We start from the raw sequence: 576,716 nt of genomic DNA on the forward strand, positions 1-576,716 counted from the left end.
TGTCTTTCCAAATGTACCAGTCGTGCATCCAATCGATCCAAGAAAAAGCATTGATTTCTCAGAGCTCTTTTAATTTCTTCCAGAGAATCAAATACATTATATCTCTCCTTCTCTTTTTCCTTTAAAACCATCCTAGAAAAGTCTTCATCCACCAGTGCAAAGCTATGGAATATAGATAATGTTTCCTTCGTCCCCTAATGTGGTCAGGGTCAGGAACCCATTTAGAGACCTCTTCCAAAATCAATGAATTATAAAAGGCTTAATAGTTTACATCAGCCACATAATCAAGGTTATGGAACTCATGACGAGTCTTGGGTGGAAAAACTAAATAGAAAGTCCCAGTAACTTCCAATTCTTGTTGTTTATAAAAATTCCTACTATGGGCCCCATCCACCTCCACCCCTACAGTTGTGCATATGTTTCCTCGGCATATTACATAGAGATTACATTCTCCCAAGCTTCTTACAAAGATAAGCAAAGGCAGGGGAATGTAAGATATAATGGGCTAATTTAAATTCATTTATGGATAAATGTAAACAATCCCCATAATGAAAATGAAGACCCAAATAATACATAAGTTTAGGAATGACACTCTCGCTACAGGTATGAGAAGATTACAACATACAAATTGTAAGCCACCAACGAGGGATATGAAACCACACACAAGAAAAAGGATTCAAACAATCAAGGTTAATTAACCCACTATCACATAGAGTAACTGGGAAAAAAGGAGATATTAGAAAATCCCTTAATAGGGCATCCAAGAAAATACCATAGTTTTCGCAATAACGAGTTATTGGGGCCTCCAGACCAGGACAATAAAAACCAAAAATATGAGGTTGAACCACTTAATGCCACACCAACTGACAAAACAAGATAATAACAACATAAATACCATTATTTGGGCAGTGATGAGTGCACTAAGACTAGCCAAAAAAAGAGCTAACGAATATTGCGACCATCCATATCCATAAGAACCCCTCTCCTTCCAATAGCCTACATATGTAACTCCACAAATTTACTGAATTTCACTCCACCACTGCAACTCCCCTAAATTTCGTTGCCACCCTGCCAATCTTGCACTTAAACAACTTTACCAATTTGTAACTGGTCCTTTCATCTGGATCCAAAAGTAAGTCCACTGGTCCATCTTCGTTGAAAAGACTGTGTCCCTGAACCCACTAAAAGTGTCAGGCTCTGCATGCGCTGAACCAGGTATCCTCCCACAACCCCTATAGAAGGTCATCTTCCTTTTGAACATCCCATTGAACACTACCAGCTTTATTCAACTAGAAACTATCCGGATCTCCGAGAGCTATTAGCTTTAGCTGCCCGTGAAAGAGAACCACAATTAGTCCATCATTATGAAGTTATTGACCTTCCGGTTGAATCCCATCCCATCCGGCGCTTCTAAGGTAAGGGAAACATTGCTGACTAACTACATGGATTCTTGGGGCTCCATGTCCACTAACTACCTTCATGGGCTTCTAGGGGCGCTCTTTCCTTCTTCTCTCGCTGGCGGCAGCTTAGCGTTTTCTTCTTGTTTTAGCGTTTTCTTCTTGTTCTCGCTTAGCTAGCTTCTCTGATGGCTTCTCCTCACGTGGCTTCGATGGATTTTTTTGCGGAAAAGCCTGCGAAGAAGCTAGACAAATCAAGTCTGGTAGAACCAATGGTTATAGGCACTAACATAAAGCAAGTGGGCACCCATTTCCTTCCTAGTGGTGATACCCCACAACCACAGTTTGGCTCACTTGCACTCCCACTAACTAATACTCAAACAAATTGCTTCACTTCTAGTTCAGTTACAACAATAATAGAAAAATCCTCACACATTGCTTCCTATAATTGGGGCTCAAGCTTTCCCCCTTGCTAAGGTGTTGATGGTCCTTCTTTGAATGAATTTACAACTTCACAGTCATTAACTATCAAACCATATTTAATTTTGCATCAAATGATCACATTATTGTCCATGCATGGGGCGAGCCATGCCACCCCTTTCATTAATGCCCATCTCCTAGATAGGGTGGTGGGATCACCCCCCAATCCTCCTCTTTGCCCCATTATCCACCCCCATCAAGGAAAACACACGCCCACACATATTAGAAAAACATGTAACAAGATTTTAACCATGGAGACTCAACCCCACTTTATCATGAAGATTCGTAATTTGTAAATGGGTGTTGTTACAATACCATGGTTTGCCAATATCACATGCCTAAAAATCCATAACTCATTTCATATGACACTTATTCATATGACATTTTTTAAATTAATTAATAACTAATTTGTAAATAAATATCAGCATTTGATTTCTTTATACTACTAAGAATATTCTAAAATATTCTATAGAGGCTAAATTTCTACCAGCAACTTAATAATTATTGGTAATTAAATTAAAAATTGGAAAACCCTATTGCAAAATAGACATGCATATCTACATAATAAATGTAATCATAGTAAAGTATTTACAAAACAATCTGTAGTTAACTATTAACAAATAAAATGTGTACTTTGTATATATGAATTTGCATTGGTAAAATATGTTAGAGTGATATATAAAAGTAAAATAATTATTGTAAATGTATTATATTGACTAATATTAAACCACATATTATTGTTGATAAATCTTTCCAATAATGAGATCATAGTAATGTATTTACAAAGCAAAATCTAGTTAATGATTGACCAATAAAATGTGTACCTTTTACAAATGAATTTGCATTGGTATAATATGTTACACTGATTATATCGAAGTAAAGTAATCATTGTAAAAATATTAGCATTCATGTTAATTAATCTATAAAGTGCTAAGAAGGAACGAATCTCTCGAGGTGCATGCCTTTTTTCTTAGTGCAAAATTTGAGGAAAGATTTGCATCTCGAGATATTTAATCCCTTTGGACGCTAGATAGATTCAGAGTTAAGATGAATCTAGGATTGTTTAATTTCTATAAATAATGTAAAGCTAAAATGATATAATTTTCATATTTAAATATATGATATGTAAACAATTATTATAGTAGCTTTTTAAAGACTACCTACCCAAACAGAAGACTAAATTTACAAATTTTTATTTTACACTTACCTAGAGTCTTTTCTCATTTCAATAAGTTATATTCCACATGAATATTATGGGTCAATACCATAACTTCTCATAAACCCATAACTCTTTAGTCAAATTTACATAAACTACCCAACAAAAATTAATAAAAAATCATATAAATTCAAAAATAAATTAACAAAAATCATATAAATTTATTTATAATTTTAATTATCTAATAAATAATACAATATTGCATTATATTACATAACCTATACATAAGATAATAAAACATTACAACTGATTGATCAAAGAAATGGAGAGCGCGGGCGTTTTTTCACTTGCCCTAGGGTTTCAGTTCCCAAATGTTGCCGCTGCTCGCTGGATCGAGCCGACCTGGAGGTGCGGCCATGGATCTGAACGCAGGGAGGTATATGCGGGGTGAAGAAATGGGTCTCTGTTCTTTTGCAGCCATGAGAAAGATGGGATGGTACCTGAGGCTCGGGACCGACTTCCCGCGGAGGTTTTCACTTGGGCCCCCTGTAGACATGCCGGGCGTAAGTACTGTGTGAGACGCTGCCCATTAGACTGTGTGCCATGGCAGAAAGGGTGGGCGATGTGGAGAAAGAGGGTTGGGTTCCTCGGCGCATTGGCCCCTCAGCTTGAGACTGTTTTGGCCGCCATTGCTATATGGCCATCCAACTGCGCGGTGGCAAGATGGATCGATCTGGCCTTTACCTCTTTGGGCCGCCGGCTCTTTTTACTCCACGTCTTTGCCTGCAGATTCCTACCCCTGGCAACTACCGCACTCTTCCACATGCAGCAGCAGTATTGCCAGGATCTGGAGCTGGCTCTGCAGCCCCGCAATCTCACTGTTTCAACCTCGATTCCTCATTCAGGCAGCCGAGATCCTATTCATCTCCAGCAAGCGAATTTTCAGATTCAAATAATTCTTCTGACAGGCAAAACCCTGCTCCTTGGGGTCCAGCCGTCTTTCACAGTGCGCCATCTCTCAAAGATACTCGAACAGAGGTTGGGGATCCCTTCCTCCCTTCTGCGGCTCCTCTTTGTAGGTAAGCAGCTTGATAACAATCTGCCTCTTTCCTTTTATAATATTGAAAGAAATGCCACAGTGATCCTATCACTTCGACTAAGGGGAGGTGCAGTTGGGCAATCCTCTGCCTCCAAAGGTTTTTCCTACAAAGAGGCAGTACATGCACAACCTGCCAAGAAGTCTGCCCAATCTGTCGAGGCTCCCAAACCTTTCTTGGTGGACAAAATGGAGGAAACCCCTGCCATTGAAATCCCTCATCCATCTCTAGATGATCAATACCATACATTTGCAGAAACAACCCTCATTTGCAAATTTAATGGCCTATGGCCTCGCACTGTTGATCTATACCAGTGGATCCATTCCAATTGGACCAACAACTGCAAAGTCTTCTTTTGCTCGAAAGACTTCTTTATTGTAGCCTTTGCCTTCAACGAAGATTACCAGAAAGCCTTAACGGGAGGCCCCTGGTTCTGGGGATCAGCTGGACTTTTCCTCACCCCCTGGTTCCCAGACTTTGACCCCTCCACTACAGTCATCTCCAACCTTCCTATCTGGGTCAAGCTTCCAAATCTCCCTACGCATCTATGGCATTTTGTTGTCTTTCAAGGAATCGGGGACACCCTAGGCCGCTTGCTGGCAACAGATACCTCAAGTGGGGAGAAAGGAATATATACCTTTGGCAGAATTTGTGCAGAAATAGACATTAGTAAAGGGCTGCCAGATCAGATCATCCTCAAAGTTGGGGACTTCCATTGGACGCAAACTTTGGACTATGAGAACACAGCCTTCAGGTGTCGCCATTGCCATCAGACGGGGCATCTCCAGAAGACATGTGCAACGTTCTTCGACAAAAGGAAGAATGTCACTCGCAAATCCAAATCCAAAAGTTGGAAACCTTGTGATAAACCCCCTATGGATGACATAGAGTCCTCTAGTTCTGATGAGGAGGACATTGAAGTGGAAGAGGAGAATTTGGAGCAACCGAAGGACTCGCCCTCAGCCCATGCCAAGGATCCTTCTACGCCTCTGTTCTCGCAAAAACGTTCTCATGAGTCTTCGCCTTCTGATTCAGACAAGGAGTCTCCTCCTTTAGCACAGAACAGTCTGCAAGTAGTTCCGGTCCAGCCAGATCAAAATGGTTGGGTCAAAGTTAGTAAAAAGAAAGGTAAAAAATGTAGATTGGAAGATTTTGCCAATGCTGGGTAGACTCCCTAGACCAGCTCATTCTTTATGTCCTCTCTGTCATCTTTTGCTTATGCCGTGGTTGCTCTTTGGGACCGAGGTTGATAACATATCATTTCCGGCTCCCTTGCTCTTTAGCTTCGCTTCTCTGAAAGCTCTGATTGTACCATATGTCTTTTCTTAATAGAATTAGTCTTATTAAAAAAAAAAACAAAAAAAACAAAAAACAACAACAACGAAACAAAAAAACAAAACAAAAAACAAAAACAAAAACAAAAAACAAAAAAACGAAAATAAAAACAAAAACGAAAACAAAAAACAAAACAAAAGAACAAAAAAAAGAAAAGCATTACAACTTTTTTCACACTTAAAAAACTCAATTATAAACATTTTTAAATTAAAATATAACTTGAAAATAAAACTATTATAAATCATTTTAAATTAAAATATACCAAGTTGCATAATTTGAAATCATATTGTAAATGTATTACATCTGAGACCATATTAAATATACAAGATTAAAAAACTCAATTATAAACATTTTTAAATTAAAATATAACTCGAAAATAAAACTATTATAAATCATTTTAAATTAAAATATACCAAGTTGCATAATTTGAAATCATATTGTGAATGTATTACATCTGAGACCATATTAAATATACAAGATTTAAACTAATCAATTTTACATTCATTCACTAAAATTTGTTTCTATCTAATGATAAGTAGAGTAAAATATTTCCACATTCTTACATAATTCATTCGGAAACAAGATACTATTAAATTATCTAAAATAATTGATTTTAATATAAAATATTTTAAATTTGATATTTTAGATTAGCTACTTATATTGTATACCATACTAAAAAAATTGTGGTATATCAAAATAGTTTGGAAAATCTATTTCAATAATAAGTCAAACAAGTTGATAATTAAAATGTCTACGAATTAAATATTTATATTTAATACATAGAAATTTAATTTTTTTGATGTTTTATTGATTTTAATATAAAATATTTTAAATTTGATATTTTAGATTAGCTACTTATATTGTATACCATACTAAAAAAATATGTGGTATATCAAAATAGTTTGAAAATTTTATTTCAGTAATAAGTCAAACAAGTTGATAATTAAAATGTGTACGAATAAAATATTTATATTTAATACATATACACGGAGGAGAAATTTAATCTTAACACTAACATAAATAAGTGGTTAATTGGAAAATTTGCTAATCAACTATTTATAATTTAAGAAAACAAAAAATAATTTTAATAATATTAAATATATATAAAATTTATCTAAATTTTGATAAAGAGTCAAACCGTTTGAAACATAAGTTGTTAATTGGAAAATTAGCCATTCAAATATTTATAATTTAAAAAATTAATTAATAATATTAAATATTATCAAAATCAAACCAATTGAAAAAAATTCAAAGAGGGCGGACCGATGTTTACACTATTTATGGTGAAAAAATATATTTTAGCATGAAATAGTCAAAAGTACAAGGTGTATTGATTTGGTAGTTAAGATATCTTCGTTGTATAGCGTTCACATGGCATATGTAATATGATATCGCTAAAGTTTAAAGTTGCTTTGAATCCCTGCATTAAAACATATTAGGAAAGTGCAATATCCATCGATGTCAAAATGCAGATGTAGCAACCAAACTATAGTGCGTTGTATTTTTTACATGTAAAATACATAATTGGGTTGTAAATAATATTTTATTAATAAAATGGTAATACAAGTGTGACTGTTTCGTTTATATATCTAGTTAGGTGACTTTTTATGATTGGGCATGTTTTTTACACATGTTTTTTTATTTAACTCATGACTATTAAGATATTTATTATTTATATTTATTTTTATTTATTTTATTTTATATGAATTATATTCATAACATTATCTTTTTTCAAAGAATTTTATCTTTTTTATTTAACTCATGACTATTAAAATAATTATTATTTATTATTTATATTTATTTTTACTTATTTTATTTTATATGAATTATATTCATAACATTGTCTTTTTTCAAAGAGTTTTGTTTCAAAATTTAATCGTTGAAAATTTTTCCATGTATTCATGTTATTTCAGCATGTATTTTTGTTAGTAATACTATTGTGAAATCGAATTTCTCTGTTTTTCGTTCAAAAAAATTCGTCCCTTTATATATACTCTCCATTTTATATATATTTTTATAATTTTTCTTCTTAATTTATATATATATATATATATATATATATATATATATAAATTAAGCATCAACAGTGATCGACAACACCTCAAGCATCAGTAGTGATGATGAGGATTCGACCGCACAATAAATCTTCATTTAACAGCAAAGCAAATCTCCTAGACCAAACTTCTTCTTTGACTATCTTCAAAAGGACGAACACAATAGATCGCGAAGGTAAGACACCAATGTCCCAAGAACTAAAAGAGATAAAAGAAGTTGGAATACTGTAGAGAAAAAAAAAGAAAGCTACAGCACCAATCTTGCCAAGAAAAACTAGGAGCCTGAGAATTAAAAACTAAAAAAATTATAGATCTAATAGACCAATTTGATTTACGTTAACCACCACCACCACCATCATCACACATATATATATATATATATATATATATATATATAATTTTGATTTTATAAACTTTACTTATAAGGTCATGGTTGAATCGAAATGATGTGACGGTAGGCCCGACTCGAATAATTGAGATATAGACATTGTCATCGTTGACCTGAAAGACATCTCGAAAGGATGTGTCGGCGGTTATCAGAAATGAAGCGGAAAAAATTGGCCAAAAACACCTTTAACTGAGAATTGCATGAACTCAAGTCAGATATTCATTTGTCATTCTCTTCTTTCAGATGTCAGTGATAATCACGATTCTGAGGCGGTGTGATGAGAATAGAATTATGGTTAATGAGAGGAGTGGTGCAACGACAGTCTGATTATGGACTGTGATGCGGACTAGAGTTAGGATTAATGGCCAGAGAAAAGGGAGTATAATCAAAAGCAATACCATCGTATTCCTTACCCGTGCGATGAAGGTAGTTGTATTGTGAGGACCAGGTGGATGATACAGATAACTACTGTTATTCTCTGCGTAATCCTTTCGTCCAACTCTCATATTCTTAGTCTTCTTCCTCTTCGATTTCGATTTGGGTTTCTTCGGCTTGAGACACTGGAGAGAACGAGAATTGATAGAAAAGGTGCCTCTGTTGTTTGGTTGTTGATGAGAATGGTATTGGCGCGTGTTATTATCCATGGTGTCTCAAAGGTGCAGGACATTTGAACGGTGAAGTATCTTCTTCTTTCTTCTTGTTAGGATGTGGAGTCATTCGATGGACGAGCTGTCTGCCCGGAGGATCCGATGCAAGCGGAGTGCACATTTTTGAAATCAAACGAAGGAATTCGAAGGGATTGAGAGATGATGCACAGACAGAAATTCGAAATGAAACATTCGCCAGTGGTGTTAATTTCAAGATCGAATCAATATGATTTCATATGCACTATCTTCGTCGTTTATTTGTATAGGTGAACTGGAATTCAAGTTCCTCTGTCTATTTGCACAATTTGAAGGTATTGTCCTCTTTTGGGTGAGCTCATGAAAGCAAGTAATTTGGGCAGCCTCAAATGATTCTATAAATGATCTTTTTATTTGTTGTAATAGTACTCGAATTTCACTTAATAGTTCAATTGGAGATTTATGATATTCTCTTAATTTTATGATTGTGCAACGGATAACATCCAAACGTTCGAATGGCTCTGACACCACTGTAATGAACAAAGTTTGTATACTCAAAGGAATGCTCTGATACTACTGTAGCAATAAAAATATAGCTTGTTGTACTTTTAAATTGTAAAATACATAATTGTATTGTAAATAATATTTTATTAATAAGATGATAATACAAGTGTGATTGAATGTTATAATGAGGACCCACTTATATACCTAGGTAGGTGCCCCTTCATGGTTGGGCATGTCTTTCTAGACAGGCCTTTCATTTAACTAGTGACTATTAAAATAATCATTAATTTGATTATTTATTATTTATTTTATTTTATATGAATTATATTCATAACAATTATATGAATATAATTGTAATTGTAATTGTCTACTCACAATTATAATTAAATAGTTTTTTGTTTTGCCATTTATTTACAATGTTGTCTAACTATTAAATGTTTTGGAGTCATTTGAGTGTATTTCATGTAGTTGGGAGGTTCAATGATAACCTCTCCATTGAGGTTAAAGTCTCATTGATATTATGCTTTATTAAAAGTTGTCTTAATTATGTAACTCTTCCTTGTTTCTTGGATATAGCAAGAAGGGAAAATCACTTCTTGGATATAGCAAGAAGGGAAAATCACTTTTTCAAAGAAATTATATGTTTTGGATCTTTTGGTCAGATTTGGGCAAATAAAATTCCGTTAAACCTTGATTTTTTTTGTTTAAACTGAGTTTTAGACTTCAACACCCTAAAAAAGCACTTGAGCACTTGAATTGTGAAAATTTTGCAATTCAAATTTGTGATTCCAACAAATCCTTGTGAGATTCACTTAGAAAACATAGAGAGAAGACATAGTTACAACTTGACCTCTTAAACGCACAAACATAAGAAATGATGTTCCTAAAACTGAGGCTTCTAGCTTATATCAAGAACCACCGGCCCTTCTTCACAAACACATTAAAAATAACCTATAACAAAGGCTTCTAGATTATAACAAATTGTAGTCATAATTAAATCAACATAATGTTCACGGGGCTTTCAGAACTACTAACTTAATTATGTTACTATGTTCATCAAATGGTTCTTTGAACAAATATAATATACAAACTAATATAAATAACCTGGACAACTCCAAGATTAAATAAAGAAAACCTCTCAACACATTATTAAATATCAAACCCACATCACACAATAACTCTGAATATTGGGGTTTTCTATCATATTTGTGGCCTTTAGATCTCAATCTCTAAATTGGTGCATGAATCAACCAACTTATGATGACAAAACCGATGGCCATTGTTCCATCTAAAGCTACTACAGTCTGAACTTTGCTCAGGATGCTTTCCCTTGACACAACCAGTATGGTAAAAAGGAATAATAGTGAAACTGCATGTTGTCTCTATCTCTCCTCATCCATATGGATGTGTTCCTAAAAAACTTAGCATGTGAACAACCCATTCGTGCATGTCGTTGCAGGATTTGCATTGAGTACCAATTCACGACTTTGAAAGTTGTCTTGCATAAAAAATGCTCTGCTCCAAATTGAATTTGTACTTGTCAAAGTAGGCAAGGTTCTCCTAGTCTTTGTGACATTGTGCAAAGAGGAATATGGAATAATCATCACACTTCACAAAAACACAGAGTCTGATTTGCAATTAGGACTTCCACAGGAATAGAAGTAATCCAAGAAACTAAAGCAACCAAGAATCTGGCTTGGTGACTGAAGTTTGGGATCGATGTTAGGCCCCTACACCAGTAGTATAGGGGCCTAACATGCCCCTATACTACTAGTGTAGGGGCCTAACAATTGATTATAATGAAATCTGCTCCACTCAACACATATAACACTGATGTTTGCTATCCCTATGCCAGAAAGCCCCCACGCACATAAACAATGTTGCCCAAACTGATGACCTTGATATCATATGGTTGTCAGATCAAATAAAATATCTCAGAGTGTCTAAACTGGCATGGATAGAAACTCAGCTTAGAGATCTACAATCTATGTTTTAACGATAGTAAAAACAATGCTTCTCAACACACTAAAATCCACAAGAAATACCTTGTTGGGAGAAGATGCCTTCACACAGCCGCAAAAACCATTACAGGATCCACAATGCTTCACAATTTTGTTTGGAAGACTGCAATTCTTTGTTGCACACAAATTAATCCACATTCACAATTTAGAATATCCAACACGGTTGTTCACAAATCAGAGTTATGTAATGGAAAAACAAAACACATAGTAACAAACATAAAATAATAGCCACTCCACACAGCTCCACAATCCAAAAAAAACTCAGATTCACAACAAAAAGCTCACACACTAAACTAATTTATTTACAAAGTGATAAAGCTCAAACTCTCTCATTTTCCTAGTCCTTCAGGTAAAGAATTAAGATAAAATAGGCTCTAATACCAACTTAGAAAAGATAGAGAGCATAGATAGTTACAAACAAATCACACGCCTTATTTTATTGATCCCGATATATATATATATATATATATATATATATATATATATATATATATATATATAACTCTTCTAGATCCTAGAATAGTGAAGTTAGATTTCTAAAAATGGCTAATACAACTCTCACATAGGAAAATGACTACTATATCTATATATATATATATATATATATATATATATATATATATAACTCTTTTAGATCCTATAATAGTGAAGTTAGATTTCTAAAAATGGCTAATACAACTCTCACATAGGAAAATGACTACTTCTAGAATAACTTCCTGGGACTTTATCATGTAATAAAATTTGAATTGCATACAAAATATATTTTTTTAAATGTTTAAATTTGATTTTAATGTAACTCTTTTTTATTTTCCTTTTTGAGGAAACATCCAAAATGGTCCACCTAAAGGATCACATCCCGTTGGATAATTAGCAGAGCCTAACTCCAAGTGAATCGAGGAGAATTGACCTCGTGACCTCCTATTAGTGAGGTGCTTTAGCGATGGGAGCTCAACCAATTGATCTAAACCCCGAGGCTCGATTTTAATGTAATTTAATCACCATTATCATTATTATTATATAGTATTTTATTTAGATATTTAATTACTATGTTATAATAGAATAAAATAAAAAAAATTAATAATTATATATATATATATATATATTAGGATGCTTTCTAAATTATTAACCAATAAAATATGCAAATATCCATCTTAACTCTAGATCTACCAAGCTCTAAGAGGATCAAATCCCTATTCATCTTGCTAGGTGATGAAAACGAGATTATGGGGTGAACCAAAATCCCATTTCATTAATAAATTCGTCTTGTGGCCACCACGCTTCCTCTGCGCACTCTTGCTCTGATGCATATGAATACTCAACACAGCGAACAGGGGCTTCGTGCCTTCCCAATATATCCTCCTTTCTGTCCCATGAGAACGCTCGTCTCCTTCGTTGGCAGCGATTACTGCTGGGTTTTCCATGGTCTTTCCAAATAATCGTACTCAGTCAAATATTTTTTTCTCGTAAAACATTTTTTTCATTATTTACAAACTCAGTTTACAGTGTTAAGGCATTTCAGCCTTAATCCGGATTTCTTTGGCAATCACATTTTGCCCTCTCTCTTACGCACTCACACGTTTTTCCCCTCTTCTTTCTGATTTACTCAAGAATCCTACAGTTCTTATTACACATACATTCAGTTTTAACTGATTTTTTTAACTAAAATTAGTTCATTAACCAAATCTTGGCTTGGCTGTCCATGTGGTTGTCCACATGTCTCCTTCTCTAAATTTTTTTCATTGAGGTGTCCGGATGCTCCTGCATCAGACTCCCGAGGTACAAAAATTATGACCTCCTGGTCATATGCTCTCGAGGTACAAAATTATGACCTCCTGGTCATATGCGTTTCTTTCACAATTCGCAATTCTATCCACTGTTTCACTTCGTCAGTGGAACTGCCTTCTGTGAGCTGCAACCAAACCTCTGCAATAGCAAGTCCTCCCTGCTACCAGATGCCCTACCAAGCTTCTCTGCTGAGCTTAGTCCTCTCGGCATCTCCGCGGTTCTCTCCTCTCGAACCCATTGAGCACTCCTGCTCCAGGTTTGCTGCAATCTTCTCACCTTCACAAGCTTACAAATCTTCAACAAAATGTACCTCATCATTCTTCGTACCTCTTTTCTTCACATCCATAAACCCCTTTCCGCAGGAAATCTTTCCCGCTCTGATACCACTTGATGAAAACGAGATTATGGGGTGAACCAAAATCCCATTTCATTAATAAATTCGTCTTGTGGCCACCACGCTTCCTCTGCGCACTCTTGCTCTGATGCATATGAATACTCAACACAGCGAACAGGGGCTTCGTGCCTTCCCAATATATCCTCCTTTCTGTCCCATGAGAACGCTCGTCTCCTTCGTTGGCAGCGATTACTGCTGGGTTTTCCATGGTCTTTCCAAATAATCGTACTCAGTCAAATATTTTTTTCTCGTAAAACATTTTTTTCATTATTTACAAACTCAGTTTACAGTGTTAAGGCATTTCAGCCTTAATCCGGATTTCTTTGGCAATCACATTTTGCCCTCTCTCTTACGCACTCACACGTTTTTCCCCTCTTCTTTCTGATTTACTCAAGAATCCTACAGTTCTTATTACACATACATTCAGTTTTAACTGATTTTTTTAACTAAAATTAGTTCATTAACCGAATCTTGGCTTGGCTGTCCATGTGGTTGTCCACATGTCTCCTTCTCTAAATTTTTTTCATTGAGGTGTCCGGATGCTCCTGCATCACTAGGCACTTGGTAGATCGAGAATTAAGATGGATCTAAGTCAATTTTAACAATGTTAAATGTATAATCAAATAAATATTTTGATGTGAATTGATACATATAAACATTTATCAACCATTTAATTTATATAATTGTAGTTTAACATAAAAATTAAATAACTTATTTACCAATAAAATAAATATAACTATATTAGAAAAAGTAATTTGTTTAAGAATTATATATATAATTTATATTACACTAAATCTCATAAACCTTTAAATATGCTACATTAGAAAAGAATATCATGTGCAAAACTATAGATCAAGAAAATAATGAGAAAACAATAAGTTATCAAAATTTGGAATTGGAAAACTATAAAATAAACTTATTTTTATTTTTATTTTTATATTAATATATTAAATTAATAGAGAGAGAGAGAGCTCTTTTGTATTTTAAAGTTGAACATGTATATGATGGTAAACTATTCAAATTATAATGTGTAAATTACATCTTCATGATATTTAGTGGGATTGTTTTAAATGTAAATAAATATGTATATTTAAAAAATATAAATATCATAAAATTAGATATTAAATTATATATTTTATTTATGAATTAAGTAGTTTTTTGGTAGAAATCACATAAGAGAAATTTTTGGCATACGCGTTTCGAACCAGCAAGTGTGGTTCTAGGACCAAATGAAGAGGCAGACCATGGCAAAGGGTTAAATATAGAGCAATGTAGAGACCAAATTTTCAAGTAACAACTATATTAAACGGTTAGTTTTTGAAAAATAATATTTAATTAAAAAAAAGGTCAAACTCCAAACAAGGAATTCAAAAATCATAAAAAGGAGTCAACACCCTAATTGAAACAAAATCATTTAATAAATAAAAATAATTAATGCAAATAAAATAAACTATTGATGAACCACACTAACCCATCGGCCAAAAATTTTTCTTATGTGATTTATACGAAAGACTTTGCTTAATTCATTATGCATCACAAAAACCTGAATATAAAAAATACATTTTTTATGTTATTTATTTATTTTTGTAGGTTAACATTTTTAAAATTTGATATTTTAAATTTTGTATTTTTAATAAATAAATTGATTTGATATATTTAAATTTGTTTTATAATTATAAAATAAATTGATAATAAAAAAATATAATCATTTTTACTATCCAATATCATTTATTTTTATTGTAAAATATAGAAAATATATGTTTTATGTTATTTATTTATTTATTTTTGTAGGTTAACCTTTTTTTTAATTTGATATTTGATATTTTGTATTTTTATTGATTTAATATATTTGAATTTGTTTTATAATTATAAAATAAATTGATAATTAAAAAAATATAATCATTTTTATTATCAAATATCATTTATTTTTGTTGTAAAAAGAACATTTTAATTCTACAAATAGAGTATAAACTATATCCAACAAAATTAGTCAGGAATAAAACCATATATTATCACCTACTCAAATTATCAACTAATTTAAAGGCCACTTTGAGGCAACTTTCAAGATGTCAAGTTTCAACATATATTTAAAGAATATAACAGGACAACTCACAACTTATCTAAAAAGGGCCTTGTTGATGAAATTATGTGTTATAGTTTCCAACATTAAATTATCAATCCAGGGTCGTAAGACTTAGAGGCACAAGCACAGGTAACGCAGTATCAGAGCATCTAACCTAACTTAGTATCAAATTCCTATTTCAGAATTAAGTACAGAATGAAAAGGCTTTTAAACTAACGCTAGCTCAAGCAATCGAATTATAAAACTCAAAGCAATCAAAACAAATGACATGTAAAGAAATGGAACTCTACTATCAAAAGTAACCAATCTTGCAATGGAATGAAACTTAATCTAATACAGAAAAGTAACCACACATGCACTAAAGTAACCTTAATCTAATGCTAGAAAACACGCTTAATCTAATGCAAGAAAGTAATCTTAATCTAATGCGGGAAAGTAATCACACTTGCAGTTGAAATAAACTCTATTCTAATGCAAAAAATAACCACAATTCAAATAAAATTGTAACTAATCTAATTCTTGGGATCACACAAATCAATAAGCATTGAAATTTATCTCTTAATCATATCTAGTTCACACCCTCAATTCTCCAAAGCTTCACAATGACAATTTCAAATTAATATTTCTGTGCTGCCTAAATTAACACACTCAAATTAAAAGACTCGATGATCAAAGCTTATTCTAATTTAAAACTACTACAATAACCATTCTAAAATGAAATCAACTACTCTGTTCTATCACAACAACCCTCAAAGTTACCCAAATCGAATCAAACTAAAAATAATGAAATTACTTGAATAATCCAACCACTATATACACTGAACTATGATATCAATCCTAACCTTGTGAATTATGATGTAAACAAAAGAAAAACCATAAAAAGATTCTAATCATTTTATCCCAGAGAAACTTATCAAAAATAATATGCAACTAGCTACACTGCGCACGGGCTGCTCTCTGTGCTATTCTCCTCACATGTCTGCTACAAAATCACTTGTTTTGTTGTCTACAGGCTGCCGCTCATCCTCAAAGAAAATTTTGGAACATTTCTCAAATGATGTTTATATGCTATACTTCTTCAATATTGCTGACAGATGCCTCAGGTGCTGCTGTTCTTTATTTTTCGATCATATTCCTGAACGCTGTTTTATGTCTGCCTGACGCTGTTTGGTGCATCTCCGAATGATGTTTATATGCTGTACATTTTGATTGTTGCTGACACATGTCTCAGATACTGCTGTTTTTTCCATATAATCTTTCGAACATTTCCCTGATGCTGTTATTGTATGACTGATGCTGTTTGATGCATCTCCGAATGCGTCCTTCCGGCGCCTTATATCCTCATTCTCCGAGATATTTCGATCTCAATGTATCTCAATGTAACATGATTCATATATTCCACAATATATTAATATGATGATTTTTTCCTACTGAAAAAAAAAAAAAATCTTCAATAAAAGACCCTAAATTTGAATATAACAAATCACTCAGAAAACTCAATCTTCTAAAACTGTGAAAATCGTAATCCAAACACAGAATTAGAGAGAAACAAAATCAGTCTTATATTAAACTCATGCATCTACTGTAGAATCGAAACCATACCAAACTCTATTCTAGAAAGCAATGTTCAGCTAAAACATTTTATGCTATGGAAAGCAGGAAAGTTTCAATCAAAATAAATCTAATTACTAAACCTAAACCCTGGGTCATGAACACTTGGTTTTACAAGCATCTCAAAAAGAACTACACATAACCACACTTCATTCGATTTTCCACACTCACAACATTAATATATTTAATTTAAAAATCAATTCATGTTGTTATCATAATCAAACTTCAGGACTAAATTTCAGAACCAATCAAACTTAATTGCAACCAGTTTCGTTGTTCTTGAGCATTCCTCACAAAGATGTAATGTTATAGATTTTGGAAAAACAAGCAGAGCATAAACTCAATTTATTTTGAGATCTCAAATAACATATTCGATCCCCTCATACTCTCGAATTAAGAATGCTTCACAAATGTTTTTTTGTGTTATGTAATTACATAAAGGAAATCAGTGACACACTAAAGATTATTACCCACCGAAATGTTTGTTGATCTAAACCAATTGAGAAGCGAGATCTATATCTTTCAATTCGAATCTATAAAGCAGAGGACAAATTTAAGTACAGAATAAAAATGAAAATTCAAAAATCTGAATAATAGCTCTCAAACAAATATGCACGATCAAACTTAATCCAAAGATCTATACTGGTTGTAGAACTTGCTTCCCCTTGCCACTCCTGGAGCAAGGTGAACTAACTCAGAGAGATGAAATCTAAAATGTAATCATAAATAAATCAGTGCGACGAGTGTTGGAACTTGTATTAAATCAAAATGATGGCATACAAAGTCTGGAATAACATAAGTTCTTAAACAACAATTCTAGAGCATTACAACAATTACAATAGTATCATTACCCCTTACTCCCTCCTTGAGCTCTGATATATACATAAAAGCCATTTAAATTGAATTCCCAAAAGAATTTGCAATTTTGGAAGAGATCCCAAAAATCTGGGTTTGCTGTGATTTTACAAAAATTAGTGACGAAGAGTTAGCTTGATCTCCTCAACCATAATGTATTTTGGTAAATTGTTCGTATGGAACCTAATTGGCTATATTGTTGACAAATCCCATGCCTTGAAATCCTCTGATTCAACTCCATCTCCTTAGAAAGTGTGTCCAAAGTTGGTTGTTTGGATATTTTACAAATCTGAGTTTTACCTGATCTTTATACAAATATGCCTCAAAGACCTCTTCGTATTTCCCAAACCATTAGAAATTTTAAAAAATTGTTTCAGGTAATAAATTGGTTGTACTGGGGTCAAAACCTATGTGCCATATTTTCTTTATTCGTCTTCACCTGCATGAAAATCGAGGCAGAAGTTGGAAGTTTGAAACTTATCGCAGATTGGGGCAAATTTGTGAATTTCCTTCTAGAGATGCACGAGTGATCTAGGTGCAATCCAGATTATGAAAATGTATTAAAACATTATTTTTGATAATAACCTCTCTCGGTTTCTCCGAAAACATGCCGAAAGTGTCAAAGCCCGAAATTGGTCATTTTTGTACTCCACTGGCTTGTAAAAAAACTCGGCGATGGAAACTTGTGAAAAGATTAACTTAGTGAAACCGTCATTAATAAATCATGCCATAATTATCTTTAATCATAAAAAAGCTAATAAAACTAATGATAATCAACCATGAGGCATAGGTTGTGATTTGGCCATAAATGTAGCTAATAAAACTAATGATAATCAACCATGATGGAAACTTGTGAAAAGATTAACTTAGTGAAACCGTCATTAATAAATCATGCCATAATTATCTTTAATCATAAAAAAGCTAATAAAACTAATGATAATCAACCATGAGGCATAGGTTGTGATTTGGCCATAAATGTAGCTAATAAAACTAATGATAATCAACCATGAGACATAGATTGTGATTTGGCGATAAATAATGGAATTATTTGGCGATAAATGTAGCTAATAAAACTAATGATAATCAACCATGAGACATAGGTTGTGATTTGGCGATAAATAATGGAATTACAACGTGAAATGAGTATACTAATGTCAAAATTTAGATTATAAATGGTGATTTTGTATAATGAAAAAATAAAGCTATTCGAGGCCTAACAAACCCTTTTGATGGACCGGGGTACATATTACTAGAGAAATTTTAGGACTGCCAAATCCAATCAACCTACCCAATCTAAGTGGAAAATTTAAATTAATCCTTTCATCTCAGATAATGGACAACGCAAAGAAGATTCCTCAAAATAACATTTAAATACATCAGAACATTTGTTTTGACAAAATTCCATATTTCAATTCCTTTTCGAAATGTAATTAAATTACAGTGAACACAAACTATATAAAAACATATTTGTTGTAGGTCTATAACCTGAAAAAGCTAATGTAACTCTCTGCCAAAGCTGATCTTGCTAAGAGAAACATAGAACAGGCAGAAATTCAAAGCACAGAGAAGAATCAACTACAATTTGTATTTTTTTATAATTCATTAAAATTCATTAGAATAATAAAAAAGTATTCATATCGATACATTTTTGAACTTTTAATGCAATGGCTTTTTTGCAAAGTAGTAATAATTGAATTTAGGTTTCTGTGATATATTTTTATTTTTATTTTTAATTATTAAATTAATTTAATTTAGTTAAATTTATTGTTTTTAAAAAATAATTAATAAAATATTTTTTATAAATCGATTATTTGGATTATTATTAATTTTTTTTATTTGGATTATTATTAATTTTTTTTATATTTTTATTTATTAAATTGTTTGATTTGAATTTTTTTGGAGGGTTGTTATATAAAATTTGGGAGTAGATTAAAAGAATGGTTTAATAAGTTTTTTTACTCAACTTAATTATCATGTTATTTTTTTTAGTATTGTTTTAAGATAAGGATTTAAATTTTCTAATAAAAATATTTTAAGATGGGAGTTTTGATTGTAAAATTAAAAGAATTAATTTTGTTAATTAATATTTATTTAAAAATAAAGATAAATTATTAAGAAATTTAAGTGTTTTAAAATATTTATTTTTTAATATTTATAAAAGATGGCTGGTTTTTAATATATAAATAGATTTGTTGTTCTTAAAAAAAATTGTTTCCCATTTGATATTTGTAATTTTAACAATTGTTTTAAATTTTTAATTAAATTTTAGGTAAAAATAACTTCAAAAATAATATAAATAAGTTCAAATCATAATATGTTTAAATATAATCACAAATTCAATTGCTATAAGTTTCTTTTATAACACACCATTCTCCCCAAATATATAAAATCATAGATGATTTTAACTAAATATTTGATTCAAGGTATATACATGATTTATGAAATGGAGAAAGGATATCAAGTTGTTTTAATTCGTCCAATAAAGCAGGATACTAAAAGAATGTTATTAATGAACTTAGCAATTTAATTTTTAGTTATTTTTCATGATGGTATTGGTTAATATCAATTGAGATTATATTTGGTCTATTAGAATGGCTTTATAAGGGTAAGGAGTTGCTTACTTGAGCATATGGAAGTTCTAACACGAAGGTCGGATTGGATGGGAAATTAGTAGATTGGGAGGCACCAGAGAGGGGTCTAAGAAAGAAACAAAGAAGGAACAACCCAATTTTAGTGTCATGAACCATTCATAGTCCCTATTCAAAATGGAAGCAAAGGTTGACATCAAGTCTTATCAAAGTGAGATTGATGTTATGAAGTCAAATCATTGGTTGCAGTAATTAGAAGTTTATTTTAGTGGTCCATCATATAGAGAAACAATAGAAGATTTCATTTGTTGAATTGAAATTAGAAGGCCACGCCCTAACCTAGTGGGAAATCCACATAGATACTTTGAGATTGGATGAAGATCCTCTATTGACTAAGAGGGAGGATTTCAAAACCCATATAAAGTCACTATTTTACCCTATTAGGTATGGAAAGGACTAGCGGATCTGGTGACATTACTTTAGGAAAAAGCAAGGGTAAAGTGTATAGGAGTACACCACAAAATTTGGAAAGATGGCCATAATCTTGGGCATCTTCCAAATAACCCAGGCATACTCCTCATGTATCTTGGTGATCTACACAATCATCTAAAGAAGAAATTGATGGTGTTCAAGTCTAGATCGATGGAAAAATCTTATGTACAGGCACAATACCTAGAGAACAAAGGCTAGAAGAAAGGGAAATCAAGTGGGTCAAGGAAGAAAGAGCACCAAGAAGCTCCCAAGGAGGGGAAGAAGAAGTGGAAAGGGGGGAAGGAAAAAAACACAGCATCAACAACACGCCAATGTAAAAAACCCAATAACGAATACAACCATTATAATATTGGCAATCATATAGAGGGAAAGCGTTGGAAGTTGCATCCAGGGATCAACCAAAAGAACAAAAAGAAAGATACAGAGAATAAAAATCCCTTGACCACATATTTGAGAAACTAGTTGGAAAGCAACTCATATGTGGATGAGAAGATTGTCTCCACATCAATGTGAAAGAGGGTGAACTTGAGTAGCCCTCAATGACATGAAGAGAACAAAATGAATAAACTCTTCCATATAAATACACAGGTCAAGAAGACAAATATTTATGGTCTACTTGACTTAGGATAATAGGTGAATCCCATTACAACATAGTTGGTCAACAAATTGGGATAAGAAGTTCATGATCATCCAAGCCCATATCCATTGGTATGGGTAAACAAGAATGTGGAAATAAAGGTAACCAAATAGTTTACAATCATATTTGCTATTAGTGTTGATTTTATTCATGAAGTAGAACTAAATGTAGTTCCCCTTGATGTATGTGGACTAGTGTTTGGATGTCCTTATATGTACATGCAAGATGAAATATTCAGGAAAATATTCAACCACTATCACCTCATTAAGGATGGATAATCCTCCACCATTAACATGCACAAGAGAAATTCCGAAATTTTTTTGATAAGTGCCAACCAAGCAAAGAAATTGATCAATTCTAGCAAGAAGTATGTTTTGTTGTTTTTAAGAGAAAATCAATTTAAAGAAGAGTCATTGAGAGTGAAGTCATACTTGGAGGGGTGTCCTAAGGAACAAAAAAATAGCACTAAAACAGTTTATACAGTCAGATAGGGGTGTTTTCTAAGAGCCTAAAGGGATAACACCAAAGAGGGAAGTGGAGCATGAGATCCATCTATTTCCAAACTTAGGTTTCCAAATATTGGGTTGTATAGGCAATTTGTTATAGAAGAGAGAAGAAGAAGAAGTTGTACAAGCTGCTAGAATAGCGAGTCATTCTATCAAATACCTCACCATGTGGGTCACCCATCATCATTTTACCAAAGAAGGATGGGACTTGGCATATTTGTATTGATTATATAACAGTAAATAAAAGTATGGTTAAGAACATGTACCCCCTGCCTACGATAGATGATCTACCGAATTAGTTGTAGCAAGCCAAATAGTTCACCAAATTGGACTTAGAGTCAAGATATCACTAGGTTTGGGTCAAAGAAAAAGATACTTGGAAGGTCATCTTCAAAACCATAAAAGGCTTATATGAGTGGTTAGTGATGTCATTTTTTTTATGCAATGTGTTAAACAATGTAAACTTTGAAACGAGAACTAATACGGCTACCCATTTTGTAGAGGTAGCGAAAAAGTGACATGATTTTGAAAAGGGGTGATGCAGAACATATATGTTTTTTTGAAGCATAGTTTTTGGCACTTTAATTTTTTTTTATGTACATTGCGTTTTAGAATGGTAGTGATTTTCATGCTGATTTTAAAAAGTGGTAATTCTGCATCAGGCCCTTTTTTTAAAAGACCTATTTTTTTACTTTGATTTTTCTAATATATGAAATGTAAATAATTATTTTGTAAATTTAATAATTTTTGAAGTGGTCATTTTCTTCATATTTTCTTGTTTTTATTTTAATTTTAATTTTTGCGTAGTGAGGTTTTTATTGTTTTGCAGTTTTAGATTAGAAGGTCGATATTTTGAATTTTCGATATTCTACATATTTATACATCCTTAATTAATTTTTCAATCCACATGAAATAATTGTTTCTGAAAAACAATATTTTTTAACAATGGACATAAAAATAATCATTTTTAACATAAATATAACTAAAAAACTACATGTTTTGATAATTTTTTGCTAAAATTGACATATCAAAATTTCAATTTCTATACGAAAATTTTAAGTAAAAATGGTTAAACAATAGTTTTTTTATGAATTTCATGTCAAAATAATAATAATAATCACTTTTTTTTTAAATAATGATTAACTTAAAAATTAATTCGAAAATCACATATTACAAATATTGAATGAATAACAATATCATTTCTCGTAATTAGAATCGAATAACCACCGCCCAACTGCCCATGAGGGTGGCTATCCGATTCACCCCCACGGGCAGCCGAGCGGTAGCCATCTGATTCTGAGAATTAGATAGTCACCGACAATCGGATAGCCACCCCCACGGGCAGCCGAGCAGTAGCCATCTGATTCTGAGAATTAGATAGCCACCGACTGGCCACCCCCACAGGTGGTTGGGCGGTGGCTATCCGATTCTCGGAATCGGATAGCCACCCCCATGGGCAACCGGGCAATGACTATTCGATTCCGAGAATTAGATAGCTACCCCCACGGGCATCCAGGTGATGGCTATTCGATTTCGAGAATTCAATAGCCACCCCCACAGGTGGTCATGTGATGGCTATTTGATTCCAAGAATCAGATAGCCACCCCCACCGATGGTCAGGCGGTGGCTATCCAATTCTCGAAATCGGATAACCACCCCCTGACCGCCCTTGAGATGGATATTAGTCGCCCCCATGGGCAGCCTAGCGATGACTATCTGATTTTGAGAATCAGATAACCACCACTTGGCCACCCTCACTGGTGGCTGAGTGGTGGCTATCCAATTCTGAGAATCAGATAGCCACTGCCCAACTACCCGTGAGGGTGGCCAGGAAGTGGCTATTCAATTCTTGGAATCGAATAGCCACCACCCGGCCGCTCGTGAGGGCGGTGGCCGATAAAATTGTTTTTTTTAAATAAAAATAAATTTTGTTAAATATGTATATATATATATAGAGAGAGAGATATGTTTTTTTTTTTAATATATATATATATATATTTTAAATATTTTAAATGTTATTTTAAAAAATATCAAAAATATATTTAGCTTTTTTTAATTTTAATGTTTTTTTGAAAATTATGTTTAATTTGAAAATATGTATTTTTTTTAAACTTTAATTTTTTTTTCGGGTTTTTATTTTATTTTTAATTTCAGCATATTTTTGTTTTTAAGGGTTTTTTGAAAACGTTTTTAATCTTAATTCTTGTAGTTTTATAATTTTTTTCATTTTTTTTTGTTATTTTTCTATTTTTTTTAATCTAGTTTGTTTTTAATTTTATTTTATTTTTAGTTTTTCTTAATGCTTCTTTAAAATTTCCTATTTTTACTTAATTTTATAGTTTATTTTATTTTATTTTATTCCAGATTTTTTATGGTTTACCACATTAAAAAAAATGTTATTTTTTTGAAAATATGTTTTTCTTATTACTTATTTCTTTAAATTTTTTTAATGTTTTAATTCTTATATTTTATAGGTTTTTTTTTTTTTTTTTACATTTTTATGATTGATTTTTTTTTAATTTTATGTTTTCTTTTTAATATATATTTTTATTTACGTTTTGATATTTTCTTTTAACATTTTTTGGTGTTTTTTTCATTGTTTTTATTTTTAATTTTATGTTTTCATTATTTTTTTGAAATTTCAATGTTTTTCAGAGTGATAACAAAATCTTTTACACCATTATTTCAAAATGTTGAAAATTTACCAAAAAAAAAAAAAATGTTATTTTAGCATCAACACTTTTTGTTTTGAGAGTGTTTTTGCACAATTTTTGCAAATAAAAATTCGGTTTTACTGGCATTTTTTTAAAATGTTGAAATGAACCCTAAAAAAAAAAATCCATCATTCCATTATTATCATTTTTCATTTTCAAGCTAGTTTTTGCACAATTTTTGCACAAAAAATTCATTCTCACTGCCATTTTTAAAACATGTTCAAAATTGACCCTAAAAAAAAAACCATCGTCCTAGTATACACACTTTTGTTTTTAGCACTGTTTTTCATGTTTTTTCGGGGTTTTTTGGGCAAAGTTCTCATTTTGAGCTTATAGTTCCCGTTTCAAATTTTACATTGTTGTTAGCTACGTTTATGAGGTTAATGCATGATATATTGAAGCATTTTATTGATTCATGTGTTATTGCCTATTTGGATGATATATTGGTATATAGTTCTACTTGGGAAGATCACATATCATATTTAATCTAGGTGCTAAACACATTAAAGAAGCACCAACTACGGGAAAATATCAAGAACTGTGATTTTGTAGAGTAGTCTTTGGTGTATCTAGAGTATGTGATAGGTGGAGGAGATTTGAAGACAGATACTTCCAGGATGGAGGCCATCATGAAGTGAGATAGATCCTTCCAAGATGGAGGCCATCATGAAGTGGTTGGTGCTTACTAATGTTTCTAAGATCAAGAAATTTGTTAGGGAAATATAATACCTAAGGAAATTCATAGCCTCAATTTTATCAATAGCAACACCACTCCATACCATAACAACAAGTGGCAAGAGTTTCTAGTGGTGAAAGGGTTAGCAGAGGGTCTTTGGGGACTTAAAGAATAAGTTCAATAAAGCACCCATTTTTGCATTACCAAACTTGCATCAACCCTTCGAAGTGGAGAACTTTGTGAGTGGGTATGCTCTGGGAGTAGTCTTGCTCTAGGGAGGAATGCATGTATGCTACCATTCTGAAGTATTTCATTGTGTGGTTCTCAACTACCATACCTACAAAAATGAGCTTCATGCCCGAGTGCAACTTTTGAATAAGTGGAAACACTATCTAATGGGAAAGGAGACAGTAATCCACATATATCACTAGGCACTACAATCATACTATGCATTACAAGTGGATGGGGTTTCTATAGAAATTTCATTTATCGATCAAATATAAGAAGGAAGACACAAACAAGTTGGTCAACATGCTTTCAAGGTCACCTAAATCAAATATTATAACTTTATGAACTATGATGAACCTGGATCCATTCACCCATGATGCATACAGACAGGGATATTTAGAGGGTGAGGACTTCAAGGAGCTATTTCAATAGTTGCAGACCCAGAGTCATGTGCATGATGATGATAACGCAGTTGACTACCATCTCCAGGATGGGTTACTCTACAGGTTGGATAAGCTATATGTCCCTAAATGTGATCAACTACAACATATTAGAGAGGCTCACACCTCTAAGGTTGTAGGGAAATTTTGGTGTAGGAAAGATAATGACCAACGTGTAGAGGTATGTGTATTGGACCAAGATGCAAGAACAAGTTGTTAGGTTCATATGAGGATACATGTTTTGTTGTACCAACAAGCCTAATGATATGAACTAGGGTCTATATCATCCCTTGCTTGTACCCCCTAGTCCTTGGGAAAGAATTTCCGTGGAATTTGTGGGAGGTTTACCAACAACCAAGAAGGGACATGATTGCATTTTTTTGGTCATTGATAGATTCATTAAGATATGTGTTCTAATACCCTATAAAAATACCATTAGTGGGAAATAAGCAACAAACGTGTCTTTGGATAGGTTTGGGTGCACTTTGGGATACCAAGGAACATTATTTTAGAAAGGGAAACAATATTTCTCAGTATATTTTGAACTACATTGTGGAAGAAGATAGATACAAATTTGAAGAGGTCTACAACATTCCATCCAAAGACAGATGGGAAAATAGAATTAACAAGACTTTGGTGCAACTTTTGAGGAGTTACAATGCGAAGAATCCAAAGACTTGGGACTATATATATATATATATATATATATATATATATATATATATATATAACTCTTATAAAAGAGTAGTCCACACTTCTACTCACAATTCCCCATTTTAAACTTGTTTTGGATATCTATCACCTTCACCTTTTGATATTTCATATGGGTGGCAAGGAGGAGTGAGGGAGGTTCTTGCAGAGGATTCCTTAAGGGACGAAAAACTTGTTGAGAAGATCAGGAAAATCCATACACAACTATAGGAAACATTGCATAAGTCACAAGAAAAATATAAGGTCGGGAATGATCAACACAGAATATAGAAGTCCTTCAAGGTGGGAGATAGAGTATGGTTATAGTTGAACAAGGAGGTGTTACAAGCTCTTGTAAGAAAATCAAGGCTCTATGATATGGTCCCTTTGAAATATTAGAGAAGTTGGGAGATGATACTATAAACTTAGTCTACCCACATACATGCACATTTACAGAGTGTTGAATGTAGAGAATCGGAAACTCTATGAGCCTTCTATGCTAGATCAGGAAGACGAATGGGTCCTACCTTTTGGAGAGGATTTGGCATCAGATGCTTAAGAAAAGTTGAAAGAGGATACAATTTTTCAAAAGAGGTCTAGAACTACATGATAGGGGTAGCATGACCTTTAGCAGATTGGGTTGAAAGGAAAGCTTCTAAGAAAAGTTAAATGGTACACCCAAGAGGTGCAAGAAAATCGTCTCCTCATTTTAGTAGAAGTGTTTAGGGAACAAAATCCTCCCAAAATGGAGATGTATGATATGGATTGGATCATTGTATTATTTTTCATCCATATTCATGCTCTTAGAGTGGAAAAAGTGGAGGAATCATATCACGGGACCATTTTTACCACTGGGATCCAGTTTGGAAAATGGGGGTCTTAAACCTTTCAGAATAATTTTGAGACATTAAATTGTGTTTTTTCGAGAGTATAAGATTTCCTATTAAGCGTGAAAATTTTAAAAATATTATACACACAAGTACATTTCCAATGGCACAATAATTCCTCAATTAGAGTCTGTATGAAAAAGTTATGCCACTCGGAAGTTGAGGTTCTTGTTTTGACCACCATAATTCAAACATATGCCATGTTAGACCTAATTATTCATGGAAAAGGGGCTATCCACGTGACCATAATGAAGAAGGCTCTAAAAGAGTCCATATTGTAACTATAATTAAGAGTTGAAGGAGTCAAACTTAACCACTAGTTGGTTAGCAAGTTGCGTTATAATTGGGCCACTAGAAGCAAACAAGGTTTCATTCTATTGGAGTGCATCTTGTTCCATAAATGAGCAGAGTAGCCAAGAGTGGATAAGGGGAGAGTAAATAAAAATCGTTTGTGCATTGTAGCAGTCCCCAAGCCTTAGGTCTCACCTTTTTGTACTTGCATCCATTTTCCATTCAAGAATGAGAGTAGAGCGGGCTTTTCCACTTGGTTTTTCTCGAAAGGATTTCCTAGGATATATCCTCTGTCAATTGTGGTTTATGAGCTTTATTTCATTTTTCTCTATTTTATGCATATTTTATTTATTGCATGCATCGTAATAACACAATAACTAACGAAACCAAAAATCTAAGGAGAAATTAGCCCTCGTGGTATAGATTTTGGATTTAAGTAGAACTTCATCAGATTTGTTGTGAAAACTTGTTTCGTGAAATATCCATGGCAATTTACGAATCAACTTCCTTGGATTATTGATCATGTCATCTTGTGCTCCTCTATACCCAAAGAAAACAAGTGGGAGAATGTTGGATACATGGTATATTCTTTGCATAACTAGTACAATGTTTGATTCATGTACAATGAGCGTAATAGAGGCATTGCAAGGGGTGGAATGCCGCAAAATGATATTTTAGGCAACTTTTTGCATCCATTTTCTTTGATTTTTTAACATTATTCTCTCCTTTGGCAATCTTATGGCACATAGTGTGTCAACCCATATTTTTCTAATTTTGATGAAGGAATTAAGGTTGTAATCTAATCCAAGTCAATGGGTTATGGGGTTTGGATGTCCCTAGATCCTACATATTGTATTGTAAACAATGTAGTTGATTGATGATAAACATTAGATGATATACATTAGAGGTGTAGCTCTAAATAGTTTGTTAGTTTTCCTAGTTTGGATTTCCAAGTTAAATATCTTTGTAGTATGTCATTGTCCTTGTTTTACATTTCTATTTATTAAGAATTTGTGTGTGCATTTCATTATTGTAAAAGGTTCAAAACATACACATGCATTCACAAATAACTCAAATGTCAATAACTCAAATGACTTCCATTTATTCACTTGATATGTATGTTATTGGAATTTTAGACATAGTTCTACTAATTTGAAGAGAGGTATAATGCTACTTTAGTGCTAATTTGAAGAGGGGTATATAGTTACTTAGTGAATTGATAGCCCTCATTGTAATTTTCATATGAGCAACATTTGTGAATTGATAAAGAACAGGGTTATTGGCTTACCCATGATATTGGAACATCATTTTATTGCTCATGTTTTAAAACTCTATTTCTCTTTTTTTGGTTTTAATCAACAATTTATCATCATTTATCTTTGATAATGTACAAGCTATGCCATTTTACCTTTTTAGTACCTTTAAAAAATAAAATTAACCTTTTTAGAATTTTTCATTTTGTAAAAAGCATATGGGTATGCCTACAGATGTCTTCTCTATGTACTTCTAAAAATACATAAGCTAATTTTATTTTCTTTATTTTTTTAAAAACATGTAACAATGGTTGGTTAGTAAGATTTGTTTGGAAAAAATGCACTCGTAAATGTTTTCATTGCAGGTAATCTAAATTTGGCACTTCATTCAATTTAGTCATTGGATGCTTTTTTCATTGTAATTGATACATGAATGCTTCTTGTTATTAGTCCTTTTGGAAGTGTTACTTATTAGTTTCATTTAGGCTCTTCATTAGGATTAGGGACTAGTTGTGTGTTGCTTGACACCTCCTTGAAAGTCATATAATACATATATGACACATTGTGGATCTAATTTCCTTCTTCCCTTTTTAAAGTGAAAAGTACTTTAACAAATAGAGTCAAGAGGAAAGGGAAATGGTAGTGTAAAATCAAGAAGTTAAACATGGTGTAGCAATGCAAAGAGACGATGCAATATGAATGTAATAATGATAAGTTGGGAAAAAACATGGAAATAATAGGGCTATGATATATGTTTGTGGTAGAACTTTATGTTGAAGAATGTAACTAGGTTCAGTCTTCATAATTGTCATTTGACTCATGTAATGATGTAAATATTATTTGGAGAAAGAAAATCATGTAAAGAATAAAAGAAAATTATTTTTGAGCATGGGTTTCATCCTCAATTTATTGGTCCTTAGGTGGGTTTACATAAGTCAAAGAGTCATTTTTATATTGTAAAATACCCTTTTGGGAACTTGTATCAAAGAAAGAAAAATTATTTTGTATATGGAAATATGAAGAAGGCTCATAAGAACCAAGTCGACCAACCTACATGAAGTCGGCTTTATGAGGGCTATTCGAGCCCTATAAAAGGCTATATAAAAAAAGGAATTTGACTCATTGACACACACATCAATACAATATTTTCTTGGGTTCAACATGTAATGCAAAAGGAATGTGAGAGTTCTAGAATACAAGAGATAAGGCTAGCGAAGGAGAAGGAAGCCCTAGAGGGAATGTGAAGGTTTGAAATCTTGTTATATGTTGCTCACACTTGCGAGTATCCTAAGAATTCTAGGGTTACCTTAGGTCTGAAATTGCAGTATATGCTACAAGTTGTCTTGAAAAGGATGAAAGGATAGAAGATCCCTAATTCACTTAGAGATCTTGTCTTGGAAGATTGGTCGGTTGCCTTGGTTCTTAGTGGTAGCCTTGGTCTAGGTTTAAGCCTTGGAAGTCTCCTTTGAAGTTGATTCTATAAGAAGAGAACTTATTTATGGGGTTTTTCCTTGGAGGGGTTTTGCCCTGCCTTGGAGCCTATATCTTGTGTTCATTATGTAGGGTTATCATCTTCATGTTTTGACATTTATTTGATTATCAAAACTAAGCATAATAAAAAAGAAGAAAAATATAAATAAAAAATCACTGTCTTGAATGGAAAAGTGAATTAAATGTTGCCATAATCTAATTTTCCGACATGGAATCAGAGCTAAGGATAAGAGTACAGGTAGCTAGAAGACCAATGGAAGAAGTTTTACATTGCTCCAAAAGCCAAAAGAAAATGGAATGTCTGCATAATCCCAAAGGTCGAAGTGATTCGAAGTGAAGTTGTTCCAACAAAGGAAATTTTCTAAGCATACTAGTGATAGTACAAACCTCTCAAATCAAATTGAAGTTTTGTGCATAAGAATGAAATTTTTGTAATCTCCTTGAAGTCCAAATAAGGCTACAAGAAGGCTTGATCTAAAGTGCAACAAATCATTAAAATTCCTCTAAGGAAGCTACAACTCCTAGAGACCTAGAAAAGGAGAGAAGAGTAGTCTTTTTGGGACAAGTTTCTCATAAATGTCTAGGCTGAATTGGAACAGAAGAAACCAACGTGGAAGAGAGATTGTTCTAAGGCATAATTCATGATGAGTTTCTCTATTGGTAGGGCTGAAAATTCTTGTAAGGGTTACAGTTGAATGGCTCTCTATTTAGGAGGGCCTAGAGGGCCTAAAAGGAGTCCCCTTTAGGCTACATTCACACACTATATCAAACACAATTATTGGCTACCTAAAGAGAGGATAATTGTAGGACTTGTTAGCCCTAGTTTGAGCAAATAAGCCTACAAATTGGAGGAGCATAAAGAACTGGTTGGAGTATCTTTTGAGGGTCAAGTTAAACTATGAAATAAGTAAAGAATTGAAGGACAAATATAGATGGGTTTTGGGATTGTCCTTTAATGGTGCAACAAAGTATGGAATGGGAGGCTAAGGAAGGAAGGACACGACTATAGGAGGCCTATTCAAAGCCTATAATAAGGGCTGACATGGATTGTAATAAGCCCTGACTAGAGGGTCGACATTGCACTATGATAGTGTGAGCTTGGTTCCATAAACAAGGGCATGTCATTCAATAGTTTGCCTAAACCAAGGAATTGTGCTAGGCATCCAGTTTGAGGATCTATAACAACATCTACAACATGCCCTTACCAGAATTCAAGAGGAGCAGGAGGTTAGTCACCTTGAGAAGAGCATCATGTCTTGACATCTTTGAAAGCCTCTCTTGAAGCAGTTCTAAAGGAAAAACAACTTCAACTATGAGATGGAATCCTTGGGAAGCAGTCTCCTTCAAATAAACCAAAGACAAATCCTTTACAAGAAAGGATGAGGTAAGGCTGCAAGAAGGTATGTGTGATCTCAAGGTAGTAAATACTCATTTACATTGTTCTTACTTAAGGGTCTATATAAAGTTTTCATTTGGGTTTTGTTGTATCTAAGGTTTGTAGAGCTCATATTGTTGAGTTATTTTGGTGTCTAGGGATTGTAATCCCTAGAATAAACTTGAATTGAAAACCCTATTAAGAAACCATAACCCTAATCTGGTTTGTTCCCTCGTAGAAGCCCTAATTTTGTTATCTAGGGTTTGTAAGAAGAATCTAGGACATGATAAAGCTGGTTGAGAGTGGAGTTGGATTATATATAGGGTTCCACTTCCAAACCCCGGGGCTAATATTTCCAAAGGGAAGTATCAAGGAATTTAGGGTTTGTGTTTGAGAACCTTAGGAAAATACCCTCTAAGAAAAACCATGGAAACCCTAGATTGAAAAAATTGACTTCATGCTCTTGTATTTGTATATTTTTCTTGGTTGCACTTGTCAATAAATATTGCAGGTACATGGTGAATGAAGAAAAATAAAAAAGATTGCTAAGCAATGCAAACCTTGGACTTGTTAATGATGAGCATGATGGAAGAAGGGAACGACAATGATCGTAAAGGAACTAATAAAAGGAGTAAGCATGGATTTTGATTTAATATGGCATCATGGATAGAATTATATGATAGCATGATGTTTTAAAAGTCTACTTCGTTGAATTGTTTGAAATCATCTATTTTTTTAAGAATACAAGGATCGGGGACCATTTTCCATAAATGTTCATCCATACATTATCTAACATTATGTTAGAGGAAGTCATCTTGCTAAGATGGATCATCATGATCCTATAAGAGTCATCATCTTAGAAGGATCTTGGAAGAAGCATTATGACAAGGCTAGTATATATTCCATAAGTATGGAAACAATACTCTAAAGAAGATGAAGAAATGCATCTAGTCAAGTTGCAAGCTCATTGTAGAATACAAATAGCTAGATGATTGTGTGAAAGATTAAGAATGCATGTTTGAAGTAACTTTTGGGTAGGATTCATATTATCCTAGAAGAAAATTTAGTCATAAATTATGCATATTGAATCTTTCATTTGGTTATATGATGCCTATGAAGAAGATTTTGACTTACGCTAGAATGATTAGAATGTTAAGACTTTCTCACTAGAATATGTATACATTGGTGATCAACATCTAGCGTAATTTCCAGAAGAAAATGGTAACTTGGTAATCAAGTTCGATCCCTGGGCACTCTGATGCATGAAGGAAGATTCACAAGGAGATGAAATTTGAAGATGTTGATGATGAGAGAATTGTTTTGATGAGATAAGTTTATTCTTAAAAATTATTATTGGTTATCTGATTAACATATTGCTTTGCTACCTGGGATAATGTTGCAAGATGAAAGTTGAGGAAAGATCAATATTTGGTACATCGCAACTATGAAGTCAAGATGCACTCATTGAAAGGTAACAATGCTAGAAGATAAGTTGAAGTTCAAAGGAGATCACTTTCTTGAGGAAGCTATGATCAACTGGAAACTTGGAAAAGCTCAATATAATGTCTTCATTGAAATTGACAAGTTGAAAGTGATGTGCAAGATGAATGACCTAGATCCTGTCATAATATTGAAGAAGATGGCTCCATAATACCTCGAAAGGAAGTAGTATCGATACGATGATATGCAGAGAAAAGAGGGAGCTAGGAAACTATACTTTTATTGGACAAGATAGAAAGGTTGTGGATATGACTTCCCAATTAGAAAGGAAGTCAGGAATCTCCTCCAGATTTGAGAGAGAGTGAAGGAGTCTCATTGAATATGAGTAAGCACTTATCCTCAAGTTAAAACGAGAATAGGGATATCCTCTCTAGTTAAGAGGGAGTGATGTTGGACATCGCTTGTACATTCTATGCTTCATGTGTAAAGCATTTGACCAGGACTAATAACTATAAGTCTAAGTGAAGGCCTTGGAGAGAGAATGGTAGAGGATTTGACAAGCATCTATGGTTTCCTTGAGGATAGAACATCCAAGAGAGGAAAGAGAATGACACTCTTTGAGGACATGATAGGTATCCAAGATGAGAGTGGGCGAATAGGATCGATATTCTTTGCGGATTCAGGGCCATGAATCCAAGATAAAAAAGGAGATACTTTGTGGACATTCGGATGGGGTATGTTCCTTGTGGAGGTGGTGTTGTATCACATGTAAAGCCTCCCAACATAATGCTCTTGAATGAATTATAACTTGCCTAATTAGGCCTCAAAGACAATGTTGGTTGATCATAAGGTTGATGCTTATGGTTGGCTTATTAATCTGACTCTCCTTAGGAGAACTTTTCAAAGGGAGTATTATCATTGTACTAGTTGGAAAATTATGAATACCTCCCTAGTTAAGAGGGAGTGTTGAAGAATGTGACTAGTTTTGGTCTTTATAATTGTCATTTGACTCAAATAATGATGTAAATATTATTTGGAGAAGGAAAATGATGTAAAGAATAAAAGAAAAATATTTTTGAGCATGGGCTTCATGCTCAATTTATTGGTCATTAGGTCTCCTAGGGTTTACATAAGTCAAAGGTTCATTGTTATATTGTAAAAGACCCTTCCAACACTCTTATCAAAGAAAGGAAAAATATTTTGTATGTGGAAATGTCTAGAAGGCTCCTAAGAACCAAGACGACCAACCTACATGAAGTCAACCTTATGAGGGCTAGTTGACCCCTAGGAAAGGTTATATAAAGAAATACATTCGACCCATTGACACACACATCAATTAACTATCTTCTTGGGTTTGATCTGTAATGGAGAAGGAATGTGAGTCCTAGAAGACAAGAGAGACGACTAGCGAAGGAGAAGGAAGCCCTAGAGGGAATTGAAGCTCTGAATCTTGTTACATGTTTCTCACACATGCGAGTACCTAAAGAATTCTAGGATTACCTCAGGTCTGAAATTGTAGTATGTGCTACAAGTTGTGTTGAAAGACGAAAGGCTAGAAGAGTTTGAATTCACTTAGAGATATTTTCTTGGAAGATTGGTTGATTGGCTTGGTTCTTGGTGGTAACATTGGTGTAGGGCTAGGTTTAGGAATTATCCTTTGAATTTCTGGGATTTCCCCTTGGAGGGGTTTTTCCCTGACTTGAAGCCTATATCTTGTGTTCATTGTGTATGGTTGTGATCTTCCTATTTTGGCATTTATTTGATGATCATAACATAAGCATGATAAAGAAGAAGAATATAAATCACAAATAATTGTTATGAATGGAAAAGTGAATTATATTTTGTCATAATCTATTTTTCCAACACACTGAACATAGTAGGATAAAATTGGAAAATATATATATATATATATATATATATATATATATTATAAAAGAATTTTGTCTACATTACTCTTCAAATACTTTTTTCCAAGGAAAATCTTGCAATATCCCCCTCCCCTCCCTAGAGTGTTTGTATATAGGGTAGCTCAAACATTGTTGAGCACACTATTTAGTAACTCTAAGGAACTCAACCATATTTGAACCTACAATATTTGGCCTCTCGATCGACAACATGCATTGGGTAGATGTTGTAACTAATTAAGCTATCCATTGGGGCTATTTCCCTTGGGATACACATGTAGATTGTATTAAACAAATAATTATTATTGTTCATAGCTAGTTTTTACTACTTAATTAGTTTATGGAGCAATCAAAATTTCAATCATTAAACTGGAAAACATATTACTAGTAGATAAAATACTAACTTATTATGAGACTTGATTGATTACAATCAAAAGTGAGCATAGTTTCACAAATAGAAAGTGAATGTTGTAAAAGTGTTTTAGATAAATGGTAAAAAAAATCCATCTTATGATGAGTGCTACTGCTAATATATCATTAGTACCTTTTGATCGCCATTGATGATATAAACTACCAACACACCATCTTTGTCCATTTTGCATCATGAACACATGCAGTATCTATACATTCAATCATTTCCCAAACTTCTCATGAGATGAATGCATGTGTTGAGATTGACTTAAATCCTTTTCCATTAAGAAGACTACATTGTGTCTCATCGTCAAAACTTATTATGACTCATCCTCAAGACTCATTGGGACACCTGACTCATCTTCAACAAGATTTTCTTTCATCAATTTCATCATATCTTAATTGCCTTATCAACCATCAAGTCATTTGTATCACAAATAGCATTAAAATTTGTATTAGATCATATGTGTTGTAAGTTGCATTAGAATTTTGTATGAGATCAATTGTGTAAGAAATTACATCAACCTATTGTATGTGGTCATTTTCTACATATGTTGCATCAACCATGTCCTCAATTTGTTGTTTCCATTAAATTCAATTTAACTCTATTGCTTTAATCAATTAATCCTTCATATCAATTTTATTTTGAATATTAATAACCCAATTATGCAATTCATGTTTGTAGTCTTTTAATTCCTGTACTTATTGATTGGTGTTTTTAAATCCATTTTTCCCTTATCCACCTATGATTTTTCACTTGTCATGTTTGCTTGTACTTGCTACTTTTCTATTGTGCTCCCTTGATTGTTCTCAACCTTAGGGTGTAGGGTACTACAAAGAATGAATCTCAAAATGTGATTACAATGATTTTGAAAATGACCTCCTTATTCAATTTTAGGCATGTCATCTACTTGACAATTTATACAAAGGGTTTTGTAGCTCTATCCTTGGTAGAATGCAATGCTTATATTCAATGATCAATTTAGTGTTCAAAATGTTGGAAATACTGAGAGGGGGGTGAATCAGTATTTCTTTTTCTCACTATTGTTTTACTAGTTAGAACATATATGTTCAGAACACAAAATGAACAGCAGGAATAAATGCTTTTATTAATATAACTGTGCAGTAAAATAAATACAATAAATAGATTGTCACAATTGGTTGCCAAGCTCCAACTTGGACTTTGGTGAGGCTCCAACCTCCTGATCACCAACTCTATTTTGCCAAGACACCAATCTTGGACTTAGGAGCACCAACTCCCAAGGACTTCAATCTTGTTCAATTCTGAGGCTCCAACCTCTTTGGTATACACTGGTGTGTTGCTGCACTCTTTTCAGCTTCCACTGCTTCTGCTGCCCCCTTTTCTTCTGCTGCTTTCACTATCTCATGCTCAGGTTATACCGTTCACGAGCAACAACTACAGTTCTCTGTTTTTGCTACTTTTATATGCTCCATGCCCCTGTCCATTCGTTTCCTCTTACATGCTGGCTCTTTGGCTTCCTCCTCACTTGATCGCTTGACACTTCGGCTTCCATTCCTTTGCTTCTTCTGTCTATACAAGTGTTCCAAAATCTGAGTAGAAAAACCCAAACTCCCCTTTCTTAAATAAAACTCGGCCCTTGACCTGTGGTTAATACCTTACAGGCTTTATCGGAGGCGTTTAATCACCCATCGGAAGCCACCACCCGAGCGTTTTAATCAACCATCGGAAGCCACCAACCGAGCCTTTAATCAACCATCACCGAGCGCTTTAATCAACCATCACCGAGCGCTTTAATCGACCATCGGAAGCCACCTTTTATTCGGCGCTTTCTATCAATAATCAACCATCGGAAGCCACCACCCGAGCCATTAATCAACCATCACACAGGCTTTATCAACCATCGCACAGGTTTTAATATATACCTTAACCCCGCGGCCATGTATCATATAATACACGAAAAACATTATAAACCCCCGCTCTAATTCAAATGCCGGACTTCAATTATTATGCACCCGCCTTTACAATTATCGGCGGGTCCGGATTTCGGCGGTCGTAATAACTCTTAAGCCCAGGCCTCCGACGAGGTGCGAACTCGATATGGCTTTAAACTCCCTTTAATATTGTTTCGGGTCCGATGAACATCGGCGTTCGCTGTAAACAATAGACCCATTCCTCCGATGTAACACGGACCCAATGCCTCCTTACATTTCTTCCTAAACTGAATTCGGATCCGTCATATCGGCGGATTCCTTATCGGCGAGTCTTGATGGGTTGCGGACCCGATCTCCTTTAGGCTGCTCCAAATATAATTTCGGCTTTGGATGATTTCGGCGATCGCTACCTCCGCTGCTCCGATGCGATACAAGAGTTCTGCGGACCCGATATGATTTTACACTTCACTTGATAATAGTTTCGGCTCCGGATTTCGCTGATGCAATAAGGATTCTTTGCTCCGCGGACCCGATATGCTTTCTATTTTGCTTGATAAGAGTTTCGGCTCCAGATTTCGGAGCTTGCACCTTGAACAGTTCCAACATTCTGGATGCGATATATTATAGACTGTTTTTAATAAGTCCATCGGGTCCATGCCTCTATCGCAATCAGCAGAATATAGCGCCATCCCTTATGACTTGTGATCACTGCGGATGCGATATGATATTTAGCCAGTTTATAATGGAGCCGCGGGTCCGTGTTATTATATCACCTCTCTCTCTCTCTCTCTCTCTCTCTCTATATATATATATATATATATATATATATATAGAGAGAGAGAGAGAGAGAGAGAGATATATATATATATATACACTCCTCAGTACTCCCGATAGTTCTTCCTTTGGCATTTGCCCGCCGATAGTGTTAAGGCATATATATATGGGTTTTCTCCTCCGATGGCCCTATTTGCTTGCAATATATATATGGCTCCTCTTGGCTCCTCTTGCTCCATCTGCTACTCTCGGTCCATTTTCTCCATTTGCTCCATATATATTGCTCCTCTTGCTCCATCTGCTCCTCTCGGTCCACTCTCTTTTTGTTAGGATATTCCGACACATAGGATATAGTTAAGTTCAACTTGGTCTAGTATAGAGTTAGGTAAAGTGTGTTTCTTTACCGTTGTACATTTCGTAACTTACAATCCGACGGTCACGATATGTAGTGATCCGACGGTTCACTCTCACCTCGGTATTACCGACACTTGATCCGTGGCTTGACACCCGATTGGTCCATGAGTTCTATTTAAAGCGCATGGAGGGTCATTGTTCGGGTAATCCGTGCATGAGAGAAGCTTATGTAAATTTTCATTCTTTGATTAATAAATTGCCTGTAGTACCCACGTTGGGACAGGCCGTGGACTGTTTCCCTCCTTGCACTCTGAGGGTTTTAACCACGTCAAAAATACTGGTGTATTGATTTGAGATCTGGTTGTGAGCGGTGTCCTTTTGGTATTCTTTCTGTGGAACTTACCCTGTAAATTCCTACATGGTATCAGAGCTATTTGAGGGCCGCGTCCGTTGGTGATCCAAATCTGAAGCCGGTAGAACTGCATGCGGCTGTCGTTTCCTAGATCTGTTGTTTCTGACTGCTTTCGGGCCGAGAGGACTGCTCTGTTGCGTTCGGAGCATCTGTTCCAGTGAGGAACCCCTTTCGTTTCACGCGAAAAGGTTTCCGGTAGCCCTAGCTGCGTCATTTTTCAGATCGGGAGGTATACAGTGTTTTTTTTTTTTGCAGTTTACTGTTATTTTCTCTCTGCTTATTTCGGTCTCAGTTTATTTAGCCTTTTTTTTCCGGATCTATACCTTTCATTTCTGCGTATGCTCTTTGCCCTGCGACTCTGTGCGATCTGGGCAAATCAGAAACAGAAAGGAAGGATTTTTCTCATGCGTATGCTCTTTTCCCTGCACCTTAGTGTGATCTCGGAAAATCAGAAACATTGAGAAAAATATTTAGTTTTTCGGCTAAAGCTAACTTTGAGATTTTTTTTAAATTTCTAGTTTTTTGGCTAAAGCTAACTTCGAGCCGCAAGGTTCGTTTTTCTTTGCATATTCGTTGTTGGGTTTTGTGTTTTGTGTTTTGTAGGGAAAAAGTGCTTTCTCAAGGCAAGCACGCAAACCGAGGCCCCCCCCCCTCTCTCTCTCTCTCTCTCTCTCTCTCTCAAATTTTTTGTATAGATCAATTGGTTCAAAGCTATTTTAAGAGAGTAGAGGTCTTGGGTTCAAGTCTCCATTTTGTGGGGGCGGATTTTTTCATTCCCGCACATTCGCGCACTTTGCCGGCAACTTCAACAATTATTTTTCAAAAAGCCATAACTTCTTCATCCGGAAACCTTTTTCAGAGCCGTTTTTTTTTAAACCGCCTATTTTTTCGAGATCTATCCATTGGAACACCTACTTTCAGCATCTTCAGCTTCAGTTTTTTTTTTTTAAATGGAAAGCGCATGCCAAGACATTCTTGACAGCACTAACTACTTCCAATGGGTAGCCTACATCGAAGATTTACTTAGAAGTAAAGGTCTCTTCAGAATAGCCACAGACCAAGAGAAGAAACCAAAAGATGAAGACAAGGCGGCAAAATGGGAAAATAGACAAGATCAAGCACGTGGTTTGATAGGGATGTCTATTTCTCCTGATCTTAGATTCCACATTGCAGAACTTGAGACTCCTCATGAAGCATTAGAAAAACTTGCTAAAGTTTTTGGGATTAAAAATGAAACTAGAGCCCATCAACTTGAAAATGAGCTGCTTACTTTGGATCCTAATAATTTTTCTTGCATTGAAGATTTCTTGTCCAAATTCAAGAACCTTAGATATCTCCTGGAAGGTGTTAAAGTTAAGAAAGACGATGGTAACCTTATTTATTCCATCCTTACTAAGTTGGGACCAGCCTACTCTGTATTTGTTTCCACTTTCCATTCTACAAGAGAAGCTTTCATTTGTCAAGGACAAGACTACAAGCCCCCTTCCTTTGACTCCTTTTGTGATTCCTTAATAAGAGAACAAGAAAAACTCTTACACCTTGGTCTTCTTAATCTTGGAAACTCTTCCACGAAAGCGTTAGCCGCCTAGCAGCAACCAAATTCAAAGAATCCTAAGAAGTCATATCCTCAAAAGAATGGTCCTAAACCATTTCAGCCTCAAAATGAAAGATCATTTCAGCAAAATGATAAGACCAATAAAAACAAATGGAAGAAGACTGATAGACATTGTAACTTTTGTAATCGAGATGGCCACTTAGAATCTAAATGCTTTAAGAAGATGGAAGCCTTGGAAGCCGCAATGAAGAAACATAACATCCATGTGGAGCCTACTTCAACTTCAACTTCCGGAATGGCACTTTCTGCATCTCATTATCAATCATCTCAGTCTGGTTATGCATTAAATGTATCTTCTTCTTCTTCTCATTCTCATGAGTGGCTCATTGACTCTGGAGCCTCTTGTCACATGGCCAAAAACCAAGCCATGTTTTCTTCTTTAAATGATTGTAACACCAAAAATATATATATTGGTGATGATAGATCTCTTAATGTTGTAGGGACTGGAACTGTTCATCTAGACAATGGTCAGTTTAATGATGTATTATGTGTTCCAACCTTATCCTGCAACCTTCTATCTGTCTATCAGATAACTCATTCAGGTGAAGGTAAAATTGTTGAATTTTCACCTCATGATGTTGTAATCAAGGATCGAAAAGATCCTAAACAAATTCTAGCTACCGGTCTTGCTGATGATTCCAAAAGGTTGTATAAGTTTCACAACTTTGGGTCATCCAATCTTCCCTCAGTATTTGTTGCTCATAATGATGAAGTGAGCAAACTTTGGCATGAGCGATTTGGTCACTTAAACTATCGCTCCCTTCAGCATCTATGTAAAGAAAATATGGTGACAGGTCTTCCTATGGTATCTTGCAGAGATGGTGTTTGTTCCGGATGTGTACTCGGAAAACATCATCGGGACAGTTTTGACAAACGTGCCTCTTGGCACGCCTCAGCCCCTTTACAGCTTGTGCACAGTGATTTATGTGGTCCTCTTCCTGTTGCTTCATTCTCTGGCTGCAAGTACTTCTTAACTTTCATTGATGATTTCTCCAGACGCACTTGGGTATACTTCTTAAAACTCAAGAGCGAAGTATTTACCACTTTTTTGGCCTTCAAAGCATTTGTTGAAAAACAATCTGGACATCAAATTCTTAAGCTAAGAACTGATAATGGTGGAGAATATGTTAAAAACACATTCATCAACTTTTGCACCGAAAATGGAATTCAAATGCAACATACTGTTCCATACACTCCACAACAAAATGGTGTAGCTGAAAGGAAAAATCGCACCTTAAAGGAAATGGCTAATTGTATGCTGCAATCTAAAGGACTCAGTCTTAGTTTTTGGGCCGAAGCAATTAATTGTGCAAATTATATAATCAATCGCACTCCTACTAAGGTTCTAGAGAATATCACTCCAGAAGAAGCTTGGAGTTCCATTAAACCAGATGTAAGTCACTTTCGTGTGTTTGGAAGTGAAGCATGGGCCCATATTCCAGATGAAAAGCATAAAGCTTTAGAACCTAAGAGTGAGAAATGTACTTTTGTTGGATATTCTGAAGATGTAAAAGGTTATAGACTTATTCCATTTAAGTCCAAAAATGTTATCATTAGAAGAGATGTAAAATTTGATGAAAATAAATCGGCCTGCGAGCCTAGTCCGGCGGATGTGCCACCTCTTCCTCTCTCTTCTACTTTTGAAAACATTTCTTCTTCAGATGATGAAAGCGAGGATGATAATCCTCCCCCACCTTCTCAGGATCCTCAACTTCCAAGATGGGTCCGTGCTACTCGGGATGCAGCAGGTGATCTTGCCGGTGATCCTACAGATCAGCGACGTACACGTTCTCAGTTTGAAAGAGCCTCTTCTTTACTGGCTCAAGCTCCAGTAAATCATGATCCTGACACTTTTGCAGAAGCTTCAGGCCATCCACATTGGGAAGCAGCTATGAATGAAGAATATCATTCATTAATGACAAATGATACATGGGATCTTGTTCCTCTACCAAAGGGACGCAAACTTGTTAGATGTAAATGGGTTTACAGAACCAAGTATGGACCAGATGGGAAAGTTGATAAACATAAAGCTCGTCTCGTTGCTAAGGGCTTTTCACAGGTCGAAGGCATTGACTACACTGAAACCTTCTCCCCTGTTGCCAAAATGAACTCTATCCGCCTTGTTCTTTCCCTTGCTGCCTCTTTAAAATGGGAAGTCCATCAAATGGATGTTAAATCTGCCTTCTTGCATGGGGACTTGCAGGAAGAAATCTATATGGAACAACCCATTGGCTTCATACAAACAGACTCCAGCCTTGTTTGTCGACTTAAGAAATCCCTTTATGGCCTCAAGCAAGCTCCTCGGGCTTGGTATGCCAAAATGGATAGCTTTCTTTTAGAATCTGGCTTTTCTAGGTGTCATTCTGACAATACTGTCTACACCAAGAAAGTGGGCAACTCTCTTATCATCCTTGTTCTTTATGTTGATGATCTTATTCTTACTGGTAGTGATCCCAACCTTATAAACCATGTGAAGTCCAACCTTAAAAAGAAATTTGAAATGACAGACTTAGGACACTTACACTATTTTCTCGGTCTTCAAGTCTTGCAATCCCAAGAGGGTATTTTCCTTTCCCAGTCCAAGTATGCTTGTGATATTCTTCGTCATTTTCACATGGAAGACTGTAAGCCAGCCCCTTCTCCCTTTCAGTCTGGAGTCAAACTTTCAGTCTCTTGTACTTCTCCTGAAGTTGATGCTACCTTATATCGTCAACTTGTCGGAAAACTCTTGTATTTAACCCATACTCGTCCTGATCTTTCCTTTGCTGTTGGCCTTGTTGCTCGTTTTATGCAAAATCCCCGTGAAAGTCATTGGAAAGCAGCTAAAAGAATACTTCGTTATGTTCGAGGTACAATACAGTTTGGGATTCATTACAGTGCCAAAGCAGCTCCTCTGTTAGTTGGTTTCACTGATTCTGATTGGGCTGGTGACCCTGATGATCGGAAGTCTACTGCCGGTTATGTCTTCACTCTTGGTTCAGGACCTATTACATGGGCTTGTAAGAAACAGGCTGCCATTTCTCTTTCGTCAGCAGAAGCAGAGTATCGTGGTGCCGTGGAAGCTAGTAAGGAAGCCTTGTGGCTTCGTCAGATCCTATCAGAGTTTGGCTTTGAGCAGCAGCATCCAACCACACTTTGGTGTGATAATCAAAGTGCCATTCAGCTATGCAAAGATCCAGTCCAGCATCAGCGCAGCAAACACATTGAACTACACATGCACTTCATCAGAAAGCTCATTCATGACCATGTTCTTGAAGTGCAATATTGTCCAACAGATGATCAGGTTGCAGACATCTTCACAAAGGCTCTCACAGAGGCGAAGTTCACTAAACTTCGATATATGCTTGGAGTTCAGGAAGTTGTCACTAAGGGGGGATAGGCTCTAGTGCCTCCTTCCTTCTCCTATTGTGTCATATTTGTAAATCCTTCAATCCTATCCCAAGCTGTTCTTAAGGGGGGATGTTAGGATATTCCGACACATAGGATATAGTTAAGTTCAACTTGGTCTAGTATAGAGTTAGGTTAGAGTTAGGTAAAGTGTGTTTCTTTACCGTTGTACATTTTGTAACTTACAATCCGACGGTCACGATATGTAGTGATCCGACGGTTCACTCTCACCTCGGTATTACCGACACTTGATCCGTGGCTTGACACCCGATTGGTCCATGAGTTCTATTTAAAGCGCATGGAGGGTCATTGTTCGGGTAATCCGTGCATGAGAGAAGCTTATGTAAATTTTCATTCTTTGATTAATAAATTGCCTGTAGTACCCACGTTGGGACGGCCATGGACTGTTTCCCTCCTTGCACTCTGAGGGTTTTAACCACGTCAAAAATACTGGTGTATTGATTTGAGATCTGGTTGTGAGCGGTGTCCTTTTGGTATTCTTTCTGTGGAACTTACCCTGTAAATTCCTACAGTTTTCTCTTGTAGCTCCTCCGATGGCTCCTCTTGCTCTCACACTCCTTCGATATGGCCCCTCTTGCTTTGGCACCCCTCCGATATATGTGGCTCCTCTGGCTTGGTCCGCTCCTCTTGGCTCCTTTTTCTCCTCTTGGCTCCAATATGCTCTGTCTCCTCCTCTTGAATATTGCCATATTGACATCAATGACAATCTGTGTCCAACAATCTCCCCCTTTGTTATTGATGGCAATATTCTTCTGCTTTCTCCCCCTTTGACATCAATGGCAAAGGAATGCATACGAACTCCCCCTGTCGAACTGCTCCCCCTGTCCTACTGCATCTTTATGAATGAACTTGAGTGATGATAAAGAAATAACCCCCATCTTTTGTCGCAGATGTTCGAATGCTTCCCGAGGAAGAGGTTTTGTGAAAATATCAGCTATCTGCTCCTTAGTACTGATATATTCCAAAGCGATGTTTTGTTCAGCTACTTGCTCACAAGGAAATGATACTTGATTGGTATGTGTTTGGTTCTTGAGTGCATCACTGGATTTTTGCTGAGACTGATAGCACTAGTGTTGTCACAATAGACGATAATCGGTTGATTTGTACATATGTCGAGATCTTTTAGCGCTTCCTTCATCCAAAGTATCTGAGAGCAACAGTCTGTTGCAGCAATATAGTCGGCTTCGGTTGTGCATAATGATATGGATGACTGTTTTTTGCTGAGCCAGGATACCAAACAGTCTCCTAGGAAGAATGCATTCCCACTAGTACTTTTCCGTTCATCTATGTTTCCAGCCCAATCAGCATCGGTGTATGCAGTTACAGTCAATGTTGAACTCTTTGGGTACCGGAGACCAAAATCAGAAGTTCCCTTCAAATATCTGAGAATTCTTTTTATAGCTAATAAATGAGATTTTTTGGGAGCCGATTGAAATCTTCCCACCATTCCTACTGCTTGCATTATGTTTGGTCCTGTGGCTATTAAGTATAGAAGGGCTCCAATCATTGACCTGTAATGAGTTGCATCTACTAGAGGGGAGTCATCATCTTTGTTCAGTTTGCAGTTTGTGGTCATGGGAGTGCTCATGGGTGCACAGTCCTCCATTCCATATTTTTTGAGCATGTCTTTTAGATATTTGGCTTGAGATATACACAATCCTGCTCTGGTTTGAGATACTTGAAGTCCAAGGAAGTGGGACAGTTCACCTATCATTGACATCTCAAATTCTTTTGCCATGCTTTGAGAAAATTCATGGCTCATTTCATCATTATTACTAGCAAAAATCAGATCATCGACATAAACAAGAGCAACTAGTAACTTACCTTGATCTGTCTTTATGTATAGATTGCTTCCAGCCACTCCCTTTTTGAAGCCTTGTTGTTGGAGATAGTTATCCGGTCTTGCATACCAAGCTCTAGGAGCTTGTTTCAACCCATACAAAGCCTTTTTCAACTTACAGACTAGGTCCTTTCCTGCTGTCAGATCAAAACCTTCTAGCTGCTCCATGTAGACTTCCTCCTTGAGTTCGCCATTTAGAAATGCTGATTTCACGTCCATTTGATAGATTTTGAATCCTTTCGAGCAAGCAAATGCTAAGAACATTCTGATAGCTTCCATACGGGCCACTGGTGCAAATGTCTCTTCAAAGTCAACTCCTTCAATTTGTGAATAGCCTTTGCAGACAAGTCTTGCCTTGTTTCTGATAACCTGTCCTTCCTCATTCATTTTATTTTTAAACACCCATTTGGTTCCTATTATGTTTTTGTCCTTTGGACAAGGTACCAGCTCCCATGTCTTGTTCTTCTCAATTTGGGACATTTCTTCTTCCATTGCTTTTACCCAATGAGGATCCTTACTTGCTTCTATGAATGTTTCTGGTTCTATCATAGATAGGAGGGCAATGGCTTTTCTCTTGGGTGAGGTTGTTATCCTTCTTCTGGTCTGCACACCTTCATCTTTATCGCCAATGATCTGTTCTTCTGGATGATATCTTTCTACATACTTCATCTTTGAAGGGGTATGAGGTGGTTCTCTTTCATCTTCTTCTTCTTCATCATCTATCTCTTCTTCTTTAGATTCTTCTTCTTCAATGAGAAAGTCATCTTCTTGTTCTTCAATTTCCTTTTCTCGAAGATCTTCATCAACCTTTACATCGATGCTTTCCACTATTTTCTTCAGTCGAAAATTGTAGCACTTGTAAGCCTTGCTCTGTGGAGAATATCCAAGAAATATCCCCTCGTCAACCTGAGAATCAAATTTTCCAGGTGAACCATCATTTATTTTTATGAAGCACTTGCTTCCAAATATTTTGAAATACTTCACTGAAGCAGGTCTCCCTTTCCATAGCTCATAAGGAGTTTTGTCACAATTTGGTCTCAATTGAGTCCGATTCAATGTATAGACAGCTGTCCCTACTGCTTCCCTCCAGAATTTAGGTTGTAGGTTTACTGCTAACAGCATGGTTCTTGCCATTTCTTGGACAGTTCGGTTTCTTCTTTCAACTACCCCATTTTGCTGAGGTGTTCTGGCAACCGAGTATTCCCTTCTAATTCCATGAATATTGCAGAACTCTCTGAACTCGTTTGATGTGAATTCTCCTCCTCGGTCTATTCTGAGACACTTAATTTTTGAATCTTTTTCATTTTCTACAAGGGCTTTTAGATTCTTAAAACACTCAAAAGTTTCAGATTTATACTTTATGAAATATATCCACATCATTCTAGTATAATCATCAACAAATAATACAAAGTACCTTTCTCCTTGGAGTGCTTGATTTCTAGTTGGCCCACACACATCAGCATGTATGATCTCCAAGGGCTTTGATGTATAGTGTTCCTTTGTCTTGTGGCTGGTTCTGGTCTGTTTTCCATGTTGACATGGACCACACACTGCTTGATTTGGTTTGGACAACCTTGGGATGTCTTGTACAGCTTTGATCTTGCTGATATTGACCAGATTTTTGAAGCTGGTATGTCCAAGTCTCTTGTGCCACAACCAACTCTCATCTGCCTGACTCAAGTAGCATTTGTTTTCCTGAATCTTGTTCAGAACGTAAATGTTGTCTGGTGTTCTCACTCCTTTTGCCACAAGTTTCCTTGAGGCAGAGTTCCTTATTTCACAGTCTTTGGTGCTGAAAACAACCTTATGTCCTTGATCACAAATTTGGCTGACACTCAGAAGGTTGTGTTTGAGTCCGTCAACCAACAGAGCATCTTGAGCTTTTCCTTTTCCATTGATCAGAGTAACTGTTCCTCTTCCTGCAATTTTGCCAGTTCCGCTTCCAAAGGACACAATCCCTTCCTTTTTGCTCAGTGAGATAAATTTCCTTCTGTCTCCTGTCATGTGTCTGGAGCACCCACTATCCACAAACCATTGGTTTCCATTATTTTGCGCAAATAGAGCCAGGCCGCATTTGTCCATTGTAGAGATCTTGCTGCTCGTCTTTCTTCCTTTGAGTGGGCAGTTTTGTTCATAGTGTCCATTATTGTAGCAAAAAGAGCAAGTCAGATCAAATTTAGTCAAGGGATCGAATGAATTGAAGGTTTTGATTTGTCCCTGTCTTTTGGGAGCATATGAGTTGATTACTTGGTCCTTTTGCGTTGTCTTCTCACTTCTGCGAGCCATACAGTGTCTAGCTTGGTGACCGAAGTTTTTACAGTGAAAACAGTGTCCAAGAAATATGGTTTTGAAGTAACCACGGTTTAATTCACTTTCCTTTCTGAGAATTACTCCTCCCTCGTCCTTTGGATTTTTTATCGGCCCTTGGTGGGGTACAGATTTGTATTTGCTGTAGTGTCCATGATTCGACTCCACATTCTTCTTTGGAGTAACTCTTTCTTTATTCTTGGAATCTGGGATGCACTTTTGATAAGATACTTTTTCATCTTTTGCATTGCAGGAAAGTGCATCGGCATAGCTTTTCGCACTATTCTTAGTGCTTGAGGATTCTCCCTTGAAACCTATTCCAGACTTATCATGTTGAGGTTTTTGATTTTTCAGAATAGTATCTAGTATTTGAGAGCTTTTACAACCCTTTTTAATTTGCTCCAACTCCTTTCTCAGAGATACTACTTCGGACTCACGTTCTTCACAAGTCTCTTCTTTTTCCTTAAGCTTTGTTTCCAAGAGATCTTCTCTCCTTATTTCCTCGTTTTCCACTTTGAGAGAGATAATTTTGTTCCGCAGTTTCTCGTTCTCTTCAATGGCACTTATTAACAGTTCATCCACATTTCCTTCTGGCCCCGAGTCATCATCATCTATGAGTGCCATGAATAATGCTTCTTGGCTTTCATCATGATCGCTTTCCTAATCTGATTTCTTTTTGATGACCATAAACTCATCCTCATCAGACTTAGCTTGCTTGGAGAGAAGGTTTTTCTTATTGAACCCTTTCTTTTTGTATGTCATTCTTTTAGAATTTCTTTCATCATCACTGTCTTGTTTATGAGGACATTTTGCTGCATAATGACCTATTTTACCACATTTAAAATAGATAAGAGGATACTTGCCTTTAAGCTTAGATCCTCTCTTCAGCTTTCGTACATATCGAGCCAATTCGAATTCCACATCTGACTCATCACTACAGTCATTCCTTTCTTTCCCTTTCTTTGACTTTGAGGCCTTGAATGCTGCATCTTTGGAGCTAGGTCCATCTTTCCTCATTTCATAGGCAGTGAGAATTCCATGGAGTTCATCCATTTTGAGGGTGTCAAGATCCTTTGATTCTTCTATAGCACTTATTTTGGAGTCAAATCTGTTTGGAAGGGACCTTAATACCTTTTGTACAATAGTACTTTCTTCAACCTTTTCGTCCAATCCTTTCAGGTAATTTACCACTTCAGCTACTCGGAGGAGGTATGCTGCAATATCTTCTTCCTCTTCCATCTTCAAACTTTCAAATTGTCTTCTGTGAGTTTGAAGCTTTGCCTTTTTGACTTTTGAGTCTCCATCGTACAAGCTAACTAGCTTCTCCCACATTTCTCTGGCAGAGTTACAGTGCATGATTTTTGTAAACTCGAAATCAGTGATTCCACTGGTGATAGAGTTCATGGCTTTTGCATTTGCAATGTAGGCTTTCCTCTCGTCTTGGTCTGTTGGAAGAGTGGAAGTCGCTCGGTATTCAGTTTGACAAAAATGCCACACTTCAGGTCCAAGGGACATTAAAAAGTCATTCTTTTCTTCCAAAACCCAAAGTTAGTGCCATCAAACAGAGGAGGTTTTCTTGATGCTTCATGATTTCTCATCATGGTTGTTGATCCTTCTTCAAGCTGTTAGGCTAGAATGAAGAAGCCGGCTCTGATACCAATTGTTGGAAATACTGAGAGGGGTGAATCAGTATTTCTTTTTCTCACTATTGTTTTACTAGTTAAAACATATATGTTCAAAACACAAAATGAACAGTAGGAATAAATGCTTTTATTAATATAACTGTGCAGTAAAATAAATACAATAAATAGATTGTCACAATTGGTTGCCAAGCTCCAACTTGGACTTTGGTGAGGCTCCAACCTCCTGAGCACCAACTCTATTTTGCCAAGACACCAATATTGGACTTAGGAGCACCAACTCCCAAGGACTTCAATCCTGTTCAATTCTGAGGCTCCAACCTCTTTGGTATACACTGGTGTGCTGCTGCGCTCTTTTTAGCTTCCACTGCTTCTGCTGCCCCCTTTTCTTCTGCTGCTTTCACTATCTCATGCTCAGGTTATACCGTTCACGAACAACAACTACAGTTCTCTGTTTTTGCTGCTTTTATATGCTTCATGCCCCTATCCATTCGTTTCCTCTTACATGCTGGCTCTTTGGCTTCCTCCTCACTTGATCGCTTGACACTTCGACTTCCATTCCTTTGCTTCTTCTGTCTATACAAGTGTTCCAAAATCTGAGTATAAAAACCCAAACTCCCCTTTCTTAAATAAAACTCGGCCCTTGACCTGTGGTTAATACCTTACAGGCTTTATCGGAGGCATTTAATCACCCATCGGAAGCCACCACCCGAGTGTTTTAATCAACAATCGGAAGCCACCAACCGAGCCTTTAATCAACCATCACCGAGCGCTTTAATCAACCATCACCGAGCGCTTTAATCGACCATCGGAAGCCACCTTTTATTCGGCGCTTTCTATCAATAATCAACCATCGGAAGCCACCACCCGAGCCATTAATCAACCATCACACAGGCTTTATCAACCATCGCACAGGTTTTAATATATACCTTAACCTCGCGGCCATGTATCATATAATACACGGAAAACATTATAAACCCCCGCTCTAATTCAAATGCCGGACTTCAATTATTATGCACCCGCCTTTACAATTATCGGCGAGTCCGGATTTCGGCGGTCGCAATAACTCTTAAGCCCAAACCTCCGACGAGGTGTGGACCCGATATGGCTTTAGACTCCCTTTAATATTGTTTCGGGTCCGATGAACATCGGCGTTCGCTGTAAACAATAGACCCATTCCTCCGATGTAACACGGACCCGATGCCTCCTTACATTTCTTCCTAAACTGAATTCGGATCAGTCATATCGGCGGATTCCTTATCGGCGAGTCTTGATGGGTTGCGGACCCGATCTCCTTTAGGCTGCTCCAAATATAATTTCGGCTCCGAATGATTTCGACGATCGCTACCTCCGCTGCTCCGATGCGATACAAGAGTTCTGTGGACCCGATATGATTTTACACTTCACTTGATAATAGTTTCGGTTCCGGATTTTGCTGATGCGATAAGGATTCTCTGCTCCACGGACCCGATATGCTTTCTATTTTGCTTGATAAGAGTTTCGGCTCCGGATTTCGGAGCTTGTACCTTGAACAGTTCCGACATTCTGGATGCGATATATTATAGACTGTTTTTAATAAGTCCATCGGGTCCATGCCTCTATCGCAATCAGCAAATTATAGCGCCATCCCTTATGACTTGCGATCACTGCGGATGCGATATGATATTTAGCCAATTTATAATGGAGTTGTGGGTCCGTGTTATTATATCGCCTCTCTCTCTCTCTCTCTCTCTCTCTCTATATATATATATATATATATATATACTCCTCAGTACTCCCGATAGTTCTTCCTTTGGCATTTGCCTGTCGAAAGTGTTAAGGCATATATATATATATGGGTTTTCTCCTCCGATGGCCCTATTTGCTTGTAATATATATATGGCTCCTCTTGGCTCCTGTTCCTCCATCTGCTCCTCTCAGTCCATTTTCTCCATTTGCTCCATATATATTGCTCCTCTTGGCTCCTCTTGCTCCATCAGCTCCTCTCGGTCCACTCTGTTTGCTCCTGTAGCTCCTCCGATGGCTTCTCTTGCTCTGACACTCCTTCGATATGGCTCCTCTTGCTCTAGCACTCCTCCGATATATGTGGCTCCTCTGGCTTGGTCCGCTCCTCTTGGCTCCTTTTGCTCCTCTTGGCTCCGATATGCTCTGTCTCCTCCTCTTGAATATTGCCATATTGACATCAATGACAATCTGTGTCCAACACAAAAGACCAATGCCATTTATATATTGATAATGCTCCAAGCAACATTTTGTCATCTTGTTACATTAAATCACATGTTTTGAATGATCAATTTGATTTTATTGACCTTTTTACTCCATATGTATCATGATAAATTGAAACTAAGTGTCAAAACTAGACACAAAATCTAGTATCACACATCCAAAATCATACACAATGATGAATTTTCTTAGATCCCATTATCCTAATTTCAAGACAAGTCCGGAACAAGGGCCAACACCAAAAATGAGTAATGTATTCCTTACAAAAAATATTGGATCATTCATCATTCTTTTCACTCTTTTCAAAACTACCTCTTTTGCATCTCCTATCAAGGAGTTGCAATAGATGTTCAAGTTCCTTTACAAAACCTCGAATATCTTTGATCATAATATCATTCCAAACCAACAAAAAAGTGACACTAAGGGAAAGAAGCTTTCACTAATACACTCCCAAGGTCTCCCATTACTCTTCCCTTGAAATTTGCTATTTGTCTCTCTAAAACAAAAAGCCACCTACTTTTAACAACTCAATACACAACTAAAATAATCCATTATCCAAACTTCTTATCTCTTAGACGTTTGCAACTTTAATTTTTAAAAATAAAAAGAGAGTATTTCCTTCTTCATACATACATTATAGAAAATTGATCAAACTACCTCCTTTTCCTCTTCAAGTTGGCACCTAGATGTTGGATATCTTTTTAGTCTTCTTTGTGAGATAGATCTCATATAATCTTCAAGGCAGTTAGATGTTAGGGAACAACACTAAGGGTAGTCAAATCAACAACACATAAGTCAATGATTCAAGCCACACTTGGCAGTGAAAACCTAGGCTTCTAGAATAAATGAATGAGAAATGAAATGTGATGGAAAGATGAGGCAATACTCGAAGACATGCTTTGTTGTTGATGGTTCTACATAGGGGGTTGATGTATTGGGAAAATCCAACCAAGACTATAAGAGCATTGTTTATTAACATGCTTCAAAAGCAATTATAATGATACATAAAAATCATATTCCCACAACAATTGGCATAATCATTTTTTTATTAAATTGGTTCTCTTTTTGTCTCACTATAGCACATAGGAAGTCAACTATAACTAATAAAATCTCGCATTAGAACAATAATAGGATATAATAATAAAAAATCATAATAAGATTCAAATCTAAAGGAACATAAACACCAATGCTTCTATTCTCACATGTTTACCTCCTTTAGTGGATCACAACCATCATGGAATTGCTTGAATTCCTTTATATTTACTTTAATTTTCTCATATCTATGCAATGTGACTTCCCTCTGATACTATATCAAACATCCCATGGAAGAAATTCCATGGTGCTATCATAATATTATGGTCACTTCATCATCAATCTCATGCATTAATAGCATGGGCAATTAATCTCTCACATTCCATGGAAAACTACCATGGTGCTATCATGCCTATAATACGATAAGATCTCTAAAACTATTACTAAATATAATACAAACAAGACACAAAATCTTAGTGGAAAAGAATTTAAACCATTTTCAACACGTATACATCTCATGAGATCAATTTCTAATACTTGGATTTCACCATTTCAAGATCTAGATCTCATTGACAACTTATCAATGGTTGATGAAAACCCCTCATCAATGAATAATGATAAAAAAAATTCATAAGAATGTAGTCTTGAACTGTGTGATTGTCTAGGGGCTCATAGTCTAACATCTTGTTGGCTAGCAAATAATTAACCAATACTCCACATCATTGTGTGATGAATAGGATTGTTTTGAAAGTTTAGCTAGTATTTATTACATTGAACCCCTACAATATGTGAACCTGCACATGCATCATGAAAAATGCTATGGACCTTGACAAAGAATGTAGGAGTTTAAATTATTTGGTTGCAAAAGCAAAAAAACATGACAGAAGCATCAAACATGCCCTAAAAAACACAAAAATGTGAAGACAAGTGTACCATGTAAATGCACATAGTCTATTGTAACATCCAATGCACATATTAACAAGAACCCTAGGAGGAAAGCTTGGAATGATCACTAAATTTTATAGCATGCAAATGCCAATGTGAATCACAAAAGGCATAAAAATTGCTAAATTTAATAGCTAGAAAATAGAGATTTGATGAAAGAAAGAACAAATAATGATCCTTGCACCTATGTTAACACTAATGTGCATAATAGCAACTTCATTATTTCTCTAATCATTAAAAATACATAAGAAAATAAATTCTCTAACAAGAAAGGCATGAATTTAAAATTCATAGTTGCATTCAACAACAAAAATGCCCATTAATGAGAAATTTGGCCATCAAATTCCAATAGTGTAGTTAATAATACTTGTGTTTCTTTCTCATTGGTGGCTAGCAGTGCATTGCTTCACTTTCACATGAGAAGCAAGAGTAAAAGCACTGCAACTTAGTGACATTTCTCCCGAAACAACAATAACATACCTAGTAATGGAGACAATTTTATCATGCATATGATGCAATTTTACTTATTTATTTGTGGTGTCATATATGGGAAATCAAATTTCTGCAATATTTCAGCAACATGTAATCTATATAACACATCACTTGAATTTTTTCTTGTGAAGAGTGTTTCAATCAAACAATTTTGCACTAAATAAATATAGTGCACATAGATTATTGCAATTAGATAAATAAATTTAAATAGATAAACAATTAAAAACGACAACAAAATAATTAGAGGAAGATAAGTCCAAATGGAGTCTAACTGATATCAAAACATCAAAAAGAATGACAGTTTCTAAAATATTATGCCACTACTTGATATAAAGCATCACTAACCCATAAGGCACAAGAGTTGTGTCTAGAGTGGGGACATAAAGTTGTGGCACTACACGCTTCAAGGATGTGAGAATCACACCAATGGGCACAAAGAATTATGACTAACACTAGCACACAAGGGTTATAAGAAACATCAACACAAAAACAACTAGTTAGTGTTGCTATCATCAATTCAAGTTAGTGTTGCTGATAAGATTTACTAGAGGGAAAGAAGGTATGTTTGAAATGTTTCTGTGCGCACATGAATTTTGGGAAACCCCAAAAGTGCATGGATTATAATGACAATGATTATTTAACATTTACTGACATTAGGCTTGATGACACAAACTAGCAATATCAGCACTAGACAATGAATATAATCCTTTATTATTAGTCAAACAGTTTTGTTTTGCTTTGTTTTTTTCACTTATATCTCACACACTTAATTGCAATCCAGTCTATGTTGGATGGGTTTATCCACGGTAAAACCCATCATAGTCAATTTCAAGCGATTTAGTTTAGAATCCATCTTCCTATTCAAAGTAACCAATAATTTACATGCTTTACTAAGACTTGTTTAAAGTAACATTCAAAGACCAAATTGACCCTAATGTTATTGACAATGTTGATGTCATGTATTAAAATAACTATGCAACATATTAGTAACATAACATTGCAATAAAGTTATTAATAGTAATTACAACCTTAAACTTTGTTAAGTGGTTAAACCACATAGGCATCTTAGTTTACTATATATGATGTAATATATAATGAGATACATGAGTAGTACATGCATTTGGTGTTTCTGGAGTAGTGTAGATTGGAATAACTGTGATATATTTTTGCAACATTATCAATAATATGGCATTTATTATTCCCCTGCAAATTGCCTATTTATTTTCTTACGGTGTTATAAAATTCCACAATATCACTTCGTTATTAAATTAAAAAAAAAAAAAGCATCTAACCATATCTCAATGTATATATGATAACACAGAGAGTGGATATAATATTAAGAATAATTGTTGGGTATTATCTCAACAATAAAGCTCTCACAAATTTTCACATAAGCTTAACAAATTAGATCACATAACTTAACATCATTATTTCCATTGATTTATTGTTGAATTACTTTATGAAAAGAATAACAAGAAATTTGATATAATTCGTTCCCATTCATGACCATGCTTACTTCATTAATACACTTTCACTGAATTATTTGATCATATCCTAAATATTGGATAAACCATCATGGCTATTGGACAACATAACTTCAACATAATAGATTCCCTAACAAAATCCATAAGGGATTACCTTCAATGGCCTACTTTCATTTACTAATTAAGTTTTAAAAAATTACACTAACCAGAATATATTTAAAATTTTCAATATCTTCAGCACTGATGGTTGTAGCATCCCCATATTTGACCAACTATCAACAGGTTTACTTTTATTTTTAAGACAAAATGGTGGTCCTCAAATTTATCAACTCCTACAACAACCTCTTGGCCTCTCCTGATTTGAATTGTAGATTCCAATCACTCATGATACCTTGAATTCCTTCAATATATAGCTAAAATCCTTCAAAATAGACCTACGGCTGACTCCCAAGATTTTTTTGAAAAATATGTCGTAGAATCTCTTTGGAAAAGGTGTTTTTATGTTGCATTTTCTCACACCCATGATTGCAAAACTCCAATATAGAAAATTGGTTATTGAACTTTGACTTCATTACAAGTTGCATCTCATGGGCGTATAACCAATAGCTCTGGAAATGTGAATCTTTTGAAAATTCACATGCAATGGTTTCTATTATCAAAACAATTGAACTCAATTATATATATGCCAAAATTATTAATCACCCTGCAATTTACCATACTCCACAGGAACTTTACATGTTTATGATACGTAACATGATCTTATAAATCACAATTAAAGTTCTAAATAAAAGAAGGGAAATATTTGAAAAATTAATTTCTTTGACCTTGGTGAGCAAAAATAATAATATTGATTTTTAAAGTGAAACTTACACAGTAAATTTCTTATGTCAAACTTGAACCAAACACGAAGAGAAAGATTGCTATCTTATGCCATTGTCACCGGGATAATATAACATTAGGTTTGAGCTTAAAATGAATTCAGACTCTAACCTCCTGAGTTTTCTTGATCTTGACTTTAAGGAGCAGTCCTCCCAAAGACTAGCAGAAAGCTCATAGACATATGAAAAAATGGAATATGATTGGAAAGAAACAAAACGATGAGAGAAACAATGAAGAAATAGACCACAATTAAAAAGAAAAAGAAAAGTGATTACAATGAGTTTTTGATAACTAAAATGTTATCTTTGAAATATTAGCCACAAACAAGCCAAAGCAGAGAAATGAATTCTACACTGTTAATATGGCAGTAAGTGCATGAAGCCGTGGATGAATGTTACTAGGAGAATATGTAACTGCTAATGAGAGGATATAAGAAGCATTAAATGCCAATAGTTTCACAGTAGTTCCTTGAGAATCCTCGGCCTTTACCTTAATATAATTGTCTCTTTGGATATAATTATTCAATGTGAAGCTCAGATTTGAACAGAACAAAAATCACAGAAAAATAGGAATAATTAATCAAACTTGCTCCTTAATCGGATAATTATCATGAATAGTGAATGAGCCATAGCAACAATGATACAATCAACCATAATGCTGTCCTCGATGATTACTCCTACATTTCATGAAATAAAAATACATTATTTTTACAGTACTTTCCACTACAATAGTTTTTTGATAGACCGATTCACAAAAAGGGATACAAGTCAAATACATGGAAGGAAAAATTTTAGACGTGTTCACAATCTGTATTGTCTGTACTATGCCGTTTACGTTCTTCAATGTCCTTTCCCACTTTCCGAGATTGGTAAATAAAGTACGATAAGGCTTAGCTAAAAGCTTAAAAGTACAGTGTAGCTTTGAATTATAGACCTCACATAGAGAAGACAACCAATGCAAGAGAGAAGCTTGAAAGCTACAACATCGACGAAACAAATATATTCTTTTAGAAATTCACCATACATAAATGACGGGGGTTAAATTTGCAGATTTAAAGGCAGGATAAGGCATATAACTATAATACCCTACATGCAGTAGGTGCATCTAATGTCAATTGTACACATCCAGAAAATAGCTACTGTGCCTGTATAATGGAGACAGCCTGAATATTTCTTGGCAGATTTCATGAACTCCATTCAGAGTAAAGCATACGACATATCAGCATGCTATATTCTGAGGGAGAAAAAGTGAAATGGAAGGTAGCAAAACAATATGGCCACAATTCTGATTCCTCCCAACACTCACTTCATACAAATTTACACTTTTAACACAAATGAATAAAACAAGGCATCTGGATTTGAATTTTTTCTGCAATGTGGCGTATTTCTGCTTGCAAGCAATCATTGAACAATGAATCAAAAGTTATACGCTCACCAACCTTCTTCAAATTGACATTTGGCATTGTCCTTTTCTGTGAAACCTCAGCAATATTTGACATCTTATTTGACTGGAAACTCTCCACCTTTGCTAATAGAATGTGCACTCTGAGATAAACCACTACAAAAATGAGAAGTCTTAGGCATGCTCTAAGACTTTCCTCTTGATAGCCATGGTAATAGCATAAACATCATACAAGAGCACCCAGCTCCTATGATGATATTCAAAGGACAAAATTATGGTATGAATTGAGCCCAGCATTCTTTCAGATCAACTTTGCTACAGAAAACGTCAAGGAACCAATGAAATAATCAAATAAAATGCTTCATAATGATGCCCCAAAGGCTGTGAAAAATAACAACCTGAAAATATCACCGCATAATAGATTCCTTCACAAAGCATCGTCCCCCAGAACTGCATTAAACATCTCATATCGTTAAAAGAGATAGATAATGCACATCAGCAATGATGTTTCTCATATTTGTACACAAAAAATTATAACAGATACTCACGCATATTCTAAATGTATATTCAGAAAGCGCGGGTTCTCCCTGCTCTGTGACAACGTAATAGAACCTTCAATTACTTGATCTTGCTTCACCTCTAAAGGATCGTAGATATAGAGCAAAGTCTGCAAAGACAAATAGAATTGCATGAACATCAAAGCTTACTTCTAGAAATAAGTTCTACAAAGAAATTTATTCCAGGAAAATCCAGATTGCATAAGTGGGGGGACCTCACTCAAATTAAAAATAACTTTGATCTAGGCTCTAGTTGCTAAACATCTAAATCAGATATAAACTTTCTATTTCTAAAGATCCTCTACTGTTAACTATAGAAAACCTAAAGGCAAACAATACCATTTTCAAGGATATACATCATCACCAACGCATACTAGCCCTCTCATCTAGTCTGGTCAAATGGCACAAAATACTCCGCTCATTCTTCAGCAAATTTCACCCATAAAAACTCTCTACTACTGGACATTATTTCTATTTGTCACAATTTTACTAAATATTTTTTTTAAAGAGTAAATAACTAACTATGTTACCAAATCCACCTATGGAGGATCTGGGATCTGTGTTTCCACAAATCTGAATATGAGCTGCATGTTTCCACAGATATGGATCTGGGATCCCTGTTTCAACTTTCTCCGGGACTGGGTAACGATCCATCCCAAATCTGGTCAAGACCCATTCCCAGTTTGAAGAAGGTTTGAGATGCTTTGGAAATGCAAGAGGATCCGGACCAAATCTGGTCAGGATCCATTCCCACTTTGAAGAAGGTTTGAAATGCTTTGGAACTGCAAGAGAATCCAGACCAAATCTGGTCAAGATCCATTCCCAGTTTGAAGAAGGTTTGAAATGCTTTGGAAATGCAAGAGGATCCGGACTTCCGGATCCATTTCTAGCCTGCCAGTAATGCCAAACCATCAGATCCTAAAATCTACTTAAAAAAGACCAAAAAACATAAAGTAAAAAGGGAAGGTGTGGTGCCCTAAAACACAAACTTTGCTTGTAAAACAGGCCCTGCTACATTACAAAAAAGAGAAATCTGAGTTTTTCATAGCAATTTACAACTTTAGAGTTTTGTGTTTGAGAGAGATTTGCAGAAAAATATATTTGTAGACTTGAATTTTCTGTCTTTGGTTCTTCACGGTTTCTTTTTGACGAAATGTGAGCGTCATTTTTACATACCCAGAAGAGTCTTGTGGATCCACATCTAGATCCAAATCAGTTTTCATGCAACTTAGGTAGAAACCTATGTCAATTTTTCTTAATTGTAAAATAGAGGTTGTAACTGGACCTTCAACAAACTAAACAGTAATAAACAACATTTCTATGACATGATTATAGCAATGCTGAAAAGGGTTTTGTTGAAAAGAAGATAATGGATGGTCGTTTCACTAAAGACCCCACTCATAAATGCACCCGAGAGGCATGGTATAAGCTAAACTTCAATGTGGCTGCTGAAGGCAACCCAGTTGGATCTGGAAGGGATGGTTAATAAGGAACTCCAATGGCTGCATTATTCTCACCTTCTTAATTGTACTGGGAACGACAATGAATAATGGGGCCGAGATTATAGCTTTCATGAAAATAGACATTGTTAATTGAGGAAGACTATTTGTTCATATTAAATATTGTTAACAGTAACTAGGGAAGAGGGGATTAGAAGTTGCAGAAGCTTCTGCAGGAAACAGGTTTCTATTGAGAAAATTCAGGTAGCCGTGGAACAAGCGATTATGTGCAGCTGCTGGAACAGCTGTGCAAGTTTTGAAATCAATGTGTCATGGTCGTAGGAGAGGAGGGAGTGGAATGAAAAACTAAAACTCACAAATGTAAAATAATATCAAACACAACAATGACAATGTCACAATCACATCGCCAATTTGACAATCGTGATTTAATTTTCAATTTTCAAATAGGATGATTCAAACTTCAATGCTCTTGTCAGTCTTAAATTTATAAATGACTACAAAACATGCTCAAATGGAATTTACTAGTGAGATATAATTGACTCATTACCGGTAACTAATCAGTCATGCCAACAATTGTATCTTTTACACCTTCTGCAACCTCTAGATCCTCAATCAAGATGCTCTCAAACTTGTCGCTCTTAAGCTGTGACACATCTGCTGGATTTGTAAATGTATGCAGCTCCATAAGGCCATCTAGTTGGATCTTATTGTCCACACATACACTGTTGCAACCAATGTTGCGGGGGAACCCCCCCCCCCCAACCTGCTCCCAATCCGCGCTCTGGGCGGGAGTGGGTCGGGAGTGCGCTCCTGATAAAAAAAATTGCACTCCCTGCCAAAACAGGGAGCGTCGCTCTGGGAGTGAAAAGCATGCAAAAAAAATTTCGGATGCCAAAAAAAAATTAGTTTTAATTTTATTTTTTTTGTTTTATAAGGGCTTCGGAGGCATTTTTAGTTCATTGTGACTTGAAAGAGTTGGAGGAGAGCCAAGGAGATTGTGCAAAGGAGCGAGGAGCGAGCGCTGAGAAGCAAGGAGCCAGCCTGCAAGGAGGTTAGTAACTTAGTTTATAACTTATTTCTAGATTCTAGAATGATGAATGATGAATCTAAATAAATAAAATTAATAAATAGTAAATAGTAAAACTAAATACATTTTTAATTTTCTCATTCCCATTCCCATTCCCATTCCCATTAAATTTTTCAGATTCAAAACTACAAATTTCAAACATCATGGACCTGGTTATATTTCTTGGGATTTTCTTCTTCTTGGTCCCTTTTATGGTTATTATGGTGCTGGAGAGTAGGAAAAGGAGGGGTCAAAATGAAGAGGGGGATGAAGAAGGGGGACAAAGTGGATTTGATGAAAACCCCGGTGAGGAGGAGCTGGAGGAGGGTGAACATGACTCTCAAAAAACTAAACAAGACCAAACCCCATTGTGGAAATATGTTAACAGGCCTAAAGCAGGGAAAGGGGGTGGAACCACTAAATTTCATTGCCCCCATTGCAACAATAATTACACAAGTTCATACACCCGTGCCAGAAAACACCTCTGCGGGAAAAGGCCATGGGATGGAGATAAACAAATAGGAATCAAAACTTGTGCGGCTGTGTCAGCAGTAGATAGAGCCAAATACATAAGGGAAGAGGAGGAAGCCCAATACAAATCTAAAAAATCAAGGGGTTTCTTTGAACCAAGCTCACAATCACAATCACAAAGAACTCCTTCAGCATCCTCCCAAGGCAGTGGATATGGAGGCATAAGGTCACCATCTTTCAGGCGTAGAACCATATCAGATTTCCTTGATGAGGGGTGTAGGAATGATGTGGATTCAAAAGTTTACAGGTTTCTCTATGCATGTGGGATACCATTCAATGTTCTTCGCTCACCTTATTGGCACGAAATGGTTTCTACCATAAATGATGCCCCTAAAGGATACAAGAGCCCTGGGTATGACAAGGCAAGAACCGTTGGACTTGATCATGAAAAAGCAAAAATATCACATTCTTTGAATAGAATGACAAGTTCTTGGACTGACCATGGGGTGTCCATTGTATCTGATGGATGGACAAATGTAAAAGGCAAGCCATTGATAAGTGTTCTTGTTGTGTCTGTTAGTGGTGCCATCTTTCTAAATGCATATGATTACTCAGAGAAGTTCAAGACCGGCATCAACATTGTAGAAGCATTACTTGAAACAATTGACTGTATTGGGCCATACAATGTCATCCAAGTCATCACTGATAATGCTCCTAATTGTAAGGCAACGGGAGCAATTATTGAAGATAAATACCCCAACATATTTTGGTCTGGGTGTTTGGTTCACATATTGAACCTTTTGATGCATGATGTTGTTAAGAACAAAAATGAACAATACAAATGGATTGGTGATTTGTATAAGAAAGGCAAACAAATGATAAAATTTATTACAAATCATAGCAATACCCATGGCCTTTTCCGCAATCACTCAAGATTGGAGTTGTTGAAGATTGCGAGGACTAAATTTGGTAGCTATTACCTCACCTTCAGGGGCCTTTTGAAGGTAAGAGAGTCATTGGCTAGCATGGTATCAAGTCCACACTGCAGGTATTAAAGGAAAAGGCTACAAATGCAACTGACAGGCGAGGTTTTGAACTGGTGGAGGAGGCCACTCTTGATGGTATGTTTTGGTCAAGTGTGAGGCAAGTATTGGATTTCACCAAGCCCATTTATCACATGATTCGGTTTGCAGATACAGATAAACCAATGATTGGCGAGGTGTATGAGAAGATGGATACCATGTTGGGGGCCGGGGCAAATAAAAGATATTGTTCATAACAATGATCCGGACTTGTACAAACTGATTCACAATTGTGTGTGTGTATGATGAATTAAACTTAATCTTCCACTACATTGCTTGGCGTATATCCTTACGCCAAAATACTACTCTACATCTTGGTTGGGCCAACCTGCACCATGGTGTGGGGTTAGGACCAAACCCCATTTAGATGAAGAGGTAACTAGAGTATATTTGGATGCATTAGAAAAGTTGATACCTGATAGGGAGGAATGTGCAGCTGTGCGCCTTAAAATAGGCAGATACTTCAGTGGCACTGGTTTGTTTGGTACCTTCCATGCAATGGAAGACAGAGACAGATTTGACTCTCTCACATGGTGGGAATCATATGGTGGCCAGGGACATTTGCCAAAATTGGCAAAAAAGTTCTATGACAGGTTGTAAATACTTCTTCTGCAGAGAGGTGTTGGAGCACCTACAACTTCACACATAATGTGAAAAGAAACAGACTCAATGAAGACCGGGCAGAAAGCTTGGTTTATGTGCACTACAACTTGAAGTTGTTGAGTCATTACTGTGATCGGGCTTATGAGGATCCCACATATAAAATTTGGGACAACCACCCAGGGGATGACAATTTGGAGGATGGCACTATACATCTTGAAGAACTGGAAGAGGAACTTATAAGGGATGAAGATGAAGCAGCTGCAGTAGCCATGCCACCTCCACCATCTAGTAGCAGTGCTCGAGTTCCGAGTCTTGTTCCTTTGCTGTCGCCACCTCCATCTACACCCTCACGTGGAGGACATGGGCCTTCTAGTTCTGGTCGTCGGTCTGTGTGGGAGACTCCTAGAAGACCACCATGACCTGCTCATATAGGAGACTCTCGTGGCAAGGGCCACATCTAGATTTACAATTTACTTGTCTTTTCTAGTTTCTATTAGTTTTCATAATTATTGAGTCTTGAGTCCTTGACTCTTGAATCTTTCATATCTTAATGATATTTTTTGTAAACAATATATGATTGTGACAATGAAAGTTTGAAGTTTGAAGTTGGCAATTATAACTCATTGGTAATGATTGTGAATTATGGATATGATGCTTCGTGAAAGACTAAAGATGTTTCATTTCATTTCATTATTCATAATTCATTTTATAACATTTCATTTCATGTTAACAGTTAGAACTTAGAAATATCTAAGGTATTATTTCTTGTAATGGTTAAACTTAGCTTACAAGTACAACTTTGGTGATCAATGATTATAAATGTTATATATTGAGTTTTCAATTTTGAAAGCTTGAAGTTGAAACTTTAAGATTGAATTTGATGAATCATGATTCACAAGACTCAATATGTTGCAGTTGTAATATGTATGTTACTAACTTGTGGACATGGTTGATGAAGATTATAACTTCTAGATGATTGATGTGATATGGTTCAATGATCAATCTATGTTATTTTATGTTTTTTATATCTAATTCATCATTCCACATGTTTTTGTTGACATATATGTATCAAAATATAAAATATATAAAAAATATATATATTTTTAAATAATCACTCCAAGATTCGCTCCTAAACCGAGAGCTTCTGAAAATGTCGCTCCCGCACCTGTTTTCGCTCCCGCTCCCCACTTTCGCTCCCCCTCCCAAGTAACACTGGTTGCAAATTTGAAATTAAACATTTATAAACAAGAGATATCGAAATAAAAACTTTACTACTGAAGGAGTCATCAAGATTCGAATCCAATAGCATCACTTTTCTTTTATTTGCCATGTAGTGAGTTACTCCTATAACTACCTTCTAATGAACATAAAGGATTAATAAAAATTTACTACTACGACACGTAACATAATAGCTCTTTTATTGAAAAGTATGTTACCTCCTAGGTTCTCACTTGGAGTAAAAATCCCAACGCAACTTGCGAGAAACCAAGGGAAACCTCAACAAGCTACCCACTATCACCTCATTAGCCTTGCCCTTCTCTCTTTAAGACTACATGAACTCTATCCTTGGGGGGAATCCCTAATTTTAACTAAGCTCAAGACATTGTAGATAGAGTGGAAGAAATGGAGCTTAGAAAGCAGAAATGAAAGTGAATATCAGTGCCTTCCTTGGTTTGATGAATGCAACTCTAGAGGCCAATTTTATGGAAGATTCAGGAGTTGGTTAAAGCTGTTAAAACATATGATCCAAAACAGTCCTAAGTTTGGTGAGAAATTACTACAAATTAAAGGTAGAAAAGGGTCTTCCTATGGGCACCACTTCCAAACTGATTCAAGGGTGGCCTGAACTAAAAGATCTAAACTATGCATTCACTCTAAAGATAGCTATGGCATGACTTTTACACTTTCGAACAAAGAAGCAAAGTTGCCAATGTATACTTGACCTCTTCCAATGTAGCAATGCTGCTCTTCAATGGCCCATGAATCGACTTTGAAAAATCCAAAACCTAAAATAAAGTCACCAATATACACCAAGAACATCTGCCATACATTCAACAAAATTGTACATCCATTCCACAATAGCCTGAAAATAGATAGAAGCAATTTTATTCCAAATCTTCAGAACATTTCAAGGAAAATTCAAGGGGCTAAATTTCACATATGTTCGAATTTTCCATGTTCTTTCCAAAATGAAAAATCAAGAATTTCCATTTTTTTTAAAAATGATTTGCCCATAATTGATAGATTAAAATTGCTTTACCTTAAAAATCACCAAAATTTATAGAAAGTATAAAAAATCAATAAAAATTTGAATACTTTTACAAAAATATCACCAAACATTTTACATGTTGCATATTAGGGACTAGTAAGATCCACAAAGATTTCTACACTTTAAGATAAATTTCTATCCTTAAAATTTTCCCTAAAGCACTTTCAACTCGCACTAAATAAATGGAGAGCGCAACCCCTTAGATAGGTTTCAACTCTATCTCCTTTTACAATAAACAAGTATTTGTTTTCCTAGATCCATTAGCCTATCCAAGGAATAATAATAAAATAACCATCTCAATAACTTCCTTACTAAAAGTAGTGTTACCCACCAAAATGGGTCACCCTATCGAAGAGAGCTTTTCTCCTATTCTTCATAGCCAACCAATGAGCCACATAGCTAGCAACCCCTAATGGCCACCACTAGCTGATGATATGCCACTTATCTTCGCCACTTGCATCGGCCATATGCCTCTGATCCCTTTGGCATTAGCACATGGACAAAGGTGGGCTTCCATTCAAAAAATACTTTAATCATTTTGCAATCGGGTGCTTATGCTTGTTTGTCTTTGGGCATTTGATATGGATTATGGGGTGATCTGGAAGAGGGATGGGCTTTGACTATGATCTTGCTCTCTTACCTTAAATGGGGGGTTAATCTCCAATCCTAGTCTAGTGAAACCTCCCCTAATGGCCCAATTGGTATAGGAGGGGCACTACTTGGGAAGCCATAATTAAGATAGTGTAGTTCAATCTATCCCTATGTCATACTTGACACTTTCCATCATACATTACAAGAACTTGCCTCACCTACATCCTTCAGGTTCAACTAACCATTGGTTCTTTGGGATTTGGCACCCATACATTCACATACCTGGGTAGGGCTCGAAAACTTGGCCCTAGGAGGTTGATGCAGCTAAAAGAAACAAAAAAGCATATCATGCCCATAGCAAAACAGAAGAAAGAAGATCAAAATGCAAAAGATGGCAGGGCATACCCATTAGCATGTGGGCAAAAGCCTAGCATGAGCTCTACTTCACTCATTACGGTCATCACCCAGTTCTCGTGTACACGTTGCTCGATTACATCATCAAAAAAGAACCCTTGCATGTCCTAACTGTAGAGAAATCAATGCTAGTAGAATTAGGGTTAGAATTCTCTTCCTTGATAATTACTTATGAACTATGTTCGCTTCCTTTATTTCTTTATTATATTATCTTTCATCAAGCAATTACCAAATTATGTGTGTATGAAAATCACAAGAACAAGAGACACAAGATGTAGGTACTCTACCAGGGAAAAACCCCTATCTATGGGAAAGCCTAGTCAAGCTTCTTCCTTCAGTAGTTAAGATGAGATAATCCAAGACTCTTCAACCTAGACACAGACCTCCTCCAACCACCGAGTAAGACCTTCCTTCAAGTAACTTCGACCTAGATCTTCGACCTTGCAGCAACAACACTTCAACCTAGCAAATCTAGAATTTCAACCTTCCCAACAGTAGAACTTCGAACCAGCACATTTAGAATTTCGACCTTCCCAAGCACAGAACTTCGACCCAGTAAATAGCCTAGTAACTTCGCATAAAAGAGAGAGAGCCCAGAAACTTCGACTTGCACTTCTTCCTTCTCCTTGAACTTTGCACTTTTTCTGCACTTCCTTGATGTGTATCGAACTTGTTGAGTTGATGTCCAAATAGATCGAATTGCTCTTGTATATATAGCCTCTTCTGTGGATCGAATTGTCTTCTTGTAGGCTGACTTCGTCATGCAAGCGCTGACTTGGTGTGTAGATGACAAATTTCATTTTTGACTAAATAATAATTCTTTGTACATGATTGAAAAGCCTAAGAAAGGTCTCATTAAATGTATAATGACTCTAATGACTCAATGTAAAATCTAGAAGTCCTCAATGGGGACTTTGACCTATAAAATGATGACCCAAGCATGAAACCCATGCTTTAATAAGTCATTGTAATAATAATAAAAAAATATTTTTCATTCTTTGACTCAAATATAAATATGAAGACCGAACCTAGTTACATTCTTCAACACTAACCACGATGAGCAATGAAAGGACTCGTCCTTAATGAGCAATTCAATTGTTATATCATTCAAAGCAAGCTCTAATCCTCCAGCTATGAGCAAATATACAAAGAAGAATTAAGAAAAAGTAAAATGTGCACAAGAGGGGTGGAGAAACAAAAGGCCGAGTTGGTAACTCATGCATCCACGAATGCTCCCTCCTCACATCTATACATTAAGGATGTCGAAACCACCATCAGTCAATCCCATTGTCATGCAGGAGCATTAACGTAAATTGTACCATTTTGGTTAAGGCCCCAAGAGGGACATATAAATTTCAGATGGAAATCTTGTTTTGTTATTTTATCTAGAGGAATTTGTAATAGGGCCAAGTGTCCTCATTCTAGAGGAATCTAGACTATCAAGTTGTTAGCATATTTCAAGGAGTTGGCCAAGTAGGCCTTTGTAAATATCGACATGTTTAGCTTAGGTGTTGGGTAGCTTTGGGAAATTGTATATGTGTAGGTGTACAATTAGATAGTGAGAAGCATTGGTAGATGAGAGGCTCAAAGGAGGAGTCGTACCGAAGAGTTAGGAGGGAGAGAGAGCGAGAGCTCGTGAGAATAGTTCAGAAGGGAGCCCAATTGTAGATGCTTTGTAAATATTTCCTTTAAAACGAATAGAATTTATATTTTCTCAGTTTTTTTGATCCACCGTCAAAAGTTGTGTTAAGCCCCGTCAAAAGGGCATATGTCTTTAGTTTTGAGTCAAATGATGTAAAAGGAGAGATCAACTCTAAAAGAGGTCCAGGCGCAAGAGAAGAGCTCGAGCAACAAGCATTATATTCCCTCTGCAAATGTTCCTTTCAAGTTTATAGGATGAACATAATTGTTCTGCGATATATGAATTCTCCCAACATATGAAATTTTCTTGCTAGTGATGTAATATGTCTTCGTTGTCAAGAGCGTAGGTTTCCAGCGAGTGTAGTGGAGATAAAGAAAATTAGTTTTGTGTCGAATGTGAACAAAAGGGTTTGGAAGGGTGTTGTTAGAAGAGTAACACCTTTTTATTCGAGGTTGGAATTTGTGCAGGTTTGCGAGTAACCTGGTCATTAATCATTGAAGGCTATCAGAGCAACGAGTCCACTGTAATCTACTGTATAAAATTTTTGAGTAATAGAAATGAATCTTATCCTCTTAATTTAATTCCTCTTTTGAATGTGATTGGAGTTTTGTCTCTAGCGATGCAAGTGATCTTATGCCATGGAATCAATTCATTGTGCTTGGTTTAGTTCCAACATCTCACAAGTGACTAGAAAGCCACGGAGGAAGGTTTTTTTTAATGCGTGTTTGAGACCCGCAGATCAGAGAAGATTGAAGAAAAAAGGGAAGTTACATTGAATTCAACAAAAGGTGGAAATCCAGGAAGTTACAAGAATAGTGGGAGTGAATCCCTTATTCAACCCGTCAAGTTAAGATGCTTGAGTCCACAGACCAAAGCAAAACAAAGAAAATTCGCATCAAATTGGATAAAGGCAGAGGTTGGCCTTCGGCTAAAAAAATTTAGTGCAAAATTGAAAGGGGGCTAACCCCTCGACCAATCTCAACCCTGATCTATGTCAGCCAGTCAATGTGTTATAGTTAGATAGTCGGGCTCGACCACCTGTTGGCATAGCCGGGTGATTGTGTAATTTTGGAGTGTGGAGTGAGCCAAACTTGACTTGTCCAATGGACCCTACAAGGCTTTAATTTAATCCAGGCTATATTATACGTTGGGTTATTTTCACGATTATGTTTGGCTTATGGTTTATGAAAAGGGCTTTACCATCAAAGAGAAATTATGTGCGCCAGCCAGAGCAAGACTAAAAGTAGTACTAGAAGAATTTGAGCGGGATTGAAGTTTGTGAGGGGTATAGGAGGAAGCACGAGAGAGATAAAAAATAAAAGAAAGGGACGACATGAAGAGGGGTTTTGGTTTCATTTGTGGAACAAGGACTTCCATCGTCATCATTTTGCGAGTAAGAGGGTAGAATAGAGTAACCAAAAAAGTTAAGAGGGAAGTCGCCCACAGGAGAAAAGATATAAAGCCGCTTTTGCTACGTCACTTTGACCATGGCACTTGGCCATGAAGTCTTGTCCCCTCTGTGACCATCATTATTATTCACTAATACCTATTAACTGAAGTGTGGATTGAGGAAATATTACTTCCCCTTAGGGGCTGGAAACATTTAATAGGGAGAGGAAACACCATTGTGAGTTCAAAGCCTTGATTTTTGAAGGGGATCTTTATATGAAGTATTAAATAGCCCATGACACTCAAGCTTGGTTCACTTAGATGCAATAATGATTATTTTCCCTAATGACTAGTTGCTTTATATGAAGTATTAAATAGCCCATGACACTCGAGCTTGGTTCACTTAGATGCAATAATGATTATTTTCCCTAATGACTGGTTGCTTTTAATAAAATATCAGTTGTCATTATCAAGTGTTCAAAAACCCATGTCTTAAGCACCTTACCACAAGTACGTAGCAGTGTTTTTAAACCCGGCTGGCTCGGAACCGACTCGACCAAGTTGGTCCGAGTCAGTGAAAAAAATTTGACCCGACCATTGAACCAGTTCGGCCGGCTCGGTATTAACCCGTCCGGCTCAGCCGAGTCCATATCAACCCAGCCGGGTTACATACAGCGGCCAGTGAACCCAAAAAAACGGCTTTTAAAAAAAAATATATATATATTTGGGGACTCCCTGGGCTTCCCTGTCTGACTCATGGGTTTCCCTGTCTGACTCTGATCCCTAGTATTGATATGCTATTCATGGTAATGTTAAATTCTTAAAGTAAAATTAATCTTCATTTTCATCCTTTTACTTAAATTTTTAACATTACCATGAAATGACTCAGGATGTTTGAGAGTGGTTTCGGCCTCATTGGATTTCATATGGAGAAAGTAAAATTGTAGATTTCATTCAAAATCCAGCAGACTTATCAGTTTTTCAGGATTTCAGGATTGGGGGATTGCAATGCTTCCATTGAATTTTGTCATGTATTAGGGTATGGAACTCGTATTTAATCAAGAGCACCAATGTGACATTGGTTGTCGAACTCCTCCGGGATTCACTCCCAAACCGGGAGCTTCTGAAAATGTCGCTCCCGCTCCCAAGTAACACTGAGCCAGATGATGTTGGAAACTCTAGCAGTAGCCAGTAGTACTGGTCACAGACTTTTGTTGTAGAGGCCATTTCTAGCCTCCTTGGTTATGTGTTTTTGTTTTGATCTCTATATCATCATCATGTATGTATTGGACAGTGCACTGGGTGCCATTTTGATATAATGGATATATTCATGAGCCTACTTTGATCATATGTTGTCTTCTATCTATATTCTAATGTTTTGTGTTTGGAAACATGAATGAAAATCTTTAAAATTATGTGTTTTATAAAAAATAAATATTTAATGTATTTTTTACAACGACCGAGTCATTGAAATCGAGTAGGCCGATTCAATACGGAGTTGGAGTCAGAGTTGAAGTTTTAAAACATTGGTACATAGGGCATTAGAGAGGTGTATTGGCACTATTAAGTGAAGCGTTGAGACTCTTGGACCTCCTATCAATAGCAAAACATCACACATGCACCAGGGAACCCCCTGAACCTAAGACATTCTGCCACCTCGCACTCGATTTGATGATTCTTTAGGATGACACACCTGGACCCAGCATGCCCCCAAGTCGGCCTTATTGCCAATTGAGCAATGGCAATTGAATTAGGGATTATATGAGGATGGTATTGTTGAGATTGGTAGCTTGGGAGGTACTCCAAACCCTAGGCTATAGGGTTTTGGAAGAATGTGACTAGTCTCGGTCTTCATAATTGTAATTGAATCCAAATGAAATATATTTGTCGAAAGAAAGAAAAAGAAATTGACTTATTAAGGCATGGGTTTCATGCTTGGGTCAATTGTTTTAGGTCAAAGCCTCCATTGAAGGCTTCTAGGGTTTATGTCAGTGTCCTTGTCCATGTCATATTGTAAAAGACCCTTCTTGGGATTTATTTGTCAAAGAAAAAATTTATTTTATTGTAAAATAGGTCAATTAGGCCTCCTCCACAAAGTCGGCCTCAAACTGGACAAGTCGAACTAAACTGAGGGGCAGAATCACTATATAAAGGAAGGAACTCGACCTCATTTGTCACTCACACTCGACAAGTTCAACCTGCAACTTCTGGGGCCAAAAAAAGTGAGAATTTCTAAGGAAGTAGAGGAAAGGTCTAGCGAAGGAGGACCTTATCAACGAAGAGAAGTCGAGTTTTTCTCTCTCTTATCTCACATGTGCGAAATTATGGATTGTTGTTGGGGCTGAAATTTTGCAGTTTCTAGGAAGGCCGAAATTATGAAGTTGTTGGTGGAGTTGGGGCACTTGGAGAACACACAGAGGGGGGATCAGAAGTTCTATTTTTTGAAGCAAAGCCGCAGCCAGAGAGATTTTTGATAATGATCTTTTGTAGTGAGGGGCAGGGATAGTATTTGAAGGGAAATCTTTCCTGATCGGAGAATACTCAGTAGAGAGAGAGAGAGAGAGAGAGAGAGAGAGAGAGAGAGAGAGAGAGAGATCTAGCAAAGGCAGCACAAAGCCAAAGAGGTTGACGCAGAGCCATGCACGGCCACGCAGAGGCAGCGCAGAAGCCAAGAGGGAATTCGAAAATTTGCTGAAGGAATCGATTGTAGAAGTCAAAAGCTGGGGTGTGAGACTAGGAGGTGCAAATCGAAGTTCCTAGGCAGCAAATCAATCAATTGAAGGGGTGACGTTGTCCCCAGAGGGTGTGACGTTGGGCTGACGCAATGATTACATAGAGGTAGCTAGGGGCAATTCATTCAGTGGTTGGATCAGCGAAGATTTCCAGTGATAATGTGAGGTAACCTCACTTATCTCTTTGTTAGTGATATTCTCTGTAATTGGATTGTTTGGAAGGCATCTAGAGATTGTATTCATAAATTACTATTGCATAATAATAAAACCCTCAGAACTATTGCATCGGTTTTCCCGCATTGGGTTTTTCTTGGGACAATTGTCCAAAAATAACTATGTAGATGTGTTGTGTATTTCTTTCATGTTTAGTTTCTTGTTTCTGTATTCTACTTAAATGGTGAAGGCTGCAATGTATTCAATTCAATGTTTATTGTAGGAAACATAAATAATTTGGTTCAGTGATTAACAAATAGGAAAAACATAATCATTTGCGGAAATAGAAATTTGGGCATCCAAATTTTCACATTCTTTGGCTGGGTTTTCCCCTATATAGGCGCTTTAGCCCTAGCTAAGTGCCTACATCTGGTGTCCATGATCTTCATGTTTTTGCTTTGATAATTGTTTGTGAAAAAAAGATAAAGGAAGAACATAAAGAATTTAATGAGAACATAATAATATCACAAGTAATTATCATGATAAGAAAGTCTTTTTGCCTTTCCGATTTTCTAATAGAATATGTTAATTTGGCATCTCAGTGTCAAATTCCAACCATGGAACTAGATTTCTCTTTTTGAGAGGACCAATTTTGACTATTGAAGCACTCAATCTTGACAAGGGAAAGTGTACATATGAAGAAAAGCCCACATATTCACATTTGGATAGGTCAGCCCTAACAGGAAATTGGTCACCTTTGGAAGCCTATAAATACAAGTGACCTCAAGGTCATTTGGACATCACTAGGCATCTTCTTCTTCTCTTCTTCATTGATTGGTTCGCACAAGTCTGAGGTTGGGTTGGAGAAAGTGGTTCGTACAAGTCCGAAATTACAGGGTCCAAAGCTCACACATGTTTTAAGGTTTTGGGTCACAACTGCAGGCTGCACACAGGCAACTTTCGGTTACAACTGCAGGCTAGCAGGTTCAACAGTGTGGTTGGAAGGTCTCAACTGCATGCATCATTCTTCCTACATGTAGTTGGGCTCTAGGGCTGAAATTTGACATTTTACTGCAGTTAACCACAGACAAGAATAGTTGTCTCTGATCTATATTTGATACAAGGAACATATTTCTGAATGTTTTTGGGTTAATTTTGTTGGACGATTTTGTATTGGGCTCATTGTACTCTCTGCCAAGCATTTTATGACAATCTAATAGAAGAAGAATTTTCAAAGGGTTTCCCCCTCGTGAGGTCGAATGATCAATAATGCATGTCGTTAGGCCCTAAAGGAGGCCTAATGAAGTCCATAGGTGCCATAATGTCAAATAGGACTCCCAAAAGCAGTGTACAAGCGGGTGACCCCTTGTTCTCCAAGTAGTAAAATTGTGGTGCTCCCAAGTGGGTGTGGGGGCACAGATGTGTCCTCATGGGTCTCCAAACAAATCAAAGATGCCTATAGACCATCTGCAAGGGCTCAGATGATACTATAAATAATCCCACATCATCATACAAGTCTTGGGTCATCTGTCAAGTGCATAATGTAATTGTGGGGTCGGCTGGGCATGCTGAACTTGGTGCATCTTCTTCGTCCAATAGGTGAACCATAAGCAATCTCTGAATGACTCTGGGGATCCATGGAATGGTATCTGCTATTGTGGAGGTCGATGGCTCTCTACACACACCTTACATGTGCCAATGTAGCCCTCTGGAGGGTTAGGACCCCGTATAGGGAGACCAAACCCAAAATGGAGACCATCTGCAAAGATCCAATGCGTCCCCATACCTTCTAGCATATCAAGTCATTAAAGATATGGTTGGGCATATTGATGAGATTCTCGGGTGGTTTTTGGAGGCGGTTTTTAGAAAACCATGGCAATTCCCTTCTAAATATGCCCCCCTAAGCTTATAAAAGAATGCCTCAACTCCTATTTTCCTCACACATTTGATTTCTAGTGTTTGTGTGCATATGAGAGCTTGGACAGTTTTGCATAAACATTGAGTTTTGGAGCAACAACAACAAGTTTGGAGGTTCTTTGTCATCTTGGAGCTAGTTTGGAGCTATCTAGTAGAGTTGGGTGTGTTGATCCCAATGCAAATCTGGTAGTCGAACGAAGAGCTGAAGGAAGTGAACCAACAAGACCAAGCATGGCACATGGTGACTCGTGAGGGGAGCAACAGTCATGTAGCTCAACGAACTCGTGCAAGAAGAGGATCTTCATCCAAACAAAAAGGATTTTGATGATGATGTGGCTCTTGCAATAAGAATGAAGGGAAAGCACAACGACTTGAGTAAGATCAAGTGTTTCAACTATGGAGTGTTAGGTCATTTTTTGACAAAGTATCTGAAGAAGAAGGGGGGAAGTAGGTTGCATGTGTCACCACTTCTACCGAGATTGATGACCTCCCCAGGAGATTGGAGAGTGAGGATTTTGCTTGATTTCTCATTTCTCTCAAGGTACCATCAACGAGGCTTCATGGTACGTGGACAGTGGTGCGTCGAAGCACATGACAAGTTCGTAGGATGTATTTGAGACTCTAGCCGAGTGGGACTCGAAGTTTCACATGGTGTTGGGCGACAAGTGTCAGAAAGAGATTAGGGATCAGGTGTTGTGCTATTCAAGATGGAGTCAAGTCAGTTGATGTGAGTTCAGGATGTAAAGTTTGTATCGAGACTCAGATATAACATGATTTTTGTCTCAATGATCGAGAAGAAGGGGTTTGATGTGTTGTTCTAGGGTGGAAAGGCGAGACTTGGGCCCAGAGGATTTAGCTCTGCAAGTGTTGTGATTGGAGTTAGATAGCATGGTCTATATAGGCTAACAGGCAAACCAATAGATCATGAGAAGAAGAAGGAAGAGAAGGTCCAGGTTCCAGAGGTTTGGAGGGAGCCGAGTTCTAGTGACACTTTACAAGTTCAAAGGGATAATGTGCAGCCCAAGAACACTGCATGGTCAATTAGGAGCAAGGGTGCTTCTACAACTAGCAAGAAGGAATCGTGGAATGGCTTGAAAGCATTTCAGGAAAAGAAGAAGCAGAAGGCTTCCAATGGCAGTGACACTTCCGCGAAGGCCACAGTTCATGTTACAAGGTTTGCTGAAGTTATGAATGGCAACAGTTGGGCTAGTGTTGCCAGTAGTGATAGTGATGATGAGTTACTTCCTAGTCTTGGAAGTATCTTCCTCGTTAAGAGGGAGTGATGCGATTTGTAGCTTGGAAGTTACTCCAAGCCCTACAGTTTGGGGTTTTGAAGAAATGAACGCCACAAAAGTGGTTTGTGGGCTTAAAACCCAACGTGTGGGCTTTGCACCCAAGCTTGTGGTTGTGAAACCACAAGTAGATTTTGACACTTGGCATTTGGAGGATGTAGGGGACCCTTAAAGGAGCAAGGGGACACTAAAAACACCAAGAGATGTCAAGTAGTTTGGGAGCTAATAATTTATTGTGTTGGTTGGGTTTGCACAAAGAAAGTCAAGTTGGTTGGGTTAGATTATGCCCTAAAGGACAAGTCGTTGGAGCCCATAAGAAGCATATAAATATAAGATGATGTTCTCGCTAGTAGGCACAGCCAAAGGGAACACAAGAAGCAATTCGAATAATAGGAAATTAGTGTTTTGGCCGCAGTAACACAGGAGCTTTGCAAAGACGAGGGATATTTCTGTGTTGGGGTTATCTTTTCATGACTATCTAGGCCAAGTACGACGCAGATCATACCAAGCAAGGGAGCAGTTGTTTTTTGCTCACTTTATGGTGATTCTTCTTTTTGAACTAGCCGAGAAGCACCATGACCTATGGATACTAGGCTGAGCACCTGTGATGACTCTTGGGAGGGTCGAATAGGGCTAAACATGTGCTTGAAAGTGTCTTCCAAGGCCGCAGATGGCAGAGCCTAATAAACTCAAGGAGGCCGCAGATTTTTGAGGGAGGTTTGACCATAGAAGGAGGGATGATGTGTGCTACAGGTATTCCCTAACCAGTGAGCAGACTTCAAAGGTATGCATAATAACATCCAAGGTATGTTATTCTTATTTTGTTGCTAGGTATTGGGTCCAAGTTTGGATCAGTTTGGATGGTTTAAGGTTGGTTGTCTCAAAGTTGTTGGTGGGCAGGAAGGAGGAGCTCAAAGGAGCCCTAAGTGCAGTGTCTTGAAGGGCAATGAAGACTGCTAGGAGAGGCAGATTTGTCTAATCTCAGGACTGTTCCTTGAAGGACAAAGGAAGGAGGTCAAGGGAACAAATTACATCAACCCAAATTCATTGTTGGATAAGGACATCTTGCAGTGATAGGTTTGCAACACTCTGGCCCGAAGTTTGTCTTCATTGAAGCAAATCAGGAAGGCATTAAAGGGAAGAAGTCCCGAAGGAGTTGAGAAACAACAATTGGCAGTTCAAAGTTCTTCGCAAACAGAGTTGTGAACAACTCAACAAGAGTCTCTATGTGTTGATGGATTAATGATCAACTAGAGAGAAGTTGGAGAAGATGTGTTCAATGACCTAAAGGAGCAGGTACATTGATAGAGGCAACGGCTGCAGATTGGGAGGACAAGGACCAACAGTTCTGTTTAGGGTACAATAGAGCAGTTGTGATAGTGCATAAAATCAATGAGATGATCAATGTTCTTCTTGTATTCTTGTACCAGTGGATGTATGAGAGCCATTATCCATGGTACGGCAACCCTAGACACTTGTATTATCAGTTTGTTATTATAACGAAGTTGTGTTCTATAAAATGATGTCCATATGTGTGCATGTGTTGATTTACTACATTTTTATATTCTGATGTGCAAAGTAGTTTGTTGTAATACTTGGATTGCTAGCATCAGAGATTCTAAGATTCTAACCTAGACTCAAGTATCGTGGAAAAATAACACTACACCAAGCAAAAACATCAACTTGAGAAGACAATAAACATACCTCTAGGATGTCACTTTTGTCCTCAAATCCCTAATAAGCCTGTGTGTGCACAAAATCAGAAATTTTTGGTCCTGGTTAGGGTTTCCTATCGCTGTTGCGTCAACCCTAATTCTAGCCCTAAAACTTCTCAAAAATTGTGCTGTTCCTCCTCTTACAAGCCTTTTCTCTTGCACTATTCTTCAAGCTATCTGGGTACCCTTTTCATAAGACATATGACCATTGTTCACACAGAAACAGGTGCACAAAAACAAGGTCTCAACCCTACCTGAAACAACATAGGGATTGCGGCTTTGTTCAGAGAGAAATAACACCACGAAAACGTGCACAAAATCTGCCTAGAACTCATCCTTTTCACTCAGCTAGCATTCTGCCTAACTCAGCCTAGCCCAAACACTGAAAACTTGGATCCACAGAAGGATACTCATAGACTTAGGAAGCTTTGCATGACACAGAGAAAAGGTACCACAAAAGCTCGCATCATTACAGAAGATCACAAAAGTGCAGTGCCAAGAGACTTGCATATCATAGAAAATGTAGTGCTTCAAGAGGTTCAAATGCCATAGAGAAAGATGCTACACATGTCTGAAATCGTCTAAGGAAGAAATCTATGTTGAATGCCAAAGTGGGGGATATTTTGAAGAATGTAACTAGTGTTAATCTTCATAATTGTATTTGAGTCTTCATGTAATATATTTGCGAAAAAAAAGAAAAAGAAATTGACTTATTAAAGCATGAGTTTCATGCTTGGGTCGATTGTTTTTAGTTCAATGCCTCCATTGAAGGCTTCTAGGGTTTATGTCAAGTGTCCTTGTACATGTCTGTTAAAATTGGCAATTACGGCCAAACTCCATGTGGATCACCTTATTTATAGCTTCTGATAATTTTCCTAGATTCCTCTCATCCAGAGGTGTAGGATTGATCTAAAGATCATCCGATTCCGATATATATTTATGGAGATATGAATTTATTTTGATTATGTACAAATTGTCAAGGTCGGCCAGCTAAATTATGTAGGCTCAGAAGCCCAACGGTGACGTCTATTCACACTCAAAGTTTGCATATAAATACAAGGAGACTCCTCCTCATTTGGACAATTCATTCACTCATCTTCTCTCTCTCTCTCCTACGCATAAAATGAGCCTCTGTCTCTCTCACACGTGTGACTGAAAGGAAGACATCCTAGGGCAAGGAAGATGCAGAAAGAAGGACGCTAGGACAACAGGTCATCTCTTTGACCAGCATTGACCAAGCATTGACCATCCAGAAGTGCAGATTGGGTGTGGTTGCCTCTCTTAAGCAGGCCACAATTTTTGGCACGAAAATTGAGGTGATCTGACCTTTGGTTTGACCGGTGTTCACTGCCCTAGTTTAGGGCTACAAGTTGACTTCAGAAATCTGCAAATTGACTGAACTTTTGGGGTTGTTCAAGGGTTGTTTCTTCAAGTTGTTTGAGGACAAGTTGACCGGAAATTGACCAAGTATTTCAGAGGTCAATTTCAACTAGTTTGACCAAGTTTGACTTTGTTGATCTAGGTTTTGTTGCTGCTGATATAAAATTACAGAATTCACATTTTGTACTATTTCTCTCTACTGAACTATTGAAGATAAAAGAAGATTTGATCAAAGGGTTTCCATGCATTGGGGCTTGTCCCTGGCTAGCCGCCACATCTTGTGTCTCTTGTCTTGGCTTGTTTTCTGTTGATCATTTAATGTTCTATCTGCACTTTACTTAATGCATAAGTGATTGCTAATCTGTGGATAATAAGAAGAAAAATAAGTAAACTGCTCTAAGCATAAAACATATCAAAATTTAACATGGTATCGGAGCTGAGGTGAAGACAAAGCCCTAGCAAGAGCAAGAGCAAGAGCAATCACCAAAGAGAAGGTTGGCAAGGCTAAAATAAATCATGGGGTCTTCAACACACTTCCCTCCTGAAGACAAACTCAGTGAGAAGTCTGACTATCACGGATGGAAGATGTCTCTCGATCTAGCGTTAGAAGAACAGGAAGTGTTGGACCATGTGAGAGGCGGAATTGTTGAGTCTCCATCAAATGCATCCGCTACTGCTAGGAACAAATGGACCAAGGGAGAAGTCAAAGCAAGGAAGATCATCCGGGACTCTATCGACAAGTGCTTGGTGGCCTATGTTTCCAAGCTGAACACCTCCAAGGAAATCTACAATAGACTGGTGAGTTTATTTAAAGTTAATGATGCAAATCAAGTCTTGTTTCTTATAAATAAGCTGAAGGAAATTAAGAAGGGCAAAGATGAGAGTATGCAAGCAGATTTCTTAAGGATCACCGAGATCAAGAACGATCTCCTATTTATTGGGGAAGTAATTCCTGACAAGGAAATGACACTCACAACTCTTGGAGCACTACCATCTGAATGGTATATATTCAGGACTACTCTTTTCAACAATAACGTAATTCCTGGATTTGAGGAATTAATGGCCAAATGCATTCAAGAAGAAACGAGGATGGAAGAGCAAGAAATGCCCATACTTAAAGGTCATCCCTCTGCCTTTTCTTCTCATACTAAAAGAAGAAACAATTTCGGCGCTAAATTCAAAGGAAAGGTTGGACGAAAGGGTGGAAGAAAAGGACGATGTTACAATTGCAATAAAACTGGTCACTATGCAAGGGAGTGCCATGATAAAAGGGACTCACACCGGGACAATGATCAAAATCCCTCTCAAGGCAATCAAACGAATGGCAGGTCAAATGGCAGAGGTAAAAAAAGTGTCGGAAATCAAGGAAGAGGACAACCATTCAAGAAAGCAAGAAATTCCAGGTATGAATCTAACACTGTTAACAATAAGCAAGATGAATATTATCTACCAGCAACTCTATCTACTATTGCTCCCCCGAACTCGCTGGGAAATTGGCTTATTGATAGTGGTCCCTCAAGGCACTTCATTGGTTACAAAGAAGCTCTCTATAATCTGATAGAGAAGGAAACCAACCTAGAAATTGTTCTTGGAGATGATTCAAAATATCCCATGAAAGGCATAGGAAATGTCACTCTTCAATTGAATCAGGGTAATACCATCCACTTACAAGATGTATTATATATACCTGATCTCAAAAAGAACATGGTGTCCATTCCGGCAATGGAAGACAAAGGCTACAAGGTGGCCTTCAGTGATAGCAAGGTATGTGTATGGAAAAAGAACTTTAAAGATGCTTTTACTCTTGGGTTTCGAGTTGATTCATTATATCAGGTCAGAGGAAGTTTGTTGGGTGTCATGTCTTGTGACACATCTCTTTCGTCTGAACTATGGCATCAGAGGTTTGCTCACCTTCATTATAAAGCTCTACCCGATGTAAGGAAAATGGTGACCGGAATGCCCGAGTTCAGATTAGAGCAAGAAGGTGTATGTCCAGGATGTGCCGAAGGAAAGCTCAAAAGGGGACCGTTCCCCTCAAGCCAAAGCAAGACCTCCGATATATTGCAGTTGGTTCACTCAGACATATCTGGTATGATGCCTGTGAACTCCTTGGGAGGATATTTATATTACCTCACCTTTACAGATGATTATTCTCGCAAGACTTGGATATGCTTCTTGAAAAAGAAGGATGAAGTGTTCTCTTGGTTTCAGCACTTCAAATCCTTGATCGAGAATCAAACCGAAAAGAAGATCAAGACCTTAAGGACTGATAATGGAACTGAATATGAATCCAACGAGTTTCATGACTTTTGCAAAGAGGTTGGCATTAAGAGGGAGACTACTACACCATACACTCCTGAGCAGAATGGTGTGGCAGAAAGGAAGAATCGTACAATTGTGGAAGTTGTCTGTCTTATGCTCCATGATCAAAGACTTCCAAAGTTTCTATTGGCCGAAGCTGCAAATATCACCGTATATGTACAAAACCGATGCCCTCATCAAGCATTGGGTTCCAAGACTCCTGAACAAATGTTCACTGATAAGAAACCTGATGTATCTCATTTTAGAATTTTTGGAAGCCCTGTATATTTTCATGTGCTGAAAGAGAAAAGGAATAAATTGGGTGCATCTGGAAAAAAAAGAATCTTCGTGGGCCATAGCGAAAATACTAAGGGTTATAGAATCTATGTCGCTGGTCAAAGGGAAGTCGAGATTAATCATGATGTCACCTTTGACAAAGATATGGCTCTTAGACAAATAGACAATCTTCCTACTTTAAAGGGATCTAAAGAAGCTAACATCGGGGAACCAAAGGAAAAGGAAGATGAGACGATGCCCGATGTGGAAAAAACTATGGATCCTATTGATCCTCCTCTGCAAGAGCCTTCCCCTTCTAGGAAGGGGCCTTCATGGCTTAGGGGGACAATTGATGATGCTGAAGGACACATTGCACCTAGAGGAACCTCCCGTGAAAGTAAGAAGCTGAACAGGTATCAGGGATACTTGACCATCATAAGCACAATCATCCAAAATGAGCCTTCATCATTCACAGATGTTGTCAAGCATCAGGTATGGAAGGATGCTATGACCGAGGAATATGAGTCCATTATGAAAAACGATGTTTGGGATGTGTTCCCTAGACCCCAGGACAAAGCAGTTGTCACTTCAAAATGGCTTTACAAGATAAAGCATGTAGTTGATGGAAGTGCAGAAAAGTATAAGGCTCGCTTTGTCGCTCGTGGCTTCTCCCAAAAGGAAGGTATAGACTATGATGAGATATTTGCACCTGTTGCTCGATGTACCACCATCCGCTCGATCATAGCCCTTACTGCTTCGCAAAGATGGAACCTACATCAGATGGATGTCAAGACTGCGTTCTTACATGGTTCGATCAAAGAGGAGGTCTATGTGGAGCAACCTGAAGGATTTGATATTTATGATCGAGAATCTCATGTGTGCAGGTTGAAGAAGGCCCTCTATGGGCTAAAGCAAGCACCTCGAGCATGGTATGAGAGGATCGATAGCTACTTGATGAAGTTGGGATTCACTGGGAGTGAAGCTGACCCTAACCTTTACTTTAAGGTTATAGATGACAAGCCCCTCATATTGGTGTTATATGTTGACGACCTCTTTCTAACAGGTGCAGACCCTCTCATTCACGAATGTAAGAGGGAGCTGGCTTCTGAATTCGAGATGAAAGACCTAAGACTTCTGCACTATTTCCTAGGACTGGAAGTTTAGTAGAAACTAGGGGAGATTTTCCTATCTCAAGGAAAATATGTGGTGAAGATATTGGAGAGATTTGGCATGGTGGACTGCAAGCCCGTAAATACCCCAATGGAGCTTGACTTCAAGAAGTTAAGCGGTAGTGCTAACGGACCTGTTTTACGAAATTCTACGAGTATCGTCAACTCGTCGGAGCATTAATGTTCTTGGTGAACTCCCATCCTGATATATGCTTTGCAGTCAACACATTGAGTCAACATATGGTTGAGCCTCACCACTCACATTGGATTGGTGCTAAGAATCTGTTGAGATATCTTCATGGAACAATCACTCATGGGTTGAGATACACAGCCGGAAATGTGAGACTACTTGGGTATATTGACGCTGATTGGGCAGGCAGTGTGGTGGGCCGAAAGAGCACTTTCGGGCGCTGTTTCTCTTTGGGATCTACCTCGATATCCTGAATAAACAGGAAATAGAAGTTGGTGGCTTTAAGCACCGCCGAGACAGAGTACATAGCTGCTAGCATGGCCTCCTGTGAGGCAGTCTGGTTGCGAAAGCTCTTCAATTAGCTGTTTGGTTTTACATTGGATACCACAGTGATCATGTGTGACAACTAGAGTGGGCTTCATTTATCAGAGAATCTCGTATTTCACGATCGCTCCAAGCATATCGATATCAGATACCACTATATTCGAGATATGGTGCAGCAAGGAGCAATAAGGCTCCAACATATCAGTACAGATAAACAGGTCGCTGACATTTTGACAAAGCCCCTAGGAAAGGTCAAATTCCTGACTTTCCAAGAACGACTTGGTGTCGTTCAGAGACCCTCTTATGAGGGTCGAGTATGATGTATTGAGCTCTGGGAGCTCTAGGTGGGCACGGGGTACTTCTTGGAGCGACATGTGATCACAGGGCGACTCACCATCCCCTGGTGGTGCACTATGTACAGGGTAAAGGTTCAACCTTCCCTGTGACACCCCGTGGCGACTGTGGAATAGGATGATTAGTTCTCCTGTGGGCCAGGATGATTAGTTCTCCTATGGGCTAGGATGATTCATTCTCCATGGCGACTGTGGAGCAGGATGATTAGTTCTCCTGTAGGCCAGGATGATTAGTTCTCCGTGGCACCCACTGGACCAGATGATTAGTTCTCCTGTCGAGGCATCCTACCTATGCAATTTGGGACTCATGGGAAGTACCTCTCATCTAATCAATGAGCAGGGAAATGAGGATAGGGACCATAGTAGTACTATCGATGGACGCATCACTGTATCTACCGTACTCCCTATGCTAGGATGACCTCCATTGATCTGGGATCAATGAGAGTGTTTCACACTCTGAGACTGACTTTGGGTCAGTGGAGGATGGTATGATACATCCTCGATCATTTTTTCTTCTTCATAGTTCGAGTAGAGTAGAACAGAGCAGAGCAGAGTGGGGTCAAGCTGTACAGGACAATGCATTTGATGGATGGATAACAACGACAGTCCGACAGATTGCAGATGAAGTTCTCCCTAGTTGAGAGGGAGTGTTAAAATTGGCAACTAGGGCCCAATTCCATGTGGATCACCTTATTTATTGCTTCTAATAATTTTCCTAGATACCCCTCATCGAGAGGTGTAGGATTGATCTAAAGATCATCCGATTCCGATATTATATATTTATGGGGATATGCATTTATTTTGATTATGGACAAATTGTCAAGGTCAGCGAGCAAACTTATGTAGGCTCAGAAGCTCAACAGTCACGTCTATTCACACTCAACGTTTGCATATAAATACAAGGGGACTCCTCATTTGGACAATTTATTCACTCATCTTCTCTCTCTCTCTCCTACGCATAAAAGGAGCCTCTCTCTCTCTCCCATGTGTGGCTGAAAGGAAGACGTCTTAGGGCAAGGAAGACGTAGAAAGAAGGACGCTAGGACAGCAAGTCATCTCTTTGACTATCGTTGACCAAACGTTGACCATCCAAAAGTGCAGATTGGGTGTGGTTGGCTCTCCCAAGCAGGACACAATCTTTGGCATGAAAATTGAGGTGATCTGACCTCTGGTTTGACTAGTGTTGACTACACTGAACTTTTGGGGTTGTTCAAAGGCTGTTTCTTCAAGTTGTTCGAGGACAAGTTGACCAAAAATTGACCTAGTATTTTAGAGGTCAATTTCAACTAGTTTGACCAAGTTTGACTTTGATGATCTAGGTTTTGTTGCCGCTGATATAAAATTACAGAATTCAGATTTTCTACTATTTCTCTCTGCGGAACTATTGAAGATAAAAGAAGATTTGATCAAAGGGTTTCCTCGCATTGGGGTTTGTCCTTGCCTAGCCACCACATCTTGTGTCTCTTGTCTTGGCTTGTTTTCTATTGATCATTTAATGCTCTATCTGCACTTTACTTAATGTATATGTGATTGCTAATCTGTGGATAATAAGAAGAAAAATAAGTAAGCTACTCTAAGCATAGAACATACCATAATTTAACATTGTCATAATGTAAAAGACCTTTCTTGGGCTTCATTTGTCATGAAATAAATTTATTTTAATGTAAAATAAGTCAATTAGGCCTCCTCCACCAAGTTAGCCTCAAACTGGACAAGTCGGCCTAACTGAGGGGTGATATCTCCTATATAAACGCAGCAACTCGACTTCATTTGGAACACACACGCATCAACTTTGATCTGTAGTTGTTGGGGATAGTAAAACGTGCGAAATTCAAGAAAATAGGTGGAAAGGGTTAGTGAAGAAGAAGGATGTTGTTATCAAGCACAAGAAGTCGAAATATTCTCTCTCTCTCTCTCTCTCACACACACACACACACATATGTGAAGCTGCTGAGCTGCTAGAAGGGACGAAGTTACAGTAATATAGTTGGCCCTAAATTTTAGATCTGCTAGGGGCCGAAATTCTAGGTTGTTGTTGGGTTGAAGCTGCTAGACAAGAAGAGACCACTGAAGTTTGTTGGATCGTATTCGAAGGCTGACTTGGTGGAGAAGGAAGGTCTTTGGGTCTAGGGTCTTGGCCTATCTCAACTTGAGTTTGCTAGTGGAAGAGTTTGACTGGGTTTTCTCCTATAGAGGGTTTTATCCCTAGCAGAGTACCTACATTTGGTGTCTTAGATCTTCGTTTTTTGCTTTTCATAATTGCTTGATGAACAAAGATAAAAAAAGAACATAAGAAAGTTAATAAGAATGCAAAGTTATCACAAGTAATTAACAACATGAGAAAATATTTATGCCTTTTTTATTTTCTAACATGATATCAGAGCTAAGGTGAAGAAGAAAGCAAAAGGCAAATTGAAGATCTATTGAAAAGAGAGATATAAGAAAAGGGTTTCCAAGTAGTTCACAAGGAGTAGAAGATAGAATCATGACAAACTCAATGAAGGGAGAAAACAATCTAGTAGAAACCTCCAACTATAGGGCATGGAAAAAGAGGATAGATCTTATCCTCTCTAAGCACAAAGTTTTGGACCTTGTAAAGGATAGATCTGATACGAATCTAATAGTAGATGGAGTAGAGGATAACCTAATTCGATACATATCAAACATAGACTCAGCTTAAGAAATGTATGAGGCTCTCTCCAAATTATTCACCATCAAAAACATTCGTCAAATAACAAGCCCCAACAATGAACTAAGGACAATAAAGATGACAAGAGACGATATTGTATCATCCTACTTTGTAAGGATATCTAGAATAAGAGATGAACTCCAAGCAATAGATGAAGTTGTACCAGAAAAAGAGCTTGTTGTTAGGGTCCTATAATAATAGGATTCATAATTTTGAATTGGCTATGGTTAGTTTTGTTATATTGTACATACTTTTGCTTTCTGCAAAATGTTTTCCATGCTAAAAAATATAAAAATGTAAAGAGGGTATGTCCTAAAAGAATAATCTAAGGACAAAAAGAAAGAGAAAAAGATTAAAAAAAAAGGTGAAAAATATGAACCCCAAAAAGAAATAAAACAGATCATGAAAGTGTGCAAATTCAAATGCCACTACTTTTTACTTTACTATGCGAAATAAGGATGTGTGTAGCTTGTCAGAAATGCCACAATCCATGATTGTCAAATAGCTTAATCTTGACTCATTCATGTTTTAAATTTCATGTTGATAGATAGAGATTAAAGATCTAGCCAAATTGTTTAACCTTGGCAGATCAGTAGTTACGTAGAGGAATAAAAATGAGCTGATCAGCTTAATCTGAGCCATTGGAAGTTATAAGGTTAGAATTAGATAGTTTGCTTGTCAAAAGAAAAGGAAATAAAGGGTCACCAAGCTCAAATGCACCCAATGAAATTAAAAAATGTTAGGGTAAATAAAGGGTAGGTAGAAGAAAGGTTGCAAATGCACAAGGTTGCTGAGTCAAAAGCACATTTATCATGCTTAATCCTATATTTCATGTGCAAGAGGATTTATGAGAAAGAAAGGATATCCACCAAGCTTCTTTAACTAATTTTCCCCTCATTTCACTATACCCCCACATGCTTGTTTACTAATTTTCTATTGTCCCTTTATCACCTATAAATACCCTTTTTTCCCCTCATTTGACCTTTACCCCTCGGTTTCACACATTCCCCTAGAAATTACCCTTCAAAAATTCATCCCCCCTTCCCAAAAGCCCTTTTTCCTAGTGCGAAACCCATTCCCCATTACAAATATTATCTTCCCCCCTTATTAATTTCCCTATTTCCCTTCAAAAACCCATAAAAACCCCCTTATTAATTTCCCTATTTCCCTTCAAAAACCCATAGAAACCCCCTTATCCTAAGTTTTCATGCCCCCGCATTATGTAATTAACTCCCCAATACATTTTCCCCAACAAACCTTTTTTAACCCACCAACCCTTGGTGCAGTTTAAAAAACCCCGCCACATAACCCCTGGTCCCACTTTATTAACCCATTGCTTATATCAAAAAACCCGACAATTATACACTAATTAATTACATTTATGTCTAATTAAACCCCGAGACCCGCAAATCCCTTTCCCGATTCTATCTGTGCAACTTAACCGCGCGATAGACGTTCGATCTCCTGCCCCCAGATTCGACAGTATACATCCATATCGCGAGGGTTCATTATCCGACCGAGAAGAACCCGAGAGCAAGCGAGATTCGCGGTTTTGTCTGGGCTTTGTTCTCTTACATGGCGGCACCAGGTGAGATCACGTGCTCGCGAAAAATACCGCTTGCCCTCCAAAAGTGGTGAGATGGCCCAGAAAACCACCTCCCCGCCCAGACCAAAAACTGCCCACTGTTCGTTTATATTTTCCGTGCCAAAATGCGACCATTACACGTTAAAAGGCCAAAAAAGCTCCAAATTGCTCTTTTCGCTCATTTTTCACTGCAACTGCTGCTTAGCCACTTGCGACACCCTAAAACCTCTACGACCAATTTGACCACCGTCTGTCGCCTGAAGAAGCTCCAGATACCTAATTGAAGCAACCAGTTGACAGTTAAAGCCACAGTACCTTCTGCATTCACCATTGAACCTAGTTTCCGCATCAAACCATCGATTTCCAAGTATTCTTGGGAAAAACCAGAACGGCCCTTCAATTTGAAAACACACAATTTAAATTGAAAGCTTAATTAATTGAATTAATTAAATAAACTTGCCTAAATTGAAGAGAAATTTATTTGTAAACCCAAACCCTTCTTTTACAGACTATAACTACCCTCCCACTCTACCAGTGCTTATAAACCTCACTCCTGAAACCACTACAAGCCTAATTCATATCTCCAAACCCAATTATGGCTTCCCAAACCTCTCTGGACGTGAGACCTCTACAAACCCATCACCTAGACATCGACCACCTTGCATCAGCAGACAGAGACTTCCAAATAAAGGATACTGCTTCCCCTGCTTACCTTCTAAAGCTCCACTGTTGGAGTAAGGACAAATTCTTGAACCAGAACAATGACATTCACCTTTGGGAGTCTAATTTGCCCAAATATTTGTTTCCAGAAGTACACCCATTCCTAGACATCATCCACTTCTGTCATGCTTGCTACATTCCCAGCCAAAGAGCCATTGTCACCCCTGACCAACAAGTTTTGTTTACCATCACTGCAGAATCCATTAACCAGATTTTGCAGATCCAGCCCATCCCTAATGAGACCCCAATGTCAATTGGAGAATTGCTGGACCTTTATACCAAGTTAGACCTGCCCAGAATAGCCCAAATTTTCCAAGCTTTCATCATAGAGGAATGTCATACTCCCACAAATAGTCCCCATTATGTTGCCACCATTTTTCTGAGAGAGGCAGACAGATTATTACCATGCTCTCTTGCATTTTAGGATATACCACAGACGAGCATGTGGATGAGTTTGTCCCACCCTTCCTTTCCATCTTTAGCCCAGGCAAGCCTCCTGCTGTAATTTACAACTATGCTCAGTTCATAGCAGATAGGATGCATGAGCAATTCACCAGATTACTTACTAAAAGAGTCTTCAAGTACTCATATGTATTATTTCACATGTTTTTATACTACCAGTCAGATAAATTCCCTGTCAGCATCCAAAAGTTGGATACCAAAGGAAATCCAAGGTCAGTTATTTATTGGACACCCTTGATCCAGAAATACTCCACTATATTCACTTACAAAGACTTGATTGATTTATTTGTCCATCCAGTCATGAATATGCTAATCAGTAGCCCTCAGCCCATAATCGGCCAAGAGATCAAAAGGGTGTTACAGTTGGCCAAGAATAGTCAGGTGGGAGACCGGTATCCGTACTAGAACCACACAGAAATAAAAATTTATGGATGCCATGCCCCTTACAAACTGCCCAAATACCTCCCCATGAAGACATTTGCACTAGAATACTTTAGGCAAATTATCAATTCCGATGAAGTCAACTTCCTAGCAGCTAGGAAGAAACCCCAATTCAAAATGAAAAATCAATTGGGCCCCTTCATTTGTAATACCAAAGAAGCTGGACCAGAGGCAGACAAGATTTTACAGCAAATGAAGTTCAAAAACAGTTTTATGTGGCAGTATGACCCTCATGGAGTCATAAATAAGTTGAGGCTCAAGGTCAAATTGGGACCTTTTATCCATCATCCTATACCAAACATTGAGAGATTTGCCAACCAATCAAAATGGTTAAAAAACACTCTAATTGACATGGATAGTACTATAGTTGATGTAGAGAATACAATGAATAATGTGGAAAAACAGATTGATGAAAGTTCCTTCCTGCAAGTTCCAGAACTAGGAGAACCAATGAATATTCCTCCTGTTTTACAGACTCCAGCAAATGAAGACAGAAACCCAAAGAGAAATAGGGAAGAAGGTTACAGTCCAGCTATGGAAACCACAGATGAACATTTCGAGATTAGTTACAGGAAGAGGTCCAAGCTTAATCCTGTAACTGAACAGTAAGAAACAATTGAATCAGTGGAAATCATTGATACTGATACAATGGTGCAAAGAAGCAAAGGCATAGCAGCTTCAAGAGAAACACAGCGGTCTTCAACACCTAACACTCAATTGATTGAGATACAGCTCAGTGTTTAGATTTCTTCATTCACCAGGCCAGCGGATAAAAAAAGGATATCAAGGACAAATACAAGGAAATCAAGTTGAGGAATGAAAAGTTGAAGGCTGAAACCTATGCTCAATACTTCAAGCACACACCAGCAAATCAAAGCAGGTTCATGTCAGCTTTTGACATCAAAACAAGGAAAATGCAGGTGTCCTTCATGCAGCCTACTGTCCAGTAGCCAAAAACATTAGCTGACTACAGGAAAACAGAATTTGAGGTTTTGGCCAGGGATGTTCATCCCATTGACCAGATTGAATTCCACAAGTAGGCAAATGAGATGATCTACTCCACCTTGACAGGAAAAGCCATGGCTGCACATTAGTTGCAAAGTTCATTAAACAATATTACAGCACAATACAAATTGGAAAAGGCCTTCTCACAGGGCAAGGACAACAGGATCAAGTCACTGGAAGAGTTGGTAATTGAACTGGGACATGATCCCAATGACATCAAGGTTGTTGAGAAATGAATAAAGAAGAAGAATGAGGACATTGCTGCTCTCAAAAAACAACTAAAACTTCCTCATTCAGAGCACCCACAGACAAAAGAGGTCCTTGAGAGCCAAACTCATCAGGAGGAAATGATGGACCTCGTTTTACAATTGAATGATCAACTGAAAGAAATGGAAAAGGAGTTAGATATCTTGATACAGTTAAAACAAGCTAGTCTTAAGACTGCCCCTGCTACTGTTATCCCAACAGTTACTATTGCAATACCATCCACCTTGGCAGCATCATTAGCTCCTACAGCTCCAATGGCTACAACCCTCCCAACTTCCACAGCGTCTACATCAGCAACAGGGTCAACAGCAGCAGCTCAGCCAGGTGATGAGGCAAGTAAGTTGGTCAAAGCAATGGAAGACATGTCCATTCAGACCACAGAAATGAACAAACTTAAGGAAAAAATAACCAATCTAGAGAATGACTATAAGCTTGCCCAGATTATGCATAAGGAAGAAGTACAGAAGGCAACCAGAATGAATGAAAGAATAAAAAGCTTGGAGAAGGAATTGACTTTAAAGGAACCACTTGGCCAAGCTAAGGAACAATTATGGGCCAATATCATTGACTCTGTCAATGATATTTGGCCATCCATTCAAGTAATTTTTGAACAAATTGACTTAGTGAAAGAGGCTACAGAATCCATACAGAGGGTTAAGGCTGAACAGGGGGACATGCCAGAGGAAGCCACTAGGATCATTCACTTCCTGAACTCCAAAAACAAATATAAATTACAGGAGCTAGAGATACCTGACAGGACAGGTACAACACTAGAACTAAAAAGGGTCCTCACCAAGACGAATTTGATGATGAACCTAGAAGATAAGTGCCAAAGCATGCAACTGGCTATAGACAGATTCATGGTTAAGTTTGAAGTTTTGAGGCAAAAGGGTGGTCTACCCAATCCCTTGATAAATGATAAATTGATACCACAAGAGGACTACAACAGAAGAATTAGAGAAGTGGTAAGGGATCAGGTAAATACTTCATCTATGAAGGGAATTCCTACTGGCAAGGTCCTATATCAGATCTTTGAGAACTTGTTTTACCTCTAGCATGAGGTAAAACACCTTCTTGTAAATAAGACCACTTTTGCCAAGTACACGTAGGCAGATGAAATATACAGAAACATGGTGAATATCCAATTACCAGATGTACAAACATGGGAGAAATTGAATGACTTACTGTAAAAATGTACAGTAAGGGTGCAAACAGCTCAGTAAAAGGAAAATCATAGATCAGCCAGATGAAAGAGTATCAAGTGAAAGTGTATCAATTGAAAGGTCAGAGTGAAAAGAACATCCAACGTGAAGACCAACAACAAAGCAGAGAATAAAAGGCAAAATATCAAAGCATAAAGACAGCACAACCTAATAAACATGGACATCATACAACAGTTGAACATCTGTCTCTATCTTCTTGCATGAAGATATTTCTTTCTCCTAGATTAATTCCCAAGACAGTTTGGTATATTTTATAAACTATTTTTGTATAAATACTTCGTAATTTGAATTATTGGGGGTGGATTGCTATACATTTGTAGAGTTGTATTCATTATAAACCTGAGGGTTATCGTACCAGCTTTTTCAAGTCAACAAACTGGACTAAGTAACAAAGAGATTGCATTACAGGATTCATGTATTGAGCTATTACAGTGAAGCATTTTCTTTGTCAAATTTGTTATTTTCTTATGTATTTCACAAACTTAAATGTTATCTAAAGTTGAATAAATTAACTAGAAATTTATCTCAGAATTTGTTTAAGTACACTATGTTTTGAATAGTTGATCATTTATATGTTTTCTTCTAATATCTGGATCTGAGAGTACTCAATTTCTCTCCCATCCCGGTTGACCTCTTTCACTTTCTTCATAATCCGGCCTAAGGAACCCTTAATTGCTCCCTCGATCCAATTGAAAACCACTTCACCATCCAGTCTTGAGATATGAAGTAAATCAGCTATCTTGCCCTGTAGACACTATTTTTAGAACTTGATCCAGTGTTGTTTACTTGACATTTGACCCCATAGCCCAATGGTAAAAAACATCCCTCTATTCATCTAAGTCAGTGATCCCACCACCAAATCCAAATCAAAACCCAAGTACAATAATAACTAGCCTAAAATCAATTAACTAAACAAACTTAAATCATAAAGAGAGAGCCCTCTCTGAGCATTGGGAAGGCTAGATCCTAATCTCCAAAGTAGGTTTGTGGTTATCTCGATCATTTCTTTCTCTAACAACTGTAAAGAAATTTTCGAGTGATAACACTTGTAATTGTTGCTCTTCTAGGACTACCAAAATCTAGGAGTGCTTTTGCATCAGGAATTAGCAGATGGAAAGATACTCCAACATTCGAACAAATGTGGAATGCATGCAATCAAGAAGAAGCTCACATATCATTAGTAAACAACAAGGAGGACGAAGAAGAAGAAAACACCTCTAAAGACTATTTTGCTCATCACAAGAACAAGGGAACCTTCAAAAAGTTCAAGGACCAAAGAAGAAAGTTGACCTATCTAAGGTTGAGTGCTCCAACTGTCATAAGAGGTCACTACAAAAGTCATTGTCCTGAAGATCCAAGGAATAAGAAGAGAGAAAGAGAACATGTGAATGTTGTTGATGAAGCTCCACCTAAGAGAAACAACACTGAATAATCCAAAATCAGTGATCTATTTGAAAAAAAAAACCCTTATGAAATACTATCCATCGCATTTCCTTCTATCTTAAGTTCTACATTATTTTCCTTCATGTTTTGATTTCTAAAGTTTGTAGGTCTAACATATCTTGTTAGAACATTCTTGAATTATTTTGATTAGTTGTAGGTATTCCTCAAAAGGATTGGATTAAGAGGGAGCCTTCACCACTTTACCAAAAGATAAGTATTTTTTTCTTTGTTTCATCTTTTCATGTTTGCTTTCCTCCTCACATCAAGATTTGTTGGTATTGTATCTTAATAACATTTTCTTTATATTTTTCTTGGTAGCAAAGTTTGCAGAATACATGAAGGTTATGGAGGAGACTTAAAGCATGGAAGAAGTTATGTTGCAAAGGAAGCCCTTCAAGAATTGATGTCCTACAAGGTTTGTTAAAGAGCAATTCAAGGTATGTCTTAAACTACAAGTTTTGTTCCAAGGTTCTCTTCATAGAAAAGGTATGGTCATTCTCTTTTGAAATTTCCTTTACACCACTGACATCATTATGTCTAAGGTTTTGAATCTCAAAAATTCTTGTTAGAGTAATTAATCATTAGATTGAATCTACCCCTGTTATACTATCATTTGATCATTCTTGTGAAATCCTAACCTTTATGGTTCACTATAAAACCCCAGACTTTTGGTGCTTAGGGTGTGTTACCAATAATGTTGAAACCCTAGTCCTCTAATGTTAAAATTGGAAACTAGGGCCAAACTCCATGTGGGTCATCTTATTTATGGCAGTTGATATTTTCCCTGAATCCCTCTCATCGAGAGGTGTAGGATTGATCTAAAAATCATCCGATTTTGATAAGTATTCATGAAGATATGAATTTATTTGTGTTATTGGACAAATCATCAAGGTCGGCCAGCAACCAAATAACCCCCACACGTGCTCAACATTTTAGTATAAAAGGAGATGACTTGAGAGTCATTTCACATACACTTCACTCTTGATTTCTCTCCACTCGCTTTAGGTTTTAGTAGAAGAGAAATCTAGGAGGATGAATCCATAGACGCAGTCAAAAGGAGAAGGCTCTACGCTGCCCTAATGGAGATCAAATCACAACTATGGCAGGGACCTATACGCTGACCTAAAGGAGCCCTTAACTTTAACGCAATCATGGAAGTAGTTTTAACAAAGCTATGGAGGAGGCCTTAACAATGTGGAGATATGATATGGTGAAGAAGGCTACACATTGCCTCATATGCAGGTCTATTCTGCCCTAGCCACAAGTCCATAATGCCCAAGCCACAAGCCACTTCAAGTGACTGAATTGTTGGAAGGAGGGCCAAGGATCTAGGGCCAAAAGGGCAGGCTACTAGGCCGAGTAAAGGAGAAGCTAAATGTTGGAAATTAAGTGACTGTTTGGGCACGTTGAGGAGACCGAAAGCTACAGCAAGCTAGGCCGTAGGCCATAGCAAGTTGTTGGAGTTATTCTAGGGTTGCATTGAGGTGGACAGACCCTCAAGAGGACAACGTGACATGGAGGAGCCTCTCCTAGGTTGGTCGCAGCACTAGAGGGCTAGTATTGCTGACTAACAGTGGGACAGCAGTGCTAGTAGTGTGACAACATGATGCAGCAATGTCACAAGGCACAACAATGCCACTTGGGGTAGAAAAGTGGAAAACATAGTGCAACAATGTCACAAGGCACAACAATGTCACTTGGGACAGCAGAGTGGACAACAATACCACATAGGAGCAGCAAAAGCACATTGGGACAGCAATGGCAAGCATGGTGCTGCAAGCACATTGGGACAACAGCATGGTAAGTGGTACAGCAAGGACATGGTGCTTGGTGGAGCATGGTAAATAGGACAGCAAGGACATGGTGCTTGTTGGAGCATGGTACTTGGGATAGCAAGCAATCATGGTGCAACAATGAGATGTGACAACATTGTGATAAGGTGCAGCATGATGTGGAATGTTGTTGCATAATGATGGGCATCATAACAAAGCGAAGTGTAGCATGTTGTGTGCAGCACTTGCAAAGAGCAGTACAATGATATTAAATCCTACAACGAGATGCAGCACGATGGGCACAATGAGGTATAGGATGAGGCAACACTGGTGAGTGCAGCAAGATGATAAGGTACAGCAATATGATGTGTGCAGCATGGTAATGAGGTCCAGCATAGTGATGATGGGTGTAGCATGATGCAACATAGTGAGGTGCAACATGATGATGAGGTGCAGCACTATGATGGGTGATGGAGTCACCTTGGAAAATCAGCTGAAGCAGCATGTCTTCGATTGAGTTCAGCTACCTCATGTATTATCTTCTTAGAGATGATCTATGCTCTTATTTAGATAAGTCAAAGTGTTGACTTCTGTTGTATATGTACTATATCTCTCTCTCTCTCTCTGTTGAACTACTGAACAACATATAAGAAGAATTGATCAAGAGTTTCCCCACATTGGGGTTTGTCCCTACCTAGCACCACATCTTGTGTCCTCTTGTCTTGGCTTGTCTTCTGCGATTTATGTTTATGTTCTATCTGCAATTTACTATTATGTCGATGTGATTGCTAATCTGGAAAAGATATTGAGCTAATTGTGAAAATTGAAATAAATCCCTAAGCATAAAACATACCTAAAATTAACATGGTATCAGAGTTGAGGTGAAGACAAAGCATAAGCAAGAGTGAAAAAGAAATCACCGAAGACAGTTGGAAAAGGACAAAAGGCTCAATGGATTCCTCATCCCTCTTCTAATTCACCAAGGGTGAAGTCGAAGCAAAGAATATTATCAAAATGGTGTAGCGGAAGCTTCTGATGGCCTACCTAAAAATCACTTCAATGGGAAGTCCGGATCTAAGGGTGGAAGGAAAGACAAATGCCTTGTTTGCAATAAGATCAGCCATTATGCAAAGGTGTGTCTAAATGGTAGGGACACATCACTTAATGATGATAACAATCATTCCAGGGACATCTTCAATGATTAGAGGAATCACAGGTAATGCAGGTCATTAAGGAAATAGACGACTGTTATGTAAAAAATTAGTTAACTTTAGGTTTATTATTTAATTTTAATTTTAATTAGACGAAAGGGCATGATCATAAGATCATGCCCTTTCCCAAAGGGTGTCCATGGCGGTATATAAGCCAGGAACCCTTTTCGTGACTTTGATATTGAATGAAACAAATCAAAAGGGGAACCTAAGCTTTGACATTTAAATTTTTATGTGGCCTACGGCCCATAAAAAATTAAATTTAATTAAGTCCTTTTGATTTTTTTTGTCACATTAAATTAATTGCCTAAGGAATAATTAAATTGTTAATCTAAAATTCCTTGGTGTCCTTTCATGGTAGTGATTTCTCTATTGTAAGTGCGATTAATGTTTTAAAATTGTTGACTATTGGCGAATGATAAATTATTCTAGATCTGGGTTATTGATCAAAATCAATTTAAATCTAGAATCATTGCTTAGCGACCTACACACAACAAAAAAAAGTATGATTTCTCCATGCTTTTTTTTGCTTTGTGTGTTTTAATGTATTAGGGTTAGGTTCTTTTTATTTACATTTCGACTTTTTCTTTTATTTATTTAGGGTTTAATTAGTTTCATTTTGATTTTGTTTTAATTTGGTTAGTTTTTGGTTTTACTTTTTATTATTATTTGTTATGCTATGTTAGTGTTTAGTTGGTTTCATTTTGATTTTGTTTCAATTTGAATTTTTTTTTTATTTGTGTTAGTTTTAGCTGGAATTAGATTTTATTTATTTTTTTTGTTTTAATTTTTTATTTTCAATTAAAAATATTTTTAAAACATTAAAATCTAAAAAAAAATATAATTAAATTATTTTTTTTATTTTTTGCGGTTCGGTTTCATATTTATTTATTTTTTTATTTCAATTAAAACATATTTAGAAGACATTAAAAATCTAATTTATTTTTTTTCGTGACTTTGACATTGAATGAAACAAATCAAAAGGGGAAACTAAGCTCTGACATTTAAATTTTTATGTGGCCTACGGCCCATAAAAAATTAAATTTAATTAAGTCCTTTTGATTTTTTTTGTCACATTAAATTAATTGCCTAAGGAATAATTAAATTGTTAATCTAAAATTCCTTGGTGTCTTTTCATGGTAGTGATTTCTCTAATGTTTTAAAATTGTTGACTATTGGAAAATGATAAATTATTCTAGATCTGGGTTATTAATCAAAATCAATTTAAATCTAGAATCATTGCTTAGCATTTAAAATTCATAATTCTTCACAGGATCTAATTGCTAGAAACTCTTGCACGATAAAATTTTGGGCATTGACATTTAAATGTTCATGATCGTCGCTTTACCATATTTATAAATTGCGCTAGATAACTTGTTTCTATTTAGTCTATGGTTAATTGAATATAAAGGCACTCATCTAGAATCTTCTTTATCTTGCGGTTGTGTCTTATTTGTATTAACTTTTTTAATCTATCCATCTTAGTTGCCCAAGACTTGTTTTAAATTCATCAAGTCATCCTTTTTTAAGTCTCTTAAATTCTGTGTTTCAAAGGCAATTCTCATTCATTCACCGTAGGGACTACCTCCCTTGACTTGTCTAGGAGAGAGTCTAAACAGAGTGAGTAAGGATTAGAGTGACAACCCTTACTCTGAGCATTGTCGCGGTGCCTAGACACTTTGTGCGACAACAAACACCATCGCTCAAACTAAGCCCTGCTCATTCGAAGAAGCTGTGAAGCCCCAAGTTTGGAAGGATGTTATGAACGAAGAGTATGAGTCGATTATGAAGAATTATGTATGGGATGTGGTTCCTAGACCTAAGGACAAATATGTCACCTCGAAATGGCTCTACAGGATCAAGCATGGAGTTAATGGAAGTGTTAAAAAGTTCAAGGGTAGGATTGTTGCTCGAGGCTTCTCTCAAAAGGAAGGTGTGGACTACGATGAGATATTTGCACTAGTTGTCCGATATACCACCATCCATTCGATCATTGCCCTTGCTGCCTCTGAAGGATGGAATTTACATCAAATGGATGTCAAGTCCGCCTTCTTGCATGGCTCACTTAAGGAGGAAGTCTATGTGGAGCAACCTATGGGATTCGAAGTTCAAGATCGAGAGACACATGTATGCAAGTTGAAGAAAGCCCTCTATAGGTTGAAGCAAGCTCCCCGGGCTTGATATGACAGGATCGACAACTATTTGATGAAGTTGGGTTTTACAAGAAGTGAAGTTGATCTAAACCTTTACTTCAAGGTTGAAAATGATAAGCCTCTCATCTTGGTACTTTATATGTACAATCTTTGTCTAACAGGTGCAGACCCTCTCATTTATCAATGCAAGAGGGAGTTGGCTTCCGAATTCGAGATGAAGGACCTAGGATTCATGCACTACTTCCTAGGTTGGAGGTCTGGCAAAAGCCAGGTGAGATTTTCCTTTCTCAAGGAAAATACATTGTGAAGCTACTTGAAAGATTTGGGATGGTGGATTGTAAGTCTATGACTACTCCGATGGATCTCAACTTCAAGAAGCTATGCAAAAGTGCTCCTGTGCCAAATTTGGGACATCCTTTTGAGTATCGTCAACTCATGGGGCCCTGATGTTCTTAGTGAACTCTTATCCGGACACATTGTTATAGATCCATTTGGGCACATCACTCCCATCATCCAGATCAATGTTTTAGGGTTCATCAATGTTTCTGATTTTCTGAGATCACACTAAGGCATGGCGGAAAAGAGCATACACATGAAAAAAATCCTTCCTTTTTGTTTCTGATTTGCCCAGATCGCACAAAGTCGCGAGGCAAAGAGCATAAGTAGAAATGAAAGGTATAGATCCAATAATAAAAAAAACAGAAAGCTAAATAAACTGAAATAAACAAAGAGAAAATAACTAAAAACTGCAAATAAACAATGTATACCTCCAGATCTTAAAAATGACATAGCTAGAGCTACCGGAAACCTTTTCGCGTCAAACGAAAGGGGTTCCTCACTGGAACAAATGCCCTTAACACAATAGAGCAATCCTCTCGGCCCGAAAGTAGTCAGAAACAATAGATCTAGGAAACAACAGTCGAATGCAACTCTATCAGCTTCAAATTTGGATCACCAATGGATGCGACGCTCAAACAGCTCTGATACCATGTAGGAATTTACAAGGTAAGTTCCTCAGACAGAACACCAAAGGACACCGCTCACAAACAGATCACAGATCAATACACCAATATTCTTGACGTGGTTAAAACCCTCAAAGAGGGAAACAGTGCACGGCTTGAGCCAACGTGGCCACTTCAAGCAATTTATTAATAAAAGAATGAAAATTTACATAAGCTTCTCTCATGAATGGTTACACTATAAATGACCCTCTGTGCTCTTTAAATAGAGATCATGGACCAATCGAGTGTTAAGCCACGGATCAAGTGTCGGTAATACCAAGGAGAGAATGAACCATCGAATCACTACATATCGTGACCATCGGATTGTAAGTTACAAAAGTACATAGTAAAGAAACACACTTTACCTAACTCTACACTAGACCAAGTTATACTTAACTATTTCCTATGTGTCGGAATATCCTAACACCCTGGCTTAGGGATAGTGTTCTAAAGCGCACTGTCTCCCATTCAGGGCTGCGCTGATCCTCCTAGGGTCAGTTTCCTACCTTTGGAATGAGTTGTTTCCAACTTTTCTCTACTTGTTTGCTTGTTGATTGATCAATGAATGTCATGTCTCAGAGAACAAGTTTTTATCTCCTTTGCTAGCCCTACTTTGACTTGATTGATTAATGTTTCTTAAATGTTTTCTTTGTCATTATCGATCCATAGTCAAAGTTAGAATATAGTTGATTAATATTTGCTCGAAAGAAAGTGTCGTAAAAGTCTTCTTTTCCTTCAAAATAGAACTGTCGTAAAGTCTTCGTTCTTGTTAAAGATTGATTGATTGTATGTGCATTAGTTTCCTTTTTGTTCACATTCACATTAAGGAAATCGAAAAGAAATACATGCATGTTGCATTGAAAAAGTTTGTGTGTGCCCATAGGAATAGTTTAGGGAAATTGCATTAGATTGTGTTAGGATTTTCATTGTTAAATTGAATGGAAATAATGCTTATCATAATAGTTGCATTCTTAGGAATTTAAGAATACATCACGTGGTGAACTTGAAAGGAAAATTCCTAAGCGAGATCAACTTAAAATTAACATCAATTTACCTAAAGGAGCATTGTTATTAATGAAAAACATTTAATGGTTCTAGGCTAGAGAAGTGTTCCGGCTCGTAAAACAAAGCAGTTGTCGCTAACTTGTTTATAATACATCCCGAGTGTGGTATCTCATTCCACATACGTGAGTATATCATAGCTCATCCACGTACCTTCGAGTATATAGGGCAGTGTTATGGTACGCAAAGTATATGGGAATGATCTCACTGTGCAGTTTTGCATTAAACAACGCTTATACGATTGGGCCTCCACGTACTTTCGGGTATATATGGGAGGACAACACTAGATTGCTATCCATCCTTAGGTAATCGAGTCAGTCGCCTTGTACACTGTGATACACCAAACATAGCATTCGAGGAGATTTCCTGCCCGTACTTCTTAGTTTGCCAGGAAGTATTATGCAATTCACAGTGGCTTGGTAAACCTTTTGCCTAGCTTACCACTTTTTGTTTATTTATTTTTTGATAATAAAATTAATCAACAATCGTGGAGGAACATCAACCATTACCCCGTCGTTTGCGGAGAACAGTGAGTAAACCGCCTTTGCCGCCCGAAGCTACACCTATTCGATCAAAGCGGTCTCGCTTAACTTAGTCAAGTACATCAAGAACTCCTGGTTCTTCATCTGAATTACCATAATCATCCATTTCGATAAGTATTGAGACTCTAATTACTCCAACTATTTCTGGTACATCCGCTTCTGAAGAAGAAGTTTCACAATTACCTGAGGGCATTATCATTGATCCTAGTGAAACAGTAACCAAAGTTGTTCAGCAAGAAGTTGATCCTCAACTTGAAGTTATTCAACAAGAAATTACTTCTAAACTTGAATCAGTTCAACCAGAAGTTAATCCAGAACCTATCATAGTTCAAACCAAAATTTCTTTTGAACCTAAAGTTGTTCAAGAACCTCTCTCTGGAACTGTTGTTCTTTTACCAGAATATCTAGACTTCGAATTTGAACATTCAGAAGTTGTTATTTTTCTGAAAGACGATCAACCAGTTAACCCTCACACATTAGTAACTACTGAAACTTCCGCTTTAACAACACCAGAAGTTTATTACGGACTAGACGGTGAATTTCTTCCACCTAGTTTAATTGTTGTCGAGGAAGAATTGGAAGAAGATACCACACCGGGAACCCCATTCCATTTTGGAACCAGGCTTTATCTTTACCCTCATACTCCTCATTTTACTACTCCTTTTGATCCTGCTTCATTTCAAGTACCCGTCGATTCTTTAGGACAACTTTTGGGTCAATTAAATATGGCTGAACAACCGTCAACATCTCATACTGTATCATCTGATGCAGCTGCGGCAGAATCTTCTGTCGCAACCTCTTCGATGTTTTCTACTACACCTGAGTTGCACCTATATGGTGAATCGTCTGTCTCGGTTGGTTACCAATATTTATCTAGAACCCACTCAAGGGTTGCTTCTACACCATGGTCATCACCCATGTCCTCAACCGGAATTCTACCTGGTTCTTCTTTAACGGGAACTCAACAGTTTGATCCTGCATATCAATATCAAACTGGGCAATCTAGTCAACAACGACCTATGTATCCATTACATACTGGATTGCCGCCATATGGAGAGCAATATGCTTATTCACCTTATCCTCCATATCCTGGAGGACCATCATATGGTAGTATCCCGCAGTATTCAAATCAACCTGGAATTCAAGTCTATTAATGGCAACCAACAATGCCAATTCAACCAAGGCTTGTGTATCCAACACAACCAATGCAAATTGTGTCAACTATTCCTACTACACCTGTTGTTACCACTGTACCGCATTCACAAGTTCAAACAGTTGTATCTCAACCTGTACAAACTGGTCCTTCTACCTCGCAACCACAAGTTTCGGGTCAAGAAGTTCAAGTTTCTCAAGTTGTTATACAACAACTGCTTGTGTCTAGGGTCCAACAACCTCAAGTTAGTATACCTTTATCCGGAGTGACTCAGGCTTACACTGGTATAGTTTATTCACAACTTGGCCAACCTTTCATTGCTGGGCAACAACAACCATTAAATCAACAACAGTTGTACCAACAACAACAACAGTTGATTCAACAACCGTGGTAGCCCCAATTTCAACAGCCTCAATTCCAGCAATTCCAACCCCAATTTGGACCTGCCCAACAGGCTCAACCTGGGTTTGGACAATATCAAGCTTACCAAGGTCCTGGTCAACAAGGCTTTGCTGGTTATGGACAACCGCAAATTCAACCTGGTTATCAACAACCACCTTATGTCGGATTTGTTCAACAACCACCTTATCAAGGTTACCAAATGTAGATGCCCTATGTTGGTATGCAAAGACCTATTGCTCAGGCAATTCCATCATATCATGGGTATGCTCCGCCTGACTTGAATCAACAATCCCATTTGTAACAACTCTAGAATTATGAGATTTAAACTGGCTCACTAATGATCCAATCTTATATGCACCTTGGTGGCCGGTAATTCCGCATAAGTTACCTTCTGACATTTCGAAATTCAATGGAAATCCCAGAGAAGACCCATCAAATCATGTCATGACCTTTCATTTGTGGTGTTCATCAAACTCCTTAAATGATGACTCAGTTAGACTCCGTCTTTTCCAAAGAACGCTTACTGGTCCAACTGCGAAGTGGTACATTGAGTTACCACGAGCTTCTTTCGACAACTTTACGACTTTAGCCACCACATTTCTGACCCACTTCCAGTTACCTATCAGATACGAGACTGGAACGGAACTCCTAACCAACTTTAAACAGACTACTGCTACTCATATATCAGATCATATTCATGAGTGGCGGCGCTGTCGTCAAATGGTTAAGACCTATGTTCTTGATCAACCTTTGGCTGAGTGGTTCATAAAATCCTCGTTGCCATTAATCACTGAGGATGTGGTGAAAGGTGGAGTTGTCACAGAAGAGCAAGTAATTGCTCGTGCCCATTATTTGGATTTGATTTATACACAATCTGGCACGCTCTACGACAAAATTCCGAATGCAACCCGACCAGCATTCACTATTCCTCCTCCTCCACAACCAAGTAAGGACTCTCATGCCGGCGACGATGTGATCGGTTCTTCGAGCATGCAAATGGTAGGTAGACCATTTGGTCAAACTCTTGCCATTACCAATCAAACTTCCAATGCATCAGAAAACACTCTTGCTTCCAAAGTCAATGTCATGTCATCTGACAAAGGCAAAAATCAAAAGCAACCAGGAGGCAAGAAGAAGGGGAAAAACAAGAAGAAACAAGATAAACCCCCTCAAGAGAAATCATCTCATTCCTTTACTTCGGCAAGGAAACCTCATTATCCATGTTTAATCTTGTATGACGTGCATTTTAAAAGAGATTGTCCACACCACTTAGAAGTCTCTAAGCTTCTAAAGACTTCTAACACATCTGCAGTGTTGATTGATCTGTTTCCAAACCCGGAGACACATTTGGTTGCGACAGACCATGCTTCCACATCCCAAGTACTTATGTTATCTGTTGCAAAGCCTAAAAATGAAGTTTTGGTGTCAACAAGAAATAAAGATTATGGAAATCCACCGTCATCGTCGAATAATCAGGCCACTGATCAACCTAATCCTTCGACTTCGACTTCATCTAAAAATATTCCACCACCTATTGTGCCAAAATTGACAATAAAACCACCAAAGGGAGTTGTTCATAAATCGACATTTAACCCTCGAGCTCAAGCAGCTCAAAATTATAACATAGTATAAGATCTTGCTCAATCCCCTTCTGCTATGTCGATGCTTGAGGTGTTACAAAATTGTCCCTCCCAGAAACAGGCTTTACTGTCATCAATTGGTGGAATAGATCCTACAGATTCCAATCGTATGGGTTTTAACCATGTGGGATATACACCACAGTTACCGGCACAGTTAGTTTTCCTAATTCAAGTAAAGGCTCTCAATAAGAATGTTCATCGAACTATTATTGATGAGGGGGCATCTGCTTGCATTATGTCAATGAGTTGCTGGAAAACACTTGGTTCACTGTCGTTGTCATGATCACCAACCACATTAAAAGCTTTCGACGGACAAACATATACAGCTTGTGGGATTTTGAGTAACCTGCAAATTGAACTAGGGGGCAAAACAGTTACTGTTGAAGTTGAGGTAGTTGACAGACCCCTCGATTACAACATTTTATTGGGAAGGCCATGGGTATATGCTATGGTTGTTGTGGTTTCCACGTACTTTTGTACTATTGCATTCCCTCATAAGGGTGGAATCACAGTCATCGATTAGCTTGCCTTCTTTGCATCTAGCTCTCAGGCTACGGAAAGCATTCCGTCGGTACACGGACCCTCGTTGTCACTTGAAAGTGTTGGTGTAGGTCTCTTTAAATATCCTTCCCTAATGGGTACTTTTATGCTACCATCACCATCTGATTTGGCGGAAGTGGCAAGAGTAGAGACTTGCAACATGATTTCCTCCACCTCATCTGATTTAAGGAGGATTACCAACAATTCTGAAGATGATAGTTATATTGAAGTTATGCCACTAAGCCCCATTGAGCTTGCATAGCAATCAATTTTTCTGGCTTGTGCGGCAAACCCAAATCCACTTTCACCAATTGTATGGGTAGACCGTTCATTAGAATATGGTACTTCTTCAGATCCTTTTTTGCGTATACATTCTACGGATGAAGGAATCATCCAATCAATGATGATAGGAGAAGAACCTTGGGAAGATTATCATCATTGTCCCCATCTTCCAGATGACATCGAAGATTATTCAAATGAACTTAACCACCCTTCAGTTGTTGATTTCCTTTTGAATTTTGTTTTTATAGACAATAGATTCCGAGCCAAACCTGTCAAATATTGAAGAAACGATTTCTATTAATATTTCGACCAAGCTTACTGTTGTAGAAAACATTCATGTTGGCAAATCATGTTCTCCATTAGAACTTGATAGTTACCGTACTCTCTTTCGTGAATTTCAAGATATATTTGCATGGTCATACGAGGAGATGTCAGACATTGACTCTAGTATTGTTGAACATGAAATCAAAATGTATCTTGATGTCAAACCAGTACAACAGCGGCTTCGACTTGTTCATCCAAAGAAATTCGTTGCCATTAAACTAGAAGTTGAAAAGCTTTTGCGTGCTGGCTTCATATGTACCTCTTACTGACTGGGCTTCCCACATTGTTGTTGTCATGAAGAAACAAGGGACAATTTGAGCATGCGTCGATTATAGGGATGTAAATCAGGCATGTCCAAAAGACAATTACCCTACTCTTTTTATTGATCAGATTATTGATGAATGTGTTAGATGCGAAATATTCTCATTTATGGATGGTTTTTCCGGCTACAATCAAATCAATATCCGCCCACAGGACCAATCTAAAACAGCTTTTATTTGTCCATGGGGCACATTCGCGTATAGAAAACCCCCATTTGCTTTGAAGAATGCAAGGGCTACTTTTCAGAGGGCAATGAACTATGCCTTCCCTGACATCAAGAACATTGTTCAACCTTACTTTGACGATTTACCTGCTCATTCACGAAAGCGGACTGATCATCTGCAACATTTGAGAGCAATATTTTCACAGTGCCGACACTACAAGATACAACTCAATCTGCACAAATGTGTGTTTTGTGTTGGTTCTGGTCGTTTGTTTGGATTTGTAGTGTCTAAAGATGGAATTCGACTCGATCCATTAAAGGTTCAGGCAATTCTTGATTTGCCTCCACCTTCAAATCTTTTACAGTTATAGAGACTCCAAGGGAAGACTAGCTTTGAGGAGGTTCATTCCCAATTACGCTGAAATGGCTAAAGGTTTTACACGTCTTTTGAAAAAGGGGATACCCTTCCATTGGGATCAGATTGCGTAAGCTTCCTTTGATGCTCTTAAAGATACCTTGATTAGAGTGTCATTAATGTATTCTCTGAATTATCAAAACAACTATTACATGTATCTCGACGCTGCAGATACAACCATTGGCATGGTTTTAGTGCAAGAGGAAAATGGGATTGAACATCTTATTTATTATTTCAGCCACCATCTCAATGATACAAAAAGTAAGTACTCTTACATCGAGAAACTAGCTTTGGCAGTGGTTCAAGCTATTTAGAGATTTCGCCATTACATCCTGCTCTGGAAGACCATTGTCATTTCAGATTGCAACCCTATGACATACATTTTGTCACGTCAATTGCTAAGGGAAAATACTAAAAATGGATAGTCATTTTGCAGGAGATTGATCTGCAATTCATCAAGTTCAAATCAAAGAAATCTCTCGTTTTTGCCAAAGCTACTTTGCAACCTTCCCTCGACCTCCATTGATTCAACATCTGAACCATCAATTTTGGATGCGTCTCTATTTCTAATATCGTTATCTGACCCATGGTATGGAAATACACTGATCTATCTCCAGACCCAACTTTCCGGCCTGATACCTCTCGCTCGCAACAGCGACGTATCAAATACCAAGCCAAAGATTATCTAATCGTTGACGACACTCTTTACCGTTGTGGTATTGATACAATTTTACAGAGGTGCCTTACACATGAGGAAGCCGAGAAAGCATTGAATGATTGCCATTCAGGTGCTTGTGGTGGACACTTATCAGGATAGGCTATCCCACAGAGAATTCTCCGTGTTGGTTACTTCTGGCCAACTATATTCAAAGTTTGTATTATTGCCGTCAAACGCTGTCACGCATGCCAGATTTATGACCGAAAATCTAGATTATCACCTAAACCATTGCATCCAGTCGTTGTTGTTGGACCTCAGTCGAGGGGGCATGGGTACATTAGTCCTCGTTGACTATTTTACCAAATGGGCCGAGGCAATGCCAACATTAAACAACAGTGGTTGCCAGTTTGGTGTACCACAAGCCGTAGTTATAGATCATGGGTCGCATTTTCGCAATCACATGATGGCTAAGTTGACTGTTAAGTTAGGACTGTCACATGATAGTTCTACCCCTTATTACCCGCAAGCGAATGGACAAGTTGAGGCCATAAACAAAGTCCTGAAGCGGATGTTGCAAAGAATGATAGGGGTTCATAAACGAAACTAGCATTTAATCCTGTACTCTTCCTTGTGGGCATATCAAACCTCGGTGAGAAATGCAATTGGATTCACACCCTTTCAGTTGGTGTATAGTTTAGAAGCAGTCTTACTGATACAATGTGAAATTTCATCTCTCAAACTCGCGATTGACCTGTTACCCGACACTTCTAAAGAAGAAGCGTGTTTCTTGGAATTAATCCATCTAGATGAAACCCGTCGTGATGCCGCATTGGCTAATGAAGCGCATAAGAAATGAATCAAGGCGCAATATGATAGAAATGTCAAGCCTTGTATCTTCTCAAAAGGAGACCTGGTCTTGCTTTATGATCAGGAAGCTGATAAACTTGGAGCAAGGAAATTTGAACCAATGTGGATGGGTCCTTATATTGTCAAGCTTGTTTTGGCAAAAGGTGCCTATGAGTTAGTAGATTATGATGGGATTCCACTCTTGCAGCTCCGAAACTGGTTGTACCTCAAACGTTACTATGCTTGATTAAGTGTAGTAAAACTCACTGTATATATGCTTTCATTGCATGTGTCTGTATCAGTGTGTGTCTTTTAGAGTTTTTTATCTGGTTAGTAATCCGCTTTGCATTTGTTGCAGATGTCGAAGTCTCCAGAACCATTTGTTGGTTACGCCAATGGTGCTAGTCGTAGTACGCAGAACCTATCTTCTGCAAAATGGGCCATTGTCACTCTAAGTGGCCAATTAGTGAGTTTTCAAGGGATTTGTATTAGTAGATCGACGAATAACATCGCTGAGTATAGCGCGTTGATTGAACTTCTCTCTGATGCCATTTCACTTGGCATTCGTCGAATCATCGTTACGCTAGACTCACAACTCGTCATACTACAACTTACAAGTGTGTATACTGTCGGAAACCCAACAATTCTTTGCATGCTCCTTAGAGTTCCTATTTTGGAAAGGTATTTTGAATACATTCAATATCAACATATTTCCAGAAACTTTAACACATTAACTGATTCTCTAGCGAATTATGTGTTAAATAGACATTTGTGACACATGTAAAAGTAATATTTTCAATTCACATCATCAGTTGAATAGGATTGCACATAACCATAGAAAACTCTGAAAGTAAAATAGAAAGGTGTTTTAAAAGTTTTTACAAACTTTGTGTCCAAGACACGTTTGGTCATCTAACCCAAAAAACTCAAAATGCATGCACAACATCCTAAGTAGATCTAGTGGTGCTCATGATAATTGGTCACAGCCTGTGCTATCATGCGTGGTGTTGCAGCCTCATAGGTAACTCCTCGATCCGGACATCCGAAATACCAAGGGTTAATCCCTCTATGTGATCTTGCAACTCTGCCAAGGTCTCGGCCAAATCCAAGTCCTAGAGAACTTCTCTCCCAATGTTTCTCTGCACTGGCCCACCTGCTCCCTGTTGGTATCCCACAGGTCGAACAATACCCACATCTGCATGCATGAGAATGATTTTAGTTTAGTCTTGGAAACATTAAAAACACAAAAAACATGTAGAAACTTGAAAAATCAAAAACACTTTGGTCAAACAATTTACCTATAGCACCCCATTGTGCTCCAAATGGTAGAATCACATCTGGATCTCCACGGAAATCCATCACTGAGCATGGATGCTCCTTGATGACGAGATGTTGTCGATCGAGCCAACTGAAGAATGCAGTGGAAAAAATTATTGTTGACTGACCCGCATGTTGAGCCATCAATTCGACCCACCTTTGCATACGTGGATCTCTAGGACCAGCTACACCCAGCGATACATGTTGTGGTTGCATCAATGGGATTCTCTCTAAGGTAAAAGCAATTAAGATCGAACCATAGCAAAAATTCTTCGTCTTACCACTTTTTACCTTGGTCAGTTGTTCTTTCAGTGAAGAAAGCACGACCTCGCACCAGTTGAATACCTTTGGCTCTAGACACTCAAGTGCATATTGCATATATGATCTGTTCGCCAAATGTAGTGTCACACTGCCAGCCAATTTTGCAATTGTGAAGAGGATCATTCTCAAAGGCAAATCACCTACATCCCTGATGTTTATTTTCCCATCCTTGCTAGGCTGTGTAACAGGCCGACAAAACTGTCGAATGTAATCTCTCACAGATTCACCTCCACGGGCAAATCCAAAAAGTGAGATGGGGGCACCTCGCCTCAACAATCCAGTAAGAAAGTAAATGTCATCAATAGTAATAGGGACTATCTTGTCCCTTATGTGAAATGCCTGATCTGTCGGATCCCATGCATGAACAAGGAACTGCAATAGTTCTATTTGTTGCCTCATTCTGAACAACTTGAAGTATTTGAGTAACCCACAGTTTTTTAGGGCCTCAACTGTACCTGGATTGTTTAGGGAAACCATGTCTTGTTCTTCATGCTCTCTTTCTTGCCATGTAATCGACATTCTGATCTGATGAAAGCCTAAAATCCAATCATAAGCTAAGTTAGGATCCTTTCCATGCAAAAAACAGGTCAAATTTTGGAGCAAACAACTAAAACAAATTGGGGAAACTCGCCCAGCGCAGCCCAGGCACAGAGACAGTGCGCTACAGAGCAGGCAGCCTTCTATCTGGGTGCTCTTTAGCATAGTTTTCGATGTGAAAGCCTGCGTTGATCCCAGGGCGAGAAAATGAAACCCCAGAGGCCCCAAAAAACCCTAAAACTTGCATGAAATGACAAAAGAATGACCTGAAAAGAAAGAGGAGGGGTAGATCTCCTACCTGGTCCGGATGGCACGAGAAATGGTCCACAAAATCTCTCACAATCAGCTGATGAAGTTCAAGGTAAAAAACTAGCCCAGAGCACAAAACTGAATGGTAAGTTCCAAATGGTAAAAATGTCATGGTAAAAACTTGTTTTATATTTATTTCATGTTCATTAATTGAGTAAACATTAGTATTTTCCTATTTTTGCCTATGAAATAGGTATTTTTAATTGATTTGTTGTTGTTTCGAGCAGGTTTTAGACTTACAGAATTTGACATGCTCAATTGTAAATTGTACCTTTGACCACAGAGCATACTTTTATCTCTTTTTCGAGCTCTGTTAAAAACGAAAAAGGAACCCCCTTGGAGTCCTCTTTAAGCTCTTTTCAGACTCTCTAATCATGAATTGATTGTCGAGCACTTGTCCTTTTCAACGCGTTAACGAATTGGAAATGACATCTACTCAGTATAAGTTTAACCCTTTTTCGGGCTGAGATAGATTATTTACGAAAAAAGAATACGTTGACCGAACATGGTCAATAGGTTCTCTCTCATATTGTTTTACGCTTTTTCGGGCTTGAGAGACAAATCAACGAAAAAGAACTTGTGGAGTTTTCTTTTTGTTCCTTTTCAAACTCTCTAAACATGAAAAGGATCGAGTTATCTTTGTCGTTAAACTCGTTAAAACATCAAATAGCTACAAACTTGTTCATTTAGACAACACTGAGTTTCACCTTCGCTAGATTCATTAAAACATCAAATAGCGATGGATTCACCCGAAGGGTGGAATTATACAACAAGCATATGTTATCCTCCTCAAGCTTGATAAAAATAAAGAGGTACTGGTCAACAATAACAGGGGAAAATGGGAAAAAGGAAAAAAAACTTTATGGTAGCAGGTCGCACTTGAACATGACACTATCACTCCATCACCATGAATATTTGGGTTGGGTTATCAGCTTGATGGTTATCATATCGTTGGTCTATCATACCATCCATCACTTTGTTTTGGGTCAATGCTACCAATTCATTTTAGAGTCGCCAACATGTTCAAGAGAAGTCATCCAGTCAAAATTCATCATTTTCAATACCATAAAACTTCATTTTCATGACCACCATTCCTGAACCTTGCATCATCAATCAAATTCCGTCTCCAAAATCACTACACTCGTTTCGAGTCGTTGATGTGGGTTACATCAAGGCCCTCCTGCGATGAGTCGCTTCTTGTCGACATCAGCTCATTATCCAAGAAGTTGACTTAGAAACACCCTTCCAGTACATTGAGGCTTGCTTACATCAATGGCAGTTTTCTCACTTTCGGTGATAGGATTACATCAATGGCCTTCGACCGAAAGACTTTGTGTGGTGTTCGACATCAAATCATCCATTCACACCATGCAGAATGTACTGCAGTACCTTGAGATCATTATCATTATCGGTGATTTCTCTCACGTCTGTTAACAGCGTACATCATTCGCTGGTAATCTGATCCAAATGGAAAATGGCATCAACCCATGGTATTCATCCACCCATATTATTCATTGACCCATGGTATTGTAAATGGCATCTGCCCGTGGTATTGTAAAATCCACCCATGGTATTCATTCACCCATGGAATTGACCCATCGTATTGTAACTGAAAAAAACTATAAGTAACAAGTCACATTTTGTAAAAGGACAGATTGTCTGCCACAATGTAGCCTTTACAGTTCAGAGGCATGTAGCCACCACATCTCTTCTCAGAGATAAGCTACCATCGCCCTAGCTGATTTATTTCCATTACTATTTTAAATAAAAGTTTCTTTGTGGTTTTGTTTATTGGGCATTCTCCTTATTTTTCTTATGGCAATTCAAGTTTTCAGATCATGGGGGTCTCTACCCCAAGATCCATTTCAATATTTTAGATCTTGGGGGTCTCTCCTCCCAAGATCCAGATCAGTGGTATCAGAGCAGGTTATGATTCCATGGGAATGAGGGTTTGATGCATATTTCAATTTCAAATTTTGCAGCAATATTCAACAAACTTCAGGCATGTGCTACAACCTCCACAGAGCACTTTCTTGGGTCAAGCAGGAAGAATTTTTCTTTTTTCATTTTTTTGCAGGAATTTTTTTGGGCGGCGACTTTGCAGATCAGATCTAAAAAATTTGGTACAAAATTTACAAAAACAAATACCAGATTTGGATTCCTCTCGAAAAATCACCCAATTTAAAAAAAAATGGGTCCAATCAAAGTTCGGATGTGGGAGATATCACTGATTTAAAATCAGCTATTTTATCAGAATTTTTGTGACGGCAGAACTGTTGCAGCGCGAATCTGAGATCTTAGAGTGTCCAGATAGGGATTTCCAACTCCTGGGAAGATGCAAAATGATCCTTCTGCTTATAAAAACAGGTTATAATAAATATTATGAGTTATATTGGCCGAGTTATGTCCATTTTAACTTTGGAGCAACATTCGGAGTGGGTTTCCATTGGAAACGTGCCCTCCCACCCCACTTTAGTAGGCACCTGCTTCACATTCATCAGTTTCAACACAGCAGCATTCGGTTTGGGTTATTTGGAGACATGCCCTCCCACCCCAGGCTATGTAGGCACCTACTACTTCATCAGCAACCAACATCATGGTTATGGTTCAACCGCATAAAATCCTTGTCATCGAAGTCCATTTGCTAGGCCGCACACTGTCAGAATCACAGTTGGTCACAAGCATTACAGGGTATCTCTATCCTCGGATCTTTGATTATCAGGGTTTTGGGTTAACCACATAAAACCCTTATCTTCAGTGGCTCTTCATATTCAACAAAGGCTTCGCAGGAGGGAACTTTACGCAATGGGGACCATTGCTTCTTAAGGAGGGGGGAATGATCCAAATGGAAAATGGCATCAACCCATGGTATTCATCCACCCATATTATTCATTGACCCATGGAATTTACCCATGGTATTGTAAATGGCATCTGCCCGTGGTATTGTAAAATCCACCCATGGTATTCATTCACCCATAGAATTGACCCATGGTATTGTAACTGAAAAAAACTATAAGTAACAAGTCACATTTTGTAAAAGGACAGATTGTCTGCCACAATGTAGCCTTTACAGTTCAGAGACATGTAGCCACCACCTCTTCTCAGAGATAAGCTACCATCGCCTTAGCTGGTTTATTTCCATTACTATTTTAAATAAAAGTTTCTTTGTGGTTTTGTTTATTGGGCATTCTCCTTATTTTTCTTCTGGCAATTCAAGTTTTCAGATCTTGGGGGTCTCTCCTCCCAAGATCCATTTCAATCTTTTAGATCTTGGGGGTCTCTCCTCCCAAGATCCATTTCAATTTTTTAGATCTTGGGGGTCTCTCCTCCCAAGATCTAGAAAATTGAAATGGATCTTGGGAGGAGAGACCCCCAAGATCTAAAAGATTGAAATGGATCTTGGGAGGAGAGACCCACAAGATCTAAAAACTTGAAATGGATCTTGGGAGGAGAGACCCCCAAGATCTAAAAGATTGAAATGGATCTTGGGAGGAGAGACCCCCAAGATCTGAAAACTTGAAATGGATCTTGGGAGGAGAGACCCCCAAGATATGAAAACTTGAATTGCCATAAGAAAAATAAGGAGAATGACCAATAAACAAAACCACAAAGAAACTTTTATTTAAAATAGTAATGGAAATAAACCAGCTAGGGCGATGGTAGCTTATCTCTGAGAAGAGATGCGGTGGCTACATGCCTCTGAACTGTAAAGGCTACATTGTGGCAGACAATCTGTCCTTTTACAAAATGTGACTTGTTACTTATAGTTTTTTCAGTTACAATACCATGGGTCAATTCCATGGGTGAATGAATACCATGGGTGGATTTTACAATACCACAGGCAGATGCCATTTACAATACCGTGGGTAAATTCCATGGGTCAATGAATAATATGGGTGGATGAATACCATGGGTTGATGCCATTTTCATGTTCGACTTCAGATCATATATTCACATGGTTGGACTCATACTTGAGCGAACGATTGGACAAGATAGAAGACCCCGGATCTAGTTTCATCCATCCGGGCTACAATTTGATAAGTACTAAATCATATGTACAATGGCTTTACATTGATTGTCATTCCGATCATGCGTCTATATCTATAGATGACTGTCTATGTACATGTAATCAAAGTTTCTATGCTAAGCATAGGTATGCCTTCCCTTAGCAATTCATATAAAACTCAAATATCATGATATATGTATTGTAATTGATGCAAGTCACCTTCCATCTCGAAACCTCCTCATCACATCGTAAAGCATTTCATTTGACATTTGCATTTTTTGACTTCATGCTTTAGGGGGCAGCTATTACAGATCCATTTGGGCACATCACTCCCATCATCTAGATCAGTGTTTTAGGGTTCATCAAACCCTAATTTCAGTTGCTACATGCCCTAAACAAGTCACCCTTTTGAATGCCTCCTTCCTAGACAGTTTCATGAGCTGAAGACATCCTGAAATGACCTCTAGAAGGACCAGCGCATGTAGGCCCATGTAAGGGTGTGCTATAGAGCAGTTAAGTCCATGCTAGGGTGCCCTGCAAAGCACTTAGACCTTCATTCACCTACGTTGGGCGAGATTGAGCGAAATTCACATGGGGTTTGGGGAATATTCTTATCTTTTGGAGTCACCTAGAAGGTTCCCTCACTTATCAACTCCTATGAGCTCGAAAATGGATGAGGAATGAGTTAAGATGCATCCTGTCCTCTCATCCACGGAACTAATTCTAAGTATGGAAGGCCATTCAATACCACCATTTATGACATAACCTCCTTCATCTCTCTATAAATTGACCACTCATCTAACGGATCAGGGGCTGGACTATGTTGAATTGTAAGGAGATAATGCTGCTATGAGAATTTGCTTTGAAGCAGGTATCATAATGCTACAAGTTTGTCATGCTTTTGATGTGATGTGGATGGGATCCAAACTAGAAGAATGACTTTGAATCAGACACGATGGTTGTAATTCCTTCTTCTATTCAATAAAGTATTTGAACCTTTTTCCCGTATGATTGTATTGTTATATGATGTTTATATGTGTGAAATGTATCTGATTCCATTCACTTGTATTCAATAGATCTTTTGCTTTGATCAATTCTTTGTCTTCTGTTTGTGTTTACAGGTACTTCTCAAGCTTGTTAAGTACGAGAAGGAGCGACAGGATCGCTACTAAGGAGACAAGAGGAAAGCAGAACTACAAGTAGGTCTTCTCATCTTCTTTGTCTTATCCATTGCGTATAGGAAAAGGCTAAAGTGCTTTAAACTGTTGTTCTAGATATGGCTACTTATCTAGGGAATTAGTATTTATCCGTAGATACCAAATTCTCCAAAGCACATATGCTTTGCAGTGAATACATTGCGTCACTTTATGGTCGAGCCTCATCACATACATTGGATTGTTGCCAAGAATCTTTTAAGATATCTTCGGGGCATAATCAACTATCGACTGAGATACACTACCGGGAATTTGAGGCTCCATGGTTGTTGTGATGTTGACTCAGTTGGCAGTGTGGTGGATCTTAAGAGCACATCGGGATATTGCTTCTCACTAGGTTCTGCTTTGATATCTTGGATGAGCAGGAAGAAAAAATTCGTTGCTTTGAGCATCGTCGAGGTCGAATACATTGCTGCAATTATGGCCTCTCGTGAAGTTGTTTGGTTAAGGAAGCTCTTTAGTGAGATGTTTGGGCATGTGTTGGATACCACCGTGATCTACTGCGACAACCAAAGTGGGATTCGTCTTTTTGAGAATCTCGTGTTCCATGACCACTCCAATCATATTCATATCAAGTACCACTTTATCGGGGATATGGTACAACAGGGAGCAATAAGGCTCCATCAAATTGAGATTGATGAAAAGGTCGTAGATATTCTTACAAAGCCCCTGGGGAAGGTCAAATTTTTAACCTTTCGTGAGAGACCTGGAGTCGTGGAAAGACCCTCTCTTGAGAGTCTCGTTTGAGTTGGATATTGAGCTCTGGGAGCTCTGGGGGATTGGGGTACTTCTTGGAGCGATGAGCGACCATAGGGCGAGCGGTTCACCTTCCCTTACTGGTGCATTGTGTACGGGGTGAGTGGTTCACCTTCCCCTGTGATACCCCATGATGGTTGATATAGGGATAGTATGAGTGGTTCACCTTCTCCTCTGGCATATGAGCAGGATGAGTGGTTCACCTTCTCCTGCCGATACATCCCACCTATGCAGTCCAGGACTCATGGGAAGTACCTCTCATCTAGCCAATGATTTGGGAAATGAGGATAGGGAACATAGCACTACTAATGGACGCATCATGTATTGTTGTACTCCCTATGCTAGGATGTTTGATATTGATTCGAGATCAATTGAGACTGACTTCAGGTCAGTGGAGAGTGTCAAGGTCTTGTGACTCACTCTCAATCATTTCTTCTTCATTATTTCTTCATGGTTCAACAATGCAGAGCAGGCATTACAGAGATGGTACAAATTGACAGTTGATTTGGCAAGGGGATTTCTCCCTTGTTGAGAGGGAGTGTTAAAATTGGCAACTAGAGCGAAACTCCACCTTGGACAGCTCATATGATGGAGATGATATTTTTATTGGATTCCTCCTTCTGAGAGGTGCAAGATTGATCTAAATATCATCTTGTTTGGATGAGCGGAAGTGAGATTTTGAATTGAAATCTGTTGACACCTAATCCGAAACGGATGAGGTGAAGCCGGACAGTCATCTAGAAGATGAACTGATCCGTTTCTTTTGTATATAAATAATAGTTATCTAATGTGAAATATCAAGTTGTCTTGCGTTCATCAATAGCTGGAGTTACCCTGGCCTGACATGGTATCAGAGCTCAGGTTTCTTAAATTAGTTGTAACTCCTCTCTTAAGAGCAGCTCTGCCTCTGAATCCGCTGCCCCTCTGACGTGATTCCCTTTGCCTGAATCCACTGCCTCTGACATACCTGTTCTGACTTGACCTCTGCGCCTCTGTGCGGTGAGCGTGGAATACGCTGCTGTATGTGAGCGTTTTGTTTTGATATTGTCTTCTGCTGCAGCCGAGACTGTGGTGGGGTGAGAGAGGCTTCTTCGTTGGATTCGATCGATTGCTCTCTTTTGTCCAGCAATTCTTCCATTTCTTTGGTTTTGAGCTCCAGATTTTTTTTCCTTCTCTGCGAGTTCTTCGAATTTCTTCTGGAGCGATTGCTCCAGTGAGGCGTAGTGGTCTGTGAGTTCCTTCCATTGGAGAGTGCATTTCTCTAGAACGCCTCTCTGGGTATCCAGAACTGTAAACGCCTCCTCCAGCCGTTGCTTGTCCTCCTCCATTGAACCCATCTATGCAGTGCTAAACCCTGAACCCTAAGTTGGCCTGACGCTATCGAAGAATTGATGCACAGCAGAAAAGATGTGATTCTACTATCTCGCCCGCTTAGAAGAGCAGAAGAACGCCGCCCTAGCGGCCATTGAAAGTGGAAAGAGTGAAAATAGTCTCAAGTTCCTCTGCGAGAAAATGGACGCCGAGGGTCTCTGGAGATTCATAGTGGAAAGCAAACGAAGTCCGTGGTGCCTGACGTTCTGAACGGTGGTAGAGACTGCGTTTGAAGACTGTACAGAACTGCGGCATCGTTTTTGGATTGAAACAGCGGCATCGTTTTACCTAATGTTTACACCAGATTGGTTGTTGATATTGTTAATTTCTTGTTTTACTGCAATAACTTTCCAGCAAAGGAAAAAGCGACATTGAAGAGCGCCCTCATACTTGTTTCCAGACATCTGTGGCAACGAAGAGCACCCTCTCTTTTAAACTGTGATATATTGATACGCCCTTGATTTTTTGTTCAGATAGTGATATATATTGAAGATACAGCGCTTTCCTCTTTTTCTCTGTTGAATACTGAGTTTGAAAACTGAGTTGTTATATTGACACCGGTTTGAGTAGTGCATAGCCACCGGTTTGTCTATGTCATTCAGGTCATCGCATGCAAAGTTGCTGTTGCATGTGGATATGAATGTTTATTTCCTGAGGTTTAATTTTCACATTTCGCAGTTTTCAAAAGCAGTCAGAGTGATATATATATCAGAATCATTATATCAGTCAGAGTATCAAAGCTTATGTAGTATTGCAGTGATTTTCAAAGCATATGTAGTATTGCAGTGATTTGAGCGCCCTTGTTTTGATTGAACAGTGATATATATATGTGAGCAGTGATATATATATGCTGATGGAATGTTAGAAGAAAATGCATAAGGCTATCACATAAGGATTTTTTCTCTCAGTAGAATTTTTTTTTTTATCAACAGAAGTTTTTGGCAGAGATATATTTTTTTACAGAATGCATTCAATCATTTCAATGGTCGGAATAGTTCTCACTGGCAAGGAGAACTATTCTGAATGGTCTCGGATGGTAAAACACACCCTCATCTACAATGAGCTGTGGAAAGGTGTGTGTGTTGGAGAAGAAGACAGAGACCCTGTGCAGCCCACATCAGACAAAGAACTCGCCATTTGGGAAAACAAGAACAGTAAAGCTTTTGCATTGATCGCAGCATCTGTCAATGAGGAAGTAAGTCGTCATATTTCTTGCTATTCCACTGCCTTTGAAGCTATACAAAAGCTGAAAGAACTCTATGATACACATTCTGCACTTGAAGTTGTTCAGCTCATGATTAAACTCTTCAATCTTGAACTGAAAAATAATGATCCTCTTGCTCTTGCATCTGAAATAAAGTCTATAATGCATGATATAAAATCCACTAAGGTTGAGCTGGATATCTCTCTTATTGCCTTTCTCAAAGCACTTTATCCTACCTACTCCAATTATCTTGAGTCTTTACAAGCAAATGGAAACCTTAAAGATATAACCTTTGACTCTCTTGTGAAAAAGTTTGCTGAAAGAGAGAAAGCCTTTGGGAAGAAAACAGTCCCTGAATCTTCTGAAGAGACTATTTGCCTTGCTCACAAAGAAAAGCATCCTGCTCAAGATTCTGCAAGAGGAAGAGGTGGACGAAGAGGAAGAGGAAGATACTTCAGAGGCAGGGGGGGCAGACATTCTCAAGCAGAAAAGGCAGATCTGCATTGCATTCGCTGCAAACGAAATGGATCACATGATGCTTCTACATGCAAGCTACCATGGGACAAGGTTGAGCAGAGAAGAAATCAGCAGAAAGGTAAAACTGATGACTCAGACAAAGGTAAAGCACCCGAATCTGCACACTATATTGAGGCACAATGTAATATTGGAGTAAATGAAGATTTGTTTAATGCTTCACTTGCTTCTTCGAAAAATGACTGGTTGCTTGATTCAGGAGCAACCTGTCATATGACCCATAGGAGAGATTTCTTTGAAGATTTCACTAACAATGTTGATCGAGCAGTATACTTTGCAGATCAGTCAAAAATCAAGCCATCAGGGCTTGGCACAATCAGGCTTAAACTGCCTGGTCTTCCAGACTTTCTTCTGGATCATGTTCTATATCTCCCACAGCTGAAGAGAAACTTGCTGTCCCTGGTTCACATCCGCCAGCAAGGACACTCCATTCACATGTTTGATGGCAAGCTTGAGGTAAGAAAGGCATCTGACCACTCACTTGTCATGAGGGGTATAGAAGAAGAAAGACTCCTTAAACTGCAAGGAACCTCTGCTCATGCACAGCATTTCTCATATATTTCTCATCATGAAGAATGTACACTTCCATCAAGTTTATTATGGCATGCTAGATTTGGGCATTTAAACTATGATAGTCTCCGCTTGTTGAAGAAAAATGGTGTTGCTGGTTTGCCTACAATTCCTAGAAAACATAAACAATGTGATGCTTGCATTCTAGGAAAGCATAGCAAACAGTCTTTTCATGATTCACATTCAAGAGCACATAGGAAGCTTGAACTTATTCATTCAGATTTATGTGGTCCAATGCCTGTTCCTTCTGCAAATGGAAATAAATATATCATGACATTTATTGATGATTACACTAGAATGTGTTGGGTTTACTTATTGAAGAACAAATCTGATGCTTTTCAAACATTTAAGAATTTTCATAAGTGGATTGAAAATGATGCACAATCTCATATTGGGTCTATTCGCACTGATAATGGAAAAGAATATACATCAAATGAATTCGAACACTATCTTCGCCAACATGGGATTAAACATCAAACAACTGTGCCTTATAATCCTCAACAGAATGGTGTAGCTGAAAGAATGAACAGAACAATTTTGAATATGGTACGATCTATGCTTTTCTTCAAGAATGTAAAGACAATGTTTTGGGCTGATGCTGTTCTATGTGCTGCATATATAAAGAATAGATGTCCATCTAGTGCTATAAGAAACAAGACTCCTTATGAATTGTGGTATGGACATGTTCCTTCGGTAAAACATCTCAGGATATTTGGTTCCACCTGTTATGCTTTAATACCAAAGGTACATAGAAACAAACTTGGTGCAAGAAGTCGTAAGTGTATCTTCCTGGGGTATTCAAACACATCTAAAGCATACCGCCTTTATGATGAAGTAAATAAAAAGTTTGTTTTATCTAGAGATGTCATTTTTCTTGAATCATCCAAATCTGACAATGTTGTTGAGCGGCAACTTGATCGCTTGGATAGATTCACAAAACAGAAATCATTTCAAGAGTTTGATAATCAGATTCCACATCTTGAAGGGGGGATTCCTATACTAGATCAACATGTGGAATCTTCTTCTGAAGAACAATCTCCCCTGCATGACACTCCAACAACGGATGATGCTTTAAGTGATGTAATTGATAGAATTGGGAGACTCAATCTTGATTCAGACCCAACTCAATCAACAGAACAGCCTGGACCATCTCAGAAAGGTCCCCCAAAGTGGCTGACAAAGACACTTGAAAGTGTTCATCCTGATGAAATTGGAAAAACAGGAACCCGAAATTCAAACCGACAAGATGGAGGTGATGTAGATAACTCTAATTCACCTGTTGATATGGATGTTACTTATGATTGTGAATTGAACTTGTCTACAGATTTTGAACCAACTTCCTTCAAAGAAGCTGCTTCTCATGATGAATGGAAAGAAGCAATGCGGAAGGAGTATGATGCCCTCATAAAGAATGGCACTTGGAAGCTGGTTGATCCTCCATTTGGAACCAAACCAATTGGCTGCAAGTGGGTCTACAAGAACAAGTACAAAGCTGATGGCTCACTTGACAAGCACAAAGCTAGGCTTGTGGCAAAAGGTTTTGCACAGAAAGAAGGGGTCGATTACGAGGAAACTTTTGCTCCCACAGCAAAATGGGCCACCATCCGGACACTCTTTGCACTAGCTGCTCAGAACGGTTGGAAAGTCCATCAAATGGATGTAAAAACTGCATTCTTGAATGGAGATCTAAAAGAGAATGTTTTTATGTCCCAGCCTGAAGGATTTGCTGTGAAAGGACATGAACACAAAGTATGCAAACTTGTGAAGTCCTTGTATGGCCTCAAACAAGCACCACGAGCCTGGTATGAAAAACTAACTGAGCATCTTCTGAAACTCAACTTCAAACATTTTGATCTTGATGATGCAACTTTATTTGTCAAGAAAGTTGGCAAAACAGTTGTATATCTTGTGGTATATGTAGATGATCTTTTAATGACAGGGAACAATGAAAGCTATATTGCATCCATAAAGAAAGAATTAGGAAAAATTTTTGAAATGACTGATTTGGGCTATGTTCATTACTATCTTGGCATTGAAGTAACCCAACATCCAAAGTCCATATTTCTTTCTCAAAAGAAATACATTGGAGATTTGTTATACAGATTTGGCATGACAGAGTGCAATCCCCTTTCTACTCCAATGGAACAAAACTTGAAGCTCACATCTACTGAAGGAAAGGAATTTGAGGATGCAACAAGGTATAGACAGCTTGTAGGAAGTCTCATCTACCTCACTACTACCAGACCAGACATTTCATTTGCTGTTGGAATCCTCTCCAGGTTTATGCAAAAGCCTTGTGAGGGACATTGGTCTGCTGCAAAAAGAGTTCTAAGGTACTTGAAGGGAACTCAAGACCTTGGAATCAAGTATACACAGGTGGACGACTTCAACTTGATTGGATACTCTGATTCAGACTTCGATGGAGACAAAGAAACTGGGGTATCTACTTCAGGATATGCTATGAGTCTTGGATCAGGAGCTGTCTCTTGGAGATCACGCAAACAATCAGTACCAGCGGATTCCACAACAGAAGCAGAATACGTGGCAGCAGCTGAAGCAACGAAAGAAATTGTGTGGCTCAGGAAAATTCTTGAAGATTTGCAAGTAAAACAAATACAATCTACTCCACTCATGATTGATAACACATCTGCAATAAAGTTGGCCAAAAATCCAAAGTTCCATGATCGTACTAAGCACATCAATACTAAATATCATCTGATCCGACATCATGTTGAGGCCAAAACAATCCATCTCCGTCATTGTTCCACAAACGAGCAAATTGCAGACATCTTCACCAAAGCGCTTGGAAGAGAAAAGCTTGAAAGATTCAGAACGATGCTTGGACTCACCAACATCCCTTCAGATTAAGGGGGGGAATGTTGACACCTAATCCGAAACGGATGAGGTGAAGCCGGACAGTCATCTAGAAGATGAACTGATCCGTTTCTTTTGTATATAAATAATAGTTATCTAATGTGAAATATCAAGTTGTCTTGCGTTCATCAATAGCTGGAGTTACCCTGGCCTGACAAAATCTCACACGTGCAAATTGTCAAGGTCGGCCAAAAGTCTAATGTAGGTTCATGATGCCTCAATAGATGTGTCTCCACGCCGCATCGAATTGTATAAAGCATGATGTGTCACTTATAAATAAGGTTGACTTGATGGATGGAAGGTTTCCTTGGTCTAGGAAATAAGAGTCTTGGTCATCTCAACTTGATTTGAATCTACTGAAGGGAGAGTTATTCACTGGGTTTTCCCCTACCTAAGGGATTTCCCTTGGCTGAGTACCTACATCCTATGTCCCTTGTGATTTTTATTGTTTGGCATTTATCTTGATGAAAAAAAAAATATCAATAAGAACTAACAACCACATAAGAATATTCACAAATAAATGTCAAGATCTAAGAGAAATATAATGCCCTAGATTTCTCAACACTTTACGCTCAAAAGAGTCAAAAGATTTTATTATGAGTCGAAAAAATTTGTAATTGAGTCAAGTCCGATTTGGACTTTTAAAGAAAAAAGAAAAAAAAAAATTCGAGTTAAAAGTCAAAATGTCATCACAAAGACCAAGTCAGCCCCTCCTTGACTTGTCAGCCTATGCGACACTTTTTCGACCCTCCTGGACAGCTATAAATACAAGTCAAATCAACCACTTGGAGAGCCAATAATCACTCAACATATCACATCAATTTATGGGCCAAAGAAAGAAGAAAAATCAGCTGAAGCGAAAGGAGAGAGAGAATTCACATTTTCTGCCTAGTTTCTGCTCACACCTGCAAAATTTCTATGGAATTTCAGAGGTACTACAGGGTCGAAATTCCGGCCCTACTGCAGGACTGAAAATTTCAGTGATTTGACCAGAATTCAAAGGTTTGACCGGCATTGAATTTTGTTGACTTTTACGTGAATGTAGAAGACTTGGAGGAGGGCTGACATGGAATCTTTGTGACAGTTTTAGGTCTTAGTCATGGTCTTGGAAGTTTCATTTTGATCTGATTCTATAAGAGAAGGATTTGAGGGTTTTCACTCTTGTGGGGTTTTGCCCCGACTTGGAGCCTAATTTTTCGTGTTCTCTATCTCTCTGTGATCTTTATGGTTTGAAGTTTTGTATAATTGTTTGATGAAGAGAACATAAATTTAAAATGAAGATAGCTAACATTCACAAGTAATTATCAAATAAGAGGAATCAATCCTTAATCTATCTAGCCCTTGGTTTCTCAACAGGTTTTCCCCCTTGAGGGTTTCCAGGGTAAAATTGTGCCAATTCTGTAATTGTTATTCCTATTGCTTCCGTTTTGCATTTTATTTGTGAAGAGCCCAATAGTGGTTAGTTTACAAATCATAATTTATTGGTTGCTGCAATTTATTTCTGTATAAAACTTTGTTGGGAACTAATTCTTGTGCTGGGATTAGGGGAATCTACAAATAGCAGGGATTGGACTGAGGTGACAATGCATCCTTTCCCGTGTGTGCCCATGCAGTAGGTTTGCAAGGATCTTAGCGACCTTGCTAATTGGAAAGATAACAGGATTAAAGGAAGAAAACCCTCAAGAATGTGGTGAAGGCAAGATGGTACTTCCACGGTGAAGCAGAAGCAAAATATCAATTTGTAATGCTAAGTAGCTGTGGGAAAAGTGCAATAAATAGGCAAACCACAGTCTGCACCAATGGTAGAGAGGCTGAGCTCCTCAACCAACCTTGTCTCTCATCTGGTAGGAAAGTCAATGGTTGGATAGATAGTGAAGTGACTTGTTCTACTTCAGCTGTTTAGTCACATATCATGCAGTTCACTTCCAGTTGTTGATTACTGGCATTACCTATGTTGCCAGGAAACGTGAGTTCGGGGACGGGGACGTCATTTTTTGAAACAGGGTGTATTGGTTCGTCGGGGGTATATATATATATATATATATGAATTTGTATATTTTTCAACTTTAAACAAGAAAACTAAAATATTTATGATTTAACCGTATTGATTTCAGAGGTTAAAGGCTAATCAAATATCCTCTTTCAAGAGATAATAGAGCCCAATTTATGTATCCTTATTCACTGTCCAGATTTCAAGATTTTTGCCAAATCCTGTAGCAGCTTGCCTACTCAAGAAATCAAGTTAATTGCAAAAGCTCTGACAATCAGCAAGTTTAAGTTCTTATGAGATGGAGCATGTTCCAGGTGTGTCCTTCGCAATGGCATTGTAAAATTTGGGAAATTTGCTCTTAAACAATATCAGACTTTGCCTTATTAAACTACGATTTTTCAGAGAACAAGCTATGTTTATTGCTGATCCATCTCTGCTGTAGAAGACTGATTTTAATGGCTGAAGATCTATTATTTAAAGGCTGATATTCCATTTATATACTGCTGTAATGCTACCAGGTTCCACCGTTTTGACCTTCACTACATCTATTGGTGTCTAATTAATTGCATGGCTGTTTATGCTCAGAAATTTTCATCATTTTAAGCTGTAACAGCAGTGAAAGTCTAATTCTGAGTTTATAAATAAGTTGTCTAGTTATTTGAAGCATTTTCCCATTGCTGCAATGACCCTTGTCCATGTCACTTGAGAGAAAATATAAAACCAACATGTACAGCAGTTGTCCTTCAACTATTTGATAAAATACCTCAATTAAGACTCATTGAAACTCAATTAAAAACTCGGAAGTTTTAAGAGAAAATTGGGTATATTTGAGTTGGGAATATTACATCTACATCGATACTTTCCAATCCTTTCCGATGTATCAAAAGAACCCGGTTTATGATTTCGAAGTCTTGGGTTCTTTCAAGAAGAACCGGGTTCTTCAGGGTTCTTCTCAAAGGTACCCGTTCCAGCACCCGAAACGTGGGGACGGGTTCGAGAACCCTACCCTTGGGTTCGGGAACCCGTGCAACATAGGGCATTACTCAGAAGCAGGCTGAAAACACTTTTTACAGCTTGCTTGGTCCACATAAGTTGTATATGTTACAGGACATGCAACTATTTTTAATAAAACCATAATCAGAGTGTTAGAATAAAAACTATAGTGGTTATATTTAATGTTTAGGAAAATTTGTTTTGTGTCATTTATTATACAGTTACATTGTGGCATAATTATTCCTTGAGTAATGGCTCAAGTCATGAAGTCATTAATTAGGTGTTCAGTGTTAGGGAGTTATCTAACATACTCAATGTACAATGCACATATCCTGCTTCATGAGTATGACAATTTCTCCCTTATTTAAATAACATGTATCTGCCATTGTCTTCATAAAACTCTGACAAAATAGATTCTTGCAAAACCTATAGATCATGCTTAACGGAGACCATTATCATATCATAAGATAATCCTTGTTCCAAAAAAATTCCTGTATTGGTGTCTGAGAGTAGATTCCATAACTATATTGAATACGAAGTGGTAAAATGTTCATCAAGCCTAACCTGTCATCCTTGCCCATAGATGCTACTAAAGCCAAAAGTACTTCAAACCATCTATGCTCCAACTTTTCATAGATGGTTGAAAATAAATTCCTGGCACTCCATTCTAACTTAATACACATTTCAGCGTTCCAGTCGTGCCCTCAAACAATTTTCATTCTCAACATTACAAGTTTGTGTTTAAAACACCCGTGTTTTACACCCTCCCTCTGCATGGCTGAGCTGATAAAAATATCAACATGAAAAAATGTGGTTGGAATGCTAAAAAATATAAATCACTTCTAAGAAGATGCAAAAGAACAATATCCATAGCATCCGTACTGTCCACCAAGTCCAAAATCCTAAATCCATAGGGGCAATTATTGCAAGTCATGGAAAAATAAAAGTCTGCATAATCCGTTCACAAAGCATTGATAGTCCTTTAATGACTACATAGTTAAAAATAGTTAGAACCTTTACTAACTTGGCAGCAATCTTGTCTGGCAAAAGGCATGAAAAAATATAATACAAGTTAAGCAAGAAAGAAAGACAAACAAAATCATGGTTACATAAGATAGGGTCTTGTACCTGCGCCCAATGGGTGGGGGCTTCTTCAGGAGCAGTTGATAGTACAAGTGTATTAGGTGATTTTGCACGCTTTTTTCTTTGATGTACACCATTTACACGAACATCTCCAGATAAAGAGCTGTCTATTGATGATTCTGACTGGGTATCACTAGATGTCGTTGCATTCCCTCCAAATGAAACATCAAACCATAATGCAAAACCATGCAGGGATGCTGCCAACACCAAAACCACATGACTTCAATATGCTTAAAAAACTTTGATGTTCAAGAATAGTCAAATGGCCCCTTCATACATCTCTTGAGTGTGCCCCAACCCTAAAGAAAAAGTTTGGAAACCCAAGCTTGAGCATCACATAGAACATAAAGTAGGAACACTGCTTTAAACTAAATTGACAACCACTAAAATACACTTTCGAGTTCCCTTTGTAAATAAGAATAACCAGAAAATGTACCTTTTATCATTTTACTCGCCGTTACTATCAATTTCAGCTAGTTCAGGGCTGGCATTTTATGTGTTATGTTACTGTTATTGTTACAGCTTTATTTAACTAGAGGAAAGGACAAAACAAACGTGATCACAATTTATCAGCTAAAAACTAGGGAATAAAGACTAGAAAAAAGGAAAAAAAGACAGACAATAAAGATCTAGAAGTGGTATGATATCAGGGGCAGTTCCAAACATAAGCAGGCCACCCGAATACAGATAGGCGGATCAAATATGCAGCTAACATAAAACTGGCAGGTAGACACCATATAGGTGGCCTACCTAATATAGTAATTTCCATGATACAGCCAAGTTGATTTTGCTAAATTGAGATTGTTATGCAAGAATTGAAGCTTTATTTCATTATAATAAATTGAGTTATTACACTTTTATGCTTTGGTTAATTCGGAGTTTTTTTGTCCCTGATACCCCTCTATCAGTGAGGGTACATAGATTTTTTCAAGCAGATCATTCACCACCATTGTAAGCCCAAGGTCACAAGTGAAAACCTTGTTAAAACCCATGTCAGGCGATGTATTAGGCATCCCAGCCTGGTGTCTTGACTTTAAAGTTTGTATCATTATGATTGGTCAACCCATGCCTCGTCACTTGAGAGCTTCACCTTGGTGATCTCATCTATGCAGGGGTGATCACTATGGGAGCCTCGTCTATGCAGGGGTGATCACTGGTGTATGGGCCAGTCCAGCCTGCATCAAGGTTCACCTATGTCATTCCACATGGTTTTGTGTCTATAGAGTCCGTAGGTGACCTTGGCCTTAGTGCATTATTGCTCACTACATCTCTCACAACATAGCAGTCTCATTTGCCAACTTTCACACTCCCAAGGCAATTCATGTTTCATAATGCAAAATGGTCCAGGTGGTCAAAAAGTCAACCTGGGCTCAAATTGTAAAGCATGACTAGAGGATTCCATTACATGTGGAATTTTTGTAATCAAAGCATCTGGTGGCTAGTTACATTTTGGTCAAACTTGGTCAACAATACGGGAAATGTTTCCAGGGGATTTTTAGGCAAAGTATTTGGTAGAATCATGCATGCATTAGGTCAAAATTGATCATCATGATGATATGAAGAAAACCTAGGTGTCAGAATTTTAAGATCAACAGCAGTGGTGGAGATCAGGGACAGGGGAAGTATGACATGGTAGTGAAAGTGATGATGTGGCAATGTCCTAGCATATGAGGAAACAGAGACAGACCTAATACAGATTAGAACATGTTCAGCAAAACCCAGGATTTAGTTTTTCTAGAAGGGCTTAAGCATTGGAGATATACCTAGTGGGTCGCACTCGAATTGCTAAGGGAATATTCAATGCCAAGACAAAGTCAAAAAATAGTCATTGGAGAAAAGTCTACTAGCCATTGTAACCAAATTGGACCGAGAAGTTGTTAGTTTTTTATGGATGTGGTAGCATCAGACATGTGTTTTAGTCTCCAAGGTGGCAAAGAGGCTAAGGAACACAAGGATTCCAAACCCCAAAAAAGATTTCAATAGAAAACACTTAGAAACCTCTCAATTAAATTAATTGATCAATAATTAAAAAATTCCTAAGTCTAACTTAGGAAAATTAATTAATTAATCAGTATTAATTGAGGAAATCAATCTTTCTCTAGACACTTCCAGAAAATTGATTTGATGGAGCTTATGATAATTTAGCCATCGATCATGATTAGATCTTGCTCATTGATGCTCCAGGGAGAGATTATAAGAGCAAGTCAATGAGGTTGGAGATAGACACAATTTACAAGTGGTGAGCAAGGGATCAAATTCCCCAATTCACAATTTTCAATCAGGGTGCAATTTGAACCAAGGAAAGAGCATCAGAGAGAGGAAGTAGTGATTTGGGAAGAGCAGGATTTTGGAGAGATGCCGAGCGATTTTCTAGTGTCGGAGAGACAAGAGAAGGGAGGTTGAATTATCTGTAGAGAAGGACGCTAGAGCTAGGGGGAATAGCCAAAAACCCCAATGCGAGTTGCCAGAAGAGGTTTGATTCAGTTGTAGGAGGCCGGATTAATGTCCGTAAGGCTTGTTCTAAGCAGTAGTGCGCATTTCTAGAGGGAGTGTGAATTCCAAACAGGGGTGCGAGTTGCCTAGTGAGAGGCCAGATCAGTTGCAAAGGAGACAAGGTTGTCTCCAATATATCATACCAGTGTATTGTCGAAGGTTTGCTAGTTGGGCAACCAGTTGTAATAATTTTCTCAAATTTTTGCTTAATAAAATAAACCCTCATCTATTGCACCAGTTTTCCCTATGGGGTTTTTGTAAGGACTATTGTCCAAAAATAACAGTGCCATTTTATTGTGTATGCATTTATTTCCCAACTCCTATTTTATTTCTGCAATGTATTTTAATTGGTGAAGCACTGCAGTGTTGTTTATTCGCTATTTGTCGTTAATAAATTAATAGTGACAAATAAACTACACAAGTTAGGAGAATAATAACCAGTTGTTGCAGTTCAAGTAATTTTCACGTGGTATGCATTGTTGATCAGATTAGAGGCTCAGAGGCAAAAGGAAGAGAGATCGTGCAGTTTCAAAGGGAGATCTGAAGCACTATTCCTAGATTTGGGCAGGCCAACCAAACAATGCGACTAACAGAGTGGTAGAAATCGATTTCCAGTTCAGCATGAAGGAGAAGCGTGATTTCCCTCAGATCTGTAGAAGCTTGATTAGTGAATCGTAGAACAGATCTAGTGCAGTAAATTTACAACAAGGGTATTGTGGTTGCAGAACAAAGGAGGAAGGAAGAAAAAAGCATACCAAGAGGGAATTTCCAAATTTATTCTTTGAGGATTTCCAGTATTCCGGTTGCAAGAAAGGAGACTGTGATTTCTAGTAGCAGAAGGCCACAGCATACTTGCTAGTCCAGACAATGTGAATTTCAAGGTCAACAGTGCATGTGCCAGATCCGAAGAAGGGCATATGAAAGGTAGAGCGAGTTGCCCATAGCAAGAAAAGCATGCAGTGTGAGTTACGAGAAGGACATCGAAGGCAGGTACAGAAGCAGATCTGCGCATTCCAGGGGAGTGTGTGTAGTAGAGATAAGGTTGGGTAAGTTGCAGTAAGGGAAATATTTCTAGCATATAATTCTCCAGTTTATTTGAGTTTCCTAGAGATGGCCACAACAAGACTCAAAGATCAGGACAGACTTGACAGAGCATCAAACTTTGGTGTCTAAAACGCCAACAAGCAATTCCCATTGGATGAGCACAGTCTAAACAAGTTCATGACAGTTGTGGTTGTTGAACCGACAGATCCTATCATGTATAATGAGTACAAGAAGGATATGGCCAAAGCCAAGAATATAATCCTAGACGGAGTTCGGGATCACATTATCCCGCATATTGCAAACAAGAATACAGCAAAGGACATGTGGGATGTCATTGTGAAATTTGTTGAAGAATCTAGGCCAATTAGGTCTAGTGTTATTCATCTTGACTTGATAACAATTTGTGAAGCACTTTTACAATTATCTTAGCTTGATTTTCTTCTTATTATTAGTGTGTGTGTTTCATCAAACTACTACCAAAAACATAAAGACAAGAACACAAATGTTAGCTCTGTTCCAGGGCCAAAACCTCTCTTCTCTTGAGAGGAAAACCCTTTGGTAAGTTTTCACTTATTGAAGCTTCTTTCTTTATCAATGCCAAACCCTACACCTTTGACTAGAAGATCCTCCAAGCACAAGTCAAGTCCTTCTTTTCTCTGCACTACGTTTCCCCGACACTTTGTTCACCTCCTTCCACACATCGTTCCCTAGCACTTTGTCCTTCTTTCGGCACTTCGTTCTTCCTTAGTGTGACAACACTACAACCCTAATTCTTGCACGTGAGAGACGTACCCTAGAGAATTAGGGTTCTTTTTCTTCGATAGAGAGAGAGTCTTCTTCGCTTGCCTTGAGAGGCCTTGTAGGCCTAATTTCTAACCCAAACAATGATGAACATGTGATTGTGACCTTATTGCTGATATAACCGTAGATTGTCTTATCTTTTCTCACACATGTGACTGTATTAACCCTAGAAAACAGTCCTTAGATCTTTGATGGTGACTTCTCCTTCTCTGTTGTCCTTGGAGACTTTTCTTTCGTCCTTTAGCTACCCTTTTCTTCCCTCCTTACTTCGCAAATTTCAGAGATATGAATTCGTTGTCTTTAGAGGAGTGGACAACCTCTATATATAGAGGATTGTCCCTCTTTTAGGTAGACTTGTAGGCCGACTACTTTGAGGCCGACTTGTCTTCCTTTGTTGCGATAGGTGCTTTTAATGGTGCCATTGCTTCTTTTGACGGTGTCTTTGCTAGGGGATGACATGACTTTGCTTGGAGGTTACTTCTTTGACTCTTATACATAATGTATCATACCCTTACAGTCTTTAACATAATTCTTTTGACCTTTTGATTTACCTATAGCACGTTAACATGTGCTAGACCTACTTCAATGAGCAAGAAACTCATTGACATATATTATAAAAATAAGATTTCTTTTCTTGAATAAATACAAATATCAAAAGTACATTTATGAAGACCGAACCTAGTTACATTTCCTTCAACACTCCCTCTTAACTAGGGAGGTATTCATACAACATTACAAGGTGTTTGGCTATGTTTCAATCTTGAAGAATTCACATAAGAGAAATCGGATTTCCAATCCATCTGTTATAGCATCATAATAACCAACATTGTTTCCGAGCACAATGTTGGCAAGACCAATGATTTATAGACACCTTAGTCATTGTCTCTCAAGGTACATACCCACTCGGGTGTTCACTGAGTATGACCTTCTAGGACTATTCTTATCTTGGGTTCCCAGCCCTCAAAGAATATCGATCCTCTTGCCTACTCTTGTCTTGGATGCCTTACACATCCTCAAAGAGTATCGGATGCCAGATTACGCAATCCTCCCATTCTTTCTTCCCAAGCGAAGACAAGAATGTTGTGTCTATCTTGTGTCTACATTTCCATTCATGGCCTTCATCTAGACTTGCAGCCGTTAGCCCTGGTCTAGTGCATGACCCATGAAATGGAAACACACAAATGTCACTCCTTTGTAATCGGGGGTGATCCAAAACTCCCTCTTGATCAAGGACTTGTCAGAGCTCCCTCTTAATTAAGGACTCTTTCATTCATCAGCAACTTCTTCGTCGTGGGTCCTTTAGCTGCTTGATCTCCTTCCTTTCTTTGATGTCATGAAGTCTTTGTTCGAACTTCTTCTAGGTAGTGCACCATCCATCGATCACTTTCCTTCCTTGTTCGTCATGACATTGCTTCCTTCATGGAAAGTGGCTTTCTTGTCATACATCAGGCTTTCTTGTCATCTGGCTACTCCTTTGTCATTTTTCCATGCTTTGGAATACACTTCTCATGGATGCTTCGTTGTACTTGCTTGTTTACATGCTTCGACCTAGTAGCCCATCATGACTTCATCCTGATATTGCTTCAACATTGCTTTTTCTTTTGTTGGATGGCTTCTTCATCACGACATCTTTGTAGAGTAGAATTAGTTATTTGCATCTTTCATATCTCCAAGGCCTTCATAGGTGTCAAGGGTCCTTCCTTCCTTTGTCAGATTTGTCCTGCCTTCTTTCGGGAGATATCTTCAAAGTATTTTTGTCAGATAGTGATTCTCGGTGATCATGGTGTTCTTCACATGCTTGATCTCTTTCTTCATTTGCTTCTCTTTGGATAAATTGGTCAACCACCTTATGCTCCTTGAGAGCACTTCTTCATTGCTTGCTTCCTGGACTAGTCAACATTTCTTCTTGCTTCTTAGTCAGCAATCTTATACTCCTTATGTGAGCATATCCTTTTGTTGACCTTTATTGCATTGTAGTACATGCTTTGAGCATGTCATTGGTGAAAGAGATTCTTTCCTACTTGATCATGTTATAAAACTATTCCCATGACTCAATAATATACAAATGATAACATGACTAAAATTTGATGCATACATACCTCATCTTTATTCTCCTTTGATCATCTTAGCTTCATTTGGTTGTCCTTGGTGTAGCCCTTCTTGCTTCATCTTAGCTTGCCTGCATATCATCCTTTTCTTGAATCCTATGAATAGGATTCCCAACGAGACATCTGCTATGGTTCATGAACCTTCTTTTGAAGATTCCATCATAGGATCTTAAAGACCCTTGCCTTGCAAATGTTTCTTTTCTTTTGATGATGGAGGTCTTCTAAGATTCTTAATCATGATCAATCTTCTTTCATCGTGCATGAGGTCCTATACTAGGTATGCTCCTTCTACATGAATATCTTGAGCTATATCTACCATGCTCCTATATTCTAGAAGATATTTCTAGCCATGCATTTTATTTTCTTTATAAACGCTATTTCTTCATGAGTATCTAGAACTCTATGAACTTCAAGCTTCTAAATTCTAGAAGATGTTTCTAGTCATGCAATTTCATTTTATTCCTACATGCTCCTATCCTACTCAAAACCTTGAAAGAAGACTTTATGTAAAGAGTTTGACTTAGTCATAGTAGAGATCCGGAGGATCTTCCTTCTTTTGCTTCTTTTCTTCTTCTTTCACCTCTTGAGTCATGCAATTTCATTTTATTCCTACATGCTCCTATCCTACTCAAAACCTTGAAAGAAGACTTTAAGTAAAGAGTTTGACTTAGTCATAGTAGAGATCCTGAGGATCTTCCTTCTTTTGCATTTTTTCTTCTTCTTTCACCTTCTTGCTTCATCTTAGCTTGCCTGCATATCATCCTTTTCTTGAATCCTATGAATAGGATTCCCAATGAGACATCTGCTTTGGTTCATGAACCTTCTTTCGAAGATTCCATCATAGGATCTTAAAGACACTTGCCTTGCAAATGTTTTTTTTCTTTTGATGATGGAAGTCTTCCAAGATTCTTAATCATGATCAATCTTCTTTCATCATGCATGAGGTCCTATACTAGGTATGTTCCTTCTACATGAATATCTTGAGCTATATCTACCATGCTCCTATATTCTAGAAGATATTTCTAGCCATGCATTTTATTTTCATTATAAATGTTATTTCTTCATGAGTATCTAGAACTCTATGAACTTCAAGCTTCTAAATTCTAGAAGATGTTTCTATTCATGCAATTTCATTTTATTCCTACATACTCCTATCCTACTCAAAACCTTGAAAGAAGACTTTAGGTAAAGAGTTTGACTTAGTCATAGTAGAGATTCGGAGGATCTTCCTTCTTTTGCTTCTTTTCTTCTTCTTTCACCTCGAGTCATATGAGCTTCCTCCCTTTTTCTTTTGTTGTTGTTGTCCTTCTTAAGCTTAGGACAATTCCTTTTGTAGTGTTATATTCTTGACATCCATAGCATTGGATTTTGGACATGTCTTTGTTGTTTGTTCTTCGTGGACCAAATTTGCCAAAATTTTCCCTTTCTCTTGGCCATGGTAGCAAATGCTTGCTCCTTTGATCCCACATCTTCCTTTGCTTTAAGTCTGGTTTCCTCTGTCTTGCATAGAGACCACATTTCACTGAGTGTGGCTGCTTCCTTCTTGGCATATTTGCTTGATGCGAAGTTGCTCCAATCCTCAGCTAGAGCATTGAGTACTATAGTTGTCATTTCTCTGTCAAACATGACTTCCCCAAGCTCTTGAAGTTGACCCCTCATCTCAGAGATCTTCATAAAGTAGGGAGTTATGTTGACACCTAATCCAAAACGGATGAGGTGAAGCTAGACAGTCATCTAGAAGATGAACTGATCCGTTTTGTATATGTATAAATAATGTGTTAGCTAATGAATAAAATCAATCAGTGTTTTCTCTCGTTCAATGTGGAGTTACCCTGGCCTGACATGGTATCAGAGCACAGGTCCCAAATTGGTTGTAACTCCTGGTCTGTTCTGTCCTGAACGCCTCTGGCCTGACACTGCCCTCTCATGAGACTGCGCCCTCTGTCCTGACATGGAGACTGCGCCCTCTGTCCGTGGAACTGTACGTTGATGTGTTTCTGCTAAAACCTACCTCATTCCATTCAAACAAAATGGTATACGTTGATGCGTTTTCGCTGTTAGGTAAAACCTATCTCACTGTTAGGTAAATGGTATCGCTGGTGTCTGCGTTTGTTATGACTGTGTTGAAATTACGCTGCGTCATTGCTCTTTTGAAGTCTGCGCTGCTTTTTTCATGGAACTGTGGTATCATTTTTTAATGGTGCGGAAGGTTATCGTTTTTTAATGGTGCGGAAGGTGTATTGAATGTTGCATACAGTTCTGAACGGTGGTATTGAAGATTGAAACTGCGTTTTTTATATAGACTGCATTGTATTATATGCACATTTTTAAATGACTGTGGACTGCGTTTTTTGAAGACAAGACATCTCATGACCTCTCATGGTATTCGATACCTTTGTGCTAGCTATTATATGCGCATTTTTATAGACTGCATTGTATTTTTAAATGACTGTGGACTGCGTTTTTTGAAGACTTGAGATGGTGACTGTGTTTTTATTGAAGACTGTAAACTGTGGTATCGAAGACTGTAAACTGTGGTAAGAACAGTGGTATCGTTTTTTGTTATAAAGAACTGCGTTCATTCCAGCAATCCAGCGTTCATTCCAGCAATCCAGTGGTATCGTTTTTTATTATAAAGAACTGCGTTCATTCCAGCAATCCAGCGTTCATTCCAGCAATCCTGCGTTCATTCCAGCAATCCAGCGTTCATTGCCAGACACTTGTGGCAACGAAGAGGTGGTGTGGTACCTGAAATATATCATTTCTTAATTTTTGTAATCTGTGCATCATTTTTGAGATTGCGGGATTTGAAAACTGATATAGTCAAGTCATATGAGCGCCCTCTTTTTTCAAAACAGTGATATATGTTGAGCAGTGATATATATTTGAGCGCCCTCTTTTTCAAAACAGTGATATATGTTGAGCAGTGGTATATGTTGAACAGTGATATATGTTGAGCAGTGATATATATTTGAGCGCCCTCCTTTTTTTTTCTTAAAACATAATATTATGGAAGTAATGGTGATATAAGAAATGCTGATGCTGATGAAATGTTAGAAGAAAAATAAAATGCATAAGGCTATCATATAAGGATTTTTTTTCTCTCTCAACAGAAGTGTTTTTGGCAGAGATATTTTTTTTTCACAGAATGCATTCAATCATTTCAATGGTTGGAATAGTTCTCACTGGCAAGGAGAACTATTCTGAATGGTCTCGGATGGTAAAACACACCCTCATCTACAATGAGCTGTGGAAAGGTGTGTGTGTCGGAGAAGAAGACAGAGACCCTGTGCAGCCCACATCAGACAAAGAACTCGCCATTTGGGAAAACAAGAACAGCAAAGCCTTTGCATTGATCGCAGCATCCGTAAGTGAGGAAGTAAGTCGTCATATTTCATCCTATTCCACTGCCTTTGAAGCTTTACAAAAGCTGAAAGAACTCTATGATACACATTCTGCACTTGAAGTTGTTCAGCTCATGATTAAACTCTTCACTCTTGAACTGAAAAATAATGATCCTCTTACTCTTGCATCTGAAATAAAGTCTATAGTGCATGATATTAAATCCACTAAGGTTGAGCTGGATATCTCTCTTATTGCCTTTCTCAAAGCACTCTATCCTACCTACTCTAACTATCTTGAGTCTTTACAAGCAAATGGAAATCTTAAAGATATAACCTTTGACACCCTTGTGAAAAAGTTTGCTGAAAGAGAGAAAGCCTTTGGAAAGAAAACAGTCCCTGAATCTTCTGAAGAGACTGTTTGCCTTGCTCATAAAGAAAAGCATCCTGCTCAAGATTCTACAAGAGGAAGAGGTGGACGAAGAGGAAGAGGAAGATACTTCAGAGGCAGGGGGGGTAGACATCCTCAAGCAGAAAAGGCAGATCTGCATTGCATTCGCTGCAAACGAAATGGATCACATGATGCTTCTACATGCAAGCTACCATGGGACAAGGTTGAGCAGAGAAGAAATCAGCAGAAAGGTAAAACTGATCACACAGACAAAGGTAAAGCACCTGAATCCGCTCACTATATTGAGGCACAATGTAACATTGGAGTAAATGAAGATTTGTTTAATGCTTCACTTGCTTCTTCGAAAAATGACTGGTTGCTTGATTCAGGAGCAACCTGTCATATGACTTATAGGAGAGATTTCTTTGAAGATTTCACTGACAATGTTGATGGAGCAGTATACTTTGCAGATCAGTCAAAAATCAAGCCATCAGGGCTTGGCACAATCAGGCTTAAACTGCCTGGTCTTCCAGACTTTCTTCTGGATCATGTTCTATATCTCCCACAGCTGAAGAGAAACTTGCTGTCCCTGGTCCACATCCGCCAGCAAGGTCACTCCATTCACATGTTTGATGGCAAGCTTGAGGTAAGAAAGGCATCTGACCACTCACTTGTCATGAGGGGTATAGAAGAAGAAAGACTCCTTAAACTGCAAGGAACCTCTGCTCATGCACAGCATTTCTCATATATTTCTCATCATGAAGAAGGTGCACTTCCATCAAGTTTATTATGGCATGCTAGATTTGGACATTTAAACTATGATAGTCTCCGCTTGTTGAAGAAAAATGGTGTTGCTGGTTTGCCTACAATTCCTAGAAAACATAAACAATGTGATGCTTGCATTCTAGGAAAGCATAGCAAACAGTCTTTTCATGATTCACATTCAAGAGCACATAGGAAGCTTGAACTTATTCATTCAGATTTATGTGGTCCAATGCCTGTTCCTTCTGCAAATGGAAATAAATATATAATGACATTTATTGATGATTACACCAGAATGTGTTGGGTTTATTTTTTGAAGAACAAATCTGATGCTTTTCAAACATTCAAGAATTTTCATAAATGGATTGAAAATGATGCACAATCTCATATTGGGTCTATTCGCACTGATAATGGAAAAGAATATACATCAAATGAATTTGAACACTATCTTCGCCAACATGGGATTAAACATCAAACAACTGTGCCTTATAATCCGCAACAGAATGGTGTAGCTGAAAGAATGAACAGAACAATTTTGAATATGGTACGATCCATGCTTTTCTTCAAAAATGTAAAGACAATGTTTTGGGCTGATGCTGTTCTATGTGCTGCATATATAAAGAATAGATGTCCATCTAGTGCTATAAGAAACAAGACTCCTTATGAATTGTGGTATGGACATGTTCCTTCGGTAAAACATCTCAGGATTTTTGGTTCCACCTGTTATGCTTTAATACCAAAGGTACATAGAAACAAACTTGGTGCTAGAAGTCGTAAGTGTATCTTCCTGGGGTATTCAAACACATCTAAAGCATACCGCCTTTATGATGAAGTAAATAAAAAGTTTGTTTTATCTAGAGATGTCATTTTTCTTGAAGCATCCAAATCAGACAGTGTTGTTGAGCGGCAACTTGATCGCTTGGATAGATTCACAAAACCGAAATCATTCCAAGAGTTTGATAATCAGATTCCACATCTTGAAGGGGGGATTCCTATACTAGATCAACATGTGGAATCTCCTTCTGAAGAACAATCTCCCCTACATGACACTCCAACAACGGATGATGCTTTAAGTGATGTAATTGATAGAATTGGGAGACTTAATCTTGATTCAGTCCCAACTCAATCAACAGAACAGCCTGGACCATCTCAGAAAGGTCCCCCAAAGTGGCTGACAAAGACACTTGAAAGTGTTCATCCTGATGAAATTGGAAAAACAGGAACCAGAAATTCAAACCGACAAGATGGAGGTGATGTAGATAACTCTAATTCACCTGTTGATATGGATGTTACTTATGATTGTGAATTGAACTTGTCTACAGATTTTGAACCAACTTCCTTCAAAGAAGCTGCTTCTCATGATGAATGGAAAGAAGCGATGCAGAAAGAGTATGATGCCCTCATAAAGAATGGCACTTGGAAGCTGGTTGATCCTCCATTTGGAACCAAACCAATTGGCTGCAAGTGGGTCTACAAGAACAAGTACAAAGCTGATGGCTCACTTGACAAGCACAAATCTAGGCTTGTGGCAAAAGGTTTTGCACAAAAGGAAGGGGTCGATTATGAGGAAAATTTTGCTCCCACAGCAAAATGGGCCACCATCCGGACACTCTTTGCACTAGCTGCTCAGAACGGTTGGAAAGTCCATCAAATGGATGTAAAAACTGCATTATTGAATGGAGATCTAAAAGAGAATGTTTTTATGTCCCAGCCTGAAGGATTTGCTGTGAAAGGACATGAACACAAAGTATGCAAACTTGTGAAGTCCTTGTATGGCCTCAAACAAGCACCACGAGCCTGGTATGAAAAACTAACTGAGCATCTTCTGAAACTCAACTTCAAACATTTTGATCTTGATGATGCAACTTTATTTGTCAAGAAAGTTGGCAAAACAGTTGTATATCTTGTGGTATATGTAGATGATCTTTTAATGACAGGGAACAATGAAAGTTATATTGCATCCATAAAGAAAGAATTAGGAAAAATTTTTGAAATGACTGATTTGGGCTATGTTCATTACTATCTTGGCATTGAAGTAACCCAACATCCAAAGTCCATATTTCTTTCTCAAAAGAAATACATTGGAGATTTGTTAAACAGATTTGGCATGACAGAGTGCAATCCCCTTTCTACTCCAATGGAACAAAACTTGAAGCTCACATCTATTGAAGGAAAAGAATTTGAGGATGCAACAAAGTATAGACAGCTTGTAGGAAGTCTCATCTACCTCACTACTACCAGACCAGACATTTCATTTGTTGTTGGAATCCTCTCAAGGTTTATGCAAAAGCCTTGTGAAGGACATTGGTCTGCTGCAAAAAGAGTTCTAAGGTACTTGAAGGGAACTCAAGACCTTGGAATCAAGTATACACAGGTGGACGACTTCAACTTGATTGGATACTCTGATTCAGACTTCGATGGAGACAAAGAAACTGGGGTATCTACTTCAGGATATGTTATGAGTCTTGGATCAGGAGCTGTCTCCTGGAGATCACGCAAACAATCAGTACCAGCAGATTCCACAACAGAAGCAGAATATGTGGCAGCAGCTGAAGCAACGAAAGAAATTGTGTGGCTCAGGAAAATTCTTGAAGATTTGCAGGTAAAACAAATACAATCAACTCCACTCATGATTGATAACACATCTGCAATAAAGTTGGCCAAGAACCCAAAGTTCCATGATCGTACTAAGCACATCAATACTAAATATCATCTGATTCGACATCATGTTGAGGCCAAAACAATCCATCTCCGTCATTGTTCCACAAACGAGCAAATTGCAGACATCTTCACCAAAGCGCTTGGAAGAGAAAAGCTTGAAAGATTTAGAATGATGCTTGGACTCACCAACATCCCTTCAGATTAAGGGGGGGAATGTTGACACCTAATCCGAAACGGATGAGGTGACGCTGGACAGTCATCTAGAAGATGAACTGATCCGTTTTGTATATGTATAAATAATGTGTTAGCTAATGAATAAAATCAATCAGTGTTTTCTCTCGTTCAATGTGGAGTTACCCTGGCCTGACAAGTTATTCCTTCCTTGGATATCTTCATCTTGTACAATTCATTTCTTAGAGATATCACTTCTCCGACTGTGGATACTGAGAATAGCTCTACTAGCTTCTAGAGTCTTTGATGGATTCTATCAGAAACCTTTGAGCTCTAGTCTCATCCTTATTATACTTGGCTAAGGCTTGAGTTTGTTCCTTAGCACGAATAGTAACATTCCCTTTGATGTGTTCTAAGAGTTCATTCTCCTTGAGAAGTAAATCAATCCTCTTCTTCGATGCAAGAAAGTTATTGATACCTACCAATTTGTTGCTTTCCTTGCAAAAAGACATTGATGTATATTTAAAAGGAGACATATACTTACTTGATAGATTTTTAGATGTAGTGGATTTGCTTTCTCCTTGAAGACTTGATGGCTTGCCTTTCTAGAAGTGTAGGTCCCTTCTTGATCTGGCTTGGCTTGGGGTGTAGGTCCCTTTTTTATTTGCTCTTCTTTGTAGGTGCCTTTATGTAAGGCTCTTCTCCTTGTTTTGTAGTCTTCCTTGATGAATGATAGATGGTAGGCCTTCTTTTCCTTGACTAGATTAGACTTGATACTTCAACCTTGTAGATGCCTTTCCCTGATGAGTGTTCCTGAGGTTCCCTTTCCTTGATGTGTCACCTTAGCTCTGAAACCATGTTGAAGAATCTAGGGAAATTAGATGTAGTGTAATTCTTCTAAACTTGATAACAATTTGTGAAGCAATTTTACAATTATCTTAGCTTGATCTTCTTCTTATTATTAGTGTGTGTGTTTCATCAAACGACTACCAAAAACATAAAGACAAGAACACAAATGTTGGCTCTCTGCCAGGGCCAAAACCTCTCTTCTCTTGAGAGGAGAGGAAAACCCTTTGGTAAGTTTTCTCTTAATGAAGCTTCTTTCTTTATCAATGCCAAACCCTAGACCCTTGACTAGAAGATCCTCAAAGCACAAGTCAAGTCCTTCTTTTCTCTGTACTATGTTTCCCCGGCAATTTGTTCACCTCCTTCTGGCACTTTGTTCCCTAGCACTTCATCCTTCTTCTGGCACTTCGTTCTTCCTTAGTGTGACAGCGCTACAACCCTAATTCTTGCACGTGGGAGAGGTACCCTAGAGAATTAGGGTCCTTTTTCCTTCGATACAGAAAGAGACTTCTCCGCTTGATTTGATAGGCCTTGCAAGCCTAATTTCTAACCCAAACATTGATGAACATGTGATTGTGACCTTACTACTGATATAGTCGCAGACTGTCCTTACTCCAACCTTTTCTCGCATGTGTGATTGTATTAACCCTAGAAAACTGTCCTTAAATCTTTGATGGTGACTTCTCCGTCTTTGATGTCCTTGGAGACCTTTCTTTTGTCCTTTAGCTACCCCTTTCTTGCATCCTTACTTCGCAGAGTTCAGAGATATGAATTCGTTGTCCTTAGAGGAGTGGACAGCCTTTATATATAGAGGATTGTCCCTCCTTTAGGCCTTTAGGACGACTCGTAAGTCGACTTACTGCTTTGAGGCCAACTTGTCTTCCTCTGTTGCGATAGGTGCTTTTAATGGTGCCATTGCTTCTTTTGATGGTGTCTTTGCTAGGGGATGACTTGACTTTGCTTGGAGGTTACTTCTTTGACTCTTATACATAATGTAACATACCCTTAAGGTCTTTAACATAATTCTTTTGACCTTTTGATTTACCTATAGCACTTTAGCATGTGCTAGACCTACTTTAATGAGCAAGAAACTCATTGACATATATTATAAAAATAATATTTCTTTTCTTGAATAAATACAAATATCAAAAGTACATTTATGAAGAACGAACCTAGTTATATTTCCTTCAACAAAGTTGTACCGATCCATCTCAGAAACGGAAAATGGTTCTCAAGGAGAAGATAAGAACGACCAAGATGCAAAAGGGTGAGGCATAACTTCCTATCTCCCAAGGATTCAAGAAGCCAAAGATGAACTTGCAACTATTGGAGAAAAACCAGCTGATAGTGAACTAGTGCGAACAACTCTAAACGGGTTAACCAAGGAATTGCAAACTTTCGTTCAAGGAATCATTGGATGAGATAAGCTACCAGATTGGGAACGCATGTGGAGTGAATTCCCGCACGAGGAGATAAGGCTCAATCTCGCAAATGGTGCTACCAATAGCAGTAGCTAGGAACTGGAAGCAAAGAATGAAGAATAAAACACATCCCTTGTAGGAGAGGAAAAGGCAAAGAAGGGTCTCAGTCATGGACAAAACTCAAAAGGAGGATAGAAAAAGAAAAAGAACCTTTCTAAAGTCAAGTGCTTCGGATGTGGTGAGTTTGTTCACTATGTCACCCAGTGTCCAAACAGAATGAACGACAAGAAGGGGCAATAGACAGTGGTTTCAATAGAGATCAATGAGTTGACCTCTACATTGGAGGAATTTGCGTTAATAACACTGATACCTCCAGATGGAGGAGGAGCATGATGCTTCAGAATACAGTATGGGTAGGGTCCATGAGGAGCAACAAGAAATAACACTGATACCTCCAGATGGAGGAGGAGCATGATGCTTCAGAATACAGTATGGGTAGGGTCCATGAGGAGCAACAAGAAATCTAGATCAGATCCAGTTATTGTTCGCATGGATCAACACCTTTACTATAGGGGTCCACAGTAGTAAAGTAGCAGGAGGGTCGAGGTGTCAACAAGGCACAGTGAGATCTTGAGGGACAATGCAGAGCTAGTTGCAGTCTAAGTCACCACGTTCGTGTTTGTGTTCGTGTTTGATTTCGGCGACCTTGAAATTCGAATAAAGTTTGACACCTAAAATTTTGCCGATAAAGTTCGACATAAAATTCGACATATAGAAATTTGAAAAAAAAATGTATATATATATATATATATATATATATATATATATATATATATATATATATATATATATGTATACATATATATATGTATATATATATATATATATATATATATATATATATAGATATATATATTAAAAATCAATTGAAAGTCAAATTTCAAAGTCCATAATGCACATTGCAAACACATCGGATTAATTATTATTATTAGGGTTTATTAATGAAGGTTATGCAGATCTTGCAACCCTCAAAGTGTCTTGCAACCAAAGTCCAAGTTTGGCATATCTACGCAACCTCCAATGATAAAGGAACATGTGGGTTCTCTAAAACATGGCTTCGAAATGCTTTGTCACATATTGGAGCGAATCTTCAGTCAACATCGCGTGCCTGGTTGGTTTGCCACTTTGCCAGTCGTTTAAGTTAATGAGGCCAAGAATTGAGGTTCCTTTGTTCAAGTTATTTCAGTCGAATCCTACCTATCTACTCTCAGTTTGGGTGTTTTGGTTGTTTCCCTAATTCAAGATCTAGAGAGACTGTTAGATCTCTCGTAGTCTTTGCTCAGAATAGGGTCCGAATATGGCATGTATGAAAATTGTTTTGTATTGTATTTCTATAAAAACCAAACTCTAGATCAAAGATAGGTTAGTAGCAAGGATACTAGGTTTTATTTTGTTTCAGATTTGTGTCTCTGCTCAGTAGTGCAACCACTAGGTCAAACTCTTTTATACCACCATTCCTATTTAAGTTGTGGATTCATCAATATAAGATTGTTGATGCTCAGATTTTATCTACGGATTACTATTTTAATGTGATTTAGTTTCTCTTCAAGAGGCAACGCAGCTGGTTGGCTTGGGGCCACCAACCTAGCACATTACCCCTTTCATTTTTGTGTGGTTTAATGCATGTTTGTTGCATGGTTTGAACATAGTAGAAATATTCTGTTTCAGTAAATCTATTTAACCAGTGAACAAATTCTGTAGATGTTTGTTAATATGTGCATTCTCTATGCATAAGTAGCTTTGCTTTGGTCAAAATCAATAATTTGATGGATGCCTGATAATATTTGGTTTGGATCTGGTATATCTACAAGCTATTGTTTCGTATGTTATATAGGGTTTCATGCACTAGCTCAACCTCCGTTCCTTTTATGATCTAACTTGAAGAGCATTGGTTTTGTGAGCATATTGTCTATGTGATCGCCTGCAAAGTTTATATCTCGAGTATTTCTATTTTTGTATATCTATATTTATAAAAAGTAACTTTGTTTTGTATATATATTGACTAACACAATTATAATTAAAAATGTTTTATTCATGAATACTTACTAGTTTTGCAGTGAGTCAAGGTTGGGCGTCTTCCTTGAGCGATTGCACAGTTAACACCTCGGGCGGCTTTACCCACCGAAAAACCTAACCCAAAATTTATTTTATTTTTTTACAAATTTAATTTTTTTTAACAGAACCTAATCAATTTTTTTTGCCGAATTTAATTTTTTTTAGTTCGGATTCGCCATTTTCTTTGGGTTTGAATTCATCATTAAGTTCAAGTTCAAATTCACCATTTTGTTCAGCGTACATAATAAAAAAAATTCGAATCAGTTTGAGGTTCCATGAATTTCGAATCCCAAGGATAAAATTCGTCGAACTCAGTGACTTAGGTTGCAGTCAAACACTTGAGAGATAGTTGCATGGCCAATTGGGCACAGTCAAGTGCTCAGTAGACAATGCAGAGCTAGTTGCAGTCAGGGACACAAGGTATAATTGCAAAGCCAGTTCCAGGGGCACATTAAATCAAGATGAGTTTGAGACTCAAAAGAAGTCTAACTTTAGAGAGAGAGGCCCTATGGAAGCTTGATCTTCAAGTTCTGAGCAAGTCAGTACACAATTGCAGTGGTAGCAGTAGTGCAGGGGCACCAACAGTGTGGGATCAGAGATTGATTCAGGTCAGTGTTTTTAAACCCAGCCAGCTCGGAACCAACTTGCTTGAGTTGGTCCAGGTCGGTCAAAAAAAATTTGACATGGTCGTTGAACCGGTTCAGCCGGCTGGGTTAATACCGAGCCAGCCGAGTTGTTACACAACTCGGTCGGCTCGACCAAATCTGTATCAACCTGGCTAGGTTACGGACAGTGACTAGTGAACCCCAAAATACCGCTTTATTTTTTTTTTGGAAGTGTCGGGCAATCCCTGGGCTTCCTTGTCTCATGGGTTTCTGTGTCTGACTCTGATCCCTAGTATTGATATGCTATTCATGGTAATGTTAAATTCTTAAACTAAAAGTGACATTCTCCTTAATCCTCATTTTCATCTTCACTTTTACTTGAATTTTTAACATTACCATGAAATGACTCAAGATGTTTGAGAGTGGTTCCGGCCTCATTGGATTTCATATGGAGAAAGTAGAATTTTAGATTTCATTCAAAATCCAGCAAACTTATCAACTTTTTAGGATTTCAGGATTGGGGGATTGCAATGTTTCCATTGAATTTTGTCATGTATTAGGGTATGGAACTCGTATTTAATCAAGAGCACCAATCCCTCTATGTACCTTGATGTTAGTGACACTGGGTCCGGGATTCGCTCCCAAACTAGGAGCTTCTGAAAATGTCGCTCCCACTCCCGTTTTCGCTCCCACTCCCCGCTTTCAATCCCGCTCCCAAGTAACACTGAGCTAGATGATTTTGGCAACTCTAGCAGTAGCCAGTAGTACTAGTCACAAACTTTTGTTGTAGAGGCCATTTCTAGCATCCTTGGTTATGTGTTTTTGTTTTGATCTCTATATCATCATCATGTATGTATTGGACAATGCACTGGGTGCCATTTTGATATAATGGATATATTCATGAGCCTACTTTGATCATATGTTGTCTTCTATCTATATTCTAAAGTTGTGTGTTTGGAAACATGAATGAAAATCTTTAAAATTGTGTTTTTATAAAAAATAATTATTTAAGGTATCTTTTACAACGACCAAGCCATTGAAATCGAGCCGCCCGCGTCGATACCGAGTCAGAGTCGAAGTCGGAGTCAACCCTTGGCCGAGTCGGAGTCGAAGTTGGAGTTTTAAAACATTGATTCAGGTACAGTTGGTGCCAGATGAATCATATTATGCACAATAGCATGATGGATAGTGTTTTCCAAATTGACTTCTTCACATTGATTTCCAATGACAGGGAGTCAGATCAGTTTGAAGATGTGAAGAAAGGAGGACCGAGGTATAACAGATGTCAAACATCAGCAACATATGACATTCCAACTACAGATTCTTAATCAGGAGAGATGAGTAGTGGAGTATAGTGAAGAACACCTTCCTCGTTAAGGAGTGTTAATTTTTTATGCATGTGGTAATCTAACTTAGGAAAATCGATTAATTAATGGGTATTAATTCAGAAAATTGATTTTGCTCTAGATACTTCCAGAAAAGTTATTGACAAAGTCTAAGATGATTTGATCCATCGATCATGATTAGATCTTGGTCGTTGATGCTCCAGCAATAGATTATAAGAGAAAGTCGATGGCGTTGGAGATAGACACATTTTACAGTTGGTGAGCAAGGCAGATCAAATTCCCCAGTTCACAGTATTCAGTAATGGCACAGTTCAAGCCAAGGGAAGTGCATCAAAGAGAGGAAGCAGCAAAGATTTGGGAAGAGCAGGATTCTCGAGAGATTCCCAGTATTTTCCAGTTTTGGAGAGATAGGAGAAGGGAAATCGAAATACCTACAGAGAGGGCTACTACAACTAGTGCGAATCGCCAGAAACCCCGGTGTGAGTTGTTGAAAGACATTCGAGTCAGTTGTCGAAAGTCAGCTCAATGTCTAGAAGGCCGAACAAATTTATTCTAGAGGTAGAGGGAAGCCGGACGTCTCAGTTAGAGGCAGTTTCGGGGCTGTGCAAAATTGTTCTGAACAACAATGTGCATTTTTGGAGGTAATGTGAATTCCAAACATGGGTGCGAGTTGCCCACTAAGAGGCCAGATTAGTCGCAGAGTAGACAAGGTTGTCTCCATTATGTTTTTCCAATGTATTGCCGGATGTTTTCCAATTGGGCAAACAATTGCAATAACTTTCTCAAATTGTTCCATAATAAAATAAACCCTCATCCACTGCACCGATTATCCCTTTGGGGTTTTTCCAAGGACTATTGTCCAAAAATAATGGTGTCACTTTATTGTGTGTGAGCATTTATTTCTCAGTTTCTATTTTATTTCTACAGTGTATTTTAATAAGTGAAGAATTGTAGTGTGGTTTATTCACTATTTATCGTTAATAAATTAATAGTGACAAATTAACTACATAGGTTAGGAAAATAATACTCAATTGTTGCAGTTCGAGGAATTTTCACAGAAGTTAGAACATGGAACTATTAACTAGTTGTTACAACTATTTTTTTGAAGGAATGAAATCATTTTCTTTTGGTCAATTCACACTTTTATGTGGACAAATCAACTCACCCATGCACCAAAAATGTTAGACGTTGGGGGGAATCATGATGCTACTTCATTTTTTGACCACTGAAGACCATTTTTCAAGGTAAACCGAGAATTATTTTGGGTTGTGTGGACAAATTCGACCTCCCTTGGGAAATTCATGATATTCTGTAATATTTAAAGAATAAAAAAATTGCTAAATCCCGGATTGTGGAAGACTCGCAATATTTTAATAACGAGAACTCAACTAGCCGTTAACTAGTTGTTGGAATTTTTTCTAGAAAAGGATAGACTCTCCTTCGTTATAGTCATTGTTGATCATTTGAGACAAGTGTTATTATAGATAAAGAGCTCATTTTTTGCAAACTCTTGTAATTCTTTACAATTGTGGGATGGTTCTAGTCTTTGTTCCTTTTCTTGTTATGGTTATGGTTATTGAGCATAATTTATAAATAAAAAATAAAAATAAAAATAAAAAAAATTATGCATATAAATCTATCCAAAGACATAATATCTGGCATTGAAGAGCTAATATGCTACATGGACACAAGTGACAAGGGTTTCTTCTACTTGTTTGATCTTGCTTGCAGTTGAATCGATCCAAAGGTTTTGGATTTGTTGGACACCTAATCCGCTAAGGTTAAGGTGTGGGAGTTGAACAATCTTAGGTTGTCAAGGAGACCTTGGAAGATGAATCCAAGAGTCACACCAATGTATCATAAATGTATATCATGTGAATAATATATGCATTCAATGCTTATCTCTCATACTCGGTCTTCGCCATGGTTGTGTCTAACATGGTATCAGAGTTGCAGGTGTATTCTTGCCATGCTCAGCTGTGAGCCACTTGTTTTGTGGCCTTTCCATGCGTATCAATTCCGCCCTTGCCCATTGAAATTGTTGTCATACCTTGTTTTCTCAACAAAATTGCTACCACGACCATTTCTATTTTGGATTCTACCTTGAAGAGCGATTTGTGGTATTTGTTGTTTTTCTCTGATGAATGTTGAATAATTTGCGTTTAGGAATATTCTACACAGAGAAACGCTCTTCCCAAGTAGAACTTGCAAGTTTATAACTTTAGAGATCCAATGTTCTTCATATGAAAATAAACAAGAATTTCCTCCAGAGTAAAGGAATGAATACTCTGGCAAAATGCATTCCCAAACAGAAGTGATCATCGCAAAGTTGCATTCTAGAATATCTAAGAATCAACCATTACAATTTTGCAATGTTGTGCTAAATGCTCTGCAGCCTTTTCGTCATATAACATATCAATCAATTCAAATTTATGTAATTACTTCGAAGTGACTTCTCTTGCTGCTCTGCTAGCTTTTCTTCTTCTTCTCTTTGATAGTCTAGTAAAATATTGAGGTCTGTGCATTACAGTTCAGTTTGTGGGGTTTCTGAAGATTAGAAATAGCTTGGACGTTGGAGGCTGTCAAGCCAGGAGGTAACTCCTCAAATGAGATTATTATTATTCATTTAGGTTGTTCACTATTATATACATGACGGAATGATTGTTGAGTTTCATCTCCCGATGACTCTCCATTTTCTCTATTATTTATTTACACTATTTACAGTTGTTCACCCAATCCCTATGATTAGGTGTCAACATTCCCCCCCTTAATCTGAAGGGATGTTAGTGAGTCCAAGCATCATTCTGAATCTTTCAAGCTTTTCTCTTCCAAGCGCTTTGGTGAAGATGTGTGCAATCTTCTCAAGTAGAGTATCCAATCAAGCTAAAGTCGCCCACCTATGTATACTTGAGTCCAAAGTCTTGAGTTCCCTTCAAGTACTTTAGAACTCTTTTTGCAGCACACTAATGTCCCCCACAAGGCTTTTGCATAAACCTAGAGAGGATTCTAACAGCAAACAAAATGTCTGGTTTGGTAGTAGTTAGGTAGTTGAGACTTCCTACAAACTGTCTATACTTTGTTGCATCCTCAAATTCTTTTCTTTCAATAGATGTGAGCTTTAAGTTTTGTTCCATTGGAGTAGTCAAAGGATTGCATTCAACCATGCCAAACCTGTTCAACAGATCTCCAATGTACTTCTTTTGAGAAAGGAATATGGACTTCGAATGTTGAGTTACTTCAATACCAAGATAGTAATGAACATAGCCCAAATCAGTGATTTCAAAACCTTTCCTCAATTCTGTCTTTATGGATGCAATGTAGCTCTCATTGTTCCCTGTCATCAAAAGATCATCTACATATACAACAAGATATACAATTGTTTTGCCAACTTTCTTGACAAACAAAGTTGCATCATCAAGATCATAATATTTGAAATTGAGTTTCAAAAGATGCTCAGTTAGATTTTCATACCAGGCTCGCGGTGCTTCTTTGAAGCCATACAAGGATTTCACAAGTTTTCATACTTTATGTTCATGTCCTTTCACAGCAAATCCTTCACATTGGGACATAAAAACATTCTCTTTTAGATCTCCATTCAAGAAAGCAATTTTTACATCCATTTGATGGACTTTCCAACCGTTCTGAGTTGCAAAGGCAAAGAGTGTCCGGATGGTATCCCATTTCGTTGTGGGGGAAAAAATTTCCTCATAATCGACCCCTTCCTTCTCTGCAAAACCTTTTTCCACAAGCCTCGCCTTGTGCTTGTCAATTGAGCCATCAGCTTTATACTTGTTCTTGTAGACCCACTTGCAGCCAACTGGTTTGGTTCCCAATGGAAGATCAACCAGCTTCCAAGTGCCATTCTTTATCAAGGCATCATACTCCTTTCGCATCACTTCTTTCCATTCATCATGAGAAGCAACTTCTTTGAAGGAAGTTGGTTTAAAATCTGTAGACAAATTCAATTCACAATCATAAGAAACATCCATATCAACAGGTGAATCAGAGTCATCTACATCACCTCCATTTTGTCGAGTTGAATTTCTAGTTCATGTCTTTCCAACCTCATCACGATGAACACTTTAAATTGACTTTGTTAGCCACTTTGGGGGACCTTTCTGAGATGGTGCAGACTGCTCAATTGATTGAGTTGGGATTGAATCAAGATTGAGTCTCCCAATTCTATCAATCACATCACTCAAAGTATCATCTGTTGTTGGAGTTTCATGCAGGGGAGAGAGTGCTTCAGAAGAAGATTCCACAGGTTGATCTAGTATAGGAATCCCCCCTTCAAGATGTGGAATCTGATTATCAAATTCTTGAAATGATTTTGCATTTGCGAATCTATCCAAGAGATAAAGTTGTCGCTCAATAACATTGTCAGCGTTGCATGATTCAAGAAAGATTACATCTCTAGATACAACAAAATTTTTATTGACTTCATCATAGAGACAGTATGCTTTGGTGGTGTTTGAATGCCCCAAGAAGATACACTTACGACTCCTTGCACCAAGTTTGTTTCTATGTACCTTTGGTATCAAAGTATAACATGTGGAACCAAAAACCCTGAGATGCTTTACCGAAGGAATGTGGCCATACCAAATTTCATAAGGAGTCTTGTTTCTAATAGCATTAGATGGACATCTATTCTTTACATATACAGCACATAGAACTGCATCAGCCCAAAACATCAATTTTACATTCTTGAAAAACATCATGGAGCGCACCATATTTAAGATTGTCCTATTCATTCTTTCAGTTACTACATTATGTTGGGGATTATAAGGCACAGTTGTTTGATGTTTGATCCCATGTTGGCAAAGATAGTTTTCAAATTCATTTGAAGTGTATTCTTTTCCATTATCAGTGCGAATAGAGCCAATATGAGATTGTGCATCATTTTCAATCCATGGATGAAAGTTCTTGAATGTTTGAAAAGCATCATTCTGGTGTAGTCATCAATAAATGTCATCATATATTTATTTCCATTTGCAGAAGGAATAGGCATTCTACCACATAAATCTGAATGAATGAGTTCATGTTTTCTATGTGCTCTAGAATGTGAATCATAAAAACACTATTTGCTATGCTTTCCTAGAATGCAAGCATCACATTGCTTAAGTTTCCTAGGAATTGTAGGCAAACTAGTAACACCATTTTTCTTCAACAAGCGGAGGCTATCATAGTTCAAGTGTCCAAATCTAACATGCCATAATAAACTTGATGGAAATGTACCTTCATCATAATGAGAATTGTATGAGAAATTTTGTGCACGAGCAAAGGTACCTTGCAGCTTAAGAAACCTTTCTTCTTCTATCCTCGTCATGACAAGTGAGTGGTATGATGCTTTTCTCACCTCAACCTTGCCATCAAACATGTGAATGGAGTGTCCTTGCTAGCGGATGTGGACAAAGGACAGCAAGTTTCTCCTCTGTTGTGGGAGATATAAAACATGATGCAGAAGAAAGTCTGGAAGATCGGGCAATTTAACACTGATTGTACCAAGCCCTGATAGCTTGAGTTGTCTACAAAGTATACTGCTCCATCAACATTGTCAGTAAATTCTTCAAAAAAATCTCTTCTAAAAGTCATGTGGTAAGTTGCTCATGAATCAAGCAACCAATCATTTTTCCAAGAAGCAAGTGAACCATTAAATAAGTCTTCATTTACTCCAATATTACAGTGTGCCACAACATAGTGAGTGGACTCAGGTGCTTTACCTTTCTCTTTGTCATTAGTTTTACCTTTGGGTTGGTTTCTTTCCTGCTGAATTTTGTCCCAAGGCAACTTGGATGTGGATGCATCATGTGATCCATCTCTTTTGCAACGTATGCAATGTAAATCTGACTTTTCTCATCGAGAGTGTTTGCCCCCCTGCCTCTGAAATTTCTTCTTCCTCTTCCTCTTCGACCACCTTTTCCTCTAGAAGAATCTTGAGCAAGATTCTTCTCTCTATGTGCAAGACACACAGTCTCTTCAGAAGACTAAGGAGCTGTCTTCTTCCCAAAAGCTCTCTCTTTCAGCAAATTTTTCACAAGGGAGTCAAAGGTAATTTCTTTGAGCTTTCCATTTGCTTGCAATGACTCAAGATAATTTGAGTAAGTGGGATAAAGTGCCTTGACAAAAGCTATAAGAGGAATGTCGAGTTCAACATTAGTGACTTTGATATCATGCATAATAGATTTTACTTCTGATGCAAGAGCAAGAAGATCACCATCTTGTAATTCAAGGTTGAACAATTTAATCATGAGTTGAACAACTTCAAGTGCAGAGTGTGAGTCATAGAGTTCCTTCAGTTTTTGTAAGGCTTCGAAAGCATTTGAAAATGGCGAAATATGGTGACTCACCTCTTCATTTACTAATGTTGCAATCAAAGCATAAGCCTTGTTGTTCTTATTTTCCCAAATGGCGAATTCATTGTCTAAAGTAGGTTGTCCTGGTTCTTTGTCTCCATCTCCAACACACACTCCTTTCCATAGCTCATTAAAAATGAGTGTGTTGATTTTCCGTGACCATTCTGGATAGTTCTCCTTGCCGATGAGAACCACTCCCACAATAGATATCCATGAATGCATTTTAAAAAGATTGTGAACTGTAAAAGATATACTCCTGTGCCAATATATAAAATATTTTCACTTCTGGTGTTAAAGAAAAAAACTGCACTGTAATAGCAATATTCTAAAGAAAAAAAGTGCAATTCTGATCAAGAATGCAATTTTGGTCAAAAATGCATTACTGGTAAAAATGCAGTTATGGTAAAAATGTAGTTCTAGTAAAAAAAAAATTAGAAAAGAAATTCGATAGGATAGCCCTTTAGCTTGTGAGGCACAACTTCCAAGTCTGCAAATGTTAATGCATCTGGAGACACCACATTAATCCACCTAATCTTGGTTAAAGAACTCAAGCGATGGAGGCATCGGCACCATCAAGAAGTTCAACTTCACCTGTTCTAACAAGGATTTCACCTTCGTAGGATAAGTTCACGTACAAGTCTACTGCCATATTGGTTTGAAAACGTTGCGTATGGGAGGCAACCACAACCAGAACGTCAGATAAGAAAGAATCCTTAGATTCAAAAGGGGGACGTCTGCGACTTATCAAAACAGACAATAACCAAGAAACTAGTCTAGTCTTGAACACCCGGAGAATAGCGAAAGCAAGGAAAAAGTATGGCGCGGGGACGGCGGTTTTCGAAATAATTGTAGCAGCATTAATAGAAGTGCAGGCCAAGACCAATATCGTAGGTAACTGGAGACCATAGCACGCTATCCGCCATCGATAATGAAAAAATTGAAAACAGTGAGACTCAGAACTACAATCGCAATGGAAGCATTTTAAATGAATAGCATGTTATACCTCTACAGATGCGGGGAGCCAACGTTGTTGTTAACCTATGTGATATCACCAAATATGCACTCATCGCACCATAGTACAGTCAAAGGTTTCAGTTCTGCAATATGGATAGAACATCGGCAGAATAGGCAAATACGCAGAAAGGGAGTTACAAAGGCAGGAATGCTAAAAATAGAATTGGCTCTGATACCATGTCAGGCCAGGAGGTAACTCCTCAAATGAGATTATTATTATTCATTTAGCCTGTTCATTATTATATACATGACGGAGTGATTGTTGAGTTTCTTCCCGATGACTCTCCATTTTCTCTATTATTTATTTACACTATTTACAGTCGTTCACCCAACCCCTATGATTAGGTGTGAACAGAGGCCATTAAGGGCTGCTCCGCTTTGGCATACTGAGAAAAATATCAACACAGAGCGATAGAGCATTTGATCTGGGTTGTTCATTACTTGATTCTATCAGGCTACTTAGATCAAGGTGTGCCCTCGCTTATTCTTATGATTTTGCATTTCACATGATTGGAGATGAGATACTGAGGGATAAACTGACACCAAGGTAGATAGAATTAAAACAGAATCGTTCTGAACATCATCAAAGCAGTCTTTTGTGGAGGAAATCCATTCTTGCTTGCTTGTTGGTTGCACACTGGTTATTTGGTGCACATTTACAAAGGATATTGTTGTGTCTTTGTACTGTGAGTGGGTGTTACTTTCCCTCATTGGGTCATAGTTGTGATCAGGTTCTTTAAAAAGGTGTAATTTTGACAATGGAGAATATGGCTTGAATTACTGGAGTATTAGAGTTCTTGAAAACTATGATACATTCCACTGATCATGATATAAAGCAAATAACCAAGAACACTCTATGAAATATTAAAACATGTCTACAACATACACAGGAGAAGGTAGAACTTTTTGGAGCTTGAATCTCAACTTCAGCAAGAAGAATTACAACAGTGGAGTCACCATTCTAAACCTATTTCTATTCAAAAGATTGAGACAGACTCCCATAAGAAGCAAGTCAATAATGTTGCAATTCATTCAAATCCAATGCCCAATGAAGAAGTAAAGTTACATGCAGATGTAGAAATTCAGCATACACTTCCCAAGCCCATCATCAGACCTTTCCCAAGCCCATCATCAAACCTTGGGAAGAGTTTCTCCATAACAAGCACAAAACCGGTCTTGGATATGACAAATATGTGTCCCTTCATATTCCAGATTACTCAAAGCCCATCAGTTACATAGTGTTGGATTTCTTCATGACAGTTCACCCTCAGTTGTTCAAGATTTTGCTCCTCTTCCATAACAACCAAAACAAATTGTTAAATGCCAACATTGTGATAGAGTTGGCCATATCAAAGATCATTGTTTTGATCTTCAACCATGTGAGCATTGTCATAAAACCACTCATTCTTCAAACGATGCTTCAAAAACAAGCCTCTTGCAAAAACAAAGATTCATCTTGGATGGATCGCTGCTTGGCAATGGGCTTCACTAGCCAAGAAGATATTTCAGTCACATGTTAGAACTTGTTCTAGAGTATTGAACAATCTTGCAGTTGAGTTTTGACCATCATTTCACCTTGTATCTGACAGGGGGGGAAGTGATGGTCATATACAAGCTTCAAAGCCATATCAAGCAAGCCTGAGCCACAACCTGCCATATCAGATTCAAAGTTGTAGCTAGAAACAGATATTCTCATGAGCATGCCTTTGGTTGGTGGTCAGCCTTAAACTATCTATGTGGGGTTGAGACTTCCCTTTTCAGGTTGAGTTTCTCCCTCTTAAAAGAATTGGGAACACTTCCTCTAACAAAATGTTGAAATTTGGTACCGGAGGACAGGTGGTTCCCTAAGGCTTTGATCTTTGGCCTAGGGAAAAGTGTCCAAAAGAATTTAATTTTTCTCCTAAAGTAACTTTATAATTTTTTATAAAGTTAAATCTAATTTGAAAGTGACTTTAAGTGATAAAGTTACTAAGTCTAATTTTAAAGTGACTTTTATAAAGTCAATGAAAAATTAGAAAGGAAAAGTGACTTTGGAAATAAATGACTAAGTGGGTCTTTATTAAAGTGGGGTGAATTAAAAAATAGAAAGTGAGATTTAAATGAGCATTTAATCTCAGCCATTGATCTAAATCTATTTCAGCCATTGGATTTAGGGATCACCCAAAAGTCATTTAGGGTTGGGTTAAGGGAGGAAAAGGAGGAAAAAGATCATTTATTCTTTTATGAGCAGATTGGGAGAAGGAGAGCAAGAAAGCAAAGGAGATTTTTGGACAAGGAGGAGAAAGAGGCAGCAGTTTGGCACACATACCAAGGCAGCACTTCAGCAAATCCGTACAACTCAAAGAACAAGCAGGAAAAGGCAGTTTTTGTGAGCAAAACAGTGGAAAATTTGATTTTCAGCGCGAATATCGAGGAGGCGATTTTCTGCACGATTTTTCGAGGACTGTCCGTACAAGTCCGTATGGATGTCCGTACAGTCCGTACAATTCGTACGGTCCGTACATCCGTACGTCTGTACAGTCCGTACATCTGTACGGTCCGTACAACACGTTCAGCCATTTTCCAGATTGTCTGTTAGCTGAAAAACAAATAAGTTTGCTTGCTGGAAAAATTTCTATTTCGCTGATTTTTGCTGAAAAATTTTCTCTCTGTAAAAAGGCATTTTCCAGAAATAAAGAAGAGCTCTCAAACTGGTTTTCCCCAAGAGTTGTAGGGGGTTTTTCCAAGATCAAGTTGACCAAAAATATCAGTGTTTTAATGTGTTTTAATGGCTGTTTTTGATTGCTAATTTTTAATTCTGCAATTTCTAGCATTCTGAAAAATTTCCAGAATTTGTGTTTTCAGTAATATTTATTTTTTTTCAGTCTGTTAAAAGTATGTTTATGGGAATGGGCATTTAACTACATGGGAGAAATAAGGAGAAACTGAAAACCAGGGTGGGAAAACAGAAAATTTTACATGGTATCAAAGCGTGAGTGCTGAAGGGCAGTTTGGGACAGCAAAAGAAAAAAAATACAGCTGCTGATTTTTTCACTCAGAAAATTCCAGCAAGCTGATTTTTCATAAACAGCAGTTTTATCTTTACCACAGCAGTGCTATTTTTCAGTTTTAGGACAGCAAGATGTCATTGGGATTGAGGGTGGAGGATAGGTTGGATGGGCATACAAATTACAGCGTTTGGAAGGAGAGAATGCAGAGTATCTTTGAGGAGGCAGAAGTCTGGGATATCATGGTGCATACAGCACAGCACCCTGTTGTTGTGCCTACTGATGCTACTCAGTTGGCAGCTTATAATAGAAAGAACAACAAGGGTAAGACGCTGATTCTAGACGGAATCAAAGACCATTGCATTCCTCATGTGAGAGGAAAGAGCAATGCCCATGAGATGTGGACAGCATTGTCCAATCTCTACCAGAGTACCAATGAGAACCGGAAGATGGTCCTGAAGGAGAAGCTGAAGAACATTAAGATGGGGAATGATAATGCAGCTGGATATCTCACAAAGATTACCAATGTGAGAGATGAGTTGGCAGCGATTGGAGAGGCCATTCCATCCACTGAGTTGGTGCGTATTGCAGTGAATGGCCTCCCCTGTTCATGGTTGAACTTTGCTGATGGGGTTTGTGCACGTGAGACCCTTCCCACATGGGAGAGGTTTTGGGATGATTGTATTCAGACAGAGATCAGGAAAGGACAGCTTGGGGCAGCCAAGCCAGTTGAGCAGGATGAGGACGTAGCACTGGTGGCAGGAGGCAAGAAAGGCAAAGGGAAGAAGCAGGCTTCCACAAGCGGTGGTGGAGGCAAAGGCAAAGGTAAAGGTAAACAGAGTAACTCACAGAAGGACTATTCCAAAGTGAAGTGTTGGAATTGTCAGAAGATGGGACACTATGCAGTTGTGTGTCCGGAGAAGAAGAAGAAGGGGAAGAACCAGGATGTGGCAGCTTCAGCTGAGATTGAGGACTTTGCAGGTCGTTTTGACCGGGAGTTTGCGTTCACTACATGTGAGTCCTCTAGTGCAGGATCACCTGCCACACAGGTTCAGAGGGAGCATGCTTTTCCCTCGATTAGCGGAGCATCTACAGGTATCTAGTATGTGGACAGTGGGGCTTCACGTCACATGACAGGAGTCCGGGAGTACTTCTCAGAGCTTTCAGAGAGTGGCACTGATATTGAGGTAGTACTCGGTGATGACAGAGTTGTTAGAGCAGTCGGGGTGGGTACACTGACATTTCAGAGGGAGTCCAGACCTCCCTTGAAAGTGTCAGATGTTCTTTATGTGCCAGGGATGAGGAAGAACCTCATATCCGTCTCAGCTTTGGAGGACAGAGGATATGAGGTACTGTTCAGGGGAGGACAGGTGTTTATGTATCCCAGGGGCACTCCAGCTGATTCAGCTAGAGTGATAGGTGTATGCCATGCAAAGGTGTACAAGTTTGCATTCCAGCCCCTTTTGGCATTGAGCAGTAGTACCGACAGCAGAGCTAGCAGTTCTGAGCTGTGTGAGATTTGGCACCGCAGGATGGGACACATGTATCATGGAGCCTTGAGGACATTGCGGGAGATCACCACAGGTGTGCCAGATTTCAGTACTGATCACTTTGATACTTGCAGAGGTTGTGCAATGGGCAAGTTTGCCAAATCCCCTTTTCCCAGCAGTGACAACAGAGCGACGGGGATACTTGATTTGATTCATTCCGATGTGAGTGGTCGGATGTCTCATGTTTTCTTGAGTGGATATGAGTACTATGTCTTATTCACTGATGATCACTCCAGGAGGACCTGGATTTATTTCTTGAAGACCAAGAGTGAGGTCTTCAAGCGGTTTCAAGAGTTCAGAGCTCTTGTGGAGACTCAGACAGGTCGAAAGATCAAGTCCTTGAGGTCGGACAATGGAGGAGAGTACACCCTTGGAGAGTTTGTTGACTATTGTGCGGAGGCAAGCATTAGGAGGGAGTTCGTTGTTCCTTACAACCCCCAGCAAAACGGGGTTGCGGAGAGGAAGAACAGATCCATCATAGGGGCTGCCAAAGCCATGTTACATGATCAGGGGTTGCCATTGTTCTTGTGGGCAGAGGCCTGCAACACAACTGTTTACTTGCAGAACAGAAGTCCGCATCGTGCCTTGGGGCACATGACTCCAGAGGAGGCTTTCTCTGGGAAGAAGCCTGATCTTGGTCATCTTCATATCTTTGGATGCATTACATACTCCTATATACCCAAGGAGAAGAGGACCAAACTAGAGCCCACCGCAGAGAAGGGTATCTTTGTGGGCTACAGTGAGACCTCAAAGGCCTTTCGGATTTACATTCCTGCACAGAGGAGAGTTGTTGTCAGACGGGATGTGAAGTTCGAGGAGGACAGGGCCTTTAGGAGGTCACGGGAGTTAGAGTATCTGGATCAGCCAGACCCTCAGCAGCAGTTGAGTCAGTCGCAGGGATCCAGTGGGCAGGGATCAGGAGGATCCGGAGGTACATCTATGAGGATGTCAGGTCCATCAGTGAGCAGTGGCTCGTCGAGCCAGAGGGGTGGTGCTCCGGGCAGCGTGCAGAGCAGTTCACTAGGGAGTCCACTGATGGACAGTTCACACGGTACCTCAGCTTCTACAGGTTCAGGTGCAGGCAGGAGGACAGCAAACAGACAGTCAGGAGTTCAGGCTACTGATGGTGATGAGGAGGAGGAGTTTCATTCTCCTATGGGAGAAGCATGCTCAGGGAAGAGGAAGCCCAAGTGGCTTCAGGACACCTTGAGAGATGCCACATCTGTTGCTGAGCCGAAGAGGTCGGTCAGAGAGAGTAGACCACCTGAGAGGTTTTGTAGCTATATGGCGATGGTTACCAGCATCCTTGACTCTGAGCCTTCTAGCTATGAGGAGGCAGCTAGCCAGCAGGTCTGGAGAGAGGCCATGCAAGAGGAGTATTCTTCTATCATGAAGAATGATGTTTGGGAGGTAGTGCCGAGGCCTGAGGGAAAATCTGTGGTTACTTCCAGATGGCTTTACAAGGTAAAGCATGCTGCAGATGGCAACATTGAGAAATTCAAAGCGAGGTTTGTGGCTAGAGGGTTCTCCCAGGTAGAGGGAGTTGATTATGAGGAGACCTTCGCTCCCGTGGCTTGATATACTTCGATCCGCTCCATTATATCGATAGCAGCAGAGATGGGTTGGAAGATCCACCAGATGGATGTGAAGACCGCATTTCTCAATGGCTTCATACAGGAGGAGGTGTACATTGAGCAGCCACAGGGCTTTGAGGTGCATGGGAAGGAGTCCCATGTGTGCAGATTGAGGAAGGCCCTTTATGGCCTGAAGCAAGCTCCGAGAGCTTGGTACTCCAGGATAGATGCATACTTGCAGGGGATGGGTTTCACAAAGAGTGAGGCAGATTCGAACCTTTACTTTATTGTGATTGGTGAGGAGCCTCTCATTCTGGTGCTGTATGTGGATGACTTGATCATTACAGGTGCAGAGAGACTCATAGAGCACTGCAAGAGAGATCTTGCGGCGGAGTTTGAGATGAAGGACATCGGCTTGATGCATTACTTTTTGGGTTTGGAGGTGTGGCAGGAGGAGGGGCATTTCTTCCTGGGGCAGGGGAAGTATATTGTGGACATCCTTAGCAGATTCCACATGGAGGATTGTAGACCCATGTCGACACCGATGATCACCAACTGGAAGAAGCTTCATGCTTCGGATTCCGAGTTGGTGGATCCCACATTGTACAGGCAGCTGATTGGTTCCTTGATGTATTTGGTCAACACTAGACCAGATATCTGTTTTGCAGTCAACACGATGAGTCAGTTTATGTGTGAGCCTAGGAAGGTTCACTGGGTGGCTACAAAACACATTTTGCGGTACTTGCAGGGGACAGTGGATTATGGTCTGGACTACAGGCAGGGAGATGGAGTGAAATTGGCAGGATACACTGATTCTGATTGGGCAGGTTGTGCTTCTGATAGGAAGAGCACTTCAGGGTACTGTTTTGCGTTGGGTTCAGTAGTAGTGTCATGGTTCAGCCGGAAGCAGCAGTCAGTAGCACTGAGTTCAGCGGAAGCAGAGTATATGGCAGCCAGTCTAGCTAGTTGTGAGGCCATCTGGCTTCGCAAGATGTTGTTTGGCTTATTTGGTCAGCCGTTGAGACCTTCAGTGATTTAATGTGATAATCAGAGTTGCATTAAACTCACGGAGAATCCAGTATTTCATGACAGGTCAAAGCATATCAGGATCAGATATCATTTCATCAGAGACTATATTCAGAAGGGAGTTGTGAAGCTTGAGTATATTTCCAATGATGAGCAGGTTGCAGATATTCTTACCAAAGCCTTACCACGGGGCAAGCATGTCTACTTCAGAGACAAGATGGGTGTGGTGAGGAACACCTTCCTCGGTAAGAGGGAGTGTTGAAATTTGGTACCGGAGGACAGGTGGTTCCCTAAGGCTTTGATCTTTGGCCTAGGGAAAAGTGTCCAAAAGAATTTAATTTTTCTCCTAAAGTAACTTTATAATTTTTTATAAAGTTAAATCTAATTTGAAAGTGACTTTAAGTGATAAAGTTACTAAGTCTAATTTTAAAGTGACTTTTATAAAGTCAATGAAAAATTAGAAAGGAAAAGTGACTTTGGAAATAAATGACTAAGTGGGTCTTTATTAAAGTGGGGTGAATTAAAAAATAGAAAGTGAGATTTAAATGAGCATTTAATCTCAACCATTGATCTAAATCTATTTCAGCCATTGGATTTAGGGATCACCCAAAAGTCATTTAGGGTTGGGTTAAGGGAGGAAAAGGAGGAAAAAGATCATTTATTCTTTCATGAGCAGATTGGGAGAAGGAGAGCAAGAGAGGAAAGGAGATTTATGGACAAGGAGGAGAAAGAGGCAGCAGTTTGGCACACATACCAAGGCAGCACTTCAGCAAATCCGTACAGCTCAAAGAACAAGCAGAAAAATGCAATTTTTGTGAGCAAAACAGTGGAAAAATTGATTTTCAGCACGAATATCGAGGAGGCGATTTTCTGCACGATTTTCGAGGACTGTCCGTACAAGTCCGTACGGCCGTCCGTACAGTCCGTACGGTCCGTACATCCGTACGTCTGTACAGTCTGTACATCAGTACGGTCCGTACAGCACGTTCAGCCATCTTCCAAATTGTCTGTTAGCTGAAAAACAGATAAGTTTGCTTGCTGGAAAAATTTATGTTTTGCTAATTTTTGCTGAAAAATTTTCTCTCTGTAAAAGGCATTTTCCAGAAATAAAGAAGAGCTCTCAAACTGGTTTTCCCCAAGAGTTGTAGGGGGTTTTTTCAGGGTCAAGTTGACCAAAAATATCAGTGTTTTAATGTGTTTTAATCGCTGTTTTTGATTGCTGATTTTTAATTCTGTAATTTCCAGCATTTTGAAAAATTTCCAGAATTTGTTTTTTCAGCAATATTTATTTTTTTTCAGTCTGTTAAAAGTATGGTTATGGGAATGGGCATTTAACTACATGGGAGAAATAAGGAGAAACTGAAAACCGGGGTGGGAAAACAGAAAATTTTACACAAAAGACTTCAGCTTCTTGCCAATTTTGGATGAGCTCCAGGAATTTCATTGAGCATTCCAGAGTTGGCGGACATCCTTAAACCACTACAGGTTGAGACCTCCATTTTGAGGTTGAGGTTCTTGAGGTTCTCCCTTACACTCATTTTAACCCCATTCATCATTTTTCCCATCCAGGTCCACATGTGTCCACTAGGTCCACATAAGGTGAGCCTCCCCTTCCCCTTGTCCACACCTTTGGTTGGGCCTGAAATGATGCCCCAAACGTTGATGCAGCTGAAAAGAAAAGCAAAGCATAATTTGGCCTGCCTAGGAGAGGAAACCACACCCAATCCGCACTTCTGGACTTCTGGATGGTCAACCCTTGGTCAACGCTGGTCAAAGAGATCACCCACTGCCCTAGCGTCCTTCTTTCAGCATCTTCCTTGCCCTAGGACATCTTCCTTTCAGCCACACGTGTGAGAGAGAGAAAGGTTCCTTTTATGCGTAGGAGAGAGAGAGAAGATGAGAGAATGAATTGTCCAAATGAGGAGGAGACTCCTTGTATTTATATGCAAACATTGAGGATGAATAGACATGATTGTTGGGCTTCTGATCATACATAAGTTTGCTGGCCGACATTGACAATTTGTCCATAATCAAAATAAATTCATATCTCCATAAATACTTATCGGAATCGGATGATCTTTAGATCAATCCTACACCTCTCGATGAAAGAAATCTAGGAAAAATATTAGAAGCCATAAATAAGGTGATCCACATGGAGTTTGGCCCTAGTAGCCAATTTTAACACAATAACACGGACTAGATTCTTTACCAGGGCAATCTATCCAAGTGGGACTAAGGTGGACTCAAGCTTTCAACCTCTATAGGTATTGTTGACCACTGGAGTGGCACCTGATGATTATATTAAAAACTCCATGCACAAGAATGATCCAGAGGACACTTGTACCATCAGATATTATCAATCAACAAATTTTTTTAACTCGACTTCTATTTTCTCATCATCTTTCTTGTACCCAGATTCCACACCCTGCGGGGAATTGTAATAAGTAATACTAGTAATTATGGGTTTTGAATCTGTAACAGCCCTAGGATATTGAGATATGATCAGCAAAAAAGTACACCTTGGAGTGTTTTTTTATCTGGTTAATTATCCCTTCTTTTTCAGAAGTAGATAGTTTTCTAGGTTTTTTCACTCACTTTTTACCCCAACGTCGGGGTGATGGTTTAAAGGCTGAGCCTCTAACACATCTTAGTGTCTAGAGTCAATGTATATTACCATACAAAATCACACAAAAAATTTCGTGGAATTTGGTTCGGTCTAGGTAGTCGTTTTTTAATTGTTTAGATTTCCCACAAGTCAAAAACTGCAAATAAAATTGTATTTAAATTATAATAAGTGTTGTCTAGAGAAGTTGTATGGGGTATGAGTAATAGATATTACACCTCTCACCCTCAACTTTCTACTATGGCACACTTTGAAGGGTTAATAATGTGTTTTGGACCCTCAAAACCCACATTTCCTAAGTTTAATGGAAATTGCGCCATTTAATTAGGCTAGAATTAAATAAAATCGAAAGAAATAAATTATTCTGTGTGAGAGAATGACGTGGAAATGACTTGGAAATTATCCTAAGTCAAAGAGTTGAGTCAACGGACATGTGGAGGATAATTGAGCACACTGCATCATAAATATACCATTATTTCACAAAATCGAATTTCCCAGAGATAAAGCAACGATTGCATGTGGAAAATCAAATTTATTAGAGGAACTCATGTACTAAAGGAATATTTTATGGAATATTTAGACTGAGGATTTCGTGGATCCTTCTCTCACTGTTAGCTCGAGTTGCTTCTACACTTAGCACTTCACATGGAGGATTACGAGTTTCACTTGAGAAAATCATGCAGTTCCCAGGGATATCCGTAGAGCATCTTTGGGATCATCACTTGAAGTGGTGGCACTTGGTTCGAGTTTGATTTGGTTTGACCGAAGTTATCTCATTGCTTTGGTTCACTCATGGACATGATTACTATGCCATCTATGGAATCTGATTTCCCTTGAGGTGCACATATGGAATTCGATTTTGCTCTAGTGTCTTTATCTTCTCCACATCGAACTTGACTTATCTTTCCTTGGGATTTGCTCCAAGTTCAATGCTCACATGCATTTTTCCTTGCGATTTTCACCCAACTCTCTATATAATGAGACTATGTGCTCTCATATTGTATCATGTTATGAGCTATTAGACTTGAGGAAACTCTGTCATTTTGTACTTGCATACTTTCTTAATATAATCAAGACTTCGGGGCTATCTAACTTGTGTTCTCTTGGCGTTATGAGGTGATGTCCTTTCATGCTATAACTATTGTGTTTAATTTCTTTTGCATATTGAATTAATATTAGTTTATACTTGCCATCCTGCTTGGATTGATGTGTGCAAACTATCTTGCGCATATCATTGATTTAGACTAGTATTCTAGGGATAAGCTTGCCAATTCATTCTAGGAGAAATGTTCGGTCTATCTTATTCATTATATTTCTTAATTCTTTGCAAACTAATACGTGTTCAAATGTGTAGGAAAGATCTTTTGAATTGTGTGCAGGAATCTATTTGGAAGTGGGAGAAATCTCAATTAGATCAACTCACTCCTACAGTCACAACTATCCAAGACTCAGCCATTTTTTCGCTCCAAATCTTCCATCCAACGAAGAGAAAAATGGAGTTTTCTTACTCTATAACTACTTGATCATCCATTTAAATTTATACCATTTCTTTGATTCTAGTTCTTTCAAAGTTATATCTCCTATTAAGGAGTCATTTCCAAAGCTAAACAACTATGGGGGTTCAGTGTGGAAAAAGTCCCGAAAAAATCGGGATTTATTCCTAAAACGCGATTTTTTCAGCGAAAGGATTAAATCGGCCGATTTTTTGGCGATTTTTTCAGATTTTTTCGAAATACTCCCGATTAAATCGCGAGTCGATCGAAAAAATCGGCGTGAACATTTTTTTGCTGATAAAATGCCGCAAATGGTTATAACTCGGTTTAGTTTTTGCGATTTGGTTTGTGGGTTTTTCATTGCGTTTGGAGAACCGAGAGAACAAGGGTTTGCATCGTGCAAGCGTGGAGAGGAGCCGGATTGAATCATTGATAGCGTTGTTGCATCTGCAGTTGGACAACTGTTCCAAGTTCCAACTTCCAGTTCAACTGTCAACATTGCCGGTAGCGTAGATCCTCATCCAATGTTAAATAATAAATCTTTCCTGTTTAATATTTAATATTTATTGCTTTTGATTTCTCAATTTTGTGGGTGGTCTCACGGTTCACCATAAAATTTACCTCATACATTTCCTTGCATGATCAACCCACCAATCTGTCGTCTTCTGCTCACGGTGCACCTGTGCAAATACCCTAAGGTTACCAAGTCTACCACAAAGATTTATGTCTCCACTTGTAGGGTCTCGGCTCTCTCTTTTGCATAAGTATAGACCACTAAACCAGGCCTTTGTTTTATTTCTGTGTCAAGCCTGTGATGTAATGGCAGAAAGTGGTGGCAAGTGATAAATAAGCTGCAGCTTGAGAAAATCAAATTTTTTTTATTGAATGAACTGTTTGAGTTGTCTGCTTCATCTACAAACATGAAAAACCTCTAGAAGTCCTTGGCTCTCAAACATGATGTGTACAATGATAATAGTAGTGTTCACTGTTTATCTGTTTAATTAGACAGAACTGATCATGGCAGTTAAATAACCAGTTTTGAACCCACAACTAATTGAAAAAGTACTAGAAGCCTGAAATGGAAGTATTTAAAAAAAAAGTTAAAACACAGTTGGATTATTGTCAATGGGTTCATAGATGCCTAGCCCATTGTGGTGAAGATAGTGGCATGTCAAAGTTAATAAGTTAATAACCTCAAAAAAAAATTAAAAATTGCAAAAAATTTAAAAAACATTACAGTAGCAGAGGGTAGCCTTAGAAGGCTTGTGGCTTCGTAGAGAGACTAGGAAAGGTCTGCAGCCCTCAAAAATTCCCAAAAAAAATTGATAACTTAGGCCACAAAGGAGGAGGAGGGCTTGCCCTTTAAAAAATTAATTTGTTTCTCTTCTTATGAGGCCATATCCACCTGTAAAAACTTGTTTAAGAGATCTACGCCCTACCCTTCAAATCTGCAAGCAAACAGTGAAGTAAAATCCCAAATATATATTCACAAAATAAATAAAAAATATATACACAAGGGCTGAAAATTGAAATCACAGTGACAGTACCACTTTCATGCATTCTTTCCATTCAAAGAAAATGCGAAAACAGTGAAGTAAAATCCCAAATATATATTCACAAAATAAATAAAAAATATATACACAAGGGCTGAAAATTGAAATCACAGTGACAGTACCACTTTCTTTGCATTCTTTTCATTGCTAATTTGCTACTATTTTAATTTTTGATGGATCATTGCTAATTGAAGTTGTTTCAATTTTTTTTGTGCCCAGGTTTAAACTTTAAATTCCGGCTCAAAGTTTAAAACAAAATGCCGAGGATTTTGGATTCTATGTGGGAGTTTGGTGAGCCTGATGCTACACCCGAAACTGGGGGGGTCAATAGAATGTATTTGACTTGCAAGTTGTGTGGCAAGCATATGTCAGGAGGCATCAACAGATTAAAATTCCATTTGGGGCAAATTCCGGGGCAAAATGTTGAACTTTGCAAAAACACAACTCCAGAAATCATCCGACGGGCCATTCAATCATTGATGGATAAAGAGGAGGGAAAAGAGACCAGGGCAGCAATAACAAAACAACTTGTAGGGGGCTCAAGAGTGGGGGGAATTGAGAGTGGCAGTGCTTCTACAGCAGCATCACCTTCCTCACCCATGGGTACTCATCCTTCTATCTCATCTTTTTTTGTTCCTAGAACAACAACTGGTTCACAACCTGGAATCAGATCATCAATGAAAAAAAAGGAAAAGGCAGAAGCTGACAAGTTGGTCAGTAGGTGTCTTCTATGGAGTGATGTTCCTTTCAACATTGCCAAGACAAACCCATTCTACCAGCCTATGTTTGATGTTGTTGTTGTCGTTGGCCCGGGGTACAAAGCCCCCACCTTTGCAGAATTGAGAGGGCCTCTTCTTCAAGATGAAAAGACTGATTGCACTACTAGATTGGCAGAGTTTAGGGCATCATTAGAGCACACTGGATGCACAGTCATGTCAGATGGTTGGACTGACCAGAAGGGTAGGACCCTTATTAACTTCTTGGTTAGTTGTCCCAAGGGGACAATGTTTATGAAATCTGTTGATGCATCTGACCACATTAAAGATGCATGTTTATTATGTGAGTTGTTGGACCTCTTCATTCAGGAAGTAGGCCCGAGCAATGTTGTCCAAGTCATAACGGACAACGCTGCAAATTATGTTGCCGCTGGCAAGATGCTTATGGAGAGGTATCCTAACTTGTTTTGGACACCTTGTGCTGCTCATTGCATTGACTTGATGTTGGAGGATATAGGTAAAATTCCTACTGTGCGGGATATTGTTGAATCAGCCAAGAGCATAACAAAATTTATTTATAATCATTCATTTGTGCTTAGCTTGATGAGAAAATTGACCAACAACAAAGAGTTGGTGCGGCCTGCCATTAACCAATTTGCCACTACTTTCATATCTCTTCAGTCTCTGTTGAATTCTATGTGGGAGGTGAAGAGCATGATTCTCTCAGCGGATTGGCGTTCTTTATCTATTAGCCGCAAACCGGAGGGAGAGGGCATATGCAGACTAGTTTCTTATGATCAGAGCTTTTGGGAAGGAGTAGAGGAGGTGTGTGCCATTTCAGAACCTTTGGTAAAGGTTCTTCGGTTGGTTGATGGGGAGAAGCCCGCAATGGGCTACTTGTATGAGGCCATGGATAGGGCCAAAGAAGCCATCCGTGCTTATTATGCAGATAAGGGAGACGAGGGGTTAGAGAAACAACGGGTCATATGGAGAGTGATTGATCAGCGATGGAACAATACCCTCCATCGCCCAATTCATGCTGCAGGTGTCTACCTCAACCCTGCATTTTCTTATGCTTGTGGTTTCAGATTTGATGTTGAGGTGATGGATGGATTCTTCACTTGTGTCGAGAGGATGGTGTCATCTGAGCAAGAACGTGAGGAGATTTCTAAAGAAATGGAGGTCTATAGGGTGGGAGGTGGCACATTTGGTTTTAACATGGCTATTAAGAATAGGACGACCAAAATGCCAGGTAAGCTTCAGTTTGTTTCAAACTTTCAAGTTAAAATTTCAATGTTTTTTTTATGTTTCTCATTTTTCTTTTAACTTGTAGATGCTTGGTGGACAAGCTATGGTGCCAGAGTACCCCATCTCCAAAAGCTTGCCATTCGAGTGCTCAGCCAAACATGCAATTCCTCTGGGTGTGAGCGCAATTGGAGTGTATTTGACAAAATACACTCCAAAAAGCGTAACAAGTAAAAACTAAAAAGATTTCAAATTAAATTTTTTGAATTCGTTTGATTAATTTTAATGTTTAAATTTTCTAAGTACTAATTTACAATCTATGACCCTAATACAGATTGGAGTCCCAACGCCTCAATGACATGGTCTATGTCTACTACAATCTTCGATTGTGGGTGAGACAGCTTCAGAAACCTACTGATGTGGAAGCCATCTCATTGGACAATATTGATACCACCGCTGCATGGAGAGTCGAGACTGAGAGGCCGATCTTGGACACGATCCCGGATTGGTTAGGTGTGGATCTAGAGGATGTAGCAGTTGCAGAGGAGGGAGAGCCAGAGATAGAGGAGGAGGAGGCGGAGCAACATCAGGGTCAGGAGGCAGTAGCAGAGCTGGATGAGGATGCTGAGGAGGAGGTGACACCATCTAGGGTGGGCAGCAGCAGCGGCAGCGTAGCACAGAGGCCACCTCTTCCATCGGCTTCTAGAGGACGATTGAGTCCATTTCATTTTGTATCCCCAGGGGCAGGGTCTTCTTCCTCTAGAGGAAAAGGCAAAGCCATTCCCTATTCCCGTAAAAGGGGAAGAGGATCTCAGTGACTGATTACTATTAGTGATTACTTGATGACTTTTAGATGACTCATGATGTACATTTATTATATTTTTTGTTGATATTTTGACTCTTGAGAGTTGAGACTCAGACAGGACTCAAGATTCAGGAGTTGATTCACTACTTTGATATGTGATCTGGCACTAGACTCCATATACATATTATATATTAGCTTTCTTTACATGTTTATGTGGAAATGCATTTATTTGATGTTGTGGATACTCTAGATGTTAAAAAAAAAAAAAAAAACGAATAATTTTGTGTTTTTTTTAATTTTGCCAACTTTTTGCCGACTTTTTCGAAAAACTCCTGACTTTGCCGAGTTTTTCAACTTTTGGACCCTTGCCGAATTAATCCCGACTTCGACTTTTTCCACACTGGTTCACTCCCATTACTTCAACGAGTATTTTGTATATTAAATTGTAATTAATTTTGGTTTTTTTTCCTAGTTTTACAGTGACAATTGGTTTTGTGCTTTGCAACCCATAGGCTTGAGCATTGGGTAGCAAGGAGCTTAAGGAGAAGCTTTGGGAAACTACTCACTCTTGTGTATGCAAGTCCCTCTCATGCTATCCAAAGACTAATTTCTAAGGAGGCTGTAAGCACTTGGGAGAGAGTTGCAAACTCATCTACGTCATGGGCCTTTTGAGCCTTGTGAATGTCTTTTAGAGAGTTTTTTCCGTCTTCAAGTTTTTTGTTGTTATATTTTTTTGGGACAGAGTATAGCTTTGTTAGATTCCTATCTTTCTAAAGATATCTCTCATATTGTGGTCAACCCTCTTAGAGGCATCTTTACCCGCTTTAAGCGCTAATAAAACATAAAAATAAATAAATATATAAATTGTTTGAGTGAACTTGGAATTTTTTGCATGGCATCTCCCTTCTTCATTTAAAAAAGGGATTCTTGTGGGTGGCTTAACTTTGCTTCTAGTTTTTATTAGCTTTCTCGCATTTAATTTCATTTTGTGCATGCCTAAAATCAACAAATTGCACTCCAAATGCAATTTTTATTATTCTTGTATTTAAATTCCCATATGCATAAGCTTCCAAATTGCAAACTTGAGCAAATCTTATCTTACATGTAAACACTACATACTTTGGCAAGTTTTAATTGTTTTATAATTTTTTCAAGTATATGCTTCACTACTTGGTCAACTTAAGCTATAAGTCATGAAAACTATTGGAGCACTATCTATTTTCCATTTAATAGTGCAAACACATATGAGTTCATTTACATTCTAGTCTCTCAAGTTTTGCAAACTATTTCTCTTTGATATTGGGATTTGATCAGCAAACAAGTACACCTTCAAGTGTTTTTTTTATCTGGCTAATTAACCCTTCTTTTTCATAGGTGGATAATTTTCTAGGTTTTTTCACTCACTTTTTACTCCAAAGTTGGGGTGACGATTTGAGGGTTGAGCCCCTAACACATCTTACTGTCTAAAGTCAATGTATATTACTATACTAAATCACACAAAAAATTTCATGGAATTCGGTTAAGTCTAGGTAATCATTTTTTTAATGTTTAGATTTCCCACAGGTCAAAAATTGCAAATAAAATTGTATTTAAATTATAGTAAGTGTAATTTAGAGAAGTTGTATGGGGTATGAGTAATAAATATTACACCTCTCACCCTCAACTTTCTACTATAACACACTTTGAGGGGTTAATAATGTGTTTTGGACCCTACCCACATTTCCTAAGTTTAGTGGAAATTTTGCCATTTAATTAGGCTAGAATTAAATTAAATAGATAGAAATAAATTATTCCATGTGAGAAAATGACATGGAAATGACTTGGGAATTATCCTAAGTCAAAGAGTTCAGTCAACGGACATGTGGAATATCACTGAGCACACTGCATCATAAATATACCATTATTTCACAAAATCGAATTTCCCAAAGATAAAGCAGCAGTTGCACATGTGGAAAATCGAATTTATTAGAGGAACTCATGTACAGAAGGAATATTCTATGGAATATTTAGGCTGAGGATTTCGTGGGGCCTTCTCTCACTGTTAGCTCGAGTTGCTTCTACACTTAGCGCTTCACATGGAGGATTACGAGTTTCACTTGAGGAAATCATGTAGTTCCTAGGGATATGCGCAGAGCATCTTTGGGATCATCATTTGAAGTGGCAACACTTGGTTCGAGTTTGATTTGGTTTGACCGGAGTTATCTCATTGCTTTGGTTCACTCATGGACATGTTTACTATGCCATATATGGAATCTGATTTCACTTGCACTGCACATATGGAATTCGATTTTGCAAACTATTTCTCTTTGAAACATTTGCATTTTACCTCCAACATGAGTTGGTTGAAGTAGACATCTTAGGGACACCCTCTGCTCATCTATTGACTCTTCACTGTGAGATCCATATCTTTGAGCAAGGGTGAAGTCTGAGGATTGACGAGTTAAATTGAAATCTTGTTGTAGAGATAATTGATAAAATTAACCAAAAGCACTTTCCATTACATTTACTTTACTTATTATTTAATAGTTTGAGTATTCATATGCAAAGTCTATTCCAAAACCAAGTATTGTAATCTTTTCAAACAAGTGTTTTCTTTTCATGCTTCAAGTCTAGTTGCATATTGATGCCTTGGTATAGCACTTCCTTTCTTTTACATTTCCAAGTTAAATACTAATTTTTGGGTTTTGGCAAGATATGTTTCACATGTTTTGATTTATAAAGTTGATTATCTCAAAAGCATTTTGTATCTTACATATCTTGTGCTAACAATTCTTACTTACATTTCAAGGTTACTTTGCTTTCTCTTTTAAGAGCATTTCATTTACTTTGAGCAAATATATCTTTAAATTGTTAAGCAAATTCCTTATAAGGCACTAGTTTTCATGGTTTTTCTCATGTTAATGATTGGCATTGTTATTTCAAGTTGCTCACATCATATTTGCTCATAAATCCTTAAAAGTAATCCATTTTCACTATAACACTCTCCTAGAAACTCACATCTTTTAACTTAACTTTTCATTAGGGACCACCCCCCTTAGCTAACCTAGGAGACAGCTCAAACGAAGAGAGTCGGGATTAGTTTGACAACCCCTTCTCTGAGTTCCCTGCCAGCAACCACACCTTGTGGGGTTGACGGCTTTTCTCACTAACTTGTAGGTACGTGTAGGCGGCAAGTGATAACAGGTATCATCAGGCTTACTTGCTAACCCCCAACCCAACAACCTAGGTGCACATCCGAGGTCGGAGCTCTACAACCAATGCCACCCTCCCTACTTTGGGACCTATACATCAACACAAAGTGTCAGCCAGATGTCCTCCCAGGGCAATGCTTCACTTGCAAAGCCTCAACAAATCTCTTCCAATCTCTTATCATCAATACAATCAGCGATATCTACTAAACTAAGCATGTTTCTTAGATATTCAAACTTCTTATTAGGAAGGCACTTTGTTAGTATGTCTGCTACCTGTTCATTTGTCGAGACATACTCAACATCACGATCCCATCTTGCAACAAATTCCTAATAAAGTGGAACTTATTGTTAATATGATTCATTCTAACATGAAACACAGAATCTCTAGACATTTTAATACAACTTTGATTATTACAATTAATCACAGTAGGACCCAGAGACTTTTCCAACAAATCTGTCAGAAGTTTCCTTAGCCAAACAACCCTCCTTTCCTACTTCACATGCAGCCACGTATTCTGCCTCACTGCTACTTAAAGCAATGGGATCTTGCTTTCTACTCATCCATGAGATCATATCAACTCCCAAACTAAAACATCCTCTCGTAGTGCTCCTTCCATCAGTCTCACTGCCACCCCAATCAGAATCTGTGAGGCCAATTAGCTTGACTTCCTTACTATCATACTTTAGGCAGTGATGTATAGTGCCACGAAGATACCTCTTTATGTGTTTGGCAACTATCCAGTGATCATGACGAGACTCCAACTAAAAGTGATTAAGAATGTTTATTGCAAAACATATATTTGGCCTAGTATTTACCAAATACATTAGGGAGCCCACCAACTGACAATAGGAGGTAGGAACCACGAGACTTGAGTCAGAGCCCCCCAACTTCTTGAAATTGGTGATCATAGGAGTAGTCATAGGCTTGGAATCCATCATCCAGAATTTTTGCAACAACTTGATGATGTACTTTCCTTGCCCCAAGTTTCTGCCATACGTCTAGACCCAAGTAGTAGTGCATCAGTCCTAGATCCTTCATCTCAAATTTAGCTGCCAACATCTTCTTGCATTCTCGAATTCTTTGCTCCACCCAGTGATGAATAGATCATCCACATATAGTAGAATAATGGTGGACTCATTATTCACGGCGTTGATGTAGAGATTTGGATCAACGGAACTCTTTACGAACCCAATTTTAAGGAGATATGCATCCATTCTTGCATACCATGCCCTAGGTGCTTGCTTCAAACCATACAGGGCCTTCTTGAGTCTACAAACATGAGTCCCTGCTATTAACTTCAAAGCCTTCGGGTTGTTCAATATACACTTCCTCATCAATGGTCCCACTCAGAAATGCAGTCTTCACATCCATTTGATGGATATTCCAACCCATTGTAGCAACGAATGTAACCAAAGATCTAATGGTAGTGTACCTTGCTGTGGGTGCAAAGGTTTCTTCATAATAAATGCCTTCCTTTTGAGAGAAACCCCTTGCAACGAATCTAGTTTTGTACTTTTCTATACTTCCATCAATAGCATGTTTCATCTTATAGATCCATTTGGAGGTGACAACCAATTTGTCACTAGGTCTAGGAACGGTTTCCCAAACCCCATTCTTCATAAAGGATTGATATTCCTCCTGCATCGCTTTCTTCCAAACCTCCTGATGAGCAGCTTCCTTGAATGTAGATGTTTCAGCTTCAATTAACTTCGTCATATATGCAACATAACCAGAATATCTCTTTGGTCTTTTACTTTCCCTGAAGGTTCCTTTCTTAGCTTCATGTCCTTTAGCATCTTCTAATCTAACTTTTAACCCATTTGGCATTTTCCTTGTGGTTGGGATGACCACAGATTGAATAGGCTCACTTGGTCCTTCTTCTTCTTCTTGATTTGCAGTAAGGTTTTCATGATGATCTTCTTCTTCTTCAAATATTGGAACTTCTTCATCATCAGAATCAATAGGAATTTCCGTTGATTTCTTGTAGGCTTGATTTTCATCGAATATGACATCTGTCCTTACTTCAATATGTCTTCCTTCCTTAATGTAGATTCTATTTGCTTTTGAGGAGATACTATATCCAACGAATATTCCCTTGATACTTATGGAATCCAACTTCTTTCGCTTGTCCTTTGGAACATGGATCTATGCTGGACTTCCAAATATTCGGAGGTGATCCACAATCGGTTTCTTTCATGTGAACACTTCTTCAGGTGTTATATTATTAAGACTTCTATGAGGACTTCTATTTTGAATGTACACGGCTGTCATTGTTGCTTCTCCCCATAAGAATTTTGGTAGGCCTCGATCAAGGAGCATTGTTCGAATGCCTTCTTCAATTGACCTGTTCTTCCTTTCAGCCACTCCATTTTGTTCGGAATAATAAGGAACAATGTGCTCCCTCTTAATTCTCGCTTCCTTACAATATGCAATCAATTCCTTAGAAGTGTATTCCCCACCATTGTCAGACCTTAGAGTTTTTATCTTTCTTTCGGTTAGGGTTTCCACTTCGTATCTAAACTCCTTGAACTTTTCAAATACTTCATCTTTTGTTTTGAGAAGGTAGAGCCATGTCTTTCTAGAATGGTCATCAATGAATGTTACATAGTAGAGATGACCTCCAAGTGATTTGTTAGACATGGGCCCACACACATCAGAATGAATGAGGTCTAATATCTCTTTAGACCTACTTTCAGTATTAGGAAATGGCTTTCCTATATGTTTACCCAAAGAGCATCCCTTACACACACCTTCATGATCTAACTTCATATTGGGGATGCCATGAACCAATTGATTAAGAGTAGGGATAACCTTATAATGTAGATGACCATACCTCCTATGCCATAACTCAATGGGATTGATCTCCATGTGAACCAAAGCTTGAGGAGGTGGTGTAATAACTCTATAAAGACTTCCTTCACGAACTCCAATAACCCTAGCTTTATCAATGCTAGACTCTTTTCCCGAAACCAATACCTTTCCATCAACAAAAGAAACTCTATCCCTTTATCTTCTAAACAAGAAATACAAAGAAAGTTCTTTTTCAAACCTGGAACATATAGTATGTTGTTGAGGTGCAACTTCGATCCATTTTCAAGTTTCAACGATGTTGATCCCAGGCCACTAACAACATAGCTTATGTTGTCACCCAATTCTACTGCGTGAGACGATGGCTCCCTTGATAGTGTATGAAGTTGTTTACTTTCTCCTATCATGTGTCTTGATGCTCCACTATTAATGATCCATGCATTGTCACCACTAAGAGAACATGTAAGAGCAACCAAGAACCCTTGAATTTTGACCTTGTTGAATAAGTAGTGGATGACCTTCTTCATCCAGCTTCCAGCAGTGTTGATACCCATTCGCATAGAGTTTATCAAAGAGGGAGAATCCATTTTCATTCATTTTGAGCCAACAAAGTGATCTTCAACCTTTCTTGATGTTAGCTCTGATACCATGTTGAGAAATCAATGCAAGTAGATTAGGGCTTGATTCCACTTTCTTGATAATTACTTGTGAGTTATGTTTCCTTCTTTTACTTCTTTATTATCTTATCTTTCATCAAGCAATTACCATATTATATGGGTACCAAGATCACAAAAACACAAGACACAAGATGTTGGCACTATGCCAGGGAAAAACCCCTCGAGGGGAAAACCCAGTCAAAAATTCTCTTCCTTCAATAGTTTTGTTGACAGTGTTGGACACACCAACATGTTAATGGATCTCCCCCGTAAGAAGTCCTAATTAGACGTCAGACCATTTGGTGTAGTGGTCCCAGCAATGGATCGTACGGTAATGCCTTGACCGCAGTTTCGCACAAAGGCAAGTAAGATGTCCCTGTTGGTAGCAAGTGTGTGACATATGCAGTAAGTCAAGGATGGTGCATGGGCAGTTCCAACACATGGAGGATGATGTGAATGCGCCCCTTGGAAACCTGTGATAGTACAGAATTAAAAAGAGAACACACGAGCAAAGATGCATCACAACATGGAAGGCAAGTTAGCTAGCAATCCAAAGTGATGGTTAAACCAACAACACATTTTAGAAAGATTAATACATACATATACAGAAATAGCTACACATGCATGCGTAAGCAAACAGATACATATATCATTTAGAATACTCGAGATAGCTGAAATACAATACAACATATGCATGAAATGTGTTAGCTCTGTTATATTAAGAAGTGTAAGTTCCAGTCATACAATACATCCATGTCCAACCACTAGTTCCGACAGCGGAACGTTACAGCCACAACCTCTTGCTCCTCCAAAGAGATATACTAGCTCTGCACAGTGGAGAAGCCAAGGCTCGTTACAATATTGTCCAAGCTCTCTCTAAGATAGTCTTATCGAAGGCTTGGCTAACCAAAAGCCTTTACAATGAGTTATGAGGGACAATTTATAGCAAAGGGTGCGGTGACCCTTGACATTCCCCTTTGTGATTGTTCATCTACCCTTATGACTCTTCAACTACTCTATGACTGTTACATTCAACTATTGACACTTGAACTTCCACTTGACAAGACATTACATTACAATGCACATGTGCCCATGTGAGACAAAATGGCTTCAGCAAGCCATGCAAGACATCACTGACACTCAGACCGTTGTGGTGAGACAAACTCTTTGACATCTTTGTGATGGTCGAAGGTGGTGAGCTGATGCCAAGCTTGGTCATCTGTGATGGTGTCTGTGCGCTCAATGGTGACATCTTGCTGAAAAGAACTCTTGCCTTCGTTGCATCCGGGTGCACTGATATGGCTCCTCCATCCAACTCGTCTGATAGCATGTGCGTGGCCATCCTAGGTGCGACCCGACTAGCAACATGTTGATGTATAGTGTCTATGTTGATCTCCAAGAATGTGTTGGTGGCCGTGCGCATCAACTTTTCAAAATACACGTACAGCTCCAGTCGAACTTGCTTCTTGTCTTCGCGTCGGTGAGTGTGACGAATGGCTGAGATCGCATGCATGCGCACAATGACATGCATGCTACTGAATTCCCATGCATGCGACCAACAGCTCTACTCACCTTGTCTTCTCAGTGCCAACTATTGTGATGGATCTATAACTTGTGTGGCCGCAGTTTCATCCGTTTGTGCATGTTACGCCCCCTGTTGTACCTGTTCCTGTTGCAACTCATTCTCTTGTCTATGGAACTCTTATTCTTCCTTGAGTTGTTGCTTCAACACATGCAACTCCTTCTTTGTTCCTTTCTCTGTCTTCGCGTGATCTTCGTGTCACACTATCACCTCATAGCTTCAATCTCCAAAGCTGCTTTCATCATGAGTGGATATGCTTTTAACTTACAGCTTGGCTCTGCCTCTATGTTGTTAACAACCTTCCTCTTGCATTCATCACGTGCATGCATGCTGCCTTCTCCTGTCGCTGATGGTGCTACTCAGTGTGGTGTCGTTGCCATTCATCTTGATATCCTTTTCCATGAACAATTTGATGTCTTTGAGGATAGGCAAGTTCATAGACACTTGATCGACTGCATCCCCAATTGCACTCTTAACAATGTCTTTGACTCCGCTCTCCTGGAAGTCATTGTACCTATGCTGTTGGGAAGCTGATGAACACCTATGATGCCTGGAGACATAGCAACACTCATGGCAAGCAATCTGTCAGTCGAAAACCAAAACAAACTTGAGGACTGACTTGCAACATACCAGTGTGAATGATCATGAAGGTTGCACAATTTCCGCGTTGTGGGGACGTTGATTGACCGTTGGAACTGCGCAACGGTTAGTCCAGCCTGGCCTGCTGAGGACTGAAACTGCGAATCCACAATTTCAATCAACAGTGACATGAAACCAGCAAACCGCATTGCACAGTTTCTGGAGCCAGCAGGACACTGCCTCCAAGAATTGCACAATGCAAGTCTGGAGGTCAGTCTTGGACCAGACTTACGCAATTTCTGGAGGGAAGGCAGAGCCTTCGCTTCCGGAAATGTGTAGTGCTATTCGCGTAGGGCACGGTCCGGACCAAGGCAGCCCAGACCAGCCGATGGGCGACTAAAAACATGAGAAGTTTGGATGCATGGTGAGATGAGTGAAAACAAGACTGAATGATATTCATGCAAACAGCAAGTGTGGGATTCAAAAAATGGGAAAGCATGCATGTGTGTGAAGCAAGTCGCCGCAACGACGACCATCCATGCAAAAACAATGTCATTCATATGACAGCAGTGAGATGCCAACGAAAACTGAAATGGTGCTTCTACAAGCTAACATGCATCAAAACGACAGCAAGCGCTCACTGAAATCAAGCAAACAGCACTCACACAAAGTGAAACACAAAAAGCGACAGAAACACAACGCAAGACATGAAAAACGGGTTTACCCAGCACAGTTGAGATGAATGTGCCAACGACTCCTAGATGCAATGTGGGATGTTAGAGCTACAAGGTCGATGTGAGGAATGAGCTCTGCAGCGTCCTATTGATGAGTTTTGATAAAATCGAGGTTCTGACGCGCGTGCCACAAATCTAGGAAGGCGACACTTGGCGGGAGGTTTCTGAAATGATCCTTGCATGTAATCTCTAGCTGCTAAAAATAGATCCTTGAATCAAGGGATGCCTTTGTATGCTACCTTAGGAGAAGCAGTCCATGCATGCAAATCAATCTTGCTCGGTCCTAGAAGGCACGTGCATCTGTCTACAAGTTTGGGATGAAAATCTATGCAGTTTCTGGGCTAAGCAGAGATGGTTCTCCCAGAGGGATTGTGCAATTTCTGGGAGGAATAGGTGACTGTCACCCAGGATTGCGCAATTTCTGGGTTGAGCAGCTGTCCTAGGTCAAACTACACAATTTTCTCAAGGAAGCTTGTCTGACTGTATTACGCAGTTTCTGAGCCCTGCAGGCTGCCTGGTTGGATTTTCACAATTTCTACTCGCTGCTGGGTTGGCCGTCCCAGAGGGATTGCGCAATTTCCAGGAGCAGCAGGTGACTGTTGCCCAGAATTGCACAATTTATGGGTTGAGCAGTCGTCCTAGGATGAATTGCGCAATTTTTTAGAGGAAGACTGTTAGGAGGAATTACGCAATTCTGGAGCCCAGCTGAGTTTGCACAATTTGTGGAGGGAAGAAAAATTCCCCTCCAAAATTGCGCAATTCCCAGAGGAAAGCAATTCCGGAAAGCAGCCTGTGAAGCGGGTTGGACAAACTTGCATGCATACGCTGACAAGACGATGAAATAATTGAAGCTAATGTGCTTGACAGTGCAAGACATTTTGCTCAGGATGGTCAGTAAGGAGGCCCCAAAACGAAGCAACGCAAAAATTTTGGAGGATGGTCGTAGCCACTACAAGTTTTCTTTGAGATTCTTCAACCTATACATAGACCAAACCTTCTCTCCACACCAAGTCAACCCTTCGAAATCTTCGACCCCTTTGCAACAATACTTCCACCCCAGCAACTTATGACATCAGGCAACAACTAGCCACAACAATACTTGGAAGACTTTGATCTCCCAAACTAGGGCACAAAAGAGAGAGAGTAGAACCAAAACTTCGATTTCTTCCTTCTCCTTCGCCTTCACCCAACTCGCACCTCTTTTGACTTCCTTGACCCAACTCGCACTTATTTTGACTTCCTTGACACACTTCGCACTTTTTCCATCTTCACTAGAGATATCAAACTTGTTTGAGATGAGATGCTGCAAATGAATTCAATCTCCTTATATTTATAGGCTTCAGATAAGGACGAATTGGTGTCCCTTAGGCCAACTTGATCTCCTTTGGGCCAACTTGGTGTGGAGCTTACATAAATCATATTTTACTCAATAATAAACCTTGTTACATGATTCCAGAGCCCAAGAAGGGTCTGTTTAATTGTACAATGACTCTATTGACTCAATATTTGTTAAGTTATGGTATGTTCTATGCTTATAACAGTTTACTTCTTGTCCTTATTATATTCCACAGATTAGCAATCACATGTACATAAAGTAAAGTGCAGATAGAATATTAAATGATCGACAGAAAACAAGCCAAGACAAGAGACACAAGATGTGGCGGCTAGCCAGGGACAAACTCCACAATATGTAGGGAAACCCTTTGATCAAATCTCCTTTTATATTCAATAATTCAGCAGAGAGAAATAGTACAATAAAGCCGATTCATATTAGTGGTAGCGAACCCTAGATCAGCAACATCAGCATTAGCGGCTTCATCATCAAACTAGGGCAGATGATATCTCACAAACCGACCGTCGAATCGACTTGATTCCACCACCAAAAGTTGCAGCTTCTATAGGAGGTTTAGATGAACCTACAGCGCAGTTCAGATGAGGAGATCTTCTAGTCCACACAGGTCAAACTTTACTTCTGCAGTTGCAGCTTCAGTTTCGGCAGCTTCCGGCTTCACATGTGTGAGGGAGAGACCCTTTTCTGCATAGTAGAGAAGAGACTCTTTTCTGCGTAGTAGAGAGAGAGATGTGATGAGATGAGTGAGTGAAAATGAGGAAAAGTCCTCCTTTATTTATACACAACGTTGATGTTTGAATAGACGCGACTGTTGGGCTTCTGAGCCTACATGAGTTGTAGGTTGGCTTGATAATAATTCCAAAATCAAAATAAATTCATATCCCCATGAATACTTATCGGAATCGGATGATCTTTATATCAATCCTACACCTCTCGAAGAGAGGAATTTAATAAAAATATTATCAGCCATGAATAAGATGACCCACATGAAGTTTTGCCCTAGTTTCCAATTTTAACACTCCCTCTCAACTAGGGAGAACTTCATCTGCAATCTGTCTATCGGTCGTTACTATTCATCCATCAAATGCACTGCCCTGTACAGCCTATCCCTTGCCCTGCTCTGCTCTATTCTGTCAGTTCTGCTTTGTCTTGTTCTGCCTTGTACTTATCTGTATTATTCTGCTCTATTATGCTCTGCTCTTGCATTGTTCTGTTTTGCTCTGCTTTTGTCCGAATTATGAAGAAGAAGAAATGATCAAGGATGTATCATACTGACTCAAAGTCAGTCTCAGAATATGTACCACTGGTCCCAAACCAGTCTCAACCAACCCAAAGTCAGTGTCATAGTGAGTACAACTCCACTGGTCCCGAACCAGTATCATCCTCCACTGACTCAAAGTCAGTCTCAGAGTGCGTACCACTGGTCCCAGACCAGTCTCAACCGACCCAAAGTCAGTGTCATAGTAAGTACCACTCCTACCACTGGTCCCAGACCAGTATCGCAGTCTCAGAGAGTGTACCACTGGTCCCAGACCAGTCTCAACCAACCCGAAGTCAATGTCATAGTATGTACCACTCCTACCACTGGTCCCAGACCAATATCCAGTCTCAGAGAGTGTACCACTAGTCCCAGACCAGTGTCAACCGACCCGAAGTCAGCGTCATAGTATGTACTACTGCACTGACACAAAGTCAGTCTCAGAGTATGTACCACTGGTCCCAGACCAGTCTTAACCGACCCGAAGTCAGTGTCATAGTATGTACTACTCTCACTGGTCCCATACCAGTACTGCACTGACACGAAGTCAGTCTCAGAGTATGTACCACGAGTCCCAGACCAGTCTCAACCGACCCGAAGTCAGTGTCACAGTATGGTACAACTCCTACCACTAGTCCCAAACCAGTATCATTGATCCCAGATCAATAGAGGTCATCCTAGCGTAGGGAGTACGGTAGATACAACGATGCGTCCATCGGTACTACTATGGTCCCTAACTTCATTTCCCTACTCATTGATTAGATAAGAGGTACTTCCCATGAGTCCCAGACTACATGGGTAGGATGCCTCGACAGGAGAACTAATCAATCCTGTCCTCACAGGAGAACACATCAATCCTGCTACAATCGCCATGGAGAACACATCAATCCACGCCGCCATGGAGAACACATCAATCCAGGCCTCGCAGGAGAACACATCAATCCAGGCCTCACAAGAGAACACATCAATCCTGTTACAATCGCCATGGAGAACACATCAATCCAGGCCTCACAGGAGAACACATCAATCCTGCTACAATCGCCATGGAGAACACATCAATCCAGGCCTCACAGGAGAACTAATCATCGTGCAACACAAGAGAGCGAGTCGTCCTGTTCCACAAGAGAGCGAATCATCTTGTCCCACAAGAGAGCAAATCATCTTGTTCCAATGCGCACCACCAGGGGAGGGTGAGTCACCCTGTGGTCGTATGTTGCTCCAGTAAGAACCGCAAGCCCTCAGAGTTCCCAGAGCTCAATGTATGCAACATGCAGGACCCTTGTACAAGGGTTTCTTGACGACTCCAAGTTGTTTGGGAAAATCATAGATTAGATCTTTCCTCAGGGCTTTGACAAGTTGTATCGACCTGTACATCCTCTTAATGCGATGGAGCCTCTTTGCTCATCGACTTACCATATCCCAGATGATGTCTATCTGCTGGAGCGATCATGGAATACGAGATTCCCTGACAAACGAATCCCACTCTAGTTGTCACAAAGGATCACGGTGGTATCCAATGTAAATCCAAACAACTCACTAAAGAGTTTTCGCAACCAAACTGCCTCACAGGAGGCCATGCTGGCAGCAATATACTCTGCTTCGGCGGTGCTCAAGGCCACCGAATTCTGCTTCTTTCTCATCCATTATATCAAAGCAGAATCCAAAGAGACAGCACTAAAAGTGCTCCAGTGATCCTCCACATTACCTGCCTAATCAGCATTCGAATAATCATGCAGTTCCATATTTCCAGTAGTGTATCTCAATCCATGAGAGATTGTGTCCTGATGACATCTCAGAAGATTCTTGGCACCAATCTAGTGAGGCTCAACCAAATATGAGCTCACAATGCTAACTGCAAAACATATGTTCGGACAGAGGTTCATCAAGAACATCAATGCGAATGAGTTTTTGAAACTCATAGGCATTTCCAAAATCTGGTCCGACATCACTACCATATAACTTCTGAAAGTTAAGATCCTTGAGGTATTCACAGGCTTGCAGTCCATCATACCAAATCTTTTCAGAGTCTTCACCACATATTTTCCTTAAGATAGAAAAATTTCCCTTGGCTTCTACCATACTTCAAGTCCTTGGTTCTTCATTTCAAATTCAGAAGCCAACTCTCTCTTACATTTGTGAATGATAGGGTCTGCACCTGTTAGAAAGAGGTCATCCACATACAACACCAGTATGAGAGGTTTATCATCTTCAACCTTAAGGTAAAGGTTAGGATCGGCTTCACTCCTAGTGAATACCAACTTCATCAAGTAGCTATTGATCCTCTCATAACATGCTCGGGGTGCTTGCTTCAGCCCATAGAGAGCCTTCTTCAACCTGCATACATGAGATTTTCAATCATAAATCTCAAATCCTTCGGGTTACTCCACATAGACCTCTTCTTTGTTCGAACTGTGCAAGAACGCAGTCTTGACATCCATCTGATGTAGGTTCCATCCTTGTGAAGCCACAAGGGCTATGATCAAGCGGATGGTTGTATATCTGGTAACAAGTGCAAATATCATAGTCTATACCTTCCTTCTGGGATAAACCACGAGCAACAAAACGAGCCTTATACTATTCCGTACTTCCATCTGCTGCAGCTTTATCTTGTAAAGCCATTTTGAAGTAACAATTGTCTTGTCCTGGGGTCTGGGAACTACTTCCCAGACATCATTCTTCATGATAGACTCATATTCTTTGGTCATAGCATCCTTCCATACTTGATGCTTGACGGAATCTGAAAATGATGAAGGCTCATTTTGTATGATCGTGCTCATGATGGTCAGGTGTCCTTGATACTTATTAGGTTTCTTACCTTCACGAAAGGTTCCTCGGGGTGCAGCATGTCCTTCAGCATCATCAAGTATCCCCCTAAGCCATGAAGGCCTCTTCCTAGAAGAGGAAGGCTCAGGTGGATAAATAGGATCCATGGGTTCCTCCACATCAGGAATTGTTACATCATCTACCCATAGAGACAGCTTCCACAATCGTACGGTTCTTCCTTTCCGCCACAACATTCTACCCAGGAGTATGTGGTCCAGTAGTCTCCCTCTTAATGCCAGCCTCAGATATGCTTGAGTGAACCAACTGTAATATATCGGAGGTCTTGCTTTGGCTTGAGGGGAATGGTCCCCTTTTGAGCTTTCCTTCGGCACATCCCGGACATACACCTTCTTTCTCTACTTGGAATTTGGGCATCCCTGTTACCATCTATCTTACATCGGGTAGAGCTTTGTAATGAAGGTGGGCAAACCTACGATGCCAAAGTTCGGACTGAAGAGATGTGTCATAAGATATGACACCTAGCGGACTTCCATCCACCTAATATAATGAATCAACACGAAACAAAATAGTAAAGGCATCTTTAACATTATTTTTCCATATACGTACCTTGCCATCGCTGAAGGTTACCTTGTAGCCTTTGTCTTCCATTGCTGAGATGGACACCGGGTTCTTTTGGAGGTTAGGTGCATTTAATACATCCTGGAATTTCTAGCCTTCTTGAATGGTTGTCATCTTCCTTGATTTTCAGCATTCCTTTTACCTTTGCTATTGAATTTTCCATCCCTTCGATTGCCATGAGAGGGATTTTGATCATTGTCACGGTGAGAGTCCTTTCTATCAGGGCATTCCCTTGCATAGTGACCTGCTTTATTGCAAATGTAACATTGTCCTTTTCTTCCACCCTTAGGTCCGGCATTTCTTTTCGATTTAAACCCGGAATTAATTCTTTTCTTAGCATGAGAAGAAAAAGCAGAAGGAGGACCTTTAGGCAAGGGCATTTCTTGCTCTTCTACCCTTGTTTCTTCTTGAATGCATCTAGCCATTAATTCCTCGAAACCAGGAATTACATTATTGTTCAGAACAGTAGTCCTGAATACGTACCATTCGGATGGTAATCCTCGAAGAGTCGTGAGTGCCATTTCCCTATTAGCAATAGTCTCCCCAATAGATAGGAGATCGTTCTTGACCTCGATGATTCTTAAGAAGTATGCTTGCATACTCTCATCTTTATCCTTCTTGATTTCCCTCAGCTTATTTCTAAGAAACAAAACTTGATTTGCATCGTTAACTTTAAATAAACTCACCAGTGTATCGTAGATTTCCTTGGAGGTGTCTAATTCAGAGATGTAGGCCACCAAGCGCTTATCGATAGAGTCCCAAATGATCTTCTTCGCTTTAATTTCTCCGTTCTCCCATTTGTTCCTGGCAGCAGGAGGTGCATTTGATGGAGGCTCAATAATATTACTTCTCACATGATCCAACACTCCTTGATCCTCAAGGGTTAGATCGATAGATATCTTCCATCCGTGATAGTCAGCGTTCTCACGGAGCTTGTTTACGGCAGGAAAGAGTGTTGAGGACCCCATCGTTCTTCTTAGGATAGCCTTTGCCAATCTTCTCTTTGGTGATTGCTCTTGCTCTTGCTCGGGCTTTGTCTTCACCTCAGCCCTAATACCATGTTAAGTTATGGTATGTTCTATGCTTATAACAGTTTACTTCTTTTCCTTATTATATTCCACAGATTAGCAATCACATGTACATAAAGAAAAGTGCAGATAGAACATTAAACGATCGATAGAAAACAAGCCAAGACAAGAGACACAAGATGTGGCGGCTAGCCAAGGATAAACCCCACAATGTGTGGGGAAACCCTTTGATCAAATCTTCTTTTATCTTCAATAATTTAGCAGAGAGAAATAGTACAATAAATCTGATTCATATCAGCAATAGCAAACCCTAGATCAGCAGCATCAGCATTAGTAGCTTCATCATCAAACTAGGGTAGACGATATCTCACAAACCGACTGTCGGATCGGCTTGATTCCACCACCAAAAGTTGCGGCTTCCAGAGGAGGTTTAGATGAACCTACAGCGCAGTTCAAATGAGGAGATCTTCTAGTCCAAGTAGGTCAAACTTTACTTCTGCAATTGCAGCTTCAGTTTCGGCAGCTTTCGGCTTCACATGTGTAAGGGAGAGACCCTTTTCTGCGCAGTAAAGAAGAGACTCTTTTCTGTGCAGTAGAGAGAGAGAGATGTGATGAGATGAGTGAGTGAAAATGACGAAAAGTCCTCCTGTATTTATACACAATGTTGATGTTTGAATAGATGCAACTATTGAGCTTCCAAGCCTACATGAGTTGTAGGTCGGTTTGATAATAATTCCATAATCAAAATAAATTCATATCTCCATGAATACTTATCGGAATCGGATGATCTTTATATCAATCCTACACCTCTCGACGAGAGGAATCTAATAAAAATATTATCAGCGATGAATAAGATGACCCACATGAAGTTTTGCCCTAGTTGCCAATTTTAACAATATTAATCCTAGGTGTCCACAATGGGGACTATGACTAATATAATGATGACCCAAGAATGAAACCCATGCTTTAATAAGTCATTGTAACAATAATAAATATTACTTTGACAAATACATTTTATGAAGACCGATCCTACATTATTTAACACTAACAATAAGTGATATCAACTTACCAGAGGTAACAATCACACTCTACCCTACCATGCATGATCATCCATCTTAACCTTAAAGAGTTAGATGGTAGAACACTTACATCCACCAACTTGGGTGAGATACACTTACTGCAAGGGGTACAGATCACACTCTATCCCAAGTCCCTCAACCCAATGGCCAGATGGGAGAGGTTATCCCACAGAGATGGCAAGACACTCACTGGGGCATACTTTTACTAGGGGAGATCTCAGGTCTCAACATCCTATCGGTCAAAGGTCTCTCATCCCCAAGATCCTTATAGCTCCATTCCTCACATTGAGAGCTCAACCAGGGCATAAGAGCATTGCTAAGTGTTCTTGATCAGCCATGACCCTTATTTGAAAGGATCATCTCAAACAGTCCAAGCTGCTCCCTGAAGACCAAAAACTTCCCTTTCGGCAAAGCCTTGGTGAGGATATCAGCTATGTGCTCATCTATCAAAATGTGAAGATGTCTCACAACTCCTCTTCACACCATATCTCAAACGTAATGATACTAGATCTTTTTATGCTTGGACTTTTCATGGAACACGGGATTCTTTGTTAAACAAATCCCACTCTTGTTGTTACAAAAGATAATTGTCATGTCCAAACTGCTCAAATAGCTCTCCAAAGAATTTCCTCAACCAAATTGCTTCACAACTCGCCAGGCTAGCTGCAATATATTTTTCCTCAACAGTGCTAAAGGTTATGGTTTCGCTTCCTGCTCATCCACGACATCATGGCAGACCCCAAACTAAAACAACATCCAGAAGTACTCTTCTTGTCGACAACACTACCAGGCCAATCTGTATCTATAAATCCATGTAGTCTAACATCTCCAATGGCACATATCTCAATCCAAGGTTAACAGTTGCATGTCGATATCTCAATGCATGCTTGGCAGCGACCCAAGGTACATGATTTGGGTCAATGATAAACTGGCTCAAAGTGTTAATTGTGAAACATATAGCAAGGCGAGTGTTCACAAGAAACATTATAACACCAACTAGTTCTCTATACTCAGAGGGGTTTTCTAGGTCAGGGCCAGAAGCCTCTCGACACAGCTTCTTGAAATTCATCTCCATAGGCGTAGGCAAGGACTTGCACTCAACCATGCCAAATCTCTCTAGCAATTTCACAACATATTTTCCTTGTGAAAGGAGAATCTCACCCAGCTTTTTCCGTACTTCTAGTCCTAAGAAATAGTGCAGTTTCACACCATATTCTCCTTGTGAAAGGAAAATCTAGTCCCAGGAAATAGTGCATTAAACCAAGGTCTTTGATTTTGAATTCGGAAGCCAACACTCTTTTACATTGCAGAATGAGAGGGTTTGCACATGTCAAGAATAAGTCAACATACAATACCAAAATGAGAGGCATACTTTGGATCGTTTTGAAGTACAAGTTTGGATCAATGCTACTTCTTGTAAATCCCAACTTCATCAAGTAACTGTCAATGCGAGCATACCAAGCACGAGGGGCTTGCTTCAATCCATAGAGAGCTTTCTTCAATCGACATACATGGGTCTTCCTGCCATGAACTTCAAATCCTGGAGGTTCTTCAACATACACTTCATACTGAAGCAAACCATGTAGGAAAGCAGTCTTCACATCCATTTGATGAAGATTCCATCCATCACTGGCAGCAAGGGCAACTATCAAAAGGATGGTTGTATATCGGGCCATAGGAGCAAATATGCCATCAAAATCTTCTCCCTCTTTTTGGGAGAATCCGCAAGCTACAAATCTTGCCTTGTCTTTTTCAACGCTTCCATCAGCCCCGTGCTTGATCTTGTAGAGCCATTTGGAGGTCACCACTGATCTATCCTTCGGTCCTAGCACAGCATCCCAAATGTCATTTTTCACAATGGATTCATATTCTTCGGCCATAGCATCCTTCTAGACTTGTTCTTTCATGGCTTCTTCAATGGTATGAGGCTCAGCTTGAATCGTGTTGCTCATAGCAACAACATATGCTTGGCACTGCATTGCTTCTTACTTTTCCTAAATGTTCCACAAGCAGTAGCATGTTTCTCAGCATCTTGTAATGTGTCCTTGAGCCAGAGTTGTCTCTTTCTTGCAGGGGGGTCACATGGAGGCATTGTTTTTAAACCCGGCCAGCTCGGAACCAACTCAGCCGAGTTGGTCCGAGTCGGCCAAAAAATTTCAACTCGGTGGTTAAACCGGTTCGGCCGGCCGAGTTCGTATCAACACGGCTGAGTCATTGCATGACTCGGCCAGCTCAGTATTAACTCGGCCGGCTCGGCCGAGTCCGTATCAACCCGGCCGGGTCAAGGAAAGCGGCCAGTGAACCCCCAAAAACGCAATTTTTTTTATTTTTTTTATGTTTTTTCTGAGTGTGGGGGACTCCAAATGGTTTTATTAATTGGTTTTTTGGTCTTTGGGGTCCATTCCCCTCTCCTAGTATTGATATGCTATTCAAATTTCATGGTAATGTTAAATTCTTAAAGTAAAAGTGACATTCTCCTTAATCTTCATTTTCATCCTTTTAGTTAAATTTTTAACATTACCATGAAATGACTCGGGATGTTTGAGAGTGATTCTGGCCTCATTGGATTTCATATGGAGAAAGTAGAATTTTAGATTTCATTCAAAATCCAGCAAACTTATCAATTTTTCAGGATTTCAGGATTGGGGGATTGCAATGTTTCCATTGAATTTTGTCATGTATTAGGGCATGGAACTCGTGTTTAATCAAGAGCACCAATCCCTCTATGTACCTTGATGTTAGTGACATTGGTTGTCGAACTCCTCTAGGATTCGCTCCCAAACTGGGAGCTTCTGAAAATGTCGCTCCCACTCCCGTTTTCACTCTCGCTCCCCGCTTTTGCTCCCGCTCCCAAGTAACATTGAGCTAGATGATTTTGGCAACTCTAGCAGTAGCCAGTAGTACTGATCACAGACTTTTGTTGTAGAGGCCATTTATAGCCTCCTTGGTTGTGTTTTTGTTTTGATCTCTATATCATCATCGTGTATGTATTGGATAGTGCACTAGGTGTCATTTTGATATAATGGATATATTCATGAGCCTACTTTGATCATATGTTGTCTTCTATCTATATTCTAATGTTGTGTGTTTGGAAACATGAATGAAAATCTTTAAAATTATGTGTTTTTATAAAAAATAAATATTTAATGTATTTTTTACAATGACCGAGTCATTGAAATCAAGTCGGCCAAGTCGATACAGAGTCGGAGTCAACCCTCGACCGAGTCGGAGTCGGAGTCGGAGTCGGAGTTTTAAAACATTGCATGGAGGAGGATCCGAGGGGTCCATAGACTCCATGGGATCATCAACGATATCCTTCTCAAATTCAGGCATAGAAAGACCTTCTAGAATATTCATATCATCACTCTTGTCTTCAGGAGGAGAAGATGAAGGGAGGTCCCTTGCTTTTCCAAGTGCAACATCTTCATCGAATGTTACATCCCTGCTAATTTCAAACTTCCTTTGACTAGAAATATATATTCTAAATGCTTTAGAATCTTCACTATGTCCAACAAACGTAACTTTTCTTCTTATGGCTTCCAACTTGTTTCTTTTGTCCTTCAACACATGGTAGTATACAGGGCACCCAAAAATTCGAAGATGACCAATATCGAGCTTGACATCTGTGAATACTTCCTTGGGGGTCTTGTTGTCTGAAGCTTGATGAGGTAACCTGTTTTGAACATATACTTTTGTGTTCATTGCTTCAGCCCAAAGGAACTTGGGCAGCTTTTGATCATGGAGTATGGCTCGGGCAGCTTCCATAATGGACTTGTTCTTTCTCTCAACCACTCCATTTTGTTTGAGATTGTAAGGCACAACAGTCCTTTTCTTAATTCCTTCCTTCTTGCAAAAGTCTATAAACTCATTTGAGATGTATTCCCCACTGTTGTTGGACCTGAAGATTTTTATTTTCTTCCTTGTATGATTTTCAACAAAATCCTTGAAATCCTTGAACATTTTGAAGGCCTCATCCTTGTGCTTCAAATACTATATCCATGTCTTTCAGTGAAGGTGATGTAATAGAGATGACCACCAAGTGAATGTATAGGCATCAGACCACATATATCAGAATGAATGAGATGAAGGATGTCTTTCATCTTGTTCTCGCTAGAGGGGAATGGTCCCCTTGTCTTCTTTCCACTGGCACATCCAGGGCATACTCCATCATCGTGAGCTTGAACATCGGGAATCCTGGCCACCAATTTCTTTAATTTTGGAAGAGCATCATAATGTAGATGGGTCAGCCTTCAGTGCCACAACTGACTTTGATGATTTGTATTATAGACCATAGCTAGAACAGGTATTCCAATGACTCTACAGAGTCCTTCAAAACTAGATACCAATGTAAACGCATAATGAATGAGATGAAGGATGTCTTTCATCTTGTTCTCGCTAGAGGGGAATGGTCCCCTTGTCTTCTTTACACTGGCACATCCAGGGCATACTCCATCATCTTCAGCTTGAACATCGGGAATCCTGGACACCAATTTCTTTAATTTTGGAAGAGCATCATAATGTAGATGGGTTAGCCTTCAGTGCCACAACTCGCTTTGATGATTTGTATTATGGACCATAGCTAGAAGAGGTATTCCAGTGACTCTACAGAGTCCTTCAAAACTAGATACCAATGTAAACGCATTTTTCATATACAATCTAACAAGCCAAGTAAGTACTTCTCAGCTGATGAATGCAACCCTCATTCCTTTATCCTCCAAAGCAGATATCAATACCAAATTCTTTTTCAATCCCAGCGCATACATCACAACATGAAGCAAAATAGATTCCCCAGAGTCCAAATGAAATTTGACAGAACCAAAGCTCTTAACGGGATGAGTGGTGTTGTCTCCAAGAATAATCCTTATATTGGTCTCCCTCTATACTGAATTAGAAAGAACCTCCTTATATATAGAGAAGTGATGAGAGGCTCCACTATCAACCAACCAACTATCCCAAATATCTGGAGGAGATGAACAAGATAATGCGGAAATAAGAATATATTCAGATTGATTTGTAGCATTAATTTCATACCTAGAATTTCTTGACCTCTTTGGTGGATGATAGCTATCTTCATGCCGATCGGGAGGGGTTCTTTTTCTTCCATTCCTTCTTCCATCTCTATCATCTCTTCTTTCATATGACCTGTTGTTGTTGAAGTCGCGGGAATTGTTGTAGGACCTTGAAGTATTTTTTCTTGGAGCATCTCGCTTTTCGGGACAATCTCGAGCATAGTGACCCTAAAAATGACAATTACAGTGTTCAACATCTCTATCTCACCTTCTTGAAGCCTTGGAATCTGGATTGGATTGAGGAGGTCTTCTTGATTTAAATGGCTTTCCCTTTCCTTTCACATTCTTTAGTGGGCTCACCTTCATTTGGCCTTTGCATTCTTCCTCTAGATATCATCAATATTTCCTCTTGATTGCATAAAGCAAGTAGCTCATCAAAAGAAGGGATCCTTTCCCTATTATTGATAGAAGTAATGAACATGTCCCATGAAGAAGGAAGGCCACTAAGGGCAGTGATCACCAATTCTCACTCAGGTAAAATTTCTTGAGCAATCTGGACTTGGTCCCTAGTCTCAGTGATTCTTATGAAGAATGATTGCACAGTTTCTCCCTTATGCAACTTAGACTCCTTAAGTTGATTTTTCAATTCCATTATATGGCTCAAATTGTTCACTTCATAGTCATACATGCCAACAATCTTATCGTACATTTCTTTGGAAGCCTTGAAGGATGAAATATAAACAAGTAGATGATCTCTTAAGAAATCAATAATAATCTCCTTAGCTTTAATCTAACATTTCTTATACTTGGATTTGGTAGCTTGGGGAAAATTTCCAGGTGGTGGTGAGATCTTTCTTTCCACATGCCCCAAGACATCGTACTCATATAAAGTGGCATTGATCCTGATCTTCCATGCTGCAAAGCCAGATGAGTCAGCTAGCTTTTCATTATCCTTCAAATAATAGGTAGACATTTTCACCAAAAGATTTTCCCTTACAATTAGCTACTTAGAAGATGGATGGCCTTGATCTATGTCTCTTGGGCTTGTCTTCACCTCAGCGCTAATACCATGTTAATTTTTCATCAATTGTTCTATGTTGCAACTATTACTTCAACAATATCCAATACCACCCAATTTAGCAATTTTTACTTCTTCAATTAACCAATGACAATAGAGCAATAGTAGAGAGAACAATTATACAAATGCACAATGAAAGGCAGCCAAGAGACAAGAGACACAATATTTGGTCAATGACTAGGGAAAAACCATATAGCGCTTTCTTCAACCCGCAAATGTGAGTCTTCCTATCCTTCACTTCAAATCCTTGAGGTTGCTCAACATATACTTCTTCACGTAGTATGCCATCAAAAAATGATGTCTTTACATTCATCTAACAAAGAGTCCATCCTTGACTAGCAGCAAGGGAAACAATTGATCTAACAGTAGTGTAGCGGACAATGGGAACAAATATATCGTCATAGCCTCCTCCCTCTTTCTGGGAGAAACCTATTGAAATATTTAAAGGTTCAGTCTTCATAATGACATATGTAATCACAATTTTATGTATTTAATGAAAAGAGAAAAATAAATTTATTATAGTTGCTCTTGAAGCATGGGTTTCATGCTCAAGGGAAATTTATTTTTTAGGTCAAGCACCCAGTGAGTGCTACTAGGTTTGTCAAAAAGTCAATTGAGTATTTCTCATGTATTGAAAACCCATTTGGTCATGTTACATATTGTAAACAAAAATTTATTAAGTCAAAATAGAGCCAAAAGACCCTCCAAGACCTTGTCATAGTGAAAAGATCAAGTCGGCCTACATGAATGGACAAGTTGGCCTAAAGGTAGCAATTCATACCCCTCAAAAGCCTATAAATAAGAAGGAACTCGACCTCATTTGGACACACTCTCAAGCAAGTTTGATCTCCTCAAGGTAGAAGTTGGAAAAGGACAAAGAAGACGAAAAAAAACAAGATCGAAGTCTTGGGCCTCTGTCTCTCTCTCTCTCTCTCTCTCTCTCTCTCTCTCTCATTATGGTTTCTACAGTTACTGGGAAAGACAAAATTTTGAACCTGCAAGGTCGAAGTTGTGACGCTGCAAGGTCGAAGTGGTTAAGCTTCTTCTAGGTCAAAGTTGTGAAACTGCGAGGTCGAAGTTATGAAGCTGCTAGGTCAAAGTTGTTGAAGTTGCTAGGTCGAAGTTGCAAAAATTGTTGCTAGGGTTGAAGTTGTTGGAGAAGTTGTTGGAAGGTCGAAGTTTGTCGTTGGAAGCTGTGTAAGGAAAGCTCATCAAGAAGGAAGGTTGACTTGGTCTTAGAGGGTCTTCGTCAAGGGTCATACGTCTTGGAATTTGTCAATTGAAGTTATATAAGAAGAGAAGAATTCTAGTGGGTTTTCCTCTCAGTTGGAGAGGTTTTGGCCCTAGCTGATCATCTACATCTTGTGTCCTATTGTCTCATTGTTTTTTATGATTTGGTAGTTGTTTGATGATAGAGAACTCTAATAATAATAAAAGAAAGGAGAAGTTAATCAACTAAAGTAAAAATACATCACAAGCAGTTATCAAAGTAAGTGAAATCACCTACACTTGTTGCCCCTAGATTTCTCAACATGGGATCAGAGCTAAGGTGACAAGACAAGGAAAGGAATCTTAAAGGACATTCAAAGACCAAAGCACAAGAAGATCATCAAAAGCATCAATCATAAAGAAGGACCATTCATCTTAATGATCATCACATCTCGAAGAAGAAGACCTCAAAACCCTAGGTCATCCAAAGAAGGGTTCTACATTTGAAGCATTCTTAAGAAGCTCATAAAGAAGATCTCAAGGACTCTTTCTCATCTCAAAGGACTTCACATTGGAGCATCTTGAAGCCTCTACATCAAAGAAAAGCAAGGAGAAGGCATTGTCATCATCATCTAGAAATCAAAAGGGTATATAGGGATCTTTGTCATTAATATCACCCACTAAGCATTAACATAAGATAGAAAAAGCATAGCATATCAAGTCAAGATATTGTTTGAGTGATGTGTACATTTTTAGGAGGGTCATGATAGAGGAGTTTGACAACCCATGTCACTAACATCAAGGTACATAGAGGGATTGGTGCCATTCATTAAATACGAATTTCATACCCTAATACATGACAAAATCCCCCAATCCTGAAATCCTGAAAAACACTCCCAAAAAGGCAGGAAGCATTTTTTTTAGGGAGCGCGCTCTCAAGGCACTCCGGAGTCACTCTAGCTCGAAGCGCGAAATGGGAGCGGAAGTGAGAAGGGGAGGTGGGCGCTCCCCCGCAACCCTGCTTAAGACATAAAATAATTTGAAGTTTCGAAAATATGACTTTAAAAAAAAATGTTGATGTTTTTCAAATCTGCATGAAAATCATCAACGTGAAAATACCGTCAAAAATTTGAAGTGTCAAAAATAAGCCCTCTAAAAAAGGGGGTTGATGTCACATCAACATGGAAATCACTAACATTTTAAAAAAATGTTCATACTTGATACATAAGAAAATATAAAGTGTCAAAAATATGCTCCAAAAAAAAGGTGTATTCTGAATCAACACTTTTCAAAATAGATGATTTTTTGCTACCTCAAAAAAACGGGTACTCGGTACAATTCCCATTTGATATTTTATATTGTTGAATATCCTTGCTAGCATGCATGCCAACTGCAAATGAATCTGATAAATCTAGTAGGCTTTAAGAGTAATAGTGATTAATTCAAATTCAGAAATAAAGTCACCCATACTTTGGGGTTGATCTCTAATGTGAGCAATTCTCATGAAGTAGGCGGCCATTGGTTCATTTATTGACATTTTTGCATCACGAAATTGATTTCTCAAAGACATCATTTGACCAATGTTGTTGATTGAGAACGATTTCACAAGAGTATCATACACTTCCTTTGATGAAGCTAATTCTAAAACGAATGGAATCAAATGATCCTTAATATATTCAAATAAGATTCTTTGAGCCTTGACTTCATCCTTTTTAACCCTTGCTTTCACATCATCATCATCATCGTCATTTGGTTTAGGAATTTTTCCTTGGACATATTGCAACACTTCATGTTCTTCTAGGACAATGTCAATTCTGTTTTCCCATACCTTGAAGTTAGAGGCACCATCAAGTTTGTTGTCGTCCTTGCATATAGGTGTCATTTGCTTAGAAGCTTTGGACATAGTGATAAGATCCCAACAGGATAGAGGTTGCTTCAAGATGTGATCTTCAACTTTCTTCCTTTACAAAAGCTCTAATACCATGTTGAGAAACCAAGTACAATGTGTACAAGTATTATTTGCAAATTATTAGGACTTCTTTTAATCTTTCTTCTTCATCAAATAATTATACTTCAAAAAATTATATAATATCAATGACAAGAAAGTAAAGATCACAATGCAGAATAGACAAGAGACACAAAATATAGGCCCAAGGCCAAGGGAAAACCCATCAACTTCTTTCCTTAGAGAATCAATCCAATAAGAGATATCAAAGTCAAATTATGGTCAACTAACCAGCTTCACTAGGTGTCCAAGTCAGCCCTTTGTCACAATTGTCAACCCTAGACCTTTGTACAAGTTCGGACCTCGATCACACAATATGCCACAGATCTCTATTAATTTGGATCTCTGCCAATCACCACAAGTTCGGATCTCCTATATTATTTTATGTTACCACAGACCTTAGGTCAAAGTCTCTGCTAATCACTCTAGATTAGGATCTCTCTCTGTCTCGACCTTATATCACAGAATACTAGTCGCAGAATACTAGTCATAGGACAGCACAAGTTCGGATCATTCATAGTCTCAGCCTTCTACACAGAGGTGGACCTTTGATTTCAATATATCACCTCAGTCTCGGCGTTCTAGCACAAATGCAGGCCTCTATTCACAGTGTACCACAATCTCGGCCTTCTAGTCATAGACGCGGACCTTTGATCTCAATATATCACCATAGACTTTGCCTTCTAGCACAAATGCAGACCTCTATTCACAGTGTACCACAATCTTAGCCTTGTAGTCATAGATGGGGACCCTTGATCTCAACATATCACCGCAGACTTGGCCTTCTAGCACAAATTTGGACCTTTTGTTCACAAGTATCATGATAGAATGTTTGATATACAGATTTGGCTAGGTTACATGATATAAATAGATTCAAGATACTTCACAGAAATATTTTGGTATTCAAGAGACCTTTCGACCTGCTTCTATACTTGTTTTGTATGCCCAGAAGGATGTATATATGCTAAAACAAAAATTGTGTCTTGGAGAAGGACAAATAACACATATTTATAGCCACTAAGGAAGTCAAATGGGTGCCATTTCTCGCTGAGCTAACTTGTAGAAGAGAGAGGATTGACTTGCACACTTGGGACCCAAAACCAAATTTCAAAAATTTAAATTTTGTTCTTTTGATAGATATAGAATTTTTTTTATGAACAAGTACATCAAATATGAGAACCGACCATAGCTACAAATCTAACAATTCTCTCCCATGCACCTCAAAGCCCTGAGGTTGTTCAATATACACCTCCTCAATCACCTCTTCAAAAAATCATTCTTCACGTCCATCTGATGTATCCTCAAGCCCATCTCTGAAGCAATGGGCACAACCATTGTAATGGATGCATATCTAGTAACAGGTGTGAATGACTCCTCGTAATACACTCCCTCCTGCTAGAAGTACCATTTCACCACGAACCTCACTTTGTACTTATTGACACTGTCATTAGCTGCATGTTTGATCGTGTAGATCCATCGAGATGTGACCACTGACTTTCCCTCTGACTTCAGCACTATATCCCATACATCATTCCTCATGATGGTGCTATACTCTTCCACCATGGCATCCCTCCAGACCTGCTTATCTGCAGCGTCCCCAAAAGAAGGCTCAACCTCACTAATGCTGCTCAACAAGGCCAAACAACTGGAAAATATCATTGGTGGTCTACTCTACCTATAGGTGTTGTTAGGTGCCTCCACATGCCACCTAGCATCCCTCAAGGATTGTTTAGGCCATCTCGGCCTCCTCTTAGTAGAGCTCGAAGGAACATCTCGCTCCTCCAAATCTACAAGATGTGTCCTTGTTGCTAGTGTTACTAGTCCCTGCTCAGTCTTAGGAGCCTCTCGCTCTCAATCTTCTACCATTGCTAGCTCTCTTGCATGACATCTCCTAAAGGTCTTGCCCTCATTAAATATGACATCTCAACTGACTATCACTTTACTCTATCCTCAAATGTAGACTTGGTAGGTCTTCAAAACCTCACAGTAGCCCACAAATATGCCCCTTTCTGACAAGGGGTCCAGCTTAGCTCGCTTCTCAATGGGAACGTGGACATAATCTGGACTACTGAAGATGCGTAAATGGCTCACATTCCATTTCAATCCTATAAACATCTCCTCAGGAGTCATGTTCTCCAATATCATGTGTGGACTCTTCTTCTGCATATAAACAGTTGTATTGTGGGCCTCCACCAACAAGAACATAAGCAATTTCTAATTATAGATCATTTCCCTCTTTCCCTCCATTATGGTCCTGTTCTTCCTCTCGACAACCCCATTCTACTAAGGGTCGTAAGGCACTGTGAGCTCCTTTTTAATCCTATTTCCCTACAAAATCCCTAGAACTCATTAAAGGTATACTCACCGCCATTATCTAATCTCATCATCTTAATCTTCTTCCTTGTCTGGTTCTCAACAAGAGCTTTAAACTCTTGAAATTGATTGCGGACCTTGTTAGCATTATGATACAGGTGTTGTCCTTGATGGCAACTCACTCAGAGGCATGATACAGGTGATGGCAACTTAATCAGATGGCAGATCTAGTGCAGTAGGTCAAAAGAAAGGTATACGCGGGTTATACTTGATGAAAGCGCGTATACACGCGGGTAAGCAGAGAAAAAGGAGCGTATGCGTATACACGCACTTTCACGCAAGGAAAAGTGCGTACATGTGGGAAAGCTTACTTTTGGTCCGTGGTAGTTAGTCCTCGGTATTTGAACCTATGGTTTTGGAACATGGTATCTCGACAAGTGGGTTGATCCCAAGTATTGGGCTCTTGGTATTGATTTATTATGGTTTTGGACCGTGGTATTGAGTAAGGCCTAAAACTATAAAAGGAGAAGAAGATCATTAGGCAAGCGTATCCGAAAAGTCTTGAATATCTGAAGAAGTATGAGATCCAGGATGCAGGTTATGGGTTGATGATGCATTGCTTGATCTGAGCTAAGGAGGGATCTCACCAGTTGATGGAGAACAATATCTAAGGAGAGATCGGGATCAAATGGTTTGAAATGAACTATCTTTATGATGCTTATTCTAGATCTACATAGTGACGCATGTATTGTTCTATAAGTGTTATGAGTATGACTGATGTCTGGTACAGCTGCAAGTTATGAGAAATTATTTTTAGATCTGTACGCGGGTTGTCTTTGGCAAAAGCGCGTATGTACGCGGGTTTGATTCAGCGTAGTAGCATATACATTTTGAAGTTTGATATTTGAAGTTGCAGTTGGGTCTGAATGATTTTGCAAAGTTCTGTGTCTGCTCTGTGTTCTGGTGACTGACAGGGTTTCAGTGTTTCAGTGATTCAGAAATTGATAATGCTAGTAGTGATTGTTTTGAGCTTCAATGATAGTTATGGGTCCAGTATGAAAATTGGATGAAACGTGGCCTTCAGATTATAGTGTTGTGCTTCAGGAATATCCAGTCTGAAAATGTATGAAACGTGGTACCTGGAGGAGAGAAGATTGTAGGTCGGCGCCTACGTACTAGTATCTCAGCTAGTACAAGAGCAAAGGGGGTTGGAGCTCCCTTCCAGGAGAGCCTGGAGAACGAGAGAAGGTTGTAACCTTCTGCAGGTTGTAGCCTGCATACTGGTAAAGGACTGCACTAGTACATTGTAAAAGAAGTTTCTTAATAAAGGAAGATAGAAACGAATTACAGCAGCTGGTTTTCACCCACATTGGGTTTCCACCTTATATCATGGTGTTCATGTGTGCTTCTTGTGTGTGATGATCTGTTCTGTTTTTACTGCACCTGCTTACTGTTCATATGGTTAATGAAGTTCTGATGAATTGACTAAAGATCAACATTTAATGGATTAACTGAATCATAAGTATTTTGGATATACGCTAGTTGCTTTAGACACAGCTGTGCATACACGCAGTTTCCCTTGAATGAAGTAGCGTATATGTATCTAAGTATGAAATGAAAAATTTTTATTGATCTGATAATACTGATTCACCCCCCCCCCCCCCTCTCAGTATTATTTCCAACAGACCTCTCCGTTGATCTTCAAGAAGTAAATCCAAGTCTTCCTAGAAAAATAATCTATGAATATTGCAAACTATAAAGACCCTGTTATCGACTCCACAGACATAAAACCCTATTCTCTCGAGTCTCAATATAATTTGTAACATAATATTACTATTATGCATGTAATTTTTTAACATCATATCAGCACTTAGAGTCACACTTCTGCCTTTGACCTAGATGAGATTATTAAGATCTATACATTAACAGTGTTGTAGGGCTTATTTTGAATAGAATTTTGGGAAGTCATAAAATACAACTCTAGTTTCCACTAAACTCTGGAAGTGTAGCCTTGTGGTGAATTGTTTGTAGGCAACATTTGTGGCATTGAAAATCTGTTGCTGGGTTGAGGTCTTTTCCACTTTGTGTGGTGATTTCGAGTGGACAAGGAGCAAGTTTCTGGATCCTCCCTTGCTTGAATAATTCCTTCCTCTATTATTTTTGTCTATGTTTGAAAAATGTGGTCTTTCGAATGCATTTTTTGGCCCTTATTTTCAAAAAACGTTGAAAAAAATAGTAGCAATTATTGTTTAATGGATTATTTCAAATTAATTTCTACATTAAAATTTTAATCCCAAGGGTAGATTACTTTTTCTCTTTTTCAATTTATGTGGCCTATGTTGCCTTCAAACAATATAATATGTGCTAGAAATCATTTTTGAACTATTTTTCATGAAAACATTTTCTTCCTCTTGGACAATCTATCCCCAACCTATATTTATTATAAATTTGTGGCATCAAAATTGTATATTTTTTGAGTAAAGATGCTGAAAAACCTCAAAAAATTGGCTATAGTCCCTTCAACGATACCCACCTCCTTTTTTTCCAAACAATCTAACCAAACCCAAATATGAAGAGGTTGACGTTGAAATGACATGCAATAACAGATAATCACATAACATTAGCGTGAAAATAATAAAAGCATATAATCCACACTCGACAACTATGACCAGGTTACTTTCATAAGACAGTCCTGTACTGTTTGTCACACCCCAATCATTTTTCTTTATTCCTAAAATCTAAATGTATGGTTTACTTCGCTCAAACTTTGCAATAAAACAAAACACAATTTACCTTTCATCATAGACGACACATTGAAATTTGCAGTAACTGATTCCAACTCCTGTATTGTGACAGTGCTACAATCAATTTGTTTGATCTGAAACACCAGTTTGTAGATACAATATCTCACTAGTTAGCATGAAATCTACTCATCAAAAGCTAGTGTAAGGAATTTCTGCATGTGCGAATAAAACCGCAATGGCATCATAGCTTTAAAAATGTATGAAATACAACTACCGTGGACACAAAAACATGACCAAAAAATGAAGAATATACGAACTTTATCCAATATATATCCTTTGATCCAATTTAATTCAGAAGAATAAATGAACATGTGGGTTACGGATATCAACTTAATGCTCTTATCTGTTTATTTTCAGTTCATAGAGGGACTTTATGCAACATACAACCTCTGATCAAATTTACATCATATGAATAAATAAACATGTGTCAGGGATATCAACTTAATGCCCTTAAATTCCGTTTATTTTTAGTTCATTACACAATTGAAGAAATGCACCATTACATGTTTTCAAGGGGAAAACATACAAAGAGTTCTCTAAACCTATAAATAATTTTGTTAACTAATCATGCAAGAAAAAATTGGCCATTACATCACACGGTTCACTGAACAAATGAGCTGCATGCTTGTATCATTTATTATTTCACATCCAATGAACTAAAGTAAGACCTTTTATTGCACAACCAATAATGTTTTCAGTTTCCATAAATCATTCATCTAGCTGCTAATCAGCATCGTACTAAATATTATGAAACACATGAGAAATTTGACTAGCGAGGATGAAACCTTACAACAATTGCCCATGTCAAGACATTTTCTGCTGTAATTGTTTCGATGCAAGGCTCCTCAAAGGCACATTGTTTTGCCAATGGTAACATCGCAGACACTAGAAGAGTCAAACACAGTAAATCATTTATTAGCAAACACAGAAAAAATTAGGCCAGTAATGTAATCTTACTAAATTACATTCCTATAAAATGTGATGACAATAGTAACAAAGTTAATGATATGATAAAGCATTTCAAGACCAAGTAAAAACAGAAATGGACAAAGTTCTCACTATCAATTCCATAAACATTTCGCCAGAAGTCAATACTTTCACTGTATCTTTCAGGATGTGTAACTGGTGCCATGTACAACTGAAACAAAATAGCAAACTGTAAGTTTCATATCAACAAACGAAATAGAGAGAATAATGGCAGGAGCATCTTATTAATCAGATCAAAAAGAAAAATTTAGGAGGGCCATTCAATGACCAAGGGTTTTGCTTTACAAAGAGTTGAAGAATAATTGCATAGACACCCTTTAGAGAACTGTCAAGCAAGGAGCTCATTCTGTATGTGAACACATCAATAGGAACCGTAACATATGTGAGACAAACTGGACTGTAAATGGGCAAGAAAACAAGGAAACAGTCTGCATTATAAATGGGCAAGAACTAGAAGGCAAAGAACACATTATAAGGGTGTTGCGAGTAACATTAAGTGACATTGCACGACTAGTACAGAAGGAGACAAATTGTACAAATGCCCCCAGATGACCAAACTAGGTAAATGGGATTTGTTACCGCTCAATTTAGCAGGGGTTCTAAAGGGACTACTAGTAGACCAAGTGGCAACAACAGGACAAGGATCCACTGTCACCTCAGTCGATGTCCTCTGCTCTTTATGGACTTTCACTGATGAGAGGAGTCCCAGTATAAAGGAAATCACTAGAAAGATTAAGGTCAATATTAATAGGCAGTGTGATTTCCAAAGCCCATTCAAAGGGCTCTCGTCGAAAGGCTAATTCGGAAATGTCAAGACCTAGGTAAAGATGGATCAATACTATGGCTACGCCTAGATCAAGGCTTCCCGAGGAAAGGGGAATAATCTCTACTATAGCCTTTGTAAGATGATTTGTCATATAAGGAATGGGGCCACAAAGAGACCAAGGACACCCAAAGAAGGCCTAGGATTTTAGGGTGATCTTTAACCAAATGTCAAGGCCAAGTAAGGGTGAAAGAAGGGATCAACAATAGATGAACTTCCGTTGAGTTTTCCAGCACACTAGACCCCTTGAAAGGCCTTTAACCAAGGAATACCTAAGCCAAAACAATTTTGGAGCTAGGGTTCGGTGTTTCTCACAAACCGATTGTGGGATTGGCTTCAAACTTGGAGGGCTAGGACAAGACATATCGGCGCAGTTCTTCACCAACTCAGTCTACAAGTGGATGGCTTAAAATGGATTTCGCTGAATGACCTACCTAGGTCGTCTAAGGTTAGGGTACAAAATTTGTAAAGGGAAAAAAAGGGTGAAGTTTAGGGTTGATCACCAACGGTTAAGATCAGTGCCTAGCTTAATGGAGTAAATGGAGTCAAGATATATTCGAGTCAAGATATATTCGAGTTTCAAATCTTTACTCAATCAAGGAGTCCTATTACAACTTTGCTTATAGCCCAAAAGGTAGCAACTAGGTCACAAAGAAGTTTACACTTCTTTTATTGCACAATTTGATGACTTTTCAAGGTAACAACGGAGGAAACTGTTAAAATTGGCAACTAGGGCCAAACTCTACATGGGTCATCTTATTTATGACAACTGATATTTTTCTGTGATTCCTCTCTCTGAGACGTGTAGGATTGATCTAAAGATGATCCGATTCTGACATGTACAAATGAAGTTATGAATTTATTTTGATTATGGTCAAATTGTCAAGGTCGGCCAGTGAACTTATGTAGGCTCAGAAGCCCAACAGTCACGTCTATTCATCCCCAATGTTGCATATAAATAGAAGGTGACTTAGCCTCATTTGGACACACTCATCTTCACACTTCGCACTCTCTCCTCATTGATTGGGTACGGATTTCTGGGCCTCACTCTCTCCATGTTGATTTGGGGTAGCATCGGATGTACTCTAGCCACGAAAATTGGTGGAGGGGCTAAGGCACATGAGATCTCCAATACCCAGAAAGCTAAGTCACCTGACACGGGGATTCGGGACACGTAGGATTCGGGATTCGTGGTGTCGGATTCGGGACACGCTGACCCCCGGAGCAGGACACGTTAGGACACGTTATATATTATTTTATTAAATATATATATATATATATATATAATATATATTTAAAAATATATATATATATATTAAAAATTAGATATTAGCATATTTCTTACACAAATTTTCTTTAATGATACAAATTTATTGATTTCAAACATAGATTTTGAATTTGATTCTTCATCTATAGCTATTACTATTAGCATGCATAGTACATACAAAATTCAAATAAATGTCAATGGTACTGGTCACATAAACATAAATGATAAACACAATGACAACTGTAGTTTTCTCATTAAGTCATCAAATCAAAATCTGTTACATAGGTAGTGTTGGTGCAATGCCAATGGCAAATAGAAATAGAAAATATAAAACAACTATTGGTATACAAGCCTCAAGGCATCAATCAGCATCAGAATCAGCATCAATGTCCCCATCATCATGGTCCCCACTGCTCTCCTCTGCATCCTCCTCCTCCCCTGTATCCATAGTCGCCTTTGCATCTGCTGGTATGGAGGTTGTGTCCAGACCCATATCATTAGGGAAGACATCCCACATCTTTGTCTTTCCCCTCAACCACTCTTCCCTCTGCCTGTAAATAAGACGAAAGTTGGTGTGCACATACACCATTGTCTCTGCCCTGGACTGCTCAAGCCTGCTCTTCTTCACAGTATGCAAATTCCCATATGTGCTCCAATTCCTCTCGCAACAAGAGGATGAAGTCACCTGAGGGAGGAGCCTCATGGCTAACTGCTGAAGAGGAGGGCTTGTTGCCCCATGATTTGCCCACCAAGAATAGGGCTTCTTAAGCCCCCTGTCTCTAATCACATCATAACCTCCAAATCGACCAGTGCCAGTGGAAAACTCTGCAAAGGCATCCTCCACCTCAGCAAGCAATGCACTATCCTGATAAATCCGCCTCAATGCCTCTTTCCTCCCCTGTGAGATTTCACCATCCATGTGAGGAGGGAATCTGCGGGAAGGTCCACCATTCAGCCACTCATGGCTGTAGTATTTGGGGTTCAATGAGTGAGCCAAACAATGTAAAGGTGTACAATTCTTGTCCCATCTACAGACAAGAATATCATGTATGGTATCGCAGAAGGCCTCTGGTGATGTCTCATACTGGGGGCACTCACTCTGTAGAATAATGCTCCTCACAGACTCAATCATGGAATCCCATCCCTCATAAACCTCTCCTAGGATGGGTTTGTCTGTATCTGCAACTCGAAGCAAAGAGATGATAAGGTCCATGATCCGAATAATTAGATCTACCCTCTCCCACCAAGCATCATCTAGTACCGTGTCCTCCACTCTTTTAGAGGCTGCCTGATCTGTCTTTCTCCAAAAAGACCAAAACTCAGAAATAACCATGGACCCAAGAGCAGTCTTGACCTCCCTCAACCTCTTCAACATCATGAATGAAGATGCAAACCGTGTATCAGCAATCTTCAACAATGATAGATTACTGTACTCCTTGTAGATAGTGAGGGCATTTGTATGATTTTGCACAAAGTTACGAATATGTCTTGCATCCTCAATAATGCTTCCAATCCAAAGCACATCAGAAGCAATAGATTTCAGTGCTAAGTTCAATGAATGGACAATGCAAGGTGTCCAAAACACTTGTGGATATTTAGCTTCCACAATCATGCCAGCCGCCTTGCAAACAGGTGCATTATCTGTAATGATTTGCACACAAGATTCAACACCTACCTCTTCAACAACTCTAATAAATAACTCACCCATAAATTGTGCATCCTTGTATTCGCCAAGTGTATCCACTGCTTTCAGGAAAAATTGACCATTCAAGGAAGACACCATGAAGTTGATGATTGGGTGTCGTGCTGGATCTGTCCATCCATCAGAAACAATGCTAACCCCAGATGTTGGCCATGATGCCATAATAGGCTCAAGCATTTTTTTCACCTCTTTTTTTGCCTTCGTCAACAATGTGGTTCTCAGCTTCTCTGACCCAGGAGGCACATACCCTGCTGGAGCCCCTTGAGTTACAGCTCGGCACATCTCAACAAATAAAGGTGAACGTGCAACATTAAATGATATGAAGTTTTGATAGAAGAAGAAGGCAATGGTGAGATCAAGCTCTTCCCGTCTCTCTTTTTGGAAAATCTTGTCCATTGGACCAAGTGATCTTTTTAATGCTTGTCCCCCAGTAGAAGTAGAACTCTCAAATGGAAATTTGGTGGTGGCTTTCCTCAAAAATGGAAGGGGGTCTTCATTCTTGCCCTTGGGTGCTTTTGATTTTGAAGCCAATGCCACATGTTCCATACCAACATTGGCCTCCTTTTCCAATTCTTTTCTATTTTGTGAAGTAATAGTTTTACAAGATCCAATCCCACAACCAGGTATAGCCAACAAATGTGATTTCACACGGTAATATGTGCTTTTGAAAGAAATGTTACAAAAGTTGCATTTCCATTGCACATTGCCTCCTCCTTTGCCCTTGTTGTTTGGCCCATCCTCTCTTGTGACATATTTCCACAATGGATATTTATCATTGTCTTTAAGTCCTCTTCCCTCAACATTACTTGCAGCAGACTCTGATGATATTGGGGGAGGAAGGGCATCTCTACCCATGACATTCTTGCCCTTCCTTGCTGCCTTTGATTGAGCCATGAACACTGTTACCTCAACCTGTAAAAAAAATGAACTGACTGCTATAAAAATTTAAAAATGCAAAAGAAATGAACAAGAATCAACACTAATTTGAAAGAGCACCTACAGCAGTGTGTTTATAAGTTATTTAAATTAAAATTACATATTGTATGCTTTTTCCTGCATAAAAATAAGCAAACAAACTTGTTTATGCTTTCCACTGTTGCATCACTAGATAATTCTGGTTGAGAACTGCTAAGGCAATTATGCTAGACCTGAATTAATAATCTGTCTTTTCATAAAGCTCGCAAATAAATTGCCACTGCCAGTCATAGGGCTTTACAAAGGATCGGTGATTTACCCAGGAGGCACTTTACGTACTAACCTTGATCCTCTTGGAGAGAACTCAGACACACAGATTTGGGAGGTGGGTATTGTCTAACTGTCTCACCTATTGTTCAAAATGTAATGATTATGCCATCATAAATATAAGCTATCCCTTTTTTAAACAATATAAACATATTTTAGGCAGTCGTTGAGATAATTTAATTATGATGATTGGATTTTGTTTGCGTTGTAGGCTTTGAAAAAGTGTCAACTTGAAGAAATTGCGAGTGCAAAGGAAAATAAGCTAGATTCTTTGGGTTTGTAACTTTGTTCCATTCTTGCAGCTGCTATCGAACATTGAAATATAAATCAAGATTCCTATTATAATGTTCTTGATGTCATAACCCCTTGCTGCCGCTGGTTGATTTCAAAACTGGTGGCCCTAAACTTATTTATTTGTTTGATTGCGGGGAAGTTTGGAGCTGTTTGTCTCACATTTCTCCATCCGTTTTTCAATCTCTGCTTCACTGGTGTTCCATGCTACAGGGTTCCCGCCGCCCGGTTACACAAAAATTAAAATCGATTATATTTATTTTTATATGAAACTGCGTTATCTTGACCTTCCCTCAGAACTGCGTTATGATGTTATCTGGTGGACCGTGGACTTACCTCAGAACTTAGAAGTTAGTGGACGATGGGTGGTCGATTCTCCTCGCTCAGCGCTGAGAGTCCGCTCCTCGCCGCAACAACACAATTTGGCACCAACTGTCTTGCATAATGAGCCGTCAACCAAGCACACGCCCCTTTAACCTAGCAAACGAGTCTGAAATACAGGACACGCAAAAAAAATCGAGACACGATTTGGGAATTCAGCGGCACGTTACCGACACGACGTGTCACAAAAGGACACGACGTGCCCTTAATTTTGGACACGAATCCGACGAGAATCGTGTCGGATTCGCACGATTCGCGGTTCGTCAAGGGGTTTGGACGAATCCGGTATCATAGCCAGAAAGGGTTTGGGCAAACTCTAAACAGTTTGGGAGATATTAAAATAATTAATATTTTTAATGCAGTCCCTAAGTCTAAACTTAGGGAAAATAAAATATTAATGTGTATTAAAATAAAATTGTGTTAGAACGGTCCAAAAGTCATGGATCAAGCTAGATCTAATCTTAGTCGTTGATTAGGGACTTAATCTCAATAGTTGATTTATCAACGAGAAAAGTATAAGAGGAGGCTTGAGGGTCACTTCGAGAACACACTGAGCGAGACCAGTCAATTCAATTTCTGGAGCAAGGTTAGCTGAGAAATTGACCCAGTGGTCTAGTGAGCAATCAGGAGCCAGCAAGTACAAAGCATAGAGGCAGGATCAGCCACTGGAGATAAGCATTGAGGCACGAAAGGACGACGCAGAGGCAGCAGAACACTGCGCAGACACTTGTCGGGCCTGCATGAGTGACGCAGAGAGGCCCAGGGTTGACGCAATCAAGCAAGGGTTGACGCAGAGGGCTTGAGAGCCACACAGAGGTCAGTCAGGTTGACGTTGGGATTGGGAGAAGTGCTAGAGAATTATTTCTCTTTGTGAGTAAGCCAGTTTGGCACCTTGTTGTACAGAAGAATTGCTGAATAATAAAAATCCTCCCTTACTGCACCAGTTTTCCCACATTGGGTTTTTCCAAGGACTGTTGTCCAAAAATATCTTTGTCAATGTGTTAATGCTTGTGCATATGTTTGTTTCTGTATTACGGTGTGATATATGCAGTAGTGTTTATTTTTATGTTTACTGAAGTAATTTCATAAATAACTTATTGTGGAATATGTAGGAAAAATAAATCAGTTGCTGCAGTGATAGAATTTTCACATGGTATCAGAGGAAGTAATCAGAAACAAAAAAGGCATATCAGTTATAGGTTGAGACCACGATGCAGAGGCATCCACATTAGGGGACTCACACAGATTTTCAGAAGATTGCACAAGAGAAAGAGATTTCGATTTCTCTATGTTGGCTTCCAGGCTGGAAGAAGAAGTGGCGTGTATGACTAGTGTTGCATCATCATAAGTATGGTATATAGACAATGGATCTTTGTGTCATATGATGAGAATCAGGGAGTGTTTCTCAGAATATCGAGAAGAGAAGATGAACTTTCAGATCACCATGGGGAACAAAGCAAAGTGTCCTCCAGTAGGGAAGGGTACCATAGTTTTTCAAACAGAATCAGGAGAACGGTTTCGTGCTACAAATGTACTGCATGTATCAAGATTGGGGATGAATTTACTTTCCGTGTCACAACTACAAGGCAAGAGCTATGACGTTTACTTCATCAAGGACAAGGTATACGTCAAACACCCAAGCTAGAAAAAGAAAGTGCAGATCAGCATCAAAACTAATCGGTTGGATAGGTTGCAACTAGAATCACCAATGGCACTAATAGGCAGTCATGGGGATAAGGACTTGAAAGAACTATGGCGCAGAAGAATGGGTCACTTGCACCATGGAGCTCTGAGAATTTTCAGGAGCACTGTAACAGGAGTTCCGAATCTGAGTACGGAACGAGATGATGTATGCAGGGGATGTGTTCTAATAAAGTATACCAAGGCAACATTTCCTACGAGCAAACACAGGGCCAAGAGTGTACAAGCATTGATACACTCTGATATCTGCGGACCTATGTCCGTCAAAGCTCTCAGTCGTACCGACTATTTCCTTACCTTCATTGATGACCACTCAAGGAAAACTTGGATTTATTTTCTAAAAGCCAAGGATGAGGTTTTCTGTTGATTCAACGAGTTTCAAGGCTCTAGTGGAGAATCTGACTGGGAAGAAAATAAAAGTTTTGCGCTCAGATAATGCTGAAGAATATGTCGATAAGGACTTCACTGATTTTAGTGCTAAAGAGGGCATCATAACAGAGTGGACAGATCCATATAATCTGGAGCAAAATGGGGTAGCAGAAATAAAGAACAAGACTATTGTAGAAGCAGCTAGGGCCATGATGTATGATCAGGTTATGCCAAAATTCCTGTGGGCAGAAGCATGCAACACAACAGACTATGTTCAGAACAGGACTCCTCATCGAGCAGTGGGCAAGTTTACTCCAGAGAAAGTCTTCACAGGGAAGACACCTGAAGTTAGTCATTTCAAGATATTTGGGAGTCTAGCATATTGCCTCCTACCCGAAGAAAAGAGGAAGAAGCTAGATTAGACTGTGGAAAAGGGATATCTGGTAGGATATAGCGATAACGCTAAGGCATACAGAATCTACCTTCCAGGGAGGAGGAAGGTAGTAGTACGATGAGGCGTAAAGTTCATGGAGGACAAGGCTTTCAGAAGATCTCGCGAGATGCCTTCCAAGGAGTAGTCGAAAGAGGAGTCATTGGTTAAGCCTCTTCAACCAACAGAAGTAAAGAATTCTTCCTCAGGACAGGCAGATTCTCAGGATAAGGAGGAGGAGCGAACAGAAGCACCTGCTGGCAGAGGAAGAACTAGCAGGTAACTTCGTCAAATTCTGCGAGATGCAAAGGACTTCATCGGTGCGCCAAGAAACAATACGAGGGAGCGAAAACAGCCAGAGATATTAGGCATTAGTAGCTCAGGATGGAGAGCCTGCCAATTTCAAGGAGGCAGCTCAACATCAGGTTTGGTTAGATGCGATGGTAAAGAAATACAACTCCATAATGGTAAAAGATGTCTGGGAGGTGGTGCCAAGACCTCAAGACAGATCAGTGGTAGGTTCAAGATGGATCTACAAGATCAAATACATTGTAGACGGTAGTGTTGAGAAATACAAGGTCAGGTTTGTGGCTAAGGGGTATGCTCAAAAGGAACTGTCACCCCAGTAGCCAGGTATACATCTATTAGGACCATGATATCTCTTGCAGCACAGATGGGATGGGAGATCCATCAGATGGATGTCAAAACGGCATTTCTTAATGGGGTAATAGAAGAGGAGGTATACATTGAACAACCAGAGGGCTTTGAAACTCATGAGAAGAAGTCTCATGTATGCAGATTGAAGAAAGCCTTGTATAGGTTGAAATAGGCACCGAGAGCATGGTATGGTCGAATAGATGGCTACTTGCAGAAGATGGGGTTTGTCAAGAGTGACACGTAACAAAATCTCTACTATCTGGTTGCAGAGAACAAGCCGCTAATCTTAGTATTGTATGTGGATGATCTCTTTCTTACAGGACCATCCAAACTCATTGGGAACTATAAGAAGAATCTAGCCACAGAATTCGATATGAAGGACTTGCGACGAATGCATTACTTCTTAGGGTTGGAAGTTTGGCAGCAGAAGCGAGGAATCTTCCTTGGGCAAGGGAGGTATGCTACATAAATCCTGAAAAGATTCGGGATGGAGAACTGTAGACCTATGGCTATGCCAATGATCACCAACTAGAAGAAGATTGATGCATCAGAAGACAAGGATGTCGATCCCACCCTATACAGGCAACTCATAGGGTCCCTGATGTATTTGGTCAATACCAGGCCAGACATTTGCTACTTTGGCAACACCCTCAGTCAATTCATGGTGGAATCGAAGAGGGCGCACTAGGCAACAGCCAAACATGTTCTCAGGTATTTACAGGGAACAGTCGATTATGGACTCTTGTACACCAGGAGTAACGATATCAAATTGAGTGGATTTACTGATGCAGATTGGGCAGGAAGTTCAGTGGATCAGAAAAGTACCTTTGGGTACTGTTTCAACATTGGATCAGGAATGACCTCCTGGTGCGATAGGAAACAGAAGTCCGTGGCTCTGAGCTCATCTGAGGCAAAATATATGGCAGCAAGCACAGCTTTGTGTGAGGCCATATGGCTTAGAAAATTTCTTATGAACCTATTCAGAAGAAATATGGAGGCAACCAGGATCATGTGTGATAATCAGAGTTACATCAAGCTCTCTGAGAATCCAGTGTTTCATGATAGGTCAAAGCATATTGATATTCGGCGTCACTTTCTCAGGGACTGTGTCCAATGAGGAGTTGTACAGTTGAGCTACACTCCTACAGGAGAACAGGTGGCAGACATCCTCACCAAAGCCCTTGGAAGAACAAAATTTGACTACTTCAGGGAAAATATGGGGATGGTAAAGAACCCGTTTCAGTAGCAGAAATGGGAGTGATAACTACAAGGATGTAGTGGGAGTTGCAGTGCGGATGCAATGTTGGGAGAAAGGACCAGCAGCAGCACAAATGCAGAGGGAATTGTCGTAAAGATGCAGCAGTGGCAGTAGCAGAGCCATGGGCAGTAGTACAGGATGCAGCAGTGCAGAGCATGTTAAGCAAGGAAGCTTAGCATCAACAGAGGGACCGATGTCGAATGATCAAGGTGATACTCAATGAGTATTAGTAGAGCACAGTTCTCCCTAAGAGGGAGTGTTGATTTGGGGTAGCATCAGATGTGCTCTAGCCACGAAAATTGGTGGGGGGGCTAAGGCACATGAGATCTCCAATACCTACAAATTGTTTGGGCAAATTATAAACAGTTTGGGAGATATTCAAATAATTAATATTTTTAATGGACTCCCTAAGTCTAAACTTGGGAAAATAAAATATTAATGTGTATTAATATAAAATTGTGGTAGAATGGTCCAAACGTCATGGATCAAGCCAGGTCTAATCTTAGCCGTTGATTAGGGACTTAATCTCGGCCATTGATTTATCAACGACAAAAGTATAAGAGGAGACTTGAGGGTCACTTGGAGAACACACTGAGGGAGACCAGTCAGTTCAGTTTTTGGAGCGAGGTTAGCTAAGAAATTGAACCAGTGGTCTGGTGAGTAGTAAGAAGGCAGCAAGTACGGAGCAGAGAGGCAGGATCAGCCACTGGAGATCAGCATTGAGGCACGAGAGGCAGACACAAGGCTTTTCAGGCAGCCGCAGAGGCAGCATAAGACTGCACAGTCACTTGTTGGGCATGCATGAGTGATGCAGAGAGGCCTAGGGCTGACGCAGAGGGCTTGAGAGCCACGCAAAGGTCAGTCAAGCTGATGCTGGGATTGGGAGAAGTGCTAGAGAATTATTTCTCTCTGTGGGTAAGCCGGTTTGGCACCCTATTGTATAGAAGAACTATTGAATAATAAAAATTCTCCCTTGCTGCACCGGTTTTCCCACACTGGTTTTTCCGGGGACTGTTGTCCAAAAATATGTGTGTCAATGTGTTAATGCTTGTGCATATGTTTGTTTCTGTATTACGGTGTGACATCTGCAACAATGTTTATTTTAATGTTTACTGAAGTAATTTCATAAATAACTTATTGTGGAATATGTAGGAAAAATAAATCAGTTGCTGCAGTGATAGAATTTTCACACTCCACACATCCAAAATTTCAAGAGAGAAATTTCAAGAGGCCGAAATTTCAAGAGGCTGAAATTCTAGGAGGCCGAAATTTCAGGAGAATGAAATTTCAAGAGGTCGAAATTTCAAGAGACCGAATTTTGGACAATTTGACCAAAGCATTGACAAGCATGTGTTGACCTCCTTTCACTGTCTTTTTGAGAGGGCTATCTCTGTTTGGGCAAGCCGCATCTTTGGCACAGAAATCGAGGCTAAATGTTGACTATTGACTAGCGTTGACTGCAACTAGGGCTGACCACAAGTGGACTGTTTGACCAGACTTTGACTGGGTTGATTTCGGACTATTTTGAGGGCCGATTCATCTTGTTGTTTGGAGGCCGAAGTTGACTGAAGTTGACCCAATTGTTGAGGGTCAAATCTGCCATGATGACGAGGTGTTCTTCTTACTTCCTTTGGATGTAGAACGTGAGAGACTTCTAGACCGCAATTGTAGAAGGTATTTTGGAATTGTTTAGGAGGGATGACATAACCCTAACTAGCCTGAAATACTATAGCAAGAGGCACAGACCTATAACAGTGTGAAAAGGTATGTAAACGATCTCCCTAAGTTGATGGTTTTGCAAGGTGGTTGGGTGTCCTAGTTGAGGACAGTTTGAAGATCATCTTAAGGTTGTTGGAGGGCAGCAAGTAGGTGACTTTAGGGGACCGAAGTGCAGATTAAAGAAGGATGTTTGGTCTGCCAGGAAAGGCAAATTTGAAGGATGCCCCGGACTAATCTTTGAAGGACAACAGAAGGAAGTCAAAGGGAGCAGTTTGACCCGCCCTAGATTGCTTGTAAGAGAAGACCATTTACAGCAAAAGTGGGCAGCCCTCGATGCCCTGTGTTTGTCTTCATCGGGCAACATAGGAAGGCAATAGTCAAAAGAAGTTCTTAAGGTTGTATCCTTGAAGGACTAAGGAGCAACTAGTGGGCAAGAAGTCCCAAAGGGTTGACTACTTGAAGGACTAAGGAGAAACAAGTGGGTAGTTGATGAAGACCCTATGTGTTGAGTCATTAATGGACGAATGATCAACTAGAGGGCAGATTGGTGACCCCTGTTCAGTGACCTAAAGGAGCAAGATCCATTTATAGAGGTAGAGTTGCAGATCAAGAGGCAAAGGACCGAGCAGATGTGTTTAGGGTACAACCAGTGGAGCTGTGAAGTGCACTAGATCAACTAGTAGGTTAAATTGTATCTTGTTTAGGGTAGATGGGTTTTCAAAGGACTGACACCAAACCCTAGTTTGTATTCATGTATCAGTGGATGTATGAGGGTCATTATCCCTGGTATGGGAGCCCTAGACAATTGTACTACAATTTGTTAATATAACAAAGTTGGGTTGTTGAAAATTGTAAAAAGTTACTTATTTTGTGCACTAGTTGATTTACTGTTATATTTTGTTTCGTTGAGCAAAGTAGTTTGTTGTGGCATTCGAGTTGGCAGTGTTAGAGATTCTAATACCCTAACCTAGATTCTCTAGTGCCGAGGAAAAATAACACGAAACTCCACATGCAATTCTAAGTCCCACTCGATCAAAATCCCATGGGTCTAATTAGTGCCTATCCATCCAGGAATGCTACATGGAACCCCTTCTCTATTACAGATACTAAGAGCAAACTCCACCTAAGTTCTAGCACACACAACACATCCCTCACTTCCAATCTTCCTCCTAACTCGAGATGGAATATTAGTGTTCCAACCTCCTTCACTGTATGTTTGGCATCAACACCAAACTCCATATGCAATTCCAAGTCCCACCCAATCAATCTGTCAAACAACTCTCGTGCCCCTATCATATGTCATGTGACTCCATTGTTTAGTAGTCATCCACCAATTGGTACGATGTGCAAGGAAAGGGACGAAACAAGTGTGAACATATTTTCAAACATTATGGAAAACTCTTCCTAAGCTTTTGTCAATGCGGCTATAGTTGACTACATAACCTTCTCGCCCTTCTTCCTCTCTGGACACTATGAAGCATAGTGTCTCACCTTATGGCAAATAAAACATTGATCTTAGTCAAGTCCTCCTTTTCCTTTGGTTGTGAGCTTGACTCCTCAATACTGCTACGCGAACCTTTCCTTTTCTCCTCATTACTTGACTGGTGAGAGAAAGATTAACATCATCACTCCTATGTTGACCTTCTAATAGAGATGTGTCTTGAATCTCTTCTTGGATGAAATCATCCCACATTTTATCCCAACGAGGAAGTTTATCCCATGCTACAATGCACTTGCTGAAGTAACCCACGACTTGGTGAAGCCATTCAATGCCACCTTTACTATCTCTCCATCTGTAACCTTCTCCCCACTTGCGGCCAATTGATCACGAATTTGTGTAATCTTGGTGAGATAAGTAGTCATTGTATCTGATTTGGTCATCTTGGTGTTCTTGAGCTTTTCTCTCAACACCATCTTTTGGTTGGCATTATCGCTCAACTGTAAGCTTTGTTAGAGCCTCCAAAATATCTCTTGCTATATTCTTCTTGGACAGGCGAGGAACCACATAATCCTTCACCGCCTCCAAGATAATTCTTCTAACTTTCACATCTTTCTAATTGTGGATGGCCAGATCTGTAGCATCTATAGGCAAGGTGAGTTTGGTATTAACAAACTCTCATATGCCATTCTCCATGAGAATCAATCAACCCTCACCTTCTAAGGAATGAGGTTATAGACACCTTGCAACCTGTCCATAAACCACAAACTGGTTGTTGCCATCTCCAAATCAGAAAATCAACTTAAAGGTTATGTTGTCACAACCATAAATGGTATGGTCTCCCTCTCTCACTCTGAAGGTTGACCCCAGCCAATCTTGCTTGTTATAATGAACTCACATCCCATGACATGATCACTACTATTGGTTCAAGTTGTCCACACAGTTTGTGTGTCCCCAAAGCCTGCCACGCCTCTTGGCCACTATTAGAGTTTTTCCTACTATTGGTATGCATGTGCCTTATAGCCTCCACAATCTCCTCATGCTTGTTGTTTCAACCTCAACAAGCAGCAATCTCTAGCTAATGCAAGCACTTATCTAGCGAGACATTGTTATTAGCCACATGTCAGCGCTGCGAACCTCACATAACACGTCCCTACTATGCCAACTTGTCTCCACGTCCATTGCTCACTATGATTTCCCTACATTTTTGGCCTTCAACCATTGCCTTAACTCACATGCAAATTTTGTAAGCATGTCGCTCAACCCATCCAATCTGTGTATCTCACGCGCTACAACTTCTTCTCGTCGCGGCCACACTCAATGCATGTTTGTCCCACGCCCTACCCCTTGACATTCACCTGCAACGGCTCCAATCTTTATTAGAAGAATGTGGCTTTCATGAACTTTGGCAAACCAACCATTGGTTGTATTGGCCACTATCACTGCAATGGCTAGGAACGACTGTTCACCAAAGGTATTTGGCTCATCAAGCTTGTTGCGACAACGCTTTTATTGGAGTCTTGGCTCGTCCTCTCAACCCCATGGCACTCTGCATCAATGCAAAGCTATGACTTCTCCCATGACAACAGTAGGTTCGCTGATCGGTTGGTCTAGTAAAACAACCTCCTAGTTGTCGGCTTGCTGCCTATTGGCCATTCTCAAACCCCCCTTCTTTCATTTTTTTAAATAATTTTCACTTTAACTATTACGTCATATCATACAATCCCCATTTTTTTTGTAATAATTATCAAACTTTCGACTTAGCCTCAACATCGTACAACCCTTTAGGATTGCAAAAAAAATTACGCCTTATACGATCACGGCTAAACTTGGCTTCGATGATCCTAGTACAAACCCAACTTCTTGTGTGATTCAAAGATTGGTTTTCAAAGATTCTCACTCTAATACCATGTTAAAATTTGTGTGAGTCTAGCACTCGGCAATTTATTAACCTCGCAAATTACAGATCTACTGAATAAATGCACAACTAGGTTCTTCACACAATTAACGAATGAAAAATCACACAAAATATCAATCACAAGTGATGCAAACAGATTATGCCCAATCAACAGTTCTTCATCAATAATGTAGAGCCTACTTGGGCTTCCGTCCTAAGATAATGGTCCAATGTTCATCTAAAGATGATCTGAGGTTGTCATTGATATCAACCCAAGCAGCACCAAGGATGACCCTAAACTTCCATGGCACATTGGGCATCATCATTTATGGTTTCTCATCTCATAACCATTATAGGAATACTCTGTTGGAAATACTGAGAGGGGGGGGGTGAATCAGAGTTTCTTTTCAATTGTTATTTTACTAGTTAAAATATTTATATTCAGAACACAAGATGAACAACAAGAATAAATGCTTTTATTAATATTATCTTTGCAATAAAATAGATACAATATATATATGGTTCAAATCTGTTGCCAAGCACCAACTTGGACATTTGTGAGGCTCCAACCTCTAGAGCACCAACTCTATTTTGTCAAAGGCACCAACCTTGGACTTAGGAGCACCAACTCCCAGGACACCAATCCTTCTAATTCTGAGGCACCAACCTCAAGGACACCAATCCTTCCAATTCTGAGGCTCCAATCCCAAGGGCTCCAACCCAATCTTGTCAAGCCATGTTTGATAGTGATTCTCTGCTCCCAAAACGCTTCTTTACTGAATTCTGTTTGTTTACAGCTTCACTGTAGTCTCCATGCTACAACATCAATGGCAACCAATGTTTATATGAAGAAGTCTTTACAACTCTTCATACTGTTGAGTCTACAAAAGTTATCTCATGATGATATCAAATAGCCATCATAATCTCTGATAATGTCTCCACACAGCTTTAGTGAGTCTACTATTAGCTGCACTAAGCTCTGATTAATTCATCACAGGTCTAAGTCTTTCACAGGGTAACATCATCAACAAGGTTGCTCGTCCTTCGATCGCCTCCTATCCGGCTAGACCTTCATCTTCCTTTTGTCCTGTTGGACCTTCGGCCTCTTTCTATCCTGTTGGACCGTTGGCTTCCTTCTTTTTTCCAGTTCACCAACAACAACTGCATAAAGACAATTCTCTGTTTTCTTATCTTGATACGTCTGACCTTTCGCTTCCCTTTCGCTCGCTTGAGCTTCGACTTCCTCAACGCTCGCTCGACCTTCTGGCTTCCCTCCTCTGGTCGCTTTAGCTTCCTCTGCGCTCGCTCGACCATCTATGCCCGCTTGACACTTCAGCTTCCCGATCCATGGCTTCCTCTATCTATTCGAGTGCTCCAATACTCACATGACACATTCAGGATGAAGAGAGGCCGAAATACAAAGAAATATTGCTTATTAAAAAATATCAAAGAGGTCCTTTTTTCCTTTAATAATATTTATACATTAGACTTCATTATTTACGGAGGATTTCATTGGAGAGACTGTACCAACAGGGAGGTCCCACATGCCACGTCACAATCGCAATCGCAATCGGTGGTTTGACATCCCTTAGAGCCTAGCGATACAGCAGATACGATATTACATTTAGTCATGTTAAATGGTGCATTCGGGTCCGTAATATATATCGCAATCGGCAGTCCGGCGGTGTCAATTCTTTTGAACATTGCGATTCAATAGATGCAATATTTCAATAGGTCGTATTATAATGTTGCAGCGGGTCCGCATACATATCGCAATCGGTTGTTCAGGGGTGACAACCCTTTATAACTTGCGCTATGAGAGTTCCAATAGGCGGATGCGATATAACAATAGGGCAGTTTATAATAGTGCAACGGATCCGCATCTATATATTATATACTCTTCTGCTCTTTGTTATAACCTGTTCGGTGTATTATCGCAATCAGCACTTTGAATGTGGCAAGGCTTTACAAGAGTCTTGCGATATGGCGGATGCGATAATATATTAAATCATATTGCAATGGTGTAGTCGGGTCCGCATACATATCGCTATCGCAGTTTTAACGTGATAAGGGTTTAAACGCTTTTCCGCCTTTTTCCAGCCTTTGCACATTTTCCGATGTTTGCCTTTTTCGGATCAATCCTCCACCGTAGATCTTACCATCCCATCCGACGGTTGATATTACACCCGACCAACAAAGTTGCTCAATGATCCTGCACCGTAGATCAAAACCGCATTTGATCCAATGCTCGACAACGATATCGAGTGAGCTACATGCACGAGGATTACCCACCCGATAAAGCGGTTTCCTCTCTCCTTCGACGTGCGACATGTCAATTGCTTAATGGAGTCGGGTGACTCCCTCTTATTACCACTTACCGCTTATTCTCAACCCAATAAACCATTTCCGCTTATAAACCCGCCTTTCTCTTTGACTGACGCCCGAGCTATTTAGCGCCCAATGATCATAGATCTTCTACCATCGACGGTTGCGACGGCCTCTCCAATTTCCTCATCCGCTAATACTTGAATTAATCTTCGTCATTCATTTCTTTGACTTTACGTTGTGCGACTTAATCATGGCCACTCATTACAAACAATCTCGTCTGTTGATCTCCAAGATCCAACGGTTCCAATGCGTTCAATCTTTATCTTCAAAGACCCATTATGATTCCTCTGTCTCTTCTTCCCCTTTGATGACTTCTTCCTATTTGTGGGACTTCTTGGGCACATAATACATGTGATACTCCCGATAGGGCTCCTCTTGCTCCAATAGGTCTTCCTTTGGCTTTGCAATATCTTTCAATGAACTTCTTTGGTACCTTCATACCTTGATGGCTTCTGATATCTTTTCCAATATGCCTCTCTTGCTCTGATATTCTGCAATACTCCTCTGATGTGTTAACTCCTCTGATACTCTGCAATACTCTTAAGCATAAGTGATAGCTTTGATATGCCTCCTTTGTTAACTCCTTCGTTAACAGACTCTTACTCATGGCTTGGCTTTCCTGATGGCCTTACTCCTTGGCTTCTTGCTCCTGTTTCTTCATGGATCTACTCTGCTTCTCCTTGGCTTCATATCATCATTTAGTATCCTAGAATATTGCCATATTGACATCAATGACAATCTAGGTCAACATACTCTACTCAAAATTATCTTCTTATCGGTATATAGCTCTCCTCGTAATTCCTCACAGTTTGTAAGTTATTCAAGATTGAAGTTAGTAACAACAATTAGTGGGTTAAAACACCATGGGGTTGTGACATGGCATTTATCATTGATTTTGGTCATTGAATAGTCAATAATTAATCATTTTTTAAGCTCCTAAAATCCCTCCAACATTCTCTATAGAAGCCCCTCTAGACTCTATAAAAAGAAATCTCATATATCCTCCAAAAGTAGTTATCGTGGCATTTTCTCTATAACTTTATTTCTGCGAAGTCTTAGATGCTGAAATTAAAACCCATTTAAGCCGAAATCCTGATGAATGTCGTGACCAAATTTCAGATCTTGGTTCGCTATATTTTTGAAGATATGATATATGGAAGTTAGGGTTTTTGCAAGCTCTCGAATTTCATCTCAAATAAATGACCTTGGGAAAATCGTCATAACTCTCTCTCTCAGAAGCGGATTGGAATTCTGTAAAAAGTGGCAGATAGTGCACGGACTGTAGTTTTTTGTGTATCAATTTCAGAGCCGAAGGAAAAAACAGTGACACATGGCACGCTGTACAAGTTTGCTCTACTGAAATAGTCCATAATTAGGTCATTGTGAGAGATTGGGCATAATTTTGCCTTGAAGATTCCAAATCGAGTCAGACCTGTGGCATTGGAAAGAAGGCTCAGAGGGCTACTACAAGACCAAAGATCACATATTGGGGATCTGAAACCACAGAGATACATCACATTCAATATCGTGCTCCTAGAAGGCAAGAAAAAAACTAGATCAAGTGTTGTCAAGGGGTGCAAAGGACCAGACTTTCTAGGGCAGCAAAGAGCAAGGTGCAGCAAAATGATGCAGCAGAGGTAAGCTCCAGGTAAGTATCTTTTGTATATACATGTTCATCTCTTAATTGCATTAAGTTCTTTGTATTCTAATTTGTTTTTTAGCACTAACATATGCTCTACAGTATGAGGTAAGTTTTGTTATTATCATGTCATGGGTATTTCCTTGAAGACTTTTTGCAGGTATTATATATTCATCAAGAGAAGACTCAATGCATAATATAATGTTCTAAAGAGTGAGAAAGGGTAGCATGACAAGAGCAGTAATCAAAGTGCAGAACAACATCAAGAAGTTCACCGCACGAAGTCTTCAAGTGGGCAGCATTGCATACAATCATTGTAAAAGTATCAATGTACAGAGTCGTTGTAAAAGCATCATTGTAAAAGTTGTACAAGTGTCTATCTGTCAAGAGTTGAACACGCAATGTCGGGAGGTCTAGGATCATCATTAGGTGGTTGTGTCATAGTTGGGGTTATTGTCTAGTGCGTCTTCTTCTTATACTGTTAGGATATTCCAACACATAGGAAATAGTTAAGTATAACTTGGTCTAATGTAGAGTTAGGTAAAATGTGTTTCTTTATTATGTACATTTGTAACTTACAATCCGACGATCATGATATGTTCTAGACATGAAGTGATTCGACGATTCATTCTCTCCTCGGTATTACCGACACTTGGTCTGTGGCTTAACACCCGATTGGTCCATGATCTCTATTTAAGGAGCATGGAGGGTCATTTTTCGAGCGACCGTTCAAGAGAGAAGCTTATGTAAATTTTCTTTCTTTTATTAATAAATTACCTGAAGTGGTCGCGTTGGCTCAGGCCATGGATTCTTTCCCTTTTTGAGGGTTTTAACCACGTCAAGAATACTGGTGTATTGACCTGTGATCTGTTTGTAAGAAGTGTCCTTTGTTGTTCTATCTGAGGAACTTACCCTGTAAATTCCTACATGGTATCAGAGCTATTTGAGGGCTGCATCCGTTGGTGATCCAAATCCGAAGCCGATACAACTGCATCCGACTGTCGTTTCCTAAATCTCTTGTTTCTGACTGCTTTCGAGCCGAGAGGACTGCTCTATTGTGTTAGGAGCATTTGTTCCAGTGAGGAACCCCTTTTGTTTCACGCAAAAAGGTTTATGGTAGCCCTAGCTACGTCATTTTTAAGATCTAGAGGTATGCAATCTTTATTTGCAGTTTTAGTTATTCATCTCTCTACTTATTTCAGTTTATTCAGCTCTCTATTTTTTATTACCGGATCTATACCTTTCATTTATGCATATGCTCTTTGCCCCGCGACTCTGTGCAATCTAGGAAATCAGAAACAGAAAGAAAGGATTTTTCTCATGCGTATGCTCTTTTTCGCTGCGCTTTAGTGTGATCTTGGAAAATCAGAAACATTGAGGAAAATATTTAGCTTCAACCGAAAGCTAATTTCAAGCCATAAGATTTTTTCTTTTTTGCATGTTCGTGTTGGGTTGTGTGGCTTTTTGTTTTGCAGGCAAAAAGAGCTTTTTCAAGTAAGCACGCACCCCAAAGCTTTAGTGACTATAAAAAAAAACCTCCTTCCTCTTTTCCAAAAATTACTAACCTTTTAAACTAGCTCACTTGGGTCCAAAGTTACTTTACGAGAATAGAGGTCTTGGGTTCAAGTCTTTTTTTTTGTTGAATTACTTTTTCAAAAAGCACATGTAACTTATGTTTTAAAGTTACTTTATGTAAAAGTGTTCTCATCCATTATAAAAAGTGAATCACTTATAATTCTAAAATCTCTTTATCTTTTATTTAAGTTACAATTTAGTGAGTAGCTCATAAAGTACCATTGTAAAAGTGACTTTCACTTATTTATAAAAGTGTGTCACATCAAATATTTTTTAAAGTGAACTAATTAGATTAAGTTTGGAAAGGGTAAGGATTTTTCTAAATATAACATTATCATTCACTTCCGCACATTCACACACTTCGTCAGCATCTTCAACAACTTTTTTTCAAAAAGCCATAACTTCTTCATTCGGAAGCCATTTTCAGCGCTGTTTTTTTTAATCAGTCTAATTTTTTGAGATCTTTCCATTGGAACACTTAATTTCAGCATCTACAGCTTCAGTTCTTGTTAAAATGGAAAGTCCATGCAAATTTATTCTTGACAGCACCAACTACTTCCAATGGTGGTTCTACATTGTGAATTTACTTGGAAGTAAAAGTCTTTACAGAATAGCCTCAAGCCAATAAACTAAACCTAAAGATGAAGATAAGGCATCCAAATGGGAAAATAGGTAAGATCAAGCATGTGGGTTAATAGGGATGTCTATTTCTCCAGAACTTAGATTCCATATCGCAAAACTTGATACCTCTAATGAAGCAATGAAACAGTTCACTAAAGTTTTTGGAATTAAAAATGAAATTAGAACCCATCAACTAGAAAATGAGTTGCTTACGTTGGACCCCAATAATTTTTCTTCCATTGAAGATTTTTTGTCCAAGTTCAAGACCCTTAAACTTCTCTTGGAAGGTGTTAAGGTTAAGAAAAAAGATGGTAGCCTTATCTATTCCATTCTTACTAAGTTGGGACCAACCTAGTCTGTGTTTGTTTCCACCTTCCATTCTACTAGAGAAGCCTTCATTTCTCAAGGACAAGACTACAAGTCCCCCTCTTTTGATGCCTTTTGTGATTCTTTAATAAGAGAACAAGAAAAACTCTTACATCTTGGTCTTCTTAATCCTGGAAACTCTTTTAAGAAAGCCTTAGCTACCCAGCAACTACCAAGTTCAAAGAATCCTAAGAAGTAGTATCCTAAAAAGAATGGTCCTAAACAAAACAAGGGTCCTAAGGAATTTCAATCTCAAAATGAAAAATCAATTCAACAAAATGATAAGGCAAATAAAAACAAAGGGAAGAAGACTGATAGGCATTGCAACTTTTGTAATTGAGATGGCCACTTAGAATCCAAATGCTTTAAGAAGATCAAAGCCTTGGAGCAGCAATGAAGAAGCATAACATCCATTTGGAGTATTCTTCAACTTCAACTTCATCTTGAGGAATAGCACTTTCTGCATGTGGTTGTCAAAACTCTCGATCTGGTTATGCATTAAATATATCTTCTTCTTCTCATTCTCATGAGTGGCTCATTGATTCTAGAGTTTCTTATCACATGGCCAAAAAAAAAGCCATGTTTTCTTCTTTAAATGATTGTAACACCAAAAATATATATGTTGGTGATGATAGATCTTCTAGTGTTGTAGGGATTGGAACTATTCATCTAGACAATGGTCAATTTAATAATGTATTATATGTTCCAACCTTATCCTGCAACCTTCTATCTATATATCAGATAGCTCATTTAGGTGAAAGTAAAATCGTTGAATTTTCACCTCATGATGTTATAATTAAGGACCTAAAAGATCCTAGACAGATTCTAGCTACTAGCATTGCTGATGATTCTACAAGGTTGTATAAGTTTAACAACTTTGGGTCATCAACTCTTCCCTCAATGTTTATTGCTCATAATGATGAAGTGAGCAAACTTTGGCATGAGCGATTTGGTCACTTAAACTATCACTCCCTTCAAAATCCATGTAAATAAAATATGGTGACAGGTCTTCCTATGGTATCTTGCTGAGATGGTGTTTGTTCCGGATGTGTACTTGGAAAACATCATCATGATAGTTTTGAAAACTGTGCCTCTTGGCACGCTTCAGCCCTTTACAGCTTGTGCATAGTGATTTATGTTGTCCACTACCAATTGTTTCATTCTCTGGCTACAAGTATCTCTTAACTTTCATTGATGACTCCTCTATATGCACTTAGGTATACTTCTTAAAACTCAAGAGTGAAGTATTTAACATGTTCTTGGCCTTTAAAGCCTTTGTTGAAAAACAATCTAGACATCAAATTCTTAAGCTAAGATCTGATAATGGCAGAGAATATGTTAACAACAAATTCATCAACTTTTGCACTGAGCATGGAATTCAAATGCAACATAATGTTCCATATACTCCACAACAAAATGGTGTAGCTGAAAGGAAGAATCGCACCTTAAAGGAAATGGCTAATTGTATGCTTCAATCTAAAGGACTTAGTCTTAATTTTTGGGCAGAAGCAATTAGCTGTGAAAATTACATAGTGAATCGCACTCCTACTAAGGTTTTAAAGAATATCACTCCAAAAGAAGCATGGAGCTCAATTAAACCAGATGTAAGTCACTTTTGTGTTTTTGGAAGTGAAGCATGGGCCCATATTCCTGATGAGAAACATAAAGACTTAGAACCTAAGAGTCAAAAATGTATTTTTGTTGGATATTCTAAAGATGTCAAAGAATATAGACTTATTCCACTTAAGTCCAAAAATGTAATCATTAGAAGAGATGTAAAGTTTGCTGAAAATATATCAGCCTACGAGCCTAGTTCGGCGGATGTGCCACCTCTCTCTATCCCTTCTACTTCTGAAAATATTTCTTCTTCAGATGATGACAACGAGGATGACAATCCTCCCCCACCTTCTCAGGATCTTCTTTCAGTTCCTCAGCATCCAAAATGGGTCCGTGCTACTCGGGATGCAGCAGGTGTTCTTGCAGGTGACCCTATAGATCAGTGATGTACACCTTCTCAGTTCGATAGGGCCTCTTCTTTACTGGCTCAAGCTTTAACGAATTATAATCCTTTCTTCTCCTATCGTGTCATATTTGTATATCCTTCAATCCTATCCCAAGTTTTTCTTAAGAGGGGATGTCAGGATATCCCGGCACATAGGAAATAGTTAAGTATAACTTGGTCTAGTGTAGAGCTAGGTAAAGTGTGTTTCTTTACTATGTACATTTGTAATTTACAATCTGACACTTGATTCAGGGCTTAACTCTCAATTGGTCCATGATCTCTATTTAAAAAGCATGGAGGGTCATTTGTAGGGCAACCATTCATGAGAGAAGCTTATGTAAATTTTCTTTCTTTTATTAATAAATTGCCTGAAGTGGCCGCATTGGCTCAAGTCATGGATTGTTTCCCTCTTTGAGGGTTTTAACCATGTTAAGAATACTGATGTATTGATCTGTGATCTGTTTGTCAACGGTGTCCTTTGGTGTTCTATCTAAGGAACTTACCCTGTAAATTCCTACATCTACATCATTCTATATCATTGTAAAGTGAACCATTTTCCCTAGTACGGGAGTCCGTTCTTCTTTTATTCTTCTATAGGGTGGTAGGGTGGTGTTAGGCTGGTGCATGAAGTCACCAACAGGTTCAAGCTTGTGAAAACTTCAGGATGGTAGGGTGGTGCTAGAGTGAATTGTAGCTCATTGGGTGTCGGGGCATTCATTTAATTGACTACTGAAGAATCTCAGGCATTGGAGTTTCCATCCAGTGGGAGCTGGAGAAGAATGCTTTTCTAGATTCTAGGAAGTTGGAGATCTCTTTTCAATTGGAGCTGAAGATTAAAGAATTATTAGAAAACCGTTCAAGTGGTTTTTGTCCTGGAGGGGGTTTCCACCTTAAAAATTGTGTGCTATCATTGTACAAACATTGATAATAATTTAAGATTAACTAATGCTCTGAAAGATTAATAATAATATTAATTGAAAGGAACACTAATTCCCCCTCCCCCCTCTGTGTTTCCAACATCCAACTGAAGAAAATTATAGTTACAACATACCTTGGAGCTAATCCTATAGATTAGGTCCTAGATCTATCCTTCATCTCCTTGGTTGATCCAGATCTCCAATGCTACAATTCTACACTTCCTTGAACCCAACACACTAGAATGGAAGTCCTTCTCCACTCACCACTAAGATGCCTCTCTAAATGTTTTGAGCTATCGTATGGTGTGTCTTTTTCCTCTCCTTAGCTTTGTTTTTATAACTTTATATTGAGATAAATCACTAACCCTGATCTCCAAAGTGATTGATGGTTAAGATTAGATCTCGCCTCACTTGAGATCAACAATTGACATTAAACATAATCACTAAAGTAAATTACTTTACTTTTCCTAAGCTTTTTTTCAATAGCCAACATAATTAATCATGTGTTTTTCCCAAGTTAGACTTAGGCTAAGTTATAATGGCAACTTGCTCACACTTGAACAAGTCCCCTAAGGAGACTTTGGGTGACTTTTGCATGCCTAGTCACTTAGGCCTATGCATAAGTACCTGCCCAAGCTACTAACATCAACAGTGGGTGGCCCCCAAAGGGAATTTAGATTGCTGTTTCTACATTTTTTCAGATCTAAAGATCCAAAACAGCTAGCTACTTTATCATTTTCAGCAACCTACCAAGGCCTACAGCAAAGTATTCATCTCTCAATTGGTAAGGGGCTTCTAACACTCAACTTTGTGCTATTTTCTGAATTATTCCTTGTAATTTAAGTGTCTTTTTGCTTGCTGATCTGCAATTTTATGCAATCATATTTCATTTACAGATTAGCAATAATACAATAGTTAACTCATATCTTCATCCTAGACCCCATTATAAGGCACTATTCTTTTAATTTCTTTGGTAAAGCATCTTTGTAGGGATTTTCCCAGAGTCTTTCAGTAGTAGTTGGGTTTAAAGAGTGGTCACTCATGCTGAGGTGACAATGGGCAATTGTCCTGTGTGGTACCACCTTAGCCTCTCGTGAAGACCTTGACAAGACCACTATTGTGGGCAGTAACAGATCCATGTCCAAGAATAAGGAGGTTGAATGGGGTATTACAAGGAACAACATGCTTGGTTGTCAAGGCAAAGAAAGTACAATCCCTAGAGCATTTGTAGGTGGCAAATATAAGGAAAGGAATCTCCTAGACAAAGATTAAAGTGGAGAGATGATGAAGCAAATGAGTATGAAGAAAGAACTTCAAGGACAACTTGTTTAACATGAAATACGTTACAAATTTATGAGGCTTGTTGTTAAAATAAAGAAGATTTATCAAGCATATTATCTAGGACATTCACCCTCTAAGAGTTAATGAGAATGAATGTCTCGTTTCAAATTATGTGTAATCAATGTGTGGGTACAAAAGGAGAGGATCAATCATGAGATTCATGATGATATCGATAAAAAGTTGTGCATGAGAGTGGTAGTCGCACCATTAACAAATGAAGATATGTCATCACTAGACAATGATGTTGAAGAGTTGTCTAGTGATGACAAATGCACAATTACAATGGAGGGGGCAAATATTAGCTCAACGCCAGTCATCAAGTTAATGAAATCTTAGTATTATTCTTAATGTAATGTGATAAAGTGGGTTATGAGTTATGATGCGAGGCTACTAGGACAATCAAATTAATTCGGTAAGCAACCATTCTTTTCCCAACTATCATGTACATGCCCCCTTATGTGTATAAAGCAGTTTGTCTTGATTTGAGAAATTATCAGGACTGGAGACATTCCAATTGTATATCATGCATCAAGCCCATCTTTATTAATCACATGTATATATGTACAAACTATGCATTCAATAAGAGATCTTAAGATAATTCATGCATATTTTTTATCGTGTTTCAATTGTTTCTTTCCTTTCTATAATTTAGTTAAGTGACACATAATATTATTTCTTGATTTTGCTCATTGTTATTCCAAATGAATACTTTTGGATGAATTCTACTCTCAGAATCGACATAACCCCTTTTTATGCTCCAACCCTCACTTCACATCCCCCATCTTATCATGGCATTTATTTGCTATAGGCCCATACTTGTGTAATTGTTTTCTTTTTCTCTTTTTTTTTTGTCTGTATATAAAACTACAAAGCAGTTCACATAATTTCAACAATAACTAAATAATAGAAACAAAAGAAAGTACAATATATGCCAAACTTACTGTCGCATGAGAAGGCAAAATTAGCCCCCCTGACTTGAGCCAACGATCTCTTGCAACAATTACACTAGAAAGCATGCTCTACAAACAAATGTAAATAACAATTTCAAAGGTCAGATAAATTATCCTGTATGAGAAAGATGCTCACCTAGCATAAAACTTGAAATACTAAATCAAGAACCAATAGTGGAAGTGCTTTGTAAAAGGATGAATGAAGTCAAGTTGAAGAGATAGGGAAAAGAAGATGAAAGGTACAATTATATGAAACTGTACATGTTTTTTACACCTAAAAAGCATCACATGTTTCGAGTTAGAATGATTTTCTTTTTGGCATAACACAAATAACAGATTCTTCACCTCATATAGAAGCATGTAACCCATCCATTCCGATATAATGACATCTACCTCCTCATCAATTTCAACCTCCTGCATAAATCAACTTCTAAAAGAAAGAATTAAGTACAAAAAACTATTCATCCACATCTATCTTAATGTCTACATTTAAAACACTTCAGTGGCAGAAAAACACTCTTTTAAACAAATGCCAAGTAATAATCATAATGAACCTTTCCAAGCACAAACATATGAGCATAGATAAGGTAGGTAGATAAGATGAAGTAATTTTGTTAATGTCCATCAAATGACAAAAAGGTTAGGTCAATGGCACTAAAATGTACAACTAGCATAAATACAATGTGGGAGTGCAAAGGCAACTCTTAATATAATGATGACAGCAAAAAGATAAAGAACTAAGTGCCTAGCAAAAAAACAAAAAGCTTAGCCAAAGGATAAAAAATGTACAACTAGCATAAATACAATGTGGGAGTGCAAAGGCAACTCTTAATATAATGATGACAGCAAAAAGATAAAGAACTAAGTGCCTAGCAAAAAAAACAAAAAGCTTAGCCAAAGGATAAGAAAGTCTAAGTACAAAAAACAAACAGTCTAGCCAAATGATATGATACTGAAAGTACAATAATATAATGACAATGCTAAATGGTAGAGATCTCAATGTTCAGCAAGAGAGCAACAGTATGTCAAGCACCGCTATAGTTGGTGGTCAAGGAGGCAAGAGGGGACTAAATAGTGGGACAAATGTTGAAATCATCAATCATTGCAAAATCATCAATGGTAATGTCAATAATATCATTCGAGGAGTCAATGACAATGAGGGAACCCAAATTTATGATCCTTGGTGGAGCTCAGGATTGAGGGAACCCTACTCTTGATAAAAACCTAGCTTCTCCATCAATTATGGGAGGTGGTTTGCTGTCTAGGTGGGGGCACAACTATAGGACTGTCTAATACTGCTATGTTTGTGTATCTGGAGGTCCATGGCCTCTGGCCTTGAATGCAGCCCCTCACACACTTCAAAGATGTCAATCACCACCCAATGGGGAGGTCAAGAAGAGAAACAATACCTCACAAAATGGTCACAAAAATCCTTATTCTAACTCATACTCATATGTTAAATTTCCTTGAACATGGCAACCTCACAATATACTACCTAGCAGATTATTACAAATCTACTGAACAAAAAGCACGACTAGGATCATAACAAACCTAAATAATGGAAGTAAAAACAACACCAACCTCAATCACACATTACACACACAAATTTTCTACAGACTCAAACAATTATTCACTCAAATAACTTCATAACCTACTCAAGCTCACTTACTGGGAAAATGGCCCTCTGAGAAAACATGTACAACAATAACCTGGATCTAATCCAACTAATCAAGCCCTAGATTTGTCCTTTGATCTATCCTAGCTTATCTAGATCTCCTTTGTTGCTCCTTGCACCTTCCTCAGACGTGACACACTTGAATGGAAGTCTTTCCCCCCCTAATCACTAAGATGTCATTCTATCAATGTCTTGTGCTCACTCAATGTCTTGTGTGTCTTCTCCTTCAGCCTAGCCATTCTTATATCAGCTCGAGTTAGACCAAATCCACAACCCTAATCTCCAAAGTGCTCGATGTTAATTTTGTAGCTCAGACAAGTGTTCTAGTCTTAGATGGTGTTTATGAGACTAAGGAACACAAGAGGATTAATTATCTTTGTTGTTGCCCAAATTGTACACCAAATTGCAACAACGCTCAAGGTAGGGGTTGTCACTCTGATCCCTACCCTCTCCATTTAAGTTGTCTCCTAACTATAGACTAAGGGGGGTAGTCCTTATGGATAGGATGAAGAACAACTTGTTGGGAGCCAACAAGTCAAGGATACATACTTAAAGGTCCTAGCAATTTGGATGAAATTAAGAGGAAAGTATGATTCTCAAGCACACTTTGATTAGATTCCTTAAGATTTTAAATTAGAGACCAATGTCGTAGGAGATTAATTACTTGCAAAATTAGGATTAAATTTCCAAGTTACAGCATGAACAGTTGTTGCAATATGCAAAATCTATCCTAAGTGAAGTGCAGGACCTAAATCTATGTGAGATGCAAGCTCTTGGTAGATTTTAATTATATGCCTACTTTAAGTGAATCCTTCTTCTTAATTCTTTGGGAGCTAGTCTCAAACGCAAGTTGTAGAGAGAAGCCCAAAGGAAGGAGGCTATGACCTCATTAACAATACCTCCCATGGGGTTCTAACCAACTAGGTGCCTTCGTTTCTACAAGGGATTTCCCATAAGAGAACTGCAAGGTCACCTATGTTAACTACGAATGAGGTTCTAGACTCCACAAATTGTGTGAAGAAAGTGATTCTATCTTCTTACAAACAAGCTTATGCTTGGAGGTGAATTTTAGAGATGCACTTCTAACCTAGAATGAAGATGCAAGATATCACTGATTGCTTCAATAAGATCATATGAATGTGTTAAATACTTCAACAATATTAGATTACTTGAAATCAAAGGAGCTTATTCAACACAAGATGACAAGAGAAATTAAACGAAACACTTAGAGAATAATTGAAAGACTATCTCAATGAGGCAAGATAAATAATTTCAACAAAATAGCAATTCCAATTATCCAAAATGCTTATTTGATTCTTCTTCTAAGATGTCTTGAGAGCACAATAATGAGATCAATATATTCTTATGTTACTTATCAATTAGAGACAAGATCTTCTCATTACTTATCAACCAATTAGATATAAGAGAGAGATGCAATTTCTCTTAAGCACCAATAATGCAACCACAAGGAAATATGAAATTGTTAACAGTGACTTTTACTACAATTAATGCAACTACCAAAAATGAGATGCCAAGAATGCAAGGATGCAAATGCAAGTCAATGAGAATAGCTATGGTATGCTATGCAAAGATGCAATATGCTAAATGCAATTACAACTCTAACACAATAAAAGAGAGAGCTATTTAAATGTCAATGAAATGTTGTGCAATAATACAAAAATGATGCAATGGAAGGCTATTATCAAGACACCAATGTAACTTGAGATAGTTAGAGAGCTCCTTTGCAATAAATCACTGCTATAGATCAGTCAACCAATTACACAATAGCAGTCCCAAAATCCACTTGAAAAACAATGACTATTCCAATGATAAGACCTCAAGCAATTATGAAATGATTCTTAGACTTGTTAGGCTTATTAGAATTTAGTCTTGAGCTCTTAATGCAAAACTGATCAGACCTCTTTAAAAATAATGACAGTCCAATATTTCAATTGCAAATGAGACCAATCAATGACAAATTGCCTCTTATGCTTATTAGTGAATTTCCTTAGGATCTTGAGGCTATTTAGATTAGTTTTAAGGCTTCTTCTCAATGATTATGTGTCACTTATGCCACTGCTATAAATACTTCAGATCTGATATAAATATGAAGAGTGAGATGAGAAGGATGAGGGTAGGAGAAGCAAACCCTTAGGCCTAGTGGCCTATGCCTCTTCCAACACATGCACTCACAAAAGTTAGCTTGGAAAACAAGGATTAGAACTTTGAGGCCACTGCAACCACAAATTGTTAGCCCAAAAACTTATGCAAATAATAGATCAGACTTGTGCCACACTAGCGAGTAAGTCTAGGACTTGAAATTTTGAAATTTTGACCTTGTAACCAACGTTGCATGAAGCGAGGATGCAGAAGCATCATTTCCTAAAATCTAGGAAGCGAAGCGTCTCGGAAGCGCCTACTATATATATAATTTTTTTTCTAATTTTTTGCATTTATATTAAAAAAACATCCAAAATACCAAATTAGTTGTAGAAGATATGGAAGCATGCATATTTGTACATAAATCAAGATAGATATGGCATCCATTGTACATTAATGATTAATTATTCGAGCATCAACCATTTAGATGCATCAACCATCTAGAATCTAGATTCTTCTCCTCTTGTCTAACCTTTGCCTCTACCTCGATTGTCTAGGGATATTAGTCAACATTGCCCAATTTTTATCAAACTACCTAATCCAAGCCTTAAAATATGGTAGTAAAAGCTTAACATGCTTGATCGATGATTTTGACTTGATTGAAAGGTAATTTTTTGTGAAGGGCGTGACAAAGGAGTTCAACAATTAACACCACCAACACTAGGGTACATATAGGCTTGGTGCTCTTGATTAAATGCTAATCACATACCCTCATACATGATATAATCTAATGAAATGCCACAATCCCATTGATCCTGAATTCCTGAAAATTGTTAAGTCTGTGTGGTGTTATCTTTTGGAGTCATCACAATCATATTTGTTGTAATCAACGTTTCGAACCAACCTCCGTGGTTCATCATTAGGATTAGATCCATGAGAGAATAAGTCACAACCTAGTAGGGGATCTGGCTTTTTCTAGCAATTAGTGATCTGAATCATTCTTATAAACAAACTTCTTGTAATTTCTCCCTTCCGTACAAGTTGAAAATTATTGATTTGAAGCTTCTGCGATCTATATTCTGTGTGGTGTTATCTTCTGGAGTCATCGCAATCATATTTGTTGTAATCAATGTTTCGAACCAACCTCTGTGGTTCATCATCGGGATTAGATCCATGAGAGAATAGGAGACGGAATTCTATTTTCTCCATATGAAGTCCGATGAGGCTGGAACCACTTTCAAACATCCTAAGTCATTTCATGGTAATGCTAAAAATTGAAGTAAAAGGATGAAAATGAAAAATAAAGGAGAATGTCACTTTTACTCTAAGAATTTAACATTACCATGAGGGAGCATCTAGGAAGCATCTAAGGAGCATCGAGGGAGCACCTTGGGAGTGTCCGAAAAGCCCCAACCCCAACTTAAGTCAAAGACAATAAAAAATATATTTAGAACCCTATCAAACCCTGTGGAACCGCTCATCTCCCTTCGGATCTACTTGGGATCCGTGCCCGATCTGCCGCGGATAAGGGAAGGATCTGCAGTTCGGAAATCCGAAACTATGCATCGGGCTGGCACGGTTCCAAATTTCCAGGAACCATCTTCGCCAACCCGATCTGTGGTTCCGAAATTCCGAACTGCAAATCCGGCGGCGGATCCCCCATGGATCCATATAGGATGCGGTTTCCGCTTTGGATCCTTTGGGGGGGGGGGCGTTTTGTGCAACACTACTTGTAAACTCCTCAAGAAGACCTGTAACACAAATAGATCAACCTTAAAACAAAATTTAGGAATGGATTTAACCCTCCAAGCATTGCGGCTAGGCCTAGGAAGCCCAATGAGGTTTGCGGCCTAGTGGAAAGAGGCTCTAGGCCTCACGGCTAGGGCTTCTAGCCCTCTTTATGCTAGCGGCTAAGCCTCTAAGGGCTAGAATGGCTAAGGAAATGAAATATTGGCCCTTCAAAACCCTCCCTCAATGGATGATAAGCCTGCAAAACAAAAAAAAATCCCACAAATTGACAAAAGTTTTTGAAAATTTACTACAAACCCTTCCCAGAAATTACCTCAAACTTGCCAAACAAAGAATTAGAACTAGAAATCACTTCCTAAGAGAAGAATAGGCCCCTTTAGGGTTGCGTCTAGGCCTTAGAGGCCTAATTAGGGTTGAAGCATGCCAAGAAAGGCCTCCAAGACATTGTGGCTAGAGCTTTTAGCCCTCAAGTCCCCACTGTCAGGCCAAAATTGGCCTCTTACCCCTACAACTAGGCTAACCAAGGCCAAAAATGCTGAGAGAGTGCCAAAAACTTGATTGTAACCTTGAAAAACCTCAAGAAAACCCCAGTTGCAGCAGCAGAAAAGCCCTATAGGGCTAGCGGTTTCTCTTCCAAGCCTAGTGTCCAATTTTGGGCACTCAAGTCATGTAGATCAGGGCCTAAAAGGCCTAGATCCACCATTAAATTCCCAATACACTCTTCTGCTAGGATGGACGGCTCCTTCTAAGGTTGACGGTGGCCCTGAAACCCCAGCAGTTTGGGCTGAATGATGGCTAGTCCAATTTGCTTTAGATTTGCCTTTGAAATTTTGAAATCAGGTGCCTGCAAGATGAATAAATAGAGCACAAGACACAAGATCTAGAAATTTCTAAAATAAAACCCCAAATTATTATTTACAAATGAGAAAAATAATTTACAAACGTTAGAAAAAATTTACAAAATTATTTACAATAATCTAGAAGAGAAAATTAGCTCTAATTAGCAAATAATTCATTAATAGCCCAAGTAGATTTTAAAAAAATGTATTTATGGAAATAATTTTGCACAAACCCAAACTCTGCAGAATAAATTTGTTAGATAAGATCAGGGTCCAAACAAAATGTGATCACCTCCAAGTCCATGAACTTGGTCTTTCACTAAGGGTTGAAACAATTGAAAATATCTCTATATATTTAAAAGATTGAGCATTAGCTTCATAGGGGTTTGATTCACACAAATACGCTAGTGATCTAAAGATCCCTGCTAGATCCACCAGTTTCAATGTGTTTACTCTAGCTGAAAACCCAAAGCAAGATACCTATGCTAAATAGATATTCTAACCATTGGTTATGAGATATTGATATTCAATTAAAACATATAATTGGAGCATTATTATTAAACCCATTCAGCACATACCATGAATCATTGAACAAGAGACACCTTGAATTAAAACCCCAAAGTCTTTTTATTGATGCAAAAATTCCAATAGAGCTTATAGCTCAGTACAAAATATTTTGAACAATAGTTTATTGTTATAATGAGGAGCTTGATAGCTTCCTTGTATAGAAAAAATGATAGGAAATAACCCCTCCCAAGTGGAAATAACGGCTAGTTTGACTTGATCTTGAAGAATAATGGCTAGTTTCTTCTTGATCCATGCCAAAATCAAATCTTGTCCCTTGATCTCGAAAAAATCGAATTTGTTGATGAAGGCCTTAATCTTGGTCCAAAAAATATTTTTCCAAACCTTTTTTCCTTGAACCATCATGGTCCAAAGTCTTAATTTTTCTCAAAATTTGGCTTTTCCTTTGATGGAGGACCTCCAAAAATTAACCTTTTTTTGGACCCACTCGAGGGGAGTAATTATTTTTCCACCCTTTAAGTGTATCTAAAAAATATTTTGGTAATGGTGTTCTAATTATGAGGAACCATTCACCAAAAATATTTCTAAACACACTTTGACATCAAATATTACAATATCAACCCTTATAAGGGGAAATACACATAGACATAGACCACTTGAGACTTAACCAAATTCTAAGGCAAGTCACATGATCTAGTATGAAAAATACATAGACTCGATAAACACTAGGACTCACCTACGACCTCGTCAATGAGCTCCACCCTATCTTTGGGTTATATGATATATCTAGGAGAAAAACTCTGCCAATTGTTTGTGTTTACAAACACACATAATTTGGGGAGGTTCAAAAACTCCCTAGGATGAAACCCTTTGAGAAGAATCACAAGCTTAGCTATGTGTTGTTACATGATTTAATAATTACACTAGAATCATTTATAATAATTTTGCAGAATTTGGGATTACAGTGATCAAATTGTCTTAAAAATTTTGCTTCACGGCTTTATACTATGCTTCTCGACTGTTGACATGTACATGTTCAACAATCTCCAATACCCAAAAAAAATTCCCAGTGAAATTATCTTAATTAAATTAATTAGCTAGTTTTAATTATTTTCCAAAGTCTAACTTACGGAAATGGATTAAATAATCGAGATTAATTGATACAAATCAATTTTGCTCCAAAGAGTTCTAGGAAAGTAATTTTCAGAAGTCGATATGATATTAGCCATCGATTGAAGTTAGATCGTGGTCGTTGATTCGTCAACGAAAGATCATAAGAGGAGAATGATGGGACCATTGGAGATCATTCGAAGAGTTTGTTAGCTTTTGTTTGGGGTAGCAACAGACAGGTGTTCTAGCCTCTACGGTGTCTAAGAGGCTAAGGAACACGAGATCTCCAAAACCGAGAAAAGTTTTCGTGGGAAAAACTTGGAGACACCTCAATTATACTAATTATCCATAATTAATATATTTCCTAAGTCTAACTTAGCAAAATTGGTTAATTAATATGAATTAATTGAGGGAGTTCAATTTTGCTCTAGAGACTTCCAGAAAAGTTAAATGACGAGGTCAAGATGATCTTAGCCATCGGTTGAGATGTGATCATGGTTGTTAAGACTCCAACGACAGATTATAAGAGCAGATCGAAGGGTGCAGTTCGACTACCTAGTTGCAAATATTTAGCAAGGGTGCAGTTGAATCTAGAAAGAGATTCAATAGCAGAGTTTCAACAGTGAGAATTTCTAGAGAAATTCTCAGGAGGTTTTCCAGTGATCTAGAGTTAGGACAGGAGGCTGAGTTTTACAATAGAGAAGGTTGATTCAGTGAGTGCAAGTACCCAGTTTCCCCAATGCCAGTTACAAGAGCAACATTCTGTTTCCAGTTGTTGCAACATGTGCCGGAAGGAAGAACAAATTGCTCTAGGAGGCAGAGGGAGGCAAATCGACTTGTAGGGAAGGGTTCTCAGGGCTATGTGAATTTATCAGAGGTTGCAATGCGCATTTATGGGCAGAAGTGTGAGTGTCGGGAAGGAGTGTGAATAAACTATAGAAGGTTAGATTGATTTGCTAGAGTGAAAAGGGTTTTCCCAAATATTTTCCAGTGAGATAAATTTCTCGGAGTTTTGCCAAAAAGGCAAGTAGTTGTAATTCTCTATTTGTTGAATAATAATAAAAACCTCATCTACTACACAATCTAGTTTCATAGTAAAGAGGTCAATGGTTTTAATTTTTATTAAAATTCAAAGCATGTTGATCGTTAAATGGTCAGTGTTTTCCGAAAAATTTGAAATAGTGGCGTTGACCAATCAAACATCAGCACAACCGAAACATCGAATTTAGCACATAGTAGTGAGCACTGCCATTTCATCTAGCAACACTCACCGTAATAACCCTGGTTGATAATTTCGATATCTGGAGATTGTTAAATGTTTGGCTAAAGTTGAATGCCTATGGATGATGGTTTCAAATGGCTATGACATAAAAAATAAGTTTTTATTTCAAAAATGTATAAATTTTGTTCATGTGGTTATTTGACAGGTTTAATGTTTCTTTGAACAAAAAGTTATGTTTGAGCCCCACAGGCCTAATCTCCACATGCCAACGAAAGTCCACCAATCATCAGCGATGACAAAACCACCATAACACATGCCAAGTCAAAGTCCCAACCTAACGCACTAAGCGCCAAACCAAGCAGGGAGGAGGAGTATTGTTCCCAACGCGTCGAAATAAGTCATAAGCCGTGGAGTATGTAAACACCATTTAAATCTTTTTCCTATAAATGTCGGATAAATCCCCATCAATGCGCACAAACAAAAAATGTTTTGCTCCCTGTCTCAGATCCACCACCTGTCAATCAGATCAAAAGGCCACATATCCAGCTTTCCAAGTATGAAATGATGTCGAATTCAACGTGAGGAAAAGATTCCATCGTTGGTTAGTTTTCTTCATAGACAGAACCATTTGTTGAAGTTTCTAAGTCTACCTGTTAGAAACCCTCCATGCATTGTACTGATTATTCCTACCTACTTGTTTCGTTACTTAACAAGTTATTTACAATGTAAACACTAAAAATAAACACTAGTGCATGCTCAACATCTTACAGATCATCAACTGAAGGAAACAGAAACAAGCACACAAAATGACATTGTTATTATTGGACCAATGTCCCCGGAAAAGCCCAATGCGGGGAAACAGGTGCAGCGTTCTATGGGTTTTCTTATTAAGCAATTTCAGAGTACAATCTGGGTGCTAAATTCGACTTACCCAACAGAGAATGCCCTTGGAAAAAGTACCTATCAGTCTGAGACAAATGTCCCAGTTGAAACCCCGGATAAACCCTCCAGCAGCTCCTCAGTCCCAATCTGCCCCAGAAACCCCATTGTCGGACTTTCTGGACTGCGTCAGCCTCTATCTGCCTAGCGTTGGCCCTACGTCACCCTGAATGGGCATGCGTCAGCCTCAGAAGGCCTTGCGTCAGCCTTCTAGCCCTCTGCGTCAGCAACACTAGCCTCTCTGAAGCATTGCGCAACTCCTGGCTGCCTCTGCGTGGCCCTGCATGAGCTTTGGCTTCTACTGCGTCACTCTCTCTGGCTCTTGCACTAATCCCCCGGCACTATCTCTGCCTCTCTGTCTCTCTGTACTCACTGCCCCTCAGCTGCTACTCTGATCATTGATTCTATCTCTCTTAGCAAACCCCGCTCTAGAGAATAGAATGACTGATCATCTGGTGTGCTCTCCAAGTGACCCTTAAGCCTCCTCTTATACTTTTCTCGTTGACATATCAATGGTCTAGATTAAGTCCCTAATCAACGACTAAGATTAGGCTTGATCCATGTCTTCTGGACCATTCTAACAAATTTTTATATTAATCCACATTAATCTTTTAATTTCTCTGAGTTTAGACTTAGGGATTCCATTAAAAATATTAATTATTTTAATATCTCCTAAACTGTTTAGAATTTGCCCAAACCCTTTCTGGGTATTGGAGATCTCATGTGCCCCAACCTCTTCACCAAATTTCGTGGCTACAACACATCAAATACTACCACAAATCAACACTCCCTCTTAGCGAGGACTGAGCACTAGCAATACTCCTCACTGAGTATTACTCTGATCATCCGGCATCAGTCCCTATGCTGATGCTAGGCCTGCTGCCCACCATCCTCTGCATTTGTTATATCCTATACTATTGCCCATGGTTCTGCCACTGCCACTGCTGCATCTGTACGACAGCTCCCTTTACATCTGTGTTGTTGCTGGTCCTTTCTCCCAACACTGCAACTCCTCTAATCATGCTGCATCGTGCTACCCAATGTTGCACTGCAACTCAGTTACTGAGAAGTAAGTAACTAATCTCCCAACTCTACCTCTTTGTTGGGCTAGAGACCGTCCTGATGTTGAAGCTCCCTCTGCCGCTGACAAGTGCTCCCTCTTTGACCTCTACATTGCTACAACAGCTCCCTGCATCTTGCACCATTGCACCCCTCTCTGTGCCATCCTGCACTGGTGCCACACCCTCGTGCCTCTCGCACTGCTGTAGCCTACTAGCCTCACGTTGTCTCGGGAATCCTGCACTGTAGCTCTCTCTGTCGCTTCATCCGCATCCGTCTCTACCCACATGAGCCAGGCCTGCTACTCCTCTTCAGCGCTCCCGTAGCAAGGTCTAATCCAAGAGGCTGGGTACCTCGATAATCCTGCCCCTCATCACCTGTAGTTCATCTGACTACAGCTCGACGTCTCCCCACTTCTGCTCCAAGTGGTGTGTGTGCACTCATGGCACAGTCATCGTCTGTCTCCACTTCCTTCTCTGCCCTTGTTGGCGCTGCCTTAGTCTCGAAAGACTCTCCCTTACTCTTCTTCCTTGGACATTAGATCACATAATGACCCAACTCCCTAAAGTGGAAGCACTTGATCTTGGAGAGATCCTTCTTCGTCTGCTTTTCTTGCTTTCCCTCAGATGCTAGGGTAACATCTTCCTCTTCCTTTTTGACTCTGATCCCCTTACTGTTGCTTCCCGCCTTTGTATGTCGTCTGATCTCTTCTTGGCGAAGAGTCGCCCACATCTCATCCCAAGGTGGAAGTATCCCTCTGCCTAATATACTTTGGACAAATACCTCCCAATCTTCTGAGACTGTATTTAGGGTTGTCCTCACCATCAATTCCTGATCCGGCATGGCTTCTATGGTAGTCAACTGATCTCAGATCTCATTCAGTCCTCCGAGGAAGGCGTCAATCGGTTCTCCCTTCTTCATCTGATATGACCTCAAATGATTTTCTAGTAACATCCTTCTCTGCACAGAAGTATGCTGGTACAATTTCTTTAGGGCCTCCCACATCTCATTTGTCATTTCCTTCTCGGAAATGTGTGGTACTAAATGGTCCTTGACCCTGTCAAGGATGATGCTCTTGGCCCTCACCATTGCCTCCTCGTACTTGTTGTTCTCAGTTGGGTCGAATGGGATAGCTATCGTCTTCAAGGCGAAGTGCTTGACACAATTTTTGTCAAGTACGGATAAGATTCTAGCCTTCCAAACTACGAAGTTTGATGCTCCATCCAGTCTGCCCTGGTCTCTTACTCCATGTAGTGCCATGATGCTCTTCTACTTCCCTCCTGGAAGTTCTCGATGTGACTCCCTATGAGTCTCGATTTCCCTCCTGGAAATCCTTCTGCCGATGTCGAGATGCCCCCCTACTCTGACCCTCTGTGCAACCACACCACTGATTCAGATTTCTCGGCTAGAAACCCTCGGTAGCAACTCCCTCCTCTTGGCCTTGCCCTGTCAGGTGTTGTTCTGACTACAGTACCGCACTAGCTCCACTCTACAACTTTCCCACAACCTCCTAAATCCCAGCGACCTAAATGTGAGAGCTCCTAGGCGCTGCGCAATCCCAACACCATCAACCCAGCCTCCTCAGCCCTCCTAGCTTCTACGTGAGTCTTCCTTTGCCTCCCTTAGCCTCTACGATGCCTCTTCCTAGCTCACCCTTGATGACGTAGGCATTGCGTCACCCTTCCCTTGTTGCTGCTCTGCTAGAAACAACTTCTGTCACTCAGGACAGTTGTTTTCTGCTTGCTACTGCTCTGCTCGGCTAATGTCCTCAATTCTCCTATGATCTGCAACCACCCTCTGATACCATGTTGAAGTTTCTAAGTCTACCCGTTAGAAACCCTCCATGCATTTTACTGATTTATTCCTACCTACTTGTTCTGTTACTTAACAAGTTATTTACCATGTAAACACTGCAAATAAACACTAGTGCATGCTCAACATATTACAAATCATCAACTGAAGGAAACAAAAACAAGCACACAAAATGACACAGTTATTTTTGGACCGATGTCCCTGGAAAAACCCAATGCGGGAAAACCAGTGCAGCTATCTGCGGGTTTTCTTATTAAGCAATTTCAGAATACAATCTGGGTGCCAAATCCGGCTTACCCAACAGAGAATTCCCTTGGCAGTAGTACCTCTCAGTCTAAGACAAATGTCCCGGCTAAAACCCTGGATAAACCCTCTAACAGCTCCTCACCTCCAATCTGCCCCAGAAACCACAGGGGCAGCCTTTCTGGATTGTGTCAGCCTCTCTTTGCCCAGCACTGGCCATCTGCGTCAGCAACGTTGGCCTCTCTGAAGCATTGCGCAGCTCCTGGTTGCCTCTGCGCGGCCCTGCGTGAGCTCTGGCTGCTACTACGTCACTCTCTCTGGCTCCTGCACTGATCTCCTGGCACTATCTCTGCCTCTCTGTACTCACTGCCCCTCAGCTGCAACTCCCATCACTGATTCTATCTCTCTTAGCAAACCCCACTCTAGAGAATAGAATGACTGATCATCTGTTGTGCTCTCCAAGTGACCCTCAAGCCGCCTCTTATACTTTTCTCGTTGACATATCAACAACCAAGATTAAATCCCTAATCAACGGCTAAGATTAGATCTGGCTTCATCCATGTCTTTTGGACCATTATAACACAGTTTTATATTAATCCAAATTAATAGTTTAATTTCCCTAAGTTTAGACTTAGGAACTCCATTAAAAATATTAATTATTTTAATATCTCCTAAACTGTTTAGAATCTGCCCAAACTTTTTCTGGGTATTGGAGATTTCATGTGCTCCAACCTCTCCACCAAATTTTGTGGCTAGAGCAAATCCAATGCTACCACAAATCAACACCATTGAACTTGGGCATAACCAAGGGTTTCTGCCTTGTAACGCAGGGGACCAAGTATTTGACAGAACATTTGCATTCCAGGTCTGCATTTCGTTCTACTCTGATGTTTTGCAGGGTTGCCACTTTGTTCCCAATCTTCACAGGTATATGAGCTAGAGGAGTTGGACGCACAGATTGTTTTTCAGCCTTTGGGTCAGATCATTCTTGAATTACAGAAATTTCAGAGGTGAAACTGGAAAGGAGGAGTTTCTTTAATGGATTTCTATGTTTCTGTTGGTTTTGCCATTAAATAAACTGCAGGGCAATAGTCTTATTGATCCTGGTGCAGCACAAATAAATCTCAGAACACCAGAAGAGCATAATTTGACTACGCATGCATGTTATTCGTATTTTCAAATTCAAAGGATGTAAGATGTTAATAACTAATGTTCTCCCAGTAAAACAGTGTTTCTCTTCCAAAAAGATGTTAGTGTATCTACCCAGTTGTATTTTAGAGTTGAATACAATTGTAATGAGTTTGTTAGGGACAGAAAACCCTAAAGAGACTTCAGAAGTTTTCAATTCCCAGGCTTTAACGGGCTCCGATGTGAATTAAAAGGGAAGCCATGCATTGAAAAATTGGTTGCCGTTGAAACTTATTCCTATAGAGAGAAATTTGAAGGAGAAAATAGCCTCTCCTCTTAAAACCATTGTTCTTCCTGTACATGATCTTCACACGAATGGTATAGCAAGCTGAATCAGTTACCATGTAGGGCAGCAGTACAAAGAATAAGAAGCTTTACTACTATCATTCAGAGGATCAAGCGCATAGACGAGGCAAATGAATCTATTTATGGTGCCAGCAATGCAAAGATATGCTATAAATGTGAAGAGGAAGGACATTTTGCTCAAGGCTACAAAAGAGAAGAATGCTTGCAACGGTATCTCACTAATATGTTGCCTCTATTTGCCAAATGATGAGAGTAAAAGAGCAGGTGCCATTTAAAATACCCTTTCCAGATTTTGAGGCACCAATAGAACATTTCAAACAGAAAACCAGGATTTGTGCTGAAGAGGAATAACACAGGACTACCAAATGCCTTCATTGGTGTTCAACGTGTCCTGATGACTAATCAAACACTAAGGGAAGATAGAAAATTCACTGCTCCTTAGAAAGAAAATGAGTTTCCTCAAGGTTTTCAATGCTAAGAGAATTGACCAAGTATAAATATCATCACCCAGTTTTGTCCGAGCAAGGGTTGCGTTCTAGAACTGCCAACCAGGCTATGGAAATAGTGGGAGAAGCATGGGTAAATTTCTAGCTTTGTGTATGATTTCTGGCTCCAATCACAATGTGAGTCTTTATGGGATACATTATCTTGTTTACAGGTGGCCTGGAGGTTTATTGGTGAGATTATTCGTAGAGACGTGCAGCGAAGACAAATTTTGTTTTGCATTTCTTCTTATGTTTCAGAATTATGAGATTAGGGAAGCAATCTCAGATTGAAAATATTTGTATGGGAGGTGAGTCTGGTAGAAAAGAGATTCTAGCAAAGAAAGAAGATGTTGTCATAGTGGAAAATGTTGTCAACTAGTGCACATATGACCAGAAGTTGCAAGCAGAGGGGTTCTTGTACAATCTGTGTGAAATTTAACAAATTCACTTCATATCTCAGATTAGAGGCAGGATATTTATCATTTGCAGATTTCAAGGCATTCGTAGAACATCTGGCAAACGAAGGAGCACTTTCCAGATTTTAGGCATATATCAATCGGCAGTTGCAAGATTCTAAGAGCGTGTCTTGGCATCTAAATCTCAGTTTTCATGGCAGGAAATCACCAGAAAGGCATGTGATCAAACAGTTCCAGATATTGGGGCAGCATTGAGTACAAGTTGCAACAGCAGGTTCAGATTTCAAAGGAGGATATCAATCACCAAATCAGCAAGGGATTGACACCTCCAACAACTCAGCGATTCGAGGCTCTTTTGCAATTGTTTTCATCTGTGGTGTTATTTTTATTTATTATTTGATTTTGATTATCAGTTTAAGGATTTGTTTTTATTTTGATTTAAGGAAAAACATTTACACCTAGAAGAGGCCTTGTAATTTGCCTTTAAATTCCAGGAATTGTAATAGATCAGGGTTCAGATTTTTGGAAGAAAACCTTCTTGCGTACTGTGTGTGTATGATCAGATACAATTATACAGCAGTTTTATGTGAGCATGTGGTAAAAATTTATGTGTTTATGACTCCCTGTCTGTATTCTGAGTTTTATCTGTTCTTTCATATTTGAATACAAAGTTTTTGAGTTGGAATTCATACCTGTGTGCTCCAGATTCGTTTATTCAAGTATGTATTACCTGTTTGTCATCCAATGATTACAGTAGTTACTATTGGTACAATTTCCTTGAGATGTTCTGTTATTTTCTGCTATTCTCTAACTTCAAAAACTTGTCAAAGGGGTTGTGGCTATCTTACTTTTGTTTATACTCGCTCACTAAACCTGTAGTTAACATAAAACTGATTGGGTCAAACTCCATGCCCAATGGTGAAATTTCCTACAATCCAACCAACCTTAGTTCTTCTCAATTGAATCTGACCAATGAGGTTATAAATCGACTGCTGAGGTGACACTGGGTAGTTGAGTTAAGGAGAGATCCCTCTCCAGATTGAAGGGCCAGCTTTCAACCCACAGTGGTTAGAGGTTACCTTAGGTTTTTGAAGCATAAAACTTCTGATACGCAGAATTATATATATAAATATTTTATTAAAAGGATGGATAGACAGATGATGATTATTTACAATGGGTTGCCTGGCTTATATACCGCCATGGGCACCTTTGGGAAAGGGCATGATCTTATGATCGTGCCCTTTCGTCTAATTAAAATTAAAATTAAATAATAACCCTAAAATTAACTAATTTTTTACATAACATTGCCTTCCTCTCGAAAGAATGTTTTGTCCTCAAAGCATAAGTAACGACGGATGTTGTTTGAAGAATGATTCATTCTCCCAAGAAACGTCTTTTTCGGCAAGTCCTTCCACTCGATTATATATTCCAAGATGATCAAGGTCCCACACTTTAAAAGGTCTTGGATTAATCTCTCAATTTCCGTTTTTTGGAGATGTGGATATCGGTATGGCTTGATGTTGATGGGGTCTGACCCTGCCTTGACTTCTATTGTATGCTCAATTTCCCTATTAGGCGGCATCTTCATAGGTAGGTCTTGAAATACTTTTTCATGCTTCCGAATCATATCTTGCATCTCTTGTGACTCTTCTCTGGTCATATTTGCAGATAACATTTCTAACTGGTGACATTGTACTGCATAAGCAGGTGCTCTTCTTCGACTCAGCTTCATCATCTGAGATGATGATACAACTTGATTTTCGGGTGCTTGGAATCCGTGTAGTTTGTACTTCTGACCTCCCCATTTGAATTTTATAAATTGTACTTGATGGTTGGTGGCATAAGTACCTAAAGTTCGTAGCCATTGGATACCTAAGACTACATCTACTCCTCCTAACGGTACCGTGAAGAATGGAGACTCTAGATTAAAGTCTTGAATCTGCAAATTGACCTTATGGCATTTCCCTACCTTTTCAATCTTCTTACCATTAGCTACCATCACTTTCATGTTTGGTAAGGGAAATGAAAAAATATTGAGTCTCCTTGCCACGGTTGCATCTAAAAAATTGTGTGTGCTACCTGAGTCGATGAGAACCACTACGTTGTTCTTCTTTATGTGTCCTTTTAACTTTAAAGTCTGAGGTTGTGATATACCTGTCATAGTTGATAATGACACTTGCAGAATACTTCCGTCATCTAATTCTGGTGAGAATTCTGGGGCGTCTTCTGTGTCTTCTATGTCATAATCTTCACTGTTTGAATCATTGGTTGCTTCACAATTATATAGGTTCTTTGGTTCTTTTCCTTTAGCACATCTATGTTTGGGGTCCCATTTCTCACCACAGCGTTTACATTTACCCTCTTTTATCCTTTGTATTTCCACATTAGATTTTTCATCTTCACGACGATGTGGTGGAACATATATTGTATTATTGGAGTCCACATACTGCGGTATCCTTCGTCTTGCATAAGTTTTTTCAGCTTTTGACCAAAATATTGGTTCGGATTTCTTTTCGGTTGTTTTTGCTTTTCGTCTTGCTACTTCTATAGATGTAATGTCATGCATCTCAAGTTCTGCTTGTAAATAGGTTTTGAGTCCCGAGATGTATGACTGAATTAGACGAGATTCTGATAACCCAAGTACTCGTGTTACTAAGGTCTCCCATTCTTGAGTGTATTCGTCCACACTTTTTTTTGTCGTAACTTGATGAGTTTTGAAAAGAACTTTTCTTCTCTTACACCTTGGAATCTTTTAAAGAATGCATCTTTAAATTTTCTCCAGGTAATGACGTGTGTTGTTTTTTTCCACCACATATACCAGTTATATGCTTCTCCTTCCATTTTCATGGATGCATGCCTGAGCTTTTCGTCATCGTCATTGACGTCATATATCTCAAAGTATTCTTCTCCTTTATTTATCCATGCAACATTGTTTTTTTCGTTTCCATCAAATTTAGGCATCTCGACTTTTGCCCTTCGCTGGTATGTTGCTAATGGTTGAGCGAAAAAAGGGTGTTGATTGGTAAAGTTATCCCAAAGTTGCTTGTTTGTAAAGGTTGTGTTACTCGCTTCTTGGTGGGGTGTCGCTGATTTTTTTGGGGATTCAACTTTTTCATGAGAGTCTGTTGACTTTGTTGAATCTGACGAGATGTGTTCTTGATTCTCTTCAAGTTCTTTTAGTAGTTGTTCGGGTGTACAATTCGACCTTTTACACAGAGTTTTCAGCATTGTTAAGACCTCTCTGATGCCTGCTTCTGTCTGAACATGGTAATTTTCCATCTTTATTTCTATTCGATTTGTCGTATCGTGAAGATTTTTTATTTCATCAGCTTGCTCCCCAAGCTTGATCTGGAATTCATTTAATCTTTTATTGACCTCATCGTGGTTGCTATTTATCTTATGCTCTGCATCCAACAATTTTTTTGGAAATCCGCCATTGTCATTGTCGACATTGAGCGGGTTTGCGGAGGCGTGTATTTATTTGCCAGCGAAAATATTTTTCCTCCCTCTTTTTTTTTTTAATTAGCTAAAATAAATTTTATACATATAAATTCTAAATAATTAAATTAACATATATATATATATAACTTTTAATTAATTAAAATAAATTTAATTAATTAAATTAACTTTTATATATATATATATATATATATAGATATATATATATATATATATATATATAATTTTTAATTAATTAAAATAAATTTAATTAATTAAATTAACTTTTATATATATATATATATATAATTTTTAATTAACTAAAATAAATTTAATTAATTAAATTATATGTATTATATATAATATATATATATATATATGTGTGTGTGTGTGTTATATATATTATATGTCACATTATATATATTATATCTATATATGTTATATAACGTTATGTATATTAAAAATATATATTGAACAACTGTTTGTAAATAACGTTATATGGTTGACCACGCTTCGAGCATATAACTCTTTCGATTTTACCGTGATGAACAGACACGTCCCCTCACCGCAATGGAACCCGCAGCTATCACCGCAGAGGGTTAAACGTACAGCAGACGGGGTTAGCAGAGGCCGCAGTCTCTTGGGCAGACGGAGACAGCAGAGGGACGGGTAGAAAAAATACGATGGACTGTGGGCAAAAAGCGGCAGTGACAGGTAGCGGAGGGAATACGAGGGAATACGCAGCTCGAGGTTTGTTAGTAATGCTGGTCAACTGCGCTGGCAGTGAAAACAGAGGTGGCGGAGGTGGATTGGGAGGGGTGCTGATGGATGACGCCACAGAAATGAAGATTGGTGATTGCCAGGCGAGAAGATCGTTTGCTCTGATACCAGATGAAGCATAAAACTTCAAATACGCAGAATTATATATATAAATATTTTATTAAAAAGATGGATATACAGATGATGATTGTTTACAATGGGTTGCCTGGCTTATATACCGCCATGGGCACCCTTTGGGAAAGGCCATGATCTTATGATCGTGCCCTTTCGTCTATTTAAAATTAAAATTAAATAATAACCCTAAAATTAACTAATTTTTTTACATAACAGTTTTTCCCCCTATAGCCAAGGTTTTTTCTACATGATAACACAATCCACAGTAGAATGCAATAGCAGATCTGAAAAACAGATCTATATTTGGAAAATGACCAAAAAATTCGTGGGTCAAAAAGAATTCAATTTTTGGAAGTCCCCCATCAAGGCAAAAATGAATATTTTAAGAAAAATTGAGCCCTTGGACCTTGCTGGTTAAGTCAAAGTCAATTTTTTTATAAAATTAATCCAAAATATTAATTTTTGGACTAATAAAAAATGTTTTTTTATGAGAAATTCGAAAATTCCTCAAAAATAAGTATTTTCGATGGCAGAGATTAAAAGATGATCAAATATTTATCAACGGTCAAGATTATTTTGACAGGGATCAAGCCAATTAGCCGTTATTTTCCACTTGGAGGATTTATCTATAGATAATAAGCCATTTTGCTTCTCAAGTCAGGATGATATTTCCGACTCTGGTCTATGTAATTTCTAACATTGGCGTTGTTCCATTGATCTGTTGGTAACGCCATAATAAAAAGACTTTGGGGTTCAGTTCATGTTGTTCTTTGTCCAATGATCTATGGTACATGTTGGTTATGTGCTTTCCTATATCGTGCTTAAATTTTTATAAACTTGTGTATTCATTTGTCAGTAATAAGTACATTCTATTGGTAGATTTTGGATCTATCTTAGGTGATCTGATTCACCATATGTTTAACAAGTTTTCTTGAAGAAATATATAGAATTTGCAAATACATTGGCCCTTGGGCTCCAAGTTCACAGACTTTGAAAAAGAATCAAACTTCTTTGGGCTTTGAGTATTTTTGTATGGTTTTCTTACTTCGCTAAGGTTGTCTGAAATACCATAACTTTCGAAACACATTTGATCTATAACTTATTAAGGCATGGGTTTCATGCTTAGTTAAATCATTAATAGGTCAAAGCCTACATTGTAAGCTTCTAGGGTTTTTGTCAAGTGTCCCTGTCCATGTCATACATAATGTAAAATACCTTTCTTGGGCTTCATCTATCAAGAAAGAAATTTATTTTAATGTAAAATAGGTCTTTTAGGTCTCCCCCACCAAGTTGGCCTCAAGAAGGACAAATTGGCCTCGCATCAAGAAGTTTGATCTGCAGTTGTTATAGGCAGAAAAAGGGTGTGAAGTTCAAGCAAGAGGAAGAAAACCCTAGAGAAGAAGAAGGAAGGTTTTGTAAAGCAAAAGGAAGTCGAATTTTTTCTCTCTTTGTCTCACACATGCGGAGTTGTTGGGTTGTTGCTAGGTCGAAATTCTGGAGTAGTTGGGGGTCGAAATTCTCAATTGTTGTTGGGCCGAAAGTTTGGAGTAGCTAGGGGTCGAAATTCTGAGTTGTTGTTGTTGGAAAATGCAACTACGTTTGGTCTTCATTAAATGTTTTTGAGTCATCTTGTAATGTACTTTTCAAAAGAATAGAAAAAGAATTTTTATTATTATTATTGTGACTTATTAAAACACGGGTTTCATGCTTGGGTCACCATGTTTTAAGTCAAATTCCCCATTGAAGACTTCTAAGATTTATTCTGAGTAAATAGAGTCATTGTACTTTTAAAGAGACCAGTGTTACTTGGGAGCGGGAGAGTGAGCGAAAGCATGAGCAGGAGCGACATTTTCAAAAGCTCCCGGTTTGGGAGCGAATCCCGAAGCGTTTATATATATATATATATTATATTTTTTATATTTTGATACATATATGTCAACAAAAACATGTAGAATAATGAATTAGATATAAAAAACATAAAAAAACATAGATTGAACCATATAACAACAATCATCTAGAAGTTATAACCTTCATCAACCACGTCCACAAGTTAGTAACATAGTGACATACAACATATTGAGTCTCATGATTCATCAATCTTAAAATTTCAAGCTTTCAAAATTCAATATATAACATTTATCATCATTGATCACCAAAGTTGTACTTGTAAGCTAAGTGTAACCATTGCAACAAATAATAACTAACATGAAATGAAATGTTATAAAATGAAATGAAATGAAACAACTTTCAACTCTTATGAAGCATTATATACATAGTTCATTACTAATGAGTTATAATTGCCAACTTCAAACTTAAATTGTCATATATTGTTTAAAAAAATATCGTAATAAATATGAAAGAGTCAATAGTTATAAAAGTTACTAGAAACTAGAAAAGAGAAGTAAATATATTATCTATTTCTTATGCTTGGGCCTCTTCCCACCACGAGAAATGTCTAATTTTTTAGTCTTGTTGGAAAATCAGGGTCTTTGTCATTAATATCACCCTCTAAGCATTAATATCCAAAGGTATTTTTGTCATTACCTCTGTATCTGTATAGGGATCTTTGTCATTAATATCACCCTCTAAGCATTAACATAAGATAGAAAAAGCATAGCATGTCAAGTCAAGATTTTGTTTGAGTGATGCGTACAGTTTTAGGAGGGTCATGATAGAGGAGTTCGACAACCAATGTCACTAACATCAAGGTACCTAGAGGGATTGGTGCTCTTGATTAAATACGAGTTCCATACCCTAATACATGACAAAATTCAATGGAAACATTGCAATCCCCCAATCCTGAAATCCTGAAAAATTGATAAGTCTGCTGGATTTTGAATGAAACCTAAAATTCTACTTTCTCCATATGAAATCCAATGAGGTCGGAACCACTCTCAAACATCCTGAGTCATTTCATGGTAATGTTAAAAATTTAAGTAAAAGAATGAAAATGAAGATTAAGGAGAATGTCACTTTTACTTTAAATTCTTAACATTACCATGAATAGCATATCAATACTAGGGCCTAGATTTGATCATTACGCTGCCCCCCTCAAAAATTATTTGTTTCTTTAAAAAAATTTGCATTTCGAACATTACTACAAAAAACAATTTGCAAAAAAGGCAAAACGTTCCTGAAAGGGCAGGGAGCGAAAAAAAATTTAGGAAGCGCGCTCCCGCGCGGAGTGCAAATTGGGAGCGGGATCGAGTTGGGGTGGGGGGTAGGGGGTGGGCTCCCCCGCAACACTGAAAGAGACCTTTCTTAGGCTTTTGAATCATGTAAAAAGGTTGAGTATTGAGTCAAATATAATTTATGTATCCTCCACATCAAGTCAGCCTAGAAGAGATCTAGTCGGTCTAAGGACATCAATTTTACCTCCCTTGAAGCCTATAAATAGAAGCAAGTCGAATTCATTTAGAGGAGCTCATCACACAACAAGTTCGATATCTCTAAGGAAGCTAGCAAGTGTGAAGTACGAAGCTTGGAAGCCAAAAGAAGTGTGATTTGGGTGGAGTCTAAGGAGAAGAAGAAAAACAAAATTTTGGTGCCTCTCTCTGTTTCGTGCCCTAGATTGGGAGATTGAAGCCTCCAAGTTTCACTGATGTCGGAAGCTTCTTGATGCCGGAAACCACTGCCTAGTCGAAGAGGCTGGAAAGGAGGTCGAAGATCTGGGAGGTTGACTTGGTGTGGAGGGAAGGTCTAGTCCTTGTCTAAGGTGAAGAGTCTCAAAGAATATTATTGAAAGGAAGATTTTTCTTGATTGGGTTTTCCCCTCGAGGGCGGTTTTTCCCTGGCATAGTGCCTACATCTAGTGTCCATTGTTTTATGCGTTATTGCTTTGGTAATTGCTTGATGAACTAAAAGAAAGAAGATATAAAGAAAAGTAATAACAAGAACATCACAAATAGTTATCAAGAATAAGAAAATCTTTCTGCCTTTTTTATTTTCTAACATGGTTTCAAAGCTTTGGTGAAGAAAGAAGAAGAAGGCAATCTCAAGCACCTAATCAAGGAACCATTCAAAAAGATTATCTTGGGGAAGGAGTCTACTATATTCAAGGAATATGTCTAACACAATCAAGGGAGAGAACAAAATTGAAGAACCATTCAAAAGGATTATCTCGGGGAAGGAGTCTACTATATTCAAGGAAGATGTCTAACACAATCAAGGGAGAGAGCAACCTTGAAGGAGCTTCAAACTACAGGTCCTAGAAGAAGAGGACTGACCTCATCCATGAAAATAACAAGGTACTAGACTTGATCAAAGGAAAAGTAAATAAGCCTAAAGATGACTCTAGTGATGCTAACAAAATGAAATTCAAGGAACTAGAATTGGTGGCCTTGACTCTAATGGTAGAAGGAATAAAGGACAACCTTGTCCCATTCATAGCCAACATCAATCATGCTCAAGAAATGTATGAAGCCTTGTCAAAGTTATTCACTATTAAGAACATTGGTCAAGTAGCAAGTTTGAAAAATGAGTTAAGAACCACAAAGATGACTAAAGAAGACACAGTGGCCTCCTTCTTTGTGAATATAGCAAGAATCAGGGATGATCTTTTGGCCATTGATGAAATTGTTCCAGACAAAGAACTCGTGGTCACTGTTCTATTAAGATTTCCACCTACTTGGGGTGCATTTGCTGCTAGACTTAACAATTGAAAGGAAGCTCCCGCTTTTGAAGAACTATGGATTGCTTGCAGTCAAGAAAAATTGAGGATCTCTCTAGTTGCCAATCCTAAAGGAGTATCAAATGCCTACATTGCTCAACAATAAAGGAAAGAAATCGAAAGGACCAAGGAAGAAATTGGCGTGTCCAAGGTAGGATGCTATCAATGTTATAAGAAGGGTCACTACAGGAGTGATTGTCTCGACAATCCAAGAAACAAGAAGATAGAAAGAGATCAAGCCAACATTGCTTAAGAAGGAGACCCAAAGAAAGTCAAACCCGAACAATCTGACATAAGGGACTTACACTACTAAGTCCTTTGTTTTTAAGTCTTAGTTATTCTATTTTATATTTTTGATATTTAGAATTTATAGGTTTTAAGATGTTTTTGGAAAAGACATTTTCTTTGTAAGTTTATAAGTATCCCTCAAACTTCAGAGGGAGCCCCCAACAACTCCCAAAGATAAGAATCTCATTTCCTTTCAATTTTTCATTTCATGTACTCATTTAGTTATGATTATATTAATACTAATCACCATTTCCCTCTAGTGTCTTGATTAGGAAAATATCTGCTATATTCTCAAGGAGTATGAAAGACGACCTCTCAAGACAAGGTTTGATAAGGAACAAAGGTATGGTTTAAAACATTGATTTCTTAATAATAAATGTTTATTCATTTGACAATGTATTACTAACAATGTTGTGACTAGCTATAGTGAATCATATTGATTCTTATTTTGGGTGATTCTTGATAAATCTACCCCACTCCTATTCTTAACTGATTTTATAGAACCCTAGACAGGTTCTTTAGAAAACCCTAAGCTAAGGGTATGCTAATGTGAATGTCTGAAACCCTAAACTACTTAGGGTTATTGTGAAATGTTATTTGAAGTTCTTGTTGATGATGTCTTGTATGGGATTTCGGTATGATCATGAAATCTTAGCTTGTTAAGATTGAACCTATAGGCAAAACCTTTGTTATGTGTTTAAAGTAAGATCCTAGGAATGAAACCCTAGGTATTTATAAGTGTCCATTTGGTCGAAACCGTAGCTTGGTCAAGGTCTATATATCTCTAACGTATTAATGTTGACTGCCATATGATATGCTTATGCATGATAATGAATTCCTAGATATGTGTTTTGACCTAGTTATTGATGGTCATAAGTCCTAGGATTTAATATAAGTCCTTGTCTGAGATTCTAGGATAATGATATTTGGAAATCTAGGGTTTGAAGCAAAACCCTAGTAGTAGTTAAATTGTCTAGTATGTGTGATATAACAATCCGAGATCTATTTATATAATGATTGTTGAGATTGTGAAAATGAAATTCTAAGGTTTTGGAGTTAAACCTTAGTAGAAATGGAAATCTTTGATAATGACAATGTGATAATTTGATATTTTTAGTTGTGATTGATGGTTGATTGAAAATCTAGGGATTGCAACTAACCCTAGTGGAAGTTGGTAATGTTGATAACAACCCTGTGATTGGTTCTGACTGATTAATTCTCTTGTATGAAATCTAGGATTTGTATGAAACCCTAGTGGAAAATCTAACATAGAAATCCTGAAAATTGTTAGATACCTTGTAGATCTATATTTGTTTGAATTGTTTCTAGGGTTTTCTATATGTTGTAGTAGGGTGTGTCACACCTTTGAAAGAAACATTGAAACCCTAAATGGAATGAAAGTTGTTATGAAGTAGTCTAGGGTTTATGACAAAGTCCCTAGCAACATGTTGAAGAGTATATGTCTCTTGCTTGTAATTAAGTTTGGGTATCAGAAATGTATAAAGTTGAAACGCTTATGTGATTTTGATATGGCTAACTTCATGCTTCTATAGATTTGGTTGTACTTGCTATCTAAGTCGTGCGCGTACACAATCTTCAATTTGGTGAAGATGTTCATTGATGTGATAAGCATGATGAAGATGATGATAAATCTGATGAAATGTTTAGAAGCAACAAAACATTCTCCAATGACGAAAAGAAGAAGTTGATCTCCCTGAGGAACCCTGAATAGAAGAGATCTCCCTAAGATCAAGAGGGAGTTTGGATAAAGTGTTGCTCCCTGGTTGAGAGGGAGGGCATAGCTTGGTTTTGATGGAAGAATGAATTTCAAAGGATATGTTGTTGCATGAGAAGTAGGAAAGAAAAGTGTATGATTGAGGAATCTTCTGTCAGAAATTCGGTTGATAGACCTACTATGAAAAGTTGAGAAGCAACATCAAGTTGTCTGAAAGACCTCGGAGGTTTGTATTTGATTATGTACATGTGAAAGTTATTATTGATTGGGGTTTTGTTTGTACAGGTGAATCTCTCGAAGGTGTTGATAGCATGTTGGTTACCAATCAGTTTGATTGGGAGAGATTGGTCATCCTTGATCTACTAGATCTACGAGTGTTGAGTCTTTGTGAGTGAAGCATTACCTGGGAAGACATCTGGCAGGCACTTTGCGTTGATGTCTACATCCCGAAGTTGGACAAGGTGGTGTTGATTATAGAGCTTTGTTTTTGGATAAACACCAGGATCTTTGGATTGATGGTTAGCAAGTAAGCCTGATGGTACCTAGAGAGGTTGCAAGCTTGATTCCATCTTAGTCCCGCCCGGATAGATTGCCCTGGTCAGGAATCTAATCCATGGCATTGCGATGCTTAAATTGTTAAGAGACCAATGGATAGATTTCCCTGGTCAAGGATCTAGTCGTCCGTGGCATTGTGGTGCCTAAAGTTCTTCATGGTTCATATAGTTGAGATCTTCCTTGTACTTGCATATGATGAATACCTCCCTAGTTAAGAGGGGCTATTGAAAAATGTAACTAGGTTTGATCTTCATTAAATGTATTTGAGTCATCTTGTAATGTACTTGTCAAAAGAATAAAGAAAAGAATTATTATTATTATTATGACTAGTTAAAGCATGGGCTTCATGCTGGTCACCATGTTTTAGGTCAAAGTCCCAATTGAGGACTTCTAGGATTTATTCTGATTCAATAGAGTCATTGTATTTTTAAAGAGACCCTTCTTGGGCTTTTGAATCATGTAAAAAGGTTAAGTATTGAGTCAAATATAATTTATGTATCCTCCACATCAAGTCGGCCTAGAAGAGATCTAGTCAGCCTAAGGACATCAATTTGACCTCCATTGAAGCCTATAAATAGAAGCAAGTCGAATTCATTTAGAGGAGCTCATCACACAACAAGTTTGATATCTCTAAGGAAGTTGGCAAGTGTGAAGTACGAAGCCGGGAAGCCAAAAGAAGTGTGATTTGGGTGGAGTCTAAGGAGAAGAAGAAAAACGAAATTTTGGTGCCTCTCTGTTTCGTGCCCTAGATTGGGAAATCGAAGTTTTCCAAGTTTCACTGATGTCGGAAGTTGCCTGATGCTGAAAACAACTGCCTAGTCGAAGTTGTTGGAAAGGAGGTCGAAGATCTGGGAGGCTGACTTGGTGTGGAGGGAAGGTCTAGTCTTTGTCTAGGGTGAAGAGTCTCAAAGAATACTACTGAAAGGAACATTTTTTCTTGACTGGGTTTTCCCCTCGACGGGGGTTTTGCCCTTGCATAGCGCCTACATCTGGTGTCCATTGTTTTATGTGTTATTGCTTTGGTAATTGCTTAATGAACTAAAAGAAAGAAGATATAAAGAAAAGTAATAACAAGAACATCACAAGTAATTATCAAGAATAAGAAAATCTTTCTGACTTTCTGATTTTCTAACAGTTGTTGGATTGTCACTGTTGGACAAGAGCAGGCTAATAAGGTTTGCTATATTATATTGGAAGGCATGGCTTTCCTTAACTCAAGAGAACACCTCGACTCCGCCATCCATGTATGTAACTAACTTAACTCCAAAAGATGCCAAGTTACTCTTAGACTTGTGCATGTGTCCTAGTAGTCTATTGTTGACTTAGTTAAGTGACCCAGTTAACTCACTGACATATCTAATCCACCTCATATGCCTTACCACTTCACTCAAGCTCATGCATGCATCCAAATCATGCCATTTGACAACCCCAGATGCTACCATGTGTCACAACCAAATGCTACCACATTCATTACTAGAGGATGCCACGTGTCACCCCTACGTGACAAATGCCTGACTATAGAATGTCAAAACTCCAAACAAGCTTTCTGTGGCTAAAAGCATCAATCACTACAGCAATGAATTTCAAACAGTGTTGATGGCCAAAGGACGGATCAGATTGGCTCTGATACCAATGTAACAAAAAGGGTTTGATATGCAGCAAAATATTCAGATATCTGGAATATGTAAATATCCATTAAAAGACAAGTAATATATTTATATAAGAATGTTGAATGTACAAAGACATGATATGTTACAACTGAGGAGCCTGCTTATATACTAGACAAGGTGCCCCTTTATGAATAGTCATGTCCTTAGAGACATGCCTCTTCAGTATACTAATCATTATTAACTATTAATTATTATATATTTATATTCGTAACAAAATTCTTATTAAACATTATCAAAACATTCTCAAAGGAATACAGTGACATTTCTATAGCAAAAGGGTTACCTCAACTCTCCCATGAAGTACCGTGATCTTATCAGATAAGTTATTTGCTTTAACAACTTCTGTTGCCTGAGAATTAGAACAAAGCAAACGAAAGTGAGAAGGAATGTAAAGAAAAAACTTGAAACAAAGAGATTTAATATAAACATCCCCACAAATATACATGTATCATGGAATGGTTGTTTGAATAAAAGGACTCCAAACTAGAAAACACAATTAGAGTGAAACTAAAGTCCACAGATAAAACCAACAACAAATTCTCAGTTGTATCACAGGACCTTTTGCACCAGATAACCATCTTCAAAAATTGCACATTCATTAAGATGGAAATGTCTGCCATGTGGAAAACATTACATTAAGATAACTGCAAACATTTTCAGTAGTTGAATTTCAAAGTAACTGAAACAGACATTGTCTACGAGGTAACTATTCATTTGACTCGAGATCCACACACTGTTAATCTATCCGAACACATTAAAGATTGGACACATGCCCATATTTTCTGCCACCTTGTTATAATTCAGTCTTGAGATGTATTCGACCATCTTTACCTTTGCTAGATGATTCTAAGCAATAGGTCTTATGAGGAGATCATGCCCTCCAATTGTAAATAACACTGCTTGCCAACATCTAGCATAGTAGAATTATCGGAACAAAATGATGTAAAAAATCCAAATACCAGAAGCCCAAATGATTCACTGTGGACCTTTGTGCTACAAGGCAATGGTATTAAGATAGTAGGAGAGCTCTGCTGAGGTTTCAAGGCGATTAGTGTATGCGTCTCTCCAGCTTTGATTGCTCTGTCTCTGTTACATGTACTAATTATCATATCCATATTCAACAAGCATGTGCTAGCCTAATTGACCAGCCAGCTTTGGCATGAGACCTTTACGAGCCGTAAATGGCTTGCCCTCTGCCCAATGGTAGATTTGTTGATCTGGCTATTGCAGGAGCTGCTAGTGGTAACCTTAAGAACACTGATGGTAATGCCTAAAGCTTGGAGGAAATTTGTACAAAAGTCTTGCTAACACAGGGTTTCGCCTTACTAATCCAAGTGTTGATCTACAATACATGTTCATGGATATCATGCGGGGTGAGCTCATCATACAAAGTTCACTATTTGGCATTGTTACAGCAAAATAATGCGCCCAAGTGCAAAGCCGCACTAATTAACCAAGACAATAAGTAACAAAGAGAGAGTTATCACTGTCACCTTAGCAACTTCTCCCTTTGTTTTAGTGATGGATATCATCCAACACGAGGAAGGGTTCCCTGGTAGATATTAGGGATCAAATAACCCAGGTAAGCTAAGCTAAGAGAACCCAAAGGATTCTACAATGTTTACCACCAAGACATGAGATTATACAATTAGGGATTGTGGTGGATTTAAAGGTAACTTCAGTTCAAAGGGTCCTATGGCTCTTCTAAAGGCTTAGGTTAACCAATATAGGGTCAATGAAGATCCCCAAACACACACACCACCAAGAAATTACACTTGGCTGAAGTAAACTAGCATGAAACATCAGAATTGCATCAATAACTAGTTTATAACAGCAGCAAAACTAGCCCCAGAAATTATGATAATAAAATGAAAAATAAAGGGCTATGCTAGGAGTAAATAATAGAATTAACCACAACCATTTTATGTGGTTAAAAAAGCGGATAACAGCATTAAAACCATAAACGTTAGCCCTAAAATATGGCTGCAAAATGCACCTTAAATGATAATTTAGGTTTTCAAATATATTTCAAAGCAATTTAAAACCATAGGACAATAACATCCAAGCTAATAAACACTGAAAATAGATGATTTTTCTGTAATTAAAACCTAATTTTGCTCTAAAACAATTAAAAAAAATGTAAGTATAGGTGTTTGCCACAAGAGAGGAGGACTAATGCCTTTTCCAACCTAGGGCTAATGGAGTAATGGATCAACACACTTAAGTAGATCAAGATTTAAAGGACTAAGGTAAGTACACTCACCATCCCTAGAGTTTGAAACAAGGCTCTCAATCTTCAAAGATAAGGGAAGGAGCCCACTAGCCTTTCCTCGAAAACTTGGAAGAAAGGGCTTTTATAATGAGATAATGATAATAAAAATGGCTTGCACACTTGCTTAATATTCAATCACCATAAGCCATAACCATTAACCAAGAAAAAGACAGTCCATGCACTTAGTTTATCATGCATTCATCCAAAATTTACCATAATCTATCCAAGAAAAAAGTGCAAAATCCACATCACCAAACCGTCCAAAGAGGTTGCTCTACACAAGCATCCATAGTGCACTAGATCCACAATGTGCAATGATCCAAAAGAGGTTCGCACTCCACTATTTATACTAGGACAACCAAGTGCTTTACCTCAATTAAACTTAAAAGGCTATAAAAGATAACAACCCATGATAAAAGGTGGATAGGTCTCACGTCGACACCCAAATATTGATCCAACATAAAATACTGCTAAAACATGAAAATATCCTCTAAAAGGTCACACATGTATGTAGAGGATGATGTCATTTACAATAAGGGGTGTAAAGGCTCTAGAAGACATATCTTGCCCCAGAAAGCACAATGTGTTCTCAAAAGGTCATGTCTCTCCATCAAAAGTCATGATACATCATCAAAAAGTGTCTATCCTCATCAACAAGAGCCCATTAATTGTGATGTGCTATCACATGTGTAATTTCCTCCATCATCATGATGTCATCAAGAGAAAGGATTCCCTGACCTCTCCAATGATGTGTATGATCATTCTCAACTACCATGTCATTGAACCAAACCTCAATATCACCGAAGGGGTGCAATATCATCCAAGGGCTCCATGCCCTCTCCAAGTGACTCATCAAGCTCATCTATGCAACATCCTAGCTCCAATATGTGAGGGAGTGTGCCTAGCAACATGCCAAGTCATCACATCATCCAATTCTCATCATCGAGGCTCCAACATCCATCATCAAGTCAAGGGGCATGCGACATCATCAAACATGGCTAAGGAATCAAGTGAGCTCAACCAACATGCATATGAGAGTCAATGTGACAAAGAGTGAATCATATTAATGCAGAAGCCACGTAAATGTGATAAGTGATATGGTTATGTGTGGACTTCATAAGTTGTGTCATAGTCTTATACAGGGGTTATGCAAGAACTTCATCCATGAGCGCATTTGTAGAGGGACCACTTGTAGCACTTGAGTTACACTTTACTCAACACTGCTTTTTACACCCCTTACATACCTTTTCACTTTTATTTGATTAGCTTCTTTTTGCAAATTTCATTGATTTTCTTTAGAATACCCCTTTTACTATTTGCAATTCAATACTCATAGGGGATGGTTTATCTTAATCTAGGCCTCCTCCTATTCGTACCCCTCCTAGATATCGAAAGAAAAAACCTGCAATGATCACACTTTGTTAATCTAGGTTGTCATTGATGTCAATATGGAAGTGTTAGTGATGGAAAATTCTTTGATACATGATTGCCCATTGATGCCCATTGATCATAATGCTCATAGTGATGAAAGTTTGATATATAATGATATGATGAGATGGAGGACTTAAGTGGATTGATATATATATATATATATATATATATATATATATATACAGACAGAATAGAGGCAGTAGATCTTTGAAGCAACAGGAGCGAGAAGCCAAAGAGGAGAAGCCATTGTGAAATCAGAAGAGAAAGAGAAAGAGTAAAGAGGAGAAGCCATCGTGAAGCCAAAAAGTGAGAGGAAAGATATCATAAGCCATCAGAGGAGTAAAGAAGAAAACATTGGAGGAGCCATATTGGAAGTATCGCATGTAATATATGCCTAAGAAGAATGGATAGGAACATTACGTCGAAGGAGTAGAACTATCGGAAGGAAAAAAAAGGAACATTGCATTGGAGGAATTATATCGGCGGGTTATTGACGGCTTTATCATTTTATTATATGTCATGTTGAATCCCCTGACTGCGATATGTATTGCGGACCCGAAAATAGGTTATGGTAACTGCCCTAGTGTAATATCGCATCTGCGTTTATCAGAACCTTCACATCGCAAGTCTTAAAGGAATGTCACACTAAAACTGCGATTGTGATATAATATGCGGACCCGACAGCTCCATTAAAATACACCTTTATGTAGTATCGCTTATGGGTATCGGAAGTTATACAAATCACAAAGGGTTGTCACCCCGGACCACCGATTGCGATAAACCCTCGAACCGCCGACTGGGATAGCATTGCGGGCCCGCTGCAGCATTATTGCATTACTTAATAAAATATCGCATCCGCAGTAATCACAAGTTTCAAAGGGATGTCAAACCATTGATTGCGATACAGGTGTGGACCCGACGGACTTATTAAAAGCAGTTTATTAAATATCGCATCCGCTACGAGGTGATAAATGAATATCGGTGATAATGAATGTTGCGATTATGGGATTCTCATGAAGTTGTGATTGCGGGATTAAAGCCATGATCTGTGGGGACATCTATTAATGTGGATTTTCATAAAGTTGCAATTGCAGGAGTCTTATGAAATTACGACTGCGATAAAGTGGTGGACCCAACGGGTTTATCAAAACAGTTTAATATAATATTGCATCCAGTAGGGGCAATCGGCCATCGGCTATGTTATGGGCACAACTTGTAAAAGACCTCTGAAAGTTGCGATTGCGATTGAGGTAGTGACGTGGCATGTGGGACCTCCTTGTGGGTATAGCCTCTCTTATATGGTTTCCGTGAATAATCAAGTCTATGGATAAAAGACTCTCTGATATATATTTTTAATACACAAGTCGGCCTCCCTCTAATAGATGTGTCCTTTGGTCATTGGTGAAACTCGTATAAAAACAAGTTAACACGCTTCAGTTCTGAGCATCTATCTCGAGCATAAAAATAGAGCATAAAGAAGTTCACAACTTGTGAACCTGAAGAGATAGAGGAAGCCGAAGGTCCAGTAGGACAGAAGAAGCCGAAGGATGAAGCAATTTTGTTGATTGGGTTGATCTTTGAAAGGCTCAGAACTGTGATAAATTAATCTATGGAAGAAGTACAAAACTCGATTTGAAGAATAGTTCTGTGAAAGGAAATAAAGTTTCATCTGTCATCGTTTGAAGGGAGCAGTAGACAGCACCAGCATTGAAGTGTTTGTGAGTTTGTCTCTTGGAAGTAAGATATCGCGACAGTAAGAGGTAACTTTGCAGACTTTGTGTGGGCAATATGAAGAATAGTGAAGGTGTAGATTGACAGAACTCAGTGAAGAAGATTTTGGGAGCAGAGAATTACTACCAAACATATCTTGACAAGATAGGGTCGAAGCCCTTTGGGTTGGTGCCTCAAAACTGGAAGGATTGGTGTCCTTGGAGTTGCTGCTCCTAAATCCAAGGTTGGTGCCTTGACAATATAGGGTCGGAGCCCTTGGGGTTGGTGACTTAGAATTGGAAGGATTGGTGTCCTTGGAGTTGGTGCTCCTAAATCCAAGGTTGGTGCCTTGACAAGATAGGGTCGGAGCCCTTGGGGTTGGTGCCTTGACAAGATAGGGTCGGAGCCCTTTGGGTTGGTGCCTCAGAATTCGAAGGACTGGTGTCCTTGGATTTGGTGCTCCTAAACACAAGGTTGGTGCCTTGAGAGATAGGGTTGGTGCCCTAGAGGTTGGAGCCTCACAAAAGACCAAGTTGGTGCTTGGCAACAGGTTGGAGCCTTATATATATCGTACATGATTTGTTGTAAAGATTATATTAATAAAAGCATTTATTCCTATTGTTCATTTTGTGTTCTAAATATAAATGATTTAACTGGTTAAAATAACGATTGAAAAGGAATACTGATTCACCCCCCCTCTCAGTATTTCCAACACACTTGACTATCAGGAAATGATAACTACCAAGGTGAAATAAGCTCACAAACATAACTTCCAAGCATCATGATTTATTCTCTAACTTCAACCCATGATCCTTACATGCCTAATGTGTGTTGAACCGCTATCATCGGATAAGTTTGTTGATGAGTAGAGCATCTGAGGAGTAAGACGCATCTGAGGAGATATTGTATGTGGATTGTGTTGGTCATCATCTCTAGCATGTGGATCAACTATGGAAAAATGAAGAATGTGTAGCTACTAGTGGGAAAACAGCATCATAGGAGAAATAATTGCTCCTAGGGTTGCCCACATATAGGATGGGTAACATTTGGCTCCAACACCGAGACATGTGGGACATGTGATCACCATAGAGCACATGAGAACCTCAGCACTTCTAGAACTTTGAGAACATGTATCACTCTAAACTTTCCTTCTACATTCTAACAGAAGGGGGATGTGATCCACCCTGGTATATGAAAGGTACAAAATGAAAGTGAGAAAAAAGTTTTCATTTTCAATATATATCCATTTTTTGTATATAAATAAAACTATGTTAGATGAATGCATAATATCAATCAATAACTTAACATCAATCAAAGGAGAGAGAAATCAAGATGCAAGCACACAACATGGCCTAATCCTAATCTAGACTATATTATATAGATCAGTCAAGTGCCAATTTTCGCATAAGGTCTAAGAAGTTGGCCACTAACTAACAAGAACAACTTCACTCCATTAAGATTGGACAAAGTGAAAGGAGTCAATTCCAACCTTTCTATAGATCTTATATGGATGAGGATCATTCTCAACAAACAGAAGGTCTCCTTTTCCAAAGTTATCTCCCTTCATTTTATGATGAAAGAGTTTTGTGTAACTATGCTTTCTCCTCTTTTTACATTTCTAATCACAAGCACTTCCCTTAGATTTCTTATCAATTCTATTTTTGCAGTCATTGTAAATAGAAGGTGGCAGGACTCAACATTGGCCCTTTCTTCCAATCTTTCATTATTGGCAACTTTTCCAAATACCAAAGTGTTTCCAAGAAATTTTAAGGTTTAAAGGTTCGACTTGCTTATTTTCATCCAATGTTGATAACATTGGCATTGGCATGTCAATTCTCCCCGAAGCCCTTGGGGTTAGGCCTAGCTATTGGCCGCGGGGCTTGACACCCTTGATCAAGCTCAAATATTTCCATGGACGTAGCAGCGACCCAGTGACCGTGGGTGTCCATGAACCACCAGGGAAAAAAAAAACAATGGCATCGGCAAAAAATTGGAAAGGGTCCAAAAAAGATCTTCTAGGAAAAGATCTTCTCAAAAAAATCGATGAAAAATCGACAAACTAAAGAAAATAGTAAAAAATATAAATTATATTCCTTGTTTTCAAAATTTCAAACAAATAAAGCAACCATAGCATTAGATAAACATAATGACACATTAACGTGGAGAAAGAACTATATATATATATATATATATACATACACGATGTAGTGGAATCTGGGCTCTCAACGCTTCACTAGTGGGTACCAATATACTTCTTTGGGGGCATGTGTACCTATGGTTAAGGTGCCCAAATCATGGGCCATTGAACCACCTGACAATCAAAACATAAAATCTATTCAAAGCAACCAGTCATCAGGGACAATAATCAGTTTTACAACTAACAGAATCAAGCTTGAATGTAAAGGGTTATTTAATACTTCAAAAAAGGTTTTCCTTCCAAAATTAGGGCCTTGAACTCAAGATGGTCTTTCCTCCCTAGGTTGGAGTGGCTAAAGGACAACCCTATGATGGTATGAAGGGGAGAAGCTTCATGGCCAAGTGCCATGATCAAAGGGACTAGCATGATGGGGATCCACATCCTAAGACTATAAATCTGAGGGAGAAATCATGGACGCATGAGTTACCAACTCAGCCTTTCTTTCTCCACCCCTCTTGTGCTCCTTTTACTTTTCCTTGATTTATATTTGTATTATTGCTCGTAGCTCAAAGGGTTAGAGCTCGGTTTGTATAATGTGTAGCAATTGCATTACACCATAATGATGAGGTGACACATTGCCCATCAAGGTAGGGACATGCAAGGGTTCCTTTTTATGATGTAATGGAGCAACATGTGCTCAAGAACTGAGTGATGGCCATAATGAGTGAGGTAGAGATCATGCTAGGCTTTTGCCCACGTGCTAAGGTGTATTTCCCAACCATCTTTTTCATTTTGGTATTCTTTTATTTTGTTTTGCAACCATCGTATGCTCTTTTCTTTTCTTTCAATTGCATCAACCTGCCAGCCATGTTCTGGGCCCTACCCAAGTACGTGGATGTATGGGTGTCAAATCCAAAAGAACCAATGGCCAGTTGAACTCGAAGAATGGGGGTGGAATATGGGCTTGTAATGTAAGATGGAAAAGTATGGAATAGGGATAGATGGATCATGCTATCTCAATCAAGGCTTCCCAAGAATTACCTCTCCTATACCCATTGGGACATTACAGGAGGTCCTACTGGACTAGGATCGAAAATTAACTCCCCATTTAAGGTGAGGAAACAAGATCACAGTCAAAACCCCTCCTTCTTCCAGCTCACCCCATAATCCATATCAAAAGTCCAAATACAAACAAACATAAGCACCCGATTGTAAAATGAATAAAGTAACTTTTGATCAGAAGCCCACCTTTGCCCATGTGTTCTTGCCAGAGGAGTGAGAAGGTATATGATTGATGCAGGTGGCAAAGCTAAAATGGCACGTCATTGTCTAGTGGTGGTTGTCAGGGGTTGCATCGTTGGCTGACTGGATGTGAAGAATGGGAGAAAAAATTTCTCCGATGGGGTCACCAACTTTGGTGGGTAATCTTACCAAACAATCTACCAAGGCCCTAAGGAAGGAAAAACCAAGGGGACAAATATTAGACTAAATGAAAACAATGGGACAATGACCCATTATCACCTCAGTCAATGTCCCCTGCTCTTTACGAACTTCCATCGATAGTAGGAACAATGGAAGGAAGGGAATCACTTAGAATTAATAAATCAATGATTTAAGTATGACAAATAGATCAATGATTTAAGTATGACGTGATTCCACAAATCCCATTCAAGCAGAGATGCAACAATGGCTAAATGCTTCAAGGAAGTTAAATGCTCTCCAAGAAAGTCCTAAGAGGATCTCAAGACTTAGGGTTTGAAATTTATGATTATAACAAGTATTCCTAAGATCAGAACTCCAAGTGACAGAATAGGACCTCTCAAAGAAGCTCAATATGATGTTTTAACACTTCCAAGAGGTTCTTCAATTCCTTTGAGAGACCTAGGAAAGACTTGCACTAGACCTAGGGTTTTATGAATAATTGTCAAAAGAAATACTTCCAAAATACTCACTAGGTCAAGGCAATGGAGGAGAAAAGGTTTCTTATGATTTATTCCAATGAATACTAAGCTCACACAAACCTCAAAGAAGTCCACAAGGTGAGAGAGAAAGACCTAGGTTTTCCCTCTGGGAGTAGCACCCAGGACAAGACATTTTATAGATGAAACTCAGGCGGATTCCCACCAAACTTGGAACATTGGTAGCATAGACCTTGAACTTGATGTTTGGACCCTCGAGTTCCCGTAAAATCACCTCCCTAAAATTTCGCTACAAGCCCTAGACTTCTACCCTACCTTTAGGGGACCAAATTTTAGAAGGAGAAAATATGGAGAAAGAGGAGTTTAATCACCAAAATCCTTGGACTAGTGCCTAGTCCTTTGGGCTATGGATTCCTAGATGCTATTAAATTGGCCAAAATCATCCTTAAGGAGCCTAAATATTGATGTCCTAGCAATCAACCTTCAACATTTACCCACTCAAGATTTATGGAGTTGCACGGAAGAAAGACAAAATCTCATCCACTAGGAGCATTCATCACTTGTCATGCAATGAGTAACAAACGCAATTGCCAACCACATAGCTTTCCAAAATGATGTTCAACAAATTAGGGCACAAGAGCATTAATAAGTTGCAAAAATTCCATACATTAGACATTATTCCAACAAAATATTCAACAAGAAGCACCTCCAAGATAACAATATGATATATCCATAAACAAATCATGGAGTCGCTCCAAATTGTTAAAAATTGGGCAGCGTCAGGATGAATTTCCCCAAAAGGGAAACCCTAGGCCCCAAAGAAGAATTCAAATTATTATTGTCAAAAGAAAATATTATTAAAATGGCACAATTGGGCAAGCCACCATTAAAGGAAAATATATTTAATGTTATGTTAAACAAATTTGAATTTGAATGTATGTTTCCCTCCAAAAGATTAAGTCATCTCTTCTGATGGAGGTAGTCTTTCACCTATTTGATTATCTATATATTAGATTCTTTGGTGAATCATTTAAAAGTTAAAACACAATTTGCACTATCTTTATATGAATGGACGAGTTCGTATCTATTGTTCGCATAGCAAACCTATGGTTCATATGGCAATCTACAGTTCGTATAACAAACATGCGGTTTGTATGGCAGTCTATGTCTCGTATAGCAAACCACTCTTTTGTGGTTCGTATAGTACATCAATTGAGCAACTCACATGACAAGAAAACTTGTTATGCCTCGTAATAGTAATATCATTGTGGCTCGAAATTGATCTTGTCCATACTCCCGCAAAGGACCTCGTATATTCTCTAGTGTTGGATCTAGTATATACTTTGGTATAGGATCTCGTTTATACTCTGGTACAGGTTTCCGTTCATTCACTATGGCTTTTGTTCTTTGCGTATATATCTCGCTTAGTATGAACCATTGCTCTCAATCGCTATAGCTTGATATACATTCTAGTGATTTGCATAGATACCTCTATTATAGTGGTTGTGGCTTGATTTCTATGGCAGGTATACAGTACTTTGTGTCTCAAATATAGTGACCACGTATGATGTTGCGTGATCTTGATTCTTGATTTGTGTTACTATAAGGCAATGATCTACTTATAATAGTGATACAGTAACCCTGTATACAATGGAACCTTTGACAGTGATGTAACAGTAAACTTGGACCTATGATATGACATGGCAAACATGGTTTATATGACATGGTAGACATGGTTTATATGATATGGAAAACATGGCCTATATGACATGCCAGAGATAGTTTATATGATATAGCAAGACATTTTCATATGACATGGCAGACCTAGTTTATATGACATGGCAGACCTGGTCTATATCATATGGCAAACATGGCTTATATGACATGGCAGACATGGCTTATATGACATGGCAGGCATGGTCTATATGACATGGTAGACACGATTTATATGATATGGCAGACATGACTTATATGCTAAGTAACCTGACACGTGGATTCGGGATTCGTCAGATACGGGGATTCAAGTTCGGATTCGAACACGTTGACCCCCCAGAATAGGACACATTCGGATACGTTATATATTATTTTATTAAAAAAAATACATATATATATATATCTAGATATAGATATATATATATATATATATATATATATATATATATATATATATATATATTAAAAATTAGATATTTCTTACACAAATTCTCATTAATGATACAAATTCATTGATTTCAAACATAGATCTTCATCCAGATGTTAAGTTTTATTGTTTACAAAGTAAGTTAGTAACATTATAGCATGCATCGCAAATACATGTCACATAAATGATAAATCAATGAATCATAAATGATAAATCATAATACATATTCAATTTCTCAATGATCCAATAGGAGAAAGACAAGATAGTAAGATAAAGACACTTACAACTATAGTTTTCTCATTAAGTCATCAAATCAAAATGCGTTACATAGGTAGTGCAATGCCAATGGAAAATAGAAATAGAAAATATAAAACAACTACAAATATACAAACCTCAAGGCAGTAGGTAGAGCCCATGACTCATGAGTCATCAATCCCCATAGTCATCATCAGAATCAGCATCAATGTCCTCATCATCATGGTCACCACTGCTCTCCTCTGCATCCTCCTCCTCCCCTATATCCATAGTCGCCTCTACATCTACTGGTGTTGAGGATGACCCCTCTACAATATCACCGTCATCAAATCTAATAGGCTCTAGCACTGGATCATTAAGACCAGTGTTGTTAAAATCGCGATTTAATCGAAAAATCGCGATTTTTTCAGCTTGCCGATCAAATCGCGATTTTTATACGAAAAAATCGCGCTTTTTTCAAAAAATCGCGATTTTTCGAAAAAAGCGCGATTTTTAACGAAAAAATCGTGGGGGCTCAGGACAGCATAGTTTTATAACTTTTTTTGGGTTTTTTCATGCAATGTTTTTTGAAAGAAACAAATAATTTTTGAGTGGGGTAGCTTAATGATCAAGTCTAGGCCCTAGTATGGATATGCTATTCATGGTAATGTTAAATTCTTAAAGTAAAAGTGACATTCTCCTTAATCTTCATTTTCATCCTTTTACTTAAATTTTTAACATTACCATGAAATGACTCAGGATGTTTGAGAGTGGTTCCAGCCTCATTGGATTTCATATGGAGAAAGTAGAATTTTAGATTTCATTTAAAATCCAGCAGACTTATCAGTTTTTCAGGATTTCAGGATTGGGAGATTGTAATGTTTCCAGGTGACACCACCTGCCCGGGCTACCCCTGCCACCAGTAGAGGACGTGGTCTACCTCCTATAGCTCCTACTTCTAGTTCTTCAACGTCTAGAGCACATCAGACTCCACTGCCATTTCCACCTGCACGGGCACCAACATCTACATCTAGAGGGAAAGGGAAAGCTATGGCATTTTCTCGCAAGAGGGGCAGAGGAAATCAATAGGATTAGACTTTCATTTTATTGTATATGACATTATGACATGATGAGATACATTATCATATTTTTTGTTGATATTTTGAGGCTGAGTGGGGACTCAGGAGTCAGGACTTACTATTCAGGACATGATTCAATGTTATGTGTGATTTTAGAGCTAGAAATGATATTAAACATCTTATATATTAGTTTTTTTATCATATTTATGTGTCAATGTATTTATTTTATGTTGTAGATGGTTTAGATATTAAAAAAATTGAAAAAAAATGAAAAAAAATGAATATTTTTGTACCAAACGATTTTTTCCCGCTTTTTTCCGATTTTTTCCCGATTTTTCCGATTTTTTCCGATTCGTTCCCCGCGCCGATTTAATCCGATCGCGCTTTTAACAACATTGATTAAGACCCATGTTAGCCAATGCCAACTCAACACTGTTGTCCAGACCCATATCATCAGGAAAGACATCCCACATCTTTGTCTATCCCTTCAACCACTCTTCCCTCTGCTTGTAAATAAGACGAAGGTTGGTGTGCACATACATCATTGTCTTTGCCCTAGACTGCTCAAGGCTTCTCTTCTTCACACTATACAAATTCCCATATGTGCTCCAATTCCTCTCGCAACAAGAGGATGAAGTCACCTGAGAGAGGAGCCTCATGGATAACTACTGAAGAGGAGGGCTTGTTGCCCCATGATTTGCCCACCAAGAATAGGGCTTCTTAGCCCCCTGTCTCTAATCACATCATACACTGCAAATTGACCAGTGCCAGTGGAAAACTCTTCAAAGGCATCCTCCACCTGAATGCATCTTTCCTCCCCTGTGAGATTTCACCATCCATGTGAGGAGGGAATTTGCAGGAAGGTCCACCATTCAGCCACTCATGGCTGTAGTATTTTGGGTTCAATGAGTGAGCCAAACAATGTAAAGGTGTGCAATTATTGTCCCATCTACTAACAAGAATATCTTGTATATTACCACAGAAGGCCTCTGGTAATGTCTCATACTCGGGGCACTCCCTCTATAGAATAATGCTCCTCACAGACTCAATCATGGAATCCCATCCCTCATAAACCTCTCCAAGGATGGGTTTGCCTGTATCTGCAAATCGAAGCAAAGAAATGATAGGGTCCATGATCTGAATAATTAGATCTACCCTCTCCCACCAAGCATCATCTAGCACTGTGTCCTTCACTCTTTTAGAGGATACTTGATCTGTCTTTCTCCAAAAACACCAAAACTCAGAAATAACCATGGCCCCAACACTTAAGTTCAATGAATGGACAATGTAAGGTGTCCAAAACACTTTTGGATATTTAGCTTCCACAATCATGCCAGCAATCTTGCAACCAGGTGCATTATCTGTAATGACTTGCACACAAGAATCAACACCTACATCTTCAATAGCTTTAATAAACAATTCACCCATATATTGTGCATCCTTGTATTCTCCAAGTGTATCCACCGCTTTCAAGAAAACTGGACCATTCAAGGAAGACACCATGAAGTTGATGAGTGGGTGTCGTGTTGGATCTGTCCATCCATCGGAAACAATGCTAACCCCAGATGTTGGCCATGATGTTTTAATAGGCCAAAGCATTTTTTGCACCTCTTTTTTTGCCTTTGTCAACAATGTGATTCTAAGCTTCTCTGAATCAGGAGGCACATACCATGATGGAGATCCGTGAGTTAGAGCTCGACACATCTCAATAAATAGAGGTGAGCATGCAACATTAAAGGATATGAAGTTTTGATAGAAAAAAAAGGCAATGGTGAGATCAAGCTCTTCCCGTTTCTCTTTTTGAAAAATCTTGTGCAATGGACCAAGTGAAATTGTCTTTCTTTTTGTTGCTTGTCCCCCAATAGAACTCTCAAATGGAAATTTGGTGGTGTCTTTCCTCAAAAATGGAAGGGGGTCATCATTTTTGTTTTTTCTTGATTTTGCAACCACATTTGCCGTACCAACAGTGAACTCTTTTTCCATTTCTTTCGCCTTTTGTGAAGGAACAACTGTACAACCTCCAACTCCACAACCTGGTAAAGCCAACAAATGGCCTTTCACACGAAAATATGTGCTTGTGAAAGTATTGTGACAAAAGTTGCATCTCCAATCCACATTTCCTCCATCCTTCCCCTTGGTGCTTGGCCCATCCTCTCTTGTGACACATTTCCACAAGGGATATTTCTCAATGTTGCCTTTAGGAGGAAGTCTTTCCTCAACATTACTTGCAACAAACTCTGATGATATTGAGGGAGAAGGGGCATCTCCAATGGGGACATTCATCCCCTTCCTTTAGCCCCTACCTGATGCCCTTGATTGAGCCATGAATACTGTAAAAAAAATAAACAAAACATGCACAAATTTGTAAAAAAAAGGCATATACAAACTACTGTAATACAAATGCAAAAAAATAGAGATGAAATGCACTTCCCTGGTGCTTGAATCTCCTAGAAAGCGCTCCACACCCTTGGCTCCTTGCTCTAAACTTCCAACAGCAAACCCACAGCTCATTGTTTGCAAAAAGGAATGAGAGAAAATGATAAAGAAAATTAGGAATGCGTTGTTTTTAAAGGCTCGCGGATTCCTTTTTGCCGGATTCAAACCCAGTTTTCGGGACACATTGTGTCCTAACGGGACACGACCCGGATTCAAGTGGTGTCCCGTTAGGACACCACGTGTCCCAAATTTACGATTCGAATTAGGGTGAATCGTGTCCGATTCATATGATTCAGACACTTGAGGAAAATATGACGAATCCGGTTTCATAGGTTACAAATGAAGCATTTACCCTTCCTTCCATTTTTGAATCCCAGTCTTCCTTGGTATTGCTTCTTTGAACCTACATTGTACTTCTTTCTAGCTTGAGCAGAGAATGCAGTAGGATCATTCCTATTTGAAGGCATGTCCATTTCCATCATCTTGGAATCCTGTCGTTGTTGAGGATAGTGGTATTGAACACATGCCATTCACGAAGGAGACCTCCAAGGGCAATGAGAGTGAGCTCCCTGTCAGCAATAACTTCTCCAATTGAAAGAAGATCATTTTTTATTTCGGTAATCCTCATGAAGTAGGATCAGATATATTCACCTCTTCCCTTCTTTATGTCCTTCAACTTGTTCTTGAGGAAGAGAACTTGGTTTGCATTGCTAACCTTGAACATGCCAACCAACTTGTCATACATCTCCTTGGATGTGTTCAAATCAGAGATGTATGTAACCAAATGCTTGTTAGTAGAATCCCTGATGATTTTCTTTGCTTTGACTCCACCTTTCTTGTACTTTGTCTTAGCGGCAACTGATGCATTTGAAGGAGGTTCAGTCATCTTTCCCTGTACATAATCCATAACATCCTGCTCTTCCAAAGTCAAATCAAGAGACATCTCCCATGCATGATAATCAAACTTATCATTGAGCTTGCCATCAGGCTTGAAGTAAGATGCGGAGGCCATTGACTCTTGTCCTTGTCCAACAAATCTCAGTGATTGCTCTTCTCATTCTTGCTTAGGCTTTGTCTTCACCTCAGCTCCGATACCATGTTAATTTTTAGATAACAATGGTATGTTCTATGCTTAAGAGCAATTTACTTCAATTTTTCTTATTAGCCCAATATCAATTTCCAGGTTAAGAATCACATTAACATGACAATACCTGCAAATAGAACATAAATGAAAACAGTAGAAGACAAGCCAAGACAAGAGGACATAAGATGTGGTGCATGCCAGGGACAAACCCCAATGTGGGGAAACCCTTTGATCAATTATTCTTATTATTCTTCAAAAGTTAAGCACAGAGAGAGAGTGCAATCTACAAAATTCACTTTGCCCAATCAAAGTCAAATCTGTCCAGTGAAACAAGAGTCATAAGAAGCCCTAACCAAAAAGTCAACGCTGATCAACGTGGTAGAATTTCTCCTCTAAAACAGATCGGTCAAACCCAATCAACTCGGCCTCCAACACTAGTTCAAATAAACCCAAAATAGTCCCGAAAATATCAGTCAAACTTGGTCAACGCAGAGTCAAACCTGCTGTCAACATTGGTCAAACAACTTAGATTGCCTCGATTTTTGTGCCCAGAAATGCTGCCTATCCAAACAGAATATTCCACAAGAAAAATGCAGTCAAACTAAGTCAACTGCAACTCAGTCAACACTGGTCAAACCCTCCTCCAATCCGGTCAATGCCCGAAACAAAAAATTGTAGTCATTTCCTTTGCACGTGTGGAGAGAGATGCTGCCTAGAAATGTGTACGACCCAATGAGATGAGAGAAAGATGTGTGAGTGATGAGTGTCCAAATGAGGTAGATGTTCCTTCTATTTATATGCAACGTTGAGGATGAATAGACGTGTCTTTTGGGCTTCTGAGCCTACATTAGATTGTTGGCCGACCTCGACAATTTGTCCATAAACGAAATAAATTCATAATTCCATTTATACATGTCAGAATGAGATGATCTTTAGATCAATCCTACACCTCTCAGAAAGAGGAATCTAATAAAAATATCAACTGCATCATATGAGCTGTCCAAGGTGGAGTTTGGCCCTAGTTGCCAAATTTAACAAATCTACTAGTGAGACTACAATCCTCCTTTTGAGGTCTTGAGCCCTTGTCCATTTCATAAGACACGGGATGGCTTTACATCATCCTCAGTGTTTGATATCAGGGCTTGATCCTCACATTCAATAGATGTACTCGTGACCGTAGAACAAGAGCAAGCTTAATGATAGCCAAGTAAATAATTATAATGAACGTCTACCTGGTGATGAGGCAGGACTGTCTTTCTTTTCTTAGATGTGAGGGTGGCTCCTAAACTATCTTGCACTAGCTCCCTCCAGGAGCTTGCTTTTCTTGCTCTAATCTGCATATTGATGATCCTCGAGATGGACCACACCCTCATCCAAGAAGTTAGTGAAATAAATAAAATATTCATGCAGGAAGAATCACCAATAATTGAAAATAATAAATTCATAAGAGTAGTGGCACAAAGAAAGGTACTTATCTTTAAATTAGATTGGAGGAGGCTCACAACACCCTCTTGATCCTGTCTCCCTCTTAGCTAGGAGGCATCATAGTCCATCCATCATGTGTCAATATCATCGTCAAAAGAGATGCATCCTCGTGAATACTACCTGTATCCTTTCAACAACAACAACCAAGACCAACCATTGATGATCACGGGACTAGGTGCAACACAGATAGAAGAGGAGACCTAGTAGGGTCTAGATGTTAGAATACAAGTTACCAAGAGACAAGGACAAGGACGCTGGCACTCTATTAACAGAACAATGAAAATAGACATGTTGGCGCTACGAAATAGTTGTTGGATTATACCTTATGTTATCACTTGGCTGGGACAAGTTGGGTTGTATCAACCTTCAACCAAATGTAACTATTTCAAACCAACTTTTAACTGGAATTTAGTCCTTCCAGTCTGAGAGGGCTCTCTCAAAATATTTATAAAATGACTGTGTTAAGCTCAAAACTCAGATGACTAACTCTGATCTCTTTTTTTGTAGTTTTGTAGGTGAAGAAGAATGTAATGACTGCCACCATTGGGCATGGAGTCAAATTAAAACAAAATATGATCAACAACAGTGTTAAATGGAAGCTGAGGCATCTATGGCTTTAAAACTGATACAAATGAACACCCACAGTTATACACAGTAAATGATGGAAATTGGAGCTGTGTGACAGATTTCCAAGTATCAAGATACTATGTAAAACTTAGAAACAACATAATAAAACTCAATAAAGCCATAATAAGAATCTCAAGTACAAAAACAAAATGCTGCAGATTTTCTATTAAAAGAACAAAGTATTACAGAAGGCCAGTTTCTCACATTCCCAATCAACCCTTCACAGAGTCGAAAATTTACTTATTTATAGAGAGAGATCTCTTTACATATCTTGCCACCTGGGCCAGATTCAATCTATCCTTCTAGAGACCTGTTCCTATCTGATTAATGAAACTTTGAGACTTCATTGGGATTTCTGTTACAATAGAGTTCTAATACAAATGAAAGTCGTATCTAAACAGAATTCATCTAATTGTTACAATAATTCAGGAAAAATTGCAACTGTTTGTAATGTTGGCACTATATTTGTGGAAATTCAAAGCATCCGACCTTTCAAATTTTGTTGCGCTATTACTGGGCTTTTAACTAAGCAATATTGTTTATCCTGCTGATAGGTGTGTCATTTGTTGTTTGAAACGTGTTTGAAAGTGCCATTACTATCCCACTGTGTCTCTGTCCTGTTTTCTTGTTGTCTCTTTGATGACCATGCTGCTTGAAAAACATCCTCACTGTCCCACTGAGCAGAAGTGGAAGATCTAAGCGTTTGCTCCAGGATGATTCGATCTGGGTCGTTGATCTAGGCTTGCTACTATCGCAGTCGCAATACACCACCGAAAGGCGAAAATGAGCTTTTACATTGTTTTTATGACGATTTTCCAATAAGTCGGACTTGAAAATTTTCAAAATTACAACACATAACCTTATCGGATCCATTGCAATCAACGAAAGGAGGGACTGGCAATATTGCGATCAGTGAGGAAAGTTGCGATATGCGATGTCGGCCTTTACCGCAATTGGGGGATGGAGCTATATCGCAATCGGGGTATCCAGGGTTTACCGTAATCGAGGTATCGACGGAGGGAAGGTCTTATGCTATATCGCATCGCAATCGGCGAAGGGATATTATTATCGCAATCAGGATATCAAAGGAAGGACTTTAGTTATTGTGGAGGTTTTTTTGTAGGTTGCGATTGCGCAATCGCAATAGGAAAGGGCACAGGGGTCCGATAGCGATATATGACATGTGGCTTGCGAGCCCAGTTTATGTAACAGGGCAGCGGGTTATTGCAATCGAGAGTGGAATGGATATCGGAGCTATCGCAATCGACGAGGGGAGAGGTTTGTGATATGAGCGGGGATGTTTTTTGTAAAGGAAAAAGCGCTGATTGTGATAGAAGCTGCGGGTCCCAGCGTTTTTTAAAAAGGCTTACGACATGTTTATTAAAGTTTTAAAGAAATTTCAAGGGAAATGAGGGAAACACGTTTAGAGTTAGAAACATGATGGGTTTGCGGCTAGAGTTTTTATAACAAATGGGTTTGTATTGCAATCGCAATCAGGGGATGAATGGGTGGAGGTGTTATGTAAATGAAAAAGGGAAAGGTCGATTGCGATAAAGTACACATAGCCTGCGGGTCCCAGCTTTAAAAATGCTACGGCATAAGTTAAAAATGGGATACAGCTAGAGTTATATATGAAATGGTTTTTTGCGGCTAGAGTTAGAGTTTTACAAAGGAATGTGGCTAGAGTTAAAAGGTTATATAACAAAGGGTTTGCGGTGAGAGTTAAAAGAAAATTGTGGCTAGGGTTTTGAATGGAAATAGCTAGAATTAGAAAATGGGTCATAATAGCTAGAGTTTTCAGAAAACAAAGGTGGAAAATGAGGTTTGTGAAAGAAAATGGGTTATCATAGATAACACCTTCTCTCTTTATTATACGGAAATACTGCCACAAAAAAAGAAAGCCAGACACACTGCACGAAGTAATACATTGAATATGTAGCATACCCTTTTCCTAGGGTTTCTTTGTGGGCTTCTCACTAATCATGTTATACTAGGGTTTCCCTGAATGGCGTCTTGCAGTTCATATCATATCATGAATCATACTAGGGTTCCAATGTTATAGAACCTAGGCTACATCCAAGGCCACTTCAAGGGTTTCTCCGTAACCCTAACCGTCTCTTATAAGAACAAAGCTTCCCTAGGGTTTCCTTCAAATCCTAGCATTCTTTTAGATCTCTGCCATCTTCTTATGCCATCATTAGTGTCCGCAAGGGGTGATCTCAATGACTTCTCTTCAACCCAACTTTGATACCATGTTAATTTTTCTTAGGGCTGGATTGTTCTTTGTTGTTGATAATTGCATTTTAAACTTTTCATCATTTTCATATCACATTCACCCCATAACATCATTAACAATTATGTAGAAAGAACAATAACATTAACATTGTAGTGGAACATAAAGGAACAACAGAACATAAACATACACAAAAGGGACACCAGGATTTTTGGTCAGAGACCAGGGCAAAACCCCACAAGGGGGAAAGCCTTCCAAATTCTTCTTCTATTAGAGATTCATCAATTGTTCAACTGAGATACTAAGTAGATCCATAGTGAGATACATTGTTACATCAAGTCTCCTAGGGCCAATATAAGTCAGTTCACAACTTCGATTGTGAACTAACTTTCGATAATCAAATGACTTCAGGAAAGCCTCTGCTATATCGTTGTTGTAAGAAACAATATCATTATTAAGCATTGTCACCTCTGCTAGGATATATCCAATGTATTACGTTGTTAAGGAGAGGAGCCATCCACCACTGTTGTATCAAAGTCACATTCATATTGGACGTATTGCCACATTAGATGAACAGTCATACCAAGCAATTGTCATATCTTTACTGCCATTGACCAAGCCATATCCTATTGACATACATACTTTAAGGGAGTTATATATGTTATACGAGTCACAGGCACATACATACCATGTCTACCATGTCATACATACCATAAGAGTGTCTACCATGTCATATAAACCAAGTCTGCCATGTGATATAAACCATATTTTCCATGTCCTATAAACCATATTTGCTATGTCATATAAGCCATGTCTACCATATCATATAAACCATGTCTACCATGTCACATAAACCAGGCCTGCCATGTCATATGAACCATGTCTGCTATATCATATAAACCATGTCTGCCATGTCATACAAACCATGTCAACATATCATATAAACCATGATGTCATATAAACTCTGAAACCGAATTTGCTCTTAGAGGGCCACATGTTCGAATCCGTCAAATCCGATATGGTTCGACCTAAATCGTGTCTGGATTTCGTGACACGTCGTGTCCAATTGGGACACGATTGAATCCAAGTCGTGTCCCGAAATTCGGAGACGAATCCGGAATTTTGGGACTCATGCGGTTAATAACGGGCGGAAATGACTCTTTTTTTCATCATTTGGTGTCATTTCTTTTGCAATAGTTGAGTTGTGGGTTCACTGTGAGGAGCCAAGGGTTCAGAGTGTTTTCAAGGAGATTCAAGCAACAGGTAAGTGCATTTCCTCTATATCTTTTTGCATTTGTATTACAACAATTTGTATATGCATTTCTTTTACAAATTTGTGTATGTTTTGTTTATTTTTTTACAGTATTCATGGCTCAATCAAGGGCAACAGGTAGGAGGCAAAGGAAGGGGAATAATGTCCCCATTGGAGATGCCCCTCCTCCCACAATTTCATCAAAGTCTGCTGCAAGTAATGTTGAGGGAAGACTTACTCCTAAAGGTCACATTGAGAAATATCCCTTCTGGAAATATGTCACAAGGGAGGATGGGCCAAGCAGCAAGGTAAAGGGAGGAGGCAATGTGCATTGGAGATGCAATTTTTGTCACAATACTTTCACAAGCACATATTTTCGTGCGGAAGGCCATTTGTTGGCTTTACTAGGTTGTGGAGTTGGAGCTTGTACACAAGTTCCTTTACAAAAGAGGAAAGAAATGGAAAAAGAGTTCACTGTTGGTATGGCAAATGTCGCTGCAAAATAAAAAAAAAAACCAAGAATGATGACCCCCTTCCATTTTTTAGGAAAGGCAACAACAAATTTTGATTTGAGAGTTCTAGTGGGGGACAAGCGACAAAAAGAAAGGCAATTTCACTTGGTTCAATGGACAAGATTTTTCAAAAAGAGAAACAGGAAGAGCTTGATCTCACCATTGCCTTTTTTTCTATCAAAACTTCATATCCTTTAATTTTGCATGCTCACCTCTATTTATTGAGATGTGCCAAGCTCTAACTCACGGGGCTCCATCATGGTATGTGCCTCCTGTTTCAGAGAAGCTTAGAACCACATTGTTGACGAAGGCAAAAAAGAGGTGCAATAAATGCTTGAGCCAATTAAAACATCATGGCCAACATCTGGGGTTAGCATTGTTTCTGATGGATGGACAGATCCAACACGACACCCACTCATCAACTTCGTGGTGTCTTCCTTGAATGGTCCAGTTTTCTTGAAAGCAGTGGATACACTTGGAGAATACAAGGATGCACAATATATGGGTGAGTTGTTTATTAAAGTTACTGAAGATGTAGGTGTTGATTCTTGTGTGCAAGTCATTACAGATAATGCACCTGTTTGCATGGTTGCTGGCATGATTGTGGAAGCTAAATATCCACAAGTGTTTTGGACACCTTGCATTGCCCATTCATTGAACTTAGCACTAAAATCCATTGCTCCTGATGTGCTTTGGATTGGTAACATTATTAAGGATGCACGACATATCGTAACTTTGTGCAAAATCATATAAATGCCCCCACTATCTACATGGAGTACAACAATCTATCATTGTTGAAGACTGTTGATACACAGTTTGCCTCTTCATTCATCGTGTTGAAGAAGTTAAGGGAGGTCAAGACCGCTCTTGGGGCCATGGTTATTTCTGAGTTTTGGTCTTTTTGGAGAAAGACAGATCAAGTAGCCTCTAAAAGAGTGAAGGACACAGTGCTAGATGATGCTTGGTGGGAGAGGGTAGATCTAATTATTCAGATCATGGACCCTATCATTTCTTTGCTTCGATTTGTAGATACAGAAAAACCCATCCTAGGAGAGGTTTATGGGGGATGGGATTCCATGATTGAGTCTGTGAGGAAGGCAAGGAAGGGAAGATGCTTCATTTATAGCCTATGAAAGCGGATTCATCATATTTTCCTCAAGTGTCTAAATCCTATGAATCGTAAATTCGGGACACGTGGTGTCCTAACAGGACACGCTCAAATCCGGGTCGTGTCCCGAAAAGGTGTCCAAAACACTTTTGGATATTTAGCTTCCACAATCATGCCAGCAACCTTGCATTGTCCATTCATTGAACTTAGCACTAAAATCCATTGCTTCTGATGTGCTTTGGATTCGTAACATTATTGAGGATGCACAACATATCCGTAACTTTGTGCAAAATCATACAAATGCCCTCACTATCTACAAGGAGTACAACAATCTATCATTGTTGAAGATTATTGATACACGGTTTGATAAAAGTGTCTCAGGGCTCCTGAATAGATCTAGCATGTGGATATAGGGTGACTTTCTTTCTAGAATCTCCATGGGAAATATACATATCACCAGAACGGCATCCAATATAAGCCACAGCCGTAGCAAGCCATTGTCGTCCCAAGGTCAAGGGATGCTCTCCTATAGGATTCTTTGGCTGAAGCACAATGAAATCTGCGAAATATTCCCAAGAATCTAAAGAAACGATCACATCATCCAATGCTCCTTCTGGCTTGATTTTAGATCTACATACCAGTTCAAGCACAATGGGAGTAGGACGAATATGGACCAATCCAAGTTGATCCATGGTTTGCTTGGTCATAACATTAATGGCTGCCCCTAGGTCTATAAGTACATTGGAGACAAGGACATCACCTATCTGAACAGAGACAACAGGGTTTCTGGGGTCGATATATTTTTCCATGTTCATACATCCCGTCATTAACTTTGCTGCTCTACCAACAAATTGAATGGTTTGGGGTTCCAATCTTCTCCTCCCTGGCTTCTTGAGGCAGAGTTCCCTAATGATTTTTGTACAGATGGGGATCTCTTTGATAGCTTGGAGAAAAGGTACCTTTATAAAAAGGTTCCTAAGCTCAGAAGCTAGGCTAGACTCGAGAATGGGGCCTTTCTTCTCCACAACTAACCTCTCTGGATAGGGAGGTTGGTTGGAAGAAGATGACAAGGGCTCAGAATGTACAGGGATAGGCTGAATGGTGTCATCTTTCCCAGAATGGTTAGGAGTTTCCTCCTCTCCTTTCTCATCGATAATCACCATGGGCTGCTTTTGATTTTTTGAGGTTAACACTTTCCCTGATCTCAATTGGAGATCATTGACTCCAACTGGTTTAGTCTGAAATCTGGATGAAGAAAGCGGAGTCATAGAAAGGATCATTTGTAGCGCTTTATTATTAGGATTGGGTAAAAGTTATATGCAGCTAAGAAGGTTGAAACAGTGGAGGTAAAGGTAATGGTGGCATAGGTTGACTCAGCTGAGGTAATGATGGTTGAGGCATTGGGTAAGGTGCATATGTAGGAGGATATGATTGCATCGGTGCATGATAGGAATTATGTGAATGATGTGAATGGTTTGGCCCTCTCCATCCTTGTTGCCAAGATTGGGAGGGCTGTCCATATTGATATTGATTCCCATGTTGCCAATGCTGAGAGTGACCAGTGTTAGGATAGGAATATGAGTGTGCATTATAACCAAAAAAATGTGGTGGAGGTTCAGGAACCATACCTGCACTTACCTGAGGCCAATTTCTTTGTGCTCCCATTGCATGTAATGATTCAGGTTCAAGTTGTTCCCCTTCAAATACAGCGTTCAGCGCAGGTGGGGAGGGACAATTTTCCGTGGCATGGTTATCTGCACAAATTGCACATTTATTAGTCTCTTTAATATCTAGAGGACATTCTCTTAGAGGATGCTTTCTTCTACATCTTGAATAGAAAATAGACAATGTTTCTTGCTCTTCTACAAGTTTTTGTTGAAACTTCAAAGAGTCTATTTGTTTACTAACAGTATTCATTATTTCAATTTTCATATTGTCCATTTTGTTTTCTAATCCAATAATCATAGCATCAGTAGATTCGGTTTTCCTGTTTTTATTCTGAATTCCTTTACCGAATCTATATTGGTTCCTCGAGAATTTCTTGCACAAGTCACAGATCTGATCAAAAGGTTTTTGAGCAATATCCCCTTGTCCTAACAGATTTAGATTATTCCTAGAATCATCAGTAAGTCCACGTAAGAACAAGGTTCTAATAGTACCTATATCAAATTTGTGCTTTGACCTTTGGAGAATATACATGAATCTCTCCAAATAGTCCTCTAGCATTTCATCATCATTTTGCACAATAGTAAAGATTTCATCTTGGATATCTCTAGTTTTACAATATTCCTGATATTTTGATAAAAACACTTTCTTCATTTGCTCCCAAGAATTTATAGTGTTTCCTCCTAGTCCCATGAACCAGTGGAGTGTTGCGTCCTTGAGAGTTGCAAGAAACAACTTTAACTTCTGGGCATCAGATAAGTAATCATAACTTCTACACAAAATATCAAACTCAAATAAGAAAGAGTTTGGATCTTCGTGTACCTTACCATAGAAATGAGGAAGAGCTGACGGTGAAATATTTTTCATCTGCACTTGTATATTAGGATTCACAATAGGGAATCCGAAAGTAGACTCTTCCTCATTTCCCTGATTTTCACCACTTCCTTCTGCGTGGTCTTCCATATCTACCATTGTTGTTCTTCCACATGAACCGCTATTAACAGGTTGAGAACACTGACTATGGATTCCAACAGTCCCCTTCTTCCCCTTTATGGGTTGTGTCACACCTGAACTACTACTACCAGAGCCTAGGTGGACTGTTCCTGCGTGATGAGTCTGAGTTTGTTTGGACTTTCTGCCTGCAAAAGAAGGCCCAATATGAGTTTTGGTTTCAGATTTGTCAATGTTTCGTTGGCCCCTAGTGGGCTTCGGACCCCTACCTCTTTTAGGCATTCATTTCAAAAAAAATGACAAACAAAATTCAAAAAGTAAAAGCTGCAAGTTTTAGAAATAAATCGGCACCTATGAACTCCTTCAAACAATAGAAGCACACTACGGAAAAAATGATAGCAGACTTACCCCTATTGCAAAAAATGGAAAATTCTTACCAATTCAAATCGCCTCCCCGGCAACGGCGCCAAAATGTTGGGTGCAGGAATTGCACTTGAGCAAACTCCTCAACACTTAATTGTCAACCCGAGGGTTTCATAAACTTAGAGACGAAGCACAGGCAATGTTAGAAATGTTATGAACTTTTCCTACTTCTAATCCTACTTCTTGAGGGGAATGTTTTGCAAAATCAGATAGAAAACAATTGGAAAGGCAATTTACACCAAGGCAAATCTAGTGCTGGAATGTAAAAGACAATTTGCAAGTAAATCAAGTAAAGAAATTCCACACAACAGAAACAATCTTAAATGTTGAATGAAACGCTATGTTAATCTCCAGATGGATGATAAGCAGTCTAACAAGTGGGCCCTTGCAAAGTTCTGCCTTTCTTCTAATCTTTCTCCCACACAAACAACCTATCCTTGCACAGTTGCAATCTTGCTTGCACTAGTGCAAGTACAGTATTTCTGTGTAAGAGTATATTCAATCTTCCTTACTAAAGGCTTATGTCTAAGTGAAGGTGCTCTAAGCCTCAGGGCTTGGAGTACTATGTTCCGGTGTCAAGAGACTTGCTCTTGCCCCGAAGCAAGGTTCCCTTTACTCAGTTTCCGGTTTACTTTCGAACGCTGAAAAGATACGTTGAAAAGGAATTGCAACTGTAATGAAATTCTGAATTAACTAGTTGCGAAAAAGAAAATGCTTCAATTCATTAAACTTCATAAGGGAAATAAACTTCACAAGATAAAACACTTACAAAAGAATCAATCAATAGCCTAAGTACATTGCATGTGTCAACCAGTTTTGGTACTTCACCCACAATAATGATATTCTTTGTAAGTATAATTTGTTAGTTAATATAACTACTTCTAGATCTTTTTAGAGATGAGCTTTTAATACCAAAAACAGTTACTTGAGTTATTGATTCATTCACTTGCGAAATAATGGGAAATAAAATGCAGGTGAGTGCACTATGATTTAATGTTCGCTGCAACGAATGACTGAGCGCGGGGCAAGCAACAACACGCACTGGTAAGGGAAAGAGTTCCTCACATGATCTGCTTCAAAAATGAATTAAAACAGAAAGCAAGAATAAAGTAAATGCGTACAAGATATCTTATAAACAAAAATGAACACAAATACTTTGCAAACTATGGATCCATTCCAAGCATAGGCTACAGAAGATAATTTAATTAAGAACTCAAAGATTAACGATTAAACTATTTCATCACACAGCTGCTACGAAATAAACACATCGTCTTCCCAAATCACGCAAGCGAGAGGGGTCAACAAGCTGGGTTGGCCGAGCCCTGGCCAACTAGCTTGTTCCCCTTCTAAGGAATGAAAGTGAACAACATTTCAAATAACACATCAAAGACGAAATTACACGTTGTGTGTGCAAAACATAATGATCCTCTTGTATTTACTTGATTCGGCAAATTACATTACGAAGCAGTCCAGCCCCAGAACAAGGCAACCACCAAATTACATAAACCAAAATAATAACCGACGATTTGATCCCTTTCCTATCTATGATTTACATCATATATATCCTTTAGCTCTAAGTCGTTTACACTAATTACAGATAATTGTCGTTCAGGCCTCTCGGCCGAACAAACTTAGAAACCGAATTACAAACTTGGCCAATGGTTATAACAACACAAGCTTCGTTGGGCCATGATCTATCTTTGGAGAAAAATCCCTGGATGCGTGCCACCTACTTCAGTTTATCAGCAGTTAAACTCGAAGTCGAAGATCGAGATCCGTCCTCGTGGAAGATAGCTCTCGGAATCTCGGATAGTGGCGGTGCAGGAATCTTCCTGCACTAGTCAACTCATACATTATTAACACTACGTTCCATGATTACTTCTAGGAAATCAATATGAGTTGCAAGAATATGTAAATAACATGAAATCTACATAAAAAGATTAATAAAGTGTTGTAGCAAATCTTAATGTAAACTATGAGCATGTGCAGGAAAACGGTAACCATATTGTACTAGTGCAGGGAAGAAGGGTCTTGTATTAAGGTAAAACAGAGGTTGATATTGATGGAAATGAGGTAGAAAATAGGGCAATTTAGGATACCAACAGTGGGCTATAGTGAAACTTCTAAGGCATATAGAATCTATGTGCCTAGTCAAAGAGAAGTGGAGATAAGTCATGATGTCACCTTTGATGAATATGTTTCCCTTGGGAAGATTAGTAACCTTCCTATTCCAAGGAAGGACAAAGAAGCAGATAAAGGAAAGTAGGGAGAACCGCAGGATGAGTCGATGCCCGATGTTGAAGGACCAATGGATCCCATTGATCCACCTCCTCATGCCCTCCTCCTCAAAGAGGAGACCCTCATGGCTTAGGGAAACTCTCGAAGATGTCGAGAAACATGTTGCTCCAAGGGGGGCATTTCGTGAAAGTAAGAAGCCGAATAGGTACCAAGGGTACTTAACTGCCATGAGCACCATTATTCAATTTGAGCCTTGCACATTCGGAGAAGCTGTGAAGCACCAAGTTTGGAAGGATGCTATGAACAAAGAGTATGAGTCGATTATGAAGAATGATGTCTGGGATGTGATCCCTAGACCAAAGGACAAATTTGTTGTCACCACGAAATGGTTCTACAAGATCAAGCATGGAGTTGATGGAAGTGTTGAAAAGTTCAAGGCCAAATTTGTTGCTCGAGGCTTCTCTCAAAAGGAAGGTGTGGACTACGATGAGATATTTGCACCAGTTGCCCGATATACCACCATCCGTTCAATTATAGCCCTTGCTGCCTCACAAGGATGGAATCTACACCAAATGGATGTCAAGACCGCCTTCTTGCATGGTTCAATTAAGGAGGAAGTCTATGTAGAACAACAACCAAAGGGGTTCGAAGTTCAAGATCGTCAAACACATGTATGCAGGTTGAAGAAAGCCCTCTATGGGTTGAAGCAAGCTCCCCGAGCTTGGTATGAGAAGATCGATAACTATCTGATGAAGCTAGGATTTACAAGAAGTGAAGTTAATTTGAACCTTTACTTTAAGGTTGAGAATGACAAACCTCTCATCTTGGTAGTTTATGTGGACGATCTCTTTCTGACAGGGGCAAACCCTCTTATTCATCAATGTAAGAGGCAGTTGACTTCCAAGTTTGAAATGAAGGACCTAGGACTAATGTATTATTTCCTAGGGTTGGAAGTCTGGCAAAAGCCAAGTGAGATTTTCCTTTCTCAAGGAAAATACATAGTGCAGCTACTTGAAAGATTTGGGATGGTGGACTGCAAGTTTGTAACTACTCCAATGGAACTTAACTTCAAGAAGTTATGCGGAAATGTTGTTAGGCCCGATTTGGGAAATCCTTTTGAGTATTGTCAACTCGTGGGGGCCCTGACGTTCTTGGTGAACTCTTGTCCAGACATATGTTTTGCAGTGAATACACTGAGTCATTTTATGGACGAGCCTCATCACATACCTTGTATTGCTGCCAAGAATCTCTTGAGATAAATTCGGGGCACAATCACCTATGGACTGAGATACACTGTCGGGAATGTGAGGCTCCATGGTTATTCTAATGCTGACTGGGCTAGCAATGTGGTGGATCGTAAAAGCACATCAGGATGTTGCTTCTCTCTAGGTTCTGCTTCGATATCCTGGATGAGCAAGAAGCAGAAGTCAATTGCTTTAAGCACCGTTGAGGCCAATGTATTGCTACTAGTATGGCCTCCTATGAAGTTGTTTGGTTGAGGAATCTCTTCAGTGAGTTGTTTGGACATGTGCTAAATACCACCGTGATCTTCTGGAACAACCAAAGTGGGATTTGTCTTCCTGAAAGTCCTGTGTTTCATGACCGCTCCAAGCATATTGATATCAAGTACCACTTTATCCAGGATATGGTACAACGAGGAGCAATAAGGCTCCGTCATATTGGGACTAATGATCAGGTCGCAGATATTCTTACGAAGCCCCTAGGGAAGGGCAAATTCTTAACCTTCCGTGAACGACTTGGAGTCGTGGAGAGACCCTCTTATGAGGGTCCCGTTTGATTTGGATATTGAGCACTGGGAGCTACGGGGGGCTTGGGGTACTTCTTGGAGCGATGAGCAACTATAGGGTGAGTGGTTCACCTTCCCCTAGTGGTGCACAATGTTCAGGGTGAGTGGTTCACCTTCCCCTGTGATACCACATGATGGTTGAGATATGCATAGGATGAGTGGTTCACCTTCTCCTATGGCATATGAGCAAGATGGGTGGTTCTTTGAGGGGGCAACCTCCTTTACATTACAAAAATGAACAATTCTTCGATGATACAAATGACAAGACCTCCTTTCTATATATAGGAGTCGAAGGGGTCATAATATAATCAAAGCCGACATAACAATAATAATGTAAGGGCGTCATAATATAATCAAAGCCGACATAACAATAATAATGTAAGGGCACAATAATAACAATATGGGGATTACATGGGCACAACAATAGGGGTTTTACTAATAACAATAAGGGGTTACATTAGTAGTATAGGGACCTAACATGCCCCTCTCCTTCAAAAAGTGTTGTCCTCAACGCTTGAGTTGTTCTTGATGCTTATGTATAAAATTATCATCCTTCCATGTGGAATCTTCAGCAGGTAAGTTCTTCCACTTGATTAGATACTTTGAAACTGATCGATTCCGTAGTTGTCGACTTCTCGATTCTGTGAATGCTTCAAGTTCCAATATGATTTTTCCTTCCTTGTCAAGTTCTGGCAATATTGTTGGAACTCGAATCTTCGACAACTTTTGAATGATTTCCCACCCTGCTTCGCCATTCCTCCATTCATCCCTTGCTTTTTTTATCAAATTTGGTTGGATAATTATACCAACCTCTACCATTTCTGCAACCATATGTTCAATTTCACTCCTCTGGGAATATGGATATCTATAAGGCCTGATGTTTGGAGGAACACTTCCTGGAATCAAATGAATAGCATGATCATGATCACGAATACGTGGGAGACCTTTGGGAGTCTCACATACCATGGAATGATTGTCCAAGACTTTTTGGAGATCTGGAGAAATAGATGATTTTGGTGTGGGAACCATTAGCGAACATAATTGTGCAATTACGCCTCGTTGTTCTTTCTTTAAAAACTTTGTGACTCCTTTAGAGCTGATTATCTTTCCTAGTTCCCCTGTGATACCCCTTAATTCAACTTCCTTTCCTTCCGAAAAAAATTTCATGAAAAGTTCTTGAAAATTAAAAGCTATTGTACCCAAGGATTGTAGCCATTGGACTCCTAGCACAAAATCAATGCCATCCATTGGAACATAAAGCATTGGGCTATTCAATATATATTTTCCCATGGATAGGTTGATATTATGGCACTTTCCAAAGCAATTTATGGTTCCTCCACTTACAACCGTCACTTGACACTCTAGTGCTGGATATAGGAAGCAATTCAATTCCTTGGCTATCTTACAATGAATAAAATTATGGTTACTACCTAAATCAATCAACACTATTACCTTTTTGTTCTTGATATGTCCTTCTATCTTTATAGTTTGAGGAGTGGTAATTCCGACCAATGCATCACAAGATATGGTTGGATTCATTTCTTCTTTCTCTGGGGTTGGTTCCTAGTGAGTATCCTTTTCTTTTGATGTTTCTTGATACTTTTCTTCCCGATATTTCACTGCTTAAACCTTCTTCTTGAAATGTCCTTCCATCTTGAGAGTTTGAAAAGTGGTAATTCCGACCAATGCATTACAAGATATGGTCGGATTCATTTCTCCTTTCTCTGGGGTTGGTTCCTGGTGAGTATCCTTTTCTTTTGATGTTTCTTGATACTTTTCTTCTTGATATTTCATTGCTTGAACCTTCTTCTTGATATGTCCTTCTATCTTGAGAGTTTGAGGAGTGGTAATTCCTACCATTGCAATACAAGATATGGTTAGATCCATTTGTTCTTTCTCTAGGGTTGGTTCCTGGTGTATGTCCTCTTCTTTTGGCATTTCTTGATCCTTTTCGTCATTAGGAGGCCTTTCTTGTAGCAGATTTGCCCCACCTCCCTTCAAACCTTCCATGTATTTCTTCAAATCTTCCATGCCTTTCTTCCAATATGCTTTCATACCCTTGATATCGGCTCCCATGGCATATATAAAACTATTTAACTTTTGCTTCTCTAGAATATCATTTACCCTTATATTCAATTTTTGAAAGTCCTCAATGTGCTCTGCCATTGAACCCTTTTTTTTTAGATTTATCAATTGGCTAAAGAAGGTGTTTCTCTTTGTATCCTCATAATGTGCTATCATTTCCTTCGTGAAAATTGACCACGTGACAAGTGGTTTACAAGAACAAAGCCCTTTATACCATAAAAAATGATTCAATTTTAAATAATTAGATGCAATACGTACCTTTTGTAACAGTGGTACACCATGTAGCTCAAAACATTTCTCCATCTATAGTACAATTTACCAAATCCTTGCCATCAAACTTTCTCATCTCGTTTTTTCTTGATTTTAGGAGCTCGATCTTGAAACAACTGTAACTCTGTAATTTCAGATCTCCAAGTTCTGAAATTGCGTACTGGAGTAGCCCTATGAGTCCTCTTTCTAACACCACAAGTCTGATCAGAATTTGATTCTCCAAGAAAGAGTTATGCCCAATATCCTAAGATGACCTGATTATATAATGTTTCAGTAGAGCTAACTTGTACGACATGCCACGTGTCACTATTTCGACCTTCGGATCTAAAAAATATACACAGAAAACTACAGTCTGTCCTATTTCTGTAACTTCTTACAAAATTTCAATTTGTTGCTCAGAGAGAAAGTTATGACGATTTTCCCAAGGTCGCCTGTTTAGAATGTAATTCGGGAGTCTACAAAACCCTAACTTCCTCAGATTATATCTCCGCAAATATAGCGAGAAAAGAACTGAGATTCAGACACGAGGTTTAAACCGATTTCTTATCAAATGGGTGTTTTTTTAGCTTCTGAAACTTCGTAGCGAAAACGTTATAGCGAAAATTCCACGATGACCTGTTTTAGACGAAATTTTGGAGGTTTCAAAAACCCTAACTTCCTCAGATCATATCTCCAAAAATATAGTGAGACAAGATTGGAAATTCGGACCCGGGGTTCACCGCAATTTCGTCTCAAATGGGTTTTCTTTTCGCTTTTCAAACGTCGCAGAAAAAAAGTTATAGCGAAAATTCCACGATGGCCTGTTTGGAGTAGCGAAACCCTAGAATCTAAAGCTCTGATACCAAATGTTATGAAACCAGCTCACAAAAAGATAGAAAAGATAGATCAATGCCTTAGAATTCAGCCTCTTCGAGGGGGCAACCTCCTTTACATTACAAAAATGAACAATTCTTCGATGATACAAATGACAAAACCTCCTTTCTATATATAGGAGTCGAAGGGGTCATAATATAATCAAAGCCAACATAACAATAATAATGTAAGAGCACAATAATAACAATAGCGGGCTTTTATGGGGCACAATAATAACAATATGGGGACTACATGGGCACAACAATATAATAAGGGGGTTTTACTAATAACAATAAGGGGTTACACTAGTAGTATAGGGATCTAACAGACAAAACTGCAATTTTCTGTTTTGGGCATTGACCGAATTGCAGGAGGGTTTGACCAGCGTTGGCCGAGCTACAGTTGAGTTAGTTTGACTACATTTTTCTTGTGGAATATTTTGTTTGGGTAGACCGCATTTCTAGGCACAGAAATCGAGGCAATTTGAGTTGTTTAACTAGTGTTGACCACAAGGAAGTTGAACGCAAGTTTGACTCTGTTGACCAAGTTTGACTGATATTTTCGAGACTGTTTTGGGTTGATTTGGACTGTTGTTGGAGGCCAAGTTGACTGGGTTTGACCGAGCTGTTTTGGAGGAGAAATTTTGCCATGTTGACCAGCGTTGACTTTCTAGTTAGGGCTTCTTGTGACTATTGTTTGATTGGACATATTTGACTTTGATTAGTAGGCAAGTGAATTTTGTATATTGTACTCTCTCTCTCTGCTGAACTTTTGAAGAATAATAAGAAGAATTGATCAAAGGGTTTCCCCACATTGGGGTTGTCCCTGGCATGCACCACATCTTGTGTCTTGTCTTCGCTTGTCCTGGCTTGTCTACTACTATTTTCATTTATGTTCTATCTGCATTTATTGTCATGTTAATGTGATTGCTAATCTGGAAATTGATATTGGGCTAATAAGAAAAATTAAAGTAAATTGCTTTTAAGCATGGAACATACCATTGTTATCTAAAATTAACAAGATTGAAGAAGCTTTCTATTTAGAGGAAGAAGATTGAGTGCAACTATCTAATATGATGCTGAGAGCGATATGTCCTTGATACAAGGACCATTCTTGTTGACTAAAGATATTGCAGTGTCAGAGGCTTTTGCTATATTAATCAGTGCCAAGGGATATGCTCTCAAAGGAAAAAGACTATCCTAGCTCTTGTTGCCTGATGCCTTAGATATATGTGAAGTGAGCTTCCCATTGATGTACTTGCAGAATTTTGAGGTGCACGAATAAAGGACAGATGATCGCAGATTGAATAAAGCCCCACCTACACTCTAGTAGGATCCATGGGCTTGGCAGGCTGGAATGATGAACATTTGAGGGGACCTTTGATCTCTTTTATTAGAGGTATGCATTTGATATTTGGCTTTATAGGGTAACAAATTATTTATGACAAGATTAATATCATCTCAGCATTCAATGCCAAAGTGAGTTAACTCATGAATCCAAGATGATCCACTTTTTGAGATGATGAGGACTTCCTTGTCAAGGAAAGTATTATGTCAAAGACTTAGCATGATGATTTAACACTGAAGCAGTTGAGAGAGACTCCTCTTTAGATTTGATGGATTCCATGATGCGCTGACAGTCAAAAGAATTCTTACTTTGTATCATGAGACAGATAGAGCCTGAATATGTATATTGGGTTGCTAAACATGTGTTGAGACAACTATTGGTTATGGACTGAGACACTATGACCGAAAATTGATAAATTCACCAATGATAATAGTCTGAAAAAATTTTGTTGACTAGAAGAGCATATCTAAGTGTTGCCTCGGTTTCCTGGATGATTTCATGGCATAGAAATTTGTTGCTTTAAGAAGTGTGCATTGTTCGTTGCGAGCTAGTGTGATTAGGAAAGCTATTTGAGCATTTATTGGGCATAGTGTGATTCCATGACAGGTCTAAGTACATTGAGATCACATATCACTATATCGCTAAGAAACAGGATTCGTTGAAAACCCCTGCCATGTCCCAAATCCAACGAATCGAACACGATTCGCAGGGTCATGTGTCCTTTGAATGTGTCCAAGCGTGTACCACGCGTGTCCGAGCATGTCCAAGCATGTCCGAGGAGCCGAGCACCAACATGTCCCGATTTCGGGACACGTGTCTCCTGGAAATGCGTGTTGTGCAACCCATAAACCCCGGTTTTGGCTCATTTCTCCCTCATTATTTTTTGTCTCTCTTGTTGTCGGTGTGTGGGAGCGACTAGCAAAGGGTTTGGGAGCATTCTGGAGGCAATTCAAGCAACAGGTAAGTCCATTTTGCTTTTATTTTTTTGCATTTTTATTACCGCAGCTTACATGTGCAAATTTTTTTACAAATTTGTGCATTTTTTCCTTTTTTTTTTAAATCATTCATGATTCAATCAAGCGCAGCAAGGAAGGTGCAAAGGAAGGGGGAGAATGTCCCCTTTGGAGATGCCCCTCATGTTCCAATTCCATCAAGTTCTGTAAGCGTTCCCTCTATTGAAGTGGGGTTAAAACAACAACTTCAAATGTGGACGGAAGAATTAATTTAGAAAGACAACATACTCAAGAAACAAATATCCCTTGTTGAAGTATGTCACAAGAGAACAAGGGCCAAGAAACAAGTTGAAAGTAGAAGGCAATGTTTCTTGGAAATGAAACAATCATTTCATGAGAGGTTATTACCGTGTGAAAGCTCATTTGTTGGCTTCACTAGGTTGTGGAGTTGGAGCATGTACACAGGTGTCTTTAGCTAAGAGGAAAGAAATGGAAAAAGAGACCAATATTGGTGTGGCGATGGTGGCCACATCATCTAAAAAAACAAGAATGATGATCCCCTTCCATTCTTGAGGAAAAGCAGCAACAAATTTCCATTTGACAGTTTTGGTGGGGGACAAGTAGCAAAAAGAAAGGCAGTGGCACTTGGTCCAATGGACAATATTTTCCAGAAAGAGAAACAGGAAGAGCTTGATCTCACAATTGCATTATTTTTCTATCAAAACTTCATATCCTTTAATGTTGCACGCTCACCTTTTTTTATTGATATGTGTCGAGCTCTAACTCAAGGGGCTCCATCAGGGTATGTACCTCCTAGGTCATAGAACCTTAGAACCACATTGTTGACTAAGGCAAAAAAATAGGTGGACAAAATACAGGAGCCTATTAAATCAGCATGGCCAACATCTAGGGCTAGTATTGTCTCTAATGGATGGCCAGATCCAGCACACCACCCACTCATCAACTTCATGGTGTCTTCCTTGAATGGTCTAGTTTTCTTGAAATCATTGGATGCACTTGGACAATAAAAGGATGCACAATAAATGGGTGAGTTGTTCATTAAAGTTATTGAGGATGTAGGTATTGATTCTTGTATGCAAATCACTACAGATAATGCACTTGTTTGCAAGGTTGTTGGCATGATTGTGGAGGCTAAATATCTACAAGTATTTTGGACACCTTGCATTGTCCATCCCCTGAATTTAGCACTTAAATCTATTGCTTATGATGTGCTTTGGATTGAAAATATTATTGAGGATGCACGACATATCCCCAACTTTGTACAAAATCATACAAATTCCCTCACAATCTACAACGAGTACACCAATCTATCATTGTTGAAGATTGCAGATACATGGTTTGCCTATTCATTCATCATGTTGAAGAGTTTGAGGGAGGTAAAGACTGCTCTTGGAGCCATGGTTATTTCAAATTTTTGGTCTTTTTGGAGAAAGACAGGTCAAGCAGCCTCAACAAGAGTGAAGGACACAGTGTTAGATGATGCTTGGTGGGAGAGGGTAGATCTACTTATTAAAATCAGAGACCATATCATTGCCTTGCTACGATTTGCAGATACAGACAAACCCATCCTAGGAGAGGTTTATGAGGGATGGGATTCCATGGTTGAGTCTGTGAGGACCATATTTTACAAAGGGAGTGCCCCGAGTATGAGACATCATCAGAGGCCTTCTTCACCACCATACAGAATATTCTTGTCAGCAGATGGGAAAGGAATTGCACACCTTTGCATTGTTTGGCCCATTCATTAAACCCAAAATAACACAACCATGAGTAATTGAATGGTGGACCTTCCCGCAGATTCCCTCCTCGCATGGATGGTGAAATTTTACAAGGGAGGAAGGATGCATTGAGGCAAAATTTTCAGCATAGAGCATCTCTTGATGAGATGGAGGATGCCTTTTAGAGTTTTCCACTGGCACTAGTCGATTTGCAGGATATTATGTGATTAGAGACAGGGGGCTAAGAAGCCCTCTTCTTGGTGGGCAACTCATGGGGCAACAAGCCCTCCCCTATAGTAGTTAGCCATGAGGCTCATCTCTCAGGTGACTTCGTCCTCTTGTTGCGAGAGGAATTGGAGCACATATGGGAATTTGTAGAGTGTCAAGAAGAGCAGGCTTGAGCAATCCAAGGCAGAGACAATGGTGTATGTGCACACCAACCCCTGTCTTATTTACAGACAGAGGGATGAGTGGTTGAAGGGAAAGAAAAAGATGTGGGATGTCTTTCCTAATGATACGGGTTTGGACAGCAGTGTTGAGTTACCATTGGCCAACTTGGATCTTAATGAGCCAGTGCTAGAGCTTGTCACTTTTGATGATGGTGATACCATTGAGGGGTTATCCCCTACACCAGCGGATGCAGAGATGACATTGGATACAAAGGAGGAGGATGTCGTAGAGGAGAGCAGTGGTGACCATGACAGTGATCTTGATTTTGATGATGATGATGATTGATGACTCATGAGCTACCTACTACCTTGTACTTGTAGTTTTTTGTATTTTCTATTTCTATTTGCCATTGGCATTGCTACTACCTATCTAACACATTTTGATTTTGATGATTGAATGAGAAATTAATTAATTTGAGTCAAAAATTAATGTAGAGAAATTAAATTCTCCGAGTGGAAAAATTCGGGGGTCTCTAAGGGATTAATTTTTGGAGGTTCCCTACCAAGGAGTATTGGAAATTTCAAAAAAAATTGGACCCTTGGACCTTGGTGGTTAAGTCAAAGTCAAATTTTTGAAGAAATTAGCTCTAAATAATTAATTTTGAGCTAATAAAAAATGGGTTAAATGAGAATTTCGAAAATTCCTCAAAAATAATTATTTCTTGATGAGATGGAGGATGCCTTTTAGAGTTTTCCACTGGCACTAGTCGATTTGCAGGATATTATGTGATTAGAGACAGGGGGCTAAGAAGCCCTCTTCTTGGTGGGCAACTCATGGGGCAACAAGCCCTCCCCTATAGTAGTTAGCCATGAGGCTCATCTCTCAGGTGACTTCGTCCTCTTGTTGCGAGAGGAATTGGAGCACATATGGGAATTTGTAGAGTGTCAAGAAGAGCAGGCTTGAGCAATCCAAGGCAGAGACAATGGTGTATGTGCACACCAACCCTTGTGGTTGAAGGGAAAGAAAAAGATGTGGGATGTCTTTCCTAATGATACGGGTTTGTACAACAGTGTTGAGTTGCCATTGGCCAACTTGGATCTTAATGACCCAGTGCTAGAGCTTGTCACTTTTGACGATGGTGATACCATTGAGGGGTTATCCCCTACACCAGCGGATGCAGAGATGACACTAGATACAAAGGAGGAGGATGTCGTAGAGGAGAGCAGTGGTGACCATGACAGTGATCTTGATTTTGATGATGATGATGATTGATGACTCATGAGCCACCTACTACCTTGTACTTGTAGTTTTTTGTATTTTCTATTTCTATTTGCCATTGGCATTGCTACTACCTATCTAACACATTTGGTTTTGATGATTGAATGAGAAATTAATTAATTTGAGTCAAAAATTAAATGTCTAGAGAAATTAAATTCTCCGAGTGGAAAAATTCGTGGGTCTCTAAGGGATTAATTTTTGGAGGTTCCCTACCAAGGAGTATTGGAAATTTCAAAAAAAATTGGACCCTTGGACCTTGTGGTTAAGTCAATGTCAAATTTTTGAAGAAATTAGCTCTAAATAATTAATTTTGAGCTAATAAAAAATGGGTTAAATGAGAATTTCGAAAATTCCTCAAAAATAATTATTTCAACAACAGAGATTAAAAGTTGATCACAAATTTATCGGCGGCCAAGATTATTTTGACAAGGATCAAGCCAACTAGTCGTTATTTTTCCACTTTGACATTTATCTATATAGAGAGATTCATTTGAGTCTTGAGCCATTAGATGTTTGGCTTAAGAAAATTTGCAGAAAAATTGATTAACACTATTGTCCCGTTGGGAACATTATTTGAATCATAATAAAGACTTTGGGGAGCAGTTCATGGTGTCTATGGTTTACTGATTTGTGGTACGGGCATTCTTATATCGTGCTTAAATATTTTTTAAAGTTTGTTTTTCATTAGATGGGGATAAGATCATTCTATTAGTAGCTTGTGGGCTTATCTTAGGTCATCTCATTCACCATATGACTAACAACCTTTCTTGACGAAATTATATAGTGTTTGGAGGTTACCCAGTCCTTGGGCTCCAAGTTCACAAAATGTGGACGTAGGCTGACCTTGTTTGGACTCCGAATATTTATAGGGTTTATTTAATTTCGTGAAGGTTGTGGTTTGCATTAGTTCTTAGAAATACACGACCATTTATCAAAAAAAATCTATAAAAAAAATTATTTCTCAAAATTTATTTCAACAGCCATGTATATTTTGTAAATAATTTTGTATAATAATTTTGTAAATTATTTTTTCTAATTGGAGTTCTAGGGTTTTGAGAATTTTTTTATATATTTGGGTTTTTGGCATTTGTGAATTTATTTTTGCAGGTGTGATCAAGCAAGAAGAGCTGGAATAGAGCTAGATCTAGGCCCTTGAGGGTAAGATCTAGCCTCTAAAATTTTCTGCAGGGCCAGCTATCGAAGAAATTGAGCAATATTGCAGATCCAAAGCACATTAAATTTTTCAAAGCTGGGGTTTCAAGTTTTGGGGCTCCTAAACCCGGATCATCCCTCTCCAAGGCCATTGTTTCCCTCTTGAGCCCCTGCGTCAACCTTTCAGGGGCTTGTGTTTTTTTTTTCGATCTCTTGGAGGCTAGTCGTACCCTCGAAGGACCTCGGCTCGCCCTCTCTCCCTTGACCGCACGCCTTGTGGGCCTCCCCTAGCCCTCGACTCTCCTTCCTTTGCCCTTGACCCTCCTTTTCCTCTTCATCCGGCCCTCTGTCTTCCTCTTCCACCCTTTGTCCTGCCTTCGCTGCCTCCTCCCCTTCGCCTCCTTCCTTGTGAACTAGCAGCATAGCCACAGGCCTAATTTAGGCCCCGGCCTCTCTTTCTATGGCAATCGCAAGCCCTAAGGGCACTAAAGCCCTAGGTTGCAGCCCTATAGGGCCTTTCGGCCCCTTCCTTGAGCTAGACGGCAGCCTTATATGCTTATCATAGGCCTATTGAGGCCTCTATTCCTTTGTCATGGGTTTCCTAGACCTCTTCAGACTTTTCTTCCGTCTCCTTTAGCCCTCCTTAGCCCTAGTTTGACCTCTCCTCCATCTCTATGGGCCAATTCATTTTTTGGGACTGAATACTTAGTGGTTTTGCAGAGAAATTGGCTCAAAAAATTATGTTGGCCCATGTGACCTACATCCACCAATCATGGGCCAAAGAGCCCAGTAACACCCACAAGGCATCTCAGCCTAGCTTGGATATTTACTAAGCCTTTCTTCTTGTATTATTGCTAAGCAATTCATCAATAGCATTATCCCTTCTAAGATTCTTACGAATGAGTAGTCGCTTTTTTCAAAGTGTTCAGAAAAACATGAGTCGTTTCTTTAAACAAGTTTTACTATTCTTATGAAAGATCCAAAACATTTCAATCTTATCACATGTAAGGTAATACAATATGCCCAATAAGGCATAAAACCATCATATAACACTCAAAACACCAATTTGCATGGTGTCATTAAACAATTTGGCATTAAAAAAAAATACTTAAAAGAAACTAAAAATACCTGCACTGCTATGTCACTTGCATCGACTGCATAAACCTGCAACCCACCTCAAATTTGTTAACTAAATACATAAAGGAAATAACGAATGAAAACCACTCCAAGATACAGTCAACCAATTTTAAGAAAAATGTTTCAGCAAATAACAATATGCCCTCCCCTAAATGTGACCAGCTTAACATGTTATTAAAAGCCACAAAGATTACTGATTAAATTAGAATTCTTCAAAGATCTTAAAATCTAAGTAACGATATTTTGGGGCATAAGTGTATTACATGGGACCTATATGCAATATTACAAAGAAAAACACTCCATGGATCTCAATGGGCGATAAGTTTTGCCTTACAACATCAAATCAAATGGATGTTATTAACTGAATCAAATGCTTAACACAAAAAACATCAATCTACAACATGAAAATATCATAAACACTTAAAGAAATAAGCATACATATTTTGTTGGGAGAAAAGATTTACATGGCCAAATACACGAGTTGACACATTTAGGGTCCACCATGTGGTCTCAAACTGTTGCCTTATTTACCAACCTTTACTTCCTGGGGAGGATCTTAAAACAAATATTATTAATAAACACATATTTTAGACTTCTCCTCCTTCAGTCTAGAACACCGAGATAAGGTTAGGGTATGTCTCTTTTGGGTTATTAATCTTTCTGCGTAATACTTAATTATGTGAAGTTGAAATAGTTCATTTTGTGACGTAAAACTAATCTTAAGACACTTGCTGCAATTCCCAAGATAGCTTTTAATGCAAGTTCAAAAAATCCACCTCATCCTTGAAATTTCGTTGATCTATTTCCTGTGAAATTTCATCCTTGGCACTGAATCTGAAATATAAATTACAGCAGTATATTTTTCATTTCTGCCCAACCAATTACACATGGCAGCCAAAAAAAATAAACACCAAACAACTATATTTCAAGGTATTTTCCAGCCCTTACAGCACACTTCCCAGCACTAAAAACAGTTCTAAATGTTACTTATACCAAAGTTATTGCAGCCATGAATCTGCCCACTTAGCTTCTATATATTTGTCAAATCACTTAAGAAAATCTGCCCACTGTTATGTCATATCAGCACACACTACCAGCACTAGAAACTATTCAATCATCATGAGAACAAAAGTTCAAAATCAAATATATACATATATACAAACAGCTTTTCCAAAGCTGTTACAAGCAAACCCTTCAAGTTTATTACAAGCTAGGACTTCTCCATTGCTCTCCAAAACCTAGCTAGAGAAACCATAACAAAACCCAAGCCACCAACTCCTCCTAGCTAAGAATCACTCCAAACAAAAGCATACACAAAGACAAGTCTTCTTCAGTACTACATTTGCATCACACAAATCTACAAGAGACAACAAGATAATCTCACTCTATCATCTATACATCAAACACTTTAAGTAGTACTAGAGTTTCCAAATGCTATAAAAGCATAGTCTTGTTCTCCCACGAGAACAAGTGCTCCCTTAGATCCTCCAAGGTTTCTCCCAAACCATACCTTCCTTTATTTTCAAAGGGAAACCCTTACCCTAAAGCCTTGCTTGCATCAACACAAGAACTCTAGCACTCTAGACAAGGAGAGCAAAGTACAACGAAGAAAAAAATATAACAAATAGACAAGTTCATTCTAACTTTCACATCTCTAATAAAATTACGTGTTAGCAATGATGAATGAAAATATTCTCTCCTCCCATTATATATATCAAAGGATAGTGGAGGCCAACAACAATAAAGTTGACACTATCCACAACAAGCCACCTAAATAGGTCTGCATGTGAAGCACTCCAACTCTAAATGACACATGTTAAGCTCCAAGGCATACACATCCATTAGGCAAAGGTCCCGCACTAACAAGAAATATCCAATGCTCCTCTCCAAACGTCTCCACTACTCCAACACTACATCCTAAGCCGTGTGCCCCTTGTTGATTTTTGTAGCTTCAGAAGGTCTTCTGCATAGGCTGGTGTCTTGCATGCAAGAAAAGAAGTCCTTTTTAGGTGGCTTTTTGAGAGGAGCAACTAATATGATCTCCTTAAGTTTCAACTTAGGAAAAAGTACATTGATTAATTATTTAATTGATGTTGACTTTGGGCTAACGTTTATCTAAGGATAAGTAATTAATCTTAGCTGTCTATCACTTTGGAGGTTAAGGATTTGGACCATGGGGAAATTATAAAGAGGTTAAGGATTTGGACCATGGGGAAATTATAAAGAGAACATCTGGGAGAGGATGAAGACATTACATTGCTATTCTTGAGAGACAAGATAAATAAGATGACTTTATTAATGTCCTTGAGTGACCACAAGAGTAGGTTAGTGGGACTAGAAGATATCAGTCGTGTAGATACAAGACATGTGGGAGTAAAAATGCAACTCCATTGTAAATCCAAAGCTAACAAGGCTAAAATATGACAAAAATAAGACTAAAGTGAAATAAAAATACAATTAGAGAATGCACAAAATCGCATGAAGTGACCAAAAATGAGAGATATGGAGTATGTCAATATTGCACTAATTAACTCCAAAGAAACTGAAGGGGAGTGAGAGACTCCAGGATTGAAGAGAAGGGAAAAAGGATTACAAGAAGGGAAATTCGAGAGCAAATTTCAAGGAGGCCGACTCTAGGGGAGAGGCCAAATTACTGAAGAAGAGGGTCGAGTTCTAGAGGGAGACTGAATTATTCAAGTCAATAATTTCAAAGTCACTTCAAGCAAATTCTAAGGGAAACATTGGACCTCTCAAGCAAATTAGCCTCCTTCTACGTTCGATGTCACTTTGTTTATTGTAAGTTTTATGACCCTTTTTTGAATGCGGAAAGTCATTCCCATGATTCACAAAAGTTCCCTAACTTGTGGTATGGGCATGGGGCCCCATTTCAGGCATATTTTGAGTGTTAAGAAGAAATACTCAAGGTTTTATTGAAGTTGTTTTGAAGGTGCCTCCCATTGGGAAGATTTTAACACCTCCCCTGAGGGTTTTGAGCAATGTAAATCAAATTTTGTATGTAATAACTTAATCTCCAAGCCTTTTGCGAATGACAAGTCAGTATTCCTTCAAGTTTCTTAGACATATCTAGGGAGCAAAAGAGGGAGAGATATCGAGAGCCTCATCTATAAATTGAGAGCTCCCTCTCCTCGTGTTACCCCTTTAAACAGAGGTACTCCAGAACTTTTTCGCCACGCCATATATGCCTAAAGGATGTGTCTTATAGCCTTGTAAAGCCATGTAGGTATGTGTTATCTTGGGAAAGTGACTCTTAGATTCCCGTTGGTGTGGACGACCATGGCTACTCTAAATTATTGTTTGTTTCATGATATGTTTGCCTCTATCACATTGTTGACTTTAGGGTGGTTACTCCCTACCTTCATGGGCGTTCTTATACCTTGGGGTGGTGTTCAAGTATCATGGAATAGGCATTACCAGGACTCATGGTTTAAGGGAGCACTTGCATCAATAAAGCCCTGTAAGGATGATCACCATATGTACTTTTCCCTAGCAATGTCCCTTATTATCCCAATGCACCCCTCTACCCCACATGTGCCATGTGTCTTATGTATTTTGCAGTCTCCTTTGGCCTTGGCCTTGCATCTTGACAGTCTCATAGTTCCCCGAGGCATCACGCTACATGTTTTAAGGCAAAGAACACTCTATGCCAAGATGAATGACTTGTCTTTCAAAGCAGTCAGAACACTCACACAGAACTCCAGTTAAAACAATGGACCCATTTTTGGGGCAAAGCGACCTTCCATGTGGCATTGCAAGCAACATGATGTGAAGTCAAGTGAGCAAGTGGAAAACAAAGATATGGCAAGTAAGTGACTTGTAAAATCCAAATAAGCCCAATGTTCAAACCAAGGTGACATTTTCAAGCATTTATTTCACACATGGGCATGACGTCATCATCAGTGGGACTATTGGACAGAGTAAAGGAGCATGAGGGAAAGTGATGGAACATTAGAGATTAATTGTGCAAATTGGAGCCCCCAAGGGCTAATTGTCAAACATTATGTCCAAATTACTCCAAGAAAGGGTCAAGATCCTCCAATTCAAGTTAGCTGCTAGCATTCTAAGGAAGACAAGCAAGCCAAAATTCTCCAAGGAAGCAAGAAAGGCCCCTCCAAGCTAGGCATTGAGATATAAAGTGAGCAAATTAGACCCAAGGGCTAAAATAAGCCAAAAAAGGTCAAAACAAAGGTCAAGAACACGCATTATTACTCAAAAGAGGTTGTCGTTGGATGATTAAGGCAAAATTAAGGGAGGTCGAGTCCTTTTGGGGCAAGGATGAGCCCATCTCAAGCAAAGTTAAGGAAGCATACGTCACCCATCTTTTCGATGGCAATTTCCCCATTCATCACCGATTTCCTTATAATTACCAATTATTCGCCCAAAGCGTACTCATTAACTGTCTGCCATGCTTTTCCCCGATCAAGATTCTGATCATGGCTTTTCATCACCCACAATCAGATTGATATGACTTGGACCCCTCTTGGTAGTGACCCTTGTGCCACTTATCCAACAACACCATCACCATCAGTGGTTAACACTAGACACAGGCACCCCTAACACTGCACGCTACCTAGTTTGTTGCCACGCCTCCTCGCGTCCATTCTTCCAAAACTAAGACAGAAGAAATAACTCCTATCCTAATCCTTTTTCTTCTAAATCTCTCATTCTAACCTTATTCTACCTTATTTATATACAACTGGTAGACTAGTCTTCTCCTTTCTCAATCTGATGTGTGTAGGAGCTTGGTTGTCGATATAGAGTTTCAACCTACTCCCATTTACAAATCCCCCGTGCGGTGCGCCATCCAAATTTCCTAACTACACTACGCCAACCTCAATCACATGTTGAATAATATAAGGTCCCATCCAGTGCATTCGGAATTTACCTGGATGCCTCAGAAACTTGTTATCATATAGCAACACCAAGTCCCCCAGCTGGAATGTCTTGTGCTTGATCATTCGGTCGTGCCATGCCTTATCTCGCATCTTTTGCACCTCCAATTCAACATACCAATTCATTGCAATGACATCCAAGGTATGCATGAAACGGTGTACCCATTCTTGTTGTGGTACCTGCCCCCTAGTCCATGATACGACACACTTCTTCAGGTGAGCCCTAGGGCATTTCATACCAGAGTATTTCTCTCCAGGGACCCCAGAGTTGGTCCCGAATCCAACCTTCAACAATTCCTTACACTGTCGCCATCCCACGACTCACCCCTTGTGTGCAGCCCACCATTTGGCTGGTGTATCGCGCAATGCAACATCCAACGCAGGAATCCTCTAACAATCTCGTATCTGATCCTCGTACTCCCGAACAAAAATATCTACTTTTTATAACCCATCGAAGGAGGTGGATTGTGCACCTCTATCCCTAACCAATGCACCATCCTTGTAACATGTGCGCATCTCTAGGTGTTGACTTCATGCAGCCGATTCTGCCAATTCTCCAAAGCTTTCTTCTAAGTCTGAGGCGCAAGATCCAATGTTGCGCTAACTCAACACTCCATCGGTTGTAGGATTTACATAGTCATCTCGTCGAGTTGTGACATTATAAATGTTATCTAGTTCCTCCCGACTCAGCTCACCCCTCACTCGCTCGACGTAACGATCCCCTTCAGATGGATCGAGTGGTGCAATTACTCATATATCTTTGCCTTCAAAGATCATCTGCCTTTACTTTAGATTAATAATCACCTAGTTACCAAAGTCCCAATTGAACTCTGAAAGAGCCGGATAGGGATTGATATCATCCACGATTATGATCCCCTCGAAATCGGTAGTGCTTAACACCCCATCGACATCCACTAGTACTCGTAAAAACCATCCGATAGGAAAAATCCGATGTTGGTTGGCCAATCTAAGCTAAATTGGAAACCAAATCAACTTCGTTCTCCCCATCATCTCCATGTGCCTTCGGTAGAACATTTACATTTGATCCCAAGTCCAGAATAATGTTGTCCATCTCGTACGTTGAACTAGAATTCTTTATTGGTTCTTCTCCTACGAGCAACTTGATTCACAACCCTTGGCAAAGCTCGCGCGATTGTCTCCTCAGTTCCCCTAGCACATTTCTCTACCATCCTTCTGAACTTATCCAAAGCTTGGGGGTCTTTTACTAACTCCAAGAAACTTTACAGCAGACTCTGAACAACTTTGCAGCAGACTCTGAACTGGATCCATTGTTGTCTTTTGTTCCCTATCTAAAATGGCATCAGATATCTCTGGCATGGATTATTCGCGCCTAGCTTTCGGCCTATCCCATTCTTCGTCAACTATTTCCCATTGGACCTCCATATATGTGGTATTTTCCCTAACAGGGTCAAACTTCAAAGGGGGTTCAGGAGCTCTCTTAACCCACTGGGGTTGTGATGTCCGAGGTCATGCAGCATCAGCTCCTCCTAGCGTTATCGCACCTACTCGTTGTTGTGTCCTACGGGACTTGACAGTTATCATTTGTACATTGAGCCCCTTCTTCTCCTGCCACTTGGAAATCAGCTGGGAGCAATTCTCTGTTAGATGATCTAAGGACTTGCGATAAATACAAGTGCAACAATGATTGGTGAAAATCCGGGCTAAGTGTCCTTGCTGCCCACAATTGTAACAGATTATGGTGCTTTGTCCTTGACCAAATCCTCCTTGTCCTCTACCTTGGTCCTCCAGGTCCTCTAGTCGCCACACCGCACCCACAACCTTGTTGATTATAGTGTCCACCTTGATTATACCCAAGCTAGTTAAATCCATTTGATGTGGCTTCCATCCCTTCAGGCCCTTGCACTCGAAACGAGTCAAATGTGCATTCACGCATCAACTCAAGTGCACAACAGTCGTGGATATCATGCCCAACTGATTTCTAGAAGTCGCAAAATAGAGTATGAGCTATGGAATCACACTTTTGCATCATTGGGCAACTGGATGGTATATGGCCCCATACCCTGTAGATTCCGCACCACATTCCTTTGCCTTGCACAATCAGATTTGTTGCGCCAATCGCCATATTGTTAGTCAACAATTTAAATTCGTTCCTATGGTGACCCTCTATTCAACAGATGGTACACCAAAGTTCCTTCCGCTTTTCTTTCCCCTTAGTCAGGTCTTGAAGTTGGGAAGCTAACGCAGCCTGCTACGATTGCACCTACGCCATACCATTATTCTCCCCACCTCCTGCCAGCGAGGTCTCTAACTTCAACGCCAACTCCAGAGCTTCCAACTACTTACCTATCCTCTGTTGCGTCAATGGTATTCTGATATGTGGTAGTAGTCTTGTAATAAACCATTCCTTGTGTTACACGTGCGGAATTTTGAACGCCAACGTGTCCTTCAATACTTTAAACCATTCTTCGAAGTCCCGTACCAACTCTCCCAAACTCTGCTTGATCTCCTTGAGTTTCGTAATACATAGAGACTTCGACTTGGGCATCTGAAACTCCCTGATCAATGCCTGCTTAATCTCCACCAAGGTCTTGTTCTGTCACGCTGGAGTCGTGCTTTTGAACTTCATGTACCATGTTAACACGTGATCCCTAAACATGGCTTCCAGCTAAGCGATCCTCGTGGCCTTGTCTTGCACCTGCTTAGCTGTCCAAATGGCCTCACATACAAACAGATGTCGTTCTAGTTCCTCAGTGGCAACACTATGAAACATGGGCATCCGCAAATCTACATCACCATGGTAGCTTGCGTGGTGCCTCCTAATGAATCACTCCCACCTGCACTAACCGCACTGCCAGAGAACTATGCACCTAACTACGCACCAATCTGAGTTTCGACACCTTGCGTCGTCCCTCCTACAACTGGACCAATTCCACTATCGCTATTATTTCTTCCTCCCTAGCTACAATTACCTTCTACACTAATTGTATCAATGTGTTAAGTGCTTACCTCCTACTCCATAGATGCGCGTGGGGCCGTGGGCTCAACGTCGGCCATGGTTTGATTTTACTGTCCCAGTTCCCAATATTCCATACTGCGTGGACTCAATTGTTCCCTCTTTCCTTCCTTTGTTCGTGGCATGCCAAACTGTGTCCCTTCATAGCTCTTATCAGTAGCATTACACTATGTCCTACAATGGCCTCTCCTAAACCCTCCCTCTAGGCTCCTTCGTTTGGCAGGCACCGACATTGACCGGCCTCCTCTTGCATCACCCCGCCATGCCTCCTCCTCCCACTCTTTGGAGTGTCATCTTCATAACTCTCTTACTCCATCCTTTCCCTTTTCTTTTTTATGTGCGGCTTTGATCCCACTGTCAGCCTCCACCATAGTTCTTCTTCCTCTTTCCCTTTTATGCTCCTTCGACCATCTCTTGTGTCTTCCCCACTTCCCCATCCGCGCAGGCAACTTAGTTACTCATGGTGTGAGACTCCAGAGTCAAAACATCGTGGTCATACAACATCATCTTTATCAACAACAGTATTGACCTTATAAATCTACCTCTTGGTCCCTTTAGGAATTTTCGCTCCGTTGTAGTATAGGACATCGTCACTTCCACTGCAAACTCCACAATATATCCTTCAAGAATGCTTTCAAACCAAAACTCAACAACACGGGAAGTTTTGTTGCTTACAACTTAAAGCTAAAGCACTTCCTCCGACACCCACTTCCTTAGCGTATCATGTCAATACGTCGGGTTATTGTCCTTCAATCGTTAAACCCACTCTGTCAAGATGTTAGGAAACTTTCCAAAGAAAACTTCATGGAAGTCAGTGAACACATACTTTTGTAGCCATTTCTCTGAGTTTTGGTTCTTGTCTCCTATCTCTTTCACAACAAACTCGCACAACTTCCATCTGAACCACCGTGTAATTTCCTACATTGTGGGGTTCCATGGTTTCCACATTCCTATAAGACAGTCCCATCACACGGCCATCCCAATCCCGGCAACTAAACCATTTGTTCGTGCACGGGATTCTAACAAACCCAGGATTTGCGACGCAATGGCCAACAAAGACCCGCTTAGCATCAGTTCTTTCGGAAACACCCACGAAGTGAGTGAAGTCTCACCCGAGACGCTAATGGGTGATTGTCGGAACCAAGTTTATGTAGTCTGACATGATTGTCTTATGGCTCACGACACACGACTTCTAACTGACACTTGTTTCATCATCTACCTGTCACCATGTGCTGCGCAGGGGGGTCAGATTTTTTACCCATCAAGGAGCCCAAGTCCAGAACAAACATGCGTGACATAAGACCTCAAAAAGAAGCTCCATCATTGTAGACAAAATCGACACCAAGCCCTGACAACTTTGCTACTGACAGGTAATAGTAGTTAGCATTTCGACCCACTATTGGCCATACGGCCTCTCACGCTCGTTCGTAAAGGTTCAAAACAAAAAACATCACAAGTCCAAAACAGAAAATATCATCTCCATATGTGACAATCCCATACTACGCGATTAACATAAACATTCGGACTATTAACCAGTGCTTTAAATAGTCAATCTATCACAAATTACACAACAACGAACGCATGGAACCATCGTAAAACATTCACAAAAACGCAGCGCAACAAAATGGAACAACTTATCTGACCATTAATTTATATTATCACTAATAAGAGAGGTGTAGCACCAGAGTTACATTCAAGAACCAAACAAGCTCATTGGCCTTTCCAAACAACACTGCCCCGACAAAAATCAGACCATTAACCCATTCCAGAAGAACAAGCCTCATATTAAACCCATATAACAATAAACACATTCATTACATTAATGTTGCATAGCAGTAGTGGACTCAAACGTATGCCAAAGGCTCAAAAAATAAACAAACACAAACATTAAATAAGGGTTTTGTAGCTCGGTTTCTTCCTTTTGTGCTCGTCTGGCACTCAACATCTAACAGCTAGCATTCTTCATCCGACAACTAACGATCAACGACCAACTCGTGCTCAGTCCTTAGGAGCCCTTCTTATTGTTGCCTGGAAACGTCTCAAATCCTCTGAGCCTCCCGCCTAGCCATTCCAAGGTTCCTAGAAAACGGTTAAGATATTTTCCTTGTCCCATGCATATCAACGATTGTCCAAAATATCCTTCCTGCCATTTGGCTCCACTCCTCTTTCCTCAAAATATCTCTATCCTCCTACTCGCCACGATCCCCTCAGTCATCTCCACCCTCTACAAAATCATAAACACCAATATTCCTCTGCACGCGCTTTCCCTCCACGGGTGCCACTGCCATCCTCCTGCGTCACGCCCTACCTACTGTGTCAATGCTATGTTGCGCTCCACCTATTGCGCTATCCCTATGTTCTGCTCCATCTCGACATTTTCGCACTCCTTATCCCTATTGCACGGTCATACACTTTACAAAAATTTTGAAAAAAAAAATATGGGCTCCAACAACATGATAAAATCAACAAGTAGAATTCTCACACAAGATGCATCACACAAATGCAATGCAAATACTTATCTAACATATATCAAGTCCTACTAAATAGAGTGAGGCAGTTTCCTCCTATCGTGGAAGGTAAGAGTTCACCATCTAGCTTCGCAATATAAAAGTAACCAACCCCTACTTTGCCATGGACCTTTACAAGAATTGGATCACCATTGACAAGGACTAAATCACCCACTTGGAAGTCTTTTCCTTGTCTTTGGACCCATTGTTTCTTTTTGTTCTGAAATGTCAGCATTTTGGTTTTGTTGACATACGTGTTCTTTAATTAGCAAACATTTTCTGAAGGTTGAACCTCTTTTGCCCTATCATTCTCTTTGGCTCAAGGTGCTTTTGTCTGATATGCAGGTTTTTAGGAGAAAAGCAGCTTTGGGCTTTCCAACCAGCTTGAGGAACAAAAAAGGCTCGATATCTTCCACATGCTTAGGCATATGGGGCTCCCTATAAAGGACAAATGGTGTTCCTTCTACAATAGGAATGGTGGCATGTCATAAGTCCATCTGTAAGTGTCCACTAATTGTGGTGCATCATTCCTAAATAGGAGCATTCCCAAGGGATCTAGCACATCTATGGCTACAATCATTAGCAGAGAAATATCTTTATTAGCAGCGAGAAAAAATTTGACATCCTTCAGAAGACCATAGATAGGTATAGACTTCGAGTCAAATCTACATACGTTCTTATAAGGCCTAGTGATCTCCATTTCCAATTGATGCATGACCCTTAAAGGGATTATGTTGGCAGAGGCGTTGGAGTCGAGCATAAAATTGTGTAAGATTAGATTGTTTATCACTAGGGAAAATAAGAAGGGTGCATGCCCTCCATTTCTTCTATCATTGTACATGTTTTGGAGAATAACCAGAGGGTCTTCAAGCTCTTTCTCAAGGTTGAAATCCTTCTTAAGTTGCCCTCTTTGGGGCTCAAGCTTGGCCAACTCCAAAAGAGGCACCTGCACATTCATTTTAACTAAAACATTTCCTAAGTCAACATCCAAAGACACATTAGGAGCTTGGGTGGTGGACTTAGGGATATTCTTAGATGGAGAAGGTGGTCTATCCTTCTTTTCAAGGGCAGAGCTAGAACTAGAGCTTGCTTAGTTTTGGTCATTATTCTTTCATAAATAGTGTAATCCCTTAAACCTTCCTCCTTCCTCAACAGACATGATCGGCTCATCTTGATCACTAAGGGCTTCTTAAGCGCTTTCTTCACATTGTTCTTGGAAGTGGGATTCTCCAAGCAAGATATTAAAAGAAGCATCATCATGTACTGCATTTAAATGCTCTGGGGATTCTTCCTCTTCCACTTAATTATGGAACTCATTGCAAGTTTGACACCAAGGATTTCCTTCTTGGCCAGCCATGTTAGTTGGGGCAAGAGTATTTGGCACATTTTGTTGTGAACCATTGCCGCTAGCGAAAGGATTCTTCTTAAGAGGCCTTTTTTCATTAAATTGTAGTTTGGGAGGAAAATTTTGACAAGATCACCTCTTTGTTTCCAACATTGCAGTTTGTTCATCATAGTCATCTTCCATTGCATGATTTTAGAAGTAACTTTATCAAATTTCTTGGCAAATGCTTACAAAACAAGATCAACTTGGGCACTAGGCTTGGCATTTAGTTCAATTTTGGCCCTAGGAGAAGCAAGAAGGTCAATCTTGGAAGCATTAAGATTATACTCTTTTCAATAGTTAAAACTTTAACTTCATCTAAGGTTGTTGGCTTTTTATCTCTTAGAACGTATGACATATGTCCAAGAAGTGCTTCAATGAACCTATCAAGGATAGTATCATCAGTTCGATTATTCATGCTAGGCTCATGAGGTAGAGCTCATTATAGGCTTCCCTGCCATCTTTTTCATTTTGATATTCTTTCTTTATTTTATTGTGGCCATGATCTGCTCTTTTTGTTTCTTTAAGTCGCATCAACCTCCTAGGGCAAAGTTTCAGGCCCTACCCAGGTATGTCGACATATGGGTGCCAAATCCCAAAGAACCAATGGTCAGTTGAACCTGAAGAATGAGGTGAAATAAGCGCTTGTAATGTAAATAGAAAGTGTTAATTATGACATAGGGATAGATGGAACTACGCTATCTCAGTCAAGGCTTCCTAAGTAGTGCCCCTCCTATACCCATTGGGCCATTAAGGGAGGTCCCACTCGACTAGGATGGAAGTTTAACCCCCATTTAAGGTGAGAGAACAAGATCCCGATCAAAACCCATCCTTCTTCTAGATCACCCTATAATCCACACCAAATGCCCAAAGACAAACAAGCATAAGCACTCGTTTACAAAATTATCAAAGTACCTTTTGAGTGGAAGCCCACCTTCGTCTATGTGCTCACGTCGGATGAATGAGATGCATATTGTTGATGTAAGTGGTGGAGATATATGGCATATAATTAGCTGGTGGTGGTTGTTAGGGGTTGTTGGCTACATCGTTGACCGACTAGCTATCAAGAATAGGAGAGAAGTTTTCTCCTATAGGGCTACCTATATTGATGTGTAACGTGTCCCATTAGACTAGGGCTAAAGACTATTTCCCCTAGTAAGGTGAGAGAACAAGTTTACAGTCAAGATCGGTCAATCATCCAAATCACCCCTTTATCCATAATAAATGCCCAAAATGTTAAGTAAAAGCAACCGATTGCAAAATGATCAAAGTACTTGTTGATTGGTAGCCCACCTTCATCCAAGAGGAATGTCGGATGGTCAGAGGCGCCTGACTGGTGCAAATGGTGGAGAAACTGACATTTCATCATCATCAAGCAATGTGTAGGGCTACTAACTGATTGGCTGGCTAGTTAGTTGTCCAAAATAGGAGAAAACATTTTCTCTTAGGGGTTTACCCATTTTGGTGGGTAACAGATGTGATCACACTCAATTCCTCTCATAACTCCTATAGCTTCTTACACAGTGTACCCCCCATAACACCATTTCTTAGAGCATTTTTTGTTCATCCAGGGTCGATTTTGTCCCTCATCCACCACATGCAAAAGCATGAATTCCTCTGTAAGATTATGTGAGACAACAATTTCTTTTTTATGATTTGTTCGACCATAACAAGTCCACATGCATATCTTTGCCATATTTCCTTCTTCTAAGGATTTTTTTTTCAAATCTAGGCAATCTTACTTCATCTCCACAGTAAGCCAATGCACCACAATTAATCTACAGGCATATTTAAAGTAAAACACATATTTTACTATGAGCAACAAGATATTAAAGGCAACAAATAACATTTTCTTTTTCAATATAGTGTCATGTTGTGTTTGATTGGCCATTCTACACCACAACGTTGTGAACCCTAGTTCAGTGCTATCATCAATGCAATGAAATTTGTTATTGAAGCTAAAGTCTTCTTATGGGCATGTTTTCCTATAGCATGCTCATCTCGAGTTCTTTTTGTCAGGGAGGGGCAAGCATGGCTTCACCCATGCTCAATCAAAACTAGTTTTGGAGCAATGTTATCTTTGATGTGGTTCATGACTTAATTTGCAATTAATAAAACATAGAAAGAGGTGATATGTAGCTTACACAAGTGTAGGCCTATCTCCCTATGTATTGATACATTACACCTTTCAATAATCAATAAAATATAGTCTCTCACCAATTTTGCTTGCACTTTTCTCTGAGTTTGTGCTTATTTTCTCTAACAAAAGGTGTGTTCCACTTAGTAGGTACCCTTTAAATAGAACGATGTAGCATTAGATGCATAACGTCACTCTATTAATGACCCCATATATATATATATATATATATATGAACTTATGCTTTACTAACTAATAATGGCCTAGGGTATACTACATATGCACTGTTACCCAGCAAAAGTGGGTGACCACATACGAGACTTTTCTCCCAGACATCGCTTCAGCCAGCGAGCCTTCACAACCACCAGTGTAGCCATTGGATTGTGCCATTTGATCTTCGCTCCCTAAGCCAGTCATATGTCCCCTTACCCATCCATCAAGAGCATATGTTTGAAGGTGGGCAATTGAATCGTAAAGGTATGTTTTTCATTGTGCAATCGGGTGCTTATGCTTGCTTTTCCTTGGGCATATTGGGCCTGGATTATTGGGTGACTTGGAAGAAGAATGAGTTTTTACTATAGTTTTGTTACCTCACCTTAAATGGGGGGTTAATCCTCAATCCTAGCCTTGTGGGATCTCCTCTATTGGCCTATGGCTTCAATAAGGTCACTACTTGGGAAACCCCAATTTTGGTAGCGCAATCCCATTTTCCCATTTCACATTTTTCACTCCCCTCCGCACAGTAAAAGCCCCATTTCATCATCTTCCCTCTTTGGGCCGACATGACCACTAGGACCACAAGGCACTAGTACGCCCCCTCCCCTTGTCCACATGTCTGGGTTGGGCCTGGAAATGTTGTCCCAAAGGTTGATGTAGCTAAAAGAACGTTAAAAGCAAATCATGGCCACAAGCAAGAAACAAAAGAAAAAAATATCATAAAATGCAAAAGATTATCGGAAAATTTAATATAGTACGTGGGAAAAAGCCAAACATGAGCTCTACCACTTCATCATGGTCATCACCCTAGTTCCTAGGGCACTCGAGTGCCCACACATCAATAAGGAACCCATGCACATCCAAACCCTGGTGGGCGATGAATTGCCACACCTTAAGGGGGTAATAGTTATTGCATATCTCTCACAACATGCTCTTATTTCCTAGAGCCCCAAACAGTAATACAAAGAAAAATCATAAAAAAACAAAGGGCAAATAAAGAAGGGTGGAAAAACAAAGGCCAAGGTAACTCATGTATCTACAATTGCTCCCTCCTACATCTATACACCCAAATATTGGACATCCCTCATCATTACCATCCTTGAACCTAGGGCATTTGGCTTTGAGACCCCAATGTCCCCATCCATCTCATCATTACTCACATGACCCCTATCAACTAAAGGATGTACCTTGGATCTATCTATCCCCTTGGCGGTTGGGAACACCTAATAGGGTTATTTATTAGTCACTCCTACCTAGGGAGTTAACACTATTACAAGCTTAAAACCCCAAATTTGGAAGGGAAGCCCACTATGAAGTCCCAATGTGCCCTTGATTAACAAGCTTGGTTCACTTAGATGCACTAATGAATTATTGTACTTGATGGTGAGGAAGCACAATGGATCTTATATGTGATTGGCAAGTGGTTTCATCATGGGTTGGGCAACTTAATTGGGGCCCAAGCGCACCAAAGGATCATATTGACACTTTGAGAGCCATGGGACTCCATCATGTGTTAGAACATCATTTCATGCAATGGGCACCCTCAGCATTTTGCTCATTGCCCCATATTATTTGTGAGATGATGCACTTGGACCAGTGTGCCCCGGTCGGCTTAGAATATTATGGCAACTGATTCAAGGCCCAAAGGAGGTTTGTCCCACCCTTGAGACATGGGAGGGCAAGCACCATCGTCAGAGTCCTCATTATTGGAGCAGTACAGGGTTTTCTATCATCAAGAGACCCATGAGACCAGTTCTTGTGCCCCATGCCCAATTTAGGGCCCCACATGATGACTTGCATGGAGACTATGGGGTCACCCCCTTGTTTGAGATTTATAGAGCCCTCTCTCACATTTTGGCACAAAGAGGACTCAACGTGGCCCTCCAACGACCCTACATCAACATGACATCATCAATTCGGCTAGCATTTGGATGGTTAATTTATAATTAGTGAAAGCTACTTGGTCGGCTTGTGACCAAGGCTTGTTTCTTGCCCATTATTTCAATGTTTTGGGGACTAATTAGGCTAATTCGAGTTAGTAAGACTCATATGATTAGAACTCACTCTCATTTGTGAGAGATCATCATCATCACTTGGATTATTCTCTTGTAAATGAACTCGCATGTTTTCTTTGGAAGCTATTGGAAATTCTTTGATGCATTTTGAAATTTTGAGCTGGAATTTTCAATCTTCATTGGAGCTATCTCATGATTTGTGGATGGATATATCATATTGTCATCTTGTAAGTGCTTCTTGTTGAATATTTTGAAATGATGTCTAATGTATGGAATTGTCGCAACTAGGTTAATGCTATTGTTCCCTAATTATTGAAAATCAATTTTGGAAAGTTATTTGGTTGGCAATTGCATATGTTACTCATTGTATGGCAAATGATGAATATTACTAGTAGATGATATTTTGTCTTTCTTCCATAAAACTCCATAAATCTTGAGTGGGTAAATGTTAAAGGTTGATTGCTATGGCTTCAATCTTTAGCCTCCTTGAGGATGATTTTGGCCAATTTAGAATCATCTAAGGCTCCATAACCCAAAGGACTGGGCACCTGTCCAAGAAACTTAGCAATCAACTCCTCTCTTGTCCATATTTTCTCCTCAAATTCTCGACCCTTCTCTAGGACGGCGAGACTAGGGCATCAAGCAAATTCCTTTAGAAAGTGAATTTTTCGATTCTGTGAGGACAAGACTCTTCCTTAGGGTCTTGCCTAGAGGATCTCCAAGTTTGGTGGATTTCTCATGGTTTTTTATCCATAAAATCTTGTGCCCTAAGTGTGCCCTAGAAGGGAAACCATAGCTTGTTTCTCCTAGACTAGGGGACTTTCTTGAGGGTTGTATAAGCATAGTATTCGTTGGAATAAATCACAAGAAACTTTCTCCTCCCTTGCCTTGACCTCGTGAATACCTCGGAAATACCTTTTCCCATGATTATTCATAAAGCCTAAGTCTAGTACAAGTCTTTCTTAGGTCTCTCAAAGAGAACGAAGAGCCTTTGCAAGTGTTAGAGCATCACATAGAGCTTCTTTGAGAGGTCCTACCATATCACTTGGAGTCTTGATCTTAGGAGCACATATTATCATCACAAATCTCAAACCCTAAATCTTGATCTCCTCCTAGGCCTTTCTTGGAGAGCATTTAGCTTCCTTGAAGCATTGAACCTATTACCCACCACCAGTGGGTGACCCCATAGGAGAATTTTTCTCCTAGATTTGTCTTCAGCCGACACCCAATAGCCCCGAGAGCCACCAGTGCAGCCGATATTATGCCAATTGATCTTCGCTTCCTGAGACAGTCATATGTCCCCTCATCCATCTGTTGAGAGCGTACATTTGAAGGTGAGCCATCCAATCCTAAAGGTACGTCTTTCATTATGTAGTCAGTTACTTATACTTGTTTTTCTTGAGCACACTTGGGTATGGATTATTGGGCGACTTCGAAGGAGGAAGTGTTTCAACTATAGTCTTGTTCCCTCACCTTAAATGGGGGGTTAATCCTCAACCCTAGTCCCATGGGATCTCCCCTACTGGTTTACTGTTTCATGATGGGCACTACTTGCGAAACCCCCATTTTGGTAGCACGTACTCGTTTTCCCATTCCACATTTTTTAATCCCCTCCGCACATTACAGGCCCTATTTTAGCATCTTCCCTCTTCGGGTCCACATGACCACTAGGTCCACGAGGTTCTAGTACTCCCCCTCCCCTTGTCCACATGTCTGGGTCGGCTCTAGAATGATGCCCCGGAGGTTGATGCAGCTAAAAAAAATGATAAAAGCATATCATAGCTACATACAAAAGGAAATAATACCACAAAGTGCAAAAGATGGCTAGGACAATAAAATTTAGCACATGGGAAAAAGTCAAGAAGACCTCTACTCGTTATCATTATGGCCATCACCCTGGTTCTCAAGGCCCCTATGAGTGCCCTCGGCATCTTTAACGAACCCATGCGTGTCCCAACCCCTGGTGGGCAATGAACTGCCCCACCTTAAGGGGGTAATCACTGTTATATCATACACAGCATGCTCTCATCCCTTGGAGCCCCGAGCAGTAAAATAAAAGAAAAATCAATAAAAGGAAAAAGGCAAATGAAAAAGGGTGGAAAAACAAAGGCCAGGGCAGTGTTGCGGGGGAGCGCCCCCCCACCCTCGCTCCCGCTCCCGATCCGCGCTCCGGGCGGGAGAGACTCGGGAGCGGGTCGGGAGCGTGCTCCCGAAATCGCTCCCGAAAAGGGAGCGATTTCGGGAGCGCGCTCCCTAAAAAAAATTTCGCTCCCTGCCTTTTCGGGAGCGTTTTCGGGAGCGTTTTGCCTTTTTTTGCATTTTTTTTTTTGTAGTAATGTTCGAAATGCAATTTTTTTTGAAAGAAACAAATAGTTTTTGAGTGGGGCAACTTAATGATCAAGTCTAGGCCCTAGTATTGATATGCTATTCATGGTAATGTTAAATTCTTAAAGTAAAAGTGACATTTTCTTTAATTTTCATTTTCATCCTTTTACTTAAATTTTTAACATTACCATGAAATGACTCAGGATGTTTGAGAGTGGTTTCGTCCTCATTGGATTTCATATGGAGAAAGTAGAATTTTAGATTTCATTCAAAATCCAGCAGACTTATCAGTTTTTCAGGATTGGGGGATTGCAATGTTTCCATTGAATTTTGTCATGTATTAGGGTATGGAACTCATATTTAATCAAGAGTACCAATCCCTATATGTACCTTGATGTTAGTGACATTGGTTGTCGAACTCCTCTATCATGACCCTTCTAAAAATGTACACATCACTCAAACAAAATCTTGACTTGACATGCTATGCTTTTTCTATCTTATGTTAATGCTTAGAGGGTGATATTAATGACAAAGATCCCTATACAGATACAAAGGTAATGACAAAGATACCTCTAGATATTAATGCTTGGAGGGTGATATTAATGACAAAGATCCTGATTTTGCAACAAGACTAAAAAACTAGACATTTCTCGTGGTGGCAAGAGGCCCAAGCATAAGAAATAGATAATAGATTTACTTCTCTTTTCTAGTTTCTAGTAGCTTTTATAACTATTGACTCTTTCATATTTATTATGATATTTTTTTAAACAATATATGACAATTTAAGTTTGAAGTTGGCAATTATAACTCATTAGTAATGAATTATGAATATGATGCTTCATGAAAGTTGAAAGTTGTTTCATTTTATAACATTTCATTTCATGTTAGATATTATTTGTTGTAATGGTTACACTTAGCTTACAAGTACAACTTTGGTGATCAATGATGATAAATGTTATATATTGAATTTTGAAAGCTTGAAACTTTAAGATTGATGAATCATGAGACTCAATATGTTGTATGTTACTATGTTACTAACTTGCGGACGTGGTTGATGAAGATTATAACTTCTAGATGATTGTTGTTATATGGTTCAATCTATGCTTTTTTATGTTTTTTATATCTAATTCATCATTCTACATGTTTTTGTTGACATATATGTATCAAAAATTAAAAAATATAAAAAATATATATATTTTTAAAAAATCGCTCCGGGATTCGCTCCCAAACCGGGAGCTTCTGAAAATGGTCGCTCCCGCTCCCGCTTCCGCTCCCGCTCCCAAGTAACATTGGGCCAGGGTAACTCATGTACCACGATTTCTCCCTCCTACATTCATACACCCAAATATGTGGGCATCCCTCATCAATACCACCCTTGAGCCCATGGCATTTGGCCTTGAGACCCTTGTGTCCCAATCCACCTCATCATTCTCCACATGACACCTACCACTTGAAGGATGTACCTTGAGGCTTGGACATGTCCTTCCCTTCAGGCGCTGGGAAAACCTAATAGGGTTGTTTATTAACCACTCCTACCTAGGGAGGTAACCCCATTACATGCTCAAAGCCCCAAATTTGGAAGGGAAACCTATTATGAAGTCTCATTTATGCCCTTCACTGACAAGCTTGATTCACTTAGATGCAATAATGAATTATTGTAACTAAACGAGACGAGACGCATTGGATCTTATACAAGATTTGCAGGTGGTTTCATCATGGGTTGGGCAATTTAACTAAGGCCCATGTTGACCATAGGATCACATTGACACTTGTAGGGGATGCGTTGAGAGTTGTAGGACTTCGTCATGTAATATAGCATTGTCTCGTCACATGGGCACCCTTAGCACCCTCAACATCTTATTCATTGCCCCACATTATATGTGAGATGATGCACTTGGACCAACAGTGCCCCCAGTCAGCTTAGCAGTGTATACAAGGTTTGTCAAATGATCTGAGGCCCAAAGGAGGTTTGTCTTATCCTTGAGACATCGGACGGCAAGCACCATCTTCCGTGCCCTCATTTGGAATAGCCTACAAGCTTATTTTTCTTCAAGGGACCCATGAGACCACTACTTGTGTCGTCACTTTGGAGCACCACATGATGATTTCATTAGAGATCAAGGGGCCACCCCCTTATCTATCATTCATGGAGCCCTTACTCCCATTATGGCACTTTGAGGACTCAACGAGGCCCTCCAACAGCCCATCTACACTATAATTTCATCATTTCGGCTCACTTTTGGATAGCTTCTTCTTCACTTTGTGAGCTACTTGATGGGCTTGTCACCTAAGGACTTGCTATTTTCACATTATTTAATAATTGTAATGGCTATTAGGCTAATTTGAATTTGTAGGAGGATCATATAAATAAAGGTAACTCTCATTTGTGAGAGCATCATCATCATCATCACTTGGATTCTTTTCTTGTAAAGGAACTCGCACTTTTTCTTTGGATGCTATTGGAGATTCTTAGATACATTTTGATATTTGGAGCTGAAAATTAATCTTCTTTGGAGCTACTTCATGATTTTCAGTTGGATATGTCATATTGTCATCTTGTAAGTGCTTCTTGTTGAATATTTTTCTTGGAATAATGTCTAATGTATGATATTGTTGCAACTAGTTAATGCTCGTGTGCCCTAATTTGTTGAATATCATTTTAAAAAGCCATTTGGTTGGTAACTACATATCTTACTCATTGCATGACAAATGATGAATGTTCCTATGAGAGTTTTTCTTTCTTCCTTGGAACTCCATAAACCTTGAGTGGGTAAATGTTAAAAGTTAGTTGCTAGGGCATCAATCTTTAGCCTCCTTAAGGACGGTTTTGGCTTATTTTAAATCATGTAAGACTCCATAGCCCAAAGGACTAGGCACTAGTCCAAGAATTTTGGTGATCAACTCTTCTCATCTCCATATTTTGTCTTCCTAAATTTTGGTACCCTAAAGGTAGAGCGGAAATCTAGGGCTTCCAACAAAATTTTAGGGAGGTGAATTTTTGAGAATCCGAGGATCCACACATCAAGCTTATGGTCTAGGCTACCTATGCTCCAAGTTTGGTGGGCATCCACCTGAATTTCATCCATAAAATCTCTTGCCCTAAAGTGCCACTCCAAGAAGGAAAACCTAGGTCTTTCACTCTCACCGTGGGGACTTCCTTAGGGGTTGTATGCGTTAAAATTGGCAACTAGGTCCAACCTCCATGTGGTTCATCTTATTAATGGAAGCTGATATTTTTCTTGGATCCCTCTCATCGAGAGGTGTAGGATTGATCTAAAGATCATCCGATTCCGATAAGTATTCATGGAGATATGAATTTATTTGTGTTATGGGACAATTCGTCAAGGTCAGCCAGGAACCAAATAAACCCCACTGGTGCTCAATGTTTTAGTATAAATAGAGGCGGCCTTCAAGTCATTTCAACACACTTGGGATCTCTTCCTCTCTACTTGTCTTTGGGTTTTAGTAGGAGGAGAGATCCTAAGGGATAACGTTGCCCTAATCTAAAGGGCAGAAGCCGAAACTGCCTGGAAAAGCCAGAAAAGCCGGAATTGCCGGGAACTGCCGAGAAAAGCCGAAACTGCCGGGAAAAGCCGAAACTGCCAGGAATTGTCGAAATTGCTGGAACTGCCGGAAACAGCTGGAATTGTCGGAACTGTCAAAATTGTCGAGAACTACCGGAACAACCAGAGCATTTGTCTCTGAAGGAGAGTAGCATGCAAGGGACGGCTAACTAACATTGGGATAGTTGTATGTTACTTAGCAGCAAATACACCAAGCATGCAATGTTATAGCTAGCATGCAAGGGATAGCTAGCATGCAACAGCAAGCATGCTAAGGACAACAAGCAAGCAAGCAAGATGCAGCCAACACATAGGTCAGTATGGCAACATGGTGCAACAATGGGACATAATGCAATACAGTGATGGGTACAGTCATGATTAATGAAGCGTGGTAAGATGCAGCATAGTGGTGATGGGTGCAGCATGGTGCAGTGCGGTGAGGTGCAACATGATGAGGAAATGCAACACAACGATAGGTGAAGGAATCACCTTGGAGAATCAGTTGAAGCAGCATGTCTTCAACTGATCTCATGTATCATCTTCTTAGAGATGATCTATGCTCTTATCTTGATAAGTCAAAGTGTTGACTTCTGTTGTAAACGTACTATCTCTCTCTCTGCTGAACTATTGAAGAACATATAAGAAGAATTGATCAAGGGTTTCCCCACATTGGGGTTTGTCCTTGGCTAGCGCCACATCTTGTGTCCTCTTGTCTTGGCTTGTCTTCTACGATTTATGTTTACGTTCTATCTGCAGTTTACTTTAATGCTGATGTGATTGCTAATCTGGAAAAGATATTGAGCTAACTATCAAAATTGAAATAAATTGCTCTAAGCATAGAACATACCTAAAATTAACAGTATGAGCTTAGTATTCATTGGAAGGAATCATAAGAAGACATTTCTTTTCCCTTGCCTTGACCTAGCAAGTATTTCTTCCCACAATTATTCATAAAACCCTAGGTATAGGGCAAGCCTTTCCTAGGTTACTCAAAGGAAGCGAAGAACCCATTTGAAGTGTTAAAACATCACATTCAGCTTTTTTTAGAGGTCTTATCAAATCACTTGTAGTGTTGATCTTAGGAATACATATTACAATCATAGATCTCCTAGGCCTTTCTTGGAGAGTGTTTAGCTTCCTTGAAGCATTGAGCCATTGTTGTGTCTCTCCTTGAATGGGCCTTGTGGAATCATATCACACCTAAATGATTGATTTATTCTTTCTAAGTGATTCCATTCCTATTGGGTCTCCTCCCATCGGTGAAAGTCTGTAAAGAGAAAGGGACCTTGACTGAGGTGACAATGGGTCATTGTCCCATTGTTGTAACTTAGTCTAGTAGTTGTCCCTTAGGTTTTCCACTCCTAGGGCCTTGCTAGATTGTGTAGTAAAATTTTGGCGTCGATGTCGAGGAAGAAGAGAGTCTACCTTTATGAAATATTCACCTTCCTCCTTAACAACATATAGATCCTTATTTGGCGACTCCGTTGGAAGAACGAAGCCCTTGTTCTTCATCGAACTTGAAAGTCACTGCTTGTAGGGTGAAGTAAGCATCTCTCAAGACATTTCAAGTTCACCCTGGTGACTCCATGTCTGAAATCTTATGAAAATTTGAATGGCAAGAAATGGCTCATTGGAAAAGCCTATTTTATATGTTTCAAGATGATGATACTCGATCTAATGACTATGATGTCATTAGTGGCCAAGAGGAGTTGTATGCCCCTCTTAATGAATCTCTTGGCAGCCATGAAATTGAGGAGCCATCATAATGCCCTGAAAGGGGATTGTGGTTCTTCCCAAGATATGATGACTGTAGTCCACTTTTTTTCTTCCTCGATAATCAAGATGATGTGATTGTGGATGTATGCGAGCCATCTCTCTTCAAGGAGGATATGCCCGAGCTTGTTCTTCATCAAAATTTTATGAGCTTGGTTGTTGAGTTCCCCATTCCCTTGTTGCAAGAAAGGTGGTACGAGTTGGATTCCTCTTTTCCCTCCTCATCCATAAGCCTTGATACATGGACCCCATATGTTCGCGCCTCCGACCCTTACCATTAATCCAGCAAGCCTTGCAATGGAAAATGTGATATTTGGGTCCCCTGCCTCATGATGGTTCATAAGGGAAAGTGTTTTTATATTGATCTAACCATATGTTGCTTACATTGGTTGTATGAATATACTTAGCATTTACATAATGTAGCATGCATGTTAGAGCAAGATGCATTGCATATTTATTTCGCATAGCTAATATCATCATATCATGTCCTCATACTAGAATAGATGCATTTAGATTAGACATGCACTTAGAATAGATCTTATTTCCTATATGGTTTATTATTATTATTTGATGAAAACATGGGCAATAGAAATACGCTGAGAACAAAGGCTGCCAACAATTGTTTTGTGATGTGCAGGATAACAAGTCTGTAGTCCCATAGGATTGTTGGTGTTCTCATGACCTCCACATTCAAGTACACGGTTCGTGCACTCTACTGAGAACTCATGTCCCAGTTGGAGCCAGATGTTACCCACCACCAGTGGGTGACCCCATAGGAGAAATTTTCTCCCAGATTTGTCTTCAACCGACAGGCAGTAGCCCCGACAGCCACCAGTGCAGCCAATATTGTGCCAGTTGACCTTCGCTCCCTAAGCTAGTCATATGTCCCCTCGTTCTTTCTTTCGAGAGCATATGTTTAAAGTGGGTCATCCAACCCTAAAGGTACGTCTTTCATTATGTAGTGGGTTGTTTGTGCTTGTTTTTCTTTGCCACACTTGGGTATGGATTATTGGGTGACTTGGAGAGAGGAAGGGTTTCAACTATAGTCATGTTCCCTCACCTTAAATGGGGGGTTAATCCTCAACCCTAGTCCCATGGGATCTACCCTACTGGCTTACAACTTCAGGATGGGCACTACTTGGGAAACCCGAATTTTGGTAGCGCAGTCTTGTTTTTCCATTCCACGTTTTTCACTCCCCTTTGCACATTACATGCCCTATTTCATCATCTTCCCTCTCTAGGTCCACGAGGTTCTAGTACTCCCCCTCTTCTTGTCCACATGTACGGATCAGCCCTAGAACAATGCCCCAAAGGTTGATGCAGTTAAAAAGGAAAAAAAGATAAAAGCATGGCCACATAAAAAAGGAAATAATACCACAAAATGCAAACGATGGGCAAGGCAATAAAATTTAGTATGTGGGAAAAAGCCAAGCTTGAGCTCTACCCCTTATCATTATGGCCATCACCCTGGTTCTCAAGGCCCCTATGAGTGCCCTCGGCATCTTTAACGAACCCATGCGTGTCCCAATCCCTGGTGCGCAATGAACTACCCCACCTTAAGGGGGTAATCACAGTTATATCATACACAGCATGCCCTCATCCCTTGGATCCTCGAGCAGTAAAATAAAAGAAATATCAATAAAAGGAAAAAGGCAAATGAAGAAGGGTGGAAAAACAAATGCCAGGGTAACTCATGTACCACGATTTCTCCCTCCTACATTCATACACCCAAATATGTGGGCATCCCTCATCAATACCACCCTTGAGCCCATGGCATTTGGCCTTGAGACCCTTGTGTCCCAATCCACCTCATCGTTCTCCACATGACACCTACCACTTGAAGGATGTACCTTGAGGCTTGGACATGTCCTTCCCTTCAGGCGCTAGGAAAACCTAATAGGGTTGTTTATTAACCACTCCTACCTAGGGAGGTAACCCCATTACATGCTCAAAGCCCCAAATTTGGAAGGGAAACCCATTATGAAGTCTCATTTATGCCCTTCACTGACAAGCTTGATTCACTTAGATGCAATAATGAATTATTGTACCTAAACGAGACGAAACGCATTGGATCTTATACAGGATTGGCGGGTGGTTTCATCATGGGTTGCGCAACTTAACCAGGGACCATTCCCATCATAGGCTCATATCAACACCTATAGGGGATGCATTGAGAATCGTGGGATTCCTCATGTGATAGAGCATTGCCTCATCTCATGGGCACCCTCAGCAGCTTGTTCATTTCCCCACATTATATGGGAGATGATGCACTTGGACAAGCAGTGCCCCCAGTCAACTTAGCAATATATAATATATACAGGGTTTGGCAACAGATCCAAGGCCCAGAGCAGGCTTGTCTTATCCTAGAGACATGGGAGGGCAAGCACAATCTTCCGTGCCCTCATTTAGAACAATGTAAAAGCTTATTTTTCATCAGGGGACCCATGAGACCACTACATGTGCCCCAGAGTCAATTTGGAGCACCACATGCTGATTTACATAGAGATCAAGGGGCCACACCCTTGTCTATCATTCATGGAGCCCTTACTCTCATTATGGCACCTTGAGGACTCAACGAGGACCTCCAACGGCCCTTCTACACAATGATTTCATCATTTCGACTCACTTTTTGATGGCTTCTTCTTCACTTAATGAGCTACTTGGTGAGCTTGTCACCAAGGACTTGTTATTTTCACATTATCTAATAATTGTAGGGGCTATTAGGCTAATCCGAATTAGTAGAAGGATCATATAAATAGAGATGACTCTCATTTGTTAGAGCATCATCATCATCACTTGGATTCTTCCCTTGTAAAGGAACTCGCACTTTTTCTTTGGACGCTATTGGAGATTCTTAGATGCATTTTCATATTTGGAGCTGAAATTTTTTTATCTTCTTTGGAGCTACTTCATGATTTGTGGTTAGATATATCATATTGTCATCTTGTAAGTGCTTCTTGTTGAATATTTTTCTTGGAATAATGTCTAATGTATGGAATTGTTGCAACTAGTTAATGCTCTTTTGCCCTAATTTGTTGAATATCATTTTGGAAAGCTATTTGGTTGGCAATTGCATATGTTACTCATTGCATGAAAAATGATGAATGTTCCTAGTGGATGAGATTTTCTCTTCTTTCCATGAAACTCCATAACTCTTAAGTGGATAAATGTTAAAGGTTTGCTGCTAGGGCATCAATCTTTAGCCTCCTTAAGGAAGGATTAGGGAAATTTTAAATCATCTCAGACTCTATAGCGCAAAGGACTAGGCACTAGTCCAAGAAGTTTGGTGATCAACTCTTCTCTTCTCCATATTTTATCTTCCTAAATTTCAGTCCCCTAAAGGTAAGGCAGAAATCTAGACTTGCAGCGAAATTATAGGGATGTGATTTTTCGAGAATCCAAGGATCCACATATCAAGCTTAGGGTCTAGGCTATCTATGCTCCAAGTTTGGTGGGCATCTGCCCAAGTTTTATCCATAACTCCTCTTGCCCTATGTGCCACTCCAAGAGGGAACATTGTTGAAGAAAGTATAACTAGGTTCGGTATTTGTAAATGTAACTTTGATCTTTGTACTTGTCAAGAAAAAGAAATATTATTTTTGTAAATTAAATGAATGAGTTTCTTGCTCATTTCATAGGTCTAGAAAAGTCAAAGAGTCAAAGTCATATGTAAGGAGCTCTTCTTGAGCCTTCATGTAATATATATGGGTCAACCAAATGTCTAAGAACAACCCTCCAAGACCAGCACAATCCTCTTGAAGACAAGCAAGCAAAACGATGAAAAACACAGTCACGTCGGCCAGCAAAAATGAATTTAAAGTCATGTCGGTTCACTTGGTAATGTCGGCTTATTATGGAGGCACAACACCTATAAATAGGTGGCTATAGTCACCACAGAAAAATAGAACTTCGCATCACAAGACTTCGGATCACTCTGAAATTTCGGTGACACATAATCTCGAGCAAGCACAGTGACAGGATCTCGGTGGCAAGCACAGTGATACATAATCTCGGGTCTCTCTGTAATGTTTTGTGGGAAAAAGGACTTCGGATACCTCTGTTATCCTCGGTGATGATCACAGTAAAATATATCAGTCTCATGACCATGATCTCTTCTAGTTTTCAATGACTACTGTCTCGAAAGTTACAGTCTCGGCATGCATATAAAGAACCTCAGTCATACTCTGTCTCAGCTTGTATATATACGCAGTCACAGTCTTGATGTATCTACAATGGAGAGGATCATACAGTCTCAGCATAACATCAAGACACAATCATGATCTAAGTATAGTCACAACTATGATCTCATATCTTTGTAGCAGTGCAGTAAGATGATATAGTAATGATGGTGCAGTTGAGACGATGTGAAGATGGAGTAATGGTGCAGAAGCAATGATCTCATTGTCATAATGAGTATCTCAGTAGAAGCACAATAATGTTCTCTGTGATGACAGCAGCAAGGAAGATCTCAGTAATGCAGTGATGATGAACTCAACAACGACGAAGAAGAGGATTGGTGTATTGGTCTTGGAGTGGCATAGTAAGTCAAGGGTCATGGTCTTGGTGTTCGTCAATTGGAATCTCTATAAGAAGAATTATGTGCGGGTTTTCTTCTCCAAGAGGGAGAGGTTTTGGCTCTGGGTGTGTTCTTGTCTCTTTGTTTTTGGTAGCTATTTGATGAAATAAGAAACACACACTCTAATAATGTCAAAGAGAAGATTGTGCTAATAAGAAAATTAAAAATGCCTCACAAATAGTTATCAAGTCAAGAAGAATCTCATTAACTTCATGTGCCCTAGATTCTTCAACAAAAATCTAGGTCTTTCTCTCACCTTGGGGACTTCTTTAAGGATTGTATGAGCTTAGTATTCATTGGAATAAATCATAATAAGACCTTTCTCCTCCCTTGCGTTGACCTAGCAAGTATTTCTTCCCACAATTATTCATAGAACCCTAGGTATAGGGCAAGCCTTTCGTAGGTCAGTCAAAGGAAGCGAAGAACCCCTTTGAAGTGTTAAAATATCACATTGAGTTTTTTTTTAGGTCTTATCCAATCACATGGAGTGTTGATCTTAGGAATACATATTATAATCATAAATCTCAAACCCTGAGTCTTCATCTCCTCCTAGACCTTTCTTTGAGAGCATTTAGCTTAGGACCCCAAACTAATCCTACCAGACATGATAGATTCCCAACCCACTTTGGTGCATACAAAGAGAAAGAAAGGACAAACTTTGTACAAGGGCTAAAACATAATGCAGGTGTGTAATTGCACAAGGGCAAGAAAAGGCACTAATGATGAACCTTATCTCATTTCCTTTGTTGGTTAAGTTGAGAAGAACATTTATGATAACTTGTAGTTCTCCTAGTATGCTTGGTTGTTGATGCCTAGCTCGAGCTATAATATGTTTTATCACTAGATGTTGCTACTATTTATATCTCTAGTTTCCCTCACTATGAGATATAATAAAATAATGTAGTGCAATGCTTTAAAGTTTGTTATTTCAATATATGAAACCATCTTTAGAAGAAGAAAAGTTTATTAAATCATGCCTTGCAGCATGAAGTCACAAGAACTAAAGAATATAAATATACTCAATAAACTTGTGGTTGTTTCCAAATTACACACCACATGAATTTCCACGATAAAGATGGGTTTTGATCTTTCTATTATGGGGCAACAGATCTTTCTTCCAGAGTCCTGACCCTCTAATTTTTCATCTCTTCCTAATGATACCTAGTGGCCTCTACTTTCTTACTTCGTTGTATTTCTTAGTACCTTTATATCTTTTATTTTTAGATTTCCATGGTAGCCTTCTGCACTTCTACAGTTTACTATCACTATTTGTACTTCCCGGCCCCATTGACCTACACTTTGGTCATTTGTGGACATTAGGAAAATTACCTCATCTGTTACTAGGTATAACATAAAGTTAGAGAATGTTTGTTACAAATAGTAAATGCATTATTGCATATGGAACCCTCAAAGCCAAAACATAGAGTCTACACATTACTCGAACTGAAAACAACCATAACCATCTCCACAAGGAGTGAAAACATGCATTATTGCATGAATGAGATAAATAATATACCAATCATAGAATATCACAAAAGCAACTTCCGTGCCAATCTATCAACCCACACCTCAAACAACCTTCCAGACTGTATATAGCATAGTACCTTTCTAGCACCAGCTAATGCACAAAATATAGATAGTATTCCTGTGCCACATCCAACATCCACAACAACCTGCAGAGCAATCCCAAATGCATCCAATCAAAAGAAATAGAATAACCAAGACCATTTGGGACTTGAATTAAAAAGAACAAAAAATAGGTCCTTCCATAAAGCTCCAGTACCAAGCCTATACTACAAAAGTGAGAATGTATCTAGATGTTCTAGTAAAAGTCAACAAATGGAGCAAACTCTCCAAGTAAAACAACAGCATTATTACTTTGCCCTGAATAGCATTTCGATGTTGTAGTATGGCAGCTCTGTATGTTTCAGTGCGTACTCGATCCTGCAAGAACAACATCAGAATATATGACCTCTCAGATAATTAGGCAAAGATTTTTCTTAGAAATATTATCATGACAACCTTTATTATAAGCAAAAAAATCCCATTCAAAGTAGGTGAAATTCAAAAGGATAGTTCCAACAAAATGTAGACAAACTCTGTAATCAGTTGTCTCATACTAAAAATTAGATATATCTCATGACCCTATAAAAGAAAAATGCTTCACAAAATCTCAAGAGAGTGGTAGACAAGAAATTTCTACTCATAAAACAATGGAAAGTTAAAGGTACGGCAAACATAAGTCAAAAGAAACTTGAAAACATCAATTCTTGCATTCTCAATATAGGAAAATAATGGAGTCATTTGCCTTGGAATCACCATATTCAATAACATGATCATAATTGACTATAGCAAAAAATTTCTAATGGTTGGCATTCAACAACAATGCCATAAAACCCATCTGCAGAATTCGTTAGCATTTGCCTCTATACAAAGTGCACTCCAAGAGAGATGTTAACACTCCAATAAAATTTATGCTAGAAGGCGTTGATAATTGTGTCACCTATATGTTAGATATGTGACCAATGTAACATTTAAAAGTCAAGGTTAGGGACTAGGTTGTTAAACCATCACAGCCACTTAGAGGTATTATAAATTATAACAAGACACGATGTAAAAGTTTGTGAAAGAGAAGTATATACTATAACATACTTTTGATTAAATCCATCCTTTATTTTATTTTCTCACTACCTATACAGGTCTCATGTATTCATACGTCCTAAAATCCCACATGGTATATCCTTTATTTTAACATTAATAACTTAAGTACATCAGAATTATGACCATTGCAAATATACTTTATCAGCATTTCATATTCGTCATAATAGAGATTACACCAGTGACCAAGTTTATCTCTAGAGTACCCAAACTTATCTGGACTGGGAGGCTTGCTAAATATATCTGCAGTCTCCTCCTGAATTTGACAATATTGGAGCTCTATTTCTTTATTCTCTAATAGCATTACCGATGGCATGAAGTCGCAATGCACTTCCATATGCTTTGCTCAATCACAAAATATAGGATTCATGCCAACTTCAGGAGAGGTTATCAAAGTAAACTTTAAAGTGTAGGAGCATCCGCTTGTATGACTTGCAAATCAGGATGTATCCTTCTCAACCAAAATGCCTTGTAAAATGCACTTGTTCTTGCACTATATCCAGCTTCAGTGGAGTAAAGTGACACTGGATGTTGCTTCTTACTCAGCCATGAAACTGCACCTATGCCAAGCCTAAAACCATGTAGTGGATTCCTGTCATCAACTAACTAGGCCCAATATGAATCTGTATAACCTACAAGTCAGAAATCCTTTTCTCTATCATACAGGATGTCATACTCTAAGGGACCCTTCACTTCCTACCATCCAATAAGCCACCTTAGGGGCTACCATGAATCTAGAAATGTAGCCTCAAAAAGAATAGATCCATCCGGGTCACTACAAGATAAATCAAGTTGCCCACCATGTATACACTGATTCATTTGTCAGTATAGTCGTATGTGGTTGATACATGCCACCCAACCTCCATTGGTGTAGCTGTTGATATAAAATAATAATTTTTTAAATTTCTCTATTTGTGACACAAAGAAACACACATTAGTTCACCATAATTCTACGCCTAGGTAGTAATGAAGGAGGCATGTCCAAAGTTCAACACAAAATAAATTTTACCTCTCAAATTGAGTCCACCTCACTCCTCATGATGATTCTGTCATCTACGCCAGCATAGATCCATCTTAAATTTGGATCTATCAAGCGTCAAGAGGGATCAAATTTGATCCTTCTCAGTGATTGATAGATCCACGTTTACAATGGATCTACGTTTAGATGTTGTCATGTACATATGTACATACGTTGTTATTTACTTTTTTGTAAGCTGACTCGTATTTTTTTTAATTTCTTAATGTAAGTACATTTTTATTATTTCTAATACAACGTTATCTATGCTACGTCACAACATCTACCCCGTATTGAGCTATAGAGCACCTCTCAATGCAATAAACCACTACAATCACCAACCAAGTTTTTCACATAAAAGTTTTGATTAAAGCGACTTCTTTTGCATCTAGATTATGTAAGGTAATTGACAAATTTGGTATACAAGCTTCTCGACCTTGTTTCAAATTATAAAAAGCTTTTACTAGCCAGCATACCAAACCTTCTTTATTTGTAACATCGAACCCATGTGGGTGATACATTAACATTTCCTCCTCATACTACCCCTTGAAAATGCATGATTTCACATTTCATGGATCGTTCTACTACCAGCAAGCTATGTCACAGGGTTCGCCGAATTTCAAATTTGAACCTTGAGGATCGAAATTCTGCGAACCCAAAAAAAAATTTCAAATTCGTTTAGGTTCAGCCAATGTTACTTGGGAGCGGGAGCGGAAGCAGGGAGCGGGAGCGGAAGCGGGAGCAGGAGCGACCATTTTCAGAAGCTCCCGGTTTGGGAGCGAATCCCGGAGCGATTTTTTAAAAATATATATATTTTTTATATTTTTTAATTTTTGATACATATATGTCAACAAAAACATGTAGAATGATGAATTAGATATAAAAAACATAAAAAAGCATAGATTGAACCATATAACAACAACCATCTAGAAGTTATAATCTTCATCAACCACGTCCGCAAGTTAGTAACATAGTAACATACAACATATTGAGTCTCATGATTCATCAATCTTAAAGTTTCAAGCTTTCAAAATTCAATATATAACATTTATCATCATTGATCACCAAAGTTGTACTTGTAAGCTAAGTGTAACCATTACAACAAATAATATCTAACATGAAATGAAATGTTATAAAATGAAATGAAATGAAACAACTTTCAACTTTCATGAAGCATCATATTCATAATTCATTACTAATGAGTTATAATTGCCAACTTCAAAATTAAATTGTCATATATTGTTTAAAAAAATATCATAATAAATATGAAAGAGTCAATAGTTATAAAAGCTACTAGAAACTAGAAAGGAGAAGTAAATCTATTATCTATTTCTTATGCTTGGGCCTCTTGCCACCACGAGAAATGTCTAATTTTTTAGTCTTGTTGCAAAATCAGGATCTTTGTCATTAATATCACCCTCCAAGCATTAATATCCAGAGGTATCTTTGTCATTACCTTTGTATCTGTATAGGGATCTTTGTCATTAATATCACCCTCTAAGCATTAACATAAGATAGAAAAAGCATAGCATGTCAAGTCAAGATTTTGTTTGAGTGATGCGTACATTTTTAGAAGGGTCATGATAGAGGAGTTCGACAACCAATGTCACTAACATCAAGGTACATAGAGGGATTGGTACTCTTGATTAAATATGAGTTCCATACCCTAATACATGACAAAATTCAATGGAAACATTGCAATCCCCCAATCCTGAAATCCTGAAAAACTGATAAGTCTGCTGGATTTTGAATGAAATCTAAAATTCTACTTTCTCCATATGAAATCCAATGAGGACGAAACCACTCTCAAACATCCTGAGTCATTTCATGGTAATGTTAAAAATTTAAGTAAAAGGATGAAAATGAAAATTAAAGAAAATGTCACTTTTACTTTAAGAATTTAACATTACCATGAATAGCATATCAATACTAGGGCCTAGACTTGATCATTAAGTTGCCCCACTCAAAAACTATTTGTTTCTTTCAAAAAAAATTGCATTTCGAACATTACTACAAAAAAAAAAAAATGCAAAAAAGGCAAAACGCTCCCAAAAAGGCAGGGAGCGAAATTTTTTTTAGGGAGCGCGCTCCCGACCCGCTCCCGAGTCGCTCCCGCCCGGAGCGCGGATCGGGAGCGGGAGCGGGGGGGGGGGGGGGGGGCGCTCCCCCGCAACAGTGGGTTCAGCGAACCTGATAATCGAACCTAAAATTTGAACCTCAATGAATTCGAACCTCAATTAATTTGAACCTAATAGTCGAACCTCAAATTCGAACCTCAACGAATTCCAACCTAAAGACGAACCTGAAGCCCATTTTTATAATTTTTAATTTTTTTGGGGGTTCAAGGTTAGGTTTTGGGCGGTTTTTGTCAGTTGTTTTAAGGTTTATTAGAAAAACCATGGGCAGCACATGGTTTTCTCTTGTTCTGCTTCCCACTAATTAGTTTCCCGTCGTGGACACTAGTTTGGCTTTATTTACCATGGTTGTCGATAAATTTTCACAAGCCAATTTCAGTTTGAGTGTACTCGCTCTATTGTGCTCTATTGTGTATTCTCTGCAATTTCTTGAATTCAATTTCTAGACACTGCTTGTCCCCACCGCCTAGAGCGTGAAGTTGATAGTGGTTGTGGTCGTGATTTGTGGCTTGTGGGTGCTCACTGCTACTCATATAGTTTTATTGATTGATTTTGATTTTTTATTATTTTATGTCATATATATATATATATATTCGAATTTAATGTCAAACCTCATACGAACCTGATCGGAAAATTCGAATTCGAATTCGAATCAAACTTAATTGTTTCCGAACTAGAATTAGAACCTGAACCATGTGACATAGCCAACAAGCATAGAAGAAGAAGACCATTGGAGTTAAAGATAGTTACGAGTTGATGGAGGCACATTGCACCAAGAGATTCCATGTTGTCACAATTCACATAGTTGATGAAGGAAGCCCTAGAACATGAATTCCATACTTCAGAAGACCCCTAGAAGCTCGTACTAGGTTATCGCCACAGGGCTTCAGTGCGCCCTCGATGTGTATGGTGTCCCTAATATTTGGTTACGACGTCCAAGCCAAGCGAATGGTTTGGATCTGATTGGTATGCCAATGGTATTTGTTAAGGCTTCTGACTCACGTTTCTTCTACATCGCAGTAGGTGAGATTATCAAATCGAAAGGTGGTAGTTTTGCAACATTTGTAATTTGCTTGACAGGGGGGCCCTCCCCAGCTATTGATCTACCTTTCAAATGGAAGTATATAGTGGTCCTCAAACCTATGCAAGAATTTATGCGTCAATATCATATCTTATTTGTAGACCCTCGCCGCCATGGTTGCTATGTGACGGGTTTGTGTTTCTTCTTGCAAATCTAGTGGGATGGCATCTCTCTTTGGTATATGCAAATATGGATGGAGTCTAGGATATGTGGCCCTCTTATGTTCTAATCCAAAGGGGTTGCGACCTGTTCCCTCACGTTCATATGATTGCAAAGCAATCTGTTATCCCAGAAATGGTGTTCGGTTCTATGTCTACAAATCTTCGACAATTTGCTGAGAAGATGTGACGGATCTCTGCAAAGGAGGGTTATTTAGTAGATTAGAACCCCATTGGGATCTCATCTTCCTCTCGCCTTTTCAGCCTAGATATGGATTCCTTGAAAAAAGATTTGCGTGCAAAGAAGTCCTTCCAAATAATTTTTAAATCCCCAAGAGGGAAATTTGTCCTATTTTGGGTTCAGGCCTCAAATCTTGTAGTAGAGTTGAAGCAAAAGATCCAAAACACTCTAGGCATTTGGATGATCTTACAAACCTGATATGTGGGGGCAAAGCGTTGCAAGATGATAAGAGGATGAAAGATTATTGCATTATTCATTCCTCCTCTATTTTCTTAAATTTGAGGCTACGAGGAGGCTCTCTAGGATCCAGCAATCCCAAGGGTTTTGTTTTGTATCGAGATGCAGTGAAAAGAAAGGGAGTCTCATGATCAATCTGATCTGTCGAAAAATTTTGGTCCATTCCAGTCAACGAGGAAGAAATTCAGTATAGTTGTGCAAAGCCAGAATATTTTGGTTGCTTATATCATTGATCAGATGGAACATGCTCCAGGAATGATAGTTAATGTACCATAGATAAAGGATCTATTTGACGTACTCCAATCATGCGTTATTGTTTGCAGGTTTAATGGTTTCTGGCCCAAATCAAAGGATCTTTGTCAATGGGTTTTCTCTAACTGGACACCCAATTACGACATCCATCTGTGTTCAAAAGGATTGTTTATCATACAATTTGACACAGAAGGATTTAGAGTATGCCCTAGATGAGGGGCCATGGTTTTGGAGTGTAGGCCTTTCTATTACTCCATGGTTCCCAAGGTTTTATGCCAATATTTAGGTGGTTTCAAAAATGTCAGTTTTGGTGCGAATGCATAATCTTCCTCTTCCTTTTTGGCACCACCAGATACTAGAGGGAAATGGAAACACTCTAGGAAAATACAAAAAGACAAATTTAGAAAGAGTGTCGACAAATGAATCTTGATGTGAATTTCACCGAAAAAGATTTCTCAGAAAAAAGGAATATTTACTTTTTCCAAAATATGTGTAGACGTAGATCTCAGCAAAGGCTTACCAGATCATATCCACTTAATTCAAAATAGCTTTCATTGGACACAACCTCTAGATTTTGAGAACACGACATTCAACTATCGTATTTGTTTTCAGACTGTACATTTACAAAACTCTTGTCCATAAGCAAGGAAGTTTCTAATTAGGAAAAAGAAATTAAAATTGGCAACTAGGGCCAATTCCACCTTGGGTCAGCTCATTTGATGGAGATAATGATTGCATTAAAATCCTCTTTTCAAGAGGACCAAAATTGATATAAAGATCATCTCATTTGGACAAGCAGAAGTGTGATTTTGAATTACATCATCATGTAAGCTCATGAAGCGCAATGGACATGACTCTTCACCCTCAACGACTTGTATAATTACAAGCGACCTCGCACCTCATTTGGCATCATCATCACTCACACATTCTCACTCCTCCTCTCATTGGTTCGTACAACATTAGGCATCCCTCTTTCTCACACGTGTGGCACAAAGAAGAACGAATTTCTGGGCTAAGTTGCAAGGCTGAAAATTTCAAGAAGCAGACCAAGTTTAACCAGCGTTGACCAGGGATTCTTTGACCAGCTCTAACTGCAATTTTTGGAGGACCGATTCTGTCTTTTTAGGCCGCATTTTTGGGCACAAAAATCGGGGGAATATTGGCAATTTGACCAGCATTGAATTCAGGGTTGACTGCAATTTTGACAGCAGAAATTACAATAGTTTTTTTCTCTCCTTTGACCAAGTTTGACTAGACTCGTTTTGAGTTGATTTTAACCAACAAGGAAGGTCGAGTTTGACTGTGGTTGACCGAGCTCAAGGAGGCAAGTTTGACAGTCGCATTGACCATCTTTAACTTTCTGGTTAGGGTTGATCTCACTGCAGTTGGCTACAGATTTTGACAAGGTTGTTTTGACTTTGAATTTGGCAAACCAATTTGACTTTTGTACTCTCTCTCTCTCTCTGTTGAACATTTTGATATAATAATAAGAAGAATTGATCCAAGGGTTTTCCCCGTCTTGGGGTTTTCCCTGGCATCCGCCAAATCTGGTGTTCTCTTGTCTTGGCTTGTCTTCTGCATATTGTTTCATGTTCTATTTACTTTTACTGTCAATGAGATTATTGGTTAATGTGATTGCTATTGGAAATTGGCATTGGGTTGCTATGGGAACATTTAAGTAATTGTGCTAAGCATAGAACATACCATCGTTATCTAAATTTAACATGGTTTCAATGCACAGGGGAAGACAAAGCCCAAGCAAGAGAGATAAAACACAATCAATAAGAGAGATCTATTGGTCAAGACTATTGATCCATCTACAATGGCTTCTACATATTATTTCAAATCCAAGGATAAGCTCAAGGACAAATCTGACTATCATGCATGGAAGATGACTTTAGACATAACTTTGGAAGAGCATGATGCCATGGACTATGTGAAAAGAAGAGTGGTGGAGCCTCCTTCAAATGGACTTGACTTTGGAAGAGCATGATGCCATGGATTATGTGAAAAGGAGAGTGGTGGAGCCTCCTTCAAACGCACCTATTGCTGCAAATACAAAATACAAGAAAGGTGAGGTCAAAGCTAAAGAATCATTAAAGACTCCATTCAAAAGCATTTGGTTGCTTATATTTCTGGTTTACGAACATCTAAGGAGATGTATGATAAGATGGTTGGGATGTTCAAAGTGAACAAGGAAAATCAAATCCTCTTTCTCAAGAACAAGTAGAAGGACATCAAGATGGATAAAGGGGAGTCTATCTTGTTGCACTCATATTTGTCAAAATTCCAAGGAAGCGGAAGTACAATTTTTTTCAACGGGATCAGATCATCTATCAACAGTCTTATGTGTCATTATAAACTCATTCTGCAAGTTATGTAATGTAAATAGTCCTAGTAGGACCTTGAGTGTATGTAACAACCTAGGTAAACCTATTATTTTGGTGAAAAGTTTCATCCTGGAAAGTTTTTCATCTCACTAACTCATGTGTGTTTCTAAACATAGATGGTCAGCAGAGTTTTTCCCTCCAAACTCACCCCAAAGCTAGGGTAGAATTCTTCGTCAAAGTTTTCGGTGAGTCCTAGTGTTCTACTCGAGTCTTATGTAAAAGTGATTTGGGTATAATTAAAGCTGATTGGCTAAATTATTTTATTACAAATCACTTGGCCTATTAGATCATGTTGTGTCACAAAATTGGATATGTGTCTTAAGGGTATAAGCCAAATGTGTATTCCCCCTTTTGGGGGTGGTAAATGTAAACTATTATGTATTAAAAGGTTGGAAAAATATTAAATCCCTTCATTTGTAAATTAATTAATTTTTCTGGCAAAATAAAATAAATCTTGAGCCATAAAATTAATTATTAGAGTTCAAATTACGTTGTCTTAGGAAAATTAACTCTCCAAGTGGAAAAATTCGTGGGTCTTAAAGGAATCAATTTTTAAAGGTCTTCCACCAAGATAATATTGTATATTTCAAGAAAATTTGGACCCTTGGACCTTGGTGATTAAGTCTAAGTCAAAGTCAAATTTTTGAGGAAATTAACTCAAATTATTAATTTTGAGCTAATAAAAATGGAATTAAATGATAAATTCGGAAATTACTCAAAAATAAAAAAATCAAGGGCCAAGATTAAAAGATAATCAAATATTTTTCAACAGCCAAAATTATTTTGACAAAGATCAAAGAAACTAGCTGTTATTTTTCGACTTGAAGGATTGACCAATAAATTAGAGAGTCATTTGAGTTTCTAGCATAGGATCTTTGGCTATAAAATTGTTGTTGAAGCATTTTGTAACACTATTGTCCCACTAGGAACTATTTTTTCTATCATAATAAGGACTTTGGGGTGAAATTCAAGGTGTTCCATGTTCATGATTTGTGGTATGCACTGACTACGGGCTTTCCTATGTTGTTTTGAATAATGGTAAGATATGTTTTTCATTAGATGGAGATAAAATCGTACTATTGATAGTTTTGGGCTAATCTTAGGTGGTTTGATTGTCTTGAGATAAATACTTAGTATTTGCAGGGACTTTAGTCCTTGGCCTCCAAGTTCACAAACTTGGGTAGGAATCATTGTTGCTTGGATCCCAAATATTTGTGTGATGGATTAAATCTTCGCTAAGCCTATAGTGCGCATTGGGGTTTCTAAAGTTTTTCTAGTCATTCATCAAACAAATAGCCATAAAAATATTTTTTTTCAAAAATTTAAATTTTCAAAACCCTTGTATATTTGTAGATTAATGTTGTAATTTATTATTTCTAACTGCGGTTTTGGGGATTTTAGATTTTGTATATATTTGGGGTTTTGAGATTTTGAAATTTAAATTTATTTTTTTATATTGGGCATTTGGGTTTCTACTCTAAATTTGTTTTAGGATTGAGGAAAAAATTGGCATTGGAGACCTCAGAAACCCTAGACGTCTAGGGTTTTTAGGCTATTTTGCAGGTTGTTTATTTTCAAATCAGGGAAAAAGCCCATTTTCTGAAGGCCCTGGCCCTTACCCAACCTAAAAGGCTAGTGTTTGGAACCTATTTTGCAAGCATTAAGAAAGCCACAACCCCTACAAGGGCTAGATCTCATTGCAAACAAAGGTTTCTTCAAGGGATTGGAATTTTATCTCTAACAATTCGTTTTGCAATGATTTTGGGGTTGACATTGTGTTTTCAAGTGGTCATCTTCATTAGAAGTCTTCCTAGTCATCTACAAGGCCCCAAGACCTATAGGTTCGCTATCTAAACCCTAGCTTCTCACTGTTTTACAACTGTTGTAAATTTTTATTTTTAACAATGATATATAAGCCCTAAAATCACATTTAATTTGGTCAAAATTGCAAAATTTGAATTTTCCTAAATTTGAATTTTCCTAAATTTTGGTTATTTGGGCATTGGTTATCTAGCCTATATTTGATTTTTTGCTTGCTGGAATTTCACTGCATAATTGAATATATCAGATCTAAACTTTTTTTAGAATAATTCACCTAAAAGGCTCAAAATTTCAAATTTTCAGTTTTGCCAATTTTTTCCAAGTTTTGGGCATTTGTTGTCATTTGTTCAAGCACTAATAGCTCATTGGTTTTCTGATTTCCTCACTGTTGTAACAAGTTTTCAGATCTGTTATTTTCTGAATATCACACTCTAAAAGCCCTAAAAGCTTAAGTTTTTCAATTTTGATAATTTTTTCCTAGTTTTGGGCATATTGGGCATTTGTTGTAGCATCATTAACTTGTTGATCTGATGATTTTTTTATTGTTGTACTAAGTTACTTCATATCTGACAAATCACTAAATATTCCATTTTAAAGTGGGCTAAATTCATAAATTTACATATGTTAATCATTCAAAAAAAATTGTTTCATATATTTAGTAAATTCCATGATCTAAAGTGATTTTTTTGCTGCTGTCATAAGTCTAATAAGTGTTGGAATTTTCTGAAATATTACAACTGATTTGGATATTTGAAATCTGACACTTGTTTGTTTTGCTCCAAGTTACAAGGATTTCTGAATTTTACAATTAAAGCACCCAAAAGTTTAAGCTCTAAATTTCTAATCTTGTGGTTGGTTAAGTTGCTTTGACACTTGTAATCTAATTGGCATTGTGATAAGAACATCTTGAGTAAATTTTATTGGCATCGTGTAATCATTAGTTAATTGACAAATTGGATAATTTATTCTAAGTATCTTGTGGATTGATTCATTGGCACTTGTATCCTTAAGCACTTGCCTTCTATTAAGATTGTCCTCTAATTGTTGTTAAGCACTGTTGTCATAAGGAGTAATCATAATTTGAATACTTAAACACTTAAACAATCTTAACTCATTTCACTCATCATCTTTGCACGAGCATTCTAGGATTTAGCTTGCACTAAAAACTTACCTCCTAGCATAAACTAGGTTGATAGACTCCTAGGGCAACCCTTTTCGATTAGCTTGAGGGATTCAGCCCTTCTTAGTTGTTAACACAGTGACCTTGCAGTGGTCAGAGCCACAGTCTCTACAGTGTCGGAGGCACTGGGTGGTTGGAAGATGGGGAGATATCGTTAATCAAGCCTTTGTCTGCTTCCTGTTGGCTTCCATCCCACAACCTACTTTGAAGACTGTTTCTCAAAACAGTTAAGGGAGAGGTTCGACTTAGAATAGGCATTTAATCTAAAATTTACCAACATTCTTGCATCACACGTAGCGCTTAGGACTCACATCCCATATAGGTTAGTCTATCATATCAACCAGCGGGTGTCCATCCAGTTACTTGGCATTAATTTACATTAATGCAAGAAATTGTGACTCCATAAGGCACTGGCCTCGTACTTAAAATTTAATCTTATCATTAATCTTGCTAAATCTAACCAAGTAGCTAGGCCATTCATCTATGTTTCCCATAGCTTGTTGTTGGGAGACAGTTAGAATGTAGTGGTCGGGGATCAGAGTGACAAAACCCCACCCTGAGCGGTTGTAGCGGTGCATGTACAATCCAGACGACAATCCAATCCTACTTCATGAAGATTATAGAAATCAAGAATGACCTTCTATCTATTAAAGAAGTTGTCGCTGACAAGGAGCTCACTCACATCGCTCTCGGAGGTCTTACAAGAGCATGGGATGTGTTTAACACCACCATTCTCAACAACGACAAGATTCCTAGTTTCGATGGATTATTAGCTAGATTCACTCAAGAAGAGACGGGGATAATGGAAAGAGACAAGCCTTCAAATGGAAATGAACCTACAACTTTCTCCGCTCATGCTAAGAGGAAAAACAATGTTGGTCCAAGAAAACAAGGACAAGGATTCAAAGAAGGAAGAAAAGGAAGGTGCTACAATTGCGATAGGTTTGGCCATTATGATAGAGAGTGTCCTCACAAGAAGGATACTCCAAGGGATGATCACAAGAACTACAAAGGCAATGGCAATCAAAGGAACAACAGTTTCAACAATAAAGGAAAGAGGAAAGCTCCCGCTGCTTGAAATGGAAATAGTCAACCTCCCAAAAAGACAAGAAATTCCACGCATGAGGAAAGTAATGTTGTAGGAAAACAAAAAATAATTTTATCTTATTACTGCTTTATCTACTGTCTCTCTTCCAGATACTTTGGATCATTGGTTGATTGATAGTGGAGCCCCAAGGCACTTCATTGGATACAAGGAGGCCCTCTCAAATTTGGTTGAAAAGAAGACTAATTTGGAAATCATACTTGGAGATAATGCCACCTATCCTGTAAAATGAATAGGTATTGTCACTCTTCACTTGAATCAAGATCAAACCATTCATCTACAAAAAGTTTTGTATGTGCCCAATTTGAAGAAGAACTTGGTGTCTATTTTTGCGATGGAAGACAAGGGCTTCAAGGTAGCATTCATTGATGGAAATGTACGTATTTGGCAAAGAAACCCTAAAGATGCTTTTACAATTGGATTTAGAGTTGAAGGTCTCTATCAAGTTTGAGGAAGTCCCTTGGGAGCCTTGACTTGCGATACTTCTCTTCAATTTGAATTATGGCATCGAAGATTTGCTCACCTTCATTACAAAGTCTTACCTAGAGTAAGGAAGATGGTCATAGGTATGCCTGAGTTCAACATGAACCATGAAGGAGTTTGTCAGGGTTGTGTAGTTGGGAAACTTACAAGGGGACCATTTCCTCCAAGTGAAAGTCAAACTTTCAATATTCTTCAATTGGTCCATTCTGACCTATCTGGTATGTTACTCATAACATCATTAGGAGGATACATATACTATGCAATTTTTGTAGATGACTTCTCCCGCAAAACATGTATCTATTTCTTGAAGAAGAAGGACAAAGTGTTCAAATGGTTTCGTTCTTTCAAAGTCTTGGTGGAAAATCAAACAAGGAAAAAGATAAAGATATTGACGACCAATAATGGAACCAAATATGAATCAAATGAATTCAATGACTTATGCAGAGAGGTTAGCATTAAGAGAAAGACAACCGTTTCGTACACTCCTGAGCAAAATGATGTTGTTGAAATGAAGAATCGGACAATCATGGAAGCCACCCATGCCATGCTCCATGATAAAGGCCTACTAAAGTCCTTATGGGGAGAAGCTGCCAACGTTGTCGTGTATGTTCAAAATAGGAGCCCCCATCAAGCAATGGATTTCAAGACACCTGAAGAAGTTTTCACTGGTAAGAAGCCTGATGTTTTTAGAATATTTGGTTGTCCCGTGTATTTTCATGTGCCTAAAGAGAAAAGAAACAAGTTGGAAGCATCTGGAAAGAAAGGTATATTTGTGGGCTACAATGAAAATTCAAAGGCATATAGAATCTATGTGCCTGGACAAAGAGATGTGGAAGTTAGCCATGATGTCACCTTCAATGAAGATATTGCGCTTGGGAAGGCCCGAGATCTCCCCATTCCAAGGAAGGACAATAATGATGATGTAGTGGAAAAACAGGATGAACCTCCTTCAGATGAACATATGTCTGATGTTGAAGGCCCAATGGATCCCATTAATCCATAACCTAGTGATCCCTCTACCTCAAGGAAAAAGACCTTTGTGGCTCAAAGATACTCTCGAAGATGTTGACAAACATATGGCTCCAAGAGGGACATTCCGTGAAAGTAAGAAGCCAAACAGGTATCAAGGCACTTAGTTTCTATGAGTACTATTGTTCAATCCGACACATGTACGTTAGAAAAAGTTCTAAAGCACCAAGTCTAAAAGAATGCGATGAATGAGGAATATGAATCTATCATGAAAAATGATGTCTAGGACTTGTTCCTAGACCCAAGGACAAGTCTATGGTTACTTCTAAATGGCTTTACAAAATCAAACATGGAGCTCATGGGAGTGCTAAAAAATATAAAGCCAAGTTCGTTGCTCGAGGCTTCTCTTAAAAGGAAGGAGTATAGACTATGACGAGATATTTGCACTAGTTGCCCGATATACCACTATCTGATCCATTATTGCTCTCGCTACCTCTCAAGGATGGAGCCTACACCAAATGGATGTTAAGACTACTTTTTTGCATGGCTCACCTAAGGAAAGAGTCTACTTGGAACAACCTCAGGGGTTCGAAGTACAAGATTGAAGGACACACGTATGCAAGTTGAAGAAAGCCCTCTAAGGGTTGAAGTAAGCCCCTAGGGCTTAGTATGAGAGGATTCATAGCTATCTTATGAAGATGGGATTTACAAGGAGCGATGTAGATCCTAACCTATCCTTCAAAGTTGAAAAGGACATGCCTCTCATTTTGGTCCTTTATGTGGATGATCTCTTTCTAACAGGTGCAGACCCTCTCATTTATCAATGTAAGGGGGAGTTGGCTTTCGAGTTCGAGATGAAGGACCTAGGTCTGATGCACTACTTTCTAAGGTTGGAGGTCTAGCAAAAGCCAAGTGAGATTTTCCTTTCTCAAGGAAAATACATTGTGAAGCTACTCGAGAGATGTGGGATGGTGGATTGCAAAGTCTATGTCTACTCTAATGGAACTCAACTTCAAGAAGCTGTGTGGAAGTGTTGTTGGGCCCGAATCGGCAAACCCTTCCGAATATAGAAAACTTATGGGGGCCCTGATGTTCTTGGTAAACTTTCGTCTTGACATATGCTTCGATGTGAATACGTTGAGTCAATTTATGGTCGAGCCTCGTCACATACATTGGATTGTTGCTAAGAATCTCTTGAGATATCTTCGTGGCACAATCAACTATGGACTGAGATACACTACCGAGAATTTGAGGCTACATGGATACACTGATGTTCACTAGGTTGGCAGTATGTTGGATCGTTAGAGCACTTCTGGATTTTGCTTCTCATTGGGATTTGCTTTAATTTCTTGGATGAGCAGGAAGCAAAAATTAGTTGCTCTAAGCACCGCCGAGGACGAATACATTGCAGCGAGTATGGCATGTTGTGAAGTTGTTTGGTTGAGGAAGCTCTTTAGTGAGCTATTTGAGCACAAGCTGGATACCAACGTGATCTTCTGCAACAACCAAAGTGGGATTCGCCTTTCAGAAATCTCGTGTTCCACAACCGCTCCAAGCACATTGATGTCAAGTACCACTTTATCTAGGATATGGTATAGCGGGGAGCAATAAGGCTCCAACACATCAAAATTGATGAGCAGGTCGCAGACATCCTCATGAAACCCTTAGGAGAGGTCAAATTCTTAGCCTTCCAAGAGACTTGGAGTCGTGGAAAGACCCTCCTATGAGGGTCCCGCTTGATTTAGACACTGAGCTTTGGGAGCTCCTAGGGGCTTGGGGTACATCTTGGAGCTATGAGCGACCATAGGGTGAGTGGTTCACCTTCTCCTATTGGTGCGTTATGTACAGGGTGAGTGGTTCACCTTCCCCTATGATACCCCATGATGGTTGATTGTGTGTAGGGTAAGTGGTTCACCTTCCCCTATGATACCCCATGATGGTTGACTGTGTGTAGGGTGAGTCGTTCACCTTCCCCTACGATTGATATATGCATAGGATGGGTGGTTCAACTTCTCCTATGGCATATGCACAGGATGAGTGGTTCACCTTCCCTTGTTGATGCCCCAGCATACATCCTAACCATGTAGTCCGAGACTCATGGGAAATACCTCTCATCTAGCCAATGAGTTGGGAAACGTGGATAGGGACCATAGCACTACCAATGGACGCATCATGTACTGTCGTACTCCCTATGTCTAGGATGCATGGTGTTCAACAACTTGATCTATGATCAAGACTGACATTTGTCAGTGGAGAGTGGTAAGGTCTTGACTCACTCTCGTTCAATTGTTCTTCATTATTCATATCAGTGTTCAGCGAAGCAAAGATGGTACATGACGACAGGATGGCATGATGATTGATGATTGGCAGGTGGAATTCTCCCTAGTTGAGAGGGAGTGTTAAAATTGGCAACTAGGGCCAAATTCCACCTTGGGTCAGCTCATTTGACGGAGATGATGATTGCATTAAATTCCTTTTTTCGAGAGGACCAAAATTCATATAAAGAGCATCTCATTTGGACAAGAAAAAATGTTATTTTGAATTTATGCGCACACGTGCAAATTGTTTAGGTCAGACACACCATCATGTAGGCTCATGAAGCCCAATGGACATTATTCTTCACCCTCAGCGACTTGTATAAATACAAGTGACTTCTCACCTCATTTAGCATCATCATCACTCACACATTCTCTCTCCTCCTCTCATTGATTCGTACAACATTAGGCATTCTCTCTCTCACACACATGTCGCACAAAAGGACGAATTTATGCGCTGAGTTGCAAGGCCGAAAATTTCAGGAAGCAAACCAAGTTTGACCAGCATTGACTAAGGGTTCTTTGGCCAGCTTTCACTGCGATTTTTGGAGGATCATTTCTGTCTTTTTAGGCCACATTTCTCGGCACAAAAATCAAGGAAATCTAGGCAATTTGACCAGCGTCGACTTCAGAGTTGACTACAATTTTGACTGCAGAAATTACAGTAGTTTTTCTCTCCTTTGACCAAGTTTGACTAGATTGTTTTGGGCTTGTTTTGACCAACAGGGAAGGCCGAGTTTGATTGTGGTTGACCGAGCTCAAGGAGGCAAGTTTTAAAGTTGTGTTCACCATCTTTGACTTTCTAGTTAGGGCTGATTTGCCTGCAGATTTTGACAAATTTGTTTTGACTTTGAATCTGGCAAGTCAATTTGACTTTTGTACTCTCTCTCTGCTGAACATTTTGATATAAAAATAAGAAGAATTGATCAAAGGGTTTTCCCCATCTTAGGGTTTTTCCTTGGCATCTGCCAAATCTGGTGTTCTCTTGTCTTAGCTTGGTCTTTTGCGTATTGTTTCATGCTCTATCTACTTTTACTATTAATGTGATTGTTGATTAATGTGATTGCTATTGGAAATTGACATTGTGCCGCTAAAGGAACATTTAAGTAATTGTGCTAAGCATAGAACATACCATTGTTATCTAAATTTAATAGAAGCAACCCAAAAAGCCAAAGGAATGTCAAGTTCCATATCCACAAATTTCAGAAGAAGAGGAAGAGGAAATTGTGGAGAACCATATGAATGCAGAGGTCCAAGAACACCAAGGCACATCAAAAAACAGAGTGGAAGAGAGGGCGGGAACAATGGTTCAAAGCCAGAGAAATTTTGAAAAAACAACGATTACAATGCAATAGGAGGTGGAAGCACTCCCTCAATTGAAGGCAGGTGGAGTGAAACGATCTCACGTCTCAAAGAGTTTAGATCCAGGAAAAGAAGCCTCTTTGAAGGCGGATGTAAATAATTTCGCAATTGTAATTGTCGCTCCCTCACAAGGAGTTTGGCGAAAAATTGAGAAGAAGAAAGGTAGAAAGGGGTAGGCTAAGTGATTTCTCTACACTTATCCCTGTCATTTTTAGCTTGTTTTTTTCTTTTTGTGGAATCCAACTCTTGGCTGGCATGATCTAATTCTTTTTAATCATCTGCAAAATGTAATTTTGTTCCTTGAATAAAATTACAATTGTTCCTTTGGAAAGAAAAATTAAGTTGGCACTAGATATGCATGAGACGTACAAAGTCACATAATCCTAATATGTTGAAATTAAAAAAAAGTTCATATTGTCAAGCCAGTTATTGGTAACTCTACAAATGTTGCCTTTCTATTAATAATAGCTCTAAGATATACAAATAGTGGAGAGACTTGTGGGATTCACATTCCAAGGTCTTTTCATCTTCTTAATTTGTATTTACATATTTACAATATTTTCCCAATCCCCAAGGATTAGGTGTCAACGTCCACCCCTTAATCTGAAGGGATGTTCGTAAGTCCAAGCATCATTACGAATCTTTCAAACTTTTCTCTTCCAAGTGCTTTGGTGAAGATGTCTACAATCTTCTCATTTGTGGAACAATGGCGTAGGTGAATAGTTTTGGCCTCAACATGATGTTGCATCAAATGATACTTTGTATTGATATGCTTAGTTCGATCATGGAACTTTGGATTCTTAGCCAATTTTATTACAAAAGCATTGTCAAATAGAAGAGGAGTAGAATGCACTTGCTTCTCCTACAAATCTTCAAGAATTTTCCTAAGCCACACAATCTCCTTGGTTGGTTCTGCCGCTACCACATATTCTACCTTTGTAGTGGAATCTACTAGAACTGATTGTTTGCGTGACCCCCATGAGACAGCTCTTGATCCAAGACTCATAACATAACCTGAAATAGACACTCAATTTTATTTATCTCCATCAAAGTCTGAATCAGAATATTCAATCGAGTTGAAGCCATCCACCTGTGTGTACTTGAGTCCAAAGTTTTGAGTTCCCTTCAAGTACCTTAGAACTCTTTTTGTAACAGAACAGAGTAATGACCCTCACGAGGATAAACCTGGAAAGGATTCCAACAACAAATGAAATGTTTGGTTTGGTCGTAGTAAGGTAGTTAAGACTTCCTACAAGTTGTTTGTACTTTAGTTACATCCTCAAATTCATTTCCTTCTTTGGATGTGAGCTTTAAATTCTGTTCCATTGGGGTGGACATTGGATTGCATCCAACCATGCTAAATTTGTCCAACAAATCTCCAATGTACTTCTTTTGAGAGAGGAATATAAAATTCTGATGTTGGGTTACTTCAATACCCAGATAGTCTTGAACCTATCCCAAATTTATCATCTCAAACCTCTCCTCTATTCTTTCTTTATGAATGCAATGTAATTTTCATTATTCCCTGTCATCAGTAGATCATCTACATGCACCACAAGATAGACAACTATTTTGCCAACTTTCTTGACAAATAAAGTTGCATCATCATGATCATAGTGTTTGAAATTTAGTTTCAGAAGATGCTCAGTCAATTTCTCATAATAGGCTCGCAGTGTTTGTTTGAGGCCATACAAGGATTTGATAAGCTTACATACTTTGTGCTCCCATCCCTTCATAAAAAATCCTTCTAGTTGAGACATACAAACATTTTCTTTCAAATCTCCATTCCAGAAGGTGGTTTTTACATCCATTTGATGGAATTTCCATCCATTTTGAGCTGCCAAGGTAAATAGAGTCCAGATGGTAGCCCATTTTGTTGTGGGGTCAAAATTCTCCTCATAATCGACCCCTTCTTTCTGTGCAAATTCATTTGCCATGAGCCTTGCTTTGTGCTTGTCCAGTTACCCATTTGCTTTATACTTGTTCTTGAAGACCCACTTGCAACCAATCGGTTTGGTTCCAAATGGAGGGTCTACCAGCTTCTAGGTTCCATTCTTTATTAGAGCATCATACTCTTTTTGCATTACTTCTTTCCATTCATCATAAGAAGCAGCTTCTTTAAAGGAAGTTGGTTTGAAATTTGTAGACAAATTTAATTCACAATCATAAGAAACATCCATATCAACAACTGAATCAAAATCATCTACATCACCTCCATTTTGTCTAGTAGAACTTCTCGTTCCTGTCTTTCCAACCTCATCAGGATGAACACTTTCAAGTGTCTTAGTGAGCCATTTTGGAGGACCTTTCTGAGATGGCCCGGGTTGTCCATTTCACTAAGATGGGGTTGAATCAAGATTTAGCCTTCCAATTCTCTCAATCACATCACTCAAAGTGTCTTCTTGATCAATGGTCAGAGCTTCATGAGGGGGAGAGAGTGCTTCAGAAGGAGATTCCACAAATTGATTCAGAATAGGGACCCCCCTTCAAGGTGTGGAATCTCATTATCAAATTCTTGCATCTGTCCAAGCAATCAAGTTGTCGCTCAACAACAGTGTCAGTCTTGGAAGATTCAAGAAGTACATATCTAGACAATATAAACTTCTTGTTTACTTCATCATAGAGACGATATGCTTTGGAGGTATCTGAGTACCCCCAAGAAGATGCACTTTCGACTCCTTGCACCAAGTTTGTTTCTTTGTCCTTAGGTATCAAGGCATAACAAGTGGAACCAAAAACCCTGAGATGCCTCACCGAAGGAATGTGGCCTGTTAATTTTCGATAACAATGGTATGTTCTATGCTTAAGAGCTATTTACTTCAATTTCTTTATTAGCCCAATATCAATATCCAGTTTAGCAATCACATCAGCATGATAGTAAAATGCAGATAGAACGTAAACATAAACAGTACAAGACAAGCCAAGACAAGAGGACACAAGATGTGGCACCAGCCAGGGAAAACCCCAATGTGGGGAAACCCTTGATCAATTCTTCTTATATTCTTCAATAGTTCAGCACAGAGAGTCATAGTAGAAATTACAAATCTGATAATCTATGACAACAGCGAGAAGCCCTAACCAGAAAAGTCAACGTTGGTCAAACAAGGCAGAATTCTTCCTCAAACAGCTTGGTCAAACCTAGTCAACTTCGACCTCCAACAACAAGTCCAATGAGCCCAAAATAGTCTAAAAAAACTCCAATCAAAAGCTGGTCAACAAAATTCAAACTGTGGCCAGCCCTAGGGAAGTCAACGCTGGTCAAATGAGAGGTCAAATTGCCTCGATTTCGGTGTCCAGATCTGTGGCCTGCTAGGAAGAAGATACCTCACCCAATCTGCAATCAAAACAGGTCAACACAGTCAAACAACGATCCTGCAATTCAGTCAATGCAGTTAAACAGTCAAACAAAAAATCATCCTTCTTCCTTTGCACGTGTGAGAGACAGCTGCCTAGATCTGCGTACCCAATCAAGTGAGGAGAGAGAGATGTGTGAAGATGAGATGATGATAAAATGACTTGAGTTCTCCTTTTATATGCAACATTGAAGATGAGCTGGGGGTTTGAATGTTTATTTTGCTTGCTGGCCGACCTTGACAATATGTCCATAATATAAATAAATTCATATCTTCATTTTTACATGTCGGAATCAAATGATCTTTAGATCAATCCTACACCTCTCGGAGAGAGGAACCCAAGAAAAATACCAGTTGTCATAAATAAGATGACCCATGTGGAGTTTGGCCCTAGTTGCCAATTTTAACACTCCCTATCAACTAGGGAGAACTCCATTTGCTAATCCATCTGCCAGCCAATACTACCTTTGCCATCAATGCACTACTCTACACTGTTTTTCTCTGCTCTGCTTTGCCGAACTATGAAGAAGAAGAAGTTATCGAGAATGTATCATACCATTCTCTACTGACCTGAAGTCAATCCCAAATAAAAAGAGAGTGTCTCGTACCACTCTTACTGACTCGAAGTCAGTTCCAATCAAAAGAGAGTGTCTCAGACCACTCTTACTGACCCGAAGTCAATTCCAATTGATCCCAGATCAATATTGGTCATCCTAGCATAGGGAGTGCAATAGTACACAAAGCGTCCATCGGTAGTACTATGGTCCCTATCCTCATTTCCCTACTCATTGATCAGATGAGAGGTACTTCCCATGAGTCCCAGACTGCATGGGTAGGCTGTCTCACCAGGAGAAGGATGAACCCCTCATCCTGCCTACATGTCACCACGATGTATCACAAGGGACGGCTGAACCACTCACCCTGTACACAGCAAACCACTAGGGAAAGGCTACACCACTCACCCTATGGTTGCTCATCACTCCAAGAAGTACCCCAAGCCCCCCGGAGCTCCCAGAGCTCAATGTCCATATCATATACGACCCTCAAAAGAGGGTCTCTGGTCTCTCCACAACTCCAAGTCGTTCTCGGAAGGCTAAGAACTTGACCTTCCCCAAGGGCTTTGTCAGAATATCAGCGACCTGCTCATCAATCCCAATGTGATGGAGCCTTATTACTCCTCGTTGTACCATATCCCAGATAAAGTGGTACCTGATATCTATGTGCTTGGAGTGATCATGAAACACGGGATTCTCTAATAACCGGATCCCACTCTAGTTGTCGCAAAGGATCATGGTGGTATCCAGCACATGTCCAAACAGCTCACTAAAAAGCTTCCTCAACCAGACAGCTTCACAGGAGGCCATACTAGCAGTTATGTATTTGGCTTCAGCAATGCTCAAGGCAACCGATTTCTGCTTCCTGCTCATCCAGGATATCAAAGCAGAACCTAAAGAAAAACAGCATCCAGAAGTGCTCTTGCGATCCACCACACTGTCGGCCCAATCAGCATCAAAATAACCATGCATCCTCACATCTCTGGCAATGTATCTCAATCCATGAGTGGTTGTGCCTCGAAGATAGCTCAAAAGATTCTTGGCACCAATCCAATGTATATGATGGGGCTCAACCACATATTGGCTCAACATATTAACTGCAAAATATATGTCCGGACGGGAGTTCACCAAGAATATCAATGCTCCTATGAGTTGATGATACTCAGAAGCATTTCCCAATTTAGGTCCGGCAGCACTACCACACAACTTCTTGAAGTTAAGTTCCATCGAGGTAGTCATAGGCTCGCAGTCCACCATCCCAAATCTTTCCAATATCTTCACAACATATTTTCCTTGAGATAGGAAAGTTTCTCCTGGCTTTTGCCAGACGTCCAACCCTAGGAAGTAGTGCATCAGTCCTACGTCCTTCATCTCAAATTCAGAAGCCAACTCCCTCTTACATTTGTGAATGAGAGTGTCTGCACCTATCAGAAAGAGGTCGTCCACATAAAGTACCAGTATGAGAGGTTTATCATTTTCAATCTTTAAGTAAGGGTTCGGATCGGCTTCACTTCTAGTGAATCTCAGCTTCATCAGATAACTAACAATCCTCTCATACCAACCCCAGGGTACTTGCTTCAAGCCATAGAGAGCTTTCTTCAACCTACATACATGAGATTCCCGGTCATGAACCTCAAACCCCTTGGGTTGTTCCATGTAGACTTCCTCCTTGATGGAACCATGCAAGAAAACGGTTTTGACATCCATCTGATGTAGGTTCCATCCTTGCGATACAGCAAGGGATATGAGCGAGCAGATGGTGGTGTATCAAGCAACAGGTGCAAATATCTCATCGTAATCTACACCTTCCTTTTGAGAGAAGCCTCGAGCAACAAAGCGAGCCTTGAACTTTTCTGCACTTCCATCAGCTCCATGCTTGATTTTGTAGAGCCACTTAGAGGTGACAATTGATTTGTCCTGGGGTCTAGGGACCACATCCCAGACATCATTCTTCATAATAGACTCGTATTCTTCATTCATAGCATCCTTCCATACTTGTTGCTTCACGGCTTCTTCAAATGATGAAGGCTCATTTTGAATGATAGTGCTCATGACAGTCAAGTATCCTTGATACCTGTCTAGCTTCATGCTCTCACAGAAAGTCCCCCTTGGTGCAATATGTCTCTCGACATCTTCGAAAGTCTCCTTAAGCCATGAGGGTCTCCTCTTGGAGGAAGAGGGCTCTTGGGGAGGAGGGTCAATAGGATCCATAGGTTTATCAACATCAGGCATCGTCTCGTCCTCTTTTTCACCCTATTTTCCGATGTCAACTCCTTTGTCAAAGGTGACATCATGACTTATCTCAACTTCCCTTTGACTAGCCACATAAATTCTAGAACACTTAGAATTTTCACTGTAGCCCACAAAGATTCCTTTCTTCCTTGATGCACCCAATTTGCTTCTTTTCTATTTCGACATATGAAAATATACAAGACTTCCAAAAATTCTAAAATGAGAGACATCAGGTTTCTTACCAGTGAACATTTCTTCGAGAGTCTTGGAGTCCAATGCTTGATGAGGGCATCGGTTTTGAACATACAAGACGGTATTTGCAAATTCAGCCCGTAGTAACTCTGGAAGCCCTTCATCATGAAGCATGGCACGAACAGCTTCTACAATAGTCGATTCTTCCTTTCAGCCACACCATTCTACTCAGGAGTGTATGGTGTTGTAGTCTCCCTCTTAATGCCATCTTCTCTGCAATAATCATGGAATTCATTTGATTCGTACTCAGTCCCATTATCAATCCTCAATATCTTGGATTTCTTCTTGGATTGGTTTTCGATAATGGCTTTGAAGTGACGGAACCAGGTGAACACTTCATCCATCTTTTTCAAGAAGTAGATCTAGGTGTTGCGAGAACAGTCATCTGTAAAGGTGAGATAATATAAGTATCCTCCCAAATAGTTTACGGGCATCATACCAGATATGTCGGAGTGGATCAATTGCAATATATCTGTGGTCTTGCTATTACTAGAGGGGAATGGTCCCCTCATAAGTTTTCCTTTGACACATCCCTAACATACACCTTTATGCTCTACTTTGAACTCAGCCATAACCTGTCACCATCTATCTCACATCGGAAAGGGCCTTATAATAAAGATGGGCAAACCTTCGGTGCCATAGTTCAAATTGTGGAGATGTGTCGCAAGACATGGCTCCCAATGGACTTCCTCCAACTTGATACAAAGTGTCAACCCTGAACCCAAGAGTAAAAGCATCTTTAAAACTCCTTTTCCAAACACATACCTTTCCATCGATGAATGACACCTTGTATCCTTTGTCTTCCATTGCCGAAATGGACACCAGGTCCTTCTTGAGATCAGGTACATATAGAACTTCTTGTAAATGAATAGTGTTACATTGATTCAATTGAAGGGTAACATTTCCTACTCCCTTCAAAGGGATAGGTGGCATCGTCTCCAAGGATAATGTCCAAGTTTGTCTCCTTCTCTATTAGATTAGAGAGAGCTTCCTTCTATCTGGTGAAGTGCCTTCAGGCACCACTATCAATTAGCTAATTCCCCAAAGTGTCCGGAGGAGATGCAGTGAAGAGGGCCGATATAAGATAGTATTCCTTTTGCTTATTGTTAACAACATTTGATTCCTCATACCTGGAGTTCCTTGCTTTCTTGGAGGGTTGACCATTTCATTAATGTCCCGCATTCCCTTTTCCTTTGCCATTGTACTTGCCATTCCTTTGATTGTTGTGGTTGAAGTTGCCCCTAAAATGACTGTGATCATCATCATGTGATGTGTCCCTTCTATTTGGACACTCCCTTGCATAGTGGCAAAACTTATTGCAAACAAAGCACCTGCCCTTCCTTCCACCCTTAGATCCAGGCTTTCCATTGAAATGACCTTTAGACCCTACATTATTTCTCCTTTTGGCATGAGCGGAGAAAGCAGTGGGGTTGCTTCTATTAGAAGGCATTTCTTGCTCCACCATTCTTGTTTCTTCTTGAATGCATCTCGACATCAATTCTTCAAACCCTAGAATTCGATCATTATTGAGAATAGTGGTTCTAAATATATGCCACCTGGGTGGGAGTCCTCCAAGGGTAGCGATAGTAAGTTCCCTGTCAGGAATGACCTCACCAATTGAAAGTAGATCATTCTTGATCTAAGTGATCCTTAAGAAGTAGGACTAAATATCTTTGTCCTTGCCCTTCTTAATATCCTTCAACTTATTTTTGAGAAATAAAATTTGATTTGCATCACTAACCTTAAACATGCTGACCAACCTGTCGTAGATTTCCTTGGAGGTGTTCAAATCGAAGATGTAGGCTACCAGACGCTTGTCAATGGAATCTCTAATAATCTTCTTCGCTTTGACATTAGCCTTATTGTAGCAACAGCGGATGCATTTGAAGGAGGCTCAGGGATTTTACCCTTCACATAATCCAACACTTCTTGTTCTTCCAAGGTCAAATCAAGAGACATCTTCCATCCATGATAGTCAGACTTTTCACAGAGCTTATCTTCGGCCGAGAAGTGGCATGAGGAACCCATTGAGCCTTTTGCCCTTGTCCAACTGTCTTTTGTGATTGCTCTTTCACTCTTTCTTGGGCTTTGTCTTCACCTCAGCTCTAATACCATGTTAATTTTAGGTAACAATGGTATGTTCTATGCTTAAGAGCAATTTACTTCAATTTTTTTATTAGCCCAATATCAATATCTAGTTTAGCAATCACATCAACATGATAGTAAAATGCAGATAGAACATAAACATACAAGACAAGACACAAGATGGGGCACCATCCAAGGACAAACCCCAATGTGGGGAACCCTTGATAAATTCTTCTTATATTCTTCAATAGTTCAAAGAGAGAATAGTACAAATTACAAATCTGATAATTTATGACAGCAACAAGAAGCCCTAACCAGAAAAGTCAACGCTGGTCAAACAGGGCAGAATTCTTCCTCTAAATAGCTCGATCACACCCAGTCAACTTCGAACTCCAACATCAAGCCCAATCAACCCAAAACAATCCGAAAAAGTCCAGTGAAAAGCTAGTCAATGAAATTCAAATTGCATCTAGCCCTAGGGCAGTCAACACTGGTCACATGAGAGGTCAGATTGCCTCGAACGATGCCCACATCTGCGGCGTGCTAGGAAGAAGATACCTCACCCAATCCTAGTCAAAACAGGTCAACGCAGTCAAACAACGATCCTGCAATTCGATCAACGTTGATCAACGCAATTAAACAGTCAAACAAAAAATCGTCCTCCTTCCTTTGCACGTGCGAGAGATAGCTGTCGAGATTTACGTACCCAATCAAGTGAGGAGAGAAGGGTGTGTGAAGATGAGATGATGATAAAATGACTTGAGGTCTCCTTTTATATGCAACGTTGAGGATGAGTTGGGGGTTTGAATGCATGTTTTGCTTGCTTGCCGACCTTGACAATTTGTCCATAATATAAATAAATTCATATCTTCATTTTAATTTTTTACATGTCGGAATCAGATGATCTTTAGATCAATCCTACACCTCGCGGAGAGAAGAATCCAAGAAAAATATCAACTGTCATAAATAAGATGACCCGTGTGGAGTTTGGCCCTAGTTGCCAATTTTAGCATGGCCATACCACATTTCATAGGGAGTCTTGTTTTTTAGAGCATGAGATGGACATTTGTTCTTAATATACACTGCATATAGAACTACATGAGCCCAAAACATCAGCTTTACATTTTTGAAAAACATCATTGAATGTACCCTATTTAAGACTGTCTTGTTCATTCTTTTAACTACACCATTCTGTTGAGGATTATAAGGCATAATTGTTTGATGTTGAATCCCATACTAGCGAAGATAGTTTTCAAACTCACTTGAAGTATATTCTTTTCCATTATTAGTACAAATAGAGCCAATATGAGATTGTGTATTGCTTTCAATCCATGCATGAAAGTTTCAAAACCTTCAGATTTGTTCTTCAACAGAGATACCAAACACATTGTGGTGTAGTCATCAATAAAAGTTATCATGTATTTATTTCCATTTGCAAAAGGAACGGGCATAGGACCACACAAGTAAGAATGAATTAGTTTAAGCTTTCTACATGCTCTGGAAAGAGAATCATGAAATGGTTGTTTGTTATGTTTTCCTAAGATACAAGCATCACATTGCTCCAGTTTCCTAAGAATGCTTGGCAAACCACTAACACCATTTCTCTTCAATAAACGAAGGTTGTCATAGTTCAAATGTCCAAATCTAGCGTGTCGTAAGAGATTGGATGGACATGTACCTTCATCATACTAAGAATTGTACGCAATTTTTTGTACACGAGCAGAGGTTCCTTGCAGCTTCAAGAATCTTTCTCCTTCTATCCCAGTCATAACAAGTGAGTTGTCTGATGCTTTTCTCACCTTAACTTTGCCATCAAACATGTGAATGGAGTGTCCTTGCATGCGGATGTGAACCAAGGACAGCAAGTTTCTCCACAACTCTGGGAGGTAGAGAACATCATGCAACAGAAAGTTGGGGAGATCAAGCAATTTAAGCCTGATGGTGCCAAGTCCAAATGACTTGAGTTTTGATTTGTCTGTATAGTAGACTGCTCCATCTACATTGTCATTGAATTCTTTGAAGAAGTCCTTCTGAAAGGTCATGTGGCATGTTGCTCCTGTATCAAGCAACCATGCATCTTTCCATGAAGCAAGTGAAGTATTAAACAAGTCTTCAGTTACTCCAATATTGCAATGTGCCACAATATAATAAGCAGATTCATGAGCTTTACCTTTTCCTGGATTTGGTGATTGCCTTTCTCTTCATTTCTTTCTTGTCTGATTTTGTCCCAAGAGAGCTTGCATGTGGAAGCATCATGTCCATTTCTATTGTAGCATATACAATGAAGATCAGGTCTTCCTCCTTGGTAATGTTTGCCCCCTGCCTTTGTTATTCTTCTTTCCATATCCTCTTCTGCCACCTCTTCCTCTAGAAGAATCTTGTGCCTGATTCTTCTCTTTCTGTGTAAGACATACAACGCCTTTTGAATACTAAGCATTTGTCTTCCTCTTCCCAAAAGCTTTCTCTCTTTCTGCAACCTTCTCCACAAGAGACTCAAAGCTAATCTCTTTAAGTTTACCACTAGCTTCCAATGATTCAAGATAGTGGGATATAGCACCTTGACGAAAGCTATGAGAGGAACATCCATTTTAACAATGGTGGCTTCTACATCATGCATAATAGCTTTGATTTCAAAGGCTAGGGCAAGGGGATCATCATCTTTCAATTCAATTAGTTTGATCATCAGTTGAACTACTTCAAGCTTGAAGCGCAAGTCATATAAGTCTTTCAACTTCTTTAAAGCACTAAAGGCATTTGTAAATGGTGCAATGTGATGACTCACCTCTTCATTTACTGATGCAACAATCAAGGCATAGGCCTTGTTGTTCTTATTCTCCCATATGGCGAGCTCTTTGTTAGATGTGGGCTTTTCAGGTGGATTCCGAGCTTCTCCTTCACATACTCTTTTTAGCAATTCATTGAAAATGAGGGTATGTTTTATCTTTATGGACCATTCATGGTAGTTCTCTTTGCTAGAGAGAACTACTCCAACTATGTAGATGAGTGAATGCATTATTAAATGAAATTTTGAACTGTGCTCTGAATAGTCAAAAATTTAATATATGTCGCTTGCAAATAGCAAACTGCCATACAACTTTGTCTGCAAAATAACCCAAACAATGATGCAAGCTCTCAATATAGACCAACTCGCATATACAATCACATATGAAGCAGCACATATAATATATAGGCAACAGTTCTATTCTATTAATCAATGTTGTCATTGATGTCTGTTAATTTTAGGTATGTTCTATGCTTAGAGCAATTTATTTCAATTTTCACAATTAGCTCCATATCTTTTCCAGATTAGCAATCACATCAGCATTAAAGTAAACTGCAGATAGAACATAAACATAAATCGCAGAATACAAGCCAAGACAAGAGACACAAGATGTGGCGCTAGCCAGGAACAAACCCCAATGTGGGGAAACCCTTGATCAATTCTTCTTATATGTTCTTCAATAGTTCAGCAGAGAGAGAGAGAGAGATAGTACGTTTACAACAGAAGTCAACACTTTGACTTATCTAGATAAGAGCATAGATCATCTAAAATCTCTAAGAATATGATACATGAGATCAGTTGAAGACATGCTGCTTCAACTGATTCTCCAAAGTGACTCCTTCACTTATCGTTATGTTGCATTTCGTCATCATGCTACACCTCACCACGCTGCACCATGCTGCACCCATCATTACTATGTTGCATCTCATCACGCTTCATTAATCATCACTGTACCCATTATTATACTGCATTATGTGCCATTGTTGCACCATGTTGCCATCATGACCTATGTGTTGGTTGCACCTTGCTTGCTTGTTGTCCCTTGCTAGCTTGTTGTCCCTAGCATGCTTGTGTTCTTAGCATGCTTGTTGTTGCATGCTAGTTGTCCCTTGCATGCTAGTTGTAACATTGCATGCTTGGTGTATTTGATGCTAAGTACCATACAACTATCCCAATGTTAGTTAGTTGTCCCTTGCATACTACTCTCCTTCAGAGAAAGATGCTCCGGTTGTTTCGGCAGTTCTGGCAGTTCCAGCTGTTTCTAGCAGTTCCGACAGTGCCCGGCAGTGCCAGCAGTTCCGGCTTTTCCGGCTTTTCTAGCAGTTCTAGATTTTCCAGCAGTTCCAGCATTTCCGGCTTTTCCGGCTTTTCTGACTTTTCCTGCAGTTCCGTCTTTTCCGACAGTTCCGTCATTTCCAGCAGTTCCGTTTTTTCCGGCATTTCTCGCTTTTCCATCAGTTCCGGATTTTCCGGCAGTTTCGGCTTTTCCGGATTTTCTGACTGTTCCAACTTTTCCGACAGTTCCGGCTTTTCCGGCAGTTCTAGCTTTTCCGGCAGTTCCGACTTTTCTGGCTTTTCCGACAATTTCGGCTTTTCCGACAGTTCCGACTTTCTGCCCTCTAGTTCAGGGCAACGTTATTCCTTAGGATCTCTCCTCCTACTAAAACCCAAAGACAAGTAGAGAGAGGAAGAAATCCCAAGTGTGTTGAAATGACTTGAAGGCCACCTCTATTTATACTAAAACGTTGAGCACATGTGGGGTTTATTTGGTTGCTGGCTGACCTTGACGAATTGTCTTATAACGCAAATAAATTCATAACTCCATGAATACTTATCGGAATTGGATGATCTTTAGATCAATCCAACACCTCTCGATGAGAGGGATCCAAGAAAATATCAGCTGCCATAAATAAGATCACCCACATGGAGTTTGGCCATGATACCTTTAAAGAAGCCATAATCCTAATAAGCTTGATGACCTAATTCTATAAATAAGGAGCCCTAAACATTGGATGCCTAAAACTAAAATCCTAATGGTTGCCATAAATAAAATAATAATGACAGTCTCACAAAAATAAGGAGCCCTAAACAATGGATGCCTAAAACTAAAATCCTAAAGGTTGTCATAAATAAAATAATAATGAGAGTCTCACAAAATTAATTTTATTGGTGGTAAAATGACCCTATTTAAGGATGGGACTGACATAGGCATGTAGAGGATTTTTCCCTCTTTTTAACGAGCTATTACATGCCCCCAAATTCCTTACCATTGAAGAGAAATCAATTTTTGAAATCAACATATGTCAAATAATGTCAAATTGTCCAAGCCGACTTGAGTAGGCTCATAACCCTTAGCAAAAAGACGTGTCCCTTCAGAATCTAGAAAAACCACTATAAATATAAACCTAAATTCGTCCATTCAAGCTCAAATTTTTCGATGGAGACAAGACAAGAGGTAGAGAAGCAGCCACAGCCTAGAAAAGCAAGGAAGACAAGTTTGTGGAATTATTCTTGGGTTAAATAGTCTCCCACGGGTTTGAGCTAGGAGAAGAGAAGTTGTCGTAGTTGTCATGGTCGAAGTTGTCATAGTTGTTGTGGTCGAAGTTGTCGTAGTTGTCATGGTCGAAGCTACCATAGTTGTCGTGGTCAAAGCTATTGTAGTTGTCGTGTTCAAAGTTGCATAGTTGTCGTGGTTGCAATTGCCGTAGTTGAAGCTGTCGTAGTTGTCGTGGTCACAGATGTCGTAGTTGTCATGGTCGAAGTTGTTGCAGCTGTCGTAGTTGTCGTGGTTGAAGTTGTCGCACCTAACGTAGTTTAAGTTGACGTAGTTGTCGTGGTTGAAGTTGTCGCAGCTAACGTAGTTTAAGTTGACATAGTTGTCGTGGTTGAAGCTACCGTGGTCGAAGTTGCTATAGTTATCGTGGTTGAAGTTGTCGTGGTCGAAGTTGTCGTAGTTGTCATGGTCAAAGTGTTGATTTATTGGGATTGGACAAATAAAGCTCGTTGAAGTCTTCTCTTGAGAACAAAATAGGGCAAAGTTGGAGAACTTTGTGAAACAACATATTGAAGATTTGTGCAGATCATTGAAGACCATGATGCATTGAAGCCATAATGAGGTAACCTTGGAGATTTTGTTTGGGTGACATGAAGAGTAGTGGCGATACCTTTTAAGAAGACAAGGTTGTCATTGATGACTTGACGTGGAGACTAAGGGAGGCATAGCTGAAGATTGACAAGGCTTGTTGAAGAAGATGTTGAAGCCCTAGAGAATCGGAGTCCTCAAGAAACCAGGTTGGAGCCTGAACCAGATAGAGTTGGTACCTCAAAATTGACAAGGTTGGAGTGTTGGAAGTCTAAGTCGGTGCTTGGAAAATACAGGTTGGAGCCTGGGAGATTGAAGATTGATGTCTTCATCTAGGGTTGGAGCCCTACATATATTGTACTTGATTTATTGTAAAGGAGAAATTAATAAAAGCATTTATTCTTATTGTTCATTTTGTGTTCTAAATATAAGTGATCTAACTGGTAAAAGTAACAATTGAAAAGAAATATTGATTCACCCTCCTCAGTATTTCCAACATATTCAACCCAAACACAGAGGCATATGCGAACCAACATGAACCAGCCATATAATATGAATCAATGCACATATAATGAATTTTAATCAATGCAAAAAGAATATTTTTAATGCATAGGGACTGACCTTCAATGCACTAGAACAACACCAGGAGATTCAACTCACTACTTCATACATTGCCAAACGATCTATATTCCCTTCGACCTTCAAATCTTCAAACGGTGATTCAACGCACTGCTACATATAGCTCAGATTAAACTATTCAACACAAAGAACCATGTTCCATTCATCGCATGGACTTCAAGGCTCAATGCACAAAGATGCTTCGGCATTCAATACAGTGCACATATAATACACACAAAGATGTGGGAGATTATTCAACGCACAAAGAATTCAACATTGGAGCTTGATAAGGCGAAACTATATGCATATAAACCAAACTATATACCATCGCACGAACCATATAACTCATACTCCCAACCAACATATAACTCACACTCTCCAACTAGCGCACGAACCATATAACGCACCGGAAATGAATGCTTTGTATTCCTTTGACCAGTGTACGCACAAATGTATCACACGTAGACAATAGAGAGATCACATAGCACAAAGAATTAACGCTCCATTCCAACACATATGAACCAGCGTACATTCAACCAACATTCAAAAAGAACAACAGACTATCAGACCTGCAACAACAGCAAGACTGAGGCAAAAGAGTTAAGGGGCAGAGAGAGCCAAGTTTAAGACTTGTGCTTTGATAGCATGTCAGACCAGGTATTGATAACTCCACGAATGTTGCCTCTCTATTAAGAATAGATCGAGTATATACAAATATTGGAGAGACTCTTGGGATTCGCATTCTAAGGTCTTTTCATCTTCTTAATTTGAACTTACATATTTACAATATTTTCACATTTCCTAAGGATTAGGTGTCAACTTAAGTGTCAACACATATATCTAAGGTAGAAGTGAACAAAAACCAACCATAATAATAAAAAAGAATACAAGAAAGCAACCACATTAAATAACCTCGATCTTTAAATACACAAAACTTTATTGCTGGACGTCTTTCTTATCCCTCTTGATACTCAATGGATCTGGTCACGGTGGACCTAACTGGTTATATGGTTATATAAAAATGAGAAGTTTTACAAATATCACATTATTAAAAACTCATGAGTATAAATACAAATTAGTCTGTGTTCAGACTCTAATACTTAATAAAAAAGTTGTTGTCGTTAGGTACGCAACATGAATTACATATAAAATTGATTATTTATGTGAGAACATAGTGTCAACACGGGGATGGGAATGACAACATGAGCACAATGAAATTGGGTCTCTTGGCCATGTTTAAAGTAGCATAGTGCACCTATAGGCGTTGCCAATGATGCCATTTTGAACATGGACATCTCACAATCCATGCTACCATAAATGGGAGACGGAACAAGAAACGGGGCTGAAACCTGAAGAGTTTTGGCGGATAAGAAACGTGCGTCGTGAACCCTCGTATACATATATAGTTGAATTGAATAGTAATGTACTAATGTCATCTCAAGATGAGAGTGTGAACGAGAACAGGGACATAGACCGGAACAAAACGAGAAAAGGATCTCCAGGTCAGTTTTCTGGTAACATAGATCACAATAATCGAGGCAAGAGCTTATCCATTATACATAGTCAACCAGCTGTTTTCTGGACAAAATAAAACCACCTACAGAAAGTTTCTTCTAAATCAGTACTATGTTTTTTTAACAAACTGAATGCCTGTTCTTCCTATATTTCCCGAGTTCACATGTAATACCACAAAACAAAAGACATCCCTTCCAATCCATTTGCCTGCGACGCTTGACTTTCTCATTTTAACAAAAGGCATTCCCTAACAGCAGCATTACCAGCAATATTATGCACATAGTACTTAAATTTTGAAAACAGAGCCAAAACCAGAATGCTCACTTTGATCATTTCTTCGTGAATCCCGACATGGGCATAGGAACTGAAATAAGCAGCATCGTGTTCACCATAAGGCCTGCAATCCCTCTCCCTCGGAACGTTTCTGACAGCCCTGCGGATTCTATCTCTGCCAGAGTTGAAGCCCCCTAGTCTATCGATTTCCCTATGGACATTGTTGTTATACATCTCTAGAGTATGCGTCGTTCCCTCCGATTTCCAGCTTTCAAACTGGAACAATAAACGATCTGCAAAGGACTGGGGTTTGCAGAATGTAGGGTTTAAGCATGAGGTTTGCAGAGGTGAAGAAGAATGTTGTGTCCGGCAGTCAGTATTTTACCTCTGTCCAGAGTGTGCCATTCTGCTCCACTCCCAAAGGCCATTGCAGATGAAATGGTTTCTTAAATAGAATAAATAAATAGAAAATACCTAAATTTATAAAGTTGAAAATAAAGATCGGTGCAGGAACGCATCCCAAGATTCTATGCGGGGTCAGGTCATCGCATGATGATTCTAGGCGTGAGCTTCACTTTTACAAATTGTTCAGGAACTGTGACAACTTGTTTTATCTTTAATATTTATATTTAGCTATTTTGAAATTACTTTTAAAATTAAAAGAGTCCAAAAAAATTGATTAAACACCATTTTGTAGAATTTTTTAGAATAAAGTTTCAAGGTCTATTTTATAATATGCGTTGTTTTAATTAAATCTATTTTCATTACAAATTTTGAGGTGTATTTTATAATATGCGTTCTATTTATTGTTTTGAATTTTTTCATTTAAAGATGGCCAATACATGATGGCAAGTTCATGTGCCAATCTTTGAAGTGGTCGACATTGTCTTAAAGGAATCTTGTTGCATTTAATTGGAATTATGTTTATTAATTCATTTTACATTAGTTATTTAACGGATTTTAGTTAATTACATATTATATTTCAATAATGGTTTTGGTTTTATTGGGTTAAAGAATTATAATAATTTTATAAATAAAAAATGAATGATCATATTTTTAATTTAATTTGAATATTGAGAAAGTGTATTTTTATCACGAAGTACTTTGACAATTTTAAAATGTAAGGGAATTTGGTGAGGGTAAGACAAGTTAAATACTAACATGATAATGAGTTAGTTGTGCACAAATTATAAGGGAATTTGGTGAGGGTCGGACAAATTAAGTACTAACATGATAATGAGTTGTGCATTTGAATGATTGGATTTCTTATAAGGAATTTTGGTTTTCAAAGATTATTTTAAACAATTAAGAAAATGTCGTTTTGATAAACAATACATTTTAGTTTTCCAATTATGATGAGATGGCATAATAATTAATCAATGTCACGATGTTAATATTTCAAATTATTTATAGGAAAAACTAAGAAGAATTTACCAAGCCTTTAATAATCACATGTCTAATCATAAGTACTATCATTAATGGATTGAAAAGGTTTTGTCAGTTATTATAATTGCACTCACTATTGGTTTTATTGGAATTATGAGGCTTTAATGTATTTTTTCATAAGAGCCATCAAGATGTAATATTCAATGCTTAAAGAAATCAACATGCAATGTCAATTGCATAAAAATGGTGGGCCATTTGACCTCCCATAAATACATTTGTCTAAAAAAATACCTTTTGGAGGATGGTCATGGTATTGAAAATGTCACACAAAAGCATTATAGTTTATATGTCATATCTCAACTTTTTGAATGTTGAGAATAATGTCAGAAAGCGGAATGATTAATGATTAACTGAAATTTTTCCATCTACATTGCTCAATGGTGCACATGAATGATATTTCCACTCAATTAACAATGTTTTATAAATTGCAAATAAATATTGAAAATTAATACTTATAGTAAATTTAACTTTTTAATGCTTTTTATTAATGATCTTATTTTTAATTGGTAATTATCCAAAATATTTTCATTAAATTAAATTAAGTATATAATCAAGGACACTTTTGACATTTAATACTTTGCCTTGTAATTTTGATTTGCAATCCATTACAAGTGCACAACTTACTTTTCACTATCCAATCCTAATACTCATTATTTTATCAACCTTAATCTGAAAAACAAAAAACAAAAAAAAATTGTACTCTATCCTTCACTCCCACCACTTGCCATTTTATGCTTCATTTTTAAATTTGATGCCTTACCCTTGACTCTTTAACACTTAACACTTTACTCTTCAAGACCTAACCTTAAAATATTCACTTAACTTATGATACTTAAATCCTTCACTAATCAACCATAACACATAATTATTTACCCTTGACATTGAACACTTACACTTTACAATTAAACTTTAATATCAATAAGTGTTGCACACCCAATATCACCCAATACTTATCCTTAACCACTAATGATTAACAATTTATACTCTATCACTAACACTTAATACTTTACCTTTAATCTCCAATACTCAACTCTTTAAACCTTAATTTCAAATTACCACTCAACACCTATCATTCAACACTTTACCCTAAACCCCATCTCTTAACACCTTACCATTAACCCTTAAACTATAATATTTTATAAACCACTTCTAATACACCACAATTTACCCTTTAATTCTCATACTTAAACTCCATCTATTAATACCACACCATTAACCCTTAAACTATACTATTTTATATTTTACAGTTTTACAAACCACCGTTAATACACCACAATTTACCCTTTAATTCTCCTACTTAATACTTTACCCATCAGCTTTAACAATATTTAACACCCTTTTACATATTGCAATGAAAAATGAAATGACAAGTACCTTTTAACCCTCTTCATTTGTCCATATGAATGGGAAAAAATTGCAAAGAAATAAGTGAGTTTGAAACAAGTATTCATAATATTTGTTACCAATTCCAAAGTACAAACTTTTGTCTTTTTAATGTTGTACTTTTCATGTTCCAAAGTACAAAAGGACATGATAGTGCAAAGATGAGAAAATGAGCCTATTACATTTAGTAGATCGTTCACCTAATAGTTACTATTTACTACTAAATTTATAAATAATCGTAGTGAATATTGTAAAAGTAAATATTTATGTTGATTAGTTTTAAATTTAGTTTTAAATTTGTATATATGTTTATTTTTTATTTTTATGTTATAAAGTAAAAGTAATATAATAACAAGATTAATAATTGCAATGTAGTGTAGTTTTTGTTTTTATCGTTAATGAAGTGGGATCTACATTCATTAGTATCACATCTTCGTATATATTTACTTCTCACAACGTCTTCGCACAACATTTTTTGTACATGCCTTCGCACAAACAAACTTTTGTACAAGTAAACTAGCAACTTTTTGTACATTGATTCTTGATTTCCACATAGCTCCACACAAACAAACTAGTAAACCTCTACACACTTTAAGACTCAAGTTCCATATAGCTTTGCGAGAAAAGCCTTAAAGCCTATTCCTTGTATACAACGCATTCTATAATTCCATATACAACCCATTCCACGCCTTCCATAATTTTAATAGGTACATGACGCTTTAAAAAATGTTTTCATATTTAGTCACGATGCCTAGGGTTTTGAATTTATATTCGAAAGTTTTGTATTATATTATTTGTTTATGAAAAGAATGAGCACTCTTCAATGACCTTGGAAAAAAAGTTTTGTATTATATTATTTGTGTCTTAAAAAAAGGCAACTTTTCAATGAATTTGGAAAAAAGTTAAAGAAAGAAGATGTGTAAATTTGAATTTTTATACTAATAATTTGAATCGAATTATAATATTATTTTTATTGAATTATTATCTAAATTATTATATTATCTTATTGAATTATTATATTGAGTTTTAGAGCTATGTGGAACCAGATATTCAATGTGCGGAAGTTTACTAGTTCGCTTGTGTGTGGAGCTTTCAAACCTCTACACACAAGCAAACTAGCAAACTTACGCACATTGATTCTTAGGTACTGCATAACTCTACACAAACAAACTAGCAAACCTCCGCACACTTCAATTCTCAAGTTCCACATAGCTTTGTGAAACAAGTTGACTACTACAATTCGTGTTGGCAAAGCAAGCAAGTGTGAATTGTCAGTCACTATAGGCTATCACGCTTTCAAAGTCGTCAAAGAAGTACCTTACGTGATTTTGAGACCAACTATTCATGATAATTGCTTTAAACATAAAATAACAAATAAGGATAAAAAGTAACAAACATTGTATTCCATTAGGGGGAATGTTAATGATAAATATATAATAGCGATAAATACATGTATATATTGATATATATATGCAACATTGTATTCCATTAGGGGGGGATGTTAACGATAAATATATAACATCGATAAAGACCTATATATATATCTGTCGATGATAATGTTGGCAAAATAAATTAAAAGTAACTTACTAATTATGTTCATTGTAGAGAAGAGGAAGAGTGATTGTGGTACAAATTCTAGAACAGAGTACAATACTTGTAAGAATCATAGAAATACCCTAGAGTAAGTACTCCATGCACTGTGTACTATGAAAATGATGCCAACAACTTTAATTGATCCTAGCATGTTCATTCATTGGGTTAAGGATGACCTACAAATAGTCCCTTTATTCTATATGAAGTTTTCCCACTAAAAATTTGCCTGGTTAGTTAATTGTGTTTGTTTGCGTGTGTGGAGTTCTTTGTTATTTGCTCATATCATATTAGTGGTTCTGATTCTTGCATAGCGATGTTGTAATTTGTAATGTCCCCAAATTTTGAAATATCTTGCGAGGTGGTTAGGAGGCTTTTCCGGAGCTTGTGTCAACCTAGTCATAAGAACAAGATTACTCCATTGGTGGCCTCGAAGGGTTTTCAAGGAGTTTTATGGGTCCAACTGGAATCACTTACCATATTTTATCTTCGGGATCAATTCCGCAAGGTTTGCTCTTGGTTATGTTATTTTAATTAATTATGCTTAAGGTGTTGCTTTGAGTTAGTTATTTGGAGAAACACCTTAGTGTAATAGCTTTCTGGAATCGGAGTGACAAGATCTATAGGGCAGAATGATAAAAAAAAGGGCTTTGGGTGGCCAGTGTGACAACAGAGGCGAATTAAGCATTTTCCAGCATTAAAAGTGACTTTGATTAGTTTACAAAAGTCACTTTATTAAATAAAGAAAGAAAAGTGCTTTTAAATATTTAATTGGAGGAAAAAGGTAAGTGAGTTATAAAAAAGGGAAATGAGGGGGTCTCTCCTCATTCATTCGTGCATTTTGAGTTTTTGGAGAAAGAGCTCTTGGAGAGAGTTTGAAGGAGAAGCTTGGAGTTTTGGAACCCTAACCGCCATAGCAAACTTCGATGTTGAAACTAGACACCCTAGCTTGGATTTGAGAGTGAAATCATTCAAATTTCACCACTGAGCTTCAATGTAGTAAAAAATTTCCAATGAATATTGAGTTATTGAGGTGTTATCAGTTAATTTTATTCACAGATATTGTTTTATCTACAAATCTTCCTTACAGGTGACAACTATGCTCAAATCTGGATGCTTGTCATATGGGGAGAGAAGCCATTAAACACTGTGGGCACTAGACCCAAGGAAGAAAGAGTTCCTCTGTCCTAAAGTCAAGATTTCTTACTATGGTGGAGCTCAAGTTTGAGGAGAGAGGATAGCACAAGTTCCCTAACCCAAATGTTGGAAGGAATAATACGATTGGACGAGTTCCTCAAGAGAAAAGACAACTAAATTCCCACACTCCTATGCTGGTCGAAATGCTTGATTTTGGGTTGAATTTCTCCTCATTGGGTCGATTTTCTCCTTTGTATTAGAGCCACAATACTCCTGAGCATAGGGTCGAACATATTCATCATTGATTTATTGAAGTTTGACAATAATGAGGCAATGTATCCCTTGTTGGAGATTACCCATCATTCTGGGCAGGTCGTGAACCCTTTTTTAGCCGAGTAAAGGATATATTGAGCTAAGAACAAGCTGGGCAGAGAGAGAGGTACACCTTCATATTTGTGTGGTCCCTTTTTCCATAGTCAAGGCAAGCATTGTCAATTATTTGAGGTTGATATTTGTAGGTCTAAGCAGCTGGTTCAACTTCATCTTTGACTGGTATTTGAAGGTTGTCTCCTTGTGGCAAATTCCCAGGTTTCTTTGGAAAGCAAACTCCTTATTATGCAGCGAACAAAAAGGAAACCTAGCTTTCTTCCCCATATCTATTGCCTGGCTTTCTTCTATAATGAGCCTACCTACCCTCGCACCTGACCGGACCTAACCTGCTCGCTCTTTGAAGGGTCACTGAAATAGCTACCTTTTCACTCTTGAAATTACCACTGTTTCGCGTAGAATCTACCATCCCGATAGGCCAGGTTCATGAAGTAGAAATTACCATCCCTGGCCACCTCCCCCTTCTTCATTAGCCATCCCAGCGAGTAAGACCAGCCAGCAACAACCCGTCCTCATACGCCACACTTTATTACTTCAATTACCATCCCACATGGTTTATTAGGGGAATTTGCCATCCCCATATGCCACCAATCCACTCTACAATTTGCCCACTTCCTTACCGGGCTTTAGAACCAATTGTAGATCTTAATAAGCACCTCTTCCCTCTCGGAGTTCTTTCCCACTTTACTCTCGGAATTAAGAACAACTTGACTCTCTGAAATTGGACTCACTCCCTATCGGAGTTCATACTCAATTCACTCTCGGAGTTTATATCCACCTCCCTACCCTACCCTACCTATGCTGGTGATGCTCCTGAATGAAACTCGCAGCATAGCCAATTGCAGAGGTTGGGGCATCTCGATCTGCTCGTTAATGTCTTTTCTAATTCACTTGGACTAAAACTAGCTTATCTTAGTTTGTTTTCATCACTATATATTAGTTGTAAATGAATTTTTGAGTACTAAACAAAACAGTTTGGACCTTGGAAAATGGTATTTTGTTGCATGTTGACTATTGTGCTTATTTTCTCAAAATAAAATTGTAAATGGTCAACTACAGTAGAGTATAAACAAACTATTTAACGAAATTTATCTATGGACAACTTAATATAAACTCAGGAAACTCCTTTATAAAGACAAGAAAATTCTACAACGAATACTACAGTGGTATCAAAGCATTGATCTTGGCTCAGTTATGGGTTATCTTGGAACAGCCAAGTTCGAGTGCTTTATTTTGAATGTGCCAAGATACAATTGTTGGGTTTAAGGGCAAATTAAAACAAACAAGCAAAAATATGCTTCCAAGTCAGGGAGAACTATTTCCCCAAAAATTTGAAAAATATAACAAAACCTTTGTAAAGGTAATATAGCACAAGGAAGCATGGATGTTGTTGTATCTTATATGGTGATTTAAGCCTTATTTATCAATTGTATCGCAATGTGTGGCCTAAAATCATTAAGGGGGGTTCAACCTATCAAAATCGCAAAAGGAACAAGTATGGAGGAATTAGCCCATGTGATAAAGTTAAATCGCAACATAAATGGAGCCATAACCGATATATATGTATGCATATTGAAATAAAGGATTTACAAAGGAAAAAGTGTTAAAACATATATAGCCGGACCCGAAAGGTATATACAGCGTGGTTCTAAGTCCCGTCAGGTCCGCCATATCAAAAAGTCCCTCATATACCTTATAACTACGCATTTTTATATATTTCTATTATAAAGGGATTATAATAGAAATAAGCGTCGATTGCGATATGGGTAAGTCGGACCCGATATAATATATATTGTGTTTTATAATTACGTCGGGTCCGCAATGTCGCAGAACTATATCTATATATATATATATATATATATATATATATATATATATACACGCTATGCCGATTGCGATATGTAATGTGCTTAATAATTATGTCGGGTCCGTAAAGCGCCTTATGTGTATGTTCACTGCGCATATATATATATATATATATATATATATATATATATATATATATATATATATATATACACGGCTATGCCGATTGCGATATGTAATGTGCTTAATAATTATGTCGGGTCCGTAAAGCGCCTTATGTGTATGTTCACTGCGCCGATTGCGATTTGCGATTGGGTTCCGGACCCGATATATTTATTAAATTAGGTTAATTCCATTTCAGTTCCGCTTTATGTGTTTTGCGTTGATTTTGTTGTGTAAACGGAAAAATTAGCATTAAAGCCGAATTCGAAGAAAAGGCGGATTTTAAGTTAAAAGGTGGAATTTCGGGCAGATGTAAAGTGGTAAGCGGTTTTTAGTGGGCTCACCCGATCCCACTCAGCATTCAACACGTGGCAGTCAGGTGGAGAGAGAAAACCGCCCATTTCGGGCAGGTATTCTCAGGGCTTATGTCTCGCCCAAAATCTTTATGGACCGTCTGATCCACTAAGCGCAGATCTATGGTGGGGATCTATTGGGCAAATCTGTTGCCTAGAGAACTGTGCAGATGCTTTGAAAAGTGCGGAAATGCATGCTTTATAGATATATTTATTATAAATGGTTTATAATGAATTCAGCGCCGATATAAGGGTTTATAGGTGAAGACCGTGATATAACTAATGTTAAGCGGGCATATATATATATATATATATATATTTGGGTTAATAAAGGGATATTGAAGGTTTAGAAAGGTTGATTGAATCCCGATACATGCATAATCCTAGGTCTACATAGGCCAACATAGTTAATTATGGTTTAAGCGGATTAAGCATTATTAAAGCATCTACAGAAGAAACTCAACAACGGATTAACAAAGCGAGTCAGCAATTATTGTTCTCTTCTAAATTCAGTTGTTTCATGTTATTTTATGCTCTTTGAAGTGTCTTTAAACCTCTGTAAAATTTTGTAATAATTTTTAATTCAGATAGTTAGGGAAACAGTTTAGTAGTTTGACAATTTCACAAATGTATAAAAAGAGGAAATTTTACAGAGAAATGGTTGGTGGTTGGAACTTTGGAGAACCTAGAGACTAGGCCATTGTATTCCTAATATCATCATTGATTAATGAAAAATCAGAAGTTTCCAGGAGTTGTTGCATATAATTTTGTAAGCTCTCTTTCATGTGTCATGCTATGTTTTCTTCTTTTCAAGTATAGTAATGAAGCAGCGGGTCTTTATTTACTTAAGTAGATAAGGTTAAAGTGCCTTAAAGAGCACTCCTATACTTGAAACCTCCATCTCCTTTCTGAGTTATAGGTAATAGTTTCTGTGAAAAATCAGCATATTATTTATGATTCAGTTCTCATTGTCATAATTCCTCTAAGTTACAAATAGTAATTCCTGTGAAAGATCAATATATTATCTTTAACTTCTTCTTCAAAACTTTCCTCATTCATCATTTATATTTAGCAACAAATGGCATTCTGAGATGTTCTGATCATACATGTATTAAGAGTCTAAGGCCAAGTTTTCCAAATCCTTCATCTCAAAATATAATAAACAATAAGTGAAAGTAAATAACTTTTATTAATGTCTTGAGCACAATTTCCCTACAGCCAAGGAATTGGTTTCTTAAGGAACAAAAGGTGTCATCAAATGCAATAAATAGAAAAAGGAATAGCAAATCCAAAGATGTAAAGTAGTCGAAGACCAGGAAGCAAGGATTAAAGATGAAAACCATGACCAAACCTTCTAGAACGAATTGAGAAAAGTCACATCTGTTGAAAATAAAGCTACCACATATTCACCCCAATAGGTTCGAACGAGAATTTGGGATGAAAGGGAATTAGAAATTGCTACAGAATGTCTGTCATCACTTAGCGAGATTGTTGAATTAGATGATGGGTACAAAGAAAATAATGTGGCTACAAAAGTTCATGATGATTCCCAATGGGCGTGCAAAGAAGATAATAAAAAGGCAGTCAATAGTGCAAACCCAAACCCATCAGTTGATGAGGTAAATGTTGTTCACAAGCCTACCTATGCATATAACTTGGAAAAGCAATTGAAGATTAACGCATACAAAGTTAGGGCAACCACGAGGCAATATGATGATGCACTAGTATTGGTAATAGATTATTGTTGGAGAAGTGCAGTGGCACATGACAATTTAAGAGGAGAGCCTTCACTTGCAAATTTTTAGTCTCTCAAGAAGGTATTGGTAGAGATGAAATCTAACTAGCTATACCTCCTTTCAAACAAAGATCACCTACTCATGCTTATTGAGATATATCACGATGCACTAAAATGGAAAGAGGAGGATTTGGACAGCCTTACTTATGAGCTTGATATTTGCAAGTTGACCAGCTTTGTATGGAGTTGAATTGTGTACATTCTTCTATGGCAACCATCACATAAGAGGATGTTAGGGACACTCATGATTTGATATAGGAGCCTCCTGTGATGATGGAGCACAAGGAGCACCCAAATGAATTGGCACTTGCAGAGAGGCATGTTTCAGAGGTTTCTGATTATAAACCCACAGGATGGGGATACAGATATATTTCACGTGAGGATACATCCATATGGGATGCAGATTTGATTGACACGAGTGGAGTGGATACTAGAAACTTTAGTTGGCATGGGATCCAAGTGGGGTTTTCAATCATTTTCCAGGTGTGAAAAATGACAATGTTGTTGACACAGTTATTGACCCATTGACCAAGCACTCACATTCCTTCACACTTTCGTCAGAGTTCTGGTTAGCGCTAGTGGCGAGTTGGTTTGATGCAGGAGTGTGTAAACTTCGAGAGATGTCTTGGCACATTGTTCATGCATGGGGTTGCAAGGCGGTCAGCATGCCCAACAGGAGTTATTCAGATGGGATGGCATTTGTATGCCGCCAGATAGAGTAGTATATGGGGATAATGTTCTTCCATTAATGTATTGGGCACAAAAGCCATTAAGGATTGGCACAACAACGACATCCCCATTAGCATATGAGGAGTCATGCCACTTAGGTGTACCAGGATAGAGGAGATATGGCTCACATCATGGTGGGTCCACTAGCAGGACGACAAATACATTAGCGCATGCGGGATACCAGACGATATAGGCGTCAGCAGCAGGAGTTGATACCTAGTGGGGTACAGCGATATGCCATGGTGTGCAGAGGTATGCAGAGGAATATGGTGATGCATGGTTTTATGCAGTGGTATATGGTGCTACACAGCGGGATCTCAGAGCATTGATTTTTGGGAGACAAATTAATTGGGACATCGGGCATACCAATGGGTCTGGCTTACCCACGATCAATGAGTGGATGGATGAGCGTCAGGGAGCATTACATTCATCAAAGTTTGATCTTCAATTGGAACATCACCTTATTAGAGTCAGAGAGCAGGATACTCACAGGACTACCCATGGGTATCCGTATGGGTTCTTGATCATGCCTTTGGGATTGACCCATGCATCTGTCACTTTCCAGTCTAGCACAGTGTTCTAAAGGCTTATGTTATTGTTCTTTGATGCTCTCATCACATATAGCAGGACACATGGGGGTCACCTGAGACAGTTGAGTGAGACATAGTGCATAGTGGAGAGGAGAAAGACTTCGCAGTTGAGGCATATGGTCGAAGCACAAGTTAATAGATACAACAATAGGGATGGTGTGACCCACTATAGATGCATCATATGTTTCGACCTTGAGTACACACTTAGGGAAATGATTAGGAGAGAGTTGCATGACACACCTTCGACAAGACATTTCAAGGCATTGCATGAGCATTGGGCACAGTGGATGGTAGGCCTCTTTTACAGGAAAGTGTGTGGGCTCCACGAAGTAATTGGGTACATCACCAGGAGACGGGATATCATAGTCTGTTGTGTGATTACGCAGAAGCGGGGCAGTTTAGCATGCACCCGATTGATTCATGATACATGGTGTCTATCTATTGGTTACATACAAGGATTAGTGATGAGGCATAGATGGGTGCCAACAGTTGGCAGTACTTCGCAGCAACAGTTGGTTATGATCAGAGTGGCGCAATGGTAACGTGAAAATTTCCTTTTGGGATTAGCATGGAACTCTAGCATCACAAGGCTTGACATCTCAGCCACCATTATGGGTGAGCTATACTTTACAGGGGAATACCACTCAAATCTTCCATTGGACTTCAGTTTGGCATAGAGTGTTTCACTTCTCAGTTATTCGTTGATGGTATCAGAAGAGGAGGCACGGGTTAGTTCATGTGGGCGAGGACCCTTCTCAGCAAGAGTTGGATGGTACTTTCAGGAGTTCACTCATGAGGTGCATAGGATTAGTTTTATGGTAGAGCACCTTCTTGAGCAATTGGTCGGAATTTCGCATTTTCGAGACACTCTACTTACTGGCAGTATGCAGAGGGCCTCTGGTGTCTATTCCTTGTTGGGGAGTGAGTGGAGCGAGAGATGCTTCACAATGATTAGGATGGTTTGGGAACTTGGTATTCACTTGGATCAACTTGTGGAGCAACAACATGTGATGGCATTGCTTGAGGGCAAGCAATTTTAAGGAGGAAAGACTGTAATGTCCCCAAATTTTGGAATAGCTAGCGAGGTGGTTAGGAGGGCTTTCCAGAGCTTGTGTTAGCCTGGTCATAGGAACATGACTACTCCATTACTGGGCCCGAAGGCTTCTAGAGGATTTTTATGGGTCTGACTGGGATCGCTTGCTATATTTTATCATCAGGATCAATTATGCACGGTTTGCGCTTGGTTTCGTTGCATTTCGACGATTACCATCAAATGGCGTTATTAACAAGGATATTTTAATTAATTATACTTAATGTGTTATTTCAGACTCATTACTTGGAGAAGCACCTTAGTGTAATTGCTCGTTGGAATGGGGGTGAAAAAATCTATAAGGCAAAATGATAAAAATAAGCTTTGGGTGGCCAATGTGACCACATAGATGAATTAAGCATTTTCCAGCATTAAAAGTGACTTTAATTAATTTACAAAAGTCAGTTTATTAATTAAAGAAAAGAAAAGTGCTTTTAAATATTTAATTAGAGGGAAAAGGTAAGTGAGCTATAAAAAGATAGAAATGAGAGGGTCTCTCCTCATTCATTCGTGCATTTTGAGTTTTTTGAGAAAGAGCTCTTAGAGAGAGTTTGAAGAAGAAGCTTAGGGTTTTAGAACTCTAGCCGCCATAACAGACTTTGATGTTGAAACTAGACACCCTAGTTTGGATTTGAGAGTGAAATCACTCATATTTCACCAATGAACTTCAATGGAGTAAAATATTTTCAGTGGATATTGAGTTATTGAGGTGTTATTAGTTGATTTTTTTCACTGATATTGTGTTGTCTACAAATCTTCCTTATAGGTGACAACTATGGACAAATCTGAAAGCTTTTCATATGGGGAGAGAAGCCATTAAAGACTATAGGCACCAGACCCAAGGAAGAAAGAGTTCCTTTGTCCTAAAGTCAAGATTTCTTACTGTGGTGGAGCTCGATTTTGAGGAGAGATGATAGCACGAGTTCCCTAGTGCAAATGTTGGAAGGAATAATACAGTGGGACGAGTTCCTCAAGAGAAAAGACACTCCTATGATGGTAAAAATGCTTGATTTTGGGTTGAATTTCTCCTAATTAGGTTGATTTCCTCCCTTGTATTAGAGCCACAATACTCTTGAGTGTAGGGTGAGACATATTCATCAAGGAATGGCTCGATTTATTGAAGTTTGACAGTAATGAGGCAATGTATCCCTTATTGGAGATTACCCATCATTCTGGACAGGTCGTGAACCATTTTTTGTAGCAATTTACAAGGTAAGTTCCTCAGATAGAATACCAAAGGACACCGCTCACAAACAGATCACAGATCAGTACACTAGTATTCTTGACGTGGTTAAGCCCTCAAAGAGGGAAACAGTCCACGGCCTGAGCCAATGCAGCCACTTCAGGCAATTTATTAATAAAAGAAAGAAAATTCACATAAGCTTCTCTCATGAATGGTCACCCTACAAATGACCTTCCATGCTCTTTAAATAAAGACCATGGACCAATCGAATGTTAAGCCACGGATCAAGTGTCAGTAATACCGATGAGAGAATGAATCGTCGAATCATTTCATGTCTAGAACATATCGTGACCGTCAGATTGTAAGTTACAAAAGTACATAGTAAAGAAACACACTTTACCCAACTCTACACTAGACCAAGTTATACTTAACTATTTCCTATGTGTCGGAATATCCTAACATCCCCCCTTAAGAACAACTTGGGATAGGATCAAAGGATGTACAAATATGACATAATAGGAGAAGGAAGGGGGCATTAGAGCCTATCCCCCCTTAGTGACAACTTCCTGAACTCCAACCATAAATCAAAGTTTAGTAAACTTCACTTCTGTGAGAGCCTTTGTAAAGATGTTTGCAACTTGAACATCGGTTGAACAATATTACACTTCAAGAACATGGTCATGAATGAGCTTTCTGATGAAGTGCATGTGTATTTCAATGTGTTTGTTGCGCTGATGTTGGACTGGATCTTTGCATAGTTGAATGGCACTTTGATTATCACACGAAAGTATAGTCAGATGTTGTTGCTGAAAGCCAAACTCTAACAGGATCTGACGAAGCCACAAGGCTTCCTTACTAGCTTCTACGGCGCCACGATACTCTGTTTCTGCTGAAGAAAGAGAAGTGGCACTTTGTTTCTTGGAAGCCCATGTAATAGGTCCAAAACCAAAGTGAAGGCATAACCTGCAGTAGACTTCCGATCATCAGGGTCACCAACCCAATCAGAATCAGTGAAACCAACCAATAGAGGAGATGCTTCTGCATTGTATAGAATCCCCAACTGAACTGTACTTCAAACATAACGAAGTATTCTTTTAACTGCTTTCCAATGACTTTCATGTGGGTTTTATATAAACCGAGCAATAAGGCCAACAACAAAGGAAAGATCGGGACAGGTACGGGTCAGATACAAAAGCTTTCCTACAAGTTGACGGTATAAGGTAGCATCAACTTTAGGGCAAGTACAAGTGACTGAAAGTTTGGCTCCAGACTGAAAGGGAGAAGGGGTTGGCTTACAGTCTTCCAAGTGAAAGTGGCGTAGAAGATCACAGCCGTACTTGAACTGGGAAAGGGAAATACCTTCCTTGGATTACAAGACTTGAAGACCAAGAAAATAATGCAAGGTCCTAAATCTGTCATTTCAAACTACTTTTTAAGGTTGGACTTCACATGGTTTATAAGGTTGGGATCACTACCAATAAGGATAAGATCATCAACATAAAGAACAAGAATGATAAGAGACTTACCCACTTTCTTGGTGTAGACAGTATTTTCAGAATGACACCTAGAAAAGCCAATATCTAAAAGAAAGTTATCCATTTTGGCATCCCAAGCCCGAGGGGCTTGCTTGAGACCATAAAGGGATTTCTTAAGCAGACATACAAGGCTGGAGTTTATTTGTATAAAGCCAGGAGGTTGTTCCATATAGATTTCTTCATGCAAGTCCCCATGCAAAAAGGCAGATTTAACATCCACTAGATGGACTTCCCATTTGAAAGAGGCAGCAAGGGAAAGAACAAGGCGGATAGAGTTCATTTTGGCAAGAGGGGAGAAGGTTTCAGTATAGTCAATGCCTTCAACTTGTGAAAAACCCTTAGCAACAAGACGAGCTTTATGTTTATCAACTTTTCCATCTGGTCCAAAATTGGTTCTGTGAACAAGTTTTCGTCCCTTTGGAAGAGGAACAAGATCCCATATATCATTTGCCAATAATAAGCGATATTCCTCATTCATAGTTGTGTCCCAATCTGAATGGTCGGAAGCTTCTGCAAAGGTGTCAGGATCATAATTCGTTGGAGCTTGAGCCAGTAAATAAGAGGCTCTATCGAACTGAGAACGTGTACGTCGTTGATCTGTAGGATCACCTACAAGAGCACCTGCTGCATCCCGAGTAGCACAAACCCATTTTGGAAGCTGAGGAGCTGAAGGAAGATCCTGAGAAGGTGGGGGAGGATTGTCATCCTCATTGTCATCACCTGAAGAAGAAATATTTTCAGAAGTAGAAGGGATAAAGAGAGGTGGCACATCCGCTAAACTAGGTTCGTAGGCCGATATATTTTCAGCAAACTTTACATCTCTTCTAATGATAACATTTTTGGACTTATGTGGAATAAGTCTATATCCTTTGACATCTTCAGAATATCCAACAAAATACATTTTTCACTCTTAGGTTCTAAAGCTTTATGTTTCTCATCTAAAATATGGGGCCATGCTTCACTTCCAAAAACACGAAAGTGACTTACATCTAGTTTAATTGAGCTCCATGCTTCTTCTAGAGTGATATTCTTTAAAACCTTAGTAGGAGTGTGATTTACTATGTAATTTGCACAGTTAGTTGCTTCTACCCAAAAATTAAGACTAAGTCCTTTAGATTGAAGCATATAATTAGCCATTTCCTTTAAGATGCGATTCTTCCTTTCATCTACACCATTTTGTTGTGGAGTATATGGAACATATGTTGCATTTGAATTCCATGCTCAGTGCAAAAGTTGATGAACTTGTTGTTAACATATTATCCGCCATTATCAAATCTTAGCTTAAGAATTTGATGTCCAGGTTGTTTCTCAACAAAGGCCTTAAAGGCCAAGAACATGTTAAATACTTCACTCTTGAGTTTTAAGAAATATATCCAAGTGCATCTGGAGAAATCATCAATGAAAGTTAAGAAATACTTGTAGCCAAATAATGAAACAACTCGAAGTGGACCACATATATCACTATGCACAAGTTGTAAAGGCGTTGAAGCGTACCAAGAGGCACGTTTTTCAAAACTATCTCGATGATGTTTTCCGAATAAACATCCGGAACAAACACCATCTCTGCAAGATACCATATGAAGACTTGTCACCATATTTTCTTTACATAGATTTTGAAGGGAGCGATAGTTTAAGTGACCAAATCACTCATGCCAAAGTTTGTTGATTTCATCATTATGAGAAAGAAATACCAAGGGAAGAGTTGATGACCCAAAGTTGTTAAACTTATACAACCTTATAGAATCATCAGTGATTCCAGTAGCTAAAATCTGTCTAGGATCTCTTAGGTCCTTAATTACAACACCATGAGGTGAAAATTCAACAATTTTACCTTCACCTAAATGAGTTATCTGATATACAAATAGAAGGTTGCAAGATAAGGTTGGAACACATAATACATCATTAAATTGACCATTGTCTAGATAAACAGCGCCAGTCCCTACAACACTAAGAGATCTATCATCACCAACATATATATTTTTGGTGTTACAATCATTTAAAAAAGAAAACATGGCTTTGTTTTTTGCCATGTGATAAGAAGTTCCAGAATCAATGAGCCACTCATGAGAATGAGAAGAAGAAAATACATTTAGTGCATGACCAGACCGAGATGCTTGACAACCACATACAAAGAGTGATATTCCTGAAGATGAAGATGAAGTTGAAGAGTGTTCCAAATGGATGTTATGTTTCTTCATTGTTGCTTCCAAGGCTTTCATCTTCTTAAAGCATTTGGATTCTAGGTGGCCATCTCGATTACAAAAATTGCAATGTCTATCAGTCGTCTTCCATTTGTTTTTATTTGTTTTATCATTCTGTTGAATTGATTTTTCATTTTGAGACTGAAATTACTTAGAACCATTCTTTTTAGGATATTGTTTCTTAGGATTCTTTGAATTTGGTTGTTGCTAGGCGACTAAGGCTTTCTTAGAAGAGTTTCCAAGATTAAGAAGACCACGATGTAAGAGTTTTTCTTGTTCTCTTATTAAAGAATCACGGAAGGCATTAACAGAGGGGGACTTGTAGTCTTGTCCTTGAGAAATAAAGACTTCTCTAGTAGAATGGAAGGTGGAAACAAACACAGAGTAGGCTGGTCCCAACTCAGTAAGAATGGAATAGAAAAGGCTATCATCTTCTTTCTTAATCTTAACACATTCCAAGAGAAGTCTAAGGGTCTTGAACTTGGACAAAAAATCTTCAATGGAAGAAAAATTATTGGGGTCCAATGTAAACAACTCATTTTCGAGTTGATGGGACTTAATTTCATTTTTAATTCCAAAAACTTTAGTGAGTTGTTTCATTGCTTCATTAGGGGTATCAAGTTCTGCAATATGGAATCTAAGGTCTAGAGAAATAAACATCTCTATCAGCCCACGTGCTTGATCTTGCCTATTTTCCCATTTGGTTGCCTCATCTTCATCTTTAGATTTAGTTTCTTGGCCTGAGGCTATTCTGTAAAGACCTTTACTTCTAAGTAAATCCACAATATAGGACCACCATTGAAAGTAGTTAGTGTTGTCAAGAATAACTTGGCATGGACTTTCTATTGTAACAGAAACTGAAGCTGTAAATGCTGAAACTAAGGGTTCCAATGGAAAGATCTCGAAAAATTAGGCCGATTAAAAAAACGGCGTCCGGATGAAAACGTTATGGCTTTTTGAAAAAAACGTTGAAGATGTCGACAAAGTGCGTGAATGTGCAGAAGTGAATGATAATGTTATATTTAAAAGAATCCACACCCCCCCCCCCTTTCGCAAACTTAATCTAGTTAGCTCACTTAAAAAAAAATATGTGACCTGCTTTTATAAAAAAGTGAAAGTCACTTTTACAATGGTACTTTATGAGCTACCCACTAAATTGTAACTTAAATAAAAGATAAAGAATTATAAGTGACTCACTTTTTATAATGGGTGAGAACACTTTTACATAAAATAACTTTAAAACATAAGTTACATGTGCTTTTTGAAAATGTAACTCAACAAAAAGAAAGACTTGAACTCAAGATTTTTATTCTAATAAAGTAACTTTGAACCAAGTGAGCTAGTTTAAAAGGTTAGTAATCTTTGAAAAAAAGGAAGGGTTTTTATTTTTTTATTTTTTTTAGTCACTTAATCTTTGGGGTGCATGCTTGCTTGAAAAAACCCCTTTTGCCTACAAAACAAAAAACCATACAACCCAACACGATCATACAAAAAAACCAAATATTATGGCTTGAAGTTAGCTTTCGCCGGAAATTAAATATTTTCCTCAATGTTTCTGATTTTCCAAGATCACACTAAGGCGCCGCAGAAAAGAGCGTACGCATGAGAAAAATTCTTCATTTCTGTTTCTGATTTGCCTAGATCACACAGAGTCGCAGGGAAAAGAGCATACGCAAAAATGAAAGGTATAGATCTTGTATTAAAAAAAGCAGAGAGCTAAATAAACCGAAATAAACATAGAGATGAATAACTAAAACTGCAACGAAAGAAATAGTTTCCCGAGAATGAAAGAAGTTGTTTTTGAGGAGGCGCGCTCTGTAACTTGATCTTAGAGATAGGGTTTTGACGTTGGATACCATGGCGGGACGCGCAGGAGGGAGTGATGCTCCCTCCTACAGTCAAGTAGTCACGGATAGAAGCAAAGACGCAGGAAAGAAAAGGTTCAAGAAACCGCTGGAGAAGACAACAGTGGCAAGTAACACGGACATATTGGGAGGAAACAGACATCAAGCACAGGAAGGGGATCAACAGGAAACCAGTAAGGAACAGGATAAAGGGGGCAGCAGTCAAAAACCCACTTCTATAAAGACAGCTGGGGTTTGCAAACCTAAGTCGAATATCATTCCTCGGGTCATCTTAAGTGACCCAGCGATTCAAGCACATAGGGATCATATGACGGAACATGCGGTCATATGCAAATTCATGGGGATATGGCCAACGAAGAGGGCGTTGCATATATGGATAAGGAGCCACTGGAAGCCAAAGGGGGAAATACACCTTCATCTGGGATCCAAGGGCTTTTTCACAATAGTATTCACAAGCCTAGACGATAAAGACAGAGTGTTCGAGGAAGGACCATACTTCTATGCTGCAGCAGGCCTCTACATGCGGCCATGGATGATGAACTTTGTTCCGGAACGCAAGACATTTATATCGGTACCAATATGGATCAGACTATACTCCCTTCCTCTGGATTATTGGCTACCGGAATCTCTGAAAACAATAGGCAACAAGCTAGGGCACTTTCTAAAGATCTCAGATGCGACTCTGAAAGGAAAATACACTTCCTTCGCCCGGATATGTGTGGAAATGGACTTATCAGGAGCACTTCCGAAAGCGATAATTTTAGAAGTATATGATGAAGAATGGGTACAGGCGGTGGACTATGAGCACATCCCATTTAGATGCCGCAAATGCCATGAGCATGGGCATCTATATAGAGACTGCCCAACAAACAACATGGAACGAAATGTGAAAACCACGGTGGATAAAACTCCTGAGGGTTTCACCAAGGTGGGGGGCAAAGGGAAAGGTGGAAAAAGGTCGCAAAAGAAGATCAATGAGGAAAAACAACCGAGCCATAATAGCTTCAAGATCCTTGAAGAAGAAGAAGGAAACAAAGAAACAAACCAGGAAATGGAGAACACTATCACTGAGAAGGAAAGAGATGAAAGCATGGAAGAAATCATAGAAACCATGATGGAGATAAATAAGGACCATGAGATGACTCCAAGTGAGGCGGGAACAGAGGACCATGAACTGCAGGAGATTCTAGAGAGGGAAAATATAGATCTAGAAAAATTTCTGGAATAAGGAATGACCAAAGGAGTGGACTCCCTGCCAAAAGAGGAATATGACAGGGTTCAACAGCTATTCCTACGGAGATCACAATCGAAAGGAAATGGAATCAAAAGAAATCATGAAAGCTAGGGATACAGAGGGGTCAAAATGATGGAGGAGACACAAGCACTATCTCCGAAGAACCCAGGTAAGAAAAGAGGAAGAAAAAGACAAAAGGAGTTGTTGAATGAATGTGGAAAACTATTGATTAACTCAGGTAAGATGAAAGAGCTTACCAACTACTCCTTTACTAATCTTTCTTAATGAAGCTCACAACCTGGAATATTAGAGGCTTAGGAAGTAGAAGGAAACAAAGAAATCTCAGTAATAGAATAAAAGAAGAAAAACCAGATATGGTGTTTATTCAGGAGACAAAATGTTCAATGGATAAGATTAGAGAAATACATAATAAATGGCTAATCAAGTATGAATATCTAGAGGTTAAAGCAAAAAACTCAGCGGGGGGGATTCTCACGCTGTGGGATCCACAAAAATTTGGAATACTAGATGTTGAGGCATCTAGGAACTATCTTTCTTTGGTATGTCAACCTTTAGGGGATAAGGAGATATACATGATCACAAATGTATATGGCCCTCAAAAGCAAGAAGATAAATTCAAGCTTCTTACCTCCCTTGAGGAACTAAGAGCAAGATACCCTAATATGCCCTAGATCGTTGCAGGAGACTTCAATATGATAAAATCTCTTACAGAGAAAAAAGGGGGCAACAGGCAGCTAAGTAGAGACTCCATGGCTTTTCAAAACTTCATAATGAATATGGGGTTGGTGGACACGGAAATAATAAATAGGACCTTCACGTGGAACAACAAGAGGGGAGGGGCTTCATAAGTCGCCTCTAAATTAGACAGATTTATTATCTCAGAGGAACTCTTTCTCTCAAGCCCGACCATGACAACTTCTATTCTTCCCTTTGGAGGTTTGGATCATTGGCCTGTTCAGCTGGAAGCCACTTTTATGGGCATACCAAAAAACAGACCTTTCAGGTTTGAGAATGCCTGGCTCTCTCATCCTGAATTCAACAGTAATATTGACAAATGGTGGAAAGAGGATCTAAACATTCAAGGCACCAAAATGTTCATGCTCCAACAGAAACTTAAACATATCAAAGCCAAGCTTAAAAGTTGGAACAAAAAGGAATTTGGAAATATCTTCAAAGCCAAAAGAGAAGCTGAGCAGAAACTCCAGGAAATCAATAGGATCAACATTGCAGAGGGCTTTACCGAGGAGCGGAAAAAGCTAGCTGAAACTTTGCAGGAAGAATGGGAAGATCAGTGCTTACAAGAGGAGATTTTCTGGAGGAAGAAGTCAAGGATACAGTGGATAAAAGAGGGAGAAAGAAACACGAAGTTCTTTCACAAATCCACCATGGATCACAGGGCACACAACAGAATTACAAAGCTCAAAGACTCTCAAGGGAGAGAAATTTTCTCTCACAAAGACATGGAATCTCTCCTTGTACAACACTTCCTCAGTATTGCAGAGGAGCCCCTGGAGGACAGATCCAGGTTCATCAACCATTTCACACAGTACATCCCTCAGCTGGTCACCAGAGAAGATAACCACAATCTTAACAGGCCAGTGTCAGAAGAGGAGGTTAGTGAGGTGATCAATGAAATGCAAAATGGAAAAGCTCCAGGCCTAGATGGGTTTAATGTAGACTTCTTCAAAGCATGTTGGAAAACAGTCAAACAGGATATCCTTGAGGTGGTGGAAGACTCAAGAAGATCCAAGAAGGTACTGAGGGCGTTTAATGTTTCCTTCATAGCTTTGATCCCAAAAAAGGAAAATGCCATGACTCCAGATGGCTTCAGACCCATAGCCTTATGTAATGTGGTGTATAAAATTATTTCCAAGGTGATAGCCAATAGACTCAAGCCACTTTTACCAGCTCTCATCTCAGAGGAGCAAATAGGATATGTGGAAGGAAGACAAATCCTCAATAATATTATCCAAGCTCATGAGGTGGTACACTCTCTCAAAAGCAGCAAACAAGTTGGTATGATCATTCAATTAGATCTAGCGAAAGCTTATGACAAGCTAAGCTGGTCTTATATAAGGGCAGTTCTAAAAGCCTATGGCTTCGACCACAACTAGATAAGATGGGTTATGGCACTAGTCACCACGACTAGTTTCTCCATATTGCTTAATGGCACTCCTTCAAGACTCTTCACACCCTCCAGAGGTCTCAGGCAAGGGGATCCGCTCTCACCCTTCCTCTTTGTTCTCATGATGGAAGGGCTTGGTAGAGCATTTAAAACAACTAATGCTGAAGGAAGAATCCAGGGCATCAAACTCACCTTGGATGGAGCGGCAAATACACATCAACAATTTGTGGATGACACAATGCTGCAAGGCTTACCCACTGTCAGGGAAGCCAAAACGATCAAACAAATTTTGAACGATTTTGCTATGGCTGCTGGCACAGAGGTAAGCCTCAACAAATCAAAAGTTTTTTTCTTTAACACTGACATTGCTATTCAACGTAATATCACCAGAATTCTTGGGTTTCAAAGGGACCAGTTACCTTTGAAGTATCTCAGCATACCTCTCACAGATAAACCCCTTAGCAAGGAAGTGTGGGAGCCAATTGTAAATAAATTGCAGGACAAGATCCGAAAATGAACATGCGGGTCTTTACATTTGGCAGGGCGCCTTGTGCTCACACAAGTTGTACTGCAGGCCATTGCCATATTTATGTTCTCAACTCTTCCTGCTCCTAAAGGAGTCAAGCAGCAGATCAGGAGCATATAAAGGGACTTTCTATGGGACGAAGGAGAGGTAAAAAAGAAATGGGCTTTAGTAGCATGGGACAAGATCTGTAAACCTAAGAGCCACGGTGGCTTGGGGCTTCATGATCTGGAAACCATCAGCAAGGTCTCGGGAGCCAAACTTTGGTGGAGATGGATCAAGGAATCGGCTACTCCCTGGGCTAAGCTATGGAAGGAAAAATATGCAAAAAATTGGCAAGAGAAAGATCACATCAGAATGTCCGGGCACATAAAGGGCTCCCACATTTGGAACCTTGCCTGGGACAATAAAAGTATTGTTCAGCAACATAGTTTCTGGGAAATTCGAGCTGGGAACCTAGCACGATTTTGGGAGGATAACTGGCAGCAGGAACCCAACTTGTACAAGGATGAATTAGCAGCTCTCAAGAATGACACAGATAACAAAGGTCTACTTATGGTAAAAGACTTCTGGGACCAGGAAAGGAACAATGGAAAATGGAGAACTTGGAAGGATCTAGGCCACAATGAAGAGAGTCCTATGAGGGCCCAGGCAGACTCTCTTACCCAAGATCTAGAGCATAGGAGAATTCTGGTATCCTCCTTGCCTGACCAACTAAGATGGGGAAAGAACAACGAAGGAAACTTTAATCTCAAAGAAGCTAAACAGGTAGTAACAGGATTTAACTATCCTAATCCTAATCAAGTTTGGAAGAATCTTTGGCAGAGCCCCCACTGGATGAAAATAAAACTATTTATTTGGCTAGTTCATCATAGGAAAATCTTAACTTGGGAGAATCTCCTGAAAAAAGGATTCATTGGACCTTCCAAATGCTACCTTTGTGACTCACAAGAGGAGATGATGGATCACCTTCTTAACCTCTGCCCGTTCACCTCCATCGTGTGGGAATGGGTGGCCTCAATCTTTAAGCAAACTGATAGGGACAGACTCAGCATCTCCAATACTTTGAAGAATTGGAGGAAAAACTTCTCAAGGAATGAAATTATTAATAGAGCCTGGACCTTGGTTCCAGGCTTTGTCATCTGGAATGTCTGGAAAGAGCGCAATAGTCGAATCTTCAAGAACAAAGCAAGCAAGCCACAACACATAATTGACCAAATTTTAAGGCAGCTCAAAGACACAGTCAGCAGCCTATTGAGGACACTTCCTAAGGACCCTCCTCTGCCCCAAGATGCGAGTATTCTTCTACATTTGGGTCTTCAATCCATAAGCCCACAGGGCATTATCAAGGGAGTGAGCCAAATAAATTCAGATATAAACATTTGGAAGCCTCCTCCATATGGTTTCTTAAAGGTCAATATAGATGGAGCATCTAAGGGCAACCCAGGGTTAGCTGGTTTTGGGGGTGTTATAAGAGATGAATAGGGTCAAATTAAGAAAATCTTTCATGGCCACTTGGGAAAGGCAACTAATAACATGGCAGAACTCATGGCCCTAGAGCAATGCTTGGAAATATTGGTGGATTTAGATTCTCATAATGTCATCATTGAAGCAGATTCAAAACTGATTATCAGAGCAGCCAAGAAAATATGTAATGGTACATCACTGGATAAAGTGTCGAAACACTGGAGGCTCTCGCAAATATTTCACTGTATCTACTCCCACCTGCAAATCCTAAAAACTGTAAGCTTTGTCCATGTGAAAAGAAAAGCTAACATGGTAGCAGATTATTTGGCGAACGAAGGTGTGATTAAAAAGGAAAGGGACACCTGGTACGTCTGGGAGCTGATACCCCCAGGCAAACTGTTAGAGGATTGTCTAGGTCAGGCTGCCAAAGATATGGAACAATGGGAAAGGTCGAGATCAGAGGAGGAAAACGAAGGAAGCAGGGGCGTAAGGACAGATTCTGGAAGTGTGGCAGGTTCGTCACAGTGATTCAATGGATCAATGGATACACAGTGATTCAGCGAAAAGCAGAGAAAATGGGGTTTAAGCATAAATCCATCGTAAATCCATCCAAGGAGCGAGAAGCGTCCGAAGGGTGGATCGATGGTCATCGCTTGGCGGTAAAGCGCGAAAGTCCTTTCGCGAGGAAGTGGTTTCTTATACCACAAGTGGTATTTCGGAAGGGGCATAAGTGGGAACTGGTATTCAGAGGATGGCTTCCGATTCCACTTGGCAAGCGACACGCAGCAGCGAGAAGGAAGAGGATACCACTTTTCGGGCAGGTATTCCTCAAGCTACATGTCCACCCAAAATATATGTAAACCATTGGATCAACGAAGGGATGATCAATGGTGGAGGGTTGGATGTATCGGGAATGCGGAACCGCCTTTTTATGGTCGCGAATGTAATTATTTTGAATTTCGAACTTTTAGGTAGTGGGGTCAGGTGTTTTTTAATATTATTTTACCTGGGTTAGCCATATATACCGATTATGGGGTTGGTTCCAAGTGTTAAAGGTTCAAGCCAATTCTACTTCAGTTAGGTCACGTGGGCCATTTTTTGGTAAACGAAAGGAAGTTTGGTTTACCTTATAATATGTAATGTAACTGTTTCGGTTATTAGAAAGATCCACTCTTATTTGACCAAAAAAAAGAATAACTAAAACGGCAAATAAAGACTGTATACCTCCAGATCTTAAAAATGATGTAGTTAGGGCTACCGAAACCTTTTCGCATGAAACGAAAGGGGTTCCTCACTGGAATAGATGCTCCTAACACAACAGAGCAGTCCTCTCGGCCCGAAAGCATTCAAAAACAATAAATCTAGGAAACGGCAGCCGCATGCACTTGTATCGGCTTCGGATTTGGATCACCAACAGATGTGGCCCTCAAATAGCTCTGATACCATGTAGGAATTTACAGGGTAAGTTCCTCAGATAAAACACCAAAGGACACCGCTCACAAATAGATCACATATCAATACACCAGTCTTCTTGACGTGGTTAAAACCCTCAAAGAGGCAAACAGTCCACGGCCTGAGCCAATGCAACCACTTCAAGCAATTTATTAATAAAAGAAAAAAAATTACATAAGCTTCTCTCATGAACGGTCACCCTACAAATGACCCTCCATGCTTTTTAAATAGAGATCATGGACCAATCGGGTGTTAAACCACGGATCGAGTGTTGGTAATGCCGAAGAGAGAATGAATCGTCGGATCACTTCATGTCTAGAACATATCGTGATTGTCAGATTGTAAGTTACAAAAGTACATAGTAAAGAAACACACTTTACCTAACTCTACACTAGACCAAGTTATACTTAACTATTTCATATGTGTCCGAATATCCTAATATTTTTTAGCTGAGTAAAGGATGTATTGAGCTAAGAACGAATTGGGCAGAGAGCGAGGTATACCTTCAGATTTGTGTGGTCCCTTTTTCCACAATTAAGGGAAGCATTGTCATTTATTTGAGGCTGATATTTCTAAGTCATTTAGTTGGTTCGACTTCATCTTTGATTGGTATTTGAAGGTTGTCTCCTTGTGGCAAATTCCTAGGTTTCTTTGTTCCCTCACTGTTTGTGTATTGTATATTGTGTATATGAGATGTAAAGATAGAGAGTTGTTCCAGTTTGTTTTCATCATTATATATCAGTTGTAAATGAATTTTTGAGTATTGAATAAAACAATTTGGACCTTGGAAAATGGTATTTTGTTGCATGTTGACTGTTGTGCATATTTTCTTAAATTAAAATTGTTTAAAGAAATTTATCTCTGGACAACTTAATATAAACTTAGGGAACTCCTTTATAAAGGCAAGAAATTTCTACAAGGAACACTACATAATTGGTGAGCGAATATGTTTGTCACCCATAAAGGAACTAGAACACAAAGTCGTCGGGTTCATAAAAAATATTTGATGATGATGAAAGTTGCTTGTAGATAGCTAGTAACTAACAACTCTAGTTCTTTAAACTTGAATTATTTTTGTTACCCTAAAAATTTACAACTTTATGCCATCCTCATGATTGGAAACTGGCAGCCAATATGATATTTATATTATATAAATGCCTTTTTGATGGATATGTAATTGAACAGTGTAGGAAGTGTAAGTATAATCCATGACAGAAAGTCATAACCAAAATAAACAAATGGATTGTTGTGTGTGTCCCTGAGAGGGCACTCAAGTTCACCTAGTGATGAAGATCGTTAAAACATCCATCACGCATGAAACAATTTGCTTAAGTGGGTATGATTCTTTTCTTAATTATTATTATTTGTTGTTAGGATATTAATATTAATATGTCTACAATAATGGAGTTGTGAATACGTATACAAGTTGAGAAAGGTGTGGGGAGGAATGAACACATCATTTATTCCACACATACCCTCTGCTACATTACCTTTGTTCCACTCAATGACATGAAGTTTTCTCCACGTAGCAATATCTCAATCTCAACAATGGTTACAAAAGCAAACACAAATGCCATGTAGCGTAGCCATCTCACGTATGGAGGCCTACCATGAATGCCACAAATGGAGACCTGCCCACTGCTTGCCTATTCCATCATTGAGCAGTGGTGCTTAGCAAGAACTTGAATTTCTAAGACAATCCCTTATCTGTATCATTTGCTCGACTTAAATAAGAAGCTTGTTGATTTGTCTCAACATCAGCCAACTGGAAGCAATGCATTTGATTTCTCGACCTACTCAATAAATAAGGGGAAGGGCTCAACCTTTATTTAATAGCAAAGTGGAGCAACATAAAAGCATTGATCGAGTTGTGCATATGTATACAATGGCAGGAGTTGTAAATACATATATGAGTTGAGAAAGGTGTGCAAAGGAACGAACACATCATTTCTTCTTCGCATACCCTCTCCTGCATAACCTTTGTTTCGCACAACTACATGAAGTTTTGGCCACGTGGAAGCACAGTGGGAATAATCATTAATTAATATCCCAATAGCTCAGCAATGGTTACAAAATCAAACATGAATGCCACGTAGGGTGGCCATCTCATTTTCGTTTTCTTTAACATTAATGCAATCAATGGATAATTAAAAAATTCACTAGACGGATGGGAATTTTCTAATAAATTCAAGGAGAGTTGCATTTTACACGATAAAATAGAAGCTTAAAGGCTTAAGTGTGTTTCTAAAACATGATGACCACCACAAAGGAAGTTGTGTTAAATAATATGCACAGACTTTAAATTAAAGCACATAAATATTTCATGATAATGATCTATAAATCTTGTAGAAGCGGGACATGCTTCCTCTAGATTTGCGGCAATGGATGTACATCCAACAGGTAGTGACTCTATCAACTACAAATTATATGCTTGGATCAGCACGACGACACAAATTCATCAATTATTTCGAATGTCCAAAAGTTATTTTGCAAATTCAAGAGAAACGTTTGTTAAAGATTGTAATTCTTGCCTTATCGAGGTTGTTTGCTACAAACCAATCGAAATAATTAGTTACCAAGCTAGTGATATGTGAATTGAACTAAAACGGATGTCGATCTGCAACAACCACGAATTCAATGGGGACTGGTTGTTAATCCGCTTACTAAAGACTCGTCCTCCAAAGATATGTTAAATAATATTTCCAGATAACAAAATGTAAAATACTCAAAGGATATGAAAAAAATGAGTCGGCCTTTCAACAAATCAATAAAGAACCTTCAACATTAATTTTTTGACCCTGCAACAAGCAGCGCATATTCAAAAGTCGATGGACAACAAATGCTTCAAATATTCATGTCCTAGCATGAAACTCGTCTCCTAGGCTAGCAAAATTGCAAGTGTTTCATCATCTTCCACAAAATCCAAAGGCCAATATGTACAACGAAGAAATTCCTCACTCAAATCAAACAGACTGATGCAACCTCCATCATCTTCACTCCATATATTAATGTGCAATCAAAGAGGGATGTTTGGAATTTGGCGGCAGGGATTCAACAATGTGTGGGGGAGTTTGTGGCTTGTGCAAAGATTTCAAACCTCCACACACGAGAAAACTAACAAACTTTCGCACATTGATTCTCGGGTTCCACATAGCTCCGCACAAACAAACTAGCAAATCTTTGCACACTTTAATTCTCGGGTTCCACATAACTTTGCGAGAAAAGTTGACTGCTACAATTCGTGTTGGTGAAGCAAGCTAGTGTGAATTGTCAATCACGATAGGCTATCACGCTTTCAAAGTTGTCAATGAAGTACCTTAAGTGATTTTGAGACCAACTATTCATGATAATTGCTTTAAACATAAAATAATAGATAAGGATAAAAAGTATCCAACATTGTATTCCATTAGCGGGAATGTTAATGATAAATATATAATAGTGATAAATACTTGTATATATTGATATACATATGCAATCAACCGATGATATTGCAGACAAAATAAATTAAAAGTAACTTACTAATTATGTACATTGTAGAGAGGAGGAAGAGCAATTGTGGTACAAATTCTAGAACCGAATACAATATATGTACTTATAGGAATCATAGAAATACTCTATAGTAAGTAATCCATTACTGTGTACTGTGAAAACGATGCCAACGACTTTGATCGATCGTAGCATTTCCGCTTCATCGGGTTAAGGATGGCCTGCAAAAGTCCTTCTTTTCTAATATTGAAGTTTTCCCACTAAAGATTCGCTTGGTTAGTTTATTGTGTTTGTTTGCATGTGGGGAGTTCTTGGTTATTTGCTCAGATCATATTAGTTGTTTTCATTCTTGCATAGCAATGTTGTAATTGGTACAAACATAATCACATGAGGAGAGGTCTACAAGGACTCAAACCGAGCCCATACCCATTTAACCAGTCATCATTCAAGAAGAACAACATGCAATTTTCATAGATATAGCTACTCAGACAGAGGATGTACCCTCTCACAGCATGGCTACTCAGACAGAGGCTTGGACCTCCCATAATAAAGAGACTCAGACAGAACACATCCTTTCTCATAGCATAAGTACTCAGACAAGCATACAAGCTAAAGACATCATGACACACAATGACCCCATTATTCTGAATCTTCAGGAAGAATTAGCACAGGCTCGGCTCGCGTTAGAACGGCTTGAACAAGAAACTGTTTCCCAACAAAGATATCAAGAGTTGCAGAGGCAGCTTCGGGAAATGAATGCAACAGAGAGCGAGACCTTCGACAGGTACAGAAAAGCAGAAGAGAAAATAGAGAGAATCAAGCTCAGATTAGATAGGGTCATAGCTCAGACAGACACCATCTGCTCATTATATACAAATGTCTTGGCATGTAGGGCTCCCGCCACTAATTATGCCTCGTTTTTGTTAGAACGATACTTGATGTTAAAAATTAAAGCCGTGAGAGCTGGAAAACCAATTGAATTAAAAACAGTTGAAGATTTTATAGATTGTTGCAAACAGCATGGTGTAAAGGTTCAAAGGTTGCTTTGTGAATTTTACCTGCACAATTTTGTATTAAAGGATGAGGTGGAAAAGAACCCCAACCCATTTGTGGGAGATGTTCAATTTCAGGCCTTTATCTCATTTGCAGTCAATCAACTAAAATGGTTCAAAACTCATAACGCATTCCAAAGACAAGCATGGATTGGATCTTTGGGTAAGAAGTGAACCCAAGCACCCTTTGCAAATGCTTGCCAACCACAAGAGTCTGATGACAAGGGAAGGGGTGATTAATTTTTTAGGGCCTATTCATAAAGAGATTGTGCAAAACAGGGTATCATATTTTCAATCCATTCAAAAAAGTTCTTTGGTTGCATCCAAGCTTAGGTTGACGCTCTCTACTAGTATTGTGCAGGATAGAGACCCATTTAATTACAGAATTTTTAAAGCAGCTGCAGCCCGTTTTGTCACTTATAGCAGCCTCATTTTAAGAGAAGGACCTTATTGGTTAGGATGTCAGTTTTGTAGCCCCATCATTTAGTATCCTCCTAAAGGTTACAGGGCCATCTATGAATTTCCTGAAGGAAAGGAAGGGCCCACTTTTGTGCTCTTAGCTCAACATCATGGTTTCAAACCAATTTTTGATGCCCCTTCTCCAACCTACTCTTTAACTGCACTTTATCAGAATTACTTGCTTTTCATGAGGACATGAAACAGGGTAAGTAGGGGAGTATGTTGAGTTACGAAATGGGTATGTATTTGCTATTAAATTCATCATCGTTTTCATTGATTCTTATCTTTTTCATATCTTAATGCGCTGATATATTGAGGGATTATGGTAAAAAATGAAGGAATTATTTGCAGTTACGATTTAGCTAACTTTTACCCTTCTTTATGCAGGAAAGCAACAAAAGGAACGATTTTTGTCCCCTGACGTTGGGACATCAAAATCCGACAAGCATAGGAAGGAACGCACCGGTTGCGGATAAGGCTGAGAGCGAATCACAAGGATCGGCGCGGAATAGGAAAGATATCTGAAGATAGAAATCGGTTGCAAATCCCTCAGGATCTCCCCAAAATCCGACAAGCATAGGAAGGAACGCGCCGGTTGCGGATAAGGCTGAGAGCGAATCAGAAGGATCAGCGCGGAATAGGAAAGATATCTGAAGATAGAAATCGGTTGCAAATCCCTCAGGATCGGGAGATCCTGAGGGATCACATTTACCATTTACTCTTTACCCCTTTCTGATTATAAAATGAAGTGATTGTAGGAAGAAAGGGAGAACTCTGTTATTTTTCAAGTTGTAAATTTAATTACAGACTTGAGTTGTTGAAGAACGCGATTACATTGTAATGCTACTTAAGTTCGATGATTAATATATAATTGAAGTTGTTGTTCCTTCGCATTATCTCAAGTAATTTAACAATGTTCGCTGGTGGCTAAGGGCCTGGCCTCTGGTGGATTTAACTACTTTCTTGTGTTATATTTTTTATTCTTCTAGAGCTTGGTTGGTTTGATAATTTCCTGTTTCCGTGAGTTTATGTTATTAACTATTCATTGCTTTCTTGTATCGAAGTAGTGTATGTTCTATTTATAATTTACAGCGCTATCATTTGATTTGAGCTTTGTTTACTACAACATGAATTATCTAGATTGTGCATTACATTGATTTAATCATCTGTAAGAGTTTGATTATTGCTCTTAGACTCTCAGAATTCATATCATTCCTATCTTGATTGCTTTATCGAGATTGATTATAATCTAGATCGAATCAGCTAAGTAGAGGTGAGTTATTGTTATTGTGCTCTCGGTTGATGATGTTGTTACTTGAATCGTTGTAAGATTTGATTTCAGTAGAGGATTGAGCTTTGATATTCCCTTTAATAGTTGCAATTGGAGTTTATTAGATGCATCCATTTATTCTTGTGTCAGGATCTACACTACAATTTAGGAAACATTACTCTCTAAATTAATAGCAGCCACATACTGTGTACACTCTTGAATAAGAGGACTTGCCTGGATTGATGATTAATGTGGGATAATTAGGAGTTTTAAAAGACACCTTTTATCAATTAACATATACCCACTAAAATTTTGTGAATGTTAGATTAATTCAGCAAGAACACCTTATTACCATATCCCAAAATTGCATAAACTCCAATTCTAACTTGGGAATCGTCATATGATTTCCAATTGCAACAAGCTCTAATTACTGGAAAAGTAAGTGTTAAAGTTTTCCATTGTTTGGTGACATTAGTAATACTTTTCCTTCCATTTCTAATGCAATACATTATGGTTTTTGGAGCTATATATTTGTATGTTAATAGTCTCTGCTTACTTTCTTTAGTAACTAGGTTCCAAAGTGTTTTTGCTACAAGTGATATTCCAAATACATTAATATGTTTTAGTTCCCAACCTCGTCCTTTGGTGCGGTTGTGGTCTATCATTTAGCTAGATGTGTACCTATCTTGTGATTGCTTTGTATCCATAGAAAATTGAAGTAGGTTATTCTACTTTTCTTCAGTATATCTTTGGGAATGTGAGCCAAAGAGTCTTTGTAAAATAGAATGGCCTCAAATACATATTTAACTAGCACCAACTTGCCATATATGGCACTGAAAATCTCTCCATACGAGAGTGACTATGCCTTGCTCATGCAAATCTCTTCCAGAATAACACACCACATGCAGGAGGGAATCTATCTTGGATTAGTGCGCCACATGAAAGAGGGAATCTCTCTTAAAGAATGCACCATTCATGTGAGAATATTCACTAGAATAATTGCTCCTTGCATGGAAATATCTATCCCAAAATAATTACAACTTGAAGCAAGAACCTCTCCCAAAATAGTGTGCCATATGCAAGAGGGAATCTCTATTAAAATAATGCATTGTGCATGCCTCCTCAAATAGTGCTCCACGCGTGTGGGAATCTCTCCTAGAATAGAAAATGCATGGGTGCACCTTGCTCCTGTGGTAAAGCACCCTCTCCTCAATCATGTCTTCATAAGAAAATCACCATCCTTGCATGAAGATCTCCCTCACACAATTGTGCCCTTCTTAACATAAGCCAAGCAAACAACTTCTCATATTCCTATAGGTGAAAAGAAGTGGAGAACATGGTTGAAGCAGCTAGATAAGCTAACATGAAGTGCCTTGATGGCCAAGGGAGGCAGGTCCAAGCACATTATATTTTGCACCTTGAATTTTAACTTGACCTTGCTTAGTCATGTATACACTTCCACTTCTCCATCAAAGTTGTATTATGGGATCTTCATCTAAACATTAAAATTGTGTCTTTGATTATTCCATGGCACATGCAATTTTGGAAGGGTATTACCTTTCATTCCAAAAGGGTTTAGTTCCTTTTCCTCCACATCTCTTCTACAAATTTTCTAAAGCTTTCTTGCAACTATGCCTTAATCACATATTGAGATTTTTCGCCTTTGTGTTTTTGTTTATTTGTTTGTTTTTAGAAATAAAACACCAATAATAAGAGCAAAACATTCAATTTATGCTCTAATAACAACTTGTAGTGTTCCAATACCCAAAATGGAAATCCTATATAATAATGGAAATGTGAAAAATAAAAAATAAAAATAAAAATAAAAAATCGTCAAAAGCAAGAAAACAAATGGGCGCACCTACACACTTAAGGATGTATTGCACAAACAAATATGAGTAGTGGAGAAAGATATCTCAATAAACATTCATCATTATTTGATTTTATCAATAAAATGATGAGAGAGATACATATGAGAGGAGACAAACCCTAATTTATAATAAGAAAGAAGTTAAAAACCAAAATTAAAGACTTACATCACTAACAAAGTCACTATGCCCTTATTGTAGCAAGATAAACTAAGGTGCATTCTACAACATGATATAGATGAGATTTGTAACATAATGCAATGCAATAACATGTGGAATATATTCGTGAACAAATGAAATAATATAATAAAAGAATAACATTTAAGTCAACATTAAATATGGATAAGATATATACAAGTCATGCAATCCTAAAAACAAAAAGGAACAAGCATCCATATTTGTAGTATTTTAAAAAAATAAAGTTAACCATAATAATAATAAAATATCCAAAAACTTGAATGTTAACTAGAACTAGCTTAGCAATGTATATGTTTCCATTTCTCAAACAAAGATATATTGTGCTCCATCTTCATGTGAAGATTAAATTATCTTTGATGGTTTCATGGCACTTATAATTTGTGGTTTTTTTTTAAATTTGCCCAATCTAAATTTTTCATCTCTCGCTTCTATGAGGCCACAAATCTCTACTTCACATAGTGTTTAACCTTAGTATTGAAACTAAATTCTTTAGCAGCCTCGCAAGAAGTTTCAAATCTACCCAATACTACTTCTAAGCAAACTCAAGAAAATAAAAACAACAAAGACTTCAAGATAGATCATTTAAGCAACACTTGGGGCAAGCTCTATCTCAATACACAAATCTAATAATTACTTCAATTATAGCAAAAATATAATAGCAACAAATCAAATCTGAGAGTTTCATTAAACATGCTACAATAACATAGCTTTCAACCTCATTGTCTTAATGAATCAACATACTAAAATAACTATGAAACATACTTAATACGTGAGAAAGAAATCAAATCCGCAACCACAAGTTTATGATAACAATGGTACACAGTGGTACACTTCATATTATCACAATAATGAAGATAAAGTACAATACCTCAGCATAACCCATGCTAGTATAACAAGTCCTTTTAGCTCATCCTAGTTAAGGACTCTTCAATGCATTCCAAAACCTACCCAAGGCATCCACAATCACTACACACTTCTAACTAGCAATAGAAAGGCCAAGAAAGACATCCCACTAATATTTACAAGCCAATTCTTGGAGTTTTCAAACAAGTTAAACTCCAACATCTCCCACTTGAATCACACAAGCTTTGAAGGAGATTCACAAATTTGCATCCCACAAGCTAGAATACTCAACACTTGCATCTCACACACCAAACAACCCTAGTGCTAGCATCCCACAAGCACTAATCCTTGTTACAAGATTAGTAATACATGATCTTCCTAAATTCTCCAAATAGATAGCATCACACCAACTATCAATCTCTAGGATACAAAATAGCTATTAATAACAAAGACACTCTCCCCAATTGTATATATCGAGGTGAGGGAGGTCAACAATAAAACATGGACTAGGTTTTATAGCATCATTTGCCATTCCTGGAGATTTTGATGCTCTTGTATGGCCATGGGCATCCTTTTCCCATGCAGACTCGATCCTTTATTAAAAAACAATATTTCAAATTCCCTATGCAACTCTACCCATTCAAAAGAACGTACATACGCGGGTTTTGTCACTGCATACCCGCGTATACCTTTTTAAATATGAAAAAATAAATTATTTTTCTATTTTTCATGCGGGGTTCACGAGTTTTACCGGGAGCCCACCTATAGGAGCTCGTAGCACAACTAAATTCACTGATTTCAAGTGGTATATATACACACCTTGGGTAGGCCTAAGACACATAAGAGAATGGCTATCAACATTATACTTGTTTTTCTCCCAGATCAAGTCTGATTTTCTCGTGCCTCTTGCACTCCCAGTCTCTATGGAAACCCTTGTTTCCTTTGCAGAGATGTTCATCATCTTTATAGCATCTCCCTGCACTTGTTAGAGAAGTTGTCTTCGTGGCTCGGGCTAGACGGATACGGAGGAAGGCTTCGTTGGTGCTTTGGCTTGGATCAAGTTGTACCTTACCTGTACCTATTGTTGATTATCAGTAAAGAAGGTCATGTCTTGTTCCCGATATGTTATTGTCTCATGAATAGTAATTTCTATGTTTATCTGTGATGATCTAACATGTCTTTTATGTACGCACATTGAATTATATATCATGTATATGCTTCTTTGAATTGATTTGCAAGTTTGCTCGATTCTAGAGGGCGCAGAGGGTTTGGACCCTACGGGAACATCTTTAAACGTAGGACCTTCAGGTAAGTCTCCAAGTCCACATTTAATAATTCACATGTTTGACATGCTTGTTTGACTGCTTCTTGTTGATTTTCTTGTTCTGCTCTGCTGAGGTTGTCAACCCTTACCTTAGGGAACTTTTCCCGCCAACACTATGTCCACAACAACCCTAAGGTAGATCAACAAACAAAGCCCCAAATGGAGCACTCCCTAGAGTAGGGTTGTTATAGCTCAAAATGATACTCCCCTGAATCTTTGCATTCCAACCTTCTTTCTATATTACTTCTCTAATGGACTCAAGGGAGTGTCATTTTGAGCTATAGCAAAAGTGTTTACATGTCAAACTACGATTTGTTTAACCCCCAAAATGGTGCACCTTCCAAGCTAGATCCACATGTCAAACACTCATAGAAGATGGTGCACCCTCCGATCGATGGTTTCTTAACACAAACATTCCTTCTTAAATTATGTGTAAGGTGGTTACATGCTCCTTAGGCCAAGCAACCAACCTCCAAGTGCCTAACTCCCTCCTCCAAAGTGGTTACTCCCCACATGTCAAGTGCCCATCCTTCTCAACAAGTGTGCCCTCGTAGAAGATGCCAAATACACAACATGTACAGACTACCACATCAAGAAGTGCACATCCCTAATATTGACCCAAAGGCAAGCACATGCCTAATCTAAACTCTTCAAATGCAAGTCAAAAGCAAACAAAGGAGCTAGGAGACCGCAATATTTTCGCATCCTATGAAGTATTCTCCAATATAAGTGAATAAATTTTCAAAGCAACCAAAAACTAATATATTTTTTAAGGTTTTGGTTAGGACACAACATGAATTACATATAAAATTAACCTGTACATAGACTCCTGTACCTACTAGTTTGGTTAAGGACACAACATGAATTACACACAAAATTAAACTGTGCATAGACTCCTATAGCCACTAGTTGTGGTTAAATTACATATAAAATTGATGAGTCATGTGAGAATATCAACACAGGCATGAAAATGACAATCTGCACACAATGAAAACTGATCTCCTGGCCAACTTTCTATAGTAGCATAGTGCACATACAGACCTTTGCCTATGATGTCATTTTGGACATGAAGGTCTCACAATCTCGTGCTACCATAAACAGGAAACGGAACAACAAATGGGGCAGGAGGGTTTTTGGAGATCAGAAACGTGCTTCGTGATCCCTGATGTGCATATAAAATTGAATTGAATAGTAATGTACTAATGTCATCTCAAGACGAGAATGAGGACGAGAACCGGAACATAAACCAGAACATCACAACAAAAAGGACTACTGGTCAGTTTTCTGGTAACATAGCTCACAATAATGGAGGCAAAAAGTTTCTTCTGAATCGGCACTATGTTTTTAACAAAATGGATGCCCGTTCTTCCCATATTTTCCGAATTTACACGGAATAACACAAAACAAAACACAGCCCTTCCAGACCATTTGCCTGTGACGCTTGACTTTCTCGTGTTAAAAACTCAAAGCATTCCTTCACAGCGGCATTACCAGCATTATTATACAGATAAGATTTAAGTTTTCAAAACAGAGCCAAACCAGAATGCTCACCTTAATCATTTCTTCGTGAATCCCGACATGGGCATAGGAGCTGAAATAAGCAGCATCGTGTTCACCATAAGGCCTGCAATCCCTCTCCCTCGGAACGTTTCTGACGGCCCTGCGGTATCTGTCCCTGCCAGTGTTGAAGCCCCCTCGTCTATCGATTTCCCTATGGACGTTGTTGCTATACATCTCTGAATTATGCGTCGTTCCCTCCGATTTTCAGCTCTCAAACTGGAGCAATAAACGATTTGCTGATGATAAAAAAGGGGACTGGGGTTTGCAGAATGTAGGGTTTAAGCTTGGTGTTTGCAGAGTTGAAGAATAATGTTAGTGTCCGGCCGTCGGCATTTTAGCTCTGTCCAGTGTGACGTTCTGCTGCTCCCCCAAATGCCACTGCAAATAAAATATTGTTTTTAATATTATTATATATAATATAAAATACCTAAATTTTATAAAGTTGAAAATAAAGTTCAGTAGAGGGACACACCCTAAAGATTCTATACGGTATTAGGATCCCTCATGATAATTGTCAGTGTGAGTCTCACTTTTGCTAACTGAAAAGATTACAAATTCACAGTGATGGTGATAAGTTGTTGTACTTTAATATTTATTGTTTTGAATGTTTTTTACTTTCATAGGTTCTTTTGGAAAACTTTCATAGTTAACATTATACTCCATATTTATATTTTTAAGAAATATTGAGTTGTGAGAGAGTAGTTCAATGTCCACAAAAATCATACCATTGTTTTTATTTTTTTTTTAATATTCATATATTCTGAAATTATTTTTATTATTAAGATTTAAAAAATTAAAACAATTATATATTAATATATAATATTTTAAATTCGAGTCATTGTATATTTATGGTGTTATTTTAATTAAAATTTTGTTTTTAATTATCTAAAATTTAAAAAAAAAATTAGTGAATATATCGTTATAAGTTTATGTATAAATTTAATAAATTCTTAAAAATGGTAATAAAGAATTTTGTAATATTTGATAGGAATTATGTTTACCATGACAATATATATTGGTAAACTAATTATTAAGTAGGATTTATTTCATTGCTTTTGTCAACATCTTTGAATATTCTTTTTTATCTTCTTGTCAATGTCCTTGAATATTCTTTTTGTATTTTCTTAAAGAAATGGTTTTTATCAACATTTATGTTCTATCGATAGGGAATTAATGACAAGGACTTTTAATTCATTTTGAATAGATAGAAGTGTCAAAGTAATGTGACAACTCAAAATTGCTTAGGGGTTTGGTGAGGGTCTATATTATGAAGAGAAGTTAAGTACTAATATGATAATGAGGTGTGAACTTTGTTGATTAGACTTCTTATAATAAGTTTGATTTTGAAAAGTTAAAAGAAAGCCATCTCGATATATAAGATATTTTATTTTTCAATTATGATAAAATAACATAATAATTAATTAATATTATAATGTCTAAGACATCAAATTAATTTTCGTAATTATTCACTAGGGAGAATATATTTTTTCAATTATGATGAAATATCACAATAAATAATCAATGTCATAATGTGTAAGACATTAAATTATTTTTGGTAATTATTCACAAGGAAAAAAACCAAAAAGAATATACCAAGTCCATGATAATCACATATCTAATCATAAATAGTGTCACTGCTTATTGGAAATAGTTTGTGAATTGTTATAGTTGCACTCACTATCTTTGTGAAAACCATGAAGCTTTAATGTATCTTCTTTCTTTTTTTTAAATGTAATGAGTACATTCCACTAGGCACAATCGGTAACTTTGTAGAAACGGTTACCATTGTTCCACCTGGTAGAACCATTATTTCATAAATGCCATAAGGGTCAACATGTCTCTGGAGACTTGAACCCACACTACTTGGGGACACAAATTGTGAACCATACCACTTGAGCTAAGTTCATTTGACAAAGACTATTTTACGTTAAAGAAACTGAAAATGCAAAATATGTGGTTCAATTGCTTCATGGAAAAATAAGAATCATGAAGCTTTAATACTAAATTGTTAAAGAATTAATATGCAATGAACTATTTGACCTCCCGTGATTATGTTTTCTTTGAAAAAACATATTTTGGGGATAGTTGTGGCATTGAAAATGTGGCTCAAAAACATCATAGTTTATAGGTCATTTATCAACCTTTTGAGTGTGAAGGATGATTTCAAAAGGTAGCATGATTAATGATCAATTAATGCCGTTATTGACAATGATTTCTTTTTACATTACTCAATAGTGAACATGAATGACATTCATGCTTAAAAAAACATTTTATGGATTGTATATAAACATAAAAAAAAATGATGTCTAGATTGAATTTATTTTTTGGTTTTTTTTCTTTAATGTTTTCATTTTAATTGATAATTATTCAAGAAATTTGCATTATATTAAATCAAATAGATAATCAAGGACGTCTTTCGCATTTAATGTTTTTTCTTATAACCTTGATTTGTGATATGTGACACGTGCACAACTTACTTTTCACCATCATACTTCTAACACTCTATGCTTTATCAACTTTAATTTTTAAACTTTGCACTTTATCTTTGAATCTCAACCTTTGTCGTTTTCTCCTTAACCTTTTAATATTCAATGTTTCATCCTTAACTCCCAACACTTAACACTTTACTCTTAAGACCTAATTTTAATGTTTTCCTTTATTTTTAATACTTAATGTCGACCACCCATAACATATAACACTTTACCACTAGCATTGAACATGTTTACTTTACCATTAACTTCAAGATTAATTATTGTTGGACACTCAATTGCACTTAATATTGACACTCAATAACACCTAGTGTTTTACCTTCTCTTGATAATTAGCAATTTATACTTTATCACTAACACTAAATACTTTACTTTATATATCTAACTTAATTTCTTAACCTTAACCTTAACCTTGAATTAATACTCAACATTTACCATTAACTATATTCCTTCAAACTTAACCAATAATCTCTAAAATATGATATGATAATTAGCTCTTAACTTCTAACATATTACACTTTTAATACTTAATTCCTCATACTTAATGTGTTACTCTAACTTCAATTTTAATCCTATTTATCGATTAACCTTTTCCCCTCCTACTTACCAATGCAAAATTTACAATTTTTAAATAAAATTGTAATGAAAAATAACCATATTTAACACCTAACCTTTTTTCCCCACTACTTACAAATGCAAAATTTACAAATTTTAAATAAAATTGTAATGAAAAAAAAATATGAAATAGGTTTTAACAATGTAAATAATAAATAATAATAAAATGGCCTGGAGTATGCCGTAAAACTGCTTCTGCTTGGCTAAGAGCTCGTCTTCCTCGGACGTAAGGAAACAGGTTAACGGCCCAAGACCCAGAGGCATCTGGCAGGAGTGAGAGCCTGCTCCCGATTACGGACCACCAGCAGGGTTATGCCAGGTGGCGTGGTTTTCCTATTTAACAGTGATGAGTCAAACCCAGCATTCGCGGATAGCAGCCAGAGATGGCTGTCCTCACTGTTGGTTTGACACCTGAGTTGATAGGTTTTACCACCTTCGGAAAAAAATAAATAATAATAAAACATAAAAGATGTAGTAGTTTTTAACGCTTTCATCTGTTCACATGGGAGGAAAAGGATATTGATGCAAAGTAATGACAAAAGTTAAAGCAGGTATTCATAATGCTTTTTATTAATTTTAAGTACAAATACGTGAGTGCCTTTGTGTTTTTTTATGTTGGAAAGTACAAAACAACATGAAAGTACAAGCTAAGGATGCGACTAGGAGAGTACAAGGATGAGACTATGAGATTGTTATTACACTAGTAAATCTTTCACCTAGTATTTAACTATTCAACAGTGAATTAATTAATAAATGTTTGATTCTTAAATAATAATAAAGTAATAAAGTATTAATTTTAAATTTTTAGGTGAAAAAATGTATTTTTTTAAATTATTTTTATGGTCGGAAAGTTGTTTTTAATAAGATTTTTTTAAGTTTTTTGTTGGGTTTTTTGGTTTAATTTCTCTAAAATCTGGCAGGAATTTATTGAAATCACAAGCTTGATGAGTAACCCCTGCACAATCGAAGTGCCCTAGGAGTTTTTCAGGGTGCTAAATCCATATTTATAGTTAAAAAACCAATTTAAATAACCCAAATCAAGATTTCACCTCAAATTTTTCCATCGGATTCCGGCACCAGATAGTCCAGAAAGTCACACTAAAGACAACTCCCAAAACAACACGTTAATTAAGGTTGAGTGAAATAATGTAATTTTTTTTAATAGTGGTCAAGGCAAATTATGTTATTTATGTGTAAGTAATTGGTGGGTTTTTGTGAACTTGGATCATACACTTAAAGATAGGCTAAGTAGTTCTTTTTTTTTCTTTTTTTTTTGATCGGAAGATTACATGAAACATAAAAGGTTATCTATTTGTGGCTTGCCAAAGGGAAAATCATATTAGAGATAGAATAACAAACTATCAAAAATTGGGTTGTCCATACATATGGAAAACCAACCAATAGTCTAACAAAATCAAAAGTTGTCACAAGCATACATAAGTTTGACATGTAAGGATTATAAAGAAAAAAAAGTTGTCTCGAAGAAGGGAAAACCAACCATACAAGAAAATATCATAATATTCAAAGAGTGCATTACAAATTAAGCTGCCAAAGATAAAAACTTGTTGATCATGAGGAGAGGGAGGTATATGAATCTATGGGATGGCCTCCATTCTTGTAATGCAGTGTACCTATTGGCCAAGGGGCCAAGCCCATTTCTAGTGGGACTAGATGTCCCTCTACCATCATTAGCATCTCCCGGGATCATTTAGCTTATGCAACAAATTGTCTTTGTCATCATGTCTTTCTATCAACATCTTACCCTACAGTGACTTGACATGCCAAGATAAGTCTATTATGAGTAAGTAGTGACTATGAGACCATGCGTATTTTCAGTATCAGGGACCCAAGCAACTATGTTATCCAGGAACTCATCAGCCAAGGTGTGTTGGTCTTGATGGCGAACCTCATCCTCTGCTACTTAAATCTCGGGTTGAATCTCAGCAGGGGTGTCAATGAGGTATTGATGAGCATATGATTTTGCTTGCAATTAAACCTTCAAGCCTCCAATGTTCCCACGTCCTCGTCGGTCATTGCTACAACTAAGAGTGAAAAGTGAGATGAATTGAGGTGCTTTAAAAAAGATGGGTTGATGAAGTGAAGCCTAAAGAATTTGATCCAGGTGGATATTGGTGGCCACCTCCCTATTCCACCTAGACCCCCAATTGGTTTCATACATTTCTTTTATTATACCAACATTTACTATTCTTATCAGCTTTTCGAGTCCTGAATTTCCAGAGTTGTTTTGACCCCCTAAACGATGTTTTTTAGGTCCGCAATAATATCACAAAGGGCCTACGACAAATCATGTAGTACTTAGAGAGATATTTCCAACGAGGTATCATATGCGCCAAACGGAAATCATATGACCAAGTTACGACCACGAAAAGTTGGCTACCCAACTAACCCCAACGGGGCCCACAAACTCTTGGTGTTCCATCTCCTAGGGTTAGGATTTTGGTTGTTTAGGGTTTTCCCTTGTTGTTCAATAATAAAAATGCACTTGAGCCTCATTGTAACATAGTTCAAAGGCATGTAGTCAGCACATCTCTTCTCATAGATAAGCTACCATCGCTCGAGCTAGTTTATTTCCATTTTGTATGTAAGCATATTTTAGTTCTTTAATATTAATGAAATGAAGTTTTATTTATGTTGCATCTTAGTGTTTATGTTTGTATCTGTATTTTGTTGTGTTCCTGTATAAGTCTGGATCAGTGGTATCAAAGCGATCTGCTCTTTCCTATTTTTCTTTGCATGTCCCCAACAAGGTCAGGGTATAAGGAGTTAGGGCTCGAACTAGTTGAAACTTTGCAAGACCAACCTTGCAAACCCTAAAGGCCTCCCATGGCGAAAGAAAATAAAGATGAGGGAGCAGGAGATCCTTTCAAAATATTGCTCGAGGAAGCCCTCGAGCGATAGAGGAACGCGATGATAGATAACTTTTCCCATATCCTTCGACGGCTACCCAAAGGCGATGCATCTTTGTCCAACAACCACTATGGAGGTGCCACTCCCTTTAAGGTACAATTCAACTTTGACATTCCCATATTTGAAGGCCAGATAGATGCAAATGTCATAGATAGATGGTTAAATCTGTTGGAATGATATTTTTTGGTTCGTGACTTTTCCAATCGGGAAAAGATTACTTTTGCACTCCTTAAAGTCGCCCCCTATGTTAAGGACTAGTGGGAAACCTACTGTGAACAAAAGGACGAGAGTGAAACCTCATTTTTTTCAGTTGCACCCACTTGGAATTCTTTCTGAGACGTCGTCAAGGAACAATATTACCCTGCTGAAAGCTATGAATGTTGTAGCGGTTACAACCATCCTCCAAATTTTGCCTATGCTTTGATTTTGGAGCCTCCTTCCTATCCACGGAGCTTATCTTGTATTGATTCAGGTATTCATGCTTCGGTTGAGACTTACATTTTTAATTTTTGCTTGTGATTTCTTGTTTCCATAGTTATTTGATCTTTCTAAGTCACAAGCTAACCTCCTGACTTGATCACGCAACAGTTTTGGGCTTACCTCTAGAAACTGTGCAATCCTTGAGGGCAAGCAACCTTGATGATTGGAATTGTGCAGTTCAGACTGCTAGTCATCCTTAAGCTCAGAAACTACGCAATCATGGAAGGTATCCCAAAACTGAGCCAAGAAAATGTGTAATCCCTCACTGAACATAGAAACTACGCAGTGCATTGAGCGAGAAAGTTCCCCAATTCCCCAAAATTGCACAATATTTCTCGGCAACATGTATGTCAAGTTTCCACATAAAAGAAAAAAAAGCAAAAAAGCTAAAAGAATCCCTACAAATTAGGGATCCATTATTAGTATCCCGAAGGAGGTACACTCATTATTTTTAGAAACTTCCGTCAAGGATCGATTTTTCCTTGATTTTAGGCATGCACGTCATAAACCCTAATTCACCCAAATCTATTTAATCGATTCCTCTAGAGCTCATTTGCACATTCGATCTTGGAGCTCTATCATTCCCAGGGAAATCAAGTAACCTTCGATGTGGTCATCATCGCTTTTCCAGGTGAGTTTCGATTTTATCATCTTTTTCCGCTTTTTGTTGTTTCACATGTGTGAGTGTTGTTTTGCTTATTTCTCTTCATGGTTACTGACATTTCAAACTATTTTAGCTTATAAAAGGGTTGTTCTAAGTTGTCATTTTCTTTTCACAAGTGTTGCATCGGTTTTCCTGTTTTTGCAACGATGGTCGCAATTGCAGCGACTCTCCTCACAAACTTGATTTTCCTTTTGTTTGTTTAGTTTTTGCACTTGATTTACATTTATTCATTCATACTTAGTCACATCTTCACCCAAGATCACATCATTACTCACTTATGCTCGTTTTCCACACTTCCATCGCGCAGATTTGCACTTTCCTTGGCCAAATATTGCCTTGCACAAATGGGCACTACGTAATCCTAAGGCTCAAGCCGAGAACTTGGCCTCTCGAACTATGTAGTGCAAAGTACAGACTGGCCCAACTATGCATTGTATAGTCCTAGGACTTAGCCTTTTACCTTGGCCACTAAGACTGTGCAATGTGCAGTCTCTCATAGTCTTTGCCCAGGCTGAACTGTGCATTGTGCAGTCTAAAGCCTGAGGTTGCACCCTTGGCTACTGGGATTGCACAGTGCACAATTCTCACAACCAGTATCCCTTGCTTATTGATGAAAATTGTGCAATCCCTCATATCATTTGCCAAGTTTGTTGCTTGATCATGCTTTGAAGTTAGATTTGAAAAAGGCTAATGTGTGCTTTCCATGAGTGTCCTTTTTGTCCCACAGGTGCCACACTTGTGAAACACTTCTCTCCAACAGTCATTGTTACCATGGCACCAAAGAGAGCTGCTTCAAAAGAGACCATTGAAAGCAGTATTGGGAAAGCAGTTGAGCAAACACTAGTAGATTCACCAATGTATGCGGACACTCAAATGTTTATAGAAACGGGGTCAATACTAACATGGAAGCAAGTTAATGAAGCTCTTTTAGCAAAGAGCCTTGACGCAGATATAGAGGATCGACAGCTTTATCTTAGTATCTGGTAATCAGGACTACATAAGGTTGCATGCAGATATCGAACCTTCCCATGTGCATATGTCATCAGCTCGATTGTTTCACACATTGATGAGAAGAACATGACATTGAGCACTGTTAGTGAATAGAAGCTTGCTACCTTTCTGGAATAAGATTATCAACACATGTATCACTTTCCTGAGCTAGTGAAGCTCATGGACTCTTTTTTCTACACCACCAACAACTATGTGAACACAAGAGATATCGTCAAAGGTTGGGTGAAAGAGCCATCAAAGTTTTGATAGACATCCACCCATTCAAACAAGACAAAGTCTCTCAAGAAGGCCTGCCAACTATTGGTTATCTTAGCTTGCAAGATCCAAGGTTAGTAGAGCAGGGAGACCTTTCCTGAAGGGTTGGCAGTCTTATTGAACCAGGTTGTGAATGAGGAGAAGTTGTTCAACTAATCCGATTTGTTGGCTAGATAGTTGAGAGCCCATGTAGCATAGACCTGGAGTCCTCCCAAGGGTGAGTAAGCAAGGTTTTATATGTCTTCATATTTACTAGATGCAATATGTGTACAACATCAGTTTCCTGGCCTATACAGGTTGAAGGGAAAGAACATAACCAATCACCAGCTGAGGAGGAAGGTGAATAGATGCAAGATCAGGAGCTTGCTCAGTAGATTGAACACTTGATTGAAGTTACAGATACAAATATGGAACATGAACCGCAAAATGAATATGTTGACCTGATGTCGAGTGCACCACAGGTCACTGTTTAGTCTCCACCACCTCTAGAAGCATAACCAACCCCGTGCGAGGAAGGGGATGGTGTTACTCTTGATTATGATCCGGTATGAATGTGTACAATCTATCATTTGATGAGTTCCAAAAGAAGATATCACAAGCACAGAGAAAACATTTTCTGGATGATCATGCATCACCTACATTTGTTAAAGAAAGGGTGATAGTGGTAGACACCATGATGAATCCAAATGCCATTGCCGAAGCCAACTTGGCCTTTGTAGGTGCAACAAGATCAAACATTCAGTATTTGACAACCGAGAATGAGAATTGGCACAAAACTTATAGGCTGCCAGGCAAGAGGCAGAACAACTCTGCGCAACAACACAAAACACATTTTCTGAATAGGTCTATTGGGAGGAGATGAGAGCAATGATACTTGTTGAAGTATCAACACTTGGAGAAACCATGCAGAACATCTATGATGAGTTTGTGACTGTAAATAAAGCAGTTGTCTATTTGCATGGCCTACAACAACAGAGCAAAGATTTTGTTAAAACTCTCAAGAATGTACAAACTGCCATTATCTATGTGCAATAATGGACAATGTGATACAAAGGGGCATCGCTTACCTTAGGGAAGAAAATGAAGGCACAAGCAGAGTTGGAGAGAGCGAGAGTTCAGATGTTGATTTCAGAACAAGAAGCATCTCACCTCATTTATTGGTAACATTCAGGCCTCATATGTATGTTTATTCAATAGTTTGTATGTCTCAGTAAAAACACACAATATCCCATCAGTTGGATCACTCACCAAAGCCAAACCCAAGAACCAAGTATGGCAGGAGATCAAAGAGTACTTGGAGCAACTGAGACAAATTTCCACCAAGGAATATTTGGAGCTCAACAGATAGAACATGCAGAACTACATTAGTGGTCCTGTCCAAATTAGAACAATGTTGCTCATGCTTCAAAGGGAAGTTGAAATTGGCTCCAAGTCATTGTACCCAGATGCCATGGAGGCTAGAGTTTGCTTCCAACCAGACACCATCATGTAGTTTGGGGATGTCATCGCACAATACCAAGCTTGGAATCATTATGTGATCGAGAAGCATCAAGTGGAAGTTGTTGAGCTAGATTTCCCCAAACTCAAGCATCATAGTATTTTGTCTTGTTAGGCTGTCAAGTTGTCTCTACCCTATTTTTTCTTATATGGGTATGAGTGTAAAATGTAATATTATTTGTAATTATTTTGTAAAGTGAAATTCCAAGTCTCAATATTGGAATGTGAAGAGTCATGATGTAATGTAATGAGTCATTTGAAAGAAGTTGAAGAGTCATGAGGGTAGTCCAAAGGTCACAAAGGGGAGTTGAAGGGTCATCCACCCCCTTGTTATAAATAGAACCTCATAACTCATGTAAAGGGCTTTTGGGAACCAAGCTTTTGGCTAGGCTTAGGATTAGAAGGAGCTTGAGAGTATTGTGAAGAGCCTTGGCTTCTCCATAGCATAGAGTGAGTTTACTTCTTTGGAGGAATAGGTGTTCTTGACTTTAATGTTCCACTATTTTGGCTAGTGATCCGTCAATGGTGTATATATGAATGAAAATTTCACTTATAATGAAACTCAGAGCCAACATGCTTTCTTGCATAGTTGTGAATATAGTAGGACTATTCTTGTTGTATTTGCAATGTATGTTATTTAACTTATGCTCATGCTTATGAACTATTTCGTTTGCATTTGTATGAATCTTATTGAGTGTGTGTTGTTGTATTAATCTGTCACCTTAACTTGTGGACTATTCCACATGTTAACTCATGATGTCATTATGCTTATGTGTTCCTTTTAAGTTGCATACTATTACAGGCTTCCAAGGGGTGCACTTCCTTTTCCTTTCATGTGTTGGAACCTTCATGCATCGCACTTTACTTTCCGCAGAGTCACACACTTGCTCTTACCAAAGTTACCGTACTTCACTCTACGCGTTTTCATAGTCAAGGCATAACATTACCACCCACTTCTGGGACTTCATATTGGGGAGATCCCCTTAATGTTGGCGGGCCCATCACTGTCAACATTTTTAGCGCTAGAAGGAGGGCTAGATGAAAAGTTGAGCCCTTGAAGTCTGTTTTTAATTTCTACACTCATTTAATGACTTCTCCCCAAATCATAACCCTGACATGTTTTTCTAGACACATAAATCTGAAAGTGTCGGTGAGAATTATTGATGACTTGTAAAATTTGAAATTCAATGGTGAGGGTGAAACATCACACCTCCCATTTTCTTGATTTCTACACAAAGCACAACATCCAATGTGAGGATGTTGGTTGTAGGTTTTCCATTCTCATGTTCAAAGGGCATGCACAAGAATGGTGTAACACATTATCTAATGACTCCATACACTCTTTTGAAGACCTTGTCATAGAGTTGTTTCATGCCTTTGATATGTATGATCGTAAAACTCTATGCAAGAAAATTTTGAATTTGCGTAAAGCACCTGATGAATCTATCCAGGATTTTCACGGTCATTTTATTCATTTTTTCTTTGAATTTTCAAAAGATGATTTTGACTGGTCTTTGGTTGACAAATTCTTATATATTGTTCACATTTTAGAAAATCTGCACAAGCTTGAATCTTTCGAACCTCTCCAAACATACCTCATTATTAGAGCTTTTGAATCTGCAATGGATGGGGTTATTGTTCTAAGTGACCTTCCATCCCCTTCTCATCAAACAATTCTAGTTCCGTAGGTTGAGGTGGGAGAATTTGAGAATCCATCTATTTATCTACCACCATCTTCTCCCACCCCACATACTCAGAATTTTAGTGCAGGTTTGGACTGTGAATCTGATGGTTACGATGAAGTGTTATCTTCTCATCCTCCATCCTTTGGTTCCTTTGATCCTCTGGATGATGTGTTGTTGTGTTCACCTATTTTGAATCATTCTTTTGGTGTTCATGAGGATCAAGTTTTAGATGGAGTTGGTGTTGAGCAGCCAACTTGTGATATCATTTGCAATGATTATGTGTGGGAGCCCATAGTCGAAGAAGAATCTGCGATTAAGGGTGATTCTTCTCCTTTCACACCTCTCCCTCATTATCCTAACATCTTCCATGATCCTGTCATCCCTGTTAAATATTTTAAAGAATCAATTTCCAATCATTCTCAAAACATGTGGAATGTCAGTTTTTCATCTGAATGCGAAGAGGACAAATTTGTTTTTCCTGATCTTTCTGATCTCTCATCTTAACTTTTTAGAAATAGAGAGGGTGAAATTTCTCGTTTTCCATCATCCCCTCTTTACGATTCATCAGATCATGAGGATGCCTCTGTTTGTAACCTTAAACTTTCTTATCATGGTTGTCGTGATCTTTTCATTGATTCATTTGATCGCGATTCTAATCTTTCCACTGTTGATCTTTCTAATCCATCAATCTTCAATGAGCCATCTTCTAGTGAATTGGAACTTCCCAGAGTTGTTGAGGCGCTTCAGCCTGAGCTAATTGTTATGTCAGGTTCTCATAGTCTTGAGGTCAGTTCCACTTTCAATCAGAAATGTGTTGAATATTTCCAGGCTCCTCATCACTTTTTTGCACACATTGAAAATCAATTTGTTTTACAATTTTCGCATCCTCCATTTGTATCACACGATCCTATCGCTCAATGATTGGATGAGTCATACGTGGCGAGCACGGTTGAAAAATGAAAATTTTATTCTTTCTTTATGTTCGTCTATTTCCATAATTTGAAAGTTTGTTTTTGCATGTCTTCAAGTTGCAGTGTGTCTAAACACCATAATGCACCCGCAGAATGTCTTCCATGCACGTTTCGTTCTTAATTTTCTGCGTATACTTCCAAACTTCGAACATTCTGGTTTGCATTGTCCTATATTTCTGGTTTATTTTCATGCTTGTATATATTTCTTGACATGCATTCCCTTACGTACATAGGCCAGCTAATGCACCAATGGATGCATTGGAAGTATCATTTCACATGATTTTGGCATATTCACTGTTAGGTTAGGAGTAGGAGTAGTTGTTTGCTTTTCTTGCTTGTTTCTTTAATTTGCTTTCTGCTCCACACTTTTCTTCTGTTTGTTTCTTTTAGTCATAGGAAAAATTCTGCATGAGACCGTGTTTGGCTTCTCAGAAAAGCAGGGTGAAGTCCAAGAGGAAGTTGTACTTCTATCAACGCTTGGTTATCTGTTTATTTCCTCTCTTTATGTGAATATTGCATTTCTTTTAGTTGGTGATACTTTGATGGAAAATACGTTCCTTTCAGAGACAGCCTCAATGAAATCACGATGCTTGAACTTTTAACTAGTGCCACCTACTCTAATCGGTCTTCTATTTTTCGATTAATCCTTGTCAACTAAGTGGAGTAGAGTAAGGAGGGGAGGAAAACCTTAACAAGTATGTAAGAGGTGTATATAAATATCCTTCTCTGAAGGGACAACCTCTTCTAATCTCAATAATTCGGGATCCCTCTTCCGCTCCCATGAAATAAATAAGTGCCTATGCATAGTTCTTTGAACAAATAAAAATGACAAAAAGAAAAATGAAATAAAGGGCGAAAGAAGAGAAAGTCTTCCTGCATAGAGGGGTGAAGCAAGCAACTCCGTCGCAGTACTCTCCAGGCTCGCTGGTAGCGGAGAAATGTTTTGGTTCCTAAGTGACTCCATTGGGGTATTGTCTAGGTCTGCTGGAAGAGGAGCAACATCAGAGATGAAAACTAAGACTCTGACATTTTCTTTTACTTGTGTATTTATACACTCCTCATCCCCAATCGAAACAACTCAATCTAATTTGGCTTGGTATGTGTGTTGCTGATGAAGAGAATGGTATGGACTATATCTTTAGCTCAAGCTAAGTGAAGAAGTCACGACAATCAATGAACTTAAAGTACTTCCGAAAGAGTCAGACCTATTTCGCATGAGACAAGATTCATACAGAGAGCTGGAGTTCTACTAGTGTGTCAACAGTGTTGTAGCGACTACAACCAACCTCCAAAATTTTGCCTATGCTTTGATTTTGGAGCCTTCTTTCTTATCCACAAGAGCTTATATTGTATTGATTCATGTATTCATGATTCGATTGAGACATATATTTTTCATTTGTTCTTTTGTTTGCTTATTTCCACACTTACCTGATCTTTCTAAGTCACAAGCTAACCTCATGACTTGGTCACACAACAATTATGGGCTTTCCTCTAGAAATTGCACAATCCTTGAGGGTAAGCAACCTTCATCATTGGAATTATGCATTTCAGACTGGAAGTCAGCCTTAAGCTCAGAAAATGTGTAGTCATGGAAGGCAACCCAACAATGAGCCCAGAAAATGCGCAATACCTCACTGAGCTCAGAAACTGCGCTGTGCACTAAGCCAGAAAGTTGCCCAGGTCCTCAAAATTGTGCAATCTTTCTCAGCAACATGCATGGAAAGTTTCCACAGAAAATAAACAAAAAAAACATCCCTAAAAAATAGGGATCCATTATTAGAATCCAGAAGGAGGCACACTCGTTATTTTTAGAAACTTCCACCAAGTGTTGCTTTTTCCTTGAGTTTAGGCATGCGTGTCATAAACCCTAATTCACCCAAATATATTTAATCGATGCCTCTAGAGCTCATTTTAACATTTTATCTTGGATCTCTAACATTCCCGAGGAGATCAAGGAACCTTCGATGCCATTGTTGTCGCTTTTCCGGATGAGTTTCACTTTTATCGTCTTTTGCCGCTTTTTCTTTCGCTTTTTGTCGTTTCACTTTTTTGAGTGTTATTTTGCTTATTTCTCTTCATGGTTGCTGGCGTTTCAACTTATTTTAGTTTATAGAAGTGTTGTTCTAAGTTATCGTTTAATTTTCACAAGTGTCGCATCATTTTTCTTGTTTTTGCACCAATGGTTGCCGTTTCGGTGACTTTTCTCACAAACTTGATTTTTAAGGAATTTATACTTCTGTGATCCATAACATTGTTTAGATAATCTTCGGCAAAATCACATAACCAATCTTTTGTCGACGCGTTTCGAACCAACCAGTGTGGTTCATCGTCAGGACAAGTTGAAGAACCAATCCGGCTTAGCTTGATTAAATAGAGTGTGCAGAGACTCAAACGGCTATATTTCCAACGGCTAATTTTGACCTAATGATCCTAGTCAAACAACTAATATAATTATTAACATTCTTAGACATAGCTAAAACAGGTAAATAAAGGAATTCATTTGTTAATTTAAATAAATGAATATGTATATCTAAAAACAAATAAATATAATCCATTATTATTAGCTCATATATTAAGAGAATTCATTTGATAATTAAAATATCCATATTTATTATTTAATTATAATGGTCATTATATAATCTATATTTACTATTATTCCAATATTATTTAAATACAAATAAATGGTATTAAATTACTATTATTCTTAGAATTTAGTCACATTAGGCAATAGTGTATATATTTAATAATAATTATGTAATGGTCCATTGGTAAGTTAGATCTTCTCTATTTGTTCTTTAAAATATATCATTTTTATTTATTATTTAAATATAATGGTCCATTCGAAATTAAAATAATAAGTTATATACAATAATATATGTTTATTAAATAATCTATATTTACTTAATAGTTTATAATTCCAATATTATTAAAAACAAACAAATAGTATTCTTGTTAAATCATTATTATTCTTAGAATTTAGATAATTACCATAATTGAGGGTTGTTAGAGGCCATGTTTATTAATAATAGTATAACTAATATTATTGGTATATCATATATTTATTTATAATACTTTCTTATTTATCCTTTAAACCTAATGGTCATTTGGTAAACTAGATCCCCTCTTATAATTAAATTAATAATTTATATTCATTAAATAATCAATATTTATTCAATAATCTATTATTCCAATAAAATTATTAAAGTTAACTCTGTCATTAGGTAAATATATTATTACTTATACGGTTTAAAAAGGGTTTTTTAGACAATAGTTAAAGGGAATTTCAATTCTAAAGGTATAGTAGAATTAAATATAAATGCATAAATAATTGAAATTATGGAGACAAAAAATCTAATCTAATTATAATATACCCAATAGTATCATAAACGGGATAAGGTTAATACAATAATTAGCCCGAAATTAATAATAACTTATTAATAACTCAAACACTCCATAATAATAGGACTAATCCGCCAAAAACAAAACTTAAGGAGAGGGAAGACAGAAACCCTAAGACCTAACAAAAGGGGAATGAGGAGGCTAGGAAGACAAGGCTGGGACCCAGCAACTGCTAATCTTCCAGCCATCATCCCTATTAAGATTGTTCGGCCTTTTCTCAATCTCCAGGGCCTCTCTAAATTTGCGATGGTGAAACTGCGCAACTTTGGCAATGACTTGAGCCTCCTCTATACATACATGATGCATAGTCTTCCCCGCATGCTCAGCCAGGGCTGAGGACTTGGTCCTACCATGTCTTAGGTCAGCCGAATGCTCGCTAATCCGTTGATTGATAGAGCGACCAGTCTCACCAATATAAGGGGTCCCACAGGAACAGGGAATGACATAGACGCCCTTCATGTCCTTAGGGTCAATCGGGTCTTTCACAGACCTGAGGGAGCCACGGATAGTGTTGAGAGGTCTAAAAGTTGCGGGCACATCGTACTTCCTCAGAATCCTCGCAATCCTGTCCGTGGTCCCCTGGATGTAAGGAAGGTTCACACCCGTGATATGATCTTTAGGAACCCTTCGGATTGAAGGCTCCTTCTTGGCCCTGAGGAAGGCTTTTTGACCGAGGTGCCTATTGTAACCATTCTTCTCAAAGACATCTAGGAGATGAGCCTTCTCCGTTTTCCTTCTGTTTGTTCAGTTTCTGCACTTGATCTACATTGATTCATTCATACTTAGTCAGATCTACACCCAAGCTCGCATCATCACTCACTTATGCTCATGTTCCACACCTCCACCCGGTAAATTTGAAATTTCCTTAGCGAGATTTTGGCTTCCTCAAATAGGCAAAATGCAATCCTAAGGCTCAAGCTGAGAGCTTGGCCTTTGGAACTGCGTAGTGTAGGTTGGCCCAACTACATATTGCGTAGTTCCAGGGCTCAGATTGTCACCTTGGACACATTGCGCAGTCTCTCCTAGTCTTTTCCTTGGCTGAACTACACATTGCGTGGCCTCAAGCCTTAGGCTGTACCCTTGGCTACTGGGACTGTGCAGTGCATAGTTCCCACAACCAGTCTCCCTTGCTTGTTGATGAAAAATGTGTAATCCCTCATATCAGTTGTCTGCTTTGTTATTTTATCATGCTTTGAAGTTAGATTTGCAAAAGGATAATGTTTTCTTGCCATGAGTTTCCTTTTTATACCACAGGTGCCACACTTGTGAAGCACTTCTCTCCAACAATCATTATTACCATGGCACCAAAGAGAGTTGCTTCAAAAGAGACTAATGAAAGAAGTACTGGGGAATCAGTTGAGAAAACACTAGTGTATTTTCTAGTGTATGCAAACACTCAATTGTTTATAGAAAAGGGATCAACACTAACATGGAAGCAAGTTAATCAAGCTCTTTCAAAAAGAGCCTTCAGGTAGATCTAGAGGACCAACATGTTTATCTTAGTATCTGGCAGTTAGGACTACACAAGGTTGCATGTAGATATCTAGCCTTCCCATGTGCAGATGTCATCAGCTCGATTGTTTCACACATTGATGAGAAGACCATGAAATTAAGCAGTGTCAATGGACATAAGCTTGCTACCTTTCTAGCAAAAGATTATCATCGTATGCATTGATTGTCCAAGTCAATGAAGCTCATGGACTCTTTTTTCTATCCCACCAACAACTATGTGAACATAAGAGATATCGTCAAAGGTTGGGTGAAAGAGCCATCAAATTTTCGATAGATGCCCACCTTTTCATACAAGGCAAAGTCTCTCAGAAGGCCTACCAGCTCTTGGTTATCGTAGCTTTTAGGATCCCTGGTCAGTAGAGCAAGAAGACATTTCCCGAAGGGTGGGCACTCTTATTGAACCAGGTTGCAAATGAGGGGAAGTCGTTCAACTAGTTAAATATGTTGGATTGACAGTTGAGAGCCCATGTAGCACAGGCCCGGGGTCCTCCCAAGGGTGAGGAAGCAAGGTTTTATATGTCTACATATTTACTGGATGCAATCCTTGCACAACATTAGTTTCCTAGCATGAACTATACATGGACACCACGAAAAACTGTCGTGCATATCTATTCCAAGCTGCTTTCGGATTGGAGTCATCAACGAGTAATGGAACAACTAACTAACCATTTCATCATCCCGCTTTACAAGCTCATCTTTGAAGAAGAGCCACCTTGCATGTCACGAGGAGCAATGGAGGAAATAACAAAGATCACATATTAGTATGCCTCACTAGGTGGATCCTTCCTTAGAGTGTGCAGCGGAGAGAAGTTGTCGCATGTTTTACCAAGGTATGCCACTGACAAACTTACCGTGCAATAAGTATCATATCATCTCGCCACAGAGTTGTCAGCATCTTTACACAAGAAGAAGAAAGCACCATGGTCCACTCTTCCTTTGCAAATTGGATTATACAAGATAAAGAACTTGAAAGTCGTAGATACTGAGGGAAAGGAGATAGTGAAGTTTGCATTCAGTACTTGAGACTTTAATCCGTATGATCCTCATAGTATTTGCAAAGACCATTATGCGAGAATTCACTTTCAATGGATCAGCGGGGCTTTTCATTGGCTAGAGGAGGATCCATGGAGGAATTGCTAGAATGCCTCTAAACTCTGTGAGCCAGTCAGTTTAGAAGGGACATCATGGGCTACTCCGCAAAGGGAAACAACTCCAGAAGAAACAACAACAGAAGGCAACAATCCCATGTAGGACAAGGGAAAGAGAAAGATTGTCGATAGTCCAAGGGGAGAACAAAGTTGCAAGATGAAAGTGGATCCTATTCTTATGAAAGTATCTTTAGCAACAGAAGTAAAGAGGAAGCAGAGGATACAAAGAGTAGAGCAAAGAAAGAGAGAAAATCAAAGGTTGCGGGAAGTAGAACTAAGGTTGCAGGAAGTAGAACAAAATCTGAAGGAAGAACGAGAGTTGAGGAGAGAACAAAAAGTGAAATAAAAGCAGGAAGGAGAAGAAAGGTTAAGCGCAATGGCAGGAGAAACAATGCCTATACAGGTTGAAAAGCAGGAACATAATGTAGAAATTTTGAATAATAAACACATATTCAACATAGATTCTCCCGATCATGCACTATTGCGAAATACATGCACAACACATAAGCTCCTCTACGTTGATCATCAATTTAGCAGCATCAAAAACAATTAAACATCAATAGCATGCACACATTAACACAATATGTAACCCAAGGAAAGCTTACAGCTGAAAACTCCACACTATCTGTATATTAATGATTGAGAACATGTAACATTACATAGTCAATACTCCTCACAAGTATCCAGCACTATCTCCACCTGTTACACACAAACCAGCTCAGACCCAAACAAGTCACAAGTTCAAATCTTCTCCACTGCTTTGCCTGCCTCTATTGCATAAACATGCTGAGAATCACTCACACTAGAAATCACGTGAGCACAGGCTATTCTACTGGGCAAAATCAACGCAATACTCATTGGCATACTCAATACATTGCTTGTGCAAATCCTCATGCACAACTATAGTCACAACTGATAGCAATCTCAACCTCTAACACCTGTCCCTGTTGAACTGTACATGCATTGACATGCAACTGAGTTAACTGATGTATTCTTTAGCTGCTTTATGAGTTAATAATTAGTTTAACAACTCATCATTAGTCTATTTGCAGTTAGACTAATTACAACTAGTTTAACCAAGTCAAACTGAACACAACTCCATCAACTCCACAATCAACTCCACCAAACTCAACTGTTTAAGTTCTAACTGAAGTCCTGCATGCAACAACTCAACTGACTCACAAAGAAAGCGTATTTCCTTCTGACAGCTGCATGTGCCACATATGTAGCTCCAACTGAAGTGCTCCAAGAGAATAAGATTAAGTTTATAGTCTAAATATTATTATGAGACAATAATATTTGACTTTTCTATTTTTGACTAGCAGTCTAAAAATAGACTTTGATCACTCCTGCTGTGATTGAAAAATAGAAGTCCATCTATTTTTTCCCAACATGACCAATCATCCATAAACAACATTCTGCAGCTCATAGACCATGATCCATATGTCTAAAAATAGACATAGTCTAAAAATAGACTTTGCGCCATAATTTGCCTGCGGGCCCACTTAGTGAAGGCGACTCCTTTCCACTAAGCTCCATCATCTTGTTGCATTCTCAACACATAACCAACCAACAGTTGATGAGGAAGGTGAATAAATGTAGGATCGGGAGCTTTCTCAACAAATTGAGCACTTGATTGAAGTTATAGATATGGAGGTGGAACATGAACCATAAAATGAGGATGGTGACCTAATGTTGAGCACACTGTAGGTCACCTTTAGTCTCCACCACCTCTAACAGTAGAGCCAACCCCGAGCGAGGAAGGGGATGTTGTTCCTCTTAATGATGATTCGGTATTGGATGTGTACAGTTTGTCATTTGATGAGTTCCAAAAGAATATTGTACAATCACAGATAAATCATTTTTTGGATGATCACACATCCCCTGCATTCTTTAGATAAAGGGTGATAGTGGCAGACACCAGAAAGTATACAAATGCCATTGTCGAAGCTAACTTGACCTTTATAGGTGCAACAAGATCAAACATTTAGTATTTGACGGTCGAGAATGAGAAATTGGCATAGAACTTACAAGATGCCAGGCAAGAGGCAGAACAACTCCACACAACAACACATAATGTAATTTTTGTAGAGGTCTACTTGGAGGAGATGAGAGCAGTGACACTTGCTAAAGTATCAACACTTGGAGAAACCATGCGAAACCACAATGAGGAGTTTGTGACCATACATAAAGTAGTTTTCCATTCGCATGGCCTATAGCAGCATAGCAAAGATTTTGTTAAAAGTCTCAAGAACATACAAGATGCCATTACCTATGTGCAAGAATAAACAATGTGATACAAAGGGGCATCACTTGACTTAGGGAATAAAATGAAGCCACAAATAGATCTAGAGAGAGAGAGAGAGTTCAAATGTTGATTCAGAACAACAAGCAGTTCGCCTCATTTATTGGTAGCATTCAGGCCTCATATGTATGATTATTCAATATTTTGGATGTCTTGGTGAAAACACACAAGATCCCATCAGTTGGCTCACTCACTAAAGCCAAACCTAGGAACCAGGTCTGGTAGGAGATTGAAGAGTACTTGGAGAAGCTGAGACAGATTGCCACCAAGGAAGATTTGGAGCTAAACAGACAAAACATGCAAAACTACATCGGTGGTCCTATCCAAATTAGAACAATGTTGCTCATGCTTCAGAGGGAAGTTGAAACTGGTTCCAAGTCATTGTACCTAGATTCCATGGAGGTTATAGTTCGCTTCCAGCCATACACCATCACACAGTTTGGGGATGTCATTACACAGTACCAAGCTTAGCACCAATATGTGACCAAGAAGAATCAAGTGGAAGTTTCTAAGCTAGAGTTTCCCCAAACTCAAGCATTATAGTATTTTGTCTTGTTAGGCTGTCAAGGGTTCTCTACCCTATTTTGTCTTATATGGGTATGAGTGTAAAATGTAATATTATTTGGGATTATTTTGTAAAGTGAAATTCGAAGTCTCAATATTAGAATGTGAAGAGTAATAATGTAATGTAATTAGTCATTTGAAAGAAGTTGAAGAGTCATGAGGGTAGTGCAAAGGCCACAAAGGGGAGTTGAAGGGTCACCCACCCCCTTGTTATAAATAGAACCTCATAACTCATGTAAAGGGCTTTTGGGATCCAAGCTTTTGGCTAAGATTAGGCTTAGACGGAGCTTGGGAGTACTGTGAAGAGCCTTGGCTTCTCCATAGAGTAGAGTGAGTATACTTGTTTGGAGGAGCAGGTGTTCTTGACTTTAACGTTCCACTATTGGGGCTAGTGGTCCGTCAATGGTGTATGTATGAATGGAACTTTCACTTATAATTAAACTCAGAGCTAACATGCTTTCATGCATATGTTGTAAATATAGTAGGACTATTCTTGTATATTTTCAGTATATGTTATTTAACTTACGCTCATGCTTATGAACTACTTCATTTGCATTTGTATGAATATTGTTGAATGTGTGTTGTTGTATTAATTTGTCACCTTGACTTGTGGACTATTCTGCATGTTAACTCATGATGGCATTATGATCGTGTGTTCCTTTTAAGTTGTGTTCTATTACAAGATTCCAAGGGGTGCACTTCCTTTTCCCTTCGTGTGTTGGAACCTTCATGCATTGCACTTGACTTTCCGTAGGGTCACACACTTGCTCTTACCAAAGTTATTGTACTTCACTTTGCGCATTTTCGCAGTAAAGGCATAAGATTACCACCCACTGATGGGATTCCCACTCCAAACAGTGTGAGGTCTAGTTGGGACTTCATATCGAGGGGGTCCCTTGAATTTTGGTGGCTCTAGTACCATCAACAGAAGATAAATACATAAAGTGGACCACGCTGCAGCAGGGAAGGGACCAAGATGTGCCAGAGTTCACAAATATTTTTCATTCCCTTTGCACAAAGTTGAGTATTAAGGATTCTGAGCGGCATTTGGTACTCAAGTACTGTGACTGTCTACACAAGTACATCCAAGATGAGATGGAGTTCTTGGACATCTCCTCGCTTGGCGCTACCTATTGATACACTATCAAGATCGAGAAAAAATTTAAACAGAAGAAGTGAGACTTTGGATCTGTGAATCTGAAGCAAGGGAAAGGCACCCCCAAACTATAGAACAAAGGACAAAGCCAAGGCGGGGTGACCGAGGATAACCCGCCGAAGTCGCAAGCAAAGAACAACACCACGAAGAAAAAGAAGGACATAGGGAAATGGTGTGAGTTCCATACGAGCTCCATTCAGAATATAAGTGAGTTTTGACCCAAGTAGTCACTGGTGGCTAAGTTGAAAGCTTCTAAATCAGATGCATGTTCCAACTCTGAGTTAGAACCCGACAAGGGTAGCTATAAAGGGAAGAATATTATTGATGTGAATCCTAGTGCCACCGTTTCCACCACCCATATCCAAAATGCTGAGCCCAAAGATCTAGAGGATGGGAGCGACTCTTCCACTCATAGATGTGGGTGAAGGGTTCTCTGCTGTAGTTCATTGTCGATAGTGGATGCCAAAACAAACTCATTTCAGCAGAGGTCATGAAGCGGTTGGGCCTACTAACAACACAACATCCGCAACCATACACCATCAAGTGGCTTCACTAAGGATGAGATCTCCGTGTTAGCCAATAGTTTCGCATTCCATACAACATTAAGCCCTTCACAGATGAGGTATTGTGTGATGTTTATCCTCTTGAAGTGTGTGATGTATTATTAGGCCAACCATACTTGTGGAAGCATCATGTTGTGTATGAGTCTAGGCTTCACATAGTTATTATTTCTTTGGGAAATAAGTTATACATGATACAGGGGGTAGCATCACCTATCGCCATCTCTTTTATCTCTGCGAAGCAATGTAGTAAGATCATTTCCCATACTAGGAAATTTATCTTCCTTTTGATTCATGCTTAGGGAAATAAGAAGATTCATGGCCACATCCATGAACTCCAGACATGACTCCTTTGCACAACAACAATAGATGGACAAGGATGTGGAGGAGTACAGGGATATCTTCACCTCACCCACAAGGGTACCCCTACATTGTCAAGTCAAGAAATCCATTGATATGACCCCAGGTATGCCGCTACCCAATGGGTCGATCTATCGATGCTCTAATCTAGAGAACAATGAAATCAAGAGGTAGATTCGGGAGATGTTGCAAAAAGGGCACATCAAGCCAAGTTAATCATCCTGTTGGAGCCCGATTGTATTAGTATAGAAGAAGGATGAGACCTGGAGACTCTGTATTAACTATCGAGCGCTGAATAAGATCACTATCTGGAATAGGTATGCAATCCCACGTATTGATGACCTTCTAGATTGGATCAAAGGGGCCAAATATTTTAGCAAGATTGACTTGAAGTCCGGTTATCACCAAGTACTAATTGAACCCTCTGATGTGTGGAATATTTCCTTCAAATCCAAGGAAGGCCTTTTCGAATGGTTGGTCATGCCTTTCAGGTTAATGAATACCCCCACAACCTTCATGAGGTTTATGGACGACATCTTGTGGCCCTTCACCAACTCATTTGTGGTAGTGTATTTGGACGACATCCTAATTTTCAGCCAGAGTTTGGAATAACACCTCCACCGTATTTGACAAGTCCTCCATACCCTGCAACAACACAAATTCTGTGCCAATTTGGAGAAATGCACTTTTGATATGAGCCAAGTTCAATATCTAGGGTACATCATTGATGAGAGAGGTGTGCATGTGGACACAACCAAGATACAAGTTATTCAAGATTAGCTACCCCTAACCAGTCTAACAGAGCTCCCCAACTTTGTGGGTCTTGCCAATTTCTACTACAAGTTTGTGTTGGGATTCTCTCATATTACTCTTTGAGTCAAGTCACCAAGGGTGGAGCAAAATAAAATTTATTTTGGTCTAAATCCAAACAAAAGGCATTTTCCATGTTGAAGCATCACCTCTACTCTGCACCAATGCTCACATTACCATACCTGTAGCAACTGTTTGAGATTGAGACAAATGCCTCTGAATATGTTATTGGTGCAGTTTTTACTCAGCAGGTGCATCTAATGGCATATCACAGTGAGAAACTTTCAGACATAGTTCGAAAGTATCCCACCTATGAAAAAGAAATGTATTACATTGTGTAGGCCTACCGACAATGGACGCATTACATTATGGGGAAGGAAACCGCCATCCATATAAACCACCAGCCCTATATTTCATACAAACACAAGGAAAGTTTCAAAACAATCACCATAAGAAATGGTTCACATACTTGCAACAATTCCATTTTAACATTAAGTAAAAGAAGGGAAGCACCACAAGTGTTGCAGATTACCTCAGTCTACCACCATTCATGACGATGACCACTGTGCTCGACTCTTGTGGACACGAGATTTTCAGGTGGATGCATCTTTATAAGAGCGATCCATAATTCGGCAATAGATATCAGATGTTCCTCGAAGGCAAGAAAGTTCCTGATTTTCAACTCGAGGGTGCACTGTTATGCTACCTTGGACACCTCTATGTTCCCTCAAGCTAGCATGCCAAGATGATTTTGGAGGTGCACTACAATTGGGTTGCTGGATATTTCGGAGTAGAGAAAACACTGGCAGTGTTGTAGAAGTATTTTTATTCGCTGAACCGTCGAGAGGATGTTGGGAAGTACATCAGATCTTGCATTGTTCGCGCCATTGTCAAATCGACCATCAAGAAGCAAGGCCTATATAATCCTCTTGTTACTTGTAGTCGGCCTTAGGAATCTATCTCCGTGGATTACATGTCGATCCTTCCTTCTACCAAGCATGGAAATGACTGTGTTTTCATTATCGTCGATAGATTCTCTAAAATGGCCATTCTAGCGGTTTGCAAGAAGAGTATCACAACAAAAGCCATCATTAAGCTCTTCTTTGAACGAGTGTGGATACACTTTGGGATCCCACAATCCATTATCTTAGATTGGGACAACAGGTTCATGAGTACATTTTTGTCAAGCCTCTGGTCGATGCTAGATACTAACCTCACTAAGTCCACGACCGTCCACTCCCAAACTAATGGCCAGACAGAGGTCGTCAATAGGATAATTGTGCACATTCTGTGAATGTACAACTAATTCACGCACATGGGATGAAACCCTCCCCTATGTTGAACACAATTACAACAGAGCTCTCTATAGCTCAACTAAGCACAACCCCTTTCTGGTGGGATTGGGATTCCACCGACTATGTCCCATTGATGTGGCCATACCATTTGTAGCTACTGAGGCGGATTCGACTCATGTCTAGGCCGAGGCTGATAGGACAAATTCATTGAGAGAATTCATAACATCTGCCAATAGGTCCATGACATATTGGACAAAGCTAATTCTAAGTACAAGCAGCTTTGTGATCAGCCTCGTGTGCCACATAAGTTCCTAGTGGGCGATAATGTTTGGTTATATTTACAGAAGGAGTGCCTCATTGGACCCGACCACAAACTTCACCCACTCTGATATGGGTCATACACCATCACCAAGGCTGTAGGGGAAAATTCCTTCAAGCTCAGAATTCTACCGTTCCTTGCCCTCAACTCAGTATTCAATGTGGATTGGTTGCGACAATACTTTCCCCCATTGTTGGACGCATCCAACGTTTTTGAGAAGTTGACACCAACAAAGCTCAACCCCAGTTGTATCGAACAAGCCACAACTAATAGGATCATGGACACACATATCGAGAATACTCACCAATAGAGGATCCAACAAAATCAAGTTGTCAAATCAGGCCAACTCCTTCACCAGGGCAAGTGGTTCACTAGGGACCAGGTTCAACAGAAATTTCTTCACCCGATGGAGGCTCTGCACGCAATTGGGACCATTGCTTCCTAAGGGGGGAGGATTGATCCAGGTGGATATTGGTGGCCACACACCTATCAAACCTAAACCCCTAGTCGGTTTCATCTTTTTGCTTGATTATAGTAACATTTACTATTTTTAGCAGTATTTTGGGTCTTGAACTTCTAGAGTTGTTTCGACCCCCTAAACGATTTTTTTTTGAGGTTCATAGTAATCCGAGCGCCATAGAAAAAGGTCTGCAACAAATCCTATAGTAATCAAAGGGATCTTTCCAACGAGGTCTCGTACACGCCAAACAAAGATCATATGACCAAGTTACGACTCGGGAAGTTGGTTGTCCAAATAACCCCAACGGGGCCCACAAACTCTTGGCATTCCATATCCTCGGGTTAGGTTTTTGGTTGTTTAAGGTTTTCCCTTGTTGTTCAATAATAAAAATTCCCTTGATCTTCATTGTAACATAGTTCAAAGGAATGTACCTGACACATTTCTTCTCAGAGATAAGCTACCATCGCCCGAGCTAGTTTGTTTCCATTCTGTATGTAAGCATATTTTAGTTCTTTGATTTAATGAAATGAAGTTTTATTTCTGCTACATCTTGGTGTTTATGTTTTTATCTATATTCGGTTGCATTCATGTATAAGTCTGGATCATAATTGATTACTACTGTGCAGAAGCATGCCCGTACAGTCCGCTACAACCTCAACATGTCCCTCCACTACAAAAAAAACCAGCAAAGGTGGTAGTCAAGAGCTACTTTATAAAAAGATAATAAGGCACAAGTCATGGTGAGTGGAAACAACATAGGTGGGAAGGTCCAAGTGATAAAGGATATCATAATATTTGAGAAAGAGAAGGCATCCATGTTAAAATTTTTGGAGAAGGCATCAATGCAGGCAATGTTAATGCTCATCGTCAATGGAGGATTCAACTAGCAAACTAAGGCATGCAATAAATTCCCAGAGTGAATTGATGACACACTAGAGGGACATGTTGAAGGGGGGTGATGTTGGTTTCCATCACCCTTGTCTTATCCATTATTTTTCACCCCCATCAAGGAATGATGTCTTGGGAGGTAAAGGTTGAGAAATCCTCCTTAAGAAGGAAGTTTGGGAGGTCTTCCCAGATGCTGCTACAGAGAAAATAAGGGCTTTGACACCCTTCATTGACAATCCTATCTACCAATTTATTTCCCTAGTGTTTGATGTGGGAAGGCAGAATAGTTAGAATTTGCAGTAGAGGATATGCGATCTACGATAAGTAACTTTCCAAACTAAGAAATTTGAAGCAAAGAAGAGACGTGCAATAGTTTCTAGTAAATGAGATTACAAAATAGGAATTCCCCTTAACATAGAGTTTGGAATAGTTTTGCTCGATGGGTTGTGTTATACAGAATCTACGATTGTGGATAGAAGTATCTTCCCTATATCTAGTGGCCTGGTCTAGAACAATAGAAATCAAAGACTATAAAGTTTTCTTTAGAAGAATTGGAAAATGGAAAGATGTTTAATTGTGATCCATTGCAAGCTCTTCTCTCTTCTTGGCTTGTCAGGTCCAAGCACTATAATTAGAACCCACACAAATAAATAACACAAGTCAAAGATCTACAACATCTATGTACCATTATCCATTCATTCTATTTAATGGATCAACATAGCATTGAAACACATGTACATAAGCATAACATAACACATGTAGCAAAATGGTATTCTCTTTGTATTAAAATGGAAGTGAGAGCGTTTACAACCAAAAGTGGAAGCTCATCTTGTAGAGAACCTCCCAAGTTGAGTTGTCATTCCTTGCCACAATATACACCTCAAAGCCACCCTAATGCATGGGAATGATGTCTCTCTTATGATCAAAGTAGCAACATAAGGGTATGATTAATCTTGAAAATCCAACCTCTAGCTTGTGGATGGTAGTAAATATATAGGAGAGGATGGTAGTTTAGGAATTCTTATCCATTTACCAATCTAGGCTTGAGATCCACTCTTGATGGGAGGATGAGCTCAAGGGATAAGAAGGTGAAAACTCCAAGGTAGGGAAGATAGGATTCAAAGTTATTATCCAAGGTAAATGGTTGTAACAACTCCTGGAATCTTCTGGAAGAGGAAGTTTCGGGATATTTTTTAGTTTTCCCTAATTTTCTTGATCAGCGCACCCCCAACAAGGGAAAACTTACTCTGATCAAAACAGGTGAAAAAATGAGCAACCTTCCACTCAAAGCAGGTCCCTAAAGGACCAAGGTGCATTGGGCCTTAAAAGCACTGAAATGAAGAATTCAAGGTCAAAAACTCATGGATTCAAGAGAGTCATGCTTAAGGATTTGTGTAGGGATTATGACAAGGTGGTCATGGATGTTGATGGATCATATTTGTAGGCCTATTGACTAGATGTGACAAAATAAACTATAATAGATTGCCCCTTAAAGCACAAAGTCAGAAATAGTTGTTGATGACTAAAGTGCTTTATCTTGTGACAAGTATGGATCAAGAACAACTGGTCAGATCATCATTTTTTAAAATACATTTTCATCATGATATATTTGTTGAGGGAGGCATACCCATGCTCAACACATAAGCTAACATTACATGTACAATGATTAAGAAGACCTGTTCATTGATGACAAAGGGTGGACCCATGGTTTGATTATTTTCTGTATGATCATAGGAATCATACATTGTGATCTTGTATTAAGCTTGAAATCGAATCCTGGATGGTTGGAACTCTATCCGGGGTCATCTATCTCATCTATCTCATCTACTCAATCATTCAACATACAAGTCCAACCAAGTGAATGAAGGAGTTGAAGTCGAACATGGAAGACGCCATCTAATTACCGACCAATGATGTAAGTTGTTAACAAACGCGAGGGAAACCACTGATGATGTTAATGTATCTCAAGGTACTTCAGTACAATCTGCATGGTGTGAATGAATGAGTTGAAGTTGAACACCACATAAAATCTGTTGGTCAAAGGCCAATGATGAAAGCCTGTCATTGAGAGCGAGGAAAATTTCCATTGATGTAGGCAAGCCCCAAGGTACTGAAGGAAGAGTTTTTAAGTCAACTTCCTTCATAATGAGCTGACGTCAACAGGAAGCGACCTGTCATAGGAGGGCCTTTATGTATCCCCCATCAACGACACAAAATGGGAATCATGATTCAAGACAGGAAGACTTTGATATGGGGTTGGAGTTAGCAACATTGACCCAAAAATAAGAATGAAGGCTCTGAAATGATGTGATGAACCTACAGACAAACATATTTCCCAACCCAACCATAGAGATGAAGTGGAAGAGTGTTGTGTTCAAGAGTGACTCACTGCCATAATAGGTAGAATATCCTATTTTCCCAATTTCCCAAATCATTGTTGTTCAATACCTCTTTTTTTTTTAACAAGCTTGAGGAGGATAAGATATGCTTGATCTAATATTTCATCCTTCATATGAATCCTTCTGAGTATGTTTAATGAACCCTAAGAAGGAGCAGTTCGTTCCCATCATGTTCGACAAGTCCATCATTGTTTGATGTTTTAATGAGTCCAACGAAGGTCTAACTCTACACCATTTTCATGTTTAAAGAGTTTAAAATAGAGGCTAAAAGAAAACTCCAAAGGTTCCCTTTTCATAGATAGTCTCTTGAGTTCGAAAAGGTATAAAACAATACTAAAAAGAACCTCTTATCCATGTTCGACTAAGGTATTCCTTTTCGTAATTAGTATATCTTAGTTTAGAAAGGGGTTAAACATATACCAAGTAGATGTATTTATTTTAACGAGTTCTCAAAGACAAGTGCTCGATAATCTTTTCATATTTTAACAGTTTGAAATGAGTTGAAAGAGGACTCCTCCTGGAGGAACAAGTGGTATAAAGGGTAGCAATTGGTTTTGGTCATGATGGAATTACTCAAAACACGTAAAGGTCAAGAGGCAGGCTAATAATACCACTCATCATAGTGGTTCCCTAGGCAAGGGTAAAAAAAAGTGAAAGTGTATGATCGACCAAGCAGATGGTGACGATGGAATGAGAAAACCAAGGCTCATCTGGTAGAAATAGGCTGATGAAAATGGAAATCATGAGAGATAGGATGAAAATGGTTTCATTATTACACAATCTTGAAACATGTGGAAATTATTCTTGAGAATACTTGAATATGGTTTCATTGTTTCACAAGCTTGAAACATGAGAAAAAACTATGCTTAAGAGTGGTTTCATTTTTACACAAGATTGAAATAGAGAAAAACTATGATTGAAATAAGTTTGTATGCCCCCAACATAATGAGTCAATTCGAGGTAGATGCCCCCAAGCTTCATTTCATGCACCTAAGTAGACTACTAGTTACTAACAAGTGGATGGAATGAAGGTTCATTTACGAGATCAAGGGAAAGACTCAACTAGGAATTTATGAGATCTCATCAGAGACTTGAATTAGAAGGGGATATTTTTCATTTTTTAACAATCTTTACACAAGAAAAGAACTATGCTCAAGGGACCTTGTTTCATTTTTTAATGAGCTTGACATAAGTCAAGGAAATCTGTTCATGACACCTTGTTTCATTTTTTAGCGAGCTTGACACAAGAAAAGGAACTCTGCTCTAGAATCTTGATCATGACCTCCAAGAGGCCATGGATTCGAAGAAGTTTTCATAAGATGGGAGAACAACATTTCAGAACGGATACATATAATTGAAATATTAGGCTTCAATGCTCTTAGTACATGATGCACTACATCACTGAGTAGATCATCATTTGACGTGAGGATGGAATAGGTAGCAACATATTTAATCTGTGGAGGGGATATACCACTTGCATATAAGGACCATTTATAGAAACTGGTTGATTCAGAGTCAAATTAGGAATAATTAATGAAATCTTGTAAATGGTCACAATTATTCCTTCATGTGGGATACATATCACATGAAAGAGAGAAGACACAAGAGCTCCTATGAAATAAACATAATCATGCCCGAGGAGTAAATTAAAATCCAAAGGGCCTTGGACTACCATCACATATTTATAAACAATATTTCCTCCCAAATTAGAATCCAAGTGAGGAAGGATCCCTATTGGTTGAGTGGTTCCTTTGTTAAAAGCCAACAAATTCTGGGTAATGGGCACAAGCTACGGAGGACCGAAAGCTTTCCAAGTAGATGATGACATATTAATAATAGGTGCACCTTCATCTATAACTGTGCCAGGTACGAGCACATTAGAAGGTTGTACTATGATCTAGAAGGGCACGTAAGGAGGAATATGATATCCTGCCAATCAACTCCAATTAATGGAAGTGACCATACTACTTGGAGGGTGTGTCGTGGGAACAGAAAATTTCCCCCTTCTACAATGGAAATGGGAGGATTGCTCCCTTTTGTTGTGGGAATAGGATAATTTCCTCCTCGTGTCGTGGGAATGAGAGGATTGCCCCCTTGTACCATCACAATGGGAGGATTTCCCCCTAGTTCATTAGAATATGAAGAAATGAGAAGAACCTGAGTGGTATGAAGTTCACTCTCTACAGGAAAGGGACGATCAACAGAAGGTGGAATCGAGTTAACCATTTTCTCAACCAATGGTTGGTTGGGAACATACTCATGGCATTCACGTTTAGTGAGAGTGGGATTGATTGGATTTGGATTTTGATCAATCACTTCATCAACTAGTAGAGAATTGGGAGAAAACTTTTGATAACCAATGAGAAGATGAGGTTGAGAAGTTGTAAGGTTTTATAACACTTTTGAGGCTTCATCTATATAAGGACAAAGGTGAATAGGATTATTCCCTTCACATAACCTATAGGGAAACTTAAATTTACCCTTCTTTTTGTGAACCATATGATCATTAGTCAATGGTTTATCACCAGCATGATCTGCAAGGGCTAATGACATGGGTGAATGTGAGCCTTTGGACCACACTTATAATACCTTGGGAATACTAGGAAAATATCTAAGAAGGTGATCACCCTTACATAACTTGTAAGGGAATTTAACTTTGCAGGGATGATTGGAAGGTTCATCCATACTAGTTGCATCTGTAACAATGGTTGCTTGGTTTCCCCCATGTGTATTTTGCTTCTTCTTCTTCTTCTTCTTCCCTTTCTTCTTCTTCTTATCTTCCTGGTTATTAGAATACATACTTTCACCAGGCGAGGAGGGAGAAAGGGATGAAGAAACAACAGATGAAGAAGGCAAAGGGTCAACTTTAGGGTCAACTTGGGGTGGATTTTGTTTAGGTGGAGGATAAGGCGATTGAGAAACAGTTTTGACATGTGGAACCATAGGGGTTGAAAACAACAAAACTAGCAAACCAATGGTAAATCCGGGAAGGGATAACGTTGCCATATAAGGAGCACCAATATTTCTAAAAGGAGGAAAAGGACTAGGATTCCTGTCAGAGGGGTTTCCTTGACTGGTAGACTCAGGAACTATTTCCATTAGTCTCAACCTAAGATCCACTAAGGAGTTGTTTCATGGTGAGGATGTTGTTCCATGGTCAATTAATTGATTTTAGAAATTAAAGACACAAATAAAACAAAGGGGTAACTAGGAAAAAAGGATTACCAAGTCATTATGAACTACAATATACCACCTTGGTAAACCAAGGATTTATATACGGGTAGGAAATCTCCCTGAATGTTGTGTTTGGTGTATCACAATGTACAATGTGGATGACTCGGTTACCTATGGATGGATAGCAACCTATGGTGTATGACAGTGTACAAGGCGGTCGACGCGGTTACCTATGGATGGATAGCAACCTATGGTGGACTTCCAAAATATACTTGACAGTATGTGGAAGTGCAGTCCGTGGTAGTGTTGTCTAATGCATAACTGTACAATGAGAGTGTTCCCATATACTTTTCATGCATCAAGTGCCATCCAGTATACCCGAAGGTACGTGGAGAAGGATTTGGTAGACTTACATACATATAGCAAGATATCACCCTCAGAATGTAACACTGACATAAAAGGACAACTCCTACGTTTAAAGACGCCAAAACACATCCCTAAACTAGACCTCTAAATGTTTGTGTTAATGTTACAAATGCTCCTTAGGTTAATTCAGTGAATTTTAAAGTTTATCTTGATTTAAGTTTCGGTTTTTAGGGTTCACCACGAATTTCAACTGAATATCCTAAAATGCAAACTAGCATGATAAAATGAAACTTTTCAATTCAATGAAAATCTATATATGGGAGGGAAGAGAAAAAATAGCATGCAACAAACAAAATTTGTCAAGCAATTCCCTTAATGCAACTGTTTCTAACTACAATTTTCACTCACAAAACCCTAGATGCAATACATAATGCATAAGATTTTTATTTTCAATTCCACTTATTTTTCAGATGAAAACTAAGATATTCACCTAATCACTGATAAAAAACACTTTTCATAACAATGACTGAAACACAAATTCTTTCAAGTATTCCAATGATCAAGCAATTAGTTTGCTAATGACCTAATGACAAGAATAAAGTAAAACCTAAACAAATTCTTATCAAAAGCACTCAAAACCAAGAGAAAACTAGATGAAGGCTTTTGAGAGGGATAAACACACTTAGGTACACAAGGAGGACCAACTGGAATAAAGTCAATAAGAGAGCAAGGCTTCAAAAATAATTTTTTGCATCAAACATGGTTCAGCGTAGGTGCAAAGAGGCTACTAGTGCTCTACAACGCAAGTACATAGAAGGCCAGGGTGCTTTGAAACGCTCTGTTAGCAGACCATGGGGTGCGTTGATAAGGGAAAATGGATTTTTCGACACAATAAGTCAAATGCAACTCAATGAAGGGTCTTCCTAGGGTAAAATCAAGCTGAGTGAGACAGTGGAGGTATGTTCAAGAGGTATACCAAGGGAAAAAGTGAAGGAAACCACTAAGGGAATGAATCGATTCCCCAACGGAGTCGCCAATTTGTTATATGGAATCTATGACTATGGACATACGTATCTTCCCTAGACCTAGTGGCCTGGTCTAGAACAACATAAATCAAAGACTATACAATTTTCCTTATAATAACCGGAAAATGGAAAGATGCTTATTGTGATCTGTCACAAACTTTTCTCTCTTCTTTGCTTGTCAGCTCCAAGCGTAGCTCCAAATGCTATAATTAGAACCTGCACAAACAAACAACACAAGCCAAAGATTTGCGACATCTATGTAGCATTATCCAATCATTATATTCAATGGATCAACATAACATTGAAACACATGTACATAAGCATAACATAACACATGTAGGAAAACGATATAATCTTTGTATTAAAATGGAAGGGAGATATTTTACAACCAAAAATGGAAGTTGATCTTGTAAAGAACCTCCCAAGTTGACTTTTCCTTCCTTTCCACAATATACACCTCAAAGAAACCCTAATGCATGGGACTGATGTCTCTCTTATGATCAAAGAAACAACATAAGGGTATGATTAATCTCCAAATTCCAAGCTCTACCTTGTGGATGTCAGTAAATATATAGGAGAGGATGGTAGTTTAGGAATTCTTATCCATTTACCAATCTAGGATTAAGATCCAATCTTGATGGGAGGATGAGCTCAAGGGATAAGAAGGTGAAAACCCCAATGTAGGGAAGATATGATTCAAAGTTCTTATCTAAGGTAAATAGTTGTAACAACTCCTTGAAGCTTCTAGAAGAGGAAGATTTAGGATCCTTTTTATTTTTCCCGAATTTTATTAATAAACACACCACCAACAAGGGAAAACTTGCTCTAATCAGAGCACGTGCAGAACTGAGCAACCTTCCACTCAAAGAAAGTCCCTAAAAGACCAAGGTGCATTGGGCCTTAAAAGCTTTGAAATGAAAAAGTCAAGGTCATAAACTTAGGGATTTGAGAGAGTCATGCTTACGGATTTGTGTAGGGATGATGACAAGGTGTTCATGGATGTTGATGGATCTAGTTTGTAGGCCTACTAACCGAATGTGACAAAATGGTCTATAACAACTTGTCTTAATCCAAATTCCAACGAGTAGAGCTTAGAAAAATTGTTACTATTGAATCCCATGTGACCCTTGTATATAGAGATAATAACACTTGTGTATGAGTGAAAGACTCCACCAAAGCTTCTTGGGCCCGGGTTAGTTTTTGAGTCATCGTCAAAGTCAAGCCTGATGAAATCTATTAGATGGAAATACCAATGTGCAGGGGAGAGGCCGAGGGTTGGCTGAATAAAAGGGTAAAGCACTAGTGTTATTGTATAATTGCCAAGCCTTGAGGATACAAGCTTTTGAAGTTGCAACTTTCCAATCCAAAAGGACACCAATGAGAGGTGATAATGGTCTCTTTGATGTTCATAGGGATAAGGGACTAGAGTGAGTCTAACAATGCGAACTCCCCAAACAATATTCTATTATTATGTTCCTTTCAGATGGTATAGAGGAGAAAGCCTAGAAGTAGGGTCCAGGCTCTATTGAGTTTGGTACAATAAAAACAAGATAAAGTCCATGAGGACACAATTTTTATTATGTAGGTTAGATCCTGGTTGCATCAACGAAAGATATTTGTTGACCATCGCGAGATATCTTCTAACAAAAATCACCAATTGAACAAATGTTCACTTGTTTCATGATTGATATGGAAGAGGAAGCAAAGTGAAGAAACTTTGAAGCCTTTGGATAGTACTTTGTCACATGTCATTTTTTTTGCTCGAGGAACCAAAGAAAGTGGGTCACTTCAGGCCTAATTTTCCCCCCACATTTGACTCCATACATGCTCTCGTGGATTCTTATTGTGCTTTACTTCTAAGTAGTAGGATTCTTTAATAGAGAAGGATCCTCTTGGTTTGTAGCCCCATCGTAATTTGTCATCTTCCGCTGAGGGAGAGATATGTCATTATTGGAGAAGCCCCTAAATATTAACCCATTCATTGTTTTTTAAAATGCATCCACAAGAATCCTTTGATCTCTTTGCCCTCTAATTCATATAAGGTGAGTAGCCACTCCAATACTCAGCTACGTGGAGATGATGGCAATATTTCATTAAAGAGAAAATTTCTTAAATATCTAGTTGAGAGGCAAGTATAGGAAACTAATGTTACGAATCATTCCAGAATATTATTGTTTCACCATCTCAGACATCCCAGAAGCAATGATTCTGAACGAGGTTTTTTTCTTTATAAGCTATGTTCTAGATTGAAGACCCATGGAGAAACTGAGCCATCCTTACTTGTTGTTGTATAAGAATATTTGTATTATATTTTTTGTCCCAAATGGTATGCCATAACACTTTTTCCCCTTGGGTCCATCTCTACCATGGCTTTCCCCCCAACACTATATTGAGAGTTTCAATATCCATAAGCCCAACCCACCTCAAACCTTATAGAGATAGAGCTTATCCTTTGAAACCAAAGCCACTTTATTTCCTTTGAGATTGCACCCCAAAGAAATGAACATTGGATTGAATAAATCTAAGGCAAAATGCATTTTGGGGTAGCAAGCATTGAGAAAATATAATTGGGTAGCACTTAGAGAATTGATTTGAGGAGCATCATCTGGTCTGCAATATTGAGGGAGTGAAAGGTACAACTATCTATGCGACTATCAAATTTTTGAATGAGCTTTGTCCAAATTTTTGTCCCAAGGCAGTTATTAGTAAGAGGGGCTCCTAAATATTTAGAAGGGAGAGTGCATCAATTGTATCCCAAAAGTTTGGTGACGTGACCTTGAATAGTTGGAGGGGTTGGAGGGGTATTTGGAAAAAAGATTTCAGATTTGAGAAATTTAAGCTTAGTGCTAGAGGTAGCCATCAAATTTTCCAAAACTTCCCAAGAGGCGATGGATTATTTAACCATGGGACAACCCATTAGAATTGTGTCATCCACAAATTGTTGATGGGAGGTTGGTTTTGCATCCCCATAAAATATCAACCCTTTGATTTTTTGTTTTTCCATTGAAACCTTAATGGCTCTTCCCAAACCTTCAACAACTAGTATAAAAAGGAAGGTTCAAAGGGGATCACCTTGTTAGATGTCTTAAGATGGATTGAAAGGTGGAAATGGGGAAACAATTACCATAATGGAAAATAAAGCTAAATGAATAAGGGAGAGGGTCCAAGAGATAAAGAACATAGAAAAACCAAAAGCAAGAAGTAATTTTTGTAGATAGGACTAGCTTAATTTATGAAAGGCTTTAGATAAATCGAGCTTGATGATCATACCTACCTTTTTACATTTGAAAAACTAGTGGATTACCTCATGTGCAATGACAATGTTGTTTAGAATTTATCTACCTTCCACATAACTTGAATGTTCCTCAAGGATGAGATAGAGCATAATTGACTTGAGTTTATTGGCTATAAATTTACAAATAATCTTGTAGATGGTATTACAGAGGGCCATAGGCCAAAAATCATTGGACCCTTAGCTTTTTCTTTCTTTGGAGCCAATGAGAGAAAGGCAACATTGAGGGTTAGTAAAACTAAGGTGTTTGTTCTTGATTCTTCCACCACCTCCCAGATATGAATACCAAGAAAGGGCCAACATGCCTTCTAGAAGTCTGAGGTGAACACATCTTAGGTGATGGCCTTGTTCTTTGGCATGCCAAGGGTCACTTTATCTAGATCCTCCATAGTTGTGGGCTACATCAATGCTTAATTTTGATATGGTCCAATCAATGAGGGGATATGACTAGTTATGGAATTGATTGCATTCTCATGGTCCACCTAGGGTTTAGAAAAAATCTCACTGTAGTAGTAGACTATCTCCTGGTGCTTTGAGAGTTTCCTTCTATTTGAATATTTGAGGGAGGAGTTTTTTTTTTCTCTAAAGGTTTATCATGGATTTTTGAAAAAATTAAATGTTTTTCTCTCCTTCTTTGAGCCATATGTCTCTAGATTTATAGCACCTCAGAATTTGTTCTTGGTTTTTTTGTTCTACCAATTAATGAATGAGAGACACTTCTTCTACAACTGGCTCCTCAGAATTTTCATATGGGATAATTTTTTGTTGGATATTGGACATATTTTTGTGAATATTCCACTTCTTGAAATCCTATTGTAGAAACTGGAAACAATTCTCCTAATTGTTAATTAAATTTAACAAATTATTTAGTATGAGCTAGAAACAAATATTGAATCAATCACACTGCAACTTGCACAAATAAATTGCAGAAGAAATAAACACTGGAAGAAATACTAGCACATACACATAAAATTACATAATTATTTTTGGACAAATGTCCCCAGAAAAACCCAACTCAGGAAAACCATTGCAACAACTGAGGATTTTATTATTAAGTAGAAGTGAAATCTCAGTACAATATTCTGGATGTTGAATACTGGAAATCCTGCAGAGAAAATATTTTCAAATATTTGGAGAGGAATTTTCCTCACCCCATACGAAATCTTCCGACAAAACTTACCTTCAAAATTTCAGCCCTTTAAGCCTCTATGTGAGCCTCTTCGCTGCTCTACGTAGATGGATGGATGTCTAGCCTTGGGACTGGACTCTAATGAAGTCATTCTCCTCCTTGTTGACCAGAAATATGCTTCTATGGCACTCTGGGACTCCTTCCCAGCCTCTAGAACTTCAAACTTCAAACTCTCATAGAAATGTGACCTTGCCTCTATAGTTTACTATGCTACCCCAACTTCATCCTCTTTATGACTCCTCTTCCTCTCTGTAAATGCACTCACTAGAACTGGAATCCTTCCTTTGGATTCAATGTACATGTCCCTCTCTCACTACTTTGATTTCACTGGCTCTCTCTTCGGCAACTGACTACTACTACTCAGGAAATTGATCTGCTCATGAAACTAAACTCTGCAAGTGTATTCTCCATCACCACATCGACCTCCTCTTATAATCCTCTATTGGACTGCCAATGACCAATATTAAAACATAATTGATGGCTAGGGTAATCTTGGAGTCGATTGGTGTGTGTTTCTAGAAGATTCACACCATAACTTAATTAATTTTGATTAATTAGTCATATTCCCTAAGTTTAGACTTAGGAAACTTTTAAAAAATGACTAATAATCTAATTAAGTCATCTCTAGGTGGAATTTACAGAAACAATTTTTGGGTTTTTGAGATCTTATGTATTCTAGCATCTCCACAAAATTTCGTGGCTAGAACACATCCAGTGCTACAAAACCGAACACTCCCTCTTAGTGAGAAATGTGTTCTAGTGCTGCTGTTCCCTGTAGCAACACCCTGTCTCTACATCATCTCGTGTCACGCTGCTAATGTTTGGTTGTTGCTGCCCACCAACTACTACGTAAAACTGATATGTGTTGTTGTTGACCCTACTGAATTGCTGCCAACACTACATTTGCACTGCAACTCCCTCTCCAACTGCTACTGCTTCAACTGCAACATCTGCAACTGAAAAGCATCCAAAATACTAAATCAATTGTGATCAGTATGATGCATTTGTCACCTAAGTCTCTGACTGATGCTAGTATCTGCATTATCACTGGGGCATTTGCATTGTTGCTGACTCTGCATTGTGCTACCTGCACTGCTACCAACTTTGTACTACGGTCCCCAGCATTTGATTGCAACTACACTCTACATCTATCACTCTGGCATCCGACTGCATCTACTGCCACTGATCCATCCTCCTACAGAAAAAATATTTTGGGCCTCGTAGCAAGGTATTGATTCAAGTGGTGGACTTGCTCAAGAATCTTGCCCATTTGTAGCACTCTAGGGCTACAACACCAAATCACCCCACTTGAGTCCTGGGGGTATGACAAAAATCATGGTGAATTCTTCCTCCATCCCAGAGGACAACCTATCAATACCAGCATAAGCTGTTGCCTGGTCATGCTTCTCCTCTATGTCCTTCTTCCTGAGAGTACACTGGTTGTTGTAGTGACCAAGCTCACCACATCTGAGGCACTTGACCTTTGACAGGTCCTTTTTCTTCTTTCACTGCTCCCCTTGTCCCTGACTGGGACCCTTTGATGTGAGGGCCACATTCTCCTCCTCCTTCACCTGCATCGACCTGTTACTGTTGCCACTGATGGATCTCTTCACTAAGTCTTGCCTCAACTCATCTTGTTGCAAATCAACCCACATCATGTCTGACTTTGAAAAGGTTTCTCTACCCAAAATGCTTTGGATGAATACCTGCCACTCCTCAGATACATTGTTGAGTGCTAATCGTACTAGATATGTATCTTGAGTTGTTATTCCAACAACTGATAATTGATCCCAGATCTCTTGAATCCTTGTGAGGTAGGGGTTTATGCGTTCCCCTTTCTACATCTTAGTGCATCTTATCTTTTCCTCCAAGTACATCTTCCACTGCTCAGAACTGCCTTGTTACAGTGTATATCCCACATATCCTTGGTCATTCCCAGGCTCACTATGTGTGATACAATGTGATATCAAACACCGTCAAGAATCAAATTCTTTGCCCTCATCATCTCCTTTAGGTATTCCTTCAGCTGATCTACAGCTTGGGGCATTGCTACCACTGCATCAATATATGGCTTCAAGTCATATTAATCTAGAAGGAAGGACATCCTTGGCTTCTAGATGACATAGTTGGAAGTTCCATCCAACCTGTCCTGATCACGAAGTTCAACAATGACCATCTCAAAAATGATGTCGAAAATCTTCTCTTACCTTATGCTCGGCTTTTGCCAGGCTATTCACACTCGCTTCTAGAGTGAGAAAGACTTGCCACAACGATTGTTGATCTACAAGGGAATTCAAACTTCATGAGACTAGAATTTCCCTGAGGAAAATTTTCCCACAGTGTGTGGTCTTCTTCCTTTTGACACTAGTTATGCACTAGAAAACTGTTGCAAAACTACTGCGTCTAGCTAGAGATATGCTCTACAAAAAAATACTAGTTTCTCCTTGTTACACTAAAATTTGTCACCATGACTATTTGCAGTTAGTATGGCTCCATCAACTGTCATACTATCCTCCTTGGCAAGCCTCATACCTCTGCTCTCCATGTCAAACTTCAAGAAAGAGAGAAAGTCATTAAAAATCTATATATCTCTGGGTACGCAGTTTCTGTTAGCCTTACCTGCGTGTACGCACTCCAAGTTCACAATACTTGCGTACTTGTACGCTCTGTATGTAAAGCAATGGGTGCGTACTCCTGTAAAGGTCAAAAGGCGCAAGTTTCACTCCAAAAAAGTTACTTGTGGTCATTTCTAGAGCATTCTAGAAGCTTGTTTGACGTGTATGAAGCGCCTCCAGATGGTTCATGTATCCCTACCAAAGAGGAACTTATCCCATCAAGTGGGGAGCTATCCCATCCAAAGAGGAGCTTATCCCATTGATGGTGGACCTGAATAACTTCCTCTAGAGCACTATAAATACAGGCATTGGGCCAGAGGGAGGGGAGGTTGAAATGAACATTCCTAAGGGTAGATGCTGCTGGAATTAGGACTTCCTTGTAGAAGCTTGTGAGGAGAGATTACCATCTTTGCTTGTTTCATTTGGAAGTGGGTGAGCTGATCAGAGTAAAGGAGAACTCTTGTGGACCCTGGGAAGGACCTGCACAACACCAAGGCTCAGGTTGTAATGGTTCCTTTTGTTACCTTTTAATACAAATTAGTCCATTCTTCTCAACAATTTGTTATTTATGAGTTGTTTCATATACTCCTTGGTCTATATGTTAAATATGTTTTATTTTATGTGATATTCAGGTGCTATTTAATCGTTTGATTGTTAGTGAATGCAGGTTTCGAAGGGAAGGAGGAGCTCATCCGGATCAACGAAGCTGGACTACTACAACGGCGTTGGGTTACAGGTAGGATCTAAACACTTGATTTCTCATATTGTAAAGGCATATTTAGTGAAGGATTGCTCTTATTTGTCTTGTTTGTCACTAGAAAGTCTTAGGCTTCTAGGGAGGTCGGTTGTGTCCGCACTAACGACTCTTTCCGCATGACAAAATGGCGACTCCACTAGGGAATCCATTGATGTGAATGTTTTTTCCTTTGTATGAACTTTTGATCTGAGAAAAGTTATTTGTTTTCTAGTTTTTGGCTGTCTGACTGTGTATTTGGGTGGGCTAGCTTAGGGTTAAATTAGATTTTAGTTTTTCTTTGTTTTGCTAGAAGTACGCAGCCTCTGAGTTGAGCACAGTGCGTACCTGTACGCACTGTCGCTTTGTGCACAGAGTGTACCCGCACCTGTGCAAACAGGTCGCCTGCGTACCCCTGTCAAAATTGAGAAAATTCCAATTTTCTCCTTTTTTGCCTTTTTGATTTTGTTTTTACTTTGTTTTTTCTGCCCAGATCCACTGGTTTTCTGCCATAAATCTTCACCTAGGCTTGTTTCATTGGCATTCCTACTTTAAGCTTTCATCAATTGGGTGTTTTGAGTCTCTTTTTTTGAGAAATTCTTAGTTTGATTTCCTTTGGTCATTACTTGGAGGTTTGTCTCAGTCTTTTCACAATTTTTCATCTTTTTGCTTTTGTTTTTGCAAAAAAAATTCCCCCTCATTCGCCGGGCCGGGGGGGGGGGGGGGGGGGCTAAATTGTGTATGAGTGTTAATCGCCTTTGAGTGTTTTTATTTTTTGATCTTTGGAACTCTCGCCCAATTTTCTCGACTTGCACTTGATTGGTTCTTAGATTACATTAGAATCATCTTGTGTTTGAGAATTCTCTTGCATAGATCACATTTGCATAATTAGAATTCTCATTTTCAGAATATGAATGAAAAATGTGCATAGATTACATTTGCATACTTTTCAAGTGAATTGTGCATAGATTACAATTGCATAGTTTACATTCTGAAAAATCAATCGTAGATTTAGATCAGTTTTCTTTGATTTGAATTTACACAAAAAATAAAAATAAAAAAAATGGTTTGGAATTGATTTGCATTAGTTTTTCTTGATAAAATTAGTGCATTAGAGAATTTGTTATATGTTCTCTTAGTGATCAATTTTTTGCATTGTCGGAAGTGAATGGAAACTCTCTCCTTACTCTAGTTAGGATTCATCGAATTGAAAGGATTGCATTATCATATTCGATTGCATTCAGTTGAGTCGGGTCATAACGCCATTGGTTTCGTATCCATTTACCCCTTTGAGTAATAACAGCCTAAATAACACAACACTTAATTAAAATTCATCTAGTAATTTTTACATTTCTAGGGCTCTGAAACACCAACATAGATCAGGCTAGTGTCTTGGAGTAGGAGAGTAATTAACTCTCCAAGACAGTAAATCAAACAAGTAGCTCATCTTGTGGTAGGATAAATCCAACTGTTTCATTTGTACTCTGGGAAAGCTCCTCTTAAAGGAGAAGCACGAGATCGTGTCCGAACCAGTGAGGGGATCAATCCTCCTTCATTGGGAAAGACGCCAGATACGTACGTACTACAAACGGTAAACCTCGGATTATTGTCGAGGAGCCTGGGGTCACTTGTTGGTAAACCTTGGATTATTGTCAAGGAGCCGGCAAGGGGATTGAGCTTGTTACTCTGCCCTTGCGTGCTATCGGGTCGTAGACTGTTCCCCAGTTGTATTTGTTGTTGTTGGTGACCTTAGTGACCATTATCTTTAGGGTTCTACCCAAGGTGACGGTGGAGGGAAGATCCCACTGTACCTGGAGCAGACGTCGGCTAGACTCACTTGGATTTTCTGGGGGGTTCACTTCACTCGAGACGGTTAAAGTGGAGGAACTTGGTCCAGTCTATTCATTAAGCAGGTTGCCGGGGTAACTGTTCCACCCGCCACTTCTGTACTGAATTCTGCGATGTTGGATTTCATCACCAACTAGTGTTTTCGGTCCGGAAGGTTACTGTTTGTGTGTGGTTTGACTCCTAGATTTGATAGCGCGTGTTAATTTGTTTGTTTTTACTTTTAGAGACCATAGGTGTGAATTGTGAATTTTAATTGTTAGGTGTGAATTGTGAATTGTTAATTTTAGTTTTAAAAATTGTTAATAAAATTCACTGAAGTTGACTATAATGGCAAATGTTCCGGAATTTACCAACCTAGGAACCCCTCCTAACGAGAATCCTAGTACTTTTCCTTACTTTGGAAATGTTGGTCCTCCTTATATGGCTACTTTGTCATTACCTGGATTTACAATAGGTTTACCGATATGGTTATTTTCAACTTCGTTGGCCCAAAATACTCCAATTGTTCCACCTCAACCGAATGCTTCACCTCCACAGAGTTCACCATCTCAACATCACCAACCTTCTGTTGACCCTTTACCTTCTTCGCCTAATTTTTCTTCCTCCATTTCTTCCTCTTCGCTTGGTAAAAGCCTTGATGCTAGTAACCAGGTGTCTAAGAAGAAGAAGAAAGGGAAGAAGAAGAAGAAGAAGAAGCAAGAAAAGAAAGAATTCAACCAACCAACCACGACTGTAAGTGTTAGTTGTGTTGAGGAAAACTCCGACATGGATTGTAAACCCAAATACCCTTGCAGGCTTTGTAAGGGTGACCACTTCCTTGCCAATTGTCCTGGTATTCCAAAGGTCTTGGAGGTATGGTCAGAAAAATCTCATCAAATTTCTGTTGATCCATCAACCAGTGATAGTCAGGTTCCTGGGAAAAAGGGTAAAGTTAGGTTTCCTTGTAAGTTATGCAAAGGGAGTCATCAAACTCACATTTGCCCTCACATGGATGAAGCCTCAACATTGTTGGAAAACCTTACTGTTCCACAGCAAGAATTTCCAACTGGTTACCGTAAACTTTCTCCCAACCTACCGTCAACTGACGGAGTGATTGATCTAATTTCAAGTACAGTCGATCACACTCTTCCATTGGAGAGTGAAACTCATGTCACTCAGGTTGATGATCCATTAGTTGATCAAGTGGTCGATTCAATTTCACAAAGAGTCGATCCCACTTTCCCTTTAGAGAGTGAATCTCATACCGCTCAGGTTCTTTTTGTTACATCAGATTCTTCTATGTCGGGGGGCATTTCTATAGAACCCCCTCTAAGTACTAAGGTCTTTTCCTTTGATTGGAATAGACTGACAGAACCTCGTCTTCCTTCCTCTATCCCTTTCCAAATCATTGTCAAGGCTGGTAGTAGGGACATACATCGTACTCAGGTAGATGAAGGTGCTTCTGTCAGTATTTTATCCTCAACTGTTTGGAAAGCTTTGGGTTCCCCTCAGCTTGCGCCTATTACGCAGAATCTGAAAGCTTTTAACAGAACCATTAGTGAACCTTTAGGGATCCTTCCTAAGTTTTCTCTTACCTTGGAAGGTAAAACTGTCTGTATTGATCTTATGGTAGTTCGAGGTCCCTTGGATTTCAATTTACTCCTTGGACAAGACTATGTTTATGCAATGAAAGCTGTTGTATCGACACTCTTTCGCGTGATGTCTTTCCCTCACAATGGCAGTATTGTCACTGTAGACCAGCTTTCGTTCCCTAGTCTTGTTTCAACTACCAATAATATGACACCCCTAAATGTTCCTGATTCTAAAGTGGTATCTACCCTGCCACAGGTTAATTATGTGGCAACCAGTCCCATGTTTTCAGTTACCGATGTAAGTGAGCCTCTCACTGTTTGCTCATCTTCCTTTGATTTAGATCCGGTAATTGATATGGAAAACTCTATGGGATTATTTGAACACGATGTTCTTATCCCTTTTGAGTCGCTTGACATGTGTTCCTTCCAGAGAAGTATTCTTCCTTCTGATGAAGATCTCTTGGAAGCCATGATCAAGGTGTGTCCATTGACATGTCTTTCTTCCAGCTGGAAGCCATGATCAGTGTGTGCGAGGATAGTTTTTTCCTGTATCAACCTCGTTAAAAAATGAAACAGGCTGTCAGAGGAAAGTTCCTGTTACTGAGTCAACCTCATTAAAAAATGAATCAGGTGTGAGGAAAGTTCCTTTTACTGTGTCAAACTCGTTAAAAAATGAATCAGTGTGTACGAGGATAGTTTTTTCCTGTAACAATCTCGTTAAAAAATGAAACAGGCTAGCATGAGGATAGTTCTTTCACTGAGTCAACCTCATTAAAAAATGAATCAGGTAGATTTTAGGATATGTAGGTAAATTGTAGAAAGTAGGTTTTTGAGGATAGTTCCTGTTACTGAGTCAACCTCGTTAAAAAATGAATCAGGTATGAGGATAGTTCCTATTACTGAGTCAACCTCGTTAAAAAATGAATCAGGTATGAGGATAGTTCTTTTCTTGTGTCAACCTCCTTAAAAATGCAACAACTCCCTTTTCAAGTTAAATATTGAAAGTAAACCATCATTCCATCCATCTGGCTGAATGCAATGAAGCCTGGGGGGCATGTACCTCATTTTGCATCATTAAACTGGGGTCATGCGAACTTTTTGAGCATAGTTCCTTGTCTTGTGTCAAGCTCGTTTAAAAATGAAACAAGGGTAGGTTAAGTAGGTAGATTGTAGAGAGTAGTCATGAGCATAGTTACTTGTCTTGTGTCAAGCTCATTAAAAAATGAAACAAGGATTTTAGAGCATAGTTCCTTGTCTTGTGTCAAGCTCGTTAAAAAATGAATCAAGGTTTTTAGAGTAAAGTTTTTTGTTAGGTAGATTGTAGAGAGTAGTTACGAGCATAGTTCCTTATCTTGTGTCAAGCTCGTTTAAAAAATGAAACAAGGGTTTTGAGGATAGTTCTTTTCCTGTGCCAACCTCACTAAAAAATGAAACAACTCCCACAAGTCTTTCCAAGACCGTGAAAGTAAAGCTTCATTCCATCCACCTTATTGAATGCAATAAAGCTTGGGGGGCATGTACCTCGTTTTGCGTCATTATGCTAGGGGGCATGCGAACTTATAACAAGCATAGTTTTTCGTTTCAAGCTTGCGTAAACATGAAACCAGATCCGAGCATAGTTCTTTTCCTGTGTCAAGCTCGTTAAAAAATGAAACAAATCCTCCTCTACTTGAGTCGAGAGTTTGACTAGATCTCATAAATGTTAAGTTGTATATTTAGGTTAGTTATTTCAGTGTTTTGCATAATTTTCTTACAGTTTTAGGTCGAGTCTTTCAAATGATCTCGTACATGAACCTTCATTCCATCCAGCTTGTACTTAGTTGAATGAAATGAAGCTGGGGGGCATGCGCTCTAGCAGTTACGCTTAGGGGGCATCAAGCACAGTTTTCTCTCTGTTTCAAGCTTGTGTAAAAATGAAACTACTTTGAAGCATAGTTTTTCTCTGTTTCAAGCTTTTGTAAAAATGAAACCTTTTTCGAGTCAATTTCAGTTATTTTCAAGAATCGTTAAACTCATGAAAATCCCGAGATTATTTTGCTATTTTTCATTCTCGTAAAAAAAATGAAAATGCCGAGTTCTTTCCGTCTTTTCCTACTCGTAAATTAAATTGAAAGTCGGCCATATGAGTACATTTTTATCATTTTTTCGAACTCATTAAAACTTACGAAAAAGTGAAGACCATGAGTACATTTTTATCATTTTTTTCGAACTCGTTAAAACTTACGAAAAAGTGAAACCTCAGAGTCATCTTTTAAGCCCTTTTCTGACTCCTAAAACATGAAAAGATTGCCAAGCGTTTCTTTTACACTCGTTAAAACGGAATTAAAAGACGGTCCCCTTTTAGCCCTTTTCTGACCGTAAAAACAGGAAAAGATTGCCGGGTTTTTGTCGTTTCAAACTCGATACTGGAAATAAAACGACGTGTCCCTGATCGCTTTTTACTTTTCAGGTCAGAGGCACTAATCATGAAAGTACTCCTTCGTCGCAAGATCAAGCGGTTCTCTCAGGTATTATTTTATACTTTTTCAGGCTTGGGAGACACAAATTTACGAAAAGTTCAACCCTGGAGTCTTCTTAAGTTTTTTCAGACTCTCTAAAATTGAAAAACGCCGAGTTTCTCCTATACTGGACTCGTTAAAATTTCACAGTAAAGGACTTGTTTGATTACAAACAGGAACGAACCACTCCTTCTTAGGGTTCGAATCAAAACTAAGTTGGACTCATCTGAAGGATGAGCTTATAATCAAGCATATGTTATCCTCCTCAAGCTTGTAAAAAATAAAGAGGTACTTGCCAGAAATGGTGGGGGAAAAGAGAGAAAAATGAGCCCATTTGTTATCCTTTGTCTCAGAAGAAGCCTTATTACCACTCTTGAACACGACACTTTCATTCACCTGGGTTGGGAAATCCTTTGCCTCACAGTTGATCTAGCCACATTGAAAGTCTTTAGCCGGGTATTAACTTTGGGTCAAATGTCACCAAGCCATCTGTCGTGGCGTTATGTGTTCAAGAGGTCTCTGCAATAAACATTCATCTGCAAAATACTCGTCATCCATTTTGACCATCCCTGAGTCAGTCCTTACAGCTACATTTCTTCAACTTGATCTATGATTTCGTGTTGTGGGCTTGCCTGCAACGGGTCGCTTTCTATCGACATCAGCACATTATCTAGAAAGATGACCTAGGAATCGTCAGTACCTTGAAGTCTGCATGCCTCAATGGCAGGTTTCTCGCCTTTGACGACAGTTTACATCATTGACTTTCGATTGAAGGATTCCGTGAAATGTTCGACATCAACTCATTCATTCACATCTCATGGATTGTACTGGGTACTTTGAGAACCATTGACATCAATGGTGGTCTCTCTCATGCTTGTTAACAGTTTACATCATTGATTGGTAATCAAGTGGTTTCTACCATGTTCAACATCAACTCATTTATTCGCATGGATAGAATCGTACTATTTCGGGAAGTAGAAATGAAGACCCTGGATCTAGTTTCCACCATCCAGGCTGCGAGGAGTTTTGTATTCATTATACAGTAGACTAATCATAAACAGATGGCTGCGTCCATACTGTGTCTACAAAAGTCTATGATTATGATGTATTGCAGAATCATTCCTGTATCAGAGCAGTAGATAGTCAATTAGTTAAAGTTTTCAATCTGAGTATGGGAATGCCTACCTCAGCGATGATATGATCATATATATGTATTTTGTGTTGAATACTTGCAGGTTCCGACTGGGCTCTCCACAAGATAATCCTTGAAATGATAAAGTACTTCACCCTTCCTAGATGATATGAAACCCTTATCTACTACAGGCTTCACACTTTAGGGGGCAATCTGTTACACTAAAATTTGTCACCATGACTATTTGCAGTTAGTATGGCTCCATCAACTGTCATACTATCCTCCTTGGCAAGCCTCATACCTCTACTCTCCATGTCAAACTTCAAGAAAGAGAGAAAGTCATTAAAAATCTATATATCTCTGGGTACGCAGTTTCTCTTAGCCTTACCTGCGTGTACGCACTCCAAGTTCACAATACCTGCGTACTTGTACGCTCTGTATGTAAAGCAATGGGTGCGTACTCCTGTAAAGGTCAAAAGGCGCAATTTTCACTCCAAAAAAGTTACTTGTGGTCATTTCTAGAGCATTCTAGAAGCTTGTTTGACGTGTATGAAGCGCCTCCAGATGGTTCATGTATCCCTACCAAAGAGGAACTTATCCCATCAAGTGGGGAGCTATTCCATCCAAAGAGGAGCTTATCCCATTGATGGTGGACCTGAATAACTTCCTCTAGAGCACTATAAATACAGGCATTGGGCCAGAGGGAGGGGAGGTTGAAATGAACATTCCTAAGGGTAGATGCTGCTGGAATTAGGACTTCCTTGTAGAAGCTTGTGAGGAGAGATTACCATCTTTGCTTGTTTCATTTGGAAGTGGGTGAGCTGATCAGAGTAAAGGAGAACTCTTGTGGACCCTGGGAAGGACCTGCACAACACCAAGGCTCAAGTTGTAATGGTTCCTTTTGTTACCTTTTAATACAAATTAGTCCATTCTTCTCAACAATTTTTTATTTATGAGTTGTTTCATATACTCCTTGGTCTATATGTTAAATATGTTTTATTTTATGTGATATTCAGGTGCTATTTAATCGTTTGATTGTTAGTGAATGCAGGTTTCGAAGGGAAGGAGGAGCTCATCCGGATCAACGAAGCTGGACTACTACAACAGCGTTGGGTTACAGGTAGGATCTAAACACTTGATTTCTCATATTGTAAAGGCATATTTAGTGAAGGATTGCTCTTATTTGTCTTGTTTGTCACTAGAAATTCTTAGGCTTCTAGGGAGGTCGGTTGTGTCCGCACTAACGACTCTTTCCGCATGACACTCCCTTTGCAAACCCTCGATATGGAGAGATCGAATCGATTTCTCCTCAAGAATTCGGTCTCTTAGCCAAGCTGACTACGCTGCCTCTGGGGTTTCGAACTACTGCCCCTCAATAAACAACAAAACTCCCTCTTCACTACTGAGCACTTTGGCTGATCATTTGTGCTCTGATACCATGTGTAAATTTCTTTTCTTGAAATCCTATTACAACAACTGGAAATAATTCTCGTAATTGTTAATTATATTGAACAATTCATTTACTAGGACCTACAACAAATACTGAATCAATCACACTGCAACCTACACAAATAAACTAGGGAATAAATAAACACGGGAAAAAATGCTAGAACACACACATAAAATGACACAATTATTTTTGGACAAATGTCCCCCGAAAAACCCAACTTGGGAAAACCAGTGCAACAACTGAGGGTTTTATTATTAAGCAACAATGAAATATGAGTACAATATTCTAGATGCCGAATACTGTAAATCCTGCAGAGAAATATTGGCAAAAATCTGGAGAGGAATTTTCCTCACCCCACAGGAAATCTCCAAACACAACTTGCATTCATAATTTCGACCTCTAAGACTCTGCATCAGCCTCTACCCTACTCTGCGTAGCTGGCTGGACATCTAGCATTGGACTAAACTTCTGATTAAGTCGTTCTATCTCTTGCTGACTAGAAAGATGCTTGTCTGGCACTAAGGTACTCCTTCCCGAGCTCTCTAAATAAGTCAAATTCTCACATTAATTAGACTTTGCCTCTAAATGCTATTGCACTGCCCAACGTCAGCCTCTCTCTGGCTCTTACGTATCTCTACAAATGCATTCACTGGAATTGGAATCCTTCCTCCGGCTTCACTGTCCCTGTCCCTCTCTCATTGCTTCGATTTCACTGGCTCTCTCTCCAGCAACTGACTGTTGCTAATCAGGAAATTGATTTGCTCATGAAATCAAGCTCTGCAAGTGTATTCTCCATCACCACATTGACCTCCTCTTATAATCCTTTGTTGGAGCACGAACGACCAATATTAAAACATAATTGATGGATAGGATCATCTTGGAGTCGATCCGTGTGAGTTTCTATAAGATTCACACCACAACTTAATTAATTATGATTAATTAGTCATATTCTCTAAGTTTAGACTTAGGAAATATTTAAAAAGCGACTAATAATCTAATTAAGTCATCTCTAGGTGGAATTTCTAGAAACGATTTTTGGGTTTTGGAGATCTCATGTATTCTAGCCTCTCCAAAACATTTCATGGTTATAACACACCTGATGCTACAAAAACTAACACTTTTCTTCCAATTGTCTTTTATCTTGAAAATATTCTTAAATTTCTCCTAGTTCCATTTTTCGATACAAGCTTTTATATATTTAATATTTTGTTGGAAAATTGACATTTCCAACATAGTTACTGGAAGTTTTTCCTTTTTCAAGAAAGGTTGAGTTGTTAAACCAGAAACTCTCAAAATGGAAGGGTCTATTCTAGGGGCGAGCTTTGATGTCCAATCTTAAATAGATAGACTAATGATTCAATCCTCTATAAGGGAGTATATAGGATTCTAAAAAGAGATATTTTCTATAAGTGTTTCAAATACGAAGATGTGATCCATCCAACAGACTACTTGGTGGGGACCCTCTTTCTTATTGGTCTAGGTGAAAATGTCATTGATTTTAGGAAGTCCACTAAAGCAAATTGTTTCATTACTTCTTTGAATCAATATTCATTAGTATCCAATCTATGGGTGTTGCCTCACTTTCCATCTATGACATTAAAGGACAATAATATAAGGGAATTATTTCATCAGGATCCAGAAGTTGTAGGGGGAGTGGAAGAATCCTTTCTTGTCTGTAAGAAGGTGCAGACTGTAGACATTGGAGAGGAAACCTTCTTCCATTAAGCCTATAAGTTTGAACCAGGCCAATGATATTTAGGAAGAAACTAAGAAGTCTTAGAGGAGAACTTGTTCGCGGTGCCAAATGATTGCTAGGGCCATCTAGCCAAACCATGCACACCGATTGCCATGAATTGGGTGCCTCCATAGCATCGAGATGCAAGGGTGGCTACTTGTTCATTGGTGCATTTAGTCTCCTTAATCATTATTATTATTGGTTGTTCTTGGCATATTCTATTTCTTAAGAGCCTTTGCTTGCCTTTTTAGTTTAGGCCTCTACTATTTCATGAGGTAATCTTCATTGATCAATAAGAGCGAAGGAGGAAAATGCCTCTATCATCAACATGATTCTCTTTGAGTTCATCAACATTTCCCCATGTTCTTGCAATAATTATTTATTACTTCGATGACCTCTTATTTTTTCTTCTTTATCCTATTTAATATGGATCTATGGATTGATGCAATTTAACACCTAAAGAAAGAGAGGAATATGTGTTACCTACAGGGCATTATGGTGGGAAAAAATTTGGATTTGAGAAGAGTTTTCTTGAAGATGTGGATCTTGTGCTCTGGAATAGATTTTTGATCCCAACATTTTCGTTCCACAGCTAGCACTTGGAGAGCCTCTATCATTGCCACCTCATTCTATATCATCGATTATTTTCATGTTGGGATGGAAGGTGCTGAAGCTTGTGGATTTCTTGACAAGCTATCAATTTTTCATTTGTTTCTAGCTAAAGAAGGATCAATGATTTCATTTTTTGATCCCTCAACTTTGCTTGCATTTTCCATATTTGTCATTGTTTTAGAGCTATTCTAAGTTGGAACCATTGGATTAGATTGTTTAGTTGATTGGGAACGAGGGTTCTTACAATTGAGGTTTGGCTAAATGAAGCCATCTTGGTTGGTTAGTGGATCTTCTTATCGGGGAGGATTTGTTTATGTCAATAAACAATCTCTAACGATATGACCATATTCATGACATATCCTGCAATAGAATGGGATGTGTTTGTAGTCTAGAGTTGTTATCAAAGATATTCTTGGTAATATATATTAACGGAAGTAGTGAGGGGTTATGATATGTCTGTATAGACACATATTTGGGTGTATAAAGTATAAAATACCCTTCATGTAACCTCAAATGCTTAAAAAAATGACTTAATTCATTTCCAGTGTCTTCAATGGTTTCGTCCTCCCAAGATTTATTTAATAGGGAAAAAGGAGTGATCCAAACAGGAGCAGTTTTGAAGTCCTCGTCTAGAATAAAATGCTCCATCTAAAAGCAAGGGTAAAGGCCTAATAAATTTAACAAATAAGGGTCACCCTCAAATATTAATGCTCAATCCCCTCTATTGACAAAGGCGACAAGAACCCTTTTGCTTCAATTTACAAATTGATTTCCCTTTTGGCTTCCATTTATTATGGATCCAGGTGATTAAGGATTTCTCATTGGGACAAAACTCCAGAGACTTCCCAATGAGACCATGATCATGCACCTACTATATATATTCTCCAATATTACTGGAATTGAATTCAAACTTGGGGCCTGTCACTACTTTAGGAAGACATCGATAAGATTTTCTTGCTTATTAGGTTGCTCTAGCTAGTAGCTTTGTAAATAAACTAGGATACGTTAGGTTGGCATCGCATCAAGTTCCTTGATGGTGAGGGATATGCTTGGCTCTAGGCTGATTCACTATCTGTGCATCCCTTGATGTTACATTTTGACAGGAGGGGGATGGGGCCCCTCCCTTTGCATGCCTCATCGGTGTAATCAAAGTGTCAAATCATGATTTAGTAAACTTGACTAGAGAGTGCTCTCTAACCTTTTTTTGAATAAGAAACCTTTGAAAGTTGATCAACCTTTTGGGCATTAATTTATTTTCTAATGGCTCAAGGAAATCTAACACCAATAACACATTGTGTTTGATATAACTCCTAGAAATATAGTTATGGAAGTATGTTACAATTACATATTTTATAGGGAGAATTTGATGTTCAAACTTTCATAGTCACAATCTTAACTATATTTGCACTTGTTTGTTTCACCAATTTACAACATGACTAGTGTGTCCACTTTGTTAAGGATAATCCTTAAAAAATGGTTAGGTGAGTGGAGGACGGATTTTGACTTCATGCTATACATATGAACTGAATCAAGGAATGATATATTACATTAATTCATGATAGTGAATGTAATTAATTGTAATAATACTAACTTATATTTCGTGCTTGACTAAGTCCCATGGGAACTCTATATGGATGGTAATTACAATATGTGCACTACTTATATATTTACAATATTATCTATTGCCTCAAGATGACACAGGTAACTTCAAGTTTCCTCAAAATCATCGTCATGATTTAATCTAATTTGTTTATTTAGTGTGTTATTATAATTTTTTAATGATAGAAACAATCTTATGTATCGTGGTTGACTACATATCATGGGAACTCTATATGGATGGTCATTACAATATGTGCACTGCTCACCTGTATATTTATCATATTCTCTATTGTTTCATGACTTTGGTAACTTCAATTTTCCTTAAAATCATCATCGTGATATAGGATAATTTGTTTATTTGGTTTGTTATTACTATTTTGTAATTGTAGAAACAACGTGTAAGGTTGGTTTAATTTTATAGAATTTTAAGCACACGCACAAGATCTAGTTGTGGAAAAATACTACACTAGTGATCACAAGACAATAAGAGTGAAGAGAGAATGAAATAACACTCGAATAGAGTTAGAGTCAATAATTGAGTTGATTAAGGATAGGATGAACCAAAAATAAGTGGGAACCAAAGGAAAAGCTCACACACTCCACTCTGAACTCCATAAATATAAAACAACTTGAAAAATATAACTATAAGTCAAGGGATAAGGGTTTCCTATGATAAAGGGATAAGTGGATAAGTTTCTCAAAAAGGTCTGTCTCCAGAAACAGGGAGGAAGTGTGCACTTGGGAATAAAGTGGTTAGGGATAAGGAAGTGCAAATTAATGGATAAGAAATAGCCATGTCACTACCCTATCAATGCCTAGTCACCGCCACACATCATCCTACATGGGAACCCCTACTAAAAATGGATATATTATAAATAGAAACTTCTAAAAATAGTAATATCACCTAAAGTCTATGAAATGAGGGGTAGGTTAGGATACACAATGTGCCTGTGCTCCAACAATTTTGTTGTGCCGTAAGTTTTGTTTTGATATCTACAAGATTATAATATTTTCTTAGTCTATATGTAGTCATTTTTTTTTGTTTAGTGTGTTCCTTGAAACACTTTTTGGGATAAAGTGTTTGAGTTGTGTTTTCTAGACTACTTTGGATTATTATGTGCATGATATTCTCAATGTCAAAGTTTTATATATGCATATGTATATATGTACGGACACATATACACACATATAAGTTTTATACATGCATATGTATATATGTATGGACACATACACACACAAAGATATGTGTGTGAGAGAGAGAGAGAGTGAGTGAGAGAGATGAATATACTTTAGAAGGATTAGTTTTATATTATTATGCTTAAGCCAAAGGGGGAAAAGAGGCATTCCTCTGGTAGAATGGCATGTTATAGCAAAGCCAAAAGGTTACTGTGAGTGGGCATAAAAGTTTTTTTTTAAAAGAAGACTTTAGTTAATTTTGTTTGGAGGTTGGTATCTAGTAATGGTCTCTAGTGTTATGTTGTACGGCTACAACCACCCTCCAAAATTGATCCAGGTGGATATTGGTGGCCACTTGCCTATTCCACTTGGACCCTCACCATTGTTTCTTTCGGTTTTTCAGTTTCCTTAATTGTAGCACAATTTACTATTTTTGGGAGTTTTTCGGGTCCTAAACTTCTAGAGTCATTTTGAGGGCCTAAACAACATTCTTTTTGGAAAAATTCCTCTAGTGATTATGTGTAGTCCTCGAAGATATCTTTCCAATGAGGTATCATAAGCGTCAAATGAATATAATATGACCAAGTTACGACCCTGGGAAGTTGGCTGCCCAACTAACCCCAACGGGGTCCATAAACTCTTGGTGTTACATCTCCTTGGGTTAGGGTTTTCTCTTATTGTTCAATAATAAAAAGGCCCTTGAGCCTCATTGTAACTCAGTTCAGAGGCATGTAGCCGCTGTTAGCGCTTGAAATTTCACCTCAGGCTGAGAAAGGTAAACCTCAAGGCAACATCAAACCACTTAGCCTCGTAGCTAGCCCTACGGGGCTGGAGAGGGCTCTCTCTGGTCAATCTCAGTAAAGATCTTCAATGGGCGAGATGACCAATAGGGTAACACTGATTTTAGGCTAGTAAACTGATCAAAAGGGTTGATTTGGGGTTTTTAGGGTTTTTGGTGGAAAATTGGGGAAATGGCAATTTTGGGTGCGGGGATTGGACACAGTTTCTGCAGGGGGTTCTTTGGGGCGAGATAGGAGACAGTATTGATGCCTTTGATTGAGGTGGATGGTCAGGAATGACAGATGAGGAGCTAAGGAGAGCAAACAATAACTTTGAATTCTCCTTAAACAGTAGAAAACATTGAAATTAAACAAACTTAAAAGCAGAGCATGACAGTCATGAATTCTTACTTTAACACTTCGTTTGCTTAATGTGCAGAAGGAAAAGAAAGGAAATGATTCACATAACACACTTACAAGTACATAGAGAAACACACCATCAATACATGTAACCACAAGAATCCCAAAGAGGACTGCAAAACCGTGGTCTTCCTTAGCCAAAAATTGCAGAGATACAATGATAGCTTATCCCTCAAGAGTCCAACCATGAAAATGAGCAAGAAAGTACATAATATAGATCATCTAACCTCTTTCCCTGCCTCCATGGGTCGAGCTCACTATCCTAGGAGCTGTTTCAACCACTTCTAAACTAAGCACTACAAACTAGGCAGTCAAAACAACTTGCCTCTATAAGCTAGGAAACCAATCCATTCATTTAATTTTCACCCATTTCATGAATGAATCTTCTAGAAGAGGTACATAAGTGTAAAAGTGTCATAAAAGTACATTAATTACATCAAAGAGGATAATAATCCACCCCAAAAAGTCAAACAGGGTCAAACTGCGTTTTTCTGAGTTGTACAGTGAATTTTGGAGAAGTTTGCCTGACGGGTCGCGCGCCTCTGCCTAACGGGTCGCGCGCCTTTGAGGGCACATTTGGGGCACTTCCAGGTGTCCAAATTGAGCAAGAGTAGGCTTGTTGGAAAGGTCTGTGAGTCTAATTTCCAACCCAAATGGAATTTCTGAATTTGGAGGTCATTTGCCCCTCCAAAATTGCAATCTCCCAAGACTGCTTTCTGTGTCTCAAAAATGTGGCAGGAGTCAAATTTTGCTTGTTTTTTTGACTTTTTGGAGGCCCAAAACTTCACAAAATCTCTTGTCCATCAATGAGCATGTGTAACTTTGCATAAAAAATCTGGAAATGCTGAGTTTTTGCAAAATGGAGTTGCCAAAATGAGGGGTCGCGCGGGGGGTGAGACCCATTAATGGAGAAAACCTGTAAATTGCCTGAAAAAACCAAAATTTACCAAAAATGCTCAAAATTTCTTGGGATTTGTGCTGTGGCTGAGCTATTTAGTGCCATGTTCCTTTTGATGTGATGCATTCTCAGCCAGAGGTGGAGTGTTGCTTTCCACTCGAGGTGAAGTGTTGTTTTCTACTCGAGGTGAACCACTCTGAATACACCTGTTGACCTCTTCAGATGCCCTATGCAATGGAAACATGTGTTCATATGGAGCTGACACATTTGGGTATGGTCCACCTTGTTGATAGTCATTAGACATCCCCCGAGTTGCATTGCCCTTCACCAGCCTTGTGTGTAATGTTTGAAAATTTTGTGGCTGCAAGTAAGCATCCTCTACAACCATCTTAGACCGAGAGTCTTCACGTTTTATATCATCCTGTGATATCCTGGTGTATAAAGAAGGATTCTGGGGCCCAATCACAACATCCACTTGAGCTGCCATGGGTTCTCTAATTTTGTTATCATTAGATGCAGCACCACCTAGAACTTCACCATCCCTACACGACTTCATGAGACGATAAGCAACACCAACACGATCAAAACTTCCAGATAGTGGTGTTATAAGGAATTCATACCATCTAAAATGACACACATCAACTTTGTCTCTTTTGAGGAGATAACCAAGAAATGTCTCAAATTCTAATGATTGTTGCCGATTCTGGCCAGCTGCATGAAAATAAACCCGAGGCAACTTTGATAGTGGAAGCATTGCCGCTGGAGTCATCTCCTTAACATGCAAGGCTACAGGTATCTTCACTAGAGAATTGGAGCATGAAACTTGGCTGATTGGCTTTCCATCTTTGTACAACATAATAAAGGTATTTGAATCATCTTCTTTGGGGACCTTATTCAAATCCATCAACACCATTCTCATCCTCGATTAAGCAAACCTTGCAAAATTTGGCAATTTTTGGCTCCTTGGCAAATTTGCAGGCAGTTTGATATTGAGGGCGCTGACAGGTCGCGCGCCTCACGCAACGGGTCGCGCGCCACTGACGGGTCACACCTGTGTAAAAAGTGAAGGAGGTTTTTCTTCCTTGGCATGTTTTGAACAAAAACCTCTCTCGGTTTTGCAAAATTCATCTTTGATTGCTCAGAAACATCATTTTAGTGAAACTTATCCCGATGTGTGGAACAAGGGTTTTGGTCGAAATGAAGCGAAATGAAGGGGATAAGGGGCTTCTAAATTCTTGGCGAAATTTTTGGCAGTAGGGAGGGACGTTAGGAAGCAGGGGAAAGTGGAATATCAGAGATTGAGTGAGGGGAAGGGGTCCAAAAGGGCAAAACACAGGCCAAACCTAGAAAATTGCCAGGTTGTAGCTAGAAACTAGGGTTTGTGCAAAAATGAGGAATTTCGCGGATCTAAGGGATGGGAAGTGTTTGATAAGGTACTTTAAGGATAGGGGAAGGTGTATGAACATCAGGATACAAGTTTTGCCGATGATTTGACCGTCTAAGAGAAATTGCCCTCAAAACCCTAGGAGAGAGTAATGACCTTGCCTAGGTGCAACTGAAGCATGAACAAGGTGTAAAATGACTCATTAGACACTGACATGATAATGAAAACCCTATGAATGATGATTGAATAAGCTGAATAGTGACATAGACTGACATTTGGATAATTTTGAAAGGAGTGAAAGCAAACCCTAGACCTAATGCCTAGTGACCAAATTTTGCTTGAAAAACTCTTTGAAATGACAAAATTTGACCTTGACACTCAGAGACCACTTTGTAAGAGCATATTTGATCACTGGAGGAAGGCTGGAAAGACTGACACTAACATTGGCTCCAGTGGGGATGGTAGCTCCTTGGAGGTGCCAAGAACCGCAGACCTCTGGGAGAGCAGACCAGTGCTTTCAACCATTGGGCAATGGAGTCCAAAACTCAAACTAAAATGCATGACTGAAAACCGACGACTTGAAAACACAAATTGACTTTCACTCAACTAAAAACTGACTCAATACTTAAACACAACCGAAAAACTGGAAATGATGCTCAAAGTGGAGCTTATTCATCAAAACCTACTCTAACAGTTTCATTCATCACCTGATCAAGTGAAATGAAACAACCAATGCAACCAAGTAAGTATCCCATCTGCTGTTCGAATTCTCCGCAAGTGCTCACTTATGAACAACAAGAGAGAACTACTGAAAGGCAACTCCCATGACAACTTAGAAACAGATCCATTGAATGATATGGCTTCTCTATCCACCTCCAAAAACACTGCATAAGGATCTTGAAATTCAAGCACACTGGAACTTAGCTCATCCAATGGATTACTTCTCGTTTCCTCATACCATGAATGCAAATTGTGATCTGAGCCTTGTGACGAGACCTCTGCTGAAAATGACAAAGAAACTGACTGCCGGATCAAATTCATATCAGCACATGTTTCAAGCTCACATGTGGTCAATGGAGAAAGACTTTGACTGCAAACCTCATCCAAAACATCAGCTATTGGATCATGAAAAGCTTGAAAAGACTGCTGCAACCCATTTTCTATTGGTTCCAATGTGATTACATGATTGCCTACATGCTGCTCATTCTTCACTGAAGATGGACTATGCAAATTTCCCTTCAAATACTGAAATGATTCAAAACAGAAAGGTAGGGAACCTTCTTGTATCATTTGATCAAATATGTCAGCTTCCATGCTTTCATCTGCAACTTGACAACCAATGGCATTTGGGGGCTGCAAATCTGAATATGAGAAGTCTGGAACAAGGTTTTTATTGCCTTCAAGATGGTCTAGATCAAGACTTGTTGACAGCTGATTTCTAATTTCATGGAAGTTGTCTCTAATGAACTGACATGAATCAAAACAAAAAGGCAAAGATCCTTCACTTACTTCAAAATTTGCTGCACTTTCCTCATCACTGTCATAGCTGATATGTGATGGCTGAACATTGTTTTCAAACTGCTGAAAATGAACTTCTTCCTCCCACAAACTAGCTGCTGATTTGTCTGTAAGATTAGCTTTTGTTTGGAGAACATAATCATCATCATACTGATCATACTGAGGCAAATCATCGGTATAAAACATATCATCAAGCATGCAGGTCATATCAACAGATCTCTCTTCTCCAAGGTGATCTACAAAACAATCATTATCAGATCTATGACAACTAGGATAAGAAACAAAATGTTTTGGATCAGCAACTTGTTCTTCTTCAATCAGCGCGCCATGAGCTTGAACATCATAATCATTCCTTGCGTTGATCTTGTCCATCATCTTTTCCACTGCACTTACCAAAATGTCAAGCTTTACCTCTAGAGATTTTGATTTTTCCGGATCTATGTTTTTCATCTCTTCTTCCTTCATCCTTGCCCTTCGGATCAACAGATGAGCCTCTACATTTACTGCACTGTTTTGCATCTCGTGAAGTGTTGCAATATCCCTTTCTCTCAGCTGAAACTCCATCTCCGGATCAAAGGCACCCGGATAGTGCAAGAGAGCAGATCTAGGAGAAGGTCTTATATCAACTGGCATCGAATAATAAACTTGGTTAAACCTGGCTGAAAACTGTTGAACTGTCTCCCCTGGCAATCTTTTCAGCTGATTATACTCTTCTACAATCAAGAGAAGGTTCTGCCCGATCATCCACCTGTCGAGAAAAACTTTGACAAACTGCTGGAAATCTGAGATGCTTGCATCAGGCAAGGTTTTGAACCAACTCTTCACTTTGGCTTGCAAAGAAAGAGCAAAAAGCCTAATACTGACATCTTCTTCATCAACTTCAAAAAGGTCTAGAAAATTCTCAAAATTCTGCACATGTTGCTCAGCGTTGACATTCTTACTTTCACCATCAAACCTCGGCAAGTATAGATCATAGTTTTTGGGGAAAGCATGAAGAACAGGAGGTAAAACAAGAGGTTTATACCGATCTGGAATTTTACAAGGTGTAGGGGTATGTACAGCAGGTATAGAATCAGTCTTGGTCTCTTGAGATTCATCAATTTGAAGATGGTCATCACAAAATTCGGAAAAAGGATCTTGATCAAGCTCAAAGGCATGCAAATCTTTGGTATTCACAATCTTCAAAGGGAAAGAATCAATTGCAGGCCTGGGATATTTTCTCAAGCATAGTATACTTTGCAAAGCCTTCTTGACATTCTTGGGAAAAGAGAAGAAATAATTTATGACAAAGAACAAAATGTCTTGGATGAAATTCCAACTTGAATACCTGATCTGTTCATGTTGTCCTTTCATGTTTTTGCTGGTCGGGATCATCTTCCAGTGGAGTCTTTGGATCTGATCTTGGAAATGATTTAGAGTCGCCAAGTGAATGATTTCAGCCTGTCAAGTGTCTGATCGTTGTCCACCATCAACAATCAGATCTGAACTTGATAAATGTACTGGGGTAAAATGCGAATGAAGTGCTGTATTCACAAGCTCACGGAGATTGACTGAAGCAGCGTTTATCTACTTCCGCTTATGCAAAGCAAAAGCGTTTCGAAGGCGACCTGGCATAACTTCAGGCTCCGTCTAAGACTTATGAAATAACACGTCAATGAGCAAACGATTAATTTGTTCTCCCCAGTATGGTTGCCAATATGTTAGCGCTTGAAATTTCACCTCAGGCTGAGAAAGATAAACCTCAAGGCAACATCAAACCACTTAGCCTCGTAGCTAGCCCTACGGGGCTGGAGAGGGCTCTCTCCGGTCAATCTCAGTAAAGATCTTCAATGGGCGAGATGACCAATAGGGTAACACTGATTTTAGGCTAGTAAACTGATCAAAAGGGTTGATTTGGGGTTTTTAGGGTTTTTGGTGGAAAATTGGGGAAATGGCAATTTTGGGTGCGGGGATTGGACACAGTTTCTGCGGGGGGTTCTCTGGGGCGAGATAGGAGACAGTATTGATGCCTTTGATTGAGGTGGATGGTCAGGAATGACAGATGAGGAGCTAAGGAGAGCAAACAATAACTTTGAATTCTCCTTAAACAGTAGAAAACATTGAAATTAAACAAACTTAAAAGCAGAGCATGACAGTCATGAATTCTTACTTTAACACTTCGTTTGCTTAATGTGCAGAAGGAAAAGAAAGGAAATGATTCACATAACACACTTACAGGTACATAGAGAAACACACCATCAATACATGTAACCACAAGAATCCCAAAGAGGACTGCAAAACCGTGGTCTTCCTTAGCCAAAAATTGCAGAGATACAGTGAATAATACAATGATAGCTTATCCCTCAAGAGTCCAACCATGAAAATGAGCAAGAAAGTACATAATATAGATCATCTAACCTCTTTCCCTGCCTCCATGGGTCGAGCTCACTATCCTAGGAGCTGTTTCAACCACTTCTAAACTAAGCACTACAAACTAGGCAGTCAAAACAACTTGCCTCTATAAGCTAGGAAACCAATCCATTCATTTAATTTTCACCCATTTCATGAATGAATCTTCTAGAAGAGGTACATAAGTGTAAAAGTGTCATAAAAGTACATTAATTACATCAAAGAGGATAATAATCCACCCCAAAAAGTCAAACAGGGTCAAACTGCGTTTTTCTGAGCTGTACAGTGAATTTTGGAGAAGTTTGCTTGACGGGTCGCGCGCCTCTGCCTGACGGGTCGCGCGCCTCTGCCTGACGGGTCGCGCGCCTTTGAGGGCACTTTTGGGGCACTTCCAGGTGTCCAAATTGAGCAAGAGTAGGCTTGTTGGAAAGGTCTATGAATCTAATTTCCAACCCAACTGGAATTTCTGAATTTGGAGGTCATTTGCCCCTCCAAAATTGCAATCTCCCAAGACTGCTTTCTGTGTCTCAAAAATGTGGCAGAAAGTCAAATTTTGCTTGTTTTTTTGACTTTTGTCTCCATCAATGAGCATGTGTAACTTTGCATAACAAATTTGGAAATGCTGAGTTTTTGCAAAATGGAGTTGCCAAAATGAAGGGTCGCGCGGGGGGTGAGACCCGTTAATGGAGAAAACCTGTAAATTGCCTGAAAAAACCAAAATTTACCCAAAATGCTCAAAATTTCTTGGGATTTGTGCTGTGGCTGAGCTATTTAGTGCCATGTTCCTTTTGATGTGATGCATTCTCAGCCAGAGGTGGAGTGTTGCTTTCCACTCGAGGTGAAGTGTTGTTTTCTACTCGAGGTGAACCACTTTGAATACACCTGTTGACCTCTTCAGATGCCCTATGCAATGGAAACATGTGTTCATATGGAGCTGACACATTTGGGTATGGTCCACCTTGTTGATAGTCATTAGAAATCCCCCGAGTTGCATTGCCCTTCACCAGCCTTGTGTGTAATGTTTGAAAATTTTGTGGCTGCAAGTAAGCATCCTTTACAACCATCTTAGACCGAGAGTCTTCACGTTTTATATCATCCTGTGATATCCTGGTGTATAAAGAAGGATTCTGGGGCCCAATCATAGCATCCACTTGAGCTGCCATTGGTTCTCTAATTCTGTTATCATTAGATGCAGCACCACCTAGAACTTCACCATCCCTACACGACTTCATGAGACGATAAGCAACACCAACACGATCAAAACTTCTAGATAGTGGTGTTATAAGGAATTCATACCATCTAAAATGACACACATCAACTTTGTCTCTTTTGAGGAGATAACCAAGAAATGTCTCAAATTCTAATGATTGTTGCCGATTCTGGCCAGCTGCATGAAAATAAACCCGAGGCAACTTTGATAGTGGAAGCATTGCCACTGGAGTCATCTCCTTAACATGCAAGGCTACAGGTATCTTCACTAGAGAATTGGAGCATGAAACTTGGTTGATTGGCTTTCCATCTTTGTACAACATAATAAAGGTATTTGACTCATCTTCTTCGGGGACATTATTCAAATCCATCAACACCATTCTCATCCTCGATTAAGCAAACCTTGCAAAATTTGGCAATTTGTGGCTCCTTGGCAAATTTGCAGGCAGTTTGATATTGAGGGCGCTGACGGGTCGCGCGCCTCACCCAACGGGTCGCGCGCCACTGACGGGTCGCACCTGTGTAAAAAGTGAAGGAGGTTTTTCTTCATTGGCATGTTTTGAACAAAAACCTCTCTCAGTTTTGCAAAATTCATCTTTGATTGCTCAGAAACATCATTTTAGTGAAACTTATCCCGATGTGTGGAACAAGGGTTTTGGTCGAAATGAAGCGAAATGAAGGGGATAAGGGGCTTCTAAATTCTTGGCGAAATTTTTGGCAGTAGGGAGGGACGTTAGGAAGCAGGGGAAAGTGGAATATCAGAGATTGAGTGAGGGGAAGGGGTCCAAAAGGGCAAAACACAGGCCAAACCTAGAAAATTGCCAGGTTGTAGCTAGAAACTAGGGTTTGTGCAAAAATGAGGAATTTGGCGGATCTAAGGGATGGGAAGTGTTTGATAAGGTACTTTAAGGATAGGGGAAGGTGTATGAACATTAGGATACAAGTTTTGCCGATGATTTGACCGTCCAAGAGAAATTGCCCTCAAAACCCTAGGAGAGAGTAATGACCTTGCCTAGGTGCAACTGAAGCATGAACAAGGTTTAAAATGACTCATTAGACACTGACATGATAATGACAACCCTATGAATGATGATTGACTCAGCTGAATAGTGACATAGACTTACATTTGGGCAATTTTGAAAGGAGTGAAAGCAAACCCTAGACCTAATGCCTAGTGACCAAATTTTGCTTGAAAAACTCTTTGAAATGACAAAATTTGACCTTGACACTCAGAGACCACTTTGTAAGAGCATATTTGATCACTTGAGGAAGGCTGGAAAGACTGACACTAACAGCCGCCACATCTCTTCTCAGAGATAAGCTACCATCGCCCGAGCTATCTTATTTCCATTCTGTTTGTAAGCATAGTTCAATATTTTTCTATTAATGAAATGAAGTGTTTTTCTACTGAATCTCTGTGTTTATGAGTATATTTGTAAGTTGACATGTTCTTGTTTAAGTTCGGATCAATGGTATCAGAGTGATCTTCTATTTCTCTATTTTTCTTTGCATGTCCCCAACGAGGTCAGGGTATAAGGAGTTAGGGCTCGATCTGGTTGAACCATTGCAAGATTAGCCTCGCAAAACCCAACGACCTCCCATGGCAGAAGAAAAGAAACACGAGGGGGTAGGAGATCCTTTCAAAATGTTGCTCGAAGAAGCCCTCGAGTCACTAAGGGACGCGATGATGGATAACTTTGCCCAGATCCTTTGACGACTACCCACAGGTGATGCATCTTCATCCAACAGCCACTCTGGAGGCACCACTCCTTTTAAGGTACAAGTTAGCTTCAATATTCCCATATTCGAAGGCCTCATAAGTGTAGACGCTGTATATAAATGGTTAAATCTATTGGAAGGATATTTTTCAGTTCATTAATTTTCCAATCGGGAAAAGACTACATTTGCACTTGTCAAAGCCACCCCACACGTCAAGGACTAGTGGGAAACCTACTATGAACAAAAGTATGAGAGTGAACCCTTGCTATTTTCAGTTGCACCGACTTGGAATTATTTCCAAGACGCCATCATGGAACAATATTACCCTATCAGGAGCTATGAAGATAACTACATAAAGTGGACCATGCTGCAGCAGGGAAGGGACCAAGATGTGCCGGAGTTCACAAATACTTTCCATACCCTTCGCACGAAGTTGGGTATCAAGGATACTGAGCGGAATTTGGTGCTCAAGTACCGCGACTATCTACACAAGTACATCCAGGACGAGATGGAGTTCCTAGGCATTTCATCGCTCAGCATGGCGTATTGGTACGTTGTAAAGATTGAGCAGAAGTTTAAACAGAAGAAGTGGGACTTTGGATCTGCAAATCCAAAGCAAGGAAAAGGCACCCCCAAACCACAGAACAAGGGACCAAGCCAAGGCGGGGCTACCCAGGACAACTCGCCGAAGCCGCAAGTAAAGAACAATGCCACGAAGACAAAGAAGGATACAGGGAAATGGTGTGAGTTCCATAAGAGCTCCACTCACAATACAAGTGAGTGTATGGCCAAGCAGTCATTGGTGGTCGAGCTGAAGGCTTCTGACTCTAAATCAAAACCTAATAAGGGTACTAACAAAGGGAAGTATATCATTGATGCAGAGCTCAGTGCCACCGTAGCTACAACAAAGATCTAGAAAATTGAGCCTGAAGATCTAGAGGGGGGGGGACACCTCTTCCCTCACAGATGTGGGTGAAGGGTTCTCCACTGCAGTTCATTGTCGACAGTGAGAGCCAAAAGAACCTCACTTTAGGAGAATTTGTGAAGCGGCCAGGCCTAAAGACTACAACACATCGACAACCGTACACCATCAGGTGGCTTCACCAAGGACAAGATCTTCGCGTCAGCCAACAGTGTCACCTTCCATATAGCATCAAGCCCTTCACGGATGAGGTATTGTGTGACGTTTCTCCTCTTGAAGTTTCTTATGTATTATTAGGACAACCATACTTGTGGAAGCGACATGTTGTATATGAGTCTAAACCTTGCTCCATGATTATTACTTTGGCTAATAGGTTGTACAGGATACCAAAGGTATCCCTTTATATCGCCATCTCTTTGATCACTACAAAGCAATGCAGTAAGATCATTTCCCAGACTAGGAAATTCGTTTTCCTTATGATTTTCCCCCAAGGCAAGAAGAAGGTTGTGGCCATGGCTTCTAGACAGGGCTCCTCTGCACAGCAACAAAAAATGGACAAGGTCGTGGAGGAGCACAGGGACATTTTCACCTCATCCATAGGGGTACCTCTACACTGTCAGGTCAAGCACTCCATCAACTTGATCCTAGGTACACCACTACCTAATGGATTGATCTATCGATGCTCCATTTTGAAGAACGATGAGATCAAGAGGCATATTTAGGAACTACTATAGAAATGGCACATTAGGCCAAGATCATCACCCTGTGGGAGCCCGATTGTATTGGTACAGAAAAAGGATGGGACCTAGAGGCTCTGTATTGACTATCGGGCGTTGAACAAGATCACTATCCGAAATAGGTACCCAATCCCATAGATTGATGACCTTCTGGACCAGCTCAAGGGGGCTAAATATTTCAACAAGTTTGACTTGAAATCAAGTTATCACCAAGTGCCTATCGAACCCTTTGATGTGTGGAAGACTACCTTCAAATCCAAGGAGGGCCTTTTTGAATGGTTGGTCATGCCATTTGGATTGATGAATGCCCATGCAACCTTCATGAGATTGATGGATGACATCTTGCGGCCCTTCACCAATGCATTCGTGGTGGTGTATTTAGATGACATCTTGATCTTTAGCCAGAGTTGGGAAGAGCACCTCCACCATATTTGACAGGTCCTTCAAACCCTTCGACAACACAAGCTGTGTGCTAACTTGGAGAAATGTACCTTTGGCCTGACCCAGGTTCAATATCTGGGGTACATCATTGATGATCAGGGTGTACATGTGGACCCATCCAAGATACAAGTCATTCGGGATTGGCCAGCCCCAACCACTCTAATAGAGCTCCACAACTTTTTGGGTCTTGCCAATTTCTACCGTAGGTTCGTGTTGGGGTTCTCTCATATCGCTTGGCCTTTAAGTCAAGTCACCAAGGGCAGAGCAAAAGCAAAGTTCTTTTGGTCGGAAACCCAACAACGAGCATTCTCTGAGTTGAAGAATCGCCTTTGTTCTACACCAGTGCTCACATTACCAAACCTGCAACAACCATTTGAGATTGAGACATATGCCTCCGACTATGCTATTGGTGTATTTCTTTCTCAACATCGGCATCTAGTGGCTTACCACAGTGAGACACTTTCAGACACAATCCAAAAGTACCCCACTTATGACAAAGAAATGTATTCCATTGTGCAGGCATGCCGTCAATGGAAGCATTACATTTTGGGGAAGGAAACAATCATCCACACAGACCACCGACCTCTACAGTTCATACAAACACAAGGGAAGTTGTAGAACGATCGTCATTAGAAATCATCCACCTATCTGCAACAATTCCATTTGAACATTAAGTATAAGAAGGGAAACACCAATAATGTCACTGATTGCCTTAACCGACCACAGGTCATGGCGCTAATCACTGTGCTCGTCTTTTGTGGGCACGATACATTGGGGTGGTTGCATCATTACAAGAGCGATCCAGAATTCGGCAACATATACCAGACACTCCTAGAAGGGAAGAAAGTTCCAAAAAATTTCACCTTCAGGATGCATTGTTATGCCACTTGTGACACATATGCGTTCCTTCAAGTGAGCGTGCCAAGATGATTTGGGAGGCGCGCTACAATTGGGTCATTGGACATTTTAGAGTAGAGAAAATTGTGGTGGTATTTCAGAAGTATTTTTTATTGGCCACTTCGTCAGGATGTTGGCAAGTACATTAGATCCTACACCGCCAATGTCATTGCCAAACCAACCATCAGGAAGAAAGGATTGTATACTCCTCTACCTACTCCTAGTTGGCCTTGGGAATCCTTCTCCATGGATTATATGTCGAGCCTTCCTTCTACTAAGCATGTCAAAGATTGCGTTTTTATGGTCATCGACAAGTTCTCTAAGATGGCCATCATGGTGGCCTGCAAGAAGAGTATCACAACAGAGGCCACTGTTAAGCTCTTCTTTGAGCAAGTGCAGGTACACTTTGGGATCCCATAGTCCATTATCTCAGAACAAGATAAAAAATTCTTGAGTGCATATTGGTGAAGTCTCTGGTTGATGTTGGATACAAAACTCACTAAGTCCATGACTTTCCATCCCAAAACTGATGGCCTAATAGAGGTTGTCAACAGGATGATCGTACACATTTTGTGCATGTACAACTCGAAGCATCCACACACGTGGGATGAAAGTATCCCCTATGTCCAACACAGTGACAATAGAGCTCTCCACAGCTCAACATGCCACAACGCCTTTCAGGTAGGGCTGGGATTTAAGCTATTATGCCCCATTGATATGGCCATACCATTTGCAACCATTTAGGTAGATTCGGCTCACGTGAAATCCTAAGATGAAAGGGCTAACAAATTCATTGAGCGCATTTAACACATCTGCCAATAGGTCCATGATATATTGGACAGATCCAATGCTAAGTACAAGTAGCGCCATGATCAGCATTGAGTGCCGCACAAATTCCAGGTGGGCGACAAAGTTTGGCTACTTTTGTAGAAGGAGCGCCTTGCTGGACCCCCACAGCAAGCTTCGCCCGCTCCAATATGGGCCATACACCATCACCAAGGTCGTCGAGGACAATGACTTTGAGCTTAGAATCTCACCATTCCTTGGCCTACACCCAGTGTTAAATGTAGATCGCCTTCGGCCATACTTTCCACCATTGTTGGGCACATCTGACATTGCAGAACAACTCACACCAAAAGAGCTCAACCCAGACTGCATGGAACATGCCCCAATTGATCATATCATGGACACACAGATTAAGAACACTCAGAAATAGAGGTTACAACTATATTGAGATTTCAAAGTTGGCCAACTCCTTCACCAAGGAAAATTGCTCACCAGGGATCAAGTACAACAAAAGTTTCCTCATCTCATGGAGGAAATCAACGTGGTGGGGACCATTTCTTCCTAAGAGGGGAGGACTGATCTAGGTGGATATAGGTGGCCACTCGCCTATTCCACTTGGACCCTCACCATTGTTTCTTTCAGTTTTTCAGTTTCCTTAATTGTAGCATAATTTACTATTTTTGGCAGTTTTTCGCGTCCTAAACTTCCGAATCCATTTTGAGGCCCTAAACGACGTTTTTTTAGAAAAATTCCTATAGAGACTACATAGGTAAAAACATCGACAGTTGTAGTCATCGAAGAGATATTTCCAACGAGGTATCATACGCGTCAAACAAAGATAATATGACCAAGTTACGACCCTGAGAAGTTGGCTGCCCAACTAACCCTAACGGGTCCCATAAACTCTTGGTGTTACATCTCCTTGGGTTAGGGTTTTGGTTGTTTAGGGTTTTGTCTTATTGTTCAATAATAAAAAGGCCCTTTAGCCTCATTGTAACTCAATTAAGAGGCATGTAGCTGCCACATCTCTTCTTGAAGATAAGCTACCATCGCCCGAGCTATCTTATTTCCATTCTGTTTGTAACCATAGTTCAATATTTTTCTATTAATGAAATGAAGTGTTTTTATGTTGCATCTCTATGTTTATGTGTATATCTATAAGTTGTTGCGTTCCTGTTTAAGTTCAGATAATTTTTTTTGCCTTAGCTTCATTTTTGAGCCTCCCTACCAACCATCCTCAACATCATGTATTGCCTTGTTAAGTACACAAACTTCAGTGGTTTTCGAACAGATTGCTAGCCTATGCATGATAGCTTGTTGCATCCCCCTCATAGGCTATTTCGCCGGACTTGGTCCAGGTATAGGTTGAGCAGCTCCCTCAAAAAATTGCGCAATTCTAGAGGGGAACCAACCTTCCCTCTAGAAATTGCGCAATCCTATCTGGCAACCTGGTGGGCTCCATAATTGCGCAAATCTGCTTGTCAAGATTCACTGGAAAAACTACGCAATCCAGCCCAACACGATTACTCAGCCCATAAATTGCTCAATTCTAGGCAGAAGTCAGCTGTTAAGTCCAGAAATTGTGTAATCCTTCTGGGCAGCCAGCCTAGATCCCTCCCAGAAATGCACAAATCTTCCTTTGAGTTGAGGAGTCTGTTGCATGTGCCATTGGGTTGATCGGTTCCACCCGAGACTGAGAAAAATTGACTTGCATGCATGGGGTGATTTTTCTCGAAATAGCAAAAGCAACATGCAAAAAGAATCCCTAGATTTTAGGGACCTATTTTTAGCAGCTAGAGGTTACATGCAAAGATCGTTTTAGAATCTTTCCTCAAAGTGTCGCTTTTTCCTAGATTTTTTGCATGCGTGTCATGAGCCTCAAACTTATTTATTCGAAGTTTCAGAGCTCACTTATTTAGATCGATCTTGGAGCTTTGACATCCCACAAAACATCTAGGAGTCTTCGACACATCCAACTTAGCTATTCACGGGTAAGTCCTCTTTACTTGTCTTTTGCAACATTTCTGTCGCTTTTTGTGTTTTGCCTTATGTAAGTGTTGTTTGCTTGACTTTTTGTGAACGCCTGTTGTCGTTTTCATGCATATTAGCTTGTACTAGGACCGTTTCAATTTTCATTAGCATCTCATCGCTGTCGCATGCATGAAACTGTTTTGCAGGAATAGTCGCCAATCTGGTGACTCGCTTCACCCACATGCATGTTGTTCCATTTTCTGAATCTTTCATTCACTATTTGAATGCATGATCATTCCCTTCTGCTTACACTCAGTATCACCATGCATTCACTTTCACATTTGCTTTCAGTTGCTCGTCGGCGAGTTTGGGTAGCCTTGGCCCAGATTCTACCTCACCAAGACAACATTGCGCAATCATAAGAGGGAAGGCTTTGCCTTCCTCTCAGAAAATGCACATTTCTACCCAGTGACTGCCGTCCAGTCTTGCATTGTGCAATTTTGAGTGGCAGTGACTGCTGGCCCAAAAAATTGCGCAATGCAGTCATTGGGTATGCAGCCATTGCCAACTGGAATTGCACATTGTGGAAATCCAACAGCCAGCAGGCCAGCCTGGATTGCGCATTGCGCAATTTCAGCAGTCATCTAGCCTCCAGACAGCCGAGATTGCCTTTTGCACAGTTCTGGCAGCCAGTCTCCCAGCCTCCCGAGAAAAATTGCACAATCCTTTTTAGTCAATCCCCATGTATGTTGCATGTTTTTCCTCAAGTTTTATTTGGTTTTAGCTGACAGATTCCTTTCCATGCATGTTGCTATGTCTCCAGATCTAGCAGGTATTCGTCCGCCTCTCGGCAGTTCAGGATCAATGACCTCTAAGAGAGCAGGATCAAAGGACACCGACAGAAGTGCAACTGGAGCAACAATTGAGAGAGTGTCTACAAGATTGTCGACATATGAAGATACCAAGCTGATTGTAGACAAGGACATCAAGCTAAAATGGAAATAAGTCAATGATGCATTTGCAAGAACATTTGGAGAAGACCTCGAAGAACGTCAATTCTATGTGAACATCCACAAGTCTGGCTTGTACCGGATTGCATGAAGGTATCCCGTGCTCCCGTGCACAGACATGATTCATTGGATCATCTCACACAATGAGCCTGAGACGATGATATTGGGCGGTTTCAGCGGGACGATGATTGCTACCTTCAGGGCACAGGATTATGAACAGATGTATTAGATGTCGAAGCTCACGGTGACCATGGAGAAACCCTTCAACTTACCTAGCAGCAATGACAACTCCAGAGATATATTGAAGAACTGGGTGAAGGAGCAGAGTAAATTCAAGATGACACCCAACCAGGTCTACAAGATGAAGATATTGCGGAAGGTGTATCAATACTTGGTCGTTTTTTCACGTCTTATGTATGGCCAAGAAAGCACGGAGACCTTCCCACAGAGTTGGGTGATTGCATTAGACCAATTGTCCAGAGAAGGAAAATCATACAACTGGTTCGACATATTGGCTCACTGGTTGAAGGAACAGGTAATAAGGGTTCGATAGCCGCCCAAAGGTCAGCAACCATAAATCTACATGTCTGATTACATCTTGGATGCAATTTGTGCCTGTCAAGGGTTCCCGAGCTTGAAGTGAGCATGGACATCGACAAAGACCTATGTGAACACTTATTATAATATGTTGTCCGAATGTAGCTTCAGATGAGTTATCGCACAACTATCCGGTCATTTTGTCACCCCGGTGTACAAGATAATATTTGAATAGGATCCACCCTGCATGTCGAAGGCAGCAATGGAGGCACTGATTGATTTAATAGATTGGTATGCCTCACCATATGGCACCTTCATACGGATGTACAACGTGGAGAAGCCTCTACATGTTCTACCGAAGTTTGCCTCGGACAAACTCGTCATGAAGGAAGTATCATATCACATCTCGACAAGATTGTCAGCTAGGCTGCACTGAAGGAAGAAGGCACCTTGAGCCGCTCTTCCATTGTGGATTGGGTTATACAAGATATGAACTTTCAAGCATGCAGATGTAGAAGCAGAGGAGATGAAGAAATATCCATTCGATGCCCGAAGTTACAATCCATATGACCTGCATTGTCTTGTGAAAGGCCACTGCACGAGAGTACAGTTTACTTGGATCTGCGGGGCATGTCATTGGGCAGAGGAAGTCCCATGGAGATATTGTTATAGCTTCTCCAGGCTTAATGAACCCGTCGGCATCACTGTGGAATGGTTAACAAAGCAGCGTGAAGAAGCTTCCCAAAGAGTAGCAGCAGCAACATAGATAAGCATACTAGTGCACGACAAGGGAGAGAGGAAGATTATCGACAACATGGAGGAGGAACAAAGATGAAAGTTCCGAGCAGACCCACTTGTGCAGAAAGAATCTTTGACAATAGAGGCAAAGAGGCAACAATGCGACAAGAGGAACGCTTAAAGGTAGAGAGAAAAACGGAGAAAGGAGGAAACTGAGAAGGAGTTGCATGAGTTGAAGGGGGCAGCTCTGGAAGGAACAGGAGCTGCGTAGACATGATAAGGAAGCGCAATAGGAACATGTACAATAGGGGGCACAACATGTACAGACATATGAAACTGTGTCTGTATAGGTAGTAGACTCATTAGAATAGCTGACGCCAAGCAGATAGGCTGAACAGTCATAGGGGTAGGACTTCGCTCAGGAGATAGAGAAAGCACTTGAACAGATCGATACAGATATGGAGCAACAAGAGTTAGAGAAAGATATCGACCTTATGCCTCATCAACAAGAGGTCGAACCACTAGATTCTCTGCATCCAGAAGAGGAGAAAGTCCCAAGCAACCAAGGAGACACTGAGATCCTTGGATACAATCAGGAGGAGGAGATGCACAACTTCTCATTCGATGAGTCCCAACATAGAGTTGTGTAATCTCACAGAGTGGCGACTTCGGATGATCATACATCTCCTATACAGTTTGAGGAACAAGTGATCATGTCTGACGTACACAAACATCCAGTAGCATTGGTCGATGCTACCAGAGCATATGCCGAAGCCACTAGCTCGAGTGTTTGGTTCCTGATAACTGAGAACGAAAGAATGGCTAAGTAGCTACAGACGGCCAAGCATGGAGGAGAATTGGTTAGAGCATCCACTCGAGTAGAGTTAAAGAAGGAAATACTAGATGAAGTATTTTCCCTTGACACAATCATGTGGGCGTTGTATTCCAAGTTTGGTACTGTGCATAAGGCAATTGTCCATCTCAGCGGCTGGTAGCAACGATGTGTTAGGAGAGCACGTATCTTGTCGAACATGCATGCTACTGTTGATTACATGCAAACATGGAAAATGAGATACAAGGGAGCCCTGTTACACTTGCCTAAGATGATGAAGCCCAGAGTGGTCAAGCTGAAGGCACGCATCCAGAGTTAGATCTAGAACTATGAAGATCTCTCGTAGCTCATCACTAATCTATAGGCTTCCCATGCATGGGTATTCAAGAGTATGGATGTTTTTGTGTGTGCTCATGCGATCCCATCTATCGAGACACTCACCCAGGCGAAGACAAAGGCATAGGTCTGACTGGAGCTTGACTCGTACTTTGACGAGTTGATGCACATAGCCACTAGCCCAGACTTGGTGATCAGTGTAGACACCATGCACAAGTATGTTGCTGGTCTGGCCACAGTCAAGACAACGACGTGCATGCTATTGGACGAGTTTGATAGAGGAGCCCGATTATTGTACCCGGATGCTATGGAGACAAGATTTTGTTTCTAGAAAGATTTCACCTTAGAGTACACAAACACCATCGCGGACTATTGATCTTGGCATCCGTTTGCTACTGTAAACCACCATGAGGATGTCAAAGAGCTGGTCTTTTAGCAGTTGTCCGAGTCATAGTGATTTCTTGCATGGCTTTCTCAAGCCTATTTCTTCTCACATGGGTACATGTGTAGATTGTACGTAATGCCTTGTCAAGTATAAGTTCAAGTGTCGATAGTTGGATGTAATAGTCATAGAGTAGTTGAAGAGTCAAGAGGGTAGTTGAATTGTTACAAAGGGGAATGTCAAGGGCCACCCCACCCTTTTCTATATATATTCCCTCATAACTCATTGAATATGCTTTTGGTTAGCCAAGCTTCCAATAGAAATATCTTAGAGAAATCTTGGACAATATTGTAACGAGTCTTGGCTTCTCCACTGCGCAGAGCTAGTATATCCCTTTGGAGGAGCAGGCGGTTGTGGCTGTAACATTCCGCTATCGGGGCTAGTGGTTGGACATGGATGTATTGTATGATCAAAACTTACACTTCTTAATATAACAGAGCTATCACGTTTTCATGCATATGTTGTTATTGTAGTTGGACTATTCTGGTTGCTTTAACAATGTGTGTTATTTCACTTACGCATTTGTGTATGAAATATTTTGTATGAAATTGTATGAATTTTGTTGCAGACGTGTTCTTGGTTTAATCGTCACTTCAGATTGCTCCCTATCTTGCTTTTCGGCTGGTGATGCATCTTTGATTGTGTGTTCCCTTCCAAGATGAGTACTATTATAAGTTTCCAAGAGGCACACTCACCCCACTTTCTATGTGTTAGAACCGCTCATGCACCTTCCTTGACTCACCGCAACTCTCACACCCTTGCTACCAACAGAGACGTCTTACTTGTCTCCGTGCGAAACCGTGATTAAGGCGATACCATACGACCCACTGCTGGGACTCCTAAACCAAACAGTTTGAGGTCTAATTGGGACTTCTTACCGTGGAGATCCCATGACATGTTGGCAGGTCCACCACCGTCAACATGTTATATTATACTGTAGTAAGTATAATGAATTAGATTATGGAATATTAGATACAAAATCATTCAAAAAGTATGCACATCTTTTCTACTATTTGGAAGGTGATTGTGTTATCCTTTCCTCTTATTAGGTAGTGGCTTTTTTGGAAGATTGGGAATGGGGGGAAACAGGGATTGGATTTGATCCCTTAGTTAGATGTGGGGGATATATAGACTAATGAAACTTGTAACTAACTCATTACATGAAAGAGGCATATTATTCTCAAAACAAGCCCTTTGATGATCTAACTTCTATTTGGAGATAGGAATGGAAGTCTATTGTATTTCTTCGTTCAAGTGGTAGAGGAAAGGAAAAGTGGGAAGCTTAACTGTTATAGACATTTTTTTGCCTTACAGCTTTGAGCATGAAATGTCCATAATCTAAGGGATCCAAAGTCCCTAAAGATGTTGTTACAACTCCTAAAGGAACAAGGTCAACCAATGACAGCTTCTCCCAGAAGTTCTCCACCAAAAACCACTCAGAAACAGTCAATTCAGGATCAATTCAAGTGCTCCACTAGCTGCCTGCGTTGCAAAGTACCCCAGTACACTGTCTAGGTGCGTTGCAATGCACTTGAATGCACTACCCAGGTGCGTTGAGCGGGAAATGACAAGTGGCAGAGTCATTCAACGAGGTGGAAAGACCATGGAAGCTTCCAGAATCTTCTCCAATGACACTTGCCTCACTGAATTCGACCAAGTGATGAGTAAGAGGCTCTCAGTCTCCAAGTGGAAGCAAGAACCGACAGAGAGAAGCCACAAGTCAAAACATAAGCTGACTCATCCTCTCTGCTTACATCTATATATGGATCCCTCATCCCAGAGATCCGGAGGCTGGAATTTTGTACTTTGCAGAGAATTGCTGTTGGTTTGAGATTCAGATTAGTACATTGGGTGATTTATGCTTTGTTGGAGGAGAGGAAGGGATTCCTTTGCTGGGAGGTAGATGCTGGATCGTAACTCACTTGGTTGTATCTCCTCTTGGACTTTCTTATTCTATCAATAAACTATTTGAGTTTCTCCTACTTGCTGTGTACCAATGATGTTTTGTTATATTTGCATGTTTAGCTTAATCTGATCTTGAGCTTTTTATGAATGTATATCTGTATCTTCGTGTAGTTTCTCTCTCTTGTGATCTTGCAGGAATTCGGTGAAGTTGGGCCGGTGAAGGAGCAGGGAGCTGGGAGCTAATGAAGAGAGGAGAGATTGGATCAACAAACTAGCGAAAGACACGGGTTAGTTACATCCTTTCTCCTCATTTACATTTCATAAAGAAGAATACTCAAGCAGTTTGTCTTGTTTGTTGCTAAGGCACTATCACACCTTAGAGTGGGATAGGGGCATTCTGAATTAGATACTTTTCCCAACAACAAATTGGCGAATCCGCTGGGGATCGTATCTAGTTAGTTTATTTGTGTTTCTACTGTCGTTCTTCTCATAAACTCAGGAGTGCTGAATCGAACTGCATTTGCCATTTACAAATGCAAAGTAGAGATCTGCCACTCTAGTTCACTCACTGGGCCTGTTTATGATCTGAACAAGCTGATTCACAAATGCTCTAACAGCCCTTTGTGATAGTTTTTAGTCCTCCTTTAAATCATCCTCCTAATTGTACCTCATTGATAGCTTTTATCCGGCCAAAAACCTCAGATATAACTGCAAACCGTGACCCAGAACCTAGAGACAATTCTCGTTTCTGCTTCAGCGCAGGCTCTGTGAAGAGACTCTGCATTTCAACGCAGGTCCCGAGAGGGCTACCTGCGTTGCAATTCAGTTTCTCTGTTCTGCAGGTGCGCTGATCAGCCCTTGCCCTGTGCAACTGTGGTTCTTTGCATCCTTGTGTTCAGTTTTATCTCTATTTTTTGCAGCCTATTATCAGTGTGTGTACCTATCTGAAAACCCCTTTTGTCTGCCTTAATTCCGCCTCAGTTGTATAAAGAAACTGTATTTTTTCTTTGTGTATTTGTTACATCATTTGTAGTTTCCCATTACAAAAGTAAACTAGTCATACTGTCGCCCTTAGATCTAGACCTGTCGTAAGTGTCGTTTTGATCTTAGGAGAAAGTTTGTTGCTGTTGACAGTTGATTGCGCTTTTACTTTTGTCTTTTGGTTTGAGTTTATGAATTTATAGTGTCGAAACAAGTGTTTACTTCAAAATCATAAGTGTCGTAATCGTCTTTTTGATTGCAAAAAGAAACTTGTTTGTGTTTTCACTTGAAATCGAATTCAAATTTGTACAACAACTTTCTTTTTAGGCATCAATATTAAGAAAGTGAAAACAAATACATGCATTTGTGCATTTGCATATTGATCGTTTGTATGGTTTGATTTAGGAAAAAGTGCATTTACAGTGTGCTCTATGCTCTTTGAGAAAAGTTTGTGTCTTTCTTTTCCCCTTGTAGCTAGGATTTTCATTGTTGAAAAGAGATAAATGCTTGCTTATCATCTTTAGACTGCATTTAGGAATTGTATATACATCTCGTGGTGATCCAAAAAGGCAAACTTCTAAGAAAGATCAACCTAAAATAAATTGAATGAACTTAACAACGCTTTGTAACTTAACGCACAACATAGAGGTCTAGGCTAGAGACGTGTTCCGGCGTCGTAAAACCTGGTGACTTTCGATCTCGCTGATGGTTGGGTGATTCCTCCTGAGAGACGATAAGCGCCAGTACGGATTGTGCTCCCACGTACCATCGAGTATATATTGGGAGACCCCTATAGGCATAAAACCTTTATCCATAGGAAGCCGTGTCGGCCGCCCTACTGATCGCAATGCACTGAACACACCATTCGGGAAGATTGACCGCCCGTACCTTAAAAAGTATTCTGCGGTTTTGCGAAAAGTTTGGCACACCCTCTACCTAGAACTCTAGAGCAGTTCCTTTTGGCCTTTTTCAGACTCTATAACGGAAAAAGTCCATCCGAGCATTTGTCACTTCGGGCTCGTTAAAACATCGAAGGAGACTAGAGTCATCTTTTGCTTTTTCTCGACTCTTTGAAATTGAAAAAGCGAGTTGTGTCCAAGCGTCGTTAAAATTTATTTTAAACGGAAATATTCATACCTCTTTTCCTGCGTTGATCTTTAGGTTGAGAAAATGGAGCCTACCAACCAAGGAATTCCCCTTGGTGGAAATCCCAGTCCCTTCTCCTCTTGGGGAGATGTTGGTGCGCCCCATATGGCCACATTGTCGCTTCCAGGACTGACAATTGGCTTGCCGGTCTGGCTCTTCTCAACCAATGTCGTTCAGAACACCACCATTCCTGAACAGTCGAATCAACAGTTAGACCAATCCAGAGTTACCCACCAACCTTCCACTTCCTCTAATTCTTCCTCTCCTCCTTCCTCTTCGCTTGATGGGGCTGGCAAAGCCAAAAGTCAAGTTCCTAAGGAGAAGAAGGAAAAGAAGAAGAAAGAGAAGAAGAAGAAGGAGCCAAAAGCGGCTGGGGGCAAACGAGTGTTGTCTAATGAAAATCCACACACTGCACTGACCAGGCCTAAATCGCCATGTGTCATTTGCAAGGGAGACCACTTTCACAGAGATTGTCCCTGCATCCCTCGGATACTAAGGGACTGGTCTCCCCGTTTTCACGATCCGGTGGCGTCAACCTCTGATAGCCATGTTGAATGCACACCGTCAACTAGCGAAAGTGAAGTCCCAGGACAAAAAGGGAGAGCTAGATCTCCCTGTAGACTGTGCGAAGGCAACCACGCCATCCACTGTTGTCCCTTCTTAGAAGAAGCTAAAAGAGTTTTGGATGATCGTCCGGTTTCACCGTTACGACTCCCTCCTGGATATAAAAAACTGTTGCCAAGTCCTTCGTTAGTTGAAAATCCAGCTGGCCCGCTCAGGTGGTCAGCTGAAGCGCCGATCATTGAAGATGAACCAGCTGAATCCATACCCGACGAAAGTCAAAAGGTCGAGGCGGCAGTTGACCCGGTCTTGCCTTCAGAGGTTTTATCTTCGAATGATACAGTCACTGAGGAGAATAAGGATGACACCGTCCAAATTCTCTTCATCAACATAGACTCTCACGAACACGGGGCAACCTACCCATTCCTTTATCGCAGGAAGGAAGTTCGTCAGAGCGATACCCTGTCGTTTACTCGGTCCCACCTCCAAGCAACCTAGTTGTATCCTTCGACTGGAACCAACTAGGCAGACCCCGTTTGCCAGCAAGCATACCATTCAGAATTATCGTCCAAATATACAGAATGGTCATGGCTGGCACCATCATTGATGAGGGGGCGTCTGTGAGTATCCTTTCCTCTACTGCTTGGAAAGTGCTTGGTTCGCCATTGCTTTTGCCTGAAATGAGAAATATGACAGGCTTTGATAAAGGAACGAGTCGACCTTTAGGGATCCTCCCCAATGTGCCCATAACATTGAAAGGGAAGACCATTCAAATGAACGTGATGGTCGTTCAAGGACCCTTGGATTATAACCTACTCCTTGGACGAGACTATATATATTGCATGGGAGCCATCGTCTCCTCACTCTTTAGAGTAATGTGTTTTCCGCACGAAGGAAGAGTGGTCAAGCTCGTGGACCAGCTTTCATTTCCCGGATCACGCATCGCAAATAGTCATATACCATCCCTAAATGGTCTCTTCACGCAAGAAATGTCTCAACCCACGGTCCGTCCTCCCGATGAGCGTGAGTAATTCGGAGGGATATGACTGGAACCCAGGGGGCATGCGTCCTGGTCTACTTCGGCAGGAAAACTTCGGGTATAGGGTAGGTTTCCGCGGGAGAATATGACTAGTCTGTACCCCGTCCGTCTTGGAAGAGGGGTTATTCTAGAATAATATTCTTTTGTCAAAGTTATGTGAGTTGACAGAACTGAGTCACTCACCTTTGTCTATCTCGGTAGACATCGCCGAAGAAGTGTTTTGTTTGCTGCGCAAATGAGACAATCTTTGGTAACCTGAAAGAGGTAGGTCTTTCCTGGTAGAACAAATGTTTTATCTGCAAATTGAGGGGTAACCTTGAAATCGTACTTTATACCTGGGGGCATGCAAACCTTTTGGAGTGTAAGCAAGGGGCGGCTATTTATTTTTAAAATTTTTAGGTCCTCCCTTTAAACCTGTAGGTCTAACCCTTTAAACTCGTAGGATTAGTCGTTTCCAAACTTGCATAACGAAAGGATGCGGGGCATAGCTTTGGTAAGGCACAAGCTCCATAAAAAATGGAATCTTACATGAGACATTCTTATCATATGACTGGATAATCGAGAAGTTTTAGCACATAGTTCATGCTCGTTAAAAAATAAACATAAGATCGAGCAGTTTTAGCACATAGTTCATGCTCGTTAAAAAATGAACATAAGATCGAGCAAGTGTTTCAACCCGCGTTTAAGCTCGTTAAAAAATGAACTATCCTCCGGTGAATAACCACCGTGAATGTAACATTATCAACCATTAAAGCCTTGGTCGTGTTTGCACCGTCACCTCCACTTTTCCATTGGCCGATCATTCACCTCCATTTGATTGTTTACCCATTTTGAGGAACAGCTGCGAAGAGTGATTTCACTAGCCATCCTTGTGACACTGTCGTGCTTGGAAAATTCCAACCCTTACCTGGAATCAGCTGCTACCCATTTTTATCACTCGTTCCTCAAAAGACGAGTCTTCTTTAAGCTCTTTTCATCTGACTCGTAAAATATGAAAAGATTGCCGAGTTTTGGCCTTCCAGCTCGTTAAAGCGACCGGAAGAGCTATCCCTCCTCTAGATTTTAATCTTTTTGGACCGGAGGGATTATTGCACAAAAAGATCGAGCGCTTGTTTTGTTCGGCTCGTTAAAACTATCGAAAATTCATCCCTTCTGTATTGTTTTATACTTTTTCGGACTTAAGGGATTAGATGACGAAAAAGGACTTCCGGAGTTAACTTTACGTACCTTTTCAGACTCTCTAAAAATGAAAAGGACCGAGTTATCTTTGTCGTTAGACTCGTTAAAAACATTAAATAGCAGCAAACTTGTCTTTAGACGAGAACGAGTTTCACTATCGCTAGGCTCGTTAAAACATAGCGATGGGTTTGCCCGAAGGGCAAATTATAGAACAAGCATATGTTATCCTCCTCAAGCTTGACAAAAATAAAGAGGTACTGGTCAGCAATGACTGGGGAAAAATTGGGAAGAAACTCAAAGAACCTTTATTGGTAGCAAGTCGCTCTTGAACATGACACTTCCACTCCGTGCCTGAGTCGGGTTGGGTTGTTTCATTCACCGGTCACATCACCATGGTCTCGCCATACCATCCACCTTTGGGGTAAATGCTACCAATCCATCACATAAGTGTCACCGATATGTTCAAGAGAAGTCATCCAGAGAAGTCGACCGTGTCCCATCCACTACCATACATTATCCTTCATTCTTTCATGACCGCCACCCTGAACCATACATCATTAGATCGTTTTCACCTCCATCAAAATCATTTGCTCCATTCCGTGTCACTGATGTGGGATACATTAAGGCCCTCCTTTGACGGATCGCTTCTTGTCGACATCAGCTCATTATCCAGGAAGTTGATCTAGGAACACGCCCTTCAGTACTTTGAAGCTTGCATGCCTCAATGGCAAGTTTCTCACTTCCGGCGACAGGTATACATCAATGACCTTCGACCGAAAGATTTTGTGTGGTGTTCGACGCCAAGTCCTTTATTCACACCACGTGAATTGTACTGCAGTACCTTGAGGGTCATCATCCTTATCGGTGATTCCTCTCGTGCTTGTTAACAGTTTACATCATTGACTGGTAATCAAGCGATGTCTTTCCATGTTCGACTTCAAAACATTTCTCACATGGATCGACTTGTACTTAGAGTGAAGATTGGACGAGATTGAAGACCCCAGATCTAGTTTCATCCATCCGGGCTGCGATATATATTCAGGAAAAATAAAGACATTGACATGTACAACATTGCAGAACAGATAATCATCCTACCAAAAGGATGATGATTTCATCACAATCATCAGTCTACCATCAGACGATTGTCTGTCCTATGTACATAAAAATGAATTTATAAAGCTGAGCATGGGAATGCCCGCTTCAGCTAGATTATGAAAATAGTATGAAGAATAATGTATTGTAATGTATCTTATTACAGGTCTCCTCCCAGCATTGAATGAACTTCGGATCCTCCTAATAAAGCATTTCGCCCGATAAACGGCCTCATACTTTAGGGGGCAACTTGTGCCTTACAGCTTTGAGCATGAAATGTCCATAATCCAAGGGATCCAAAGTCCCTAAAGATTTTGTTATAGCTCCTAAAGGAACAAGGTCAACCAATGACAGCTTCTCCCAGAAGTTCTCCACCAAAAACCACTCAGAAACAGTCAATTCAGGATCAATTCAAGTGCTCCACTAGCTGCCTGCGTTGCAAAGCACCCTAGTACACTGTCTAGGTGCGTTGCAACGCACTTGAATGCACTACCCAGGTGCGTTGAGCGGGAAATGACAAGTGGCAGAGTCATTCAACGAGGTGGAAAGACCATGGAAGCTTCCAGAATCTTCTCCAATGACACTTGCCTCACTGAATTCGACCAAGTGATGAGTAAGAGGCTCTCAGTCTCCAAGTGGAAGCAAGAACTAACAGAGAGAAGCCACAAGTCAAAACATAAGCTGACTCATCCTCTCTGCTTACATCTATATATGGATCCCTCATCCCAGAGATCCGGAGGCTGGAATTTTGTACTTTGCAGAGAATTGTTGTTGGTTTGAGATTGAGATTAGTACATTAGGTGATTTATGCTTTGTTGGAGGAGAGGAAGGGATTCCTCTGCTGGGAGGTAGATGCTGGATCGGAACTCACTTGGTTGTATCTCCTCTTGGACTTTCTTATTCTATCAATAAACTATTTGAGTTTCTCCTACTTGCTGTGTACCAATGATGTTTTGTTATATTTGCATGTTTAGCTTAATCTGATCTTGAGCTTTTTATGAATGTATATCTGTATCTTCATGTAGTTTCTCTCTCTTGTGATCTTGCAGGAATTCAGTGAAGCTGGGCCAGTGAAGGAGCAGGGAGCTGGGAGCTAATGAAGAGAGGAGAGATTGGATCAACAAACTAGCGAAAGACACGGGTTAGTTACATCCTTTCTCCTCATTTACATTTCATAAAGAAGAATACTCAAGCAGTTTGTCTTGTTTGTTGCTAAGGCACTATCACACCTTAGAGTGGGATGGGGGCATTCTGAATTAGATACTTTTCCCAACAACATTAACTTACAAAATGGCATGAGGTGATGTGAGGATTAAGGATTCTGAAGATGAATTGGTTTCATTGAAAAATCTAATGAGAGGAATATATAATTTGAAAGTTTGATATATGGATCTTTGTGAAGTTGATAAGTTGGTCAATCTTTAGTGTCATGGAAAGATACTTGGAAATTTTGATGTCCATTGAAAGCTCATATTTTTATTTGGCTTTCTATAAAAAAATATTACCTAAGATGTTTACATAAGAGAAACAAATGTGGGGAAAAAATATCTACAATATAAGTTTCTAAAATAAACTACAAGTCATTTCTTGATTACTTGTAAATATTACCTTTAAGTTTTGAAGGAGTTAAAACAAATTTTTGTCTTCAAAGATGTATAGAGTGGAGTCACCATTGATGAAAGCTTATGATATTTGTGTTTAAATCATATCCTTAAAAAATTTAAGGGTATTCCCTTGATTATTGCATGGGGTATGTGGCTTACCCATACTGCAAGCTTATTTGAGGATGATTGTATCCTTCTTCTTAAATGTTGTTTAAAGCAAAATTATCATAACCATTTTTTTCTCAAAATATGAAGAAAAATATATGAGGTAGGTCATGTCTAAACCAATTGTTAGGCTGAGATCTTGGGGATTCTTTGATGGTGCCTCACAAGGAGATCACTCTACTTGTAGGGAAAATGGTGTCATGTAATCCTCCTATCTTCAAGTTTAAATCTATCCTTAGGAAAGGTACAAATAATTATGTTAATTCGATAATTTTAAAATTATTGTTGTTTCTTATTGTAGAAAAGGGATTGCTAAAATTTAGATCTTTGGTGACTCAATGACGGTGATAAGTTGGAAGTGAGGCATAAAAAATTTGGAAAATTTCATGTTAAGTCCTATGTTTGATGACATTCAACAATTAAAATGCAATTTAATACAATCTTGTTTTATCACATATATGAGGAAAGGAATGAAGAAGTGGATGGCCTTTCAAAGGGAGGTCTTCAACAAGATGCATGGTTGTGGCATATGAAAGAACTAAATGAAGATATTTCCACATAATATTTTCATCCCTTTATTCTTTAATTATTTTCACTATGGATGATTGTATATAGCGAATTGTCTAATGTTATTTGGAACTATGTTGGGTGTTGTTTAAATTTCCAAGACCTTACTATCTTTCACTACAATTCATTGGAAATATTTTTGGAATTATTTGCAAATTTGAAAAAATGATTGATGAGTTAAATGCACTCCCTTGTGGATGAATATACATGTTATGATTTTTTTTTATGTTGTTTGGTGTTATTTCTAGAGAGGAACTTATGTTACTCTTTATGAAGATTACAAAAGTAATCCAATTCATATATACAATGTAATTCTATAAATAAATTTGTGTGTTTTTTATTTTTTTTATGAATATGTGTGTGTACCATGTGAGTAATCAATATATGTTAATGTATTCTCTCCCTCCCACACACACATATTCATATTTTTTTTTGTAAGCCGGATTTCTATTCATAGTTTTAAAAGGAAATACATCAGAGGAAAAACGCAGGTAATCTCATCTCGACCACGTTTTTTGACTACTACTGAAAGCATATGGCAATGAGAAAAAAGAAAAAGAGAGACAAAGTCCACAATTTAAAAGGTGATAGTGCATAGTAAATAGACATAACATATAAAACACCTGTATCCATGTTGGTCGTCACAGGTGATGGAGGCTGGGTTTTTCAGAGTTTTACCCGAAGGTGGATAAGGACAAAAGGAGCATTGGACATGCTCCTTGAAATGGCCCATCCAAGCCTCCAGTTTCTTGACCTTCTCTGATAGCTAAGTCTGGCCGCGCCAAACCACCACAACACACTCTCGGGGTATGACATTGGAAATAATGCATTTTATTTAGAGTTGTTATAAATTCAGCGTGCTTCTCCTGTCTAACCCACTCTAAATTCTACAGATGATCTAGAATTGATTGAACCACATCTCAGCAATGATCCATTTAGTAGCCTTTTCATTGACTACAACCATCCTAATGCACCGTAACATGATGCCTAGAAGCACCACGATGAACCGAACCCCCTCGTTGCAGAACGGTCGGAGGAAGGTGGTTCCGACTCCCAGCTAAGCCCCCATGTCCACCAATGCATCCATAGCGCCCCGACCAACCACCAACTCTGCCTTCTAAAGCCGCATGACTTGAATCATCTGCACTTAGACCTTCTAGACTTCCCCCACCATTACTAGACACTAGCTCTAGCTGAGGCCGGGACTTAGCCACGCCCGACCTACCCAAATTAGGTGGAACCTGGGCTGAGGACCTCCCTGAGTGAGGAACCAACCGCATACTTGAAACCTTGACACCACCTAAGCGAGACGAAGACCACCCTTCTAATGGCTCCCAAACAATCCACGCAAAGGTCAAGACCACCAGCTCCAGCTGAACCTCCTCTCCCTCCGGCATTGGGTACCCATAGATTAAAAATCTATTTCCAACCTCGAACCAGCAACATACAACCCCCCTGAAGTGGTCCCTCACAATTCCAACAAACCAAAACCTACGACAGCTTTGCCAATGACACCACCCCGTAGCCCTAAACCCTGTGAACTGGATGGGAAGGCAAACTTCAATAATCCCGCTCCACCAAAGGAAAATTCGCACCTAGCCTGGACTGAAACCGCACCAAAGAAACCAGAAGGCACAACAAACCACCCCAGTTAGACGCACATACACCACTTTCCTTTTAGACTTGCTCTTTTTGAGCCCAACTCGATAATTGACAACTAACCACACCCACCAATAGGGGCAAAACCTTTTACGACAATGCTGACCCTTTGGTTGGCTTGGAGCACCTCTGCAACACCCTCCTCTTCTCCTATCACTCCACACACAGGCTCCAAAACTCTCTCCGTTGTAGAATGACCATCGAATACCCCCACCACCCTCCATAACGTTAATGCTCTCACCACCCTCTACAAGACCCAATGTGACTTGAGGTTTCCCATGATAGTATTTACTGTCTCTCGTACTTAAGATAATATGGGAGGGCCATGAGGCCAACCTGCCATCTTGTAGCCACGTGCTTACCATAGGCGTCCACGTGTTCCCTCGGGAACATCCTCGTCTCCGTTCCTCACCCCCATCGGGAAGGCCTCCTCCAAGGCCACAATCCTGCTTAGATATTCCATGGATGTATCTTCCATGGGCGGGGGTTAGTCCCTGATGAGTTCCTGGTCCTAATGATCACAACCCCAATTAGCAAGCTTGTCTACCACCTTATTTCCCTCTCAGTCAACGTGCTCTGTAATTACATATTCAAAAGAAACGATCCTGGAGAGAATACATTCATCGATGAGTTCCACCCTCCAACTCTTAATCACCTAGTTTAGAGGGGACCCATTTATCAATTTATGTAGCATGGAAATCATTATTTGAGAGTCCCCCATACCTGCATGTTAGCCACCCCCAGATCCGCTGTAACTTGTAGTCCTTTTTCCAGTGCCAGAAACTATGCCACATTATTGGTGGTGCTATCGCATGAGGTTGCATAAATTTTCATATCTTTCCCTTTTTCATTAAGAAGTATTCCCCCTAGGCTAGCTGGACCTGGGTTGCCCTTGGAGGCTCTGCCAATGTTCAGTTTGAGGAATCCCTGTGGCAGGCTATTTTAAAATTTGGGGAGCAGGGTTTAAGAGAACTTGGGACCAGGGATGGAGAGGGTCGGATTGAGGTTGAGCGCGATTAATATTTCACGTTCCCTATCTTCTGCCTTCCAATCTTCATCCGACCAACGAGAGACTAAAACAGTTTCTTTTATATTACTCATCACCATTTTCCAGACTTGGTCATCCTAGATGTACTCTTAATGGAATATTGCTCTGTTCCTTGCTTTCCAAATTTTCCAAAGAACAAATCCCTGTGAAATGCACCATGGTCTATTGACAATGGGGTTCCAAAAGAGAGTTAATCACCACTGCTCTAAAGATTCCTTTAAACTATTGTCCGACCGATTGCTTACTCTGAATAATATAGCATGTCGGTCCCAAATGTCCTGCGATTTAGAATAAAAGTTCAGTAAGTGATCAACTAATTCCTCTTCCCTAGTGCATAAGGGGAAATGATAGGGGCCATAGATTTTTTTTCCTTATTTTATCCTATGTGAGGAGATTACCATGACGAATAAGCCAAATAAAGAAATAAATATTGGGCCACAACTTTGAGTACCATATCTGGAATAGGAGCCTGGTCAGAAGAAGTGGAAATAATCAAATATGCTGATTTAAGAGAGAGCATACCTTTTGGGAGGTGCCCCAAATGAAGTTTGTCTGGTTCGCCATTGCTCAGAATGGGGTACTTTCACAGGATCAGGGTGAGGGCTTCCCAATCCAGAGGTGGATCCCGAACTGGCCAAAGATCCGGAGGTTTCCAAACTCTCCGCTTTGACGATTGAGTGGATTCTTGCCAAAAATCTCTAACGTTTTCCATGCCTAGATGGGTGGTGAAGGCTTGAATTTCCTGCAAACTGTCCTCCAAAATGAGTCTGGGGTGCTGAATCTAGGCATCCTCCTAAAATCTAGCTCTGCTCCATTTCTTATCTCCCAAAAGCCATGGTCTTAAATCAACTCCCAGTTTTCTTTTTCCCTATTTCAGATTGAGGATCCACTCGACAGGTTATTATGGGCTTCTATGGGCTCCTACCAACCATCTAAGGGATATTTAGATTAACACACCTCATAAATCTCTTGCCTGCCTTGCAACCATTGCCACTAGACTTTAGCGTTGAGGGTTTGAGAAAAAATTTCTGGGTCCTTCAAACCAAGGCCACCATAGACCTTTGGTTTACATAATTTTGTCCCATGCAACTAGGGCCCATTTTCGACCTATCTGTGGGGCTGACCATAGGGAGGTCTAGAATTTTCCTATGAGATATTTGTATATGTTGCAGGGGGTCAGAAGGGCTGAGAGTTGGTAAATCGGGAGGGCCTATAGAACAAATTTCAGGAGGACTAATCGTCCTGGAGAGTTTAAAACTCGAAAGGTCCAGCTGGAGAGTTTCTAGTCAATACAACTTAGCAGGTCCTTCCAGTGCGATACTTTTAAGGAACTATATACTAAAGGAACACCAAAATAAGTGCTTGGAAGCGATCCAATTTTGAAGCCAAGAGTTCGAGCTAGATGGTTTTGGATCTGAGGGTGAGTATTGAAAAATAACATATCAGATTTGTCACCATTATTAAATGTTCCAGATGCTTGTTGAAAGTCCTCCAAGATGGATCTGAATTGTCTTGCTTCTCTGATGGTGGGATTTCTGAACAACATGTTGTCATCTACAAATTGTTGGTGAGTGATGGCAAGTGCTGCTCGAGTGAATTTTAGCCCATGAAGGTATTTGTTCTCCACCGCCACCATTTTAAGCTTCCTCAGTCCTTTTGAAGCAATGGTGAAAAGGAACAAGGATATAGGATCCCCTGCCTCAGACCCCTAGATCCCCTGAAGGTGAGTGCGAGAGCCCCGTTTACAAGGATGGAGTAGAAAGGGGTTTCAATCATATATTTGATCTAGCTAATCCACGAGGATGAAAACCCAAATGTTTCCAGGACTGGAAAAAGTTAGTTCCAGTTCAGACGGTCATAATATTTTGAAAGATCTAATTTAATACACATACCAAAGGATTTTGAAGTGGCTAAGGAGTGAAATGATTCGTGTGCAACTAGGATACCATCCATTGTCTGATGACCTTCCACAAAACCTGACTGCTCGGGCCCTATGATCCCGTTCAGGAGGGGCTTCAATCATCTAACCAAGATACTTGAGATAATATATAGATCATGTTACATAGGGAAATGGGCCAGAATCCACTTTGGTTTGAGGCGGTGCCTTTTTTTGGGATCAACGGGAGAAATGTTGCATTAAGTCTCGACTAGGGCTTCTGGGAGTGGCACGAATCTTATACCAACTCATGAATTTCCTGCCCGAGGAAGCCCCATTCTTCTTTGAAGAACTCAGAGGTGAATCCATCCGGGCTTGAAGCTTTTTTCAATGGGAGAGTGTTACACTAAAATTTGTCACCATGACTATTTGCAGTTAGTATGGCTCCATCAACCGTCATACTATCCTCCTTTGCAAGTCTCATACCTCTGCTCTCCATGTCAAACTCCAAGAATGAGAGAAAGTCTTTAAAAATCTATATATCTCTGGGTACGCAGTTTCTCTTAGCCTTACCTGCGTGTACGCACCCCAAGTTCACAATACCTGCGTACTTGTACGCTCTATCTGTAAAGAAATGGGTGCGTACTCCTGTAAAGGTCAAAAGGCGCAAGTTTCACTCCAAAAAATTTACTTGTGGTCATTTCTAGAGCATTCTAGAGGCTTGTTTGACGTGTATGGAGCGCCTCCAGATGGTTCATGTATCCCTATCAAAGAGGAACTTAACCCATCAAGAGGGGAGCTATCCCATCCAAAGAGGGGCTTATCCCATTGATGGTGGACTTGAATAACTTCCTCTAGAGCACTATAAATGTAGACATTGGGCCAGAAGGAGGGGAGGTTGAAAGCTGAACATTCCCAAGGGTAGATGCTGCTGGAATTAGGACTCCCTTGTAAAGCTTGAGAGGAAAGATTCCCATCCTTTTTTAGCCTTATTTGAGAGTGGGTGAGCTGATCAAAGTAAAGGAAAACTCTTGCTGGACCCTAGGAGGGACTTGCACAACACCAAGGCTCAGGTTGTAATGGTTCCTTTTGTTACCTCTTAATGCAAATGAACTTGTTTTTCTCAACAAATTGTTATTCATGGTTTGTTTCATATACTCCTTGGTCTGTATGATGGATATGTATTGTTTCATGAGTTTATCAGGTGCTATTTAATCTTTTAGCTTGTTAGTGAATGCAGGTTTCGAAGAGAAGGAGGACCTCATCCGGATCGGCGAGGCTGGACTACTACAAAGCGTTGGACTAAAGGTATGTTAAAATCACCTGATTACTTGTATTCTCAATGCATGTTTAGAGAAAGGTAGTGTTTATTTGTCTTGTTTGTCACTAGAAAGCTTTTGCTTCTAGGGAGGTCAGTTGTGTCCGCACTATCGACTCTTTCCGCATGACAAAATGGCGACTCCACTGGGGAACTCCATTGATGTGAATGATTTTTCCTTTGTGTGAAACTTTGATCTGAGAAAAGTCATTTGTTTTCTGGTTTTTGGCTGTTTGACTGTGTATTTGGGTGGGATAGCTTAGGGTTAAATTAGATTTGAGTTTTTCTTGGTTTTGCTAGAAGTACGCAGCCTCTGCGTTGAGCACAGTGCGTACCTATACGCACTGCAGCTTTGTACACAGAGCGTACCCGCACCTGTGCAAACAGGCTGCCTGCGTACCCCTGTCAAAAGCCTAGAAAATTTCAATTTTTTCTTTTTTATCTTTTAGATTTTGTTTATAGCTTGTTTTTGCTGCCCAGATCCACTGGTTACCTGTCAGAAACTTTCCTTGGTTAATTCCATTGGCATTCCTGCTTTAAGATTTCATCAATTGGGTGTTTTGAGTCTCTTTTTTGAGAAATTCTTAATTTGATTTCCTTTGGTCATTACTTGGAGGTTTGTCTCAGTCTTTTCACAATTTTGCATCTTTTTGCTTCTGTTTTTGCAAAAAAATTTCCCCCTCATTCGCCGGGGGGGCTAAATTGTGTATGAGTGTTAATCGCCTTTGAGTGTTTTTATTTTTTGATCTTTGGAACTCTCACCCAATTTTCTCGACTTGCACTTGATTGGTTCTTAGATTACATTAGAATCATCTTGTGTTTGAGAATTCTCTTGCATAGATCACATTTGTATAATTAGAATTCTCATTTTCAGAATATGAATGAAAAATGTGCATAGATTACATTTGCATACTTTTCAAGTGAATTGTGCTTAGATTACAATTGCATAGTTTACATTATGAAAAAATCAATCGTAGATTTAGATCAGCTTTCTTTGATTTGAATTTACACAAAAATAAAAATAAAAATGGTTTGGAATTGATTTGCATTAGTTTTTCTTGATGAAATTAGTGCATTAGAGAATTTGTTATATTTTCTCTTAGTGATCGATTTTTTGCATTGTTGGAAGTGAATGGAAACTCTCTCCTTACTCTAGTTAGGATTCATCGAATTGAAAGGATTGCATTATCATATTCGATTGCATTCAGTTGAGTCGGGTCATAACACCATTGGTTTCATATCCATTTACCCATTTGAGTAATAACAGCCTTAATAACACAGCGCTTAATTAAAATTCATCTAGTAATTTTTACATTTCTAGGGCTCTGATACACCAATCTAGCTTAGGCTAGTGTCTTGGAATAGGTTTTAGTTAACTCTCCAAGACAGTAAACCAAACAAGTAGCTCATCTTGTGGTAGGATAAATCCAACTGTTACATTTACGCTCTGGGAAAGCTCCTCTTAAAGGAGAAGCACGAGACCGTGTCCGAACCAGTGAGGGGATCAATCCTCCTTCATTGGGAAAGACGCCAGATATGCACGTACTACAAACGGTAAACCTCGGATTATTGTCGAGGAGCCTGGGGTCACTTGTCGGTAAACCTTGGATTATTGTCAAGGAGCCGGCAAGGGGATTGAGCTTGTTACTCTGCCCTTGCGTGCTATCGGGTCGTAGACTGTTCCCCCAGGTGTATTTGTTGCTGTTGGTGACCTTAGTGACTATTATCTTTAGGGTTCTACCCAAGGTGACGGTGGAGGGAAGATCCCACTGTACCTGGAGCAGACGTCGGCTAGACTCACTTGGATTTTCTGGGGGGTTCACTTCACTCGAGATGGTTAAAGTGGAGGAACTTGGTCCAGTCTATTCATTAAGCAGGTTGCCGGGGTAACTGTTCCACCCGCCACTTCTGTACTGAATTCTGCGATGTTGGATTTCATCCCCAACTAGTGTTTTCGGTCCGGAAGGTTACTGTTTGTGTATGGTTTGACTCTTAGATTTGATAGCGCGTGTTAATTTGTTTGTTTTTTTTACTTTTCGAGACCATAGGTGTGAATTGTGAATTTTAATTGTTAGGTGTGAGTTGTGAATTGTTAATTTTAGTTTTAAATTGTTAATAAAATTCACTGAAGTTGAATATAATGGCAAATGTTCCGGAATTTACCAACCTAGGAACCCCTCCTAACGAGAATCCTAGTACTTTTCCTTACTTTCGAAATGTTGGTCCTCCTTATATGGCTACTTTGTCATTACCTGGATTTACAATAGGTTTACCGATATGGTTATTTTCAACTTCGTTGGCCCAAAGTACTCCAATTGTTCCACCTCAACCAAATGCTTCACCTCAACAGAGTTCTCCATCTCAACATCACCAACCTTCTGTTGACCCTTTACCTTCTTCGCCTAATTTTTCTTCCTCCATTTCTTCCTCTTCGCTTGGTAAAAGCCTTGACGCTGGTAACCAAGTGTCTAAGAAGAAGAAGAAAGGGAAGAAGAAGAAGAAGAAGAACAAGAAGAAGCAAGATAAGAAAGAAGTCAACCAACCAACCATGGCTGTAAGTGTTAGTTGTGTTGAGGAAAATTCTGACATGCATCGTAAACCCAAATACCCTTGCAGGCTTTGTAAGGGTGACCACTTCCTTATCAATTGTCCTAGTATTCCAAAGGTCTTGGAAGTATGGTCAGAAAAATCTCATCAACTTTCCATTGATCCATCAACCAGTGATAGTCAGGTTCCTGCGAAAAAGGGTAAAGTTAGGTTTCCTTGTAAGTTATGCAAAGGGAGTCATCAAAATCACATTTGCCCTCACATGGATGAAGCCTCAAAATTGTTGGAAAACCTTACTGTTCCACAGCAAGAATTTCCAACTGGTTACCGTAAACTTTCTCCCAACCTACCGTCAACTGACGGAGTGATTGATCTAATTTCAAGTACAGTCGATCACACTCTTCCATTGGAGAGTGAAACTCATATCACTCAGGTTGATGATCCATTAGTTGATCAAGTGGTCGATTCAATTTCACATTCGGTCGATCCCACTTTCCCTTTAGAGAGTGAACTTCATACCGCTGAGGTTCTTTTTGTTACATCAGATTCTTCTATGCCGGGGGGCATTTCACCTGTTTCTACAGAGCCCCCTCCAAGTACTGAGGTCTTTTCCTTTGATTGGAATAGACTGACAGAACCTCGTCTTCCTTCCTCCATCCCTTTCCAAATCATTGTCAAGGCTGGTGGTAGGGACATACATCGTACTCAGGTAGATGAAGGTGCTTCTGTTAGTATTTTATCCTCAACTGTTTGGAAAGCTTTGGGTTCCCCTCAGCTTGCGCCTATTACGCAGAATCTGAAAGCTTTTAACCGAACCATTAGTGAACCTTTAGGGATCCTTCCTAAGTTTTCTATTACCTTGGAAGGTAAAACTGTTTGTATTGATCTTATGGTAGTTCGAGGTCCCTTGGATTTCAATTTACTCCTTGGGCGAGACTATGTTTATGCAATGAAAGCTGTCGTATCGACACTCTTTCGTGTGATGTCTTTCCCTCACAATGGCAGTATTGTGACTGTAGACCAGCTTTCGTTCCCTAGTCTTGTTTCAACTACCAATAATATGACACCCCTAAATGTTCCTGATTCTAAAGTGGTATCTACCCTGCCACGGGTTAATTATGTGGCAACTGGTCCCATGTTTTCAGTTACCGATGTAAGTGAGCCTCTCACTGTTTGCTCATCTTCCTTTGATTTAGATCCGGTAATTGACATGGAAAACTCTATGGAATTACTTGAACACGATGTTCTTATCCCTTTTGAATCCCTTGAAATGTGTTCCTTCCAAAGAACTATTCTTCCTTCTGATGAAGACCTCTTGGAAGCCATGATCAAGGTGTGTCCATTGACATGTCTTTCTTCCAGTTGGAAGCCATGATCAGTGGCCACGAGGATATTTTTTCCTGTATCAACCTCATTAAAAAAATGAAACAGGCTAGCACGAGGATAGTTTTGTTCCTGTCTCAATCTCGTTAAAAAATGAAACAGGGTGTTAGAGGATAGTTCCTGTTACTGAGTCAACCTCGTTAACAAATGAATCAGGTATGAGGATAGTTCTTTTCTTGTGTCAACCTCCTTAAAAATGAAACAACTCCCTTTTCAAGTTAAATATTGAAAGTAAACCTTCATTCCATCCATCTGGTTGAATGCAATGAAGCCTGGGGGGCATGTACCTCGCTTTGCATCATTATACTGGGGGCATGCGAATTTTTTGAGCATAGTTCCTTGTCTTGTGTCAAGCTCGTTAAAAAATGAAACAAGGGTAGGTTAAGTAGGTAGATTGTAGAGAGTAGTCGTGAGCATAGTTCCTTGTCTTGTGTCAAGCTCATTAAAAAATGAATCAAGGATTTTAGAGCATAGTTCCTTGTCTCGTGTCAAGCTCGTTAAAAAATGAATCAAGGTTTTTTAGAGTAAAGTTTTTTGTTAGGTAGATTGTAGAGAGTAGTTATGAGCATAGTTCCTTGTCTTGTGTCAAGCTCACTAAAAAATGAAACAACTCCCACAAGTCTTTCCAAGATCTTGAAAGTAAAGCTTCATTCCATCTACCTCATTGAATGCAATGAAGCTTGGGGGACATGTACCTCGATTTGCGTCATTATGCTGGGGGCATGTGAACTTATAACAAGCATAGTTTTTCGTTTCAAGCTTGCGTAAACATGAAACTGAATCCGAGCATAGTTCTTTTCCTGTGTCAATCTCGTTAAAAAATGAAACAAATCCTCCTCTACTTGAGTCGAGAGTTTGACTAGATCTCATAAATGTTAAGTTGTACATTTAGGTTAGTTATTTCAGTGTTTTACATAATTTTCTTACAGTTTTAGGTCGAGTCTTTCAAATGATCTCGTACAAGAATCTTCATTCCATCTAGCTTGTACTTAGTTGAATGAAATGAAGCTGGGGGGGCATGCGCTCTAGCAGTTATGCTTAGGGGGCATCAAGCACAGTTTTCTCTCTGTTTCAAGCTTGTGTAAAAATGAAACATGCGCTCTAGCAGTTATGCTTAGTGGGCATCAAGCACAGTTTTCTCTCTGTTTCAAGCTTATGTAAAAATGAAACTACTTTGAAGCATAGTTTTTCTCTGTTTCAAGCTTTCGTAAAAATGAAACCTATCTCGAGTCAATTTCAGTTATTTTCAAGACTTGTTAAACTCATGAAAATACCGAGATTATTTCGCTAGCTTTCATTCTCGTAAAACAAATGAAAATGCCGAGTTCTTTTCGTCTTTTCCTGCTCGTAAATTAAATTGAAAGTCAGCCATATGAGTACATTTTTATCATTTTTTTGAACTCACTAAAACTTACGAAAAAATGAAAACCATGAGTACATTTTTATCATTTTTTCGAACTCGTTAAAACTTACGAAAAAGTGAAACCTTGGAGTTCTCTTTTAAGACCTTCTTAGACTCCTAAAACATGAAAAGATTGCCGAGCGTTTCTTTTACACTCGTTAAAACGGAATTAAAAGACGGTCCTCTTATAGCCCTTTTCTGACCGTAAAAACATGAAAAGATTGCCGGATTTTTGTCGTTTCAAATTCGATACTGGAAATAAAACGACGTGTCCTTGATCGCTTTTTACTTTTCAGGTCAAAGACACTAATCATGAAAGTACTCCTTGGTCGCAAGATCAAGCGGTTCTCTCAAGTATTATTTTATACTTTTTCGGGCTTGGGAGACACAAATTTACGAAAAAGTTCAAACCTGGAGTTTTCTTAAGTTTTTTCAGACTCTCTAAAATTGAAAAACGCCGAGTTTCTCCTATACTGGACTCGTTAAAATTTCACAGTAAAGGACCTGTTTGATTACAAACAGGAACGGACCACTCCTTCTTAGGGTTCGAATCAAAACTAAGTTGGACTCATCCGAAGGATGAGCTTATAATCAAGCATATGTTATCCTCCTCAAGCTTGTAAAAAATAAAGAGGTACTTGCCAGAAATGGTGGGGGAAAAGAGAGAAAAATGAGCCCATTTGTTATCCTTTGTCTCAGAAGAAGCCTTATTACCACTCTTGAACACGACACTTTCATTCACCTGGGTTGGGAAATCCTTTGCCTCATAGTTGATCAAACCACATTGAAAGTCTTTAGCTGGGTATTAACTTTGGGTCAAATGTCACCAAGCCATCTGTCATGTCGTTATGTGTTCAAGAGGTCTCTGCAATAAACATTCATCTGCAAAATACTCGTCATCCATTTTGACCATCCCTAAGTCAGTCCTTACAGCTACATTTCTTCAACTTGATCTGTGATTTCGTGTTGTGGGCTTCCCTACAACGGGTCACTTTCTATCGACATCAGCACATTATCTAGAAAGATGACCTAGGAATCGTCAGTACCTTGAAGTCTGCATGCATCAATGGCAGGTTTCTCGCCTTTGACGACGGTTTACATCATTGACTTTCGATCGAAGGATTCCGTGAAATGTTCGACTTCAACTCATTCATTCACATCTCATGGATTGTACTGGGTACTTTGAGAACCATTGACATCACTGGTGGTCTCTCTCACGCTTGTTAACAGTTTACATCATTGACTGGTAATCAAGTGGATTCTACCATGTTCGACATCAACTCATTTATTCGCATGGACAGAATCGTACCTTTTCGGGAAGTAGAAATGAAGACCCTGGATCTAGTTTCCACCATCCAGGCTGTGAGGAGTTTTGTATTCATTATACAGTAGACTAACTATAAACAAATGGCTGCGTCCATACTGTGTCTACAAAAGTCTATGATTATGATGTACTGCGAAATCATTCCTGTATCAGAGCAGTAGTTAGTTTCTTAGTTAAAGTTTTTGATCTGAGTATGGGAATGCCTACATCAGCGATGATATGATCTTATATATGTATTTTGTGTTGAATATTTGCAGGTTCCGACTGGGCTCTCCACAAGATAATCCTTGAAATGATAAAGTACTTCACCCTTCCTAGATGATATGAAACCCTAATCTACTACAGGCTTCGCACTTTAGGGGGCAATCTGTTACACTAAAATTTGTCACCATGACTATTTGCAGTTAGTATGGCTCCATCAACCGTCATACTATCCTCCTTTGCAAGTCTCATACCTCTGCTCTCCATGTCAAACTCCAAGAATGAGAGAAAGTCTTTAAAAATCTATATATCTCTGGGTGCGCAGTTTCTCTTAGCCTTACCTGCGTGTACGCACCCCAAGTTCACAATACCTGCGTACTTGTACGCTCTGTCTGTAAAGCAATGGGTGCGTACTCTTGTAAAGGTCAAAAGGCGCAAGTTTCACTCCAAAAAAGTTACTTGTGGTCATTTCTAGAGCATTCTAGAGGCTTGTTTGACGTGTATGGAGCGCCTCCAGATGGTTCATGTATCCCTATCAACGAGGAACTTATCCCATCAAGAGGGGAGATATCCCATCCAAAGAGGGGCTTATCCCATTGATGGTGGACCAGAATAACTTCCTCTAGAGCACTATAAATGCAGGCATTGGGCCAGAAGGAGGGGAGGTTGAAAGCTGAACATTCCCAAGGGTAGATGCTGCTGGAATTAGGACTCCCTTGTAAAGCTTGAGAGGAGAGATTCCCATCCTTTCCTAGCCTTATTTGAGAGTGGGTGAGCTGATCAAAGTAAAGGAAAACTCTTGCTGGACCCTAGGAGGGACTTGCACAACACCAAGGCTCAGGTTGTAATGGTTCCTTTTGTTACCTCTTAATGCAAATGAACTTATTTTTCTCAACAGATTGTTATTCATGGTTTGTTTCATATACTCCTTGGTCTGTATGATGGATATGTATTGTTTTATGAGTTTATCAGGTGCTATTTAATCTTTTGGCTTGTTAGTGAATGCAGGTTTCGAAGAGAAGGAGGAGCTCATCCGGATCGGCGAGGCTGGACTACTACAAAGCGTTGGACTAAAGGTATGTTAAAATCACCTGATTACTTGTATTCTCAATGCATGTTTAGAGAAAGGTAGTGTTTATTTGTCTTGTTTGTCACTAGAAAGCTTTTGCTTCTAGGGAGGTCGGTTGTGTCCGCACTATCAACTCTTTCCGCATGACAGAGAGCCTAAACAACTTCCTCCAATTCTACATATGAGACCATTTTCACGAGGGTCTCATTCTGATCCTCTGAGATTAGATTCAGGATACACTTCTTGATGCGATCAATGGAATTGCTTCTATCTACATTTGGCTCCATGAACAATTGTTGGAAGTACCCAATCAACTCATCCATTATCTCCTTGCGTTGTACAAGTCACCTTCCATCAGCTCCATTGAGAGAAAAGATATGGTTAAACTGCCTGTGTTATATCATGGTTCTATGGAAGAATTTTGTGTTGCGCTCCCCCTCTTTAAGTCATTGGACTCTAGATTTTTGCCTCCAAAGTATTTCCTCCTGTTTTCTTCATTTCTCAAGGTCTTTTAGACCCACCCCCTATTGGGTGGCCAAGTCCTCTGAGCATCCTACCTGAATGATCCACTGTTGGATTTCCCACATGTTGGTTTCCAACCTTGTTTTTTCCTGATGGATGTTGTTGAAGTCCTTGCGATTCCAATCCTTGATTTTCCCTTTTAGTTCCTTTAATTTGAGTTGGAAGGTTTCCATTAAATTCCTAGCCCTGAATCTGATTTTTTTCCACCAAGCTTCTAGTTTGGCCAAGAAGTTAGACCTTTCCAGCCAGAAGGAACCAAATTGGAAGGGATGATTTCTTGGGGTCATCCGCAAATCGATCTCCAAACAAATGGGCCAGTGATCCGCATTAGGGGAATTTTGAGGTCTAAAATGGGCCTCCTAAGAAAAATGTACAACCAAAATAAACTTTATAAGAATTAATAGGATTTAAGATGATGATGTCAACCATGGGGGATGATTCACCATTTTTAGATTAAAAAGTAAAAAGATTAAAACATAATAAAATAATAAAGGTACTTTTTTCAACTCATATTTTCAACTTATCTCCCTAAGGTTTTGCTCAAATTTAGAGCAGGAGTACTCGTTGGATAAAAAATTTAATTCCTCATCCAAGGAGTACCCATGTTGCATACTTTGGATGGACCCTCCTACACGAAAAATAAGAAATAAATGAAAAACATTATTGCAATCACGTTTTTCACGTATTTCTCATTTTTCGTGTAGTAGGGTCCATAAAAAGTATGAAAAACTGGTACTCATTTCTAAAGCCAACGACTTTTCATCAATGGGAGGACTTATTTCATCATTAAATAAAATAAAAGAATCCATATCAGAATGGATTGAGTAAATGGGAAAATTTTCAGGCTTGCTCTCACTAGTTACTACATATTTCATCAGTGTTTCTTTATACAGTCTCTTTGGTTGCTCAAAGACAGATATAGTGGCATAAGAGAGGTCTAATTGGAGGGATCCTTGGAGTTTTGCTCCCCAAGATCTTGACAATAACATGCCATACTTTGGTGGAATGTCAGCAACCACCACATCCATGAGGATTGTCTTGTTAGGAAATTGGACTAAGGAGACACACAGGTCTTTGATGAGGCCTAAACAATTGACTTGACTTGAGTCAAAGGAGAATAGATCTTTGTAGGGTCTTGTAACATCAAGGTTTAGCTTTTCCATTACAACTTTGGGCATAAGGTTGTGCGAGGCACCTGAGTCAAACATGGCATTGTGCAGGACTTTGTCATGTATATGTAAACTGACATAAAAGGGCAAGACAGATCCATATGTTGATTTTCCATTAACTTCTGGACCAAATGGCAGCTTAGGTTGATCATCAAGAACATCCACGTCATCCTTTACCTCCGGCATCTGAAGTGACCTTTGAATTTGTTGCCTATACACATCATGTTTGGCCAGTTCGGATAAGGGGATGGATATCTTCAATTTACCTATTTCTGCCTCTAAGTCAAATGATTTTTCAGATTGGGTTTTAGTAATGTGAGAGGCAAGTTTCCCTTTTTCCATTGGAGTATCAGCAATTTGGTCTTGTTTATCAGTGTTATGGGAAGTATTTGATTGCGGTTTTTCTGTTTTAGGAGGGCTTTTTGGAATGCTGTTCAAATTTTCTTTCGAGGAAGAAGGTGGCAGAGGCTGGTCAATAGAAGGCTGCATTTGTGTTATGTCCTCTACAGTCACTTGATGCGGGTTTGGGACAGGTATATCAGCTGGTTCTGTTATGACAGCCTTGCCTTTAATCTTGTTGGGCTGTTTGCCATCCTTTGGTTTGTTAGGTTCAGGAATGTCAATGGTCCTAGTTCTCAGCTTATATTGTTTGTGGACCTCATACACAGCAGTATCATAGCCTTGTTTAAAATCAAAAGACTCACCAGACTTAGTCTGAAATTGATTAAAGTCATGCTCATCTTGGTCTTGTTGAGTTAGGAAAATTTGTTGCTCAGCCCTCGAATCCACCAGGTTCATGTGAGTGTCCTCTGGGGGTTCACTAGATGTAGATGCTTCCGCATAATTTTCATGAAAAGGTGGTCTTATATCATGGTCTGGACTAGACCTACCAGCATTTGTGTTCTGCGTTTTCCTGAAATTTGGGTTCCTTATGGTATTGGACTGTTGTCCTTCCCATGATGATTTCCTCTCAACACTTTCTACTCTGTCTCCCAGCCTTTGCATGCCATTGATAATAGCATCAAGTTTCTGATCTAAGGCTGTGGGTTCTTCTTTGAAAGTGGTTCTCCTCTCCATTCTAGATCTATTTCTTTTGGCAATTAGGTTGGCCTCTACGCTAACAGCGATATTTTACATGTCTGCAAGGGTTTGAGGGGCTCTTTCTTTTAACTGGTAGGCCATATCTGGGTCGAATCCATCAGGGAATTTATACAAGGCAAGGTCAGGTGGAGGTCTTAGGTTCTGTGGTATTGCATTATAGACATTATTGAATCTTGCACAGTAATCTAGGACAGACTCTTGAGGGCCTCTTTTTATTGTATCGTACTCAGCAAGTATGTGCAAGGGGTCTTTCTTTTTCTCCCATCTGTTGGTAAAGGATTGGTAAAGCTCATCCGGAGTGGTTATGGAATTTGCAGCAAGTGATCTGAACCAAGTTCTTACATCACTTGTTAAACTTTGAACAAAAATTTTCATTCTCACACTATCATCATCTATTTCGTAGTTCTCAAAGTAGTCTTGCATCTTCTTTGTATGCTGAAGGGCTGTGCAAGTGCCAGTTCCATCAAAATATGTGATTTTGGTTTGATAATCCTGAGGCATAGCCCCAGGGTTTGCAGGTAATTGTAGGGGTGCATATCTATTGGCCATGTTTACAGGGATGACCGGAACAACAGGGATAAGTGGAACAACTGGGAAAATTGGAACAACAGTAATGGTAATGGTAGTATGTGCAGTGAATGGAGGTGTGGAAGGGGTGCTTTGGGAATTAGATGATGAACAAGGGGAAGTAGGGGTTGAACGAAATAAAACTTTGACAGGGGTTGGAACACTGCTTGGGTGAACTGCTTCAGGACTGTTGTCAGCAAAATCTTCTCTTTGTTCTTGCTTCCTAAAGATTTTTGGGATTAATTTTAGATTTTCAAAAGCAACTGGTGGATTTGGGTCTGGATTTGACCTAGTATAACAAGAATTCTTTTTGGGAGCCAGATTCTGAATTTGTTTTGGTATTTTCTGCGAATGTTTTTAGAATTAGCAAGGAACTGATCAAATTTTTGGGACGGCTATTTGTAGTTTAAAACTAGCATGAAGATTGACTGAAGCAGCATTTATTTACTCCTGTAACTGCAAAGCAAGAACAGTTTCAAAGGCTTCCTGGCCGACATTCAGACTTCATCTGTAGTTTTAAGGAATAGACAACAATGATTTTTGTTCCTATGGAGTTTTCCAACTTGATTTATGAAAATAACTGAGGATGTCCCTAGTTGAGTCGCCATTATGTTATCACTCAGGTTGTCCTTCTGGTCGGCTTAAAAGGATACGACCGAGGTAACCACAGAGCAATCTTTGGACTGCAGGTTCTAGCCTACCTGCAATCAGAGAGGGCTCTCTCTTTCTGATTTAGCTTTGTTGATAAGGTTCTTAGGCTAGTTATTGAGTTCAAGGGGTTTGTTTTGTTTTTTTGGTGGGAAGGATGATGCTTTCAAGTAAAGAGGCAGGGATAGCATGAAAGTTTAGAACCATTGGGCGTGGAGTCAAGGAGTAGGACTGCTGGTGCGTTTTCTTGGTCACAAGAAGGAATGTGGAGCAAGCTAGCTGCATATGAAACAATCATTCAAGGAAAAAGAGATGGATTAAAGGCTAAGGAATGAGGGGCAATTAAGAATCTCTCATTCAGGTTAGTAGAGAGAAGACAAATGAGCCCTATCTAGGAGCAGTTAAGAATTTCTAGATAACAGTCATTCATATGTGAAAATAGGTCAAACATGAGCCATAACAGAATTCATATTTATGCCTAATTCAAGAGGAAAACATTAAGAAGCCACAGAAACTGAGCATAGAGTGCAACCAAGCAAATTCTAAACCAATCCTTTGTTCTGTGACTTGAGCATATGTGAAATAGAAATAACAGAGGTAAGGAAAACTTATTGATTCATATAGCAGCACAAGAATTCCGCATTCAATTCTTCAAACCATTAGACACAGAGCAGACAGTCATTCCTCCAAAGCTTTTCAACAATCTTTGATTAAGTAAAACATCTCAGACATCCAGTGTGAGTCTCTAATGAGGATTATCAACCAACCAACCCTTTAAACAATACAGAGGGTCGGTATAAATAGGGAAAATTATCCAAAAATTAATCTATTACAGCCGACCTAAACAGGTCTGAAAGAAAATGATTACTTTAACCTAATCTTATCCAGAAATAAATGCATGAAAATATCTTTGAGCTGCGCTGAGGGCAGCTGTATCAAAACTGAGTTAATGTCTGTCCTGGGTGGCTCGTTGCAGTCCTCTTGTAATAACTTTGATTTGTCCGTTATCTCCACCTCTAACTTGGTTTTGCTGCTGTTTGCTGGCATTAATGTGCACTAATCCCGACCAGATAGGCTTTTAAATGGCCTTAACTGCTTTGCTGACTTTGATGAAGGTTTTTAATTTTAACCTACTTTGATGTTGCTAAACTGATACTCTTTGCCGCTTCATCTTCCCTATGATACTCTTTGGCGCTGATCCTGGAGTCTTTAATATATTTTGAGTGTTTTAGACTGTCCCATCGATCTTTCATAGGCAGTTGTTCGACCTTCTGTTGCTTTAAAAAGTGTGTTTTCCTCTTTCTGAATGCTTTGCGAAGAAAATCGGGTCTTTCTGCGCCTTTCGGGCTTGCTGGGGGCCGCACGGTGAGGGGTTTTCCACTTTGGCCTATTTCCCATAGCCATGAAAAACTGCCTCAGAATCTGATTCCGGGCTTCCTAGGCTGCGATTTGTGCCTTTCGCACTTTTTTATGATGACGTCAGCGGTGGGTCCCAGTACGGTGGTGACGTGGCAGGATGACATCAGCAGATGACGTCAGCAGTACGACCGGGTGACGTGGCGGTACGACGGAGGAGGTGACTTGGTGGTACGGAGGCAGCTACGTGGCAAGGACACGGTGGCAGGAGGTCGGCGCGGGATGGTGATGCGGCAGGGTGACGTGGTGCTGACGCAGGAGGGGGGAAAGGCGGTTTATGGTTTCGGGCGCACCGCCTATCCGCATAGGTGGTTTCGGCAGAGGGGGCTCTGCCACAGCCGAGAGGGTGACGCGTGGCGGGAGTACGACGGCAAAACCGCCGATCTCCCGGGCGTTAACCCTCGGCGGCTTCGTTGGGGAAAGGACCCGCCCACCGTTGATCTGCGGCGCGCCAGATCTGACGGCTGGCGGGGCAGACAAGGCGGCGGAAGGATAAGGGACGGGGCCCGCGGTGCATTTGATAAATTTATTGTATGGCGGGGGGGTTTAAACATTAGGAAAGTGGGTTATGGGGTTATCAACGAGCGGGGCAAATATTTCGTGGGTAAGACTTTTAGGATAAGGGCGGAACATGGGTTTTGTAGGTTTAGGGTTAGGGGAAAAAAAGGTTATTACTTTGACCAGATGTCAGACTAACTCCTATTAGGACATGGATGGGCTAATAACAGCCCCAGATGAATTGATATTTCCCGGACTTAGGAAAATATGGCTATAGTGCCGGGAAGGGGGTATTATTATTTTTTGGGATTTTAATTTATTTTTGCATATTAGGGAATAGGGAAATGATTCAGGGAGCTAAATAATAGAGTTGGGAGTTAATGTGAAAATGGCAGGAAAGCGCTAAGGTGAGGGACCTTAGGCTATTTGAAGGGGAACAAGACTCACAGAGTGAAACAACAGTACTCCTAAGCAAAGAGGACCTTTACTTAGGCAAATATAATGGAAGATGATGAACTCAAGAGTTATCAAGCAGATCTTGACCTCTTCAGGGAAGTTAGTGAGTGATTTAGGGGAATAAGAAGAAGGGGAAGTTAGAGATGTCCAGCTTGAGCTCCTCCAAATGGAAAACTGCCTCCAACTTGTGATCTGAATAAATATGACACTTGACAACATGACCATGATTCTGCAACCACACAGCTACCTACCCAGCCTATTTACCTAGCATTTTTTCTTCTTTTTGGTTTGGGTGCACTTAGACTTGCAGACCCTGCTTTACAATTTTTCTTTTGACTGCCCTCCTATCTAAATCTACACTTATTTCTGCCAAGGGCCCAGATTAAGCAGTTGGGCTCCTTTGATTCTCTACCTATCTACAAATCTGCCAAGATTAAGCTGTTTGGACAGATATCATTCTCTATATTCTAAAACAAGAAATTGAAACCTAGGGAGGCCAAGATTAAGCTGTTTGGCCTTCCCTTAACTGAAAAACTCTTCAAAAATGAAATAACTCATCAAAATTGGAATACAGCAGTGGCGTTTAGACTAGCACACTTTCATGGCCTCTTCTTTGGCCTCTTTAAGAAATATGGAGCATTGCAGTATGCAAAGTATGACATATTTGGCATGTAAAACTGTCAATCATGAAAGATAAACACCTGTTGCAACAGGAGGCTAACACTCCACACCCCGATCCTGGATTGTCTCTTGGAAAGATAGGGAGATTGGGTCCAATTGTCTAACTCCTCCTTTCTTTTCTCCCAGGTCCCTGATCAAGTTGAAGTCCCCCGCTATAATCTAGTTGGCGTATTCTAACAGATCCTTTAGGTACCTCATATTTCTTAAGAAATCCATCTTTTCCCTAGGCAAAAGTCAGGCCATAGACGCTACTAAGCCATATTTTTTCCACAAAGCCAACGCTTTGAGACTCACCTAAGAGGGTATTGTGGAAGGATATCCAAGACTGGAAGGAAATGACTTTGGAATCCTAAAGGATTCCCAACCAAACTGCACAACCCCTTGCATCCAATGCCATACATTCCATCGAGGGCCAACTTTTATGAACTATTTCGTTAAGCTTGTCCCCAATTACTTTTATTTTTTTGAGAACTATGAAGTCTTGTTTATCTTTCTTGATCCAATCTTTCAAGTACCTCAACTTACCATTAGAGTTGAGGTATCTTATGTTCCAAGAGACTAACTCCATTAAGGAATCGACAGGGTAGAATGATGGGAGTACTCTGTCAGAACAATGGCTTGTCTTGAGTTGACCAAGATTTCCCCTGCTTCCCAGATAACCTCACTGGTGGGTCGTCGCCCTTTCTTCCTAGAGTTCAATCCTTGTTCGATCCTTCTGCTGGAGGTATCACCCTCCCTATTTACAAGGGCCAATTGAGGGGGGGGGGGATCTAGTTGATATTGGCGCTCTTCCCAGGCCTTGTATATTTGGTGAAATTGGTCTAGTTAGTCCTGGGGGATTTCAGCCAACCCATCCTTGGCCCAACTGTGAAGGTATCTTACCATTACCAGTTCGTCGGAGTTGAGTTGTTCCAATTTTACGTCATGTTCTAGGGCATGGCAAAATTGGGTGAGTACTTGTTATATTGCTTTGCTTGTTGGTTGCGCACTAGGGGACTTTCTCTTGCTTGGGTGATTTTGCTTAGGGTTTTATGGGCCGACCTCAAACTCCATTGCTGCTTGGGGTGGAGGTGCTTCTACCTATGTTGCTGGTGTCTTTGTCATGCTTGGGTAAGCTAGAATGGAAAAACAATTGCTGGAGGGACGACTAAGATTTGACGAGGAAGGGCTTGGAGCAGTCTTAGTAGGGCCTGGAGATGAATGGGAAGGAGGGGATTTTCTAGGAGAAGGTCATTGCCTAGGGATTTCCTGAAAGCCATTCGGGGAGTGAGTTAGGTGGGGGGAGAAATGACCTGGGATAAGTCCTGAAACAGGTGGCCATGCTCATGGAAAAGTTGACATCTGAAGGGGATGTGTTCATAGTCCAAAGGTTGAGACCAGGTTTCATCCTAGTACTCTATTTCGACAGACTCAGGCAAGGGTTGGGATATATTCATATACACACAAATGCATGCATATGAGGAGAATCTTTAGTGCTACGTGATCTTTGAGACTTGCACAAAATCCCTAATTGGGTTGTTGATCGATTCCAAAATGTCCATTTTCTAGAAATCCTCGGGGAGAGAATACAAACATACCCAAATGGGGGCTACAAGGAATTTTTCCTGCTTAGGGTTGTAGCAGGGTTCCCAATGGCACATAAAGAGGCTAACACTATTCATAAAATATGCCCCATTGTCTAGAATGCACTTGTGATCCTCCAGGTCTTCAAAGGTGAATGTGAAGAAGCACTTGGCTTGGAGGTGGAGGTCAAATGGGGCTTCCGAATTCCATTTGATTTGGATCCACCAGAGTATGTATGCTTCTTGGGGCCAAATGCCCATGAATTTGCAAATGATGGCGTGATCCTGCATAAATTGTTTGGATTGCTCTGGGCAATGGTTTTGGATTACTAATCTTGGATTTTTCGTTTCCTTAGCGAGGAATTACCCTTTTAGATGTGTTTTCCATTGGGATCCCAGTGTTGACGCTTTAGATTGCTTTCCACGTGGGGTTCTGTGTTTTCTATAGAGCTTGCGTTTAGGTGTTGGCCACCAATTAGGATTTCTTTGAAGGAGAAGGTCAATCCCCCTCCCCCGGGAGGGCCTAACATGGGGGTGACCAGTCGGAGGTTTGCTTCAACGACAACAACAAAGACGTGTTTGGATTGAAGACTGAGTACTATAGAGCGCAGGTGGCAGATCTGGGACCTAACACTGTGAAACCATAGCTCTTTAAAAATTTTAAACCATCCGTGACATTGATGTAGGAAGGACACACACATATTCATATTTGAATATATATATGTTCACACAGATATGTGGGATATATATATATATATATATATATATATATATATATATATATATATATATATATATATATATATATATATATATATATATATATATATATATATATAACCTTACATTAAGACCATTTTTATGATTATATATGGGTTTAGAATTATTATTTTCCAAAGCATTTATTTTAGTATTTTGAGTGAATTTATGATTAAATATTATAAAAATAACATGTTTTCACTTATATCTAAAAGTTGGATGAGTTTTGTGATGTTTGTAGGCATTTTTGAAGACTCCAACAATGTCATATTTGACCATTTAGTCTCAAATTCAAATTTCATCTTCAACCCTTGAAGATTTGAGGAAGATTTGAGATAATCATTCAAGCACATTTGATGGAGAAGAATCATGGAAGTTTTGATAAGATTTCTTATCAAATATTTTAGAGATTTGTGAGAGGATATGTAGAGATGTTACTTGCTAGATGTTAACACATGGTTGTAACCACATGAGACATTTGTGGATCTAGGAGAAATTTGTGGATCTAAGAAATATTTGTAGATCTACATTTATTAATTGCTTATCTTAGTTTTTGTATAAATAGGAGTGCCTTCTCCATTGAAAGGGAGGAATTCTAGGAGCATAATTCTAAACTATGATGGAATAAAACATATTTGATAAGTTCTTGTGTTATTTAGTTTATAGTTTTATATTCTTGTTTTGTTGTAAGATGTTGTTTTATAATTCATATAGTTTTATAATATATGCTACTTCTATTAGTTTTCTTATGTTTTAAATTAATGTCTTTTGTATATCAACTGTTGACACCTAATCCTTGTGATTGGGTGAATATATGTAAATAGATAAATAAGTGATATGAACAGTCATCAGGAGATGAACTAAACAGTCTCTCCCTCATGTATATAATGAAGACCCACCTGATGGAATAAAACATACGAATCATTGTTGCCTTGAAAAGTTACTACCTGGCCTGACATGGTATCAGAGCCAACTCCTTTTTTTAGCCTTTATGACCTTTGTAACTCCCTAGTTTGCTCCTCCATACAATAAGTTGTCCATATACTTCGTTGCCCACCTGTACACTTGTCTGCTACACTGCCTTCAATCATTGAATGCGCTCTCTAGCTCTCTGGAATGTCCATAAATGTTAGTCACTGCACCTCCTTTCAGATAGGCTATGGCATGCTCATGTCCATTTCCACTAATAACGGTTGGTTTCTGAGAGCTTGAGATGTTCGAATATTTAGGTTTTCTGCCATACTGTTCAAGGGAATCAAAGCACATTAAGTCGTTAATAATGGTCCTCCTAATCGGGATTGTTCCTTCTCGGCAACTTATTCCACTGAGGTGCCATATTTGGAAATGATTGTTCCCTCAAACCAGTGGTGCCATATTTGAAAAGCGTTCAGACTCGCGTAGTTGTGGTTGTTTGGAACTCGATTCTCATTGTGGTTCTTTCCACCCATTCCATTTTTTTCCTGTTTCGCTTGACCAAACAACCTGAAACCCTTCAAATCTCTGCAAATTGCCAGAAACGCTAAATAGCTTCAAATCTCTGCAACGCCCACACCGTGCCAAAAGAAATATGATGCACTTTGTGTCATGTTTTACCCGCTTTATGTTCGTTTAATTTTTGTGCAAGTCATTTTTAAATTAGCCCGTCTCCCTTCTTTTATAAAACGGATATCATAGGGACGACCTGCCCCTCTATCTCGATCGTCGTCAGTTCGATTCTCGTAGATGACACATTAGACGCCACACGTATCTTTTTGCTAGTGATTTATGGTTTCCTAATCAACTTGGCCGTGCTATTGCTCTTTATCTTTGCAGAAAACAAGTTCGTGTGTTGATGTTAACTTCTTCAACAGAACGCTTTCAAGCGATTCAGAGAGAGGCTTCGGTCGAATGTAAAAAAATTCAGAAAGGATTTGTGAAGCGTTGAGTGTGACAAAAGAATCGTTGGCACATTTTGTAGTTATGGCTCGAGTAGCTACGCGGAGGAACAATATTTCAATTCTAAGCCTTTATTTTACAATTATATGCTCCTTCCAGTTTTGGTTGATGAGGGCCTTACATCTTTGTGTTGCAGTGGTCATAGTGCTTGGCAGTTTTTTTATAACTTATGAAACATGTATCTGATTATGTTTGCATGAATGTGCTATTGGGTGTTCTCCAAAAGGAAGTATTGAATAAGTTTGTGGTTTTAGAAAATGTGGAATGTTGCTGCAATAACCATATGGGTTGAGCTTTTGTTAAAATAAAAAAAATCAAAAGCACGTTTTTTTTACATCAAAAGCACATTTTCTTTCCAGCAGAAGTATTTTTTTACAGTATGCATTCAATCATATCCATGGTGGGAATAATTCTCACTGGCAAGGAGAACTATCCTGAATGGTCCCGAATGATAAAACACACTCTCATTTTCAATGAGTTGTGGAAAGGAGTGTGTGTCGGAGATGGAGACAATGAACCAGTACAGCGTACCTCAGACAAAGAGCTCGTCATTTGGGAAAGCAAGAACAGAAAATCTTATGCATTAATCGCAACATCTGTAAATGAAGAGGTGAGTCGACATATTTAGTCATATTCAACTGCCTTTGAAGCCTTACAAAAATTGAAAGAACTCTATGACTCACATTCTTCACTTGAAGTTGTTCAACTCATGATTATGCTCTTCACTCTTGAACTGAAAAATAATGATCCTCTTACTCTTGCATCTAAAGTAAAGTCTATAATGCATGATATTAAATCCACTAAGGTTGAATTGGATATTCCTCTTATCGCTTTTCTCAAGGCACTTTATCCTACTTACTCCAATTATCTTGAGTCATTGCAAGCAAATGGTAATCTCAAAGATATCACCTTTGACTCTCTTGTGAAAAAGTTTGCTGAAAGAGAGAAAGCTTTTGGAAAGAAGACAGCCCCTGAATCTTCTGAAGAGGCTGTGTGCCTTGCTCATAAATAAAAGCATCCTGCTCAAGATTCTTCAAGAGGAAGAGGTGGTCAAAGAGGAAGAGGAAGATATTTCAGAGGCAGGGGGGGTAAACATTCTCAAGGAGAAAAGGCAGATTTGCACTGCATTGGTTGCAAAAGAAATGGATCACATGATGCCTCTACATGCAAGCTACCATGGGACAAAATTGAGCATAAAAGAAACCAACAGAAAGGTAAAACTGATGATACAGACAAAGGTAAAGCACCTGAATCCGCTCACTATGTTGTGGCACAATGTAACATTGGAGTAAATGAAGATTTATTTAATGCTTCACTTGCTTCTTGGAAAAATGATTGGTTGCTTGATTCAGAAGCAACCTCCCACATGACTCACAGAAAAGATTTTTTTGAAGAATTTACTGACAATGTTGATGGAGCAGTATACTTTGCAGACCAATCAAAAATCAAGCCATCAGGGCTTGGCACAATCAGGCTTAAACTGCCTGGTCTTCCAGACTTTCTTCTGCATCATGTTCTATATCTCCCACAGCTCAAGAGAAACTTGCTGTCCTTGGTCCACATCTGCCAGCAAGGTCACTCCATTCATATATTTGATGGCAAGCTTGAGGTAAGAAAAGCATCAGACCACTCACTTTTCATGAGGGGAATAGAAGAAGAAAGGCTTCTCAAGCTGCAAGGGACCTCGTTCATGCACAACATTTCTCATACAATTCTCATCATGAAGAAGGTACACTTCCATCAAGTTTATTATGGCATGCTAGATTTGGACATTTGAACTATGACAGTCTCCGCTTGTTGAAGAAAAATGGTGTTGTTGGTTTGCCTACAATTCCTAGGAAACTTAAGAAATGTGATGCTTTCATTCTAGGAAAGCATAGCAAACAGTCTTTTCATGATTCACATTCAAGAGCACATAGAAAACTTGAACTCATTCATTCAGATTTATGTGGTCCAATGCCTGTTCCTTCTGCAAATGGAAATAAATATATCATGACATTTATTGATGACTACACTAGAATGTGTTGGGTTTATTTATTGAAGAACAAATCTGATGCTTTTCAAACATTCAAGAATTTTCATAAATGGATTGAAAATGATGCACAATCTCATATTGGCTCTATGCACATTGATAATGGAAAAGAATACACATCAAATGAATTTGAAAACTATCTTCGCCAACATGGGATCAAACATCAAACAACTGTGCCTTATAATCCCCAACAGAATGGTGTAGTTGAAAGCATGAATAGGACAATCTTAAATATGGTACGATCCATGCTCTTCTTCAAAAATGTAAAGATAATGTTTAGGGCTGATGCTGTTCTATGTGCTGCATATATAAAGAATAGATGTCCATCTAATACTATAAGAAACAAGACTCCATATGAAATGTGGTATGGACATGTTCCTTCGGTAAAACATCTCAGTGTCTTTGGTTCCACCTGTTATGCCTTGATACCAAAGGTACATAGAAGTTTCTATGATGAAGTAAATAAGAAGTTTGTTGTATCTAGAGATGTAATTTTTCTTGAATCATCCAAAACTGACAATGTTGTTGAGCGGCAACTTGATCGCTTGGATAGATTCGCAAAAGCAAAATCATTTCAAGAATTTGATAATCAGATTCCACACCTTGAAGGGGGGATTCCTATACTAGATCAATGTTATGTACCTAGGGGGGGTAATATGGGGTACCAAGGGAGGTACCCAAGGTAATAATGTAATAATGGGATGGGCCATAGTAATAAATAAGGTGGTTAACCCATGTCATGTAAGGGACCACAAGTAGTTAATAATAATGTAAGGGGCCCATGGTATTAGTTGATGGTATAAGGAAACCATGGTAATGGTACATGGTATTGTATGTATGAGGCCTATATAAAGGCTAGTGACTCCACATATGGAGAGGAAGAGAAGTATTATTGTATGAACAAGCATATGGCTTGTGGAGTGTTCTCCTTCCTTAAGGAGTGAATGTATGGTGTTGCCCTACCTTAAGGGTTTGATCAATAAAGAAGAATTTCTATCTATTTCTATATTATTGTTCTTGGGTTTATTTCTGCTATCATATATTTTTGGATCAGATCTACAACAATTGGTATCAGAGCTACAACAGTGCATGAAAGAGAGAATACATCTACATATATGGATATTACACACACATACATAAAAATGTAACTTTATTAGATAGATAGAATTACATATTTCAAGTGGGGTTATCTCAGGTGGTTGGGAAGATGTTTATTATCTTCCCCACCTAGGTTCAAATCCCCGCTAGACTACATGATGAGCTATAATGCCTTGATAGATATTGTTGTAATGGAATAGTGCCTGATGATTCTTGATATTGCAGCAAGATCATTTCAACCCCAAGAGGCTCCTTTAATTATCAACCTGGGGTTCATATAAATTTAAGAGGGTCAACACTATATGTGTAGCATACACCTTCCTCTTCCTAGTCTGACTCCCTTTGATGCAAGTAGAAGAAGGAAATAAAACAACTTCAAATGAGCAAAGATCTAGGTAAGCCGCTAATCCTAAGTTGAAAAAGGTAAATAACAATAATAAAACATATTCTACTTTTGTTGGAAAGTAAATGAAATAAAGTAAACCTATTATAATTGATATATTTGTTTTCAGATTTTAATCCAAGTGGAATGAACTCAAAATAGCTTCATTAACACGTGTTAAAATTCAAAATAAATTTACTACTGAAACCAGAAATTTCAAAACATTGAACTAGTAAGCTAATATAAGTAACCAAATGCCTAAGATAATCAAGTGCAAATGTTGTGGGGTGATTTTTTTTATTAAGTTTATTTTTTTAGACTTCGATCCAAGTGGAATCAACTCAAATTAGCTTCAATAATACGTGTTAAAATTCAGTAGTAACACTTGTTGTAGCTCTGATACCAGAGCACTTTCTACTATGAAAGTGGTATCAGAGCACTTTCATGGTAGTAGAAAGTGCTCTGATACCACTTGTTGTAGCTCTGATACCAATTGTTGTAGATCTGATCCAAAAATATATGATAGCAGAAATAAACCCAAGAACAATAATATAGAAATAGATAGAAATTCTTCTTTATTGATCAAACCCTTAAGGTAGGGCAACACCATACATTCACTCCTTAAGGAAGGAGAACACTCCACAAGCCATATGCTTGTTCATACAATAATACTTCTCTTCCTCTCCATATGTGGAGTCACTAGCCTTTATATAGGCCTCATACATACAATACCATGTACCATTACCATGGTTTCCTTATACCATCAACTAATACCATGGGCCCCTTACATTATTATTAACTACTTGTGGTCCCTTACATGACATGGGTTAACCACCTTATTTATTACTATGGCCCATCCCATTATTACATTATTACCTTGGGTACCTCCCTTGGTACCCCATATTACCCCCCTTAGGTACATAACATGCACACACACACACACACACACACACACACACACACACAGTTGCACACACACACACACACACACACACACACAGACACACAGACACACACACACACACACAGTTGCACACACACACACACACACACATACATAGAGAATAGAAAACACTTTCTTCATTTACTCTAGGCACAATATAGAAAAAGAGAGATCTTTGCATAATGATAGAACACATATTTTCTAATGAACAAACAAAATCTTGTTATCAAACCATTTCATGATTGAAGTGTTGTTGTCTATAAAGACATATTACAATAATTTAACCATACAATTTGTAACATCTATATAGTCTAACTAAATTTAGAGGCAATACCATCATCAATCTTAGCCAATAAGACATGTCCCACATGAAGTGTGAATATTGCTTTAGATAATGAATTAGCAATAATATTTATCTCTCAATACATCTCGGAATGATATCATATGGAAATGTAGTGTTATCTCTTTGAGTTGTTCTATCAAAGAAAGTAAGGAAATACTATGAAAATGAAGCATATTTTTCATCCAATGGATGAACAAAATAAAGTCCCTGAAATATTGAAGTTGTTTACCGTTAATTTTAATATATTTCTTGTTTCGTGTTGGTAGCTTGAGTAGTTGGGATCAAGATTTGTTTTCCCATCCACTTGGGTTCAATTCCAAGTGACATGTTTGGCCTATTGTGATAAGGCTCGAAGAGTAGGTGCCACCACCCATGTGATGTATCGACTCTTGCTAAGTCATAAGTTATTGGTATATCTAACTTGCTGACAGTTGGATATATTCTTGGTGTTATAATGACATTGGAAAAAATTGATCTCGAGCCTTTCCAGTATTACTCCAAGGTGTTACCAATTTACCATAGTTAAACAAATTTAACAAACATCTTAAAACCAAAAATTCCCAAGATTATTGTTGCATCTTCGAGAATTGACTTTATATTGAATCCAATGTTGTTCAATGAGAACATATAGGCTTCCCAAGCTATAGTTAGATCTTGTCCATAGTAGGTCCCATAAGAAAAAAAGTAGCAACAATTGGACCTATTTACCATCGCTTCTCCCAACTATCTTGGTGGTTTATTCTTTTATTTAGTTTTTATCGGGAGATATATTGCACGTACCTATCAATAAAGTTGGCATGCTTCTATCATTAAATAATAGGGCATTATGTGCAATCCTTATGCTCTTTAGCACAAAATATTAAAGAGTTCTATTTTTTTTTCATTTGATATCTTTCATACCAATTTGTAAGCATTTCTCTACTGTTCCCTTGTTCCAAATATTGTTGTAGCCAATCCAAGTACCAATGTCCTCCCATACATGTTGAGTATGTAACACATCTAACAACCTCTATACCTAATTGAGATTATAATGTGTAAAATCTCTAGCTTTGTTGATTCAAATACAAAATCTAGTACCATATTGAGCTAACTTGATCCTTTCAATCCCAATCTTATTATTGTATTAGGCATCATTCCATAACCAATCTATGCAAATATGACTAATGTAGTAACCCATAAGGCGACATCTATTTTAGATGGCATGATAAATACTTTGTAAGCATACATTAGATTCTAATTATTGGCATACATATCAACAAGTTCACTCCTCATAGCGACATTTCACTCTAATCCACTTACATTCTCAATGGCATGGACTTGTTGACCATATTACAAAGCTCATATGTCTGTCCCATGCTTCGAGGACATTAGCCCACATTGTTTATTCTTTCTTTATTTGTTTTAACTCCTAAAATGCATAAATGGGCTTATGTTCAACTTTTATCACTCCTCATTTGCTCTTGCAAGGCTACAAGAGACAGGAGGAAGGGTAGGAAGCATCTAGTCCCTAATAGAAATCTTTAATATGTGCCAGTGCAACATAACATAGTTTAACTATTTGATTTTTTCTCAAAATTAGTTAGGAATTTCTTGGAATTATAAGTTTAAGCTATCTAATTCACATAATTCAAGTGTCTTAGGTTTTTTTTCGAACAATGAACCTATTTATGTATTAGAAAATAGATTTTAAACAACAATTATTTTTTTTCAAAAAATTATATTGCCCAATTCTTGAAAAAAAAGTGCCCAAAAATGTTGAGTAGTTAGACCACCCCCAAAGGACATCCCTACAAGTTCCTTTGGCCTAAACGTTCACATGATGAGGAAGGCATTCAACCGAAGTGTCGACATGATCTCGAGGGCTTTCGACCAAAGTCTTCATGCAAGGAAACAATTCTGTCAGTCAGATTACCGACGTAAGGAGGAAAACTGTGGCCCATTCAACCAACTAAGATTAATACTTCGGCCTTGAGTGCCAATGAGTATGGTCTCAGATCGTTTATCACTGGTTTTTTTAAAGCAGGAAAACACTCCTTTTTTTATGTATGATTATAGATATTGGTTTTAGATCACCCATTCATGTGTTGAACCTAGGTTTGCTCAGAGGTCAATTTATGGTCCTCCTATTGAGATATCAATCTCAGGAACCAAATCCTTCTCTATAATCCTATACAATATGTAGCCTACAAGGATTCAAAATCCGTTATCTTCATAACCTACGATATGTCTTCCATATACCTCATACCAAGAATCAATTATCAAATTACCAATCTCTATACTATGATAAGCAACCGTGACGGGCTCATTAACTCAACCACTCTGAATGTAACATATTTAAATATGAAAGAAAATTTACCAAGCTTCCTATTATGAAAGTAGGATTTAGAGGACATTAGTCTAGAATTATTTTACTACAAGCCTTATATGATGAAAGTAGGGCTTAGAGGAAATTAGTCTAGAGTTATTTTAATCCACCTTATACAAGTGGATAAGGGCTGAAAATAAATCCACCTTATATAGGTGAATAAGGCCTCAAAATAATTGCACAATCTGAATCCTAAGAGTTATATAGGTTATTCTTTGAGTTCATAACATTCAACATACTCGGGCTCAAGGAAAGCTGAGAATGCCTCTTTTAGACAAAAATAAATGTTAGAATTTAACACATATGGCAGCCGGGAGGCAATGTCTAGAGTCCTTATTTATTGACTCGAAGGGCAAGGCAAAACCAAAAAATTTTAAATTCCAAAATATGAAAACTCAATAGTGTGAAGTGCCATAAGCTATCGACCTTCCAATCAACAACGCTACATACTAAATCCAATCAATCAAGGGTCAAATGCTTAGTTGAAGATTTGAGGTCGGATAAGAACATTGGTAGTCTTGAAGAGTTTGATGGGAAAAATAATGTTCATAGGGTACACAAAGGGATATACATACCCAATCTAGTTCTTATGTGAATATTCTCAAGTTAACCTATAGATGTTTTGTGAAGATTAAGAACACTAAATCTTCTTTGTGAATTTAAGGGATTTCAATATTGAATATTTCAATTCCCAATATAGGAAAGATTGAAAGACATGACTGAAAGACCTATCTAAATGTAGAAAAACTTAAGATTCCCATGGCTTTCCAACACTCTATGGAAACTACTAGAAATATGTGGGGAGATGTCACTCAACCAAAACACCCCCACTATGATTTAATGAGAAAGGCGCATTTAACTCATCCCCTAACAAGCGAATTGCTCACAGTAGATATCACGCATACAACATCATACAATAACTGTTAGGTCCCTATAATACTAGTGATTCCTCCATTACTATTGTCATTGTAGCCCTTATTGTTATTATTGTGTCCCTATTGTCCCCATATTATTATTAGTGTACCCCATAGAAACCCACTATTGTTATTGTTGTGCCCTTATGTCATTACTATTATGTCGGCTTGATTATATTGTGACCCCTTATACTCCTATATATAGAAGGGAGGTTTAATCATTTGTATCATCCAAGAATTGTTCATTAGTGTAATGTAAAGGAGGTTCCCCCCTCGAAGAGGCTGAATTATAAGGCGTTGATCTATATTTTCTATCTTTTGTGAGCTAGTTTCGTAATATTTGGTATCAGAGCTTTCGAATCTAGGGTTTCCTTGCTCCAAATAGGTCATCGTGGCATTTTCGCTATAACTTTTTTTCTGCGACGTTTCAGAAGCTAAAAAAAAAAATCCATTTGAGCCGAAATCGTTTTGAACTTCGAGTCTGAATTGCAGCGCTTGTCTCGCTGTATTTTTGGAGAAATGATCTGAGGAAGTTAGGGTTTTTGTAGACTCTCGAATTACATTCCAAATAGGTGACCTGGGAAAAATCATCATAACTTTTGTTATGAGCATCAGATTGAAATTTCGTAAGAAGTTTCAGAAAGAGGACGACTTGTAGTTTTTTGTATATCAGTTTTAGGTACTAAGGTCGAACAGTGACACGTGTCACTTCGTACAAGTTCGCTCTACTGAACTTGTCTATAATTAGGTCACTGTGGGAGATTTTACATAACTCTTCCTTGGAGAATCCAAACTTGATCAGACTTGCGAAGTTAGAAAGAGGACTCAAAGGGCTACTATAGGATGCGATTTCAAATATTCTAGATCCGCAGTTACAAAGATACAATAGATTCAATATTGAGCTCTTACAAAGTGAAAAAAAGGTGTAGTTTTTTAAATTTTGCATAAGATTGGTTTGAAAATTTAGTTTGAAGGAATTCAAAGGGAATAGTGAAGAATTATTAGCATTAATTGATGTCACAAAAAAAGAAAATGGAAACACCTAGTAAGAAACCTGAAAGCTCTAACATGACTCGTGAAGAAGAGGAAGAAATGTAACATGATATATCAAAATTACAAGACCAAGTACAACAAATTTCACTCTCACAAAAGGTAAATGAAGCCAAGATGAATGGCGTGGAAGATAATATGAATGGAGTGCAAGTTAAGATGGATGGCATGGATGCTAAGATGAATGGAATGGATGCTAAGATGGAAGAATTGAAGATAAATTTAAATAAGTTGCTACAAGAAATGGTTACTAATGGTGAAAGGTTAGTAGAGGAAACTCATGATGAGAACAAAAGAAATGTTAATCATGATTTCATAGACTCTAATGTTGGATTGAAGACCCACCATGTTCCAAAAATCGATATGAGGAAGTTTGATGGCAAGGATCCAGGAACATGGATACTACAGATGGAGCAATTTTTCGATCTCCATAATGTGCAAAACACACAAAAAGTACGTATTGAAACTTTATATTTGGAACCAAATTAGTTTGTATGGTATCGATGGCTTTACTCTTGTAAACAAATTGTCACTTGGGCAATTTTTATGGAAGAAATGATAGCACATTATGAGGATACAAAAAGAAACACATTTTTTAGCCAATTGATAAATCTCAAACAAAAGGGTTCAATGATGGAGCACATTGAGGACTTCCAAAAATTGAACATAAGGGTAAAATATATTCTAGAGGAGCATAGGATTGATGTGTTCATAGGGACTTTAAAGGATAATATCCAACATGAGGTTCACCTTTGGGAACCTGATTCATTGGAGAAGGCATTCAGGTTAGCAAGAAAAATGGAAAGCAAAATTATGGCAACTAGGAAGCCTACCACTCACAACTATAAATATGGAAGTGTTGTTGCCCCTAGCCTTCCGCAACCTACAAGGTTGACAAACAACAATTGGAAGAAAAAAGAGCCAAAGGGCTTTGTTACAATTGTGATAGAAAATACACTAAAGGTCATAAGTGTGCTCAGAAGAAATTATTCTACATAGATTGTGAAGAGGAGGAAGAAAAGGAACAAGAAATGTCAAAAGAAGCGGATATACTCCAGGAACAAACCCTAGATAAAGAAGAAATGAATCCAACCATATCTTGTAATGCATTGGCTGGAATCACCATTCCTCAAACTATCAACATAGAAGGACATATAGAGAAGAAAAAGGTAATAGTGTTGATTGATTCGGGAAGTACCCATAATTTTATTCATTGTAATATAGCCAAGGAATTGAATTGCTTCCTATATCCAACACCATAGTGTCAAGTGATGGTTGCAAGTGGAGCAACCATAAATTTCTCTGGAAAGTGCCATAATATCAAGCTATCCATGGGAGAATATCTATTAAATAGCCCAATGCTTTCCATTCCAATGGGTGGTGCTGATGTTGTACTAAGAGTCCAATGGCTACAATCCTTAGGTACAATAGCTTTTAATTTTCAAGAACTTTTCATGAAATTTTGTTCATAAGGAAAGGAAGTTGAATTAAGGGTTATCGGAGGGAAACCGGGAAAGATAATCAACTCTAACAGAATGACAAAGCTTCTAAATAAATAACAACGAAGCGTAATTGCATAATTATGTTCACTAGAGGTTCCCACATCGAAATCATCTATTTCTCTAGATCTCCCAAAAGTCTTGGACAATCATTCCAAGGTATTTGAGACTCCCAAAGGCCTCCCACCTATTCTTGATCATGATCATGCTATTCATTTGATTCTAGGAAGTGTTCCTCCAAACATTAGGTTGTACAGATATCCTTATGCCCAAAAGAGTGAAATTGAACATATGGTTGCAGAAATGCTAGAGGCTGCTATAGTTCAACCTAGTCAAAGTTCTTTCTCTGCTCCGGTAGTATTGGTGCACAAGAAGGATGGACCATGGTGCATGTGTCCAGATTATAGAGACTCAACAAGCTCACTATTAAAGATAAATTTCCCATTCCTGTCATTGATGAATTATTGGATGAATTGCATGGATCAATTTACTTCACCAAGTTGGATCTTCGTTCAGGATATCATCAAATCAGAATGAAGACTAAAGACATTCTGAAAACAACATTTAGAACTCATGAGGGTCATTATGAATTTTTGGTCATGCCTTTTGGACTTACCAATGCACCTTCTACATTTCAAGGTTTGATGAATTCCATTTTCAAACCCTTCCTTAGAAAATTTGTGTTAGTATTTTTTGATGATATACTAATCTATAGCAAGTCTTGGAAGGATCATGTTAAACATGTTGACATGGTGCTCAAACTATTGGAGGAGAAACAATCATATGAAAAAAGCTCCAAATGTTTCTTTGGAGTACAAGAGGTGGAATATCTGGGTCATATTGTATCTCATGAAGGTGTTAAGTTAGACCCTAGCAAAATTAAAGCCATTAAGGAATGGAAAATCCCAGAATCCATAAAGCATCTGCGAGGATTTCTCAGGTTGACAGGGTATTACCGCAAGTTTGTTAAGAATTATGGGAGAATGGTAGCACATCTAACAACATTATTGAAGAAAGATGCATTTTCATGGACTTCAGAAGCAACAAAGGCCTTCGAACATCTTAAAGAGGAAATGTGCCAAGCACTGATCTTAGCTACGCCGAACTTCACAAAAAACTTTATTGTGGAAAGTGATACTTCAAGAAATGGAATTGGTGCTATTTTAATGCAAGATGAAAGACCCATTGCTTTCAAAAGTCATCCAATCAAAGGAAAGTATTTACACAAAGCTATTTATGAGAAGGAAATGTTGGCAATACTACATGCACTTAAGAAATGGCAACCCTACCTAATGGGAAGAAACTCCAAGAAAGGATGACGATGTGGAAGCATTGTTGTGTGCCATTTCTATTATCAAACCAAATTGGATAAATGAAGCAAGGGATGAATGGAAGAATGATGAAGAAGTGTGGGCACTCATTCAAAAGTTACAACAATATCCCAGTACATCTGATACATTTAGTTGGAAAAATGATTCGTTATGGTACAAAGATCGCTTATACCTATGTAAGAATTACCAACTCAAACAAAAGATTCTTATGGAATTGCACACTTCTCCCTTAGGAGGGCACTCAGGATTTTTAAAAACTTACCACAGGGTTAAGAAGGATTTTTCTGGGATGGCCTTAAATCGGATATTCAAAAGTTTGTGGTGGAATGTTTGGTTTTCCAACAAAATGAAGCTAAAAGAATTAAGACCCCAGGTCTATTACAACCTTTATCCATTCCAAGCCAATGTTGGGAGGAGGTTTCAATGGATTTTATCATAGGTTTACCCAAGTCCGAAGGAAAGAGTGTCATCATGGTGGTAGTTGACAGACTTACTGTTGAAAATAGCAACAAGAAATGCTAAAAATAGTACTGCTATAAATAGCATTTCGGGATACATTCCAATTTTAGTTAGTCCCCGAACTAAAATTGAGAATTAAAATTCGAATTTGATCTTAGCAGCGGTTTGTAAAATAATTGATTAATTCATCTTGAGTTAATTAGTTGTAGAAAATCAAACATGAAGTCTATGTGAAGACATGCAATAGTTTCCCCTTTGATTGAGGAAGTTATCCCTTGATTAAGGAGATTAGGATGAGTTGTAATTAGTTAGCTCAGTTAACCTGAGTTAAGTCCAGTTAGATTAATTCCAAAAATTTGTGGAACTGATTGTGAGTTCAGTTAGTTAATGCATGCATGCATGTAACTGCTGCACTTAAGATAACTGAATATTCTCTCATAAATAACTCATGCATGTCAGTTCAGTTAGAGACCCAGTTGAGATCAGATGATGGGACAATGTACTATCAGTTGCAGGAATATTCCATTGAGGATATCTCTTGCATGCAGAAGGAATTCATTCCTTGAGGATTGCACAATTCTTTTTGAGTTTTGATGAGTGTGTGATGTGGGAATTCACACAAGTGGCAGCATTGGACCCCAGGAGAAATTGCAAAAGGAAATAGGAGGCTTGGAGGATTGGAGGAAGGCATATGTTGTGTCTATTTAGTCTATGAGCAACATTGAGGGATTTTACTGAGAGCTGGATAGCTTGTGAGCTAAAGCTTTGTGTAATCCGGACATATTTCCACTTGTATGATAATACAAAGATCAAGGTTTTTAGCTGAGGCTTTCCCCAGAGTATTCTTCTGTGTTCATGTGTGATTGATTTCTCATTCTCTGTTATATGTGTTCTATTTGATCTTGCTCAAAATTGATTAAGCTTCCGCAAGTTTGTTTGTAGAAGTAGATCAAGTATTTTTGTTTAGTATATTGCATTATCTGGTGATCTACAATGGGAAATTCTACATGGTATCGGAGCCAAGTTTATCAGAGCAAAGGTTATCAAAGTGAAGAACAATATACAAAGAAGGGAGAAGTTTGAAGTTCCTGATTATAGAATTAAAATTCTTATCACATCTCAAATTTCACCAATGGCGTTCAATGGTTTGAGACTCGAGTATGCCCTTGATGGCAGCTCAAATTATATAGCCTAGAAGGATTGCATGGAAGTGATATCAGAGGACAATGGTTTGAAGGACTTCATTGATCAAGAAGTCCCCAAGCCAGCAGCTGCTAATGCCCAAGAATTGGCGAAATGGAAGAAATGTGTGGCTAGAGCGAGGAGAATCCTTTTGGAGGGAGTTCGAGACCACATAGTCTCGAGTCTCCATGGGAAGGAGACACCGTTTTCAATATGGAAAACATTGAAGGATCTATATCAGAACAACAGTGATAAGAGGAAGCTGGCGTTGAAAGACAAGCTTCGGAAAATCAAGTGTGAAAAGGGTGACATGGTCTCTACATATTTGAACAAGCTCACCACCTACAGGGATGAGCTTGGAAGTGTAGGGATCATGATAGCTGATGATGACATGGTGAGTCTTGCTCTTCTCGGTCTTCCTAAGAGCTAGCATAGCTACCAAGACTTGGTAAATGGAAGAGAGAAACTGCTAGATTAGGAACGACTTTGGTCGGATCTAATGCAGGAGGAGATAAGAAGAAGCACCAGAGATGGATCTTCATCAAAGCAAGATGATGAAGAAAATCCAGCCTTAGCGAGTAAGGCGAGGAAAGGGAAAGGGAAGGCATCGCATCCCAAATCCAGTTCTTCCCATGGTGGGAATAAGTTTGACAAATCGAAAGTGTGATGCTTTCATTGTCACGAGGTGGGCCATTATGCTACAAATTGTCTACAGAACAATTCCAAGAAGGGATCCTCGAAGGGATCAAATGGTGAGGCACTGGACTCATAGTTCGAATCGGATTTATCCCTCATTGCATGTATGGTTTCATCGATGGTGGGATGTGTTTGGTACTTGGACAGTGGAGCTTCATTCCACATGACCAACGATAAGAATATTTTTAGTACCTTGGAGGAAAAGGATCTCCAGATGCGGATCGAGTTGGGCGATGATGGAAAGCACTGTATTTCAGGTGAAGGTACGATTGTGTTTCAAAGGGAGCATTGTTGTGGGGAAAAATGCCTATGCAGGACGATCCTATCCACCTAAGGTGTGACAGTGCCTTAGCAACAAACAGAAACAACTATTCTAGTATTCTTCCTTTATGAATTAAGAATGAAGAGAGATGGATGGACTAACCGGTGTCTTCCGTTTGTCCCTCGATCCGGTTTCCATTCTCTTTGAGAGTTCCCAGCTACTTGCCTTCTCGCTCGCCCAACTTCAAGAGGTTTCTGCAAGATCACAAGAAGAGAACACTACACAAGACATGGATTCATATTCATAACTAGTTCAGGATTAGAAATAAACTAAACATACTAATGCAATCATACATCAAAGATACATCAGTATATAGGAGAAACCAAGATAGCTTTATTGATGAATAACAAGGTTCAGGAAGAGATACAACCCAGAGGGCTCCAATCCAGCATCTCCTTCCCAGCAAATGGAATTCCTATCTTCACCCCTTCAAAGCATTAAGCACCCAATGATTCCAATCTCAAACCAACAGCAATTCTTTGCAATAACAAAGTTCCAGCCTCTAGATCTCATGGAGGAGAGATCCATATATAGATGTTTGGAGAGAGGATGAGTCAGCTTGAGATCTGACTAGTGTCCTCTCCCTCTGTCAGTTCTTGATTCCACTTGGAGGTTCTTGCTTCCACTTGGAGATTAGGAACCTCTTACTCATCACCAGTCGAATTCACTGAGGCAAGTGTCATTGAGGAAGATTCTGGAAGCTTCTTGGGTCTTGACACCTCTTGGAATGAACTTGCCATTTGGCAATCCTCGCTCAACGCACCCTGGTAGTGCTTCTACCTGCGTTGCAGTGCAGGTAGCCAGTGTTGGCTTTGACATTCAGCGCAGACAGCTAGTGGAGCCACTGAATTGATCCTGAATTGACTTGTTTTTGAGCAGTTTCTGGTGGAGAACTTCTATGAATTGCTGTGGTTTGTTAGCCTTGTTCCTCTAGGGGTAGGAACAACATGTTTAGGGACTTTGGATCCCTTAGATTATGGACATTTCATGCTCAATGCTGTAAGGCACAAAAATGTCTATAACAGTTGCCCCCTAAAGTATGAGGCCGTTTATCGGGTGAAATGCTTTATCAGGAGGATCCGAAGTTCATTCAATGCTGGGAGGAGACCTGTAATAAGATACAATACAATACATTATTTTTCATACTGCTTTCATGATCTAGCTGAGGCGGGCATTCCCATGCTCAGCTTTATAAATTCATTTTTCTGTACATAGAACAGACAATCGTCTGATGGTAGACTGATAATTTTGATGAAATTATCATCCTTTGAGTAGGATGATTATCTGCTGTAATGATGTACATGTCAATGTGTTTATCTTTCCTGAATATATATCGCAGCCCGGATGGATGAAACTAGATCCGGGGTCTTCAAACTCGTTCGATCTTCACTCTAAGTAAAAGTCGATCCATGTGAGAATTGTTCTGAAGTCGAACATGGAAAGACATCGCTTGATTACCGGTCAATAAGGTAAACCGTTAACAAGCGCGAGAGGAATCACCGATAATGATAATGACCCTCAAGGTACTACAGTACAATTCACGTGGTGTGAATAAAGGACTTGGCGTCGAACACCACGCAAAATCTTTCGGTCGAAGGTCATTGATGTATACCTGTCGCCAGAAGTGAGAAACTTGCCATTGAGGCATGCAAGCTTCAAAGTATTGAAGGGGTTGTTCCTAGATCAACTTCTTGGATAATGAGCTGATGTCGACAAGAAGGGATCCATCAAAGGAGGGCCTTAATGAATCCCACATCAATGACACGGAACGGAGCTATTGATTTTGATGGAGGTGAAAACGATCTGTGACATATGATTCAGGGTGGCGGTCATGAAAGGATGAAGGATAATGTACGGCAGTGGATGGGACACGGTTGACTTTTCTGAACAACTTCTCTTGAACATATGGTGACACTGATGCGATGGATCGGTAGCATTACCCCAAATATGGATGGTATGGCGAGACCATGGATGTGACCGGCGAATGAAACAACCCAACCCGATTGTGGTACGGAGGAAAAGTGTCATGTTCAAGAGCGACTTGCTACCATCAAAGTTTTCTTGAGTTTCTCCCAATTTTTTCCCCAGTCATTGCTGACCAGTACCTCTTTATTTTTGTCAAGCTTGAGGAGGATAACATATGCTTGTTCTATAACTTGCCCTTCGGGCAAGCCCATCGCTATGTTTTAACGAGCCTAGCGATAGTGAAACTCGTTCTCGTCTAAAGACAAGTTTGTCGCTATTTAAAGATTTTAACGAGTCTAACGACAAAGATAACTCGGTCCTTTTCATTTTTAGAGAGTCTGAAAAGGTACAAAAGTTAACTCCAAAAGTCCTTTTTCGTCATCTAATCCCTTAAGTCCGAAAAAGTATAAAACAATACAGAAGGGATGAGTTTTCGATAGTTTTAACGAGCCGAATAAAACAAGCGCTCGATCTTTTTGTGCAATAATCCCTCAGGTCCAAAAAGATTAAAATCTAGAGGAGGGATAGCTCTTCCGGTCGCTTTAACGAGCTGGAAGGCCAAAACTCGGCAATCTTTTCATATTTTACGAGTTAGATGAAAAGAGCTTAAAGAAGACTGGTCTTTTGAGGAACGAGTGATAAAACGGGTTAGCAGCTGATTCCAGGTACAGGTTGGAATTTTCCAATCACGGTAGTGTCACAAGGATGGCTAGGTGAAATCACTCTTCGCAGCTGTTCCTCAAAATGGGTAAACAATCATATGGAGGTGAACGATCGGCCAATGGAAAAGTGGAGGTGACGGTGCAAACACGACCAAGGCTTTAATGGCTGATGATATTACATTCACTGTGGTTATTTACCGGGATAGTTCATTTTTTAAACGAGCTTAAACGCGGGTGGAAACATTTGCTCGGCCTTATGTTTATTTTTTAACGAGCATGAAATATGTGCTAAAACTGCTCGGATCTTGCGTTTATTTTTTAACGAGCATGAACTGTGTGCTAAAACTGCTTGATTTATATGGTCAAATTTTGATTTTTTACCATAACTAGCTTTGCCCTTTTCAAAGATAGTACTGTATCCTTAATTGCTGCATCCAACTAGTTAGAAATGAATAACATTTGCTTGAAAATGAGATTAAAACCCTAATATTTCGCTTTGAACTACGTAAAAAGCAATTAAAAAGTGTTTTTACCTCTCATTTTACCATTTCATTTGAACTTGGTTTGTTGGAGCTTTGGAGGTGCCTCTTCCCCCTTGATTTTCATCAGCTGATTCCGGGAGATTCTGCGGACGTTTTTCGGCGCCGTCTGGACTAGGTAGGAGCTAAACCCTAGCTCTTTCTTTTCATGGTTTCCTTTTTCCATTCTGTGCCTATTTTCCTGCTTCCCTGAGTCCCTGGGGTTTTGTTAGGGCGCTCTGCCATTAGCGCAGCTGGTTCACTCGAAACCTGCGCTGAATGTCAAGCTGCATGAAGGCAGTTTGACCTTCAACGTAGGTGGAACACTGGCTAGTTACGTTGGGCACAGAAAAATAGTTTTGTTCACAGTTTTTGATGAAAATTTTGCCAGTTTCTCATCAAATCCAGGATCTAACTCCTCTCATGTTTGTTTTTCAGAGATTATTGGAGCAGAATGACCCTTACATGGCGAGAACGAGAACATGAAGAAGAGGACATGATTGCCCTCCATGATCCTGTCACGGTGAATGCGCTGCGGAACTGTGGTTTGCTGAAGTTCTTCCGTATCTCTAGTATGAGAGCACAGATCTCCCTACTGCAGTATATGCTTGATGCTTGGGATCCCATCAACCAAGTATTTCAGATTAGGGGCAAATCTATCCCCTTGACCGTGGTAGACATTTACTTCTTGACTGGCTTGTCGAGGCGGGGTGCCCCCATTTCTTTGTCAGGTTCGGCCCGAGGGAATGACTCTGTGAGAGATTATGTCCGCCAATATTGCAGGGAAGGATCTCAGCCGAGTAGAGACGACAAGGTCGTTATCCGTGAGATTACTGACAGGTCTCTCAGGTCCGTTCTATATACTATTGGTAGGATGGCCGGTAGTGCATCTCTTCATGTTGCCAACAGATCCTATGTGCAGCACGCCTTGGAGTGTCTCCAACCGAAAATATTCAACTGGTGTGATGCAGTACTTCTTCAGATGAAAAGTCAGTTGACCAAGGTAAAGGACGGGAAGCTGAAGAACTTTGGATTTGGTTCTATTTGACTGCCTTTGCCTTGGAGAAGATACCACTGATGCAGCCTCAGTATATCGCACTTGACTTGCCTTCTCCTACCGAGCCACGCATGCAGATATGGGTTGATCACATGTCTAGGCATGCTGGTCAATCTCAGATTTCTTTCACTGATACCTTCTTTAGGTGGTTCGAGCGTCAGGAGATGGTCTATTGCGAGTATCCATATGTTGGCATGGATTTCCGAGGTGATCCGGACTTGGTACTGCCGGATGGCGAACAGTGGGGCGCTATTGGTAAAATCTTCGACCATATCACTGTTTATTGTTTTTATTTATAATGTCCTTGTGCTTTATTCTATCAATACTTTAATCAAACTCATGTGTGCATGCAGATGTTGGTCCTGTTCGTCCAGCAGTTCGCCCGAGAGCGCCAGTCGCTGCCCCAGCAGGAGAGACTGCTGGGAGGGTTATTCTTCGTGACCTTGATGTGGCTGAGACCCTTACAGCTGTGCAGGAGCAGGTTGAGAGCCTTACTCTCGGCATTCCCGATGTGAGGATCAACGAGTTACCTTTACAGTTGCAGCGGCATACTACTGGTGTGCCTAGACGATGGACTCGTCTTTTACGCATGATTGCACAGGCCGTGACGTGCTATCATGAGCATCACTAGGCTAGGGTGCCCCCTAGCATTTTGAGTTTTTGGGTCATGCGACTGATTTTTGTCTTGGTTACAGAACATTATGTAAAACGATAAACAACTTACATATATATATTTTGATTTTCGGGGTTTATTCTGGTTGAGTTATATGATCCATATGTACAACATTGATGATGTGTCTCTTTTTACAAATGTCGCAAATGTCTATCTAACACATAGTTTGCTAATGAGTCGGTTAATGTGTTTAAGTTTCTGGAAATATGCTGGTATTGAATTAAATCAAACTGTCTTTCCAAAATCTTAACCCTTAGGAACATGCGATAAATAGCTGGGTTGCGGACGGAATATATACCATTGAGTTGTAGTATTACGAGTTGTGAGTCTAGCCTGACGATTAGTCGGCGTATACCATGGGTGATGGCATCAGAGAGTAGTTCTATCAACGCGCTATACTCAGCGATGTTATTCGTTGATTGCCCAATACATACACCTCTGAAACTTACTAACTCGCCGCTTGGATAAAAAATGGCCCAGGCTGCGGAGGACAGGTTCCGCGAACTACGACTCGCTCCGTCGGCATATCCAACACATGTCTCCAGAAGGTTTGACATCTGCAATAAATGTAAAAAGGGTGGATTACTCGACAAAAACAAACACTTTAGCGAAAACAAAATACAACAAAAGCATACAGGTTACTATTTAGGCATAGTAACGCTTGAGGTACAACCCATTACGGGGTTGCGCCAGTGGAATTCCGTCATAATCCATTAACTTGTAGGCTCCTTTTGCTAACACTCGTTTAACAATATAGGGGCCCATCCATAAAGAATTAAATTTACCTGCTCCCAATTTATCGGATTCTTGGTCATAAAGCAAGACCAAGTCGCCTTCTGAGAAGACACGGGGTTTGACATTTTTGTCGAACTGCGCCTTGACTCGTTTCTTATGGGCTTCGTTAGCCAAAGCGGCATCACAACGGGTTTCAGCCAATTGGATTAATTCTAAGAAACGGGCCTCTTCTTCCGAGGTTCCGGGGAGGAGATCAATTGCGAGTTTAAGAGACGAGATTTCACACTGGATTGGTAGGACTGCTTCCAGGCCATACACCAGTTGGAAAGGTGTGAACCCGGTTGCATTCCTTACCGATGTTCGGTACGCCCACAAGGCTGAGTACAGGATTAGGTGCCACCTTCTTTTGTGAACTCCGATCATCCTTTGCAACATACGCTTCAGGACTTTGTTGATTGCTTCAACCTGTCCGTTGGCTTGCGGATAATACGGGGTAGAGCTGTTGTGAGATAGCCCTAGCTTGGCAGCTAATTCCACCATCATGTGATTGCGAAAATGCGATCCATGATCCGTAACTATAGCCTGTGGTACGCCGAATCTGGCGACTACATGATTGAAAAAGAAAAGGGCAGCTGTTTCACCAGTGTTATCTAATGTAGGCATCGCCTCGGCCCATTTGGTAAAATAGTCAACGGCGACTATAATATACCCATGCCCCTCGGTCGAGGTGGGGTTACATGTCATGAAATCGATGCCCCATTTGGCGAAAGGCCCAACAGCAACTATTGGCTGTAAAGGTGCGGGTGGTCTTCTGGTTTTGCTATCAAAAATTTGACAAGCATGGCAACTCCTGACTGCGGTTATGCAATCTTTGAACACGGTTGGCCAGAAGTATCCTACTCGTAAGATTTTCTGTGCTGTAGCATATCCAGATTGATGCCCCCCACACGCGCCTGAATGACACTCATTCAGGGCTTTTTTGGCCTCCTCATGGGTGAGGCACCTTCTCAGAACTGTATCGATACCACGACGGTAAAGCGTATCACCGACGATCATGTAGTCTTTTGCTTGGTATCGTATACGTTTCTGTTCTGAGTGAGAGGTGTTAGACCTGAATTTTTGGGTTTGGAGATAAATTATTATATCTCCATACCACTCATTTCTTGTAGATATCAGAAACAAACTTTCGTCCATGATTGATTCTTCGGTTGTTTCATCGTTGGACGACGATGTGAAATCGCACAATAATTCTGCGAATACTAAAGCTTTCTTTGATTTGGATTTTACAAATTCCAGATCAAACTCTTGAAGGATCGCTATCCATTTTGAATATTTCCCCCCCAGCAACTTCGCTACAATATATAAGTCATGGGGTTGCAATCTGATAGAATGGTAGTTTTCCGAAAGAGGACATAATGTCGAAATCTTTGTATCGCTTGAACAGCAGCGAGTGCTAGCTTTTCAACGTAAGAATATTTGCTTTCTGTATCATTCAGGTTTTTACTTAAATAATATATAGGATGTTCAATTCCATCGACTTCTTGAACTAAAACCATCGCAATGGTCGTATCCGCTGCAGCTAGATACAGGTTAAAATCTCTTTGATAGTCTGGGGCATACATTAATGATGCTTTTACTAGAGAATCTTTCAGAGCATCAAAGGAAGCTTGCGCCACCTGATCCCAGACAAAAGGTACATCCTTTTTCAAAAGACGAGTATAACCTTTAGCAAGTTCTGCGTAATTTGGAATGAACCTCCTCAGAAAGTTTGCTTTCCCTTGGAGTTTCTGAATCTGAAGCAAATTTGAAGGTGGAGGCAAATTAATGATTGCCTGAACCTTGCAAGGGTCGAGACGAATCCCATCCTTAGAGACCACAAAGCCAAGTAAACGACCAGAACCGACGCAAAACACGCATTTGTTTGGATTGAGTCTTATCTTGTAGTGTCGGCAACGTAGAAATATCGCTCTTAAATGCTGCGGATGATCAGTCCGCTTTCGCGAATGAGCCGGAAGGTCGTCGAGGTATGGTTGAACGATGTTCTTGATGTCATGGAAGGCATAATTCATTGCAATCTGAAACGTCTCCCCTGCGTTTTTTAAACCAAAGGGTAATTTTCGATAAGCGAATGTGCCCCACGGACAAATGAATGCAGTCTTTGACTGGTCCTATGGGCGGATATTTATTTGATTATACCCGGAAAATCCATCCATGAATGAAAAGATTTCACATCCGGCGCATTCATCAATTATCTGGTCGATGAAGGGTGTAGGGTAGTTGTCTTTCGGACAAGCTTGGTTTACATCCCTATAATCGACACACACTCTAATTGTCCCTTGTTTCTTCATAACAGGGACAATATTCGATACCCAATCGGTTAGAGGAACCGGGTAGATGAAACCAGCATGGAGAAGCTTTTCAACTTCTGCCTTAATGGCAGTGGCTTTCTTGGGGTGCACCTGCCGAAGCCGTTGTCTTACTGGTTTGACATCAGGATACATCTTAATTTCGTGTTCAACGATACTCGAGTCAATGCCTGGCATTTCATCATATGACCAAGCAAAGACATCTCTGAACTCGCGAAAAAGAGCGTTATATATTTCCAGTTCTGAAGGAGAACATCCTTTGCCGACATAAATATTCTCTACAACATTTGTTTTAGTCGAGATATTTATGGCTATAGTCTCTTCAATATTGGATAAGTTTCGCTCGGAATCCACTGTATTTACAGTGTTTGATAGGAATTCAAAAATTGAAGGGTGGTAAAGGTCATGTTGAGTATCTTCTTCATAATCTGGAAGAAGGGAACGGTGGTGGCAATCATTCCATGGTGCCCCCTTAATCAACATTGATTGTAGGATTCCTTCGTCGGTTTCATGCACTCTCGACCAAGGATCTAATGGGGTACCATATTCTCTAGACCTATCTACCCAAACGCTTGATGAGCGTTGATTTGGGTTCGCCTCCCATGCCTGAAACATTGATTGCTACAATATTTCTATAGGGCTTGGGGGCAAAACCATTGCATGATCCATGTCGATATCGTCTTCTGAGATCTTCGTGGAAGATATCATGTTGCAGGCTCTTACCAACGCTACTTCTCCTATATAGATTGGAGGTGGAAGTGCGAAAGTTCCCATTAATGTGGGGTCTTTCAGTAGGCCTACTCCGATGTCTTTAAGCGAATGGTTGCTTCCATGGATCATGGGAATGCTTCCTGTAACTTGAGAACCATTAGGGAGGAAGTTTTGTTGGTCGACGATCGTAATCCCTCCTTGAAAGGGGAATGCGATCTTTCTAAAATAGGTCGACACAACAGCTGCCATGGCATAGATCCACGGTCTTCCTAGTAGGATGTTGTAATCAAGATTCCCATCGATGACTTCAACATCTATTTCTACTGTTTTTCCTTCTAGTTCAATCTTCAAGTTATTGAGGATACCATACGGGGTATATGTCCTTCCGTCGAATGCTTTTAATGTCGTCGAAGATCGCGACAAGGTTGGAGATCCTAAAGTTTTCCAGCAACTCATCGACATAATACATGTAGATGCCCCCTCATCAATAATTGTTCTGTGAACAGTTTTTTTGAGGGCTTTCACTTGGATAAGGAAAGCTAGTTGAGCTGGTAACTGAGGATCGTATCCTTTGTGGTCGAAGGATACAAGATTGGAATCCTTAGGATCAACCCCACCAATAGCCGATAACAAAGCTTGCCTTTGGGATGGACAATTTTGTAGTACTTCAAGAGTCGACATAGCGGATGGCGATTGGGCCAAATCTTCCACTATGTTATAATGCTGCGCCGCTCTGGCGCGAGGATTAAATGTCGACTTGTGTACTACTCCCTTTGGCGGTTTTATTGTTAATTCAGGAATGATGGGCGGTACAACTTCTGTCGAAGTTGTTGTCGAACTGCTTGGTTGATATTTATCCTTGCCGTTCGACAGCTGCGGATTCCTGTAATCTTTGTTCCTTGTCGAAATCAAAGCATCATTTTATTGCTTGGAAATTGACAACATAAGCACTTGCGACGGGGAAGCATTTCCACTATCAACCAGATTTTGACCTGGATTTGGAAACGAGTCAGTTAACACAGCTGAGGTTTGCGAACTTTCGAAGAATTTCTTCAGCTCAACTTTGTATGGACATTCGCTTGTCCAATGACGCTCGTCACATTTCTGACACCCTGTGGTAGGGAGTTTCCTATTTCCAGGAGGGTTTGAAGAAGTTTTTTCAGGGGATGACTCACCCTGTTTCTTCTTCTTCCCTTTGTTTTGCTTTTTCTTGCTCCCTGGTTGTTTGGTTTCTTTGCCTTTATCTATCGATACAGCATTTACTTCCGAAGCAAGAATTTCGTCCTTTGCATTTTGATCTGAAGTCTTACGGGCTTTCTTAGACGAAGCCTTTGTCGATTTCGCGTTTGCCGTGCCAATCACACCATTGCCGGCATGAGAGTCACTATTTGATTTAGGAGGAGGAGGAATTGAGAATTCCGGTCTAGGGGCGTCAGGTATTTTGTCGTAGAGCGTGCCAGACTGAGTGTAGACTAAGTCTAGATATTGTGCACGAGCAATAACTTGCTCCTCCGTTACGACTCCCCCCTTGGCCACATCTTCCGTTATGGCAGGAAGTAACGACTTGATAAACCATTCAGCTAATAACTGATCGGGAACGTACGTTTTTACCATCCTACGACGCCGTCGCCACTCATGTATATGATCAGATATGTGAGTGGCTATTGTCTGTTTGAAGTTGGTTAAGATTTCTGTTCCCGTTTCATACCTTATCGATAATTGAAAATGGGTTAAGAATGTCGTGGCTAGGGAGCTGAAATTGTCGAACGAGGCCCTAGGTAATTCAATATACCATTTTGCTGCTGGACTTGTTAACGTCCTCTGGAAAAGGCGAAGCCTTATCGAATCATTGTTTAGGGTGTTTGATGAACACCACAGATGAAAAGTCATCACGTGATTCGATGGGTCTTCACCTGGATTTCCATTAAATTTAGGAATGTCCGAAGGAAGTTTGTGAGGAATCGCTGACCACCAAGGGGCGTAAGCAATTGGATCGTTTGTTAACCGGTGTAAATCGGGTAACTCTAAAGTTGCCACGAATGGTAACTGTTGATTTAGGTTAGGTGAAGCATACCCAGGGTACGATGGAATTGCCTGAGCAGTGGGCCTTTGCATACCAGCATAATGTAATTGATGTTGGTATGACTGATACGATTGGTGGACTTGACCACTGTAAAGCAGTTGGTTTTGACCGTTTTGAATATACAGTTGTCCACTGTTCGCAAAGATCTGCTGCTCAGAACCTTGGTACACTTGCTGGAATTGTGGTTGTTGGTATTGCACCAACCATGGTTGCGAAGCCATGTTCTGTTGCGCTATACTAACCGTTGGACCAAGGTGTGGGGTAATTGTACCCGTTTGAACCTGTGTCGCCCCACCAGTAGGCGATTGTGGTTGAGTCACAGGGTCAAGGGGCTGTTGCATTACAACCTGAGAAATCTGAGGTTGACATACAACAGACAACGTTTGAACCTGCGACACTGTTACAATTGCTGGTGTGGTCGGGATTTTCGACATAGGTACACATTGTTGCATAGAATACACAACCCTTGGTTGTTGAGGTAGCATAGGTACCCAACCACTTGATGTAACTCCAGTATAACCTGAATACTGTTGTGAACTCCTGTATGGATATCCTCCCGGAGGGGGTAATGAAAGGGCATACTGCCCCCCATACGGTAGCAATCCGGAACTCAAGGGGACTGGATTGCCCAAATTGACCTCCAAATGGATCAATCTGGCGAGTTTCAACATAAGAGTTGCCGGATATTATTCCGGAGGAACAAACTGGAACGGACCATACTGTCGAAATAGTCCCTGGGTGGACTCCTTCTAGCGGTTGTGAGCTAGTCGGGACAGATGGTATGCCGGCAAACATTGTCGGAGTGACGGCAGGGAGTTCTGCTGTCGCTGTGTCATTCGACACAGTCCTAGATGTTGACGGTTGCTCAGACATTTTGAGTCTATCCAAGAGATTACCTAGCGATTCTACAGGAACTTCCACTTGTGGTAGACTAACTTCTGATGAAGGAAATAGAGTGACCCCGACTCCAAAATGTGTTGGAGTACTTGCTTGCGGATCTTCTACAATTTCCTCTATCGCAATCAAACCAGGTGGAAGAGGGAGACCGTCAGGTCCGTAAAATATTTCTGGTGTCGAAGAAGGGGTTGAATCAATAGCGACAGATGTTTGAAGAACAAGGCTCTCTGAACTGGTTATAGATGGAACTGGTTCAGTAACACAAGCGTTTGTTCTTAGACTAGGATCAGTATCACTGTCCCTCTGTGACTGTTGAACTTCTTCTGTAGAGGCAGGGTTTCCAGAAATGTTTGGAGTAACCGGAATCTCAGATGTTGTTGGAACACTTGTTCTAACTTTGATAGGAGATTTCGAACCGGTTAAACGAGTTCGCTTTGTCCGTACTGTTTTCGATTCCGGAGACAAAGACGGTTGACTCGTAAGCCTCCGCGAATGACGGGGTTTCAATTGACTTTCTTCCACGATTGCGGATTACTCGATCAACCAAAATACAAAAAGGGGAAAATGTGTTTCCGAATTAAATGAATTTTTTAGACGCTTTTAGACACAACTTGCTTTTTCACTTTTAAAGAGTCGAGAAAAAGCTAAAGATGACTCTAGTCTCCTTCGATGTTTTAACGAGCCCGAAGTGACAAATGCTCGGATGGACTTTTTCCGTTATAGAGTCTGAAAAAGGCCAAAAGGAACTGCTCTGGAGTTCTAATCAGAGGGTGTGCCAAACTTTTCGCAAAACCGCAAAATACTTTTTAAGGCACGGGCGGTCGATCTTCCTGAATGCTGTGTTCAGTGCATTGCGATCAGTAGGGCGGCCGACACGGCTTCCTAAGGATAAAGGTTTTATGCCTATAGGGGTCTCCCAATATATACGCGACGGTACGTGGGAGCACAATCCGTACTGGCGCTATCGTCCCTCAGGAGGAATCACCCACCATCAACGAGATCGACAGTCACCAGGCTTTACGACGCCGGAACACGTCTCTAGCCTAGAACTCTATGTTGTGCGTTATCTTGCAAAGCGTTGTTAAGTTCATTCAATTTATTTTAGGTTGATCTTTTTAGAAGTTTGCCTTTTGAGGTTCACCACAAGATGTATGATACAATTCCTAAATGCAGTCTAAAGATGATAAGCAAGCTTTATATCTTTTCAACTTATGAAAATCCTAGGTACAAAGGGAAAAGAAAGACACCATCTTTTCTCAAAGAGAAATCAGCACACTCTAATGCACTTTTCCTAAATCAAACATGCAAACTATCAAGATGCAAATGCACAATGCAGGTGTTTGTTTTCCGCTTTCTTAGTATTGATGCCTACAAAGAAAGCTTTTTGTACAACTTTGAATTTGCTTTTAAATGACAAATACAAACAAGTTTACTTTTTCGAAATTAGAGAGGGTAGAAGAGATTACAACACTTAACGATTTCCGAAATGAATACTTGTTTCGACACTTAAAAGAGACAAACTCAAACCAAAAGCAAAAGTAAATGTATAATCAACTGCAAACAGCCAGTGAAGTCTCTCCTAAGATCACAATCAGCAGATCTGAATCAAGGGCTACAGGATGACTATTTCACTCTTGCAAAGGAAAATTGTAAATGACGCCACAAACACATAAAAACACTCACAGTATTTTTGTACAAAAGGAGGCGGAATTTAAGCAGAGAAAAGGAGTTATCAGACTGGTACCTATGCTGGTTACAGGCTGCAAAAATCAGAGATCAAAACAAGGCAAAACAGAGCAGAGAACCCCAGCTGCACAAGGCCTAACTGGATCAACGCAACCTCAACACAGGGGTTTTGACATTCAGCGCAGGTAGCCTTCATGGGACCTGCGTTGAAATGCAGAACCTCTTCACAGGGTCTGCGCTGAAGGAGAAACGAGAGTTTCTCACTGGGTTCTGGGTCACAGATTGCTGATTAATCTACAGTTTCAGGCCAAATCAAAGCAACAAGCAAGGTACAATCAGAGGGACGCTTTGAGGGAGTACTAAGATCTATCACAAAGGATCATCAAATCATTTGTGAGTCCATTGTTCAGATCATAGACAAATCCAGTGATTGGATCAAAGCAGCAACTGCCTACTTTGCATCTGAGAATAGCAGATGCAGTTCGATTGTTGCTGTTGAGTCTATGAAATAAACAATGATAGAGATACAAATAAAATGACTAAACAAATGTCCCCAGCGGAGTCGCCAATTTGTTGTGGGGAAAAATGCCTATGCAGGACGATCCTATCCACCTAAGGTGTGACAGTGCCTTAGCAACAAACAGAAACAACTATTCTAGTATTCTTCCTTTATGAATTAAGAATGAAGAGAGATGGATGGACTAACCGGTGTCTTCCGTTTGTCCCTCGATCCGGTTTCCCTTCTCTTTGAGAGTTCCCAGCTACTTGCCTTCTCGCTCGCCCAACTTCAAGAGGTTTCTGCAAGATCACAAGAAGAGAACACTACACAAGACATGGATTCATATTCATAACTAGTTCAGGATTAGAAATAAACTAAACATACTAATGCAATCATACATCAAAGATATATCAGTATATAGGAGAAACCAAGATAGCTTTATTGATGAATAACAAGGTTCAGGAAGAGATACAACCCAGAGGGCTCCAATCCAGCATCTCCTTCCTAGCAAATGGAATTCCTATCTTCACCCCCTTCAAAGCATTAAGCACCCAATGATTCCAATCTCAAACCAACAGCAATTCTTTGCAATAACAAAGTTCCAGCCTCTAGATCTCATGGAGGAGAGATCCATATATAGATGTTTGGAGAGAGGATGAGTCAGCTTGAGATCTGACTAGTGTCCTCTCCCTCTGTCAGTTCTTGATTCCACTTGGAGGTTCTTGCTTCCACTTGGAGATTAGGAACCTCTTACTCATCACCAGTCGAATTCACTGAGGCAAGTGTCATTGAGGAAGATTCTGGAAGCTTCCTGGGTCTTGACACCTCTTGGAATGAACTTGCCATTTGGCAATCCTCGCTCAACGCACCCTGGTAGTGCTTCTACCTGCGTTGCAGTGCAGGTAGCCAGTGTTGGCTTTGACATTCAGCGCAGACAGCTAGTGGAGCCACTGAATTGATCCTGAATTGACTTGTTTTTGAGCAGTTTCTGGTGGAGAACTTCTGTGAATTGCTGTGGTTTGTTAGCCTTGTTCCTCTAGGGGTAGGAACAACATGTTTAGGGACTTTGGATCCCTTAGATTATGGACATTTCATGCTCAATGCTGTAAGGCACAAAAATGTCTATAACAAGCATGGAGCTCCTTTCACCCTGACTGATGTAAAGTATGTATCGGGTCTGAAGAATAATCTTGTGTCTGTTGCTATGCTGGAAGACAAAGGCTATGATGTAGTCTTTAGTAAAGGAAAGGTATTCCTGAGGCGTATCGACACTGGACAGACCAAGAGGATTGGGATTCGAGTTAAGAATCTCTACAAGGTAGAGGTAGATGACTGTGCTGCATTGAGTTCCAAAGCAGAGTTGGTGCAAAGCCAAGATGTTGGCGAGCTATGGCATAGAAGATTGGGCCACTTGCACCATGGGGCCTTGAAGATCATGCAACATATTTCTACCGGACTTCCCAAGAGAAAATTGGAGCAGACGGATATATGCAAAGGTTGTACTTTGGATAAGTATGCAAAATCTTCCTTTCAAGATCGAGATAGTAGAGTTGGAGCAATCCTGGAGCAATTTCACATAGATGTGTGTCGACCATTCTCTGCAGCCTCCACCGCTAAACAAAGGTACTATGTTATTTTTATTGATGATTTTTCTCGTAAATGTTGGATTTACTTTATGCAGAAGAAGGATCAGACCTTCTCAAGGTTTTGTGAGTTTAAAACCTTGGCAGAGAAAGAATCTAGAAAGAAATAAGGGCCTTGCGTAGCGACAATGGTGGAGAGTATGTCTCCCAATAGTTTAAGGACTTCTATGCAGCAGAAGGAATTAAACAGGAGTTGACGACACCCCATAACCCACAACAGAATGGGGTGGCTGAAAGGAACAACAGATCGACTGTGGGAGCAGCTCGAGCGATGTTGCATGACCAAAGCCTACCACTTCATTTGTGGGTTGAGGCATGCAATACATCAGTATACTTGCAGAACAGAAGCCCACATCATATACTGGGAATGAATACACCAATGGAAGCCTTTTCTGGGAAGAGACCAAATGTGAGTCACTTCAGGATCTTTGGATCATCGATTTATTTCCATGTGACCAAAGATGCCCAAAAGAAGCTAGATCCAACAGCTGAGTTGGGGATACTTGTGGGGTACATTGATACACCCCACAACTATCGGGTGTTCTTGCCTACCAATCAGAGGACAGTGGTACGCAGAGATATGAAGTTCGACGAGAAGAAAGCCATGTGAGTATCACTTGAGAGGGAGCTCAAGTTGCATGCAGAGGAGGAACTTTTAGTTCCTAAGGAGGAGGAGCCTCAGACTGATGCGGAGCAGTCGCATGCAGAGGATCCGGGAGTGGAGACATCCACTCATGCTGAGTCTTCCAGAGATGGGCGGAAATGCTCAAGGGAAGCTGACAGGTTGATGATGGATGTGAGAGAGAATGTGGGACAACCATCTTCTCAGTGCAGACAGAGGAGGTCACCCAAGCGGTACACTGGTTACATGGCCCTAGTTGGGGAGTGTGTAGAGACCAAACCTTCTTCTTTTGAGGAAGCAGTGCAGCAACCAGTCTGGGTTGATGCAATGGTGGAGGAGTATGACTCCATCATTCGGAACTATGTTTTGGATGTTGTCTCAAGACGTGAGTACAAGTCAGTGGTGAGTTCCCGATGGCTTTACAAGGTAAAGCAGGCAGCTGATGGTAGTGTTGAGAAACATAAGGCAAGGTTTGTTTCTCGTGGTTTCTCACAGGTCGAGGGGATTGACTACGATGAGACTTTTGCTCCTGTAGCAAGGTACTCATCTATCAGATCAATGTTGGCACTATCAGCTCAGATGGGTTGGAAGATCCATCAGATGGATGTGAAGACTGCGTTCCTTAATGGGAAGATTGAGGAAGAGGTGTACATTGAGCAGCCGGAAGGTTTTGAGACCTTCGATTGTGAGTCGCATGTGTGCCGACTCAAGAGGGCTTTGTATGGGCTGAAGTAAGCACCTCGTGCTTGGTACAGGAGGATCGACAACTATTTAACCGGGTTGGGCTTCACCAAGAGTGAAGTAGATGTGAACCTTACCACATCATGGTATAAGGTAAGCCATTGATCATTATTCTTTATGTTGATGATCTGATATTGACAGGTGATGATCGATTGATCAAATCCTGCAAGGAGGACCTTGCAAGAGAGTTAGAGATGAAAGACATGGGTTTTATGCACTACTTTCTAGGCATGGAAGTGTGGCATAAGGATGGGGAAGTGTTTGTGTCTCAAGGCAAGTATGCCAATGAGATACTCAGGCGATTCCACAGGGAGAAGTGCAAGCCCACGTAGACTCCTCTAGCTGGTAACTGGAGGATAGAGGATGCTACTTCAGGTAAGGTAGTAGCTGCTACTGTTTATCAACAACTTGTGGGTTCACTGATGTATTTAGTGAACACACGACCAGATTTGTGCTTTGCGGTGAATCAACTGAGTCAAGCTATGGTTCAGCCTACCAAGCTATTTTGGAAGGCAACACAATCATGTGCTAAGATACCTCAAAGGCACATCTCAGTAGGATTGTGGTACATACAGATAGAGGGAGTGAAGCTTCAGGGCTTCACATATGCAGATTGGGCAGGGAGTCCATCAGACCGGAAGAGCACTTCAGGAGGAATTTTCAACCTTGGTTCAACCACAATTTCTTGGTATAGCAGGAAACATAGGTCAATTGCACTTAGCTCAGCAGAGGCTGAATACATGGCTATCAGTCAGACAACATGTGAGGCCATTTGGATGCGGAAGATTCTAGTTTGATTGTTTGGTCAGAGGATGGATCCAACTGTGATCTACTACGATAATCAAAGTTGCATCAAACTATCTAAGAATCCAGTATTTCATGACAGGTCCAAGCACATTGATATTCTGTATCATCATCTTTGAGACTGTGTGGTGAAGAGGATCATGTTATTGCTGTATGTTTTGACCGAGGAACAGGATGTAGATATTTTGACTAAGGCATTGTCAAAATGCAAGTTCGAGTTCCACAGAGACATGATTAGGGTGACTGATAATCCATTTCTTGTTGAGAGGGAGTGTTGAAAATAACAACAAGAAATGCTAAAAATAGCACTACTATAAATAACATTTCGCGATACATTCCAATTTTAGTTAGTCCCTGAACTAAAATTGAGAATCAAAATTCAAATTTGATCTTAGCAGCCGTTTGTAAAATAATTAATTAATTCATCTTGAGTTAATTAGTTGTAGAAAATCAAACATGAAGTCTATGTGAAGACATGCAATAGTTTCCCCTTTGATTGAGGAAGTTATCCCTTGATTAAGGAGATCAAGATGAGTTGTACTTTGAGTTGTAATTAGTTAGCTTAGTTAACTGAGTTAAGTCCAGTTAGATTAGTTCCAACAATTTGTGGAACTGATTGTGAGTTCAGTTAGTTAATGCATGCATGCATGTAACTACTGCACTTCAGATAACTGAATATTCTCTCATAAATAACTCATGCATGTCAGTTCAGTCAGAGACCCAGTTGAGATCAGATGATGGGACAATGTACTATTAGTTGCAGGAATATTCCATTGAGGATATCTCTTGCATGCAGAAGGAATTCATTCCTTGAGGATTACGCAGTTATTTCTGAGTTTTGATGAGTGTGTGATGTGGGAATTCACACAGGTGGCAACATTGGACCCCAGGAGAAACTGCGCAAGGAAATAGGAGGCTTGGAGGATTGGAGGAAGACATATGTTGTGTTTATTCAGTCTATGAGCAGCATTGAGGGATTGTACTGAGAGCTGGATAGCTTGTGAGCTAAAGCTTTGTGTAATCCAGACATATTTCCACTTGTATGATAATACAGAGATCGGGGTTTTTAGCTGAGGCTTTCCCCAGAGTATTCTTCTATGTTCATGTGTGATTGATTTCTCATTCTCTGTTATATGTGTTCTATTTGATCTTGCTCAAAATCGATTAAGCTTCCGCAAGTTTGTTTGTAGAAGTAGATCAAGTATTTTGATTTAGTATATTGCATTATCTGGTGATCCACAGTGGGAAATTCTACACTTACCAAATATGCACACTTTTGTGCATTATCGCATCCATTTAAAGCTATTACAATTTCTACTGCATTTATGGAAACAATTCAAAAGCTACATGGAAACCCAAATATTATTGTAAGCGACAGAGATCCCATTTTCACTGGAAATTTTTGGAGAGAATTATTTTCTTGTCTCGGTACTTAGTTAGCTCATATCTCATCTTATCATCCTCAATTTGATGGGAAAACTGATATAGTAAACAAATGTTTGGAAGGATATCTTCGTTGCTTTGTATCTGATAAACAGACACAATGGGTCAAATGGTTGCCTCTGGTTGAATGGTGGTATAACACTTCCTTCCATACTGCAGCAAAAATGACCCCATTTATGGCACTTTATCGATATCATCCACCATCCATCACATCATATTTAAGAGAAAATTCTAAGGTTCAAGTAGTGGAAGATCACATTGAGCATCAACAACAAGTTCTCCAACTCTTAAAGGATAACCTCATGTTGGCGCAGAATAGAATGAAACAACAAGCAGATCAACATCACAATGAAAGAAGTTTTGATGTAGGTGACTGGGTGTTCCTGCGGCTACAACCATATAAACAAATGTCCCTCAAGCAAGCTAAGAAGGATAATAAATTATCACCAAAGTATTATGGTCCATATAAGGTGTTACAAAAAATTGGTACTATGGCATACATATTGGAGCTTCCTACAGCTTCCCGAGTGCACCCAGTTTTCCATGTTTGATGTTTAAAGAATTTTATAGGTGACAAACTCCAAGTTCAAACAATATTGCCAGAACTTGACGAGGAAGGAAAAATCATATCGGAACCGGAAGCAGTCACAGAAACAAGAAATCGAAAGCTATGAAATCGATCAATTTCGGAGTATCTCATTAAGTGGAAGAACTTATCCGTTGAAGATTCCACATGGGAGGATGAGAATTTTATATAGAAGCATCTAGAACTACTCAAGCGTTGAGGACAACACTTTTCGGAAGGAGAGGGGCATGTTAGGTACCTATAATACTAGTGATTCCCCCATTAATATTGTCATTGTAGCCCTTATTGTTATTATTGTGCCCCTATTGTCCCCATATTGTTATTGGTGTGCCCCATAGAAACCCACTATTGTTATCATTATGCCCTTATGGTATTACTGTTATGTCGGCTTGATTATATTGTGACCCCTTAGACTGCTATATATAGAAGGGAGGTTTAGTCATTTGTATCATCCAAGAATTGTTCATTTGTGTAATGTAAAGGAGGTTACCCCCTCGAAGAGGCTGAATTCTAAGGCGTTGATCTATCTTTTCTATCTTTTTGTGAGCAGGTTTCATAACAATTTCATAGCTTTTGTTATTTCATCATGTAATTGTCACCTTGGCCACAAGCCAAACCATTTAATATGCATTTTTCTATGGTATCCTTGATTAAAGAGACACTAGTTTCAACATAAAATTATTCTTGAACAAAAAGAATTTAATTTACAACAATAAGTATTTATAACTTTCACCTATTATATTGTACATAAAAAAATTATGAAAACCCAAGGCATACAATTTATTTATAACTGCAAACATAAATTCATATTACAAATGGGAAACCTTCATAGGAACAAGAAATAAAATTGATTCAGAGATGTCCAATGTTGTTAATTTAGTTAGAAAGGATCCTTTTCCATTTAACCATAGGCTTAGTTGCACATCAACTCTCTACAACTATCCATACCCCCTAGCCAAGCTATGATACCATAAGGGGATTTTTCAACACTTACAAGTTTGGCTAGGTGAAGGAAACTCTCCTTCATAGACATAAGATAATCAAAGAACTCCTCTTCCCTACTAAGCGTGGGACCTTCATGATTTCAACATGCGTCTCAGCTAGTTTGCATTGGGAAATGAGGAAACCCCTTGATTTCTCCATAGTCCCTTGGTGATTTCCCTATCTATTTCCTCTCATGCTTGCGTAACACAAATTGAATTGTGACACCTCAATTCGACTAGGTTTCAAGGCTCTTTAGAAAGTGTTTAGAAGAAACAATTGGAGCTTTCAATCCAAGAATGCACCAGCACCAATCCCATTCATTAATGATACTTTTTTGGGAATATATGATCAACCAATGCAAGTTTTAATCACCCAAAATGCTTACAACAATAATTCTACTCAACAATGGTGTTATGTGGAATATACGATTGTGGACAAAAGTAATTTCCCTAGACCTAATGGACTGGTTTAGAACAATAGAAGGCAAAGAATATAGAATTTTCCTTAGAGAAATTGAAGAATGGTAAAGAAGCCTACTTGGAATCTGTCACAAGCTTTACTTTCCTTCTAGCTTGTAATCTCCAAGACAAGCCAAGGATCCACAACATCTACATAGCATAATTCAAGTACTCTATTCAATGAATAAGCAAGGCATTGAAATACCTGAATGTAAATCTAACACAAAACATATAGGAAAGCAATATACTCTTTGTATTAATATAAATAGGAGAGAGTTTACAACCCAGAATAGTAGTTGATCTTATAGAAATCTCCCCAAGTTGACTTGTCCTTCCTTGTCACAAAGCACACCTCAATGTCACCCTAATGCATGAAGATGACGACTCCTTTAGATTCAAGGCAACAACATGAGGGCATGATCGGTCTAAAAAAGCCAACCCTGATACTATGGATGGAAATAAATTTATAGGAGCGGGATGGTAGTTTAGGATTTACCATAATGAGCTTGAGATCCACTTATGATGGGAGAATGAGTTCAAGGGATAAGAGGCAAAGTATCCAAGGTAGGATCAAATAGGACTTGAGCTTCTTATCCAAGGCAAATGGTTAAAACAACCCCTAGAAGCTTCTGGAAGAGGATGTTTCGAAAATATTTTTAATTTTCCCAAATTTCTAGAATCAACGCACCCCCAACAAGGAGAAACTAGTGCTGACCAACATTGGTGCAAAAGGGAGCAACCAACGTTGAACGTAGGTGGCTAAAGTGGTAGGGTGCATTAGGGCTAAAAACATTGATTTTGAGCTATTAATCTAAGAAAATCAAACTTTTTGGAAAGGTCATGCTTATGGATTTGTGTAGGGATGATGACAACATGTTCACAAATGTTGATTGATATGATTTGTAGGCCTATTGACCAGATGCGACAAAATGGCCTATAACAGATTGCCCCTTAAAGCAAAAATTCAAAAATGGTAGCTGATGACTGAAGTGCTTTACCTTGTTACAAGTCCGGATCAAGAACAACTGCTTGAGACCATCATCTGTTACAATACTTTTTCATCATGATATCTTTGCTGAGGGAGGCATACCCATGCTCAACACATAAGCTAACATTACATGTATAATGATCAAGAAGTCTCATCCACTGATGACAAAGTGTGGACCCATGATTGGATGACTGTCTGTATGATCATGGCCATCATACTTTGTAATCTTGTATTAATCTTGAAAGCGCATCCCGGATGGATGGAACTAAATATGGGGTCTTCTATCTTGTTCACTCGATCGTTCAATGTACGAATCTAACCATGTGAACAAATTATTTGGATTCAAACATGGTATACACCATTTGAATACTGGATAATGATGTAAGTCGTTAATAGACGCGAGAGAAACCACTGATGATGTTAATGGTTCTCAAGGTACTACAGTACAATCAGTATGGTGTGAATGAATGAATGATTTGAAGTCGAACACCATACAAAATATTTTGGTCGAAGGCCAATTATGTAGATCTATTGCTAAGAGTGAGGAAACTTGCCAATGATGTATGCAAGCCTCAAGGTACCAAAGGGAGTTTCTAAGTCAACTTCCTGGATAATGAGATGATGCTGACAAAAAGCGACCCATCGCAGGAGGGCCTTGATGTATCCCCCATCAACGACACAAAATGGATATCAATATTTGAGACATAATGATACTGATGTGGAACTGGTTCAGGAATGACAGACCTGAATGAAGGATTAAGAGTATTGTAGCAAATATCAATTGAATTAATTATCTTGAACATATCGACGACATTGAATAGAGTTGGTAGAATTTACCCAAAACCAAATGAAGAGGCTTTGATATGATGAACGAAAAAGACAATCGTATTTCCCAACCCAACAACCATGGAGATGAAGTGGAAGAGTGTAATGTTCAAGAGCGACTCGCTGCCATTAATAGGTATAGTACCCTTTTTTCCCAATTTCCCCAAACATTTCTGATCAATACCTCTTTCATTTTTAACAAGTTTGAGGAGGATAACATATGTTTTATCTATAAGTTCATTATTCAGATGAATCCATCTGAGTATTTTCAATGAACCTTGAGAAGGAGTGGTTCGGTCCTGTCATGTTCGACAAGTCCATCACTGTTTGATGTTTTTATGTGTCTAATGAAGGTCTAAATTGAATCATTTTTTTGTTTAGACAGGTTGAAAAGGAGGCGAAAAAGAAAACTCCAAAGGTTCCTTTTCATAAATAGTCCCTTGAGTCTGAAAAGGGAGAAAACGATACTCAAGAGAACCTCTTAGCCATGTTCGACTAAGGTATTCCTTTTTGATAAATATTCTATCTTATTCTGGAAAAGGGTTAAACTTATACTGAGTAGATGTCTTTTTATTTACTTTAACAAGTTCGAAAAGACAAGTGCTTGGTAATCCTTTCATATTTAGGGCATCTGAAAAGTGTTAAAATGGGACTCTAAGGTGTTCCTTTTTTGTGAGTTTACAGAGCCTGAAAAAGTGATAAAAGTATGCTCTTTGGTCAAAATGATTTGTTTCAATTCAAACATCATTAAATCCGTCAAACATCTGTTAATCTGCTCAGAACATCACCAAAAGATTAAAATATCTAATACATGGTAAAATTAAGTCATACTTAGCTCAAAATAAAAAAATATTAATAAAATAATCATGAAAATGACCATAAATAAGCAAAAAGTAATTTCATTTTTACCATTTTACATTTTACCTCTTAGTGAGTGATCTCTAAGTGCATTTCCCCCCCAATCTTCAGCAACTGATTCCGGGAAATTTGGTGGATCATTTTGAGTATCGTCACTTCTAGGTAGGAGATCTCACCTTCCTCTTTCTTTTTACAATTCTGATTTTTCATTTCATGCATATTTTTCCAAGTTTTAGATGACCTGGGGCTTTAGTTTTGCGCCCTAGCTCTAGCGCACCCCAGTAGTATCAAAAGGTATGCTGGGCCGACAAAATTTTAACTGTTGAGGGCACTGCAATGCACTGTATCCCTTTGGTAGGGTGCATTGGGTGCATTTGAAAAAAATGTTTTACTTTTTTCACTCAAATTTCTCTCAGTTTTTTGCATGGGATTTACTCTAATGATTTTCCTTGTTATGTTTCAGGTATCCATTGGAATGAAATGGATTTAATTTGTCGAGAAAGAGAACATGAAGTCCAAGACATGGATGTCGTCATTGATCTAGAAACCATCCAAGCATTGTTAAACTGTGGGATTCTCAAGTTCTTTTGGCTTCCTGGGATGAGACAACAGATGGAACTATTAGAGTATCTTGTTAGGGAATATGACGTTCAGGCACATGCTTTTAGGCTTGGAGCACATATGCTCAACATATAGGTGGAAGAGATTTATTTCTTGACAAGTTTATCGAGGAGAGGTGCTCCTATCTCATTATTTGGTTTGAGAAGGGGTGGAGAGATTGTCAAAGACTATATCAATGCACAATGTAGATCTCGATCCCAACGAACCAAAGATGAGAAAATTGAGATAAAGGCTGTGGTTTTTTTTCCTTTGAGGAATATCCTTTTTATTATTGCTAGATTGGCCAACATCTCTACCTTGCATTTGGCTAATAGGTTCCAAATGTAGTATACTTTAGAGTGCATAGATCAAACAATATTTAACTGGAGCGAGGGAGTACTAGCAAACATGAAGGAACAACTCACCAAGGCGAACAATGGACGGTTGAAAAAATTCCGGCATGGTTCCATTTTGATATCATTTTCCTTGGAGCAGATTCCATTATTCCAACCACCACATATCTAGCTCAAGCTCCCAGATCTGAGAATCTCACAGATGAGGCGATGGGTGGATCTCATGTCCTGACATGCAGGTCCATCGTCCATGAGTTTCAAGCCAATATTCTTCCAATGGCTGTGTATGCAGCTCATTATGATCGAAGGCTATCCATACGTTGGGATGGACTTCCGCAAGGACCTAGAGCTCTTGCTTCCTGATGGTGAGCAAAGGGGTGCCATAGGTGAAACAAAATCATTTTGATAATTTTATTTTGATTTTCAAGTTTTACAATTTTTTATTTTTTATGTATCCAAGACTGATTATCGATTTTTACATGCATATGTTGGACTTGTTCGACTAGTGGGTTCATCGTATCTTCAGCATGCTGGAGACCTACAACGGGCACCAATTGGAGTATATGTTGTTGTAGGGGGATGAGAGGTATTACATGATATCAATGTGGTTGAGACTCTTACAAAGGCTGAGCGACACATCGAGGGTGTTAGGTCCTTATAATACTAGTGATTCCCCCATTACTATTGTCATTGCAGCCTTTATTATTATTATTATGCCCCTATTGTCCCCATATTGTTATTAGTGTACCCCATAGAAGCCCACTATTGTTATTGTTGTGCCCTTATATTATTATTGTTATGTCGTCTTTGATTATATTGTGACCCCTTAGACTCCTATATATAGAAAGGAGGTTTAGTCATTTGTATCATCCAAGAATTGTCAATTTGTGTAATGTAAAAGAGTTTGCCCCCTCAAAGAGGCTGATTTTTAAGTTTTTGATCTATATTTTCTATATTTTTGTGAGCTGGTTTCATAACATTTGGTATCAGAGGTTTGGATTCTAGGGTTTCACTGCTCCAAATAGGTCATTGTGGAATTTTCGCTATAGCTTTTGTTTTGCAATGTTTCAGAAGCTAAAAAAAACCCATTTGAGCCGAACTTGAGATGATCCTCAGATCCTCAGATACAAATTTCAGATCTTGTATCAATATATTTTCGAAGATATGATCTAAGGAAGTTAGGGTTTTTGCACGCTCCCGAATTACATCCTAAACAAGTGACCTTGGGAAAATCATCACAAATTTTTCTCTAAGTCTCAAATTGAAATTTCGTAAGAATTGACAGAAAGAGGATGGACTGTAGTGTTCTATGTCTTGTTTTCAGGTCCGAAGGTTGAAACAGTGACACGTGGGACTTCAAACAAGCTCGCTCTACTGGAAAAGTGTATAATCATGTCATCTTGGGAGATTGGGCATATCTCTTTCTTGGAGAATCCAATTTTGATAAGATTGGTGGTGTTGGAAAGAAGACTCAGAGAGATACTACAATTCACAATTTTAGACCTTGGAGATGCAAAATTTCAGAGATACATCAGATTCAATATCAAGCTCCTACAAAGTGAAAAAAGGTGTATATGTTTTTTTTTTTTGTTGCATAAGTTTGGTTTTAAAAATTAGTTTGAAGGAATTCAAAGGGCATAGTGAAGTGTAATTATCCTTAACTGATGCCCCGAAGAATGAAAATGGAAACAAATAGTAAGCAACTTGAAATCTCTAACATGACTCATGAAGAAGAGGAAGAAATGCAACATGATATATCAAAATTACGAGACCAAGTGCAACAAAATTCGCTCTCACAAAAAGTAACAGAAGCGAAGATGGATGGCATGGAAGATAAGATGGATGTTTTAAGGAAAGGCATGGAAGCTAATATGAATGATGTGGAAGCTAAGATGGATGGCTTAAAGAAATGTGTGGAAGCTAAGATGAATGCCGTGGAAGGAAAAATGGAAGATTTGAAGACAGATTTGACAAAGTTGCTACAAGAAATGTTTACTAATGGTGAAAGGGTAGTAAAGGAAACTCATGATGAGAAAAAAAGAAATGTTAATCATGATTTCATAGACTCTAACGTTGGATTGAAGACCCACCATGTTCCAAAGATCGATATGAGTAAGTTTGATGACAAGGATCCTATAACATGGATACTACAGATGGAGCAATATTTCGATCTCCATAATGTGAAAAACACACAAAAGGTATGCATTGCAACTTTATATTTGGAACCAAATCAGTTTGTATGGTATCGATGGCTTTTCTCTCGTAAACAAATTATCACTTGGGCAATTTTTACGGAAGAAATGATAGCACATTATGAGGATACAAAAGGCAACACCTTTTTTAGCCAATTGATAAATCTCAAACAAAAGGGTTTAATGATGGAGCGCATTGAGGATTTCCAAAAATTGAATATAAGGGTAAAAGATATTCCAGAGGAGCATAGGATTGATGTGTGCATAGGGACTTTAAAGGATAACATCCAACATGAGGTTTGCCTTTGGGAACCTGATTCATTGGAGAAGGCATTTAGGTTGGCAAGAAAAATGAAAAGCAAAATTATGGCAACCAGGAAGCCTACCACTCACAACTATAAAGATGGAAGTGTTGTTTCACATAGCCTTACACAACCTACAAGGTTGACACCACAACAATTGGAAGAAAAAAGAGAAAAAGGGCTTTGTTACAGTTGTGATAGAAAATACAGTAAAAGTCATAAGTGTGCTGAGAAGAAATTATTTTACATAGATTTTGAAGAGGAGGAAGAAAAGGAACAAGAAACATCAAAAGAAGATGATATACACCAGGAACAAACCCTAGAGAAAGAAGAAATGAACCTGACCATATCCTCAAACTATCATGATAGAAGGACATATCAAGAAGAAAAAGGTAATAGTGTTGTTTGATTTGGGAAGTACCCATAATTTTATTCATTGTAAGACAGCCAAGGAATTGAATTGCTTCCTATATCCAACACCAGAGTGTCAAGTGATGGCTGCAAGTGGAGGAACCATAAATTTCTCTGGAAAATTCCATAATATCAATCTATCCACAGTAGAATATGTATTGAATAGCCCAATTCTTTCCATTCCAATGGGAGGTGCTGATGTTGTACTAGGAGTCCAATGGCTACAATCCTTAGGTACAATAGCTTTTAATTTTCAAGAACTTTTCATGAAATTTTGTTCATAAGGAAAGGAAGTTGAATTAAGGGTTATCGGAGGGAAACCGGGAAAGATAATCAACTCTAACAGAATGACAAAGCTTCTAAATAAATAACAACGAAGCGTAATTGCACAATTATGTTCGTTAGAGGTTCCCACATCGAAATCATCTATTTCTCTAGATCTCTAAAAAGTCTTGGACAATCATTCCAAGGTATTTGAGACTCCTAAAGACCTCCCACCTATCATGGTCATGCTATTCATTTGATTCCAGGAAGTGTTCCTCAAAACATCAGGCTGTACAGATATCCCTATGCCCAAAAGAGTGAAATTGAACGTATGGTTGCATAAATGCTAGAGGCCAGTATAATTAAACCTAGTTAAAATTATTTCTCTACTCCACTAGTATTGGTGCACAAGAAGGATGGATCATGGCGCATGTGTCCAGATTATAGGGACCTCAACAAGCTCACTATTAAAGATAAATTTCCCATTCTTGTCATTGATGAATTATTGGATGAATTGCATGGATAAATTTACTTCACCAAGTTGGATCTTCATTCAGGATATCATCAAATCAGAATGAAGATTGAAGACATTCTAAAAACAACATTTAGAACTCATGAGGGTCATTATGAATTTTTGGTCATGCCTTTTGGCCTTACCAATGCACCTTCTACCTTTCAAGGTTTGATGAATTCCATTTTCAAACCCTTAGAAAATTTGTGTTAGTATTTTTTGATGATATACTAATCTACAACAAGTCTTCGAAAGATCATATTCAACATGTTGACAGGGTGCCCAAACTATTGGAGGAAAAACAATTATATGCAAAAAACTCCAAATGTTTCTTTGGAGTACAAGAGGTGGAATATCTGGGTCATATTGTATTGCATGAAGGTGTTAAGGTAGACCCTAGCAAAATTAAAGCCATTAAGGAATGGAAAATCCCCACATCCATAAAGCATTACGGGGATTTATCGGGTTGACAAGGTATTATAGCAAGTTTGTTAAAAATTATGCGAGAATAGCAGCATGTCTAACAACATTATTGAAGAAAGATGCATTTTCATGGACTTCAGAAGCAACAAAGGCCTTTGAACATCTTAAAGAGGAAATGTGCCAAGCACCATCTTAGCTATGTCTGACTTCACAAAAACCTTTATTGTGGAATGTGATGCCTCAAGAAATGGAATTGGTGTTGTTTTAATGCAAGAGGAAAGACCCATTGCTTTCGAAAGTCGTCCAATCAAAGGAAAGTATTTACACAAAGCTATTTATGAGAAGGAAATGTTGGCAATACTACATGCACTTAAGAAATGGCGACCCTACCTAATGGGAAGACACTTCAAGGTAAAAACGGATCATGATAGTCTTAAATACTTTTTATAACAAATATTATCTTCAGAAGAGTAGCAAAAATGGTTCACAAAGATGTTAGGTTATGGATTTGAATTATCTACTAAAAAGGAGAGCAAAATGTTGTGGCATATGCACTCCCAATAAAGGACGAGGATATGGAAGCATTGTTCTGTGCCATTTTTATTATCGAACCATATTGGATAAACAAAGCAAAGGCTTAGTGGAAGACTGACGAAGAAGTGTGGGCACTCATTCAAAATTTACAACAAGATCCCAGTACATCTGATACATTTAGCTGGAAAAATGATTCGTTATGGTACAAAGATCGCTTATACCTATGTAAGAAATCCCAACTCAAACAAAAGTTTCTTATGGAATTGCACACTTCTCCCTTAGGAGGGCACTAAGGATTTTTAAAAACTTACCACAGGGTTAAGAAGGAATTTTTTTGGGATGGCCTTAAATAAGATATTCAAAAGTTTGTGGCAGAATGTTTGGTTTTCCAATAAAATAAAGTTGAAATAATTAAGATCCGAGGTCTATTACAACCTTTATCCTTTCCAAGCCAACGTTGGGAGGAGGAATGGATTTTATCACAGGTTTACTCAAGTTTGAAGGAAAGAGTGTCATCATGGTGGTAGTTGACATAATTACCAAGCATGCACACTTTTGTGCATTATCTCATCCATTTAAAGCTAGTACAGTTTCTAATAAATTTATGGAAACAATTCAAAAGCTACATAGAAACCCAAAGATTATTGTAAGCCACAGAGATCCCATTTTCACTGGAAATTTTTGGACATAATTATTTTCTTGTTTCGGTAGTCAGTTAGCTCATAGCTCATCTTATCATCCTCAATCTAATGGGAAAACCAAGATAGTAAACAAATGCTTGGAAGGATATATTCGTTGCTTTGTATTTGATAAATAGACACAATGGGTCAAATGGTTGCCTCTAGCTGAATGGTGGTATAACACTTCCTCCCATACTGCAACAAAAATGACCCCATTTATGGCACTTTATGGATATCATCCACCATCCATCACATCATATTTAGGAGAAAATTCTAAGGTTCAAGCAGTGGAAGATCACATCGAGCATCAACAACAAGTTCTCCAACTCTTAAAGGATAAGCTCACTTTGGCTCAGAATAGAATGAAATAACAAGCATATCAACATTGCAACGAAAGAAGTTTTGATGTAGGTGACTGGGTATTCCTATGGCTACAACTATATAAACAAATGTCCCTCAAGAAAGCTAAGAAGGATAATAAATTATCACCAAAGTATTATGGTCCATACAAGGTGTTGCAAAATATTGGTACTATGGCATACAAATTGGATCTTCCTGCAGCTTCCTGAGGGCACCCAGTTTTCCATTCTTCATGTTTAAATAAGGTTAGAGGTGACAAGCTCCCAGTTCAAACAATATTGCCAGAACTTGATGAGGAAGGAAAAATCATATTAGAACCTGAAGCAGTCACAGAAACAAGAACTCGACAACTACGAAATCGATCAATTTCGGAGTATCTCATCAAGTGGAAGAACTTACCCGTTGAAGATTTCACATGGGAGGATGAGAATTTTTTACAAAAGCATCCAGAACTGCTCAAGCATTGAGGACACCACTTTTTTGAAGGAGAGGGGCATTTTCGGTCCCTATAATACTAGTGACTCACCCATTACTATTGTCATTGTAGCCCTTATTGTTATTATTGTGCCCCTATTGTCCCCATATTGTTATTAGTGTGCCCCATAGAAGCCCACTATTTTTATTGTTGTGCCCTTATATTATTATTGTTATGTCGTCTTTGATTATATTGTGACCCCTTAGACTCCTATATATAGAAAGGAGGTTTAGTCATTTGTATCATCCAAGAATTGCTCATTTGTGTAATGTAAAGGAGGTTTCCCCCTCGAAGAGGCTAATTTTTAATTCATTGATCTATCTTTTCTATCTTTTTATGACCTGGTTTCATAATAGAGGGATTGAACAGGGCATAGTTGAGACTAGGGTCGATCAGATCCCTATGAGATTGCAACAGCATACTATTGGTGTGCCTTGCTGTATCATCCGGCTTCTGTGCAATATGGCTTGTGTAGTTGCTTGTTATAATGAGCATCATTAGGATTAGTCGACTAGGAGGCTATATATCCAATTTTTGACTGCATGTATATGCTTTACTATGATAGTTCGTGTGGCCATGTGTATCGGGTTTAAGTTTTTTGTAAAACTAAACTTTGATATATATACAACTATCTACTTATCGATGTTTCTTATGTGTTCTATTATCTTTTTCAATGTATGTGATATGAATTGAATTTTCATTTACATATGTCACAAATGTCTGTTTAAAACATGATTTTCCAATGCATCTGTCAACGTATTTAAACTTCTAGGAATGTGTTGATTTGGATATAATCAAAATGTATTTCCAAGAGGCAAACACTTAATAACATACAAAGAATAGTTGGACTTATAACTAAATAGACATTTGTCAATTATAGTACTACAAGTTGTGAGTTAAGTCTGATAACTATATGACAGATACCATGAGAAATAACATCAGACAGTAGTTCGATCACTGCGCTATACTCATCAATATTATTGGTAGAGCGACCGATACAAATCCCTTGTAAACTTACTAACTCACCACTTAGAGCATATATAGCCCATGCTACGGAAGAAAGGTTCTAAGTACTACGACTAGAGCCATCAACATAACCAACACGTGGTTGAAGGGATGCCGACATCTGCAAACCAAATGTAAACATGATTAACAAAAACTGTAGGAGACTCCAAAGGGAACACGCTGCAAACACACTTAACACACATATATACAACATGTACATAATGAACTATGCAAAATTAACTTAAGCATAATATTTATTGAGGTACAACCCATTTCTAGGTTGTGCCAACATAACTCCATCGAAATCAAAAAGCTCGTAGGATCATTTAGCAAGAACATGTTAACAACGTACGGGCCTTGCCACATTGGCTCGAACTTCCCAGATCCTAACTTATCAGACACTTGGTCATACGATAGGACAAGGTCACCTTCCAAGAAGGCATGAGGCTTGACAATCTTGTCATATTGTGTCTTAGTGCGTTTTTTATGGGCCTCATTAGCCATAGTGGCATCACACTGAGTTTCATTTAAGTGTGTCAGATGCAAGAGACACTCCTCTTATATGGAAGTGGTAGGGAGGAGTTTGACATCAAGTTTCAGAGATGGAATTTCACACTTAATAGGAAGGATTGCTTCCAGACCATACACCAATTGAAATGGTGTGAATCTGGTAGCAATCCAAACAAAGGTTCGATATGCCCACAAGGCCCCATAAAGGATAAGATGCCAATCCAATTTGTGGATCCCTATCATGCATTGAAGCATTGTTTTCAAAACATTGTTGATTTCTTCAATTTTCTCATTCGCCTGAAGGTAGTAGGGAGTTGAGCTTTCATGGTGGAGGTCCAACTTGGCAGTGATTTTAGACATCATGTTATTACAGAAATGTTTCCCATGATCTATAACTATTGCTTATGGTATGCCAAACCATGAAATGACATGATTGAAGAGAAAGAGAGTAGTTGTTTCGCTTGTGTTATTGTATGTAGGAATCACCTTAGCCCAATTGGTAAAATAGTTTACTACCACAATGATGTACTCATGCTCCCAGCTCGAGTGAGGGTTACATGTCATAAATTCAATGCCCCATTTTAAGAAATGTCCAATGATAATAATAGGGTGTAAAGGTGCTGGTGGAGCACGAGTTTTACGATTGTATATTTTCCTAGGCATGACACTTTTGGATTGTGAGGATGAAGTTGCAAAACATAGTAGGCCAAAATTAGTCAACACACATAATATTTTGTGTAGTGGCATAACTAGACATATGTCTACCACATGTCCGAGAATGGAATTCTTTAAAATATTTCTTAGCCTCCTCATGGGTGAGGCACCTTTGAAAAATCATATCGATACCACGACGATAAAGGGTGTCGCCAATTATAATATAGTTTTTAGCCTGATATCAGATACGTTGCTAGTCAGAGCGAGAGGTATAGGGCTGGAAAGTCTGGGTCTAAAGATATATGATTATATCTCCATACCACAGGCTAGATGAATGTATCAAGAACAACAACTTGTCTGGAATAGAATTGTCAAATATCGTTTTGTTTTAGCAGTGGGAAGGTCGCTGATTAGTTCAACAAGGAATTATGATTTCTTTGACCTGGATTTGATGAACTCCAAATCAAACTCGTGGAGGATGACAATGAATTTGGAGTAATTTCCCCCTCACAATTATCGTGACAATATGTATGTCATGGGTTGAAATTAGAAACAATCATAGTCTTGCGAAGCAGGGTATAGTGACGAAATATTTGGACAACCTGGACAACCGCCAAAGCTAACTTTTCAAAGTGATTATATTTGATCTCGGTATCATTTAAGTTCTGACCAAATAATAAATATGATGTTCGTTCCCTACATCATCCTCTTGGACCAATACCATAACTACGATAGTAACTTCAACAAAAATGTACCATAATTAATCACGTTGGTAATCCGAGGGATACAATAATGATGCCTGAATCAAAACATCTTTCAAGGAATCAAAAGCCTTTTGGGCAGTGTTATCCCAATGGAAGGGAGCCCATGTCTTTAACAAGTAAGTAAATCCTTTGGTCAATTTGGTGTAGTTGGGAACAAATATCCATAGAAAGTTAACCTTCCCTTGGAATTGTTGAAGCTTAACAAGAGAGGAAGGATCAGGAAGATCTAGGATCACCTAGAATTTTAATGGGTCAATATGAATTGGTTGGATACAAAAAATCCAAGAAGTTGACCGGTCCTTGCACAAAACACACACTTATGTAGATTGAGCCTAATGTTATAATGTTGACAATATACAAATATAGCCCTAATATGCATTGGATGATCAACATGATGTTTCGAGTGAGCAGGTAGGTCATCTAAATATGGTTGTACATTGTGCTTAATGTCATGGAAGGCATAATTCATTGCCATATGAAAAGTTTCCCCAACATTTTTTAATTTGAAAGGGAGCTTTTGATACGAAAATGTGTCCCATGGACAAATAAATGTGGTTTTATGTTGGTCCGATGGGAGAATATAGATATGATTGTAACTAGAAAATCCATCCATAAACGAAAATACTTCACTGCCAGCACAATCATCAACAATCTAGTTGATAAACAGGGTAGGATAATTTTCCTTAGGACAAGCATGATTAATGTCTTGGTAATTGACACACACATGAATTATTCCCTGTTTCTTTATGATAGGAACAATATTCGACATCAATCAGTTAGAGGTACTAGGTAGATGAAACCAATGCATAGATTTTTTTCAACTTCGGCCTTAATAGCAACAACCTTCTTAGGATGAAATAGATGTAGGCATTGCCAAACTAGCTTAGCATTAGGATATGTTTTGATTTCATGTACGTCAATTTTTGGATCAATACCTGACATATCTTCATAAGACGAGGTGAAAAAACCTCTAAAATCATTGAAAAAGGATTTATAGGTCTTGATGTGATGGAGATAGAAAGATGAACCAACATGTACATTCTCAACAATTCTAGGTTTGATCGAAATATCGAGAGGAATAGTCTCTTGAATATTCGAAAAACTCTTCTTAGAATCAATATCATGGATAGATACAAAATTTGCAGACATCTCAATGACATTGGGACAATAGAGATCAATAAGATTATCCTTGGAGGAATGTGGAAAAGAGGAAAGGTGGTGATGGTTGTCCCACAATGCATCATCTGGCATCATGATCTCCATGATTCTCTCATCAATAGAAAATGTATGAGAGAAGGGATCAGAGGATGTGTCGTAATCTAAGGAATCAAAAACCAATTGATCGAAGATGAGAAATCAGAATGTTACGCATAGGCCGAATAGGTGGCTTCAGAGTCGATCTCAATGGGACTGAGTGGTATGCAGTCACCAAAGTTGTCAATATTAGATTCATACTTTACTACCCAAGGATTAGATGTAGTAACACAAGAAGATATCATGTTGACATAGGCAACTAGATTAGAGTTTTCGAGAAGGGGCTGAGGAAAAGGAGGAAGAAGTGAAAAGGTTCCCATGAGGGAAGTATCCTTAAGAAGTCCAACCCCAACATGCTGATACAAATGTGGGATTATCCCACAAGAGGGATGCTTCTAGTAACTTGAGAATTGGTGGCAAAGAAAGTGAGCTTATCAATGGCTACTATACCCCCATTATGAGGGAAATCTATCATTCAGAAATATGTTGAGACAATAGCAGCAATAGAATAAACCCACGTACAATGCAGTAGAAGGTTATAATCTAATGGTCTATCGATAACTTAGACTTCTAGTAACACAAATTTTCCACCTAATTCAACTTGTAATGAATTCAAAGTTCCATAAGTCTTGAAGCCTCTTCCATCAAAGGCCTTAAGAGTAGTCGATGACTGATTTAATTGAGGAGAACCAATGGCATTCCAGCAAGAAAGTGACATGATATAGGTTGAAGCTCCTTCATCCACAACAGTGCGATGGATGGTCTTACTTTGAATGAAAACCTAAATCATGAAAGATAATTGGGCTGGAAGTCGAGGCGTATGATTCTCATGGTTAAAAACTACAAGGTTAGAATCTAAGGGATCAATACATCCAATTGTGGAAAGTAAAGCCTTCTTCTGGGTGGGACAATTTTGCAACACCTCGAGAGTTGACATAGCTGAAGGAGCTTGAGCTAGATCCTCAACTATGTTATAATTTTGAGCAGGTCTCGCATGAGGGTTGAATGCAGTTTTATAGATAACGCCTTTGGGAGGCTTAATCATTAATTCAATAGGATCTGTATTTGGAATAGGATCTGGTGGATATGTGGTAGAAATGATAGGTTGATTAGTGGCTTGAACAGTCAAGGGATTCAAATTGCAATAGTATTTAATCCTGGTTGCCACCATAACGTCATTTTTTGGCTTAGTGGAGGAAAACATCATAACCGAGGAAGAGGAAGCGGGATCCCGAGCAACCATATTAATATCTTGCTTAGGAATTGGATATGTAAACATAGCAGGTGCAAAATATGACTTAAGGAATTGATTACTTCTACCTGATGTGGACAATTGTGAGTAAAATGCTCTTCATTAAAAATTAAGCATGGATAAAGAGGTTTCCACTTTTCGTCAGAACACTGGTTATTTTGTTTGTCCTGTGGGGGATTATCTTTCTTCTTTTTACCTTTGCATTTCTTCTTACTTCCTGGTTGTTGAGATATGTCTTTTGTGGATTGAAAGACATTGATCTCAGAAGTAGAAGCTACAGGAGTAGTGGAGGAGGGGTTTTGGGCAGCCAAAACAAGAGTTGAACTAGATGGTTTATTCACCGACTACTGGCTAGCAGAACCAAGCACACAATCAACGACATGTGATTCTTTATCGGAAGATGGGGGAACAATTTGTCTAGGTTGCAGATCATTGGGTATTTTATCGTAAAGGGTGCCAGATTGTGTATAAATAAAATCCAAATATTGGGCACAAGAAATTACTTTCTCTTCACTCACAACTCTACCCTTAGCGACATATTTAGTGATAGGTGCTTATAAATACTTAGTGAACCATTTGGCTAAAATATGATCAAGAACAAAGGTTTTGACCAAACGACGATGACATTACCACTTGTGAATGTGATTAGAAATGTGAGTGGAATTAGATTGTTAAAAATTGGTCAAAAGTTCAGTTCCAGTCTCATATCGAATGCGTAATTGAAAATGAGTTAAGAATGTTGTCACTAAGGCACTGAAATTATTGAATGAAGCTCGTGGTAGTTCAATATGCCATTTTGTTGTTGTATCGGTAAGTGTGTGTTGGAAAATATGTAAATAGACAGAGTCATCATTTAGAGAGTTCTAAGAACACCATTAATGATAAGTCATAACATGTGTAGATGAGTCTTCTCCAGGATTTCCATTGAACTTGAGGATAGCCCTGGGAAATTTTGTAGGAATAACCAACCACTAAGGAGAATGGAAAATGGGATCATTTGTACGTCAGGTTAGATCTGGCAATTCAAGAGTTGTTACAAATGGAAACTGCCTATTGAAGTTCGGTGGAGGATACCTTGGGTAAGATGGGATGGCTTGAGCAATGGGTATTTGTGCTCTGGGATAGGGAGGCTTTTGATAACCTGGATACACATAACCTTTCTACCCAACACTAGGATAACCTTGTAAAGGTTGAAAGAGATGGGTTTAGATTTGCTTTCCTTGGTAAGGAATTCGACGGATATCTTGATATAGTTTCCCTGTGGGATTTTGCATCATCCCAACATAAGGTCGGATAGGTTGCACCTATGCCATACCATATATAAGTCGACCCATTTGGATTTGAGGAATAACCTGACCAAGCAATGGAGGTTGTAAGATAATTTGAAGAGGTTGGGTAAATGGGGTCTGGGAGTATTAAGATACTGGTAGAATAGGTTGTGTCAAAGATGCAAATTACAAAGGTTGACTTACATTAACTTGAGCTTGAACATGTTGAGTTATAGCTTGATAATTAGGAATATGAGATGTAGACGGAACATTTTTAGTGGTTTGAACTTATTTCAGAACCAAGCTAGGTTGTACAGGCAATGTAGGTTACCAAGAATTTACACCCATTCTTGGATGTAGAGGACTTGAATGAGGTTGAGTAATAACTTTCAATATTTGATGAGGAGATGGGAATATTCCAACATCAGGTTGCCCCCCTGCTGGAAGAGGAGGTGAATACCAAGGCAACTGCCCCCAAGAGGAGGGTTCCTAATATGAGGCGGATTAGGTTGTTGTAGGTGTATATACCCATTGACACAAGGACCAAACTGCTGCTCAATTTTAGTTTGAGATGGAGGAGAAAGAGATGAATGTGTAGTGCTAATTAAAGAAGTTCCAGATAGGATTATAGAAGAGGATGACACAGGATAAGTCCATGGACTAGATGCCGCGACAAAAAAATGTACCATATAATGATTGGTGACCAAGCGGGACAAATAGGCCGCCATATAAATGTGTCTCCTATGATGTTACAAACATGGATGAAGCTACAACATGGGTTATCTCAGTTATAGTGGTAGACATAGGCTGAGAAACCATAGTGCACTCAGTCATGGTTAACTGTCCCAAAGAGGATTTCCAAGGGAAATTCAAGGGTGAGTTCAAAGGAGATGAACTAGATAAAGGAGCTTGTCATGGAGTATTAGGAGAAGGAAAATGATGGACTTGGTAAAGAGGATTCCTCCTCAAATAGATAGGAGAGGAGGGCCGAGGCTCTTCTTGAGGAATCTCCCCAATGCTCACAAGTCCAGGTGGAAGTAGTTCACCATTGAGTCCAAGATATAGGTTGCCGTTGGGTATGAGATAAAGGAATAGAAGAAGAAGGTACTGAAGTCACATGTGTAGTTAATTGAGATGCCTCGGGTTGTATAACCTTAGGTTTTAATGTTTTTCATTCAAGATACTCAGGTTCAATAACCTCAAGTAGTAAAATCTCAGGTGCTTTTGTTTTGAGTGTGTCATACTCACCAATAAATGAAGAAATAATCTCGGGTTCAGTACTCATAGGGAGAGATGATTCTGGTGGATCGATCTCAAATGGAGGACCAGAAGAGGTAGATCCTGAAGTACTAGATTCAATAGTTTGCATATTTTTGTTCTTCTGATGACGTCCAAGAGTTTCCTCATGAGGAAGAGGAGGAAATCTCTTCATCCCACGTGGACAAAGGGGTTGAGGAGGTTGTTCTTCCACATTGGTTTAATAAATTTTAAAAATTAACAAAAATAAAAAATAAAAAAGGGTAATCTAGGCAAAAGGGTTTACCAAGAAACCGTTAACTACAATATACCACCTTAGAGAACTAAGGATTTACGTACGAAGAAGCAATCTCCTCGAATGTTTTGTTTGGTATATCACAATATATAAGGCAGTTGACTTAGTTACCTAAGGTGAGGATAACAACCTAGTGTGGACTTCCAAAATATACCTGAAAGTACATGGAATCACAGTTCATGTTAGTGTTTTCTATTGCATAACCACAAGATTAGAGTGTTTCCATATACTTTTCATGCGTGGATTGCCATTTGATATACCCAAAGGTACGTGGAGAAAAATATAATACACTTACGTACGTGGAATGAGATATCACCCCTGGAATGAAACACTGGAAAAAAACGAAAACTCCTATGTTTATAGATGTCGAAACACGTCTCTAGCCTAAACCTCTAGATGTTTGTGTTAATGTTTCAAATGATCCTTAAGATTTACTCAGTAAATTTTAAATTTGATCTTTAATTATGTTTCAATTTTCTAGGCTCACCATGAATTTCACCTGAATATCCTAATAATGGAATCTAGCGTGATAAAATGAAATTTTCTTTTCAATTAAAATCTATATATGGGAGGGAAGAAAACAAAGAGTAATGCAACATGCAAAATGCTTCAAACATAATTTGTTAAATCAATTCCCCTAATGCAACTGTTCCACTTTCCAATTTCACATGCAAAACCCTAAATGTAATGAAAAATGCAAAATGATGATATTTTTCTTTTCAATCCTCTTAATTTCAAAATGAAATGAAAACTAAGATGCTTTCTAAACCACTGATAAGAGAAAAAATATAGAATGATGACTATAATATCCCTTCTTTCAAACAATCAATGATCAAGCAAAGGTTTTTCCAATGACCTAATTAACAAGAACAAAGCAAGATCCAAACAAATTCTTATCAAAGGCTATTAAAACCAAAAGAAAACAAAGTAAAGGATTTTGGGAGACCAAGACACACTCAAGGACAGAAGGAAAACCAACTGGAAAAAAGCATATCAGAGAGCAATGCAAAAGAGACAATTTTTTGCATCTTATAGGGATCAAAGGAGGTGAAAAATAGGCACTAGTGCGTTGTAACATAGGTGCAAATAAGGAGGAGGTGCACTGGAGTGCTCTATCTCCAGACTAGGGGGTGCACTGAAGCATATCCGACCAAATTACGACAAAAAAATCAAATCAAGCTAAGGGTTTTGCTAGGGTCAATTAAGGTATAAGTGAGGCAATCAAGGTTGATTCAAGAGGTGAAAAAGGTGCTAAGGTCAAGGAAAACACTAAGGTAAGAAAACGCTCCACAGTGGAGTTTCCAATTTGTTATGAAAAATTTACGATTGCGGAAAATAATTTCCCTAAACCTAGTGGAGTGGTCTAGAACAAAAAAAGGCAAAGAATATAGAGTTTTCCTTAGAGAAAATGAAGAATGGGAAAGAAGACTACTTGGCATTCGTCACAAGCTTTACTTTCCTCCTTGCTTGTAAGATCCAATCATAGCTTTGAATGCTATAATTAGAACATGCACACACAACTCATACAAGTCAATGATCCACAACATCTATCTAACATAATTCAATTACTCTATTCAATGAATAAACAAGGCATTGAAATACATGAATGTAAATGTAACACAACACATATAGGAAAATAAGATACTCTTTGTATTAATAGAAATAGGAGAGAGTTTACAACCAATAATAATATATGATCTTGTAGAAATCTCCCCAAGTTGAGTTGTCCTTCCTTGTCACAAATCACACCTCAATTTCACCCTAATGCATGAAGATGATGACTCCTTTAGATTCAAGGAAACAACATGAGGGCATGATCAGTCTCCAAAATCCAACCTTGATGCTATGGATGGAAATAAATTTATAGGAGAGGGATGGTAGTTTAGGATTTACCATAATGAGCTTGAGATCCACTTATGATGGAGGATGAGGTCAAGAGATAAGAGGTGAAGTCTCCAACGTAGTATCAGATAGGGCTTGAGCTTCTTATCCAAGGTAAATGGTTAAAACAACCCCTGGAAGCTTCTGGAAGAGGAAGCTTCAGATTTTTTTTTTTTTTTTTTTTTTAATTTCTTGAATTTCTAGAATTAGCGCAGCCCCAACAAGGAGCAACTAGTGCTGACCAATGCTAGCGCAGAAGGGAGCAACCAACAGTGAACGTAGGTGGCTAAAGGGGCGGGGTGGGGCTAAAAACATTGGTTTTAAGTAGTTAATCCCATAAACTCAAACTTTTTAGAAAAATCATGCTTAGGGATTTATGTAAGGACGATGACAACATGTTCACAGATGTTGATTAATATGATTTTTCGGTCTATTGAACATATTAAAAAAATGGCCTATAACAAATGGAAACACTCTTACTCACAAATTCACCTCTCCAAGCACTCATGCGCCCCCCTATTTTTGATTTATGATTGGTTGAATATGTGGATGATTGTTTCCCCATGATTTTTCCCCTTCCCATAAACCACTCATGGGAAAATCACAAAATTTAAGATAGATACATGCCCATACCACCCACTGAAGTCTAAGTGAGCTTCTTAACCACCACTTAGTCCCCATAATCATGGTAGGTGGTTGCTCTAGCTATGAAGTTCTTCATTTAGTGAGTTGCGGGTTCATGGGAAATGTAAGACAACATTTTCAAATTTAAATTTTTTACACAAGATTTGGTGAATTTTTCTAGAAACTATAGGAAACGTTAATTCCCATGAACCCCCTCACTAGTTTCCACTCATAGTACCATAGTCCATGTGGGTTCTCATTGTTAGCACTCCTTAGTTTCCCAGGGCTGAGAAAGGAATCCAAAGAGGTAACCACATACCAACTTTGGACTTGGTAGCTATCCCTGCCAAATCAGAGAGGACTCTCTCTAAAACAACCTCACAACCTATGGAAATGACTAGAGTAAATTAAGGTTTTAGGTTAGGTATTAGCTTAGTAGGGTTTGATTAGGGTTTGTTGGATAGAGAGCACTAGGTTTAGGAACTAGGTCAAGTAATTGTAAAGGTCAATTGCAATCATAAGTGAAGAAAAATCACAAAACCATACAACCATATGCCCAACAACTTAACCCACAAAAATTAAACTGGCGGAAAAGGTAGAGGGCCATCATGTGGTCTCTTATGCTCATGTAATTCAAATTATTCAAAAAATTTAATAATACATTTAAATACATGAGTAAGTGCTCTTAAGATAGTGTGTCTATCTTAGACTCACTTGGTTGAGACAATTTCTCAACTTACACACTAATTTAGGAGAGCTAGTTGGAGAGAATCTCTCATCCAAACTAGACTCCTTAGTTTGAAGAATTCTCATGATTTTATTTATTTAATTTAATAATTGGATTTATTATTGATTTTTAAGAGAGTGAGGCTAAGATCCCCCCCCCCCCAATGATAAATCCAAAACTAACAAGGAACCATCTTCCAAGTTCTCAAGTTGATCCTCAAAAAACATTTGCCTGAAAAACCGCCAAAGATGGATGTTGAAGAAACTACAATATGAAGAGACCATGAGTCAGATGCATGACTGATTCATCTCTGGATGTTTCTTGACAACTCCATCATGTGCCAAGCCACAAAAGGATCCAACTGTCCTTTGCTTGAAAACAACATCGAGTGTCCACTGGCATAATTTGATGAACGCCCACTGGCGTATTCGCTGATGATGATCGCCCACTGGCTGATGAAGATGCCCACTGGCTCCTTCGCTGATGTTGTCGAGACTTTCAGTCTGAAAATCACTGTCAATTTAATTGACATTTCCCCCCCCTTTGTCAGCTGAAAGGAGATACAATTATTTTCACTTGATTTCTGAACTCCCCCCTTTAGGCGTAGGAGAGTTTCACTAGTGTACTCCCCCGTTCAACTGCACGAGAGTACTCTAGAAATTTGAATAATATAACACTTATTCATAGAGATTATCCTGATTATACACTATTTTTGGAATGCATGCATAATACATAACCTCCTCTACCATTGATCATCAATTTGCGGAATTAAAAAAAAACAATCGCGTGCACACATTGAAACATCAATCACACATATCACCACAGTATGTAATGGGGAAAGCATACAGCTGAAATCCCCCAACTATCTGTATATTATAATGATAGAGAACATGTAACAATACATAGTACAATACTCCTCACAAGTAATCAGTACTATGTCCACATGCTACACACAAACTAGCTTAGATCTGAACAAGTCACGGGTTCAAATCTCCTCCACTGTTTGCCTGCCTCTACTGCGCAATCCAAGTTGAGAATAGATCAGATCCAAGTTCGAATTCCCTTGGATTGTATTGCGCAATCCTCATTGGAAATCTCAATCAATGATTGTGCAAATCTCATGCACAGCTATAGTCACAACTGATAGTAGTCTCACCCTTTCACCCACCTCTAACACTTGTCTCCACTGAAATGTCCATGCACTGAGTTAACTGATGTATTCTTTAGTTGATTTATGAGTTAATAATTAGTGAATTAATTAATAATTAGTTCACATCACTCATCACTAGTGTATTTGGCAGTTAGACCAAATACAACTAGTTCAACTCAAACTGAACACAACTCCATCAACTCCTCAATCAACTCCACCAAACTCAATCACTTGAGTTCTAACTGAAGTCCATCATGCAATAACTCAACTAACCCATAGGAAAAGCGTATTTCCTTCTGGCAGTTGCATGTGCCACATCCGTAGCTCGAACTGAAGTGCTGCAAGAGGATAATATAATGTTTATAGTCCAAATATTATTAAGAGCTAATAATATTCGAATGTTCTATTTTTTTTGACTGGCAGTCTAAAAATAGACTCCGCCCATATGTCTAAAAATAGAGGTCCATCTATTTTTACCAACATGACCAATCATCCATAAATAGCATCCTGCAACTCATAGACCATGATCCATATGTCTAAAAATAGACATAGTCTAAAAATAGACTTTGCGCCAAAAATAGCCTGCGGGCCCACTTAGTGAAGGCGACTTCTTTTCACTAAGCTCCATCATCTTGTTGCATTTTAAACACTCCCTATCAATAAGATATGGATTATCTGCAACCCCTATCCCGCCTCTGTGGTATTCAAATTTGCTCCTAGTGAGCCCCTTCGTCAAGATATCAGCATCCTGATCCTCTGTGGGAATGTATGAAAGTAACATGATTCTCCGCTGCACACAATCTCTGATATGATGGTACCTGATGTCGATGTGCTTGGATCTATCATGAAATACTGATTAGCCGAGAGTTTAATGCAACTCTGGTTATCACAATAAATCATAGTAGGCTCCAAGTGTGACCCGAACAACCCGACCAGGATCTTCCTCATCCATATAGCCTCGCATGTAGCCAAACTTGCTGCCATATACTCGGCCTCTACTGAACTGAGTACCACGGATCTCTGCTTCCTGCTGTACCAAGAAACTGCTATTGACCTGATACTGAAGATCCCTCCAGATGTGCTCTTTCTGTCCGTTGGGCTCCCTGCCCAATCTGCATCCGTGAAGCCACATAGCTTCACCTCATCCTCCTGTCTGTACCACAATCCATATCCCGATGTGCCTCTGAGATAACGCAATACATGCTTGCCTTCCTTCCAGAAGAGCTTGTGTGGCTTAACCATAGCTTTTGAAAGCTGGTTAACAGCATAACATATATCGGGTCGTGTATTGACCAGATACATAAGCGACCCCACCAACTGTCGATAAACAGTGGCATCCACTACCTCCGCTGAAGTAGCATCCTCCTTCCTCCAACCTCCAAGAAGAGGAGTATCAACAGGTTTGCAGCCATGCATGTTGAACTTCTCTAGTATCTCCCGGGCATACTTACCTTGAGAAACAAATAGTCCATCATTGCGCTGCCAAATTTCCAATCCCAGGAAATAATGAAGGAGGCCCAAGTCCTTCATCTCAAACTCTCTAGCAAGATCCTCCTTGCATGAAAGTATCAACAACTCATCTCTCGTCAAAATCAAATCATCTACATAAAGTACAATGATCAGCAACTTACCCTCCACCACAATCTGGTATAGGTTAGGATCCGCCTCACTCTTGGAGAATCCAAGTCCGGTGAAATAACTGTCTATTCGTGTGTACCAAGCACGAGGTGCTTGTTTCAACCCATACAGCGCTCTCTTGAGCCTGCACACATGCGACTCACTGCTGAAGATCTCGAAACCTTCGGGCTGCTCTATGTACACCTCCTCCTCAATGACTCCGTTGAGGAACGCAGTCTTCACATCCATCTGATGGATGTGCCACCCCATCTGCGCTAAGAGAGCAAGAATCATCCGTATGGAAGAATACCTTGCGATAGGTGCAAAGGTCTCCTCATAATCGATCCCCTCTATCTGTGAGAAGCCTCGGGCAACAAATCTTGCCTTGTACTTCTCCACACTCCTGTCAGCTGCCTGCTTCACTTTATAAATCCATCTCGAACCCACCACTGATTTCCCCTCCGGTCTTGGGACAATCTCCCATGCACTATTTCTGACAATCAAATCATACTCTTCCACCATGGCATCTACCCGTGCGGGATCCTCCACAGCTTCCTCGAAAGAGGATGGCTCTGTCACGACACATTTCCTCACAAGAGCCATGTATCCAGTGTACCGATCAGGTGACTGTCTCTGTTTGCGCTGTGCTGTAGGTGGTCCTACAACCTTCTCTGCATCTTGAGCCAGTCGCTCAGCTTCTGTAGTGCACTTTTGCCCTCTGATGGTTGGTGCTGCATGAGTGGTCTCTTCCACTCCATGAACTTCATCTTGTGGCTGATCCACATCTTGAAGCTCATCCTTAGGAACTAATAGATCCTCATCTGCATGCAAGTGTGGCTCCCTCTTAAGCGAACACTTCATGGCTTTCTCCTCCTGAAATTTGATATCCCGTCGCACAATAGTCTTGCGACTGTCTAGAAAATACACACAATAGTTATGGGGCGTATCAGTGTACCCCAGAAATATCCCAACCTCTACGGTCGGCTCTAGCTTCTTCCTGGCATCCTTCGTCACATGCATGTAAACAGGAGAACCAAAAATCCTCAAATGGGAAATATCAGGCCTCTTACCAGAATAAGCCTCCTCGGGTGTACTCATGCCAAGTATCTTGTGAGGACAACGGTTCTGCACATATACTGTAGTATTGCATGCCTCCGCCCAGAAGTGAAGGGGTAGGCCCTGATCATGCAACATTGCCTGTGCAACACCCACGATCGTTCTGTTCTTCCGCTCAGCAACCCCGTTCTGCTGTGGGTCATGGGGAGCTATGAGCTCTCTTCGAATCCCTTCTGTGCTGCAGAAGTCCTTGAACTCGCCAGAGATGAATTCACCACCATTTGTCGCTCCTAAGAGCCTTCACCTTCTTCCCCGATTCCTTCTCGAACAGTGCTTTGAACTCACAGAACTTTGAGTATGTCTCTCTCTTCTTCTGCATGAAGAAGATCCAACACTTTCGAGAGAAATCATCAACAAAGATCACATAGTACTTGTGCTTTGCTGTCGAAGCTACTGAGAAAGGTCAACACACGTTTGTGTGAATTCTCTCAAGGATCATCGTGGCGTGACTATCCTTCTCGTGAAAGGTGGCTTTCACAAAATTTCCCAAGGTACACCCCTTGCACTGATCTGATCGCGCAAGAGTGCCTTTAGGAAGCCCAGTAGAAATATGCTGCAGTATCTTCAAGGCTCCATGGTAGGTGGCCCAATATCTGGTGCCATAGCTCACCATCATTCCGGCTCACCAATCCTTCTATCTTGCATGCCATTGCTGCGCAACCATCTACATGCAATTGATAAAGGTTCTTGACTCGAACCCCTATCTTCCGGGTTTCTCC

At 38.9% G+C, this 576,716-nt stretch overlaps 1 protein-coding gene across 7 annotated transcripts; it reads right to left on the bottom strand.

The window, feature by feature from the left end:
• Nucleotides 1–58,094: 58,094 nt before the first annotated feature.
• On the bottom strand, nt 58,095–404,363 carry PRMT6 (protein arginine methyltransferase 6). 7 transcript variants are annotated; one of them, XM_089396597.1, is made up of 14 exons: nt 365,887–366,394; nt 331,566–331,631; nt 331,292–331,360; nt 301,278–301,313; nt 259,624–259,689; nt 230,769–230,837; nt 230,415–230,492; nt 203,522–203,600; nt 203,253–203,347; nt 202,452–202,536; nt 127,317–127,528; nt 59,075–59,193; nt 58,925–58,976; nt 58,095–58,682 (listed from the first exon to the last, which is right to left on the bottom strand). In XM_089396597.1, exons 1-13 carry the CDS (start codon nt 366,067–366,069, stop codon nt 58,934–58,936), a joined length of 1,200 nt encoding a protein of 399 aa, XP_089252723.1. In that variant the 5' UTR covers nt 366,070–366,394; the 3' UTR covers nt 58,095–58,682; nt 58,925–58,933. The 7 variants fall into 7 exon arrangements, with proteins under 7 accessions (XP_089252723.1, XP_089252722.1, XP_089252721.1 ...); XM_089396596.1 differs by having other exon boundaries at nt 58,095–58,773; XM_089396595.1 differs by having other exon boundaries at nt 58,095–58,836.
• Between the last annotated feature and the right edge of the window lie 172,353 nt (nt 404,364–576,716).

The sequence above is a fragment of the Pinus tabuliformis genome, chromosome 1_2, assembly GCF_031772625.1.
Source record: "Pinus tabuliformis cultivar Carrire ecotype Pingquan chromosome 1_2, CPIR1, whole genome shotgun sequence".
Taxonomy (NCBI): Eukaryota; Viridiplantae; Streptophyta; class Pinopsida; order Pinales; family Pinaceae; genus Pinus; species Pinus tabuliformis.

Bases quoted from the DNA above. Each gene is read 5' to 3' on its own strand.
- PRMT6 (XM_089396593.1), bottom strand. From the start codon at position 404,143: ATGTATAGCAACAACGTCCATAGGGAAATCGATAGACGAGGGGGCTTC. The intron at 331,361-331,565 runs GTAATAATGCTG...ATTGCTCTGCAG, and splicing joins GAAATGCTATTCAGGGCAAA to GTTGTTGTGGATGTTGGATG. The intron at 259,690-301,277 runs GTATTTTTAGTT...TCTAATTCTCAG, and splicing joins CAAGTGACATAGCAGTGCAG to GCAACAGAAGTTGTTAAAGC.